At 39.6% G+C, this 576716-nt stretch overlaps 4 protein-coding genes and 5 long non-coding RNA genes across 17 annotated transcripts in view; 4 read left to right on the top strand and 5 right to left on the bottom strand.

Annotated features, from left to right (window-relative positions):
• The window catches only part of TJP2 (tight junction protein 2), a 66250-nt gene extending 2193 nt beyond the window's left edge, over positions 1–64057 (bottom strand). Inside the window, exons 1-23 of one of the 8 annotated variants that reach the window (XM_056325780.1) lie at positions 63924–64056; positions 50352–50472; positions 21672–21725; positions 19506–19630; positions 17194–17296; positions 15897–16476; positions 14219–14322; positions 13911–14064; positions 12778–12886; positions 12528–12667; positions 11930–11996; positions 9753–9903; positions 8888–8996; positions 7983–8193; positions 6500–6687; positions 5307–5402; positions 5120–5199; positions 3836–4046; positions 3311–3411; positions 2716–2928; positions 2247–2357; positions 937–1272; positions 445–530 (exon numbers count right to left, since the gene is read on the bottom strand). In XM_056325780.1, coding sequence (XP_056181755.1) covers positions 445–530; positions 937–1272; positions 2247–2357; positions 2716–2928; positions 3311–3411; positions 3836–4046; positions 5120–5199; positions 5307–5402; positions 6500–6687; positions 7983–8193; positions 8888–8996; positions 9753–9903; positions 11930–11996; positions 12528–12667; positions 12778–12886; positions 13911–14064; positions 14219–14322; positions 15897–16476; positions 17194–17296; positions 19506–19630; positions 21672–21716 — 3320 coding nt within the window. In that variant the 5' untranslated portion in view covers positions 21717–21725; positions 50352–50472; positions 63924–64056. Of the gene's footprint in view, positions 1–444; positions 531–936; positions 1273–2246; positions 2358–2715; positions 2929–3310; positions 3412–3835; positions 4047–5119; positions 5200–5306; positions 5403–6499; positions 6688–7982; positions 8194–8887; positions 8997–9752; positions 9904–11929; positions 11997–12527; positions 12668–12777; positions 12887–13910; positions 14065–14218; positions 14323–15896; positions 16477–17193; positions 17297–19505; positions 19631–21671; positions 21726–22409; positions 22434–25652; positions 25771–42404; positions 42637–50351; positions 50473–54425; positions 54675–62622; positions 62867–63659; positions 63904–63923 lie in introns of those variants that run through there. The other 7 variants (XM_056325781.1, XM_056325779.1, XM_056325775.1 and 4 more) reach the window with 7 other exon arrangements.
• A 2563-nt stretch (positions 64058–66620) lies between these two features.
• Positions 66621–81272, bottom strand: FXN (frataxin). The gene is made up of 5 exons (XM_056325784.1): positions 81046–81272; positions 79155–79246; positions 74861–74981; positions 72087–72184; positions 66621–68718 (listed from the first exon to the last, which is right to left on the bottom strand). Exons 1-5 carry the CDS (start codon positions 81166–81168, stop codon positions 68565–68567), a joined length of 588 nt encoding a protein of 195 aa, XP_056181759.1. The 5' UTR covers positions 81169–81272; the 3' UTR covers positions 66621–68564.
• A 7540-nt stretch (positions 81273–88812) lies between these two features.
• On the bottom strand, positions 88813–177585 carry PIP5K1B (phosphatidylinositol-4-phosphate 5-kinase type 1 beta). Its single transcript, XM_056325783.1, has 16 exons — positions 175221–177585; positions 173649–173730; positions 172949–173017; positions 157061–157191; positions 146977–147094; positions 138476–138628; positions 136449–136748; positions 124504–124715; positions 122034–122117; positions 121884–121932; positions 121255–121339; positions 115516–115671; positions 114633–114777; positions 103110–103204; positions 101120–101237; positions 88813–89551 (listed from the first exon to the last, which is right to left on the bottom strand). The coding sequence occupies exons 3-14, from the start codon at positions 173015–173017 to the stop codon at positions 103195–103197; spliced, it is 1512 nt and encodes a 503-aa protein (XP_056181758.1). The 5' UTR covers positions 173649–173730; positions 175221–177585; the 3' UTR covers positions 88813–89551; positions 101120–101237; positions 103110–103194.
• A 57752-nt stretch (positions 177586–235337) lies between these two features.
• On the top strand, positions 235338–246707 carry LOC130142928 (uncharacterized). Its single transcript, XR_008819575.1, has 2 exons — positions 235338–235372; positions 241499–246707. It is a non-coding gene; the product is annotated as an uncharacterized LOC130142928 (long non-coding RNA).
• Positions 246708–255184: 8477 nt separating this feature from the next.
• Positions 255185–258681, top strand: LOC130142573 (uncharacterized). Its single transcript, XR_008819451.1, has 2 exons — positions 255185–255739; positions 258063–258681. It is a non-coding gene; the product is annotated as an uncharacterized LOC130142573 (long non-coding RNA).
• Positions 258682–269412: 10731 nt separating this feature from the next.
• LOC130142575 (uncharacterized) lies at positions 269413–270108 on the bottom strand. The gene is made up of 2 exons (XR_008819453.1): positions 269751–270108; positions 269413–269672 (listed from the first exon to the last, which is right to left on the bottom strand). It is a non-coding gene; the product is annotated as an uncharacterized LOC130142575 (long non-coding RNA).
• A 2074-nt stretch (positions 270109–272182) lies between these two features.
• On the top strand, positions 272183–276109 carry LOC130142574 (uncharacterized). The gene is made up of 2 exons (XR_008819452.1): positions 272183–272972; positions 275973–276109. It is a non-coding gene; the product is annotated as an uncharacterized LOC130142574 (long non-coding RNA).
• An 11095-nt stretch (positions 276110–287204) lies between these two features.
• PCSK5 (proprotein convertase subtilisin/kexin type 5) lies at positions 287205–534994 on the bottom strand. 2 transcript variants are annotated; one of them, XM_056325218.1, is made up of 37 exons: positions 534285–534994; positions 508195–508299; positions 485762–485875; positions 461102–461245; positions 458737–458813; positions 437515–437603; positions 432287–432459; positions 415828–416040; positions 405587–405687; positions 394965–395068; positions 376176–376293; positions 374930–375118; positions 366598–366734; positions 360487–360630; positions 358958–359060; positions 358179–358372; positions 356640–356724; positions 353871–353968; positions 353170–353299; positions 352010–352125; positions 337527–337629; positions 334092–334228; positions 331937–332134; positions 331554–331622; positions 316671–316713; positions 315665–315807; positions 314221–314421; positions 302347–302430; positions 301675–301870; positions 299185–299402; positions 297040–297276; positions 296318–296548; positions 294492–294669; positions 293070–293284; positions 290978–291093; positions 289213–289399; positions 287205–288620 (listed from the first exon to the last, which is right to left on the bottom strand). In XM_056325218.1, the coding sequence occupies exons 1-37, from the start codon at positions 534480–534482 to the stop codon at positions 288217–288219; spliced, it is 5592 nt and encodes a 1863-aa protein (XP_056181193.1). In that variant the 5' UTR covers positions 534483–534994; the 3' UTR covers positions 287205–288216. The 2 variants fall into 2 exon arrangements, with proteins under 2 accessions (XP_056181193.1, XP_056181191.1); XM_056325216.1 differs by lacking the exons at positions 287205–288620; positions 289213–289399; positions 290978–291093; ... (12 more) ...; positions 334092–334228; positions 337527–337629 and adding an exon at positions 350073–350276.
• A 79-nt stretch (positions 534995–535073) lies between these two features.
• LOC130142817 (uncharacterized) lies at positions 535074–538630 on the top strand. The gene is made up of 3 exons (XR_008819532.1): positions 535074–535587; positions 536025–536084; positions 538076–538630. It is a non-coding gene; the product is annotated as an uncharacterized LOC130142817 (long non-coding RNA).
• Positions 538631–576716: the final 38086 nt, after the last annotated feature.

Raw genomic sequence — 576716 nt, 5'->3', positions numbered from 1 at the left:
CTCAGGCAAGTTTCATCCTCAGTTTCCCTACTCACACAGTACATCTGTAACTGAATGAGCATTTAAGTAATTAAAACAGCAATTATATATTAGGACAGACTAACAGTAACCAAGGGTCTAACACAAGAAGAATGGACATCAGAGAACATGAATGCAGAAAAGCTGCTGAGTAATACTGATAGGGGTAAAAAACTGGCTCTGCAAATATTTCAGCAACAGAATACAGTTTCTTTCTAGACAAGTCAAATACTATAAATGAACTAAAAGAAAAAAACATCCTGAAAAAAAAGAAGAGTCCACTGAAATTTTGCCCCACCTTTACAGTAATCTTTGAGGTGCAACCACCAAGGCAGGATTATTTGTATGAATAAAAACTGGCAAGATTTCCTCCTGCTGGTGAAGTAAACAATCAAGACAGAATGCTTTAAACTGGATACACCTTACCTCATAGGCTGGGGCCAGTTCTGTTCTGATTTCTGTGTTTTGACAGGGACAGCATAAATATCCGGGTGCTTCTGGGCAATTTCAAGCTTTAAGAGAAAGTAGGAGAAAATAACTGTTCAAGTGTAGCTGTTAAGGATCCTAGACTGTAGATCTAGCAGGTCACAGCTACAACTGAAAGAACAAATTAATCTTATTCATATTCCTACAATTATATAATCTTTTGCTAGAGTAATAATTCAATGCACATGTGACAACAATGGCATTGCCAAAAGCAACAGGATTATTATAAGTCAACTTTCTATAGTTATAGTAGGAAGCCTTAAAATATGTCCTCTTTCTACATCCAAATCAACACAATGATATATCTCGTGTGGTTTCCCAGACTTCTCCCTCCAGAAGCAATACAATGCAAGGGCATGATTTTCATTTTCAGAATGCAGGCTGTTCTATATGCTGGAAAGCACAGCAGGGGGAGAACATATCTCTTCATACCCTGGCATTCTGGGCCTCTTGTAGTTCCTGCATTCTTTGCATCCTTGCCTTATGATCCATCTCTTCAAATATTTTTACTTTCCTCAATACAGATTTTGGAGTATTTTCTTGTTCGTTTTCTTCCTCTTCTAACTTTGACTCCTCCTCCTCCGCAGGTGGGATTGCTGGCTGAGAGTTTCTCAGGATGGGACGCCCAAAGGCAGGTTTCACCGAAACAGGTGGTGGTGCTGCTTTAGCTGATACAATTGAAGTCTCACTGCCAACAGCAGTGTTACTTGATTTGGAGTCATAATTCTTGGGAAAGTCATACAGATCCTCCTTGTTTTGTAACTTTCCCTGCAAGTATAAAATACGCAAACAAATATTACATCAGAAACCTCATAATTTTCATTTCAAATGAGGCTTTAAAATGAAATTAATCATTCCAGCTATGTATTTAACACAGGTCAATCTTCATCTGGGGCAAGTTTGAAAGGTATTTGAACTGCTGCAACATGTTGGCCATATGCTCATGCACTACACATCAACCTATAAAAGACTAACACATTTAGACTTGTTTGTCCCATTTTTTAAGGATCACCAGCTTGTGATAGGGGACAGTGCAGAGAAAACTGACCTCTCAAATGATCTGTTAACACTACCTAATGTAGAATTATCACTACCAGTTTAGAAGTCCACAGGACCTAAGTCTGTTTTCTATTCCATCTTTATTTTCCTTACACATGTCCTACTCTGCCCAGTCTCCACTGTCAAGGCATACTTGAATATACTTTGAATTCATGCACTATGTGAGGGCACCCATCCTCATAAAGAAAGGACATTGGGGTCATGGGAAATCAAGAACTGCTAAAATAGAACTTGGTGCCCAAATATCGTTATTTTTTTCCCTGCATCATTTCTGGGCAAGGTTTGAATAAACAGTTAATACAAATTTCTAGTGATAGAGACTGATTTCAGAGGTGGTACAGTCTGGTTTTGTACTTCATAATAATAGCCATCAGATATGCTTTTCCTGATGATTAGCCTACCTTTGTTCTTGCTAAGCTAAAAAAGCGCCTTTCAATTTGTTAGCAGACACAAAAAAGGAGTCTACTTTCTTATTCCATATAGATAGCACACATATGTGAAGAGAACTGTTATCCTTGAAGTTTTCTCTCTGCTTGATCCTGCAACATCTTCAGTCCTTCCTTCTCTCCACACTTGCAATGTTTTCTAGTCTCTGATCATTCCTATCACTCTTCCTAATGTGCCACCTTGGAGAGTTCTCCAGAAAGAGAAACTTTTATTCAGATTTGTTTCTACAAGTTTACCTTAGGTGGTTCAGGCTTGAATGCTGGAGGTGGACTTGGTTCTCTAAGGATCTCCTTGCTACCAGCTTTTCTCAACTGAGCCCGTGGTTCTGGGCTAAATTTTTTTAAACTCTGTGAAAGAAAATGAGAGTAAATGACTGCAGCATCCAGTAATTCAGTCACTTTTTCTCTATGTCAAGTTTACTGTTCTGGGAACAGTAACCAGGAGTCAAATGACTGTCAGCAACCTGACCACAATCACTGCAGATGTAATTGCAAAGTTCAAAGTGACAAGATATCATCAGGAAACCTATAAAGATAGGCAGAAAAGCAGAGCTATTACTATTTTTGCTTTATGCAATGTAGCTCTGAAACACTATCAGAGGTAAGATAAACCTGCAGTTTAAAAAAAGATATCATTTTAAAGCCATACATACAGGGCTTTCAGAAAGTCCAAAGCACAGTCTTGATGAAAATCCAATACCCTCACCTCCTCATGATGCACAGGTTCAGAGGACCGGCTAACAGATGAAATCCTTGATTCATCCAAGGGCTCATCAAGTTCATTGTCAGTGTATGTACCTCCTTCTCCATCTGTGTCCTCTAGGTCACTGATCAGCCGACTGTCACAACTCAAATAATCAGCACCCATTGCAGTAAGGTAAGACATACGATCATCTGCATCATCTTCCATGCCATCCATCTAGAAAAAAGTCAGTAAGAATTAAGGAACAAAGATGAAATATGTAAGAGTTACAGTCTAGTTAGGTCTCTCTCAACATCATGACAAAGAGCTCCTAAGAATGACTTTGCAGAACTGAAAGAAACTCTAATGCAGATTCATAGGAAAGTCCTTTAAAAGTTTATCCCTTCTTACCACTCTCCCCTAGCCACAGCATTTGTGATGAAAGCTCCAAAGTATAACAAAAAGAACAATAATAAGTAATTTTTTGTTACCAAGAAAGACATAAACTACTACTTGTCTAATCTATCCAGTATTGGCAATCAACATTTTGAACAATTTTTACTGGCAAGAGATATCTTGAAGCATCTGTATAACTTAATACTATGGCCTGACTACTTACCTTCCCTTCTGATACCCATACTGCTTCTCCTTGCTGTTGCTGAATTGTATCTTTCAGACTACCATACCAGCTATCATTGGCTGAATTCAAATTGATGGTGGCTGTAAAAATTGAAGGAAAAAGTATATATATATAGTAAATGCAATGTGATCCTTTATCCAGCCTTTGCTGTTTAACACTTTTTGGTTTAGTTACGTGAGCATGTTAAACACCCATTTATTTCATTTGGATCATTGACAGAAGCATGGTATTTTTATCTTATTGTTTGTCCAGCCCTCAAGCTTATTAAAACACTTGTCTTTCAATGAAAGCATGACAATTTAAAATTTCTTCTGTATTAGATTTGGCAGCACAAGGAACTTTGAAAAAAGTCAAGGAAGGGATTGCTCATGACCATACTTTCACACCCTTTTAGTTCCTACCTGCATAAGTTAATAAGCAGAGCAGTAAGTAGATGTCTCAAGACTCACACAGTCACACCCACTACTGTCTTGATAAGAAGGTTAGACACACATTCTTCCTTACCTGTAAAGAGGTGGGAACAAGTTTTCTTCAGTTTGTTTGCTTGCTCATAAAGTTTTCTTGAGCTCTTGTTAGATGTGGAGCATAGTCTTTGCCTCATGGTTTTCACACCCTGCTTACTGTCTGGGTTAAAGAAGACCACAATTGGAAACCACTGGGTATAGTTTAGCAGGTCCACTGCTTTAGGAGTCACATCCAATAGAGCATGTTTATCCTGTTAATAAGAAAGCTCAATCAGCGTGCTGATTGTGGGGAATAAAAGGAGGTGGTTGGAACATGACATCCTAGGAAAACCAGGATGCTTTTGTCTAAATAAGACCACAACATTTTGGATTTTTTCCCAACTATACCACATTCAGAAGCCAGAGCAGGCAGCCTCTTCTTTTCAACTCTATTTTTCTGAAGAGCTCTTGCCTCAATAACCACATTCTTATGTTAACTGTCATATTAAGTAAAGTGCGCTTATTCTACCTTTTTTTTTTTTTTAACAGGTAGTGAAAAGTTAACTAGCTTTTCTCTCTACCTGCTCTTACCACAGCTTCCGCTACCACAACTATTCTAGGCACTATCTGTAAGCTTTTATCTACACTTACTAGCTGAGGCAAATCTCACTTCTTTCATTTAATACGTTCCTTCTTAGCAAAGGTGAACGGGATTTTCAAATGTGTGCTTCAGTGGAGCCCATGCTCTGAACAGACTTCTGTGTGACATTCTAACCCCTCTGGACCCAATTTTATGGGGCTCAGGGCAGTAAGCTGTAGAATACATTCTTCTTGCCTAAGTTTTTTAGGCTTCTTGATTACTACCTATTTACTTGATCTCGAAACAGTATTATAAAAAAGGTCAATGCAGTCTCAGTAGATGAGACTGAATCCACTTAAGCTATCATAGTCACTTCCTGTTCATTTCAGTAGTAGTAATTCCGAAGCAACCTAAAATGTTATGTTTCTGACAATAGTAAAAGCAAGTAGAGGAATGCATGATAGCAGAGCCTCCATGGCAAATTCAGAAAGCATACAGTAAAACACAGCTACCCTTCTGTTCAAATTTAGAATGAACTAAGGAAGGAGAATTTAATTGCTAATATCAGGTTCATCTTCCCACTCAGAGGACAGCTATCAAAATCATAAAAATTGAACAATTTCAAAACAGCCCTATCATTAAGCCAAGCCTGCTTATTGCAGAAATAGTTGCAGTGAAGATTTGAAGACTCACAAAGTTTTAGGAACAAACCAACCAAACAACATGCCTTTGAGAATAAGCAATTTTCACAGAGAAATACTCTACCTGCTCAATGATTTGCCTCACAGTGTTCAAGCGCACTACCCCAGTTGACTTCTCTGAACCTGCATCTCTGGGTTCTGTCTCTGCAAAGACAACATTTTAGCTTATCTTGAGTGGCTGGGCAGCTGTGATTATTAAGCTATCCATTCTCTCAGTTAAAGATGACAAGGAAGCTAGGAGAACAACTTACTTGCTGTCTGGTACAGGTGAGGCAAATCATTTGACAGCTTCTCCATAGCAACATCTGCAATAGGGCCAAATATCACCACAGGTCTCTTAAAACCAGCTGAAAGAAAAATATTTGGTGAAAAGGTAAGCCTGGTAAGAGTGGTTTTAAATATAAGTGTTAAATGGCACAGACAAGATCCTCAATTACTATGCATTATTACTATGCAATTACTATGTATTTTAAAAATATTTCTTAAAAGTTATTTCTCAAAAGTTTGTGCAACAGCGTAACTCACACAGAAGGCTATTTTTATCAGCTGAAAAAGCCAAAGAGATTGTTTTAACTTAACAGCTTCCCTATTCCTTCTAATGAAGATGTACTGAAAGGTTTCTACATTCTGAAAACATACAGCAGATCTTCAGTAATCTTTCCATCCAGCAAAATAGCATGAACATTAACCCAATGGGTTCTGTGTGAATAGAGACACAAATGCTAAACCAACCACCAGGCAGTTTGCAGAAGCAAAGAAATGCAAAATTCTGTTATGCTTATGTCAAAACAAGTGCAAACACAGTCCTCATAAGTTAATGGGAGAATGTCATTCTATTGCTCAGCCTTCATCCAGACACGTGGGAGCTCCTTAATACGTTTTACTATTTGTTTAGTTCCACAATACTGTCATGTGTGAACACCCAGAAAATTATCTTGACTTACTCAAAATCACTAGTAATATAGTTAGTTTAGAGTCATGGAGATGGACCATATTAAGCTTGACTACATTTGGACAATCTGTTGAAAATACCTGGGTTGTATTTGCTCTCAAGGTAATGTTAAAAGTGGTATTCATAAGTAAGCTAATGATTATGATTGATCTTAGGCATATAGATTTTACTTTCAAAACTAGTCCAGGGGAAGTTAAGGAAACAGGAAAACCCTGCTTGCTTCTTCCTTTTTTCATTTTAAGCCTTGAAACTAGCACGTGCAATTTGGAGGCAAAGGAGAAGAGTAGCAGTTTAAAAACATGAAAAGCTTTTTTCTTAGAGTAGTTAATAGCATCCAGAAATTTGCATTCTGAGAAAAAGTCATCCTTTCCTGTTGCTCAAATATAACATTGAACCCAAGTTGTTTGAAATCACTTACTTAGCTGACAAAATATTTGGATGCTTACCCAGCCAGCAATAAATGGGCAACTGGCTCACAGCAGTCTTACTTACCTTCACGCAACTGAACACGCTCATAAGCTGGGAATTTTGTGCTCACAGATGCAAGAGCTGTCAGATCTTCACGACTCTTCCTCAGATTTTTCTTCGCTCCAGATCGCTGGCCACGTGTTCTCCAGAAATCTGCCCTATCACTTGAGCCATCCTTTTGGCCATTTTGAACACTGGCCATCTGCTCAGCTCTGACAGAGAAAGCACAGAGTTCATTTGTACAGAACTATCCTCTGTATAGAACAGAGGATAAAGACGCTTTCGCTGAAGAACAACAATGGATTTTGAATTTGCAGCAGGTAATGTGCTAGACAGACAGCCATGAGTAGAGGAAAGAATAAAGAAGTCCAAGATCTTTTGTCTTGAAGTAAACACGGTGTCAGAATGATGTTCTGACTTGCCACAGCTACAAGATGGCTGGCCAGAATGAGTCCTCAGTTCTTAAACTGGTAACTCACATAGGCATAAATAAAAGAATGCAACTGCCAAAAAAAGAAATGCAACTGCAAAGAGGTGGTGAGACACTGCAACTCAGAACTGAAGGCCTAAGAAATTACTATCACTATTCTTCATTACGTCTTACAAGTTAAGTCACTATGGCATAGAAAAAAAGGCTGTTTTGGTTAGATCAATTAACAGAGGGGACAGAATGTGCTAACCAGAGAAGAGGCACAGGAATCACATAAGCAGCACATTTCAGGAACTTCTGTACAATGCAGTTGTGACCTTCTTTCCTCTATCTTAAAATCACAACCACTCTAATGAATGTAAAAGCTACAGTTTAAAAATCATACCTTTACTCACTGTGCATATTTGAACACTTATTATCACCTCACAGGAATTTTGACTAGGAAAGCATATTTAAGCAAAAAATATTGCTGTGGTTCACTCAGTATTTCATGCAAAAATAAGGACTACAACTACCAAGAAATATTACCCATGGAATAAGTTCTTGAAACATTGTCCATAAGGATATACCAAAGAAATTCAAGCACCAAAATTCGTTTAAAAGATAATCATCAGAGTACTCTTGCACTCAGTCATGAGGTTCCTACGGTGTAGGGGTTTTTTTTGTTGTTTTTTTGATTTGATTTGGTTGGGGGCAGCAGGGAGAAGAAGTGGGAGAAAGGCAAAAAAAGCAAAAATAGGACCCTCCATCCATTTTCTAGAAAAGGAACAGAAGCAGCTAGTGGTCAAACTTGATTGATTGCCGAGACAGAAGCTCTAGGTCTGTGTTGCAAATACCGGACCAAATATGTAGGTAACACCATCCTCTCTGATACTCTCCTCACATAACACCACAGTTCTAAAATCTACAGTTTTACAAGCACCAATTGCTGTGAAAGTAAAACCAAAACAATTTATTTATTCTTGTAAGGGCGGAGGAGGGAGGAAAAAGAAGAAAGGTATGACATAGGAAGCAACAATCATTTGGGGAAAAAAAAATATTTTCAACAACGGGTAGGAAGACAAGATGCCACCTTACCTGCTCTTATTTGGAATTAGGCCCTTTTCCAGTTCATTTCCAATTCTCACAGCCAGCCAGTTTCCCAGTTTGCCATCATACAGTGTATCAACTACTCTGAAGATCTCCCCCCTGGTGAATGCTAAGCTCTGTGGTGACTCTTTTTCACACTCAAAGTGGCTCCTGATGAAGAATGAATCTCCTCTGCCACAGGCCATGATGTCTCTGTAGACTAAAAGAGAAACTCCCCTTTAGTTTATATTTTTTTACACTTGAAAGAAAGATTAAGCTGTCATTCTGCAGAACAGTTTTGAAATTCTTCCCCTTCGCTCACAAACATACAAAAAGCTAGCCTTCACATCCACTGTCCTACACACACAGCATCAAGAGTGTTTTATACCTGTACATGTACAGACCTTACAGCTCTGAGGGAAGGAGGTACTTGTGCCTTCCCAAAGCGAAAGGCAGCTGTGGTACTTCAATATTATAGCAGGCAGTCTCCAACAGGAAAGCAAGAGGCTTTGCTTTCTGCTTAATTGTACATCAATAAAACTGTCCATTTGCTGCTATCTGACTGAATCCCTTATGACTGCCCAGACGCAGCAGAAGAGAAATACTAACAGCAGATCTTGGGCCAGCTGCTACAGACAGAAAAGCAGAAGGAACAAGCAGTACATTGCAACTCTTTAGCATTAAGAAGATATGTTATTTGCTAATAAAGAAAGAGATGAAGTGCTCTGAAAAACACATCACACGTGCACATCTGTACGATCCTTGAGGTATGGAATACATCTATCTTCTAAACGACTAAATAGAAGGGTAACTAAATGCTATCAAGAACAAGCATAAGAGAGATTATTTGTGGTTTCACTGACAAAACAGCTTAAAACCTTCATGGACATATACACATTTTGTTCAAAGCCTACCTTCATATTTGTTTTGAGCCAAAATTGTCACTGTTTCACCTTTGGGAATTTCTAAGAGATACAAAACAGCATCTTCCCGAACAATGCCTCTGAAGTCTTGACTGTTTACCTGTGTACCAGTAAAAAACAAAACCAAAAACAATCAACACCTGCAAAATCAACAATAAAAGCAATAACCAAAGATTTTTGCTTCATTTAAAAAAAACTTTAAATATTCTCTTCCCTTATTGTACTGAGGTTTTTTTAAAGTCAATATGGATGATTGTGGCCCTAAGAAATATTTTCTTCCAGCCATTAACTGTAATCTTTCTGAAATCCAAGGTCCTCTATGTGTACTGGTATATTGCTCTTCTACTTTAACAGACTCCAAAAGGCCTTGAAAAATCAAGCCTATCACAAGAGAAAAGAGGCAAAAGAAAAAATTGCATAAGCCTCCTGTTTGAATTTTCAGAAAAAAAGAAGAATGTAAGAGGACAAAATGGCGTAGATATAATTCTGAAACTGGAAAAATAAATCAGTATTAACCAAGGAAATTGGAGAAAGATGAAAGAAGAAAAATATGTCAGCCTTAATGTTTTCCTCCTCCAAGACTAGAAAGAAGCATTGTACAGAAAATTAATTCTCCCATCTTCCGGTATTTTTCTTGATTAATATTTCCCCTACCTACCCCTTCCACAGAATCTTAAACAAACTAAAGCTTGATATATAATCCTCCTTCAAAAACCCATTTCAGTAAAATCCCTCCGCCACACGTCAACACTTTGAAAGCAATAACTTGATTTCCTAAGATCATAATTTCTTCCATATTTCCACTAAGAAGCAAACCAAAAGATATAAAAGTGATTTGCATTTCAGGAACACATACCTTAAGAATCTGATCTCCTTCCTGCAGTCCCTCCTGATCAGCTGAGGTGCCTTCTTGAATTCCGGCAATAAATATCCCTACATCATTTCCGCCAGCCAGTCGTAGACCCACACTGTCCCCCTTCTTGAATCTCACCATTTTCGTATTAGGACTACAAGGTTTACAGGCAGAAAAAGGCAGACCAGATGTTAGGCATTATGACAACAGGTTGTGAAGAGAAAAAAATCGCAACCCCTTCAACAAAATCACGTTTATAATATTCTTAGCCCCTTTCTTTCCTATATAGGATATATTTACCCAAATAACTCTTCAGTGAGGGAAGGAAGTAGAGAATTTGCATTTTTCAGAGTGGAAACTGAACTAGGAAGAGTGGTTAAGTGGTATACAGAGTCTTGGCAGAGCAGGAAAACAACACCCTGTTCTTGAAGTCCCCAGATAGTTCCCTACCTATCGGAACCCCTCTCAGATGAGCAGCTGAGGGTTTTTTTGACAACAGCCTGAGTTATAAATAATCATATTCATTGTTTTTCCTCCATATGCTTGAGAACTGTCACATGGATTAAATTTATACCTATTTTCTTTGCAGCTTAACATGTTTGTTAGACAGAACCCTTCAAATGTTCTTGTAATGAGAAATACTTCCAAGTACACTCCACTGGTATGTTAACAATCAGTCCTTTCACATTGCAGTGGGAGAGGCCACTGGACTAGGTTCAGCTTTTTTGCTGTCACAAACACTGTATGCCTGAGTGACCTTCCAACACAGAGGACAGTACTTATCTGTCAGCCTTTCTCAGTAATACCCTAAGCCTGTATTATAAATTCCCCTTCGCTAGAATAATCACTTGATTAATTTGCACATCAATGACAACATATGCAGGATCCAACCCAGAAAAGATCTGAGAAGGGAATCCATTTAAGAAAATACACCAAGCTACAGAATATCTTCAAAACCTTGTCAATAGGCTTCTCCTTACAATCTCAGTGGTCTTTTTCCCTTCGATTTCTGTATTTGAGTACTCTCACATGAAAACATGTTAGTTCATTTCCTATTAATACAGTTTGCAACTTCTAGTATCTTAATTGTTCAAGAATCAACAGTACCAGGTTCCATTTGACCACTGATAAGAATCATTAAAAAACTCCACACAAAAGTCAACTTTGTAAGCAATATCTTGTTCATTTCTAAGCAGAGACTAGAACTGCAATATGGACTGCACAGGCTTGAATTTGAAGAAAATACACAAATTTCTGTACAGAAATTTCCAGCTTGTACATAAACACTTTTTTGGCCCTGTCTTCTAACAAGCTTGTTTACAAATTAAAGGACATTCTCTTTGTAACTTAATACTGCAGGGAAGGGGAGGGTTGTCTTTTCTATATATATAAAATAAAGGAAGAGGTGTAAAATAAATTTCCATAGAATTGCACAGGTTAAAATGGCCTTCTGCTCAAAGCAGGTTGTTCGGGGCCTTGAAGCTGTTTTTGAGTATCTCTGGTAGTGGAAATACCACAACCTACAAGGGACAGCTATTCCAGTGGTTACCCACACTCATCATAAAAAGTTTTCTTCTTTATATCAAGTCAGAATTCCCTGTGTTCCAGCTTGTGTCCCTCGCTCTTCATCCTACTACTGAGAAGAGCATGGATGTTTCCTCTACACCCACTACCTATTAGGTCTTTGCAGACAGCAAGATGTCCCTTCAAGTACTCTCTTCTCCAAGCTTAACAAACCCGGTTTTCTCATTTTTTTCTCATATGTCATATGCTGCAGCCACCAACTCCCCAGACTCACTCCAGTGTGTCAATGTCTTCCTTGTCCTGGGGAGCCCCAAAACAGACATAGTGCTCTAAATACTATCTCAAAGTGCCAAACAGAGCACAATAAAACCATAAAAATATACCAATGTGTATGCTGCCATGCAAGCCCAGAAGCACAGGGTGTTTTACACCTTCCAGGTAGAAGGCAGGTCTATACCTTCCAGGCAGATACATCTAAAACTATGTTTAACTCAAACACAGTCAGTCAGAAGCCATGTCATCTTTTCTTGGCATTAAGCTATAAAAGGAGTATCACTCCAAATGGGCAAAATCCCCAAAACCCACGCTATGAAGAATAAGGTACAGGTCACTGGGAGAACACTGAGTGCAAAAGAACATGGCAAGTGCTGCCTTACCCATATATTGCTTCATCTTCAGGGCTAGGTTTAAGAATTGTTCTTGTAACTGCTTTTGGTTGAGACACTGTATGTAAAAAAGCCAACAGAAGTTACTGAGCTAATAAAAAAGTTATAAACGGCAGCAATTTTTAGTTATCAGATAGCAAGCAAACCCCTCCATGCCAAAGATTAATACAGATTTAAATGTCAAGCATCTCTCTGACTAGAATGGATTTTTCCCCTTTTTTTTAATTCTTGAAAAAGAACAAAAAGGTCAAGGGAAGGATACACAACCCTTTCAGGCAAGCCAGATCAGACTTCAGGAACAGCTTCATTTGGCTGCTTAGAGCAACAGATTACAGTAGATGCTCTAGGAGAGTACTTGCTTTTTGAGGTGGCAATTCTAGTAAGCAACAAGCAACTGCCTTCAAATAATCTCAGGTGTTTCTTCTCTCTCTGCACCACAGAGCAAAGACAGGCCTCTGTGTGTCAGGATGGGATTGGCATGAAGAGTATACTAGATATGTAAACCTAATTAGGGGAGTGCCCATTCTGTGGCCAGGGAAAAAAAGCACAAACCAACCAAACAAAAAACAACCAAAACCTTCAAACTAACCTTCTGTGTCATCTTGGTACTTCAGTTCTTTGCTTGTGTCTGCAACTGTAACAGCAGAAGTAGCAATGTCACCAGTTGATTTGAATGGTGTAGGCATTGCTCCCATCCTGGACAACCTACAGGATGGGTCATCTTTTGCACTAAAAGAAAGAAGAAAAGAAGTGTAGTGAAATCAGATAAGAATGACACTTATTTTAAGAATTTCTTTGACAAGCATTAGGAAAATGGACTAGAAAAGACCATTTCTTACTTTGTTTTTTCCTTCAGCTTTTCATTGGATGAATGTGACTCTAGATCAGAATGATGTAATCTGTCATCTTGAGGGGAGAATGATCTGTTTGACTCTATTTCAGAAATGTCTGTAAAGAGAGCAGCAAATCAAGAAATGCAGGATTTGTTTAAACTATCTGCATGTCTGATCACCATATTTATTTATAAAGCATTCACATATAAGACGTGCTGAACATTTAAGCCTACTGCTGTTTCAAGCTGGATTTGACTTCAGAAAGCGCTGTATGCCTTTCAGTGCTTCCAGCTTCACATCCCCCTGAAATATTTCAGGAAGGTTTCACACAACCTTTAGGAAAAACACTCATTTCACAACTACATTGAGCATACCATACACTCATTAACTAGTTAGCAGCCTTTTATTTAAGGTCTCATGGAAGTTCCCAAACAGATGACCTTCACATTAGCAGTTCTCACATCATTGCTTTTCAGTGACAAAAGAATCAGAATAGCCCTCAGACTTGAACTGTATCTCATTCTTCACAATACATTCTTCTACAAGAAGTTGCACCCAGTATTCTGACATCAGAGAAACAAATATCTTGCACTAAACAACCCTGCGCCCCCTAAACATCCTGAGCCCTTCCCAAAGCAAGATTAAGTTGAGAGATATAGCTCATATACTGTGAGAGATCATTTGTACGGGATATATACTGGAAATAGAAAACAGTTGTGCAGGGGGACTGAATTTCCTCACCCTGACATTTTTTCCTCTCATGTTAAACACAGTCATGAATGTTAATGCCCTCAGAAGAAGAAACCAGTCCAATCCACTTGTTTTTAAAACTGAAGTACTTTGTTAAAGCAAATGACTTGCTTGTTCCAAGAAGTAAGATTGATTTTGCCAGATCAACATTGCTTCTTCTATCTCTGCCCCTGTCCAAAATGTAATTATATAATTACTACAACATTATTTTTTCACCTAAAAGAAGTAGCCTTGATGCTGAATTGGCTATTACTTTGGTTTGTTTGTGTTAGGTTATTTTTTGTTTGTTTGAAAGAATCCTAGTACCACTCCACCACAGCAAAAACACTCTTAAGTTCCATTCTGTCCCTGCACAGAGTCCAGAACTTTTTATCCACATTAAACCTCACCATCCACTTCTGAGTCACTGTCGTTCAATGAAGGAATGTTGAGCAGTGTCTGCTTTCTGTCCCTGAGGACAACCAGCTGGAGCTTTCCCCGTGACTTCTCAATCAATTTTCGGGCATCAGCTAAAGACATGTTCTCTGTCACTGTACCATTGATCTGGACATAAAAAGGCAACAATAACACTGTAAGTAAACAAACAAGATATATTGTGTTCAACTTCAATAGTAAGTTTCATTATAACATGACTTATGCCAGAGCAACCACAATAACAAGTGCCTGCTAAACTGTAAGCAGTATAACCAGAACAGACCTTGAGAATGATATCCCCTTCATGAAGGTTGCCATCTTTGGTTGCTAGGCCAGTACGGGTCATTTCTTTTATGAAGATCTGACTTCCAAGCCGGAGACCATATTCTGGAATCAGGGATATAATCCACTGTAGCTTAGAAGATGAGTGAAGATGTATTTTTTTAAAACTACAAAGTGTACAAACAGCAGACCCCATTACACCACAAGAAAAGAAAAAAAAAAAAATGTGGACCTAGTAAACCCACTTAACCCTAAGCTAACTCTCCAATTTCTGTCCAGTCACCACAGTAAAAACAAACAGCAGACCAAAACTACAGATGGACACAACAGCAGAACAATGCCTTTGTTCTGGAGGTGCTTATTAAGGTGCTGGATTAGATTCTGTCTCTATCATATTTTGCATGACATAGAAAGGGAAAAGGGTCAAAAAGCCCTAATAGAAGTGATGGGGTTTTTTTACCCGTTTGTCCTATCTGTACACCAGAAACTTTCACAGTTGCTTCAGGCAAAGGATTAACCCCATCACCATCACCTTTTTCCCCTTTGATTCTAGCTACTTGGATCAGTGTATCTGTTACTCAAAAAGAAAGGTAACACTCTTAAAACACACACATCCTAGAACAGAAAAGTAAAGAAAAAGTCACCTGCTCCTAATAAATCACATTTGAGCAAGTTTGCAGAATATCCATATGAATGGTAGAAATTATTATGGAATTACTAACTAAACATAAAATTGAACAAAGACACCTTAAATTTCTCCTATCTGAAATCTCCTATCCTATCTTAAAATTCACCTATCTGCATTATTTTTACAAGTGGAAACATTATATGCAGTGGAAGAACAGGAAGAAGGGAAAGGGATACTTGCCAGAGTCAATGAAAAAATAGGTTAGCTCCTCCTTTCACAGTTCACATGACCAGAAAATTCTTCCAAATCACAACAGGGCAATTATAAACAAATCATCACCCAGAAAACCCCCACAAACTACCACACCCTCCCCCAAAAAAAGCCCAAACAGAAAAGAACCCACAACCTAATCTCAGATATGCTTTATAGCACAAGAGTCTTTATTTCACAGCACACAAAGACTGGGCTTTTGGCTTTCATTTACACACTCCAATACACAGCAAGGAAAGTCTGTTTCAGCTGTTACTATTTCAATATTCTATAACTGTTCTGAAGTATTCAGAACCAAACAATCCTTGGAACCAATTTAATTATTAATATTAATTAAGTTAATAAAAATATAATATTATTATATTAAATTTTATGTAATAAGGAAGAAGTAAGAGCACTACTAAAGGCAGAGTCTGCTCTTCACCCTTTGTAGTTGACCCTTTTGTTGATGTGCCAAATGTAATCTGAATCACTATGAGATCCATGTTTCCAACCAAAACCAGAACAACAGGGCGCAGAAAATGGAAAACCAACTGATGCAGTGTCTCGAAAAGACTTAAATTATGTGGGTGAACAGTTCTTTGTTCAAGGGTAAAGTTGAAGGTGCTGGGGGAAAAAGCACTCCAACCAGCCAGGAAGAATGAAAAAACAAATTAAGCGATCAGTTAGAAAACTCGACATTTAACCTGTAAAAGCAGAGAATATTCAGCTCCTCTCCCTCCCCCACCAAAATAACATGCTGTATTAAAAGACAATTTGTCTCTTCCCCTACTATACCTACCTTCATTATGTCTGCCTTTTGTTAAGAGAACACTGATAGGTCCATTCTGATCCTGCAGTCCTAGGTACTCACGCTGATGGCGTATTTCAGGCGAAGGACTTCGGGAACAAAGCCTATCCTGACTTCGACTCCTCACTTCCCTCCCATATCTAGGATCAGGTTGAGATCCACGACTATAACTGGGTGGGCTATAGTCTCCCCTGTAGTCCTGTTCATAGCCACCATCCCTGTCAATGCTCCTTCCCCTGCTCCGATCTCTTCTATAGTCTCGATCCAAGCTCCTATCAATACTCCTACCACGACTTTGATCACGGCTGTAGCTGCATTCCCTGTCACGGTCTCTGCTTCGGTTACGCCCTCTGTCTTGTTCATCTCTATAGCTCTGATCCAGGCTGTTTCCCCAGCTTTGGCTGCGCCCTTCATTGCCACTATACCAGCTTCTCTCACTATAGCCACTTCGAGCACTTTTGCCATCAAATTCTGCATGGTCATCCATTACGTCTAAAGCTCTGTCTTCATAGTCAAGGGAGGGGCTTCTCTTCAGTGCGGCAGCCTGCACTTTCCTTGGTCTTTTCACTACCTGTTCAGTGCAACACAAAACAAAAAACTCTCCAATGGTCAGAATGTGAAATTTAACAGATGAATACTCTTCACACTTTGAACAGAGGTTGGGGGGTTGGGGAACAGCAAAAAAAAAAAAGAAAACCAGTGTTCCATTTATAGAACAACCATTCAGTTAGGTTTTTTAGATGTGAGATGGGATGATTATGAATTGGGATGATAAAGAACAGTACAAGAATTTAAAAAAAATTTATTAGATCAACAACCACATTCTTCTTACCTCTACAAGAGTGAGAAAAATTATTTTTTTTTTATTTTTCTAGATGACTTCTAAAAATTGGACAAGCCACCAAAAGAGAGAGTTGTGGATGCCTTTCTCAACTAATGAAAGCCAATCTAGACAGCAAATTCTTGGACAAGAGTCTGTGTAAGCAGAACATCATTTGCCTCACAAAACTTCCATTTTTTCCAACTACGACATTCAGTAAAATTAGAGAGTGAGGACATACATTTTATTCCCAGCTTTTCAACAGGATAACTTTGTGACAATGTTGTTTAATTTCCATGTTTCACCTGTAGAAACTTTGTCTTTGCTTTATTTACTTTATACATTCCACTGGGCAAAGGCTTGCTTTGCTTTGTGCATTTATAGCACACTTCATAGAAGATAACCAAATCTTGACTGGTTGCACAGGTACATACCCCTGTAGAGTGAATACATTTGTAATTTACTTACAATGGTGGCCACTTTTCCACTTTTCCTAAGTTGTTGGACTGCAAAAGAATGTGGAACATCTTCCATTGGGGTCCCATTAACTATGACCACCCGATCATTTTCTCTGGAAGAGGAGGAGGGACAGAAAAAGAGACAAAAAAAAAAAAAAATAAAAATTAAGAGGAGTCTTCATGAAAACACCAGAACAACAAAGACTTTTTTTCAGGGGGAACCTATGGATTCCATTCACTTTAACAGGCAGTTCTGCTTAAAAACTGTTATACAAACACTAAGATACCTGAATACTAGAAGAAGCTTTCAGTATGTTTAAAAATTAGACTTTGAGTAGCAGTGTGTATCTTTCTACATGTATATGTCCGGCTTTCTACATGTACATGTCCGGCTTAAGTACCTTGCCATAATGTCAAAGAAGATTTTGTTTTTTAAAGAATATTTGTGATGACCATTAAAACTTTTTTTAGTGCTTTCAGAACTCTGAGTCTTTGACACGTAGTGCTAGATATTTTCACACAACATAGAAATTTCAAGAGAGCTTCAAACAGCAGCAGTCATACCAGTATTCAGACAAAACTTGACAAGTACTACTCTAGTACACTTTTCTTAAAGACTGGTGTTCAGGTCTTATCTACTGTGAAGAAAGATGATTGGGGAATAAAAAACCCCAGCTCCAAACTATAATACACAAAGTCCTCCCTACCCTCAAACACAGGCCAAAAGAGATTACTAACTTGTGTATTCAGACCTCCTGTTAGTCAAATAGATCAGTAAGACTTAACAATTAAGTCACCTGCAGGAGACTGCCCCATAACACATGATTAATTAAAAAAATATCTTCCAAAAAGGCATTTCAGAGCAAAAACTGCAGGAGACTAAAAAAAAAATATAAAAAATCTACCTCTTCTTGTATTAGCTTATTCTGGTGACCACTCAGTAACCTTAACCGTCAGAGCATTAGCTCAACCGATCACTGGTTAACGTGCCATTTTCTGCTAGATAAAAGAAATCTTTAGTATTCATTATTTTCTCTTCACTGTAATCAAGTCACATCACAATCTTCTTTTTAAATAAGAAGATTACATACTGTAAAGCTCTCTTTGTAAGGTACTTTAACTCCTGAATGATTTTTGTGCTTCTCTTTATAACCTTCCAATTCCTTTTACTGAATGCTGGAACAGCACACTGTATTCCAGTATCAGTTTCATCTGGGCTTTACGTGAGAGTTAAAATAGCTCTCTTCACAGTCCACACCTCCAAAGGCGGTATCAAACTTAATGCTGTAACACTACATCAAATGCTCAAATTATTTATGCTCACTCTATCTTAGAAAGGATTGCAGGATTCTAATTCCCCCACACTCTGAACGCTAGGCCTATGTTCCTTAGTTTGTTGGAGGAACAGCTTTACTTTCAGTTTTCTTCAGAATGTGTTTTGTCTGAATGTGCCTGAATTGCTTGGTACTGCCTTGTCATCAACAATTTACATAAAATCTTACATAATTTGTGGACATGTTTTTACTCCCAAAACACAGGTTGGTTATGGAACAGGGTGGACAATAATGGTGTTGGGCTTTTTATCCTGGATTTCAATAATTACTCCTGTGACAGTCTTTTCATTATGTCACCAAAAATTAATGTTTAGCAAAATAGCCAGAATCTACTCTTCTGAACTACTGTTACTGAAGAACTTTGGCATTCTTGCAAATTGTCTAGTCCTCACTGGGTATTGCAGGTCAAAGGACGAAAAAGTGATCAGCAGTGGGCTCAAAACTGTTTATCTTAGCCTGCAGATTTAAAATTACTTGATGACATCCATGACAGATGCTGCCTCACCAAGAATAAAGTTACCAGGAGGACTACAGAAACACTTCATTCCAATATTTTTTTCTTTCAAATATGAAATAAAATATTTAACAAACACTTTTGTTCATCTTCCTTCCTTAGTTATTGCTCCTGACACCTTGGGAGCCAAGACCCTTCTGTGGACTGCCTTAAGCCATTCTCTTTAAAACTAGTAATTGATCACTAAATGTGTTTCCTGGGGGAAGGGCAGCAATGATGTTGTAAGATACTAAGTATTTCTACTGTTTCTTTAAAAGACATTTACTTTCTTACAAAACAGCAAATAAAAACACCTCTGGGTGGCTGGGGTTTATTTTTTATTTATTTAAAACAGACATACAGGTTTTCAAGAGGGCATCAAATCTTGAGTGGATTAAATCACCAGGATTTCAGCCAAGCCTATCTGAAGGTTTTATGTATTCTACATCGCTGCCCCTCAAAATATGCCACACAGAAAAACATGAAATTGCTTACTGAAGTAATCCATCTGCTGGACCACCTGGGAGAACATCTGAAATGACTATCGATGTTTCACCATTTTCAAAGTGAGGGTTATCTCTGCCGCCAGAAACTGCAATCCCAAATCCTCGTTTTGAATCCTTTACAACAAAACCAGATACAACAAAATTCAATTCCATACATAGAAATTTTGACAGGAAGAAAGAAGAGTAATGTGAATGTTCCTGTGATTGCACTCTACCAAGATACTATTTAAAATATGGTAGTTGTGTGCAGACAGTTGCAGAAATACACAGCAGCTCTAGATTTAAAAAGGAATGGGTTTACAAATCCACGTACCAAGACATGTTTCTGTGTTCCAAAGCCTCAGTCTGCAGACTGTGATGGTTAGCAATTAAGCAAAGGACTCACTAACTTAGCCTGCATTCTGCTCCACCATCCCACTGGTTATTCATACCAAATTTATTGTTAGGGAAATCTATTTTATTAGTGATGCTTGGGAAACTGGAACAGCTTTTCCAGGATCTCATCTTCATTATGACTGCCTATCTAGTTTGGAATAACTACTTATGCCTCAATCAAACTAAACAAGTTCATGGCTGATTACAAAAGCAAGCAATGAACTTGTGAACTCTATAATTATCTGCTCTTATAATCAACTATTTTAAATATGTATTTTATGTCATCATAGACATATCAGATCCGTAAAAGCCCTCAGATGGCATTCATAACATCAGGAAAATACTTAATAGGGTGCAAAGGAAGCATGTCATGTACTAGACCTGAAAACTGTTAGCGCAAGTCAATTGCAGACAACGTGCACAAAACCATACATTTTGTTAAACACACAGGTTTAATTTTATCAACTATTTTACATAACACCTCCTATTACTGTAAAATACCTATTGTGCTACATCTAAACAAAATGTTTTAAGGCACTGGTGAAGTAATACACCAAATCAAAGAAGTGCTTTTCCCCAAACTCATGCTTCAGTGTGTGTAATTCATCACAAGCCAGCTCGCTCATGCTCCACTAAAATCAATCTTCAGTGATTATTTCTTTGAGGAGGAAAAGAGCAATGTTTGGTTTGGGGTTTTTTTATAACAGCACTTCACTTGTTGTACCTTAGTTTTACAGGAAGTAGTTTGATGCTTCAAGCCAAAACAATACAGAATTCAAAATAATGGTAAAATTAATTGGTTGGTAGCAGCTGATGCAGCAAGTCCAACAGCCATTTGCCACTTCAGCAGTATATGCCTGTCTCTGAGGCAAAGTAGTAATGCTCATTTACATGATATTCAAAATCTGAAAAGTTGAAAATTACAGGAACCAAGCTCTGCTTCTGCAATATTTCTCCTGCCTACCTCTGTAACCTGAAAAACAACCCTTTCTCAACAATTCAGCACGTAAAACAGGCTGTGTAGGAAAGATGGCTATTTTACCTGGGGTCATCAAGTGGAATTCACTGCAGAACATGTAAAAAAAAAATCTAAGCAGCACAGTACAGGTCGTTCACTGAACTCAGACCATCAGAACACCTGGGAATGCCACCACCACCACCAAAGTACACATCCTGTGCCATGGTGTGGCAGCCCAGACATGAGAGAACTCAGAAACAGGGAGCCTACTTTCTTTAACACAAAAGGACTCTAAATACTGAGATGCTTCCTCTTTTCTGAAAGGAGTTGTTAAAACTGACATCTATAATCCATGTATTTTAGGAATTTTGAGGACAGTAGTTTTCTACTAGATTCTGTATTGGTAGATATTAAAGTATATTTTAAAAAAATATCAGTGGGCTCATGTTCAGTGATTATTATAAAGCTTTGACATTAACCATAATTGCTTGATAGAACCATCTGCTTTGTCTTTAAGGTTATTCAATGATGAATTTAGCTATGTGGCTGGTACGTGGTATATTGTACTGTCATTAAAAAGACCAAACAGTAGCAAACATAGCACTTAAATTGTTAATTTAATTTACTCTTAACATTAAAGAGTCACACTATTGTATGAGTAACTAGCAACTAAGCTCTAAAATGAAAAACACATCTGATTTGGACAACGAATTAATCCTATTCTAAACTCAGACATGCTAATGACATCTATTGTAAAACATACTTAGACTAAACCAGTGCTTGAATATTTGAAAACTAAAAATATAACATGCACTCACTCACCTTTTGTAAGGTCACAGTGTACTGTTCCCATATCAGCTCTTCCATGCCTGGGGCCTGTTGCACACAGAAACCAATAGTAAAACACAAAGCATACAACTATCTAAATTACAATGTGAAATACCCCATTAAAACACAGGTATAAAAAACACATGTGCACTCTAATAATTTGGTTGAGTTAGTATGAATTGTATGTATGTCAATTGATGATTATTTTTCTTTAAAAAGGCAACAAATATTAATAGGTCTAGGGTGGCAGAATCCCTTCACATTTCACTGATTTAACAGCTCATTCTGATTTTCTGAAAAAGTCTTATTCAGCAAAAGCATTTAATTCAGATTACAATAGCATTCTACAGCTCCAATTCAAATAACACACAAAATACTTAAGGAAGGCCTCTCCATTCCAGTATGCAATAAGATTAGCAGTTGAAACTGAGGTTTTCAAAATGAACTAGCCTTCACATCTTTGGCTTCTTGTTCACATAGATTTAACAAAATGTTTCGTCCACTATGAATTGCATAACTGAGTACTGAGGTTCTCTTTAATAAATTAAATTTTACTGGCAAACACAGTCTATCACTATATAGCACTGGTATATCCATTTTTGTGACACTTCTCAGAAACATTTTTTCCATATTTCCAGTTAAAACTGATCCTGAACTGATCAGTTTATCTTACATGACCTAACCTGAAATCTTTCCAACATCACAGCTTAAAATATAATACAGAATAATCACCCAGCTGTGATGCATCATATAGTACACAGCCAGCCCGTTCAGTGTCTGCCCTGTAAAACAAGGAGAAAAATGAACCACAATATTTGACATATTGCAAATATTTCAAAATGCAAAGCATTCACTGCAGAAAAAAATCCAGCCATTGCACATGTACGTGCATGTACATATTCAAGCCATAGCTTTATTTGTTTTTACTGCTAGAAGTGGTCTTCTTTCTTGGGAAGCTAAGAGTATGCTCAAAAAACTGAAGTTCGGACAGAAGCTCAGTTTTGACTTCACAGTCTTTTTAAAGGCATTAAAGGGATTACTGGCAACGAAACCCCAAAACAGTAGACAGAGAAGTGACACAAGAAGGGTATGCCTGTACTTTAAAGCATCCCCCATATTTTCAGAGTAAAAGTCTTCTGGCGGTATACAACTGTTTAGCAAGCTATGGATGCTGTTTCTTGAATGCAAAGAACCTCATGATGTATTCTACCAGTGGGTTCTGAGCTCCTGGGAGGAACTAAGTTTACCTTTTCCATTACACATTTACTGTATTGAAAAACAAACTTCAAATGTTAAGTCCTGCTCAGAGTTCCTGAAGGAACATGCAAAACATTCAGCATTCTTACCAGGAATTTTACAGCACTGAACAGTGTTAAATTTCCAGTGCTCTCCAAGAAAATAAACAATGCTTCCCAGTTTTCAGAACTTTTGGGTTTAATTAAAAAATTCATTTAAAATAGCTGGAGGAGAGAATGTCTTACATCAAAAATAACAAAAGTAAGAATTTCTCAGTTTCTACTTGTCTAGATCAGACAAGAACGAATGGCATTTATAACCGTTAGAATTAAAACATATATGTCTTGGGTCAGTGAATTACTCCGCTAAAGCACAGGGTGAAATTATTCTATCTGATATTCCCATTTAACCAGCTGACACCTCCTCATGACTTCAACTAGCTGACACTGAACTGTCTCACTACATACCTTCCCTTACATAAAGAAACTTCCATAAGTAAAAACTTTCTTCTCAACTAAGCACTTTTTCAGAGCTGTTGTGATGCTGCCGTAAATAGAAGTGATCAGGCTTGCTTGTCTGGCATGTATGAAAATGTGTTAAGAATTTACCTACCACTGACCCTTGGCTATGCCATCACTGCCCTGCTTTTCCGTATGATATTTTTAACCTCTTCATCCAGGCTGTGCTAAAGAAGGTCCTCTGTGTCATTTAAATTTCAGTTGACTTCACTGAAGAAAGTTTTAGAAATGAAAAAGTATGAAATGATTGATAAAATTTGAAGGACAAGCACGTGGGTTCAAATTTTGTAGAAGCAGGAGAGATGGAAAATCTTTCCCATCCTTCTCACTGTATAAAAGCCTTAACAACCTACACGTGTAACAAGAACATTACTTAAATTTGGTTTGCACCTGTATGCAGCTCTTACTGACACTACCTTCCCAGCCAAGAAATACCAAGTCCATCTCTGAGCAGGCAAACACTAAGGCAGACAGGATGAAATTGATGTGGGCTCACAGCGGCATAGTTCCCTTACTCTTCCAGGAACTCTAACACCAGGTCTTTCAATACACTACCCATTAAAGGAAGGCCTGAGAAATGGCTGCTTATTTGTATTCAGTACAACACTGCAGAAAAAGAACTGAGGAAAGCACAGTGAAGATATCGGGGATGGATTTATGGGCATGAAATATTTAAGCATACAGGAATTTCCTTCCAGTAAACTAGGCCTCCCGTGAGCAGTGGCACAAGTAAAACTTCACGCACAACTGGAGAGACACATCGTGTAGTAAATCAAAGCACTGTAAAGTAACAGGGTTAAGTTTATTTTGCTCTGGTAAGTAAGTCTTATGACATCTGGTCACAAAAATAAGTAATATGAGTGGAAAAGAAAACACTGCCTAAGGTGCTTGCAAGATGTTGAACCCGTATAGTATTACCTCATCTGTGTCTAGAAAAAGTTCTTCCTCACAGTATCAGTCACTTTCTCAGGTACTTTTTGTGTAAATTTTGGGGATTTATTTTTAGCATGAAACCATAACATTAAACAAAACCTAATTAAATAATTCACTTTTAAATTCATAAGTATTTGTTTCATAAGTAATACGTTTTTAGAAACTGCTCCTCAGGAAACTGTTTCCCATTTGCTGTATGCTATATTAGCAGAGGGAAGTACATGGCAAAGTTGATTTTGTGAAACATAATTACCAAGGCAACAGAACTAGTTCTGCCATACTGGTGAAGGTATGCATGCTCTGTAACACAGTTTAGAGAACTGAATGATCACCTTGGAAGCCCATAAGGCACAAAACACATCTGTACTCCCTCAAATCTCTAAGCAATAATCTCTTTAACATTATAAAATGTACTGCTGCTTGCCGTTGCCACAATGCTAACCCACACTGACAGATTAATGGGGAAGAGAAGACTGAGAGGAAGGGAGAGACTACAAATGTTATAAATCATTAGTTGAGGACTTGATCAAAACTAAGATTGAAGTCTCTACCACAACTGTGAAATTCCTGTACTCCATGTCTAATAATATAACCTTCCTCTGAATGCATCAAGTGATGGGTTACAAAAAGCCTCCATCACCTTGCCAATTTCTTCATACATCATCTGTAAAGGAAACACAAAGGGATCCTGAGAAGCCTGCACATCCCTTATAGGATCACAATTTCACTGCAAGACAGCAGACCAAAACACTGGAGAAAGGCATGCAAAATGGTTAAGAACCCCACCTCCAGTCAGTTACTCATACCAACTGTTTTGCAAGTCTACCCAGGTTTCATATAAATAGCAGGCTACCTGCAGTAAATGCAAATTACTGTAATTAGCTACTCTAAATTCATTAGTGACTAAAGTCAGTCCATTTCTAATTAGAACACAGTAGTCAGGATTTGTTTAAATCTGCCTAATGCTCATATACCAAAACGACAGGTGCTTTCTACATACCCAAAATAGACTGCTTAACAGAATCTTTGGCAGGAAGAGCTAAAATTGTCTGTGTACTATGAACAGGCAGCTGTTGCAACTCTCACTGACAGTCATCAGAGATTTATACAATTACTTGCTACTAAGAGATCACCAATGACAACTTCATTCACCCTGAAAGAAGAGCAAAACCAGAAGATCTGCCACAATAGTTATCTGGCTACAAAAGTGAGTTGGAGAAGGGAGGGATATATGAAGGGAGGGGTGGGGGGAAAGACTTGGAGCAAGATGCAACAAAAAGCAACTCACGTGCCCTTTCAAAATCCCCAACTTTTTGACTGCATGTGACCACATTCTCTGCAGAGCTTGAGCTGTCTTCATTGTTGCAGGATATAATCTGTGAGGGGACGCCGTACATCCCTGTCTTTTCATCTGTTTCCACCACTCAACACGGTTATGTAATTCTAATACAATAGTGGCCTACATACTCGAACAAATCCTGCTGTCAGTTTCACACAGAAACACATTAAAACCACAGTAGGGAAATCTACCAGGAGTTTAACTAACTCTCACTTTGAGTCCCCAGTAAAAAGCAGTCCTGTAATCTTATGTTTTTTCTAAAAAAATAAGCATCAGAAACAGATTGATCTGTAGCAAGTTGTTCTTCCAAACACATATGCATTCACTTCACCAGGAACCCACTTGAAACTTTTAAAGGAGAAAATGCTTAAGAGCAACACTGCAGATTATTTGAAAGTTCATGTTCTGACTATAATATAGTCAAAATCACCACTTGACTCCACTATCTTGAGTAACACTATTGTTTATCAGCCTCTATCAAGTCTTAACAAATTAACTGCTGAATCCAGGAAGTCCTTACACAGAAATAACTGTATACATGTGACTAATCCCTTCAACAGCACGTGTAAAACTACATACAAACACTTGAGGAACTGTGGACTTGGCTCCAGCAGGCAAAAAGGGAAAGAGAAACAAAATTATAACAGCCACAAGTAACAGACACTCTGTCTGCCCTTGAACATTTAGTAAGATACTTGTCAGAATAATAAGCTAATCATACAGCCAAACAGATTACTTCATTGGAGAACAGGTCAAGCCATCAGTTCCGTCTATGCTGCATGAATGCTTTAGGGAACATTTTCTCTAGACTTAAAGTAAGTTTCACAAGCGGGGAACAGATAGAAACACATGCCAAGTTCAGTACACAATCCTAACCAAAACCTCCATCGGTAGATTGCATTTTTCATTACTGGAACAGTTTTAACTGCTGAAGAGTAAGAATTCAGACAGCAGCGGACAATGTGGAATGGCTGTTTGGGTTTTTTGGTTTTTTTTTTTTAGATTTTTCCATTTAAAATCAAGACTGAATTCAATGTCCTGTGTTTCAGCTGTGACCCCACCTCTGCACTAGCCAGCAGAACTAGGACGAACACAGACTTGCACCTTCAGTGCTGAGCCGCTGAGGGCGAACCCTGTTCAGCCTGCACTGGGGGTGACCAGAAGCACATTGATACCAGCCTCTGACTGGGGCTTCCCACTTCCAGAGCACAGGGTGGATGCAAGTAGTTTAAGACAGTCATTAAATTTTGGTCAAAATAGTGTAGAATACCCCTGAACATTTCTAAAGAATAAAACTTCACTTGTCTAAACAGACTCACATTAACATCTTCCAAAACAGCGTCTTCAATTTATTTTTTTTTTTTTTTTCAAAAACCAGCAGGAAGTAGAAACAAATGTAAGGAAGTACTTGAGACTTTTCTAGCCCTGTCTTAGCAGTCCTGCTTTCCTCTTCCTTGGCCTGACAAAGCTTCAACAGCATGCCAAATTCAGAAATATCACCAAAAGAAGATGGTGATGACATGGAGAACAAAAATGGTGAAACACTGTCCATGAGCAAGGACAGCTCCTTGGTTTTGGACTGTCTTTTCTCTAAAGGAAAGTGAGAAAGACAGATGGACTGACTCCACCAAAATTTAAAAGGAACCTGAAAGGAATCTTTAAAAAATAATCAGGAAGACTAGGAACATTACTGCAAATTTTCCTGCATAGTCAGAACAGGAGCTGTGAAAAGATGATGAGTTAACAGAAAGATGAAGGTTTTTGCATTTGGGTATTTCATTTTGGAAGAAAACAAGTGCTTCAGGATAGAAACTTCTCTATTAAATTTTTTAAAGTTAGTTTAAAGAGAAGGATTTTCTTTCCATCTATCAAACAACCCCTGTCCTTTTGACCTTACCTGTATGCCTCTTTACAAAGGGAAAAAGGGACTGTACCCCCAGCACAAGATTACAGACATTGCAAGCCTTTCTCATTTCACACCTATTTGACATCTATTATCCGCAGACATTTAAAACTGAAGCTCTTTTTGAAAGCAAGCTCAGCTCCAATGAGACACACACACCCTGCCTCTTTGTGGGAATCTATTCAGACAATAAAATGTGAATCATGTGGGGAAAAATAAATTGAACGCTAAGTATGATGATCTATTCTATAAACTGGGACTGTGTAAAGAAAAGCAGAGGTTCCAGAACATTCAATAGAGCAACTGCAGAATGTCACAACAAAGCCCTACAGCAGAACACAGCATCTCTCCACTCACCCAGTTGAAGAGCGAGCTTCCTTACCTCAGTAAATTCTGCCCAGCAGAAAAGCTAAGAAGACTAGAAGTCTTACACCTAGTACTATCTGTTTTGATCTCTTCCTCTCCAGCCAGCAAAGAAAAAGGGTGTTTCCTCACACATAACTTCGATGAGGCTCTGTTAGCAGAAGGGAAAGCTGAAATGGTCTTACTGGCTCCATTACAGACCTGAAACAAAAAAAGAGGCGCCTTTCCCCAGCCCCTCCTGCCCCCTTCACCTGCTACTATGGACTTAAGCATAAAAACCTTGAAAGCTGCATCCAGGTTTTCCCTAAAGACAGACTCCTATACTGAAGAAGATCAAAACCTTCAAGCTTCACTGAAAGACACCCACCTGTAAAGGATGGGGTCAGAAGCTTTTCTAGCCACTGACAGGAGCAGGCAAGTGGAGACACTCCAGAGCCCCACCAAGATGTCAGCAGCATAACTGGTCTCAAAGACCACATAAATTATCAGAGGATTCAGAAACTGCTCTCACATGTTACCTGCCTGCATAAAGGCAATTTATGAGAAACAGAACTGGATGGTCCTACATTTATAGGCAAAGACACTGATCCACTTGTTTCTGGGGAGTCCACAAGGGATTCCCTCAACAAGCAGTGGAGGCCGAGTGAAATGAGAAGTAATCTGTACAAAGTGTGTGATGTGAAGGTCCACATCTTCTCTTTTTCAGCTGTAGGCTGTATCCTACTAGGCTATTAAAGATGATTAGGAAAAGATGATCACATAACACAAGCCACATATCCAGAGCCAAGTATTCTTAATTAACATAGTGAAAAATGACTGAAGAGGAACAGGACCTTTACCAGGCCTTTCCCCTGCAGTGAGGAAGGATGCTCAAGCCACTCTGAAGTGAGACGGCTCCAACTGAAAGGTTTTCATTAAATATCTGTATATGATACACCAGATCTTTGATTAGGATCTAGCAGGAGGAAAAAAACTATTCACCTGTGGATCTTTTGCAATACAGCCAGCATCTCACAAAAAAGGAGGAACCTTGTTTTCTACCAATATTAATTCAGGGAAGTATTTCCTATTTTTTTGTTTAGGCTCCTGCACCAATGCAGCAACCTCCAGAAAAGCAACAAATTGTCCTGAAAAAAGATGGTTCCCAGAATGATGAGTGGCTCAGATTAAAAGCAATTGATATAAAATGGTTTGCAAAAAATATCCACTAGGAATAGCATGCATTTGCTCTTCAAAAAGGCAGAAACTCTCTTTCCCGCCCCCCCCCCCCCCCCCTTCCTGGGGTCATGAGGGAAGAACACATTTAAGAGACAACAACCTGTAAAGAAATCATCAGTTCAAGTACACATTCATTCACAATCAAGTCAAATCAAGATGGCTATTAACATCAAGACGGTTATATTATCAGGATGCAGGAAGTTTAAAAAAACCAAGAAGTCACATACTGTGCAAGTAAGTATACCTCTGCACCAGAATGACAGCTTCTGAGGGAGAACAAAACTTTCATGTAGAAATGAGCTGTGCAGACAATCCTTTCTTCCCTTTCCCTCCAATGCAGAATTATCAGTTAGATATAGCCTTTGCTTTCTCCCAAATTACTTGAGAAGACTGCTAACAGGGCAAAGGTATTCTGCTTGTAACAAACACATTCATCAGCAACCTGGTCTAGTGGAAGGTGTTTCTGTCCCTGACAGGGGGGTTAGAACTAGATGATCTTTAAGGTCCCTTCCAACCCAAACCATTTTATGATTCTGTGAGTCTATGATGTATCTATCATCAGACTTTGTGTGATAAAGTTTTTTTCCAAAATTCACTTAGAAGCAGTAACCTCAAGATACAAGTTGTCTAAAAAGACCTTTTTACAGAAAATCTAAACTGAGCATAATGTTTCCAATCATTTGTTGTTCATAGATTTGGTAAGTTGAATGTCATTACACAAGCAGAAGTTTTTGAATGCAAAAGAAGTGATGATATAAAAAAACTTTTCTTAATCATATTTAAATTAAAAGCTACACTATTCACTTGCTGCAATTTATAAATTCTATCTACAACAGGACTGGCAAATGTTATGTAAAGTACAACATGCCTATTCCAGGCATTGTAAGATCAATCTTCACTTCTTAAGTTGCATGAAAACTTTTAAAACCATCAAATGAGAACTGTTTACTAGACAGTAATTTATTTCTTTTTAATTTACTTCTTCCAGGAACAGTTTGAATCCAGTGTGACAACAATGCCCATAGTCATTACTTGACACCGTATGCAGCACTATTTCACTATTAATTTTGCTTCCACTTAGCAAAACTACTCCTTAAGAAATACAAAGTGCCAAAGCTGTCAGCTACAGAGCCAAGAACATAACTGAGTTGTCTTGACTTCAAGTCCAGCAACCTGTCCACTGAAACGTGTTGTGCAAGGAAGCACTCAGATTTCCTCCATTTCTGCCAAACAGAAGTCTCCCACCAAAACACCCCTGTAATAGGAAAACAGAGATCAACCTTCTCCCATTGTGGACATTTTAGCCTGCTAACAGATGGGGGAAAATTCCAGGACGGCAGAACTTGCATTCATTTCTCTCTCTCATTGCACTATGACACTCCAAATGCCTTCCAGGCTGCAAACCGAACGAGAATGCACTCCTATACAGAGCTGAGGAGATGAAAGACAACAACACTGTTTACCAGACTATTGAGAATATTAATCAACAACCACATCTAGGTCTTATTTGCATTGTAACCTTGTTACTAACATTCACAGCCTAATGCCCCAGATTTTCTAGTGCACAAAAATTGTTCAGAAAATAAGCCAAAGGAGGTGGGAAAAAAGTTGCATACACACAGAAGGTCTCCGCTGATCTGGAGCTTTGAAAAGCGTGCTTTTTAATTCAAAATATATCACTTGATCCAGCATACAGCATATCAGTAACAAACAATGCTTAAACGTAACAAAGGACATCACACAATCTGCTTATAATAGCAGTCCATGCATTCTTTGAATGGTTCACGTTAATGAAATAGCACCCCCAGCTGAAAGAATTTTTGCAGAAATTTAGCCAAGCACAGGAAAAAACACATCAAAATAGAGGCATGGGATTGGAATTTTGTTGATATTTACTTATTCTGCAATTCCAAAAACCTAAAGGGAATAGCAAGTAACCTGGACACTGAAAAGAAGCCAATAAAGAATATGCCATTAGGCATCCTTTTGCTGGATTACCGAGTAAAGCATATAATCTTTGAATAGTTTTATTTGTTTCAATGCTGTATTAAAGAAACAAATAAAAGTGGGAAGGCTGTACATATAAATATCTGAGTAATGTATACACTAGTGTCTTTGAGGAAAAAAATATGAAAAAAAAAAGGAACCATTTTTCAGAGAAATTTATATCTGTCCATTCCGGTAAGATAATGCCCTAGGAAAAATGTGTTTCCTGTATACTTAAAGCTAAACATTAACCAACTATATGGAAGACCATCAGAAGGTAGGACAAACGGAAACAAAGAAAGGGGAGAACTAGCATTTTCTTTAAACATTTTGAGTTCAAGTCAGAATTCAAGCAGCACCTCCAGGTCCAGTAGTTTTCCAGCCACTCTTCCCCCAGCCTGTAGCGCTGTGTGGGGCTGCTGTGACCCAAGGGCAGGACCCGGCACTGAGCCCTGTTGAACCTCACAGGAATGGCCTCGGCCCATCGCTCCAGCCTGCCCAGGTCCCTCCGCACAGCCTGCCTGCCCTCAAGCAGATCAGCACTCCCCTGCAACTTGGTGTCACCTGCAAACTCACTGAGGGTGCACTTGATCCCCTCTTCCAGTTTATTGATAAAGACATTTAACAGGACTGGCCCTAGTACTAACCCCGGGGGAACACCACTTGTGACTGGCTGCCCACTGGAGTAACTCCGTTAACAACTCTTCAGATTTAGCCATCCAGCCAGCAGCAGGGAAATAAAGGCAACACAGAAAAACCAGGAAACTGAAAGTTTCTGAGTGGCTTTAAAGATACTTAAGACTATAAGAAAATACATTCTCCCCTGCTTTTTATTCCATCTTTGATAAAACAACAGATTACTACCCTTATGCATACACTTTACCTTAGTATGTCCTGATAACTATTAACGGGTCGTGTATCTTGTCTGCCTACATTCTAGAAGAAACATTTATAAAGGCTTTTCAGGTGTTAATATAATACTAGGATAAAGTCTGATAAAATAACTATTTTAAGATATATTAATAAAATTGTATTTTTATATACATATATACACATACTAAATATATCTGCCCTGGTAGCATAGAAGAATAGAAAGAAAGCCGGCTTCTTTCCCCGCCCCCCGCCCCCATTCATGTTGCATATTGAAAAGGCATACAAGCACCAGGAGCTGCATTTCCACCTCCTACTGAATTTGCAGGACACTTAGAAGTCTAGAGGAGATCAGCAAAACAAGCAGGAAATCTTGTATTTCAGAAGAAACCCAACAAGTTTTTGACAAATTATTTTTGTGCAATGCAGACAATTCGTGCAAGCCAGTAAAACTTGGGAGCCAAGATTCTAGGTGTACAACTCACCACTAATCCAGAGAGACACTAGATGGTGCAGTGATGCTGCAACTGAGGCACACACCACTTCCCCCTCCGTCAAAAGAAGTTAAACACTCAGGCTGTTGCTTTGGCACACAACATAGTATTACTGCTCTGAAGAACAAGACTCAATAGTACACAGTATGTTCATTTATTTATTTATTTATTTCTCAAACAGGTTGGCATGAGTGATTTTTATAAATACAATTTCTGTAAGTTAAAAAAAAAATAATCTTAGAAAGGCTTAACATCTTGTTAGGCCAAAATCCTATTTCTACACTTTCAGACTGAAAAAAAAAAATAATTACAGGAAATATGCTGTTAAAGCAAGGTGTTAGATGGCTTTTTTGTCTCTTTAATCTCAGGCACATATCCCATCATCAGTCAAACAGACTGTTCTTTTTCTTTCTCTCTTTAATTTTTTTTAAATTCCAGCTTTATTAGGTTTAAGTGCCTTTCCACTACAATTATTTCAGGAATCAATTGTGCTGCTTATACAAAGCAAACAAACATATTCCCCAAGCAGTTTTATGTTCTGAAAAGAGAGAAACATCTGGTAGTCTAAAGATAAACCATGTATATTACCCATCAGTCACACCAAGACACCACGGAAATGGGCAGTGGAAAAATTCTAAACACGACTTTGAAACGAGTTCTACATGACAGTTACACCTAAAGCTAGAAGTGCTACATTTCAGCACTAACAATAAAAAGGAGAATTATGGTTACGTTTCTGGAGTTAAGCTTTTTTTCCAGACTACCTTTAGCCTGAACACAGGAAGGTTACACTTTCAAGAAGTGTCCTTTAAAGTCCTGGTTTTGCTGACATAAAGGCATGTTTTCTCATTACACCAGAAAAGTCAAGCACCACACACACTCCCCAGAATTCTCTAAAATACATTCACTTATATTTCACAGTACTTGTGAACTCTGCGAGTAAGAGTAACAGTTAAACATTTCAATTTGGTGCGCAGAAATTCCTTAGGATGGTGTGGTGCCTTCTAAAAACTGTGCTACTTACTGAAAATCTATTTTTTTAACATCTGTCTGTTCCCTCTATAATTACTGAAAATGGATAAATGCAAAAGCAGCCACCGGAACTGCTTTGCTGGTATGCTACCAGGAGCAAACGCTTATTTACTTACCAGGGGTGGGAAGAGGGGAATGGTGCAAAGGGCAAAAAGCGGTATTTACCCAGCAGAGTGTAACAAATTCAGAACACGAAACTCAATTTACAACTTCACATGCTATACAAATTTAAAATATACATGCAAAACTTCTAAACCTTTCTGGGATGAGGTGGAAGACACAAATGGAGTAGTTTACACTTGTTACAGCTGAATTCCTCTGAGCTTAGACGCATACATATGCAAAACAGTACAACATCTCATTACAAACAAAACCAAAGTTTATTCAGAGGGGGGAGGAGGGAGCAGGGAGTGGGAAAAAAAGAAAAAAGAAACTGAATCCAAAACACAGCTGCAAGTTACACAGGTCCTACCTACCGAAAACTCAGATCTCATAAAAATATAGCTTAGATCTATATAAGGAGGAAGTTCCCTCCACTTTTGCCGAACTATAGTTCTGTCATTACCTTGGTGAAACTACGCTGCAATTGTTCCGGTGCTTCCCCCAACAGGAAGCAACCAATTGTTCAAAATTTGTGAGGGAACAGTTTCAAGTGAAATACAACATTGCCATTTTGGGGAAGAAAACAAATCATATTTTGCCCCCGCAAAATTAAACTCTTTTATTTTTTAAAAGACAGTTTCTGTCTCTTGAGAAATAACACCCCCCATGGGACTGAACATTTTTTTAATCAAAGTTCTCTTTCTTTTCACACTTTGCCTCACAGATGGAAGCCAGAAGCTGTTTTTCCCAAGTGTTCTGGGATGTGCAGCACCAGTCCAGCAGAGGTGCATTTATTCTCCCATAGGTGTTGAAGGGGTTCTAAAGAAAAGAATAAACTCCTGGGCATGGCATGTGCACAATCTTGCAATGATTTCCCCACCACTTCTTTTTCAAAAACACAGCAAGGCTTCAGGAGATAAAAACTTAGAAGCTAAGCAATTTCAGTTAAAGATCAAAATTATCTAGATAAAAAGCTGACAGATCAATTATACTTGTCTATGTAGCTTATGAATATACACACTGGAAAGTGAAGGGTTTATTTTTCGGGTTTTTTTCTAAATGGTTTTCCTAGATTTTCAGCTTACACAGGCTAAGGGTCTGGTAATTTTTTTTGTATACAATACAAGAAGCTAACACCACTGAAGGGACTGCAGGTGAACTGAACCAATGCCAGCTTTAAAGGCTATCTCTGACTTAACCATCCCACATTCACTTTAACTGTAAAACCTAAGATTTCTTTCCAGTCACACTGCTTCTGCACCTTCTGCTCCTTAAGAAGCCCATGCAAATGCGGTCTGATAATCAAAGTGCTTGAGCAGTTTGTGAATAAGCTAAGTTCAACAGGACCACTTTGTGCCTGACATCATTAAAAAAAGAATAAAAATGTTTGTTCTGATGTACTTGCAGTATCAGGATTTGACAGGGAGGTAATTTAAACTCACCAGGTGTGCATAATCCATTTCATTATGCTAGATAATCTAACAAAATAAAAAAATAAAACTGAAAAATATAAATGCAGCTACCTTTCCTTAAGTGTCTCATTTCAGAATCGGCTATTGTCTGCAACCAAACATAGCTTTTACTCTTATAGCATCTTAAGATAAAAAAATTGAAAGAAAAAAACTCAGAGCACTTACATGGTCCAAAGCACTGATTACAATTTTATTCAACTTCAGTGATATACCTTCTACTGCTACTGTTTTTGAATGTTTTAGCTTCCTGCAGAAGTGACCAACTCTATCATCCAGGGACTGACTACTGATAAGAAACGGTATTTTGGCCTATTCCACAGTCCTTACAGACTCTCTGATTGCATAAACTTTGTTATTCAACAACGACAGCTCCCAAATCTGTGAAAAACAAGGTGGGTACCTGTCTACTGCTTCCTGTAACTGTTTTTTAAAAGGCCAATTAATTGCTGGGATACAATCCAATCAGGTCAGAATTCATATTTAATCACCCAATTATAACGCAAGACATTTCAAACAATGGTACAATTGTTAGTTTCTGAGCTTATTCCCAACCAAACTGGATTTTTTTTCCCCTGTTAAGGTTTCTAGTATCCTTTGTTCTAACTCTATTAATAGAAGAGTGATATGCTGTATTCTAGGAAGCATTTTACTTTTGTTCAAGCATTCCTGTGGCAGTTGTCACATTAACTTTCTTTTCTTGGCTGGTGGAAATAAACCTGAACAGTGTATAATGCATAAATTTTAATGGTACATTTGACCACATCTACGACTAAAACCCCATAGAATTCACACAATACAATGTCTTTCATATAGATGTCAATGCCATATCACAAATTCATACAACTGTCAATGACATACCACAAACCTCACAAAACATAAATTTCAAATAGAAGGTCACCAATACAAAGGGTAGAAAAATAAAAGCTTCAAATGCATTTACATGTCCATAACAGTAAGAATCTAATTCAATTTTCTGTTAAAAAAAAAAAGTTTTAAATTGTCAATCCAAAAGATATCAAATCTCTGTAAAATTAAGCTGTTCTGAGCTTGAAGGCATATGTTCAGCATCATTCAGATACATGCCACAACAAACAGCTTGATTTATTAGCCAACTCTTAAGTGCTTCTAGTCACATTCATCGTACCTCTCTGCATTCCTTTTCTTCTACCACCGTACTCCTGCCTTCAAGGTCTTAAGCAACTCACCTCTCCCTCTCAAGATGTCTCAACAGCCTACTCAGTCATGCCAGAAAGCATTGCTGAAGTTTGCTTCTAAAATTTAAAGTCTTGCACATACATCAAATGATAGCAAAACCTGTTGCAAAAAGGAATTCAGTAATTCTTCCGTCATCCATACAGTGGATGCATGGATGAAAATGCAAACCTAGGGATTGCATTTGAAGGGTTTAGGTCCACAAGCATTACACTGATATTCCTCCCAGTACATTTGGAAGAAGAGGAAACAAAAATAAAAGTCACCAAGCTCCTCCCAACATCTCAATTACCCTGAGAGAGTGGGTTAAACCAGCTGCAACCTGCTTCAGTAAAACACATTCAGAATCCCTTTGCTCACAGCAAACTTTCCTCCTCAGGGCCTCTGAAGGAGTGTAATTGCTTTTTCAAACAATAAAACTAATTGTAAATGCTCCCCACAGCTCTGTTTTTTTCTGGGCCAGCATCACCAGCAACCTATCATTCCATATAAAGTTGGGTTACACCAAAACTGACAATGTTGACACTGATAAAACACTGAGGTAAGATGACAACAGAAGGGCAAACGAAAGCAATAAAATTCAAGTATTTTCCATTCTCAATCCTTCTGCAAGGTCAGATGTGAGGCTGAATTACCTCATGCAGTTATGTACTAATGCATGACTTCGCTAACATCTAGACATGTTGTTATAAAGAATATTTCAAACACACTCCTCCCAACCTATGTAGAAATAATTATTACCAATAGCATTAATGACAGCAGTCAACTAATAACCAATACATCAGCAGAAGGGATGGGGGATTGAAGTCAGCTGCCCCTTTTCTTTAGTATCCAGATAATAACTTTCACTTGGTAGATTCATTCCCAAAGCACTAATCCCAGTTTATCTGCAGCCATTCTTTCCTCACTTGAAAGGATGCCAGCAGAACAATTTGAAACTAGAACCCTTGATGCAATCTTTCTACCAATCAACACTTCACATACATGCACTGTCAATGTAATGAACTTCAGGATTCACTCGAACCCTTAAATGAAACCAAAAAGACACATTGCTATGAAATAGTTCCATTTCCACTGAACTGTGAACTGAAGTACACAAAGAATAAAGCTGACCAGAACACAATCAGTGAGTGGTGGAATAAATTTTATTCCTCTTTTTGTGACTATTAAGTCATTTTCATAAATCACATGAGGCTTTGAAAAGAACTGGGAAAGAAAAACAAGAGAGTTCTTCTGTATATATGGCTCAAAGGAAATTAAATATCTCAGAATCATTAAGGTTTAGAAATGCTTCCATTAAGTTAGCACCCAGAGCAAAGCTCACCTTGGTAGCAACTGAAAGTTCATTCTCAACTGAGATTTGGAACAGAAAGTTTTCTTCCTTTTATGTGGTCTGAGCCACATAAAAGAGCATTACATGCTTCAAGGACCTTCTGACAAACAAAGCAGAAGCAAACCATGACTAAGTGTTCTGCTTCTTTCCCATTCAAAAGAAAAAGAAGTTAGGTACCTGCCTTACAAGACAAACCAGCCTTATGAAAAGGCCAGAAATTTTTTAGCCCTTTTCAAATTGTTATGATCCAAGAGTTTTAGTCCGTCATTATTGCTGCAGACAACATTAGGAACATATCTACTGGCTTCTACAGGGTAAGGCAGGAAAAAAAAAAAACCACACAAACTTGGAAAAGAATGGAAAACTAAGTCAAATTATTACAACAAGACAGAGAAGTTAATACATAAACTTCTGAATGAATTAAATTCTACAGTATAACACCACAGCAACACTAAAATTAAGAAGGCACTATAATAAGCTGTTAAACAAAAGAAAAGCCACATAGAAAATGACAAAACATACTCAAGGCATACCGATATGTCAGGCTAGATTACAAGTATTTCACATACACCAAAGGGTCATCAAAGACTGATGCACCAACAATACTGTAGTACCGGGCTTGTCACGTTTTACTAATAGCTTGACAAGTGTGTCTGAGGCACATGACTGAAGATCTCCACAACTTCTTCCCCCATCTTAACCTATTTTTAAAACTTTTATGTGTACTGGGCACTGTGCACGAATAGCTAGGGAAGCATACTTCCCAAAGGGGAACAGAGTGCGTAGCAGCTATTGTAAATACTCTGCAATCAGCAGCATGTCTTTAAAAGTCTGACATGAGGGTTTTTTGCAGCCTGACCTACTGTAATACATTGTACCCAAGTAAAGTAAATGCAAGTAAGTATTGTCAACTATCAGCAACTGAAAGGGAGTTCCTGCTAAAGTACTGGGTCAGGAACAACATCTGGGCTTGCAAGACTTTCAGGAAACTTTAAATGCTAGAAAATAAAAGTTTACAGGCAAACTGTAATCATTATGTAGCTGCAGATCAAACAATGCAAGTACAATTCTACACAGAAGCAGGAGTTCTGATGGCATCAGCTAAGAAGCACATACACACATGCTACCAAACACCTATGCTACTGTCATTTCAACTGCTTTAAAATGTATCGACTTAATTCTATAAACAGAATAACGAAAACCTCTGAGCACTTTTTATTTCTGTAATAAATATCACTTAGGAAAATAAAGTAATAAAAAATGTGAATTGTTCCTCATGCTGTTCTGCAACTCTTTAAAAAGCTTCTGAAACACTGATTGAAGAATCCTTAGCCCTGACCACTAGAAGAAACCCATGCTATCCAGCAGATTTTTGCAGTGCTGGAAGAGCGATCAGTGCCAAGTGTTGACCCTGGCAGCAAGCTGTTCAGTTCAGTCCAAGGCAACAATTTGCCTCTCACAGCTTTGTTTGCAGAGCCTGGAATGACAGTCTAGCTGGACATCCTGCACTCTCTCCGAAAAGCTCATACTTACTAAGTGACTCCTAAGGGGTGGGTGTCTGAAATGCTTTCCTATCACAGAATAGGCATGCACATGGCAAGCTGAGTATGTGCATTATTAAGTAAAAAATAAATAAATAAATAATGGGTAGATATATAATTTCTTTCAGCTGTGTAAGGAAGCTGTTTTATCACTGCTGGTTTGTTTGGGTTTTTTTTTCAAGACTTTCTCCTTCTTGGTATTGTTTTTTTTTAACACAAATAATTTATCCAGAATTCGGTTGTGAAACACTAATCTGATATTGTTAATCAAATCTAAGGACTCCATCAGCAGAATATGTAAAAATATATTGCTCTCTGATTATTTAACAGGGCAAACACAAGGCACAAACACCTGGAAAGCTGACAATCATCTACCTGCTTAGTTAACTGCTACTACCATTGTAGGCCTTCAAGGAACATTTTCACCTTTATTGTATTATTAAGTTACTGGATAGAGATGCCTGAAGGGTTCATGAAAGCTACTCTCCAGCTGTTTAGTAAGTTAGATGATGTTTTATTCTTACGTAGTATTAAGAATAATTGCATGTATATATTAGTTTCCACTGCACATTCTAGCTAAGATGCATTCAGGTACATAATTCTGCCTTAAGGCTGGTCTTTGCACTACATGTCTGTCTTATCAGCATGGATCACAAAATTCTTGGCGAGTTCTTCATTCTGATGGTAAGAAATATATTCCAAATACCACATTAAAATACAAAGTGATTTTAAGTTCATCTGCAATTTTAACACAGTCATGAATTATACTACACTATTTGGCTCATAAACCATATACAGTTCAGGTCACTCAAAAAAAGATTCCTGCAGCATTAATGATGTCAGCTTCCCAAGAAAATACTGCAACTTACCACTTTCTGTTACACACAGGACTCCAGAAATGTTTCCAATGTCAGCTGAATCCTCATTTGTCTAATAGTTCCAATAATCACAGGTTGTGAAAAACAGAATCCTTAGTATAGTCTAAATTTTATATTGTTTGCATAGCCTCATTAAGAAGAGGAAACTAGAAATCATAGCTGCAGTATCTCTCCAATCATTTTTCTGTGTTTTTCTACAAAATAATGAATGAACTGTTGTCTTTTATAGAAGAAACAGAATTGTGGCCTTATTAGTAACTATAATGCAAGGAATAATAACCATCGCAGGAGCCACAGTGACAATTCTCCCTACTTAAGTTCAGTACACAGAAGACCCATCAACTTTCTCAGTCTCAAACAATAGGCAGGAGGAAAGATCGGACAAAGCTCCCTTTTTGCTGACAGAGAAGCTGTCACTGAATTCATAAGCCAACACAGCCTACTTCTGCTGGACTGCATGGACTCACAGCTGTGAAACAAAAAGAAGCTCCATCCAAATGGTTTAATTCCTATTTCTTTACACGAAAGGCAGAGCCTAAAACAACTTGAAGAAACCTCATACACTCAGTGGAGACCTGACAACCCACACTTTTTATCAAGCCAACAAGAACGTTGTCAAAAACTTCAAAAGGGCAAGAATTCCACCAACATGGATAGCAAGTCCAAGAAAGTTGCTAGATACTGCAAAGTCTCTTACCTCAAGAACCACTCCATACTCACGATGATTTTGTTTAAATGAAGTATTAAGTAATAGCCATCTAAAGTGTACATCTGTAACTACAAGATCTGTAACTACTACAACTCATATATGCAGAATCAGGCTTTCCATCCAGCTCAGGTCAGCACATTTAAACCCCACCCCCAAGAGACCCCTGCAAGGCAAGTCACCAAGGCACTGTCATGGATATTTACAATTCTCTCACCAGAACCATCAGCAAATGATTACATATACTTACTAAATGTACTGCAGCAAAACAAGTGTCAAATACAATGGGATCTTGTCAAAGAGCTTACAAGATTGATTCAGAAGAGGGGAAACAGGTAAGTACAGGAGAGGATGAAGATAACAGAACAAGAAGGGTGAAGTAAGAGTGGGATAGTTACCCAGATCAACTACACAACCTCGGTGACCTATTAAAAAAAACACAAACCCAGCATCAAAAGAAACCTCAAACCAACCAAACAAAAAAAACCCCTAAGCAAACAAACCCCAAACCAGCTAAACAAAAAACCAACCCAAAACCACACACTCTGGAAATAATCACATAAAAGAAAGTATCAACTAGTAGCTCACTGATGGCCAATAAATACCTGCAACATGTGCAACATGGGACACTGGCTAACACACACACAGACCCCATACAAAAAAAAGTAAACTTACAGCACTAATTGTTCTACGTGCCACAAAACAAACTATGAGGCACAAATAAATTCTGTTTATGGCTTCCACTCACATTTTAGTGGGGGTGGGGGAGGTGACTACAGATAAATTCAGTCTCCTGCACGCTGGCAAGCACACCAAATGTCTCTCCAGTCCTGGCAGATGCTGCTTGCTACTCCTAGGTGCTTCGTAGCTATATTGATTACTGCAGTTCAGCAACAGGTGAAGGAAAACAAGTTTTCTCATAAAAAATGAACGGGGTAGGGGGGAAGCAAGGGCCAGGAGGAGATTTTCTTTTTCAAATTTAGGATTTTGGTTCTCGACAGGTACAGGGAAATTTTCGGTTAAGAAACGGACTTGCACCCTGAGCTCAACCTGCATTTAAAACATAACATTATGTTTTGTCTCCAGTGTTGGAGGCCTTACCCAGGCACCCGAGCGGAACTCGCCAGCCCCTGCCCACCGGCTCAAACCTCCCCGCTCCCATTTTACCGAAAAAACCACGGGATACCCACCGCCCTTCGGCCCCAGCAGCCCACCGGCCGGCCCGCGGCGGTGGGAAGGCGGGATCACACCCGCAGCCCGCCCCTACCTGCCCCCCGCCCCACCGGGGCCGCTTCTGCCCCTGCGGGACGGGTGGTCCCGGACGGCTCGGAGGCGCCGCGGGCTGAAACACACGCTGACACCGGTAAGCGCCACACGCACGCACCGCTCCCCACGCGGTGCCACAGCCGCCCCCTCCTCCGCCCACCGCCCGGCCCCCGCGGCAGGACCCGGTCCAGCCGCCGAGCCCCTCCCTCGCCCCCTGCCGCGACGGGGTCCCGGCCGGGGGACACTACCACGACCGGGGCGGGGGGTGCCGGCGAGCGAGCCCGGCGGGAGGAGGAGCGCGGTGGGCGAGGGGGAGGCTACCGACCTGCTCCGCCCCCCCTGCGGGCTCCCGTGGTTCGCTCCCCGCGGAGCCCTGCGTCGCTCCCATAGTAACATCGCCGGCCGCTCCCGCCCGCGGCCCCGGGCACGCTTCTCCCCCGCCTCGACCCCGCTGCCCGGGAAGGGCCGAGGGAGACCGGACAGGCCGCTGGCCGGGGAGCGGCGTGGGTGAGGGGCTGCGCCGGAGGCCGGCGCGGCGGGGGCAGCCCGAGCCCGCCGGGGACAAAGCCGGCACTGAGGAGCCCGCCACAGAGCGACTTTGTACTGCCGGGCCCGGCCGCCCCCCGCGGCCAGCCAATCGTGCCTGCAAACGCCCCGGGGCGGCGAAGAAACATTTTCATTCTCCCTGGGATGAAAAGAATTGTTATTCTCCATTTACAAAAATATTTCTTGTGCTCTTGCCCTTGGCAGCAGCCAGTAGCTGACGCCTGTCACATGGTAAACGGGAGACGGGCCCCATGGTCCAAACCTGGGCAGCATTTCTGACGCGAGGACAGTATCCACAGCCCTGCTTTGTCAAACAGAAACACACCAGTCACTGCTACCTTTTCTGTTTGGGTGGCTTTTTTTAGAAGGACACTGATTTGAAAATTCCCACCCCGCACCCCGATGGCCTTCCCTGAGTCCACAGCCTCGGCTGCGTTTCCTTCCCAGAAAGAGCCCTTCCACATCGGACTCAAAGCCAACACTGCTGCTATTAATTCAGAGGCTAAATTGCTTTGTTTTGAGGCTGTAATTACATATTCTTAAAAAGCATGTTCTTAAGGTAACAGCATTCTTGAGAGCTTGCAGAGATGACTGGCTGTTAAAAGCACTAGGGAGGACAAGAGTGGCAGAAGTTCAACCACACACTTGTATTCAGAAATAAAGATTTCTTTCCCAGTGCTACTGTCTTCCTGGGGTTGTATTATGTTGGGTGGATGAGTCAGTACTTTAATCAGCTCCTGGAAGAAAGAAACTAAGAAAGAGGACAAACTGTAAGGGAAGAACTTTCTTAAGCCAATGCTGTAAAAAAAAGAACGCAAAACAGCATGTTACTTTGTATGGCCTGCCCTCAAATCTGAATACAAAAAGGCAGAAAATTGCCGAAGTACAAACATTGCTCTTCTTTCATCTTGTCCTTCCTCTCAGTTTTACAAGTGAATGATACCATCCAACATTCGTTGCAACACTAGTAGTCCAGTATACAACCAAAGTCAAGACCACTTGGAAAAATGAAGTGCAGAGGGGCAGGCTCTTCACACACACGGCATTCTGTGATAGCATATGGCATCAAGAATTTCTCTAGGAGACACAGCAGGGAAAGTGCTCCACTGAGCACTTCTGCCCATCTCCGCAATCTGGAGGCACTTTCCTAAAGAGCTGGTGCTGTCTGGAAACATCAGCATAAGACACTGTGCCACAGCATCAGCAGAGAAAGCCACTGTCTAATACTTACCTCCACGAATTGAGAAGACACGATGAAAACAACATGATCTAGTTTTCACTTTGCTACAATATGGTAAGATTTTGCTGCAGATGACTATGTAGTTTTAGATGCAAGATCAATTTTTGCCTTTAGCCAGCTGGCAATACACTTTTCCAAAGAAAACCTGTCAGAATTAGGGTGGGACAGGGAAAATAGAAGCCACTGCATCCCTGTGACTGCAGTCTCGTAACACATATACCAATAACATGGCAGCACAAAGTAGGGCACCAGCCTCTTACAGCTGCCCCCCTCCACACAGGCTCTGGCAGAAGATGAAGCACTATCACCCGATTCCCCCACCAGACACAGCCCGCTGGGGAGCGCAGGTGGTACCAGTCAAACCAGTGTAAGGGTCTGCCTACCCTGACCAAGGCTAAGGAGGACTACGTCTTGTTCCAGATGAAAGCTGTGGCTTGGGCTGAAGCCTCTTTTTGGCATGTTCTGTGACTTTATCAAAGCCATGTGTTGTTATCACTAATAGTGGGGTTATCAGGCTATACTTCCCTAAGCTGTAGGGCAACAACCAAGGCTAACACACTTAGTTAGGTTGAGGTAAGTGTAACACAAATGCAGGAACTGACCACAGTTATGCGAGCAAAATAGGCTGGTTTTCAATCTCTTACCACAAATCATCACCTGGGAAGGGCCTATCAATTTGTCTCCATTCAGTTTCCTGCAATAACAGATGGAAAACAATCCATGTGGGCTTATCAAAATTTTTCCCACGTTTGTCCATAAAATGTAGCACTTGTAAGAGTACAGAGGACACATATTTCCCTCCTTTGTCTCTTCTCAAACCAAACAGCTACTCCACCAGGATGGGCAGATAAATCATTCCATACCAGCCTGCAAATGCAAGCAGCAAGTGACCTCTAGTGCTCATGCTCACAGTAGAGCTTGGCCAAGTGCCCAGATGCCATACGCGATGCCATGGACCATGTAACTATTAACATAATAACAATTTACAAGTTAGTTATCCTGGAATTCAACCCCAGAGAACAGACTTTCAGGCCTTCCCTGGTACTTTCTGCCCCTTGACTGAGCTATCCTCCCAAGGTGGATATGCAGGTAGGCCTTACAGGGAGAGGCTGATGCCACCTAAACTGAAAATGGCAGGATACAAAACAGGAGCGAAAAGAGCTGCAGGAACTTCTCTGGCACCACAGGTTCCTGCCTCCTGTGCCAGGAAAAGAGAGACTAGGTACTTGAAGCACCCCATTCACCTAACAGCTATTCCACAGGAAGACAGCATCCCCATTCTCTTCCCTTGTAAGCCAAAGGAAAACAAAGCCAAACCCCTAAATTGCAGCTCAAAGCAGCGCATCTTTAAGCGTGTAATTAGATAATACTTCTCCCGACTCAGCTTCTCTTGAACCCATAAGACCATCCATTGTGGATCACAGGTGACTATACAGAATACTACAAACTAGCCAAAACTGACCTGGGACAGCAGCACAAGCAGAAGAGAGGCAGGAGACCCAGCAAAATGGTCTGCTCTATCTATGCTGGTCTCTGTGCACTTTAGCATTTGAAAGCACGGCTGCATGCACTTATCTCTCATTGTCTCCCCTTGAAATGGGAGGTGCAGGTACAGTTGTAGTTGGCCCTGGAAGGGATACTGCATCATGAAGAGTAAAGGCCGGGTACCAACACCCTTTTTTTTTTTTTTTAACCAAAATTACACAAATTGGGCTATAAATGTGCAGCTCTGTCATCTGCAGTGTTTAGGACCGGCTATTCTGCATATGCAATCACTGTACAAAGCAGTATTATGTGCAGGGGATTTCATGAAATGTTATGTAGGTGTGCAGAGATTTCAAAATTAACTTCCATGGAAAGATTAATTGGTGTTAACTCTGTGAGAAACATGCAAATAACTTCTAGTGAGCACATTTCCCATTGAGGTTTTCAGTTTAAGTAATCAAGGCAGACATAATTTGCCTACAATCAGATTGAATCTACGGTCTGTGTAGCACTAATTTAGAGATCATTTGCTGTAGCTTGAGTCATGCAAAACCTAGGACGTATTCCATAAATTATCTAACGCTACTGTGAATGAAGCAGTGCTGCTTCCAGCACCAGCAGAGGAAACACCCACTTAACAGTACACTACAGGATGCAAATTTAAAACAAGCAGCTGCCTCTCACAGTTATTCCTGCCAACCAAATATGGCTATTCAGCAACTTCCCTGCAGCAACCAAGATTGGTTACCGATTGGTGATTCAGGTTCTCTCCACCTCCTCCCCACCATCAAGTGTTTTAAGTGGCCCTTTGGACAATCAGTTCCTTCTCTTCTTTTTTTAAATGTTGAAGTTCAACACTTAGTAGTGCTGCTAGACAGCATGGCAAACAGGCAGCCTCCTTAAAGAACTGGGAATTGATTTCAGCAAGAGATATTGGGAATGCGGGCTGCTAGTCCAGTTGTTGGAAGTCTGAACAGAGATGTCAGCTTTGCTTTTGTTTTTAAGCAGGTGTTCATGATCCTCTGATGAAAGGCACTGTATAAGTTTCTAAAAATACCATGCTGCCAAACAGCTTTTCCCCTTTCCCTTCCAGGCAATCTCTTTAGACTGCTGTTTGTCATCAGCCTGCAAAAATCACACAAATCAGTCAGCCCAGTCCTACTTAAATGATTCAAAAATCCAGTTATGTCTGCTTCTTTACCCAGTAAGCTGGGCCCTAACAGAGTCAGCCTTCAGGGTTAGAGGATGTGTAGGTAGTTGACCTCTGACTCTCAAACTGCTCAGGAGCTACATATGGTCAAATATGTCGCTGAGGTTGTCACATGTATGGCACAGTAATCTTAACCTCTGCCTTGGGGGGACTGAAGAAGAGAAGCCATGAATACTATCATGGGCACTTGTCACCATGTGTAGAACTGAATCCAATGGAGGGCCACCAAGATGGTGAGGGCTGAAGCACTGGCCCTGCAAGAGGAGGCTGTTGCAGCTGGGCTTATTCAGCATGAAGGATGGCTTTGGGACATCTAACAGCAGCTCACTGGTGCTGACGGGAGGAGACTGAGGAGATGCAGCCAGGTTCTTAACAGTGGTGCATCATGAGAGGATCAGAGAAAATGGGCAAAAGTTCAACCAAGACAGATTCAGATGGCCATAAGGAGAAAAATTTTTTGCCATGAGCGCAGCCAAGCCAAGGACCCAGGGCACAGAGAGGCTGTACTGTCTCTTGTCCTTGGGGGTTTTCAAACCCCAGCTGGGTAAAGCTCCAGGCAACCTGCTCTGATCTCACAGCTGACCCTGTTTTGGGGAAGAGGTTGGGCTAGAAACCTCCTGAGGTTTGCTTCCAGCTGAATTAGACTATCATTCCTGGGTTACTGCATGACTCAAGTGCCAGCTTAAAGCAGAGCAACATGTTCATTATCCTGCCCCTTGCCTCCACTTCTGAAGTACAGCTTGCGATTATCCAGCATAAAGATTCTGGCAGGCAGCTTGCAGGATCCGGTATGTAGGCCACCTCTGGTCTAGCGTAAGGATGCACAGCCATACGCACTTTCCAAGTTTCAAAGCAGCAATCCTAAGGCTGTTATTTTAGAAAGCACAGATGTCCTGGAAGAAACAGAGCCCCCAAAAAACACAGCATCCCACACTTAATACATATTTTTCCCAGGGTAACCAACAGTACAAAATCCTCTGTGGGTCAACTGGCCACCTATTCTGATGTTCTCATGGTAAGGTGGTGGTTTTTTTCTTTTTTTAAACCTAGACATACAGATTTACCTAGATACTTCAAATCAACAACATTTTAAATGTGTAGGTAATGATATACAGCAAGCAGCAGCACTGTCATAATTGGTTTAGAAACTCAATTTCAAGTTCACAAGAAGTAAAAAAATCTTTACTGTAACAAACTGTTTATGCTGAACAACTAGGAACAGCTCTAGAGATATTAAGAGTATGAAATACAGTAATAGAATGTATTTTTCTCAACAGTTTTGAAATTTTAATCATCACTTCTACTAGATCTCACACATCACAGGTTTATTCTGCTAAAAAATGGCAGACCACTGTTTATCATGTTTTTTGCTGCATCTTTGCAAAGAATATGCAAATTAGAAGACACAGATGTATAGCATATTTCACAGGATAGATAAAAAGCCACATGAGAATATGCAGAGGTGTTTGATACAGTCAACAAAAATGATAGGGGGGAGAATGAAGAAATACATATTTATTCTAAACACATTTTCACCTTGCAATGTTTTAAACTACACTGCAGAATCCTGAAAATTACACTGGTAAGGCAAGCAAATGAAACAGTGTAACCTATTGCTACAGAGCGCAACAGGGACTCAGCAGTGACTCTACCTGAACACACACACCCCACTTCCTCTACCAACTATGCAAACTGAAGCAACTTTCTTTGGCATAAACACTCTGACCTCTATTAATTTCAGAAGCTACAAAAGCTAGTACTATTATTCTAAAGAATTAAATAACGAAGTAGTTTAAACAGATCCAAATCACACAAGTGTGTACTGTTTTTCTCCTCAAACACCATACAGAAGCATTTATCAACATTTCAAAAGGAAAACTCTTCCCCACCCCCAACTTGTTCATTTTAAACAAAAGGCACCACATCGTGCACATTCTGTTTGCACATTCATTTTGCTTACATCTCATTTCCTTCCTCTCCTCTCCACGCTTCTTGACTACTCCTTGCAAGGCTATGAAACAATCCTCTGCTTTTAGCAATCTATCTGCCTTCCCTCACTGGAAGTCAAGCCCTACAACAAAAACTTTACTATGGCAATCAACTGTTACGGCTCAAATTAATTAAGACAACACAGTAGCGAAAACAAAGATCCCATTCTCATTGAGATCATTATAGTTATTAAGAACAAGTAAAAGAATATGCAGAATGCACAAGCCATACACAAAACTTATTTTTTTTCTGATACAGAGGTTAATTTAAAAAACAAAGATCCAGACAGCAGTTCTACAGCCAAGTTAGTCCTTTAGAGCACTAAAACTATGCTTCAAAGCTCTGCCTCTCCCCATCCTATTTATACTGGCAAACCTCTGGCTGACAAGCTCATTAAGAAACAAAGCAGTTCTGCAGCCCTATTCAGTAATTGCGAGGCCTCAGCTAGGGGACTGTGTTCACTTTTGGGTGCTGTTTTTCAGAAAGGACTCAGATGAGCTCATGAGAATCCATGGGAGAATAGTGAGAACAATCATCACGGAGAAAGCGGATGGACACAGCCTCAGCACACAACTCATGGGAGCCCACGGGCAAGGTGGCCAGATGCAGCTTCTGAGGCATATTTCTCTGGTGGATATATGGTTCTGAAGTTTCTTTTGCTAAGAGTTGGGCTTGCAAGTATCTACACTCTCTGGTGGAAGGTTTGCATACCATACCATATCCTTGGAAGTTTTTTATTTTGAGGAAAATGTTAGAGTGTGCTGGAGACCTCAACAGGGACATTCCTGCCTAGCTATACTTCACAGATAGTCTCGCATCATTATTTTCCCACATGCAGCACCCTAAGTGAACGGGGCTTACCTGTTTGTTACTTTATATAATGCTAACTTTTTTTTTTCTATCATGTCTTTTTGAGTCTTATTAACTAGCGCCTTCTCCCCTAACTCCCAGAACATTAAACTAACAGATGAGTAGCTTTGGTTAAGTATATCACAAATTAGAAAGACAGAACAACTGATGCCTTTCATTCTTGAGAGATGCATAGCTATTGCTGCTTTAGTAATTTACTTGGAAATGTGGGTAAGTCAGCTACAGTTTTGCAACCAGCATAAAACCCTTTTGCTCTTTTAAAATTGTCATCTGTTAATGACTTACAAAAACAAGCCAAGCATGTTTGATCATCACATAAAACTAAGGACGCAGTTTATGTTCTCTCTGGAAGCACTTGAGAATAGGTTTCAAAAGCAAGGTTAAGACACCAAAAGGATTATATTTACCTTAATGATGTACTATAAGAAAATATGCAGCAAAACAACTTTCCCTGTGTGTGTCTATTCTGTTTCCCAGGACTCTACTGAGTCACTAAGCAATTCCCATTAATATTACTCTCTGTGCTTAAAGTAATCTATTTATCCCCAAATCTATGCTAAATATTTGTATTTGCTGAAGACATCACCATAGATTAGATCCATTCTTTACCAATATTTAGCCAAGAGATGCACTGGCACAGGCCTGCACATTATTATTTGCATAGCTTTAGCAGAATATTGAGTTCATTGCAGCAGTCTCTCCTCTTCTGGAGGCCTGTTGTACATCATCAAACTTTCAGCAAATGTGTGTGTGCTAGGTTGCTTTGGGAATCCAAAAGCACTAGTTCAGATTTCAATGTATTACTCCATTGCACAGTTTCTTAAAACCTTTTAAAAACATAGCTACAAGAATGAACATTAGAGCTAGCACATGACAAGAATCTGTTGTTTTAAACTAATGGCCAGTTCTAATCGATGCAACTTGACTAGTACCTTTTGAGCAATGATGATTCTTGGGTGTCTCTGTCTACTTGCTGTGAGATGCTTTGGGCTTGATGTACAGCTGTGCTCCCAGTCCCACTCACAAGGAGATGGCAGTGCAGTAGTTTGCTCCCTGAAAAGCAAAATTTTAAGTAATATGTTATCACATAAGAGTGACTATGAAGCCTGGGACACTGAAGTACGAGATAAAGAGGATACAAAATGTATTTGTCTGGTTAGTTTGGCATGCTTTGGCTTCCCTGGCAATCAAGTGGAAACGGTGCCTGAATAAAGGAGATACTTGGCAATATTTACACTTGCAGAAACACTGCAAACTTGAGGTCAAGCACTGTCTATCATCAGGCATCCACACAAGCCAGCACACAAGGCAACTGCATTTTTGCAAATGAAATAGGGTACAGACAGGAAGCATGCTTACCATTGGTCCTCTCCACAAGGCATTTAGGCTTTTTGTTTTAATTTGGGCTTAGTCTGATAGCTTATCTTGCACAAGATCGTTTTTACTGACATTATGCTCAAGGTAGAATGCTCTTACTAGCTGAACTTTGTACAATCAGATACAGACAGTCCAGTGATTTCAGCTGGTAACTGAACAACTCCAGCTGCCAAATAGAAAAAAAAACCAATTTGCATCGTCATTTACTCCTCCTTCCCCTGCTTGACAGGCTGCAGCTACCCCTATTCTGTGCAAGCAGCATGTTAGCTTCCATGCAGCACCCCTGTCAGAGAGCTCCTCCTCTCCCCCACCCTTGTCCTAGCCCTTGATTATCCTCTGCAGGAAAACAGAAAATGAACAGTTTAACCAAGATGAAGAAGGAACTTTTGACAGAAATAGAAACAGACACCAGTCGTTAGGGTTTGCTGGCTGAGTTTTGTTTTTAAAAGAAAACCAACACACATCATGATCATCTTCATTCCTCTCAAAGACCATCTTTCCAAAGTGTTCCATCTTCAAAGAAGGATATAGCCAGATTTCTGCAGAAGAGTATCTTATCCATACTTGTAACAGGTTTAGTTTTGGAGTTTTTCCTCCAATGCAATTTTTTTTTAAATTCTGAGTAATATACTCCCTTAGCCATTTCTATAGAGCAGGAGAGGCATAAGAAAGAGATACTGAAAGAATTCTGCAGAACTCTTCCAATTATCTACAAGGCTACCCCACATTTTATTGATGCGTCTTGTGTGTGGCACCCACTTTTTCCTGAGCACAATCAGAGTAAGGTCATAGGTTCAAAAAAAGCAGATTTAAAACTTCTGAAGTATTTTAAACTTAATTTGGTCTCAGATTAACTTCTTAAACACTTTGAAAATGCAAGCACCTGCCAGACATCACATTGTGAAACTAGAAGGTCCTTTTCCCTCTCTGCTGATTCTTCCAGCATAAAAGCATCTTTCTACAAGTAACAAACTACTGTTTTAAATTAAAGCATGATTTTGGAAGTCACAGAAGAAAAGGATGCTTAATGTTGGTTTCTGTGATCACCAAAGAGCAGCAAGATTTATGCTCTGCATTAGGAACAAACATCAGCTTTATTGTTCCAGGCTATGAACAGAATATTATTCTGGAGGCTGCAGGAGAGTTACACAGGCAAGCTAAACACAAACTACCACTGCTGCCATCATTTTGCCTCTGCATGAAGATGCCAAAAGTTATGAAAATCAACCTGTTGCAGAAATCACATCATTATTCCAAGCAAAAACTGAGGTAGAAAAGCACATTTTGTAATTACTTTGATATGGAAATGTCAACTAATGCCTTAGAAAAGTAACATATATGCCTTTCCCGCTTCCTTCTGTACCTTAGTCTGGGGTTTTAATCAGGTTTTTCACAACTTTCAAGTGATGGCACTGAAGCTAGCATCGGACTCTAACAATATTTTTAATTTTAGGAGAAGATTAAGAGAAATAAAGGAAGTAGTTGAGTTAAGCATGCACTTGAATTTGTACAGTGAGGAGATGACAGATGATGATCTCTATATCCTACATTCAGTATTAGGTTTTGGAAACTGGCTCATTATGAGCTGGTTGGGTTTTTTCCCTATACACATACACACACACACTTCCAAACCACTTTTTTTTTATATGAATGGGACAGGGTACCTCAAGAAGCTGAGTGATAAGCTTATGTTATCAAATTATTAATTTGCTTATTCCAGTTGTATAGAATAAGCAGACTGCAGCTACAAGAAGAATAGCATTTTTTTCTTCATCTCACAGCTTACTTTGTCACAATTGCTGGTTACCAACCTTTAGTTCCCTTAAAGTTTTAATGAAAACATAAAAGGAATCCCAATTACAGTCCAATGACAACAGCTTTTTGCTTTTGTGAAACTGTTGGAATGACAAATCCAAACAGATCTTAACTGGTTTGGAATTCCAAGTGTGTACAACAATCGCACTAACCAAACCTCTCCCTGAAAGGAGGGAGATGCCCGATTAAGAATGCTGGAAATAAAAACAAATATTAACAGGGTAATGTCTTTTGCACTTTGATACTAACTCTCAGTAGCGGATGAAAGCCAAGCAGTCCCAGTTACAAAACAAAGAATAATGGATACTGCAGTAGTTTCATTTTTAGATGGCTTGTTTCAGCTGTGACTCTGGCCAAACAAACTTACTTGAAAACAAAGAGGAATTCTACAAGAATGTAGCATTAATTTCCAAATCAGCTTCTCAAAGTATCAAGAACAACCACGTACCATTGTATCAACAGGTAAAGAGTGGTTACAAAATTCAGAAAGATTGGTATGTTGATAACTTACATGAAACAATCAAAGGAAGCCACAATTTAGGACACTCCACTGTCCTGTGTCCAAACACATTATACTAAGAACCCCTTTTAATGGGCAGATTTTTAACAAAAACCCCTACAAGCACTCATTAACACGATACCAGAAACTTAGGACCAACTTGAAGAATACTTGTGTTGATAAGAGGCTGGAAATTGTTGGCATCAGCATGTTTTCTAGAGTAGTTTTTGTGGGGTTTGTGATACAACTGGAAAGAAAACAGAACTCACAAACATATGGTGCACTGCATTTTAATTGTTTCTACTGTTGCTACCACCATTAGAGGAAGTGCTCTTGTGGAAAAGTTACAGGATACATTTGAGTTCCATTACAGCCAAGAAGTCACAGTTGTACTCCAAGCTTTTCTTTGCTGTGTCATGCTTACACAGAACTATTCCAAACCAGTAGAAACTTGTTAATTGCTCTTGAACAAAAGCCTCTCAGATTTGGCACTGCTCTGCAATGTTTGAAACAAGGCAATGGCATTCTAATATACAGCAAATCCATGGAAAACTAGAAAGGCTGTGAAGGCACCCATCCACCAGTGCTACTCATATAGGGGCAGGTTTGAGGGAACGACAATCCCTTTTCACACACACCGTAAGTTTTTGAGGGAAACAGTTAGGAACAGAAAGAATTTTTTCAGGTATAATACTTGAATTCTGTGGTACAAGAAAGCACTCTGGATTTTTAACAAAACCAGAATGCTCAGTATTTCACATTTTGACACTAACAATGTTAATTTACTTCCCTTTTTAACAACTAAAACTGCCCTTTAGGGATACAGTATTCCTAAATATGAGGAACTCCTGCTTCCTAGCAGAGAACAGAAGTTGTATACACAAAGAATCTTTTTCTTTCCCACTTTTAGAAGCTGACATCTCATGGATAAAATTAAAATAAGTATATTCCTACATGGAGACACGCACACATACACACATCAGGTTAGTAATAAGCAATAAACACAAAACAACTGTTTCATTTTTGTTCTGATGAGTATTCACCTGTTTATCCTTTCTGTTCTTCAGCGAACTCCTGATTTAGAAATAACACCTTCTTCTACTCATTGTACTAGCCAAGGACAAAAGTACCCAGAAATCTCTAATGAAACCACAAAGTTTAACAACCAGAACATACACTGTTTAGAAGGTACAAAAACAATTACCCATTTTATGAATGACTCTCGTCTTTTCTGATAACAAGTTTTAAAATTGCATGATGCAAGGTGAGCACAGGTTTTCCCACAGCTACTCGCGGATTGCTTTTTAATACTTACCCTGGATGTTGCCACAGATTTGCATGTCTACCCTCAGGAAGCAGCTCCCTTTTGTTAAGGGGAGTTATACCTATTGCTGCTTCTAAAATAGTTATATATTTCTTGTACCGCATCCTGCCTCTCTCAAAAGTTCCACCACATTAAGTTACCATCCAAATGCAGATGCTGCAACTGAAGTCACACCACTTCTCTGAACCGCTGCTTTTTAAAACATGCTGCAAGTTTGAAGCGTAAAAATAATGCTTCTTCCCCTCTCCCAGGCTTGGAGAGTTAACAGGAGAGAGAAACCAAAGAAAAACTCCTACCAGATTCCCTGGAAACGTCATTGTTACATAATTCGATCTTTGAATAAGACACTAATGAAAATGATTGAAGAGACAATCACGGTTCTAAGCCTGGCCGGATAATGCACACTCTCCAATTGACTAATCCTTTGCTAAATCTCTGCTGTCTATAATCTTTCAAGTGCTAATGGAGCACTAGGTAACTTCTCTGTCAAATCTGTCTAGGGAATAAGAGAGATCTGCACAGAAAACTCGAGACTTTTAGACACTGTGACAGGCATGAATAGCTTTTGCTTCAACTTTTTTCCTCAGCACCAGAAAGCTCTGCACATTGGAAGTGTTGTAAGGGATTTATCTGATGTGTTTGGAAAAGGCACGGAGAAACATTTCCTTACCTGGCTTGTATGGAATTAAGAAAGCTAGAAGCTCTCATTATGATATGTACTAGTCATTCAACTGCGCCTCACACAATGCCAGAAGCCACCTTCCATGTCAAAATTGGTCTAGCCATGAGGTAAGTAACTGTGCATGCCAAAGACCTCAGGTACTAACTAGAGGTGGAGACAGATGTACATGCTGAATTAACAGTGACATTTTGGAAACGTTGCAGTAGTGTGAAACTGCAGTATTAAGAGAGATGTACTTGATGGCGAAAAGGCTAATGCAATGTTGTTGTAACACTACTTAGATACTACGATACTAAGATATGAATGTTTTACATATTATTATATATAGTATATAAATATTATATACTTATGCACTAATATAGACAAAAATGTGAAAAGAACAGACAGGACAGGAAGACTGAAGACATCAGACAACTCCCTTGATAAACTGCATATTTTAGTTACTAATATTAGTAGACTTGCCTATATTTCTGTTGAGTGACTTCATTTTGCATGCTACTTATTTAGAAATTGCTAAGATGAAAACCACTAGTTTTCATTACTAATACTTTAAAATGTTCAGCTCAACACCAAGATTTGTATAACCATTGACAGGTCCTATACTACTTACATGTGTTACCTGTACTCGGTGTCTAATACTGTCACATTTGTAGGTTACGTTAACACATGTACATGCTGAACTATCTCAAGTTGTTATTAAATAGTAACTGTGGGACTGATCTTTGAAAAGCAAAACAAAAAACAATCATCCCTTAGGTTCAGGGAGCACTACTACAAACAATTGTCAGAGGGAAAAATTCAGTTTTTACCTACCTAGTTGCATACTGATATGTAAGAAATATGCAGTCTGAAAATTTGTGATTTGTTAAAAAAATTAATATATAAAAAACACAGAAATGAAATGAAGCAAATAATTACTTCTCAAAAAAAGCACTTAACTACAACTTCAAACATCTGTATACAAAGTATTAAGAAGCTTAGGAAAACAAAGTACTAGTAGAAGTCTGCAAGCACAGCTAACGTCATTAAGCCTGCATGCATCCTTACTTCTGATAGCTGTGGCAGCTCCACTGCAAAGGCGGTACTGACCAGGAAAAGACAAGACATGAAGTGGGCAGGTTTTTGACTATTCCAGTTTTTAAGAGCCTTCTGACCGTAGCAGTCCATGACAATATTAAGTTTTACTTAAACACAGAAACATTTTGATAAAACTCAGTCTTCCCTCAAAGTCAGTTTTGTTAGCAACATCAGAATCACCACAGTTCATGCTACAAAGTTTTGGTACTTGTTCTGCCCTCCTGCTTAACACTTTTTATTAACCCTAAATTTTCCCCATATAGACTTAAGAAACAATTCTTAGAAAAACTTCCCCAAAGTACTTTTTAGCCCTATGCAAAGTCTAAAAAGCATGTAGTGCAGCTCTGGTCCAAAAAAAAAAAAAACCAAACAACTCTGGAGCTTTTGTCTCCTTGGGCAAAGCCTATTAATTCTAACTAGAATATGTGCCCCACAAATAGCCTTGCACACAGAGATGTCTAGCTCCCAGAATAAGCACGTCACTCCCAAGTACTGCTTTTGGCTAAATGGTTCATGAAATCTCTGGGTGTCTAAAGGGAGTAAGACTGACTCACATGTTATCAACTTCCTTCAACTTCACTTGAAAACAGAAATTCAAAGCTGCTTAGTACATCCATTGTTAGTAAAGGATGGCTTTTGCAGAGCAAACAAAAGGTCTAAAACACACCTTCTGTTGTTTCCTGTTGGGGAGCCATCATCCACTCCCCTTCTACTAGTTTTGTATTTTTTCAGGAAGAACAAACACCAAGCTTTATTGGAAAAAGCACAGCACAATTTTCCTAACTGGGAACATGCAAGTGAACAAACAATCTAAGGATTAAGCTGTTAAGAAAAATATTTGTGTCAGCTTCAGGAACTCAGGCTCCTCAGCCAAATCCAAAAAGATAACAGTAAGAAACTGCCTCACCGTTCAGCTAAAAAGACTGCTTATTTGCTATATTTGTGTTCTCTGCTAAACTTCTCACTATGGATCTCCCACATTGATTACTAATGAGTTTACAAAACAAAGGAAACCCAATAACAAGCATTTCTAACAAACTGATAAAGTGCATTGTGGCAACATGCCAAAAGGCCTGGAGCACTTGTCACAGCCTTACCAAGCCTAGTTGGCTATAGGGAAAGAGGACTCCATGAAAACTGTCAGCTTTTCTTTACCTGTTGCTAAGTTCCCTATTCTTTTCTATGTTTCCTTAGCTGAAATAGGGAAAAAAACCCACCAATATTTCAGTCTTGGGGGTGATTTCAATCTGTTTGACTCTACACATTACTTTTGCAAAAGCAGTTCTTAAGTTTGCTTATTTTCATTCACACTGTAAAAACTGTAGGCTCAATTGCAGTAGATGGTTTGGAAGGTAAGGCATATTTTGGGGAAGGGTAAAGAATGGCAGAAGCTCTTGTCTGCATTAAAGAAACATTTTTGAGATCAAAGCAAAAGCTTCCTTTTGCTCTTAACCCTTGACAGATGAAAACAGTCATACTCCCTTAAATAGATGTAGAGCATACTTCACGTAAACTGATGACAGAAGCATGATCACATCTTCAGTCACTTCAGACCCAGCTACAAAGGAGACATCCATTGCCCAATGTAGCCACAAACTAATTTCCATCTTTTAGAAAGAGATGAAATCCTTTTCCTTCTCACCTCTCAACAAAAACCTCTGTAACACCTACAGACCAAAGAATTTTCTTATGAAGAGAGAGAAAAAACAAAGAATTTTTCCTGTATGTTTTTTCCTGGGTGACAAGAGTAACTATGACACATAATTGCTAACTTCCAGAATATACATGTGCTTTGTTTGGGCCATATAGCTAAGAAATAGCTTGAAAAACAATCAATGCATCCGTAAAGCTTGATCTGTTGAAATGATCTTGAGGCAAAGGAGCATCGAGGATCAGACAGGGGGCATGGGGGCAGGAATGGTCTCGTGGAAAGAGGAGGACCTGGAAACCCCTTTCACACAGCTTCATGGACTGCAGTTGCTTTTGGCCCCTTCTTAGAGATCGTCCCTTGCCTGAACAGTCCATATGTTCCTAGAGATTCTCAAAATCAGCTTATACAAAGTTGTGCTAAGGAGGCTAGAGACACCAGCAGTCAAATCTGCTGGCTATTAAGCAGAGATAGATGATGAAGCAGATGTTAGAATAGAGAGAGCAAGCCAGCCTACAGACAGCCTTGCTGTTAACAGTGACATGTAGGAAGGTTTTATGGGTTTTCTCTAATGTCTTTTTTTAAAAAAAAAAAAAAAAAATCCAAGCAAAGCTTGAACAAATATACGAAACCTCGCTTTAGTTGAAGCCCAATATTGTTGAGTTCAGGCTCAGTTTATCAATACAATGCAGGCTAATGTTAAAGAATTACTGTGGTATGACACGGTAATGACAACAAAATGCTTTTGGGAGAGGTATTATTGAGCCAGTCTAAGGAAAAATCCTCACAAATAGTGGTCCAAAATACCTGAACTCAAGCCTAGCTTAATGAAAGCATACTCACACCTAACTAGACATCCTAAACCTGATCTTTTACAGGTATACAGACCACACCCGAGATAAACTGCATACCTTTAAGAAATAAAAATAATTTCTCAAAAGTAGTTCTGTATTGCTGGTTCAAAACAGAAACAAAGACAACAGCATAGAAAGGGAGCAGGCACTGGAAAAAATCAGAACAAAAGGCAACTTACATTTTTCCTTGCACACTTCTTTTTAGCCCTACTATTGCATCACACAGTATTTTTGCCTGTCATTATACATGTGAAAATACAGCACTAATGAGTTTCTTTTTCTTCCTAGATTAGGAACCATGGTTATGCAAGGTTCCAATACTCTGATACACAATGACAATGCTGACCTAAATTCATGAAAACTTGAGTAGCTCATGTTTCCTAAAAACAAAGCCTGCAGCTGATGAATACACACCAGGGTAGATGCTGTACAAGATACCCGACCAGAGCTGCCAGAGCTCACTCTGTTGTTACCAGGATTGGATCATAAACACCTAAATACATTTACAACTGCAAGGTTCATCTAACACTGGACAGCAAGGAGTTGCCACAGCCTGCATTCTCATTTCAAACCTAAATCCACAATATTCCCTAGCAAGATTCAAAAAACCATCATCTGATCTCAAAGAAAACAAAACAACCAAAAAAAAATCCCAAACATTAATAGATTAATTTGTGCAATGATCTGGAGTGGTCTTTGCTGCTGCATGCAGCTGTTTAATTCCCATACTGCAGTCAATACCCGTGTTAATTATGTAATATTTAAGTAAAAAAATAACCTCAGCCCTCCACTGTTAAAACACAGGCTTCGTTTGTTGCGGGGGGTGGAGGTGGAAATGCAGCAAGTCCTAAATCATAGTTTACCTATTCAGAAAAATAATATAAAAAACTTCCTGAAGTGGGACTAGGATAATCCTAGCACTAGTACAAGACCATTAAAAGGCAACAGAAGGATCTGAAGGCCCGGGGGACAAGAAGTAAGTACACTTTACAAGGGAGCAGACATAAGGATTTAGCACAGTGCTGCTCTTTCTGGGGAAGAAGATAGGTTCAGATAAGTGAGAGAAGCACTCTGAGGTTGAACAGCTCTGTTTTGACAAAAACATCTGAGAGAGAAATCTGTGTAGAAATTAAACCTCAGTACTTCTCTGGGGGTTTTCCAAACAAGTTATTCGGTCACAGGACTGAAATCAAACCTTTAACTGTGAAAGGTGACATGCACTGGTGTGCATATGTCAGCACAGCCACGCACAACCAGCCACCTACACTTTGGAGCTGCAGCCTTTGTAGGCAACTCACCATTTACAAACACTCTTCACTATGGCAAGATCCATATATTAGAAGACAGGCCTAAAATTATGCCCTATATCCTTACTGCCATAAATGTCTGCTTTAAAAATAGATTATCTCATTTTTTAGGTCTTCTGAAGTTCACAGAAATTCACTGCAATTTGGAGTTTAAGATTTAAAGGCCTTATGCAGCTGATGTCAAGGATCAATTGTCAGATTTAATAAATTCATTTTTTCCTAGGAATGAGTGTTTTCATACCTGTTTGAAAATGAATCATACTTGAAAAATCTCTAATCTCAACAAACTGTAGTTCTTACACAACCTCAGTGCTTTCTTTCCCCTGTTACTAGAACGACTGGTTCCAGGATTACAGTTGGGCAAAACTGACACAGTCAAGGCATGATAAAAGTTACACTTTCCTTGAGAATGTAAATACTGTTATTTCAGCAATTCAAAGAGAACACTCTTTTAACAAGAGATTTCCTTTAACCTACAAGAAATTTCTGGAGACAGACAATATTGGTAACTGGTAAAACACATACACAAATGCTAACATCTAGATTTGCTCCAAGTTAAATGCAGCTTTGACGTAGTCCTGGAATATTAGGCCATTCCCCAGTTGAGGATTACTATGATCTAGGAACTTTCTGATGCTTTTAAGCATCTAGGTTTTATAAACACACAACACATCCCATTTTGTGAACCATGTCAGTGCCTAAACATTATTTTAATCACTAAGAAAGATTTCCTGGTTGTCCTTAGGAGACACTGAACCAGGAAAGGGGGGATTAAGCAATCAAAAAAGTATCAGACACTTAATTACTTTGATGCTTATTCTGAAGAGCTCTGTTGAGACTGTAGTTCATGCAAAGTACTGGGATCATCCTAACTCCACTGCGTAATTCCCAGTACTCATCTTTAGTGTCACAAAAAAACAGTGTAGTGGTACTGAGCACAGAAGCAGTTATTGATATTGTGCTACAGGGCAACACAGCATGCAATTAAAGTTAGGCACACTTTCTCCTGTCCGTAGAGGCTTCCTTTCGCAAAGGGAACAGGAGTCACTACAGCTACTTGAATGCAATGATTACGGCATAAGAGGATGCTTGCATATAACAAACAGTCTGGAAGCAATTATAACAGCAAGCTCACCTAAAAGTGAATACACACACAAAGCCTTCTCAGAAGCCTGATGAAAGCCCCCCAAAGCACCAGATTATACTAAATATAAAACTTATTGACCATATCTAAATGGCACACGTTTACCACACACAAAGCATTTCAAAGCCTCTTCAAGCAGCCTAATTATCAATAAGTATCAACGTACACAAGCAAACTTCCCATGCTTTCCAGCACCTGATCCTTTCCATGCAGGCCTCATTGTTTGGAAAAGATACAGGTGGGTCCTTAGACTATGAACGCTTCAGAAACAAAAGAAGCGATTTTATCAGTCACAGCATATACTTGTTTTTCTTTTCTCTGAACCACAGCTGAATCAGAATCCTAAACCTTTAAAATAAAACTTTGCTGGGCAAAGGAAATGGTAAGTAATTTTCATTTGTTTCAAACCATCCCACGGTGGTAACTGCATCCAAAGGTTAAAACACAGCAGACCTTTGGTGGCCTCTGCTGGAGCACAGCTGTGGGCCTGAGAGCTCTCAAACATCCTCCTAGCTGTTGGATTCAGTTCATAAATCGAAGCTAGGGAGCAGATTATTCACAGATTCCAGCTGTTTTAAGTGAGTAACTATCAGAAGGCAGCATCGGAGGTATGAAAATTTTCAGATAACCAGTCTGAAAGATGAGTACATGACCTCCACATGAGCGTGTTCAGGCAGCAGGCTGGAAAAATGCGCAGAGGAAACAGGTTTCAAGTTAGGGGGAAAGTAAGGACAGAGTTGTCTAACAAAGCCAGCACACGCCACTGGTAGATCAACCCTGACGCTCCACGACACAAATCTGACGTACCCGGGCTGCAGCACCGCTAACACGGCACTTCAACAGGGCGATCGAGCATTTGGCTCCTGGAACTGCCTGTTCCTTTGTTGTACAGTGCCCTGTTAACTTGAAACTTCCCCTGACCCAGTTAGCCAAAGCTCAAGGCACGGCTGGAATCCACTCGGGATGTGCCAACATAGATTTCAGGAATTCTGCGTGTAACAAAGGCAGCCCAAGCCCGCGCCGTCGGGGCTGCGCCCGCCGCGGGCCCGCCCCTTCCGCGGGGGAAAGCCCGGGTAAACAAAACCCTGATTCATCCGTGACATCTCTCCCGCTTCCCACGTAGTATCGCACTCTCCCGGAAAGCGCTTACCACGGGAAAAGTCACCGAGAGGCGCTTAATCCCGTTAGGGAAAAGCCGATCCCCGAGCCGTGGCCGGCTGGGCGCGCCCCCCAGGTGCGCGGCGCCGGCAGCGGAGCGGGGCCGGGGGGCCGGCGGCGGGAGCGGAGCCCCCGCGGGCAGCGCGCGGCCGGGGGACGAAGCGGGGGCAGCGCGCGTGTGTGGGAGAGGGACCCCTGAGCTCACAACGGGGGGCGAAGTCCCGCAGCTCCGCGCCGCAGCGCGGCCGGCGAGCGGCGCCGCACCTGCCCCAGGAGGGGGAGCGGGGGCGGCCCGGCCCAGCCCGCCCCACGGGTTACTCGCCTGCTCGCGGAGGCAGCCCCGGCGCGGCGGCGGCGTCCGGCAGCGGGAGCGAAGGTCCCGGGAGACGGCCCGGCGCGGGGACTGGACGACGAGCCCGGCTCCGGCTCTGCTGCGGCCGCTCCCGCCGTGTCGGGCGGTTTCCTGCGGGGGGGCGGCGCGGCCGCGCCGGGGCGGGCTCCCGCCGCAGGTGCCGGCCTCGCCCCGAGGTGCGGCGGCGGCGAAGGGGCGGGCAGGGGAGGGGCGGTGGCGGCGGCGGGGCGGTGGGCAGGGGCGGGGCGGCGGCGGCACGGCGGGCAGCGCGTCCCCCGCCCCCGCCCCAGCCCGGGGGCTGCGCCCCGCCGCCCCGGCCCACGCTGCTCGCACACACTCACACGCGCGGCGCCGGGCGGGGAACAGGAAATACCGGTCGCAGCCCAGTGCGCCGCGCGCTGAGTCACCGCGGCGGGGCCGCCCCGGCCGCCTCGCCCCCGGCCCTGCCCAGCCCGGCGCGCCCCGGGAGGGGGCCCCGGCCTACCTCCGCCACCCGGCGCTACCTCCGCCACCCGGCGCTGCCGCGGCCGGGGGCCGGAGCCGGGGCGGGGCCCTTTCGCCGCCCCTGCTCTCGGGCTGCGCCGTCACCCAGCCCGGCGTTTGTGTGGCTTTTCCGTTTACATCAACGTTTTGTTAGGAACTTGGGATCATTGCCCATCTAAACTTCTCCAAGTGAAGGTCTCTGAAACTGCTTTCCCAAGCCGCGGCGCAGCGTGCCGCGCAGGCTCCCGAGCCGCCCTGCCCCTGCCGTTTATCGCCGGATAGCTGCGGGCAGCTGTGCCGCCTCAGCAGCGAGCCCGGGGGGCTGGGGGCTCACACCACCGCTCACGGCCGAACACTCCAGATCAGCAGACGGCAGAGCAGCTCTGTTTCTGGGTGTTCACACCACCGCTCACGGCTGAAGCACCCCATTTCAGAAGGCAGAGCCGCTCTGTTTCCAGGCCAGAACAGGCAGGGTCACTCCGCAAGTCGTACCGGCGCAGTTCCCGACACCATAACGTACCGAAAGGAGCTGCACTTCAGGCTGGCATTCCACAGGTATCAGTTTCCCGGCATCACCGACCTCCCACAGCCGAAATGAGAAAGGCAAAGGCAAACAGCCCTGACAGGATTCTTTGGAGTCTTATTTCTTCTGCGTTGTAGAGCACTTAACGTCACCGCGAATTCCTTATCTGCTCTTTTGGGCAGTTAAACCCCATGCCAGCCCCCTCTAAAATGAAACGGTATACACCCCCGGTATCAGCCCTGTGGAACAAAACCTACTCACAAGTTTTCTGGTTTGCTGTTCGTTGCCGGTGAGGAAGGGCAGATGATTTTTCAGCAGATGCTAAATATCCCAGGTTCCCACAGCATTCCTAATTCATATCGGTTTCTTCCTCATTAGGTGCAGATGATGTTTGTGCAGTACGCCTCATACAGAAGTTCAGATAAAGAAGACAGTGTTCTTCATGAAGGTGCTGGACTTTGGAAGGAGGCACCAAAAGAGCCTATTTTATTGACAGCAAATACAAAACTGCATGCTGGCGTTGTATTGAAACAGCCTGCCTGTAGCTACAGTTAATAATTAACACGCATGTGCATATAGTAGGCTTCAAGTGACCGTTGCAGTCTGAAAGTCCTGAACAGCAAAACTGGGGGGGGGGGGGGGGGGGGGGCGGGGAGGGGAGGACTAATTCCGTAACTTGACGTTTTCTGCCAGCTATAGACAGGCTCAGTGATCAGCACATAATACAATGTCGCATTCTGAGAATATCAAGGCATCAGAGTGGAAATTTAGTTTCATTTCCAGGTATGTCTTAGATTATTTGGTTTACACTGTTTCCTTAATGAATGTTTAAAAACTTATTTTGGTAGTTCTCTAAGTGTTTTCCTTTTTTCTGAAGCTACTTTTGTAGTAGTGGCTTTAAGATACTTGGTTAATGGTCTTAAATTGCTGTGAAGAGGAGTAATGCTATTGACATACCTTGTATATTCTTAATTTCTTTTTTAGTAGAACAGCAGAGAACACTGATGGCTAGTAGGAGAGCCTACATCTGTGAACTAACAATGCTTACAAAATTACTCATTGTAATACTGATCACTTGGTGTAATTACCATGACACAAACAATTTTTAAAACAATTCAGAAACCGGAAAGGGCAGTAACAACATTGTATAGCTTCTTTTAAACATCTAAACTTGTCTGTCTTCCCTTAACCTGAATTCCAAAGAAAGTTTGTAATTAAAAACTGTTTAAAACACTTTCTTACTCTGTTTATTCTACCATCAGCAAAACAGCCTCTGCTGGCTATCTCCTTTGATAGAGATCATGAATCTTGTCTTTGTTCTACACTGCCAGCAGTACAATTTACATAAAAGACAATTCAGGACAGAGGAGGACATAACGCTGAACAACTTTTTATCTTTAAACAGGAGTTAAGTAAAAAAACCCACCCCACCTCAATAGCAAAATGGCCTGTAACATGTTTAATTGGTTACAATTACAGATAGTGGTGTGCAGTAAATGTAAAATGCCATCCCCTAAGGGGCCACAACATGATGCAGCTTGCCCCTAGTCTTCCCGCGCCCTGCCAACGACATCAGCCCTTGGGCAAAGTTAATCTCTTCCTGATAGCCTTTGCTTTCTGCCCCTCCCATGCTTCCTTTTCTATTCTGAATGCTCTCCCAGGTACTTTGGCAAGCCTCAGCCTTCCTTCCCAGGACTTCCACACATTCCAGAGCTGGTTAGCACAATCACAGAGTTCAACCATTAACCCGAAGCAAAAAGTAACCAAATGCAAACCTCCCTGCAAATCCCCCTTCCATTGTTTGGCTACCACCTTTTCTGGACAGGTCTTTATCCCATATATTGAATGTGCTAAAAGACTTCAGAAGGAAAAGACTTTTAAGGCAACAAGACAGGACGATTTTATCACATGAAACAGTCTTGCATGGAAGAGGTAACATTTATGAAGGATTATCAAAGCGGAAAGAAAAATTGACATCAAACAAGCATTTAGGCACCTAACTCCTGTCAAACAAATGTAGTGTTTTGTGACCAACATAGACTGTGCGCAGTTGCTGTAAGCTTGACTACATGAATCAGTCGAGGCCTCCGAAGAACTCACTGCCACACTGGAAACAATGAATTTTAGCAAGGTTAGACATGACAGGCCTTTTAGACTGTAGGCCAGAAGCAGCAAAATACGATCATCAGAAAGAACGATTAGTTACTGGTGAAAACTTTGATATACCTAGAAAAACCCAATGCACCCCACTTTCTCTGCCGAGTCCAAGTATCCAGGCACAGCTACAAATGCCAATACTCATCTTTCGAAAGTACAGCTACGTTTTCCATCACTGAAGACAGAGCAACTGTCTTGTGGGAAAAACACTGCCAGTACTGCGATGGTTCTTATTGATACTAACTGTCCATAGTGCGTATCAAAGGATTTTCCTTCAGCTACTTCCTTCAGGAGAGGTAAAGCAAGAAACTATTGCTCAGGTGTGTCACAACCGCAGAACTATCTGCTTATTCAATTAAGTTATGGAAGTAAAAAACAGCATGGAAAAGTTATTTGTCTTGGGGGTAACATGCAAAGTGTGACATGAGGGCCAGAGCTCATCTTATACGTCCACTGTAAGGGCAAGGATTCTGTCAGCCATTGTGCTTGTACTTACAATTTGATGCAAGTATTAGACCAAAAAGTAAGTCATGTCCTATGATTCATTTGGTACACCAAGATAAAACTCATTCTAACTTGCTGAACGCTATTTATCTTCACCAGTTAAATTAAATCCATTTGTTACTCAGATACCTAAAACCAGGAAATCGTTTGCATAAATAGCAGTGGCATTATGGATGAAGGGCAAGACAAAACCAAATGTGAAAGCTGAGTGTTCTTACTAAATCCACCCTGACTGGCCAAATTTTGAACAGAAGCTTTCCAGTATGTTTTAAGAAACACAAAGAATTCAAAACAATATACATGCCTGTGGGTTTTAGCTTTATCATCATAGCCTGAAATCACACTTTTACAAAATGAATTAAGCATTCTACATGCAATTTTATTTTGGTATAAACATTTGCACGAAATGTGAATATGAATCAGATGCATGTTAGTGAATATATTGTCTGCAGATTACTTAAGAAAGTAATTTCTGGAAAAGTAAAATCAGAAAAATAATTACACAAGCTATCCATTATCAGGCAAAGGAAGAACCAGGAGGAAGTATCCTTGATCCAAGTATCATGTCATTAACATATATATAAATGTGTTTAAATAGCCATTTGAACTACTAGGAGACTGCACTAAATACTATCATTTTCTGTACGCTGTAAATTATTTTCAGTATTCTAAATTCAAAACAGCTAGATGTTATTTTCTTAGCTTTGTTTAAAAAATAAAAAATCTTTTACTCTTGTACTCATGAGAATTAGTATTCATTGTATTTACTTCATCCAGAGCTGAAACTTCAGATGTCTTATTTTTTATTTTGATTGAGAAACATGCAAACTGCATGCACAATTAGCCAATAGCCATTTCCAGTGAAATTTTACTCTCTATTCTGAATGGTGGGAAATATCAGGTAACAATGCTTATATTTTAAATGCAAATACTGGGCAACAATACTATATAGCTATTTTTTTCAATGACAAAATTAATCAAATCTGTAATAATCCTAGCTAGCCAGAGAACCATGCCAAACTAACTACAAGTGTCACAGGAATGGTTTGCACTGAACATCTTTTCATACATTGATAAACAATTTATAAGTGTGGCATAACTGTTTCCTCAAGAATTAGTCAACAACTTTGCATTTCCATTTTATAGGCAATTAAAAACCATAAGTGGTAATAATAACAACAGTGCAAGTGTTGAAGTGTTCTTCTTGCAGTTCATGATTTCTTTTAAAGCTTTTTTGTTTAAAATCCAGAGTATATAATTTACTCCGCTGCAATTTTTCAACAGCCCAAAAAACACAGCTTCATCAGCCTAAGTACCTTACTTGACTCTAAGAAGGAAAAAGGCAAAAGTTTCTGCATCAGCAACGGTACCAAGGGGAGCCTGGCTGTACTGTGGTGGGAAAAAATAATCTAGGCCTACTTCCTTAAGAAACGCTGCAGAACAAAATCAGTGCAAATTTTTGCTGCTGTGAGAGGATCTTAATTTTGCTCAACTAAAGAAAAAGTCAGTATGTATTTTTACTCTTTGAAGAGCAAAAGAGAACAGAAAGAGAAATCCAGAGTATTAGAATGAAGTATTTGCAGAGATATTGCTATGCAACTTAAACATCGTGTAACAGCCTGTCCAGTTCCATATGATGCTTACAGCCACACAGATCTTTTAAATTTAAAGTAATTTAAGGTTTAGCTCAAAAAAACCCCCCTCCTAATGAAAGAAAGGAGAATTTAAAATTTGGAGAAAAGAGCGAGTTCTGCAATACTGAGGGAAACTCATAAGACATGCATTACACACAATGAAAAGTTTCTGCCTGCCACAGTCATTTCATTTTACGACATTCAATTTGACTGTGATGCATTATGCACTTGCAGCCACAAATTTTAACGCAATACATTCACAGTGCCACAACTTATGTCAATGCAATTCACAGGCATTTTTTGTTTTGGGTGAATGTCTCACCAAAAGAAGTTTAGCTTTGTGCACTCGTCAGAAGTCACTAGGTGGGTCAGTCCATACATAAGAAATGCAGTTAACAGGAAGAGCAACCACAACCACCTGTACTACATGGACACAGATCCAAGCTGTGACACAGAAACCCAAAGACAGCGCTAGAGAAAAATATTATTATTTTCATTTTTGTTGCATAACATGAATAACAACAGAATTAAGCTCAGGTACTTCAGAAACGAAGGAAGGGCTTGGTTTGCAGTTAAAGTCTTTAAACTTCCATGAGGTAGAATATTATCAAGTATCTTCTTTCCCGGAATATATTAAGCAGGACAAATCCAATTTGGTTTTTAACGCCATTGAAAATTCTTTTGATAGTAGTTCATGAAGGGACACTCTGTCATGAGAATATACCCAGTTCCGTCCAGTCCAGTCGTAGCGCTTAGGCCCACTAGAAAACAAAACATACACTGTACAAGTACAGATTATTCCTAGGGAGCTGCTGGAAGCCTGTATTTATAATGTACCCCAGAGAGTGCCCATGAGAAGGAACAGACAGTGTGGAGAGGGCCTGGTGGGCAGTCTGGGAAAGTAGAGCAGAAAAGAAAGGCCAGATCACCAGGAAGTGCTGAGCCATCCAACAGATACATCTAAAAGGTGACAAGATACATCAGTCACTCCCAGCAGACCAAACTCCTTCCCTTCTTGCTTTTGGCACTGATTTCCCCAGTTTCTTCCCTTACCCTTCTCCCCTCATCCATACAATCTTCCAAGGGATATTACAAGGGATATTTCTATAATGCTGAATTAATGCTGTTGGTTAGTTCTTGCAGCAGTCACATGCAAATATTCTAAGCACAGCAGAACACAGATCACCATTCTCACTTTCTTTTTAGATGCAACAAAAGAATTTACCAGCTGAAAGCAAATACATTGGTATGTGAGCGGTTTACATTTAAAAAGCTGTTCTCCTCTGTGCTATCATACGGTTGTTGGCTTGATTTTTTCAGGACTACATTAAGTACCAAGAAAGATACTTGAACACAAGGGTTCCATTCCAGACGTTTCTATCCACCCAATTCTCCACATCTGAAACAGGAGAATGACTGAAAGGCACTCACTACTGTTAAGGTCAGCTAGAGAAACTAAGCAAAGAGAAAGGAATGAAATAGTCGCCTGGGATAAACAGACGAACCATGAGTCTTATCCTTGAACCTGCAGGACAAAATGCCTTGGAACTCACACAATCCACACACAAGGCCTGCTAGAAAACAGACTGTCCTATATATACACAAGAACAATCTGCAGGTTCTCTACAAACTTAAACACTAACCTGTACCTTGAATACCCTGAAATACTTGCAATATTCACATGCAGAACTTCCAACCACTAACCAAACCATGAGAAGTCACAAACACAAATACAAATCGAAGTCACTTCCACTGAAATCTCACTCGCCCTATGTGAACTGGTAACTATTTGGAATCAAGATTATGCACTCCAGTTACTTTACCATGCATTTCTCACTTCTCTGTCTTTGCAGCACAAGCATCTGTTTATACTTCCCTGCACTCAGAGAAAGACAGAATGCAATGCAGTCATTCATGAAAATCAGGCCAAGTCTGACCATTTAATTCATGACAAAGAAATGTGTAAATTATTTGAACTGGTTTTAAATGTTACATAGTAAATATCAGTGATACAGTTAGCATATGAAATACCTCTATACCCCTGTATCTCCAAAATGCTGTACAAATGTGATTTTTTTCATTTAAATTAAAAATTTAAGCAAGGATCTTGTGAATTCTCTAAAATGCCTACAAAGTTAAATATAGACTAATACATGTCTCATGGAAAGTTTGCATACATTTTTAAACACCGAGAAGAATTAAAATATCACATTAAGGCATTATTAAGAGATGCTGTGCAAGGCTGAAAAGTCTTTTCAGTCAAAAGAGCTACATGAAATTACTGCAACCACACTGCTGGCAGCCTGCAGCCACCTTCACCCCCTTTTTTTAAATTGTCATCTAAGGGAAGCTTTACAAATACAAGCTTAAGTTCACGCCTATGTATAGATGCATGATAGCAAACAACGTCAAAACAATTCCAAGAAAATGTCTTGTATCTTAATAATTTGTCTCCCTTGAGATATGTTACTGAAGACAAGATCCTCCATTTACTGTACAAATTTCCCAAATGTAACATCCAATACAAGTGATTGCTGGCAGTAACATTTGCTTACTTCACCTTCTAGTATATTGCACTTAAGATGTCACTCCTGATCATATAACATTTGTTGGGAGCTGCTATTCAGCAGTTAGGAAGTAAGTGAACACAACGCATCATACTTCAGGAAATACCACTGTTTACCATAATATCAGTTAAAGAAGCATAAAATTTAATGTTTGCAAGTGAATAATTTTCATCACAGATACGAAAAATACTGTCAGAGAATTTTCAAGTTTATCTCTTTCCTTGAGTATTTTTATTCACTACTGGAGCAATCAAAAAAAAAAAAAAGTTTAACATTTTTTCATATATTCCATATTCTGAGGCATGTAGTCTTGACTCAACTAGAGTTGGCTCCAACCGAATAGGAATTCTCTGAATTTTCATTTTCATAAATAGATGAAAAATTTGTTTCGGTGATACGAAAATCTTATAGCCATCTTAAGCAGAATCAAGGTTTGGAAATTGTAGCAAAATATATGGAATGAATAAATTGCGACACACAGCCTGCATCTGTCTAAATAAAAAAGTTTGTTAGCTTGCTAGGCCTGTGGCTAGCTTAGCAAGTCATGAACCTGTTAAGTAAAATATTTAAATAATAAAAGGATTCTGTGACAGGAGAAGAGTTAGTAGGAAAAAAATGGCTAACCTACTATGCTGCGCAGCTGCCACTACATAACCACACCAAAGCAAAGTTACAATTTTCTTCAGGTAAATTTTAATCTATTAAAATTATTTCTTAAAATCTTGAATTCTATTGTGCTTATTTTTATTCCCCCAACGCAAACCCTACTACATAATTCTACTACTGCAAAACCATTCCCGGTTTTGCAATCAGTACATTCTGAACAACATTCAAGAAGTACGCCTGCACGGTTACTGGGAGCGCTCATACTTTCCAGCTATCTGGTTACTTCACCAGTATCACTGACCAGCTCCCTCCGTTCTTTCCACAGGGTAGTGGCAGAGAACATAAATTTTTTGGGGAGGCAGCTACAACATTTTCCCACTACTGCAACCAACCAGAAAACCTGGAATGGATCAAACCAGTGTTAAGAGAAGGCAGAGGGAACAGCTAGCCAGGACTCCCATAAAGTGCAGATGCTTGACAAAAACAACCAGTGAGAAATCACATGAACACATAAAGCAGGAAATCCCACAAGCTTAAAAAGGAAAGGAGCCACCCTGCTTAAATACAAAGAGATTTCGATTGTAATATCATCATCACCTTTCCTTCTTTAACAAAAGCTTTGTTGTTCGGGGGTTTTTTTTATGATGGCTGTTTATTTTTCCTATGAGTAGGCTATATTCCTGTAGACAGTAGGCTTGGACCAGATTAGGGTACGAAAACACTGTATTACACATTTCCTGGATTCATTTAGGTATGTCAGTATACTGCACCGTGCCTCAAACCTCTATAACAAATTCTTATCAAACATTTAGTTTGTATCATGTTTCGAGAATATACAGAGTAAACAGGTTACTTATGAAAAGGATATCACATAGTCCACGCCGTGCTACAAAAAAGGGGGAATACACTTCCACCCAGTGTGCAGACATTACATAATTAACTTATACAGAACTTACCTAGTGGGTGAGGACAGCCAAATCTGCCGGTTTGGTGTTTGCTTATTGATTACATACGTTCCCATGTCTCCACCTAATTTAACTGTTAGAACTCCACTCTTAAAAAAAAGAAAATAAGTGAGAAATTAAAATTTTGCATCCCGTTACTTGACAAGGATTACATCATCTGCAGTAGATAAACAGAAACTTGCGTATCTGTATCACATGCCACACTATTTCTCAAACACTAAAAGCTTGGAAGAATGATTATCAGGCATCAAAAACTTGAATATCTAGGGCAACCCGCATATCTTGGAGCCTGATCTAGACTTTAAACCTTCTGGTCAGTGTTTTTTTTAGTGGGTTTGCACCATCCACAATGGCACTACTTAAACAATACTCCTGACCTTCGACTTGTCATCTTGAAAGGACTGCTAGTTCATTTTGCAACGATTAAAACATCATCCAATAACAACTTCTCTATTCAGGAACAATGCAGAACTGGTGTGGTTCAAAGTAAAGAGGTTTCATATGGCGTTGCTAGATTCCTGAGCCATGAAATTTTACCTAACTGTTCTTAAGTGACTGTAACACTTCTCAGTGAATAAACACAATTCCTTCTCCAATAATTCTGATTAAATGCCTATATCCTGAATCATCCCTCAAGAAAGTTCCACTTCTGAACTCCATGAGGTCTGGTTTGTTTTAGCTGCCAGCTTTAGACCATTGTCCTAGTGAGCATTCATTTGCCCTTCCTTACATTTATTACTGACAACATGATTCACGTTTCTTTTGACATCTTCACAAGTGCATTTGGAAAGCATACATAAATCTGACAAAAATATTTCTGTTCTAATTTTAAAAGAACACCACCACTTGGACCAGAGTTAACCTACAGATGATCCAAATTATGCTAATTAAAAAGGGTATCTCTACAGAATGCAGCCTGATGATTCAGGTAATAGGTTAGTCATATTTCACCTACAGTTTCTCAACTACTTCATGTCCTATAGCACGATAAAGCTTCTTTAAGTGAATCATACTTTTCATGTTTTAGGCAGGAGTCACTACTAGAGCTACTATCATTGCTAGGGCTATTTGCTGTGTATAACCACTTATTGTGGGGAAAAAAATGAGATTCTTTTCCCTACAAACTCACTCATACTAGATTCTGACATATATCAAGGATCATCAAGCATGAAATAATACTCTCAAGGTCTTATCTTGTTACCTTAGTTTCCAAGCTGTTTCTGTTCTTGGTAAGGGTTTATAACTGTGATCAATAAAAATAAAAGACTCTCCTGTTTAATATTGCTATCAGGTGGTCCTGCTGCTTACGTTAACTGAACATTGGTTTAGTGCAAAGAAGCTACTGCCCTGGTTGGCAGAATTCAAACCTGCCTATACCTGAGCAGTCTTAGATCTGTAGAGACACAGCAGAATAAGAGCAGGTTGGGGGATTAGGCCTGAACAGTGGTATAGATGTTCCACTATTCTTCTATGTACTGTTTAGTGCCATATTAAGTATTCAGCATGACATTAAACTGTATGCTACAGAAACACTATGAAAATAGGTTTCCAAAGAGTTAACAAAAAGATTATACTATTGCTTACATTGTGTGTCAGCTTCTGGAGAGTACTGTTGCTATGTCACTGCAAATTAAATAAATTCTAACTTCTAATACTGTGTTTAAAACATTTTCCCATACGTTTTGCAATACTAGAAAACACAATTTGAGTTTTTAAGAACTTAAACTGCAAGATATTTTTACCACATTTTAAAGAATATTACTGTATGTGCTTTGGATGCACTGAATGAGTGTTTGTTAGCTCCTGGTAATAAGAATATTCGTAGAAAGAGATTTTTTCGTTCGGACACGAAGATAAAAGTGCACAGGCGTAACAGACCTTTATCACGTTCGCCACCTTGTGGCTTACTATAGCACTAGCTTTGTTTGTTTGGAATTAAAACTTGGGACTGTTTAACCTTGCACTCTTAACAGAAATGACAACATATTCTTTCATCGTCACACAGTCTATGCAACAAAGGAGTACCGGTAAAAATTAAGATGGATTAAAAATAGTTTCTTTTGAGTCCCACAATGAGTCAGTCTTAAACACAATCCACTCTACAGTGGCTGGAGACAACATTGAGACATAATATGACTCATTACCTTCGTGTAACGAAGAGTCTGAGAATATTACGAGATAAATCATAACCTTTTTGCTAATTTTTGTCCCAAATTCTTTAAATCAGGCTAATTGGTGCTGATACACTAAAACATAGTGAACAGTAAAATGGTTAAACAGTTCTTCGCTTTTCACCAGAAAAGCAATAAGCTGTAACATTAACTACATAATTAATTAAAGCAACAAACGGTATTTTCTAAGATCAACAACAGAATCCTACTAACAATATGTTATTTCTATCCCACTTACATGAAATAAAGAATGAACATTATGAAGACAAAGTTACAAAGGAGCAAGTCCAAAAACTATGGGGTTTTGGTGTAGTCTTTTTTTTCCACAGCACCTCCTCTTGTGCTCCTTTATTATCTATATATTATGTCTTTCTCTACACACTGAACATTTTAAATCCTCAAGTCATACGATAGCATGTGTTACCTTTTACCAGAATAGTTGCTCCAGTCAGTATAAACAGGCATATTTTAACAATAAAGCTGTAAAAACTCGTATTTTAAGTGTTGGCACTAAGCTGAACAATTTAAAATTCCCCTTCAAAGACAAAAAATAAATACAATAATTATAGTAGTAACAGAATGTTTAAAACATACCCCTAAAGAGACATCATAGTCTTCCGGGGTAAAAGGCTTATCTGTTAGGTCCTCAAAGAAATCCGCCAAGGAGTCCAGTGTTTCTTCAGCCAGTTTTTCGTAAGTGGTCTCATCTAAAGAGCTACAAATGAGACATACAAGCCCATAATCTGGAGGAAAAATATGGAACACAGTATTTTTCCTATAATAAAAACATCCAGAGACCTTAGAAGAAACAGTAACCATGAAATGATCATATACAACAAGGAGTTGTTTTTATTAAGGTTAACGTACGTAGCAATCCACCTTATAAATGGAGGTGGAATTTTGAAATTTTGGTAGCAGAGATTTGTACACCAATGCATGCAGCACAGGGAATAAACAGGAAGAATTAAGAGATCTGTGTGCAGTCGCAGGGCCAGGATCTCCCTGCAGCTACAGAGACATGGTGGGATAGCTCGCATGACTGGAATGCTGTCATGGACAGCTACGTACTTTTTAGGAAAGACAGACCAGCAAGGAGAGGTGGTGGAGTTGCTCTCTATGTGAGGGAGAGACTGGAATGTATTCAGCTTTCCCTAGGGGTGGACGCAGAACGAGTCAAGAGCTTATGGGTAAAGATCAAGGACAGGTCAACATGGGGGACACTGTTGTGGGTGTTTGCTAGAGGCCACCTGATCAGGAGTTTGGTGAGGCTCCTATAAACAACTGGAGGAAGCCTCAAGATCACAGGCCCTCATTCTCATGGGGGACAACAACCACTCCAGTATCTGCTGGAAAGACAATTAGGCACACACAGCCCAGGAGGTTCCTGCAGAACACCAATGATAATTTTTTGATGCAGGTGGTGGACGAGCCAACAAGCTGAGGTGAGCTGCTGGACCTTGTACTAACAAAGAAGGATTGGCTGGCAATGACCATGAGATGGTGAAGTTCAGGATCCTGCGTGGAGGAAGAAGGGCAACAAGTAGCATTGCAGCCCTGAACTTCAGAAGAGCTAACTTTGGTGCCTTCAAGGACCTATTCGGAGGAATCTCACAGGTTAGGGAGGGAGGTCCTAACCCTCCTCTAGAAGGTAGGGAGGCCCAAGACAGCAGGCTAATATTCAAGCGTCTCTTCCTCCAAGCTCAAGATAGATGCATCCCTACGAGTAAGAAATCAAGCAAAGCTGGCAGGAGACCTGCACGGATCAGCAAGGAGATTCTGGCAAATCTCAAGGAGTCTGGCAAAAACAGAAGAAGGAAGTTTACGGGATGTGGAAAAAGGCACAGGCCACTTGGGAGGAATATAGGAACGCTGTCAGAACATGCAGGGATGTGACAAGGAAGGCTAAGGTCCATTTGGAATTAAATCTGGCAAGAGAGGTCAAGGACAACAAGAAGGGCTTCTTCAAGTACATCAGCAGGAAAAGGATGACTAGGGAAAATGTGGGCCCTCTACTGAATGAGGTGGCTGCCCTGGTGATGAAGGACACTGAGAAGGTGGAGTTACTGAATGCCTTCTTTGCTTCAGCCTTTACTGCCAAGGCCGATCCTCTGGTTTCCCAGACCTGGAGGCAAGAGAGAAAATCTGGAGAAAGGAGGACTTTCCCTTGGTTGAGGAGAATTGCGTTAGAGATCACTATAGCAAACCTGACACCCACAAATCCATGGGCCCTGATGGGATGCATTCCCGAGCGCTGAGGCAGCTGGCAGATGTTATTGCCAAGCCAGTCTCCATCACTGAAAGGTCATGGAGAACAGGAGGGGTGCCCGAGGACTGGAGGAAAGCCAGTGTCGCTCCAGTCTTCAAAAAGGGCAAGAAGGAGGACGCAGGACACTGGTGGCCAGTCAGCCTCACCTCCATCCCTGGGAAGGTGATGGAACAGCTCATGCTGGAGGTCATCTTGAAGCACAGAGAGAAAAAGAAGGCTATTCAGGAGTGGTCAGCATGGATTGACCAAGGGGAAATCACGCCTGAGCAACCTGATAGCCTTCTGTGCTGGAACGCCTGGCCGGGTGGATGAGGGGAGAGCAGTGGGTGTTGTCTGCCCTGCCCTCAGCAAGGCTCTTGCCCCTGTCTCCCACAGCCGCCCCAGGTGAGCGCAGGCCGGGTGGGCTGGGCGCGTGGGCAGGGAGGTGGGCTGAGACCTGGCTGATGGCAGAGCCCAGAGGGCTGTGACCAGCGGCGCAGCCCAGCTGGGGGCCCGCAGCCAGCGCTGTGCCCCGGGGCTCAGCACCGGGTCCCGTCCTGCTCAGCCCACCCCCCAGCGCCCTGGGTGAAGGGGCAGAGCGTGCCCGCAGCGAGTTTGCTGCTGGTACAGCGCTGGGAGGGCGGCTGATACCCCGGGGGCTGCGCTGCCGTTCGGCGGGGCCCGGGCAGGCTGGGCAGTGGGGCAGGGGGCGCGTCATGAAGCTCAGCAAAGGCAGGGGTAGGGTCCTGCGCCGGGGGGGAGCGACCCCACGCACCAGCACAGGCTGGGGCTGACCTGCTGGCAGGCAGCTCTGCGGGGAAGGGCCTGGGAGGCCTGGAGGACACCGAGTGGCCCGTGGGCCAGCAGTGTGCCCTGGTGGGCAAGAAGGCCGCTGCCAGCGTGGGCTGCATCAGGAGGAGCGTGGCCAGCGGGTGCGGGGGGTGTCCTGCCCCTCTGCTCTGCCCTGCTGAGGCCGCACCTGGAGTGCTGTGCCCAGCGCTGGGCTCCCCAGTTCAGGAGAGACAGGGAGCGACTGGAGAGGGGCCAGCGGGGGGCTGCCAAGGGGGTGAGGGGGCTGGAGCATCGCCCTCATGAGGGAAGGCCGAGAGAGATGGGCCGGTGCAGCCTGGAGAAGGCTGAGAGGGGATCTCATCGTGCATACAGGTATCTTCAGGCCGAGTGTCAGGGGGACGGGGCCAGGCTTTTTCCTGGTGCCCAGTGACAGGACAAGGGGCAACGGGCACAAACTGCAACACAGGAATTTCCATGTGAACGTGAGGAAGAACTTCACCTCGAGGGTGACAGAGCCCTGGGACAGGCTGCCCAGAGAGGCTGTGCAGTCTCCTTCTCTGGAGATGTTCAAAACCCACCTGGACACCATCCTGTGCAACCTGCTGTAGGTGAACCTGCTTTAGCTGGGGGTTGGACTAGGTGATCTTCTGAGGTCCCCTCCAACCCTGACCATTCTGCAATTCTACGATTTTAACTGAGAAGTACGTACTTCTTTCCTTAGGTACACTGATCCCTGCTTACTAAGAGGACAGAGTAAGATTTCAGAATAAGGCTTTTTCATAAAAGGACTTTGGGAAAGAATCACTTAGTTTTGAACTCTACTAAAAGACACAAGCACCTCCTGGTTAGAAGCATACGTCATTTGACTCTGAGAAACTTGCTGCAGCTATAAGTGATTTATAAACATCAATACCACATGCCATGTCTGCACACAGCATTCAACTTCTCAATTGGAATTACCAATGCAGCCCAGTAATTAGATGTTATTTAAAGTCTGCTTTTGAACAAATACATACAATTACCTTCTTCTTCAGAGTGTCTCAAAGCACCCTTGTAGCCACTACCTAACGCTTACAGCACCTGTGAGACTGCTTCTGTTATCCTCCTTAAATAAGTAGAAAAATGTAGTGGGAACAAAGTCTAGATCAGTTTAATTAACCAAATTTAATTAAATCACACAAGTCTTTCCATTCATATCAATGTCAACTTTTAACTGAGTGTTTAGGTGGGTACCTCTAGCAACAGACAATTCAGTGAAATCACTCCAGTTTTTACTAATGGGTATGGCAATACAAGTTACTATGAACTACGGTGACTCAGTATCTTTTATTGGATAATAAAGGACATAACATTTTCTACAAGTTTCTTGCTAGCCAGTTACTGAAACACACACAATTCCACTTATGTGAGCGACACCACAGAAACACCTAGGGATATGGAGAATGGAAATCCTTGGGATTAGGCAAGATTCATCTACTGGCTCAGGGTGCAGTTCGGGTACTTAACAGTAAGAGCCATTTTTGACATCTGCACAATCCTTCATTGGGCCTCCAGCTGCAGCAACAGAAGGGAAGAAATCTCTGACAGGTACTGTGTCACATCCTTTCAGCACAAGAAGAAATTTCATGCACCCTGACATATGTGAAATGGTGCTAGACACCTATGTTTAGATACATGAATTATTTCCTAAGTGACTTCCCAAAGTCACCCCAAATACTTGGCGCTAAAACTGTACTTTTCCTTTATAACGTCATATCAATGTTAATTAGTTTCAGTCTTACCATGTCTAGAAATTATTTTAAAATGCAGAGACAATATTTTTTTGTGTGAATATCTCAAAATACAATTTACCTTGTGTCATTCAGAGTTCCTGTATTTCTTAAATTTGCGAACTGAACAGTCTTGCTCTTCATCTCTGAAGCATATCGTAACTGCTGTTGAAACTAAGTGTAAATAAAATGGAATTAAAAGTTTAAACACTAAGAATTATAAATTACCTATTTGTCATATAAATTAAGTAGATCCTTGAAGACTTTCCCACCCCCTCCAAGTAAAATAGTCATATTCTATATCACAGAGCTAATATGGAAAGAATTACACAGCTTTAGTCCTTGGATGATTGAGGCAATTAGAATATTCTTGTCGTCCGATACAGTTATCTTCTGATAATGAAAAAAAATATCTATCAAATAGCGAGGTAGAGAAGAGAACTGTTTTCTTTTCCGTTGCTTTACCCCAGAACTACTGAGCAACTTCAGACAACTGGTTAGGCCAAGATTTTGACAAGTATCCACTACTCAGACACTTCATGATCCACAACTTGTGTCCCTCTGTTAGAAGCCATGAATATATTCAACTAAAATAAACAGAAGACCTGAATCCTCCCAGCTTACAAAAGAGCTAACATCACACTTGACATTCCACATCTCTTCTGTAAAACAAGCTGTTTAATTTCTAACGTCTGGTTAAAAAAAAAAACCAACAACTTTAAAAAACAAATCAAAATTACAGAAAAGCTGTGTCAACACATTGGCAATTCAAGACAAGGGAGTGGAATGGGCAACCCCTTTGAGGAGAAGCAAGACATCAGCATGGATAAAGATTAAGCTGTTCCCCTAGTCTAACACTCTAGCAGAAGCACTTACGCTATCAACCAAGAAAGATAGCTTGCCTCCCATTTTCTTCTTAACCTGGGCTATGAAGGCATATATTTTTGGATGAATGGTAAGACAGCATTCCTGACTGCTTTTTGTGTACTTGCACAACGTTTTGAAAATTGAGATGAAAAGCAAGTGCCACTTGAAAAGAAACTATGACAGCCCCTGTTCAAGCACACACAAGAGCAAAACACAAAAATACCTCTCTCCATATGGTTTAACATCTGTCCTCAGGCATTACAGATGAACTGGTCTGTCAATCCAAAGCCATGAGACAGACGTAAAGGACAGAGAACAGCAAACTCCTTGTACGATCAGTGACACAGGCTGACAAAATACATGCTGACACCTATGCGGTTTTGACTGTACACTTTAGCATTTCTTTAATACGCACATAGGATGAAAAGCTAAGTGACAGCAAATACATCTGGGTTCTGGCCAGAGTGAGATGATGTAGCTGTTGGCGTGCCCATACTCAGGCTGTGACCTGCGGCTGTCAACACGGCACTAGCACACACTTGGTGTCACCCCGCCAGGTACCAAACCCCGCGCTGAGGGCGGCCTGCACGCACCTGCTGCGGCTGGGAAAGGGCAGCAACCCAGCACAAAGCTCTGGAGCACTGCAAGGCCTGGCCCCCCCGCCGGGCAGCCCCCGCTGCCGCCGTTCCTGCAGGGCAGCACGGCTGCACTTGCGGGGCTGGGAACCCGCGAGCCCCAGCCCTTCGCGCCCCGTGCTTCCCACCGGCGCGGGCAGCTGCCGCCGGGGCGCGGCTCAGCCCTCACCCCGCGCCGGGCCCGGCCCCCTCAGCGCCGCCCGCCTCAGCGCCGCCCGCCCGGAGGCGGCAGGAGAGCCGAGCAGCCGTACCCCCGCCACAGGGGCACCCGGCCGGCTGCGCGGCCCCGGGTGGCGGGGCCGGGCTGGGGGCCCGCGGGCGGCAGAGGAGCTCCCCGCCCCCCAGGGCCCGCCCGCCGCGACCCCGGCCCGAGGCCGCCCCGCCCGCCCGCGGACGGCAGCGGCGCGACCGGCCCGCCTCCTCCCTCCCGGCGGCACAGGCCGCACCGCCCGCCCGCCTCACGCTGCTCACCGTCCGGCCGCGCCCGCCGACGGCTGCCCCGGCCAGCGGGGCGTCCCCGGGGCCTCCGCTCCGCCGCCACGCCGCCGCCCGCCGCGCCGCGCTCACTGCGCCAGCCGCCCCCGGCCTCCACATGCCGCCGCCGCTCGCTACGGAAGCGGGCGGGGAGGAGCCAGCCCGCCGCGGCGGCGGCGAACGAGAGGCGGCGCCCCGCTACCGCCCTCCGCCGGCGCCGCGGGGAGCAGCGCCGGGCCGGGGCGCCGCGGCGCCGGTCTCGGCCCGCCCCCGGTGCGAAGGAGCCTGTGGCTGCGGGGGCAGTGCCGGCGCCGCGGCGGGAGGCAGGGCCCCGAGCGGCGGGGCTCCGTGCCCTTCCCGGCCGCAGGCGGGGCTCACCAGCGGGCCGCGGCCTCCGGGCCTGGGCGCGTCAGGGAGCTGGCGAGCTGCTCCTGCGGGCTGCCGGGGAGGGGAGCGGCGTGTGTCCCGCCGCCCCGGGCCCTGCTGCTTCGGCCCGGGTACAGCCCGGCCGGATTACGTGTGGGGAAGAACAGAAAAACACATCCAGAACTTTGGCAACATCCTGATACAGGAGCTGTACATCACTCTTCTCGCCCCAAATCCCAGCCCTTGAGAATCGATTCATGCTGCACAATTTAACTTTGCAAACGGATGCCCTGGCCAAGCCGCTCCAGTCGGGATGGAAAAGCTCCGTTTCCAGTTGCGGCCGTTCCAAAGATGGCTTTACAGAATCGGCTGGCACTAGATTTACTTTTGCTACATGAACATGGACTTTGCAGTTTCCTAGATCTTAAAAATAATGGTGGTTGCATATAAATTGCTAACATTACGGACAATTAGATAAACAACTAGATCAAATTAACCAAACAGCCAAAACAAGCTGTGATTTAAGAAACACTATGGAAAGTGGCTGGTTAAACAAAGTTCTCCACAATTAGCTTTTTCTTTGTTTGGGTGGTTACAAAGTTTATTGCAAAATCTCATCATGCTTATGTTGTTAATTGTAGTATTTTGCATTATGCTTGGATGTATGAAAACCTTAATAACACAGTCTCTGTCCCAACAGTCACAACGCATAATGATGGGATTAGAAAGAAAGGATATGTAAAGACATTGAAATAAAAGAAAGAAAGAATAAGACTAATGGGATAGATCAGAAAATATATATGTAAGTCTCAAAGGGGAGAACTAATGACAAATGGCCAAAAGAGGAAGGTGAAATAACCCAAGGGACTGATAAGGCTAACAGAATATAGTCAGAACACAGACATACTGACCCTGAAGAGTCTAACAGAATGCGGGTACCGTGACACTGAGGAGTCAACATTGTGGAACTAGGATAGGAAAAACATTTGCTGACCCTCTAATTACTGAGACAAAAAAAGCAACTATCCTCATTATATTATAATGACAGAAATAACTTCCCTTGAAGCAGAAACTTTAAAAAGGTACACACACCCTCAACCTCTGGAGCATCCATATCGTATATAATACAGAGTTACAGCCAATCTTATTTTACAATGACTAAGTCCTCTGTGTGTCAAACTGTACATAAACCTCCTAGAAGCAAAGGTGTGCTAGCTTTGCGGATTTACCACCTAGCACCCATCTCTGTGCAGACATGAAATAAACAAATGTCTTGACTCTGTGTGTTTATTGGCTTTTTGCTCACCGGGTGAAGAACTCTCATTCTGGGACAGCACTACTATTCTCAGACAGGGAATAGTTGCTCATGGGGGATCTTTGTAGGCACCTGCTCAGGCAAAGTGATCTTGCTGGGTAGATTTACAAGGAGCTGGAGCCTGGAAAGGACAGAAATTTCAAGCAATGCTACCCAGTCCACCACTTAAAAAAAGAAAAAGCCCAAGCAGGGCAAAGCAAAGTTGCTATTTATTTCTACCTTGCAAGGACTGGCGGTTTTAACATACAGGCAGTTCCTATACACCACAGGTGCCTGGCAGCATTTTAATTTCAGCAGCCTGAGCTACAAAGGATACTAGTTTGAAATTTAAAGTGTGCTGTAATTGCAGTAATTGCCTAAGATGTACAGTAAGAATCCACTTCCTGTAGTTGTGCTGTTCTGTTGTTATTGTCCTCTGACAAATTTTCCAAGTAGTTATCTATAGCTTTTCTGGACCTAAGCAGTAATGGAGAGGGATTCCCCCATTCTTGACTATTTACGACAAGAACTGTAGGACCCACTGGCAGTACAGAGAGGGAGCACTGGGACAAGGACCAGGGCTAGTATCTTGGGTTTAGACTTTATAACAGTCCAGCTGGACAACGGATTCACACCCCAAAACTGGAGTAGCTGCAAGTCACTCAAAAAAAACCCTGTTGAGATTCCAGTTCCCATTAACTGCAGTTAATTAATTACGGCTAACTGCACTGATGTGAGCTGCTTATATGGACCACTTGAGATGCAAATCACTGGTTTGTCCAGGAGCTGTTTTGGCTGTGTGAATACCTGAGTCCAAGGAAAGGTCCATTATCAGAATATAGCATCTACTCAGGGACCCATTCTAGGACAGTACTTTCTGTGACAGCAAGTATTCTGATCCATTACCTCCTGTACGGAAAATGTTACCCTGAGTCAGTAAACGGAAAATATAGCACATCATATATCACAATATATCACATCATAATCACAACATTATCAGAAGTTGACAGAACTTCTGATGGTGTGTTTCAGAAAGCAGTGAGGAAGATGGGAATTTTTATGTAGGTGGCTGGCCAAGTGCATACTGAGTTATTTAAATGCTGGTGGTATTGTGTTATTAATGATACGTGAAGATGTCAAGAATCTCATCAACAAGACATTTTTTATTGTTCTCTAAACTGAAAAAATAAAATACGCTTTTAAAAAAATGCATTTTCTGTGGGAACACAGACACATTTCATTTGAGTACCTTCCATAGGACAGGACTGAAAGATGCAACAGTTGCAAGTAAAATCATAAATATGTAAAGCATACAAGTATTAAGAAGCTTACCACTGGTTACTGTGTGATGTATAATTTCTAAAACTCTCACTCAAGTAAGCAGCTGGCATCTTGCAATGCTTTAGGGAATATGTTGTCAAGTTTCTCACCACGAATTGTATTATTTTTTTCTTTAAGCTGAAATTGTTTTCTATCACACAAGAGGCAAAAGCCTGGACAATTCAAGTTGGCTGTGCAAATTTCAACTGAGACTTTGATGCCTGTTGTAGTTAAAGAGTTCTCTGTACTAAACCATATTATCTAGCTTGGTCAGCCTCTTGGCTTTTCCTAGCAGAGTCCTCTGTGCTTCTTTGCTATCTGTATCTTCCCTCAGACCTTGCATGGGTCTGTGTTCTTGCTGCATTTGGTGAGGGAAGTTTTTATACATCAAGCCAATAAAAGATACTCTCTAGTTCCTTGAAGACCAGCCCACATTCTTATCACTACTTGAAGGAACGAGTCATCTTTTTGCAGCTGTAATGGTCTACAAACTGAGATAAGGCCTGTAAGGAAAAATAGCTTTTATCAGACCACAGAATACATTAGTGAAGCAAACAATTCCTTTTTCATACCTTGGTGGGGAGAGGGGAAAGCAGCTGGAAGAATGGAGGAATGCCTGTTCTTTTATGCAGCATTTGATCTAATAAAAGATGATGCTTATTTACATTCCTATGAGAAGAGTATGAGAAGATATTTTCTGGTATTATCCACAAAGTTCCATAGTGATTTTCCTCTAATCATTCAAGGTCATATGCGACAACTCTCACTAGGAAATGTTCATCTTTTTCTAATTTAATGACAGATCAATGAAGTTGTGTAGATTAAATATTTTCTCTGGTATTAGATTTCACTTACCAAATATTTTAAAAGATTTTCAACAGTGTTCAAGTTAATGAACTTCACACTACCAGCCAGGATCATTCACATGACTTCAAAAGGGCCTGAGTTAGGGGTTAGCAATTTAAACAGATTTCTTAATGTTTTTCATCTTGATTCTCATCCCTTCAGTAAATGTTGTTCATACTACAGCACTTTGGTATCAGTATCTTTTTAGGCTGGTGTAAAATAACTGTGAAGTAGTTCCAGATGCAAAATCACTGCACGGTCAGGCCCCATGCCTTCAGTCTGGAAAAAGCTGGTATCTTTCTTGTTGCAAGCAAGTGCATGTGTCATGTTAAGAAGGGGGGGTTCCTCAAACCCTTTATATTTGATCAGCCTATCATTTTCCCAAGAAAGACAAAACCTTTGTGTCCGACCAGCCTGTCCACTACCTGCATTTTGACAGCCCAGTGTTTCGGAGGGTGATTTGACTGACCTATTCAGGGACTGCCACTGACAGTGTCGCTGAGCCAAACCCCTTACAACAACGTCTCAAGTCTCCAGAGATTTATACAAAATGAACTTCAGCTGAAGACTTTTATTATACAAAATACAAGTTTGTGACAGAATAAGGTTCAAATACTGCTGGCGATAATATACTGACTGCAAAGCAAGCTTTAAACAACACAATAACAGCTAGCGTGAAGCTAGTCATGAAGTTCTTACCCAATAGGCATGTCTATGGAGGAGAAGACAGGTTCAGCCTGTTGACTGATCCCAGAAGTTACGATGGAGTCTTCCCTAACCTTTTCCCTCCTGTGCTCACTTTTTATACTTCGTAATATATTGCATATTCATTATCATACAAAGGATTGGTTAAAAGTTTCTTGCTTTTAATGGAAATTGATAAGCATCCTCAGATAGCACTGCTAAAGTTTTTCACTATCTACACATGCTCTCCAAGCAGGGTTTTGTTCTTTTTCGTTGGGGTCTATTTGAACTGGAGGTTGTGATCTCTCACTGCCACTATTACCTCTGTCCTACTTTCACCTTATCAGTTTGGCCAGAACTTTCTCACTTGGAGGCTTCTTTCTGCGTAATTTACATAATGGTTTCTTTTCCCCCCCATCTGTTCTTTGTCTCCCATGGCTGACTCCCTTGATTAGAAGTCCTTTTATTCCTCAGCTTTGACAACCTTAGAAGGTGGGTCAGCTAGACGTAAACTTTCTGCACAGAAATGTTTAACATATAAACAATTTGGGAGTGTAGACAACAATTCCACCCCGTCCACCCACACACACACACACCCTGCCCTGGCCCCTTTTGGACTTAATTTCAGTTCAAGACCAGTTCATTTTCTTTACATTTAGGTGGAGCCTGAGTGATTCTAGTCATATGTATTTTTGTTACTGATTGGCATCACATGGCCAGTGAGGTGTAGTAGTACCTTGACAGCAGGTAACTTTGAGATGGAGGTGTGTGTTAGTGTTACAGTGAGATCATCTCATTGAAGGAAAGCAATTTTGCCATAATTGTTGGCTCAGCAGCGAACATCTTCTCATCTTATTGGCTGTGTGGTACCACCAGGTTCCCATTCCTGCAAGGAGTGCAACAGATCCTGGCCGCAGGTCTCCACTCCGCTCCACACTCCGCTACTCCTATCAGCTGCAGAGAGTACAACAGAGCCTGGCCGCAGTGTCTCCACCCCACTCCATCCTCCCTTACTATCAGCATGTGCCAAGATGGCAGGATGTGTCACTTAAGGAGCCGTGGTAAAGCAGATTTTGTGCACGTCAACCATCCTGAAAGCAGTAACTGTATTTTACTCTAAAAAAGCTTTCTGTAATACTACACATCCGTTAGGTCCCAGTTTTCTCTAATTCCCCTGCCAAAGTAATTTTCCCACAGCATGCACCACTGGAAATGGGCCAGCAAATAGCTTCTATGAAGAACAGGTGGAGTGCACTACTGATTACTCTTTTATCGCTGTCTAGTATCAAGGGTTTGTGAAGACAACATGGAGTTACATGAAACTAAACTGCCTGAAGTATAAGCAAAGTCAAGAAGAAAGCAGTTCTTGGGATAGGTGCTAGCATTTTCAAACCACTGAATTCTAGTACAAGGACATGAAGTTGTTTATTTTTTTAAGCTGAGGACAACTATTAAGTGCTACCACCAAAGGCAAAGCTCACCCCCTGAATGTCATATGACTAAGTCACAGGGTCAGATACACACATTCGGAGTTACTCCCTACCTTCCTCTAAGCAGACATTAACTTGTGCTTTTTCCTTCCGGGCAGCTTGCAAGGCCAGAGTATTCAGATACCACTGCACACAAATCGCCCACCTTTGTGACCTAATTCTTCAAATTTTGCTCCCTGTGGTGAGTTCCATCTATTTAGACCTGGAGAAATAGATCAATACGTTACTTTAACACCCCAAGGATTTAATTATGCCTTCTGTATATATTTTTTTACTTGACATGCACTGCCTTATCAGCTTTATGGATATGTTTAAATGTCTTCACATTTTCATCAAAGTGCTACCAATGCAAAACATGAATGCAAGATGAAGAGAAACTAAATCCTTAGTCATGAAACATACACATACTTACAAGCTCCTGTACTCTTTGATGTTTAAAGCTTTATACCATTTCATGTGTTAGAGAAATAAATGGGTTTCAAGTTGCTGGTCATTAACATTGCTTAGCTGCCAGGCAGTCACAGAAAAAAAATAAATAAAATTTGAAGTGCACATGCTTTAGAGAAGGTTTTCGTAGTGGACTCCATAATCTATACAGGATGTCCTTTTGCAAGTGTTAAATGACTGTTTTCATTTATAAATGACTGCATCGAAGGGTTGTACACAAAGGATGGCTCAGTCTCTGAACTGTTTAGTATAGACAGATTGTTGCAGTTAAGTTGTGTCCCCTCTGGAGTCTTAAGGACAAGTGATTCAGACACTACAGCCTGCTAGGTAATGGGGGAAAGGTGACATGTATGTGCTTTATGAAGGTTAATCTGGGTTTAAATTACAAAATGTCAGTTTTTTCCCCCAAATAACACTAGTCAGAAATATCTACTTTGCACAGAGACACATTCTAAATATGCTATATACTGTGCATGAAGGAGCAGATGCTTCACACAGCCATGCAAAATGTCTTTGCTCACAGAGCGTGCAAGTTGGTCTCTTGCATTTCTAGAAGGAATGGTGCAAAAGAAGTACTTTCTGGGGATTAAGCAATCTAATTTTAAAGCCTGCAAAAGAGGTAATCATGAGACATAGGCTCCAAGTTAAGCCACAGGCTCTACATGCTTAGAGAGAAAAAACCCCACATCTTTCAATTTCCCTATCCTGTGCATAATTAAGGAATAATACCCTCCTCCTTGTCAGGGTTATATGATTACATCAAAGTGGAAAAAAAATCCCACAACAAAACCTTGAATGAAAATTATTCAGAAGTACAAAGCATAATTCTAGGAATTAAAAGTGCCGAATTCTGGTTTTGCCAAGGCAGCAGGTTTGCTATACTTACTCCTAGAATAAATGTTACTACCAGTAACTTTCATAAACTTTCAAAATGACACCTGTGTAGTTTTTAAATACACCGCCACATCAAAGCATGAAATCTTGGATTGATGGCCACTGGTGTTTGCGATTATCTCTCTGATGCCAGGGAAATTAAGGAAGAAGAACAGTTTCTAGTTATCTTAAAATGATTGCCCATACTGAAAAACCTAAAATGCCTTTATGAAGCAATGCCTGTTGAGTATGTTCCTTTGCCTTTCCTACCCTAATTTCAAGATTCCCCTGTTCACTGTAGACGTGGTAGAAGAAAAAGGCAGATGCCATGTTACAGAGTGGTTGTCATATCTCTTGAGATGCCTCTCAAGACCATCTCATGAAGGCAGAGAAATACCAGAACAGTAAGTCCTGTACAGATCAAGAGCAGATAGACAGCTGTGATAGTCTTGAGAACAATGTATTTTATTCATCAATAAAACTATACTTTACAGTAGTATTTGCTAAATAAATTATATAATTTCTCTTTTACAAGAAATAAACTAAAATCAAAAATATTTCAAAGACAATATATATACACAACATAAGGCCTTGTTATAAATAACATTTTTTCCTCCTTTTCACCAACAGCAAAAATATCTTTATAGGCTCATTTCCACATAGTATGTGCAGAGGTTTACCCTAACCCTTGTATGACATCAATTCCAGTTTCCACTGATGTGGACCTAAGTGATTAGAACTGAAGAGTCAAAACAAATGAGATTAATTTTATTCACCACTGTGCTTAGTTTTAAGTAGGTAAAGCAGATAATAATGTTGCTTATGCATAGTTACCGAATGCATGCAATCAAACTACTAGAGAGCTGGTAAGAAAATATCAGTTTCACGTCCAAAAAAGTTGATTGGCAATATAGTAGAAAGCAGCCTGAATACACAGTTCTTCACAGTTCAGCAAGCAACGTCAGATGATAGCAGAGTGTGGAATGTTTCACATCGTTTTTGCCAAGTCCATCAATCCTTTCTATGGTTCAAAGGTCCTGACACTTCTTAGAACAAGTTCAGTTGATTATTACTCTTTGTCTATTAGGCTTAGCAAATTCCTCCTTCTTAAATGAGGAGTGCAGAAAGTGCTCTTCATTAACCACGGTCACTTCTCTCAGTTTTAGTCTTCGTGTATTTGTTACTGGGAATACAGAAATGACAACAGAAGTCAAGACTTGTGTGTGTTTGTTTTCTTACATAATTATAAACAGGTAACATCTTTCCTCCCCTAAACAGGCTGCAGCACAGTTTGCTGGCGATTATTTTCTTATCTTGCCCCCTAACCAAAAGCATTGGTCCTTTTTCTTGTACAATGGCTAGCTCCTATGGTTTTGCAGACGTTGCAGTATGCTTACATTACATGAAACAGAACCACTTGCTGCTGCAAATCTGGACATCAGAGAAGGCAGTCCAAAATGAGAGTGCTCAGCAGCTCACAACAGCTTTTATTACCCTGCACAACTGACTGGGGCCTTTGTTACTTAAAACTGTTAGAGGAAAACTGGCAGTCTTCATACAACATGTATAAAAGTCCTGTTAGCTTTTGCATGATACCCTTCCCCAGTTGAAAAAATCATACCTATCCAGCTGATGTTGTAGTCAATTGCATAGCAATCATTCTATTTCACAAAAAAAAATATATTTACTTAATCATGTTAATGATTTAGTTTTCTACAGTATTTTCTACAGAATCAGCAGTTACATAAGAGAAATAGTTGATCACTTCTTAGCATCTCTATGGAGTCAGGGATCAACTGAAGACAAACTGTTCTCTTCCGAACGCCTTATTCCTATGACACAAACTAAGGATAAACTGACAGCTAAACAAACTATTGCAGTAAATAGAGTGCATCTCAGATCATGCAGCCAACATGGAGTAGGGCACTAAGCCAAAACAAAGACATTTGTAGTTACCTTACTCTAAAACCTTATTACAAGATATAACAAAGGCATAATTCCCATTTATTAAACAGAATTTTAAGGTCACCTTTATATTGTACTTTTCAATACAAACATTTAATTAACCTTTAAATAGTTCAACAACAATCTAATCTTGACTATGAACAACAACAAAAAATCTCCACAGGCATTTTTAAAGCTTATCTTAGAAAAAAGTAACCAGTAGATTTAAATCAGTATTTTAGTTATGACTTCTAGCGCTAGACCTTGAACCTTGAAGAATATTTCAGTATTGTGCTGTGGCAACCTTTAAACCTATTACTTTATTGTGCACCAGTGTTAGGGTGTTCATAATCACTGATGCTAGTGAGCACAGTGCTAATTTCTCAGAGGCTGTTCTCTCTTCTCTAGATAGCTGTGGTCTGGCAATGGAAGTCTATCTACTGCCATATTAGCAACTGAATGTGCTAAGGGAATAAAGTAGTATGTACTTACAGGACGCAGAACAATTTAATATGTAAAGCAAAATTGTTGGAGAAGTGAGTGAAATTGAAGACTGTGATATTTTAAAAAGAATATGACATAAAGCTAACAAGGATTTAAAAAAAAAATTTAAGAAGCGGTTTGGCAGAAAAAGTTGAAAAATGCTAGTACTGATAAACAAAATTCTGTTTTATGAAGCCAAGATAAAATAGTCAAAATTTTCACTAGCACCATCTAGTTTCTGGCTGAAAGCTCAGCTCTGAATGACTTCAGGTCCATTTTTGATAGATAAAATGGTCACTTAGCACAACTAGAGACCCTCTGGCCTTACCACTACTTTTCACTCTCTAAGGAGACTAGTAGTATTACTGACGCTAGCTTTGTGCTACTCCTCTAATTTCATAATGCAATTGTGATTAGCTTATTCTTGTTCCCTTTGCTCTGATACTTCCAAAGCATTTCAGAGGGATCAGCAATGGAAAAAAACATCAGCAAAATTTGCATAACACAATTGGAGAAACAGACCTGACAGAAACACACAGCAACTGCTAACTGGGTGAGTCAGTCACAGAAATGCTGTTTGTGGTACTGATGCCATTTTAAGGAGGTTGGATTTTCAGATAGTTTATCTTTCTGTCAGGTCCAGTCCAGTTCTGTGCAGATTTTTCTGGAAAAAACTCCCATCTATTTCAAGGCACAGGGCATGATCTTCTAAGCAACTCTGTACCCACTGCACAACTTCTGGCGTTACTTTGACTACAGATAAAAGAAACATAGAGCCTGAGTTCGCCCATAGCAATTGGGTCTGAAATGATAAATAATGGACAAATGACACTACAGAATGCATTCCTGAATCACTGTCTGAATGATATATACCCACACTGTGTGTATAGTGGATTTACAATGTTTGAACCTACTTGAGGCTTTTTGTATCAGAGCATTTTTGTGCTCCAGTTCTCTTTTCATGGCTTTGTTTTTGAGCTGATTGATTTCCTCATATGGTGCATGAAAAGCCCTGGGCATGAGAATGTGTAATTTAGTGACAATACGTGCTGGCATTTTAGCACTTGGCTTAGTCAGGTAATGTATCACTTGTAATCTGAAATTGCACCTTTTTAATCTAATCAAGTGCAGAATTCCCGTGTCTGATTTTCATGCCGGGGCGACTGAAATGTTGCTGTTACTTTGCTTCCTAAATAACACTGCTTCTGCAAGAACACCTCTGCCAAACTGCATTCATGTGCTAGGTTGTTTCACCTCACACCAGGTTTCAGTTTTTTAAGAGACACAGGCCTCTTTTTCCTCTCCTTTTAAGATCATGGATGGATACAGGGATAAGATAAGATAATACAAAGGAGCAGTTTCTGATTAAAACAAGTAGGTTTGCCCCCTTCAGCCTTAATTAAACAGGATTCTGCTCTGAGGAAAGAGTGCTTGATTGGTTCCAGTATGAGCACCTAACATTGTAAAAGATTATTCTGCTCTCAGGGAAAGGAAGGGTGTCTGTAAGGGAGGAGGCCTGAATTCCCTTCTCATAGTCCCATGTTTTTCCATCAGTATCTTCAGTGGAAACAGGCAGAGATACTGAAGCCTCCAGAAAGACAGCAGCACATCAGAATTTGAGGTATGCAGCATTAAGCTTGTTTTTACTTGTACCCTGCCTGGGAACTGCTTTAATTTCAGCTGTGCTTGTTATTACTCCACAACAGCACCCTGAAGAAAACTACAACATGATTAGAATTGAATTAAATGTTACGAAAGACCAAGAAGCAAAATATTTCTGAACGAAAAACAAGCACCTCATCAAGAAGTTACAGTGGAAGTACAATCCCCTAGCCAAAGCTGAATCTGACTAGGATGCTTCATTCAGTCAAAGCCAGGTGGGAATTTTCTTCTCTGAAAGAAGAGTACATCCTAAAAGAAAAACCTTAGGGTGATAAACTAAAAATAGCTGAACAGGCGAATATATTTGTACGAGAAACTAACCATGAAGATGAGGAGCTAACCAGTAACCTGGCATTTGGCAGGGCTTGAATATGAACTGGGAAATGCTCAAAGAGACAGGCCTTAATACAGAACTATGCGAGTGAGAACAGAAGAAAAGAGGAAGAGCACTGAAGAGCAAGAAAAGCCAGACAGTTTTGACACTTTATAAACAGGCATTTTATAGAACAATATTGGTAAATCTGCTTATCTATGCATCTACTGCTGATTTGAAATATAAAATCAATCTCCAGCTATGTTTTAAGACTTCAAAATCCTATAATAAAATTGGCATTTGGGCTTAACCCACAATGTAAGTAATTATAAATGTAACAACATTATCTATGCAATTAATCTGACACAGATCACAGCTACACTAACCAGCAAGCCCAGCTACACTAAATAGGCTGGGCTTGCTCATCACCACAGTTGTTCCATTCTTTTATTTTACAGAAGCTCTTACCAATCCTTTGCAACCATAACTTCAGTGGTTGTGACTTCTAAATTATACACAAGTTCTGCAAGCCTTTCCTTCAACAACAGGAGGCAATGCTTTATTTCCATGTAATAATTCCTGTACTACCTAAGAATCTTCCATTATAGTTAAATATACAGAAGTATTCTCCAAGCAAAATAGTTCATTAATGAAATCCTGTAGGCAGGGCACATGTTTACTTATTTAAATCCTATATTTACCACCAAAAACTTAAGATGTACAGCATCACAAGAGAGCAAACTTCAGTTTGTCGCTGTGCTATTTACATGTATGTTCTTGTCCCATTTTAGGTGTGAAGGAAATCAGGCCTAGTTGCAGTGAACCAATTAAAGTAATTCTTAAACCTTACTACTCTGATTTTACTGATATTGTAGTTTGTCAATATAATATGTCAGCTACCTTTGTAAGTCATTTCAAGGCTAGGCTAAGAAAACACAGTGGCGTACTTCATAATTGCACATGTCCCTCTTCCCTCTTCAGGGACAGAATGCTCAACTAAAGAACTTGGGAATTCACTGCAGAACAGAAGGAACAAGGTCATTTTAAGTTATTCTTTACTTTCTACATGAAATTACCACTTTTAAGGTTCTTTATTTTAGGTACTAGTCCTTAGTAACACTGGACTAAGGTCTTCTGGATCAGTTGCACTTGCTGATCTCTCGTAAGAAACTTTTGCAGGATTTGGCTTATATTTCCTAGTAATCAAAATCCATAGAACACAGTAGACTTTTGTGTTCAACAGTGTTAGCTGACATTTAAAGCTTTTCTGCTTATATATCAGCTGAAGGTGCCTGAACTGACAGCAAAAATATAGGCCTAGAGGGGAACTTAAGTGAGGAAGAAGGAAACACTGTTCTACTTGGTTTGTGGATTTCTACATCAAACTGCTAAATAGAAGAGTGTGAACATTCTCTGTTACTGGCTTATGTACAGGACACCTTCTATTGATCTCAGCATCTTTTGCTTCTAAGGAACTGATCTATCATTGTATTACATATTCACAAAAGCAAGAAACCTCCAATGCTTTAATTGTCTGCAAAGAAACATTTCAAATCTCCCAACTATTTTATATACCTGTTTCTATCTTTCTGCAATCTTTAATTAAAAATTAGAATTGTTTTAGTAGAATATTCAGTATTTGTTTCCCACTGTATAGTACTAGAATATTTGGAAATAATTTAGATTGGCTTATACTTACTACTCAGTACAGATCATGGTTATTTATATTTTATTAGCTAGGAAGAAGCTAGGTTTCTTAAGTTATCATCTGGGCTAAAAGATTTAAAAGAAAATAAACCAATGGAATTTTAAAGTAAACTTGGATTTAAGGATGTTCCTAACAGTGCTGCTTAAGAGTGGCAGATGCACAAAATGCTGCTTTGCTGAACCTGGGCTTTTTTCAGAACTGAGAAACTCTGGGCCCAGACCAGCTGTTTAGTTGCAAGCTCGAGATGTCTCTGTACCTGTGTCCTGGAACAAAAATTCTTGCTCTGGATTTTGGCATCAGCTGCACAGTGTGAGTCTGCATGGTTCCCTTAATGCAGTGATCCTCAAACTTTTTAACCAGGGGGCCGGCGCGCAGATGCAGTGGCAGGCAGCCATCTGCGGCTGCTTGGTTTCCCCCCCAACCCCCGGCGGGGGGGTCTGTAAATACCGGGGGCCAGATTGAGGAGCCTGGGGGGCTGTATCTGGCCCGTGGGCCGTAGTTTGAGGACCCCTGCCTTAATGCTACACCCTTAAACCAATCCTCTTACCTGTAAAGAGGAATTTTCTTTTTATAAGCTCTGCTCCAACCCCACATTACTTGACTGTCTGCGTCTGTACACAACACTGTTCAGACAAGTGCCATTCTAAAGCTGTTTTTTATAGTAAGTTAACAGAATGTCATTTTACTACAATGTCCTTTTTTTCATTCATGGGATCAAAAATTCATAGCTCTTATGAGGACTAAAATTTGTCCAAGAAGTCTAGCATTTCAAAGCAGGAGGCAAGGACATCAAAGGATTAGTGGAGTGACTGAAATTAAGCAAGTTAAGACATTTTTCATTATAACATCTAGCAGGTAAGCCTACAGCAGCTTGTCTTGCAGTAGGAACACAGACAAGGAGTATTAACTAACAGGATTAAAGGAAAATCTGGGAATGCCATTTAAAGCTACATTTTCTCCTCATGCTTTTACAAGGTCAAAATACACCTTGTAACCTTTTCAACTGAGGCTTAAATCAGCTAATGCAAACATTATTCATTTGCTTTATTTTTGAGACGTAGATTAGCAATGACTGACGTGATCCTAGTGTTCTGAAAAACACGCGTATTTCCCTTCTAGTTTGCATTTAATCATCCTTCTATAAAAATAAACCTGCCTTCTGCTCAGCAGCAGTGAATAAAACTGCTAACACATCACTGATCCTGTAGCATTAGACTTTCCTAACCAGAGGCTAACTGTTGTTTCGTGGTCTGCTGAAGGATATTGGGGGGCAATAGGGAGTGAAAGATCAGTGGACAAAGTAATACCTTATTCTTCTTTCTTTGACAAACACCTCAGCATAAGTACAGGTGTCCATGTGTAAGTTACAGCTCATTTCCATAGCAATCTCAAAATAGTTAAGGAGACATCAATACAGTGTGTGGGACAGGACCAAGGAGGCAGAAGTAAGTAATTTCTCAGGATGAGCTTGCCACTTTAGAAATAACATGCGCTTAGCCACAGTATCCAATTTCCTTGAAGCTGCCAGCCATTGCATACCTAGACACTTGAGGTAAGTGCCGCTGCCGTGTCCTGATCATTGAATTTTGAGCTTGGATTTTCAGGGTGCAGAGGAAGGGTGCTGATAGGTCAAAAAAGCATCTACAATTCTCTCCACTTAAGATCTCTTAACTCGTCCAGACCTTTGCTCAGGAAAATAAACACTGGGTACTTGTATAACATCCAGAGTTGGGTTTTATTTGTTCTGTTGATAGTGGTCAGTGGAATACACATACACTTACTGCAGTCTCCCAGAATGAGAGCATTCCCATGATGAATGCTTTACAAGCTGAAAACTAACTGAAGAGCTCACCATCACACCTGGAACTTGTAAGGACAGCCTTACAGAAGGTATTACCTATGCCTGTCACTAGATTTTCAGAGCATTCCACCATCCACCCTACAGATTTCAAGCTTTAAAAAAAGCACTTCACAGTGCTCAGCAGTGTTAATGATAACCAAGATTATTATATTATAAACCAAATTCAAAAGTTACCAACAAAAAATGGTTTCTCTTATGTGGGGCCAAGAGAACCACAAAACACAGAACAGCCCAGGCTGGAAGGGACCTCAAGAAGTATCTGGTCCACCTTTTGTGTGAGAAGGAGCCTGAGAGTATCTGTTCCATCACATCTTGAAAACCTCCAATGATGAGGACTCCACCATGTCCCTGGGGAGGTTGTTCAGGTGATTGATCATTCTCACTGTAAAATTTCTTCCATTGAAATGACACCTCTCCTGGTCAACTTGTACCTGTTGCCCCTTGTCTTCTTTCTGTGGTTCCTTTCAAAGAGAGGGCTTCTGTCTGCTTTGAATATGGGATAACATCTCCCCTGAGCTTTCTCCAGGGTGAAAAGACCCAAGTCTTTCAGTCTTTCCTCATGGGGCATTTTATCCTGCCCTTTGATCATCTTCATGGCTTCCTTTGGACCCTCTCCAGTCTGCACCTTGAATTGCGGGGCCCAGAACGGGAGTCAGTACTCCACGTGCAGCCAGAAAAGTGTTGAGTGGGACGATCACATCTCTATCTCTGCTAGCAATGCCCTTGAGGATGCAGCTCGGGATCCTGTTTGCCTTGGTTGCCGCAATGGCACTCTGCTGACTCCTGTTCAGCTTGTGTCCTCCAGAACCCCCAGGTCCCCCTCGGCAGTGCTGCTGCCCAGCCACAGCTCATGGCCGGTGCAGGACTCTGCACTTGCCTTTGCCGAACTTCACACAGTTCCTGCGAGCCCACCCTCCCAGCCTCTCCAGGGCTCTCTGAAGGATGGTTCTGCTTTCTGACACCTCCACCTTGCCACCCCGTTCAGTGACACCAGCAAACCCAGCGAGGATGCTCTCCCTGCCATTGTCCGGATCGTTTATGTTTAACACAGGGCCCCGTACTGGTCCCTGGGGGACCCCACTTGTGACAGGCTGCCAGCCTGAGTAAAAGCCATTGACCAGCACCCTGAGTGTGGCCTGTGGGACACCTGCCTGCCCATCTCACAGATCACCCACCCAGGCTGTACCCTGACAGTGTGTCCAGGGGGAGGCTGTGGGAAACGTGTCAAACGCTTTGCTGAAGTCCAGGTGAGGCACATCCACTGCTCTCTCCATGTCAACAGAAGATGTTGTTTTGTTGTAGAAGGTCGATCAGGTTACCTTGGCATGATTTGCCTTTGGTAAATCTGTGCTGGACTTTCCCAATCACCACCGGCTTCATTTGGCTTGTAACAGTTTCTAGGAGGACTCGTTCGACCACTTTCTCAGGGACTGAAGCAAGCTGATGGGCCTGTAGTTTCCTGGGTCCTCTTCTGGGCCATTCCTGTAGATGGGTGTGACATCTACCCTCTGCCAGGCGTCAGGAATGCCCCCTGATCTCCACCACTTTTCAAAGATGACAGGCAGTGGCCTCACAGCAGTGTCAGCAACTTCTGTTAACACCCTGGGGTGGATTCCCTGCGGGCCCATCCACTGATGTGGGCTGAGCCCTTGCAGAGGGCCACTGCTGGTGGGTCACCATGTGCACCGTGGTAGCTACTTGGTCCTGTGGTCTAGGGTCCAGCTACGCTGGTAGAGACACAGGCAAGGAAGGTCTTAAGAACCTCTGCTGTGTCAGCATTATTAGTAAATTGTTTCCCTGCCCTGCTCAGTCATGGGCCTGTGTCTTCCCTGTGCTTCTGCTTAACTGCTTAGGTATCCAAAGAACCCTTTCTTCTTCTTGATGTCTCTGGCCAATTTCAGGTTGTAGCAGAGCCTTAACCTTCCCGTCTACATCTCTGCATGCCCTAGCAAGGTTCTTGTAGTCCTCAGTGGGTGTATGGCTGCCTTTCCACAGCCAGTATGCTTCCTTTTTGCTTTCAAGCACATCCAAAAGCTCATTGTTAAGCCACGGTAGTCTCGTTCTGTCTTTTTTCTTTCCCTTTGTAGGCAACAGAATGCTCTTGCGCTTCCAGGGAGGCTGTACTTTAAAAACTCCAAGCACTCACAAGCATCTTTGCCCTCCATGCATGCTTCCCATGGAATCCCTTGCATCTGGGCTCTGAACATATTGAAGCTAGCTCTTAAGAAATTCATGGCCTTTGTCCTACCACTGGTCTTAATTGTTCTCAGCAGGATCTTAAACTCTACAATGTTGTGATCGCTGTATCCAAGGCTATCTTTGGTAGTTATGTTGGCAAGTACGTCTTTCAGTTTGTGAGCAGTAAATCTAGCAATGCAGTATTCCAAGTTGGCATGTCCAGCACCTGCAGCAGGAAGCAGTCCTCACACATTCCAGGAATCTCATGAACAACTTGTGAACCACTGTGCTGTTCTCCCAACAAATGTTTGGGTAATCAGAGTTACCCATGAGGACCAGGTTCCTTTGGCCCAAGACTTCCTTGAGCAGCCAAAGTAAGGTTTTGTCAGCCTCATCATCCTGGCTGTAAGGTCAGTAACAGATACATAACATAAGATCCTCTGTGGTGACAAACCATCTTATCTTGATCCAAAGGCATTTGATAGAACTGTTGTGGTCTCCATAGCCTGCCTTCATATACTCAAATTTCTCTTTCTTTATGAAGTGCAACTCCACCTCCTTTTCCTCTCTTCCTATCTTTCCAAACACATTTGTAGCCACCCACTGTGTCACGTGACTCTTCACACAAAGTTTCTGTGGTTTCTGTCACATCACTACTCTCAGACTGGGCATGGAGCTCCAGTTCCTCCTCTCTGCTGCTCAGACTACTTGTGTTGGCAAACAGGCACTTGAGGTGGTTGGACTTGGGGTTCTTGCCTTTGTAAAGGGGTTGGGAAGCATTCCCCCCTATTCTAGTAGGCGTGCTAATCCACCATGTTGCTTGTGAGTATGTTGGTGTCACAGCTCTGGATCCTATCCCCCGAGTTCATTAGTTTAAAGCACAATTCATTAAGTCAGCCAATCTGCTAGCAAAGTTACTCTGCATGTCATTACTCATTTGTCCATTTGCCATAGTATTTCAGGATCTGTGAGTCCCTCTTAGCAGATGATTCATGTAAACATCATATCAGCAACAAGCCCAATTAACGCAAGTCCTACAGGAATAGGCTGATTTAATGGGCTACTGGAGGTCACAGTTAACTATTTCAGTTCTACATCTAATTGTCCACTGGTACTTGCTACTGTCTTGTTTCAGTGGAGGCAGGACAGACTACAAACCCCTTAAGTGTGCTGGACTATTAAATCAGTAGCTATTAAGTGGGTACTGTATATACTGAAGTGTTGCTTGCTAAAAAGAAAAAAAAAAGTGGTACAGCCTAGAGAAACTGCATGGAGATCAGACACAAACATGTTCCATCTCAACACAAGAAAAAAATTTTCAGGACAATCAATCACTGGAACCACTTCTGCAGGGATGTGGTAGATCTAGCCCTCATCACTAGAGGTTTTCAAGATGCAATGGGACAGGGTGCTAGATAATCTCATCTAGGCTCCCTTTCCCACAAAAGGTTAGACCAGATGATCTCCTGAGGTCTTTTCCAACCTGAGCTGTTCTATGATTCTATGTTCTGGATCTCTTAAAGACAAAAATCAGGAAACTCTAGAGGTAAGAAAAATAAAGAATGCAGTGAACTTTTATCAAAAAAGGAAACAACTATGCCTGTGTGAAACATCTATTAGAAACCTAATGAACAGACTTTCCTTTTTGACCCTACCCTTCTTCTCTAGTACAATTCTTGCCATGTAAGTCACAGACATTTTTTCATGAGAACACAGGGAAGATATTACCAGGATAAGACCAGAATTGTTTGATTTGTGCTTTAGGAAAACCAACCTTCAGAAAAAAAGCCATGCTTAACACACCTCTCTCTTGATATTTATACTGAGATTTTAAAAATGGCCTAAAAGGGCTTTTAGCATTTAAGCTAATTTAGCATAATTTAATTTAATTTAGCATAATTCAATTCAATTTAGCATAGAAGAGCACAAAACCTCGATTGGAACTGGAGTTGGGTACCTATTGCCTTTATGTCTGTGGAATGTGAGCTATAGATACTAAGGGAATTTTTAAAACACAGGCGACATAAAGACAACCAAACACAACAAACTTGAGCTTATCTTTCAGCAGTCAGATAAACTGCTCACTAGGAACGAAAACAGAAAAGAGGAGATAAATTTTTAATCATATTCCAGCCACCACAACTGGACAACCCTTCAAAGCAGAAAGTGGAGCCGTTAATGTACTTCATATTAAGCTCTACTTCATTGGCTTCAAAACTGCTGATGTAAACACAGAACCTTCGTCTCTGAGAAAATTTAATTTCTACATTGTGGAATATTCAACATGAAGAGGAAAGACTTTTCTTTATTCTTTTTTTTTATTCTTCTCTTACGGAAACAAATAATAGGGAAAAAAACCCTACCATCAGAGAAAAACTGGAAGGCATTTTGTCATACTTAGCATACATAACACAACAGTTAACAGGCACATAGATTCTTTAAGGACTTGCTTTGGCAAGGTACTTAGGCATACGTCTCATATAAGAAATACCTAAAAGAACCTCTGGATTTTGAAGTTAAGCATGTATCTTAGTCACTTACTGACCGTGAATCAAAGGAATTAGAGGGGGAAAAGCCCATCAGAAACAGTTCGACAACTTACTAAGTAGACATCCAAAACTGAAGCATTATCATTTTCCATTTCCAGCGTGCTTTGTTCTGAAGTCAAATATATGGCACTGTCTTCTAAAGTGAAAGTTGAACTCGAAGGTAACCCTTTACTGCAAAGAGAAGGGAGACTACAATCAACCAAACCCCAAAGTTACAGAGTCAGTTATAGCTCAAAATTTTAAAATAAATTTCTCTCTTAAACCTAAAAGCTTCAAATACTTGAAAAGAGGGAATATAAATGGCAAATATATATGTGCTGACAATGGCTAGATAATTGGTAGCTCATATTTGACTAACATACCCAAACCACAGTTTCTATTTTTGCATTAACTAACATTTTATGAGGAACTAATACTGTTCCTGAACTCTAATGTTTACTTAAAGAATGAAACTACGTCCCAGTAAGTGTGGAGTAACTTCATTAACTTCACATTACACATGGTGTAAGTTTTGGCATCATTTCTTAACTCACAATAGGGAAAAAAAGATTCAGTAATTAGGCACAGGAGCATTGAACTTTCTCATGCAGATATGGGATCACTTGCAGCCAACAGTTCAGAAGGGAAAGTGGGAGAAGAACAAGAGTACACTGTAATAGGTACAGCTCTGCAAGGAAGTGACATTTACAGAGCAAGTGCACTGTATGATTTTATTCATAGATATGATTTTTTGTTCTCTGCTACCCAGAAAGAATGTGAAACTGCAAATGCATCTGCACAAGAATCCACATAATCCATACCTGGAACCAGAAAGCTGAAAGTCTCAAAGGTGTTTTAATGCAGTTAGGTGCTCATTTTATCCCCTGTCCTCACTAGCTGCCAGAAACTAATACTCCAGGCTGCCTTGAAAATTCAACTGTCAGTTTTGCAGAGATGTATTTTAAAAGTTCTTAGGTATTTATTTACACGCAAGGTGAAAACAAACAATTCTGCATTGTAACTGTCTATGAAAGCATGATTACAGCCATCAGTCCAGAAATTACTAACCTTCCCCTCCCTTTGCAGTACTTTGTAGTTTAATTATGTTTCAGATGGAGTATAGTATCAGGAAGCACAAAGCTAGCATGCAAAGTAGAAAACAAATTCAAAAGCTCAACAAAATAATGAATCATCAGTCACCCTCATGTCATATTAGTATTAAGTGTACAGCACTACATTTGCCACATTACAATGTTCCTTTTATTATATAGCGTATTAGACGTCTTTTCAATAGGAAGACTATTTCTTCTGTCCCTAGGGTGACCAAGCTCCCACTGTCTTAGTAGCAGTTTTCTCACACCTGTTACTTGTATTCCACTGAGTAACATTTCAGTCACATCAGTTTTCTGCCAATGCTTCATTTTACTGAAGTGGGGAGGGCAGACAGGGAGGGAAAAAATGGGCTGCTGCCGAATGTTAGACTGTTTTATCATCTCCCACAAAATAAGCTCTGGCATGACAGATGCTACTCTTGTCGAAAGGGGAGGAGGCGTGAAGGAAGACAGCCACTTTTGCCTGCAGAATTTTGATTTGCGCTGCGGCGCAGTTCAGGCCTCTGAATGTGCAAAGGCCAATATAGGAAAACGACGTGACACAAGATGAATGTGCAGTGAGCAGCTACTACAGCTATAAAAATATGCAAACCCAGTGGTCAACCTTTCCTTCTGGAAAACAGCGCTCTGTGTTACTAACTGTAAAGCAAGTTGGGCAGGCTGTGGTGTATACCTGGCTTTTATTCCTGCACTAGGTTAGGTTTAAAGGCTAAAAAAAAATAAAATAAGTTATTCCTTTCATATACACATCAGGCCACATCACTGCCACCTTTGCTGCTGCTGTTTTTGACTTCTTTCACTTCCTGAAAACCTCTGGAACCTGTACTCAAGACAAGCCGAGGATTCTACAGTTCACACCAGCGGCATTTTATTTTACATCCTTCACGTATCAGAAGACTAAGACCTAGTCCTGCTATTTCAGTTTAATTCACTGGCTTACTGTGTCACTTACTTTTCTTCCTCTCTTCTCTACTTTTCCATTAGAAGGCACTGTGCTTCTTTTGCTCTTTGTTAAATTATAATTTATGTTGCTTGCTTCACAGCCTGCTGTGGATAGCAAACAATAGCAATATGAGTTCAGCACTTGGTCTTAGGATTGTTTAACTACTGGTTTTACTTATAAAATGTCATGTCTTCTTCCCTTTGTAGTGTACCTCTTTGTTCCCCTACCTGTTACAGAAACACACTATACAGTCAGTCAGAAAATGAGAATTGAAACAAACCCAGCATGTTAAGAGAAGTCAAAGAGAAATTCTTACGTCATAATTTGGTTATTTAGTAGTGTAGTTCCTAAAAGAGAGATTTAATATACAGAAACAAATAATATATAAAACATATATTAATATACAGAAAGAAAAAGGAGAAAGGGAGCAGAAAAAGTACTAAGATACAGTAATCTTACATACAGAAAACCATGAGCAACTGAAGTCCCTTGAACAAAATCAGGCATGAGAGATGAGAATGAAACAACACAGATGCCAGTCCACCTATTTTCTTACAAGCAAAGATCCACAACTTATTTGCAGATAGCAAACTCCTTGCTGCTATGACTTTCAGACTGAAAAATTAGAGGTAAACCCTGCAAGTAAGAAAGCATTTCCTGCATGAAGAATTGTTTATTGAAAGGAGAAATGTAGGAAAACTGTTGCAAAACAGAGCTGTCATTTACATTAAGTTCAATAACTGGAGGTTTTTCTCTCTTTAAAAGAACATGAACTGTCCACTTTGGGAAGCCAATCTGTAACATGTATAAAGGAGAAACTGGAAATTCGAAGTCACTGCCATGTTCATTTGCATCTGGAGCCCATGCTAATGTCAGTATGAAAGCAACTGCTTTTGCCAGGAGCTGAATGCTGTGCTGCAACTGTTGTATAATGCTTATGTGTAATAACATAATAACACCTTCTTAGTTAGGAAAAATTTTCATGGCAGAATATAACAATCACTTTGGCTTTTGTACTTGCCTTACAATGACAGCATGAAGAACATGCAGCCCAGCTGGCTAAGTGACTATGAACTACATGAAAACATGCATAAGAACAAGATTTCCAATTTTCCTATGAAAAGGGGGAAAAGCAAGAAGCTTTTTTTTTTTATGGTTTCATCCATAGCGTCAGTGTGGATATCATTTTAAGAAGCATAAAACATTTTGTCCTTATGCTGAAGTGAGGAAAGCCATATTTTGACCTTCTAAATCACACACTAAAACACATTTAAACGAAAACCAGGCCTGAGTTCTCTTCCTCTTGAGTTGAAAATAAAATAAATCCTTCATTTTCTGAAGTCCTTCTAAAATACTCTTTTGGACATGAGATGCAAAAAAATCCTCACTCAAATTAGCTCAAAAAGGTAAAGATAGTTAGAGATTGCTACTTGCAAATATGAAAAAATTGGGTGTTGGGCACAAGATCTTCAGTAGAAACAACTAAATTAGACTGATCTTCTGCAGATTTGTAGAACAGTAACTTTTACACATTTTAATCTACGGATCATATAGATAAGATCATATTAAGTTTCTAAGGAATAAAGGAAAAAAATTACAACTTGTCAAGGAGCTAGCATAATCAGGCAAGATTATCTGAAATAATAAAATAAAATAGTAATAACAAATAAAAAATTAAATAATAATTCAAACCCTCCCAAAGTCTAATTACTATTTCTGTACTTCATATTTTATTTGCACTAAACTGACATGACAGCTTTAGAAATTAAACACTTCTGTTTTCTTCACGGAAAAACAAATATGCCTCATCATAATGTGTCTACTTGCAAGGCAGCATGCAGGACAGGTAGAAGTTCTTCAGTCTCCTTTCCAAGCCGTTGCACAGCCTTTGAGGAATGGCAGAAACAGTGCCAGGGAGTAACAACTGGCCAAAGCAGAAGTCTAAGCTGTATTTTGAGTTTAGTTGTTTGGCATTTTTCTTCTCCTACAGTGTGAAGAACAGCTCTTGTAGGAATGTAATTAGCAGCTTCTTTCAAATGAGTCACTGGGTCTCCCCCGTTGTGAAGAATTGTAATAGAAACAGGCTTTGATGTCTATCTTTGGAAGTCAAATATGCTTTCCTGTAGCACATCCCACAGAATATTTGCCCCCTAAACAGCATGCATTTGCAATGTCCAATGTGTCTGACAACTCTTATATAAGCTTTTGAAAAAAATTACCAGCTCATTGCATCATGACTTTTGATCTTTAAAATCTCTGTGTATAAAGTTATTCAGAAAAACACCTTGTAGGATAAATGAGCAGTAAAATTATTGTTCAAAGGTACAACTCAATACCAACTGTTGCAGAAATTCTGTCCTCTATACATATAAATGTAAACAGGGACAACAGGTATTTATGGACCCGTTGAACTAAATGCATTAATTAGTCTGTTTACAATGTAGAAATATTAAATCAGCTCAAAAACAACCTTGGATTTAATTTTTATAAATTATATGTGTGTCTGGAAAAAAAAAAAAGAGGTAGGTGAAATATAATAAACCTCCCTTGTAATATTTCTCTGATACTGCTGACAAACTTCAGAACTACAGACCTGAAAAAACAATAGATATGACTGATCTTCTGAATATTGCTTCAGGTGAAGGAGTCTGACAGTAAGTTTGTGCTACTATACTCACACCGATGGCAAAACATGATGTGAATCAGTAAACATCACAGTAAACACATCAAATTCATGACACCTTTGCACGTGTTAATTAAAATCATGAGACCTGTAATTTTCGTACATGACATGCATATGTAGTTGAAAAGAGATGGTGTAAGCTATCTGAATTTAGGAACTTTGTCTAGATTACAAAATACTGAGTAATAAAACCCAAATCCACTGAGGTACACATCAACATGTATCAGCCCTTGGAGGGATCTACAATTGGAAGTCTGTCTGAGAAGCTGCTCTGGACCTTCCTCACCAGAAAAAACTATGGTTATGAAATGAAACTTGGAAGGATGAGTATGGAATACAAAAAGGAGCATGCAGAGGGACAAATTCAGTCAGGAAACATTTGCTTATGTATTAAATAATAACTGTTACCATTGGAGTTTCACATGCACGTCTGTGTATGGTAACTGAACAATAATTCTAAATTTCAAGTTAAAAAAAAGTATAGGTATTCTTTCTACTTATCAACAACCAATTTGTTTCCAGAAGCACTGACTAAATAATTTATAAAACTTCTTTTTTCTGTGAAGGAAATGACTTATGATCTTTTTAGGGCTCTATTAAAACAAGTTACAACAAAAAGTGCTGCAAACAGGGCATCAACAGCTGAATGGGATCAGATCCAATTAATTTAGTAAGCACAGATGAATGCATTCCTACTGCAATAGATACGCAGAGATCTCCACAAGAAAGTTTACAGCAACATAAGATGCTGCTTTTAAAATGTACCAAAAAGAAAAAAAAAAAAAAAGAAAAAAAAAAGAACCAAACAGCACACTGTTCAGACTGCAATGTCAAATTATGTCCCTCTATTCATCCTGCATAAGGAGACAAAGGATCCCATCAAATTAGGAAATGTGAAAATGATAGCTCCCTCTTTAAACTGATGTTGATGAAGTTTATGATAATTCTGCAGACTGGCAGCTTATGATATGGTAGTATGTCTCAAGGGATGATAATACAGAGTAGCAACGTAATGAAGCAACATTGTGTATTTCATGATACTGCAATTCACTACAGCTTGCAAATTATGGGAAGGCTCACTTCTTTCAGATATATAGTGCTGGTTTTACACTTAAAACAGTGAGATTAAAAAAATCCATTAAAAAGTCATATATATATTTGCTGGTGAAGGACGCATTATTCAGCTAATATTCCTTCCACAGGCTACCGATATCTGTTCCCCAACAACTGCTAATCCCAACCACCTGACAGTAAGGTCAGAAAATGTCACAAGTACCAGGACAGTCTCAGATCTACATTGGCCTGCCACAAACAGAACATTAATTTTCCAGTAGGTTTTTATTCTTCTGAATGGGTGAAGGCACCTTGTGATCATTTCACCAAAAGAAGGGTGCCTCAATCATGAAAGTGAAGTAAACCTTGGAAGAGAGCAAAGTCTTCTCACTCTGCCTCGAGGCTGCCTACCTATATAGCAAAAGAACTGAGGAAAGACTTAAAAGCAGGAGGTGACGTCTCTTTGTTGCTCACTAGAACTTTTACCAGAAACTTCTAGACAGTAACCTTGAGCAAAAATAAATTAAACGGGTATGATGTAAACAGGGTGCTATATTTATTTACTGTTCTCTCTTCTAGTATTATGTCTGCTTAATATGCTGTTGAGTTACATAGTGGTGGTGCTCTTTCTGGTGATGTTTTAAGAGGATGAACTTTTGTAACAGGAAATAAGGTCATTTATGATATCTCACAGGCTACTTTTCTGAAAAAAATTATGTACCTTTTACACATCAACATGTATCTATAGGCTTAGAGCTGGAACAGGTGAAATTAAAGGGTTACTCAAGGCTAATTACAAAACATCACACTGAATCACTTACTCAAAGCAGACTGAGAAACTTCCCTTCACAGGACTAGTCCTTTAGTCTTTGTTAGGTCCTTCTTCCATTGTCAGGGTCACTGACCTGTGCTTTTCAGGACAGCACTGGTCTGCTTCAAGGACAGAACCTCTGCTTTATGAAATACCTGCCTAATCTTACAAAAGGTTTCATTAAGGATATACTCCTGCTAGGTCTTCTAAAATAATTATCCTGCTACTGCTTTCTTGCCACCCTTCACAGCCAAATTATTGAAAATTATTCAGAATATCCAATATGGGCAAATATACTATGGCAAAATATTAAGTCTCTAGTTTTGCCACAGTTACTAATAATTTCTATTTGGAGTTTCTAGCCTTTATTTTATACACAAGCCACAGAATACCAGTGGGCAAGCAAACAGTTTACATCTGAGAATCAGTCAGCTCTCCTTGCTTTGCTGGAGTTAATATCTGTTCTGAATTCTTGCTATATGGTATTTAATATTGAATCTAAATACCCACATGAAGAAAATACTTAATACATTAAAAGTAGTTTCACATGCTTAAATAATAGATGAGTAGAGCAGAACTATAACCCACAGACTACTTTAATTTTTTCCAGACTCATACATTATTAAGCATTCTCTTTTAACTCAATGACTAAGATTATGTGTAAATGGCTCAGAAAACTTTAAATGGAGAAAGAACTGTATTTGTTTTTCAGGAAATCTAGATGCCTCACTGATCCCTTGGTACTGATGCTAGTTACTCTACACTTGATACTAAGGACTGATAATCTTTAAACATTTACACTGAATTCCAGGATTACTCAGTATTCTTCTGGCTATGAATAGTAATACTACAACCAAAACTTCAGTGAAAAGCTAGTAGGAAAAGCAAATTTCAGATTAATCTTTTTAAGACTATGAACTCTATGCAATAGAGATCATCATACTAGGTGTATGTATGAGGCTTAAACCATTAAAATTTAGACATGCCTTAGTAAATAATTGGTGCATCATCCAGATGTGCTTTACACTTCACTTTTGAAGTCTGTGACTGAAATTTTGTATTTTGAGATGTGTCCAGGACAAGTACTTACATGGCAAGAAAGATTATCTCTTCTATTCCTATGAACACTTCATAAACCAAGTACAATAAACCCAAATACTAACTTCCAACAGCAACAGAGAAGGGGGTTTTCTGTTCACTTAGATGACATTGTTTTCTTCATACCAGCCTGTATCATCAAGAAAATACCAAACTGTAAGGTTAAATGCAATATATATTAGCCTTTGGCCCAACAATGGTTTTTTTTGGTGCTTCTTCAGGACTGCAGGTAGCAGTGTTATGCTCTTTAAACCAGTATGCTTCCACCTGCTTTTCTGCTATGTTTCTTGCTCTGTTAACCTTGTCACAGTATTGTTCCAACAAAGTATAATGGAGAAGTAAATAAACATAAATTGTTCACTTGATTAAGTACCCCTGAACACTTCTACACATTAGGCACTAGTATTTAGATATGTTATTAACTACTACAGCTGTAATCCTATAATAGGAAGAAAAAAAAATAATGACAGTACACCTTAAAGTGTACAAAGCTCTTCAGATACAACAAAATATAGCTTCTACCAGCACATTAATGAGATTTACAAATTACAGCCTTTTTTTCAAATTAAATAACTGAGTTGAAACTGACATATACATGGAACTTCTTCATAAAAGAGTAAAAAAAATTCTCATAATTAATCTCTTAACAGCAACACACATGCTGTCAGCAGTTGATAGCTAGAAGTTCAAATTTCTGCAACAGCATCATTACAGTTGCATTGATTGCCAGTTTTAACGCAGACTTTTGGTAAGGCAAAGACAAACTGGGGGGGAAGCACAGGAAAGAACAAGAGAAATCCCTATATACACAGTGTATCAGAAAGAACACTTCAGCTGAACAGAGGTTTTTTACAATTTCAACAGTGTACTGAGTTCTCATCCTTAATTTTTAGACTGGAAAATAAAGAAAAGCCAAGCAAACCACCCCATTTTTGCAGTTACTTTCTCCCATTCAGTAATGGTCAGCCACAATGAGTGTGCTCAACTGTGCTGTTGCCCTCTTGCTAAAGCAGTCTGTTTTATCTTGGTTCTTAATTGAAAAAGAAAAAAAATAGCAAAATAATTCCATCGCAGGAGTATTGGGAAAGCCTTGTTTTTCTTTAAGCCCCAACTACATGTTGCTTCAATCATAGTCTAATTTTCTTTTTCCCATGGGGATTCCCCCAGTGTCTCACTGCATCTATTACTAGCATTAGCGCATTCAAGCTTTCTTCCTCCACCTAGCTGCTTGTTCTCATGAAGCTTGCACGAATTTAATTCACTTTGACTCACATTCAGACAAGTCTGTCTAAGCTTCAGAAGCTAAGGGTGGTGAGTGAACAGACAGAACATTTAAACTTAACACACAGAAGTTTGTTTACACAGAAAACCAGACTGGCAAAAGGTGTGATTAAGCACTTCTTACAACAGGAAAATGAATACCTACAAATCCCTTCCACTCCCAGATGTTTCTAAGCTGTCTTTGAAAATGAGACATGTCAAGTCACGGGGCATTTCAGTTCTAAGTTTGGTCATTTCAAGACATTTTGACAGTGTAAGAGAAAAGAAAACCACAGCCCCTCAAAGCCTTCCAAAATTTCAAGTGGACTGCGCCAAAAACAGCAGTGCAAAGGTAAAGCAAGCAAACCCTTGAAAAATACACCAAATAGCAGAAAGAAGAGGAAAGAAAAGGCAGAAATCCATACTACATACACATCTTACAAAAAGGAGGTACAGAATGCATTAAGAGAAACAAGAATTAGATTTCACATAGATTGTTTTCCTAGGCTCAAACATCATCAGAAGAACTCAGCAGTCCCTCCTTCCACAGCCTGCAGTATCTTGGCATTGCTCTAAAGACAGAGAGGTGAAGTACCCCTTTATGCATCATGGGACTTTATTTGGCTTTGTGACTGGAAGCCATGAGACATGCTGAAACATACACTGGAAAGAAACTTCTACCTTGCAACTCTGGTTTAAAACACTTCCAGAAACACCTGTAAAGGCATTAACCTCCTTCAGCTCTTTGCAATTGTAAAAGCAATGCCAACTGAGACAACAGTCATACTGCTCAGGACATTCAGATTTGTCATCTTTAATTTAATTAATCCATACTTATTAGGAAAACTTTATCTCGAGGGGGCAAAAAATCTGTTATCACTTCTTCTATAAAAATAATCCCTGATAGAATATGTAAATATTACATTTCCTAAGATAAAGCAAACAAACCCTTTCAAAGAAGGGTATTTGGACTCAAAACTGAACATATATTCTAGTGGAAAATGGACTTTTAGGTACTAAAATATCTCTGTATCAAATAGAAACCTACTTGAGGAGTGGAAAATCTTTGAAAATTTTAACAGAAGCAATAGTCAGTCCTGTTCTCTTACTAAATGAATACTTGATATTCCTTATGACAGAACCACCTGACTGAGAAACAGCTTCATAAATCAAAAACCAGCTCTCTTCTGACAAATAGGAAAGCCTACATTTGCTGAATAATATATGTCATGTTTGCCCTTTTTTAGGTAAAGTTCCTTTTGTGCTGAAAAATACAGCCATTTCCCCCTCCCCTCTGCTCCTTCATTCACTACATCTACCAGTTCTTCTTGACATTGCCTGGGTAACACCTCGAGTTTCCTCTAACTCTTCAAGGACTCTTCAAGCAATCCAGAAAAACATTCCTAGTAACTATATGTTTATGACTGCTGTTCATTCTCTCTTTTCTACCTTAATCACAAATCTCCAAATGCTGCTGTGCATCATCTACCAATTAGTTATGTTAGTTCTAATCTGTACCAAGCCGGGTCTACAGAAACCCTCCTCACATGACAGAGCCTCAGGAGCTAGCTCTGGCTCAGCAGGTCACCTCTGCCTGCTTAACCACAGGCAGCAGTTCCTTACTTAAAACCACAACACTGAGCATCCTCAAAGAGAGATGGTTCTGAGCTTCTTTTTCATATAAAATGCCATTTCCCTCCCCTTGGAAAATGATTACATTCATGGTTGATGGTAATTACCCCCCCTCCCACCCCCCCAAAATTAAAAATACAGTGTGTGCTTCAAGGTACCCAAAAGTATTACTGCTTTCTTTTTAATGAGGCAGATAAAGGCACCTGTCCTCTCACTGGTATGGGCACATACCACTCATTAGCATTAATAAGAGTTAAGGATCTGTACAGATACTGTATTATTACTATCTGTGCAGGATTATCTCCCTTTATTACCCTAAACCAGAGATTTCTGAATGGTTACAAGGAAATCTGTGTACTCTGTACTTTGTGCCAGGACACTTTGAAAGAGGAGGAAAAAGCCTGACAAAGAAGATGCGTAACTGTAATTCTATTAAATAACTTGAAGCAGAATGTTACAGTCAATTAAATATTTTAACAACTGAAAGCAGGCTCACATTAGCAAGCAAATCATTCTTCCAGGTTTTTTTCTAGGACCGCTCCAGCCTTCCTGTTTATCAGAGACAAATGGCAAAGTGATGAGTCCTGCATTACAACATTTTGTAATACTCAAAAGCAGAACTCCAGCATGAAAAATCTAAGATACCTACAACTCAATGCATCATTGTAGCATGGGGTTTTTTGGTGGTTTTATTTGCCTGATAGCTTTTCTCATGGGGGGACGAAGTTCCTTCAATGTACCATAAAAACATAATCGAAACTTAAGCTGGCTATATTATTTAGCACCATGAAGAGGCAAGGACCTCCCTGCAATGATGCAGGAAGCAGAGATGGGTACAAAACTGCCAGTACCCAGGACCATCTTGAAGAAATTAGTTTAAAACTGAGCATGCTTAGCAGCTTTTTTAAATCCTGAAAGCAAGCTACTAGCTATGACAGGGAAACTAATCCTCATGAATTCTACATGCTGAGATTGTGAAACGAAGCAGTCGTTGGTCAGGAGAAAAAAACTGCCATTGAGCCCTAGCTGAAGGCGATACATCTGGACTAGCAAGGATGCTAACTGGTCAGCCCCCATGGCAGATCTCTGGGCTATAGGGCAAGGTCATGGAGACACCACACATCTATGAATGCTGGTGCAAGGTCTGTGCTGTATTAGAGAACATGTTCTGCTGTACTGACAAATTGAAAGTATGCAAACCCAGACTGCAGATACTACAGTTATAATTTGATTTTATAAGATAAGGATGTGCAGGGTGATTGCAGAATTGACATGTACTACATTTTAGGTTACTTCATTGACTGAATCACAACTGGAGACTAACAAGTCTAAACATACAATCAAAGTGTAGATCTGCTACAAACATTATTTATTTTAGAATTATTTTGGAATATCTTCATAGGAAAATATCAAGGACTTACTCATAGCTTTTCTCTACTATTAACTCATGGAGACTAAAGATTATTTGAAATGTACTATTTGCAGTAAATTTGAACTCTAAAAGAGCTCTCCTTTGCCGACTAATGCTAGTTTGAAGTAGCTCTGTAGTTTTATTTGATGTTTAGAGCAAATAAAAAACCCCAATACTCTATAACCTGACCTCTAGCAAAGCTAAAACTTGGTAAATGATCATGGAACACTGAAATCCTACAGCTAATTTTGTCACAAACTGGACAAGACTGACAAAAGTTGAATTGAAGGAGCTCTATTTCTACTAACGTGTACTAGTAATTTTAGTTCCTAAAGCTTGTGTAATGCATTTTGGGACAACTTGTGATGGTTTTGTAATTAAAACGTCGTATTTGTAACACCCCAAACCATACCTCATTCCAAATTTTAACAGCAAGACATCAGACCTATGGAAGACACCACATCAGTGAGATTTATTTCAACCTAATGAAAATGGAAGCTGCAAATATCACTTTGATCAACAAATTGCAAGTCATATTACTTCTTATGAAAATGCAGTTGGTCAAATTTAAATAGGTGGTAAAAGCCTACTGCCTCAAGATTGATTTTAAAGTAACTCAATCTTTTTAGACAACATGCAGTTTTAAAGTAAAGAACTACATCCTGGCACACGAGTAAGCTTACCAACTTTATACAGACATCGTGTAGTCCAGGATTCCAAATTATTCCAAACAAAATTCATGAGTTCACACTGGTTACTCCTCTTGACAAAAACAAAGAAATAGCTATTTTGCAGTACAACACATGGTAAAGAGATTCACAAGCAAGCAAGACGAAAGAACACAGCATACATCAAGTGTACAAGGTAAGAGTACAGGCACACAAATAGATGATCTCCCAGCAAGTCTTCCTAGCATAGGCATGGTATTGGACAGTCACATGGATCAAGTATATTCAAACACAACTCAAATCACATCCGAGCTAGCTCACAAACATCTGCACAACTCTTCTTGAGACTCTGCTTTTTTTGTCCTTCCTGGGTTAAAATTAGACAGGCTCTAGTCACACCCACGGGTGAAGTTTCATAGAAATTCACTTCAGAAAATGGTCATTTCAAAAGAATTTAAAGCACATCATTCAGCACTGTACATTCAGAATAAAGATCAACCAGAAAGTAAGTCCCTTTTCCTAGCACATCACGGGTTTCTGCAGCTTTTGAGGCTACAGCCGCTTTACAAGACGTACTTCCCATGCTGGTCTTAATCTAGTTCAGTTTACAGCACAGACTAAGGCCTAAGCAAGTTTTTAATGCCCAGTTTAGTTTTGGAACATTCAAAAAATTCAAAGTATACTGTGTTTATGCTTTCTATTTTGTGACCTCAATCACAATACATATAGTAACCAAAAAATATATAACAAATCCTATAGGCTTATTGCACCCCTCCTTCACTGGAGAGTTCAAGACTGAGCTGCAGAGACACTTGCCCCTTCTGCTTTTTCTTTTGCAGAGGCCCCTTCCTTTGTAAACACTGTCAGACTATTAGCAAAACATTGGGGAATCCTCTACCACATATACAGCCTTTACCTGCTAGAATAAAGCATAGGTTGATCATGTTGATAATGCCCATCTACATTCAAGGAAGAAGAAGAAATTGTGGTTGCCAAGGAAGCTGCTTCAAACAGAGATGGAGTGCTTGGCACTAGATCCGGCCGGTGGTGTGAACCTAGTACTGCATACACAAAAACAAAGAACATTAGCAAACTTCATTTCAAATTGATTCCAAGAATCTTTATGCAAGTGTATGGAGTCACATAGTGCTCTCAACAGCTTCTTGACGTTTCTTAATGTTTGAATTGATGAGACTGTAATATTCATGTGCCCATACCCACACTCTTTGATGTTACACAATGAATTTCAGTTGCTAGCCAGTACATTCAGCAGAATACAGAGCAACACCAAGGTCAAACATTAAACAGCAGTATGAATATCTGATAAATTTTTCTAAGTTCTGGGACTGGTCTTCCACTACCAAGGCCCAGTTTTCAGATGGGATTAGGTAGCTGGTTCTCCTTTCAGCCTGGCTCCAGCTGAGCTCTGAGAGGGGCAAAGTCTGTACCTCTTCAAACAGACTCTGGGAACAATGAACTGAGCTTCAAAACACTTCATGGGACATGTTTGTATAAAAGTCAGTGAACAAAAGAGCACTGGCTCTGGCCTTCATCTGCTACCTGGGATGAATAAATCTTTTTAGGATCCCCTGAAATCAAAGATTAACAGCATATTGTAACCTTGATTCTAAGTTTTGCTCCTGAAAGTCAATTCTGCCAAATATGACCAACAACCCTCTCCATGAGAATAATCTTGATGCTGAAGCTTTGATTGGAAGCTTTCTCGTTACAGGGCTTCCAGAACTTCTACTAACTTCCTTTAAAAACATTGTTTAGGCTGTTGACCTGAAAGATATTACCCTCTTCATCAAGGCTGGCGTAGCTTTGTCCTTCAGCAAGAATGCCATGCTTTCCATCCTTCCACTCCTGGCTAACCGCACACACTATCTCCTGGGATGTTGCCTTTAGGGCTGTGATGGAATTGCACCGTTTCTTTGAAGGTGAAGACTTTAAAGCTGCATTGCCAAATGAACATAGGTGTTGAATCATTTCATCTGATCACCTTGCACATGTTTAACAGCATACAGAAAAGCAAGCCATCTATAAAGTTAGGGTTTCTGAACACAGACAAAGAACACAACCAGATACAAACCCACTTATCAAATATTATACTAAAACTAGAGCCAAACGCTTTGTTATCTCATCTATGAGTGAAGTACTTTTGTCTTTTCCTGAGGTTTCTTACTGCACATAGGACTAAAAAAAAAAAAAAAATTACATCAGTTAACCAACTTTGACATCACACAGTTACAAATCTCATATGGAGTATCAACCCACATAATCAAAGCCAGAATGATACAGGAAAACATACGGAGACAGGAAAACTAAACAGACATTTGGAGTATTCTGAAAGGTTATGACTATTTCCTTGAGGTCTGAACTACAGCTACTATAATGATGTACTACTGCAGAATTTCCGCTTCAGCGACATGTATCAAACATCTTCTTTGGGTACAATAAACACTTGCAAAATGTTGATGGCTTGTACATTCAGGTATGAATATCCCCTTTATAATCCTTACCAGCACCTGCCTACTTACAATGGCATTTTGGGTGCAACTCTTAGCATCTGACCATTGCCACTAGTACTGAACCATGACCCCCATTTGCAGTTCTCCACAAAGATGCCAGCCAGTCATTTAGTGTTTTTCAGTTGCCAGCTGCTGACCTCCATGCATTGGCTGAAGGGTTACTTCAGATGCACTGCAAGAGTTCATATTGTGCTCTACTACAAAATTCAAATTAAATGCATCAAAGCCACTTGGCTAGACTGAAGAAGAGAATCAGATGCATAGCTCCAGGATATCATTAAAAAATAACATAGTAGATATCTGTTGAGCTAGCCTCTGAAGGCTGAATCTGCTTATTATGCCTTTATTGTTATTTATGGAGGCTTGTTCTGTGCACTGGGGAAAAAAAGCACAGATTCAAATGGGCTTTAAGAGTTTTAAACTGACATGTCTAACTCGAAATTTAGAAACAATTTTCCTGAAGGCAAGAACACTCTCAATTCTTCATTTTATGAAAGAATGATAATGCATTTGAATGATTAATCCATATAAAAGTAGATTAATAGCCTTATATACAGAGCAGATCACTAAGAGTGAGATATTAAGACAGGTTAATAGCCTGGAAAAACGAGACAGACAAATTAAGATTAGAGAGAAAATTAGTCGTGATGTCCTTAATTGTACATTGTAGCTTTCAAACACAGAACAGGTTGTGTCTTGTGCCGACAAATCTAGCAGTCAGAATTAGAAAGAACCGAATGAAGACTCAAATGTTTAGGAAACATACATGTCTGCATGAGTTATTTACTTTGCCCAACAGACAGAATTATCAAGTTTTCTACTCCTTACCCTCGACCAGTGCAAAGGAGTTCTTTTGAGTATTGTCTTAGACAACAGAGCTCCCACCAGTTCTCTGGCAAAATTATTCTAGGGTGGAAAGCCATCTGAGTCTCAGGAGGCTCCTTCCTCCTTTCAGCTGTATTTTGCTTCATATTCTGTCATGACATTAGGTTCTTCTATTTTTATATTAATAACTATTTTCTGAAGGATTTAACATTTAACATCTTAAAGTTGTTAATTTGTACTAGTATTTGTAGTCATCCTCATTTCACTTAAATCTCATTTAGTTCTATCCTTCATTTGGATTTTGTTCTACCTCTATCTGTATCAATTGCTTCTCACTCCAGATAATTAATGTTGAGAGACCAGCATAACACTGGTCAAATAGGTATCTACAGAACACCTTCTATCAGTTTGACACAATGCCATACACTCAATACTCCTTCTGTAGTATTTGAGCCAAGTGTCTATTCCACATTTTGACATTCAAACCAAACTCCCAAACCAAATACAGTTCCACAGGTAGGATTACCAAATTGCTAACTAGAATCCATTTTATATTCCTCTATAACCAACATAGTTCTAGCTAGTCAAATTATATTTTCAAGAACTCTGCTTTATAAAAAACCTCTAAACTTCCAAACCACTGTTTCCTAATGGCTAAGAAGAAATATCTCTTATCTTACTGAAAAAAAATAAATATGTGCAATTTCAGCACCTCCACAGATTTAAAAACTAATTTGGCAGTAAAGCTGTAAGTTAGTATGGATGCATACTATTTATACCAGCTGACCTGCATGTCTTACAATAACATTTTACACCACTTGCTGTAATTCTTGAAAAAAGACCCTCATTGCTCAGACGACCAAAACAGCTTTTCCCCAAAGAGCAGCCTGGCCACAGTGAACCCCAAGCACTCGTCTTTGCCTTGCTGCTATATTTATCAGGTCTTTCCTACAGCCCTCCTTGCTGCACACGCACTGAATGCATCTCAGCAGTCATCACCATCCTTCCCTGCACTTGCAATGCTTCAGACTGAATCGCCTTTCAGTAACATGACCAACGTATAGAGGAATTATCCATCAGTACATTAATATTTATAAGATTCTCCCAAAGTCTTATTTTCCCGAATAGTGGTCACAACGTATCATGCCTATAGGGAACCACTAATCAGGGTTAAATCAAATTATCTCTTTTTATTCTAAAGACTCCTTCACTTAAAATATCTAATTTATTTTCTTTTTTTAGTTCACCTACTCTCACCTTTTTCTCTTGATCAGTCTATTCTATTCTTTTTCACCCTATTTAGTAATTTCACAAAGTACTTGTCACCTATGCTTCTGATTTCTTGTTGGTTTTACTTATTAGTTTTGTCTCTTCTTTCTTGCTCTTTTCGACCTAATCATCTATGTTGTTCTGATCTGCCATGTCTCTAACACAGGTTTTTAGTGGACAGGAATGATAATCAAATTATTCCAAATAATTTGATTCTTTCAAAAAACAGTTGTATACTGGTCTTCAGAAAAGTGGTATCTTTAGACAAAATGCAGAGTTACGAAGGCTAGTACAGTCTGAAAAATATTGACTTCCAGTGATAGAAATTCTAGTGAAAATAAAACCTGATCCGAACTTTTGATGGAAGAAACCTGTAAGAAGATAAGCCTCTAAACTTTGATTTTATTTTTTTCAGTTGTGTAATAAGAATATACATACCACACCTGGAGGAACTATAATTCAAGGCAGATATGAAAGTATGAGCTTATATTCAAGAAGTGTATTCTTGAATGATAGCTAATTTTCTCCTGTTAATTTTTAAAGTCAGGCTAAATGCAGCCAGTCTGAAAATAAATCTGTTCCTTAATGCTTGCTTCATAGCTGTACCCAGATTATGATAAAATATCTATGCTGCTCACCCCATGGGACTAAGGCAACATTAATTTATTCTTTTCAGTTCGGAATCAAGAAACAAAATGTGGTAGCTATTTCTCCGGTATTTTTGCTGAAATCTAACTTCATAGGCCTACATGGTAATTGCTGCAGTATTTGGACTCATTGGAAGGTACAGTGCACAGGTTTTGGCTGGGAGAGAATTAATTTTCTTTGTAGCAGCTCTACGGTGCTACATCTTGGATTTATAACAAAACCAGCACTGAGAGCACACTAAGGTTTTATTTATTGCTGAGCAGTGCTGATACAGTACACAAGAAGCTTGAAGGCGACACAGCTGGGACAGTTGACCACAACTGACCAGAGGGATATCCTGGAATATATGATGTCATGCTGAGCAATAAGAGATGGGATAAACATGAGCAAGGGGGAAACAATCATGGTTATGGCCTTCCCAAGTAACCCTTACACATGATGAAGTTCTGCTTTCCTGGAGGTGCCCTAACAACTGCCTGCTGCTGGTGTGGATGGGTTCCTTACTTTGCTGTGCTTGCTCACATAACTTTTGCTTTCCCTATTAAACTGTCTTTATCTCAACCCTCTCATTCTCTTACTTTTAACCTTTTGATTCTCTCCCCCATCCTACTAGGGTGGGAGTGAGTGATTGTCTGTATTGGGCTCAGCTGCCCATAAGCGTTAAAGCACAACATTCAGGAAGAATTTACTTACACAGGATTGCTTGACCCTCCATCCCCAACGACTTAAGAGGATGTACAGTTTCAGGGTCTACTTTAAGTTACAGAAATCAAGTAATTTTATTTGAGAGAAGTGACAATCAACAGTTACATTATTCCTGCAAGACTTAAGCCTTTGAACAGCTCTCAGTAGTCATGTCCCTTTGTAGTGATGGTGGGTTTTGTTGGCTTTTTTTCTTTACCCTGTGTATTGGGTTTTTGTGTGGAGGTTTTGGTAGCGTGGAGGGAGCTACAGGGATGGCTTCTGTGAGAAACTGCTAGAAGGTACCCCCATGTTTGACAGAGACAATGACAGCTGGCTCCAAGATGGATGGATCCATCACTGGCCAAGGCCAAGCCCATCAGTGACAGTAGCAGCGCCTCTGTGATAACATATTTAAGAAGGGGGGAAATATTGCTGTACAACAGCAGCCAGAAGAAAGGAGTGAGAATATGTGACAGAAACAACTCTGCAGACACCAAGGTCAGTGAATGAGGAGGAGAAGGAGGTGGTCAAGGTGGTGGAGAGCACAGATTCACCAGCAACCTGTGTTGAAGACCGTGGTGAGGCAGGCTGCTCCCTTGCCACCCAGGGACTACATGCTGGAGCAGGTGGATGTGCTCTGAAGGAAGCTGAGACCCTGTGGGAAGCCCACACTGGAGCAGGCTTCTGGCAGGGCCTGTGGCCTCATAGAGAGAGAAACCCACATGGGAGCAGGTTTTCCAGCAGGACTTGTGACCCCATGGGGGACCTACGCTGCAGCAGTCTGCTCCTGAAGGACTGCACCCCATGGAAGGGATCCACATTACAGCAGTTTGTGAAGAACTGCTTCCTGTGGGAAGGACTCACGTTGGAGAAGTTCATGGACTGTCTCCCATCAGGGGGATCCCATGCTGGAGCATCTTGACCCATGCGCCTTTTCTTGAAAAGGGAGAGTGACAGAGAGGCTTGGTGGGCACCTGGCATCCAGCCAGTGTCAGCCCATCACACCCTGTAAGAAGCTAACACTGATATGTATCTGAGCTTTGAAAATGAATTAGAAGATTAAGGAAGGAGAAGTGGAGGGGGAAACTAGAAACAGGTGATAGTGAAAAAGACAAAAGACTTTAGTAATATCCAACTTCTGATTTTTTTCCTTCATAAAGCACAGAATAAATCCATATCAAAGGGAAGAATGTCCTTTCAAACATGTTGGAGGTGGTATGTAAACAATCTTTACTTTTGCAAATTAAATAAATTGAAATCAATGGGGGTATTCCTACGAAAAACGGATGGAGGACTGGACACATCATTAGATCATGAAATTTATCTTTGTATCAATGCTCATATACGGGAACCTGTTTTAGCTTCAGATGCCTCTGATGTGTCAAAACATACATAGCAATTAATTCTCTGTAATTTTACTATTACAGTACTATAACATTAGCTCCAGTGAAAAAACTCAACTTCTGGCAGTGTAAATGCTACATGATGATAAAAGAAAGATTCTTTCGCTGCCAGGACAGGAGTGTTATGAAATAATGATTATAAAAATATCTAAAAGAGTAAAAGTCACCACTTTCTTACCTTGAATTTTCTTGAAAACTCTTGTATTCATAAACTTTAAAAATCTGTCTGCATAAAAACTTGGTCGGTGAACTGAAACAGTGTCCTACAAGATTGAAAAAGGTTTCAGTTGCATTTTTCACAAGTAAATTACAAATAAATTGTTAAGAAAGAAGTTGGACACCTCAGGTAAAGTATATCATGTGTTTCAGGCATATTCAAAACAAGTGAATCCTAACAAGTTTTTCCTTTTTAAAGGTTAATTCTTCAAGAACTTTAGGTATTTAATCTATGAAATCATGAGTTAAGAATTATATAGCTATATTCTGCAAAATCTTCCTAGCATTTGGAATTATTTTTTTCACATTATGTACTTTTTTCAGTTACAGATTCATTGATGTCCTGCTAAGTGGCCATTGCCTTGTGTAAGTTATAAGGACAAGGCAATCATTTTAGTTGCTTTTTGAAAAATCAACAAATAAAATCAAAGCATGTATTAGAAAACGGACCTAAAAGATTTCAGCAACAGCGGAAACCATGTGGTGATGGTAGACTATAAATATACTAGAGCTACCTCTGTCCCAGTCAACATAACTCGAAGTTCTATTGCTAAAATATCAGCAGTTAAAGAAAAAATAAAATCTACTTACCCCATCATAAACAAGAGCTTTCCATGAATGTTCCAACTTCTTCATTAACCTAAGCATATAAAACCAAAATCAGCCCTGCTTTATAAAATTTTCACATTTGTAATTAATTTCAGAATAGCTTATTCAGTAAAAACTTGAAATCCAATTTACCTGTAAGACTGGAGAATATCAATAATACCCATAAATAGAAGCAGCTTTTCTCCTCTATGGCTTTTAGCTGGAATACCTCCCATTCTGAGAGAAAAAACAAAAATGTAGTTATGTTACCCTTTAAGATACCTTTGATCAGCAGTTAGGAGGTGAACTGTACCCACTTGCAAACCTAAAGAAATAGGACAACGTTAAAGCTAGATGTCACAGTGTAAAGTCAGTCAGACATGGGTCACTTAGCAAGTGATTTTAAATAGCAAATCTAAAGTATCTGGGATCCAGTGGTAAATATCTATTCAAACCAAAAAGTATTTTAGGATAAATTTTAGATAGGACTGGAAATATTTAGATGATCTGAAAACTGGAAAAATTTAGATGACCTGAAAACTGGGAAAAAGTATACATCAGTTTATTACTAAGGAAAATAAATAATTTTGCCTAGCTGAAGGAGAATTTTGTCACTTTATTGATCACATGGAGCAAAATTATATAGAGCCTGCATATTACTTCAAGTCTGAAAAGGTTGTTTTGTATAGTTTTCACTAAAAATTACGTATGTGCTTTTCAAAAAGTTATTTAGAGACAGATTAGTGGTAGAAAAAGTAACAGTACCAAGCTGAGAAGCTTGACTGCCTGGATCTCCACTTGTTTGGGAGTATTTACTCAGCCATGACCTTAAAGAACAAGATGCTCATCCTAAGACCCTTGCTTCTTACTCCACCACCTAGAAAAAAGGGTCATTTTTTTTAGAACCAGAAACTGAAGTAAAATTTTCAGTTTGTCAGCTTCTGTTGACATTGATGGGCTCTCTACAAAACCAGAAGAAAAAGAGATTGAAGATGCAACACATGCAACTTTAACAGTTTTAGAAACAAATAATACACACCTGGAAAAGCTACCAAAGACATAGTTCATAGTATATTCCCCATTCTGCCGCTAAAGCACAGTGGTCACCTCCCCCAACAACACAGGGCTACCATCTACTCGTTTTTTATTATTTTTTCAGGGTCAAGTGTGTGTGTTTATTATTCTAGGCACAAAGGAACCCATGTAAGAACAAGTGGAGTTTAGATGACTGTAAAACCCTATTACCATAAACTCCAGCTCAGTTAAGTGTTCAGACATTCAGAAGTGTTAAATGGTTTAAAAAACGATATTCAGTCAGCTTTTCCTGGAAGCTACAACCATAAATTCAATCCAGTACAAAAGCAGCAGTTATTGTTGCTGGGTATCCACTCTCATCCTCATGTTTGTATGATCTCACAATGAACCACAGCAGAAGACTGAGCTCAAGGTCTTTTCTGAAAGACCACTCCAACCTTTGTGAGGTTTGTCATGCTACCAGTTACATCAATATGAGAGAGGAGATAGTGGAAGGGGCCAAGGAAGGACTCAACCGCTGCAGCAGGCTTTCAGCAGCAGTACTGCACTGCTCAGAATCTGGGCAGCACTACATTAACTCAAGTGATGTGGGAATCCAGGGTGAGCTTCCATACATACTAACCACAGGGACTTTCTTGGATAACCTATATAATCAGCTTTGGCTTTTAGTTAAAAAACAAAACCCAAAACCCAGTATGTCCCAAAACTGCCAGTATATCACCTCTGTACCATACAAGAGCATTCACCATGTTCTGTGTGAATATGAATGATGCTGTAAAAACTGAGTGAAATTCAGCTCTAATATATATTCTGGAATCTGAACATCTGGAAACTCTGTAAATGCTAAATATCATAATTCTCCCATTTGTTTGCTGTAGGTATAAGCACGTTTCTGTATTTTGCTAGACAGATCCCCTGAGAACCAGAAGAGTAAATCCTTAATTTGAAATTAAACCCTCATTACGATGAAGGACTGATTATGTAGAATGAGAATTGTGAACATAATGCTCTCACTAACACTGAATGTATCTCAAAGTATACAACAGAATAGCTATCATCTACATACTTAAATTTCTATGGCAGTTTTTGCTAGGTAGAAGAATAAGAGGAAAGCAGCAGTTCTTATCTCGGGAAATCTTGTACACAGGTATGACAATACAGTTCAGCGTACTGAGTCTACTACTATGAGGTGAAAACAACCACTTAGGAATATCCACTTCAATGTTAATAAATAGTTTTTGCTATGGCTCATCAGCCTGTTATACCCGAGACCTTGTAATAGCTGTCTCATAACATCTATTCTATAAATAAATGCCCTTCTGCACACATAAGTCAGTCTAAACTAACCAAATTTGCTATCATGTATTCGAAGATGATCAATCTACTAATCAGTTCTAATTTTCTGCTCTCCAGCAAATCTCGATGGTCCATCTTTTAGAAATAAATAAATAAAAAAGGCTTAATCTTTCAATTCTTGAAATGCAGTGTACTCTTGAATGTTTTGCCTTTTAATACCGAACGGCACAGACTGAAGAAACAGAATGTGCATGTTTTAATAGTAACCTTAAAAGCAGGCTACAGCACTTACGTATTTGTTGTCTTTGTGGTGACAGAGTCCCCTGACTTCCCAGGGCCCTGTATAGACTCCATGGCTGTGGAATAGAGAACTTTCTGCCCTCCAGGACGTTTCACATCTGATGCGCTCTGGGAACTCTCTCCTTCCTTTTCCTTCACATTACTGTTCAGTATGTGGATTCCCAGCAGCAGACTGTAATCCATGATCTTAAAACTTTCTAGAACCTATCAACAAAGAAGAAATGGCTGTACTGAAACAAAAAAAAGACTACATACAATATGAATTACACAGCAACATTTTGAAAACATAAGTTAAAATAGGCTTTCAAAGCACACATTTCTTTTACAAGGAAAATGTGTGAAATTATAATTAAACAAAAACCTTTTACTAACCCACACATGTCAAAGTGCTAGTTATCTGATTAGATCAAGGCTCTTGTTACAAGTGGGAAAGTAAGATGCATAGCTGAAATGTAACCTGATGTTATTTTGTAGTCAAGGAGGGTATGTCCAGTCAACACCTTTTTTATTTATAGCAAAAATTCCATTAATGGTGCCATCATATATTTAAGAACTACAGACATTTTTAAAGTCACCTCTAATGCATGTTCCAGACTACTGAGCATTTTGCCTCTCTACCTCCCCTCCACCTCCTGCTTATAACTGAGAAAGTATTCTTGTAGAGCTTTCAAATGTCAAAAAAAGCATTCACTATCACCCTCTCATTAACAGCTGATGAAATACGGGTAAAAAAAATCACGCATCTCTCCTTATTAGGTTAAATAGGGCAGATCTAAAACTGCAAAGGCAGTTTTATTTCTGAAGCATGACTTAACCAACCAGCCTTCTCTAGCTCTACCAACCATTTTTGCCTGTCAGCAGGCAAGTTCCCTTTCTTCCTTCAAGCACATATACTGTCATAAGTTTCCAGTCAGCTCCATCATTATGAAGTCTGGCATACTGCTATTAAAAGGAAATACATTTCAAGTCAGTAAGCAAACACAAACTAAACCAAGCTGTGATCACATCCAGTAATACAACCAAACTGTTAGCAGAGAGGAACTGTGTTAAGTCTGTTGTCTAACAGCAGTGCTAAGTGGAGGGAGAAAACCCAGTGGCAACTAGGAAGTATACGCTGTGCCGCTCATCACCTCTCCTTTGTCTCACGTAGCTCAGCAACAATTCATGATACCTTTTGGCACACAATGCCCTAACTAAGTTAATGGTCTCATTTTTGGCACAGAATTAAAAGGCAATACGTGAACAAGAACAAAACATGATTTTGCAGAGATGGCAAATGAAAAGTAGTAGCTCCAGGTATGTAAATTTGATGAAGACTATCAAGGTATAAATATTTTTAGAGAAAACATTGAGATGGCTTGGAGACTCTAAGATACATTTTGCAAATCCAAAATGAGATTTGTTGGCAATCACCAGAAGTATAGCAGTCTGCAAAACTGTATGAGGAGGAAAAGGGAGACTAGTACTTAACATGTTCCAAGACAGAATTTCAACTCCAATGTCCAAGTATATAGGCAAAGAGGTAGGAAAGCTCTGTTCCACTCCATTTGTATTTCTTATGTACTCATTATATATTAAGAAGCCAAATGTACAATACAGCTGAATTCTTTTCAATCTCTGGCATCTATCTTCCATGAGGAACAATGTGCCTTACTCTTAGCACTGCTGTAAGCATTTAAAGCGAAGAAACAAAGCACAACACACTGTAATCTAAGTGTAGAAACACATAGCCTCATTCTGATTTCCAGACACAAAGAAGGAATCTAGAAGACATGGTAGGTTTGATCTTGCTCAAAGTAATCCTGCACAGAGATGGATTAGTTCAAATGGAACAAGAAAAAGGCTGCTAATGGGTCTCAGTACTCCACATCATCCTCTGATGACAGAACTCACACAGGATTTCAGGACACAACAAAAAAGTGTAACCTACATTACCATACAAGAAGATAATGAAATTTTATTGTGCGTTGTGTGGGAATGTTGGTGGCTAATAACTTCCTGTTTCACAATCATGAATTGCAAAAATCGTGCAGCTAACAGGGACACAGGCACAGACACTTGGTGCCAAGTTCTAGAATTTTCTTTGCTGCTTGTTTATTGCTACCCTTTACTCAGACTTTCTCAAAAAGAAATTACTATATGATGCATTCATTGAACACATGTGATCAGGGGATGTTTGCCATCAAATACTGAAAGCAGGTTCTGGGTAGGTTGAAAAAAAACCCAACAATTAATCTTCCACTTACCTAGAGTAGTACAGTCAGCAATGCTGTTCACACAAAGCCAGATTACAGCAGCTAGTCAGGCTTGGAAAAAGCATTGCTACTTTTATTTTACAGTTATATACATAACTGCTGACAGCTCTGCCTTCAATCTAGTCTTTACCGCCTTTTGAATTAGATTACATTAGACACATTGTGATTTAACTGCACTAATTACATAACCTACGTCTAGGACTGGATGTAGCCTCATGGAAGGCTGTGGTAAAACATGCTGCCGCTTCTTCCACAAGGACCTCTTATATGATAACATTTATTTTTCTGACTGCATCAGTTCACCACTGTCACTTAAACCCATACGACTTGTATTGTACAATGGACTACTCTGTTCTAGGATTACTGAAAGACATCATAAAAACAAGTAGCTATCTTTGTTATTCCAGTTCATTATGAAATTGAAACATCCAACGGCTTAACTGCAGTACAGATTCTTACAAATAGCACATAGCGTATGAACTCTAGCCCTTGTCCCCTGGACCTTCTATTCATGGTCCTACTCAAGAAGCAGGACTGTCCAGTCTATAAAGTGTCTTCAGGATATCATAATATGACCTGCCCTCTGTCTGCCTGCTGGTCTCATACACAGTTCTGATTACCTCCCCTTAGAAATTTGATAACCAAACCAACCACTCCTTATGCAAATACACATTCTTTGACCAGATCTAAGCATGTTTTACTGCCCTGTTTGTTTCTAAGGAAAATTCTGATAGAAATAATTAACCAGAGCAACAATGAAGAATCATAACATCAACATTCAACAAAACCTTACTTCATGTCAAACTCTCCAGCCTGTATTAAGACAGAAATTTTACTTCAGTCAGTGGGATTTCCAGTTGAATATATCTGAAGGGTTCTCACATATTAATATTTTAAATATCATTATTATTTAAACGTGTAAGTAGTATTTTGCATACACAGTTGTACAAATTAATCTAGTTTGCCAAGCAAAAGTTGCAGTATGAAGCACATCAAGCTATTTCTGAACATGCAGCATCCTCTAAGAACACAAAAAGGCATGTCTTTTCCTGGGTTGAGGGTTGCTTGCAAGTAGCTTTGATGATTTTAAATAGAACTGCTGTTGAGAAGCAGCAGCAAGTTTTTGCTACAAAGGTACCAAAATGAGATCCTAATTGAATGAAAAAAGTACTCAAACAAATCACAGTATTGAAGAGCTATATTCATAGCAAAATGCAAAAGGTCTGTAAAACACCTGACGTTATCCATGTGAGATCACTAGAAATTGACATCAACTCCCAGAAATACACTCCTTGTGTCATTAAAGTGAGAGAAATTCAATCTTTACTCATGTAACCACTCTGAAATGCAACTTGATAGCAAAATCACACTGGGAGATTTCAGTAAATATATTCTTATTTGTTAGTACACAGCATTATTAAGAGTTGGTAATTTTTTTATATTGATGATAGTAATATTTAATAATGCCAAGTAAATGTTCAGTTCATTTACACAACATTTCATCTTGTTTGTATTTATGTATGTGTTATTTCACTAGCTACACAGATTCTGTCAACATGATGTTGACACCTGGTCACCAAGTACTGCTTGCAAGGCTGGCTTTAGCTCCTCTGACAACTTCCAGATGGCAAGCATCACTCACTCCAGCCTTAAGCTGTATTTTGCTTTCATACCACATAAAAACCCCAGTGAAATGGCATCACAATACATGATGCTTCAGAACATGGAAAAACAACTCCCTGAATCAGATTTTCTTTTCTCTGAGGTAATCAGATGTTAAAGCAATCTTAGACATGGTTACACTCAACTGTCATAGCCAGTGACTAATAGAGCTAAGCAAGTATTTTTGCCGTGGAATTTTTATTTTAGATTCAGCCAGCACAAGCTGTGCAGTGTCTGACAGAGAAATCTGCATTCACATTGCTAACCATACAAACAACTCCAGCCAGCACGTCATTTTCATAAAAGAACCAAACTCTACCAAAAGAACCACAACACCACTCAAAAAAATATAATTTCACAAGCTTATGAAATGCAAAAACTGAAAGGACAACCATACAATCAAACAATTCCTCTCCTACAAGCATTTTGGAAAAGGGACATAGGAACTAATATAACAGAAAGAAGGCTGATCTTACACTGAATCAATAATTACTCTCCAACATAAGGAGATACATAAAAATCCCACAAGGACCATCTTGCAAAATAAGCACTTCTTAGAAACAAATGCACAAATGTCAAATGTCATGTGATGGGTCTGGTTTAGAAAAAACTTATCACCCCTTACCCCCAAGTGCTTGTGGAATCACTTCCCATTTCAAGAGAATTCTTGAAACATACTGTTAACTAACGGTTTTAAAAATTACAATCTGGTTTCTGATTTTCAAAGTAGAGGCAAAGAGAAACTTGGAATGTCAATTGATACTACAGAAGTGACAATATAGAAAAATACAAGGCATCTGCAATATCATTACATGTCCATTTTCGTCAAGCTACCATTTCTGACAAAGAGGCCCTTATCTAAGTTTAGCAGCACATTCTCCACCCCTACGCCATGCCATGTCATCTATTATTTCTGTCCTATGTTGCAGTTCAATACTCCAAGTTGTGCCAACACTACTGTTTCTAAGGACATGCTGTAGAATGGGTCACTGAAATTATTTGGGTTAAAGAATAATCTGCGTAAACCCTTTGAGGGGAAAAAAAAAAGACAAGAAAAACAACAAAACCACCCCACTACTAAGGGTTTTGAAAAATCCAGTGAATAAATTTGATCATACAAGGTCTCTGTCACAGCTGCTTCAGCACAAAACAGACAGGTGTTCATGCCACCAAGCTAAGACTTTTGCAGCAACTGGCTAGAACAGCAGTGATAAAGATAATACAGATACTTGAAACTTAAAAGATACGACCCTCTTTGCCTTCAGCTTTGAATTTCCTTATCTTTACAGCTGCCTTTGTTAGTCAATGTTTGGTATGCTTCACTTCTTTTTTAAATTTTTACTTAGTTCCAAACTCTTGCGATGCTCCTAAATTGTAGTTCATGGTGTTCTTTGAACTGCTAAACAAGCCACATTTTCACTTAGCAAAAGCAGCACCTTTGTAATTAAGGTGCACATTCTGAAGGCTTTCCAAACTCATTTACCTGTCTTTCCTTACTTGAATGTCCTTATCTTTACAGCTGCCTTTGTTAGTCAGGCTATTAATGCCACTTTTAAAATGTGATTTCCTTAGAAATGTCCATAGTGTTCTTTGCTAATATGATAAAGGAAAAATGCAGACTAAAAACCTATTAAATTCTCACTAGTAAAAACACCTTGAAATTGTTGTGTTGTTCTCAAAAAACACATGACCACAACTGGATTAATTGTCATTGCTTCTGTAATAGGTATTTTGCAATACAGGTATCAATATATTAATTGTTCTAATGGTAGCTTACAAATGAAAAATGGGTAACCACATACTTTTGCTTAGAACATTCCTCAACACTTAGATGAAATTCTTATAAATGTAGAGAGCACCCCTAATGAACTATGCCTTTTGCTTTTCCTGCAACAGGATAATTTCCAAACATTGCTACCGAATGTCTGAAAAAGGAAAAAACCAAAACAGAAGCCCTAACAATATTGCATCAAACTAAATAAAAACAATTCTGGTAAAGTGAAACTTTGGAATAAAGAGGCTCAATTTCCATTTAAAATTATCAGAAGTGAAATCCCAAAATACAAAAAGCTGAACTCTGTTGTCTGGTTTCTAATTCTACTTAAAAAGCTTAGCAGCAATGCATGTTGTCCTTCATGTCTTGAAAAATTTTAAGCAATGAGAAAGAAAAAAAAACCCATGACTTGAACTCCTACTGTGACCACTACATAAAATATGGTGTTCACAAACTTTAATCCGTCAGGCAGTATGCAGATAATAGCCACAAAAATCCTGACAATACTCCTATGCGGCATCTAATCACTCTCCTAATTTTCTAATGCAGGTATAAATTACAAAAACTAAGTGTTCTACCACAGAGAGAACAACACCAAGTCCATCTTCATCCATCAGAGAAAGGTTTTGGTTTCCTCATAAGCAGTAAAATATGCCTTAAGGAAAGAGGTGAAGGAAAGAGTAGAGATTATTTGAATCTCACTTTTTAGTAATAGCTGTATTTACAGAGAGAAGATGAAAATTATTTTTCCACCTTCAAGAGTTTGGAAGAGATATCCCCAGCAAGAAATCATAAAACATGCATACTTTGCCTCCTTGTAGGTCATTAGCACTTCAACTGATAGCTCAAAAAATACTCCTCCTATTGAGACAGAAAATATAACTTCCTGCAAGACAAAATTCCCTGGTTTTATAGTGAGTTGCCTTGTCATTTTGTGTAAAACAACATTTGTTACTGTAGTTTTAAATGTGACAGGTGTCACAGGATCCCTAGGGTCACCAAGTTAACTGAGAAGAACTAGTTTTGAGTTTATAGGCCAGATCTTAAATACACTTAATTAAGAAAAGAGTAATCCTTAAGTAACAAATGAAGATCACTACTGCTCTTATAAACTCTGGTTTACTTTTTCCCCACTCTTCTGAATAGGTGTGGAATTAACCTTAACTTCAGTTTTTAGAATATCATGTCTTTGCAATTTTGCTAGGCAACTTTATCCTAAATTTCAGGATAAATAAATACTGCTTGATTTGCATAGATATTTTTTTCATCTCTGATATTTACATAAATGAAAAAGTGTTATGCAAGAGGAAGAAGAAATACTGGGAATTGAGCACTGACTGACAAAATGAAGTTATCTGAGTGCATACAGGTGAGTATCTTTCTAAGCAGACCTTAACAGCACCATAAACAGCAAGAGGAACAATACCTGGACATTTTTTTCCCATTTTCCCAGTTATTAGAGCTAACTGCATTTACATGCACTCCTCCTTTTAGCCCTTTTCAATTGTCTTTTCTCTTGGATTCAGCAGCAGACGGGAAGGGAAAAACACAACCAGGCTATTTTTAATAGAATACCCCAAATTCCTGCATATGACTAGCTGAAATTCAAGAACATACTTTCTCTGTGTGAGCATGTGAAGCAAAGACTGAGAAATACATAATCCTGTGATTATCAGTTCTCCTGAAATTCCCTTTAAAGTTGTTTGAAGTTATATTCATGTGCTTTGTTAGTTAACTAGATGAGAAACAGTTTGTAGAATAGTATCTCTGTATAACCATGACACTATCAGTTTTAAAAGGGACTTCTTTCTTTCCTTCTTTTAATAAGCAGTTACCAGTTCTTCTGTACCTTAAGGGATTACAGGGAGGATATTAAAAGTGTTTTCATAATCAAGCCACTGGACCATATTCTGATGAGGTGTGCTGCTGTACCTTTCCTACAGTAATTTTTGGCAAGCACCTCTATAAAACTCTATCTTCTTTTCTAATATGAGACTATCAAAAGACATGCCATAGCTTACCCTTTGCCCCACTTAAGTATTTCTCCACAGAGGAACAATTTCTGCAGGACTGTGTTTATAAAAAAACACAACAGCAGCTAAGTTTGATGTGGAGCTTAATTTTCTGCACCTTAAAAAAATTTTTTTTACAAATCACCAGATGCACTTTAAACTGTCTTTAATGGTTGTACTAAAAAAAAAGTTGTTTTTACTTAGTATTTGCTTATCTGCCATAAAGCTTTTAATTTTTGGACTCATTCAGGAGCAGAACAGTTTCTGTTAATATTTATAATAAAAACTTTATTTGGAAATTGGAAAATCTGCTCTATTCTTAAATAATTCATAATTCTATACAATGATCAGAGTAGCTAACAGCATGACTACTAAAAATAAATCACACCTATTAAAAATACCTTTTAATACTCTCAGTATTTATCATTATACAAAATACATTGGCACATTGGATTTACAAATTAAAGCACTCTAAAGTGAATAAGGCTTCAAAGCAAAGATTTTGAGGAAAGCTATTCAGGATAGTGAGTTGATTTATTTTTAGTACTATCTGCCTGTAGTGTGTCCCTGTCTTCTTTCCCTCTCCACCTCCCCACTCACCCCAGTAACTCCAGTAGCAAGGATAGTATAGCTGTAGCAAGCCTCAGCAATAGTCCAGAACTTGAAAGCTAGTTCAAATTTTCAATTGTGTGCATTGTATGTATGATAAACTCAGGAATATTACATCCTTTGGAACACTGTAACGTTATACTCCTTGGTTTAGCAAAGGTGCAAAAAGTGCAAAAGGGTCTGTGAGCAGAGCTGTCAGACCCTGTCATCTTGAGTGTGAACGTAACATGCAGGGGACACAGGAGCTGGATGATGCTATCAATCTGTACCCTGTCCCAAAGCAGACAATCTGGAGTGGCTACTGGAGGCACCAGCCCACAACAGATCACACTAGCCACAGAGCTTCATCCTCTAAATGAGCAGATCATGCATCTCCTCATCACATCTGCAGGAAGGTGTGACAGACAAGAACTGATACTCCAGCAGCGGACCACCACCGCTGCCGTACCCGTTACTACCTCTCCCTGGGGAGGGAGCTGCGTGTCTGCTCAGGAGATGTATCAGGAGGCCAGCTCAGCTAAGCAAGGAAGCCACAGCTTGAATGTGAAAAGGCAGCATACAGGATGGGGGAGGACAGACAAGCTATAAAGGAGGAACTGAAAAACATTGGCTGATGGCAATTATTGCCAGGGAAGCCAAAGCTCTGACAGAGTTAAGACTTGCACAAGTTAAGGGCACAAAGAAAAGCTTCTACTGCTATATTAGCGGTAAAAGACTGACCAAGGAAAATGTGGGCCCATTGCTGAATGGGGCGGGTAATGCAGTGACAGCAGACACAGATGACAGCAGGTCTCCAGTGCCGCCTTTGTTGTCACCAGCAAGTTCTGCCAGGCCTCTGCACTTTGTGATGGAGCTTAAGGAGGAGAAGAGCTACCAGCTGGGGGTATTTATATTAAAGAAGCAGGAAAAAAGCACTTCTTACCGATTCTGACTACAAACATGAACAATGAAAATATAATCCAAATAGAAGCAACAGAGAAGAGAATTTCTTAGTCCTGAAAAACTGGCAAGATCAAAAATTTCCTCTCCTTAATGGATTTTTAATTTCAGTGCCTACACTAACTTTCTCATTTCAGAGTAAGAGGAAAAAGAGATGACAAGTTTTGAAGCCCTGGAAGTCAAGGTCAGTCATCACTCATACCAAGTAGCCATTCAAATAGCATAGGGGCAGAAACAAGCAGTGAGAAAACTGATGTTCTTTTCTCAGAATGATTGGAGTATCTCTCTTCCTTCTAAAGGCAGCTAGTCAGATTCAACCTCATCTGTTGAGCAAATTCAGCTGTGTGAAAGATAATACTGTCTGCTCTCTTTGTTTTACAACAAAGAATAAAACTTATTTGAATAGAAAAAGAAAGCCAGTTAATTTTTTCATATACGTGTAACATTCAGTGTTTATATTTATCTACGGACAGACACATACACATACTATACAATATATATGTGCATTTATGTATATACACTGATTATTTAAAAATAATTTTCTTCTTTTCTTTCAATAATATTAAGATTTAGCTGGGCCTTTAAGAACTCCACACTAACTTTAGAGTTGTTTATCTAAACTTAGAAACTGAAAAACGCAAGTTCAGCATTCAAATAACATGCTGCAAGAATTTAGCTGTACTTTCAGAGAACCAGTAAGAGTCCCCTTTATACATAACAATTAAATGATTGATTCTTGTTTTAACTCTTCAGTCCAGTTCCCTCCTTTAAATTCTGTTTATTATTTTCTATACAATAGATCCCCCCAGGCTTTAACTGGGTAAGTAACCTTCAACAAGTGGGGGGGATGCACAAAAGGGCATCCACATCCCCAGATGTGACATACTGATGCATTCTGCATTATCACACATGGCAGGAGATCAGGAAACACTCACTGCAAGAGGCTACAGAAAGAACAATGTGTGGTGTTAGATAAATGTCTCACACTGAACATGCAGCTGAGCATTAGGTCACCCAGCTTTGCAAACTAAGCACAAGGCATTGCAGACTTCTGTGATAATTAAACAGAATGTACTATTCATGTGCAAAACCAATGCTTTCCATCTTGCACCACAGGTGGCAGTGAACAACACACTCTGATGTTCAGGATGCCTCTTCTATGTGATGAGTTCAGTCTGCCCATTCTGCTGTTTTATTATGAAACCCTCAGGACTGCCCTCAAAGTCAATCTCTTCTCTCCACAAGCCCTGTGAATCTTTTGAAACTCTGAGAGACCTGGATAACTCCCCTTTTTCCTACTTTATATTTTCTTACCTTTGCTACAGAAAAAAATCCATTTTACAACAACTCTCCCTGTTTACAAGAGGCAATGACTCCATTCACCAAGGTTGTCTCAAAGCGCAATGGCACTCATCCTTCTCCTGCCTTGAGAATGTTATGTGGACATTAAAGCATTACCCTTCAGTTCAGGAAAAAATTACTTTCCTCCAGAAGTAAGACTGCTGCCACTAGACACGCTTCCCCCATTCAGTTTCCTAGCTCTTGTTAACTTAAAAAGAGGCAGTCTTACCGAAGCAGGACTGAGCTTGCAGCTCTGCGTATAGTTTATCATAGGTAACAATGGTACCACAGGGCTAATTCCGCCCCAGAAAAAAATCGTTAAAATCTCCAAACTAATAGAAAGCAAGAACAAGAATATTAAAAAAAACCCCAACCTCTACTGGATAACATTCCTATATTCATCTGTATTTCCACGGATGGATCACCGTAATCCTGGATGTACAGACAACCAGGGGGACAGCCCTGCAGAAAGGGATCTGGAGGCTGTGCGGAACGCTAAGCTCAATCGTCAGGAATGTGCCCTGGTGGCCAGAATGGCCAACCCATATCCTGGGGCGCATTAAGCATGGTATAGCTAACTGGTTGAAAGAAGTGATTGTTCCACTATACTCAGCATTGCTGTGGCCTCACCCCAAACACTATGTGCAGTTTTGGGCTCCATGATATAAGAAGGATCTAAAAATACCAGAATGTGTTCAAAGAAGGACAAAAAATATGGTGAAAGGACTAGAGGGCACGACCTGTGATGAGCGGATGAAGACATTAGGTTTGTTCAGCTTAGAGAAAAGACTGAGGGGTGACCTCATTGCTGTCTACAACTTCCTCATGAAGGGGGGAAAAAAAGGTGGTGCTGATCTCTGATGCCTGGTGATAGGAAGCGAGGGAATGGCTTAAAGCTGCATCAAGGAAGTTCAGATTGGGTATTAGGAAAAAGTTCTTCACTGAGACGGTGATCAAGCACTGGAACAAGTTCCCCAGGGAAGTGGTTGTGGCCCCAAGCCTGTTAGTGTTCGAGAAGTATTTGGTCAACCTTCCTAGATAGAAGGGTTTAACTTTCAGATTGCCCTGTGTGGAGCCAGGAGTTGGCCTCTATGACTCTTGTGGATACCTTCCAACTCACGATATTCCATTCTATGATTCTATGTTCACAGATCTCAATAGCTTAACTAAAATGTGGGCTTCATCAAGTGCTTTGGCATCCACAGTTTTTTTGTAATTAAATTACACGGAAAAGGAACAGAGGTTGAACAACATACAGAGCCACGTCCTGCTCTCTGTTTTGCTGAGGTAAAACTAGAACAGATGTGAACACAGAAGTTTTAAATAGTCAGTAACTTTTACTCACTCGACAATCCCGCTGCAGTGTTTTCATTAGTGCACTGTGTGTTTCAGAGTCAAAATACAACCCTTCATGCATGTCTTGCAAGAAATCCAAGTCTTTGAATGTAGGGTTGGACTTCTCCCTTTCTTTTCTTGATGCTCTCCGTTTGTATGTGGAACCTTTCAAGTCATATGTGAAATGCATTTTCAAGGCTCGCGGCAAAACATTGTTCATTACAACAATTCTAATATTAATGCCTCCTGACTGAACGCAGTACAGCCCATAAAATTTGGGCAGAAGAGTCCTTGGATTCTGGTTCAGATTCTACAACAAAAGAGATATTGTTAAATATATTTATTTTCAATAAAATTCCATGCTTAAGAATGTTAGGTTTTTTAATACCAAAGGGCATTCACAAATATCAAGAAAACTGTGCATGTTTTCCTACTCAGGATAGTTTCTTTGACCAGTTGATTCTCTTTGTGGGTCTGTATTTCAGAAAGCTAGCATAAACACCACCTTTTTGCCAGGAGCTTATATATGCCAAGAACAAAGCAATAACTGCATTTATGTCAGGTTTCTCTTTCTCACATCCCATGAAAGAGCAGACTGGGCCAAACCTAAAAGCATCCCGAAGATTTAATTTATTTTTTCTGACCTGAACAACCTTTGCATTCAACCTGCTGGAAGGAGTTTGGCTCAAATGTAGTTCTCATTACCTTGACTTGGATTCTGAAAAACAGAACCCCTGTCTTCATGAGGCTTTTCACATTGAAGGTTAGGGCCAAATGACCAAGCTGTCTCCACAGGAATGTGAGGTCATAACAAAACCACAACTGAACATCAGAACAGAAAAGTGTGAAATAATCCAAATTCTACAACAGTCAAAAACCTAACTAAGAGAGGACAAGAAGAGGTGAGAGAGAAAATCCCCCTGAATACAACTTCTGTCAGGTTTTGGCATGAAAAAGGAAGAAGGGGAAAACTACTTCAAGTCTTACATGATTACTAAGTCACAACACAGAACTATGGGAAGAAAGTACTTTCACAGGAAATAATCACAGTGATTAAATTAGTTTTACACTTTGGAAACCCTTCCATATGGCAGCAGTGAGAATAAAGTTCCCATAAACAAAGCAAAGTGGCCTTATATTTACTTATAATAACTCAAACTTATGCTGAACTGATTATCATGATTAGAAAAAACAACAAATGATGTGGCACCATAGCTCCTTCTGATGCTGTCAGTGCACAATTTTTTTAAAAGAAACATGAATCCACATTATTTTAGTGTAAGAATGACAATATTCCTCATTTATAGTGCAAGTGAGAGGGTAACTTTTCAAGTGTTTACTTAAGAAAGCAAAAAAAAGAAAAGACAGTCAGTCATGGGTCTAATACTCAGAATCTGTTATGTATGGGTGACTTGTTTAAAAAAAGGACAATTTCTACTTACTTTGGAGCCATGGTTTCCCCTTCTGATGACTGACACACATAAAACAATACAATTGACTTAGCATTAGCCCTCAAAAAGTTCTACTTAAAAATAAAGTTTTGAACAAATGATATGATAAAAATATTTTTTACATACTTGTTTTAACACATGAGAAATGGAAATTAGAAGTAGTCCAGAAACAAAAGTGAGACTGACCAGCCTAGTTCCTTTGTCCACTCTAAGTGAAATGCAGAGGGTAGACAAACACAAAAAATTTTGAGAAAAAAAGTTCAATTAGAAATTTAGTAACAAAAACTTTTTTTTGTTACTAGCTGATTAGAAGCAAAGTTTGGTATCAAATCAAAAGATGACATTCAGCTTCATCTTGAATGTTAAAAGAACAGCCATCATCTTAAATATATTCTTGATTTATATTTATTCTTTCTGATGGGTGTGTGGGTATAAAGTTGAAAGACAGATAAAAAATGTCAAAAATATTATGAAAAACATGGATAAAGCCAATGAAAGATTAAAAGACAATAAATGAAACTGAATCCTCAGAAGTGTGACACGGAACAGGAAAAACACAGGTAAAATATAGTTTTCTATTACTTACCATATAATAACCCGGCAAGAGCTTCTGAAGAAACTCAGCCTCTTTGTGTTGAACTGTTTTGATGATGAACTCGTCATCACTAGTTACAAAAAATAAGGACCCACTGGCACCTGGGTTGGATAACTCAATTAAAGGCTCACTGCAGATTGAGTACTGGAAGAAACAAAAATTGTTTTTCACTGCCAATGTACATGTTACTCAAAAACAAGCTTAATAAAAAGAACTGCAGGTTCAAATAGGCACAGGAGAATCATGGAGCTTACTCTTTTGTCTTCAACTGCAGCAAGTCCACTACTGTACAGCAAGCTGGGTGACAGTAATTTTGCTGAGACTTAGCAGGGCAGTTGTGACACTCCACTCTGCCCAGGACATGCTGTACAACTGTGGAAGAGCAGTTGGCAGCTAAGTGTATGGTCTCTTTTCACATCCCACTGCACTAGCTGAACTTTCCCTAGAGTGAATCGAATGGTTAAGGTGAAGACAGTCCATCCCCACACCATCAGCACTGCAAATTCTGGAATCAGAACCATTAAGATGGCATTTTCACTGTAATTACTCGCTTTTCACAGCCATTTATGAAACAGGTATGGGAAGATGTTAAAACACACACATTGGGAGTACAGGTCTCTCACTGTAGACAAATAGGAATCACAGAGTCGTCAGGATTCTGTGCATTCCTGTACACAGGAGGGGACCTCAGAAGATCACCTAGTCCAACCCCCGGCTAAAGCAGGTTCGCCTAGAGCAGCTTGCACAGGATGGCGTCCAGGTGGGTTTTGAATGTCACCAGAGAAGGAGACTCCACAGCCTCTCTGGGCAGCCTGTCCCAGGGCTCTGTCATCCTCGAGGTGAAGTTCTTCCTCACGTTCACATGGAAATTCCTGTGTTGCAGTTTGTGCCCGCTGCCCCTTGTCCTGTCACTGGGCACCAGGAAAAGAGCCTGGCCCCGTCCCCCTGACACTCGGCCTGAAGATACCTGTATGCACGATGAGATCCCCTCTCAGCCTTCTCCAGGCTGCACCGGCCCAGCTCTCTCGGCCTTCCCTCATGAGGGAGATGCTCCAGCCCCCTCACCCCCTTGGCAGCCCCCCGCTGGCCCCTCTCCAGTCGCTCACTGTCTCTCCTGAACTGGGGAACCCAGCGCTGGGCACAGCACTCCAGGTGCGGCCTCACCAGGGCAGAGCAGAGGGGCAGGACACCCCCCGCACCCGCTGGCCACGCTCCTCCTGATGCACCCCATGCTGACACTGGCACCTTTTGTGAAACTGGGATTGAAACATCTTGGTACAACTGCTTGAAACAGAAAAACTATGTACCAGTGAGCAGGAAAAACTGTTTTGAAGGACCATTGTTTTGGATGCTTAGACAGGCTTTCTCTTCCACAGGGACACATAATGATTACAATCACATTAAGGAGGAAAAAACACACCAAGGAGTATTCCTTACTAGTAGAACCAGATCTCACACAGAGGCTAATGAACATTTATTAAATCTCCATTAACGTACACTTCATGCTTCATTCAAACTAAATGGAGAGGAGACATTAAGCTCAAAAACATAGAAAAATCTGTTTATATTAAACTCAAGAGCTTGTTTAAAGTATGATATCATTAAATCTTCATTCATGCACTCTTTTCCTTTGTTATATATCATCAATTTTACAAACGTGGAGATGTACTGTACAGTCCGGTATTTTAAAGCTTCAATCTTTGAAAGAAAAAAAGTTACACAGGATGTGAATTATGAGCAGTGTAAGCACCAGGGAATTATTCTTAGCAGTGCACTATGTCTTCTGGTCTTCTTAGAACAAAAGCAGTAACTGTTTCAGCAACAAATATCTGGTTTATTGGGTCACTGCCTGAGATGAGCAATTCCACAAGAAAAAACAGGTTTTTTTGTTGAAAACAGCTTTCATTAAATTCAACTGGAGTCTTGCCGCTGTGGGTGGTGATAGCAAAGAAAAGTGACACAAGGAAATCTAATAAGTATGTTCTTTTGTGAGTGCTTGCACTAAAGAAGCATGCTTCCTATGGACTCAGACCACTGCCTTAATGTATTTTCTTGTTATGGCTCCAGCTGAGGCTTTTCCCATGCCTGCAATTTTTAAGGGACTTTTGCATGCTATAAAAATGTTTCTTGTTTCTTTCCCTGCTTCTCCAGTTCACTCAGTTCCAATTAATATGACAGACTTTTCTTATTAATCTTACAGTTGCAATTGTCTACAGATAGAACAATACGGCTCTGTAACACTACAGACCTTGAGAGCAAATCAGCAATTGTATTGCAACCCCTATGTTTTTCTTGTAAAAATATATAAAGCTCATGAGTAACTTCATTGTTGAAAGCATTTGAAACCAATTATCCTAAACTTTACAGCTTAATAAAACAGCATACCATAAGTGCAAGTTATTAGCCTACACTGTGTGTTGGTCATTTTACAGTTGAGTTGATTCCTGCAAAAAAAGTCTACACACCAAATGCTAGAGCCCACCTGATTTTGACCGGACACTTATGAAAGCCAAATCAAAAATGAAAAGAAAAAAAATTCTGAAGCCTTTGATAATTAAATACTTTATGATCAAGAAGTTTCCCAGCAAAATGCCAGTGCTCAATGAGGTTTCCAGTGTGTCCTGTGTTTGGCTGGGATAGAGTTAATTTTCTTCCTAGTAGCTGCTACAGTGCTGTTTCTGAATTTAGTATAAGAATAACGTTGGTAACACACCAGTGTTTTAGTTGTTGATAAGTAGCACTGACTCTTAAATCAAGGACTTTTCAGTCTCCCATGCTCTGCCCATGAGCACAAGAAGCTGGGAGGGAGCACAGCCATGATAGCTGACCCCAACTAGCCAAAGGGATATTCCGTACCACAGAATGTCATGTTCAGTATATAAACTGGGGGAAGCTGGCCCCAGGCGTGCTGATCGCTACTGGGGGTCTGGGTGGGCATCGGTCAGTGGGTGGTGAGCAACTGTATTGTGTATTACTTGTCTGTCTTTGGTTTATTTATCTTTTTTCTTTTTCTTGTCTCCCTTTCCATTACAATTATTATTACATTTTATTTCAATTATGAAACTAGTCTTACGTCAGCCCATGGGTTTTACCATTTTCTTGACTCCTCTTCCCATCCTACCCAGGGGTTAGGGGCGCAGAGTAAGGAAACAACTGCGTGGTACTTGGTTGCTGGCTGGGGTTAAACCACGACAGTCCTTTTTGTTGCTAAAGGTGGGGCCACTGAAGAACATAAAAAAACCCAGCAGGTAGATCAGGCTGCTAAGATTTAAGTGGCTCAGGTGGATCTGGCTTGGCAGCAGAAGGGTGAATTATTCATAGCTTGGTGGGCCCATGACACCTCAGGCCAGCAAGGAAGAAATGCAACATATAAATGGGCTTGTGATAGAGGGGTGGACTTGACCATGGGTACTACTGCACAGGTCATTCATGAGCATGCACCATGCACTGCAATTACGCAAGCCCAGTGGTTATAGCTTCTCTGGCACAGAGAACAATGACTGAAATATAAATATGGGGAGACCTGGGAGATGGATTGTATCACACTCCCACAAACCTGCCAAGGTAAGAGCCATGTGCTTACAATAGCAGAAGCAACCACTGGATGGCTGGAGACTTATCCTGCCTCACAACACTGCCTGAAACACTGTCCTGGTCTTTGAAAAGTCAGTCTTACAGGGACACAGTACTCCAGAAAGAAACGAGTCAGACAACGGGGCTCATTTCCAAAACAACCTCATAACACCTGGGCCAAAGAGCATGGTATTGAGTGGGTATATCACATCCCTTATCATGCACCTGCCTCTGGAAAAATCAAAGAATACAATAGACTACACTGAGAACAATGGGTGATAGGACATTCAATTGTTGGGATGCACATCTAGCAAAAGCCACCTGGTTAGTCAACGCTAAAGGACCTGCCTGTCAGGCTAGCCCTACCCATCCAGAATGTTTATGTACTGTGGAAGGGGATAAAGTTCCTGCAGTGCACATAAGAAATATACTACAGAAAGCAGTCTGGGTTATTCCTGCCTCAGGCAAAGGAAAACCCATCCATGGGACTGCTTTTGCTCAAAGATGTGGGTGCACTTGGTGAGTAATGCACTCAGATGGGTAAGACTCATGCATACCTCAAGGGGATTTCAGTTTGGGTGAGAATGGCCAATGAGTTAAACTGTGTAATAGCAATTGCTATATAACACTTTATTTTCACTTTATGGTAGCTGATGCATATCACTACTCTGGGTGCCTTGTGGAATCCATCCCCAAACTCCAGATTTGGGAATCTGAACCCAATTCCCTTTCAGTCACCATATCAAGGGTATTACAGTAAAAATCACCCAGATTAATCAAGAGTGAGTTTTGATGAAAACCAGACAAGGGCAGCAGTGATGGAATCAGAATTGGCTTCAGCATGGAACACACCAACTTTACTGCCCTGAAAGACTGTTATACAGATGGAACCCAAAGTCATGGACTAAATGAACTGAACAGATGCCATCAGGTGGCCCACAGACTAAGGGAACACTATCTGTGTGTACATATCAAATGGCAGGAAAGCTGATGGTGTTTTGGAAAGTGTGGGACCCGGGTATGACATAAATGGTACAGCATAAGGTGTGGATACTGCCCTGGTTTTGGCTGGGATAGAGTTAATTTTCTTCCTAGTAGCTGCTACAGTGTGGTGCTTTTGAATTTAGTATGAGAACAACGTTGATAAACTAATGTTTTAGTTGTTGATAAGTAGTGCTTACTCAAGTCAAGGACTTTTCAGTCTCCCATGCTCTGCCAGTGAGCAGAGGCACAAGAAGCCGGGGGGGACACAGCCAGGACAGCTGACCCCAACTAGCCAAAGGGGTATTTCATGCCATAGAACGTCATATTCAGTATATAAAGCTCAGGAGAGTTGGCCTGGGCCTGCCTGGGGGATCCCCTGCTGGGGGTCTGGGTGGGCATCGGTCAGAGGGTGGTGAGTAATTGTACTGCGCACCACTTGTCTGTCTTGGTTTTATTTCCCTCTCTGTTTTTGCCATCTCCCTTTTCATTACAATATTATTATCATCATTATATTTAATTTAATTTCATTTAAACTACTAAACGGTTCTTACCTTCACCCACAGGTTTTACCTTTTTCCTGATTCTCCTCACCATCCCTCCAGGGGGCGGGGGGAGTGTGTGAGCGAGTTGGCTATATGGTACTTAGCTGGTGGCTGGGGTTAAACGACAGGACAGTGACAATCTAGTTCTACTGTTCAAATGTATTTACCTTCGTTATTCAGTCTGAGTCCTATAGTGCATTACCGCTCAACCTCCTTGGAAAAGGTGAAGCTATAACTTTGGGCTTTTTCATTGCAAATTAACAGTATAAACTCACATAAGCCTGGTGTAATTTCTTTTCTTTTTACTTTGCTTCCCTTCCCCTTCAGCCACAGTTGGACCATCACGTGGCATATTGTAAAGTGTTTTAGATACCAAACTGGAATTATGGTCACTATATGACGGATCCAGATTTCAAAGAAACAAGAGGACTGTTCAGGCAGAACCCTGACACATGCTACTGGGAGCAAACTCTTAATCAGATGTTTTGGTCAAAACCAACTGGGAAAAGGGTCCCAAACTAGAAACAGGTCTTTTTATGATCATAGTACCCCTCTGATCACATCTGCCTCTGGAGCACAAGAGACTGCAACCTGCTCTGATTGCAAAGTGATGCGCATTTAGAATCAGAAACAACAGGAATGGATTCTGAAATGCATACAGAGTAACCTCTCAGAGACATGCATCAGTTGCAGCACCACACACTGAAATGCTAACTATATTTCAGAAAAATACCTGAAGTTTGTTGAAAAATACCTTGTTGAAGGAAAACTCCTTTTGCATTTTCAAGAAAAGAAGGTGCACTTCATCTTGAAACTATCTTTTCTAGTTGTCCTTTTCCCTTGGAAACATATCACTAGCGTCTTTTGCTGTGCCACAAAGCAGAAGAACCTACAAGCTGGGCTTTCTTTAGTGGGAATTTCCCTCAAGGATTAGTCATTTTGTAGCTGAGTGTTACGGATCTCTTATCAACACCAAGCAGTCTTTCTATAATCTTTAATTTGTGCTACTGTAAATGCTTCCTTAGATGGAACAGAAGTTGCAGGTGGTAACAGCTTTACTCTAGCAGGTACGGTCTTTATAGTAGCTAGCAACACAGCCCACATACTTCGCCCTTTGCCAAGTCCATAAAAGGACACGGACACATTACATATTCCATAATAACACCACTGTCCTACACAACATCCTTGTCTCTAAACCAGAGACACGGATTTGACAGATGGACCACTTGGTGGATAAGGAATTGGCTGCATGGTCACACTCAAAGAGTTGTGGTCAATGGCTCGATGTCCAAGCGAAGACTAGTGATGAGTGGTGCTCCTCAGGGGTTGGCATAGGTACTGGTGCTGTTTAACATCTTTTTAACATGTTTAATATGTTGGTGACATGGGCACTGAGATTAAGATCATGGTCAGTAAGTTTGTCAACATGCTGGAGGGATCTTGACAGGGCTTGAGAAGTGGACCCACATGCACCTCATGAAGTTCAACAATGCCAAGTGCAAGGTCCTGCACGTGGGTTGGGACAACCCCCAGTATCAATACAGGCTGGGTGGAGAATGGATTGAAAGCAGCCCTCAGGAGAAAGACTTGAGGGTGTTGGTTGACGAAAAGCTCAACATGGCCTGATAATGTGTGTTCGCAGCCCAGAAAGCCAGCCATATTCCTGGGCTGCATCAAAAGAAATGTGGCCAGCAGGTCGAGGGAGGGTATTCACCCCCCCTACTGTGCTCTCATCAGACCCTACCTGGAGTGCTGCATTCAGCTCTGGGGCCCCCAGCATAAGGAGGACACGGACCTGTTGGAGTGAGTCCAGAGGAGGGCCACAAAGATGACCAGAGGGCTGGAGCACCTCTCCTGTGAAGACAGGCTGAGAGAGTTGGGGTTGTTCAGCCTGGAGAAGAGAAGGTTCCAGGGAGACTTTATAGCGGCCTTCCAGCACCTAAAGGGGGACTACAGGAAAGCTGGAGAGGGACCTCTCACAAGGGCATGTAGTGATAGGACATGGGGTAATGACTTTAAGCTGAAAGAAGGTGTATTTAGATCAGCTACAAGGAAGAAAATCTTCACTATGAGGGTGGTGAGACACTGGAACAGGCTGCCCAGAGAAGCTGTGGATGCCCCATCCCTGAAAGTGTTCAAGGCCAGGTTGGATGGGGCTTTGAGGAACCTGGTCTAGTGGAAGGTGTCCCTGTCCATGGCAGGGGGGGTGGAATTAGGTAATCTTTAAGGTCCCTTCCAACCCAGGCCATCCTATGATTCTATGACATAAAGCTCCAGCCCAAGTACATGTCCCTGCTACTAACATCTATAATTCAAATGAACGATCTTTTCTTATATATAACTATTACCATGAGGGCTAGTAATATAAAATCCATACATAGTACTAAAGAACTAAAATGAGATACCCACATTCAACCTAAATAAAAGCAAAGCCAGCTAAGTTTTGGTTTTAGGCCCATTGTCCAAAAAGGAAAAAAACCCTTACAACATACTTCAACACAACAGAAGTCAGTGAAATACTACATTAAGTAATGCTTTAGCAGCATTTAATCGAATTTTCTTTTATACTCATTCAAGCTCTTTCAAACTGTTTTGGTTTTAAAGTAATATTTATCAACATGGAAGAAAAAGATCTAAAAACTCATTCAAAAGAAGTTAACAACAGAACTGTGACGTACAAGATTACTAATTTGTACTGGGACTCTGATTTGTTGGGTGAACCAGCATGACACAAACTGGACATGAGGCAAATACCTAGAAAACCATCCAGCTCTTTGCTGTCACACTACCCTTCCAAAAGCAGAACTACAGGAAAAGTAAAATAGTGGATCCTCATCCCTGGCAGTGCACAAAGTGGTTCTACCAAGTAAAGCTTGGTTTTATGATGGGAGCAAATGCATCACTTTTTTCTCACATAAACAACCGAATATTGAGAAGGAATAGCCTTCAAGTGATAAAATACAGAGAACAAAGGAGATACTCTAAAATGCTTTTTTAGCCTGCTGTCCACTATTCTCAAGGCTAGATGGGAACAGCTGCAGGCATATATTTATTTAAATGAGGTGAATAAGTAATGCAAACGACATGAGCACTTTATTAGAACTGAATTGGTAGAAGTCACACTGATTATAACTTCTCTAGAAACAATGACCTGAATAAGCAGTAATACTCCAGTTATTCTAGTCAATTAACAAGGCAGATTTCTATAGGAATTGTTTCAAAGATGAAGAACTCAAATTTTCATAAATGCTAAAAATATTCACTAGTTATAAACCACTCAGCACAAAAAAAATACTACTTATTTGGGCACTGTTAAAGCATCCTCTTCTACTACTATGAAACTAGTATACATTACAATAAAGTTTAACCAAAAGGAAAACTGCAAGCTCTTACCAAGTAATCATCAGGCTTGATACCAAAAAGTTCTCTGAAATAGCGGAAGGCAAGAGGTGCATACGTCTTAAATCTGAAGTCAGGATAATGATGAGCAGGGGTAAGATTGCTCCCTTCACTGAAAACAAAACAAAAAAAACCAACAACAACAAAAAACCAAACCAAATTATTACTGAGCAATTTTTAGTGACTTCCTCCTTGCAGCTAACTTTATTGTAAAGCTGCCTAACTCAACCACTGACTTTCTGAGACAAGAGTATAAATGCAGATAAACCCCCCTATCACCATTCATCAGTGTAATAGAAATGTCTGTGAGAAACAGGATACTGCCAGCAAATTCCTTTCTTCCACCTTAAAAGAAATCACTGTTTTCACCACCCATATCCATTTACGTAAAGATTGGTTTTAAACTAATGCTACAATTTCTGATAACCCTCCAAGGTAAGCCAGTTTAATAGCTTACTGATGCAGGAAAGGTCACCCCCACCTCATGCAAGTTCCTGCAAAAAGTTTAGAAGTCAATGCAGCAAAACAACTTCACCCTAGTTTGGTGACCTGAACCAGTTTGCAAGGGTGTCAGACAGATACTAAGGACAGCACAACACAGAGGGCAGAGCCATGTGGCCAGACCTGTGAGAAGGAAGCAGGACTACATATGTTTTTTGATGCCAGCAAACACTCATTGGCTCAGCCTTATTTATGAAACAGCATTCTCAGCACTAGTCTCTTCTGGAGGCTAGCTGCAATTATGGTATCTCTTTCTTGCTAATATAGTCCAGAATTGGGAAGCCACTCCATCTTTGGTGACCTTAAAGTGGTTTTCAGTTTGTCTACCTATCAGGTCATTTATTTTACCCTAACTTGATCTAAACCGGCACCAGCTTACATGCTCAGTTAGCTAAATAGGAACACTGGGTACAGACCCTTTGGGGAATTCTGGAAAATGGTATGCAGTTATAAGCAAGATACAGATTCAAACTAGAACAGGCACACACAAAGACTACTAGGGTGACCAGCCTGGAAGACAGCCTTTCTCAAAGGTAGTGTGGGGGTGTGGGCAGTTAAAAAACAAAACAAAACAAAAAACAACACTGTAGCCTCATCAGCTTTTTTCCTTGTTTTGTATTTATGATCTCACTATACTTGTATGTCGCAGTAGTATCAATTTTGAGATGAATACTGCATGATTTAAGCTAAAGGAAAAGGTCAGCAGCAAAATGCCACCAGAAATAAAAACACATAAAAACTGCCTGTGGATTTATTAATGCTGGTGACTAAAAGAAGGTTTTTAAGTGGTAGACAAAGTTCTAAACTACAATTTCAACACAAACAAGAACCTATTTAAGACTACGTTTGGTCAGCCTTCAAATGGTTTGATAAATAGATGAGCACAAAATCCAAGATGACACAGTGGCCGAAATTAGCTCCTCCAGAACTCCTTTACTCATTTACCCTAACTAAATTATTCAGAAATGCAGCATGTACCTCTTTGTTTGGCAATCCAAAGCATCCAAAAAAGGGAAAAGGGGGAAGAAACAAGGAAAGAAATGGGGAAAAAGCTACAAATTCACATAGATACAACAAAGAATAAACTCACAAAACATTCCAGGAAAGACTAAATTAAATTTCATTGAAATATTTAAGAACTTTGTTCCTGTACAATTAATCCTTGTCGTAAGAACTTGATACCTTTCATTAAAAACAAGTCAATGACACAAGTCTGCTGCACCCACCCAGCTGCCCCTGCATGCATACTGCCAACAGAACGAACTGCTGCTAATTGAACAGTGTGAGCTGGTGAACAAGCTTTCTCAGGCTCCACAAACGCATATACTTTAGATTCCTGGACAGGAGATGAAAGGAGGGAAAAAACAACCTGATTTCTGTCTGGCAATCACAAATAAAAAGATCATTGTGGGTGGCCAAGTCTTTCTATGTATCCACTACAGCACTGCTGCTTCTTGGACTACTAAACTATACAGTTAACAGCTAGCTAGTGAAAGCTGCCTAGTCCTAATGAACTCATCTGATCACTTTAGAGTCTACTGTATCACAAATCCAAGGCATTAAAATCAAATCCACATGTATTTTATTGCTCAAGTATACAGTAAATAACAGAAATCAGTAGGATACTTGGCTGAAGATGGTAGGTTTTCTTTACAATTAAATTGGCTAATGCTTTTTCTTACAAGCTCTTTCAGTTGCTCAGAAAACTGCCAGTCTTGTCTGACATTAAATTTCCTATAGCTGGATATGTCTTGTTGAATTTTTGTGTAATATGGGGATGCCATAGGGCTAATGTATAGCTACACTGGGAACCTGGGGGGCATACTTGTTAATGCATGTAATTGTTCTAAGCTGCAGACAAGAACAGAACAGTGTTCTCTGCTGAAGCATCACATCATTTTCAGGGAAGATTAATGATTTAAACTTTATTTAAAAAGTCCTATGTTTCAGTACATAAATACTTTTATAAATCTGCTTCCCACAGCCATAATTCAAAAGGGTTTTTTGTGAAAGCATGGCAATAAACAGATTACATGTCCTTACTATATCAGAACAGGTACTGTCATTGGAACTCCACCCAGGCTGAAATGAAGGTAGGAGGTTTGCTATAATACCACAGGTCTAGAGCCCTTTCCTAAGTGCATATGGAGTAAAATGACCAATACTGGGTCTGCAGATGGACAGTAATATATAGTAAGTGCATATTTATTCTAGAATAATTGCAAAACAGAGCAATGATTTTGGAACAGCATCCGTACAGAGGGCAACTCCACATACTTACATCTGTAATAAAGTAAGCTCATGTGCTCTGACAGTCAATTTCACTATGCAGACAAGTTCCCTTATTCTTTGTAAAGTCACCTGAAAAAATCCCTTTTACTAAAGGTCTGCAGAGCTTTTCACCATACCCTACCATTTCTGTTACACACATTAGTTTCAGCTTAATTGCCTAATAGCACTGTTTACAGGTAAGCTCTTCTGTGATGCAAAAAGCAAGACTGACACTAAATCCGGACTTGGTTACTTCTCTGGAAGAAAGTTTAAGGTTTTCTTGTTGCTACTCAACAGAAAAAGCACCCTCACTTCCAGTAACTTCCTACAGTAGTGGAGAACCTTAAACTCCTTGTGGCTGAGCATGTCCTTGCGCTCACCTAAAAATGACAGTTTCCACTGTACAGAACACTTGATGTAAATACATCTCTACCTTATCTAGACATTAAATTATTCACCTTCCACTCTATTAGCTTTTGAGAGAAAGCATTTCATGGTTTCTCCTCATATTTTCTTGGCACATTTTACAAGTGTGTTTCACTCTGGCTAGATTAAAGTTTATGTGCAAAGTACTACATATAACAATTATATGCAATAATACAAATATACAACAATATAAATACAACAATTTTAAATCAGGCTAGGGAGTTTCATGGGGATGATTATGTCTTTGAAATCGAACAAGAAAATTACCCATGATCTGTTGACAAAAAACCTAACCTGAAAAATGGAGGTTTGGACATAATAAATGTAAAAAAAAAAAGGAAGGTAATCATATAATTTTCCTCTCAGATAGTTTAGGGCACAGGTCTACCAGAGGAGAAAAAAAGGTTTTTAATACATGCTTTGATTCTGGCAATCTTGAGGAATTCAGGTCTCTACATATGAGCTATGACAAACTATAGATTTTGTAAAGATTAGGAAGCAATTGTAACTTACATGGTATTTTAATACCCTTGGTTGTAAGACTGCACAAAAGCAAAAGAATGGTAGGTAGAATTAAAAAAAAAAAAAAAAGATTAAGCTTGCTACATGGGTTTGCTGTAATACTAAAAAAAAAAAATATCTAAAATTTAAGTCAAGCACACTTATAAATGACAGTATGTGCATCTTAACATGTCTCTTAGATGGTGTAATATCAAATTAAAAATGAAGTAAAACTCACTATATTTTTAATGGCTAACCCCATGGCTTGCAAAAATTTTGCTACGCAAGACACCCAGATATGTTTCTTGTCAGCTTTTCTTTACTGTGGCATCACATGGTGGGATGTACTCAAGAGACAGCACACCTATCTGGAGGGATGGAGAATACTAGCTGCATCTCTTGGTAGCAAGCCTTCATCACAGAGCAATGTTAATAGGCTCTATTATAGCTGTTAACAAAAGAAAGAGTCATGCTGTGGTCATGAGCCCATATACACCCTTCCTGTACGTACTGCAAGGAAGAACACCCCAGTTCTCCCATGTAGAAGCAACTCTTTTAAAGTCTTAAAATCAAAATAAAACATCTAAAATTAAATGCTCACAATATTAAAATCTAAGAGTATCCAATCTCACTTTCACTGTTCTTGAATAAAGCTGGTCTTTTACAATACACCAAGATGTGTTTAAAGTCTACAGTAGTATGTAATAAATACATACTGACAGATCAGGTATTGCTTTGGTGTACTCATTTCCTATATATCATTTCAGGAAAGCAATTCTTTCCCACAGGATGGAAGTAGATACTATGGCTACCTGTACAAATAGGTGTGTGTTTGGTTTTTTCATACTATGGGATAAAGTCCACTGGTAATATCCTTGTTTCTCACTGTGTGTTCTCCTATACTTCTGGTTACTACCTACATACTATCCTTAGCAGTCCCCGACAAGGCAGCTTTGAAATTCTTTGAATTCACAACTGTGAACAGTAAGTGTCTTCAAAAGAAGTCAAGCCAATCATCTCTATGTAACAGCTGAATACACAGACGTTTTCTTAGGATAATGATGATGATACAACTATTTCACAACCAACTGGAGATGCCATTAAAGCAAAGGATCTCAGAGTACTTTCAAAATTGTTTGTCTACATAACCACACAAATATCCAGGTTATCACAGGTTTCCCAAGAATTTTATGGTAAAGTAGTTAATTTGTAACAGACATGCTTTTGCTTTTGTTGCCACAGTATCCTCATTTCAAATACTGCTCCTTTTGTAAACAGAAACTACTTCCTCCTCTGTGCTATCACCCCACTCACAAACCATAAAAAGTGTGTCAGAACTCGGTTCATACTGTGCATCTCTGCAACCAAACCACCGAAGAAGAGACACAGTGCTTTATCAGAGGCTTCAGGCCGCTTTCTTATCCGTCTTGTGAAACTGGCCAACTGGAAGCAAATACAGTGGCATAAGTTACACAACAACTAAGCAGTAGTGTGAACGTACCAGTACCATTCACACTAAGCCTGCAAAGCATTCTATACTTCCCTAATTACAAAGACACTACTTAGCCCATCAGGTAACCTATGACAGATGTTTGGAACAAAGGTACTTCCGAGGGCAAGTGTCAGTTTTCCTCATTTTTCTAAGTCAGTCCTCAAGAATGTACCCCAAAACTGTACACTGCAGTTTCAGATGTAGGGTGAAACCCAGACTAATTAAACTATGTCCATGGTTTTCTTTTCTTAGTACTTTTGGGCTTAGTACCTATTTGGACTGTCACTCAAATACTATCATAATACAATATTAAGCTTTTGATGTTAAATAGCAGCAAGCACCAAGTAATTTCTCATCAGCATCACAAGGAAGTGACTTGTAATTGAACCAGTTCACTGTACAGATGATTGCAGCTGCAGGGTGCATACAGGTCAACAGCATCTAACAGACTTACCAGTTCAATTAGAAACCATATCAAGTGTTCTCAATATGCATGGTCTAGACCCTGAAAATAAAGCATATTAGCAAGGAAAGCACACAAGACAGATTGCTGCAAAAAGGTCACCACTCACAAAAAACCTCATAGCTGTGCTTAGCAGTAGCCTCCATCTAAGAAAGAGATGAAGCCTGAAACATACTGCCTTGCTCCAAATGCTCTGCTTCTGAAGCTGCAATTGATTGACTACCTAAAGTCAGCTGACAGAACGGAGCAGCTTCTGTTCGGCTTATCAAGCACCATTGTAGAAAATGTGCCTACATAGTACGTGTCTGCTGGAAGAACTTGTAAGCTGCCCACACTGCCAACTCACAGGCTTGGTTCCATGGCCCAGTGACCAGGTTGAGCCACCACTATCTGACACAACTAGGCTTATTAGCTAAGCAATAAGGCTTTCTAACCACGGCCACATTACTTGAAGTCAGCTCCACACTTGAATCGAACCCCTGTCAAAACACTGCTGTAGCCATACTGCACAAATGGCTGATTTGGAGACAAAATGTGCCACCAAGAACTGACCTGGTTCCAACCGAAGAAGTCAGGGGCACAGAGCATAACTGGATGGGGAGAATATGTCCCACACAGCTGAGTCACAGGGCAGAGCGCAGGGAGCACAGGCAGGATGCACAGCCTTCCCATTGAACCTGAGCTGCTGCTGCAGCAGTACCGGCACCAGGTAAGCCACCTCCATGGCTGGATTTCCAAAGCAGTGTTTAAAAACCAGAAGAGAGGTTACCTGGAGCAGTTTCACCCAATCCAGGGAACTGCGCAGAGATTTTGGACACTGTATCTTCAGAATCAAGTGGGTTACTGCAGACTGCATTTGCTTCCCAGTCCAAGGAGCACATTTGACTTTTAAACTCAATCTGGATGGTGGTTCTGTATGAACATCTTTACAGCAGCCCCTAGTAATACCTCCCTTAACTCCCAAAAGCAACATACTATAAATTCCTGGGCAACCTGAAGAGAAAGGGATGAAAGGGATGCCACAACATGGAGCAGAAGCAACAAAGGCACTTTTGCACCCCCTCCATCACAATGTATAAATGAAAGTACAAACCTTTCAAATTCCATCCACCCACTGTACAGATATCTGTACTTCATTTAATATCACTTCCTGAAAAGGCACCTAAATGGATCTGGGCTAAACTGTGCAGTTTAACCCAGTCACGAAGTTACTCTGGACCAGGCATAACCTGCAATCCATGGAGTTACTCCTGATTTACATCAGTACCTCTCACAATAAGCAGGGCAGCTATGTTCAGGCCTAAACTGACCACTTTTTTCCCCCGATATTTTTCTCCCTCCTTCCTGAGTCCTGAACACTGCTGGAAGTGTTTTGCTATGGGTACCGAACTGAGGTGCAGGTGGTGCTGAGGCTTACTTCAGGGGCTGAGAGATATGCAGACACTATTTGTCTTCTACAACTGATAAAATTTATAAAAAATTGTTTACTATTTTCCCCTAACAGTAAAAGGGCACAGATAACACTATTTTGCTTGCTGGCACACAGGCTGCTGTTTCATTGCATTTTTACTAGCTCAGGTCTATTTTATCACTGTCACTGTAACAGTGCTCCTGTTGTCGTCAAAGCAGCGGGTGTGCCTATGACTCTGCAAACAGCTGTCCTCTCACCTCACTGCCAGACCAGGATGAGGTGAGGTAGATGCAGAGAAAACATGTGAGGAAGGTGGAGCAGGACAGCTTGAGAAGAGGCTGGTTGCTGTGAATTGGCCACAATGAAGGTGAAATTCAGCTGACAGCCTGGTTGGAATTGGAGCTGAATCATGCATACCCAGAGCAAGTAGAAAAATGCTGGTCCTTGCCTGGCAAGCACCTGCTTTCAGCACCACACTTGCTACACTGTCAGGTTCTCCTTCAGCTGTGGACATCCGGCAACATGCTGACTTAACCTCGGCTTGCTCCAGGGTGCTTCCAGGTAGAGATCAGCCCACTGGACCTACTGGTGTAACAATTTCAATGAATTGCTTTTGAGTCAGACCAATCCAAAGGGTGGAGGAAAAGTAATAAAAGTAATGACTGTTAACAATACTGCCTTCACATGTAGGTACTGCCCTAGGAAAAAGTGAAGAGCACCTGAGCTGCACCTTGGGAACACAACCCTACCCAGAAAGAACACACAATCTTAGCTTTTTACCTCCAACTAGGATAATGAAGCTACCTATAGATACGACTGAGAGGCAACCCACATAGTGCCATCACGAAAGACTCAATGTCCCAACATCCTCAACCAGCAAGAAAGAAGCCTGTATAATTATGTGCAATCCCAAATTGTTAGAATTTATGCAAATTAATACCACTGGATTGAAATAATTTTAGATAAATGAATGTGCATGTTACATTGAGATATAAGAAAGACTTGAAATTTGACATTTCTGTGCATTAGCTTAAGAAATCAAATGTTACAGTTTTAAGAGATTACTATGGATACCAAATTTTTAGTTTCACAGAGAACATTATCAGCAAGTGCTCTTTATAGAGAGGCTCTTTGTTACAGTCAAGATGACTCACTATGTTATATACTCTTTTTTACTAGATAGCTGTGCAAAAAAAAAAAGCTATGCTATTCTGGCCATTACTTTCATTTGTCTAATTCTCCTCATATGATTTATTTATTTATTTATTTATAGGAAACTGCCCAGAAAGGTGTTCCTAAAGCTTTTATAATAAATTTTATGTTAGTGCAAACAGACTATTCCTTCTGCTTTTGTTTTCTTTTTAAACCAGAAGGGATCTCTCTCCCTTCAAACTAAACCACGGAAATCTCATTTCTGAGTGTACATGCATGTTAAGTTCTACAGGAGAAAAGACATATGCAATGCTACTGACTACAAACAATGTAATTCACTTGTTCCTATAAAACTACATCAAAAAAAACAGATTAGATTTTTTCCAAAACTGTGCTATGTAATAAAAAATCTTTAGTATGTGTGTTTCATTTAATTTCCATACACAACAAAGCTGGTATCATAGCCAAACAAATTACAGAAACCTGCACCACTGTCACAGTCACACATTTCACAAATATGATGGGTCACTCGCTCTGACTCTTTGTCAGCCCAATACAGACTTTGTTATGTGATATGCAAATTTCTCAGCTGTAGTTTGGATTTTTTTAAACAAACAAGATTTTGCAATTACAGTGTACGAAACACATGCAGATAGTTAACTTCTCTGTATTTACCTAATCTACAAGAGAAAGACTACAAAACTGTGCACAAACTTAAATAGTTAACACCAAATCAAGGATATTAATACCCTCAATTACTAGGAACTAAAGAATGAAAAAGCTTCCTTTCACATAAGAAATGAATTTTCTTCTCCTTAAAGGATGTCTCAGTTCAGAGGAAAACAGGAGCTGAATCAAGGAAATTTACATGAAGAGGGCAACTTTAAAATGCTTGTAATTATTTTGTATGTTGTCAGTTTTAACTTTTTTTTAGTGACATCAGTAATTTTTTAGGATTGTAAATTATTAGAAACAGTTTATGAAGTAGCATTCAAACTGCACACAAACAAAACTTTGAAAAACTCACAGAAAGCATTCCCAAATTCAGGGAATACTTCATACATAGCATGTTCTTGCAGAAATGATGGGCACTGCTGGTACTTAGCACTTCTAAGAACCCAAACAACACTGAAAAAGCGAGTCATCCTTGTTCTGACATACATTTTTCCTAATTCTTTTTCACCCATTCATAGCATATGTAACCTGGAAAAATCACATGCTACTGTACTTCAGCTTCTAAACCTTCAAAATGAGTAAGACCTTGATTTCCCTCATCCACATAACTGTATTATTACAGTTATTTCCTACCAACCTGGCAGTTAAACAAGCTGAGGTAGCCAAATGAAAAGCAGTAATGGTGCACAACCTCAACAGCTAGTAAAAGCGGAGCATCATAACAGGCTAAAGTCATGGATGGAATTTTATAGTGTATTGTAAATTCTTGTATTACTCTCAACATTGCAGGACTTGAATTTTTATAAATTTTGACACTTCAACAAAATGGCAAGTATTATTATCAGTTTTTAGAAACTAAAACCAAAACAGACACATGAATGTTGACATAATACTTAACTGCATAGAGCCACAAACCACTAAATGCTCCTTTAATTGGAAGTGTCACAATTACTTTCCTTCTCTAGAAGTAAGAAGTCTCAGATCTTCAGCTGAAGTGTGATCTTCCCAGTTTTCTCCCTATGTTCATTTTCAGTGACAATATGAAGGCGGGATAATTTTTGAATCCTCATACACTAAACTTACTCTAACCCCTTTTTACTAGAACTGGAAAACAACCCTTGCTTGAAGGATCTACAGTTTCATTATGAAATTCTATTGAAAACTAATGCAACAGGCTTGTCCTTACCTTGGTAAGAAGACACTTTCCACTACATAGAAGTCTTGCATAAGAACATCTCTGTCCGGTTTTGATGTAAGGTTTCCTACTGTGTATCCTATTCCCAGCTGGATAGCACCTTTAATAGCTGAGGATGCAGTCTGCACAGAAAGTAAGAATTCAAGCATGAGTTTGCTAAAAATTATTTCTGTTCTTTATCAGTAACATCATATGCTAAATTCCTAATCATTTTCATAGTAACAATGCCATATCATCTTTACCTCCTAGATTTGAGATGACTGCTTTTCAATTAGAAGATTTAAAAAGAAACATTATGCTGTAGCAAAAACTACAAAAATTAATTCATTGTTGTACAGACTCAGACTTTTCAAATTGCCCAAATAATTTAGACATTGTGTTCTAACTCATCACAGAATTGTAGAATACCAGGTTGCAAGGGACCTCAAGGAACATCTGCTGCAACGCTTCTCAGCAAAAGCATGGTCTAGACAAGATGGCCCAGCACCCTGTCCAGCCAAATCTTAAGTGTTCAATGCTGGAAAATCCACCACTTCCCTGGGGAGATTATTCCAATAGCTGATTGTTCTCCTTATGAAAAATTTCCCTCTTATATCCAACTGGAATGTCCCCAGGAACAACTTGTACCCATCACCCCTTGTGTTTTCTGTGTGACTCCTTGTAAAAACGGAGTCAGCATTTTCTTTGCAGCCACCTTTTAAATACTGGAACATGGCGATAAGGTCTCCCCTAAGCCTTCTTTCTCAAGGCTGGACAAACCCAGTTCTCTCAGCCTTTCCTCATATGGCAGGCTTTCCAGTCCTTCAATCATCTTTGTGGCACTTCTCTGGACCCTCTCCAGCCTGGCCACATCTTTTTTGTGTAGCAAGGACCAAAACTGAACACAGTATCCAGGTGTAGCCTGACAAGCGCTGAGCAGAGTGGGATGATGACTTCCTTATCTCTGCTGGACATGCCCTTGTTGATGTAACCCAGCATCCTGTTGGCTTTCTTGACTGCAGCAGCACGCTGTTCACTCATACCAGGCTTGCTGTCCACCAGGACCCCCGTGCCTTTCCACAGAGCTGCTCCCCAGCTGAGTAGATCCCAGACTGTGCTGCATTCCTGGATTATGTTTCCTCAGGTGCAAGACCTTACATTTGTCTTTGCTGAACTTCATAAGGTTCTTCTTAGACCACTCTTCCAGCCTATCCAGGTCCTCCTGCAGCAAAGGTCCCTTCCAAAGCTTCCACTTCCCCACTCAGTTTGGTGTCATCAGCAAACTTCATCAGGGTACACTCGATCCCACCATCCTTCATTTATGAAGTTATTAAACAGCGCTGAGCCCCATGTTGGTTCCTGGGGGGGACCCCTTGTGACAGGCTGCCAGTTTGAAAAGGAGCTATTTACCACCAGCCTCTGGGCACAGCCTGTCAGCCAGATCCCCACCCGCCACAGGTACCACCCGTCTAGGCTGTAAAGCATCAGTTTCTCTAGGAGGAGGCTATGGGAAACCATATTAAAAGCCTTGCAGAAACCCAGACAGACAATGCCACCACTCCCCCCACATCAGTCAAGCAGGTTACCTTGTCGGAGAAGGCGATCAGGTTTGTCAAGCACGATTCGCACTTGGAGAATCCATACAGGCTTTTCCCAATCACGTGCTTCAATGGACTTGTGATAGCCCCTAGGAGGATTAATTCCACAACTCTCCCAGGGGCTGAAGTGGACGGATGCCCCTATAACTTCCTGGATCCTCCTTCAAGCCCTTCTTGTCGATGGGAGTGACATTAGCCTTCCCCGTCTTCTTGCATGTCCCACAATCTCCACCACTTCTCAAAGATTATGGAGAGCCGCCCCTCAAAGATGTTGGCCAGCTCTGTTAACACCCTCTGGTGGATATGGCCACGGTCCATCGATTTGCAGGGGTCAAGCTCCTGTAACTGTTCACATACCAACTCCTCCTTCACTGATGGTGGGTCTGTGTTTGCATCAACCTGGATTTTGCTCCCAAGGCCTGGGGCCCAACAGTGCTGGTAAAGACAGAGGTGAAGGAAGTGTTGAGAACCTCTCTGCCTTTTCAGACGTGTTGGTGAGTAATTCACCTCTCCTCTTTAACAGTGGGCCAGCCTTTTCCTTCTCTTGCTGCTTGTTGTTTACGTACCTGAAGAATCCTTTCTTGTAGTTTTTTACATCTCTGGCCAATTTCAATTCAAGCTGAGTTTTTGCTTTTCTAACTGACCTGACAATGCCCTTGTAGTTCTCAACAGGTATTTGCTTTTCCATCTCTGCTACGCTTCTATTTTGGTTTTGAGCAGACTCAGAGCTCACAGTTAAGCCAGGATGATCTCTTGCTCTGCCTGCTTACCTTACCTTTAATGGGGATGAATGGGGATGAACTGTCTTTGTGCTTCCAGGAAAGCGTTTTTGAAAAACTCCCAACACCCACGAGCTCTTTCATCCTCCATGGAAGCTTCCCAAGGAATCCCTCCCAGTCGAGCTCTGAGCAAGCTGAAGTTTGCTCTTCTAAAATCTAAAACCTCTGTCTTAGTCCTAACCTTCAGTGCGCTCAGCAGGATCCCACACTCCACAATATTGTGACCACCGCGGCCAAGGCTGTCACTAACCCGGACGTTGCAAAGCAGGTTTTCTTGGTTTGTGAGCAGCAAGTCCAGCAGTGCCTCATTCCTGGTTGGCACATCCAACGTTTGTGTGAGGAAGCAGTCCTCTGCACATCCCAGGACCTTGATGGATGATATGTGAGCTGCTGTACTGTTCTTCCAACAAATGTCTGGGTAGCTGAAGTCACCCATAAGAACCAGGTTCTGTTTACCTGATGCCTGCCTAAGTGACCCAAATGTTGCTTCCTTGGCCTTATTTTTGTTTGGAGATTGATGGCAGATACGTACTATAAGATCCCCCTTGGAGACAACCCCTCTGATCTCGACCCAGACATGCTCAACAGGGCTTCCACCATTGGCCACACTTGACTTCCATACATTCAATGTTCTCCTTAACGCAGAGTGCAGCGCCTCCTCCTCCTCTTCTTCCCTACCTGTCTTTACAAAACAGGTTATAGCTATCCATTGCAACCCTCTTAAAACATTTCCCATCTAACTGGACATTCAAATGCTTCATGAGTTTGAAACAGCATGCATTCCCTTCTGGAAAAAACAGACACAAATTCCATGCAAATGGTACATGCTTGCCAAGGTATCACAATGCAGACTAATGGTTTAAATGCAGGTTCTGGATACAAATGTATTCAAGGTTCTACTTCATAGTCAAGGCAAGAGGTGCATTAACTGGGGGGAATAAAGACAGAAATGAAAGTGATGAGGAAAATCTCTATAAAAATCTATACAGAGATTAATTGAATTAAATTCAGTAAACACGGCTTGCAGAGGAGAGCAGGGTTCAAAAGGACAGCACCAAATTGTGACAGATACTGTATACACATACATTGAGACCATCCCTGAAACCTTTTTCACAATGACTAGACAACCCTGCTGGATGGATGAGAAAAAAACAGCAGAACTGAAACAAAAGAAGAAATCAGTCAAGAAAGGAATTCTTAAGAAAATATGGAAGGAGTGAATAAAGAAAACCACTGTGAAGAGGAAGAAGGCTATTGGGAAGGGATTATCTTCCTTTGGCATGGTGCATTTTCACTAGTTTGAAAACACCATTCTTGTTGCCCATTTTCAGGTTTTACCTCCCACCCACCAAACAAGCAAGAGAGTGTATCAGCGGAAGCAAAGAACACCAGAAGCTTCATGCCCAGAAATACTTCAGCACTTGAACAAAAACATTTCAGGAGCAGGAATTCATAAGAAAAGGTTCAAGTACACAAAACTATTCTTGTTATAGTTCTCAGAACAGGATATGCTAGAGTGACTGCTTATTTTAGAAAGAACAGAGATGCGTAGGTCCTAAATAATTAAGATGGCACACCAAGTAGACTTGCATAACAGTTCAGAACAGGCAATTTTGTGGGAACAAACAACACCACTGTTCTTAGACTGCTACTTTGACTATTAGAAAGATTTGGCTTTGTGTCATAAGAAGATTCACATTTTTCTTGCCTTGAAAGGCCTCTATTCATGAATGATTAATGCCCAACAAAAGCAGTAATTATGTAACTTCAATCAAACCAATACACATACAAACAGACTTTCTGCTTCATAGCTGGATGCCCATCTTGTCCCCTGCCACAGCAAGCGACTATGTTTGAAAGAGCAGCAGATAGCACTGTACAGTATTTTATTAATGAGATTATAAGCCATTAAAAAAAAAGAAAGAAACAAACCCCCCCAAAATGCAGCCGAGTAACCTGGCAATGTGATTTCAAGAGAACACTGGATCACCTTTCAAGCTCATGAACAATTTATGTAGGATTTCTGCAAGCTGAAAAGACCACCTGCAGTCTCTGGAGGGCAGAATGAAATGTCTTCTACTAGCATGATGCAGACATTACCTACAAGGTTACCTTCTTGTTAATTTCCACTTCTATTCAAGAGTGCCATTAGTAATCACCCATCATCTCTGCAGCAATCACAGCAATGGGGTTACCAGAAAAACAATGTTATGAAATCATTCAGGATACTTTAACAACTGTTTTAAAACAAACTGACAGCAGTTACTGCATGCTGAAGGCAATTTCTGGCTCAAAGTCTAATTGTTTGTGAGCCATTGTAATAAATTAACTCCAACAAAGGCTGATCACCCAATATTCCCTTAACAAATGATAAGGTTTTGTTTTCACAAGCCTTAAAATGAAACAAAATAAACTCTGGCATTTGTCTCCATACAAACACCTGTCTTGGTCTAATTTCTTTATTATTATTATTATTTTATTAAGAATGGAATCCAAGGAAAAGATTAAAAAGCTGCTCCTCAAGCTTTAGGATAAACGTCCTTGATTCATCCATTGCATTACTACAAAAATAAATTTATTGGAATACACAAACGCAAATGGAAAAAATGAACTCTCTCACACATTTTTCCTTACTCAGGCTCCTCTCTTAATGCCCCTGAAGGCTGCAAAGCCTAGCTTCAAACTTAAGTCCCTTTTTTCTTTCAGTTCTTCTTGAATAGTCTTCTGCTGTAGAGCAAGCAATAGAGTTCAGTAACCGTCTGTGCACAAGTTCTCTCTTTCAGACACTGAAATAAATCTTTCTTCCCATTAGCCTCATGCAGAGGTTCAGCAGTGGCCCTGAGTCCATGTATCAGCTGTAACTATACAACTGACAGTGTACAGTGGCTGTACAGTGCCTCTTGGATCATTTAACCCGTCATCAACACCTAAAGTTCTAAGAAATGAAAGGATGGCAATAATCAGCAGGATAACTTCAGCTGATCAATTTTAGACTATGAAACTGACTGGACTTGTAGCAAAAGGTGCACACTGTGACAGCAATGGTCTTTGCTGCGTAAAGGGGCATAACAAAGGAAGTCTTTTACCACCCTCATTTTGCTGATTAATTTATTATTGTCTACTGCACAGGTGCTTCGGTGCTTTTTATATTGACAATGAAGACAGAAACCCATAAAAACACTGCCAGGTTCAGACTAAACCACATTTTATTGGCTCTGATACTGTGGATCCTAATGTGTCATGCCAGGATCTGTCCTCCTTGGCAACATGACAGCATAAACTTGAATGGGTGTAGGCACACAACCTCACCTCCCTCAGAACAGCCACCGTCTTACTGACTGACACTAACCTTCACATCTAATGCTACTGTTGAAAAGCACAGACCTGCTCTTTCATCTTCAGCCCCCAAAACTATGCACTGGCACTCCTTCCACTGTGCCAGCAACAGTTTCGTTGTGTCCAGCCAACCAGTTACAAAAGAGCTGCTAAAAATTTTCACCAGCATCAGTTCCTGTGTTCACAGAAGCACTAATTTCAGCCATGCAGCTAAATAATTTAAGAACAACAAAAACCTAAACACACACACAAAAAACCCACACAAACACAAAACACACAAAAAAAACCCCACAAACACAAAACACACACACACAAAAAAAACCCACAAAAAAACAGACACCAAAAAAGACACTTCATAGGATAAAACAAATTCGGTAAGGTTTATGCTTGCCTTTCTACTGGCTGCAGGAGGACAAGTGAAGTGTGAAGTAGCAAATAGCCTACCTACTCAAAATTAACATGTCATCACCTCCTGAATGCATCTCAATGGACACTGAATTTATGCTAGCTCAGTGCTCTGTGCCATACAGACAGCACAGTCTTGTCTTTGTAATGGGACTCCTGCATTCCTCTCCAATCCAGAACCAGAATCAGGCACAGTTTCTCCCCACTCTTAAGTTTTCAGAAAAGTTAGCTCAGGAGAGAAAAAACAAGACTTCTGAACAAATTCAGGTTAAACTGTATTATGATAATGAGAAGGAAAGCATGAAACTATATTGATTAAGTACAATGTAAATTACAATTTCTGCAGCCGTGCAAACTGAGAAATTGCCCATTCCCTGCACTACTGCCCCAGAGTGCCAGTATTTCAAAGCAGGTAGGGACATCTCTCTCCCACCTACCACCAGCTGCCTGTTAAATGGGAACAGATCAGCAAAGGGAACAGCTGCATTTCAGGAAGAGATGTACTAGGGATAAAGTGCTCCAGAAGAAGTTCTGCATTTTCCAAACTATCGAGACAAAAAGCTTCTCCACAGTTTTATCTCTGCATATAAAAGCTTAAACTGCCTTCATTCCGACGAAAAATACCTTTGCCCCTTTTTGACAAAAGTAACTACATAATTTCTCTATATTCATCATACAGCATTGATAAAAGGCCTGTAGAGATGAAAAATTATATGCATAAAGCATAACAACAGATTAAAGAATGAAAACAATATAATACAGAACACAGCTAGGTATACGGAATATCTGCATAATTGATAAATATTCTAGCACTAGATGTGCATCTCATGAATTACTGTTCTCTACAGATGGGTCTTCCACTGGCTCTACATCACTCCAAGATGAAATCCTTTCTCAAAGTAACAAAATAAACGATAACGTAAATCCTTGCAAAGCAGGTATTGTTTGCACACAATCTCACAAATGTGCCAAGCAGGACTTTAACATTGCTTTTCCTGCACATAATCACTTTCAGGATAGTTCTAAAAAAACTTAGATTTATTTTCATAAAAGAAAGGTGTTAATCAGACACACAATGTATGTAAAGGCAGTTTACCTTCAGATAACTGAAGCTATTTAACAATTGTGCAAATCAAGGACAAGACCACTGAAAGGATGAGGAAAGTCTGTCTTTTAAAAATAAAAAATAAAAACATTCAAGGATGACAAAAATACAGGTACTATAGTTCCGGAAAGTATTTTATACATTGCTCAATAATTACCTCCATTAGAGTGTGAAGCTTGCAATGGCTGGCAAACCTAACTAACTACTGAGGTGATGGTAAAGGACTGGTTTCAAGTACATAGTGCACAAAGACTTCAGACACGGTAACTAAGTCTATTCTTTTAAATGAGTTTTTTTTTGTATTTTCTCCATATTTGTATGGGCCTATTAATGACAGAAAACAAATCACTGAACAAATGATGAGCAGAGAGGAACTGAGAAGGATGCAGGCTTCATTTAATTTAACAGAAGTTCCCCTCTACTCTCATTCACAAAGTTACCTTCCCATTCCCCACAGGTAGCTCATGAAAAATGTAAATGTAACATTCTTGTCTTCTTTAGAAGTAGACACCCTACCGATGTCCCTTAGGACTGCATGGATGTAAACTTTGTCCTTGTTTGTTATGTTCTCCCTTGTTACGACTCATTTTATCACAGCTGAAATTTGGCCTGTGAACTTCCTGGTGCAAAGACGGTGATTCTTTCAGAAGACATCTGCCTTACTGCAGGTGCTATAAAGCAATGGAACAAAAGAAAAAAAGAACTCTGCCTCAGCAACTCCACCTCAGCAACTCCACCTAATTATCACTCTGGAAGGCAAGATGATGTTTGCTTTCTTTCACCATCTGTACTACCATCATTTAAACAGGTTTTAAAATCCACCTAATAAAATGCTAGAGATAACTAGGTATCGCAGTCCTGTTTAAGAGATGGGGAGAAAAAGGCATCTGAGCAGAAGCCACTACTGATTAACACTGTTCTGCATGCTTCACACAGTGTAGCTGCCATTAGTTTGTTTCTTTCTACCACTACCTGTGGAGAAGCTTGCTCTCAGACTGGTGTCCTTCCTTCAGGCAGCATTCTCAATGAAGTTTAAATAAATAAATGAAATCCACAGAGTCTCACTTGGTCAAAATGATTCAAGCCACATGGGATAGGCCAGATATGCATTTTCTACTACAAGAAAGCACTTGTTCATCAGTTATACTGGTTACTGTAACAACCAGGAATCCACGCACACTGTCACTTCCATGCAAACACAGCTGATCTTTTCCAGACTCCTGAAAAGATACTAAGCCTCCATCAATTGTGTGAACCCTTAAGCCAAACCATCCAAGAAGAACGTCTGTTCAAAAACAGTATGTCTTCTTCAAGCAACATTTAAAAAGAGCTCTCTTTGAACGTTAGGAAGTTGCAATTAGATGAAAGATGTATGTGTGGTTATTGCCTAGTTCATTGCTTCTGCACTAGAGTGCTCTCATCTTTGAGCATCTCCTGTGCTTACAGTCCCATTGAAACAATACTTCTTGCATCTGCTTCTGCTGAAGCTTCTGGAGGTAGCTACCCCATCTCAGCACGCTCTCTGCAGCTGCCACATTTGAGCTATCAACTTCCTTTTACATTAAATCACAAACAGGGAAATAAAAATACAGCTACTAGAAAATCCCACTGACTGAACTAGCTTTACTGTTTCTCCACAACTTGTAAGCATGGGCCACTACAGTCACAGTACTCCATTCTTCCTTCAGTTCACACTGTTTTTCTCTCTCTCAAATATTTGCCCAGCTGCTGCAGGCCACACTTCATGAAGGTGGACTTCAGTCCATCACCCTCACATCTGGATCCTGCTGCTGCAGGGGGCGGGGTGGGGAGGGAGACTGAATGGCTATCATGAAGTTGTTCTTTCTTCCTATAGAATGAAGTTACCTTAGTGCCACTAGACTGCTTAGCAAGAAGCAGCTATGACCACCAGAGGAAAACTCTACCCAATGGTTTTCTTATAAGGCTATCTGTAACTCAAAATAACCAGAAGGACATACAGGTATTTATTTGTGCAATGCAGATGTAATTAGAAATGGTCCCAGAGACGCAGGTCTTCAGCATAGAGTAGAAATAGCCAGGGTGTATCTTTTCTTTCAGAAAGCTGAAATTACACTTACCTATGCCATGTTCTTTTGTTATTCTTTTCCTTTGTACCTTAGAGCAATGCCTCAGTACAAACTAGTGCAGCACTACATGATGCTCTGTGTAGCGTCGGCTGTACTTTCTAAAACACATGTATCAACAGTTGTGCTATCAAAACAAACAGCAGACTATCTTTTTCTGATGTACTATGCTGAATGCTAGCATAAATACTAGATCATTAAAGAAGTGCAACTGATAATACTGTATAATTTTTTTTCCTTTTTATATGATTACTGCTAAAGTTGGTGAAGGTAGTTTTCTTGTGGTTCTTTGAACAATTTTCACAAATTTGTCAGGATGCTCTCCCAGGAAACATTAAGACATCCACATTTTGGATTCTTCCAGCTTAACTGCTATCAGAATGATTTTTTTTGACGCAAGCTGAATCTGATCTCCATTTCCCAAAATTAAGTTCAGGTGACTCCATAGCTTTCAGTTTATATTTTCTCTGTCTCAAAACACTTATGCCAAAGTTTCAGGAGTAGCCATGAATCCAAGTCCTTTGATTCTTCTGTTTCTCAAAGAAACAGATTTTGAGACCTGTAAGTTTGGCAGTAGCCACTGCTCCAGGCAAAACCCCTGAAGACAGTTATTTTGGTATCTTTGCAGATGTGCAAAGTGCTTGCAAGTCTGCCATTGATGACATAGGTCTCAGTGGAGCAAAAATTCCACCAGCAAAGTTTCAATATCTGCAACCGTAAGTACCCTACATGTAGACACTAGACACAGGGCATAAGCCAATGCCAAAAGTGATGCAGCAATGCTGCTTGTACGTGTTTTTAAGCTCTAACAATAAGTAGGTGGTTTCCTTTACTCAGGCAAATTGCCTTTGCTCCTGGTGAAGTGACCCATATGTCTGATAGACAGTTTTGAACAGGTTGTGTAAAGCAGTTGTAAGACGCCAAGCAGAATGAGCCATAAGATATGTAATAATGAGAAACAAATCCAATTGTTTACATGTGTGGCAGCCTTCAGATTATAAGTAGAGATTCTGGTAATCTAGTAGCAGGTTTCTGCAACACTGGAATATATTACAGCACTATAAACATATATATACCTCTTTTCTGTTTTCTGGTGTGATTTTCTTCTACAAGCTTAATGTGCTTTGACAGACCTGTCTGTGCACCATTCTTGCCACCATCCTAGTATTAAGCATCAGACTGTTTCTGAAATCTGTTTTGTCAGAAAGCAGATTTAGGGACTACTGTGTGATTGATGACATCGCAGTGCAAAAGCTGCATATGTGACAGCAGCTTCTCACAACAAAGTCTGCAAAATTTCAGGAGGAAATTAAAAAAAAAAAGTGGCTAATGCATACTCCAGATTTCAGTTACCAGATTGTGATGGATATCCAAGAGAAGCTACAGTCTGATGACTGCATTTTGTCACCAGGCTCCCTTGCCACTTTGCTTAGGATCTTCAAGCATGAAATGGAGCAAATAACCACAGCCTCTCCCTCCCCCCGCCTGTCTGTTTCTCTCTTTCTGAAAAAAAAAAAACCAAAACAAAACAAAACCAACCAACCAAAAAAGCCCCACCCTCAAGAACTGGCCATGGTTTGCATAATTTAAGATTTCTTTGATCTCAAAATTATTTTAATCTTTTACTTTAAAAGCTGCATTGAACTTGTATTTGTGAAGAGCCTCCTTCATTAACTAAGTTCTTTGATTAGTGATTGAAATTTTTAGGTGATATTCACACTGTAAACTCAGGAACTTCTTGAAATTTGCTGATCCAGAGGAAACCCAGGAGTTCCAGAGATTATAATGCTTGTAGCAAATGACTGCAGCTGAACAGCCCAACAGACCCACCTTAAATAGTATTTTAAAAAGAGGATATACGGAGGAAGGTCATGGCTTTCAAACGAAAAAGAAAAAAAACAAAACCAAACAACAATCAGAAGGTTGTGTTTCATCAACCTTCAAGGATTTTGACTAAATAACAGTAGACAATTGAAAGCTGGAAGGGCATTTATGTCAGACTGCAGCAGCAGAAAAACTAAAACCTAAAATAAAATAAGATTAGTGCTGTATGAAAAAACACAATTCATAACATAAAGTGTGTCACTGCCTTGGTCTAGTTATGAATTTCAGAGCCTGAAAGGATGTTGCAGGAATACTTATGCAAAGCCTTGCACAAGGTTTTAGGAATGTAAGACATTTTCTTGGAGCTCCAAGGTGTTTACATTCATGCAGCTCGCAAGTCAGATTTTCTTCTGCTAGGGAAGTGAGCCAAAACTTGACTACTGTAGGAAATTGAAGAAATGCATATTTAATTAATTCAGAAAAGATATTACCTATCTCTATTTTAGCTAGGTTGAACAAAATCATTAAAAAAAATACTGAAACAATCTTAAGTCCCAGAAATGCAACTGATAGGCTTACAGACTATTTATTATTCTGTAAAGATTTATCTTGGATTAATTAAGAGATGGTGTCCTGGAAAAAGTTCATTTTTACCTGACTGAGCTAAACTTAAAAACAATGAAAAACAGTCACTACTACAGATAATTGTAATATATGGAGAGCTCTTACAACTAATCTATATAGATTAAGGACACATTTGGAACATATTGCTACTGCACAGCAAAGACCCTAGACATCAGAAACAAACTTTTCCATTATAAACAGGACGCCTTTTCCCCCCAGGATGAACAGGCAAGTAATCCCTTTGGGAATTCTGCCAAGGCTAAACTATGCTAAGAGTTACAGCAGGCCAAAATATACTGACACATACATATGGAGAAAGGACAAGCACATTTAGAGGACTGCCCATTTTCAGCAGGGACCGATTCAGATGCTTTTTCTTAGCACAGAGCTACAAACTAATTTATCACAACTAACTAGTCCTCAGAGAAGAGGTGCAGCAGATGAGAACATCACCCTCAGCAGTACACACCCTGACACTATGAACAGCAAGCAAAAGGCAGAATTACAGAATGAAGAGGGAACAACAGAAGAGGGAGTGGACCAAGTCTTTAGTTCCCAATCACTCTCCATCTGCTGCCGCAATTGAGTCCCACATCACTAGGTGCAACTGCAGCTGTATGTCCTTCCCACATTAGTCAGTCCAGTCCAGCTGCTACTCAAAGCAGTATCCATCTCATCTGCTCCAGTGTCCTCAGAAGTAAGGAGAAGCAAACCATAAGGAAAAGAATGTGAAGGTTTTCTACATGCCCCATTGGAAAAATGTTTTTCTTCCAACAGCCATTAGAAATAATTTGTTTTCTGATGGAAACGTGTTTTAGTAAGCCATCATTCATCTCTGTTATCAATGGGATAGATTGTATTCACTAAGGTAAGCAGTTTCCTTTAAATTAGATAAAAAAACTTCTATCGCCAAGACAAAAAATACATTTTTTTTTTATACTTGCATAAAACATTGATTAAAAAAAATAATCAAGTATTTGGAATTATTTTCTCTAATCTTCCCCCAAGTTTCTCTTATGAGACAATTCACAGTCCTCAGTAAAGGATATTTACATTTCCAGATTAAGTAACTAAAACACTGCTTAATACATATTGATTAGTAAGGCTTATTTCTCATTGGATGTGGCATAAGGAAAATGCCTCTAAAGCCAAGACATGTAGTTAATTTTCTCTTATGCATCACTGGATTTTACATCACAAAGCAGATGTTTTCATGCATCACTTTCCCTATTTGTATACAATTTTATATATATATATATACATATAAATATATATGACTAAAGCTGCAGAGCCATAATCTTTGCAGACTATTATGAAGCATGAATAGATGCAAGAAATAATTAAGCAAAACTGCAAAATTGTTTAAAAAAAATGACTATTTTTCTTTCTAGATCAGATTGAGGTTTGCTCCCCCTCACTCCATGCACGGAAAATGTAACCTTTCAGCAGGGCAGTATCAGTGCATCCCTTATCGCTAGAGTTTTCATTTTATTTTGGGCATTACAGACATTTCAGCATGCATCTGCATACCATGTTCTTTTAGCCATAAAGCAAGTGCAGATCCTGAACTGGCAAGGTCCTTTGCAATTGCTGGAAGAGGACAGAGAGGCACACTAGCATTTTGCTTTGTCAGAAGATAAAGGGCCCCAGGAAGATTTTAAAGTTAAGACCAAACCACACAGCTTATGACAAGAGTTACTGTTACCAAGTCTTCATGTGGAACCAGTGGGGTCCACATGGGGAGAGGATGGCAGGATCACATTAACTCTTCCTTCACTAATCTCTCCACTTTGAGAGGGTGATCTTTTACTTGGGGTGGGGTTGAGGCTGAAACTGTCAACACATTTAAGGATGATTATCTCCCAGAATTATCACTAGAAATCCCTTGAATTACCCATATACGAAAAAACCCCAAACCTGGAAGTGAAGCCTCTGAGCAATGAGAATGGGTTAGCAAGCAAGCACAGTCTGACTTCAGAACTACATAAGTATCTCACTAAGTGCTTCCACTGCAATCAAGGGCAGTGGCAGATGGGAACAGGAACTGCCCAAGAAGCTGAAAAGCACCAGCTAAGGAAACAAGCTCTTCCCTAGGCCAGATTTCCGGACAAGCGGCACAAGAAGTCACAGGACAGAGCTGCAGTATTTTCTAAACAAACCAACTGCAACAACGCATGACTGGAGAACTGGAAATGCAATACATACATAAAAGAGTGAAGAAAAGTGATGTGGGCAATAAAAGACAGGCGGGTCTTAACTGTAAGCAAGACTAACAGAGCAAGATCTCCTTGTGAAAGTTACCTAAAAATATGGAATCAAACGGGAAATGGCTTGAATTGCCTCTGTCAAACGCAAGCCCTTCCAGGCTCATCCTGAAACCAACTTTCTAGACATATGCAGTTGATTCCTCTGGAATTCTGTAAACAATATGAACCGATGCTACATGGAATACCTGAAGAAGGTGAGAATTAACAGGAAGTGCAAGGTTTGTGGGGCATTTGGCTTAAGATGAGAGATACGTGTAGAAGTGAAAGCATCAGACAAAGACATGCTACCAGTAAACCCTGTATGAATAAATTGTGGGGTCAAAAATGTATCAATTTTTTTATTAACATTATCACAAAAAGCAGGAGCATAATGATAGTATTCGGTGATAATACTAAACTACAGGCCATATGCAACACAGGAACTTGAACACAAAACAACTGAGGGTGTAAGGTGTAAGCAAAGGAATTAAGCTGGTATAACGTACGAGTACAGAAAACCGGTGATTCAGGGGAAAGGGCAGAATTCAGAGATGATAGTTACTGTGATCTCTGAATGTCATGTGGTTGTGAATCCTAGGTTTTGTCAGAGATGTATTTCCGGTAAATACATAGAAGAATTTATGCCATGGTAAGATTCTTTACCAGGCTTCCTCTGGAACATCATGAATTTACAGTTGAACACGAAGAGATAGAACATGTAGGATGACTGGGGGAAATGGAAACTCACTTGTGGTGAGACTACCAGGATTTGTTGTCTTCTATCTAGCAATATAAAACTGTAAAAGCCTCTACCTCAGGCACTGAACTTTTTCTTCTTTTCTTATACTAAACATCAAGAACAATTTAGATTTCAATATTTTGAAGTCTTAAGTCATAAGCTGGGAGACTGAACAAAACCTGTATCTAAAAAGAAAAAAAAGCATTTTCCTCAAACATTATTTCCTTCTATTTCTAAGAAAATTATCTGGAATGTTAAGGCCACCCAGATACTGAAAAAAAAAAACAGCTGCCAAAAAAAGGGGTGGGAAAAGAAATAGCAGCTTATTATTCTCCTTGACTTCACTAGCAGTGCTGTAGGCAACACCTGGAAATGAAAAACCCTAACCCATGCTACATACTGTTGGAAGGACCTCTGCTAGATCACAGGAATTAAGGAAAAAAAAATAATCACCCCTTCTTTGAGGTCAAGAAAGTGATCAAATCCAGCAGCTAACAATTTAATTGCATAAATATGCATATAAAAATGTGCATTTATAGCTCCCCTTAGTTATCAGCAGTGCTAGGTGGACATATATAATGCTGGTCCCAGACAATCAGTGACAGAAAAACAAAACCAAGACCAGCACCATCTACAATTACAGTATCTAAATAGCCCTATGCTGCTATAGTTGATGCATGCTCCTATATTAAATATGTCCTCTCTTAAACAACATTTCTTTTTTAAAAAAGAAAGCAAACAAAAAGCGTACTGTTTGACAAAGTACTAAGGAGATGGTAAGGTAGGTTTGTAGTCCAGACGCATCGCATAAACATTCAAAGCATTTAGGAACTTACTGTACTAATTTACTGTACTAAATGACAACAGCATTTATGCCCAGAGGTATATCTGCTGCTAAGAGCAAAGAATTTCCATCAGTCTAGCAACGTATACTTCAAAGCTGTAGTGAATGAGCTTTCAAATAGTCACCTCTGCAGTGGGCAGAAATGTCTTCTGGTTTCAGAGAAGGAATAATGTACTTCCAAAAAATCCATCAAATTGTATTTAGTCCGTTCTGAAATATATTTCACTTACAACAGGTTTGAATTACCAATATGAAGGGGAAAACATGAAACGAAAAGGTTGTGAGTCTTATTTACCTTTTTATACGTTTTCTCTTCATGTGGCTTTCCAGCAGTAACATCACCATTTTCAGCAGCAGACGACATCTAACAACAGAAGCTTAAGTTATAAACAAAGTAGTTGCTGTAGAAAAGTAAATGTTCAGAAAACTTCATAAAATTTGTTATCCATTTTTTTGCTAAATTCAAACTTTTTAGAGGACAGCAAGTCAGCAAGATCTGTGACCTATCTAGGATATTTCTAGGATTTTCCAGGCAGACTAAAAGTACAGCACTACCCCAGAAATGTCCAGCATACGACTGATTCTACACAACCCTCTCTTTCTTTTTCCCCCACGCCAGCACATGGGCCTGCAAGAAGATCCTGCAGTGAAATCTTGCTCCTCAGCAGACTGCATAAGATGATCTTGAAAGATCCAATGATGGGCAAAACTATGAAGCTTGTGAGCCAGATATTCAATGGCATGCCTCAGAGGTCCAAGGCCTTTGGATGCATTGACATGCTGTATGTCCTCAAAGGAGCAAGGAGATATTTGAGATTGTATCTTATCATGGCTGTAAAGCAATGCTAGATCAAGAATAAACCATGAAATCAGAGATCACTTGAGTCAGACACTCTGAGTGTGGCTGCCAAAGTCAGTAAACCAAAATGCTACACAGACATGTTTTGAAATCATTCTAGATTTTGCAAACACTTTCAGAATGGAAGTACACACACCCTTATGAACAACAGGACAAGTCATCTGGAGATGAGAGTGAAGATCAAGCCATTCATTGATGGTGTTGATGTTTTCCAGAACCTATTAAAAGAAAAACCTGTTATCACTATGTCACCATAAATTTACATCTCGCAGAAGAGCTTTAGATTTCCTTTTTCTGCTGTTATTCAGTCCAAGCAAGAATCCAGCTACAAGTGATGTTTTTCAAGAATCACCTCAACTTAGTTACTAATGGGTCATTTAGTATACTTAGAAAATAGGGAGTATCACACGGGATAGAATCAGTGCAGTTCAGTTGCCCTTTGCCCTAGATATTTAACTACTGTGGCACAAGCAGCCCTACAACAGAATGTTTATGTACAGCAGTAGACATACATGCCCTGGAGTGCTGCATACATGATCTCTTCCATAAGGACTTCAAAAATTAAATACTAAACCTTATAATCTCCACTCACTTAGAATACCCCATATATTAATTCCACCAAAGCCAAAAAGACAAGCAATCAGAATGTCAGTCTGGAGGACTGCACACTGAAGAACAGTAGATACTAATTTTGAAAGTTTTCCATAATGGTAGTTAGTATGAGTATAATTTCTGTTTGTCCTGTTGAGGTGAGCTATTTCATAGATAAATGTTTTGACTGAACACAAGAGAAAATATTACACAATCAGATGCTATTTGATACCTCTTTGGAATCAGCTCTCCCTCCCATTTTTCACACCCATTTTAAGATGCATCAATAAAACAATTTAATTTCTCAACCACACAAGAAGGAAAAAAAATCATCTCATTTGTCTTTAATCAGTACAAATAACATCTTATACATAACTAAAACTGATTTTAAAAAAATATTCCCAGGCCTCACTCACTCAATTTAGTTTTCCAGTAATCTGAGAAGTATACATAACACCACTAAGAAAACTTCCCATAAAAGACTTCAAACCAGTCCTTTCTGACTCTTTAGAAAAGCAGGCTATTAATTGCACCCGAGACAAAAAAAAAAAGGGGGAGAGGGGTGATGGTCAGTTGGACAACAAATAGAAACGCAGATTTTTCTGAGAACAGAACAATGCCTCCTTAGAAAAAACTCTCCTTATGTTACAAACCCGTATTTTCCTACCACAGCTAGCTCCACTGTTCTTCACTGTAGCCTTCATGCAATTAATGTATCTTAATCAGTAACTCCTTTAGCAGAATCCTACACATCAAGCTCCTACTTGAAAGGCAGTAACTCAGTTTTGATTGCATAGTTTATCTAGCTTACCTAAATTCACACATTTAATACTAATTAATACTGATCCATGCTTGTAACTCTATCAGTACATGAACACAGACATCAAGAACGGTTAAAACAGCTTTTGTAGGAAAATAAATGTAATTTTAATCACTAGCAGGAGGAAGACTATTTAATCAACTGATCCCTGGGTAAAACCACCAAAACTCCCTTGATGTTCTCCACACACCCCAAGACTATTAGTATAATAAGATGTTCTACTACTCCCCAAACTTCCTAAAATATGATCATACTTACTCAGCAAAAGCCAAATACGAATGCAACATTGGAACTTACTTTCCACAAGAAGTTAGCTGAAGAAAACACTCATGCCAGACATGGAAGAAAACCCTCTTTGTTCCCAGCACAGTCAGACAAATTATTCAAGAACACTTCATTCATGTGAAAATACACCCCTGTAATACTGCCAAGGATAGGAAAACAGACAATGAGACCCCAAGTTCAATAACCACCAAGTACAAAAACTCATACAACATGAAGCAAGTAAATTTTTCCTATCTATTCCAGTTTTTTTCATTCCTAGCAGCATCTAGAATAGAAGTATTGCAGTTACAAAGCTCTAACTTAACTCGGGTCATGTTAAACACCTTTCAGTATCTTTGCTGTGACAACCGTCTCCTATTGCATGCTAATAATTTTTTGCAATGTAAATATTACTTCATGTATTTTCTCCTTGCTCTGCATCTACCAAAATGGTACGGAGTGACTTCTCACATGCTTTATGTCATGCACAGCAAGAGGTACTGTCTCAGTTCTGCTGAGGTTTAACAGTGCAAATACAGGTCACAACTTAAAGAGTCTTGGACCCACTTCCAGGTTAAGCTACAACTATTTATTTATTACCATAACAGGAAACCGCCATAACTAAAGCATTAGTTCTCTGCACATCCCTGAAAAAGGGCAGACTCACAATAAACTAAGACTGGGGGAGGGTGGGGAGGGTGGTAGAGGAGGAAAAGATTTAGTCTCAGAAATACTGTAGGTATTCAGTGAAAGACTGGGCCATAAAGATCTCCTGTTTAGCTTCTTAGATGCCACATATCCTACCTGATGACAAAAAAGAAACACTAAAGTCCAACAGAAATTTAAAAATTATTTTTCCCAAATGCTCTTGAAAAGTCAACATTTTGGCCATAAGTCTTATTCATAGCAAAAGCTAGCATGACATGTTCAGTTACTGAGACAGAAGTCTACAGGCTTTAAATCCAGCTTTCTGCTCAGACCACCTCCTTGTCCTAAATGCAGACTTGGAAGAATCACACCTAGTCAATACATGCTTCAACGTTTGAACAGAAAAATCTATGGTTTATAGTGTATTTTCTCACACTGGAATTGTTGAATCATATACTTATCTAACACCAACTGCAATTTCCGTGATTTTGGGGAAAAAGTGCCATATGCATCTTCCCCTAAAGCCACAGGGGCACATTTTTTATTTCTCTGCATAGCCAGAAGCCCGCCACGACAGCACTGCCCTGCCCACCATGCAGCCAGGGTTCTGAGAACTCAGGTGACAGGACAGCAAGTGCAAGCCTCCTACCCAGGTTCTCTTTTTTGTTCTAAAATTATTAATTGCATTTTCCTTATATAGCAAAAAATCACTTTTTTACTGACAGCATAAGGCACTCATTTTGCAGATTATACGTAACTATCTGTTTTTACACAATCTTAATTGCTTAGGCCCAGCTCCCAGAAACAGGTACTGATACTAACATTTGAAAGGCCTTTCAGCCCAATTTCAAGTGAAGTTCAATGAAAGGTGACATCCATGACAAATGCGGTCATCAGCTTCCTACAGGCCTCACACGTTAATTTATCCAACCAAAAATTAGTTCTGCCTTCTTTCCATTGTCAAGAAAACATTATTTGTTTGAAGAATGCACTTCTTAGCATCTTTACATCATTTTCTTCCATAAACAATTTTTTTTAAAGCACTAATAAAAACATGCTAGTTAGGAATCACATTCCAAATACAACCCATGTAGCTTCCTATTACAACTGCTGCCTTGTCCTGGCTGATGGTTAAAATTTACATTTTTTTTCCCCCAAGCTTTTGTGACAGACATCTCGCCAGGTATACTGCTGGCAGGTTTCTACAGTACATTCAGAAAGAGAAACCTAATTTGAAAGAAAATGTATTGCTATCTTTTCACCTGGCATAATCTAACACATTTTAAATATGAGTGGAAAAAAAAAAGGGCCAAACCAAGAAAAGGAAAACAAAATTCCACAAAATTTTCCAGTGGGCACAGGGATAATTCTAGAAATTAAAGAACAGAAGAAGACTTATGCCTGTTTAAGACCAATAATAAATAAATAGAACAGATTCTTTGGTGCACATTTTTCATCTTTAACAATCTGAAACACACAACTGGGTTTTCAGGAAACAATCTGTGAATATTATTTTTTTTTTTAGTTCATTGGTTTTTTGGGGGTTTTTTGTTTGGTTGGGTTTTTGTGAATGCACTGGGATGGAAAACACAATTTTGGAATTAATCTGGAAATTTCATTCTCATACTTCTATGCATTTCAGATAATCTATTTATTAGAGAGCCACTTTCTACTAATCCTTAAACAGTTCTCTTTCTCCAGGAAGACACAAAGCCCCCAGAATGGGGCAGCTAACCCCTCAGAAAAGCACACACAATCTCATACTAAGTTCATACCAAGGATATTAACTCAGCACCAGACAAAAAAATGGAGATGATCAAATTAATAATTTTACCTGCTTTAAGTAACTGGAAGTTTTCAACACAAGACTGCATTCTTGATGATGGCAGTTTCTCAGCACAACATGTGAAGAAGTTGCCAGGCATTTCTTATTCTATAAACAGCATTTATAATTCATTCCAATAAAAACAGTCCTCAAGTTAAATTCCTTGGTAGCCTTGTCACTCTTCTGTTACAACTTTAAAGCAGCATCTTTTAACACAACTATAAAATCACACCCATTTCATTTACTGCAAAACTCACTTCTACTGGTAAGATTTGGCCAGCCATACTTTTCCTTGTGGTAGCTGTGAAAGTAGCTTGACAAATCAGTTCCTCAGTTTACTAAAAGGACTTGCAGATCTATACAGCGACATGCTTCCACCAAACCATGTGAGGGGCAGTCACACACTGCCAGATTTCAGCTCCAGTGTGATACTGGAAATCTTTGTTACACAGTGATGCTGGAAAGGGATAAACTTTTAAACCAAAAATGCTTCACAGCAGAAGAAATCCATCAACACATATTCATTAATGAAAAACTACTCTCTATGGCAGGGGTCCTCAAACTTTTTAACCAGGGGGCCGGCGTGCGGATGCAGTGGCAGGCAGCCATCTGCGGCTGCTTGGTTTCCCCCCCCCCCCCCAACCCCCGGCGGGGGGGGTGGGGTGGGGCAAGGGTTCTGTAAATACCAGAGGCCGGATTGAGGACCCTGGGGGGCCAGATTGAGGGCCCTGGGGGGCCAGATTGAGGACCCTGGGGGGCCAGATTGAGGACCCTGGGGGGCCAGATTGAGGACCCTGGGGGGCCAGATTGAGGACCCTGGGGGGCCGTATCTGGCCTGCTGGACATAGTTTGAGGACCCTTGCTCTAAGTACTTGTCTTGTAATCCACCTCATCGCCCTGAGTGCCCCAAAAGCACTCATGGTATTCTTGGCGCTATGGGACAGCAGCTCCAAGATCAAAAGACACTAATAAAGGTAACTCCTCTACTTCCCTGGGATGATCAAGACTTGAGCTCACGTATTCTTAGGCACTGAACAAATTTCTCTCCTAGATGATGCATTCATAAAGTCTCCCCACTGTCTGGATCCTCTGCCACCTCACATAATACATACATCAGGACTGTTTTTTCCAATTAAATATCTGTCTTTTCTCCATGAAACCTACTGGTACTCTGGACCACTGACAAATTTAGTTGACAAATTTAGTTGACAAATTTAGGTCAAGCAAAACTAACAAACACTTTCCCTTTCCCTCTCAAGTAGAACTTGAACATTAGGATTATTTATAAGATTATTTGCAAAGGAAAGGGCTCAGGACAAACAAAACATCCTCCAACACACATACAGATTGCTTACATACATCTTGTTTCCATAGGAAGTCAAGTTAAAAATACCAGCATACTCCTGGGTGTCCCTGAGAACAGAAACTAAAGAAGGGACCTCAGACGCTTTTTTTGGGTTGCACTATTTTCAGAAGGCTCAGGAGGCAGCTAAAATGTTAACATCAGGTGAAAAGTGTGACCTAAATTGTTTTTATTACATTTTAGCTACTTTACAGAGTTTTTCTTTATCCTTTAAAACAATGCTGACTATAATTTTCATGATTTAATTGCCTTCATTCTGAGGTGACTAGACAATGCAGAGTGGTGTTTAAGAACCTGAAAGCATTGCCAGGCAGTGTGCCAATAAGCAGATGTAAACAACTCAAAAGCAGCATAATTTGGTGTATCACAGAGTAAGAAAAGAGCCAAAACATGAAACATCTTACAGCTTTCTCAACAGTCATCACAAGCTACCCCCTTCTCCAAAAATTTTATAATCTTAATGTCAGTGAACGTTCTTTGTATATGATTGTCTGGACAGTTATGTAGCCCTCAAACAAAAACTGAGGTAATGTATGTGGCCGTTTAGTTATAAGAAAATACATGAAGAGTTCAGCTATCTATTTTTCTTTTTTCTCCTCCCTTATTTTTAGTATTTTTAAAAAAATAATATCCCAGACACTAGTCTGTGGAATGGATTCACTGTAGCAAAAGTAGTGTAGTCATCTAAAATGAAACATACCTCTATCTCATATCTGAAACATCCAAGGAGTAAAAGCTAGTACATCATTTTAAACCAATATATCCTGAGAATGAAGTCAATGTTTACATATTGCATTGCACTGGAAATTCATTAGAAATTCTGAAAAAGCTTCAAATCTGAAAAGCTGTTTTTTCCTCGAGTTTTCAAATTCAGAACTTCAATGTGAGTCTTCAATCTGCCTGATTCCTGTAATGCCCATTAGTGTATTTAACCTCTGCTGACAACTGCCATGGCTCCTGCTCTTCCCAGAAGCACTGAAGGATCTCCTATGTCTTTCCAGACACCAGCTGTGAAAGCAGAGCAAACTTCCTACTGCTTTGTAGATACCACTGATATATCATGCTAAACAAATACAACCCCAAAATGAAAAAGAAACCACAAAACACTAGCTTTTCTGCCTGACAGTAAAAATGAAAAAGAAAAAAAAAGTATGATTTTTAAAGGAGAGTGGGAAAGGAGTGAAGAAAAGAAGAATGGTTAGATCTTTTTGGCACATTCCCCTCTACCCCAAACTGATTATGGGGGGTTTTAAGAGTGATTGAAAGTCAAACCTTCTGGGTGAAAATTGTGATAGAACTGTTGTTGAATTAATGAAAATTGGAAGAGGCTGGTCTTGCTAATTAATGCTAAGAAGCACAGTTTCAGAGTGAACTGCTGCACCAAGCTAAAAAAAAGCAGATCAGAAACTGTATAGCCTGTGATGCCCAGCAAAAAAGCCAAGCTATTCCCCAGACAACCCTGGTCATGTTGTCCAGTTTCAAGCCCCAATTAGCCTACAAATCTGATTATTATTTTTATTTTGCCTCAGAAATAACAAGGAGATAGAGATCACAAGTAGTATGCAAAGTGATGAAATTCACATCTAAAGCAAAACAAGAAAAATTTCCTCCTTCTCATGGTCTTCATGGTAACATCAGGACAGCACAAAGGCTACAGAGAAAGCAGTGATCAAAAAGCATCACAAAACTGCCATTCAAACTGTTCACCTAGTCTAACTCATCTCAGCTGTTCACACCACCTTAATTTACCTAACTTAACACACATTAGTTTCAGCACCCTGCCAGGTCTTTTAGCCTCTCAGTAACTAACCCAAGTACAACGCTAAGATTCTGATACTGTTTGATTCCTACAGCAATCCCCATTTCCAGGAATATGGCACAACATTTGAATTTTTTAAAAAAAAAAAGTGGTTAATAGGAGTACCATTTTTTTTGTTTTAGTTTGCAAGCTGAATTTAAAAAGTAATTTATCAGTGTTATTTGTATTTTAAAATTATGTAAGTTTATACTGAGATGCTTTCTTTTTCTACAAGAAGCATCAAATCATCTCTCCTCCTCCCTCAGCTTTCAGGAAAAAAAAACCCAATAAAAAAAAAGGGAGAACTTCAGCAAATACCACCCCCATCAAAGTTTACAAATACTCAGAATACAGTTTGTTTACCTGGGAGATTTAACAGCTTACAAGGGCCCTGCCCTCTTCCATTTAAAGCAATACTCCTAGTGCATTAACCTCTTCTCTGAGACAAAACATAATATCCAGAGTCACAAAAACAGCCACAATAGCACAAGCTATAGCTACATATCCTCTGTAACAAATTATATTTTGTTTTCAAAATAATCTGCTGTGATTTTTCAGATGAAAACTTGCTTACAACAATGGAAATAAAACTGCAAATTTATTAAAGGAATCAGTTTAAAAGTCATAGGAAACACAGCATGCTGTGCTCCTCCAATAAGACATATCCCTTTCCATTTGTAACCTGTATTTTTTAAATGCTGACTCTCACAGGTAAGTTGAAAGCCCTCTAGGAAAAAGCAGGTGGGTTTTTTTCCCCTCCATGAATTTCCAAATTCAGAGCTTCATTCTGAGATTCTTCAAACTATCTTACTCTACTGCCTATTAGCCTATTTAACCTCGACTGCCAACTGCTGTGTCTTCTGCTCTTCCCAGAAGCACTGAAGAATCTCTAACATCTTTCCAAACACCAAATGTAAAAGCAGAGCAAGTCTTCAACTGCACATAAGATTATGTCCATGTACTAAGAACCATGGGACTTTTCCAAATCACTGATCCCAGACCAGCAATCAGAAAGAACATTTGATCCCTGACATAATTGACGGCATATGGTGTATTTTGCAGAAACTGCTAACAAGCCCTCCTTTTACAAAGTGAAAAGGCCTCATTAATTTCTCATTATTTTGTAACAGCCCGGAAGCATAGGAAGTAGAAAGGTGTATTTGTACATAGTCAAAGACAACTTCCGAATTGCTACTTATGCTTTCATAACTGAGATTTCACGTGCCAATATCAGTAGCTTTTTTAGAAGACTAATAATCCTTCTATAAAGCAAACTAAGTAAAAAAATTAGTAAGATTTGTCAAGACAGAATTTTATTTGAACGAAGTGAAAGAAGGAAACATCTGCACACAACTGTATGCAACAGAAGAAAATAGAGGTTACGGTAGTATCACAGCAAAGGGCACAGGCAGAATATATTACAGAGTCCAGAAACAGAGCTCTGCTCCCTTACTTAGGACCATTTCCATATCACTGCACTTTGAGATAACACCATCACAAAATGCATGCTGTCCAACAAAATACTGCAGGCTGTTGGGACAAATGGTTGATTGAGAAAGCAAAAAGCACAGAGGGAAAATTCTTCTACGTTTGCCTTTGACAGTATATGCAAAATGAACGACAGGGATCACATAACATGGTGGTGATGATCTTTGGAAAGAAAGTGAGGCAAGCTGCAGTGCTCATAAAATTGGTAGGTTAAGATCCAAGGGGAATGAAATCTCATACAAGGGGAAAAAGAAGTCAGTGGAAGCATTACTTACTTTCTAAAGGAATAACACAGAGGTACAAAATACCCCACCTTGCTGGGAGGGTAATACATACAAAAGAGGAATTTGGTCAAGCCAACAACTTTGGTTATCTGAAATTCCAGAATCATTCAAAAACATGGGAAATGGGTCAAATAGATAAGGTATAAAAAGCACAGAGTGAACACACAAGATTAAAAGTAGAAAAACACAGAACAAAATACCATGGTGAGAAACGCGTATGAAACAACAAGAGCTTCACAACAGTTGTAATGCTCTGTTTTGAGACCTTTGCCTTTTCTCTATGCATCCACCTTTTTCCACCTCAACAAAAGGTCAGCCATACTATATTATTCTTCATGAACTCAGAACGGATATGCAAACATAGCTTTACAACAGAAGCACATAATGAAGAAAGATGATAGAAATTATTTGCTTAAAGGAACATTCTAAATGAAGACTTGGTTGGTCCAATTTTAAATAAATTGGACAACACACAAAACCTGTGGTTAAAATAATTCACATGCCATGAAAACAGCATAATTTGCTCACCAGTTCTCCACAGGCAACTTGCAAGTGAAACACCACGGTGAATTATTCAGCCCATTAGCATATTAGCAAGTAATCAATCACAACAATGTCTGCAGAAGGATATGCTGTGGTAACACTGACCTCAGTGCTGGAGTGGACTACTATGATCTTCAAGTCTTCTATGCTTTCTGACCCTGGGCTCTGCAAATATAAATTTTGTACATACAGCTTTTACTGAATGCAAACTAAGTTAAGCTTTTCAGCAGCCAGGTTATTGAAGAAATTCAGGTCTTTAAAATACCATTTTTGTCTCCATTTGAGGGCCCTTCCATACAGCTACAGAAAGGTAGCTGAAGAATGGAAGAGACTACCTTGGACGATGTGATAGGTCATATTAGAGATTTTTTTGACCGATCAGACAACTGTTTTAAACGTAGCTTGTACCATCTTGAAAGAAGGAAAAGGTCTGGGTACCCTGTCATGATTCCTCCTGGTTTCCATAGTATCACTATATACCACTCAGGTGTATATCTGCATCAGTTTCCATTGATCCAAGCTGGCGCTGCTATGGTCCTGTCTTCCAAGCACGTATTTGGTAGCATCCTTATTATGGCACCAGTGCTCCTCAGGCCCCAGGAGAACTCACCTAGACAAACTAACAAAAAAGTAACCTACCAAAGAATATTAATCATAACGCGACTCTTTACAATGGCAAACACAGCTTTTACATGGACTCCCCTGAAATCAAGAAGAAACTTGGAAGGGGATGATGAAGGTGATGCAATATGTCAGACTGTTGGCCCATGTTGAATGACAGATCGACTGTCTCAGCTGTTTCACTCGCTCACATACTTTTGCATAACCTCAGAGTTGCAAGCCCACTTGTGACAGACAAAACCAGGACACAAGACAGAGAGATGGAAAGAAGTGTGAGCAGCAGTGCGCCATGGGCAGGGCAACAGCACCAGGACTAATTAGCTTGGGGCATGTATCTACAGGAACACGTGGCTAAGGTTAGGTTCCCAGATGTATATTTAAACAGCAGCTTGTTTTTCAGGTGCTAGCTTGTGTGAAAAATACGGTCACTCAAGAATGGATATAGAAGACTGATGTAAGCACCAAATCTGAAAACTATCTAAATTCAGATGAGAGACACTAAGTTACTGCACTGAATAATATAATCTATTATGACTAATAAAAAGACCCACTACTATTTTCCTTCAGAAAGATGTAACTGCAATCAGGACAATTTGTCCTTGGATGTTTCCAACTTAATTTTAGTTAGATATTTATAGAAAGCTCATTTTATTCTTGAAAACTATTGTAAACACCTCCCTTACACCATTCTCAGCACAGAACAACTCCTGTATCACAAAAATTCCTTTGATTAGGTTAAGAACTCTCAGTTTCGTACACAGCAAAAGTTCCTCGGAGACCTTTCCTCAATCACTTGCAAAGCTATAGAAAGGGAGACCATTATCCCATTTTATGAAACACCCTAAAAAGCACAAAAATTGGAGTTGTCTTGGTTTAAATGAGCTTTCCAATGTGTTTCTTTTTAAACGAGAGAAGAAGCTTCAAGGGAGGAAAAAAAATATTTCAGAGGCTGCATCAGACAAGAGTAGTTCAAAAAAATAGGAATAATACAATAAAATTAAATTCTGAAACCAATGAAGGAAAGAACTGCTCAACATGTAAAGAAATAGCTGCTATTTGTCATATCTGCTACCTTGTTGTCATCAAACTGAGACAGACATTTAATGGCACTAGAGTAGAACTGCACCACTAAGCACACCAAAAGAAATTACATTATTTTTTAAAAGGTATTCCATTCACTGAGCATGTGGCTGCTTAGTGTAAAAGTTACTACTGCTCTTATACGAAAACATATATTTTTGTTCTCCGAGTCAGTCTTCAATGGGCAGACCAGAATGAGCAACTGACTACATTTTTGCCTGACAGTGTGCTGAATTTGGAACTCATCTGAAATTATGACTATACTTGTAGTGTACTTTAAGAAACAAAACCACATCAGCATACACACCTATCCTACCTGACATTAAGGAACATGAGGTATATCTTGGGAAGAAATATGTATGCCTGTTCTAAGGTATGGAAACCTAGCCACAGAATTTTTGAATGGAGATACAAACTTTTTCAAATAAACATTTTAAGGTAGTTATTTACAGCCAAATGATATAAGCAAATTATTTTCCAACAGTCTTTCACTTGCCAAACCAAATTGAAAAACTTGTCCCTGAACATTTTTGGCAGCAAGAAATTAAAATGAAGTCATCACTAAATATTTTTCCCAGTTTGGAAACACTCCATTATTTTTTAGATATGGTTTATACTCCACATTAGTTGCATCAATACGAACATTCTTGTATAAAAAATGCAAGTTCAAAACCAATGTAAGCACCATCACAGTCTTCCTCCCCAGGCAGTTCTCTGCAAATGGATGGCTGGGTTTTTTTTAAATAACCTAGCTGGAAATATGGGAAAAATCAACATCTTAAGCAGCTATCATGATAAGCAAATCTACACCTAAATTAGCTTTTTTTTAAAAAAAAAAAAAAAAAAAAAAATAGTGAACACAATCAGAATGGGACTTAAAAAGCAACAGAAGCACACAGTGGGTAGCACAACCATACACAGCCTGACACCACTGAATTTTAAAGACAACAGACCAGAACCTGTCAGCTCTTCCAAGGAAAATGAATCCAAGTTTTCCCACAAATGAAAGAGGTTTCTGAATTCTTGAGATGCCTGAGTACGAATCTCCTTTCTTCACACAGAAGCCTTCTGAAACATTATCTGCACCTCTCAATGCATCATTATAACTGGGTTAGAAGCATCATTATGACTAGGGTAGAAAAGGCATACAGTATTATCTGTAAGTCAGTTAATGGCCCACACCATGGATTACAAAAGGTAAAAATACAGCTTTCAGCATTTAGAAAGTAAAAAAAACCCATTACTCTCACTCTTTGCCTAACACATACTGTTTTATGAATCATTAACTAGAAAGAGAACAAAATTCCAACAAGATAATATATAGTCACTGCCTGTATGGCTATGAACATTATAAAGTTTCCATAAGCTAAAGCAGAAAAAAACTCCACAACTGAATCAATACATTCTCACAGAAACAGCGTTCTTATGATTTAGAATACACTGGGCGATATTCCACTTTATGATATGCCTCACCTGGCGTTAATCAGCTGGAAAGTCTGACTAAACAAATTAAATACCTTTTTATAATTTCAGCGTATGATTTTACCAGTTACTGGGTTGCTGGTTTTTTTAGTCCAAGGTGACATAAATCAATATGCTAAACAGCACATATGTTTAAATGTATTTATGGAAAATTTCCTTTCAATAGTTGCTGTTAGCAGTGTGCACTCACTGGTCCCTGAGCCTCTCAGTTCTGTGTCTTGCTCCGAGGAATAAGGAGTCTGATGATTAGGTAGGTAAGAGAAAAGGGATACTCATTACTATTTTGGACTAGCTAGCCATGCTTTTACTTTATAGTAAATAAAGAGACTGGTCTTCAGTTTTGCTTGCAATACAATACCATTATAAGAAGACTGAACAGCAGCCCTGCACTAGTTACTGATAACATACTACCACAAACAAAGGGCAAGAAAAGAGCGAGACAAATAAAAGCCAGCCAGACTACACTGCATGCCTCATCATTCTAGCAGCAACAATGGCCACAGGACAGACAGATGGCCCCTTCGTTGCTGAAGCAGGTGCAGCAGAAGGTCACAAAAATGGTGATGCAAACGGTTTTCTTGCAGAGCACTGTATTATCACAATGCTTGTAAGAGGCCATTAGTTTAAGAAGCGGATTAGGAGATCAGCTAATTTACTGAGGTGCTCTGTCTGATGTGTTTGTGGTGTGCAAGTTAGTGTATGCACACGTGAGAATAACAGAGAGGAAGGCCAGACACTGCAAGATGCTTCACAAGCCCAGACTGAAGGTACTGTACCACATTAACAAAAGCTGCTGTTAACTAGCAGTGGCTAACACTAATCTGGCATAAAAGCCAGAAAAACTGGACACTATCCATATCACACTTCGAAGGAAATGGCTTTCAGCAAAAAGCTCTGGTTTGGAGGTGTAGGTCCAAGCTTGCATTTTTGCTCAACAGAATGAAGGAGATGCCAGGGTGATGCTAAGTAAAGCCATAACGGACAAAGACACACAGTCTTAACTCAGCAGCTGATGGCAAACTATTCTCCCCTCACAGGGGTAAAGCAGAAGTCCTGCGATGCTTTTTGGTAGATACTTCACTTGGGAGTTTCTCTGAATCATGGAAGTAATAATGAGGTTTTCTAATTAACTAACCGTGAATTACTTGCTCTACCAAACAATTTGCCTGTGTTGGTACACCTGTCTCTGAACAACCTCCTGCATCAATAGGACCCACAGGTCCCAAACTCTGCCAGAGCAGTCTCTGCACAGGTTCAGAAGGATCTCCCTTCCATACCACCAAGTTTAAGGTAGTGTGGATACTCTGCATAACAAAGACAGCTTCCAAGAGCTGACACATACCAAGGTGGGCTCTATAGCAGTATTTCATACCTGCATGGCATGTATCTCCATGAGGGCTGTGCACCTTTTTTGCTCAGAAAGCAGCAAGGCTATTGAAACTGTGTGTCGCTGGGATAGCCTTCACTTTGCTCATTTCCTTTACTGTGTTTTAGTCCTCACAGCAGGAAGAAAACTAAAACTAGCCAAAAAGCATACTTTCATTTTGAAGACTTCCACACATAGAACAGACAGGAAGGGTGGAAGTGAAAAAAGTGAGCAATTTGGGATGGGGAACAAAGAAAGAAAAAAAAAAAAAGAGAGAGAAAAATAGGTAAGAAGGGGAGGGAGAAACTCAGCAAGAGATTGCACAATTGAACTGGAAGGAAAAGAGGAATGGGAAGCAACAGCACATCAAGATCAAGGAAGACAAAGCAGAAGGGAAATACATGTTAGGAAATAAACAGACGGGAAAGGCTTTCTGCTTTGATCTATTAAAGACAGGCATTCCGTGCCATTAACTTAGAACAGTCAAAAGGATACTCAGAGAAGGGGAAAAAAATAATAAAAAAATAATCAGCTGATAAAGTTATGTTGTAGGGAAGAAAGTAAAGAAAACAAACTTGATTTTTACCTCCAAGACAACACAAGTATTTTTGTCCCAGCATACAGAAAGGTCAGTTCACGGTGAAGCACCAATACATACATTTATCTTGCAGAAAGGGTTTGAGAAATTGAGTCCTGCACCATTTGCCTGCTGTCAGGCAACTCCTACCTATACAAGATGCCATCAATCCATGGTCAAGATCAAGGAGACAGATCAAAACAAATCAACCATAGCCAAACCCAAAGGCAGCACAGCTTAGCTGCAGAGGCAAGCACTGCAGTTTGCTCCCATGCTGCAGAAAAGCTTAAAGAGATCTGCAAAGGACCACTGGAGGAGGGCTGTGCAAACAAACCAGAACAGGTTTGTGCGGAAGCCTGTCATGGGGTCAGCAGACCTGAGCAGCTTGCTACAATATATCACTTTTGCTCACACCAAACTACTGTGAAAAGAAAGGATTGTCCTGCTTTGGCTTCATCACTTTCAGATATTTTCCACAAACTATTACTAGGTGGACCAGAAACTACAGAGAGAAATTTAGCCTTCACATTCAGTGAAAAATTATATATACATATACACACACACACTCTTTTTTTGATGTTTCTTCTACTACTTGGTACCAACCTGCAGGTGGTGAACCTGTGCGAGACGTGATTTTTGTTAGCCTTAGCTGTGCACATCAGTGTGTAACAATGCAATCCCAAACTCTTAAACAGGATTTTTAGTTGGCACCTCTCGTGACAGGCACATTGCTGTTAGGAAAAACAGTTGCAGTTTCAGACAGCCAAAACAGAAAAGAAACAGAGTTCTACACACATCTCTCAAAAACTCTTCACATGCCTATTATCAAGCCTCCTAACCTCTCAGTAGGCAATTGAGTAGCACTGGCTTCAAGACACACTTTAGATATACTTTACATCCTTTTCTGCTGTGATTCTTTTGATTAAGGAAAAAAACAAACCCAACCAACCACCATATATATGTCTCCTTTAGCCACTGCACAGTCTGAGGTATCTCTGTGAGGAATACACCAAGTACAGCAGTATTTGCAGATGGATTAGCCTAAACTGTTACCCATATGCATAATTTTGGCTAAAAGAAAAGCAACCATACAAAGAATTCCAGTACCAGGAAATCAGAGCAACAGGAGGTAATGCTTCAGTTCTACAGCTTAATAACCAGACAAAACCTTTACAAAAGCAAACAAATATACTAAAGAATTCAGCAAGATATTAAACACTACTACCATTGTTCACAGTACATACTGTCAACAGTGGGAAACACCCTGCTGCACAGTTATTCCAAATACATTCATTCATCTTTAGTAGGAGATGCTGGTAAAGCCAATTTTAAAACCTTGTCAAGCAACCAAGGTTGCATTACTATTTGTGATGACCCTCCAAATGGTGCTTTACCACAAAAAAAAAAGTCAGAATTGGAATTCTAGGTGCACAACCGTCTGTAGCAGAAAGTAACATTTGCATGCAGAAAAGACTTTTTGCTTGTATATCCACTGTGCGGGATCACCTGATGGTTACAAAAGGAACCCTTGAGCTAAGGGAAGCAGTCAAAGGAGCAAGATGTGAGCTTGCACTTACTTTACAAAAGTTCCGTGTTACACTGTTCTTGCAAACTGAACAAAGACAATGTGTTACAGCTCCTTTCCCACCTCTGTTATCAGAGGCCAAAATTAGGCTAATGGAGATGAGAAGAGAAAGCACAATAAACCAGAAAAGGCTCAAATTACTGAAGCTACTTCTGCAACCTGTTTTTTGATAACAGAGAGCCTTTACCACAGATGTCTAGGCCTCATGCACCCTTTCTTTTCCTCTGTCATTATACCATGCAAAATAGGTCACAGATTAAAGAGAACAGAGAATGTAAATGTTGTATGTATAGTATTGCTTTTCTTCTAAGTCACGTACAAGTTTAACTATGGGCCCCAAGAGAGAAATACAGGACAACACTTTTGTGATTTACCTGCACTTACATCTCATGGCCATGATTTCAACAAATAGCATTCATGTGTGAATTTTATTATAGTGATTTATAACAATAGGAGCCCACATCTTGTATTTTTTGCACAGACCTCAGCCACACTCTGTTGCAAGGCCTGAACATGAGGCACTGTGCTCAACATGCAGTGTCTGAAGCCTCTGTTCCTTATCCCACAGAAGAGCAGACACCATGCAGAAGCCTGAATCTCTTTCACGGCGCCTCATCCTGGACACAATGATAAAATTCCTAGCTACAGACAGGTCATTCATCAGGCTTGTTCTTACATGTGCTCACTGAAATCACTAAATGGTGATTTTTCAGAGCGCTGTTTCCTATTCAGCATCTGGACTACCTTTTCATCAACTGATCCACACTCCTGCTAGATAATTAGCTAGCTTAATCTCCAAATACTAATGCTGTCATGATAACTTGAAACACATTTGGTTTTCCCATTATTCAGCTCATTGTTAGAAAACTCGTACCAGGAAAACATGTTTGACAGCACGATTTTTTCCCCACCCCCAAAACCCTGTGTCAAATGCAATTTATTAATATTTTTAAACATGAAGACAGTCCATAAATACATTCTGAGCAGACTTTTTGCAGAACGCATCATTTTATCAGTGTTAGATTCGAGATGAGTCCAAGAACTGCCTTTGAAGTTCATTAAATCAACATCATTTCATCTGTATGCTGCAGTATGTGCTATCCTGTATGAGCAAGCTTCCCCACTACATTCTTACACCCTTTGTTATTGCACACTCTTCCCAATAGTCTCCTCCTATCACTTGGCACCATGCATCATTATTTCTGTAGGCCTGTAGTATTTGCAAAAATGCAATGATATGCCAAGACTAAGTGAATGACAAAAAGTCCACATCCACTACCCTGAGGTGTTTTTCTGGAAAACATTTATAAAATAATTAGGAAGAAGTTTAAGTATCACAAAAGGTGGCTCAAAAGTAAGAGAAGCAGTATTTTTTCTGAAGAAATGTGTCTTCCTTGGTTGCTGCACCATTATAGTCTTAGTAAGATTACTCTGATGCTTAGCTGCTTGCAGAACTAGGCCCTGTTTAAAAAAAAATAAAATGAAGGTATCTCTATGTCACAAACTGAAAAAAAACCCTCACCTTTACTGCAATAGCTGCAGAAGTATCTACACAGAACAGGAACAGCAAAATGAATCCCAAGGAAACAATGAACAGGAAACCACAAAACATCCCCTCTTGAAATTCTACAGTTCAGAGTAGACTAAAAGGGAATGCTGGAATGCTTCTGTTAGTTCTAAGTATAAAGACAGGCTTGCACGTGAAACTTCCCTTTAATGTGAAATTCTCACATATTATGTCATCAACAACTGCATCTTCAGATAAGAAACAGGCCCATCTCAGGAAAAGAGCCTGTATTTCAGTTAGATAGCCAAGAACTGGAGCCCACAGCACAAAAAGGTAAGTCTTTTTGGAAGTCTGACTGTATTTATGCAAGTAGTGTCTCACATCCTTATTTCCTTTGCATATGCACTTTGTAACACTCCTGCCACTCTCCTTACTCCTCAACTCCAAAAAACAGAAATACAAGCCACATTACTGCAAAGATCAGCTGTATTTGAAAAGTGCCATTACTGTTACTATTGCCTGTTTTGACTCTGCTTTGAAAGAAGCTGGATTGCCAAAATTAAAGTGTGTTCTGAACAATCCAGAATCACTGAATTTGCAGAGGGCACCTGACTTGACCACCTGCACTGCGACTTTAGCAGAATGGTGGTTTCACTCCTTCAGACCCTTAAACTTTTGTATAATAGGGAATGGCTTCAAAAATAGTATCTGAAACTTTCCCCCCCCCCTCCCTCCCCCTACTATACATGTATTTGTTAATTCTGTTGGTACGTTTGAGAAAAAACTGCCTTATCAGTTTCCCTCTCTTAGTTTGATTTTTCAGATATCCATTTCTGCTTCATTAATTTTTAAGATATGAGTTTCAGCTGGGTTACCACTTACAAGACCAGCAACAAAGAGCACAGCACACTACCTTTCAAGTTAAAGACTTTAAGATAAATGCTGCATAAGAGGTTTTACTTGTCTATTTACATTAAGTGCTAATGGTCCACAGAAGATCTAATGCATGTTAATGGGTTTTTTCCTAAGTGGAAAAAATCTTGCAGTATATACAGGGTGCAATTTACCTAATTTCCCGTTTCAAGGAATTCTGTAATATTCATGAACTTAAAATCAATCAATCAAAAAAAAGACAGACACAGGTAGCTGAAGATTGCTTCACTGTTCAACTGACATCTGTATTTCTAACAGCTATTTGATGGGACATAAGCATTAATAACTAAAATTTTAGGAGATGCTTCTATGTCCCTGTACTCTCCAGAGAGATAACCCACTTAGATTGTATTTCAGAACACATTTTGCTAAACATGTATATTCAATTAAAAATATATTTATTTGATATCTAATTTTATTTGAATATACTTATATCAAAGTAACTGCAGATACTGGGAACAGGGTGATTTTAAGATTCATTTAGATTCCTTTAAACTTCATTTAGAACTTGGAATGACCTGTAATAAAAATACTAACCTGAAAATTTTGTTCCAGTCAGGAAGGTGGGATAGTTATAGCAAGTTTATGGCACCAAAAAAATATTTACATTAAAAAAAAAAAGGGTAAGAGGACAGGGGCACTGACAGGATTATAAGTGTTCTGGGAGAATCAGGCCTAAACATACAGAAAAAAAGTTACCTAGTTTCCTTCTAAAAAGCACTGTTACAATACCAAGTAGTAGCCAATTATAGGCTGCCTTGAACAGTAGCATATTCACATTTCATCAAGATGCCCATTAAAAGAGAAGAAAGATCTGAAGTTTGAAGTTGTGAACTTTCCATGGGCCTCTGTTATTTTCCACTCCATAATATATCACCATTGTTGGTAAATACACATCTCAATTTTGTTTCATTAGTTATTAAGAACACAATAAAGTATTATCAATTCAGTGTCATCGAGTCTTACAGAATTCAGACGTCATCATTCTTCGTAAAAGTTACTTTTATTATATATCTTTATGTATACCTAAGCAAAACTAGCATTTATTCTTACATATATAGTGCCCCTCTTCACCCTCAATTTAGGGCATGTATAGTGAAAGCCCAATATATTTCACATCTAACACAAGAGCCAGGCTACAGAGATCTCTTTAAATGACATCTCAAGAAAGTATGTTATACAAACTCAAGAGGCTAAGGAAAACATGACGAAAGAAAAAGAAAAAAAAGACAGGAGAGGTAGGTCCATCACTCCAGAAGATTACCTTGCTACAGTGAAGGCAGGTGACTTATGAATGCATCCTACTACAGTGAAGTCAAGAGAAAAAAAAAGTGCGGTCTTGCAACAGCTTAGAAAATGGAACCTCTTTTCATCCACCACCTGCAACCTGGTACCTTCTCACTCCTCTAAGATATTCCACTACTAAAACTCTTTCTTGTCAAACGATCTGCATGAGTTACCAACAGCACACAACCCTACAACACGCTCTTCATCTCTGATAAATCAGGAAACACCTTGAGAAAGAAAACTGGAGCTACCTCACATGAAAACACTTTTAAAAATTATTTTTTGTTGAAAAAGTTTTTGAAGCTGCTTGTAGCACGGACTCAAAACAAGGTTCTGGGTTTAAGATACATGGTTTTGAACAGCTGAAAAAAATATGAGGTCCTGGAGGCTGCATCTGAAATATGTTGTAGGTCCAGACAGGGCTAACCTGTATCACTTTTTACCAGACAGCAGCAGTAAGCACACAGGAGGAATATTTAAACTGACAAAAGCAGCTCATTTCTTACAGCCCTGTATGAAAACAGTATATTTTGAAGCTTTAAGTACACTTGTTCTAATGATTTCAGGAGCTGAACATGCTTCTTGAAACACCATGAAGGAACAAAAACCTTCATTTTTCTTTATTTTGTTGGTTACTACTCGCTGCCAAAATCATACACATTACCAGACAAATACCTGCTTGCAGTCTGCACTGTGGTCTGCACCAACTGGGGAGGGTTGAAGATAAGTGAGATGACAGCACAGGCTTTACTGAAAATAAACCAGCTTGTTATTCTAGGGCATTGTTCTCCCCCATCCTTAGTTTGCTTCAGTTTTTCATTAAACTGACATGTTGTCTAACTTCACAGGTAGATGGCAAGAATAATCTGTAAGTCTTCTCCAATTTACTGGCACTACAATTTACAGACCAGTCAGCAGAGCAACAGGTAAGCATACAACCTGTTCAACCCCTTTGCTGGAAGAACAGAGAGGGGCAAGAAGACCCTATAAACACCCACACACCCAATTCCCTCAAGTATCCATACTTCAGTTCACGAACTGGAAGTGTACCACTTCAGAAAAGTTCTGGATTGTAAAAAAAGCTGGACATAAGTGCCTTGTGAACTTTCAGCATCCAAAAAGGAGACCAGACTGAATTCCCTGTCAGACTTTAGCCTTCTCCTCTCTCTGTCAGGAAAAACAAATTCTCACCAACCATCAGCAGGAAACCAGCTGCTACAGGTCCTGGATTTTACACATTATCCTGGCCACTGACTAAAGGTGGCAGGAAGCATATTTCTGCACATTTTCAAATGTTATAATGGGCTACACTACACTTCTTGAAACTTAGGTGGCAAGAGACCTGGGAAACATTTTCTACCTTAATTCTTTTTTCCCTTAGCATAAACTCTTCTGGCCAAGCAGCTCAAGGCTTAAACACCAGTGTTTGCAAGCACCTGGATACAGCTTTGCCCACTTTGCTTGACAGCTAAGAACACCTCAAAAGATAATGCTTACTGCTTTCATGCCTGCACAGCAACTCTCTGTTAACACTTTCACAGTGTGACCTGAAAGAGTATTTTTCAATTCCAGTGTCTGAGTTGCAAAACAAATACGTCAGAATTCCAACCAGCTTACAAGAAACTCTTGAGTTACAACTTTAAGAAGGCCCTATGCATCTTATAAAATATCTTCTAGATTTCCTTAGAGCAGTGGGACAAGTAGGATGAGACACACCCATGTGGACGATAGTACAGATGTCTATAGTCTAAACAAACTGTGAAGTTTCTATGTTCAAAACTATGAAATCATCCAAGATGTGCTCAAGTTCTTACAAGGCCAACACAAAACTGGTGGGAAAAAAGCCTCCTTAATCACTCCTACATTTTCAAAGGAATTGTAGCTTGAAATTACCCCCTCAGCAGTCCTTTTTCCCTTCCATAATGTAATTCAAGACAGTAAAAACTATACCGTAAGTATTCACAAACTTACTGTCATCGCTTCCTTTTTACTAGAGACAAACTTGAATCTATGAATATTGCTATTTAAAGCAGACTTTGCAAAACATACAAAACTATCGTATGCTTTTCATCTCTGTAAAAGCATGTATTTATGCCATAGGCAGGCATATTAGGGTGAAAAGAAATACAGCATAAACCCTTCCTGAGTCCAGAAAGGACCTTCAGAAGTAAGCTGAAGAATGTTTTTATATATGTATATACAATTTATATACATATATATATAATGTCTACATATTACACAATTCCGTTGTATTATGAAGATGTTATACATATGTATACTGTACATGCAATAAACACACACAAAGGGTTATAAAATACAATTTCTTGCTAACATGCAGTGACAAACTGCAAAATACCCTCAACCAAATGTAACATCAGAACTGTGAAACAGAATAATTTGTTCCCATATAAATATTTTATACTAAAAAAGATAGATTTTTTTTTACTGAAAAAGAGTATCTAAAATGTTAGGAAACTGATTTTTTTACTACATAATGAAGGTACACTCATATATGAGAAGGTATGTTCTTATGATATCTGAAATACAAAGAATAGCAAAGCAAATATATGACTATTTATTAAAATCATTTCATAATATCAATTATGGATCAGTGATTAACAGGTCTTCTCTCCAGTACTACAGTGGATGTTGGAAGTCTGTGACTTTTCATAAAAAGGAATTGTTTTTAACTTAGTTTTACACTGTATTCAAAATAATTTATAAATTTACTGTGTGGCACTGCAACATAGTATTAGATCTGAGTGACTCCTGGCTTCCAAATCTCTGTATCTTTTATCATAGCAATTGAACAAATTACTTTGTGACGCATTTGTTTAAGTCCTTGTTTAGCTGAACTTGCTGTCAATTACTGCCAATCTGAGGCTGTACAATCTTTCTACACAAAAAAAGAAAGTTCCTTGTCAATAGGAGGTACAGGAGCTGCAGTACCAACCATGTTTCATGAACCACATACAAACCAATCCTCTGGCTGAACAAGAATGGGAATTCCTCTTCCCGGTGAAACCCAGATACCTGGGGATACAGTTTGCCCCTATACACAGATTTTTAAATACCTTATTAATCATCTTTGGTGGTAACTCACCAGAAAGTAACATATTTGAGATAAAGTAATCTCACAAATACCATTCCCAGGCTACACAGAGTTCTATTCCTTGCTAGCTGGCTTTTGCTATGTTGTCACCTGCCTTTGTTTTCTGCGATCAGCACAACAGTTAAAACTGGAATAAATGGTATTATTTTTTCCCTCTCTACATTTAATAGCATTTTCACCCATCTAAAATAATAGTTCACTGTGTGAAGGTTTAATTCACTGAAATGTTTGCCTTTGCTGCAGAGCTCTATTCCCTTGAAGATAACATATGTGAACAGATGGAAGGATCAAGAACGATCTTCTAACTTCCCAACATTACTGCTGGCTTTGCTGTTCAGTAAATGCCAAGTCTGACTCTCAGTTACATGCATACAACGTCATGGGTCCACACAACATGTATGGCAGAATAGAATATATTCCAATACTTTACAGGCACAAATAAAAAGTCACCTAATAGCATATACAGCATGAAACACAATATCAAGGTCCATTAAATAACATGGATGCTTCAGAGTCAAATTTGACTCTGCATGCTGCTGGATTTTCTTAGAAACCCTACAGCACAAGCAGTTTCACAGCCTGCATTTGCTTACCATGCACACAGACAGATATCACACTCTACTGCGATACAGTGACAAAGCACAGGAAACACACAACATGGACGGGACACTCACCATGAGATGTTACCCTTTCTTATACTCAGTACGCTGCATTTTTTCTTTTTTTCAGTTAGCCCTTAAAGATACATCCCTTAAACATTTTTTGCTTCATCCTTAAGAGTCTCTCACATAAAGAGCTGAACCTTTGCATCCTTCACTTCCTCCAGACAAACTCCAGAGACTCAACAGCTCTCATGCGGTGAGCCCTCATTTTCTCTTCATATCCCAGCTTTTTAAATGACAGCTTCTTGCAGTGTATTGAGTTGAACTTCACAATCTAAGTGCAAGCTTTTAATAATAAGTAAAAACTTACTTAGCCTAGGACTTCTATACTGAACTTCATGAAGTGTTTTTACCTTCAGTGCCTTATACAACAAATCTACACAACCAGAACTGAGGTTACAAAAAACAGCTGCAGCTTGCTGAATTACTGATTTCCACATACCAGCTAGCTTCAATTCTTCAATAAAATGCAAAGCCGCATCAGGTGTGCTTTACAAATTCGTGTTTGTAACTTTACATTTAATTTTAATGGCAAAGACACAGTATCCAGCAAACCTCATAGAAGGTGTAAGAAAGCCACTGAAGAATTTTATTTAGCCCCCTTCCAAGTCTGGAGGTGCTCCTGCAAATCCCATCGCCCAGTACCTCACTGACATACTACCATTCTCACAAAAATATGGTATTTTTCAGAGTTTGCAAAGCATTTTCCAGTATCATTTACCATTCATAGGTGGAAGCAACAAATTAACAGAATCCCTGCTCACACTGAGTATTTCTGAGGTCCCACAAAAAGACTCTGACCCTTCATCACCCTGTGTCAACAGCTGCTTCTTGTTTCAATCAGCAGAAGTATCACAAAAACACCCAACTCGAGAACTGTTTGATCCCAACCTTTTCAGCCTCAGCTTTGCTGCCTTTAATTTAAGTCCCCACTGTTTCAAGTGTATTCTGCATAAAAACATAGATAAACAATACTAAAAGAGCACTCCAAGCAAACATCAAAATATTTAATGTGGTTGCTATTGCAACAAAGTTTTAACCCAAGCAGTTACTAAATTCCAGTCAGTTTCATCACTAATATCCCTAGAGAGTATTGAGAATTAAAAAATTAAGTCTCATTTTTCACTATGCCTACTTACTTATCCCCTCAAACTACTTCATAATAACATATATTTCTATCAGTTTTCATATATTTTGTGATGCTTTAGCACAACATTACAGTGTTGCAAACACCGAGAAAAGTGTTTACATTTCAACAAACAAGTTAAAATCCTGAAAGAAACATACCATCCCTGTAATTAGACCTGAAGTTTCAGGTTAAACTCTCTCTGCTTTGAAGGTCTACATAAAAATCACGACATTGCTCATCAGCAGTCAACAACAACATCCTAACACACATTTTGTTTTTGACTCAACTTTTACAAGCCACACCTCTCATCATGCACTTTATCATCATTTGCAAGTGTAGCAAAGCAAAACTAAATTATTTCACTAATGTTATGAGGTAACCAAAAAAAACCCAAACCAAGCAAACAACTTGTAAATTACTTCCTACCACAGTCTGTTATTACACACCTAGCTTCAACTGAAGGCAGCTGAAATTAGAACTGGCATTTTAGCCTTCAGTTTAACCATTCAAAACAGACAAATGTACTTGTGTGCTTTCATATCTGCTATAGCTAATCATGCTATCCTGACATTGCACATTAAATCAGACATACGCTAGACATTAAAAAGGCAGATCATGCTTGCATGTGCAAATAAACTGGAAGATTGAGAGAACTTCAGATAATATTTTTTAGCTGCACAAATTCAACTCAAAGTTCTATAATACCTGTATGAACAACATACAAATAAACCAGACAATTTCAGACCAAAATAAACTGAACATGACTATTTTAGATTTAAGCTCTTCCTTGAGCCCCTCCCAACCCTAGAGTTTGGAGAAAGGCCCTAGAGTTTTGCAAAGAGCTATGAACTACCTTGACACTACTGTCTCCCACTGACTTCCAGGGCCTCTCTGATCACAAAAGCAGCCTGGAACAGGTATGCAGTCATAAATAGCCAAGGTTCAGCTTAAGAGCTGCGATAATGCTGCACACAGAAAAAGTTTTAAAGAAGTCTTATCTTAACTGCTGTGGTGTGTATTTCTGAAATAAACCACTGCAGTGTTTTGGTAGCCTGCCTCAGCATGAGGGAAAAAAAATAAATACATCAGTCTACAGTATATCCCCTTTGAAAGACAAATGCACAAGGTTAGATTATGACCTAGCAATATACATTATTATTTAAAATAATGAAGTTAAGCAACTTAGCTTCCTATACACAGGCTTTTTTTTATTACATGCAGATGCATTTTTTTTAATACTACAGTTCTCACTAAATGGCTTACTTTAATAAAAGATATTTGTTCTTTAGCCATTTTTTTTACCTGATGAGAGAAGAATGAAATTTGAAAGGCCACACTCCGTTGTCTAATACCAGATCATGACCAAAGGCATCAAGCAGTCCTTGAAACACGGTTGACTTTCACAATCCATTTGTAAGTTGAACATAGACCCAAACCAGCCAGAGATTATATATGTGCGTCAGTTCTTTACAGTTAATATGTTACATGTACCCCAGATGCAAGTCTCCTCGCTATCAGTCACCTGCATCAACACTGCACTGATGTCTCCCCTCTGCCAGCTGTGTCCTGTGGCACACCTGCCCAGACCATTGTGCCACAAGTCTGATTTAGGGCACCAGCAAGGCTGCCACTGGGAAGACCACTAGTACAGGTCTCGTACAAAGACCTACTAGATAGGTCTTTGCCAGCCTAAAAGAAACATGGGCAGCCTGTGGCCAGACAGAAGCCCGGTTTCAATCTTGCATCAGGGCACACACATACACACACCTACCCCTAGCATGGACTTGCTTTGCTCGTCCAAAGAATACCCAGACTCAGATGTCACCACTTCAGCTTCTACATGTGTCAGAGGGAGAGGCTGTGGAGAAGCCTGTGTGGCAAACTAACAAAGGAAACACAAACAGTGGGACTGCACAAAAGGGTCTTGGTTAGGTTTCAACATTCTATGGCCACAAATCATCACTTCAGACCAAACTTGGAACCCAAATACAAGTGGTGAGATGCAAAGGGAAATTCTGAATGACAGGTAAACTCCGCAATGTGTATGCACAAACTGGGAGGAGTCAAAGCAAGTGCTAAAGGTAACTGCACTCAGTAATTGTACAGATGTTCATGGCTGTCTACTAGTTAATTGGCCTCCACATAAGATCAAACAACTGCTAAAAAATAATCATTCTTATATCACAGGTAAATAAATTCAAGCACCAAAATATGAGATGGGATACTCCTACAATGCACAACTGCTTTGGGGCTGCACCAAAGTCACAAATGCAATTAAACCACAGTGATCTTTCTTGAGCAGGTTCAAAAAATGAGTTCTGCAGCATAAAACTACTGTAGGGATCCTTAACTCTTCCTCTGGAGAAACTAAGGGAAAGAGGGTACTGCTCTTTGACTGTCAGCTTGACATGTCAATCTTCAAATGCATTTTCCACCCTGTACACCTCCTGTCACCTCTATGACATAAAGCACATGAAGCAGAAAGAAGCTGGGTAGGTTCAAACACTGAAAGGCTTGTCAGAGTCAACTTAGAGGTCAGTAACATGCAAGACATCCTGTTTGGACTTCAGTACAATGGAGTCCAGACTCCAAGGAACTCCAGCTAAATGCAGAAACTGGATCCCCCAAAGATAAGAGTAGACCATGGCTCGCTCTTCCTTTCTAAATAACATTTCTAACTATTCATATAGTAAGAAAATACTGTTAATGCACATTGCTGAGTCACTGAAATTACAATTTCCTTTCTTGTTGCAAGGTATATTCATCTTACAACACAATCAGCCTTCCCATAGCAAGCACAGTATCTTTCAAAATTAAAAGTGAGATGAGTGCACATTATAGACCTCCCTTTACAACCAAGCCTATACAGAAAAGGAAAAAAAAAAAAAAAGAGTACTAATTCACAATGGAATAATTAGTTTAATGACTTACTGGAAAGAGGAGAAAGAGGAAATTAATTGATCAGTTCAGCTGCAAACAGAAGGCAATAATCTCAGTTTGAGAAACAGTAACTCTGAGGAGTGGCATCAAATGTGTTTCTTCTTTTATCCTGAAGCTTTGTATGCTTGCTCTTGGCTAATTAGAGCACAACAGGAAGGCCTGTGCTGACATAATAATAATAACCTAGTCTTCTGAGGTAAGGAGACATAGGTGAGGGAAACACTGCCTTCATTGCAGGCTCTACAGGCTGTAGGTGACTCCAAGTATTCATTCACTGCTCAAAAACTCCAGTTTTGCCACCCAGCTATGAAAAGCTGGTCAAACGGCGTGGACAGTCCCAGGTGGGGTCTGCCTGTCCGCATTAACACTTCAGACTGCTATGCAAATGACAGAAGTCACACCTAGTTACACACCAACATGCAACAAAAACTGGTATGTTCTCTAGCACAATAGTAACCTGAAGAGACACAACCTTGTAAACCCTAAAAAAAGGCATTGGGACAAGCTTAAAAAACATCCCATCTAGCTAGGCACTGTACTGGTATGTTTCTTAACTATTTTGCATGAGAACACCCCAGTACACTGAATCTGCTGTTTTAATATGTGCAGACAAAGCATTTCCACACAGATAGGTCAAAATTAGTTGCCCATGTTCTACATAATTGCAGACAGAGGGCTTGGAACTGAGCAAAGATGACAGTTTAAATACTCCAAGACTTAAGCAATATTTTGAGACCTAACAAGTAGGACACTCCTCCTGCTGTTGGAGTTTCTTTTTCCAAACACTAAAGCATAAGACTTTGAATAAAACACTCTTAAGAATACATTTCAGATGTGAAGCAATTAATGGACCGTCTTACCCTAATTATTTATAGTTGGTTATAAGCTACTCATTCTTTATTCCTGGCTCTGAAAAACTGTTTGTTTTTTTTTAACATACAACTGAAGTGTTAATTTAACAGTGAACATTTTAGCATGTATTCCTACACAAACCAAACAAAACCAATATGCCATTCCCATTGCCATTTAAGTGGTCCTTCTGAATTACTATGGATTATTTTATTGAAGAGGTCTGAAACTCTTCCTTTTCAGAATCTGTGTCCCTCAAGCTTTTCCTAAATTCATTCTTTTTTCTAGTTACAAGAGATTTTTAAAAGGTATCTTAAAATTACGGAGGTAGTTGTGTTTTAATTTTAGGTACTTTTAATATCTCACTCGGGCTCTATTTCTTGCACACCAAGCAATAACATTCTATGTCTGTTTTTCTGCCTAGAAATCACACATCAAATTGCTTCTTTGACAATGCCATCTCTGCTTTCTGCGTATGCTAAGAATCACCATATTGACATGACTGAAAATTAAAGTAGTCCCAGCAGTACCACATCTCTGTATCACCACCACACATTTCAGCAGAACTCTAACCACCAGGGAAAAAACAATCATGAAAGACTATGATCCTTACTCATCCACATACCCAGTAGTTTCTAGTACTTCTAGCGTAAAGACCGGCAAAGCCTTGAAGCAAAGTAAGGTTCCAATTCAGACTTCTATTGCCAGTTAGAAACAGAATCATAGAATCATTTAGGTTGGAAAAGCACCTTTGAGATCAACTCCAGCTGTTAACCCAGGACTGCCAAGTCCACCACCACTAAACCATGGCACTAAGCATCTATGCATTTTTTTAACACCTCCAGGGATGGCGATTCCACCACCTCCCTGGGCAGCCTGTTCCAATGCCCGACCATCCTTTCAGTGAAGAAATTTTTCCTAATATCGCATCCGTCTCCTCTAGCATAACCCGAGGCCATTTCCTGTTGTCCTGTCCTCCATACAAAATGTTCCCTCCATCTGCAATACTTTAGAGTCCTACTGTAGCATTCTGTGAATAGTTGGCAAAAGTGTAAACAAAACCTGATAACATGACATGTACAAGTATCATTATTTAACAAGATTACTTGTTACATCATCATGTTTGTATTAAAAACAAAATTAGAAGCTGTGGAGTCCCATGAAAAGCTTTTCTGTTTCCTAGCCAAAAACCTCTTCATAGTACTTTCTTTGTTTCTGTGTTGAAGAGAGTGACTGAAATTGGTGGGACATCTCTCCTCCCTCCCAGGAGCTTCCACTACCACTCTGAATGTGAAAGTATCTTTTCTCAAAGTGCATGCAAGGTTGAGTGAGGAATAAAGGACTAAGGTACCAGTCCCTCAAAGGCTTCTGTGTGCACCTGCCCTCATGCACTGTTATGTGATCATCCATACTGACTTCCATGCCACTCAGAATCAAGCAAAGACAACAGTTTTGGCAGAACCTGAGTACTCAAGTTTGACTTAATGGTGTGCTCTTCCATGCCAGAAAAGCCACATGTGCCTTTTTCTTTCCAGACTACTCATCCAGCGCTCTGAGTGATCTTATACAAGATCACTCAGAAAAAGTAGTATTTTTTTTTAGAATTACGCATACAAAATTATTTGTGTATTCAAACAGATCAGTATACAAGCTGTCTCAAATGTCTAAGACATTAGAACAAGAGAAGCACTGCTAAAGACAAAGGTCCATGACACGTCCCTTACTGGAGCTCTGAATGTCAAACAACACAAGTAATTTTAGAACAAGTTCTAAAAAACTTAACTCAGCACTACTGAAAATCAGGTTCAGTGTTCCGACCTGATATGTTTTCGGTTCTTTTCGTGAGGTTAAAAAACAGTCACTGTCCTACTGTTATCAATGACTGGCAGAAAAGCTAATGACATACCATGGCAGACACACACCTTCCTACTGAGAAGGAAGCACCAACAAGCCATGTAGTGCTAATGGCCACACTGTAAACCTGGGCACGGTCTCATGCAAACATTGCATTACTCTCAGGCAAAAAGCTTTGACTCATGACACATTAAAACCAGGACTTCAATTAGGTACAAAGGGAAAGAACATCTGTAGAACCTTTCAAGGCAGAAAGTTATCTTAGCAGTATCCAAGGAATCCCAGAATTTTCAATTTAGTTCAATCACTGTCTGAAGATTTCCATCTATAGCTGTAACAGGAAGCCCATGAATTTATAAACTCCTTTTTAATAATCCTACAACTTCACAGTTCGGGTTAGGGAAGGTATATGACCATGAAGACTGCTATCTTGACCCAAAAGAAGTATTTTCTTTGATCTTCTAATTAGAGAGAGACAGCAGCAGTGGATGCAATGGATTTTTACATTACCGAAATAACTTGGCTACTCCCCATCTCTCTGGGTCTTGAGCACTTAGAATGGTTTACCAACAACTGAGTTTGCTGGGGAAAAATAAAACCAAACAAAGAAAACACATTTCCTAAATTGTAAAAGCCAACAGATTAGAAACTGTCCTCCAAATCACTCAAGAAACCAGCAGAAACCTCTAGTAAGCAAAAAAAAATTAAGGCCATGTGACATGCAGCCTGTGACCCTATTTTTGCCTCACAAATCATCAGTAATGAGCAAATGCAGTTTGAGACATACCATCTCATGCAGTTAATCCTCTCCATGAACAGCAACAACAAAAAAAATCAACCATTGATTTGGGGAAGAAACAACAGTTTGTAACAAATTAAGAGGAAATGCTTGCTGGCTCTCATGGTCTTGCGGCTAACGGCAGAAGACTTCACAAGAGTTTCTGTAACTAGATGGGAGTGCCATTCCAGCACTGGGAAACCTTTGTACGCAAGCCAGCCAACAAGAGCTGCAAACTAACACAGGGCAGAGGCCAGCACAAGCTACCAGTGCCGGTACAGACCTGGGGCTCCCATCAGCTTGCCAGTCTTGGTATCTCCTTGCTTGCCCAGCTGCTGCTGCTGGGACTAGCTACACCACTGAGACCAGAGAGTGACAGGCACACCCTTGCTACAATTAAGCTATCATTTAGCTGCATGGATGTACCCCCTGGCATCTAGCTGACTCACACCAGTATGCAGGCCAAGAACTTCTCATGAAAACAAACTCAGCAGGAGAAAAAAGCAAATTACTTTTCCGTACAGAGATGGACAGGAAGTTTGGGGTACAAAAGAGCCTGAGGAGAATCCAGCCCATTCACTCCCTTTGCAGACACAGGTCCAAGCATGGGCTTTGCTACGCAATAGCTCATGGCAACGAAAGAAAAAGCCCTGATGGACACAGAAAGCCAAATTTGGACTGATACGGACGGGACATGATGGGGACACCTGCTGTTACAACCAAGCAAACAAGTTTCTCTCTCTTTACAGAAATGCCAACAGCAATCTCATGTACTATTTTCCCAAGAGCAAAAGAAGCTAACAGATCTCACTGTGCTAATTCCAATCCTCTTCCACTTCCCCACTGCTATTGACACACCCCCACAGCACAACCTCACAAACGGCTGTACCAGCAAATTGCACCAGCTAAAAGTCAGATGAAAAATAGCTGCCCTCCACACCAATTTCTTTTGTTCTTGCAAAGTTATTTTTAACTTGGATCAGCTCAGTGATCTGATATTATCACAAAGCCTCACCAATAGTTGTGCAACCACAGTCAAAAAAGTGGCAAACTGCCACAACAGTTGCAGTATTTTTTAGTCACCTTTGGTGCTGAAAGCAACATCCCATTAAACTGCACTGCTCATCAAATCATAAAGTTAAGCACTAGCAGCTTCCTTCAGTTCAAACAGCACAGCTATGTTTCTGGAGTTGTGCACAAGATTTCATAACTGCATTTGTAAATTACACAGTATTTCTACTGTTGAATGGTATTCAATTTTTTAAGTATTTGTGTAATTGAACCATCTTTGTATTGCTGTCCATTATACTTAATATAATCCGATCATAAACTAGCAGCTCTAGTCAAAGGACACCAAGATAGGCTTTCCAATTTGTACCTTCATGTGCCAGAAAACCGCCACCACAGTAAGTTATAAGGACACTAAATTGTGAGTAAGACAAAACAAGCCAAGCACAACCTGATTCCAGATCCCTGGTACTTCTTTCATAGGATGAGCTTCATGATTCACAGTGAACTGGTCCCCGCTAAGAGACGATAAAAATCATCTTATAAACACGGGGCTGTGACCTCCAGATGGGCACTTCTTACACAGCACTAGATGAATCTTTCAGCCTCTGTGTCTCAGCTCCTGATTGTGTAATATGGGTGTTACTGGCCTCAAAGAGATGTTTTAAAAGGTATATGACTATTTATAGAATTTGAAATACTGCAGCAACAAGGATCACATATAAACCAAAAGGTACCAAACACAGGGGGCTGGCTGGGTGGCATGCAGTCACATAAGACACAAATCCCAAGCTAAAAGTGCTAGCAACAAAAATGAGCATGGTTAATAAAATGGCCATAATTCAGCACCTGCTTTACCAGACAGAAGCACCCTATGACTGTGCATGTACACAGCACCACATAAAATCTTACAAGTAAATTACTTCTTGATTATGATACAGATCATAGCTGTGACATCCTGAAGAAAGTAACGCAAGCCTACTACAATTTGTAGTTTTTAAAAATCTCCTATTTCAAAATACAAAACATCTGGACAATGGTGAAAGTATACAAGGCACTTGCAACACCTGCAACTTCCCCCTACTTCACTGATCACAAATTAAACAGCCAGTTTTACAGCAAGGAGGAAATAACAATAAAATGGTAGATATTGTACCTCACAACAGGCTGATATAGTTTGCTAGTTCACAACTGCAGAATGAAAAGCAAAGGTAAAGTTGGGATTTCCAGCTCATTGAGGGAGGAATTGGAAGTTTATTCCTCACAAAGAAGGAAAAAAGCTCTTTCTGGACTGTACAAACTTGAAGAATAAGACAAGACACATGACCTCATAATCAGGAATCCACCTGGATCCAGGATCCATTCCTGGACAGCAGGAATCCACCATGACAAATCAGACACTTGATCTATTTAGGGAAAATAAAATTCAGAATATCAGGGGTGTGGGCCCACAACAAGCAGATATAGTATAAGATAGGTTTAAACACAAATTACACCTAGATGATGAATAATGTTCCAAGCTCTACCTAACACTGGTTGGCAGGAAAGGCATGAGGACCGCCTTCCCAATCCCTGCTTAGCACTGTCAGTAAGACTTCATTTAGATAAGCACTTCATTGCATCTAAATTTTTGCAGAGTTTACTATTCAGTTCCAAGCAATATGGGGTTTTGAACATTACAACATATACCAATACCAAACTGTTCATCTATATGCTTCCAAGTGCACATTTCATTTTGCCCAATTAGTGAAATTTGCTTTTTAACTTCCACAGTACACAAATTTCAACTATAGCACCATATAATTAGCAGCAGTAGAATCACAGAATTTCTTAGGTTGGAAAAAAAAAATCATTGAGTCCAAATGTTAACCTAGCATTGCCAAATCCACAATTAAACCATGTCCCCAAGTGCCACACCTACATGTCTTTATCTCCAGGGACGGTCACTCAACCACTTCCCTGGGCAGCCTGTTCCAATGCTTGACCACCCTTTCAGTGAAGAAATTTTTTCCTAATATCCAATCTAAACCTACCCTCATACAACTTGAGGCTGTTTCCACTCATCCTGTCACTTTTACTTGGCAAAAGAGACCAGCACCCACCTGCCTACAACCTCCTTGCAGGTTGTTGTACAGAGCGGTAAGGTCTCCTGTGAGCCCCCTTTTCTTCAGGCTAAACAACCCCAGTTCCTTCAGCTGCTCCTCCTAAGACTTGCTCTCCAGACCCTGCACCAGCTTCATTGCCCTTTTCTGGACACACTCCAGCACCTCAATGTCTTTCTTGTAGTGAGGGGCTCAAAAATGAACACAGGTGGCCTCACTAGCACCAAGTACAGGGGGACAATCAGTTCCCTAGTCCTACTGGCCACACTATTTCTCATCAAGCCAGGATGCTGTTGACCTAGACCACCTGGGAACACTGCTGGCTTATGCTGAGCAGGCTGTCAATCAATACCCCCAGGTCCTTTTCCTCCAGCTACTCTTCCCCAAGCCTACAGCATTACATGGCCTTGTTGTGACCCAAGGGCAGGACCCGGCACTGAGCCTTGTTGAACCTCACAGGAATGGCCTCGGCCCATCGCTCCAGCCTGCCCAGGTCCCTCTGCACAGCCTGCCTGCCCTAAGGACAGCAACACTCCCCCCAGCCTGGTGTCATCTGCAAACTTACTGAGGGTGCACTCGATCCCCTCATCCAGATCATTGATAAAGACATTAAACAGGACTGGCCCCAGTACTGAGCCCTGGGAAACTGCACTTGTGACTGGCCACCAACTGGATTTAACTCTGTTCATCACCACCACTCTGGGCGCGGCCATCCAGCCAGCTTTTTACCCAGTGCAGGGTACACCCATCCAAGCCATGAGCAGCCAGTTTCTCCAGGAGAATGCTGTGGGAGACAGTGTCAAAGGCTTTACTAAAGTCTAGGCAGACAACATCTACAGCCTTTCCCTCATCCACTAAGTGGGTCACCTTGTCATAGGAGATCAAGTAACCAAAGTAACCACACTGCAACACCAACAAGTATACGTTCTGCAACTGTTGTGTAACACAAATGCTTAGACAGCCTCTCGGCAATTGTTAGCACAGCACTGTATCCTGCAGGGTGCTGAAAACAGCATAGAAGGTGTGCCAGCTCTTACCTCCTCTTAAAAGCAAATAGGAGCTGGGAGAAGAAGGGGAGGCAGCACCTTATGAACAGGTCCTAAGTAAAGGCTGTTGTCAGCTTCTATCCTAAGAAGCTTCTAGCCAAGAACACCAACACAATTAACATGCCTTGGTTACACAGACCATAAACACACAGCCAGTAAACACTGTACACACAGAGCTGCAAGAATCATTAGGCATGTTTTGAACACTGTATCGACTACATTACATGAGCCACAAAAATATTTTTTTTATAGTTACTAGCTCAGCCTGCTGGTGTCAAAAGTAAAAAAGGAAATCCCTTAGCTACCTACAGCCTAGATAAGAAACAAAACAAAGAAAATCAACACCATTCCACAAACACATACTATTACAACAAACCACGTAAGCACATGCTTATTTTTAGGCACGTTTCAATTCTCCCAGTATCAAGACCTAAATACATAACTAAAGACTATAAACAGCCCTAAACTAGCACCAGCTGAACTCAGTGAAAGAAACCTCCTGCTGTTTTTAATGGTTTAAGGAGCAATTCCTAAACTTAGAACATGATTTTCCATTCCCTGTTTCATCTAACTGGGGGAGGGGAACAATCCAGGAAAGAGATAAAACACAGTAAAATGAGTGAAGAGGAACATTTTTAAAATCACATTTTATTTTTCCCTCAATATATTAAGTACCAGAAACTGACTATTAAAAACAAAATGTGTAAATACTTGTGTTCAATTTTGGTTTCCATGAATCAATTCTGAGATGGCTACAAGACAAAAAAGTACATTAAAGATGGAATTATCTGGGTGGATGAAGAGATGTGACATAATAATTAATTAAGAATTATTTATGGGTTTTAGGTTCTGAAAGAGTTAAGAGTTAAAAGTACATTAGGCACTCACCAGTACTCAAAGAATTCTGAGAGAACATTTAATGAACTTTATTAAAAAGCACCTCTACCATAAGAAAGAATGGGATAAACATCCTATAAATTTGAGACATAAAAACCCATAGGTGCTACAATATACATTCACTAATTCCCAAACTGCCAGTTAGGTTCATTTTAAGAAGAGTTTCTGTACTTTTAATTTTGATCTGAGCCCTCCTCCACCTTATACAACCAAAACCTCAGCTCAAACATTCACACAAACACGTAACTAACAAAACAGAAAGAACTAAGCCACTGTTTCTTCACCTTAAGTGATACACTTTTAGAAGCAAAATGATGTAAGTGTATTTACATTTCCTTTGGGAAAGCTAACATAATATCCTCACCAAGTTTTTCCCAGAGCAACAGCATGTACCATAGCTCTATTTTAAAGACGCAGCATTAAATATAAGAAGGAAGACAAAACCCAACCAACAAACCCCCCAAAACCTCTGATGACATACGGTGTGTTGGAAACGATGCAACTTTAGAAAGGCCACTTTATGGTACTCAGAGGTAATTTTTGAGTTTCCCGCTGCCGGACGCTATTCAGCGAAATCCACCCGCACAGAACCGCCCCGGTGCAGACCCGCTCCCCCCGCGGCACCGGGGCCGCCGCCACGAGACCCCGGCAGGGCGGGCTGCGCGCGCGCAAGGGGCTCCTCCAGCCGCCGCACCTCAGCCCTGGGACAGCCTCAGGCACAGGGGCGACCCTCACAACTCCCTCAACGCTGCGGAGTTGGTTTGTTTTCTTCTCCCTTAAAAAAGCTACAATCCCACAGTTAAGAGACCTAAAAGTCCGTTGAAGTTCACAGAAAAATCCGCCCCACACACCCCCCAAACAAACGCAAAAAGCCCAGAAATGAGGCGTTTTGTCAGCCCCCGGCGCGGCCTCGGGTGCAGGCGGGGCTGCCCAGCGCGGACAGGGACCGGCGCGCCCGGCCCGGCACCTGCCCCTGCCCCAGCCCCAGCGCTCCCTCCTCAGCCCCACGCCGCCCGGCTTCCCCCACAGACCCGCTCCTTGCGGAGAACACACACACACACAGAGCCCTAAAAATTCAATCGGGCGAAAAACGGACTGCACCCGCCGAAGCAAGACCCCTTCCCGCTCACACCCCCCACCCCCCCCACGCGGCGAAACCGCCCATCCCACCGGGGAGCGGGGGCGGGGGGTAACACGGCAGGAAAACACGGAGGCACCGCACGTATGGATGTACCCGCCTCACCCGGCGGGTGCCCGCGGCCAGCCTGCGACGGCCGCCAGCCAGGCGTCCCCCGCCCGCCGGGAGGCCTCCCCCCGCCCTCCGGTCCCCACCGCGCCCCCCGCCGAGCCCCCCGAGGCCGGCGCGGGGGGCCGGAACGCCGCCCCCGACACGCGCGCACGGCCGCGCCGCAGCTCCCTTACCTCCAGCACCGGTGTGTGGCGGCGTGAGGGGGGGCGGCGCCGCGCGGCGGGCCGAGGCCCAGGCCCCGCCCGTGGGCCGGCTGCTCCCGCCCGCCCCGGGGCCGAGGCGGCGGGGCCGTGCGCGGCGCTCCCGGCCTGTGCGCCCCTCCCGCCCGCAGCCCTGGCGGTGCCCCGCCTCGCCGCCTGCCTCTGGCTCTGCGTTTGCGGGCGCGGGGGGCTAGTGGAAGCGCCGCGGGGCCCCAGGGCTGGCGGCTGGTGGCCCTCGATCCCCAGGAGACAAGGCTGCGAGGGCTGGCGGAGGGCTGCGTGCGGGGGTGGTGTGCTGAGGCGTGACAGCACCTGTTGGCCCCTGTTTGAAGGAGGGACTCTGCTTCGGCCAGCCGCGGAGCCCAGCCTGGCGGCCTGCACCAAAGGGTCCCTGTCTGACGCACGCATGCTCGCTTCCTTGCCTCTCCTGTGGTTTCTCCAGGGCTGTGAGCTCCAAGTACTGCTTCTCACATAAAACTACTTTTGAGCAGGCCACCAGGAGACACATGCACCCTGAGTGGGACCACACAAGAAATGTCACTGTAGCATCTGCTTGGGCAACCGGGGAAGGCCAAAAATCCAAGTTGTTAATTCCCCTGATGGCACGTACTTCCCGCGTTTTGGTTTTGTAGGCTTCGGGGAGGTATTGAGGAGGAGGACAGTGAGGAAGGCTGTACATCAGTGTGGGTGATTGAATGTGGAAGGGAAGCTGGGACAATGAACACACGAAGATTTCTTGCTGAAGAAAATGTGGGGTTGGGAAGACCCTCACCCACGTTACACACCTCACTGCTGTGTTCAAGGGAATGTGTTTTCCACAGGGGCCTGAGCTCTTTCCAGGGAACAGAGTGCTGGGGCTGTATCTCTGTCGCACAACCGAAGGCTGCACAGGTGGCGGTGGCTGCTTGGTGCTTGAGAATGGTTACAAACCCTTTGCATCTGCTCAGGACCTTTTTATTCCTGGTAGGCTACTCCCAAGCTACACAAAATGAGTGCCTAATAGCTGTGCATTTATAGCTGTAATTACTGATATCAGATACGCTGATTCATGCATGTTGAATTCCAAGTGCAGAAGGAACTATTGTATGTGCTTGCGTGTTAAGGAAATCACAGAGCATTTCTATCTGCTACTTCCATTTTGTTCCATTTTGTTCAATGTCCTTTACTTCACTCTGGTTTTTATCTCCCATGATGTTTATAACAAATGATAGCAGAGCAACTACATTGTATGTTTACTCAGATCTATATGCAATAGTCACACCATTTAAATGATGATAGTTTCCCTAGGTCAGAACTGCAAGAGAGATCTCTGGTAAACTAGCTTCTGGTCTCACCCCCTGATGCTTCACTTTCTGCTTTTCACACCAGGAGTAGTACAGTGTCTCGCATACACCGCAGTCAGATGTGCCATCTGGCTCAGCTCTGAGTCTTTAGAGTAGATGGCACTTAATGTATTCAAAATCTGCAGCATTAACTCGCTCATGGTAATATGAGTATTTGGAAGATGACGGAGAATGGAAAGCACCATCAGGGCTTCTCAAATCTTCCTTTCTGATCTCGAAGGTAGACTGCTTCACATCATGTTTCACCTCAGCCAGCAAAACTGAACTGTCTTACAGAACTCTTGCAAAGGAAATTTTAAGAACTGCAGATAGCAGTGACACTGATTACATGCAGTGAACAGGCAACACCCAGGCCCAGGCCCAAGAGGTAAAGCACACAGACCCCCTGCCTCCTCTTCTTGCAAAAAAGCATCCTAAAGAGAAGAGTTTCTTCCTTCTTTCTCCTTTGTGCTGAACCAAACAGGTACCTGAATGTTATTTTCCGCTCATGCATGCATTCAGTAACAGTGCTATATGATGTAAGAAAACTGTCAGTAAATGACAAGTTATGAATCTTAATGACTGTTTTCTTCTCCTCAAGCTGCCAGGGTGGTAGCTAAGTGCCCTGAGGTCTGCCAGCTGCTTCCCACACAGATGTATGAAAACCAGCCTGATAAGTGTTGCCACTAACTGTGGTAGTATATTGCTCCTTACAATCTAATTTTCTGCAATTATAAATTTGGTAGATGGCCCTGCACCGAATTCCATGCTAATGCATGAGCTAGCAAAGTAACTGCAGAAAATCTGGAGCCATACATGGTGGTCCAACATATTTTTCATATTCATATAATCACTCTCTCATGGGGTTGATGGTGATGTTTATGTAGAGGCCATTTATGTTCATGGCTTCAAAATATTAAAACATGTCACGGCCTAGGTAGGTATTTCTTCCACAAAGTATCTGAGATGAGAGCAATACTATTATTTAGTTTTATAAATAGGTGATGGAAGATATGTATTGACAGTACACTAAAGTCAGTTTTGAGACTCATAGTTCCAGATCAAAAGCGCTGTGGCAAGAGTGATGATCTGGTATAAACTCACTTCGCTGGTTCAGGCTCCTTCAGGCATTTTATATGAATTAGCTTTATGCTGGTGAGCTTTTTACCTTTCCTTCCTCAACAGCTTACATTCTTGACTGTGTGGGGAGAATTTGTGTGCCATGCCTGACGCCAGAACAAGTTCATGCTACTGGGAGAGCCAGTGGTGCAGAGGTCCAGGATGAATTTTGCTAGAACTGTCAGTAGTTGCAGCTGGATTATTTTGCCAATACAGAACATTTAATGTTTTTATTGCATCTTCAGATTGTCAAACCATTTGCATAAGGATGGCAATATACAGTGCTAAGTTACTGCAGGATACTTACATGACTTCCAGTTGTCTCTAAGAGAGGAGTGAGATCAGATGATCAAAGTACTTTTCATTTATATGAAGTAATTTAATTTATATGTTCCTTTGGGTTTACATATTCAGTAACCATGGACAGTTTTTGAAGGAAAGTTGCACATAGGAAGGTATACTTTCCTCAGCATTCAAAACCAACACCAAAATCAAACCAAACCAAAACAAACAAAAAAAAGAGCAACTAAGAAAGGCTTTTTAGAAATCTGAAAGTGCAGTAAGGGGCAACTCAGAGCCTTCTGAGTAGCAATGGGTAACAAAGCCTTTTGCACCCAAAGCCTTCCTCTAGATCATGACTTATGCAGTTAAAATGCCAAGACTGACAATCTCAAGACTGTTTCAAGACTGACAATTCTGTGATTTGTTGATTTGGAGATATATTTAATTTGTTCCAGAATTGTATCAAACTATGAAGAGTTCTATTTATTCTCTTTATTAAAATCAGCAATTTTATTCCCTCTTCTATATTCTCCTCCCACCATGTCTTTGAAGCCTATACAAGGTTGTATTAAAAAAAAACCCAAAACTGTTTTCTACTTCTACTGATTTGATCAGCTTATGAAACAGTAAGAAAGGATATATATTAAAATAATAGTAAGCATGCTCATTAAGGATGCACTTTACAGGAAATTAAAATTTATTGATCTTTTATATTTGTCTGAATAGTCAAGGGCAGTTTCTCCTTTCTGTCTAGTAATTGCAGACATCATAAACTTCTTATATGCTTACATACTTTCAAGATGTGAGCTATGACATATCAGCATGTCAACGCTAAGCCTGAATTCTGTTTGCTGAAAACAAGGGCAGGAGAGGCGGCCTTAAAAAAGATAATGAAGCTTTTAAGAAAGCAGACCTTTTCCAATAGGTTTTGACTGGATTTCTGATTACTGTTTTCAAAAGAGGGTAAGTCTTTGGTATCTAAGACCTGATTGCTCACACCCACCCACACACATACACAGCTTCACACCCCCCACAACCCCTTTTTTTCCTGCTTCGCAAGTGGTGGAGGTAACTGAGCAGAACTAGTCACTCAGCAATGCTCTAGAAATCAGAGAGCTCTTCATACAGATATTCACATGAGCCATGGTAATTCAGACATTTCTCTACAAGTTGGGAAATTAGTCATCTGGATCCCATCCCTTCCTTAGAACAAAACTGCGATCTTTGTACCGTTGATATTATTATTCTGAAAAGAATAGGTGCACTTTTTGGGAACCAGTGAAATATGGGAAACCGTCTTCTCCTTGAATCAGTTTCTGCAGTCCAGCCAAGTCTACGAATAAATTCAGTCTTTCTGGATTCCACATCCACGACTGTGTCCTCTTAGCCACCCACATATCCCTGCATTTGTCCTAGTTAGTGAACAGTTCTGGGATAAGCAGGGTTTCTTCAGTTGTTCTTGTGACTGTGAGGCTGCAGAGTATGCCTATATGGTGATGACAACATGTAGACAGGACTTCTAGTCTGAGTGTTGCTATTATCAGGAGATATGTCTTCTTTTTTCGAAGACAGTTACATAATCTAAGCCAGGTCCACAGGGAAAGTTGCATGTAAGAGAAAAAAGGCAGTAAAAACTTTTCTAGAAGTGAAAGAGGGAGAAGCGCCTAGGTGACTTAAAATGCCATCTCTGCCAATCAGAAAGCATGCAATGTTCTGGCAGTTGATTAATTAAATCCAGTTTTGCCACACATTCATTTGAAAACTGAGCAGTGTTGAGCTCTTCTAGCTGTCAAAAACTAGATAACATTGATTCTTTTTCCCAATTTAGGACATATATCTGAAGTGATCTATCCCCAGGAGGAACAGCCATGAAGAAATTTTAAACAGTATTTTCTTTTCTGTTGATTTTACTACTGTAGAGGATATAGATGCAAACTCTGAGAAAAATTTTCAGAGAAGGAGGAGAAATTAGTGAAATGTTAGAGTAAATGTCTGAACGTTTTTATTGACTAGTTTTTTAGTTTCATGCTTTTAAAAATAACATTGCAGTGACTGTAGAAATGTCATTTTAGATAAAAAGATTATTTGAACTCATCCTTTTAAAGAAGCATCAGATTTAAAGTGAGATTGCATTCATAAAGATTTCACATGTTCACTAGTAGTATATTTATTAATTACAATAAGCTGTGTTACTGGAGTATAAGAATTCTGCTTCATACCTGAAGCAACCTAGAAAATGAAAATTGCATTTGAACACACACTAGTATAAATGTTTGCATCTTTAAATTCTACAAAAGTAATAATTGCACAAACCAAATGAAAATGCAGGTACTAGCCCACAGCACGCACCCTGCAAACTTCTGCTGGCTTTTGTGGCTTTGTCCTTCTCAAAGCTATGCCTTCTCTTTGAGGCAGTAAATAAAAGTACACTCTGGTGTGAGTGCATGCCTCAGGTTTCTCTGATAATAGAGCATAAAACTCCCATATCACTGGCAGAGCGTGATTGTCTTTCAGGAAAATCCAATGCAAGTGCAACATTCTCCATGAAGAGAGATGCCTTCTCCCATGTTATCTCCCCCTCTGATAATGCACCATTTTTTCTTAAGTCTTTCAGAGCTGTTTTATGGTTTTCCTTGTAAAGAGTATCTCATCTTTAGAGAAATATGTACTCAGGATTCATGTCAGGGAATTTAACCATAATATGCAATGATTTTCAATGGGTTCTGGTGCCATTTTACTGATAAAATCCTGCTCTTGAGGCGCTGTGCGCATGGACATATAGCTGTGCTCACATACATTACTAGGGAGGAGAAAGTTCAGTTTCTAAGAGTATTCAGAAGTGCATTACTCATGTATCTTATCTATATACTCATGTATATTACTCATGTGATATCTTAGTATTTCAAAACAAGAAATTGCATCTGATTTTTGCATGTGTAGACAGTTACATGCAAGTTTGATTGCACTCATTTCAGAAATCTTTTCAAAGAGTGGGTCATGAGTAGCTAGTAACAGGTCAAGAAAACATGGTTTTCTTCCCTAACTTAATTAGGAGCTCTAAACCCTGAGAAATCTCCTCTACTGGATGGAGGTAGAGACCAAGCCCATGTGTTTTCTCCAGACACATTCCTTCATAACTGCATAGGAACAGAGTTCCAGTGTATTTATAATACCGTATCACATCATTATATGGAAAAGCAAATGGTGGTAAGTACAATTCTTGTGCTGAGGCTAGCTACTCTGACCTGTCTATGCAGCACAGTGCCGTGCTATGCAAATACACTGAAGGGAACTCTGGTACCAGGTACAACAGAGCTGCATTAGCAACTTAATTAGTCCAGGCAAAGGGCAATACTAATATACGTTTCACAGCTAGGGTTCCAAAAGCAGTCTTTCACTACTATCTCTAAATGGTGATAATTAGGCAGACTGTGACTTTCAAATGCTGCGTGAGATGTTGCATTAGGCTGTGTGAGCAATCAAGCAAATATTTTCTAGTTAATAAGCTGATGCTTCTGAGTCTGACATGAATAAACATACACTACGATGAATTTTCTGTTAGTGGAAAATGCTAAAAACAATTTTAGTAATTGTTTCCAGTCACAAAAGGAAGAACAAAATAATAAACATAACAAAGAACAAACAAAAGCAGGAGCACACACAACAGAAGCTTGTAGGATATTCAGAATTCCTTCTCCTTCACCTTCAAAATCCAACACATTCAGGAGAATTTCTTTCAGTGTATGAATCTTCCTGTGACTCCATCCAGTGAAAATGTGTGCCTGTAAAACCTTCAATAACAAGAGAAGCAACACATCTGTAATGATGTTCCAAAGGTTTGCAAGCATTCAGTCCCAACAGTGATCTCTCTGCATTCAGATCTTGATGTCTGAACAGAAGACTGTCAAAGATAATGGGACATTGTGCTGGAGAAGAGGTGTTACTATGCAGAGGTTATCAAAGATCTATAGATAAAGTTTCAACTGTATGTTGCTGAGTTGCACATATGATGCTAGCATTTATCATACTTCCGATGGGGATATCTCCTGAAAACACAGCTATATAGGATTATGTTAAAAGAAATATTTTTCTTTAACCCACTGGTTTTGCTGTAGATAATGTTGTAATTTCTGACTCAGCACTTCAGCTGGGCTTCTCTATGTTGTCACTGTATGTTGGTATTCAAATGTCGTTGGGGAACAACTTTAAGAGCAAAACCAAATAGCTGTTTTTTGATTGCATTGAAATGTGGAGAAAGGTTCCAACCTTGTTTCCCTTAATGGGTGTTTATTACACTCTTTCCCTGTTTGTAGCCTAAAATTAAGATGAATTTGAAGAAAAGGACAGGAAAATTTGATAGGAAATAGGTCTGCATGTCTGTAGAAGCTGGATGCCCTTCACCTGAAAACATCTGGCTATTAAGGAACCATTATCTGCTCCATTTATTGCAGAGATGGTAGAGAAAAAATATGATAGGATCACATCCTTGTTAGTGCTCTTGCTGTCCAAATTTCATTCAGTTTTTTCCTCGTGCATTAAAACAAAAGGTGTTTTCATGTAATAAGAAATATACCATCAGGAGAAAAAGAGTTGTCAGGGCAGTAGGATATAAATAATTTTAAAGAAAATCTATAAGGAACAAATCCTCTTTCTTTCACTCACATGTAAGTTCAGGCTGTCTGACTTTCTTACACTACACGGAAGTAAAATAACAGGGTTCTCTCACTTGCTACTGACTTGGTTATCGTAGTTAATGTCTTTTTGTTAAGGTTTTCACCCTTCTGCTCAATATTTTCTGTAACTACATGTATAGGTTCAGCCAAATGAGAATTGAGGTATCAGTATATACTTCCAGGGAAGGTTATTTTGCTCCAGAAATGCTTTCCTAACAAACTGATTCACTGTCACTAAGTTCTGTTAGTAATGAAAGGGCCATTTTCTGCTTCATACTAACATGAAGGCCTTAAATGCTCACCCTATGGTTGATTTCTCATCTGTTTATACACCCCCACTAGCTTGCTGTGGGCTTCTCACAGAGAGGAAGGCTCTAACCCCATGCATGGGACCGCAAGAATATTTCAGACTATAGTTATAATTGTCCAGAGGAATACAATTATCATGATCAAATAGCCAATATTATTAATTACAGTAATTTTGTACAATCAAGATCAATCCAGACTTTGCTACCAAGCTGTTACTACATTGCTAAAGCCTGAATGTGCAAGAGCTCTTGTACATGAGTAGTTCCAATTATTCTTTTTCCAGTGGGGTGAAGTTGGGTTCCTGCAACAGACAAGCAGGGGGAGAAGCGCACTTGAATTCCAGCTGATATGTCAGTGTGAGTCTCATAGCTGTATCACTTGCTTGGATAAACCACAGTGAGTATATTACCTGTGTTCAGTGAGTCTGAAATAAAGTTGAGCTTCTCATCATATGTGCCTATAGACTCTTGAAGTTTCACTCTTGAATTGTAATTGCTTTTATAAAACATAAAATGCAGTTTCTTTCTTGAATTGTAACTGCTTTTATGAAACAGAAAATGAAACAGAAAATTAATCTTTGTAGTTTTGCAAATGGAAGACAAGTCTGAAACAAAACCACACTCCCACTCCACATACAGAGCACTGAAGAATTAATTCTCGGTAGAAATACTTCAAAAGATGTACATAAAACCTTGAAAAACTTAAATCACTAGGGTTTTTTTATATTTATCATTGATATTTCAGTTTTTGCAATTATTTCTATTTTCATTCTTTTTTCTACCCTTAACATTCATTAGTTTTTCAGTTGATTCCTGTATTCTCCTCAGGTTTTCCTTGCATGCTATTCTAAACCGTGAATAATTACCAGATATTTTTGATTTGTGAAAATACAGTCTCTCAAAGCTAGATGTTGTGGATTCCTGCAACCTTTTTGCCTGTTCTTCTATGAAACACACATACTTTATTCTCTAGTAGGTTAAAAGTGTACAAGTTTATTTCTTTTACTTAAGCTTCAAAAAACAAGTTGGCTATCTGGGTGGAGCAGTGATCAACAGCAAAATGGGAACTAGCCGGGACTTCATGTTGACTCCCTTTGAATGTTGCACTTAGAAACACTTCCTGTAGTGTTTCACTTTCTCACTTCAAGTGATGCTAATAATCAGAGGCCAAAATGCATATTACTTTTACTATTAAAAAGGGTTTACCAGCTTCCACTTAAGGGAAGACTTACAAAATTTATCTTAAAATTCCTGCTGCTAAATGCTAGGCACTTTATAAAGGCTGGAATTCATGCAGAGAACTTCCTTGCACAGACAGCTGCCAAGTCCAGTTGCAATGATGCAGCATGCTTACTCTTCCCAAAGGAAAAGAGAACCTGCAGTGCTTTATTACTTAAAACATCACGACCTCTAAGTCGTTAACAGTGTACAGCTTTCCATGCATAGCGTTGCTAACTCTGTAGTAGCGTGTATATATATATATATTATATATATATAATTTTTTATTTGTTTGAGTTATAGATCATCATCTTGCTCTGATTTGGTGTTCATTCAAATGGGACAATGGATCCAAACTGATAATTTAACTGTTTGGGTTGTATTTAACATTACGTTAGGTTCTTCAGTAGCGTTGATTGTGTTCCCAGAGCTGTAGACAAATTTTGAATTGCTTAATGTTAAAATAATTAAAAACATCAGACAGAACAGTTAACATGTTTAAAAAGAGATGTTTTCCTATTGTGGGGATCTAATCAGTAAGTTGTATACCCATGTACCCCTTGTGAAATCCATAGGAAAACAATTATTCTAAATCCTGTCTTTAAGTCTGTAAATGAACATCAGTGTGAGCTGAAAGATGCTTGCCAGGCAATGAAAAACAAGGTGTGGAGCTGGTGCTTTTTTCCTGAAATTATACTTTAGTTTACTTCTTTTAGGTCAGTGTTCCCATAAATTGAAATTGCACATTTACTTACGTCTAACTTACTAGCCATTTAATACTGTCTGATCTTTTCAGGGAAGGCATGAGATGTTTTCTCTCAGTTTTGTACTGACAAAGGCAACAGGAATTTAGTTCTGTTGGCCATCTACAAATTTACTACACTATATTTTAGAGCACCAATTTCTTTTAATACATTTTCAGACTATTCCAAATTATCATTTCAATTTATGTTTCTTAAGATAACACTGCCCCTGTTGCTATGATGGTTTCACATCTGGTAGTTGATAAGATGTTATACATTCCTGTGACAAATGGAAAAGTCAAAAAGAAGTTATTTAAAATGTATTTGTTATCGTTAAGTACCGGTGATTCTTCCCACTGTACATCTAGCTAGTAAATATTTAATCTGATAGTATCCTCCCAAAAAACATGCTTAGGAAACTTATTTGATTAAATATAGTACTTCTTTAAATATGTTTATGATAGTCCTTTAGCACAGGAAGTCAATAAAACCTTACTGTAAACACTCAACTGAAGGTAAAAAAAATATATCCAGAGTCAAAGTATTGTCATAAATTTTTACTTATAAGCATTTTGTGTTTCAGAAACAGTTGCTGAAGTAAGCAATGGCTTAAGTGATTTGGATTGTTTCTTTGACCTTGTTATTAGTTATTTCACTTTCTGAAATTACTATTATCATTTGTTCTTAGCTGTGTTTTAATTACATTACCATGTTAAATAAAAACATTACTTTATCATACCCACAGTGCAATCTGACATGTTTGGAGCCAGGAATTTGGTGGGTAGAATGTTTTTGGTGACAGTTCACATTTGGCACACTGACAAATTCTTGGAGAATCTGGCTGCACAAAACCAGTGTCTTCCAAGTTTTTCAGCAAGCGTCTAAGGGAGCAAGACTGGAACAATGTTATGTACTGCAGCATTTATTGCAAAACAGGAAGAAATTTTTTTTTTCTTAAGAAAGAAAAATTTGGGAGGATTGAAAAGTTTATTATTCTCCTGATGGACTTTTCCAGTCCACTAAGGATTTGGTCCTACTGCTGTTGAAATAGAGAGCAAAATCCTCAATTATTTTTGTGCAATCAAACCCAAAAGCAAATGAAGTTCTCTGAAGCTGCCAAAACCACAATATGAATGTAGCAAATATAAGCTATGATCAATTTGATGTGGATTTTTTTTTGGGGGGGTAGTAGCCTTGCACAAGTTTTTTTTATATCTTTAAGACAAACCAGACTCAAAAGCAAAATCCAACGTATAGCAGTATTACAAAATTTGTTACAGCTGAAAGTCTTGAATACCGAAGTAAGGGCTCTGATTTATAGATGCATTTTCTTCCATTCTGCAGTCCTCTTCTGTGAGAGATATTAGTCATCAAACAAGTCTCTGAAGGCTAAATTTACAAGATTGTAACTTAAGCACTCAGTAAATTTCCATTTGATACAGTTTCAGAACAATGTTGGACTGAAATTGTTATTATTTGATGTTTAGAACTGAAGGTATTACCTGCTGGCTTTACACAGTCAGAAGTAGAACTTTGTATTTATTCAGGCAAAAAAGACATGTTAAAGAGAGAGTCAAAGCACTGTGTACCAGTATGCCTCTGCCTTAATGATGTCACGCTGGAGAATGTAAGTATTGTAATGAATTGATTATTTAAGCTGAAAAAAGGGCTAGGAGTTTGTCATAAAGCATATTTACAGGAAGAATCAGAATAAGTGCAACATGCATCCGTTCATATAGTAATCAAAAGCTATTATTCATTTAGGAATGAGTTTGAACTACTGAGCTAGAAAGAAATTACATCCCATTACTAAATTGATGACCCCATTAATTCCCAAGATTTCTGATGACTGGAATTAAAAAGGAAAGAGGTCACAAGAATTCCACATGATAAGGGATCTGTGTATGTTGAGGACAGACTCTTATTACAGTTAGGTTAAGGAAAGACCGTATATACAAACAGGAAGTACTATGTACATATGGATTTAGCAGTGAGCAAGCATGCAAACAGTGAATAGTCTTTAGTTTGGGGCAAAATTCTCTTTAATTAAATCTTAGCTATTAAGTCAGGCTGCACAACAGAAGCAGCAGAGTAATGCTTGCAACTGTTCTTTCCAAACAATCTTACATCAATACTCAAGTTTTCAAGAAGCAGCCTTCATGTGAGCACTCACAGTATACAAATGTCATGTGAGTGTAGTTAGGAAGGTCAGAAACAACATCATCCCCATATTGTCTCCATCAGAATGCAGAAGTGACAGAGCACACATGGCAAGCGGGAAACATGTCAAGAACTTACTAGGTGCAGCAGCTGTTCTTGCAGAGCTTCAGTTTCTCTTCAGACTAAATGCACTGTCACTTTTTAAAGAAAATTCTAAAGAAAAAATCAGCACCTCTGCAGTGTAGATGCATGCAGTTTCACAACCACCAAAAAAGACTCTTAGTTAAACCTCCTCAACAATCTTATCCCTAACAAGCTTACTTTTGCCAAGTCTCATCTGCACAATGTATCTGAATAATCTTTTGGGAAGAAAGATGGGCCATATGCTCCCTTCTTTAAGTGTCTAACTTAAGGCAGCCATTCAAGTCTTCTGACCCTTCAAAGTGCCTCAAGAAGTGAGTTCAGGCCACCCTTCTATTCCATAAGAAGACCAGTTCTCTGTCTCATGCTCCCATCATCTGTCTGCTAGTTATACGTGAAAGATTCAAGGAAACCTGGCCTTAGGACTGTAAGACAAATCTTTTGACAAGGAACTCCCTTAGGCATTTTTCAAAATGTGTACGTGTTTTATCTTGCTGCTTTATCTTATAGAAAGAAAGTGAAGAGTTTTTCATGAGTTGCTTTTTAAAACAGAATGAAAATAGCCATTTGTCTGTGTGTCAGTTTTATCCTATTGCATTATTAACTCACATTTTATAGTACTGGCCATAAATATTAGAGAGAACTATGCTATAAACAAAAGGGAAGTTGACAGGAGAGGTTAGGCAAATAAATAAGAGAAAAAATAGTCTTAGGGAAAATGAAAATGGAAGTAGAAGAAGAGACTGGGAGACAGAAAGAAAAAGAAGTTTAGGTACCTTGATAGAGAAAAATGAAAGCAGAAGAAGTGTATCTTTGTCCTTACTATCCATGGCACAGTGTATCCATCCCACAACTCCTCAACTGCTGAGAGGCCGGGGTGATAACAGCCTACTGTTTCATACCTCCACCACTTGACAGGTAATATTAATAAGTTCAAATTAATATGACAAAGGAAAAAAAGATATTTCTGAATGCCTAGGCCTCACACTGACAAATATAGTAGCTAGATAGATGCAAATAAATTAAGAAAATTGAAAAGGAACTAGAAAAGCTGGAATGATTGCTGCCAGTAATCTGATTAAAGGCTTGAACCCACTCATCTTGTACATGTAAAATTGTACCTTCATTCAGTATGAGACTTCTCTGCATTTAAGAGCCATATATTATATAATTAGCCAGAATCTTAATGGTACTAATGCCATGTCCTCTCTAGCACGGAGTTTCATTCTAGCTGCATTTTGACAGCAAGGGAGCTGTTCCAGGATTCCCCACTCAGACCTTGCAGGGAAAGTGCTGCTCTCTTCAAAAACTGGACAAAGTTCAAATCAAGTTTTAAACCCAATTTCTCTGTTAAACTTTTGAAGGATGTGGGGGGAAATGTTTCTCCATACTTTCATGTCTTTTCCTTTAACATACAATTGGTTTTTATTAGGTGGCAGGTACTCATAATAGCATGCATGTGAAGCCCTACGTCCTGTTATCAGATGCGTAAAACACTATCATTTTACAATATTGCATAGACTCTCCAGGGGATGACATGTATCCCAAGGCAAAACAAAGAATTTTGAGACTGATTGTTTAGAACAGCAAAGGTCAGATTTTCCTGTTTGATATACTCATGACACTCCTAGTGAAGTAAAGGGAAGTTGCATTTTACATCAGAGGACAGAACCTCAAAAAATGTCGTTTTCCCTCTGCTTACCAGTGTAAACAGAATGAACGAATCTCAAACTGATGCCCTCTTAATCAGAGTGATACTTCATTGCTACGCATTGAGATAAACACATAATCTCAGGTTCCTATTTTGGAGAAACATGTGAAATGTGTGGAAACAGGCTAAAATCATAATTATTTTAGTGATACAGCTTATAAAGCACAATATTTTGGTATCCAAGGAAACAACTCTGGGCTGTAACTTGTGTTTAATTTTCTTCTTCATTCCTTCTTGTGGGGTCATAAGCTGCATGCAAGATGCCTATGAAAAAGTACACATTTGAATGAGGTGGCCTTTGCACCCCTCTTTGCACAGGTGCATGGGAGTATGTAGAAGGTGATCTAGCCTATCAGAAGAAACTTACCTGCCCTCCGCAACCAGAAAATATTTATGAAAACAAAAGCAGCTTTGAGATACTCAGAGCTTATATTTTTTCCCTCCCCAGTCCTGGATAAAAAATTGCAAAAGTATCCAATGCCATATTACATTTCCCGCATGCTCAGCAAGTGTCATTGACATAGAGGAAGTTTACTACTTGATACAGAATATAGTGTTCCTCAAGTATTTTGTGTAACACATTTTCCATTACATCTCATGATTGTCAAATATTAATAAGCAGGGTACTGAATATTATAAAGGAGAGCAGAAGCTTTGCTGGCAGAGTGAATCTTTGTAGACATGAGAGCATCATTTTCCTAACACAGAAAGTAAATGTAGCTGGAAAAAGAGCAGAGGAAAGAACCCACTTTTACTCTCAGTTATAATATGCACAATCCAGTGTCCTCTAGAAAAGCAACAGATGATTATCCCAGTCATCAGGTGCAACTTATCAGCAGAGGCTGTGCTACTGGTAGAGTGACATAATTTTAGATAATTTGAAAGTATTAATCTGTTTGGAGACAACAGTTCTGGAACAGGGCTTGTGTAGTGTGGTTACCTGAACACAGAGGGGCTGCTCATAAGGTCATCAAGCTAAACTCTAAGTGGTAAGATGTGAACTTCTGTGTTTATAAACATGCTCTTTAAAAGTCTAGTTCAAAGTCAAAATGACCCTGAAACAACAGCTGGGTTATGAAGGTGGTGATTCCGTGGTTTTATCTAATGCAGAGTCCCCTGGACAGTGAGACCATTAGATGGGTGACGGCAAGTGCCATGGCCCTGCACAAATGTCCCCAGGTGCCTCTGGCTGCCTCCTTCTCTATCCTACCTCCTGTCTTTATAGGAGATAGCAAACTTCGAGCTGCCTCAGCACTGCTCTTGTGGGTACCCCTCCCTTTAGCTCACTGAAACCACCTTTGTGTTATTGGGAGTGAATCTTTTAGTCATGTTGATGGTGCAGCTGTTTATGAGAGAGAAGGATGAATATTTTCATTTTGTAGTGCTTGAGTGCCTTAGTTGAGATTTTTTTCTTCCCCCACTCCTTATTTCTAAGTATGTAAGAATAAGATTTGTACAATAAATTATAGGAATAAAATGCACAGGAAATTCTGCATGGTGTGCACTGAATCTCCACAAGCACTTGAACAGCAGGTGTTCCCCTGGGATGCATAGCCTATGCAAAATCCCCACAGCACTTTTGTCCTATGTGGCATTGTACAAAAAGGTAGGAGAGAACTGTGCAAGGAGAAATGAGGTGTGGAAGAAATTAGAATGCCACACATTGTGCATACTCAGAAGATTGCTCTTGCTGGGATCAAGAAAGCTGACAGGGAAGCTTGTGAAGCTGTGACTGCATGTACCCAGTATTTCTAAGACAGCCCCTACCTGGCGTGAAGCACAGGCAGTAGCCTGGGCTAGACGCAGCAAGAAGGGCTGGTCAACAGCCCAAAACCCAGTTCTAGTGGGCAGCACTCTGGCAAGGCTTAAAAAGGGCAGATCAGCATGGTGCTGAGCCCAGGCTGTTACTGCTTCTGAAGGCATGAGGCTTTCATAGTTAAAGATAAGCAGAAAAAGGTTATGTCTGCAGGTAGCACAAGGGGCATAAGCTTGTACCTTTGCCAGGCAAACTGTGATTAATACAGTAGGGGATGTATACAGTTGTAGCAAAGTGTGGTTCTCAAGTAGTACCACTATACTATCACGTACACTGACTGTATGGTCACCAAGAGTCTCAGTGGTGTGATGGAAATTGATAGGAACATGTCAGGATTTATCAAAAGATAACCCAGTTGGCTTGCGATCTGTAAGACAGTTATAACCATTCCAGTTTACAACCCATTCCAAGAACATGATGCACAGCTACCCCTTTCCTTTGCAGAGAAAACATCCTGTTGTCTGAAGTAGTTGTCATCCAAAGGTTAAGGACCTTGCTGGGAATCATCAAGTGCTATTCTTAGGTTTATACAACAGTAAGTGACTGTTACAGCTTCCTTAGTTCCTGTCAACAGAGGGGTGTCTTGCTGCCGGAAGGTGTTTTGCAATTACATTGAATTATCTACAGTGTCACTCCGCAATCGAGGATTTAATGTAGTTGCAACACAGTGAAATTTTTCACCTTATCTAATGGGAAATCTGATTAGATGACAGGAGTAATACCTCTGATCTGTCCTGTAAACAGCTATGTTCTTTACCCACTTCCACGCATGGAATATATGCTTTAGGTATGTTCTCCAAGAATCTGCTTTACACTTTGGTACAGTATTGATCTATTGTTTAAAATGTTCTATTTAATCAATTATTTGATTTAAATGTTGGATATTCCCTCTGTTAAGACTCTTTTGCCATTTCAGGTTGGCTGTTACTTTTCCTGTGTGCCATAGGAAACACAGTCAAAGAAGGCATAATGTTTTGTTAGATGATGCCATGATTAAAGCCACAACCAAACCCCTGGAAAATTATACAGGTTTTGGTAACAAATGCTGCTGATGTCCAAAAAATTCCAACAATACAATTAAAATAAAAGGCTTGACATTTTCCCCTGTCATTCCTGAAAATAATCCTGATGTGCAAAAAGCATGCAGGTCTGAGAAGAAACAGCTGAATGCCTATTACTAATGAATTTGTTTCAGAGTTGTATGTTGCATTCCACAGGCTTTACCCTTCTCCGTTAAAACCAGTAGGGTTTTTTTCTTTCATTTCAACAAGCACAGGACTTAGTCCCTTGTGATTTTTTCCCCTGTTTTCTAATTACTAAGCTACCTCTTGTGCAGTTGCACCATTACCCTGCCTAAGTAAGCTGTGGGGATACCTTAAACAGAAACTGCTCAGTAAGAAACTGCCAAATTAATTGCTACTGCTTTCTGTTACAGAAAAGAAAATTAATAATCTCAGATGCTGTCATTACCATCACTGGTGTCATGACTACTGTTCACCACTGTCATTACAGGAGCATGGTTGCTGTGATTTGATGGCTGGAAAGTCGCATTACAAAAAGCACGGTGGAGCAGGCTACTTGGCAGTTTCACAGCATGTTGCCATCTTCTTGCTGACACAGAACAAGACAGTACTAGTAGTGCGATTAGTGTTAACACAGCCATCTCCAATAAAGGAAGCATATTAAGTGGTTAGCAGACCTGCTGCCCAAAGAACTTCCAATTTAAGGCACACAAACAAATAAAGCACAAGCCAGGGAGTCATCTGCTCACAGGTGGGGTACTTCCCAGAACAGATGGGTTTTCAAGACTGTCTCAAGGAGGGAAAGGAAATTGGCATAAGCTTTTTTTCACAGTTTCTTTTTAATTGGCATATACGGTATTCTTATGAACACAGTTAGGGTACAAAATAGGAACTGGATAACTTTTCTTAATCTCTGACAGACCTGTGAATACGGGAAAAAATGAATAAAATAAACAAGCAGATGTATGGTGGCAAGTCGCCAGGTTCCAGTGAATTCTTCTGTGAATATGATTAAACTTCAGCAGTAGCTCTAGCTCCCATGCTTGCCAGTTTATTTCACAGTCTCCGAGCTCACTCTCAAATTCTGGAATCGATAGGAAAACCAAACTATTTCACTGGCTTTAGGACAAACCAAACCAAACCTGTTTGGGTTTCCTGTAGATCTGCTTCCCTAACAGTCACTGACTGAGGTTCAGGGGTTCTTCTAACCACCAGTGGGCCAGAAATGGTTGTTACTTCCCCCTTTCATCCTCCTAGTCAGACAAATAGTGAATCTTTTACAGAATTGTGAGAACAACATAATCTCCTCAGTCATAACGAGAAAATAATTTCTCAGAGAACAGGGGGAGTTTCAGGTCATTCAGAGCCAATGAAGCATTTAGCTGGGCTGGATGGCCAGAGGTATCTGAAGAACACTGAAGATGAGCTGGAGCCTGCCCCCTCCCTGGGGTCTGCAGTGCGGCTGTGCCTGTGACATGGGTAGTTTAGGAGGAATGCCCTTCTTTCTTCAGGCATTGTGACAATTTCAGGAAATAGTCCATCTGCTGCCTGCATGCCCTTCTGCAAAGTCACAGCTTGAGATCTTCGAGCAAAGAGCACAATACATGGTTTAGGAAGTGTGATAATTATTTCTATTACTCTTTTTCTTAGATGTTGCACCAAAAATATCACTAGTGCAAAAGAAGCACAACATATCACTAGTATCTATTAAAATGCCACAAAAAAACCCTCTGTACTTTGTAATTTAAAATACAGCACTTTCCTAATATGTTACTTTTGTAGGTACACTTACTACCTATGGAAAGAAGTGGTTCCCTGGGAAAGTTCCCTGCTCAATATAACATTGGTTTTGTATTTAACCTGTGGCTTATAGTTGGGGAGGGGAGGACCCAAAGAAGGCATAGGAGAAAGGAAACTAATTTTTCTGTTTGGTTCGTGGAGGATTTTGCATTGCCTTTTTCAAAAGGACAGTTGTTCCTCACAAAAATGAACTATTAAAAAAACTGTGAGTGAAGGTCTCAGACATTTTCTCAAAACCTGACACATTTAAGTAATATTCATGTTGCTACTGAGTTTTACAGAAGCGGCAACCAGTGCTGACCAGTTAACCAAAGCATAAAACTCTGTACATGGAGGTGAATATAATTTTTTTTACATTTCCTACTGAGACCTTATCTCATAGCTTATCACACAGACCAAATAAAAATGGAATTTAGTTGACGTCACTTCATGCTAGAGTATTAATGGGGCCAGAAAATATCTGCCTAAGGAAGTTGCTGATCTTAATGACTTCTGTGATATCTTATCTATGGAAGAGTTTTATACTTGCTGACATCACAATCTGAATAAGCAAAACAAGGAAATATATTAGGCTGTAAGTTGCAATTAAAATTTTTCCTCATGAAAGCTGTATGCATAGAGTGATGAAAATGCTTTTTCCTAAACAATCTGTCCATGAAAAGGTGGCCATCCTATTTACGGTTTATCAATTAAATCCCCACCCTGGCTTGGCCCTGTTTTTAACCTATTTATGTGTAAAGTCATCAGCCTTTCTGCTGTAAAATGTTCAAACCATCTTAAGGTTGCCATGAAATTAACGTAAGTGATTTTATTCTGCCATTAACCCTCATTAGCTCAACAGTATTTCTTATTCAGTTTTGTATTCCTGTGTGCAGCTTGCAGTTACAAATCCTGCTTTGTGGAGTGCAACCAAGAGAAGACCTCATATCACCTTTAAAAACCTACACATGATGCCATCTGCTTCATTGCTTCTCTAAGGGAAAGCACTGTGTCTTCATGGCTTAGGCAGTTCAGAACTGGGAAGAAAGGGATACCTTGGTTAAGACACAAATCCATATACATTTGCAGCCTAGTATTATTTACATCTGCATTGATGTGCTAATATTTATCTTTATTTTTAATTTGACTTATTATCATCAGCCATGTCACTGTACTTTATTGTTTCAGTTGAGAAGTACGAACACAGCCTGAGAAAATTCCTTTCTGCCTTCCCAGGCTGGGTGGGAAGCACAATCTCATAAAAGAGCTGAGTCCTATTTCGGTCCTGTAAACACAAATATTTAAGTAGGTCAGGAGCAGTTTCAGATGTATGTATTCTGTTTCACAGAATCAGAGAATCACAGACTGATTGACACTAGAAGAGATCTCTGGAGATCATCTGGTCTAACCCCCATGCCCAAGCAGAGCTATCTCAGCACTATCCAAACTAGCCAGCTAGTTTGGAGAGTGCTGCAACAATTGGTGCCCTGTGTGAGGCTCAAACTCACAACCTTCAGATTATGAGACTGAGTGTAATGAGCGGCAACACAGGGCCACCTAATGACAGTTGCCCAGGGCCATGTCCAGATGGCTTTTGAATACCTCCAAGGATGGAGTCCTCCCTGGGAAACCCATAACAGTGCTCAGTCACCCTGGCAGTGAAAAACTGTTTCTGATGTTCAGAGGGACCTTCCTGTGTTTCAGTTCGTCATTGTCTCTTGGCCTGTCACTGAGCATCACTGGAAAGAGTCAGTGAAATATGCTGAAGCATATGCACCCTCCCTTCAGGTATTTATATGCATTGATAAGAGTCCCCTTCAGCTTCCTCTTCTCCAGGCTGAACAGTTTCAGCTCTTTCAGCCTTCAGTCCTTAGATGTTTCTCCCAGTTGCCATGATCAGTCAAAGATTACTGGGAGTTGGCCTCACAATGACATCTGCCAGCTCCCTCAGCACTCATGGGTACATCCCGTCAGGGCACGTGGGCCTATGTAAGTCCAGTTTGCTTAAGTATTCTCTGACCTCAACCTCTTCCACCTAGGGCACACCTTCCTTATTCTAAACTTTCCCCATGATCTCTGGGGCCTGGGATTCCTGAAGGTCAACCTTGCTCGTAAAGAATAAGGCAAAGAAGACATTCAGTACTACAGCCTTTTCCATGTCCCGCATAACCAGGTCTCCTGTCTCATTGAGTAATGGGCCCACATTTTCCCTAGTCTTGTTTTTGTCACCTGTGTACTTACAGAAGCTCTTCTTGTCTTTGACATCCTGGCCAGATTAAATTCCATTTGGGCTTTAGCTTTCGTAAATTCCTCCCTGGATGTCTGGACAATGTTTCTCTATTTCTCCAAGGTTACCTGTCCTTGCTTCCACCTTCTGTATGCTTCCTTGTTGTGTTTGAGTTTGGCCAGGAGCTCCTTGTTCATCCATGCAGGCCTCCTGCATTTTTGCCTAACTTCCTATTTGTTGGGGATGGACTACTCTTGAGCTTGGAGGAGGTAATCCTTGAATATTAATGAGGTTTTTTGGTCCCTTCTTCCCTCCAGGGCCTCATCCCATGGGACTCTTTGAAGCAGATCTTTGAAGAGGCCAGTCTTCTCTCCTGAAGTCCAGGGTTTTGAACTTGCGTTTTACTCCCCTCACTGCCCTCAGGAGCCTGAACTCTGCCATCTCATGGTCACTGCAGCCAAGACTGTCCTTGACCTTCATATTCCCAACAAGCCCCTTGTTGTTGATGAGTATGAGGTCCAGCAGAGCACCTCTTTTGTTGACTAAACTGATTTCAATTGAGTTGCATTCAAACTGAGCTTTCAGATATTGAAGTTGCAGACATGTTCTGATGATCTTGAATCAAGTTTAATTTCAAAATGTCATGTTAGTAGATGATTGTCATTGTTGAGGTAAATCAGGTCATTGGAAGATGATGAGGAAAACAATGCCTAACATGGGAGAACTCACAGTGGTACTGCTTGTCACAGGCAAAGGCAGTCATTCCCCAGCTAACTATACACATCTTTTTCCGGCAGAAGCCTAGTTCCTAGGACCTACTTGGCTTACAGGCATCTTTCCAAAAAACCCACTAGTCTGATGACTCTGACAAAAGTTAGTAGTAAAATGGCAAATAAAGGTAGTAAAAAGAGGAAAAAAGTGTAATTTGTCTAACACAGGAGTGTGTTGTGACGGCAGAATGCAAGAACTATGTATATGAATTCAAGTTGGATGTGCTTTTAAAATTTGCTACCAAAATTATTAGCTCAGCACGTCTGAGTCTCTTTCAGTGGGTTTAGCTCTGCTTCCTCAAGAGAGTTCACCAGTGACCAGGAAGCCTTCATTACATACACCACTATTGACCTGGTGACAAAAGTGTCATATTTTACACTTAAGCTTGCCAGGCATTAACTACCCCTAGCCGTGTAGATGTGAAGCGAGTAAGTAGGTGAACAGCTCTTTACTTCAGTGAAAGCAAACTCTGCCTGATGCCCAAATCATATCTATCAAGATACACAGTTGAGGGCTTTTTCCCATGAGGCCTCTAAAAGGCTGTTTCTACAGGGGAAAAAGTTAAAAGTTTAAGTGTGAAGTTTGCATAATCAGCATAAGGAGTTTGTACTACTTGCTTTTGCAGTGTTTATTGATTTTAAAATAAATTCCCTGCTGAGGCAAGAAACACATTTACACAGATATTTCCAGAAAAGACCACCTCCCCCCCATCCCCAATGTTACATTCCTTCATAATTGCATATCTGTCAGAACTGGCCTGTTACAAACAACCCAAAGGATTCTGTTCCTTGAACTCAGAAGAAAATGTATTTTGTACTGGCAACAAAAGTATTTTATAAATTTTTTGGTCTAAATAAAAAACCCAGCTGACTGTTAACTGAATACAGGGATTGAGAAATGCTAATATTGCATTTGTAAATCAGAATAGATTAAAAGAAACTCTGAATGTTCTATAAGTCCTAGGTATGGCTCAGCAAAGGAAAACTCCAGATCAGCTAATTTAAATGACAACTTGCCTATTCTTATTAAGATAAATGTGAGGTATAAATAAATTTAAAAAAAAATTCCAATATCACTTTATTTGCCAAATGCTGCATTATCTGAGGTAAAAGATGTTTTCAAGGTGATATGTGAAGGATAGAATTTTATGGACTAGACATATTACGATTGATTTTTTTGTACAAATATAAAAAATGCCGTTGTTTGGCAGTGCTAATAAAAACCGAGGGCCACAGAAAGTAGTGTATTGGATTAGATCAGTGTTTCAACTCCGATGAAGAAATGCTTCAGATATCTCAAAGGGGCATAACGGAACGGATATTTTTGGAACAGCCTATTATAAATCATCCTTATTCAGCAATCTGATTGTGCCTCCAAATCATGAGGGTTCTTATGTTATATTTTTTATGTTAACTAATTTGCAACTGTGAATGATCACGTTACTCCTATAAATGCATAAAGCCCACCAAATCTATGGCATTTGCTAGACAATCATTCCGTTCAAATCACCAAGTGTACAAGACAAAGTAAATACATTACCTGGCAGAAGTACCTAAGCCACTTGTTTTATTTCAGTTATATGTCTGATTTGTCTTTTGCCAGAATAAATACCCTCTGTATGATGATTTGTAAGGAACAACTTAGGATGTCTCCTATTCCTGGACATAATGACAGTAGTTCCACGTAAGAGCGCATTACTGCTGTCAGTGAGAAGTAGTGGTATGGTGGTATTCCTGCTGTGCTCTGTATGCAGCTGGCTGTGCCTGTTACACCATGACTGACTTTAACATGTAAGCACGGAGTAATGTCCAGCACACCACAGGTCAATGGCATATTAAAATCCATACTTTGAGAGAGAACGTGGTAATATTTTCAGGTAACTTAACTTAGCCGATTTGTTGTTTTCAAAGTAAAATAGGAGTTTTTGCATGAAGAGGAGAAAAACCTGGGTTCCTCCTGTTTCCTCTGTGTTGAACTGGTGTGTGGGTGGCTTTGCTGCTCCCCGCCTCCCGAGCCTGCTGTGGCAGAGGCAGGGGGTCTGGGGGCCCATTCCTCTGTTTCTGGCACCTGAGCTCTGCGGAGATACCTGCAGGCAGCAGAAAGTTAAATGTACTGACTTCAAAATTAGCCTTCAGAGGAGTACCCTTGTTAAGACTGGAAATCCGTAAGAACATGTGTTTTGGGTAAAGACTTTCTTCCTCCTCAGGGAGGAATGATCTCAAAGGGCCCTGTGATCCCTTTTACCTTGAAGAGCGGGCATCGGGCTGGCAGAGGAAATGAACCCTGGAAACGCAAGGGTTACAGATTTATGAGCAAGCAACAAGGAGGAACTCGCACCCTCACAACTGGCACGGCCAGCACAGGCCAGCTTACCGATTCCAGCTCCGAACTGGGCAGCCGCGGGCGGCACGAGGCGAGGATGCAGGGCAAGGCCCGAGCTGCGGCCCTTGCTGTAGCGGTGGGCACTGCCCCTGCTGCGGGACCCTGCTGCGGGACCCGTGCTGCGGGACCCCCTGCTCAGGCACCCCCTGCTCCAGCACCCCCTGCTCCAGCACCCCCTGCTTCCGCACCCCCCCGCCACCCTGCCACCCCCACCCCCCGTCCCCTGCTCCGGTGTCCCGCTCTGGGCACACAGCCCCGCCGCTTAGGCACCTCCTCAGCGTCCTCAGCCTCCTGCTCGGTATGTACCATGGCCCTCGGTGAAGGCACTTGCTGATTTTTTGCTTCGAGTCCCTCTCCTGTGACCAGCTGTCTACCATGATCAGCAGTTGCCTGGTGCTTGGTGTATTTTTACCGCTGCAATGCTGACTGCTCTCCCACCCCCCGCGTTGCTGGTGAGTAGGGGAGCGAGAGTCTGGAGACAGGAAACTCCAGAGAAAAGAAGTACCTCCGTGCGGTGTGGTGCTGTGCATGGATGGCCCTTCTCTGCGTTCTTGGCTGTGTCCTCGCTGTCCTAGCTGTTTTGCATGGGAAGAGAGCAGGGAGTGAGAAGGAGGAGGGTAGCCTTGTATCTTTCATTTCAATACATTCTGCTTCAGAAATATCGGTGATGTTTTCGGCAGAAAAATAACTTCTTCTGTCATCACAATTTACCAGTTTATCCACTCTTTGCCCTCACACATTTTTAGCACAAATTCTCGTGAGTTTTGAGGTGAGGAGACTGTGCTTGCAATACTTCCTCATACTGCTCTTACATTGCAAAAGCAGGAAATGTCACATGTGTACAAAGGGTGTAAGAATACAAACGCAGTTCTCTAATCACTCTTGGACTTGTGAGAACAATGGCATTTCTCAGGATTCTGTTGCATATACACAATGCTTTTCTCTCTCTGCTAAATACTTATGACAAGAAAGAGAATGAACTGTTTGTCAGCTGAGTATATTTTCCTCCAGCTACGATCTGCAAAAGATAAGTGTTTGTATAGTCAATTATTCCATGTCAGAGCAGACCTCTAGCTGATGCCACTAGAAACATGTTCCTGCCCACACTTGTTAAGAGAAACAGCAACTCCCTGGTGCAGAATGAAGCCCCAGGTTACAGTTTTCCAGTGTGGGGTGTCTCTGTAGTCCAGACGATGTCAGTTGTTTAAGCACCATGTTAGCTAGAGGATGTCTAATTCTCCATCATGACCATTATATCTAAGCATGGAAACACCACTAATTCTTTGTCCTTTTCTGTGTAGTTTTCAAGTCTGACAAATTGCCTGCGTGCGCTGATCACCCTTGTTTTGTCATACAAGATTCTTCCTTTCTTAATCCAAGTGCTTTTCCAATATTTTCTTTCTTTCTTTCTTTCTTTCTTTCTTTTCCTTTCTTTCTTTCTTTTCTTTCTTTCTTTCTTTCTCTCTTTCTTTCTTTCTTTCTTTCTTTCTTTCTTTCTTTCTTTCTTTTTCTTTCTTTCTTTCTTTTCTTTCTCTTTCTTTCTTTCTTTCTTTTTCTGTCATGTCCCATGTCCATGTTCCTTCCACCCCCCACCCCCCCACCCTCCCACAAGACATTTAAGGCAGTAAAGGCTCATCTCTGATTTAAACTGCTGATTTAAATAGAATGTGGTGGGCTTTTGTCTTGATTGTTTTTTCTAACAACACAGACCTGACATACAGGAGCATGCAATGTGCTTATAAACATTTTCCAATGTGTCATATTTGTCTCCCTTGAAGGAAAGTATTGAGCATTGAACTCCTGGGAATGTCTTCCTTTGCTCTGGGATGCAGTGCCTTCAAGATTTTTCTCTTTTCCTTTCCATTGTCAAACAACCCACAGCTCTCAAATTATTTGTAGGCGCCTTTCTACTGGGACTATACAATTGGGTTGCAAATGACTAAGTTCTTACTTTTTTTTAATGTGGTATAGCTCTTCATCGCTCCTGACAGCTTGGATTTTCAGGTAGGACCAGGTCATGCCTCTGCCCTTTGGTTACCCTTCACTGCTGTTGGGTGCAGGTAGCACCCCATGGGACAGCTTGGCCAGAACAGTTCTGGCCCCCTGCAAATTTGGGCATGTGCCACAGTAATTCCCCTGTCCTTTTACACAGGTTAACTAAGAAAGGATTCAGACCTTTCCCTGCTTCAGCTTCTACATTTTTCTCAAGGCTTTTGTCATAAAAATCTCCAGTCTTTCTAAAGGGGAGTAGATAAATGTCTCCCATGATTTTGAGCAATAATGTAACCCCTACACAGGACAAAGATACTCTGCCTTCTCCACAGCTTCCCAATCTCTGACTCACCATTTTATCACTTCACCCTGTATACAAGTGGCTCCTCTTTTTCCTTATGAACTAATTTCTAAACTCTCCTATTTCCCATCTGCTGTATTCTTGGTTACAGAAAACCACAAGAGAAGCACCACAACACTGCGCTCCTTGCTCTTTGGGGCTGCACAGGCAATGTCTCGGCAGTGTGGGTGCACAGTGGCCCCAGTGAACTGGCCAGCCTCCAGGCCGAGAGGGATTCAGGAAAGCTTCTGCTACACAAACCCATTTAGCTGAGGGGATCAGGTTTTCAGCTTGGTTTTAAGCAAGTCCCTTTGAGGCCTTGTTGTGACCATCCTGGACTGCCTTTTATAGGTGGTTTTTCATTACTCTTCTGACCTCCTAAAAGGGTCTGGGATTTTTTTTTCTTCAGAGATGTACCTTTGCACAGGATAGTCTATATTTCAGTATTTTCTCATGAAGAGTTACACTGCTTATGCAGAGGACATGCTTCAGAAGACCATTTTAAGTACTTCTACCAATAATTACTTCTATACTTCAGATTATAAAAGATCAACTCTTGTATGGGAAGGTCTGGTCATCAGACCTTGTTCCAGACCCTTTCTTAGTTGCAGAACCTGTAATATATAATGAAAGAGGAAACAACTGTGCAGAATAACAGTAAGATGATCCACTTAGTTATGTCCTTTCCAGACTAACAGGCATGTAATGTTCCTGGTTTTCATTTTATCATTAAATGTATCACAGGGTCTTTCATCTGGCAGTGTTATATTGAATTCATCTGGTTTTGCTAAAGGCTGGCAGTTATTTCCATGGCATAGGTGGTTTATATCCTTCAAGCCAAGTTTCATGGGTCTCTACTCCATCACATGTATGACAAGACCCCTCACCAAGTGTGGCTCTACTGAGTTCATCACTGGGATCCCTGGAAGTGCACTGGGAGCTGTGACGGCTGAGCCATGCTGGGAGGCCATGGAGGCATGAAGTGGTTAAAAAATACAAAAAGAGGCTTTTCTTCTTTTCTCTCATGCACAAATCAAAGCCTGCTATGAACACCAGTTTTCAATCAGGTTGATGACTTTGGGAAATATATGCGCAATTTCATGAACTAACATGTTTTTGAGCTCTTGGTCATGAGCTGCGCTGTGCTGAGTAGCACTAACAGGACTGTAGCACAAACGTCCTGATGAGATTTTCAGCATGAGTAAAGTCCTGAGGACACAGAACACCTGAGAAGCTTCCCAGCAATTTGCTGATGGGTTTGTTGCCCCAAAAGATTTTTTTCAGTTTTTTTAATGCACTGAACTCCATTACTTGAAAAAAAACCTTGATTTTACCTTTTTAGATTAGGTTACGTAACTCTAGCCCTAGGAAAGTAATCAGACTTCTAGGAAGTGCTAAAGAAGCACACCTCTCTTTCTCTGAAAAGGCACATTCGTTTTCATTTCTGCTCTACTACACATCAACCAAAGTAATGGAAGATTTTTGTCATTATCAGTAGACCTCAGACCAGGGCTATTGCCTTTGATGATAGAACTGTTTTTCTGATCTTAAGCCTGAAACAACAAAGAGTTTCTGTGTATTTATGGTTTTATCTTGTTATCTAATAGTAACAAACTCTTAATCTTTTTCTTTCCAGACCCTTCCTTGCTGACAGTAACGACTTAGGTCTTTTACAAGTTGGAAAACATAGGCTTTTAAAATAGATTGGTAAACCAAGATATCACTCTGACTTTCAAATATTTGAGTGCATTGGGAAGAACATGCATTCAAAATAATACTCAGGGTAGCATTTAAAGGAATTAGAACTTTATTTGGAGTATAAATGTGAGTCTATTTTTAAACAGTGTAAAAGCATTGGTGTGGGCAGGATGCCTAAGGACAGAAACAAAGAGAAATCATGGAGATACCACCTTTTATAAGACTAGAGCAAAATACAAACTGAGAAAATTACTCAGGGTTTAAGCAGGTAGCTACAAACTGGTCATCTCTTAAAGAAAATGCACCTGATATGTATGAAGTGGAGGGACTCTTAATTTGAAGTAAAGCAGAAATGAAAAGGAATTTTCCTTTTCAGAGAAAGGGAAGGAATGTTTCCTAGCTTGTTTAATTACTAGTGTAGATGAAGACAGATCTTGAAGTTACTTTTTCCGGTTGGTTTGTGGTTAGAAGAAAGTTCCACGTCTGCCCTAAGTATCTAACTCTTCGCTTGAGTTGTGCTTCTCTTGAACCAGTACCTCATTAAAAAAGCACTGGACCAAGTCAGGGGGCAGCAGCTTGTGTCATAGAGCTGGCTAATGACAATAAATTCACAAGTGTGCAGCTGGAGCTTTCACAGGCTTTAAGGACAGGACTGAACACCTCTCAGACAACTGGGCTACAAGATATTGTGCAACTCTGGGAAGGAGGAACAGAAAGGGCCAGGGGGTAGGACAAAACCTTTAACTTTGAGCTCAGTAATGAAGGAATTGCTTTGCAAAACTGCTTGTTTGCCTGTGTAGTCATTGTGGGACACAGCACTTAATGGGGACAGAGGTTCAGCTATTACAGCCATCCCAGTTGTCCTGGAGCTGGTGACTGCACTGTGGAGAGCTCCTGGGAAACAGAAACACTAAACACCGGTGTCCAGAGTGACAGGCTTTCTTTTCCCAATGTACATTTAGATTGGATCACTTCCTTTGTATAATAAGGTGCAGAGTGATTTTTACTGTCTGTTTCTCTCTGAGCACAAGGAGAGATTGAAACTTATATTTTACATGGCAGTGAGGATGTGTGATACATGCCCCAGCCTGTGTGCCACATGGGACTGTGCCAATGGTAAATCTTACTTTCTCTGTCCTCTGTGACACTATACTGCAAGCAGGGAAGGTTTTCCCATTTTCTGAGCGAATTAATTTTCTTACCACAACATGTGCTTTCCATATTTCACAGGTTCAACAAACTTTGCAAAAGTCTGCAAAGAGTAAGGACACAAGAAAAGGCGGATACAAGAGGTCAAATTCTTCTTTGCACTGCAGCCGCTCCATGCTCATTGGCAGGAGCTTCAAAAGATAGCTTACACTAATCTTAAGGCAGTTTTAAGCTACCAGATTGATGTAAATGCTAATCAGTGACTTAATTGTGTAGGCACTGTACAAACAGAAAAGCCCTGCATTGAGCTTCTGCCCATTGAAAGACAATGTGCCAGAACATAATCTCCTGCAGAGGCTAGCCTGTCTTCTTACCTAGAGAGAGGCATAACTTGCAGCACAACATTAACATACAGATGTGCGCATGCTGCTATAGCAGAAGGATTTCCATTTGGGTGTGTATCACTGCAGTCTGCACTAGATGGCCTGTTCTACAGCAAAGGAAGGTGCAGCACTGGGAAACAACGTAAAAGTGTGACGATCCATGAAGAAAAACATGCCAGATATATGCTAAGCACTTTTATGGGAGACACATGCAAAACAAGGTCCCTTCAAATCATTGGATGAAGCTACCATATGCCAAGCAGAAATATTGCTGGCAGTGCTTTCTGAAGGAAAGAGCAGCATGATGAGAAGGCCTGTGCATTCCCCTGATGACAACAGGGAGATATGTCCTCAGCACATGAACTGAAGGCAAAAGTTTTATCACTGACAATCCAGTGTGGAGACAAGAGGCCAGAGGTAGTGAATAGTGAATGCTGTACCACTTATCTAAATGATGACACACGTATGTTTAGTTAAAAGTCGGGAAACGTCCAAGGACCCTTATTGCTAACATGACAGATGTACTAATTGCTAAGTCCTTGAATTTGTCATCTTTAAAAAGGCTATCTGGTCCTAAGTTCCTGTTGTTTATACAATGCGGCAAAGACAAGGACTTAAATCGTGGTCACTAGTTTAGCGAAACATGTAAATAAGTTCCCGGAATTGTAATGAATATGTAAACAATTTCCCGGAAAGTTAATGAATAGGTATGAGTTGCTTGTATAGCGGGGACTGAAAAGTCCCCTCGGTGTGCATGACTTTGGTGGAGCGATCCCCCATGCACCATGCGCTGCCGAATAAAGATAACGTCTGCTCACTCGAATATTGGTGACTGTTTCTTTAAACCACTTTGGCACCCCAGATGGGACCTCCTCTGCTCGGCTGCAGGACCCATTGAGGGCAGGGACTCCCTAGGGTGCCCGCGGGGATTTTTCCTGGAGGGGCTCCTTCTCTCATCTGGATCACTGCAGGAGCAGAAAAGGACTCCATCTTACGGAGTGAAGGTATTACCTTTATTCAAATATTATATTCTGGTATGTTTTGAACAGTACTGTTTTGGATTCTGTTCTGGGACCGGTCCATCTGTAAAGCTGTCTGTAAGGCGTAAGATCATTGTATGCTTATGCAGGATGGCATATGCTGGGTAGCTAGCATCCCAGGTATACATCTGATTCTGTTATGGTACTCGTTCTGATATTAAGGTAATATTAGAATTCTGATTCTGTTTTGGTCGGGAGACTAAAAAAAAAAAAGTTTGATAATTTGAAGTCAATCTGTGTATACAGGATTAATAATTTTAGGGTTACTAATAATAATGGTTATACTCATTTTAGGCTGGAAATGTGAGAACCTTTCTGTATTAGGTATACTATGAATGTTGATATGTGGTTATTGTCTTGAACATCCGAGGGGTGAGTGTAAACCTCTATATGTTTTAAAGTGCATATACTGTAAAGAATTATTGAGTATATGGTGGGGGTTGCTGCTTAGGGACAAAATTCTTCTCTGAGCAGTTGCTCTGTGCTGTTTTGGCATCAATATGGCAAGCCAGCCAGAAAAACTCTCCACCAGCGCTGGAATCCAGGGGCCTGGGGACCCTCAGGGCCCCCGACTGCATCTTCTGTCGGCAAGACTCCCCTACCCCTCGGCTTCTCACACAGGTGGACAAGGACTTCTGCACAAAATAAAAGGTATTTATATTTATTCTTTGTTTTGAATATTTGATTGTCTTAAGATCTGGGAAGCTAAAAACTTCCTTTAGGTTGTCTTAAGTTTTGGGGAATTCCTAGAATGTAACAACTGAAATAGCACTCTGCGTCTTGTTTGTTCTATGTGTTGTCTTGTTACATGTTCAAAATTGGAGTTGAAAAAAAATAATATTCTGGTAATTCTAGGCAAATAGCTGAAAACTTAACACTCTGCTTAAGGCCAGAAAAAGAAAAAATCTGGTTTTTGGCAATTGTTCATTGAAATACATACTTTGTGTGGTAACGTGAACTGTCAGTGTTCCTAGAGTTGTATGTAAATACACGGTACCTTATCAATTTATGAAGTGTTGGAATGCATAATTAGAAATTAGAGCGGGAGATTGTGGACAAAACATTAGAACTAACATCATTTGGAAAAAGCATGAATTAACCTCTAGTCCTTAGTGTTGTAAGTGCTGTCTGTATACTCGAAAAAAGGGTGGCAAGTGTCTAAATATATTATGTCCTCGCAAAAAATAATAATAATAGGAAAAAACTGAGACCTAAACTAGAAAGATGTTCTTGTTGAAATTTTTGTGTAAAAAAGAAAAAAGAGAGCTCAGGTTGTGGTTCCCTCTTTGGAGCAACCAGAATGAAACACGTTGTAAGATAAAAACTTGTACTAATGTATGTAAACTCTGAAGCGGGGAGGGGGGTGGGGGGTGGGGGGGGTGGAGAATCAAAGACCCTGTGAAAGTGTTAAAGTCTTGGGGTGAGTTTGTACAAACCCCCGTACCCCCTCGAAGGTGCGGCTGAGTCCTGCTGGACGCATGGCAGGGTGTTTGCTGTTTGCCTGCAAAGGCTGATATGTAAGAACACAGACTTAAAGCAACAAGGAGCAGATTTGCATTCAGGGTAAGAAACAGTTAAAACAGAAGTGCTGTTGCAGAGGCAGGCTTGTGTAACCTGCAGAGCAGGAAGAGCATCTCCTGCCCTGAATCCTGCTGGTGAGGAGGAGGGGGTTGCTGTTGCTGACGATTGAGCAGAAGGACCTGACAATGTCACCATCTAATAGGACTAGATAAAGGTTCGAGTTGATTGTTACTAGATAATCGTGATGTAGAAAAGTTGATAGAAGGAATAGGGAAGGTGTACAGAAGGTAAAAGAAGAGCTGGGTCGTGCTAAACTGGTAGAGGAGAAGAGGCAGAGACAGAGGAGGAATGTCAGGCAGAAGTGAAAGAGTGAATCCCTTTCCTATGGGATCAGATCACTGTGCATATTGTAGGGAAAGTGGGCACTGGAAGCGAGATTGCCCTAAGCTAAAGAACCAGCAAGGGGTTCTGGTGAACTAGGGACTAGGAAAAATGAGGTGGAATTTTTAGTGAATACAAAAACAACTTATTGGTGTTAAACTTCAGTGAAAAGAATTTGTTGTGGGAGCTGCTGGCCACCAGGAAAACATCCTGAAACCTTTAAAGTACAAACTAAGAAAACAATAAGAATGCCAAATTCACCAAAATAATCAATTAACTGAAATCTTGAGCTTATCTTTAATTCAACAGAAAAGTGGAAAAGAGGATCTCCCTGAAGTAAAAGAAATCTTTAGCCAGGTATATCTGCGAATAAATTCCAGGTAAGGTGAAAAATGCTTTACCTGTTACAGTAAAAATGATAAGCAGGAGGCCTGCCTAACTCAGGTAAAACAATATCCCTTGGTCAACAGGGCTGTGGGGGATATTGGCATAAAAACTAAAATAAAATACACTCTGTAGTAGTTCTACTAATGTGAATCTGTGTGTTTTGCCATGACAGTGACTTGTTATGGGATGTGCAGATGAAACTCTACATTGACAACGAAGTACAAGGAATAAGGTTGGTCAAGTAGCTCCTACCATAGTCAAGGGCAAGACTGGGTTGGCCTGTGTTTGCCACCAAGAAGAATCTTGAGCTCCGCTGTTGGCTGCAACCCCGTAGGTGCTGAGCAGTGGGAACATATGCCATGCAAGACCTTGATGTGAGGAATGACCCCCTCTGTTATAAGAGGGTCTTCCAGGAAGGAAGAACATAAGATGGCCCATTGAGGCACTGATTTGGAAATTGGAAACCACCTGGCCGACCATGAGGCCAGAAGAATAGCAGAGGAGGTAGGAAAGGAGGAATTATTCTTAATACCAGACGGTAAAATCCAAACTGTAAGTACAGATCAGGAGCCAAACTATTCTAAAGATCTAAAGCTAATTCAGGACATGAATGGTAAAATAGAATTAAATAAGTGGACCTATTTGGCAGATGGTCGTATAGTGGTACCATCCAATTTAATATGGACCACAGCCTTAACAGAACATAATAAGACTCATTGGGGAGCTGATACATTATATAAAAGTTTGAATCAGAAATTGATGGGGCAAAACTTATATACTGTAATAAAACAGGTAACTGAGCAATGCGAAGTGTGTTTACGTAATAATCCCAATGTAGCAAATAGAATAAAACTAGGGAACATTAGTAGAGGAAATTATCCAGGGCAACAGTGGCCAGTTGATTTTCCCGAACTCCAAAGAAAAGGGGGGGGGGTACCGATATTTATTAGTTATGACTGATACGTTTTCAGGTTGGCCAGAAACTTTCCCTTGTCGAACAAATAAAGCAAGAGAGGTACGAAGGGACTATTAAATTAAATTATCCCCGGCTTTGGGGTTCTGGCAACAATCTCTTCTGATAGAGGCTCACACTTCTGTGCCAAAGTAATACAAGTAAACACAGTATTAGGAATAGATTGGCAATTACACACTCCTTATAGGCCTCAAACAAGTGGGCAAGTGGAAAAATGAACCATTTACAGCTAGCGAAAATAGGACAAGGGACAAATCTAACTTGGCCACAATTTCTTCCCTTGGTATTATTAAGAATACGAACTAAACCGAGAACAAAGGAGAATTTAAGCCCTTTTGAAATATTATATGGGAGACCGTACCAGTTACAATTTGCTGGAGAAGATTTAAAGCAGTTAGGGGAGGGATATTTATGTGAATATGTGAAGACCCTCCAGGGACAATGAAAAGTTTTAAATAAACAAGTATTGGGAACAAGGGCCAGAGGGTTGGATCAACCAGTCCTTTCCTTTAAATCTGGTGACTATGTGTATATAAAGACTTTTTTCAGGGAAACCTTTGGAAGAAAAGTGGGAAGGACCCTATCAGGTGCTGCTGACGACCTTCACCGCCGTCAAGATAAGAGAACAACCAACCTGGATTCACTACTCTTAGATAAAGAAGGCTCCTGAGAAATCATGGGCCATCACCCCGGCAGGACCCATGAAACTACAGTTCTTTAGATCGTAAAGAAATCTCCGGAGACACAATGGACTGTCAAAAAGGATCAGCGACATTTGTGTAAAGTTATTCTGATTTTAATTGTAACTGTTGTAAGGATATTAGAAACTGAAACATGAGTACACAATACCTATCTTCAAACATCGCAAATAATTGTTAATGCTACGAAAGCTAAGGAATGCTGGATATGTACCTCTCTTAAAGGAGGCTTGATAACACCCCTGTATGGGGTGGCCTCTCAAAACTGGAATTATCTCGATGACAAATGGCCTACCTGGCCAGACTTTTGGAAAAAGCCAAACGATGGTGGAGGATATTGCCTATTTGATAATAAAACATATGAGTTGGGTCCCAGATTTGATTTACAAATATTAAACCTAACCACCACAGTAGTTACGAAAAGTGATAATAATTGACATTGGAAAGCTCAAACAAGACAGGAGGAGCAAGTCCTGGAAACCCAGGGCAAAATACTTGTTCCCAATCTGATGGATGGAATGATTAAACAGACATCCGTAAGATATGGAACACGGTGCAGATCCTGCATGAAATTACTAAAGACGATTTGTCATGGAGTTCCATGAAGCTATATGGAACAAACTGACTTCGTGGTTACCTAATTTAGAATGGTTAAAACATGCTTTTATTTTAAATTATGTTTATCTAAAAGTTGGGAAACGACCAAGGACCCATATTGTCAACATGATGGATGTACAGATTGTTACGTCCTTGGGTTGGTTATCTTTAGAAGGGACATTTGGTCTTAGATTCCTGTTGTACATGCAACGTGGTGAAGATGAAGACTAAACGTGGCGGCTAAGGAATAGAGTCTGCGCAGAGACAGCTCCTCAAGGACATTGCGCAGGCACGTGATATGTAAATGAATTCTCAGAATTGTAATGAGTATGTAAACGATTTCCTGGAAAACTAATGAATAGGTATGAGTAGCTTGTATAAAGGGGGGACTGAAAAGTCCCATCGGTGTACATGACTTTGGTGGAGTGATCCCCCATGCACCCAGCGCTGCCTGATAAAGATAACCTCCGCTCGCCTGCATATTGCTGACTGATTCTTCAAATCAGTAGCTTACCTCAGGGACTGCTCAATTGGTAGAAACAGAGGGAATTCCCTTAGAGCATCGATGTACTTGCAACATCTGTACTGGGAGCTACTGCTGGCACCATGTATTTTAACTATGTTGTAGCAAGACGGAGGCATACTATTTTGGCAGAAGACACCAAGTGCTGGAGCACAGGCACTGCCTGTAGGCTTTGCTAAAGGAGAAGCTGTTACAAAACATACTAACTACCCTGTACAAATTTTTGGTCATGCTAAAACATATTTTTTCTGCATTGCTGAAACAAACTAAAGGCCTTTGACATTTTTCAAATGTGGATTAACTTGAAAACACTTCAAACACAGTTTTAAGGTTTTCTACAATAGAATTAGAAAAATGGAAGAAAATGGAAATGACACTTCAGGGAATGAAGTACTCAAAATTAATTAGAACTTTTTAGGTGACTGTGTTTTAAACTGAAGATGCTGACAATGCACAACACAGTACTGATGTATCTGTACAGCTTCCAGCTGACAAATCAGCTTGTTTCACTTGGGGTCCCCTACAGAATGCTATACTGCATGTCCAAGACCTGCACTTGCACAGAAGCTGGTGTGACTGAAAACATCACTAACTACTATTATTTCATGCTTTTGAGAAAAATTACTGCAACCAACTGTGTATAATCAGAGCTTTTCATGGCAAAATCAATTTTCAAGGAATGATGAATTGAAATGTCTTTAAAGAGTTGTAAGATGAAATAATAAAAAAAAAAAAAAAAGAAGCTCTTCTTGTCACCCTGATTTATCTGCTCCCATGGACTTCGTGTGATCAGACGCATTGCTCTAGTGCAACACCCGCCTGAGAAGGAAACAGGAGAGGTGACCCCATGATCATCTTGCAGGCCAGGGGGGCTGCAGTTCTGGAACCCCAGAACTTGCCATTGCTGTAAGGTGCCTTCTGAGAGGCTTGTAGGTTTCTGTGTGACCTGAAAAGCCTGAAAGCAGATGAAGGGAGGGAGACTTTGCTGAAGCATCTCTTGTAAGCTGCCAAGTGGAAGAAGCTAGTTTTGAGTCTGCTGCCTACAAGAAGACTGCTAGTTTTCAGGGTTGCATGCACTGTTGATGCAGGATTAGAAAGTGTTTAATGGATGCAAACTGTATTTAAAATCCTAATAGCATTATCAATTTTAAGTCTCTGAAATCAACTAAATATTTGCGTGTAGGGCAAATCACAGCCCGAGCTTGCTGGCTGCTTTGCTGCCCTCCAGTTTTATCCATGTGTTAAAGAGATCAGTATATGTTCGTTGAATTTAGCCAGAATTCACTGTTTCCCAATAGAAAACTGTGCTGCTCGGATCATTTACCAGCACTTGCATTTGCTTCTCACAAAAATGACTATAGATATCTGGGTCAGATTTTCTCACAGATCTCTTACCTCTACTGAAAATCAGCAGGACTATGATGTATATTTAGCAATACTTCAGTTTCAGAAATGTACTTAGTCAAGTGTTTATTGGCATGGGATTCCTGTTTTAGCTCAGCATTTACAATACTGTAACTCATGTTGCTTTCTTTTTGGAAACCAAAACATACCACTTTGCTCTTTTCACTTGCTTCCCTTTACCTGTTCTCTGTGTGTTGCATTGTGGTATTTCATGTGTATTGCATCAGCTCCTTCTGAACCTGCAGAAGCCCACTTCAGTGACTGGGTTTGACCTGGCTGGGACTTTGGCTAAAGCTGCAGTGGAGCCAAAGTTCCACGATTCAGGCTTAGAAGAATTTGTCATTTTAATTTTCTATCTCCTCTTCTGTTCCTCTTCAGCCCCTGATTTCTGGCAAGCCCTTGGGAAACAGACTTCATGCTCTTCAGCAGTCTGCTTAGGGAGGCATGATGAGACTTAGGCGTGAAGAGAAGGTAGAGAAGAGTGGTATCCTGTTAACAGACTGCAAGATCGCTTGGCATGCAGCCTGGAAGCTGCCTGTTCTGGCAGTGTCAATGGGTATCTGCAAGAGCAGGTGGCTGCAACCAAGCTGCCTCCTCCTAAGGCAGAGTCACAGGGATATTCCCTGAGGTCCCAGCAGAACTGTCCAAAGCCTCATCTGAAGATCCTGGCATTGCAGGACTTGCTCTGAAACACCCCCTCCAAACTCCTGTCAGCTGATCTCTATGAGGACTGGATGTGTGCTTTGGAGTGGCATGAGAGATTGAGAGAACTGGAAGAGTACGTTTCTCAACCAGTCCCACTGCTGTGGACCTGCTTGGGACCCCTGTGTTAAAGGATGACAGCCCAGCCAGCCTGGCACTGGGCCTTGTCACTGTGGGTTTTTGATGGGTGACAAATGGGGGCAGAGAGGAAGGTGCAGAGGTGGGAACTCTGTGGTGGACAGGGCAGCAAACTTCAGGGCTGTCTCCCCCCTCCCAGCCCCACAGTAGTCAGCAGATGCATGTTTGGCTGCACAGCCCCAGGGGCAGAGGATCTGTTGGGGTTGGTTCGGTCAGGGAAGTGTGCGTTGCCCTGGGGGACACTCAGGCAGCACTGGAAGCTGTGGGATAGAAGGGCTTGTGCACAGTTTGGATCCAAGTTGAAGACCTGCTCAGGGGTAGGGACTGGCTTATTGCCCTGGACATGTGCACTGCTGCACACATGTGGGAGTTCGTGCAGAACCAGGCTGCACACGTGCCACTTGCCCACAGCCCCTGCTCATGTGGATGAGCTCTAGGAAGGAGCAAATACCTGCTCTGACCCCTTCATCAAGGAACAAATCACCCCAATGCCCACTCTGCTTCTCCTGTGCTTCCTCCAGCTCCTCATGTTCCTCTTCCTCACACTTGGTGTGCTCTCAGCACAGTTGCTTTTCACCTGCAGGACCCAGTGCCCCCCACGCTCTGCCAGCCCTGCTGCCAGGGCCTGGGCAGGAGAGTGGAGCAGTGAGCCCTGAGGCAGGGCCTGCTGCAGGAAGCCTGACGGGAGTTGCAGCCCCTTGGGAATCCTGCAGAACAGCCAGGGAGACTCAACATGGAATCAAACTGATGCTGGAGGTGTTGACGCAGCAAGCTTTGCTCTAAGGTCTGACACGGTGGCAGGGTTTGCTGAGGTGCTGTGCCAGGAAGAGCAGAAGAGGCAACCCAGAGAGGAGGAGGTATACATCACTAAGAGCAAATCAGACTGTCCCATTAGTGCTTTTTGTAGGAGATATGACCATCTGCAGAAATGAAACACCAGACCTGAAACAGTCTGATTTGCCTCAAAGGGTCCTGCTGGGTTACACGGCCATCAGAGCAGCCTGGTCCCTTCCTGCCACACTTTGCAGGCTTTGATTCTGCAACACAGGGCAGGAGTCTTTTCTTTGGAGCAGCCATGCTCCAGGGACCCTGTGTGGTCAGGGACCTGATCAGGGGTCTGAGGTAAACTAGGGAAAACATAGGCCTGCTGCTGAATGGTGCAGAGGACCTAGTAACAGAAGACATGGAAAAGGCCAAGGTACTCAGTGCCTTCCCTCCTCATTGTTTACTGGTAAGATCAGCTTTTAAGCATCCCAGGTCCCTGAGATGCTAGGGAAAGTGTGGAGCAAGGAAGACTTACCTTCAGTGGATGAGTACCAGGTAAGGGGCCACTTAAACAAACTGGGCATACTATATAAATCCATGGGGACGAGTGCTGAGGGACTTGCGTGATGTCATTGCAAGACCATTCATTGAATGGCTGTGATGACAGAGAGAGTTTCCTTTAAGACTGGAAGAGAAGAAATGATATTGCTATCTCCAAAAAGCCAAGACAAAAGATCTGAGGAATTACAGGCTGGTCAGCCTCATCTCAGTCCCTAAAAAAGTGATGAAGCAACTAATCTTGCAAATGAGTTTCAAACACATGAAGGACAAGAAGGTGATCAGGAGAAGTGACCATGATTTATGAAGGGGATAATCATGCTTAACCAACGTGACAGCCTTCTAGAATGAGGTGACTTGCTTGGCATCTGAGGGAGACTGGATTCAACAGTGGATGTTCTTTACCTCAACTTTAGTAAGGTTTTCAACACTGCCTCCCAAAACATCATTGTAGACAAACTGATAAAAGTACGGGCTGGAAAATTGGACAGTGAGGTGGTCTGAACTCTGGCTGAATGGATGGGCCCAGAAAGTTGTGATCAGTGGCACAAAGTCCAGGTAGGAACAAGACACTAGCAGTGTACCCCAGGGTCAGTACTGGGGCCAGTACTGTTCAACTTCTTCATGAGTGACCTGGTTGATGGGACAGAGTGCACCCTTGTCATATTTGCAGATGATCCAGAACTGGGAGGAGTGGCTAGACTAGATGGTTGCACTGCCATGCAGAGGGGCCTGGACAGGCTGGAGAAATGGTCAGAGATTAACCTCATGAAGCAAAATATAAAGTCCTACATCTGAGGACCCAGGCACCAGTACACCTGGTTTGCAGCTGTTTTCCTCCAGACCGATCAGATGCTACAGTTACAGGGCCACAGTGGGTTAAGGCAGAAGGCATCATTCTAACCAGAACATCAAGTGTCCAAAGCCTTCTGGGCCTTTTAAAATATTTTACTTACATAAAACCACTTTAATATTGGAAAATTGCTATTCTGTCTATGTAGGGAGTTGCTGCTGAGCTGAAATAATACAACTGTCAGGCATGATATCTTTACCCTTTCCACTGGCTTCGTATTGCTTCAGAAACGGGATGCTCTCAGGGGCTTGGATGCACTTAGCAGCAGTAAAATGATTAAAGAGTGCTAATTATTTTCCCTGTGTTAATCATCTGTATACCTCATGTATTGTTCAGTCAACACTGCTCTGCCCTTTTCTGATAGTGCCTGTGCCCTTGTAGGAAACAAAAAACACACTGTGCCTGTAGTCACATGTATCTAATGAAATATTTTAAACGTTCTTCTTCTAAGCTTCCTCAGATGCAGATTAGGACATTCATCCTAAATGAAAGAATGAGAGAAGTATAATTACCAAGATGCACAGAGTAGCTACAGTGTTTGACAAATCCTGATGACCTCCCCCCCCCCCCCCCCCCGTTTACTGCTCCCCCATCCTCCTTGGCTCACACCTCCTCAACCACATAGGCAAAATAGCTTGGAGGATATTTTCAATATATGTGAATATAGAACCTAATTAATGGATGGATTTTTTCTGTGCCTCTGAGTGAAAGCACTGCAGCTGAAAGAGGCTGTGTTCTTCCTCCCTCCTCCTGTGTGCAAAACAGAACCCAGAAATTGCCAGTGGAGCTTCTTTGTGCCCCTGCTGTGCCTGTTGCCTCTAGTCAGCCCCTCCACCCTCACTGTTGGTCTTAAAGCAGCCTCACAAAGAATGCACCTAGCAGGTGCTCTTCAACTGCTTTCAGTTGTTAATCAGAAAATACTTTGAAGGCTTGATGGTGCCAGTGTTTCCTGTTGCCAAGAGAATCACTCTGTGTGCCTTTGGTCCTGTGGCTAGCCCTTGCTCCTGGCTGAGGAACCTGCTCCAGTAGTGACAGAAGAGCAAGGAGAAGAGACAAACACTGTAATCCAGCTGGCCCACTTTGACTCACTGCTCTCCATTTGAATAACTCCTTTGACTAAGGCCAAGCTAGTGACAGGGGTTAGTTTTCTGCTTTGGGCCCTGGCCCCTTGACTTCTAGCATTGCCTTTTATTCTGTGCTCCATTGGGAGGGGTTAGGAGATCGACAAGTAACATCATCTTGAATTAACACATTTTTGTGGTGCTTTTTCATGGTGTTTCTTTGAGTTTCAGCCTGGGTGCAAACAGTGGTTGAGAAAGGGTCCGATGCATTTAGCTGGATGCAGGCAGAGAGCAGCCAGAAGCCCCAGAATCTGCTGAGGAGCCTGGGCTGCAGCACTAACCTCCAGGCACTGGGGCAGGCAGAAGCTGCTGGTCAACTCATTTGCTCAGAAAGCAAGGACTGACCCCACAGTCTGCCAGGAGCAGTTTTCCCCTCCCATCTCTTTCCAGTTAGAAGAGTCTGATCAATTAAACTGAGGATCAGGAAACAGATTTTGAGGCAAACAAGCAGACCTGCCATGTTCAAGTGCTGCTCAGTTGCAGAGATGGGCATGTGTCATGGTGAGACTTAATAAGGGGAGGTCAGTCTTGCTTTTTCTGTACGAATGAATATCTGTAATATGCATTAGAAACAGTTTTTAATTTTATCTGTTTTCATTTTACAAATTGTCATACTTTTGATAGACAGGTTTTCTTCAGGTGAATTTAAAATTAGTTTAATATGAGCAAATGATGTCAGATCATCCTGGGACAAGCTTCTTCCAAGAGACTGGTTAGCAGTGAGCTCCAATTACAATCAAAAATAGAAATGGATTTAGAAATTAGAAATAAAAATGGATTGCAGCCTTGAGTTGTTGAGATTAACTACATAACATGTACCGGGTAAATTAGGGGCCTCTCATTGTGCTGCTTCTGATCCAGTTAAAAAAGCATGATTTTCTGATTGCACTGTAGAAGTGAGAAGCAGGTCTGGCATAGTACGACTGCGTGGGAAATGAATTACTCCTTCTCTTGCTGGCTTCTCTGGCAGGAGTGATCAAAGATGGTTCTGGCAAAGCCAGAAAAAGCTTGTATTTTAACCACAGGAAACCTAAACCATGAAGACAATGTTAAGCTCCTCCTGAGACACTAACCTGAGAAACTAACAAGTTCTACTAACTTCAACCTTTCCAAATTTTCCAAATTTTCTCTACTAACAGTCCCAAGTATCCTAGAAAGTCCCCTTTCCCAAAGTAAAAATAAACAAATGACAGTAATTAAAAAAGAAACCCTAAAATATGTATGTATGCATGCATTCGTCAGGAGTTCTGAGTTAAATGTCTGAGCTGGTTTACTTTTGTGATTTCATAAATTTCAGAACTCTTGTCTCACAGTTGCTTTAAGGTGATCTAATTGCAGGTTTCTTCTGAAAGACTGCAACTTTCCCTCTGCAATGATCTGCTGAAGCCTTTCCTTTGTTTTTCTATGATCTATTACTATTTCACAGCTGATTTTTTCTCACTTAAATTCCAGCCTCTTTTGCCCTTCCTCCTTTTGTTGAAGATGTTTTATTTAGTTTTTATAGCAGAGAGAAACAATTTCACAATAAACTGTTTTATATCCTCTTGTGTTCATGTTTTTGCTAGATAAACATGTATTTCCTTTCCATTAGAAACTGTTAAACCTGTGTGGTCCTTCATAACATGAACAGCATCTCTGATTTAGTTGTAACACATACATTTTTACAATGTCTGTGTTTTCGTGTCAGTTGTTGCACAAATGGCTGTTCTGGTTCTTAGCTTCCTACCTGCATCTTGCTGATGTGGCAGACTTCGGGGTCGTTGGCATAAAGTATCTAGCTAAAATGATTTCATGCTATGTTCTCTGATATTGCTACTTTCAGAAAGCAGGGAAAAAAAGAATCCGGTACTTTGGAAGCAAAATAGTTAATGTCTTGCAGACCTCTGCAGGCCTCCCTAGTTAAGACACATTTGCAGCTAATGGTCTTGCCAGTCAACAAGATTTAATTATGAAGGAGTGGATTATTTGTAAAAGGATGTACTGAATAGAGCTTTCTTAACTGAAGGATTTAAATCTATGTTGTTACCTACCGTATCCTGCTTAGCTGAGTTTTGATGAAGAAGGAGTTGTATAACCTGCAGATACATCAGCTCTGTAACTGCCCCATTTGGGCAGAGTTCCTGCGGACAGGATGGTCATTGTGCTGCTCAGAGTTCTCTCCTGTATCAATAGTAATGAACTGCTCCTGCTCTGAACTCATCTAAATTGTATTCTGTTTTTTTTCTGCAACAGTATCAAGACTTTGCTTCCACCACATCCAAACAAATTAATGCCAGTGCAGGACCATGGAGCTAAAGCTCCTTTCAATATTACTAACATGCACAATATTAGGTGGTCTTTATTTTGCTCCTTCTTTGTCATCAAGCAAGCTTCCACTATCTACTCAGATATCACCCTGTGTCTTTTTTGTGTGTGTGATATGGTGAGATTTTGTCAACTTCCTGTGAAATTGGCGGTACTTCTGTTATTTCTGAGTTTTCATTCAGCAATGTCTTTGCTGTACATTATTTATCTTTGTGGATTTCTTTTTTTATAGCAGGGTTACTAGGATCAGCAGAACATTTTTCAGCAAGTCATCTATTTTTTACAAAATTAATCTCTGGGCAGTCTTTCTGTACACAACCATCGTAAAATTACCCTATATGTTATTCCCAAGAAACTACAGAAATATTGGGATGTGAACACATGACCTTTCAGGCACTCCTGTGGGAGATCTTGTGATAAACATAGTCGTGATTCATGTCAAAATAGACTATAGCGTGATAAGTGTAATTGTTGTACCCTGTGTAAATCTAAAACAGTTTGTGACCACTATAACCTGTATCACAATTGTAATGAACAGGCGGATGCGCTTCTCCTTTAAGACAATGAAACCACTTAGAAAACTCCCCCTTCCCCTGAGGCAATCGCTACTTAGAAAAGCGCGCCAAGAAGACAAAGACCCTGAGACGCTCAAAAGCGCGCCAAAGGCGAGCCAATAGGAGGAGAAGGTGTGCCCTAGTAACACAGACGACCCAGTGGGGAAAGAGCAGGATGCTTATCCGGCGAGAAGAGATTGGTCACGATGCTGGTATAAGAGACGCTGTTCAGAACTCTGGGTGCGTGTGCTGGGGCTAATTGAGTTCTCTGCGCACCCGGGGATGTTTTTGCTTATTGTTTCTCAACCTAAATCGATTGAACCCAAAATAAAAATGTTTTAATTGTTATCGTTTATAACAATTTGGTGACCCCGACGTGATCTCGCTGTGCTTTCCTGGACTGTGGCTCTCCGAGGGGCGCCCCACAGGTTGTGGCTCGGGAGTAGCAGTCTGGGTCAGTCTCCGGAGATCAACGAACAAAAGAGAAACAATAACCAAAAGGGATTGGAGCTCCCAGGAGAAAACTGCAGTAAAAAAGGCCCGTAATTCTGGTGCACGAAGATCCGAACGAAGACGACGGAGTCGTGAGTATAAGGGAAGCCGGTCGGTTGGGTGGGTATCGGTTGCTTGTGTGCAAGAGTGTGATTGAGACGGAACCCAATTCTGGAAACGGACTCTAGGTTCAGAGCCAGGATTTGAATTCCGAAGCGAGTGTGGAGGTCTTCTAACCGCGGTTCCAAACTCCCGGGAGGGGCTTGGCCGGTGAAGGACCGAAGCGGTTCCTATAGGATTCGTGGGTGGGATCTCGACTCCTATAGGGTATGTGGGTGGGTGAAGGGTTCAGCCCCCTGCAGGACACTCTTACCGGTAACTAAGGGCGATAGGAAACCACTGTAAAAGGCTTAGGATTCGCAGGTGGGTGACAGGTCCAAGCCCCCCTGTAGACATTGGTATCGGCAACCAAGGGTGTAATATTCCCGGATATCGTAGGGGGGTGCGGACCCCCTGCCAGACGGTTATTGGTCGCTAAAGGCGATAGGAATTGCCGCAAAATTTCTAAAATGGGCCAATATGAGTCAAGTTTTGAAGAGGAAACAAAGGCGGAAAAGGAATACCCAAAAATTACTCCCCTAGATAGTCCCTTGGGAACAATGCTCAGGCACTGGGGTCACTGGCCATCTCAAGAGGGGAAAAAAAAAAAAAGTCCATTACTGTATGGAAGTGTGGGCGAGAGAGGAAATTCGATCCGGTTATGTATATTGGCCAATATTTGGATGTTTTGATGATTGGATTTGTAAGACGTTGAATTTATAGGTGAATAATAAAGAGCCCTTTAGGAAGAAAGTGAATATGCTGCGCTGTGGAGAGTGTTGGAGACGGGAAGATTGGCTTCATTATTTACTTAAAGAGAAAAGAAGGAAAGGGAGGCAGGGAGAGGGAAACTAAACCAACCACGTTATTATGGGAGCCATTAGACAATTTACCCCCGCCTTATTTAAGGCAGGATGCGGAAGGCCGTCAGGAGAGAATACATCCCCAACTGCCTCCTGACCTCGTTCTGTCGACTTCCCTACTTTCTCCTCCTTCTAGTCACACCAGGAGTAAAACAGCACAGAAAGAGAGAGATGAAATTTATGAAAAAGAAGCGGTGGCTCTGGTTTCCCTCCGAGAGGTACTGATGGGAGAAGATAGAGGAGGAATTGCATTTTTATCGGTACCTTTGAATACAAGAGATGTGAGATTCTTTAAAAGAAATGGGTCGTCTGTTAGATGATCCTTTGGGAGTCTCTGAACGATTAGACCAGTTCTTAGGTCCTAATACCTATACCTGGGAAGAAATACTATCTATTTTGGGAATATTATGTACAGCCGAAGAAAGATCTATGATTAGACAGGCAGGAATACGGATGTGGGAAGGAAGGTATCAACAAGGCCCTCCTGCGGAACAGAAATGGCCTAACCAAAACCCGAATTGGAGTAACCAAAATGCCCGTGATAGACACAATGTGTCAGATTTGAGAGAATTGATTATCCAAGGAATCAAGGGGGCAGAATATTAATAAGGCCTTTAGTGAACATCAGGGAAAGGATGAGTCCCCTACGGACTGGTTAGAGAGACCGAGGAAAAATTTACAAATATATTTGGGGGTGGACCCAGCCTCTCCAGTCGGAGAAGCAATACCAAAAAACCCAATTTTTGGCCAGATCATGGGGGGATATAAAAAGGAAGCTGGAAAAGTTGGACGATTGGCCGGTTCGAGGATTACAGGAATTGTTGAGGGAAGCTCAAAAAGTGTATGTGCGGAGAGATGAGGAGAAACGAAAAGAGAAAGCAAAAATACTTGTAGCGGCATTCCGGGAAACTCAGCAAAGGGAACAGCCGAAAATGATCTCAAAAGCTCCCAGATCAGAAGGTGAAAGAAGACAGCCTATGATTCCAGGGAAGAGGAGTAAGGATTCCCCTGGGAAAATGCCCGAATGTTATTATTGTGGGCAGAAGGGACATTTAAAAAAGGATTGTCAGAAGCGAATGAGGGACAAAAAGGTAGTATATGTCCCCCATGACATTAGAGGAAACCTCCAACAGAAAGCACATAAATGGCTTACCGACAATAGATTATTAAAATATGAAGCTATTCTAATTCATTCTTCTGATTTGGATTTAAGGATGACTACAGCACAAAACCCAGCACAGTTTTGGTTTGGGGAATGGGAGAAGACCTCAATACTTGAACATAACTATAGATTTAGTAGAGCTACAAACAAAAATTGGACCAGATCTAGAGAAAGAATAGTTGGAGAAAGGGGAAAAACTGTTTATTGATGGATCCTCTTGGGTGATTAACTGGAGAGAAGATAGCCTTAACCTTCAATAGGAAGGACCATTTCTTGTTCTTTTAGCTACAGAAAGGCGATAAGGACGGCTGAAAAGGGGTGGACACATGCTTCAAGGGTAAAGGGACCAATAAAGGAATGGAGAGTCGTAACTGAACCTGGGGATACCAAACTTACCTTTAAAAGAACTTGATGTAACGGCTGGGGAAATTCATATTGACTTCCCTAAAAGGGGACTGTAAATTCAACTCTAATTGAATTTACAAAAATTTAAAGTACTAGAGGACCAATTTATCTTTAGTAGCTGATGGAACCCACTTTTTCCCCAATTTTCCCAGACCTCTGCGAAAGGCACTCTGTAGTAAAGACTGGAGGGAATCGGTGCTGCAGGTGACAAGGTCTGCCAAGGGCTGCAACCCCTGGGGGGGTGACCCCTGGGCATTATGATGCTGAATGGACCTCTCTTGATATGGGTCCTGATTGGAACCCTGTGGAAAGTTGTGGGCACTCTTTTTACTTCCAACTTTGATTTGAAAACAGGGATGGATAAAGAAAGGAGAAGATAAAGAACATAGGTTGTTATTTAGCTTGTTTTATCATGAGATGGAAACGTGAGTCAAATGTGAAGTTCCCACAGTTGCTAAAAATCTGTTTGTAAAACTTGTCAAAAATATAACAGAGTAACTAGTTACTATGTGTATGGAGAGACACACTTTGATTTGTGGAAAATTAGCATTTACCTCTTTGCCAAATAATTGGGTTGGGTTATGTATAGTAGGTGCAATAAAACTAGCTTCTTCTGTTACCAGTAAGTAGGAGAGAACGACTGGGGTTCCAGTATAGCATTGGACTACCTGTTGGCACAGGAAGGGGGAGTTTGTTGGAAATTTAATCTTACCAATTGTTGTATGTAATTGGGTTACCGAAGTGAATATTGTACTCCTGGGAATATTGGGGGTGGTGGTGGTGTTGTTACTTACCCCTTGTTTAATTCAATGTGTTATTTGATTAATACTATCAGCGGTACAGATTATGCAACTAGAAATAAGGAATGACTACAACATGAAAAGCTGTTATCGAATTGGAAACTAAGACATGAATCAATGAGATAAACGTAGTGATAATTCATGTCAAAATAGAATATAGCATGATAAGTGTAATTGTACCCTGTGTAAATCTAAAATAGTTTGTGACCACTATAACCTGTATCACAATTGTAATGAACAGGCGGATGCGCTTCACCTTTAAGACAATGAAACCACTAGAAAACTCCCCCTTCTCCTGAGGCAATCCCTATGCCAAGCGCTCAAAAGCGCGCCAAAGGCGAGCCAATAGGAGGAGAAGGTGTGCCCTAGTAACACAGACGACCCAGTGGGGAAAGAGCAGGATGCTTATCCGGCGAGAAGAGATTGGTCACGATGCTGGTATAAGAGACGCTGTTCAGAACTCTGGGTGCGTGTGCTGGGGCTAATTGAGTTCTCTGCGCACCGGGGGTTGTTCTTGCTTATTGTTTCTCAACCTAAATAGATTGAACCCAAAATAAAATTGTTATAAACGATAACAATTAAAACAATCTGATGTATTATGTCAACTGTGAGTAACATGTGGACTGGTATTTTCCAGTAGTGCCCTAAGTGTAAGATATATTGCTCTTCTGCACCTGGGGAGGTCAGGAGGTAAGATGGTGAGGGAAATGGTGCAGGGCTGTTTCTGGATTTCTGCAAGAAAGGCTCAACAGAAATGGCTTAATAAAGACAGTTGTTCTAATAAAGCAGAACAAAAATGGGAATATAGAGTAAATCCTGTGTCCTTCTGCATGCAGGGTGCCCTGCTTTTGTGCAGCATCAGACGGACCCCAGATGGATTTTCCCCACAGCATGCTGTGTAGATTCTGTCCTCCCTCCCACAATGTCATGGCTTTTCTTTTGTGTAACAGGAATGTGTGTCTTCTCACAGGTTACAACATCATCTCTGTCAAAACATCATCAGTGTGCAACACAGGCCAGCACAAGTCACTCGCAGGTTCCCTTACAGCATCTACTCATGCGGACACACAGGCCTTAAGTATAACATCCAATAACCATGGCTCGCTTAGTATCACAAACCCCTCAATATCTTCAACAAGGTTCCCAGTGCTGTTGTATACAGATGGTAGTGCTGTAACAAAGGCAGACGTGTCCTGCATGTGCTTGGTGATCACACATTGGTGATGGCAGGAATATTACCAACATCTGGTTCCTTTTAACACTGAGAACATTTTCATCGGAATCGTTCCCGTTTGCTCAGTCATTGCTTAGTGTGGGAACAAGGCTGTAATGGCAACCTCTGTTGCTCATGTCTTCCTTGTCATCTTGAGGTACAACCCAGGGAAGGCAGGAAGAAAATGACCTAAATGAATAAGCAAGCAAGAAAAAAAATTGTAAAAAAAGAACTGCACCCATTTCCTTTGCTACCTCCTCCCTGCAATGTGAGTCACTAGGGCCACCATTTTCATCTTCTCTTTCTGATGCTATTGCTTAAGTAGAAAAACTTTTCTCCCTTGCAGCTTGAAAATACAGAGGTGAGGGCCAATGCAGGCTGTTCCCTGGACATAAGAAAGCTACCCTCCTTCCTTTAGTTTTGTATGACTTTCTGTACTGTATAAAAAAATACTTTTCCACTAACAACAATAACTGTAAAAAATGTAGCATTGGCACAGAGCAGAAATTCTCTGTGGTATCACTGCGATACATCAGTGTGTGATAACAATGCCTGAGTTTTCTAACAGCAGGTATAAGCTACCAAACTGCTCTTCTTGGCATACATATTTGTGACTAAAATTCAACTACATTTTTTGAAGAAACGTGTCTACTAAATTTGTAACTAAATTCCAGTTATGTACAATACACCCTCCAAGCTGAACTAAGTACAATTGATTACAAAAGAAAAGCATGCCCAGTATTGAGGATGAATATTTTTTCTACCATGGATCAGAGCAACCTAGCATGACTGAGAAAAAAGGCTTAACAAATATTTGACAGAATGAAATATAAGTGTTCAGTGAGACTTACACTAACCACGTAGCTCTTAAACAAATATTTATCTGACTTACTGTTCCCTCTGTTCTGTTACTGAGATAGGATTGTAAACCCTGTGCTCAAAACCTGTGCCCAAACCTGCAGATATTGAAAAAGAAATCGAGTGCCATCTTGTGGATGCCACAAGAACACAAACATTTACTTGAAAGCATTAATTTAAAAAAATATGCTAGTAGACACCTGCTTGTATAAACATAAACAAAGGCATAATTCATTATTAAGAGCAAGAAATACACTACGAACAATATAAATGCACCTGCCTCACGATTTTTTTTTTCTCTACAGCTGAAATAAGTCACAAATTCTAGGAGTAAGTGGTCACATTGTCTACTGTTATGGACTGACATTAGGAACTAAGTCACAATTTCGGTATTCAGGCTTAATATCCATGATACTTCCATTACTAAACTTCATTACACAGAACTTACTGTAACATGTCTCTCCCCATGCTGTCAGACAGAAGAACAGAATGTATACAGTAGTAGCATATTTAGGACTTCTTCCACTTCTTGTTTTTGTTCAGCCAAAGTTACACGTACAATGAACCTCTAAGTCAGTGAAAGTTACTCTGACTGAAGCAATGAATTAAAATGTTAGCATTAAACAGATGATGGGGAAGTAGGATGCGAGAAAAAAAAGAATTGGAAAAAGGCTAAATTTGAGGTGGAATAATTTTAAAAATAATTTTGGCTTTATTCTATAAACTTGTGCCCACAGATCCATGAATTGGTAGCGTTCAGCATTTTGTGGCGTGACACAAATCGGTTTCTCAAGGCAGTTCTCAATCATTAGAATGAAAAAGCTACCACCACCTTAACTGCAGTTAGATATGAGCACGGCACAGGTACTTAGGCTGCTTTTCCTTGTTAAAAAGTACCCAATGGAATTACAGATAATGCCAGCAGCACTTTTGTAACTCATATAAAACGGGAAAAACTAGCAACCGTGCCTCATAGGAATAACTGGAAATGATTGAGAACTCTCTTCAAGGACTTTGCCGATTTTTCAAGATACTGATACATGCTTTCATATAAACATGCAAAGTACACCACAGCAGTCCCGAATAAGACCCCCAAGACTTGCTTGGCATACATACCACTTACATAAATGGATAGCTTGGGCTGTATGCTATGTAGCAGACACTGGATAGACACGTGCATCTTGATATCTTGCATGGCACATAAGCAAATTCAATTTATTTGTGCTGGATGAGGCCCATAGAAAACAGTTTTAATCGGCTGGGCATATTAAAGCAGTGTAGCAACACACAAGATGAAAAGCAACTGGAAACAGGAAATTAAAGAACAGGAGCACAGAGGAGGCCTTTACTGCCCAATACTGAGCAAATAACAGGATGAGTGTTTCTGTCCAGATGTATAGTCCTGAAGGAACTCCCTGTGGTGCTAGGCTGACACATCATGGGAGAGTACAAATTATTTCCTTTAGCAAGCGACTACTATTTGTCCTAATTATATAACAAACCTATATATATATATATAACAATATACATATATACCACAATATACATATATACCAATTTCCACGGATTTCCCCAGATGTCTGCGGTATTAGGAAGCATTTGAGCTTTTCCGAAAGCAAAAGCAAACCTTGAATCACCAGGGAAGAAACGTACCCTATGTGCGGGCGCGGGCGAAGCGCGCCACAGTCCCCTTCGGTAGCGCCGCTGCCACCGTCCCGCACGCTGCCGCGCGAAGGCCGCTGCGCCGGCCGGCTCCCGGCGCTGCCCGGCGGCGGGCCCTGGGGAAGCCTGTCGGCAGGGGTCAAGGGCAGCCGCCGCCCCCGGGAGCTCCGCAGCCGAGCGCAGCTGCCCCCGGAGAGACCCCTCGGCTGAGCGCCCAGAACGAACGACCCGCTCGACACGGCGCGGGACCTCTCCTGCCCAGCAGGAACCGGCGGCCCGGCCCGCGGCCTGCCCCCGCGGCGGGGCTCTCAGCCTGCGGCAGGGCCCGGCGCCACGGCCCGCCCCGCGGCAGAGCGCGGTTCCCCCGGCGATGAGCGGGAACGCAGCGGGGCGGGCCGGCCGGCGCAGAACTTCGGCGATGGGTGGGGTGGGAGGAGGGTGCGACCCACTCCGTTCCCGAGGGAGCTGCCGGCGACTGCTGCGAGCGGAAGGCCGGGGCGGGCGCCCGTCACCGCTCCTCCTGCCGGCAGTGCCCAGGGCGGGGCGGCGGTGAGCCCTGCGCGCCGCGGGGGCGGCTCGGCGGGGCGCCGGGCGGGAAGCTGGCGGCGGCGGGGCAGGTCCTGCCGCGGAGGGGTGGTGACGGGCTGCAGCAGAGGCTCCGAGGGGCTGCGCGTCCCCGCCGGTGAGCGGTGCGCGGGCGCCCGGGCAGAGCCGGCGCCGCAGCCCCCGGCGGGGCGAGGGTGACGCTTCCCGTGAGGGCCGCCGGCGAGGCGGGCCCTGGCGGCCCTCGGCGTATCCTGCGCGGAGCCGGAGCTCCGCATCGGGTCCCTGTCCCGGGACCGCGGGGGGCAGGAGCGCGCCTGCCAGCGCGGGCGGCGCCGGGCCCGGGCGTTCCGGCAGGCTGCGCCCCTGCGGCCGGCCGGCGGGGCCGCGCCGTGCTCCGCGCCGCAGGGCGGGGGCGGCTGGCGCTGCGGCCGAGCGGAGTGGCGGGGCGCCGGGGGCCCGGTAGCTGGCGGCTGAGCGCGTTTGACGGCGGGTGACGCCCGGCCGTGCGGTAGAGTTGTGACTTTGGCTTGGCTTGTGCTGTCGGTGAAAAGGCTGGGTTTGTTCCCGGTTAGGTGTCTTGGTGCTCCGCGCCCCCCCACCCCCCTTTGGTACAGGTTTGTTCACTCAAGCGCCTTATTTTCCGACCGTCTGTTAAACGATTTCTTTCTGTCTGCTTTTTTGTTAGTTATCTCATCTGATGACGGCAGTGATTTGTAAGTTGCTGCGAAGTGATTGTATGCACTGTGCATGGTGTTGCGATAGGGCAGGTTGAAAAACATCCCTTCTTATAAACTTGTTGGACCTCAGACCAGGACGAGAAAGGGAGTGGGTGCTCGGAGTAACTTTAAGGAAAGAGATGTAAAGCAAATAATACAGAGGTTAAAAAGCACAGCAAGTGCAGTTCTAGAGAGAAGTATATTTTCCTGTTGCAGTTCCCTGTTTGACTTCTCTGAGTACAGAGAGAGGTGTAATTCAGACTGATTTCATCTTTTTCTAAGGGTAAGCTGAAGTCAGTGGACATTTTGCACAAATCCTAATAGGCAAGAAAACCTTCTCTAACAAATCTTGAGGTGCTGGATATGTGATGATGTGAATAAGCTGTAAATAATATGGTCAAGTTTGTATTCATAAACCAATATTCATTTTAATGCATAAATAAGCTTGTAATTGTATAGCGACAAAGGGGTTAAAATGTCTGAAAGATCATAGAGACTGTTCTGGCAAGAAAGCTGCAAATCTCTGAAAGGGGAGCTGTCCTCCTTATGTACAAAGCAAGCTGCCCTACCAAGGAGATAATGGGACAGCAGGATGGCCTTGAGTAAAATTACAAGGGTTATTGTAAAAACCCTGGGAAAGATTTCTACAAGTCTGCCAACTCATCACTTTTGAGACCTAAGGTGAAAAGTACACCATGAGGAAGACCTACGGCCTTCCTCCCATAGACCACTGCCCACATTCTAAAGACCCCGGCCCACAATTTTTGGAAGAATCTGCGCAAGCGTGAAGGACTGATAAGCTAATTAGCATACGAAGTGAGGGTAGGCGGGTTCAGGTGATGAATATGTATAGGCGTTAATGGAATATTCATTGTTTCATTATATAAATATAAGATAATCTGCCCCTCTGGGTGTGTACGATTGGTGGAAGGATCCCCCGTACACCCGGCGCCGACAATAAAGAATACTTAATCACTAAGAAATTCTGAAGACGTTCTTTGAAACAATCTGGCGACCCAGATGGGACAGCTCTCTGCCTGACCGTAGGACCCGCTGGGAAGCAGACTCCCTTGGGTACCCCCGGGATTTTCCTGGAGGGACTCCCCAACTCATCGGATCACTGCGGAGGCAGACAAGAATCCCATCTCCTGTAAGTGATAGTATTCTTTATTGCTGTATTCTGGTATTACCGGTAATCTGGGGTTACCCGTAAGATGAGAAAATTGATTTCCGCAGGGTAACATCTGGGTATGCTTGGGAACTAGTTTCTCAGGTATACGTCTGGGTGTGCTTGGGAACTAGTTTCTCAGGTATACATCTGGGTATGCTTGGGAACTAGTTTCTCAGGTATACATCTGGGTGTGCTTGGGAACTAGTTTCTCAGGTATACGTCTGGGTATGCTTGGGAACTAGTTTCTCAGGTATACGTCTGGGTATGCTTGGGAACTAGTTTCTCAGGTATACGTCTGGGTATGCTTGGGAACTAGTTTCTCAGGTATACGTCTGGGTGTGCTTGGGAACTAGTTTCTCAGGTATACATCTGGGTGTGCTTGGGAACTAGTTTCTCAAGTATACATCTGGGTGTGCTTGGGAACTAGTTTCTCAGGTATACGTCTGGGTGTGCTTGGGAACTAGTTTCTCAGGTATACGTCTGGGTGTGCTTGGGAACTAGTTTCTCAGGTATACGTCTGGGTGTGCTTGGGAACTAGTTTCTCAGGTATACGTCTGGGTGTGCTTGGGAACTAGTTTCTCAGGTATACGTCTGGGTGTGCTTGGGAACTAGTTTCTCAGGTATACGTCTGGGTGTGCTTGGGAAACTAGTTTCTCAGGTATACGTCTGGGTGTGCTTGGGGACTAGTTTCTCAGGTATACGTCTGGGTGTGCTTGGGAACTAGTTTCTCAGGTATACGTCTGGGTGTGCTTGGGAACTAGTTTCTCAGGTATACGTCTGGGTGTGCTTGGGAACTAGTTTCTCAGGTATACGTCTGGGTGTGCTTGGGAACTAGTTTCTCAGGTATACGTCTGGGTGTGCTTGGGAACTAGTTTCTCAGGTATACGTCTGGGTGTGCTTGGGAACTAGTTTCTCAGGTATACGTCTGGGTGTGCTTGGGGACTAGTTTCTCAGGTATACGTCTGGGTGTGCTTGGGAACTAGTTTCTCAGGTATACGTCTGGGTGTGCTTGGGGACTAGTTTCTCAGGTATACGTCTGGGTGTGCTTGGGGACTAGTTTCTCAGGTATACGTCTGGGTGTGCTTGGGGACTAGTTTCTCAGGTATACGTCTGGGTGTGCTTGGGAACTAGTTTCTCAGGTATACGTCTGGGTGTGCTTGGGAACTAGTTTCTCAGGTATACGTCTGGGTGTGCTTGGGAACTAGTTTCTCAAGTATACGTCTGGTCTGGAAAACTCAGGTATGCTTCTGTGGCTAGCACCCTAAGTATACTTCTGGTTCTGTTTGGGTTTTATCGGCATTTAATTGCCATCTGGAATCTGGCAAGTTTGCTTATAAAGCTTATTTGCTGCAGTGTTGCTTATTTTGGTTACCGGATTTGTGGAATGTGGAATTTGACTTTGATAATTGTTACTGTGGTTTCGGCTATATTTTTGATAATAATAGTGAGCTCTTGGTGTTGCTGTAGAAAGATACCTGCGTGTTGCATTTTGTAAGTCTTAATTCTGTAAGTGATAAGTGTGTTCTGTGAGTGTAAGCTGGGAAAAAATGGGAGGAAAGCAGAGTGGTGGGATTTTAAAGAAAAGCCCGTTAGGATGTGTTTTGAGTCACTGGAGGGATATTGGAGGGTCTGCTGGTGGAAATGTGAATAAGAAAACATTGATAAAGTACTGCAATCAATGGTGGCCACTTTATAAGCTGGAAGGTGGGGAAAAGTGGCCTTGTAATACTTTGCTGCAGTACGGAGAGAAGGAAAATGGGATGAAGTAATGTGTGCTGATATGTTTGTGTGACAGAAGGAGTGTGGGATTAACACCACCTGATCTTTGATTATGGCTCTAGAAAAGGATAGGAAAACAAACAAACAAACAAACAAACAAAAAACCAAAAACCTGAGACCTAAACTAAAAAAAAATTAAAATAAAAACAGAGAGAGCTCAGGTTGTGGTTCTTTCTGTGCAGCAACCAGAATGAAACACGTTGTAAGATAAAAACTTGTGCTAGTGTATGTAAGATCTGAAGCCGGGGGGTGGAGAGTCAAAGACCCTGTGAAAGTGTTAAAGTCTTGGGGTGAGTTTGTACAAACCCCCGTACCCCCTCGAAGGTGCGGCTGAGTCCTGCTGGACGCATGGCAGGGTGTTTGCTGTTTGCCTGCAAAGGCTGATATGTAAGAACACAGACTTAAAGCAACAAGGAGCAGATTTGCATTCAGGGTAAGAAACAGTTAAAACAGAAGTGCTGTTGCAGAGGCAGGCTTGTGTAACCTGCAGAGCAGGAAGAGCATCTCCTGCTCCAATCCTTCTGCTGGTGAGGAGGAGGGGGTTGCTGTTGCTGACGATTAAGCAGAAGGACCTGATAATGTTACCCCAATTGCTGCGGCATTTGCAGCACAACAGGACCGGTAACGGCCCCTTTAGGGCAGGCAGTGGGTATGAGGAGAGTAAAGGTGAATCTTTGATGGGGAAATTTAGATGTTTGAAAGTTGGTTGTGAATAGGACTGGATAAAGGTTCGAGTTGTTTGTTACTAGGTAATTGTGATGTAGAAAAGTTGGTGAATATAAAACCAACTTATTTGGTGTTAAACTTCAGTGAAAAGAATTTGTTACATTTGTGGGAGCTGCTGGCCACCAGGAAAATATCCTGAAACCTTTAAAGTACAAACTAAGAAAACAAATAAGAATGCCAAATTCACCAAAATCTTTGTTGGGAAGAGATTTATTAGAACATCTAGACGTTTAAAGAAGGGGAAATGAAACCAAAAGTTAAAAATGATCAATTAATTAAAATGTTGAGCTTATCTTTAATTCAACAGAAAAGTGGAAGAGAGGACCTCCCTGAAGTAAAAGAAATCTTTAACCAGGTATATCTGGAAGTAAATTCCAGGTAAGGGGAAAAATGCTTTCCCTGTTACAGTAAAAATGATAAACGGGAGGCCTGCCTAACTCAGGTAAAACAATATCCCTTGGTCAACAGGGCTGTGGGGGATATTGGCGTAAAAACTAAAATAAAATACACTCTGTAGTAGTTCTACTAATGTGAATCTGTGTGTTTTGCCATGACAGTGACTTGTTATGGGATGTGCAGATGAAACTCTGCATTGACAACAAAGTACAAGGAATAAGGTTGGTCAAGTGCCTCCTACCACAATCAAGGGCAAGACTGGGTTGGCCTGTGTTTGCCACCAAGAAGGATCTTGAGCTCCGCTGTTGGCTGCAACCCAGTAGGCGTTGAGCGGTGGGAACATATGCCATGCAAGACCTTGATGTGAGGAATGACCCCCTCTGTTATAAGAGGGTCTTCCAGGAAGGAAGAACATAAGATGGCCCATTGAGGCACTGATTTAGAAATTGGAAACCACCTGGCCGACCACGAAGCCATCCAAGTAGCAGAGGAGGTAGGAAAGGAGGAATTATCCTTAATACCAGACGGTAAAATCCAAACTGTAAGTACAGATCAGGAGCCAAATTATTCTAAAGAAAACTTAAAGGTAATTCAGGACATGAATGATAAAATAAATAAGTGGACTTATTTGAGGGATGGTCGTATAGTGGTACCATCCAATTTAATATGGACCACAGCCGTAATAGAACATAATAAGATGCATTGGAGAGCTGATAATTTATATAAAAGTCTAAATCAGAAATTGATAGGGCAGAACTTGTATACTGTAATAAAACAGGTGACTCAGCAATGTGAAATGTGAAAATTAGCCAGGGCAACAGTGGCAAGTTGATTTTTCCAGACTCCCAAGAATTGGGGGGGTACCGATATTTATTAAATGGATGGACACCCCAACGTATCATACAGTATTATGGACCTGCAACTTGGAATCCTCATGAACTCATTAACGGTGCTCGAGAACCTATCTACAATCTGAATCGTATCATTCGTCTACAGGCTGTCTTGGAAATTATTACTAATCAAACAGCTAAAGCTTTTGATGTGAAATGCAATTTATCAACACAGGATGGTTCTCGATTACCTGCTAGCTGAAGAAGGAGGTGTTTGTGGTAAAGTAAATGTTTCCAATTGTTGTTTGAAAATTAATTGAAAATAATGGTGAGGTAGTTAAACAAATCACATCAGAGATAGGGAAGTTAGCCCATGTTCCTGTCCGAACTTGGAAAGACGAATATTGACTTGTTTTCCTGGCTTCTCGGGAGCCCCTGGGTAAAATGAATCCTATTTTATTTGTTATGTGGATTAGCCACCTTATTGCTTTTGCCATGTGCTGTTCCATGTTTTATAAGATTAATTCAATGACAAAATGTACACACAAAATAACATTTTAATAGCCAACAAGAATTTGGAAACAATTGATTCTTAAAACAAATGTGAGCCAACAAGAATTTGGAAACAATTGATCCTTAACAATTCAGATAACAATGTAGGCTGAGTAAGCATAAAAATAGAATAGCAGCAAAAACAACCGCCAGGAACGCATAGATGAGGATATGGTAACGCCTTTTATACTTTTCCACCTCCGCCATAAGTTCTTGACGTGAGACAACAGAAAAACGCACCCTCTGCCTAAACAGCAACAGGAAGAAAAAGTTTTGATCTTCTTTCTAATGAACCATATAGGTTAAATGTTTTGAGAACACTCACCTTGCAGAATGTTCAGAGGGGGAAATGTACACTCTGGACCCTTCTTCCCTGGCAGGTGACGTGGTGGTCTGGTGGTGAGAAAACATTACATTGAAAACAGGGACCTGTCATTTGGCCATAGTGCCATAAATGTTACCATTGGCAGAGTTACCGGAGTAGTAAGCTTGGGAAATGGGTTTGGGACTTCATCTGGGCACGCAGTAGCCACTGTTTATCACACGAATGATCCACGTATACCTTTGAACATGCGCATGCGTGATTTTAAAGCCCCACAGAATGTGTTGGAAAAATCTGGAAAGACCGCGCATGCGAAATCCCTATAGTCTAGCCATGATAATGACGCATGTAAAAAAAAAAAAAAAAAAAAAAAAAGGGGGAATGTGTTAAGAAAATACAGTGTTTTTAGTTCATTTAAGGTTTTGTTTTTGTAGGTTAATGCAAAGTAAACCATTTGACAATCAGTAAAAGTCTCATGTAACGTGAAACCAGACTTCTTCACTCGTGAATCCAGTATTTCTCTTACGAGCCGCTTGTATCCACTATTCAAGAGTAAAGAAAACTCCTGAGAAATTATGGGCCGTCACTCCGGCAGGATCCACAGGACTACGATTCTTCAGGTCATAATTATAGTCGGATGTTTGCCAAATTTGTACTTAACTCTGTGGAATAAGAATGTACATTTATCCCTGGTACAAGGCATATCTCAGGCTCTGAATAAAACTGATTGTTGGATATGTACACATATGCCTGAATATGGAGGAAAGGGTATATCATTGATTGGATTTCCATTACCTAGGAATAAATCTTAGGAAAGACTGTGGGGAAAATACCTCTTGGAGTATTGAAAATGATGAAATTTTGAAATTAGAGATAAATAGTCCTAAGGTGCAAGAGTCTAGTCCTAAGGTGCAAGAGTCATACTATATGTGTGTTCAGAGACGTAATCCACCTAAAGGAATGGGAATTGTGGATTGTAATCCCGTAATGTATGTAGGAACTCAGTCCTTTTGTAATAACACTTTAGACATCGGCACTTCACTGTCTGTTAGCTCTACTGCTTGGCCAGTGCCCGAAGGGAAAGGATGGTACTGGCTGTGCAATGATACAGTTCGAAAGGTTTTACCTAAAAATTGGAAGGGAACCTGCACCTTGGGAGCAGTAGTGCCTAATATGACAGTACATGATTCGTTCTCACAGGGATACTTAAGAAATCATATTAAAAGGATTAGACGGGAAAACACAAATCCTATAATAGGGAGGCCTACTGCATTCCATAGTTTTGCTCGATGGTTTGTCCCTTGGTTAGGAGTGAGTGAATTAGAAAAAAACCATAATCAATATATCTGCGATAATAGAGAAATTAGAAAACAGAACAATTGATGCATTGAAAGCCCAACAAGAGGAAATATCTAGCCTCTCATAAGTGGTATTACAAAATAGAATGACTTTGGATTTGCTGTTAGCTGATCGAGGGGGAGTGTGTACAGTTATAAATACTAGTTGTTGCGTATACGTGGACCAAAGTGGAAGAGTTTCCACTGACTTAGAGGAGATACCAAGGTATTACGTGAAGTAAGTGAGGATGATGTGTCTTGGGATTTTGGAAATCTTGGGACAACTCTAACTTCCTGGTTACCTAATGTACAATGGTTAAAACAGGTGTTAGCTGCCATAGTTTTGTTGATTGTTTTAATAATACTTGTGTGTATTCTGTTCAAATGCTTATTCTATTGTACTTTTGAAAGATAAAATAGCAAAGGAATTTGCTTGTATCGAGAAAAGGGGGGAATGATGTGAATAAGCTGTAAATAATATGGTCAAGTTTGTATTCATAAACCAATATTCATTTTAATGCATAAATAAGCTTGTAATTGTATAGCGACAAAGGGGTTAAAATGTCTGAAAGATCATAGAGACTGTTCTGGCAAGAAAGCTGCAAATCTCTGAAAGGGGAGCTGTCCTCCTTATGTACAAAGCAAGCTGCCCTACCAAGGAGATAATGGGACAGCAGGATGGCCTTGAGTAAAATTACAAGGGTTATTGTAAAAACCCTGGGAAAGATTTCTACAAGTCTGCCAACTCATCACTTTTGAGACCTAAGGTGAAAAGTACACCATGAGGAAGACCTACGGCCTTCCTCCCATAGACCACTGCCCACATTCTAAAGACCCCGGCCCACAATTTTTGGAAGAATCTGCGCAAGTGTGAAGGACTGATAAGCTAATTAGCATACGAAGTGAGGGTAGGCGGGTTCAGGTGATGAATATGTATAGGCGTTAATGGAATATTCATTGTTTCATTATATAAATACAAGATAATCTGCCCCTCTGGGTGTGTACGATTGGTGGAAGGATCCCCTGTACACCCGGCGCCGACAATAAAGAATACTTAATCACTAAGAAATTCTGAAGACGTTCTTTGAAACAGTGATGACATCTGTTGAATATAAACTTTTTTTTTTTCTCTTGATTGTTTATATGTGGCTTATTAGTATCAGGGAGTGCGGGAGGGAAGTTTTTTCTGCTTATGAACTAGAGAGATGTCCACTAACTGTAAATTCTTCAAAATCAGCTTGAAACTTTGCATGAAGAGCTCTCCCTTTTGTGTGAAGTTAAAGTAGGACAGTTGTTAGGCTAAAGGCTTAGATTTAGTCTCTTCAGTCAGAAACGAACATATTTTGTTCTAGATTTGTGTTTTTCCAAGAAAATCATAGAAGTACACAAATACAGGTAACCTAAAAGGCAACATGAAAAACTGGCAGATGAATAAAATCATAACTTCATTTATTTTTACGTCTTATACTTACTAAAGAAAAAACAATTTGCTAATACTTACACAGTTCTAGGGTGCTACTTTAAAGTGCCAAAGAAACTTGATGTTTCTGTTCTTTGACCATACCAAAGTAGTGATAGTCCTAACAGTGAAATGCACTCAGACTGCATATTTTAGTTTAGTAATTTTAGGTAGAGAATTAACTATTTAACTATAGAACAGAATAGAATGTACATAACTATGCAACAGTGTGTGTAGGAGGTGTGATAACTCTCATACCTCTGTATTACCGCTGAGACTATTTTTTAGGAGGCTGTTCTCTGGTTTATGTTTTGCAAGTGGCACCTTGTTATCTCGCTGTCATCATCACTAGACGCTGGCTTTTAGGTGTTTGAAGATTCTGTGATGCACTTCAGTTACACAAATACACACTTTAGAGAATTTTTGCAGGTAACTTTTCTGAGCAAGTAGTTGAAAACTTTCCATCTTATATCTGTACTGGTATATACTATGGATGGTCCTGTGCTGGAAATGGAGATGTGCATAAAATGATTTTGAACACAGGATGGAATCCTTTCTAAGGATATGTAAGAATATTAAGAAATCAGTGATAAACTTTTTGCTTTGTGTGGTACTTTGTTTATTATAAATGAGGCAGACATTGAGTTTGAATAAGATCAGAATTTAATCCATAAATGAGATTAGGAATTTCCTTTGCTGTTAAAAATGTATTTGGTATCCTCTCAGTAGCCATAGAGCATGCAGCTGTGATAAATAAAAAATATTTTCATTTTCCTCTTTCACCATTACTTAAATACTTCTGAAATCAAAATTCACATTTCCAAAGTAGTTGTTGCTTATTGTGCCAATAGGCAGATAAACATGTGCTTAATGGATGTTTTCAGTGTAGTTGGTTATGGAACCCCAAGAATGAGCTGGAAAATACTAGTCTGTCATCCTCTTTAATCCATACACATTTAAAGTATGAGATTCTGGGGCATCTTAATTTGTAATGATTTTGCAGTAATTCTTCTCTTAAATGGTGGAATCCATATATGTGGTACTGTGGCTTGATATACAGAATCAAGATCCAAAACCAAGTAGTAACAAAAGAGTTAAAATCCTGAACTGTGGCATTATGTTTTTCTTGCTATGCAGTGCTGGTGCTTTTCCTGAGTCTTGCAGAACTTTGTTTTAATTGCTAATACCTGGAAGCAGTTTTATTTTGACATCGATCCCTGCTTCAAAGATAGCAGCCTTCACTCTTAGAATTTTATCATTCAGTTCCTGTGAGTTACTTGTAAAAGCTCTCTTTTTAAAACAACTGTTTCATTCAAATTCATCACAGTTATTTGGACTCAGCAACTTAATGATCAAACAAATCTATGCATTATTTGTGATTTGCTGCCTTGAAAATCTTACCTCTGAAATAAATGCCACAGTGTTCTTAAATGCCATGCAAATTACAGTTCTCCCTACTAATGTAATCGAAATCTCTAGCCTCTTGATCTTGATATATGTTAGACTAAGTGTGTCAGTTTTTCCTGGCATGTGTGGGAGAGAATTTGAATTAAAGGTATCAGCTTGACATCCTTGCAACAAGGGAAATAAACTCAAAATGCATCGTGATGATTGCCAATGTATTTCTGTTCTTTTAGGAAACACACATAATCCACACTTTCAAAGATGATTTTTACGGAGAGATTCTTAGTATAGTCATTCTTGGATATAGTTGATCAGAAAAAAACTTTGGTTCTTTTGATCAGTGTTGTAGGTCTCTTAAACTGATGGTTTATTTGTTGTGTTCTTGCATATTGAAAGTACTGTTTCACTGTTCTCTCTTCATAATCAGCTATGTTATGTAGGGTAGCTGTTTCTTGTGATAGCTCTTTCATGTAGCTGTTTCTCAAGGGTAGAGAGGACTTACTGAGAGATCTGGATAGACTATAGAGAGCTGGGCAATCACCAACCATATGAAGTTTAACAAGAGCAAGTGCTGGATTCTGTGTGTGGGATGGGGCAATCCTGGTTATGTGCATGAACTGGGGACTGAGAGGCTGGAGAGCAGCTCTGTGGAAAGAGATCTGGGGGTTTGGGATAACGGCAAAGTTGAATATGCATCAACAGTGTGCCCTGGCAGCCAAAAGGGCCAACCATGTCCTGGGGTGCATCAAGCACGGCATCACTAGCTGGTTGAGGGAAGTGATAGTGTCACTCTGCACTGCATTGGTGTGGCACCACCTCGAGGACTGTGTACAGTTTTGGGTGCCTCCTTATAAGAAGGACATCAGACTATTAGAGCATGGCTAGAGGAGAGTGACCAAGGTGGTGAAAAGCCTTGCGGGCAAGATTTTTGAGGAGCAGCTGAAGTCACTTGTTTTGTTCAGCTTGGGGAAAGCTGAGGGGTGACCTCACGGCAGTCTACAACTTCCTCAAGGGGGGCAGCAGACGGGGAGGTGCTGATCTCCTCTCTCTGGTGACCAGCGATAGCATACAAGGAAATGGAATGAAGCTGCATCGGGGCTTAGCCTGTCTGTTAGGAAAAGGCTCTTCACTGAGAGGGCGATAGGTCACTGGAACAGGCTCCCCAGGGAAGTGGTTGTGGTACCAAGGCTATAAGAGTTCAGGGAGTGCCTGCACGATGCTCTTAGTCATATGGTTTAATTCAGGGGTCCTCAAACTACGGCCCATGGGCCAGATACAGCCCCCCAGGGTCCTCAATCCGGCCCCCGGTATTTACAGACCCCCCCGCCGCCCCCCCCCCCCCCCCCCCCCCCCGCCGGGGGTTGGGGGGGAAACCAAGCAGCCGCAGATGGCTGCCTGCCACTGCATCCGCGCGCCGGCCCCCTGGTTAAAAAGTTCGAGGATCCCTGGTTTAGTTTTAGGTGGTCCTGCAAGAAGCAGGGAGTTGGACTCAATGATCCTTATGGGTCCTTTCTAGCTCAAGCTGTCCTATGATTCCTGTCTTACCTTTGACTTTTCAATAAAATATTTTTTTAAACTGCATCTACTAATACATAAATTGATCATATTAAAAAAAGCAGTCTAAATTTCAGTCTAAAAATTATATTGCCTTGTCAGTCGCCTGCGGAGTAGCTTGCACATCATGAGCTTGTTGTATAAGTGTTGGTCTAGTTTGTCCATTTCTTTGAAAAATGCATCTTTGCTAAAACTCAAATAGGTAATTAAATTCTGTTGACTTTTTGATATGTCTTGGAGCAAGGAAAAGATAGTGTTTACAGCAGTGAAAAGTGCAGTGCATGTCAAAAACATAAAACCATGTCATTTCAGAAACAGCAAATGTTGCTTTTTCAACTTTATAGTAACAAATATATTCTGCTCCTGTGTCTGTTTTGTGGTGTATTGTAGTACACCCTTTTTCACTTGTTATTGTGTGTTCAGAATTCAGTTCAGCTTTTAAATACTGCTTTTCTTCCTTCTCTTTTGCAGACGGGCTCGTTTTATCAATTCAAGAAGACATTGAAGAGGCAAAAAGACAGCTAGATTTACCATAACATCTTGAACTCAAAGAATACAATTTCTTTCATCTGCCAGAAGCCAAACCAATAAACCACTAAGCAAAACCATGTGTGGTTTTTTTATCTCTTAAGAGCTCTTTTCTTTGCCCTACCATGTATCATTTGATGTATAACATATGCATGTGTACTGGATCTGTCTGGGATGGAGTTAATTTTCTTCATAGCAGCTCATGTGATGCTGTGTTTTAGATTTGTGACCAAAGCAGCAAACATAACACGCTAATGTTTTAGCTATTCATTGCACAGTATCAAGGGCTTCTCTGTTGCTTGCTGTGCTCCCCCAGTGAATAGACTAGGCTGTGCAAGAGTCTGGGAGGGGACACAACCAGACAAATGACCTGAAATAATCAGAGATACTCCATGCCATATAATCATCATGCTGACCAATAAAATGGAGAGGAGGGGGTTTAGGGAGGTTGGCCATCTTTGCTTTGGCTGTGGCTGGGCATGAATCTATGCGTGGGTGGTAGTCAGTGATCGCCTTTGCATTGCTTGTTCTCTTTTTTCTTTTTTTCCACTTCTCCTTTGCTTGTTAAGCTATTTTTATCTTGACCCACAAATTTTCTTGGTTTTATTCTTCCATTTTTCTTTCCCTGTCCCACTGTGCAGGGGTGTGGGGGAAGTGAGCTAGTGACTGTATGGTGCTTAGCTGCTTATCATGCAATCATGCTTATCATGCATATCATGGGTTTATCATGCAACAACATAATTGTGATTGGAACTGAACACTAAAGCCACACAAGGTGATTTAAGTTTGTTTGTCATTTAATCAGTCATGCAAAAGGAGTAGAAGGCTGTTTTAGGTCTTACGGAAGAATCGTGAATGCAAATGTTATCAATCATTTAGACATCTTAGCACATGTGGAACAAGACCAAAGGTAGCTGTGACCTCTTCTGCCCCTAAAGTGTGCAGAGTGAGAGTGTTTCAGACAGAGAATGTTAGTCCAAATTCTTTTCCTAATTTTGTGTCATTTTTATACTTGGATTGCAGCTTAGAAAATTTTTATATTGATTTGAGTAAAAAATCTACCTGTGGTGCAGGAAAGCTATTAGATACAAGAATAATTCACTATATATTTTCACTATATATTTTTGATATGCTGTACAGCTGTTGTGGTTGTAGCTGTCATTTTAATTGAAATTATTTATTGTGATTTTAATTGAAATAGAGGAAATGACTTACTCATTGAGTTACTGGAATGTAAGATAGATACTTCTGCCAAGGCTGACTATGTATATGACAACACGTGTTTTGCTCAGAAGTGTGTCACTGCAGTTCAGGAGGTGAACGTCAGGGAGAAGGTTTGTACACTGCAGAAGGTAAGGGCTTAAAGATTGCAGAACCAGTCTAACAATTTTTTTGCTCTTTGGGCCCTAAGGCAGAGGAGGTAATGAAAGGCTACTGCATTTTGGTTGCTGCTGGCAGCTGCCTTAGATGAGGAAATCTTCTGTATTGTTTGCTATACTGATAGAGAAATGAATGACTTCAAGGTTGAAGTTGGAATGTAAGGCACGGGAGAATCCTTTCAGCCTTTGAACTACGTGCAGGTAAGATCAAAACTTTTGGCTGTGGATCAGTGAAAGTCTTTGGGGATTAGGTCATGGGACAGTGAAGTCCCTGGTGAGCAGAAAAAGGGACATATTGCACACATTTTTTAAAAGGGTAGAAATGAGGACCCTGGGAACTACCGAGATGTCAGCCTCACCTCTGTGCCTGGGAACATCATGGAACGGATCTTCCTAGAAACTGTGTTAAGGCACATGGAGGACAGGGAGGTGATTCAAGACAGCCAGCATGGCTTCACCAAGGGCAAGTCTTGCCTGACCAGCCTAGTGGCCTTCTATGATGGAATGGCTACATCAGTGGATAAGGGAAGAGTTACAGATGTCATCTATTTGTAAGGCCTTTGACATGGCCCTGCACAACATCCTTCTCTCTAAATTGGAGATATGGATTTGATGAATTGGTTGGATGGTTGCATCCAGAGGATAGCAGTCAACAGCTCAATGTCCAGATGGAAATTGGTGACAAACTGTGTCCCTCAGGGGTCTGTATTGGGACTGGTACTGTTTCATACCTTCATCAATGACCTACCAGGATGTTGTGTACCCTTAGCAACTTTGCAGATAACACCAAGCTGAGTAGTGCAGTTGACACGCCTGAGGGACAGGACACCATGCAGAGAGATCTGGACAAGCTCGAGAAGTGGGCCCATGGGAACCTTGTGAGGTTCAACAAGGCCAAGGGCAAGGTCCTGCACCTGGGTCAGGGGAGCCCCTGGTGTCAATACAGGCTGGGGGATGAAGGGATTGAAAGAAGCCCTGCAGAGGAGGACTTGGGGTTACTGATGGATGAAAATCTGATCCAGTGATGTGTGCTTGCAGCCCAGAAAGCTGACTATATGCTGGGCTGCATCAAAAGAAGTGTGGCAGCAGGCCAAGAGAGGTGGTTGTGCCACTGTGCTGTGGTGAGACCCACCTGGAGTGCTGCGTCCAGCTTTGGAGTCCTCAGCACAGGAATGACATGGACCTGTTGGAGTGGGTCCAGAGGAGGGCCACAAAAATGATCAGAGGGCTGGAACAATGAAACACTTTTAGCAGGAAATGCTGAGAGGGTTGGGGTTGTTCAGCCTGGAGAAGAGAAGTTCTGGGAAGACCTTATTGTGGCCTTTCAGTACTTAAAGGGGACTTATAAGAAAGATGGGGCCAAACTTATTAGCAGGGCCTGTTGTGATGGGACAAAGGGTAATGGTTTTAAACTAAGAGGGTAGATTCAGACTAGATACAAGGAAGAGATCTTTTATGATGAGGGTGGCGGAACACTGGAACAGGTTACCTAGAGAGGTGGTAGGTTCCCCATCCCTGGTAACATTCAAGGTGAGGTTGGATGGGGCTCTGAGCAACCTTCCAGTCCGAGGTGTTCTATGATTCTGTGTTTCTTGGAATAATAATATATTAACATTTTAGTAAATATTGAGTATTTATTACAAATTATTGAGGCCTTTCCCGCTCTGAAATGTTTGCACAGATAAATGGGGTTTGTGTTTTTAAAATGGATAGTGATTTGGAAAATACTTGTTAAATTTAGGTGCAGTATTTCTGTGTGTTCCTCCAAATCTACTCCCCCCACACCAGTACAGTTTTAGGAATTTCCTCCTTTTCCCATCCCATTCTGACCTTGCATTTCACTGTAGTGTTTCAGAGAGCCCTGTCATGGTAGCCTTACAGGAATTGTCTGTGGTGGGCCTTGTCAGCCTGCCAGGATTCTAGTTCGTAATGTTTTAACTTGCAGCCAGTCTCACAAGGTGTTTGGGAAAAGGCCTTGAGCAAGTCAAGGAGTCCTTGTAGCTGTGCAGGACTGCAGCTGAAGCTTGATGATTCAGGTGAATTGCTCATCAGTCTGTTGATGGCAAAGACAGAAGGGATATACACCTCCTGAGGGAGGAAAGAATGATCTCTGTAAAAGCACGCACAGGAATAAGCAGTGTTTTGACCTATGTTTTTTCCTAAGCTGTTTAGAAATTTAAGACTCCAAAGACACTGACAGTTTTGTCCTGACTGTTGGCTGGACATTTTCAGCAGACTTTGGCCTTTCTGGTAGGAAAACACTAAAAGAAAAAGAACTTACCTGCTTTCAGAAATACATGTTTTGTTTTGTTTTGTTTTTTAAAAAAAAACAACAAACCCCAAAACCCAAAAGCAGTTCAATGGACTTTTCTGTGCGCAAGTTGGAAATCTGTTCAAGAATTTTCTTGAAAGTGAACTGTTTTTTTTCTTCACTTTAAAACTGAGGGATGATGGGAGAATTTTTTTCAATCCCCTCCCCCTGCCCCTTGCCCAAAATGTGGGGAGGCATACTTTGAATATATAACAATGTCAAGGTCTTGGTTCTTTTCTGGAAGAACAAATAGTAGCCATGTTAGTCAATGTAGTACATTGTCAGGAACACATTAAAGAATAAATTCCATTGATTATAGCTAAACTCATATCTGCCTTTGAAAATTATTTTTTGCCAGTGATTTCACCTGTCTGTTGTTGTGGACATTCATAGTGCCTTAGGTTGATTTCTTAGTTACACGGTTCTATAACTGCTAATGAATGCTGCTATTTATTTCATCATGTTGTTTTTAAAACCACTGTGCTTGAGGACATAGAAAGCAGAAAAAGGAAAGCTAGAAACACTTGGTTTACTCACAGCTCTCACCTGAAGTATGGAGTATGCATATAGTAAAGTAATAAACTGCTTTTTGCATGTTTGCCTTCAAGTTAAGAGAAAATGTAATTGCATTCATTTGGGTGAGTGTGCTTACCGCTACGTGTTATTTAGTATCAAATATTGCATATTGACTTTCAAGTTCAATACATGATTCCTAGCACATTATAAACGTTATGAAGGGTTACATTTTTGTATTATTTGCAAATAACTATTTCAGTTTACATTGTGACACTGTGCAATTAATAAAAGAATGTAACCAAGAAAGTAGCGATGCTGCTTATCACAGTTTTTCTGATTGATTGTACTATGTGATACAAATCATCTGTGCATATTCCTTAGTATATACTGAAAGAGGTGCTGCAGAGCTCTTTCATTATGCTGCTTAAACTTTCAGTTTTGGGAAGCGGGAGAGAATTGTTCTTACTTACAAACTTGGTGCTACATTATTTATGTTCTAGATGTTTGCGGTTCTTTATTTGTAAGGCAATATGTGAACACCAAGTGAGGCATAAAGGTCACTGGAATTGTTGGAGTTCAAGCAATGTAGGTATTTCCACAGTTTTGAATACTTTTAAAATAAAGTCTGTGGTGCATTTTAATTGACTCTTTTTCTGAAGTCTATTCTGTCATGAAATGGAGTTTGTTGTCAATGTGAGAATAGCAGTGCAAGAATTTTTTTCAAATGCATATTGGTGATATTGGTTTTAATTTGATAGCTGTGGCATTAAACTGTCTGGCATTTTAATACCCTAAAGAACCTGTGCTTACCAGATGTTAAAATGCAACATGTCTTCATGTTTAGACAACATAAAGGCCCAATGTGCACAGACAAACAGTCTGCAATAGCTATTTGTACAGGTTTCTTGCATGGCTAGGTACGTTTTGAATTTGGAGCCTTCCTAGAAACAGATATGGAACCTGTATTCTGCCTGTATCCTTTTTATTTTAGAAAAGATTCCCTATGTATACATCATAATGTTCTTGAAATCTACCTGAAAATTAAACCTAGCTCACTAAAACTTGAAAATAAACTAAAAAAAAAATCCTGCTTTTCAAAAAGATGTAACTGTAAATTAGGATAATTAATCATGTTAAAATTGTTACTGATGTGGATATATTTTCATTTATTTTCAGTGACTGTTACATATTGTAGACATGGAGACTGTCAAAATAGTTTCCCAAATGGATACAGTGAATTAAAATGCTGGAAAGGAAAGTGTCAGTAGTTGCATTTCTACTAAAGGGTGGCACTAGTGTGAAGTTTAGTTTACTGGAAACTCCATGGATGGATGAGAATAGTAAAAAAAGAGGTGCAAGGGGAAGGAAAGAAAAAACAGAAAGACCTCGAGATGGAAAAAACCTTGAGAAGCAAGAAGGTGAGAGAATTTTGCCAAAGATAACAAGTGTGAAGTCTAGTTTACTGAGATTTTTACAACCTCATTTGCTACATCTGTGTTGAGAGATTGTACTGAGCCAAAGGAGATGAAAGTTACTCCTTTGACTAGTTTCAGATGTGTATCTGATAACTGTGGCTAAATACAGTAATCACATGGCTGCAGTAAGTGAACTTTGACAGTTTGCTTCAAAAGACTTTGTACTATTTTGATATCTTTGCTACCTTGATATTTTGAGAACTTAAGTATCCTTAGAAACCCATTTCTAAATTGCTATGTAGAGATAAAAATTGGTGTCCTTTTTCATTCTTGTTCTGCCTTAGATTTCCAGCAATTCTTGGAAACAGTTTATTCAGTTTCAAATTTGTGAGAATCACTGCTTTGTTTTGTAATAGTAAGGCTTATTGCCGGTATTGCTATTCAATAAGTTTTCTAAGGAGGCTTCTTATGATGACTTAGCTTGTAGGGTGCCCTCCTTTGCTATGTCTAGCACTGTTAGGTGTCTCAGTCCTATGCAAAGCTTTGTAAGGGTGACTGGCTGAAAACTTTGATAGAAAAAAGCATTCAGGTGTTGTTTAAACTAGCTAAAATTAAAGTGTGTTGGAAAACCAGTCCCACTCTGGGGTTTTGTGCTTTATTTAGGACATAGGGGAGCTGCGTCCTTAGAGTTCTATAGCTTGAAAACAGATTTGTCTATACCCTTTCTTTCAAAATTTAAAACTTCTTGGTTCTTGGAGAAGTCAGGTGGAGAGAGTTGCATCCTGTTCTGTTTTGGATCAGATGTTTAAACATTCATCTGGGTCAGGGCAAAGGTCCCATCTGCTACAGCTGAAAATGAACCAAACCTGTATCTTGGAACACATTAATCTGGCTCAGGCCTCTTGCGGAAAGGTTTCTCTCATACTTTAGCACTGTTTATATGCTTTGTATAACCTCTGTGTGGCATCTCTAAAGTTGCATCAGGAAAGACTGTAATGTTATGTGGTGTTCTGGTTATGTCATAATTGTGTTAATGTGGTGGACACTTCACTGTACTTTGGTATTTGTCAGAGATCATGGTGCTGTTCTAACAGCACTGTGTCCACACTGGAGGCATGGATTTAAAAGTTAAATCCTCAAGCATCTGCGTTCTTCAGGTTTCTGTTTAACCCTCAAGCACTATAATTTCCAAGGATTCAGATGTTCTACTAGTTTTCATTCCAAAACTGAAATGAGGCTAAAAAAGTATCAAACTGCTTTCAAATTTATTTTGTAATGAATATGGTTTATATAGGCCTGTACTTTTTTTCCCTAATGTTCTTGTATTTTTCTGAAAGGAGAAGAAAGATGTAACAAATTACAAACAGCAGGCCCTACCTGCAAGGTTGGGGAACTTGCATTGTCTGTTGCTCCAGCAGGGTATTTGGATAGAGCTGTGGCCTATTTAGGTTTTTAAGGGGGCTAGAATTTTATAAACATTGCTGACAATTACAGTTAATATATAATTAATTACACAACTTAATGTGCTGACTTTATGTAACGGTAGTGTTCTGTAAATAACTGAGAATTTAATTTCACTTTCTCTTTTGTGGCTCAGAGTAGCAAAATGCTTAGTATCTTTCAGTTTGTTCTGAGGTTATGAATAGCTTGCTTTTCCATTGTGCTACGATTTGTCAGTGAGAGAAGGTAGAATGCAATGGAATGGATGCAGTAAGATTTATATTAGGCTTTTTTTTTTTTTTTTTTAATGAATTATGAGCTACTTAATTAACCGAGTTAGGTTTTTGCATTAGAAAAAAAACAACCATCTGAGAAACAAAGATGATGCTAGGTGACCAGAAGGAGGAGAAAGGATAAAGAAAAATAATAGGGTGAGGATTTTAGACATGACATGCAGTGAGCAAGTGTGGAGGAACCAAAAAAAAAAAATGGAGCTAGAAGAGCAAGAACTATTTAGAGTAATGGTTGTTAGGTAAGTGTAGCACCTGGTATCTTCCTGAAAAAGAAAATGTGCTTATTTAGATGCTAAATAGACAATATGAATGAGGAAGAATAAAGTAATATTTATTTCCCTTTTTAGTATTCAATTATATGTGTAATATAAACCTGTAAAGTCATGCAAAGAGATAATAGCGCATCTTTTTTGTTGGTTAAGGTCTGGGAGATCTTCTTCCGGTGTAAACATAAATCTAAAAAAGGATGATGGGGGAGAAAAGTCATAATTACTACATAATTTGTAACATAAATTTCCCAAGGGAAAATTTGTCTTTTGTGGTGTTAACAATAAAATCGCAAGAGATAAGTAATAACAGCCAATGTGTTAAGCAATTTACTAGATATTTCTGATCAGTAGGAGGCAACCAATAAAGCAGGAACATATGGAACCTACTTTGAAAGGAGAACAGAAGTTACATGTGTGTATGTCTCCTATTAATTTTGCGTCTCAACACCTATACATTTATCTAGTTCGTTGCAAGTATGTCTGTGTGCAGTTAGAATCTTCAGTTGTCTGTTGTTTGATATGATAGGTTATTATTTTAATTTCTATGTACTAATTAGGAGAGAAAAAGAGAGTAGAAAAACTGAACAGAAGAGTTTTTCTGTTCAGGAGTGCTTTTGAGGCCTTAGAGTATGTCTATTCCTTATCAGGATGCATGTCTGGTTACTCCTTAAAGTTCAGGCTTGAAACCACATGTACACATAAGAGGTTGAGGGGAGGTGAAAAATTGATAATTCTGGTCTACTCTGAGAAATACTCTTCTGGCCCCCTCCTGCCCCTACCCCAACATGTGCATAGGTGACCTAGGTGAAATAGTGACTTATGTGTAATCAGAATTTTTCTATAGGTAACTTTTAAGTGGGAAATTTGATGGCTAAGAAAACACTGTTTAATACAAACCCATATATTTCTCTTGAAACACATGCTATTTTTCATGAGAAAACCAAATGCTTCAAAATATCCATTTGAAAGGCTTCTGTGGTAACTTACACAATTAAGCTTGTTATATTTTCATTTCTGTCCTTGGTTTGAAATTTCAATATTTGAGTCCTCAGCCAGAAGTCCTGCAATTATTATTGAAGAGCCAGAGGCAAATGCGTGTTATACTGTGAGAATGTGGTCTGATCAGTGTAGAGCTGGTCATGGAAGGAGTCTTGGGCCTCAGAACACTTGAAATGTAACTCCTACAGTCTACTTTCCTCCACCTCCTTTCTAGCAAAACTTCAGGCTAGAGTCACAGAAGAGAAAACTTCTCCCTATTTATACAAACTGCGGAAGGAGGGGATAAAGAACCCTGGTAATCTACACTTCCCTTTGAAATCAAATTACTGGATTGCGTGAGAGGTACATGTGTGGTAAAACTCTGTAGGAGATGTGATTTTTATGAGATCTTTTTGAAGGGTGGAGTAAAAAAAAATAAACAATGAGAGGGCATTCCCCAGGAGGATAGAGAAAATACAAGTAATTGGTGAAGACTGAAGGGCTTTGGAAACTCCATGCATGAAAAAGAGTAGCAAAGTAAGAGGTGCAGGGGGAACGAGGGGCCTTAAGATGGACAAAAGCTTGAGAAGCAAGTTGGTGAGAGAAATTTGCCAAAGATAACAGGATTTGAGGCTGATAAAGAAAATTAGGGAAGAGTTGAATGGAAGAGATCCCACAGAAGCTTTGTTTTTGAAAGATGCTTGTTTCCTTTGGGACATTTTCTCACTATGGTGGGTGGAGGAGAAGTCAGGAGAAAGGAGAAGAATTGGCTTTGTGTCAACTAAGGAATTGTGCAACTGAACAAATGTGGATTTGAATTTCTGTACACTTTTTTCAGGACAGAGTGTCAAGGGCTTAGACCCTAGAAGTCTATAAAATGTTACTGACTCCCTTGGTTGTCCTTTGTTTTCCATGAAATTTCTTTAGAAGTGTGAGTGACTCATGAAGGATTCCTCTTGTGCCAATTAACTGCTAAACTTAATTTTTCTTGGTCTCTGTGTGGACTCTTAGTAGTGAGTTTTAATTGTGAATGCTGTAAAAGTGGTATGGCTCTGTGGGTCACCAAGTTTGGGTCTCCTTGACCATAATTTTGAAACTTCCCCTTTAAAAAAAACAGTAAGCTTGAATGCAGTCCTCTTCCTCATATCATATCCTTTTAGCTTGATTCATCAGTTATTTACTGCTTTCCTAAGAAGACTGGTTACCTTCAAGGCAGTTATCTGCCATTTTGTAAGGCATGCAACTTGTCACCCTACCCATGCAGCACAGTATCATGCATGCTGCTGCATGCACGCTCCTGCCTCTTCATAACAGGCTTATCATTTGAGCAGCCATTTGAATCCCTCCCAAAAAGCACTGCTTATTTGAGTGAAGGGAATATACCAGTACTGCTTCTCTTGTAACAAATGGTGTCTTAGCACTGCCTGTGCAGCTTTAGTGCTGCAAGGAAGTTCACCTCTGCTTTTGACATCGAAGATCCCTGACTGCATGTGACAAGCTTGGAAAACCAGAAGGAAAGTGCCAGACTGCAGAGTATGAAGAATCAGAAGCAAAAGAATATGCAGTTGAATGTGGTTGAAATGGTGTGCCCAAATCACAACAAAGAATTTCTAAAAAAAATTGGCATTTGAGAAGAGTTTGCAGTTGGGTTTTTTGGTGTTTTTTGTTGTTGTTGGTTGGTTTTGGGGTTTCTTTGGATGTGTACTTAAAAATGCAAATTTGTCTCAGTCTGACTTGCACAAATTTAGACAAAATTTAAGGAACAGGCTTTCCAAAATGAGTACTTATTTGCATTTTTTGTTTACCTTTCAGGTTAACTTTAAGTGTAGGAGACTGTTCATAAAATGATGATGAAGTCAGTCTGAGAGCCCATAAACAAAATTCTCATTACATCTGTCACAGTGGTTTCAGACTACTTAGACACAGCTAGAATTAAGCCTCTGAAATGTGAGGAGAGATTTCAGGTCAAAGCAAATTCTTACAGTTGTGTTATAAGCCATTAATAAAAATAATGAACTATATTGGTAATCCAAACAAGTTTAGGAGAGCAAGATAACACAGCCTCTTTGTTTCAGTATGTCCATTCAAACTGATTTTTCACTCTTCTATTTTTTCAGAACTTCCAGAGCAGAATTTGAGTTAAAGTGACAGATGACTTGCACCTTTCTGAAGTACCTTGCTGTCATATAACTTTTGATAAATGTAGGTCCTTGTTTTGGCTTTTGTGAAGTCACATGACTTTTAATGCCTTGCTGTTACTGAAGGTGCAATGGTTAAAAGTCTAAAATTTAAAGTGGAAGCAATAAACTTCTCTATAAAACTTCTTTAAACATACAGACAGAACTGTCCTGAGGTCCTTAGGAATACTTAATACAAAAAATTGCACTGAGGCATTGAGCTATAAAAATCAGGTATTTTCACACAATTCCTTTGTAGACACCAAATTAATTGATTTATAGTTCTAGAGCAACTTCTTACTGGAAATCTAAAGGAACTAAAAGAGTGAATGAAACCTGAGAAATAACAGCATTTTTGAGACATTTTGCTGCAAAGAATTTATTCTTTCACAACAAATGGCCATAAAAAGCATCCTTTACTTTAGCATGATGTTATATTCCTGTAATAATAATAGAAAGATCACATTGCTGTATTCCTTTAAGTTACGTTACCAACTAAGTGCTAATTATTCCATTTGTCATTGTCTGAATATACTGAGCCATTTACAACAGAAATGGAAAAGCTGCTTGAATAAATGTTCAGTGTTTTAAATCATTGAGAAGGTAGTTAAAAAGACAAAAGAAGTCCTTTTGTGGGCTTACAGACTATATTTCCCTTTGCAGTAAATCCAGACATTTGTGTGCATACAGATTGACAAACACCACAGTAAAGATTAATCAGAGGTTGATATGTAAAATATCTTAGTTATGTTTCATACAAACTATAAATACAATATTGTTACCTGGAGTAGAGTTACAATCAGAATTCTTATAACATCATGTCATAGATGCACAATTTCACAGGGAAATATGCTATAAGATTATAAGGAGGAATTGTGTTGGCTTTGAGGAACATAGATGCACCAGGTGATACCAACAAAGAATATCTGGGTAAAGTCAGCAAGCTTGCCTGTTCTGTTATGAATTGCTGAGTAGCTGTGATCACAGGCAGTAAACTACTGGCACCCTATCCCAGTGTCATTCATCAGGTAGATAAATACAACTAACTTTCATATCTGCACATTTCTTGTAGTGATTGGCAAGGTTCTCAATAAGTGTGTGTGCATGGTTTGAAGCAGAGTTTGTATTAGTTATAATGCACAAAAATACATTATTGGGAAAGGATTTACTCTCCACACAAATGCACAGAAATGTAATCTCTTAACAAGTCTGGACTGCTACTTAAAAGCATAGTAAGGATTTTTGTATAACTTCAGGAAAAATTGTGTTTAGAAACCATTCTGCTCTCACAATGACTGTTAGCTAAAATGTTGAGCTCAGCATGCTAAAAAGTAACTAAATGTACTTAACTAAATTGCTGCATTTAATAGGAAAAGCAACAAAGCAGAAATTCATAAATTAGTGAAGAGTTATCTAAATGAATAACTTTCGTCATCATATTCAAGCTCATCTTCCTCATCATCCTCCAAAAGTCCATATTTAAATTTGCGATAGACTGTGCCATCCTGGCCCATATATACAATGTCATCTTCTTCGTCATCATCTTCAGTATCTCGATCTCTATACTCAATTACTTGATCTTCCTGGTAGCTTGGACTCTTGTGGTAGTTGCTCACATAGGAAGGAAAGGTTTTCGAGTGATTTGTCAACTTTTCATACCCACCTTTATTGACAGCCTTGGTTTTGGCTTGTGATTTTCTCCAGATAAATACAATGGCTCCAATGACAAGGAAAAGCAAAATGCAAGTAATAACAAATAAAGGAGTTTTGCTTTTGCTCTCGGGTGGTACAGTGGTCCGTAACACACAGTCATCTACAATAGCAGTTAAAAAAAAATAAAATTAAATGAGCTTGTGTGTCTGTGTATGGCAGGGGGCAGGGGGTATTTGTCTTAAAAAAAATGTAGTACAGCAGCTTACATTTTTAAATGCATTCAACTAAATACCTTACTCTTCTAGTACCACAACTGTGTTCTTGTAGCTGTGACGGTATAAGGGTGAAAGCAAGGTTGCTGGGATAGCTGTGCTTCTTTAGATTGTAAATAATCAGAAAGAGGCAGAAAAGCTAACAGGCACACAAATACATTTTGATGTGCTAAGCTTAAAATGCAATCATTCAGATGGCTATCCATTGAACTAAGCACTTCCCAGGCACCTGGTTTATGAAATGCCTGCCATTTAACACAATAGCTGTGGGTGAAAGAAGGTGCTGCCTCCCGCATCAGTCGTGATTGCTGTTATTTTTTGTAAAGCTCTTCCTATTCTGGTGATCCAGCAGCAGAAACGACTGTGTGCCTTCAGCTCAGGAGCACATTTTTGCTCTGTTCCCCTTTTGATTTTTTAAATGTCAACCTAGTCAGTCATAAAGCCCTTCAGCACCATTACTGCTCTGCAGCATTGTCCTACCTTGTGTTTCACTGCAGTCACAGCACTCTGGGGTGCTTGCCGGGTCAGAGTCACTGCAGCAGGGCAGGCAGCGGCTTTCCTCCAGGTACAGCTGCATGCTGGCTGGGCAGACTGTGCAGTTGAGGGGCCCAGGTCCCTTGCACTCTGTGCACGAGCTGTCACATCTTTCACACTTGGGCTCAATCTCCTTCAGACACAGAACACAAGCAACACACCTTTCATTTTGGATTCCTTGGACCTGACCTGGCAGTTCTGTCCTGTCATTTAATCTCTGGGTAGTCATCTCTGGGCATCACGGGTGTCACGGCAAAGTACAGGACAGAGTAGGAAAACTAAAATTTGGTTCATATTTCCTGGCTTCTCAGTGATCTGCTTGTGTGTGTGTGTGGGTGGGGTGGGGGGCAGGAAGCGTTGTAGGAGCTTAGAGATCTCACCTAGGTAGGTAGTGAGATAAAAATCATTCAGACTGTAAGCTCTTTCTGGCCAGGAAGTGTGTTTTTGTTTTGCTAGTCCCATGCTACCAGACCTTTGGTAGTAATGATGGTAAAGTGGCCTTTATGAAATGTATTCAAGAGTATCACTAAAAGTAACTGACATGGGAGAAGCAACATGAAATACTGTGGGAAAAAGGCAGCGGAGAGAAACAATTTCCTTTCTAAATTGGGAAGGAGCAGAAATAAAGAATAAAGCTGGCTGGAAATTTTCTAGCAAACAGGATTTTTATTAGATTGTGTTGCTTCGATTTTACAGAAACAACTTAGATTCAGACATGCTTCTCAAATTCCAGATAGGCTCCTGGGAGCCTCTGTGTACGAAGACTACCAGTGATCATCATTGTCACATTCTGCATACCTGCAGAATGCTTTGAGCTCAGGTATTTCAAGGCTTCCAGTGTTCACAGTTTCTGGCCTATTGGGCAAAATTTGCTATTTTTCTGCCATGGGACCAGGACACCATATCCACTGTGAGGATCTGGAAACTAATTTCATCATCACTGTCTGACCTGTGAGGTTCCTTGTCCTGAATCAGAGAACCTGGGCAAGATGGGAGGCTCGTAGTGGGAAGTCCAGTTTCTCGGGGTCAAAGCTCTTGCGAAGAACTGCAGATCTCTGTGGTTCCCAGCTCTTGGGCTGTTTTCTTGGGCTCGCAGTTATAAGTCGGCACTGAAAAGGGGGTATTCCAGGCCAGAGACTCAAGGGTATGCAGCATCTCAGGCCAGCTGGCTTGCCTTGCTGCTGTATTCTTGAATAAACAGCTTTGGAAGGCAGTTGGTGTGGAAATCTGGAAGCTGGATGCCCAGACATGTGGCACAGACCCAAACCTAATTGTGGTCCTGCTCTACTAAATAAACAGTTCTGTTATCTTAAGTCTGTTGCTCCTCTAGAGATTTCTGCCAGCAGAGCTGTCAATCAGGAATGTCATGTGATTTCTCACAAACAATGCAGCAGAAATCTGTGTGGAAATCTTAGTTATACTGGAAGAAAAAAAATGCTGTATTACTAATACAGCTGATTTTATTCACGTGGCTTTGGTATCATTGTTGGTAAAGTTGGGCCTTTATATTTACTGGTAGCGAGTTACCCTATAGTAGACACCCTCAGAAAAAGAAACTGTGCTTCCTCTGCCAGATGAAGAAAAAACTAAGCACATTTAAAGATAAGCAGCCTTGAAAACTCAGAGAAGAGCTTTCTGTGTTGTTTGTATTGTGTTCAGAAGTTAAAGTTGAGCATACAAATCACAGGAAAAAATGCCTACAAATAGGTACCTCTTGTCCTTGTGTCTCCTGGACTTTGTATTCACCTACAAAACAGTCTGAGTTGCACATTCCGCCTAATAAACTGTAGCTCCATACACAAGATGTGCAGCTGAATGCTCCTTTTCCTAGAAAGAAAAATAATATTAAAACAGGAAAAATTGTCATTCAGCTTCCTTTAAAAATTATGCTTACCACTGCCGCCAAAGAAAAGGGCATTTGTCAATGGCAAGCATCAGCATGAGTTCAGCTTGAGGAGGCTGGAGGTTGAGAAAGAGCTTGGGCCTGATCCTGAGGTTTTATGTGCCCACAAAATTTATTTCTTATGTGTTTTGGTATTCATGAAAAGCTGATTTGGGAATCAGTTGTATAGGGAAGCCCTGACACATAATTGTGGGGAACCTTGACCAAATACTCTCCTTCACAAAACCAATACTTACTAGGCCTGCTAGCTAACTGTTTTCAAACCACAATGCATTAAGGTATGTTTATGTTTGAATAGCAAAATAAATTCTTTAGTTGCATAGGAAAACAATTCTTCACTAGGTGCCAACAGAGCATCATATCCACTTTGTGTGTTGGAGACTTTTTTTTGAAGACAGATGCTACATGCAGTATTTCTGTGAAACACTGAAGTGAAGGGTTTGTCCTACATCTTAAGGTGAACTGCCTATTTCCCTGCAACTAAGCATTTTCTGCCACTTTCTAAAATGAAGCAAAAGGAAATGCAAGTAACTCAGGTTAGCAGCAGTTGAACATTTGAAGTCAGCAGCTTTCTATAAGCCAGCAAATTTACTATGTGAGTTTTCTGAGCAGTGCAGCGTTTGCCTTCCTGCTCTTGAGAAACAAGAGATACCACAACACTTCTTTTCTCATACATCAGCAATGCATATGCATTTCAGAACACCTACAGTTTTGCTGTTTAGAAGGACTGGCTTGTGTTTCATCTTAGTGTCTTTGTAATTATGATAGAAATTCTGTCCTGGAGTATTTATCTCAAATAAAAGTAAAAATCAATGGAGTAATCTGTAAATTAAGATGGCTATCTTTTTGTCCCAAATCCAAGCCAAAATATTTGTCATTTGTTATAATGTTGTTATACAATTTTATTTTAATAATTTTTGAACGTGGCTTCACTGTAAGAGTTATTTTCAAGATTTTAAAACTTGTAACGTTGCAATTATTCATCTGTGCTATCCAGTATATCCGCTATCCAAAACAAATTCTCTGTGTTACAATACGGTGTGGTCTAAGCTGCAGAGTGGCAGCTGTTAGCTATCTGCTATGCCGTTCAGATGGGTCCAAGAGGGTTAGCACTGCTTGCTTCAGAACTGAATGAATTAGGAAAAGGAAGAAACTGAATACATAAGTGTCTCACAGAACAAAAGAAGTGGTGTCTCAAAGTTAAATTTGAAAAATACTTTTTTTTTTTTTTTTGTTTCTCACCCTAAAGTTATGCTTTGTGACTGTTGTACTCTTTCCTTTGCAGACTATAAAGACGTGGTTGGATTTAGGTTCCTTGGCTTTCACAGAGTAATGTATAGTAGGACAGCTCAAAGAACGAGGTAGTATTCAGTCATTATTCAGTGTTTGTGTGAGAAATGAGGTCCAGCTCTATAAGCAAGATCCCTTTTTTTGAAGTTGATGAGAACCTTTGTGAGAGGCCTGGCTGACGGGAAATTAACTACCATTGTCCATTTATTTCCCTTCACTGACTTGGCACTGGGACTTGCTCGCAGCCCTCCCCATGAGCAGCTGCCTTTACACTTGTGCTCTGTAACTGGAGGCAGCCCTGCGGGGAGCTGTCAGGAATTCATATCCTTGCTTTGATCTTGATCAATCAGTCCTCTAAAAGTAAGTTGGCAGCATGAAGCAGCCAGTGCAGCAACTCACCCAGGGCCAGGGAGAACCTGGCAGCCCCTGGGGAGGTCTGCACCACCCACTGCAACTACTTAGGTTATGGACAGGTTGGTAGTGATGTACATGGTATGTCTCTTTGTGAAGTGTTTCCAAATCTTGGAGCGAAGAGTGAAAAAAAGAAAAAAATAGAGATTGCAGGTGTTTCCTTAATCCTTTTTGGTTGAAGTGGAGCATATGCTTTTACCTTCACAAGTCTGGCAGGAAGGGTGGCATCTTTCACAGATGTTGTCTTTGCTTTCGTAGTAATACTCTGGACAAGAGATAACGCATTCATTCTTGGAGCGCAACAGGTAGAAATATGTATCACAGAAAAGGCAATCTGTGGGTTGAGGCCCCATACACTCCTTACAGCCCTTGTGGCATCTCTCACATGATCCAGTGGAGTTTTGTGCAAAATACCTGAAACAGTTCAGATAGTCATGGCTTTGCATAAAGCCTGGTGGTGACAGGAAAACCAAAGCATCCTTCATCCTTAGCTTTTACTGTGATCACATCGATGTATAAAATTGATATTGATGTGATCACAGTAAACATTTGTAATCTCCGTGAAAACAGAATGAATTTCCTTTAATTCCCCCTGGCCATTGGAATGCAGCTATAAAGCAAGACTTTGTAAAATGAGGGTATATAAAAGCCAGGCTTTCCAAAATCCAGGATGAATTCAGACACAAAGTAAGTATATAAATAAGCAAGGCTCAGAAAACCTCAACTCTGTTTTGGCTCTGCAAGAGATATCCTGGAGATGCTGGGTAAGCACTAAATTCCTCCACTGCTCCTTGATGACCTGCTGTCAGATGGAAATGCAGAAAATTCATGTTTCTTTTCAGTGCACAAACAGGCTTAGCCAAAGGATATCAGCAGAAGAACAGTGCTCACCTAAGTTGTGCTGTCAGGGAAAAAGGAGAATTGCTGCACTGTAGTTTTGTTTAGATGTGGTCATTACAGATTTCTAATTTAATGGGATGATAACTCAATTTAACAGACAGTGTGATCATATTGTACTGCAAAATTAAATGGATCTGAATCAGAAATCATAGGTCCACTTCCCAAATTTGAATTTCTGAGGCATATATACAAGAGCACACTGAATTCACATTTTGAAAGTCAGTGGACTCATGTTAATGAAGCTGCTGTCTAGATTTTTATGAGTCTTCAGTTGAAACGTGTTTTAATGGTTGATTCTATTATGATCTGTTATGAATATTCACTCAATGCAAAACAAAAGTAACCTCATCTGAACCTCAGGTTAAGTGGAGGCTGCAAGGGTGCTTGAGGGAAGTTACATTGCTTCCTATGCTCAAGCTGATGAACAGATAACTTACTTGTTCTGCTTCATACTGTTCTGTATAAACATAACCTAAGAGCATCCTTGGAGTGTAAGAATGACCACACCACATCAGGCTGGTCCCAGTGCAGGCACCAACTTTACAGTTTGCTGCTGTGAGGGGAGGTTTTCCACCACCTCTGTACTGGGACAACATAAGATTTTTTCACCTGAAAATAAAATTCAGTTCTGTTTCACTCTGAAGTAGAATAGGAAAGAGTGATCTAATTTCTCAAAGCTCTCTCTGTGATGTAGCTCTTCGCTAAAGACTTTGGACCTTACCCTGGTGGACACTGGTTTACGCATGCTTTTCCTTGTCTGTACCAGCCTGGTTTGCAGGAAAGGCACTGTGAGCTGTGTTTTCCAGTGCAAGTGACACAAGCGCTGTGGCATGGGGAACATTGTCCCTTATCATGGTCAACATAATACCCATCTGGGCATGTTTCAACACAGGTTGTATCTGCAGAGACAACAATGCAGAATAACACATCATATTCAATATTTGCTGCTAAAAAACATCTCATAACAGCTGTGCTAGAGCAAATTCTCTAACAGGAGATGCTGCTGTAAAAATGTGTACCAGAACAAAAAAAGAGAATATTGGGATATAGTAACTATTTTCTGTTTCTTCTATGTCTTGTCAATACATTAGTCCTCACTTCTGTGGTTTATGTGTGTTAGCAGGCTCTTTAGAACAGATAATTTTTTATTTTTGGGAAATATAAATGATAATACATAATACTGAACAGCAGCTGTGATTTCTTTTATAACATACAAAAGAAGAAATAGTAAACAGGAAACTTTCTATCTGCACTGCCATTTTCCTCGAGTTTCACTCTAAGCAACAGCCTCATTGCGTTCTGTGTATAAGACAAATCTGATGTTAAATCTGAGATTTAATGATACTTGTTCATTGGTTTTTACCCCTCTGTGGCTGCTGCTTTATCTTATGGGAATAAATGCCTGTAATGTTGCCAAATATACCAGGTATATCCCACTTTTCACTGACATTTCAGAAGGTCATTAGAATAGGAATCCTAAATGAGAAGTTAGGATTGATGCAACTAACTGCAAGTATACCAAGCTTAGAGAGCAGTGATTACTCATTAGTAGCTTGTACTAATTATCTAGCTTGTCTTTACAGTTTTGCTGCGTGAGTTGCAACTGGGCAAAGGAAGATACTTGCTTTTATTTCTCTTGCAATTTTTTTTCTACTCCAGGATTTTTATTTACATACTTGCATCCACTTTAGCAATTGTAAATGGTGCAAAGCAGTTGAATATGATGATAAAAAAGACAGGTCTGATGCAAGACATCAGAAATTTAAGAATTAAAAATCTGCATCAGAATTAGACTCAAAAAGCTCAGACTGAGTTTTAATTCAAACTCACTTTAGGTATTTCTGCATATGAGATCATTTTAGTAATTTTTCCTCCCAATGAATTTATAATTTTTTTTCTTTTTTTTTTTTTTTCTTTTTTTTCCCTTCTTTTTCAAGAATATGCAAGCATGCAAAGTGTAAGTTCTGGGATTTTATACTTTTTACTGATTTTTTTCTGAGACAATACAGTGTTTTGCTCCAAAGTCAGAAAAGTAGTTTTGCACCTCAGCCATCCACTGGATACTGACGTAGTGATCCATGAACAACTTTCTCACAGCTCTGCTTAGGTATTTCTTTGCTCATCAGATCCCTTCAGGGATTAAACAAGCCAATATGAAAATGTTAGCTCTTCATGTATGGATTTTAAAAAAAAGAAAAAAAAGAAAGCTAAGGATATTCCTCTTGTCTTTTTAAGTCACTTATAGGAAACAACAGGAGCGAGACATACCAAGTAAATGAAACACATGAGTTTTGCTTAGCCATGGAGTTTGTTGCTACTTAGAAGTCCTGCTTAGGCCCCAGTAAGTGGCAAGCCCAGTCTCACAAAGATTTCCAGGTAGTCCTGCAGAAGTAATTATCTCTGCACAAGTTATCTATTCATCAGGTCTACTTTGCAACATGTAGATTGGCTGAAGCAGCTCTATGTGTTCCATAAATGTGACATAAACTTGCCTATTTCATGATTCCAGTGGAGAATAAAATCTAGAAGCAGGAGCAAGATACTTACTGAGAAGATAGTGGTTATTCTCACAGCTAAGACACTCATGTTCACTGGGTCCTGAGCAGTGGAAGCATTTCTTATGACAAGGCTTGCAGGTCTGAGTTTTCTCAACGTAGTACTCAGTGTGAGAACAGTATCCAGATGCCACACAGTGCCCATCATGGTTCAGCATCAGGCCATTTCTGCAAGTAAGGCAGGCAGTGGAAGAAGAGCAAGTCTGACATGTCCTGTTGCATGCTGAAATGGACAAACAGTAGGAACGTCACCATTTCTTGTTGCATTTCAGATTATTATTTCCGCTTTAATTTTGCAAGGAGCAGCCATCATTTCAGGAAGGGAGGCTGAGGGAAACAGAGCGATAGCTCTGCTTCTGCATGGTCAAACATTTTACTATTTTCAACCTTATGCAGGCAATTCCTTAGGTATCCTTTGCCCTGGCACTGCTTTTACTGAGCAGCGTTTTTCAACATACTGTCTCCAGCAATACCTAGCACTTTACCAGAGTGGCTGCCCATAACATTAAGCACACCTAGCTTTTCTACCTCTCTCTCATCTTTTGCCAATTTTTGCTGTTCTAAGGTATGCCTTGTTGTTTTTGTGCACCAGCTATCTCCTCCATTTCCAGGACACCGATAGTGACACTAGACGGCACATGTAGGCCCTTTTGGGATAGTCTTTAATCAGACCCACTTGTAAATACCATTCTGGGAAAAAAAACAGCTGTCAACCTTGGCAGTCTTCAGTGGTTTCTTCATAATAAGTCCCTTCAGGGCACTCTTCGAAACACATGCCACTGTAGAGGACAAAGAAGTCGGTGGTGCACGCAGTGCAGTCATCTGAGTCTGGCCCGGCACAGTCCTTGCAGTCTGTGTGGCAGGGAAAGCAGTGCTTGTCTTCAGCATAGAAGTGTGAAGGGCAGTCCTCCACACACCTCCCCTCATGCAGGAAGAACTCGTCCATGCACTCTACAGGGGACACCAAACAACAGGTAGGCAAATGAGCAGCAAATTCTGACCTCTGTAAATCAGGGAGTGAAGGCATCCTAGCGAATTCTAAATCCTGTAGTGACAGTCAGAACAGCAGGTAAGAGGACAGTCTGGGAAGGCAACACTTTCTTTTTCAACTCTTTCCCCTCCAAACTGCCCATAATGGCCCAACCCTGACACAGCATCTTCTGTGTTACATCAAGTGAATGGGAAGCAAAGTCACCTGTTCAGCTTTGTGGATACTAACCAAACCATGCTGCCACTGTGTATAGGTGGGCTTCTGCTGAGATACTCTATCTGCATGATGAACTTCCTGCAAAATCAGGGGTATCCATATCTGAAGTTTTGTTTGGTTTAGTATTAAAATAAAATCCAGTCTGACTGGAATATATGAACACCAAACTGGTCAGTGCTGCTGTCCTTAGGGCAGGCAGGCTGTGCAGAGGGACCTGGGCAGGCTGGAGCGACGGGCCGAGGCCATTCCTGGGAGGTTCAACAGGGCTCAGTGCCGGGTCCTGCCCTTGTGTCACAGCAGCCCCACACAGCGCTACAGGCTGGGGCAGAGCGGCTGGAAAGGGCCTGGTGGGAAAGGGCCTGGGGGTGCTGGTCCACAGCCGGCTGGGCATGAGCCAGCAGTGTGCCCAGGTGGCCAAGGCGGCCAGCAGCACCCTGGCTGGTACCAGACACAGTGTGGCCAGCAGGACCAGGGCAGCGATGGTCCCCCTGTCCTGGGCACTGGCGAGGCCGCACCTCGAACGCTGTGTTCAGGTTTGGGCCCCTCACTGCAAGAGGGACGCTGAGGTGCTGCAGCGTGGCCAGAGCGGGCAGCGAGGCTGGTGCAGGGTCTGGAGAGCAGGTCTTATGAGGAGCGGCTGAAGGAGCTGGGATTGTTTAGCCTGGAGAAAAGGAGGCTGAGGGGAAACCTTATCGCACCCTGCAGCTACCTGAAAGGAGGTTGTAGGCAGGTGTGTGTTAGTCTCATCTCCCAAGCAACAAGTGACAGGATGAGAGGAAACGGCCTCAGGTTGTGCCGTGGGAGGTTTAGATTGGATATTAGGAAAAATTTCTTCACTGAAAGAGTGGTCAAGCACTGGAACAGGCTGCCCAGGGAAGTGGTTGAGTGACTGACCCTGGAAGTATTTAAAAAACGCATAGATGTGGCACTTAGGGACATGGTTTAGTGGTGGCCTTGGCAGTCCTGGTTTAATGGCTGGACTGGATGATCTTAAAGGTCTTTTCCAACCTAAATGCTTCTATCATCTTATGAATGTCTTTTCACAGAGCTGGGATTCAGCTGCTAATTTTATTATGAATACCTGGTTTAATGGCTTTGTTGTGGGTTTGGTGGTTTTTTTTCTGTTTCACCCATATTTGTTTCTGGAATGGCTTTCTCAATTTTAACTATCCTGGGAATTTTTGTGGGGGCATTTAGACTCACCAGGATGTTCAAGGCTTTCCTAGTATGTTTCATTACAGTTATAATTCTCTACCATGAGTAGTCATTTGCAAGAATGGTAAAGAGAAGTAAACTCGTCAACCAAACTAGAAAGTAACATTATGTATTTCATATTGGTGTAAATATGTATGCAAGTGTTTAGGCATGGATACGCTAGGTCAGAAATAGAATCAAACCAGTAGGAATCTCCAAAGGACAAGAAGTGAAGTGATGGGAAATATTTACAGATTAACAGTTTAGACTGAGTCTCATCATGAAGCACTGAATGCTTATCCTCTCTCTTAGAGATTAGCAAAGATATCTATCTACCTGTTTTTAAAATTTATTTTTGCTCTTTACAGAATTTATTTTCAGACCTTTGTTTCTGTCAATCTATCTATAGACAGGTCTGGATGGATTTTAGCCAAGTCAAGACCGGTTCTTGATAATACCTTTGCATGTTTGATTGTGAATGCACTCCTGACACATTTCAGGGCAGTGTCTGCAGATTCCTTCAGAGGCAAAATGGTTCTCTGAACAGGTAGGTTTACATTTCCATTGCTCCAGAAGCAAAGGACTTTTACAGGATAGGCATTTGGTTGCACTTCCCATGCATGTCTTACAGGATCCGCTGCATTCCTTGCAAGTCTCAGAATCATTAAAATATCCCCTATCAAATGAAAACAAACACAAAGTGCTGGTCAATATATAGCCGTCAAACAGTCCAAGCTATAAGAATTATGAGTATATATATGAGACTTTCCCAGCACACACATTTCACTGGTTCAAACAGGTTTCTCACTCAATTTGTTGCCCATCCACCACTTACACCCCCTGTGCCTTCAAGCAGAAAATGTGCATGGTTAGTGCTGTGAAGAGAGTCTGGCCTTCCTTTGTTCTTGTGCCTACTGTCTAAAGGGTGCTGGACTTTTTTGCTCATTTCTTGATTTGCCCCTTACATTAGATAGAAAGATGTGTAATGTTTGGGAAAAGAAAGATGTGATCTCTAGTCTTGCACAGCTGACCCTCAACAGTGCTAACAAGGAAAGACAGAGAAGTACAGCCTCAGTGGCCCTAGAGGGGAGAAAGAGAGTAGAAAACCCTGGAAGCGTGAAGGCTGGGAAGAATAAGGAGGCCTGGGATTAAAAAAACCCAACCAACCCAGGATGCTTAAGTAGTACCTCCGTTTAGTGACAACAAGCTAGAGACGGTGAAGTAGGAGCATGTTTTACTGGTATCTGGTGCGAGAACAACCATAGACAACCACAGCTGGGACAATCATTCATAAAGAAAATATAGTAAAAAATTGCACCTATATTTCAGGAGAAAAGAAATAAAAGGAGAGGCTAGATGCAATCCAATCTGCCTAAATTCAAAATCAAAATGTTAGAAGGTTAATAGACAAGCAAGTCCACATTTTGAGATGATTGTTAACTCATATGCATACGGCCATTGATGAAAACTAAGGAAGAAGTTGGCATAGAAAGTAGTCCCAGAACACGTACTTCACATTAACAAGCTTATTCTTCCCTGTAGAGGAGTACTTCTCTTTTCCTTCTTGGAGATGATCTTTTGAAAGAAAGGCTGAGGAGATGCATTAGGAGCAAGGTTAGAAAAAAGATAAGAGCTGTGACTACCATCTATCCTCCTCTTCTTTTTTTCTCCCAACCTTTGTCATAATCCTACATCTGTTTCTTACAGTCCTGTCTTCTCTTGTTTCTGTCCTGAGTACTCAGCTGGCCCAGTTTTTCAAAATCCTGTGCCAGAAATTACCAGTGCAGCAAGTCAACCTTTTCCATACCCTACAGCATGTCCCAAAGCTCAAAAACCCTAAAAAACTCTCATATTATCCTCTGTTCCAGTGGAGAGTAGTTATGCCTTAAGAACTTTGCCTCAGAGGCTGAAGCCAGAGTTTAACTCTGGTGGATTTTGCTGAATGATGTCTGGGAAACCATTATTTGTAGTTTGGAATTTGGAAAAAAAGAGGGATAATAACAGCTGAAAAGACTAGTGATACATGAAAAGGTTTAGATTTGTTATGTTGATCTTGTGAGGGATAACTGTGGGGAATGAGTACTGAGAACCAACATTTTAATGCCAAAACTTTATCTTTGCTTGTATACCACAATTTCTGGTATTAAGTTGTTTCTGGGCTGGAGTAGGCTTTAGTGAGTTACTTTGCATTTACTCTGATATTTGATGATCAGAATCTGTTCCACTGGCCCTTATGGACTTATTTCACAAAGTTAGCAGGAAAGTACTGCCAGACAATTTCTACTTAATCGTAAGAAAAGCAGGATCTGCACATTTTTCTAAAGAAAAAGGTTAATCAAGCAAGGTCTTCATACCGCATAGCACAGATTTTATGTGTATGTACAGGTATGATGAATGCTGATAAAAAAAGCAGAGAAACAGGAGGACCTGATCTGCTCAAGTGTCTGATCTAATATCCATTGCAGTCAAATGGGAATCTTTCTTCCTGAGTTCTGTTTATTATAGGAAAAAGTAAAGAAGGTAAGCCAAGGAAAGAAACATATCACTAGGCACTGCATTTCCATATCAGGAGTCTGATTCCCATTTCTGAGTTCATGCCCCTGCTCTGTACTACTTTGAGGAAGGAACAAGTTAAGAGGATGACTAAAGGCTTATTTTCGGTCAACATAAAGAACCATCCTGAAGTACAATGGTCCTATTGAAGTCAATGGGAGCTGTACCATCTGTCATAGGATTTCATGTCTATTTTCACTTTTGATTTTTCACTTTTTCTCTAAGCAAGAGAAAATGCTGTTTATTCAGGCCAGCTGAAAATTGCTTTTACCTTGTGATAGTTTCTGGTAGCTTACATTAAGGTCTCCCTTGAAAGGTTTGTAATGGATCTGAAGTTTAAAGAGAAGGAGCACAGTGAAAAAATAAAAAACAGCCATCCAACAGGAGTTACTTACTCAGGACATTCCTGTAAACATCTGCCTTTGTGGATGAAAAGCAGCCGGGCCTGGTCAGCCTGACACTTCTGACAGTGCCAGTGGTCGAAGCACACCTCACAGCCGTCCATGCACATTTCACACTTTCCACTTGCAACATTGCCGAAAGTTTTTTGAGGGCACAGAGAAACACAGCTATTGTTGATAAGAAATTTTCCTGGCAAAAGAGCAACCCAGGTGGGGAAAGGCATCAGTTAGAAATATATTTGAAAGATTCTTGACTTGAATGTCTATAAAAAAACTTTCGACTTCCTCACAATTTAACTTTTTGATACTTAAAAAACCCCATGAATAAAATATTCTTTAAGCCATTTCCCAAAGTAGTTTGCTCAACCTTCTCTGAAATCTAAGGTATCTTCCTGCATAAATTCCAATTCAGTAATTCCTGCATTGAAAAGAAAGAAAAGGAACAACATCCAGCTAATGATTTTTTTACCTGTATTGCCAAGAGAATGTGCTTAATTCCTAGCTGATGCCTGACTTCATCTGGCAATTATCTGATTACCTGACTATGCTTTAAGCTGTCAAAGAAATTTCTAGTGACTACTGACAAAAATATTCCCTGGAAGTGTGTAGGATAGAGAATATTTTAGCCTTCTGCAAAAATTACCCAAAGAAGTTGAAGTCTCTTACCTTCTGGACATGAAGTACATATTTCAGCAGATTTCTCACAGGTCCTACATGAAGGGTCACAGGACTGCAATTTTTGCTTTGCATCTGGGATGAAAGGAAAAAAAATACCCTTTTTTTGCTGTTTTACAGCTTGTTTTTGTTTATTTCTCCTCCCTTTAGGAGGGCCATTTCGTATTGCTTTTTCTAAGTTTAGAAAGTGTACCTCTGTGAATTTTTGGAATTCACAAAGTTCAAGAACTTGATGATTGTGTTCAGTTCCACTCTCTGAAATGGGAAGTTAAGAGTTGTAATAAAGGAAAATATAAACGTTATCCTGAGATTCAGTAAGATATCCTGAGATTTGCTCCAGAGCCAAATCCAGATCTGTAATCCTAATAGATTACATACAGGAAGAGCTAGAAAGTATGTACATTTGGAGGACTAGGTGTAGTGAGGTAATATAGGGATCTTGTGCTAGCTGGTTGCAGAACATCATTACCCTGTAACTAAGGGGGAAAACTGCATAGAAAGGAGAGAGAAATGAGTGTTTGGAGAGAAGATCTGTTAAGTAGTTCTCCTCAAAGCTATTGCCTGCTATATTGCCTGCTATTTCCCTCCAAAAGGAAGAGTCTGATGTTTGTCAAATGAGGTTTTATGGCTGTGGAAAACTGACTTTGGTTATGCTTTGAATGGACTTTATTCAGTGTGTTACTCAGCTCCAAAATGATGAGGAGATTTGGGGATCATACTTAATATAGAGAAAGTGTCATGCAGTGTGACACATCCCAGCATGCAGCTCTGTATTTTGATCCAAGCATTACAAAAGTGGGTAAACACGTTTGATGAAAAAGTAGTTGTGGACCAGCAGAGAGAAGACAGTAACCTTAAAGAATGAATCAGAAGTTGGTTGCAGATTGAGCTTTGCACCTCAGTTAGCACATCTGTCTCATCCTGCCAATTAAATATGTATGATTTCTATAAGTTGATGGACTGACTGACAGTATCCATTAGCCACATGCAGCATATCACTACACCTTTTTTGTTCTGCTTGTTATGGCAAGGTAGTTAAAAATGTTGACATTTTGAATAAAAGTCATGAAAGCAAATGCTTCAAGCAAAAAGAGAGGAGAAAAGGAAAATTATGTAGATCCCTTTCCCACAGGCGCACATTTTACTAAGCAGAGAGGCACTCGGCAGAAAAGTAAGAGCGTACATAACATGGCACAGGGCAGAAGGCAGCATAATAATAATAAAAATATTAATAATAATTATTATTTATAACTGTACTGCTGAATCAGCTGAGCCATAGCTATCTTAGTGAAGTAAGTTAGGTCCACATTCAATATGCCTAGGAAACGGTCTGTAAGGGTGTGTCACTCCCACATCTGACTCACAGCTGACCTGCAGCTGACCAGCAGCTTAGAACGTCTTTAAAACTCTCTGCATTAAAAAAAACACCTCTCAATATACTGTCCCTGAATGACTCAGAGGGGTCCAGGGACAGCACAGCAGATCACAGCTGGCTGTTTAGCAGTAGGACACTCAGCAAGGACATGTTTAGTCATTCTTTACCAGGACTACATGTGAATACTACTTGCACAGGGTAGTGAAAGCCTGTAGTGTTGCAGCTCTTGCTGGTAACTGGCACAGTATAAAGCAGGTCCAGATACAGCAGGAGATGAGGAGAGTTTTCCTTGTCACCACCCTTCTGGCTGCAGCACCCTTCCCTGAACAAGGGCCCAAGAGCGTTTACAGAGTACAGGCACAGGCCATAGGATCCACAGGATAATGTATGTTACAGAAGAAAGCTGCACACTGTCAGGGTGAGCATGGGTTGTGACAGTCCAGACTGGAGACTGCGTCTCCCCAGTCAGAGGCTAATGTATGAATTGTATACCCTTGTGTATACCCCGCAAGACATCAGATAGGTTTAGTGTTGGCTATAGTAGCCAAAAGTGTTGGTGGCCATGGTGAGTCAGAGACCTACGAAGGACCAAGAGAGGTGGGACCAGGACAGTACTTCAGTAAGTACCATCTGAAGACAATTTTCAACTCCAAAGGCACAGAGGTCTTCTGGCAGTAGAAAAAGTTTGAAACTGAATGTTGCGATGTGCTGCCTTAAGCACTGTTAAACTGCTGACATAAATCCCTGGGTCTGAGCACACAGGAAGGCTGTGCTACCTTTGTGACTTCATATTGACCATAGCTGAAGGTAAGGTGTATAGTATCAGGTAATAATCAGTATGCAAAAGTGAAAACTTCTGGAAAAGCTCTTTGGAAAGACATGAAAGAGTGAGGAAGGTACAGAGTCCCTGGCATGTGGAAGAAGAAAAAGTGGAAGTGATGTATAAGCATCAGGAGCCCAAAGGGTGGAGGGGAAGGGAATTACTGTGAAATAATATCTGAAGTTGCAGGGGTAGGGGCACAGCACAAGGGCAGGTATTAACAAAAGACTGGAGAGGCAAAAGGACACCTCAGTGTGTGAAGTGAGTTCAGTGCTACCTAAAGCATCAATGAAATGCCTCATCTTCTGGTACCAACAATATAACTGGGGCCTCAGTGCTGTGGCTGTTGGGGAGGCATTTGTCAGATTCAATGAATATTTTGGGTGAAAGGAGATTTCTTGAAAAATCCTGATTAGGCTCTGTACTTTCTATTACATATGCTTAAGTTATATATTTACATATAGATCAATAATCGTATAGTGTAGGGAGTGAAGAGCTAGAGTTACAACCTAATTTTAAAACACTGTTTTTATTTTCCTGTAAGTTTCATCCTTCTTGAGGACAATCAGCATTTTGTTCTGCTTTTCTTAGCCCTTTAAAGTGTGTGAAGGTGGATATCTTGTAAGGCTTTCTGCAACAGCAGATTCTGTGCGTTTATATCCTTCTGTCTCATGCTGACGTATTTTCCATGGCTTTTTTTCCCCTGCTGAAGACCTGTTTTCCATATTTCAGGCTACAACATGCTGTTCCAAGAGGATTCTAGTCCATTTAAGTGCCTCTGAGTGTACAGGGCAGTTTGCATCCCTCTTAAGGCTCTAGATGCACCTAACAATATAGCACACAAGCATTTTCAGTTTGGTTATCCAAATAATGCTCAAAGTAATTTGCTGGTGACCATTGCTGACTCTTGTGAGATGCAGAAATTCACTGTCACAGGATTTTTTTTTGAGAGATTATTCCTTAGCTTCATGTTTTTTCCTGACTCTTCACAATTGGTCAAATCCTTAAAGAGTGTCCTTCTTGATGTCATCTGTAAGAGTTTAAGGAATACTCTGGGAAAGCTGAATGTTTGATATTAATAGATTTTCTATTCTGTTATCCTTAAATATGCAGACCTTCTCTCTTTTTTTGCTCTGGAGAGAAGATCCCCGCTGGCCTGCAGATCCTAAGATTTTTCCGTTTTAGATGCTAGTCATTTGACACTCTCTGAAAAAGAACATTGACTAATTGATGATATCTTGCACAGCCATATAGTTTTTAATTAATATTTTTCACCTCACCTCTAGAACCTTGGGTGAAAGAAAGACCATCTGTGCCTGATGTCTGCTTGCAGTTGCACATTCTCTGTTCCTCCATCAGCTGCTTTGATAAACCTTCAGAATTTGTCAAGGCAGAGTTCTGATTTTCCCACTAAAAATGTCATTGACCTTTTTCTAAATTTGTAGCAAATAATACAAATTTTCATTTCCCTTTTCAGCAGCTTTGCATCCAGCTACCTTACTCTGGTCTGTGTTTTAATTTTTTAAAATCCCTACTGGGTAGTCTTAAGTGTTGTAATTTAATACCGCTGATGTGTGTGAAGAAGAAAGCCAGAAATATTACTGAAGTATGTGTTGCCAGGGGAAACAGACCTTGATTCTGGCAAGGGAGTTGGTGTAATATAAAAAATAAATAGCAGAAAGGTAAGGTTAAGCAAAGAAGTTGTTGACTACTGCTGAAGAATGTTCAGACAAGCTCATTGTTTCAAAACTATTCAAGCCTTACAATTAAAAATAAAGATCTTTTTCGATGAAGTACTAGTTATTTCCATTTAATCCTTGCCCCTTTGGCAGCTTTTGTTGTTTTCTGTAATATTTGTTAGTCTCCACCAGAGGGGAATGTACACAAGCAATTGGGCTTCTGATAATTGGCACGGGAGACAATCTTTAACTTTTCAGTCAAATATAGGCGTTTAAATGTCTCAACTTTAGCACTGACAGAAGAAATTTTATAATTATTTTTAATTTTTTTTTGTTAATTCTGGACAGTTAAAATGAGTTTTTCCTGTGATAAAGCTCTTACTGACTGGAAATAGGTTTTAATTTAATAAATAGCTCGCATGCATGCACACTCCCCACCCCCCAACCCCCCCATGTTTAAAATAATATCAAGGTTTTAAATGTGATTTTCTTGCATAGTAAGAAGTTTCCCAAATGGGCAAATGTGATTCAAAAGATTTGTTTACAGAAACCTGTGCACACTACTTGCAGTAATGTAACCAGAGCTTTCCAAAGAATAGCCTTACAGAGCTGAAAAATGGTCATGCAACATGTATTTCCTTGGTCCTTCCAGTAATGATAAATGGAAAGCTTGGAAATTACAGGTTTTAGCTGTTGGGCTGTATTTTACTTACCTCTAAAGGATGCCATTCTGTACTTGAGAATCCAACAAGCTTTCCTTTAAAATTTCAGTCTGTAGCTCTTACGGTTAAAGTTGTGAAATTAAAGTTGTGAATGTAGAAGCCATAAATCTACAATGTAGAGTTGTAAACTACCCGTATCCTAAAAGTGGGACACTGATTCTGAAAAACCACTGTATGTTATTATATTGTTCTACTCTTCTTTTTTAAAGGTCAAAGCATATGACCTTTTCAGACCTACTTGAGCTATTTTTATCCTTATGCTTATATTCTTTCTTGGTTGTTTTGTTTTTCAGATTTGGTTGTTTGTTTTTTTTTTTTTTTCTTCCCTCCCCCCCTCCCCCCACCGATGAAAATGCCTTCTATTTAAACTCTCTTCAGGTCAGAATCTGACTCAATGTCATGTTGATTCTTGTGTCGTTGTCAGAATGAGTAACAACTTTGACAAACACCCAGCTAAGTCTCTCCTATTCCTTTCTAGAAACTGAATTGTGCTGTGCTGCTTCTTGAGCTAAGGTTTACTGTAGCTCTGAAGCTACCATAGTGCTTTTACCCATTCGGTTTATTCAAGGGATTATCTAACTGGAAGAGTGGGGGAAGACTGGGAAAGATATTTTTTTCTATGTTCTTTTCTCATTTGAGGTTATGCAACATAAATGAGACAACGGCAGATTTTCTTGAAACCTAGTAATGTAAGACTTTAATTGTGACCCTGAACTGAGTTAAGGAAAAAAATGAGTGAAAATTTAGCTCCATTTAACACAATGTCCCCATATTTCTGTTCTTTTTGCTTAAGTGATCTTACTTTGAGCTCCCAGAATTTTTCAGTCTTAGTTTAGAGAGTAATTAAACATGTCTTCAAAAATATTCAGTGTAAAAACCATAGGTCCATGTGGAAAGAAGTCTGGTCCTCTTCACATGCTGACCACTTGTTCTGGAAAATGTAGAGTTTATTAAAAAAAAAAAAAAGGACAGGAAACCCTGTACAAAACCTGAGGACGTATGAGCAGAGATACAGCCGTATCTAAAGAGACATGCCTTTAAACATAATAGCATTCCTTATAGTCCCTCCTTAATTTCATTTAAACACACAACTGCCTTATAAGAGTATTTGCTAGTATATACTCATCCCCTTTGTGCTGTCGATCTTTCTCTCTCTAACTGCTCCTTATGCGCGATGGCTCTTTGTGCCAGGTAGTGCAAGCAGTAAGTGTTCAGACTGATAAAAGATGGTTTGTTTTCTTCATTTTAAATCTTATTTATTCATGCTGTTCTATGAGTAAAAGCGGGACTTAAAAACTTGCATTTTTAAGTTGCTATCAAAGTATTTCCCTGGGTACATTTGTAATACCCTAATCTTCTAGACATTGACTTCTACAAGAAGAGTAATTTTACAGTATTTTATTGTTGGACCATGGCACAATTGCTGCAGTGAGGAATGCAGAAGGAAATGAAGTGCCATGGCTGTTTGTAACTGCAAGAGTATTCCTTTTAGAATGTGACCTGTCTAGCATTTACTGTGGGTAGTGAGATTTGATTTGAACGTGATCCAGTTGAGTTGTAACTTAGTTTGTTAGAATTTATTCTGCACATGGTGCTGACCTTGCAAAACTGGTACAGTAATGAATAAAAACATCAGAACAGGTTACCTATCTCCATGAAGTAATTACAATTACATAGACATGGTAAAGCATAATGAAAACAATATACTTAGGTAATAAAATACTAGACCTATCCCATTTTGAAGACTTATGTGAACTGTAAATTTAAGGAAACTATAAGAGTGCTGAGAAGTAAATCACAATCCCCAATAACCATTAATTCCCAACCTAGTTACCTTGTTACAACCATAGGATTACTTCACAAACAAATAGCTAGAATATGAAATTGGCATGGCTAAGAACATATGGGATAATGAATCGTTTTTGCTTGCCTCTAGCAACCTGAAATTTCACATATGGGTGATGCTTAAAAAGGTCTCCTTACTCTTCCCATGATGCTCTAATCCTGCACTCTAAATGTCATACATAACATTTTCACATTTGGAAGACTATGACCTGCTCTCCCTTGCTGCTGATTTCTCTACTGTCTTCTACCCACCCCATTCCTTTTTTTCCTCTCTTCCATATTCTCAAACCTTTATCTGCATAGCTGTGTAAAGGTCCTTTTAAATAATCCTTTTAAAGCCCGAGTTATTGTTTTCTCTCAACCAGTACTCTTATTACTGTTTTTGTTTTACTCTGTGTTTAGGAAAATAAGCAGGATGGATGCAGTTGATCAATGGCTGCTTGTGGGAGGTTGCTCTTATTATTGGGGGTGGTATGCAATAGTAAACAGAACCAGCTGCTATTTAGCTGTGCAATTTACTACAGCATGTATTATCTGCATGTAAAGAAGCATATATTCTGTTTTGAGTTTGCATCAGAAACAGGCCTCATTCCATACCCATTTTTTTCCTTTTGTACTTTTCAGAAGAACGTGGTAGACTAAGTCATATAACTGAGGTACGAACAACTTTTTTGGGAGTCGTATGTGCAGTGATCAGACAAGATGAAGACCTCACCATAACTTGCAAAATGTCTAATCCAGTTGAAAGGGTATATGTATTCACTTGGTGAATCAAGCTTACACTAGTGTGTCTCCTGGCTTCCAAAGTAATTTCATCATCTGGTACATGAGATAAAATACAGATGTTTCATGCTAGAAACACAGAGCTCAATCGCTCTCTCTCTTTTCTTTCTTTTTTTGTTCCTCGCCCTGCCTCCCCCCCCCCCCCCCCCCTCCTTCTTGGCTTGCCCTGTCTTTTTAAAAGCCTGGATAACAGACATGGTCTGTTGCATTATTTCAGACTTAGATATGACTATTTAATGATTCCTGGTATGAGCTGAACTGTTTGCCCAGCAGAGTATACCCCTAAAGTAAATATAATTTTAGAAAGTTGTTTGTTTTGTTGGAGTGTGTGCTCATTAAAATTCATAAGACCAGTCTATTATTTATTCTCGCATAAGAAATGGAAGTGAAAGCTTAAACATGGGGAAAAAATTGTGTTCCACATTCACAAAGGTTTTGAACCTCACCTAGATGGACTAGTCTCTCATACTGTGAAGAAAGTCAGACTATGTTGGTTTCTCCACGGCAGGCTTTGATGTGCAGCCCTTTAATTTATATTAACTTTGGAACCAAACAAAACAACAGTCTTTGTTTCCCAAAACTCAGTTTGTCCCATATGGTATATCAACACAGTCAACTAAAACCACCATGGAACCCATTGAATTGGTGTGGCTGGAAAAGCCAAAGAGAAATGGCTTCATTATTTGTAAATACAGTTCAAGGTCTAATACCTCAACTCTCTGTTAGTAACATTTCTAAAGAAAAAGAGTAAACAGAAGACGAACATGGTAAAAGCTGATGTAAACTACTGAATTTGGAAATTTTGGCTATCTTCCTAGTTGTGTTGTCTTCCTACACTGTCTGGAGCAGGGCATGTGCTGAGGATGAGGTTGGTGCGATCTCATCTTCATTCCCGTGACAGGGGCGAGGCTGTTTATTTCATACTTGGCCCCCACGCCTAGCTCATTCCCCCAAAGTGGGAGGATTAATAATTGTCTGGCCTGTATTCTTTAATTAGATTCTTTAATTCAGGCCACTGAAGCTCAGAGCCAGCTCTGTCATGGTGCTGCACAAATGAAGCACCCAGTGGAAGAAGGGTGTTTTGGTAAACGGGCATAGGGAATGAGAGCCAAAAGGTGAATCTCAGCCACAGTCTTGCCTATGCTGGGCTGGAGAACAAATGTGAAAGTATTCTAATAGCCCCTGCAGAATGGACAAGCTTCTTGGACCATGCCCATGCTGCATGACAGGCTACCCTTAGAAACTGAGTTTGACAACAGATGAAGTGGAAGATCCTTATATTTTGCTAAGAAGAGATAACCCTGGAGAAAGCAAAGTAGCTATTAACAAGCTAAAGAACAAAACAAAAACTACCCAAAAAACCCCACCCAAACCAAAAACTGGGCTGAAATATTTGGAGATCTATCCAGAGAAAGCAGTGAAAAACTTGGAAAGATGCTATGACTTCACACCCAGCTATGAAAGAAAAGGTATTTTTTCTGTTCTCATAATGTTCTTTAAAATAAAAAATGGAAAAGCGGAAGCCCTACAGAAATACTTAAGAAGATCTGAGAAGATTCATTGTTCCAGGCCCAGCGAGTTTTTCTGTACAGGTATGCCAGCCAGAATCCTCACTGACAGTAATCTTTAAGGAGCACAGGTAGGTTTTCATTTTGTCCATTCTTGTACTGATCCTACAGCACTGTTGAACAAAGCAATAAAGGACAGCAGCTGCCTCTCCTAAATTTTATTTGGTTTCAGAAAGCTTTTGACAATGAAGAAAATAATTATAACAGATAATGAAAACGTTTCCTTTTCTTTTTTTCCTTTAAAATTATCCATGTATTTTTAAACATTATCAGGGTGTGAAATGTACTGCAGTCTCTAACTAGGAACTACCCTATTGGAGCAATGTACTGCTAGAGTTAAATGTCGTTTGGTCCTGCCTGAATCCTTTCTTTTTTGTCAAGGATCTTCAGCATGGAACAAGATTTTCAAATATAGATGGCACAGTTGAAAATCTGGGCTCAGCTGATATCTATCTGCCTCTTGAATGCATCTTCAAAAGAAATGAATGAAAGAGTGATATTCTAGCCAAAAAATCAACCATTTAGATTTTGCTGTTAATCAGCAAGTGAAAACGATTGTTACCAGAACCAGATGATCCCTGCAGTATTTGAGCAAGAAACCTCACAATGTATTGATAAAGGTAGTTATTCTGGGTGTAACTTCAGTAAAGACAGTGACAACTTCATTAACACCTTGACTTGAAGTTTACTACTATTTGGAAGCCTAGCCTGGTGAAAATAAGCTCAAATTATCACCACATTCAACATCATGTTCTCAGCACTTACGTGGCACAGGTGCTGCCATACTGTGGGAATCCCAGCAAGCCTATCAAAGAAAAGGTGAAGAGCAGCCAGCCAGGTTTCCTGGCTTCCATCACCAGCTGCAGCAGGAATCCTGTGACTTTGGAGCAGTAATTAATGTTCAAGCCAGTTACAGGTCTGAGAGAGATGCATTTTAAGTTTGAAATGCCCCTAGGTAAGATGGAAGGAAAGAGGAACTGCACGAGATGGGACAGAAAGAGGCTTCACAGCACAGCAATGCTCATGTATACAAAAGTGCATCAGTTGCCTGCTCAAAGGAAAAAATCTGGCAATGATTCACCTCATTTGACAGTGAGAAACAGATAACCAATAGATAGGCGAAACTACAGATGTGTTCTTTCCATGGCACTGATGCAGATAGTCGCAAATTGAAAAAATACTTACTCATGTGGATTAAACACAAGGAAATGCATGGAGGAGACCAACTTTCTATTAATATTTCTCCTTTTTAGGTCTCTTTGCTCTTTTTGTGAAGTGGAGAAATGTTACTCTTTTTGGTACAACATTTCTCCATAGATAAGCAATGAATAGAAATGGTCAATATTTTTTCTGAAAATACTTGTTAGCGTATTTTAGTTTTTAATGCAAGGTCATATAGATCTAAGGATAGTAATTATTTGATGCATTTGAGTCAAATGAAGACATAGAAAAAACCTGTATTTGATAGAAAATAAAGCTGGAAGAGACCTTAAGTAATTTAGTCTCTTGTAAGCATCCCTGTCAGATGCTTCTTAAAGACCCCTGGTGTTGGAAATCCCCAAATGTCCTCAAAAATTCTACTATTACTCCATTTGAAAGTCCCATTTTCCCAATGCCAAATCTAAAACTCCTTTTCTGCATTTTAAGTCCTGTTTACTGCAAGACTTTAGAGAGACCTGATCTACTCCATTGTTTTTCTGACTGTGTTCCTCTTAGCTTTCTCATTCAGTTCCAAGTTCCTCATTTATCTCAGTCTTTCATTGTAATGATTTTTCCCCTAGATTTCTCATAGTTCTCTCCTTTCTAATTGGCCCACTTATTCCTTGAAACACCGGGCCCAAAACTGAGCATGTTATGCCAGCTGATGCTTTACCCATATAAAGAGAGTGAAAGGATTATATGACACTGAATTTTCTTTTTTTTCAGCGATCAACAAAGCAGCTATTGAAACTCTGGAGGAAATTTTACCCTTTTTTGGAGGGTATGGGATACATGCAATTAAAAAGTGCCACTTGCAATCCTAACTATTGAGATTCCACATTCTGCACAGGTTTCACTTAAAAAGATTGAATGTTCATAGCAAATTAGTTTTAATTTGTGTGCTGGGGGAGAAATTCACCATTAGCCCTTCCTCATTTGTTAACATAACCTCTTCAATTGTACTTTATGTAACTCTCTTAATTGGAATGACAAATACTCTACAATGCACTTTCCATTTAACACTTTTTTAACAAGAAATTTGTGACAGTACTGGGATGCATTGGAAGATGCTCATGGAGGAAAATAATTAAAAAATGTAATACAAATCATTCCTTTCAACAGCTTTAAATTCTAAACCCACTTTCCTTCCAAATCCTTTATTTCTTTTGAGAACATAGAATTACTTTTCACGTGCTATAGATGAGGGCACCAAGAAAGAACTGATTAATTTGTGAAGGTTGTGGAAGTGACCAAGGTAAGACAAGAACTCCAGAATGTAGTTCTACATCCTGTGTTTGGTCCCTTAGACAGTGGTGCATTCCTACATTGGGGCGAGAAGGGGAAAAAGAGCTTGCTTTTACACACACTCTACACACACATACAGACACATATTTGATTATTTTCCATTTCTTCCAACGTACATTCAGTTCTGTGCAAGGAATTGATAGCCACAAAACTTGTCTAAAACATAACCTGTAAGGCTTCCAGTACTTTAGGTAAGGAACTCCCGGTACCTTAATCTGTTAGCCATCTTTTACCTTTTCCTTTTTTATCTTTTCATGTTTTTATTTATCGAGATAAGATAACACCTAAGTTGTATTAAAATGTTAATACATTTTACATAATAAATGCATTTATATATACATTTATATATATTTATACATATAAACATAAAAATACATAATAAAAACCTTTGCAGAAAGATGAATTTCACACTCTGAACCAAATGTTTTGGTCAGTATACTTTTAAAGTGACAGTAAGTTTGGCAAAAGTGCAGTTTCACTCAAGCTGCAAGGTCTTGATAAACTCCTTGTAAAATTTTTAGTAGGCTTCAGAGAAACAGGAACGATTAAGGGATTTGTTACAACTTACCACTCCAGAACTTCCCACTGGGTGGAGAGTTTCTTGGATTCAGACACTGCCCATGAGATAGCTGGAAACCATTTTTGCACCCAGTACAGTTCTCATAGCTGTACCCAACACACGTTGCACAGCTCCTGTGGCAAGGTTCGCATTCCCTAGAGATGTCATCAGTGAAGAAGCCATCTCCGCACTCACTCAGACATGTGCCACCTGCCACAGAAACAAAGTCTGGCATTATGGTGTCTATGGATCCCTGTTAATCCTGACAGGGAGGTACCTCACCTATGGCATCTCTCTTCTCCAGCAAGAAATGGTTTAAGAAAAAAAAGAGTATATAAGAAGCCATGAAACTTTCTGTAGCTATATAACCTCAATTTTTTTAGTGTGAAACCTAACTTAAGATCAGTTGCTTATACAAATTCCACAAACTTCAAACCAATCTGTGCTTAAATTTATATCTAGATAGGTTTTTATGCATATCCTAAATCTTGGCACATACAAATCTTACAAAAGTCTGAATCTGAATGAAAAGTTTATGTTTGAGTCCCAATTATTATACTGGCCCAATGCAAAATCTAAGTCCAGTATTCCCTAAGATTGTTAGATATATGCAAACTTTGAGGACCAGATGAATCTCTAGTTTCTGGTGAATATAAAGCTAAATTTGGGTAAATGTGGTTCAGTTTAAGGGTTGGCATACTGCAGCAAAACCCCTAGAAGTTGTTACACTGATAGCTTTTTGAGCTTCCTCCAATTTCAGTTAAAAATAATGTAGACCACCAGATCACCTGAGGTTGTGACCACAGAGTGTTCCGTGAGTGGGATCCTTTTGTACTCCACTACTGAGCACCTTCAGCAGCCAATGCACAAGAATACCATAATCTCAGGATTTGCTGTAATTTTTTTGATACCATGTCTGAATCAGACGTGCCTGATTTATGGCTTCATAATAAAGCTAAGAGATTTCTAGCTTTTGTGACACTGATGTGGAATGTAGTGGTTTTAACTGACCTTGTTTCAGAGTGTTTAAGGCTTGTTACCTTATGTGGACCTGAAAGTCAAAGTAAAACTAGACTTGCGCATAGTAAGGAAACATTTCCATGTTTTTCTGTGAGTTAAACACCCCTCCTTTCACAAAGTCTAAATCAAGTACAGTATTTTTTGTATTTGCCCAAAATAGTGGAAATGCCTTAAAAACAAAACTAGGGAAAAAAAAAAAAGGGAATATGTAGTCAAATATATGCAGCCTTTGAACAAAACAACACCATTGGCTAACATAACCACCTTACGTTAATGCAAAGGACCCAATTCTGCAAAGGGCTAATTCCCATCAGCCTCCACTGTCTGTTATAGAAGAGATTTAAGAATTTGAGAATTTGGGTCCAGATTCCTTCTCTAAAGAAGAAGTCTAAAATACTTTTGTATATGTGTATATACTTAGTACTTTGCTTACCTGAGAGATAAAAGCCTTCTTTACATGAGTTGCACTTATCATTGTCACAGCTATCACAGTTGCTAGGACACTCTCTACACTGCAGAGAACTTTCATCTGTGTAGGTATTTTCTGGGCAGTATTTATAGCAATGCTGCTTATACCTGTAAGATAAAGTAGAACATCATCAGAAAGTTCATTTAGAGGTCATTCAGTTTGTTTGCTGTATGTTTCTAGATATGGTAGTGGTAAAGCTCTATTATCATCCTAATGAACAGGTATAATTCCTCAAAGAATGGATTCAAAGTGTATCTGTGGTTATGTTATTTCTTCAGCTGGTAGATATTAACTAGTCATGTTTTATAATCTCAGCGTTCTTAAGTATAACTAATTTGATTTTCTTTTCTAAGTGTAGGCACAAAAATGAATGCATGCTTAATTAGAAATCACTATATTGTAGTTGTAATGAGCTGATCACTTGTAAAAACATATAATCCAATCCCATTATTTATAGTTAAATTGAATAGCTTTTTAGTCAATATTTTCTTCTGTCATGGTAATTTTTATAGAGATTTCTTAACTGTCTCTTTGAAAAGCAATATATTTCTTCTTTTCCCTCCATTCAAGCTAAACTTTCAATTAATCTACAAGTTTTTCGTTTGCTTAACCTCCTTACATTTTAAAGTGTGCCTACTGAACTGCAAATGCAAGAACTAGACACAATGTACTAGGAACATACTAGTTCCAAATCCAGGCACATTGTTTAACTTTTGGAACCTCTCTGTTCCATATTCCTCTCTTCATATACACAGAGTTCACTTCAGTCCATAAGTTTTAAAAGGCCCTGATAGTGAGTGATTGGCTAGTTTTTCAACGTCTCCCAAGCCTTTTTTCCAAAGTTACTCTTCTCAGATAGGCAGTACTTTTAAGGAATGGGATAGCATACACAGCACAGATCTGTGTAGTGAAGCACACATTTTTGCTTTAGAAAATGTGTAAGTGTGAAGAGCTATACAGCTATACTTACATATAATAGTTCTGAATGCATGTTATACAGATTCTTGGGTCATCTGAAATTAAAAATGTGAAATTCTGTAAATAATACTCAGAGTTAAAACCAGAATGCTAAAAAGAGTTGTTGCTACACCATTTTTATGTCAATATTTCTTACATTAAAATCACTATGGCCATAACTAGAAAATTTTTGTCTCTGAATATCTGTTTACATTTTTTGAAGATAAACTCTTCCACAATCAGGTCCTGGCCTGTATTTCCACAGTGACTTGTGACTTTGGAGTTCTCAGCACAATGTACCTAGAAGGTGCTGAGTGCTTAGGAAGTGCTGTTCTGAAAAGCAGAAGCTTCCCAGAAGCTCAGGGTGGGCAAAATGAACTCTTGAAAGAAGTTATCCAAATCTGAGTTTCATCCTATTTCTTTAGTTGTTGCAGAGATAAGTTAAAAGTATTTGGCACCTCTAAAAGTAAACTTTTCAAAAACATATAAGTTTAATCTTAAAAATGCTGAGCCAGACAAAGCACCTTTCTATACTTGGCAGAGGGAGGTTAGACAAGTCTTTTGGGTAAACTTTCTCTTCAGAAAATTAATTTTTGCATTCAAAATTTTTGTTGAATGAACAGAAGAAGCTCACATGAAGTGAAGAATATTTTCTGCAACCTTTCATTATCTTCCATTAGCTTTTGATTTCTTTTACCTTACTTAAATATCCCAAAGGCAGCAGGACGGAAGGAAACAGAACAACCTGGATGAATGTATTTATAAACTGTTCTACTATGAAATGCCTATACATTATTTTTGATATTAATAGTACTTATAAGGCAATTTTTTCACTGAGTCTGTTTGAACTGTGTCTACAATAAATCACACTTTACACTTGCAAACTTATTAGGCAACATGCACTTGGTTTTGCAAGTAGTTCTAGCAATTTATTTATGAGGTGTAAAGTTTTTCCCAGAAATGTTGCAGATCTGTGAAAATGTTCTCTTTACTGCTTAGAGCACAAACAGAAACAGCAACCACTTGATCTAGTGCTCTTTGCATTAGATTTTAAGTTAAGACAGGAAATATTCTTAAAAAATGAAAATATTGTCTACGAAGACTTTGTTTACTTCTAGATAAAAGACATTTGGTTTGTCCAGGGCTTCTTTTTGAATGATTTCTGAAATTTTAGTATTGTTTCTGAATAATGACACTTTTCTCCCCGATCCATTTGTATGGGGTTTTTTTCCTTACAATGTGTGTAGACTGTTGTTAGGAGCCAGGCTGATAATGATAATAAATAAGTGCATTTATACCTTTTGAAAATTATTAGGGTATTGGTACATACAGTCCTTATGATGGAAAGAATAAAGTATACATCAAAGAGATGTTAACATTGCTGGGATTGCTTGTGGGTTTAGTAACTAGATCTCCAGGAACTTTCTGCCTTTTATGAAGAAAGGACTGTTTCCTCTCTTGCCTGTGGAAGGTTCTGAGGACATTTTTATTTCCTAACTGCTGTCTCAGTTTTGCCTGTATGGATGACTACCTATATAGTTCAATTTGAGACAGATCTCAGCAGTGATTGCAAAAAAAAGACACAATGCCTGGTTGTCTTCTGGAAAGAGATTAGAAAAACTCAGGTTAAGTAAGTGAGCATTAAGTAAAGACCATGTATTTTACATTGGTTTAGGATCTAAGAGAGAATATCTAGGAAAGAATGGGTAAAAATAGTATCTTTAAATTGGGGATTGGAATACATATTGTGAAGAGGGCAAAAGAAATTTTACCACAAATAGCACCTGCATTCTACTGCTTATACAGAGGTTTAGACAGAAGAGGTAATAGTAAATGCCTTATTAGAAGGCCACAAATTTCATAGGAATAGCTGGCTTGCTGTATTTCACTTGGGAATGCACTGATTCTTTCTTCAGTATTTTGGAGGTGGGCAGAGAATTTCTCGACAATTTTGCAAATTGAAAACGTGCTGTCATTGGGCTACTGTGACCTAAGTTCATTTGCTGTTTTGTATACCATATTATGTTTATCAGCATTTTGTATATGTATATGTATATGTATATGTATATGTATATGTATATGTATCTCACTCTCAACACAATGAACCATTGTTCTTTCTCTTAATGACATACCAACTCAATAGAAGTTCTACCACTTTCTATACTTAGTCATAGTTTCTGAATTTAAACTGTTGAGGAATAATGAACATAGTTTAGAAAGGAATGCAAAGATGGCAATCATCTGATAGCAGGGAGAGAGAACACTGAATATGCAACTATTACTGCAATAGTGAATTTGATATTTAATACATGCTATGTTTCATAAATATTGGAAATTAATTTTAAGAATAAAAGTCTAGGGAATTTTATGGCTATATGTGTAGTTCTTCAGCAGTGGCTCCTTTAAAATCTGCCACAATCAGTTCTTGGACTAGCAGTAACAAACATCCTATATTCACTGAGACCTTTGTTTGCCCATAAATAACGAGATCTCTGTGGTGCAAAGTGGGTTGGTTGGTATGTCATGCTCCAAAAGACTACTTGTCATGAGAACAGCTAAAATTTTATCTGTATTTTACAGTTGCCATTTGTGTTGATTTCCACTGTGTTGCGTCTGTGCCACTCTTTTGAAGACAGAAACAAAAGCGATCTTGATAGCATTGGAAACAAGATTCAACCAATTTAAAAATATAAGGTCTCCGACACAAAAAGTCCTCTGTGACTTTCTGGTTTTATTGCAGTTTTCTTAGGTAAGTAAAGATCATCTAGAGTTCATAGAAAAAGTAATTTGGTTTCTTTCCTTGTCTGTAATAAACTGATACTCCTGTTCCCTTCTTCACCCCCTACCCTTCTCATGTACAATACATCTGGAGTGCAGCTATGTTATAATACAGAAAAGGTACGTGCAAAGATTAAATATTGGTCAAAGGCCAAACATTCATGCATACTGTTGGAGCTCTCCGATTTGAAATGAATTAATCTTTTTTTCTGCTCGGGGAAGGAAGTATGGGCATTAGTGTTACAAGCATAGCATTGTTGAGCTGGAAGGGTATTTTTGTTCAAATATGTAGAGGAACACTGTGAGTGATTTTTTTGTAGTATTACTGTAGAGCCTTAATGAAATATTTAGTACATAAGTTCATCCATATTAAAAATGAACTCCAGAGTGTTTTGGAAATCCTTGTCACTGTTTCACTATGCTTGAGTGTTCATGGTATTTAGGCAGATCCTAATTCTGGAAACTTTACATGGCTAGCCCACTGTACTTTTGAGTAGCACTTACTCAAAGTATCCCACCTAATTAGACCCAGATCTTGCAATGACTCGTGTACATGCTTGACTTTATCTACTGTATACAATAAAGCTGGGAGTTGAAGTTAAGTGCAGGGGTACATTTTGCAGGATCTGTATTTAGATTGTAACTTTTATTTTAGCTTCCTGTTTTGTTTATGGACTTTTTTTGAAAATTAAATTTCTTGAACTATTTATTGGCTCAGCTGTGAGCCTAGAATGTGCTGAATACACTCAACTTTTTTTACATTTAGGAGAAGTTCAGGATATTCACTGCCTAGGACTTAATGCCTGGTTTACCTTTCTTTTCCCGTTTAACTAAATGTAATGACGGAAAATGATTTTATATTACATTGCAGTGTTCCTTTAAGGGGCAGCCTGCAGTAATTGTTTCATTTCAACAGTTACTGCTAGATTTTATTTGCTTTTTACATTCCCCTGAATAATAATTTACAATAATCTACAAAAAAGTACTATAAATTGTAATATATCACCAACAACAGTAATTATATATTTAACTACCTTAGACCATTTTTTCTTTAGTTTTTATGGCATCTCAATTAAAATAACTGAAATATACAATACAAACATAATAAGATTTTTGACTAGACGTGGGTCCAACTGAAACCCCAGGTTTCAGTAAACTTTAAAAATGAAGATTTCTGTTGTGGAACCAACAACTCTGGTTTGGATCTTCCAGTTTGTGTGAGAAGGTATTTGTCTGTATGTATCATTTTTGTTGGTTTTTCAGCAATTTTTCTTTTCTTTTTGTGTTTTGTCAGTAAATCAGCTTTATTTTTGTTCTTCTCATTTCTGGCATTGTAATTTATTTTGACAAGTCATACTATCGTGAAGCAAGAGAAAGAAGGCTGTGAATTTTAACCAAGGAAAAAGCTAGATTCTGTTGTCAGTTAGATTTATACGGGGAAAAAATGGCGTCAGTATTTGCTTTGGCCAAAAACTATAACTTTGGTTCAGCCAAAGTATTTAATGAATTAAAAATATATGTATTTTTAAGGCATAAAAGAAAAAAAAAAACTTGAACAGATTTAATATCTTCCAAAAATAAATATACTCTACTAAAATTACCTCTACCTAGGTTTTTGTAATTTTTTTTTTGTTTTAAGTTAAAGTTACTTTTAGGATGAAAATGAAAGAAATAAAACCCAAAAATGTTTTGAGTGTTATTCTTGCTGTAAAGCTTGTTAACTGAAAAATATCACAGCAGTAATCTCAATTACCTTACTCTAAAAGAGGGATGATGTCACTTGGTGTTATTGTAGTTCATTGACAAAATAAAGGGAATGAGGCATATTTTCCTGTTAAAATAAGGATTTTAATATGCTGTAGCTAGAAGTAGAACTGAAGTGGAGATAAGAAGAATGGAAGCCAAAGATTAGCATTATAATGTACATTTTCTGAAATAGTGCCATGGTTTGTATGACTGCGGTGAAATGTATCTAAATATATAAATACTTGTGTGTATGTTGATAAATGCACCAGATTTTGGGAGAGGTTTCACTGCAGGAAAGTGGTGAGATCAGGAAACTTTAAGGAAAAGAAAATTTTAAAAAATTGACTTTAAAAATATATATTGGCTCAGAACACTCTAGTTTCTCACCAGAGAGTTGACCGGTGCTGGAGAGAGACTTACACTGCTTACACATGTAGCTCTACAATGTGCTGTCAGCCAGAGAAGTTACTTCTTACAGGGCTACCAAAAGAGTTAGTGGTTCATTCTTACTCCTGCTGAAATAAAAGGTAGGAGTACTTCCACAGAAATAAAAACAGGACACCAGCAGTACTATCTAATAATTAAGAAAGGGCATTCGGTTTATTTGTCTTAGATTTTATTCTATCACTCAGATGCTCTTCTTACTCCACTGGTCAATGTTTCCACCTATCAACATCTCAATGTGAGGCAAGACGCATACTAAACAAACTTTCTGTGTGTTGAGGTGCATTTTCTGAACACACTATGCTGAGGTGGTCCCTTATGTTTGAAGTGTTTCTTGCTACACAGGCAGCTCCTCTGAGTGAATAGCATTAGCCAAAGAGTGCTCTCATACAAGCAAGAGTACAGACTGTGGGCCAGTGTGGTTGTTTGACCCTGGCTGGATGCCAGGTGCCCACCAAAGCTACTCTTATCACTCCCCTCCTCAACCACACAGGGGAGAGAAAACGTAACGAAAGGCTCGTGCGTCAAGATAAAGACAAGGGTCATCACTCAGCAATTACTGTCCCAGGCAAAACAGACTAAATTTGGGGAAAATTAGTTTAATTTATTACCATTCAAATCAGAAAAAAACACCTTGCCCCCACCCCTCCCTTCTTCCTGTGCTTAACTTAATTTCCCCTTTCTCTACCTCCTCCCCTCAAGTGGCACGGGGGAACAGGGAATGGGGGTTACAGTCAGTTCATCACACACTGTTTCTGCTGCTTCTTCCTCCTCACACTCTTCCCCTGCTCCAGTGTGGGATCCCTGCCACAGGAGACAGTGCTCCATGAACTTCTCCAAAGTGAGTTCTTCCCACAGGATGCAGTTCTTCACACACTGCGCTAGTGTGCGTCACTTTCACAGGGTGCAGTTTTTCAGGAACAGACTGCTCCAGCGTGGGTCCTCTATGGGGTCACAAGTCCCGCCTGCAAACTGGCTGGCAATGGCTCTGTTGAACATGGGGGAAGATTCTGGCATCTTCTCACAGAAGCTACCCCTGCATCACAGAAGCTACCCCTGCAGCCCCTCTGCTACCAAACCCTTGCCATGCAAACCTACTACCTACTGTCCTAAATTTACACCACAGACATCAATGCTGATTTTACCAGTAATTTGAATAGCTGGCTTCCATTGGTCCTCCACTGACAAAACATACTTTTGCAGGCAGAACTCATAAGGGAAACATCTTTTCTATATGGAGACAATCCAAGATTTGCACTGCTACAGTCAGTAAGCGGTTCTGTTATACAATTCCTAATTTGAAAGATCAGAACCTTGAGCTTTAGGCTGGTATAAACCCAAAGAAATGAAACAAGTACATATTGAGTTTGGGTTGCTTGGGTAGGATAGGATAGGACAGGACAGGACAGGACAGGACAGGATAGGATAGGATAGGATAGGATAGGATAGGGTAGGATAGGATAGGATAGGATAGGATAGGATAGGGTAGGATAGGGTAGGATAGGATAGGATAGGGTAGGATAGGATAGGATAGGGTAGGATAGGATAGGATAGGGTAGGATAGGGTAGGATAGGATAGGATAGGATAGGATAGGATAGGATAGGGTAGGATAGGATAGGATAGGGTAGGATAGGGTAGGATAGGATAGGATAGGATAGGATAGGATAGGATAGGATAGGATAGGATAGGATAGGATAGGATAGGATAGGATAGGATAGGATAGGGTAGGATAGGATAGGATAGGATAGGATAGGGTAGGATAGGATAGGGTAGGATAGGGTAGGATAGGGTAGGATAGGGTAGGATAGGGTAGGATAGGAAAGAATAGAATAATTCCAGCTGGAAGGGACCTAGAATGATCACCTAGTCCAACTTCCTGACCACTAAAGTTAAAGCATGTTATTAAGGGCACTGTCCAAATGCCCCTTAAACACTGACAGGCTTGAGGCATTAACCACCTCTCTGGCAAGCCTGTTCCAGTGTTTGACCACCCTCTTGGTAAAGAAATGGTTCCTAATGTCCAGTCTAAATTTCCCCTGGTGCAGCTTTGAGCCGTTTCCACACATCCTATCAGTGGGTCCCAGGGAGAAGAGATCAGCACCTCCCTCTGCACTTCCCCTCCCCAGAAAGCTGTAGAGACCAGTCAGGTCACCTCTCAGCCTCCTTCTCCCCAAACCAGACCAGCCCAAAGTCCTCAGACGCTCCTCATAGGACACTCCTTGCAGCCCTTCCCTCCAGCTCTGTTGCCCTCCTCGGGTGCATTCAAGGACCTTCACACCCTTCCTAAATTGCGGGGCCCAGAATTGCACACAGTACCCAAGGTCAGGCTGCACCAGCGCTGAATGCAGCGGGATAATCCCCCCTTCTGACCGGCTGGTTACGGCGTGTTTGGTGCCCCCCAGGACGCGGTTTGCCCTCCTGGCTGCCAGGGCACGCTGCTGACCCAAGTGAGCTTAATGCCCACCAGCACCGCCGGTCCCCTTGCTGCAGGGCTGCTCTCCAGCCACTCCTCTCCCAGCCTGTGCTTGTGCCTGGCATTACTCCATCCCACATGCAGAATCCGGCATTTGTTGGTGATTACAAAAAACCAAACGTCTGGTGGAGGCACCAATCTTTCAGTGAGGTGTTGATGTCCTGGGCTCACCTGCTTCTTCCAGTGTCTCTCCCCATTACTGGGAGGATTGAGGAAAACAGTACCTGTGCCTCTGAATCCTTCAGCATTTTCCCCAGGGTCCTGAAATCTCTTTTGATTGACCGTGGTCTTCTTGTTGAAACATCACTGATATGCATGTGAAAGAACAGAAGCAGGTAGTAATTGGAAGGCTTGCACTAACCTCATTAGTTTTCTAGTGACATCCCTGATCTGGGCCCTAGGGGAGCAGCAAACTTCCCTGAAAAGAGGGTCTGGTGTGCAGATAGTTTTGATTGTATTTATTTAAATATATTTGTTCTTCAGTAATTCCAGCAGAATGATTCGACAGGTAACATTTCTTTACTATTTCGATTCGTGAGTCTCCTGAACTACAAATTGTTGAAGGAGTATGCTTTGTTTGTCTTCGTAATTCTAGGACTATATTCATTGGTCCGTGGCTATTGAGCTAGATGAACTTCTGGCCTGGTCCCGTATTTTTCTTCTGTGCTCTTATTTCTACTCTAAATAAAATCTGGAGTATTCTGTGTTTGCAGAACTCATGGTTCAGTCTTATATCTTAAGTTTTTCCAGTGACTTGCCCCAAGCCTGGATTTTACTCAGGAAGTAATCTGCTTTTTCAGAGAAAGAAAAACTTCAAAGAATGTTTTCTTTAGTACTCACATCTTGTACCTTGTGCATGCAAGGGAGTTCTTTTTTACCTATACTATAGGAAAGACAACATCCTCTAATGTAATGTTCTGCCTACACTGAAATGTCAGTACTGAAAATCAAAGAACTGGCTGCGCATTCTTTTTGCACAGATTGCATATTCTCACTCCAGAAGCCTGTGGAAACGAGTCCTATTATCTGCAAATCTAAACCCCATTTTGCAAGGTTAACCTCTTGAGGAAGATTTACTCAAAGATAAAAAAGGATCCTTATCATAATTTTCTATGGTATTTTGAAAGCCAAGGTCTATTCATCATCAGAGAAGGTGTGAAGATATTAAGTTTTCCTTTGTGTTTCTTAGGTTGCTATGGGAACCAGATCACTTTTCACTCATTAATCATGAGCTCAACTGCCACAATTGCAATCTGTACCTGTGAGCTTGAGTCTGTTCAGTGTTGCCCTTTTAGCTATCTCACAGGTTCCTTAAATCTGCTCCAAATACTTTCTCTCCTACTCCCACTGCCTTATAGACTGTACCCCCCTGATCCCCCCATCTCACCCCCCTGATCCCCCCATCTGACTCTTTATAATGGATCTTGTGGGGCATTTGCATATTATTTAGTTTCACTTTCTGCCTTTGTAGCGGTATGTTTGCACATAGACCTTGTAAGCCAGACCAAATGAAATCGTTAGGTTCTGGGTCACCTTTGATTGTTGCTCAGGCTTTACCTTGCTAAAACAAAGAGCCATTTTGTAGCCTGTTTTGTAGGTTTTTATTCTCAGAGACACTGCTCCTTGGCGTTTCTCTGTGTTAGTCTCTTTTGTGAGGTATTTTTGAAAGAGAAAAGTACAATGGCTGTTCTGAACATTCTTTACTCTGCGTACTCATTGAAGAGCACTTTATTCTCAGTGTTAGCCCTTGTAAAGAGTCCTTGTGCAAAGGCTGGAAAAGTCACATTGTGCTGCTCTATGCAGAAACCTGGGTGGGTTGAAAGGCGATACACATGGTGTTTTGCTACATGGAAATGAGGTAATCTCTGGGAAGTCGTGAGAAATATTCGTATCATAACATGTTGTACTTTTGCAAGCTGGGTGAGGTGAGTAGAAGTGAATCAGCAAGTAAATGAGTAAGAATTGAATCAGGAATGTGTGGCTCCATGGGAGGACACTGGCAGGAAGGCAAATTGGGAGAATGCCTGACTTTCACAAATCCTTCTGAGGTGAAGACCTATCCTTCTGTTGATTCCTATACATTTATCAATGATCCACTTGAGCTCTGATTGTTGCAAATATTTAGCTCCTCAATGAACTAGGTGCTCATATTTAGTATTATTAGTTAATAGTGTGGCAGTTTCTGCTTGTGAAGTGTACATATGCAAGTCAGTAGTATTGTATATTTGAGAAGTTTGTCACTTACCACCTTTGTAAGTACTCATATCTTGTGTCTATTCGTTGTGCAGGTGCAAAAGGGCAAATGCATATTGTAACATAAAGAGAGCGAGTGCTGAACCTGTCTAAGAAATCATTTTGGTCCATGTGTTGTATTTTAGACATATCAAGTAAGAGCCAGGATTGTTATCCTCTTGCATTGTATTGACTCTGAAATTCTCTTAGAATAATTACTTTAAGAGGCTCAAATTCTGCAGTTTTACTTTTTTTTTTCTCCTTATCACTGGCTGCTTTCTAAAAAGGCAAGTTCTACTCTGCAGAAAGCTTCTGAAACTCAATACAGCTTTAAGAGTCTGGAGAAAATATGAGTAGTATTCTGAAGTGATCTAAATCTGTAAGGGAACTTTCACTGAGACATGGAAGGCAGATGCCACAATGGCACAAAGAAAATCCTCCTCCTTAATGTCATTGCTTCAGTAGAACTTTCTCTTTCAAAAGCTGCCTTTGTTGAGGAAACTGGATTTAGTTTTGTAGACTTCATGGTGTTTTCTGGTGCCCACCAGGAGTCATTAAAATTTAATCATGGCCTGATGGTCAGAGGTGATGCGGACCTGTGGTTCCCATGGATTTATCTGCACCAGAGAGAGCAATAGCTCATTGCTGCTCTACAAAGTAGGCCCACAGCGTCCAAAACCAGGTTACTAGACCTGAGTCTAATAAAAGTCATAAAGATAATCTTGGAAATGTGGACTTGAAATTTATTCAGTACATGTTCTTAGACAGGTTGTCTGTCTAATTTTGTGTTTGCATTTGCTAGCACAGCAGTAGGAATATATTTGAAGCTTGTAAGAATTTAGTATTATACATATTGAAGTCACCCTTTTAAGACTTGACTTTGGTTCTTACTTCAGCTTTCATTGCCTGTGCAAGAGTCTGCCTTTCAGACCTTGTGGGATGCTGTGCACTTGCGCATGCCAATTGGGCTAATACGACAGCAAGCAGTCAGATGCATTCGGGAGCAAGTGGGCAGAAGAAGGTGGGGAGGTAAACCCTGCTGTGCATAGCCGTTGTTTTGACACTGTGTACACAAAGCCGTAGATCGTTTTGGGATTAGTGCTGTCTAAGGCAATTTTCCTATTACACATCTCAGGACCTGACAGTGTCTGCAGACAGAATGGTGTCTGAGCATTAAAGATTCTCTGTCTCCTTACAATAAGAGCAGCCTCTGAATTAAAGAAGTGAATCAGAAAGAAAAGTATCACTTGAATCTAAAAGAAAGCACCATCTGTATTTAAACTACAAAGACTTATCTGTCCTTCATTAAGTCTCTTTGACAGTTCCTATCTTTGCTCTTAGACCTTTAATGTAGTTGCAGTAGGGGCATATTGCAACACTGGAGCCCTAGAAAAAAACTGGGTCCAGAGCTGGACAAAAACAGATTTTACTTCATTCCCTGAGGATCCCAGAAAATATTACAAACACTGTCAATCTTCCACTTCAGTATCCTTTTGCTGTGTGAACAATAACCTGCATTGTTACTTAGTGGGTGGATTTTACGTTCTCTGAAATGTCTGATGTGGGATGTAAAGTATCAAACTGAAAAAAGAATGATACCTGTATCTTAATCTGTCTGTAGGGCCACTACTCATCAAGAAGAGAGATTATCCACACAGACTGCCCCCACTACTTGCTCTAGTCTGCTGACATCTGGCATCATGCTGAAAAAGAGTAAATCTTACTCATTTTCTTGCCTGCACCAAGCAGGACAAGATTGCCCAAGACTAAAGGTGGCAGTTTAATCTATTCTTTGGTGACCTGTGAAAAAAAAAATCTGGCCAAAAATTGCTTGTCCTTCAGGCTAATAGGAAAACAGGTGGTTGCGTTACCTTGATTAGCATATATATCCCTTCTTAAAACTAATCTGTGTCTACAAAAAAGAAAAAAAAAATTAACCTTTGTAATTTGTAGAGAGTAAGAGAACCACTTACACTTTGGTTTACAATGTAATGTCACTGTGGTCTGATATTCCTTTTTAAATTCATACAGCTTCTATAAGTGACCCTGCACTCAGTATAAATCGAAGAATTTTATTTTTATCTCTTAGAGCTTATATCAAAGGATCTCAAACCACTTCAGAAAGGGCAGGTGCCTGATGATTTTTTTGTGAGATAACGGTACTGAGTCTTTTGCAGATCCATAAGTATGCACAAAATGTATTTGCATTTGTATACGAATAACTACTTTTCAGTATGTGTACTACATAATTTTGATTCCAATTGCTATGATTACTACACTTTGCTTCTGCCTTTTTTTTTTTTTTTTTTTTTTAATAGAGTATTCCCTGGAGCTTTCTGTTGCACTTCTAGTAGAAATGTTCATAACATTGGAATGCTTTTCCTACTCCTGATCTACAGTTCTTATTTAGATTGAATTCCTCAGTAGTGTTGAAAGGAAGATAAGACAAAGAAAGACTGCAAAATCATGCAGCATTTGCTTAATTTTAAAAAGAGTCTGTAGAAAGTCCTTAAAGAAGTGAAACTAAATGTATCAGATCCCATATTTTCTCACCTTGAAATGTTACTATTTCTATTTGAAGTTATTGTTAGGGAAGTGTTACTTCTTTACAGCTTTCAAAATAATCCATTTCTTCTAAAAGACAGGCAGTTCAGGTGGTTGGGTTTGTTTTTTTTTTTTTTTCCAGAACTCTTTAAATATGTCAGTTTTCTGCTAAGACACGAGAAACCTCTTACCGTGCTCATCTTATCTATGAATTAAGTTTTTAATATGCCCCAAACCTCATTAAATATTAGAGCTGAAATACAAGCTAAAGCGTCTCTACCTGATTCATTTTAACAGTTTGAAGTTTACAGGTCATGCTTTATTTCAGGAACACATGGAAATTTGCAAAAGCTGCTTGGGATTTTACTTTTAGCCCACTGCTGTACTTCTGTTCCAAATAGAGATACCATTAAACCAATCTCTCTGACTCTCAAATATGCACTGTAATCACCACAGAGTTTCCTTAATAATATGCCCCTTACCAAACTCTGGCATCTTAATACTTCCAACTTTACTCAGCAGTGAAAGTTAATTCAGTCTTTGTTTTACTTGAATCCATTCTGTTGATCTTTGAAGCTTTTGAAAAACCTATTTTAAGTCAGAACTTTGAGTGCAAGAACCTGAGAGTAAATATGTAGTGGGTATTACAGATGATTAACGTTTAGGTGATGAGTGATCTTCTGAGGGCAAAAGTAAATGAGTACCCTCTTTCTGTACTCCAGCTGCCCATGAACAGTCTTGCAGTCTCCTTATGCAGGCTTACTAAGCTCATATACAAAGAAAATCAGCCTCTGAGTTACTTGCAATAACTATTTTTAAGAGAAGTTGCTATTCATAGTGCTTTTCACCCTAATTCAAAGCAAGGATTGGCACTAAACCGTTGCAGAAGAGAGATAAAGATTTTAAAGTCACAAGTTTTGTGAAGAGCACTGAAAATATCGCAGGAAAGTAACATTAGTAAAGATTGGTATTGAAACTGATTCTCTCCCTTAATTTCTTTTCTTCTTTTTTCTCCTCACAACAAAGCAAACAGCTGTCATGAATCTGGATACCACACTATACCAAATAAGACCACAGTGTAGTTGTAATCATGTTAAAACTTGGTCCCTCCCGCTCTTCATTCAGCAAAATTCAGTGTAGTCACAGAGGAAGAAGCGTTAAGCTTTACTGCATTCCTGCAGATTGTCTGTTCACCAGAGTCACAAGGAGTTTTATGGTATGACATGTTAGATTTGATGACTGGTAGAAAGAAGAAAGTAGCATGTGATGAAAATCCTTACATAAGTTTGGTATGCGTGAAGGTTCATGATAGTCTTGTTTCCCAGAGGAAAATGTTGATGCAAAAGCAAAACGAACATCGAAACGGTAGTGACTAGTGATGGGAATTGATTTCTGGTTTTGGTGGGTTTTTTGATTTGTTTTTTCTTATGGGGTGCTTTCACTGTTTTCTTTCCTGCTATTCACTCTCCTCTGTAATAGCAACATTCAGTCTCCTGGTATTGACAGTGGTGCTTGTTACACCAGGCCCCAAAACACATTAGGGAGCAAGTGGGAGAAACCAGAAACCCCAGTATGGGCTCCTCTGCCTGTGGAAATCTGCCTGAATTCAAGGAGGGGACCGATAGTCCTGGTAGTCTCTAAGTTTATCACTTTCAAAAATGGTGGAAATATAACAAACCAAATTTGTTCCTTTCTTTCAACAAGTAGTAACTCCGGATAACTATATGCAGATCAGTGACTTGCTCTAGATTTGCACCAAAATAAGTAAAGCTTAGGTCTATTTTTTTCTTCTGTATAAACCTTCAAGGAAATTTTAGCGAAGTCTTATTTTCTGCAATGTAGATGGTCTTACTGAAGTGTCTTGGCATATCAGTACTCATTGGGCACTACTTTACCTAAACTCTGTGCTTGCTTAAGAAAAGTAGTCTAAGGTGTCATAAGTGAAGACTGCCTTTTTGATGGGTAACCCTGTTGCCTTTCAGTCTTGAGTTACTGATCAGTTGTACTCCTGTCCGTATAGCCACAGGAAATAAAAATTTCTAAATGTAAACACAGTGGAAAAAATGAATTGTGATGTCTTTTGAATATTTTTAATCATCTGTGAAGGTGAACTATTGAGATACAGATTCAGTTAAGTTCAGTAAGTTAAATGGCATTTATCTGAAGACAGCAAACTCTCTGCCAAGACCTTATTATGTTGAGATGGAACTTCTTTTTTTAATCCAGCATGGAAAATGAATCAATATTTTAATTTTTTTTAGGGCAGTAGCATTTCTTATTGCAATGAGTTGCTCTTGATTGAAAATTAAGGTCTGTCCTTAGGTCTATTTCCAAAAGAAAAAGCACAGAAAAATGATCTGTTTTGGGATCTAGAAAATTTTAACATCTATGATAAAGTTCTGTGTCTGATAATGACTTCAGTAAGTCAGTAAGTCTCTCAGCCTAAGTGTGGCATTCAGGCAGCAAAATAAAAGTGCTGCAAAGAATAATGTCTAAGTTAATATAGAAATTATTGTTATTTATGCTGGAAATAGAATTTAGAAATGGTGTGCAAAAATAAATACACTGGGAAAAATACAGTTTACTTGAAGAGAGAATGCAGCACTGACTAACTGCTCAGCAAATGATTTTCTCCTACCTTAAGAATAAGGATACAGGTTCATAAAGGAAATACTTACCTAATTTGCAGTTCTGGCATCCATCTGAACATGGGATACAATCTTCAGAGTCAGGATCTTCCACTTCACCTGTGTTTTGCAAATCACCAGTTTTGGGTTAATTCTAGATAATGGAAGGCCAACATTTGGAAGCACTCAGAAAGGTTTCTGGAAACAAACTTTATCCAAATCCAAAAAGGAGAAAGATTCGCAGCAATTTCTTTTCTCATTTGTTCTTGTGTAACCCCATTCAGTTGAGGAAAATACTTCTATTTTACATTAGCAGGATATTGGAAGAGAATCAGAGTTGATTGTATATTTCAAAATTGGAACCAAGATGCTTAACCAGATTTCTGTAACAAATTAAGTAGAATATTTGTTAACTTCTACTGAAGGATGCTTACCTTCTCTACAGCTATGCTTCTGGCACACATTTTGAGTAAGGTAGTAGCCTCTGAAACATCTTTTGCAGTGGCTGGAGTTCAGGCACACCTCACAGTGGCCAAAGCAAGCCACGCAGGTGTGCTCTGAGTGGTAGTGACCTGGAGGACAGCTTGCTCTGCACTCCCCATGATAAAGGAATCGTTCGATCCCTCTTCTGTCTGTGTGTCAAACAAACAGGAAAAAAGATGTGAGCAACAGAGGACATTTGGGCATAAGAAGCAGCTTTATGAAGCACTGGTGCTGCAGCTGACGAGAATTAATATTGTTCACTAACTGATAGATTTGTATGGTTTTACACCAGATAAGCTAAAATGTATAAAAGTTTCAGGACCTCAAACCTTCTGCATTCCTGGAGATTTATGCCATATAAAGGTTGTATGCTAATGAATAATTAATGTTTACATCCATCAACCTAAGAAAATAAGGATCAAGAGATTTCCATTACTGAGTTTCCTTGCAGTGAACATACAAGTATTTGTACTGTATGGTACATGCGGATGTAGAATTGCCATTAGGAAAGCAAAGCTGCTCATTTCACCTTTGGAAAGGATCAGTCTTGTCAATAATAGATTAAACTTTAATCCTCATCCTGGTCACAGCAAGACTCTGGAATCATATAGATTTGAATCTGAATAGCAAGCATGTATCTATTTGCTATCAGAGCAATAGCGTTCTCTAGTGCATGGTGAACAGGGAAGTCCCCTCTTTCAAGTCCTTCTGAATGAAACCTGTGAAAATGCTTACAACTCCATGTGCTGCAACATGGGGAGTTTTGTAATGGGTTACCCTACAGTACAAATTACATACATTATTGTGCTAAGTGTGTTTGATTAACTATAGAGCAAGAATTTGCTTACCATAATTTATTTTTGAAACTGCAGAGAAAGCAGCTATAATAGGGAAAAATTGCTGCACCATAGCAGAAGTATTCAGACTTCGTTTCTTTCACTTTTCATGTACAAATCTTTAGAATGATCATTTCCAGCCTCCTCAGGGTGTGACTTTCATCAGTGTCTTCATTTCTTGACACACAGTAATACAGAAATTTGTATTGCTGTTCATCATAGGGAGAGACTTAGGGAACAATTATACAAACTTCTCCCTCACACGGGACCTGAAGTACCATTTGAAAATCGTCTGCTCAGTCACATTTCCAAAAGTGAGAAAGTCAATCTCATCACCATTATGACAAATTAATGCCAGCTAAAGTAGTGTTTTCTTGTAAACTCAACACTTATTACTAAAGCCATGGTCATTAATGGCTAGGAATGAAGTGGAAGAAGCAGCTGAAAGGAAAAAGACTGTGAATCCATTATGAGACTTCAGAGAAAGCTCACCAAAAATTCCTCTTTAATGAGTGAATTGAAAGTGGAACCTTAAATACTAATTTCTAAGGGCAGTTCAGGCTAGCTACACTTGTGTATAATAGCTTTAAGTTCTTTGCCCATCAGGTGTTATGGAGGGGAAAGAGAATAATTTTTAAAATGGAGCTTCAAAAGGGTAAGAGCTGCTTTTTGGAACAACCACAGATTTAACTATATTACTCTCTCTCAACCTAAGGTCTATAAAAATGTGTCAAAAATACACATTTCTTATGTGTGTTGGTGGTAAGCTTGTCTTTGCAAGCCCTGTTTGTCCAGCTGTAGGGACACAGCAGTCTGTTGTGGAACCCACCATGCTTGTTTCCTAGCTTTCCCCAGGCAGCACCCTGGCTCCCTGCCTGCTTGTGCAAGCTTGCTCCATTTCAGTGTAGCCCATACTGTGTAGAGGCTGGGGGAGGCATGTATAGGGTTTTTTCCAGAGGCAGACTATGTATGCTTTCTGTCCTTTTTTTCTTGTGCTACTCTCTGTTTCTGTTAACATAGCTCCTTTTCAAAATATACCAAGGGAAATGCATAAAAACACAAGGGTAATGCAGAGTTGTGTTTTCGTGAACTTTCTTAAAAATAAATTGAGTTCCACCCCGCTTCAGGGTTAAAACAAGATTATGATGCAGATCAGTAGCAAAAGCACTACTTATTTTATTGGTTCTAACAACTGGCCCTGAGAGCAGAGGGGAAAGTGAACTTGGAGGCCAAGGAAGGGGAAAAATCTGCAAGAGGAAATCTTTCTTACCTGTTCCACAAACGGTGCATTTGTTAGGTTCACTTCCGCTGCAATCCAGGCAGGTATGATGGCACAAATGACATTGTCCTTTGAATTCAAACTTTCCTCTGGGGCATTGCATAACACAGCGACCATCATCAAAGACTCTTTTGAGGTAGAGACAGGCATAATTACAAATTTAGCCACTACTTGTTCTTCAAACAAGAAACCCAAGATACTCTTCCTTCACCCTATTTACAAGATTACTTGCATGTTACTCCTTCGTTTTCCTGATCTTATTCATAGTATTTACTAAGTGAAAAGTCAACCATGTTTGAACTTGGATCTTAGACTTCAGAGATCAGTTTTTTTCTGAGATTTTTCTGAGAAAAATAACCTTTTGGTCCTGTACCTAGGTCTCCTTCTACCACAATCCCTGCAGAGGTCACTTATGCTTGTTAGAAGGAAAGAAAGACTTGGTCTTTCTCTATGAAGGAATGATATGCCTGTTCAAATTTCCTGTTAGTTTCACTTTAAAGGCTTCCTGTGAACAGTGCTATAGCTTCAGCAAAACGACTTTGTACATGAAGACAAACACCTATTCGAAACTTTGTTTTTAGGAGCTGTATTTTTAGACTTGCATATCTGCAAACATTTAGGAATTTTGCTGTTAAATGTTCTCCTTTTACCAGGTAATGAAATATTTGGTACAGAATCCTTTTATATGATGAAAATTTCTGGTCCATTTTTCACCATAATGTCTACTGGTTTTAATTTGTTTGGGAGAAAAGTAGAAAAGCATCAATACAGATATGACTATTAAAAGAATATAAACCAAGCTGGCTAGAATTTGACGGTGTTCTCACTATTAAGAAAGTAAGAGAGACTGTAATCTTCCGCACTTAACTGCTTTGACCAGTTTGGTATCTGAGGACTTGGAATGCAATTTATAGAGAAGGTGATCATCGTTCAATACAGATTTTGAGACTGTCAGCTTGTCTGTACACCTAGGGAACTGTAGGCTTGCCATAACATTATGGTAGTGCATGCTTCCTTGGAGCCAGCCAATAGCACTAGGCAATGTCTGCAATATGTCTTCATAAATTTGAGTTGCTATGGTCATTGTCAGATTTATTCTGAAAGGAGAGGAGAAAGATATCTGCAAAGTTTAAGACCAATTTTGTCAGATAGTCTATAAAACCATTTAAAGTTTACCATGATTGGGAAAGTCTAGGCTTATGAAGTGTGAAGAAGGAAGAATAGGCTATCATGCAAACAGCCTTTCTTAAGTGCATGTAACAAAGAAAACTTAGGAATTTATTAACAATACTTGTGAAGCTGAAGGCAGTCTGCTGGAGGGAATCAGGGAGAAGATTGGGTGGGTGTACAAAGTATTCAGCAAAGATGTATCTCTGCCGTGGGAGTCCAACAGTAAGATAGTCCTATGCAGACTGTAACTTATACAGCTCTACCTGCACGTTGAAGACCATTATTCAGCTCTTCATGGGGACTGCAGCCACCTCTAGTTGGTTTCTGTGCAAATGGCACAATGCAAGAGATGTACTGGAGGTAGCAGGGCTATGTTTATACGGCATGCAAATATTACTGTGTTCTGCTACATGTACTGGCTGTAATGATAGCAATCCTTACAAACAGCTCACACAGTGGTAAAGCACATTCTTCTTGCTTTTTATTATGTTGTCCCTAATGGAAGACACGAGCAGGCCAGATCTTCTCATTAACCTTTGTAGATCAAACAGTAAACAGATGGATAAACAATTTTGTGAAAATCAGTTTGGCTGGCCAAGAAACTACAATTCTATAATTTTTTAAGAAAAGAAGACAGCATTTTGAATTGTTGAACAAGAAGATGATCTGACTGATTGTTGTGGTTTAGCCCCAACCAGTAATGAAGTACCACACAACCACAACGAGGACACTGATTTTATTATGAAAGAAGGTGACATCTAGCGCTGAATTTTCACAAAGAACAGTGATTTGCTTAGTGTTTTTGTTTTCCCATTATTTTCAGTAATCAGCACACAGCCCCCACCCAAGTCTTTTCATCCTTTTCAAAGAGGAAAGGTGTTTTCCTGTAAGAAAGCAGCACTGCTGAATTTTAGTCTGTACTGTCTAATGGGCACTCATTACTGTCTTCGAGAAACGTGATCTGAAAGTCTCAAGAGTGACAAGGTTTAGGATTCTGTTTCAATTAAACAGGTCTATTTCAAGTACATAATGAACTATGTCCATTGGAAGGATTTACGCTTTAGCCTCTGCATGAAATTTTTCTTGATTGTTATTTCTTTTACTACTGACTGTCATAATATGACTGTTCGTACAGTTTCACAATGTGCAGAAGGAGCACAGAAAGCTTTTGGAAGCCTTAGATACCAAACTTGAAAACTGTTAGAGGATTTGTTATGAGATAGACAGCAGCACCCTTCCCAAAAAAACCAAAATCACAGAGACCTAATTACTGCAAGCACCTAGGTGGTTTTGCCTCATGGTATTGTTCTGTACCTTCTCTGTTTTACAAATATCTCTGTAAAGTTCATAAAACATGTTGCAAGGAAACACAGACAATCTAATCTAAATGCAACTGTGAACTGGAGAAATCCAGTCCACGGTCCAAAATTCTGCCCAGACTTCCTGTGCTAATGCCATTTCTGACATAACACACCTTAATTTAATGCTGTTTCCTCAGTTATGAATTTGTTTGGACCCTGTTGGTCCTGGTACATCTTTTACTGGCATAGTCTTATCATAGATATTTGCAGGGTAGATTGTAGGATTGCTTGGGGATATTTTTTTCCTATGTCTTCTAGGATCTGATTCTGATTTCATCCCAGCTGTCTACAATGCAATCCAGTGTGACAGAACCAGAGATACTGGCGCGAGAATAAAGCGGTTGGTAGGACATGAGGTTAAAACCAGTAGACTCCTGGATTAGGTGCGAGATGACCTAAACATAAGCCTCTGATCAGCGATATCCTGTGGAAAAGCTTCTTTCTCATTCTGCTCACTCTTCATGGCAGGTAAAACTTAAACTACCTCAGTGAGGGGATGATCTTTAGGTGCTATGAATATCTCCTGAATTAGCTGATTGTGCCAAACTCCATAGCTGTGTACAACTACAGATTCCCCAGACTCCTGTTAGATTTGTCACTGCTGTGATTCTAGGAATTATGATTTTGAAAGAACAACAATGGAAGAAAAAATATTTCACATATTAAAAGGAATTTTTCTGTATCTGTGGGAACCATCTGGCTAAACATCAACTGTCTGCATAGCCAGCTGTCTTATTCACAAAGCACTTGTTTTCTCACTTACCCTGGTTTTATTTGCCTTAATCATTGCTTGTGTCTTTAGTCAACTTTGCAGGCTAATGCTAAAGACCACATAGCTACTTCTCTAGATGATTATACGAGGTCTTCATGCTGCACTGTGCTAGGAGACAATTACCTTGTGAGTGGGCAGCTGATGCAGTTGTCTGGCTCAGGTCCAATGCACTTCTGACAGGATGCTTCACACAACTGACATTCTTGGGAATCATCAAGATATTCCCCTGGTAGAAAAAAAATTGTTCATTTCAGATCAACATCTCATGTTAAATAAAACCCCAAACCAAAACCAACACCATGCACCAAGCCAGCTTGGAAAATATAATAAATAAAAGGAATCAGATATGTTTTGAATTATTGAAATGATCATATTTCCCTGTGGTATCAGGAAAACAAGTACTGGCTGCCTTGGGGAACCACAATATTCAAAATTAGTATTTCCTAATCCTTATTTATTTATTTATTTATTTATTTATTTATTTATTTACATATTTTTATTTTCCATGTGAATCTGACAGAATGATTCTTGTTTTTCAGGTTAATGCTATTTCTTTTGCATCATTTAAGTAATTGGACTCTTTAAGATTCACCATGGAGAGTTACAACTAAACAGTGATACCTAGGAGTATTTGTTACTTAATGTTCTTAGATGCAGCTGCTGATTGCAAGCTGCAGCATAAAAAGTGTGCTGTCATGGGTGCGGGTTACGTTATGTGAGAAGAACTTGAGCAAGCTTCCATTGGTTCCATATGTTGGTGCTTCCCAACTGCTATGACATTTTTTGTCCCACACCCAAGCCACTGCTGGAAGACACCAGATCTGAAAGACCTAGACTCTCACTTGGTGCCCAAGTGCCCATTTGGACTTGAAAAAAAGATTTTTGAATTATATAAATTGTTGCCTTAAAACTGAGATAAATACATAAACACTTCCAGGTCATGAACACACTAGTACTACTGTGGTGCTGAAGTGCAAAGTTTGCCTCTTTATTTACTGAATATTAATTAAAAATTTGGTATGAATTGGTAAGCTGTATGCTTCATAAGTCTCAGAGCAGAGATATTCATTTGGTAAGTAGCATGAATACTGTATCTGTGTGCAGCATCATGTGGGGACACTATATCAGTTTATTGTGTGGTTTTATAAAGCTCAAGATTGGGTCTTTTATGTCAGTTTGTTATAGGGAAAATTTATTCTAACTGAGTCTATATATTTGAGAGAATTGGCTGTTCCTTCATTCTTAAGTAATGGAAGAGGTTGGGCAGAGAGTCCTATATAATACATAAAACTTGCAGTTTCTATGGATACTTCAATATGGAGAAACTCTTTCCATTTGCATTGCTGCTTGGAAATCCCGATCTGGCAAATGCAGTGAGTTTTAGGAGTCAAAATGCAAATGTGGAATGACTTGGTTTTGGCTTTCAGTTGCACTGCATCGCTTACATTGAAGAGCAAAGGCACTACATAAGCAACTATCGCTACAAGTGTAAAATGATGTAGGAGAGAAACATTTTCTAAAGTACAAATTTCATTCTCTGTCTTTTGTGTTTTTTACTTCATATTAATGTGTATTAACAAATTTTGTAACAGTTGAAATCTGTGTTACGAGATATAAGCTAGGGTAGTACTTCTCATGCTTAAGGGGGTGGGAACAGCATAGTTAAAAAGGCATACCAACAGGAACATCCAGCTAACTGTGGACAAAAGCTGAGGTACCCAAATTGTAGGTAAAGATACAATTTTCATTTTGTAAAGGTTTGTGTGTCTCCTGAAGAAAGGAAAAAGGTAAACGACAAGCCAAAAGACAGTGACAGAGCCACATAAAACATGAAGACAGTGCTCCTCAGAGGCTCCTATGGGATCAGCGCTAACTTGGCAAGTTCAGAACTGGGAGCAAATGAACATCTCCTGATGAGATCAGAGAAACAGAAATCTGTGTATGCATACACATTCACACAGTTTTTATAGTTCTCATTATCCAAAGAGCATTTTCTATATATTTTTATGTGCATTTCTGTAGTCCCACACATGCCTATGTAGGCCAAACCTTGAATCATGTAAATCGACTGATTTTTGTTGAAGTGATGTAGGTTTTCTGAGCTGCAACACTGTATCTTGTATGATAGGTTACTTTATAAAGGACTAATGACCACAGTATTATAAATTATGTCTGCTTGACACAGAATTCAGCAGGATTCTGAATTTATCCAAGTACTATTGAGATTAAATATGGATGGACAAATAACTATCACAATAGAGAATATTTGTAATTCTCACTTTCTAGGAAAAATACCTCTGGCCTGCTGTCCAGTAGATCATCAGGCCATTGTCAGATTTGCTTAATGTAGGGCTCTTGAGTCCTTCTGATACATATTTGGAGAGTATAACAGAATCCCTTGTTCTCAAATGCTTTATGGGATTTGAAAATATAATTTGATACACACACACACACACACACACACACATATATATATATATACATACATATATGTTTGAACAATACACAGCCATGAAAAAATGCAGTATCTGGACAGTCTTCCTGTGGCAGGTCTGGTGTCTCAGTGGTTTATGCTACTGGCTCTAAACCACTGGGAAATCTCAGGGCAACATTAATAAATAATTGCTTCTGTGATGTTTTGTGATATGTATGTTACAAAAACTTTTTGTTTCTCCAGTCCTTCACTTTATTTGCCCACACTGCCTGTATGCTTATCTATCAGACCTGAGGTACTAATTCGTACACCTCAGCTATGCCCAATCAAATCCATCCCACATGGTAGAAGTGCTTAGTTTTAAAAGGTTTTTCTTATTTCTTTGTTATGCCTTTCATTGGAAGTGCTGTAATTAATTTCAGCTGTGCTGGAATAGTGCCAGGAAGACCAGTTCTCTGCTTACTTTATTCTTGTAGCTGAAGCGTTTTAAAGCATATTAGTATAAGAATGTGCACCAGAAAATACTTACACATTAGGCCCTCTGAATGGTAAGTCACATCTAGAACTGTAGATCTGCCACTGAATGCACAAAATATTTTTTAGTGGCTATTCGAAGAGTTAACACTGAAATGCAACTTTAAAGAAGACTTTTAAACTATTCCACAGGGCAGTTTAAATGTTTGCCAGAATTCCTTGTGGGTGATATATTTCTTGACAAATCTCACTAGATAAATACTAGTTAGCAAAGCCTCAACTCTCTCTCCCCCCCCCCCCGCCCTTCTGTATTCTCTTCCCCACCCCCCCCACCCCCCATCCTTCTGCATTAAATTTTTTTTCTGTCCAACACACATAACGGGGAAATACTTTCAGCAATGTGTCTCAGCTATGCCTTATGCCTTAATTCAGGCAATGCTCATCAGTCACTTTGGATTATCCCACATTTAGCCTTCATTCTCAATTCTGTTACTTTTTCATCTTGTTTAAAAACATTTGTCATCTTGTTTAAAAAAAAGGGACTGAAGGTATTATAGGAATAAGGCTATATTAACAGATATAATGCCTCTTAATGGGAAGATTTTAACGTGTAATTTTTTTGTGTTCCCAGTTAGAAGTATTTAATTTCACTTCTGGGCCACACCAGGTTGCAGGCTGTGCCTTTAACTTCATACAAGAGCTCTGCACTTATGCTGAGTTCCTATCAGTTGATAGGATGCATTTTACAATGAGGTAAGGACTACTGTCTCCCATTGAGGAGGCAGAAAAGCTGTGTTGCAGTGAGATCCTCAAGTCAGGGTGTAATAGCAAACTAGAACCTGTCCCTCCTGCATCCCGGACTAGAGCACTATCATAGCTGCCAGGTCCTTGCTATGTTTTTACATAAGCAGTATTAAGTTTACAGACATTATCTTGTTACTATTTTTCTCCTGCTTTCCAAAAGTTGTGCCATTCATTGACAGCACATAGTGTTTCAGGAGACCAGGTGGATGTTTCCAATGAAAGAGGACCAGGTGAATAACCTTGTAAGTTATGCCTGGAAATATACAGTTCTCTGTGCTGGCTGTCATAAATAAATGTTTCTCTTGTAGCCCCACCATGAGACTTAGTCACTGCAAGTCATGTGTTACTTCCCCACTTTTCTTAATCAGAACATCACTTTATCTAATTAAAAAATGTTCATTCGTTATCTTCTATAGCATTGCCTCAGTGGCTTTTCCTTATAATCAATGGAAAAATGACCTTTTTTCCTCCCTTTTTCTTATTTACTTTCATGGGAACCTGGATATGGATTTTGTGCTTGGGCTTTTATATGTAATCTTGTGGGTTACAATGGTTTCACAGAGCAGATAAAGAAACATTGATCAGAATTGTTTTTCATCAGTCCGCAGTGAGACCCAAAGGGATTTGGTCTTAGGGAGCTCTCTGCTGTTTCCATGTTTGGCCTTGATACATTTTATTTTGGCTGGCCCACGGGATCAGCTACGTGAGTTTTGCTGAAGAAATATTTATCCATAAAGCTTAAGTCCATAAGGAACTTAGACTAACCTGCATACAACAATCCATTAAAATTCACCCTGAGGATCCCTCTTGAAGTTACCCCTCTGTTTAGCCGAAAGCCTTAATGTTTGATAGATTACAGCTCCCTGAAATAAATCTTGTCTTCATCTTGAAAACGTTAGGACACGGAAATTACAGCTTTTCATTTCCCCCCCAGATTTTGGAGAGTCATACAAAATTTGAGCCTAATTTCCTATTATTTGTCTAGCTTCAGCTTCCAGTCTCCTGCTAATTATTATTCTCATTCAGTCATTTTACACAATGACCAAATTTCTGTCTCCCTGTTTGAATGTACGGAAGGGACAAAGAAGACACCCTTCATGGGCAAAACTTCAGGGTGTTATGATTTGAGGTGAGGAGAGGGATTCAAGATTGCAAAATTTTTTTCTTCTTCTTTTCAAAAGTGCTGTAGAAAGTGATGAACCAGAGGGCTGAAATTAGGATGTTGGCTCCTAAGTCACCGAATCTTCCCCATGTGCCAAGGGACAAAGCAGAAGCTTGAAAAGGGCTGAACATCGCTTCCCTGAACAGTGGTGTGTGGAGCTGGGTGTGATACAATGATTTTAGAACGAAAGGCCCTTTTGTTGCAGGATTAGTGAGATTACACAGAGCCTCAGGTTAGCTTTAATCATGACAGGCAGGAGGGAGGCAACTGCCTTTATCAAGTACACTATTTTACACAGCCCTCTGTTCTTTCCCCTGCAGAATAAAAATATTTACATTAGCCAAAGCTGCCTTTTTTGCTGACACAAAGGGATTTTTTCCTCTCTTTATTCTGTGTGTTTCTTCCCTCATTTCTGTGTAGTATTTATACAATGTTTGTTAGAAACCCAATGAAGAGCCAGAACCCTGAGGTGTACTGAGCGGGCATAAACAGACTCCAGACAGACATTTTGTAGCATTTTAAAAATCAGCTTTAAACCTCCATTTGCACTGATAATGTGGATGCCTGGAAGTAAAAGCTGGCTGGGATCAAGGTTTCTCCCTTGTCTGTGTAAGCACAAAGGTCAGAGCCTGGCAAGGTCTTCTCCTGCTCACCTGGAGCCCAAAATGTGACAGCCCCATGAGAAAGTGGGAAGGGTAATGGAGCAAACCTAATCTGTATTGCTAACGCTTTGTTTTGTGCCCTTCTCACTTCTTGATGGAGGTGGAAATACCATGGCACTGTCAAAAGTTTAGGCTGACAATGCAAAAATATCTGTTTAGTATCTCTATTTCTGGAGCTTCCCAACTGGAAATTTCCCTGTCTGATCTTGTCAACCTTCCTAATTTTTGGGAAGCTCAGTAGCTGGCAATTTCCTACAGGGCAGTGGAATGGAGACACCTGAATCTCACTGAAAATTATCTCATTGTGTTTATAGTACTGTTTTGGAAATCCAGGTAGTTTCCTGTGAATATGCAAAATACAGGTGGAAAGTGACGGTATATTGAGTAAAGCTGGTGTTATTTGCACCTGCAGTACGTTACAGATAGGATCTTTCAATGCCGGAGGAAAACACGTCATACTCCAGAGGCAAACAAAGTAGCATGGCATCTTTCTCCTAAGTTGTGCAGTGAGGAGTATGTAATTTGTATACACAGAGCTTTCCCTGTCCACAGGATTTCTGCAGTCTGCCTTGGATAGACATAAATGGGAAGAGCTGTATGTCTCAGGGCAGTGTTGCAGTGTGTCATCTGTCTTAAAATGAGAGGTCACTGCACAGAGTGTTTGTACGGGAGGTCTCCAGCTTAAGCAGGATGTGAACACAGTTCTGCTGATGTGCTGATAACTGGGCAGATTTCAGCAGGCAAAGAGTTGCCCCAACAAGATATAACAACATAGATTCATACTGCTAATCAAATGCAATTTCTGTTTAATTTGTGGAGGTGAATATATATCACAGCCTGAAAGAAATCTGCCAGAAAGATACAAGTTTATCTCCTTGGAAGTAAAAAGCAGACCAAATTAAGTCTTTAAATGAGAGGTATAAAGGAGTACCTTTTATTCCCATCTGTAACTCTTCAGACAACTCAATATGCTTACACTGGTGATCTCTCCGTGCTTAAAATCTTCCCTGGTTGCTCATCTTCAATATAAGCACTTTAGGAATAGCCAAGGTAATTGCTGTTGATGATTACCCTGGAAAGCACAGTCCAGGATGTTCCCTTTAATGATCACACGCTCCATGCTGAGGGTGCAGAAATGGATAAATGATACAGCCCTTCTAACTGAGAGCTGGAGAGAGGCTTTGTGACACTGGCTGTGGGAACTCTTTGAACCCTTTCAGACTTGGGATTGAAAACATTCAGGGAGGCAGCACTAAAGGCAGATCCAGCAAGAGCAGCATTAACATAACTTCAGTTCAGTATGGCCCTTCGAGTAAAAAAGGGTCTGTTTTGTTTGGGAATTGATATTTGAGTTATTTCTGTCTTTTGATCCAGTGGTCTTGCAGAGAATGGCACATTAGCATGGTGACAAGCACCATGGCTAACAGCAATGTTATCCTACGGGGACTGGCAACCAGGTGCTAGACTTTCCTTACAACCCCCATCTCAAAGAACATCTGCAGGCATCAGGAGGTCGGCAGTGGGCAGGCCAAGGACAATTGTAAATGGAAAAGGTATGTAGTATTATCCAAATTGTAACTAAATCACACTAGTCATACTCTAGTGAACATTCAGTGCTATTACTGAGTTTGAATGATACAGCCATTAATTCTCCTTGGGTAAATAAATATTCACTGCCTGTCAACGTTCCAGCTTCTCCACCCGAGGCTGGTTGGAAAAATAGGTACTTAATCAGCTCATTCCATAACTCCATAAAGCACAGATGTCTGCAGTGTTTTGTGACGGGACAGTACTTTTTACTTTGAAAAGTGATGCTGTTTTCCCAGAAGGTCTTCAACAAATCCACCCCCAAAACACTGAGAAACACTGATAAATAAATGGTTGTACAACGGGCATTCTTCCAAGCTGTGCCTTGCCCATCTTTGGCAGCAAATGCATAAGCTGCTCATAAAAAAAAAGAGATGTAACAAAAAACAGCCTTTGGTGTGGCACTGAGAGATTGCATTTGTTGCTTACTGGAATTATTTTTGTAAATGCTTAGAGACTTCTCATTGTAATATGCTTTCCCTTGACTACCTTTCCAATGCTAGAAGAGAAAATTGGCTCAGTTTTTATGCAATAAACTTTGCTTTCTAATGCAGAAAGTCCTTCCAGGATAATTTCAATCACAGTGTGGCAATTAAAATATAATTCTGTGGTGGTGTCTGCTACCCTTGCACAGCAGGTGAACATTACTGCAGTCTCTTTGGCTTTATCCTGAGGACCTCAGAACCGTTTCCCTAGTGAGACCAAATGTTACTGTGCCCTGAGACTTCACAGAAATGTCTCAGGACTTCAACAGATCTGAATCCCCTTTGCTCATTAGTGTGGAACCAGTGGTGGAAAGGCAGATGTGGGTTGCACCTTCACTGGATGGATGCAATCCTAAGGCTCAGAGCCTTAGTTTGTTCTCAAGGACACTGTGTGGCTACCCACAGTTCTTCAGTCCTTGCTAATGAGAGGATTGAGGCCCCAACACACACTCATGACAGGTGGCAGTAAATAATCAGATAATCAATTCCGTCAAAAATTGAAAACTCCCAAGATAGTTTAAGTAAGGCATGTAAATAAAAATTATGCCAAACAGAATTAATTTCCCCCCTGCTAAACAAAGTGTTCATCAAAAATACATTTTTCTTCATTTTTCTTTATATTGAAACTGCATATTCTGAACAAGCACATGCAAGTTGGTGGCGGTGTCTGTTTCTTTTTGATGAAAACTTGACTAAAATTTTTCTTTGTATGCTGTAAAACTTTTTTTAATGCTTGCTTAAAATATTGTGCACAAACATCTAATGGCAGAACTTTTCTTGATTCATTATGTACCAATGACATGACAATGGCATATCCAATATAAATATAAGGCATGGTAATGGATCACAGACAAGTTATTGTTCCGCGAGTTGCACTGCAAATTGAAAGCTTTGACTCATACAGGCAGTCACTTAAATGTCTTTACAGGAACCTTGAATTTATAACAAGCCTTTCTTACAGTCATTCAGTTTATTAAATAATTTCATTGAAAAGTAGCAGATAGTTACCTAAAGTGGCCACTCATATAAATAATGCTCACTCTGGTTGTGATGTGGCTATTAAGAGGATTAACTTGGTTATCACCAAGTTGCAAGTTGTGTTTAGTGATGGGTGAAATTGCTGTAGTCAGCTCTAGTATCTCGGTATATAGGTTTACTCATCTTCAGGGCTCATGGTGTCATACCTCTTTTCATTACCTGACAATGTGGAACAAACAGCACCCCTGCTAATACACAATATATTCAGTAGTAGGGGTTGCTCAGAATTTCACAGGATATTGGAAGGCTGCAGTTCCAGTAGAGATTGGGGTAGTCTGTAAGGTCTCATATGGAAATAATTATTAGAAAACAGTGTCCTGCACAGAGGGGGAGTTTGCAAAGCCTCCCCAGAAAGAGGTGGAATGTGCCGGTAGAGAACAGTGTGAGGGTAGGCAGGGTCTGAGCTGCAGTCTGAGCCAAAAGCCACAGAGCTACTGGTCAGAAGCATAAGGTTTCTACTGACATATCCCAGCAGGTGTCTGATTTGCTGATCCAATACTGGTGGCTGAGGTTGTTGCTTTTTGACTTGTGATATAAATAAGGCAGATGTCAATGAACAGATCTGGACTGATGCCATACACAGTCCTTTCAGACATCGAGAAAAATAGAATTTTGTTCATGCTTAGCAGCTTCTGAGCCTCCTAAAATGTTCTATCCCTGTTCTTCATGCCAACAACACAGTGTCAAATACTGAACACTCCCCAATACTCACCACTGAATCAGAGAGATCAATCACCTAAGAAATCTCTGCATCTGGGAACAAACTAGCTTCCTTCAATTGCAATCCTGTTGCTGCAGCGATCCTCTCGTACAATGACTAACTATAGTGCTGCTTACAAATTCTGCTTGCATCTGGCCACTGCCATTAAGGCATCAAAAATAAAAATGATCGAAGAGTTTGAGATGACAACAGAAAGTACTGTTTTCAGCCTAAAACTCAGTTCTATGCTTTCTTGTCTGTGAGGGTTCACAGCTCAACATTTACAGATATGCCCTCTACAGCAGATTTCTTTGGCCAGAGCTATAGCAAGTTTATTATTTATCTTTTTATGTTTCGTACCCAAAGATGAAATCTTGACAATAAAAGACACCACGATTGATTGAATTTCTCATGCTAGTTGGAAGGTGAAGGTGGGGTGGGAGCTGAAAGAAGCAGCTCTTCATAAAGTACTGGTGTAAGGTTTAGGCCAACCTTTTTTCCAGGTGTGCTCTGACCAAACTACTGCTAAGAATGTGCCATCCCACATAGGCTTGCTCCCAGGACTGACAGGGAAACTGTGATAATGACAACCTAAACCAAGTTGGTGACAATGAAATGTTTAAGGCTGAAATTTTTTTTTTCCAGGGAATTCTTTACATGGCCTCAGTGAACATGCTTAAAATGTCATCTGAATATATGACTTCTTGGATAAGCTGCCACTTTGGTTTCCACTCAGGTTGTACAACTAAGTGGGAAATGACAGAGCATCAGCTAATGCTGATGGAGGGTCTCACCCTGCAGGAGTCACAGATGAGTCCACATGAAGCCCTTTCGAAGTACTGGCACGGACAGCTAGCCTGCCATTCTCGAGCGGCAGTCTGGTGCTGTGTTCTGAGGTGTACTCGTTGTGATCATTGGTATGTGAACAGACACCAATATCTCCATGTGCACATGGCCACGTATGATTGCAAAGATGAAACCTTCCTCCTAAACTGTCTGAGCCAATAGGTAGTTATGCATGTCACTTTTTAGTCCTAAGGATGCAAGCGATTAGGCTCATCACAAACTCTTACAGATCAGAGTAAGCCAGCATTGTTACCTACTAGGGTTCAGTCGTGGCTGTACTGCTGCTACACAAAAGATGTCCTCCACAGACACCAGATATTTCTGCAATCATAAATTCCATCACTTCAAACAAAAAAATTCTGCAATAAAATTAAACACCCTTACCCTCCCAATTTGTTACAATGACTTGCGTGCGGTATCTAAGTGCTCCGGTATATACCATAAAGCTACCTGTGCCCTTCAACAAAGATATTTTACATACAGATTATCAACATGTTTTTCCAGACCAAAAGAACAGGAATTTAGGTTAATTTAATAGAAAAAATAAAATATGGAATAACATTGATTTTGGCCAATATCAATTACAACAGAACTACCCTATTTTACAAATAACAACTGAACCTTTTACACATGTACAGTATTTTTTTCAGTAAAAATGAATTTGGATATAACAATGTGTCAGTTTTTTAAAGAAAACAAAGTTATTAATTTCTTCTCTATAATAGTGTTAGAGACATTTGTAAGTATCCAAACAAATTCTTTACAATCCATTACATAATTAAATCTCACTTATGAATATATATATTTATATATAATATATATAATATTAACTTAAACTTTGAAAGCATTATGTTCTAGTTAAACATGTTATACTGAGAAATGAGGCAGTAACAGACTAGTAGTTAAACTAGCACAAATTTAATTCTTTTAAATTTGAATGTTTATCAGGAAATTTGTGGTGGGCACAAAAGGAGCTTGACTGGCCCCCTGGTCATACTGAACCAGGTTGTAATGGTTTATCCACTCTCTGCTAAAGGTGGCACATTACCTTTATAGGTTTGTACCCATTCGTTCGTAAAACTCCCACAATCATTTCTGATCAACTTCATTTTCTAACATTCACATGCTTGAACACCTGCATTCATTTTCTGTTTATCCTGGAAAGATAACTGAGAAAGACACTTTGCACATTTTAAGTATTATCCCCTTAAGACAGTATCTTTAAAGTTCAATTTTCTGTTTTCTGCTTAATGACTCTCTTTTGAACAGTATGCTAAGTGCAGCTGATAAAGATATATTAAACAGAAATTTGCGCTGGCAGCCGTAAGCCTGGGTAAAGAGAGAATGGCAGAGGCCACTTCGCTCACCACCCAGTGTGGTTTTACAGTGAGGTAACTCCATTGGCCTCAGCAGGACTACTCCTGCTGAAATTTCTGTTGTGAGCAGTTAAAATAAAATTCAGGCCCATCATGACATGTTTGTTACACCAAGAGAACCATTGATTTATTGCCCTAAGTGTGATTATTCCTAGACATATATTTGGCACAATTATAAATCCAGTCCTGTAAACACATTCTGTCGCATATATTCACACTGGCATTTACAGATGGGCACTATGAAATAGCTCCACATATCTGTATGATAATATCCCCTTTTTGTGAACATTACAAGACAACAATAATTTATGAATACTTCTTACATGTTAGCAATGTTTTCTGACTTCTGAGCATATACATTACTCTCACTTATGCAAACCAAGAGAAGTAGTATCTTTTGAATTTGTTCACTATAGGAACAATGTTTTTTTTTTAATTTTATTTGAAATAGCTTTGACAATTTAAAAAAATAAAATAAAAATCCTAGCATATCTGTTAATAAGCTAGCTGTCTAAAAATGAAATCTATATGACCAAAACCACATTTTGGGCAAACATATATACATACTGCATGTGATACAAAAAACAGCACACAGCAGAGGAAGTAAGAAAGAAATGTGTGCAGAAATGTTCACTGTTCTTTTTTTAAATATTGTTACAAAAGGGGCAGAACTTAGTCCTGCAGCTAACGATGTTTCTGATCCCCTCAGGAACTCAAGTTTCCCCTGTCAATACACACAGCACAAAAAAGACTAATGCAAACATTTTTGTATTGTTTAGTTTTAATCCATGTAAACTTGTGTTGTATTCTTGAAACACCCTTTAAACATCTTGAAGGGGAAAGAAGCAGGAAAAACAGGGAAGAAAAAGGACCTTCAAAAAACAGGAATAATCCTAAAGTTGACAGGAAATCAAATCATGAGTTAAACGTTAATTTTGGCATCAACTGCTTTGGTCACACAATACTGACTCTGTGATCCTGGATGCTCAGCTCTAGACACCCAGTTATGAAAGGTAGGCGTGTTGTAGTTTTTCCTTTTAAGTTCCAACAAACAGTTCACCATCTCCCCAGACAAAGAGGGGGGAGAGAAAGACAGGTGGCTTTCTTTTTTTTTTCCTTTTTTCCTTTTTCAATAATACGGATTAATCTATAAGTCTACAGGAGCAGGAGGACACTGGGAGGTGTCAGTTCACCCCTTGTGCGTACATGTTCTGCAACACAATTGCTGAAGCACTTTCCGCTGGCAGAGATTGTTCTTTTTCACCAGCATACAGAATCCTCCCTCGGCCCAGGACTCTTCCGTGGCTTCCGGAGGGCAGCAGCAAGAGAAGGAGGGGAGGTTGAAGGTTTGGAGAGCATGGCGTGTGCAGTGGAGGAAGGTTTAATTGGTCAGACAGGCAGATTTGGTTGAAGAGACCATTCAGGAGCAGGTAGCAAGTAGGAAATTTGGTCCATCAAAAGGAATTTCAGTCAACAGCATTTTTATTTTTTTTTTTCAGGAAGAGATATTGTGTGGTCCGACAGGGAATGATTGGTATCCATTTGTGAAAAGGAAAAAATATTTGAGAGAGAATAATTAGAAAACAGTGATATTTACAGCAAAGGAATTTGTTCTCAGTTTTTATGAATCAAAAGAATAAAACAGTCAAACCACAGGAAAAGAATAAAACATTCTCAACAGAAATGCAAATCCTATAGAGGGAGTTAGATTAGTAACCAGTGCTTGACTGTCAGGTAGTGAAATGAGACCCTCTGTGTTTTGTAAATTAACAGAACTGTTCTGCCCCACTCCCCGCCTCCCCCCAACTTCTGGACTTCCCTTGGCTACCCTAGACTGCTGAGAACACGTGCTGTGTGGTGGGATCCAGTACAGTGTGTTGCAATTGCCGCAAGGCCCACACACTGATGTGTTGCCCTTTCATGGCAGCAGCACTTGGAAGAATGGGGGAGACAGTACTGAGGTGATGTGTCCCCAGTCCTGGGCAACTACATCTGTACCTGGCTGTTGCATGACGCAACAACACGCAAGTTGCATGTGTGCAAATGAAGACAGATTTAGCCAGACAATATTAAAGACCAAACTGCATCTCAAATGTCTGCATTGCAGAATTCAACTGCAATACCATACTGAAACTGTGGTTACTCAAAATTCTTAGCTTTACACTTCCTCTTCATCTGCCCATCTGTATCTGACCTTCTCTGGACTTGCTCTGGATTACAATGATCCTTCCAATGGCCTGATATGAAAAGGTCTCATGACTGGTTTACCAGTACCTGTAATATAACTTTACGATGGACAGGATACTTTTCAACGTTTGAAGGCTTAAATTGCAACAGGAGCTGTAAAAGTCCACAGAAACAAGACTCAACATGGCTTAACAGTGGCCTTTGTTCTGGTATGATTTTCCCCTTGGACTGCGCTTTTAGGCTGTATCTACCTGTAATTCACATACCAACATTTTCAGGGAAGCACGATGTTACCTAAGTGTCTCTGTAATTGTGACATTTGAAAGGAATGAATATTAGTGAATAATTAGGCCAATCACATGCTATCTCAGTTGCCACAGAGAACTCAGAGGAAGTTCAAATCACCACAGACTGGGTGCTCTATTTCAGAATTCTTCTGTTCTCATTACCATTTCATATAACTCAAGCAATACTATAGGCACTTAAACCCCTTTTTACTTACCAGCATTTTCACAGTTTAAAGTGCTGAAATAGATAAATGTGATTCTATTGATAGTACACTAGGATCTTCATACAAAAATCTTTTGAAAGCAATGGTTTTGAAAAACAGATAAGGAAGGAAAAGTAGGTTGTGGGCAGGGGGAAGCTACTTTAGGAAAATTCAGGTGAAGTGGATGTGACTAATCTTATTAATACACGCAAATGTAGTTTTCTTTTTTTCACAAACCTGAAGAAATTAAGATGTAGACCTCAAACCAAGACTGTGGCAAAAGAAAAGAAACAGACCAACCCAATGCATGTAAAAGAAGCTGGCAGTGGTAAAATGGATCTTTTCAGAGAATTGCACTCACCATCCTTGCAGACTGTTCCCACTACACAGACACCAGTGTCCAGGTTATAGCCACTTGGGCAGCTCGTACAGTTTCTGTCTCCTTGACCACTGCAATCCAAACAGCTGGCATCACATCTGAAAGACAATGGCAGGAGTCAGCCTGGTGGCCTCACCAAATACAAGAGTTCCTAGGAGACCTCTGCTGTAGTGCAAAGGGCTTGTTTGCTGTTTCTAGATGTATCAGCTGCTCTAATAATAATAATAATACTAATACCAAAAATTAATTAGCTAGCCCTGCAACCTAGTTCTGCTTCTTTCATCTAACCACTTTCTATTCACACTTTTTTACTAAATAGCTCCATTATTTTAGTATTTTGGAACTATGAAGAAATAATTAACAAAAGTATTAAGCTGATTGTGCATACATGTGCCAGCAAAGCATGAGCTAAAGGCACAGGATGGAAAAGATGGACCTGCTGCCCAGTCCTTTCATCACTCTTCTGGTTCCATCATATTTTCATTGTGTATTGACTACTTTTTTGTGTGGAAAGCTGTTACACATAGTGATTCCCTCCCTGCCCTGAACTCAAAATGAGTCAATAGTGGATTCCAAAGGGCAACAAATGGTATTTGTTTAACTAAGAATGGAATAGAAAAAATTGTCCTTTCCTTGCACAGAACAGCACAGCTTTGTTCAAGATCTGTCCATCCATTTGTACATTGAGCCAGGTGATCTGTTCTGGACAGCAGGCTGGTACTGTACTTGTGCCATGTTTGTGACTGCAGCTGAAGAACTGAAAAGGTCCTTATGAATATTAATTAACCCACAATAAAAAAAATAGTTTTATTCTTTTCGTTTGTTACTAAGAAATGCAGATCCTCTGTCAGATTTTTAAGTTTTACATCTCTATGCATATCAGTTCAGATTCTCGCTACAGGCTTTTTTGAAGTGAAGGACACACATATAGGTACAAGGAAAAAACACTTTTAGAAGACTTGCATGAATATAACTAGGATTAAAATACCCCCCCACTTTTCCTTTGTTTGCTTAGCATGCAATACGTTTTTGCTGTTTTTTGAAGTCACCAGTCTTTCATGTTCTAAGCACGATCTTTTTCAACACAGTAATAGCTAATATACTGCCAAATATCAGACACACATATTAGCTGCTAATCATACCTTTTGCAGCTTTTGTATCCACTTTCAGCAGAGTGATCAAGGTAATAGCCACTACTGCAGGACTGCACACATCTTCCATCTTCCATGAAATAACCCTGTGTGCAGTTTATACAGGCATCTACTCCAGCACCTTAAACCAGAAGAGAAAATATACTGTATTAATGGCTAGTTCCTCTTGTTGCCTAACTGACACCATCTCTAACTGCAGCAAAATCTTATCATTTTAGAGACTATGTTTTACCTGCCTTACTTTCTTTCAAACGGTAATATCAAGCAATAAAGGTACATGTTTGGAGTGAACAACATTACATAATTTCAGTATATATTCTTCTGAAAGAAATGACTGTTGGTAGTTCAAAGCTTACACAAAATCTATCAGTCATTATTCCATCCCAGAAAGAAAATGGAGGGCATTACTGGAAATCAGAACGAGCTCTACTAAAAGAAAGTACCACCCCACCCCCCCCCCAAAAAAAAAAAGAAAAAAAAAAAAAGAAAAAATGACTGTATGCCCCCTCTCAGTTAGAAAACTTAGATTTTCATGTCAGCTGAGAAAAGTCTGCTGTATTTAAAATATATTAAAGAACTATCAAAAGAGTTAAGTTTTTACATGCTATACTGTATCTGTGATATAGCAGACTAAAATCATCAGAAAAAACACAGAGGAAAGGAAATGGTGCAGTTAAATGTCAGTTCAGTACCTGCACATGTCGCACAGGAGCGGTGACATGGTTCACATTCTCTACCATTATGATACTTTCCTTCTTCACAGCGGATAGCACATTTAGTGCCATGCAAGCTATGTAAAAAGAAAAAAAGCACAGTGTCTGGGCAGGTAACAGCAACAGAGGACAACAAGCTCATGCACAAAACAGTTTTGTCTCTTTTAATGAAAGAACAACCCATATATTAGGATTCACCAGCTTCCTTCATTGGTCATATTTTATAAATTTAGAGACAGCAATCACTTCAAGTGGGAATGAAATGCAGTTTTGTCCACAGTGAAATACAGAAATTGTTTACAAACTCATTGTAAACACTACCAAGGAGTAGGGACAGAAAAAAAATGAACAATGCCAAAGAGTACTAAAAATTCTGGCATGTGAAATGCAATTACCCATGAGGAGTTTGGCACAGTGTCAGCATTACTGTAGTAAAAAAAATGCTAATGGACTTGTTAACAAGATCTCGTGCTTCTCATTAAAGATCAGCAACATCTCCCGATACTATGCTACAGCACAGGTTAAGAATAGATTCACAGTGAAGGAAATCACCACCTCTTTCTGAAATAGAAGTTTTCCTTGAAACCTCCTAACTGAGCACCAGTTCTGAGTGGCTTGGGAGATTTGTCAAGATTACAGCCAGAGCGATTCTGCCTGCAGGCCCTTTTGAGCGAAAGCACAAAAGAGTAACAGAGGAAAAAGAAATAGCATAAAGCCTAACATTTCTATGCTTCCCTCTAAGTATCTGTTTATGCTTTCATATTATCAAGTGCCTACATAATTTTTTTTTGTTTGGTTTAGTTGCTTGGTTTTTGTTTTGTTTTGTTTGGGTGTTTTTTATTGTGTGGTTTTTTTTCTGGTTTTGGTTTTTTTTTAAAGCTAGGACTTCTCTGTCATGTGGAATTTAGCTTTCATCCAGTTTAACACTTTCTCTACAAACGCTCTTCAGCTCTGGGGATTACCACACTGAGTGAGTGCTAATCCTGTTTTACAGACTGGATCCAGCGAAAGTGTGTGTGCTCAGCACCACTGGAAATCTTCAAGAGCGTATGTGGTCCCAGTTTAGAAAAAAATTAAATTAACAATGCAACAAACCTAACAATCCCTACTTTCTTATTATTTTTCATCAGTCACATACCTCAAACTGCTTTACAAGGCAGGTAGCATTATCATGTTTTTACAGATGGAAAAACTAATAATTTGCACAGGTTTATTTAATGGGCCAGTAACAGGATCAGAACAGGAATCCAGGTCTCCCAAGTCCCACCCAGGGCCCAGGAATATGAAATGCATGTCCTGCAGTGCTCCATTTGTCTGGCACACCCACACAGACTGTGTTTTTTTCAAACTATTACCAAAAATTAATCTCAGTATTACCCAAGAAAAAATGAAGTTTGGGTTCTTTTTATTTTTTTAGATTCAAATTTCTCCTTCTCTTCTCACACTGAATGGACTTATCTGTTTCTTCAGTAGTGCTACAAGCTGCTGTTTGTGTTAATGGACAGGGCAATTCAGTTCCTGAGAAATAAAGAAAATCTCAGCATAACTTCTCTATAGCAACTGTGACCTATAAGGTCCCAAATCCATGTAATCTTTGGTCTCTTGACATATTTGCCTTCTAAATATACTTCTAAAATGCCAATTTACTAAATCCATTTTGCAGATACACAGAAGGTCATGTTAAGTCTGTTAAAATTATCCAAAAATCTCAACATGGACTGCAATTTAATAATTTTTTTAAAAGGGAAGCAGATACTTGTATTTCACAGAGAGTGTGAATAGACCAATGCTCTTATCCAATCCCATGCTTTCCTTCCAATGAGATCACACTTCCTTTTTAAAAGGTTGCGTTTAAAAAAATAGCAATATTCGCAGCAAAAATTGTGCAAACACTTGGGAAATCTAGTTGCAACATAAATACGCAGAAAGAATTCCTTTGTAAAATGTAAAGGATTCCAGCTATTGATGTCCTAGAAGCAAACAACATTCAGCCGTTACTAAGAGATGAAAATCCACTTTGATAGAAGGCAAAACCTGAGTGTTAAAACATTCACAGAACACTTGTATTCTGCAAGAAGAAACCCTACAGACACTGAATACTGAGTTGATATTTTTTGTGGCATAAAGCCAGCATACATTCTGTCATGAATTTTATAAGATTTTTGACCTCTGCTGCTTGGATCAAAAGGTCATTCATTCATAAAGGATCTTGAAATGTGTACTGCTGCTTTGTACATCTTAGCTATCAGTTTAAGAATGATTAAGTCCCACTATGAAGAAAAAATATCCACTGCTGTTTAAAATATGTGCACACTATATTGTAATAGAATTGAGCTTTAGGTGCTTGAGATATGTGAGTGAACAGATACGTGAAGAAATACAATAAAGATAAGAAAATTTTTTCTAACTATCACAGGAATGAATCAGAAAGATTAATATGATTCATCAACTCTACCTCTAAATAATCCTTGACTGCCACAATATAGGTCAAAAAATGTCAAGAAGCCAGCTTTCCGTACGACTGTGGCTTTTATTTTACCTGAAATGAAAGGCCACCTGAAAATCCAGTTAGCCAAACTGGCATATAGCAGCACAAGAAAATACTATACTACACACTAAGCAGGAAATGGAACATGTGAAATGGGGGCCGCTCAAGGTTAAATAGCTGTCTGATGTTCTTCGTTGTGTATCCACAGCCATGTAAGCCTCTTCAGGTATGGTATTTAGCAACATCCATAATTTCCTTACCTTAGGCCATGTTTGCATTCTGTGCAGATTTGGAATTCAACACATGTCTTACAGTTTTCACTACATTTTCGGCAAATAATCTTATCTACAAAGGAAAAGAAGAAAACAGCCCAGAAAATCTTGGTCAGTTAACTTTAACAAAACTGTATGGATATATTATTGCAGGACTTTGCTTTCTAGCTTGACATCAGGAAAGGAAGCAGCAAGCTAGACTGAAACAGCTAAATTCTGCTGATTATTAGCTTTTTCCATCAAACATCAAGTAGTTTGATCTGTTTCTAAACATCTGAATTTATAGTTGTACCCTGAGAAAAGTATTCTTTGAGGTTATTAAAAATCTTCATAAAAATTTTAAATCTGTATTAACTGTTCATAATATGGATTTAAATAATCTTTTCATATAGCAGTGATATGCAGTAATGGTTGCCATGTGTTCCAGAGACTGTCCTGCAATTTACCTCTAACACTTTCTAGGCAAGCAGCCTGTCACGTCTTCCTGATGTAGTGCTTAAAGACACACCCACATGGACAGGTCTAATCTTAACAAAGTCAAGACATAAATTACTTAACACCTGTCTTTTCATCTCAAGAGCTCCCTACTTTAAGAGATGTCTCTCTCTCTCTCTCTCCTCAGACCTGCTGTCTTTTGAGATGCATTGTCATGTACCTTTCTGGAAAGAAAAACCCGATGCTCCCATTTAATCCTAGATTTTAATCTATCCATATTAACTGGGTAGAAAGAAATTCCCTTTACTGTAGTTCTCACAAAGCGAAAAATAGAATTAAAGTAGCACCTGTTTTTACTAATTCTCAAAAATGAACACAGAGCTTCATGATGCAGAAAGCAAAAGGTCAGGTACCTCAATGAACAAAGCTCCTGAGCACATATTTATTTTCTAAGTCTAAAGATGACTGAAGTCACTGCAGTTTGAATACTTATCCCAGCCAAAGCTGGAAATTAAACATGGCCAGTCTACTTGGGAATCACAGAAGGAAACTGAAGGCAGATGTCTCACATGGCAGAGAATTTCTGCTCTTGGGTCATCACATCTCTGCAGGTACTTAGGCCTGTCAGAAACATTTATTGCAACCATGTTTTACACCTGAGCCTATTTTTATTAGAGCTCCAGTTCAGTGGCCATGGTTGATTCCTCAGTTCTCTCTTCTATCTGGTGCCATATCATTTGAATTTGGGGGAATGGGGAATGCCTTGTTTTCAGAATATGGGTGCTCTCTGTCCCTTGCTGGAGTAGGGGTAACCTGCTCTGTCCTGCAGCTGACTTGCTCTTGAACTGCCCTCATTCTGCTACTCTTACTCCCAGCCACAGACAGAAAAGACACCCTGCCACCAAACATGGTTTTTAAAATAAAGGAAGATTTTTGAGGAGATTCTAGATCACACTTGGCAACAACTTAATAAGAGGAATAGGATAAGAGACAGGTGCATCAGCATTAACTTTTCCTGCTTGCAAGCATTTCAGCAACCTCCCCAGATCAAACTCTGTAGCCCACAATAAAGAAACAACAAGAAATACTAACTCTTATCCAGGTAAAACCCATCAGGGCAGTTGGTAATACAGCTATTGGTTACTTCATTCAGGTAGTAGCCAGATTTACAGGTCATGCACTGGTCACTATGGCCTCCAACACAGGTTTCACAATTGGGTGAGCATTTTTTACAGCGTTTCTTGTCTGCATTGTAGTGACCAGGTGGGCAGGTCGAAACACAGATCCTGCAGACAGCAGGGAAAAGAAGGCAGAGTCGTTAATGAAATAACCTGCCACCACATTCCTGGATCATGACTGCAAAGCAGAAGTATTTTTCAGCGTTGCTGCTTTTCTAATGATCATGTGTTTACCAAGATGTAACCCTCCAAAGCATTGCATCAAGCTGCCTCTTTTCTTCCATTTATTTCCCTACAGCAAATGCTATGTCACTGGTAAATGCCTTGTCAGGCAGTCATACAGTATCATTTTTGACCATCTACATTTCTTCCTATCATGTTCAAACTCAATCACAGAAGCTGTAGTAGCTATCACAGTTACATACATATATCTATTTATATCTGTATCTGTCTATATCTATATATCTCCTTTAGAAAAAAATAATAAAGAGATGGGGAAATAATCAGAGAAGGGTATTTGAAGGCTGTACTTTAAATTGATTAGCTAGGTGGTATTTTTTTTTAACTCCCAAGAAAATTTGTCAGATTCAGTGGAAAATGAATTATCCATGACTGCAGCAAAGAGAAGAGGAAAGGAAGTTAAGATATACACTAAGAAATCTATGAAGTAAAGATTTTTTCTCTTGGTCTTACCGTGTGTTGTTCTTAGATTTGTAGTAGTAGTGCAGACAGTCAGTACAATGATCTGGTCCTGGCCCATCACACCCTACTTTACTGCATTCTGCATTGCAGGGACCTGTAATAAAATGAGAATATGGGGGGTGGGAAGGGATAAAACTTCTTGTTTAGTACTTAGCACCCCTTAAAACACAGTATTTAAATGCAGAAGGCAATTATTCTGTTTCCTTGTTTGATTTGAATTCCAAATAGTAATTTGGCTCCATCAAAAATATTTTTTAGTACCTGAAGACCTTGCAAATACTGGTCTCGGTATTTTTTCACTGTGGTTTATGATCTTCAGCAAATGTGGCATCCTCTATGGAATCTATTGAAGAGAAACTATTTCTGGATGCAAACAGATGGTTTCCTGATGAGTAACAGATCATTATGAATCTTATTCAGAAATATGTATAAGCTTCTGTAATTCATAAAAAGGAATTATTGGCAAAATCGCTTACAACAAGCAGGTCACTATAAACGATGAACAACATGATCACTGGCTACTCTGGTTACCAGCTGAGTAACAACTGGTCCAAGTGGCTACCACAACCCAACTGAACCAGCCAGCAGGGCCCAGATGCATTTTATTCTGCGCTGCTACATGCTGCAAAGGCCTCGGCTCCCCTCCAACATGAGATATTATATGATTCTATGTTTACAGTTTTCAAATAGTTACAGTTTTCAAAATAGTCCTTCCCACTATGGGAGGAGGGAACCATCCATTTCTGCCTTTATGTGGGTGAACAAAGCCAGGCAGTGAAGTTATAACGTTTATGATTGCTGTTTTCTCATGAATGAAATGTGTGGATTTTGCTAGTCACCTTGAAATTTCTCCTAACAAAAGTGAGTTTGTTTCATAGAAAACTCAAGAAGTTAGTGACATTTCCAGTAGAGATGTTAGTGTTTCATCACCTACCAAAACAAGGAGTTCAGCAGCTCTCAATCTATAATAGGGACTGGGGGTCTGACATGCTGTGGCAGGAGACTGCAATAACAGAAATTTCTGCATTGAGCTTTGTCCTGCTGTTTGCTTGCCAGAGCTACGCTTGAGATTCATCAGCTCTAATCATCTACACAATGCTCCTTATGCAGGGTTACATGTAGGAAACTGCCAACCTGACTTGTTTCGTAGTGCCAAAAATCTGTATCTGTTAAGGTCTAATGTTAAGTTTGGAAAACTTCTATAGGGATCAGTGAGAAACAACACAGATGTAGAAGATAATGTTCTTCATATACAAATATGTGTACTCATGTGTGTATACATATTTTTATATACTTATGTGAAAAGCAGTGCATTCTTCATAGTATATTAAGTGTAGCTTTAAAATATATAACACTATGCTTACAAACTTATAAGATGAAATGAAAATATCTAACTTTGAATTATGAAACAAGAAGTTAAGAATCCACTTCACTGAACATTTTACATATGTAGAGTCTCAGGTCACTGCTTCAGACTATTACATGTTTGGTGAATGTGCAGAGTAAATGAATGTACGCACCTGAATAGTCATCTGTTCCATAGTCTTCTGTAGGGTCTTCAATGGGACTAGAGCGTACTCTTTCCACTTTTGGAAAATCATTTCTTGGTGAGTAAGGCTGGATCGATGTTCCATACAGTACTAAGGACCACTCTTTCAATTTGCCTAGAAGTTAAGTATTTAAAATCTAGTTTTAGAACCCATTTCTATTTTATGTGTCCTATAAACACTTACACCTATAAAGATGAATTTGTCAGTTGGTATGAAAAAATTTCTTTTCAAGTGTCTTCAGTTTAATATAGATAGTACAATTGTTGCTTTACTATGAACTGAGAAAGCATACTTTCTTCAATCAGATCTTTACACAGTATTTTCATAGCACTTCAGCCTCTTGTTGGTCTAGTTTGTGTCATGGGCTGAACTCAATATAAAAAATAAACAACAAAACCTTTGGTCATACAGTTATTTGGAAAATCCAAACTCCACAAGGAGTTTTTGCTCTACATTTCACTTTCCCTCAGAACATTAATTATCTACTAATTATTATTTGAGATCTTTTAGCTAACTAGCTGTATTTAGAATTCTGACTTAAGAAAGTGCTTACATTTTGTTTAGTACTTAGAGCAGGGGTCCTTGAACTTTTTAACCGGGGGGCCGGCACACAGATGCAGCGGCAGGCAGCCATCTGCGGCTGCTTGGTTTCCCCCCCCAACCCCCGGTGTGGGAGGGGGGCGGGGGGGTCTGTAAATACCGGGGGCCGGATTGAGGAGCCTGGGGGCCATATCTGGCCCGCGGGCCATAGTTTGAGCACCCCTGACTTAGAGAATACTTCTCATTGGCTTACAGGACACATCACGATGAACATGAAAAAACTTATTTTCAAATCCCCATGGTAGAATATCAGGGTCCCCTCCCAAACCAGCATGATTTATTTATTTGCCCTAGTTAGTTGGCAGATGTATCACTGCATTGTTTGTGTTCATCACTAATATTTTATCTTCTTAGTACTTGAGTGAAGAAAGAAAAAATTGTTTGCCTGCCTGAAGCATTATCAGACTTTTTGGCAATTTATTTTGTGGAAGAATAAAGAGATAAATATGTATCAAGTCACCAGTTCAGGCTGTCACAACACGAAATGTGAACTTTCAGTCCTCACCTTTCTGTCTATACTACCAAGTGAATAAATTTTTGTGAAAGGGCAAAAGGTCTCAGGCCTGAAATAACAAAGTAATGATGCATAAAAAACCACATCCTTGCTTGAAAAGATGTAAAGTAAGTTTGGTCTTACCCTGTCTCTTGATTATATTTATCTGTGTTGGGCTAGCTAGTTCTAAATGTCAAATTCTCATCAGAAGAGAAAGGAAACAGAGGAGAGGAGCTGAGAGTATTTATTTTTTGAATTTGAAAGATCCTGTTTTGGAGGCAGTTCTGTGGTTAAAATAGTCTTCCTTTAGAACTATTATTTAAAGGGAAATGTAATCCAGGTATGTCTCTTCTTAAGAAAATCACTTAGTATACTTCATGTAAAATTAAATTCAGCCAATCTTCCTCTTCTTTCATTTTAACAATACTCAATAATTTGAGCTTTCATGTTGTTCACTTGGGCTTTTTCAACACATGCAAGCAAATTACTTTGACCTTGAAAGCAATTTTCTGTATCTTTCCCAGTGTCATCTGGTTTTCTTCATTGACATGACCAAGACAATACATTATCTCTCTGCTTTTACCTTCATCCTTCTAAGCAGTAAGCAACAATAAGAAAACCTGACAGATGATCACCCAGTTCTTTTAAATGGTTTATAATGGGGTTAAAGATGGGAAACTCTGTTATCTCTCTGTCTCTTGCCAAGCCAATTTAATCTTTCTGGGACAGAAATTTCTACACTTCATATGAAACTTTCTCTGCTCTATACTCGGTTTTTGAGAAGCAGCTTTGGGCAAGAGACTGCATCACATGACTTTTCACAGTTAAAGCAAGGCATTAATTCTAAAGAGACATTCAATCCTGATTAAAAAAATTAACTGATGAAAAGTCTACCACACCTGCTGCCAAACTACTGGCTAATTACCTTGGGTGTAAAACTGCATGCACCTTATTTTCAATTTGTCTTTTCCTACCTCTAGCACACAGCTATGTAGCTCTTTAGTCTTGATGAGATTAAAAGGACCCAAATTACATATTTTCTTCCTGTATAGACACGTGAGGATCAAGTTATATCTCAGTGTTCTTTAGAGTGATTCACGTGGGTCCTAAAAGGCACTTTTTAGGAAAGAAGTCACATAGGGAGCTCATTTTTAACCAGATATGCAGTCATCTCTACATCTTTTTCAAAGCTACAGCTTCTCCACTTGTAGTTTCTGTCCTTGTTTTTTAACCCATTTCAATACCATAGGAACCATAATGTACTGGATGCAATCAAAAAATGTGTGTTTTGCTAAGCTATTCAGATTTTTTCATCCTAGTCATTATTGCTTCAAAGATCATTAAACTTCCCAAGGGCTGATTTCATACTTCCAGAACACTGATAAAAACACTGAATACTCAAAAAACCTATTTGCAAAGACCCACTAAAATTAACCACAGGTAAAGATGATCCTCAGACACAGTGTATTCTGTCTGGGCTGTATGCACATGGAAGGGCTTGTACTAACATTACTGCGCGAGGGATTGGTCCTTTGAATGTATACCCAATGCCAAGGGGCAGTGAGAGGGATAACACAGGGTCTCTCGCGTGTTTAGTTTCCTTTTAAGAATGGTTCACTAAATAAAGAGGGGGGAAATTCATGTGACTTGCCAGCAAATAAATGAAGTCTGCCTCAAGGCAGGTTTAATTTGCACAATGAAAATATTTCAATAACTAAGTATATATACATACACACATACACTTTTATAATGGATAAACAAAGTGTGCATGTTTAAGCCAAAATCTTTCTTTCCCCATTTTTGGCCAATTCCATCATTTAGTTTGGCTAGACTAATCCTTTACCCTGCTTGTATTTAGTATGCAACAAAGGTCCCACATTGTATGTATAGGAGAAAGGGCATATCACATTGTTTCACAGCAAGCACATGTCCACCTCCATAAACTCTACAGAATTAAATGCAGAAATCACATGCACTGCTTTTATGAACTGGACCCTGCATTACTTTACAGGCAACAGATGTGGCATTACCTTGCCAATGCAGCAATATGATGACATGCTGGCTCTTTGTTCTCAATTTGATTACAGGAAAACTGCAGCTTTTAATTATAAGACCTTTCAATAGCTAAATAAATGCACACAACATGGAACAGGCATAATGGTGATATCAGTGTGATAAACTGCAGGCTATGGTGATAAACTTGAGGCACCATGAACTGTGTGTAAGCACCTTTTGTTTACTTCACATTCTGTTCAGTGCGGAGGCTAACCCCAAAATGCCCAGCTGAGTTTGTGCACCTAACACCTGGCAGGCACTTCCAAATCTTTCCAACCAGAAGTACTACTGGACAGCTTCCACCACAGGGCAAGCGCTGCTCTAGAAAGTTGAGGGACATATATTATAAAACAGTATACAATGAACCAGGATCCAAATTCACAATCAGACTGCATCTTTTCAAAGCCAAATATCTGTAAAAACCTAACCAGTCTCAACTACTGTTTCACATTGTGGTTAAAAGAAGGTAAAGAGTAAGCTTTCCAGCGGGACATCTTCAGTGTGTCACCTTCTTCCAGAACCCCTGACTGTGCAGGTCTACTTTCCCCACATCCCCTGGCCTTACTGCCCTTTTCTTCCAGAGCTGGATCTTCAGGCTTTAGTCCTCTAGGAGCAAGAGAAATCAGTCATATGATACTAACTACTGTAGCACTGAGAAGTGTGTATATATAAAGTATTGAAATCAATAAATCAGTAAGATCTATACAACTATGTATGTAAAAGAGGAGCGTGCAGGAACAAGCTTTACAGTGTAAAGCTGGAAATGTAGCTGGTCACTTTTAGACTGTCCTGGTGACATAGAAGGGTTGTTAAGGATGTCTGGAGAATAGCCTGTGTGAACAGTTTGCAAAATGGCTCCATGCTACCTCTTCTCTAGGCTTTAGTACAGGGATTGTGCCAGGGGAGAGAGAAGAGGGTAATAGCTGAAACATATTGCACTATGGCTCTGCTTCTTGGCTGTTGGAAGAACCACAGAGTTCCAGTACAATCGCAGGTGAGGAGCTACCTGAAATTGTCCTTCAAGCCAGAGATACTCTTTGCTGTGTCAGGAATAACAAGTACAAGAAGGAGTTGAAAAATATTGACTGTTTTTTTGGTAATCTCATTAAATTACTTAGTTGTTGTGTAATACCTCCCCTCTATCAAATTCTTAAGCACTTCAGTTTGCATTTTAGTCAATGTTTCTTTGTGCTTTTTCATGTAGTAGAAACAATAAAAGTACTTAGTGAGGCTCATTTGAATAGTTTTAATGACTTCCAATAACCTATTAATTCAGGAACAAACATACTTAAAAATCCCCTGCTGTTAAGTTTACAAAGATATATTTTTATAGCTTCAAGTACTTTAAGTTAACATCTATGTCTCCAAATTCAGAACTGATTTTTAGCAAATCAGTTAGAAAACTTTTACTGCAAGTTTACTTAGCTGCCTGAGATGGAATCTATCTTTTATTTCACTGAATTATAAAATAATTCTATGGCAAATGTCATTTTAATCCTAAATATATTTCATACCAGAATTCTTATAATTATTTGTTATCTACCAGAAAGCAGCAGTCAACTAGATTTGTCACTTTCAATGTAATATTATTGAATTCTGACATGCTGTCCAAATAGAGTGTTAATTTAAATTTAGTGATAAATGATTTCCAATACATCAGTAGTATTCGCCTCTCTAACATGTTTTAATCTAGATTATTTGTTTATCTGATATTTCACCTTTGATTATTTTTATTAAATGGTTTCTACCTATTTTGATGTGAGACTCCAAAGGAAAGACTACACGCAGTGTCCATGCATAAACAGTGGTATTTTTGTCTGTGTATAATATATCTATTTCAAAATGGTTTTTAAGGTTTTAATTTTCAGTAAGACCAAAGGCAAGTATATACTCATTTCTCACAACCAGCAAATAGAAATAAGCATGTACTCCTGTAAATGTCTTTGAAAGCCCTTCTCTCAATCTCCATTTCTTTCAAAGTGCTCATACTGAAATATGTGAATGAAACTGTGCAGTGGGAATTAAAAGCAGAATGTCTGTAGCCTCAAAAATTCTTACTAGGAGCACAGTTTGTAAGTGGGCAAATGCCAGGTCTGCCCATACACACGGGAGCATGATGCAACTTACCATTGTGAATTCACAAATGTGAATTTCTTTGTCTTGTATGGTGGGACTTTCTAGTTGTGTAAGCACTGACAAATGCCACTTTTTCATATGGTTAGGATAAAAAATACAAAGCAAAGAAAACCAACATGTAAATAAATTTCTGGGCCCTATTTAGCTGATACAGGCCAAGAAAATACGAGCCCTGTATCAGCCATGAAAATCACAGGCAATATCAGCAAAGCAGAGTAACTCTGGGCTCCTCTAACATGTTGAAGACCTGTATGATAAATCTATATCCAACATCCAAGAAAACAGATGCCTGCATATGGAGATAATAAACTTCTTTCAAAGGTGGTACATGCAGTTTCATGCAGTTTTGTAGCTTTGTCCTTGAAAACTGCATCTAGGAAAGATTTGGCTTTCTTTAAAGTGGCTTTCTTTAAAGCACCGACTGTTGGCAGTCTGTCAGATGGTACAGGGGTCTGTCTCTGCTTGAAGAATTCATGTCTGGTATGGTGTAGCTCTGAATTGCCAAAGCCTTTTTTCCTACTGTGAAGCAACACATGTGACTGCAAGAAAGAGGGCGGTTTACCCCTGAGATGAAATTCCCTATGGAAACCAGAAGTAAATCCAGAGTAAAAGAGAACCACATATCTTAAAGCAATGGAAAAATGAAGAGTGTATTGAAAACTGAAATTAAGAATAATGCTCTTCACAGCTCTGCCTTCACACTAAAAGCAGTGAGATGTTCCAACTGTAAATAAAAGATAGAAATCAATCAAGGCAGTATTAGCAACTGCAAGCCCAAATAAAGGTTACAGTCATACCTGGAGTCTTGAAATTTCTCAGCTGAGATGGAGTGTCACAGATTTCCAAGATCCAGTCACCTGCTGCTTTTTCACTCCAGCAATGAGTAGTCATAAACTCCCAGTTTTTGAATCCTTCCATGGAATGATCAAATAGCCTAAATAAAATCATGACATTATTTTAATAATGTTTAATATTAATGTCTTATTTATTAGTTTTTACTTATTAATTTATTTAAAAATTAATACATTTTAAATAATGATTAAAAAAATAATGACATTTTATTTGAGGAGCTAAGCCTCCCAGTCTGCAATGTCTTGAATGACATACTAATTAGCCAGTTCATTCATCTGTGTCTTTACATAATGCCACTCATGATGGTTTTCACACACATATTTCAAGTACACTCAACAGTTCCTTATCGTTTTGATGGAAAAGATTCCTTACTTGTCATCATTTGTCATAACGTTAAAGAGTAAGGAAATAGAATGCATTTTAAGAAAAAATAGCAATTGCTAAACCTGTTTAATAGGATTCATGTGTCTTGGGAAAAGTGCATACAATACAGCATATCCCTTGCTTTAACAGAGTGATGTAAATAGAAACAACTCTTAAGTTGGAAAATTGCTGTAATATTTATTTTTGGCTTTGGATCAGAATACTCAAAAGGGGTTTAAGAACAATAAAAAGTATTAAGTGACTGAGACAATATTAGCAATTCAATATGTGTGACTTCTTGTGAGGACATAAATGCAACTGAAACATTGGTCTTAAACCCCAAACGACCAAGGTATCACTCTCTTCAAACACTTGGAAGAATTTGGTTTAGGTGAAACTGAGACACTAATGGCATCTAATGGTTTAATCTAGCCAACAACATTACGATAATTTAATTACCTAGGTTGCAGGTGAAGAGGTTGGAGCTTAGGCCTGGATTATGGTAATTTCTAATATGGTGGCCCAGTTCAGAGGCTGTAATGTGATGCTGATCCCATGAGGGAAGGGGAAGTAGGACTGACCAGAGATTTTATTATCTAAAACTGTAATTTATTAATGAGATTTTGGGAAGACACAAGAAAATTTTCACTTTTATTCAGTGCTCACAGCGTGTTGCCAGGTACCCCAAAGCCATTGATGGGAGGTGCACTCTGATCAAGACTGTTGCCTCCAATAAAATGGCACAGCTCAGCTTTAAAAAATACATATATATATACACATCCACATGCAAGCATGTATCTATATTTCTATACAGATACATCCATGTAAGTACATATAAATTTTTATATATGTATATATACACATAGATATATATGTATGTATGTTTATCACTATTTTAATTTGGACTTTATTGTGAAAATTCCACTGGTAATAGCTATGCTTGAATTTTTTTCATAAAACAAGATTTCTACAGTAGAAAATCCAATAAATTTAAAACCCTTTTCCATAAAATAGAGAAAAATCTAGTATTAGACTACAAAAATACTATATTTTGCACTCACATGATTCTTTACTATCAATTTCTAAGCTAATTCAAGCTTTAGTCTAAAAAGGTTGTGAAGTTCAGTAAACACTGGGAAAGCAGGATACTTTCATAGCAATGTATGCGTCAACTTCTCGCAAAAATTGCCATACAGGATGTCAATAAAATGCCATGCTTATTGCTGAAAACTCTGGTCAGTCAAAGGCACAGGGTCAGGTACTGCATATCCACACTTACTGCAACAGGACCTGCATGGACCTGCATGCCTGGTGCACTTTATAGTGCTCAGCCTAAAGCTGGTTTTCACGCTCTCATTTATGCAAACTTTTTCCATTTTAAATGAATGTCTGTAATAATACTCTGTTTTATTAGTTTTATATTATTTAAATAAAATTAAAATATAGAAATATATTTTGAATTAGGGTTTATTGTGACTGATTATTGGGTGAGATTTTCTTCTCATGACGTTTTGTGCCTCTATGTGTGTGCGTATATATTCTGCCAGCAGAATTGTCCTGTTTCATGTCACTGCTAAATCAGTTATTTGAATACAGCACATCCCACAAACACATGGCACACATCATTTACTGAAAGAGTAGAAATTATTATGCAGTTATTACCCCATGTCTGTATGTAAGTATGTTCAATTGAAATCATTAGGTAGGTTATTTCTGACAGTTAGTCAATTTATCATGCCATGTTTTGCTGATAACAAATGTATTACTTTCTGAACACTGTCAATCTGTCAAGGCAGCAATAGTTCTCTTTGCCATTGTGGCAACTAAATAATATAGTATTATGTAAGCACTGTACAATTGTAAATTCTGTATTCACTGGGCTTCCATTCACATACATAGAAATGGAAGTTGCTGTTTATTTTTCTGTAGTTAGTTCAATATTTCTCACAGTGTTGTTTGTTTAAGGTTGTTTATTTGGCATGTTTTGGAATTATAAAATGGTTTCATATTTCCCATTTAATATTGCATCAACCTTTTAAGTAATTTTGGTAGGAAGAGACAAAAATCTCTTATGACTTTATCATAGGTATATAAAACCACCTTTACCCAAAATATTCTATGGCTGAAACTGTAAGCTTTCATATCTCCATCCATGGAAATGGGGAAAATTAGCAGCTTTCTCATCTGCATGTGTCAGGGAAGATCACTTAAAACTTCTGTGTGTGGATCTAAAGACAATGTATTTAAAAGGTATGCATACACATATTTTTTATTTTAAATTTCCATTTTACATCTGGTTATCACAGTTAATTATATGAAGCAATGGGGATCTCTAAGCTGTCGTGATAAAGCTGTTTGGAGAAGAGTAGCATGAACAATAGGGTACAGTGCTCGCCAGCTTGAAATAATGGATAGTACAGCAACCACCATCTTTAAATATGGAGAGCTTGTTCCCTGGGACCACACATATCCACATGAAATGCTCCATCATGACCTATAGACATGTCAGACTGCTGAGCTTCATACACCACACTGGTCAACTAGTTGCATGACTGATACTTATAGCTGTCTTAAAAGCTGCACATGTTTTCCTATTGAATTTGCAGTAAACCTGCAGAAACTTCACTCCAGGCAGAAATCTTAATGCAAGAGCATGAATGAACCTGTTGCCATACATATACAGACTTCTCCTACCTTATCCTGCATTTGAAAATGGACACCTGATTAGGCCAAGGGCAATAGGGGACCCTGACTGTCCATCACACAATCCAGTTTATTCCAAGTGAAACTCAATGTAGTAAGTGTTATAGGAAGATTGAGGCTGGGTTAATTTTCATAAAGCTGGGAAAAAATTCATTCATTCTTACTACAGTAGCTGGGGCAAGTGTATCTGCAGGAAGTAGAAATTCTAGGCATTCTTCTTCCACCTCTCTTAAACAGCTCCTCTCTTTTCTGTTCAGTTCAGTACAGACCTTGGAAGCAGAGATATTTAGCTGGATCCTACATATGTCCTTAGCCACTTGTCTTTACTCCTGCTTCAACTGGAAAATTAGGTCAAACTTTCAATGATGGGTTCAAATTTTCCACTAAAACTGAACTTGAGATATTAAATTCTAAAGCTAATACATGCCTACTCTGCAGATCCCTGATGAATTCTTTACTAGTCTCAGTCAGCAAAGGCATGTGTCACACTAAATCTCAGATACGCTGCACTTCATTTTCCCCCACATTATTCTTTGAGCAAGTTCCAGGATCAATTTGAGAGTTACATGGAAGATAGTGTCACTTACATGCATTCATTTACTCGTTTGTATATAAATCCCATTAGCCCTTTCTGCAGAGGTGTGCAAATCAACAATATTTTTTCTCCTCTTTGATAATGAAAATAAAAAGTTTGTTTTTTTTTTTTAAAAATTGATGTTGTGTCTGTAGTATCCCCAGAGCTCTTCAGCCTATCTACAACTAGTACTGCCAGGGTCCAACAACAAAAAATAATTTTAAAATGTATTGACCTTGCAATTACAGTTCAAAGAATGGTTAGTAGAAAGGTAGTGGGATGTCTATTCACATTCCCCGGCAAAAAAAAAAAAAAAAAAAAAAAAAAAAAAAAAAAAAAAAAAAGAAAGAAAAGAGAAAGAGAAAGAAAATAGATATAGACAACCTGAATGAAATAAAACATTGCAAGTATGAGTTGGGAGAGATAATTTTCTGAGAACTGCTTCATCCTGTAGACATAGCACAAGCACAGGATTGCTGTTTGGTCATCCTGGACTTAATAATACCACCACAAAGTCCTTTTCAGTTAGTGTGTAAGGTTCAGCATGACAGCTGGCCCTATCCTTTTCATCATATTTGGATACATGAAATGTTGTTTTTGTTTATTAGAGTGTAATGTGTAAACTGCAATAAAAATGTAAGATATCCTGGCCCGGAAATCAAAATGTGCTTCTATGAGAAAAACGTTTCCTCTACTGATTCACCAAGACTTTTTATGAAGCAAACTAGGAAGTAAGATTAGGTGAGAATAACTTGGGTTTGATCTAAGAGGAGGGTATTGTTAAAACATTGATTATCTGAAGTTTCATGATAGGAAAAAGATGGTCATGAAAATACTTCCCTTTGTTACTAAACAGAGGTATTATTAATATCAGTGGCATATAAGCATAGGAAGCTAGTGGCCTGGAAACTTGCCACCACGTGGCTAAAGAATTTCAGTTACGCAGTTCGAATGGCAGCAGCTGCTTTAAATTTAAAGGGCAAGGATTAAACAAGCCATGACTTCAGTGGGAGATAAACGAGCCCCAAGTTTGCTTCTTTTATCCTCTTTGTATTTAGCTTCTTGTCCATAACTCCTATACTGAATGTTTGTTAGAACCGACCTTGGTATGTCTCAAAAGCACTCAGAAACCCATGCTGCCAGATCCAATGGCCTATTGTTTTTAGAAAGGGGATACTGTTCCCCTCTGGACTTTATTGTGGCCTCACCCTCACACCAGCCAGCACTTTCCAAGCCTGTATTTTCCTCTGCTGCAGTACATCCAATGTAATCATGTTTAGTACTTTCCAAACAACAAAGCAGATGTTCCCTGTAATGCAGTTTTTGAAGAATGCACGAGGCTCAAGCCAGTGACAGTGTAATCCACCAAATGCCTGCAAAGGAATCCACACTGACTCTGACTAACAAGTTTTCTTACTGAAGTCATTTTAAGTGATGCCAACATTAAGGATAAAATATGCAGAAAAAAGGCCAGATACTGCCTTGAGGGACCTACATGTCAATGCACCAGAAACTACACAGTGACTCTTCTTCCAGAATTGGTGGAGAAGCGCACATATGTAAAATATACCTTTTGCACTTTAAGACATTTTACCAGCAAACTGTTTCAAATTAAACCCAGATGAGTAACAGTAAAGCAATGAGGTTTTCCCTGGGTTCAGTAAAAACAGCTGGTATTGCTGCTATTAATCATGTGCGTGTGCATTAAAAGGTCTTGTACATCTGAGAAAAGCATCTCAGTCAGGTAGTAGCAACATACAACAGCGTCTGGGACCTTTACCTATAAACCCCACCCCCCAGACCGCTTACTGCCAATGCATCCTTCATGCTACTTGTACTTGAATGCATTTATTCTGATGCCCTCCTCAATAATACTTTAAAAATCAAATGCCTCATAACTAAATTCTCATGTTAGTGAATAGAAACACTCCTACTCTGAGTTTTATTTCATAACATGATACTAAAACATAAACTCAACAACACTCACTATACTACTAACTGTAAGACCACTAAACTGGAAGACTTCTTCCAGCAAGACCAAATAAAACAAGCCTTGAAATACCATTTTGAAAAGTACTGTGCCCATACTTATCATTTTACCCTAAGGGCGGGCTTGGGAAGACTTCAGATATTTCAGACCTAGAGTCTGCAAAATACCTTTATTCCTTAATATTAGTAGCCCAGAGTTGCTTGTTTCAGCCAAATGTGATGAACAAGTCAGTGTATCTCTGAAGCTTGCACGGGAAGGGAATTTTGGTGTGACTGTGAGTATTCAATCTGTCATGAATAATTTGGGTTTTGGAAAGTGGCAAAACATTAAAAGGCCTTTCAGGTTTCTTTGTTTCCTGGTTAGCCTTCTGATAGCATAGGATAAGAAACAGCTGAACATCACCTTATTTTAATACATATATTTGCATTCTCTCTCTCTACCACAGGTACAGAAAATAATTATTTTCTAAGGTGCAGGGGTTATGAAGAGACTGACTGAATTAAACTTTGTACATATTCCACATACCAGTCATCACCAGAGCTGAACTGTGAATACTGGAATGTCTTTATCTCCCACTTGCTGTGAGTCAGCTGCAAGACATGAAAGCCTAGAGCCAAAAGTTAGCTGTGTTAAGACCACTGGGTTTACACAAGATTGTTTTCTTTGGATACCTAGTTGGAGGACTTTTAATTTTTTTCATTCTGAAGCATGGAAGCACTGCTGTATGAAAATGGAATAGAAAACTAAAGAAGAATTTCTTTAAACAGAAAAACAAAAGCCTGTTTCATAACCACTTAGAGGGAAGAAGTCTGCCTCTGCAATGGTCAGCAGAGGACAAAGTCTTTCTTCAGCATAGCAGGGAGATCCACAGATGTGTGTGCCCATGGGCTTTATCAGCAAGACACTGAGAACACTCATAATGAAACACAGGAGATATTCTAGAGGGCCCCAGAATTCCAGGACAACTTTCTCTCCATTGGGTGAATTAATGTCTACAGCTTGAAGAGTATTTTCAGTAGACCTTTTCTTTTAAATGAACCTAATCTCTAATGGAAATGTGAATTCACACTTCAATCAGAACCAAGCCCATTTGAGCTCCGCTTGTCTCCAAACCAGGTCCTTCCTTTCAAGAGGAAAGAGAAGTCCTGCCACTGAGGGACAGGAAGACACACAAGTCTCCAGGCGAGATAGTCACTATATCAGCAAATCTGACTAGGGGAATGTGGATGATGAAGCAGTCTGGAAATCAGGCCACTCCCAATTCATTAAAAGTCCTGGAGAGCAGGACTGGGGATATAAACTTTTTTGAAGACGTGAATGTGATGGCAGAAGAGCCCTCACAATATAGGTTTCAACACATGGCAGCTTTTGCTGTTTCTGAGATATATAACATCAATTAGTACGGTGTGGGAGCCATGTTTTGCATACAGCCAAATGACAGTCATCTAAATCTGCTAGTCACCAAGGAAAAATAATTTCCTATCATACTATGTCCCATAGTAATTTCTAGCCAGCTGGAGAAGTATAGAAGCATTTCTTATAGTAACTTATTTGCACATTTGGAAATGGGGTAGAGTTTGGGAAGATTTCTGGGATTTCTTAGTGCTTTAACCATCCTTGGTAGGAGTCAGTGCTCTTGATCAATGATCTAGCAAGATTTATTTGGGAAGGACTGCCAGTGTTTTCTTCCATGAAAATTTCTGCTAGGAGACCAGAGAAATAGAAATGTCACTGGGAAGTCTTTCCGTTTGCTGAGGATAAATACTAATGATGCATCTCATATCCAGGGACTGAAATTGTACTAATATTGGAAACGCTGCGTTGGATAAAGAGATACTTGTGTGAGCCCAGTTTGGGAAAAGGCAATTCGATGCTGTGTCACAGTTTCTCCAAGAACCTAACACAGAGGTGATGGGATGAGAAAAAGGACTGCTATTTCTTAGTGGTTGTTGTTAGAGGGGCTGGACAAGCAAGTATCCATCACAGATCTGTGGGATGAAGGAAACTGCTGACTTCTAAAAAACTGAGGAGACTGTTTAAAAACGGACCCTTTAATTTAAAAGTACTAGTGCAACTTCTCAGCATTGTTCTGCTAGGAGCATTTGATAGGTTGAGCATACTACTTCAATATGCAAGGGGAAAAAAAGGATATGGAAATTGGTAATATTAGGAGTCATAACCATATTCACAAAGCTTAAAGAAAATAGAAGTAGAGAGCTACTCTTCTGTCAGATTTTTATTACTAGTGAACAAAGGATAAGAAAGGAGAAAAATGAAAAATAAGTGCCAATAGTATGTAGAAACACACTTCCGTTCAACTTCTTTCTGTAACACTAAGCCTATTATTATTTCTTCACATTTTCCAGCATCTAATACTTGATGAGACACACAAGACTTTGAAATTGGCTAATATTTGTTTTGGAGATGATGTCCTTCACCAGCTTTACAGCCTAGTCTTCTACTGATAAAGGCAAAGATACTGAAGTTCATTTGTGCTTCACTATCCCCATCTCTCTCAGAAAAAATAATTAGTCTGTGTCTGCCAGCAAACCTACTGTAACAGCTTGACTGTTCTTTGCTGATGCTGCAATTTCAGTGCAGGCTGTGCATGCTGAGTGGACTGTGAAGTTGCGTTGTCATACTATACCTGTTGGCCAAGAGCTGTGACCTAGTTCCAGAAGGAGAGGTTAGGTAAATTGCCAAGTCTCCACGTCGAGGGTGAGTAATAGTGATGCGTACAACAACATGCTCCAAGTAGATCACATGGTGGTTAGGATTATCTGAACAGCCAGTAGCTTTGTAAATTGAACGGACAATGCTGTCAGGTCGTATTGTCCTATAACAAGCATATAAAACAACATCAGCATTTCTTGCTTGTTCTGTAAAATAAGACAACTGCATCTTTTTTGCTTAGTAGTGAATGACAGTGTTGGACGATTGTTTCTGAGAAGTCAGTAGCTATAACTGTTTTAGCACTTCTGAGCTGAAACTATCACCATGGTAATTATCTTACTGCAGCTAATGGGAACTACCTGGCTTTCTGTTAAGCGTGTACACACGCTAAAAGAGGACACTGAAAAACCTGTAATAGGAATAAGCCTTTGGGACAGAGCATTTTTGCGGATTAGTGGCCAGCTGAGAATTGTTGGGATTGTCATGGGATCACAGCTGGTTGTTAAGCCCCAGGAAATGCCTGGCATAGCCATGGTCCTTGCTTACGTAATAGCAAGTATTGCATGTTAACTGTACCAAATGGCATCTAACTCAGCCGGTTTTAACTGGCACGACATCCTTGCAGACTATGCCAGTTACGGATCGAGGCTGTCAGGCATATTTATCAAAATATAATCCTAATGCTTTGCAAGTGTGCCTTATAACTGATGCTGTCTCTGTGTCCAGAGTGCACACACAGAACTTTGGTCTTAAACCTGGTTCTAAAGAGACCCTATCCTAGCAAGCAGAAACCAGTTTAGTCTTTGCATCTGAGCTAGAGACTCTCCTGAAACTGTTTGAAGGAGGTGATATCATGAAGTATTTTAATGAGAGTATTTGCTTCTTAGATACTGGACTGGTACTCATCTTACAAAAGTGACTGCAGTGCACTCAACCAAACATTCTTCTTTGGGTGCATGATCTACACCAGAATCAATCATTATCCAGCCTGGTTGTTTTACACTTTCAACTTCTGGGGTGCCTTTTACACTAGGGCCTTTTTCCAAGCACTACAGGGAAGCAATGTTTACAGGCAAATGATGTGGCATCTGTGAAGGTGGCAGAGATCCCCAGTATAGTTTTCAACATGACACATTACACACAGTGCAAGGGAGGGGTAAATTATACCCAATTTCTCTCCATAAGTTTATGTCAGCAAGAGTTTTGGCAGCGGGTATTACTTGATTTGCCGATCTGTGTTCTCCACACACACATGCTGTGGAGGGACCGTTGTCCACTTTTCTGCTTCTATCACCATTGCTTCAGCATCCATCAGTCCAAATCCATAGAGGTGGCTCACTGCAAGGTACAAAAAGAATGGCTGCAATTACAGCATAAAACCTTGTTTTTCATCACAGACTGATTCCAGAGGCTCATACCCTAACAGGAGCTGCTTCTTTTCTACTTTTTCCTTGCTTTCGCAGAAAGCTCAAAAATGTCCTTGACAGAAATAATAATGACTATATCTAATTCATTCACTGAATCTGTTCACTGCTTTATTACAGAAGCAGCAAATACCGTCACGAATAACACTGCCATGAATAACATGACAAGCATGGACCAGAACCGCAGAACACCAGGAAGTACAGTTGCCTCTGATTACCCTTTGTCCACGTGCCCAGTCCTCTTGTATGACATACTGTCAAAAAGTGTAAGGAACCAGAGGAGGTTTATTTCTGTTACTCAAATACCAAACACATGCAGGTACATAAACACTGAAGGTAATAGAGACAATAAGTTTAAGAAGGAACAGACTGTCTATTGTAACTGCTGTGTGCTCTTAAATTCCACGAGTATAAGCAGCACGTGGATGCTCTCCTATTTCTGTATGCAATATGGTTGCCACTGGACAGCCAGCCAGCTAGATCCAACAACACCCTAAAGCTGTCTGTGTGATGAAGGTGAAAAGCAATGGTATTTGAAGGCCAGGGCCCAAAAGACAATCTGGTTCCCATGCCACATCTATGTCAGAAAAGCTCCTTCCTCTACCTCCTTTGTAGATCTGCAGATGAAGTTAGTGCTGGAAAGACCTGTTAACAGTGCTGTTGACCTCTTGATATTACCTACTGCACACACTGTGGTACTAAGCATCCATGCCTGGAGATTAGCACTTTGTCAATGCTCATTCCTGGATGTTTCATCCTCACCTCCATCTGCTTTTCATGCCATGCTGAGCCAATAATGGTCCCCTTGCAAGAAACTCAATGCCTAGTAATGTAATTTTAATGCCTGAATGCCTTCTACTCAAGCAGAAGGCTTTAAAACATCATCTTTTTAAGGATACAAAAAAATTGAATTTTCAAATGCCCAACACCTAGAAGGTAAGTATTTACAACAGACTTGTGCCAATTCTGTATCTTTCACTTTTTTCTAATTTCAAGAGTACTTAACTTGATGTATCTATTTCAAGAGTTCCAGCAGTTCACAAAGGCTAAAGTTTTCACTTACTGAATCAGTTGTATGCTTTTGGTTGCTGTTCCAATCAAAACAGAAGCTTGCAAATGGATTTTGATGAATTAGAAGAGCTACTAGCCATGGTGTTTTACTTAGATGAATTGGTGCTCTTGGTAAATTTCTGACAGGAGAAGGTGAAAGAAAAAAGCTTCCAGAGGGAGGAGTTTCGATCACAAATATTAAAAACCCAGTTTTGCTAGCTACCACAGACCGTGCTACCAGAAAGCCCTCAGAAAAACATAGTGTTATTTTAATCAGTAATGCGACAAGGCATGGTGTAAGTCTTTCCAACTGCACTTTGTAGAGGGTTTGAAAAAGCAGCCTCTATCCATTGCCAAACCAGAATTCAAAGGACTCTATCCAAAAAAACCCCAACCTTGTCAAACAAATAACAGTTCAAAGCATAAAAATAATCAGTGCTTAAGGATCATCTTCCAAATATGGCAGTATCTAATGCTGTCTGAAACTGCCAGCTGAAGAGGGTTCCTCAATGGAAAATACTGCAAGGCGTAACGACTCTGTCATGAACTGGTTCTCTTCCCATCTCCTTCTCCTTCAGCCCCAAACTGAAGGGCACATAGCATGGAAATGTTCATTTGGAGAGAACTTAACACAACTCTTTTGCCAAATGAGGCAGGTACTGTCTTCAGAAATGAAACACTGAGTATATATATACAAATAATTTAATTCAGCTCTCCTTCAGCCTTCTGAATTCTCTTTCATGTGTTACACAAACAAACGGACAGGGAAAGAGATGTCCTATTTTTACACGTGGGTGGAGGCAACCAGAAAAAAGGGCAAGGAAAGCTTAGATGGAGAAACTTCACTGTGAAGAAAGATGGTTCCTGTGATGGAAATCTCCTTGGTCTTAGAAGTCATCTTGCAAAAACTGCATATGCTGATGAAAGAATATTTGTCTGGGAAGTCATTTGTCTGCTCTTACACAGCATGCATTGCTCTGATATTTAAGATTTTAATAAATAATAATTCTGCCTGCTCTGAAGAACAGTGGGAGGAGCAAGAGAGTTAACTCACATGGTCTCTTACAGTACACAGTTACTCTGTATAATGCTACATTTAAACAGTGAGGGATTAAATTTTCATGAATGGAAAAATCTTTTGAGCTAACCATGGAAAATGCATTTTTAGTTCCTCACAGATAGCAGCTTGGATTGGTTAGCACTCAGGATGCCCAGCTGCAAGATGCTGTGTGTTCAACCCACAAAGAGCCAAATTTCTCCTCAGCTCACCTTTTCTCACACAGTAATACAGGCAGAAGAGCATCTAACATAGCCACCACCACGTGGTGACCTTCTGGTGGAAACTTAAGTGGCTTTTAGGTCACCTCACCCTATATATTTTTTTCCCTAATATGCACACCAAAATATGCATCTAGAGAGTGAACTCTCTATCTTTCCTACCTTAAAAATTACTTGGAAGACAGGATCATGTTCAAATTTCATCCAAGAGGAAAAATTACCACTCAGGGTTATGTGGTTGTGTCAATTGTCCATGATTCAATGCTTAAACTATCTTGCATGAGAAGAGAGATGGGAGTGAGAAATCCTGCACCTGCCGATTTGTTTGTTTTTTTTTTTTTTTTTCTCCCCCACAGCTGAAACAGAAACACATTTTTTCCTTGAAAGGCCTTCTCACCGAAATAAAAATTTCCTGACAGTCAGGGGTGCTCCTAAATCCTTCCACATGGGAAGCTTCCAGGCAGCTGACATTTCGCTGTCTGCAATGTTTGCACTTCAAAGCCCTTGATCTAGTGGGTTTGTTAGCTGATGCAGGTACCAGCAGAGGCCCGTAATTTTCAAAGACTAAATAATAGCAATTTGGGAAACAATGACAGAGTTAACAGAAGTAGTTGATTGTATGTATCTCAGAGAAGAAAGTAGATTTTTTTTCCTACTGCCTTCGAATTGTGCCCCTTCATCCGTGTATATGCTAGTATTGCTGTGAACTGTATGCCAGGGTGCCTCTCCCAGAGGTTAAAAATGACCTCAGTGTCCACATGGGGCCATAAATGTCTTCTGGGAAACATCTGGAACTACCACAGATTTGTATGGTAATGGTACTGAGCTCTCTTCTGCTAACCCAGATGGAAAAGCAATATTTGAAAGGTAGTGATGGTTGCAGAGTGAGATAAGCTGATGGCAAGTGTGAAATGCCCCAGGACCTTGCACTTACCCACTTACATTCTCTACATTATCACTGCTGTGAATTGCTACAGGGCTTGGTTGTTGCTAGGAATCACTGGGCATGTTCGAAGGTGTATAGGGCTGTTTTGTAAGAAGGTATTTTCCTTTCAGAGACAGAACAGGAATGTGAGGTTGGTGCAATGTAAGCTGGTGACTATGGAGCAGACTGTTGCTCTTGTTGAGCTGAAGGGTTGAAAACAATGGTCTTCTTGTGATCAAGGTGTCCATGGGCAGAACTGGACTTGAATCCTCTCTCTACTCATGAAGCAATGAAAACTGTTCTATTCCTATTTCTGCAAAATCACAGGCACACGCAGAGCTTTACAGAAACAGGACAATGTTCAGAGAAAAACTTGTCTCCTGCAACACAAAGTAAATAGTGAGTTTTAGCTGATCTCTCTACTCTTCTTATCATTAAAGGAAATAACATTACTTAGGGCTAAAGTACATTTGTTTTTCCCTGGAGTAATTCCTCTATTAGTGTACTAAGAAATCAAGGCCTGCTCAGCTGCTGGATAGACTTCCCCAACTTTTCCATAATCCCTTTGTTTTTGTCTGAAATTGCTATTGAAAATTCAATAACTTTCTCATTTATATACAAAAAAGTATGTAAAGCTACCCCAAAATCTAAAGGCAGCATGTATATCCCACTTGACTTGACTAGGAGAATTATGAACGACTGGTGTTGATAAATGATAAGACAGAATCATGCAGAGTCCAGGAAAACTGGGCCCATACACTGAAAGCACAGCACTTCCCTCGCCTCAGTGCAGCTAAACTTCATTTGTTAGGCACAGTTTCATTGCCTGCCATCAAGATGTCTCACCAGTAGCTTAGATGCTAAGCCTCCCTTGCGATTTTACTCATCTGACAAAAAAACATTGCAGAATATTTTCTACCTACTATATTTTTGGCCTTTAATTTTCTATACTGTGAAAGCAGTGTTGGAAATATAAATATTTTATATAGACATATCAAATACTAGATCAGAAGGAGAGAAATGGTAATAGCTTCTGTTTGCCAAATGAGGAATTTGCAGCTTTCCTAAACTAGATTCAGCTGTTTGATATGTAAATGATGATGACTTGTTCATTTATGCTAGTTTAGGATCTTGATCCAGTCTCACCCAAAATGAGACTGACAAAACAGGTGTCTAAAACACCCCTTATATTGTGTTTTTTTAAAATGTTTCTTAGCAAGACTAGAAGAGGTGAGACTCCTGAGTTACTCTCATATTATAAATACCTCAAACTGACCTACACCAATATTTCTTTCAAATTTGACATTTTATTTACAAAAATAAAGCTCTAATTCTATATTACTTCAAATTTCTGTCGTTTGCCTAGTGTATCAAAATGCTTCAACCAGGAAAGACAATTGCTAAAGGAAATTAAGGGACGAAAAAGGAGAAATGTTTACGATGACACGACTTAAATTTTGTTTTGTCATGTCATAACTAAGAGAGCGTTGATCTTGAATGAGAATTCATCTTGTTTGAGCCATATTCCCTTTTTGTGTCAACCTATGACCAGCAATTTGTGATAACTGGATGTTATTTCTGAAACACATAACTGTTTTACAAGTGAATAGCAAAAGCATGCAAGAACATTCTTTTTCACTCTTGCTTGTAAAACCAACTCCCTCATGCTTTTTAGATTAAGCACATTACTTGTATTTTTGTATTTTATCCCAGGAACCAATCCCTAAATACTTCTACTTAAAGACAAAGGAAACAGCAAACTTGGTCCTCCCTCGCCACAGAATTGCCTTAAATGCAGCTATTTATCAGGGACGGTAAAAGATTGAGTTCTTACTCTTACTATAACACCAGGGGATTTCAAGGTCAGAAAGCTGCCCAACAGACTTGTCTTAAAAGTGGCAGCTACAAAGATGCACAATGAGAAACTGAAGGTCCTCTGTAACATACAGTCATAGAAGCATAGAATGGTCTGGATTGGAAGAGACCTTTAAAGCTCATCTAATCCAACCTTCCTGACATGGGCAGGGAGATCTTACTAGATTAGGTTGCTTAAAGTTCTATCCAACCTGACCTTGAACACTTCCAGGGATGGGGCATCCACAACTGTTCTGGGCAACCTGTTCCAGTGTCTCACTACCCTCACCATAAAAATTTTCTTTGTTATGTCCAATTTAAATCTACCCTCTTTGCATTTAAACTATTGTCACTTGCCTTGTCACTATAGGCCTTGGTAAAAAGTCTCTCTCCATCTTTCTTATAAGCATCTTTTATATATTAAAAGGTCACAATAACGTCACCCTGGATCTTTCTTGTCTCCAGGCTGAACAACCCCAACTCAGCCTTTCTTCATTGGAGAGTTGTTCCAGGTGCTAAAAAAATACTTTAAAAATTACTTTCATTGAGATTCCAGTTGTGTTTATGTCAATTTATGATTTTTGTATTAGTACAAATAATTTCTTCAGTAATACTAACCATGTTTTTGCCTGATAATAGATCAATTCACATCTATTTTGTCAAATCAATTCAAATCTATTTTGTCAAATCTATTATCAGGTAAATAGATCAGGTAAATCAGATTTTTTTACCTGATAATAGATTTGACAAAAAAGATCAGCCCTCTGGATTTTACCTTTTTTTCTGTCTGCAAGAAAGCTCCTATTCATTGATAAAATAAAATATATATTGCCCAGGAACACTAGCAGGACAGCTAGTAGAAGTTAAACCTTGAGTAGCCAGTGTAGATTTGTGAGTAGTTTCTGTATGTAACTCTGATACTGCATCACCTACTATGAGACTTTGGAGACACTTAAAAATACTAAACCACACCATCTTAAAACATTAAATCCGAGATGACATTTGCATTCACAGTATTGGTCTACTTCAGGAATTTAAAACACATACGGTTATTAAGCAGACATTGGTTGACAAAAAGGACTATGAGTGAAATACGCTTTTGGGTCATCAGAGTCAGACCCTACTAGCAGCAACAGCAAGTACCACCCAAACACTTCACCCCTCTCATGAGGGTCAGTAGCCTCTGGGCAGAGGTCATTAGTCTTGGGATTCAGCCACCCCACAGTCCACGGTCAGCACTGAGCACCGCTGTGTACCCAGCACAGCCATGCCAAGTTCTCCCTTGCCTGCAGCAAGACCTGAATCAGTTCCCAATTTACTTCTCAGAGCTTGTTTAGGTATGAGTAATGCAGTCCTTGAGCACATGGTGTCTACTACGCCCTGCATATGGGGACATTTTCCCCGGAGTCAGAGAGAACACCAGTGAGCCTTGCTGAAAAACCTCATCAGAGTGACCAGGAAGACTGGTTTACTTCTCTGCCTCTGAAGGAGCAGAGTTGTGATAGAAACAGAAAACTTGACTGCTGCTGGCTGGTGATTGCTAAGACAGACAAGCTGCTGCTTCTCTGCAGCAGCCTTTGGCTGTAAATCATAAAGCCTCAACTGAAGACATTCATTTATATCACTTGAAATGAGCCAGTTTATGCAAATGGAATAAATCTAAGGATTATGTGCATTTAGAAGGGAGAAAAAAGTTTTGACGAAATAAAGTTGGCTAAAGAGCATCTACAGTAATAGAAACTATAATTCTTGAACTAGTGATAGTCTTTTCATGCTGGATTCTTTTTTTCCAAACAGCACAGAGATACATGTAAAAATATGGAGCTTGCAAGTTTTCTGTAAACAAAGAAAGCCATTTTGTGACTGCACCATGGAGCACCTTTTAAGAAAATTGTATTCATTTCCTCTATTAGGAGCAAATTTATCCTCAGGAGTACATTTAGGATTCCTTGATAACTCAGAAGTAGCCAAATGTCATTTTACCCTATCAAACAATACACACATCTTTTGGTGAGAGCCTCTATGTTAGGCTTCATCGCAGAACAGATGATGACAGATGAGTCAAAGGCACTGTGAGTGGAAATGCTGACAGATCGTTAGCAGTAGAAACAAAGACAGCACTTCTGTGCTGTTAGGTATATCAGACACATGCCACAGAACATTCTTCTTGTTCTGTCTCACACAGTAGCTATGTCTGTTCAGAAGTGTCCATGTTCCAGAGGGATATTTACATGCAGACTAATACCTGAGTGAGCACAGGGCTGCAGCAGATACTGGCAGAAGAAGTGTAAACAAAAATATGCAGAAAGTCATAACGAAGTGTTTTGCAAATTACTTAATAATAATGATGGTGCTTTTTAGAACTAAAACTACCAACCTCACCCCAAAGCAGAGATATTATTAATTAACTAAGTGGACTTCACACTGTTCCCATACAGTTATGTAGTAGATTCTGATCAGTAACCTGAAGCAAAAGGAAGTTAAATGTTGGAAGAAGGGTTCGCCGGAGTCAAGAAGACGCTCGATATGAGTTATGCATCTTGCTCAACTTTATTAGTTTCTAACACTACTTATATAGAACCGATACACATGTATATTCGTAAAGCAGAAATATAATTGGTTATTAGTCTCTAAACACGTGCGGTTCTCACACCCCTAATTATCATGACTAAAATAAGCATTCTATCCATGTCGCTAATTGTGTTGCTGTGCTTCAGCCTTGTAGTTTGTTACTCCCTATATTCCCATACCGGTCCCTACCTTTCTTGGCCCTGCACCTGCTTTCCCAGCAGCTGTAGCTTGTTACAGCCACGGCCTGTTGGCACGACATAATTACTTGGTCTCAGGATTCACGAATAGCTCAAGGCTACCTTTCTTGTTAACTTCAGCACAGCAACTTCAGTACAGTTCTGATTACAGGCCTATTCTAATACCAGGCCTGGATTGTGCAGATCTTCAGAGATTCTAAGGCCACGCTTCTGCAGCCATTCTTCTACAGTTAAACAATAAGCTGAGTCTACACAGACAGCTGGACCAATAAAGCTGGTAATAGACAAGCATTTGAATGAATTTCTGCATCTCCTGACTTAACAGCAACCCCCAGTAGCTGATTTTTCTGGAAGGAGAAAGTAATATGGTTACAAACAGCTTCAGGCATCTAACTGATCTGAGTGGTTCTATGTAGGCCCCTATCTTTCCCTATCATTACTAGATGTTCTGCATCCTGACAGGATGCTCTAAATGCTTAAAATACCCTATAGTAGGTGGTGTGATCTGTTTCCCAACTGGCCTGAATCCTAGTTCCACTACATTGGACACACTGATAACAAAACAACTGCCAGTTTTGTAATTACTGAAATGTACTATAGCAATGCAACAGTAATGAAGAGCTCCAGTGTTCCCAAAGGCAGATGCTTGTTTTTTTAAAAAAAAAAAACACAGAACAATGCCATGCATAAGATGTTCATCATTGCTATGGATGTATACAAGTATGGCAAGATATTTGCCTAGAACATTCTCACAAGTGTACTGCTTTGGTATTTAGTATATAAAGAGGTCATGCAAATGTATATAACTTTTATATGTTATACGTTATATTTTAAAATGCACTCATTGTCTAGAATTAAAACATTCTGCTTTGGATAATTGTATGATTCAATTTTTAAATTTGTTCTTGTTCCTTAATACTGGAAATTTGTTCTTCTTCCTTAATACTGGAAAATAGAAATTTACATTTAAAATTAAGTGGCGGATTCTTAGGTTATGAGTCCATAGGGGAGGACTTCTATCCCTCCTTTTCCTCCCTGCCCCGCAATCCTTCACAGAGTTTTGTTAAAGGTCTGAGTTGGGCTTGTTAAAAAAAAATAATGCTAAAGGTTATAATTCCCATGGCATGCATCCTGTTAGTGCTGTCAGTCTACTTGGCAATCTTTGGAATACTAGGAGCTGTAGAGCATAGTAATTGTGCATAGCTTTACATCTAGGACAGACGGACATCAAGTCTGTCAGCTGCTGAGGAGGGGCACTATCTTTTAAAATTCTTTGTCTGCTATGCTGATCATGATTTGGTGACAATTCTGAGTGCTGCTGTCATAGAAATTTAAAGCCTAATTTTTAAAGGCCTAATTTTGCCTTTTCTGTGCTGGTACTCCTGCTCTAGAGCCATGTAATTTACATTTTAAAAACATGTCTAAGTTCGACTCACAAAATATGAACCCAGAAAAGCAACCAACTGTAACACAAAATGTCAATCTACTTTTCTTTATGTATCCCAACACAGACCTGAAATTTCTGCTTAGACTCAGCTTTACATTCACAGCTCCATTCCTCACTTTTCAGAGCCAGTAGAAAACAGGGTGCTTCAAGAGCCGATGAGTAATGAGAAGCTTTGATAATGAGGAGTTTGAGGCTGGGAGAAGTAATGACCCCTCCCTGGCTCCTCCGAGAGATTCCCTCTCCTCCTTTGTATGTCTCCCTCTCTGGAACTATATGAATACATTCCTGATCTTTTACATGTCTTTCAACTGGAAGCAACATTGTGTGGATCTCAGTTTGTGCTAGGGGGAAAAAAAACCCAATAACCATGATCTAGGCTGGAGAAGTCAATGTGCTTCCCAGCTACATATTTCCCAGCTACCTTCTCCAAATCCCAAAGAGATTTTTTAGGTCTTGCTTAAGGCTAGCAGAGTTCAGAAACCTGGCAGTTTCTTTGGAGTTAACATATGAAACACTAAAAAATTCCTAATTCAATTTTAATATTACACTTAAGAAAACTTTATTTATGGTTGTGAGCCGAATTGTTGCATGTGGGAAGGAAACAAGTAATCTAGAAAGGTTGCTGGAAAAGGAAAGGAAAGGAAAGATTGCTGCTAAAACCCCTGTGTTTTTACTCCACTTTTACTCAACTCTTTTAATTTCCAAATTCCACCTCTGATATTTTCTCTTACTACAGCAATGTTTTCTGTATGAAGCAAGGATAAAGGTTTTGGTATTGACACTGTGATTCCTATGATAATTAAATATAGTTTGAGATTCCTGAGAGCAAAGATATTTTCCTATCATACATGTTCTGTCAGGAAGACACCTCCACTCACTGTTAGACTAGCTATTAATTGTAGGTGGTTTATTTCTCCCCTTTCCCCATGCTAAACTAAACACTGCTCTGACTTCAAACAACTTCCAGGTAGGGGGTACAAGGCAAAAAGTGTTCATATTAACCTAACCAGTTCAACTAATGTAAGACTAATGCCTACCTATGTGAGTGCCAACATGTCTCTTGGACTTTACATCCACCAATCTCTTGAAGACTTCATCATGTATATATAGCTAGATTGCCTGTTCCAAAAATACATTTACTTTTCCAGAACTGTTGTTGTCACCTACCTACTTAAGAATCATTTAGGTAGGTAAAGACCCTTAGAGATGATCGAGTCTAATCCTAAACCTAACACTACCAAGTTCACCACTAAACCATGTCCCCAGGTGCTACATCTACACATCTTTTAGATACGTCCAGGGATGGTCACTCAACTCCCTGGGCAGCCTGCTCCAGTGCTTGATAACCCTTCCAGTGAAGACATTTTTCCTAATATTCAATCTAAACCTCCCTTGGTGTAATTTGAGGCTGTTTTCTCTTGTCCTATCACTTGTTACTTGGGAGATGAGACTGATGCCCATCTCCCTACAGCCTCCTTTCAGGTAGTTGTAGAGAGCAGTAAGCCTCCTTTTCTCCCAGTCCCAGTGCCTTCAGCTGCTCCTCCTAAGACTTGCTCTCTAGACCCTTCAGCAGCTTCATTGCCCTTCTCTGGACATGGTCCAATACCTCAGTATCTTTTTTGTACTGAGTGGCCTAAAACTGAACCCAGTATTTGAGGTGCGGCCTCATGACTTCCAAGTAAAGGGGGACGGTCACTTCCCTTGTCCTGCTGGCTGCACTGTCTCAGATACAAGCCAGGATGTTGTGGGCCTTCTTGGCCACCTGGACACACTTCCAGCTCATATTCAGCCATCTGTCAACCAACACCTACAGGTCCTTTTCTGCTGGGCAGCTTGCCAGCCACTCTTCCCTAAGCCAGTGGTGTTGCATGGGGTTGTTGTGGCCCAGATGCAGGACCCAGCACTTCTCCTTCTTGAATCTCATACAGCTGGCCCTGGTCCATCAATCCAGCCTGTCCAGATCCCTCTGTAGAGCCTTCCTGCCCTCAAACAGATCAACACCCGTGCCACACCCCCAAATTGGTGTCATCTGCAAACTTACTGAGGGTACACTTGATCTCCTTGTTCAGATCACTGATAAAGACATTATACAGGACTTGTCCCAGTACTGAGTCTGGGGAACACCACTTGTGACTGGCTGCCAACTGGATTTAACTCCATTCACCACCACTGTGTAGGCCCAGCCATCCAGCCAGTTTATACCCAGTGAAAAGTATGCCCATCCAAACCACATGTAGCCAGTTTCTCCAGAAGAATGCAGTGGGAAACAGTGTCAAAGGCTTTACTGAAGTCTAGGTAGACAACATCCACAGCCTTTCCCTCATCCACTAAGTGGGTCACTTTGTCATGGAAGGAGATCAAGCTAGTCAAGCAGGACCTGTCTTTCATAAACCCATGCTGACTGGGCCTGATCACCTGGTTGTCCTTAGCATCATATTTGCTAAACTCTAGTTAACCGGGACCACCACAGTTAGCCAGGACTGCTGATACATGATTGAAAGCAGCTTGGAAAGCACTTCTGCCAGCTGCTTCAGTACCCTTGGGTAGAGCCCATCTGGCCTCATAGACTGTGTGTGTCTAAGTGCTGTAGCTGGTTGCTAACCATTTCCCCTTGGGCTTCATTCTGTTCCCCGTCCCTGTCTTCCAGGTCAGGGGCCTGGGTACCTTAAGAACAACTGGTCTTACTATTAAAGACTGAAGCAAAGAAGACATTAAGTATGTCAGCCTCCTCCTCATCCTTTGTCACTATGTTTACTCCTGCATCCAATAAAGGATGGAGATTCTCCTTACCCCTCCTTTTATGGTTAAAACATTTACAGAAACACTTTGTATTGTCTTTTACTGCAGTAGCAAGATTAAGTTCTAGCTGGGCTTTTGCCTCTAATCTTCTCCCTGCATAACTTCACAATATCCTTGTAGTCTTCCTGACTTGCCCGCCCCTTCTTCCAATGGTCATAAACTATTTTTTTTCCCCTGAGTTCCAGCCAAAGCTGTCTGTTCAGCCAGGTCCATTTTCTTCCCTGTTTGTTCATATTCTGGTACATGGGGATGGCCTGTTCCTGTGCTTTTAAGATTTCCTTCTTGAAGAATATCCAGTCTTTCTGGACTCCTTTGCCCTTCAAGACTGCTTGACAAGGGACTCTGTCAACCAGTCTCCTAAACAGGCCAAGCTGTCCCTCCAGAAATCCAAAGCAGCGGTTCTAAAGACACCCCTCCTTACTTCTCTGAGAACTGAAAACTCCATCATTTCATGATCTCTGTGCCCAAGATGGCCTCCAACCATCACATCACACACAAGTTCTTCTCTGATCACAAACAACAAATACAGCAGGGCACCTTGCCTAGCTGGCTCACTGACAAACTGTGTCAGGAAGGTATCTTCTACACACCTCAGGAACCTCCTAGACTGTTTCCTCTTTGCTGCGTTGTACTTCCAGGTAACATCTGGTAAATTGAAGTCCCCCATGAGAACAAGGGTTAATGATTGTGAGACTTGGCCCAGCTGATTATTGAATATTTTATCTGTCTCTTCATCCTGGTTGGGTTGTCTATAACATACCACCACCATGACATCTGACTTGTTGATCTTTTCCCTGAGTCTTACCCAGAAACACTTGACCCTTTCATCACTATTGTCAAGCTCTAGACAGTCAAAACACTCCCTAACATACAGGGCTATCCCACCATGTCTCCTTCTTTGCCTGTCCCTTCCGAAGAGTTTATAGACATCGATCACACTACTCCAGTTATGTGGCTTCCAGTTCTTCCTGTTTGTTGCCGATGCTGTGTGCACTGGTGTAGATGCACTTCAGTTGGCCTATTGGCCCTGCCACTTTTATTTTGGAAGATGCCCTGATTCTTATGTAACTGTTCTTAGGCCCGTCTGTGGTTTCTGACACACCAAAACCCCTTGCATCTTTGCTGCTGCATGGATCTCCATCCCCTAACACCACTGAGATGGCTAGTGTGTTGCATGCATTATACAGGAATACATCAAATGTGCTCCAGTTTACTCAGCACATTGTGGAGAAAGAGGAGTTCACTAGCACACTGCCCCTCAGACACTGGAATGCCACTCCCATGCTTATCTTTAGTGAGCTGGTTTTACCCCTCTCCCTCTTCAAATCTAACATAAAGCTCTTCCAACGACCCCTGCTAATTTCTGTGCAAAGATCTTTTTCCTCCTTTGAGACAGGCATACTCGCATCTGGTGCCAGCCAGACTGCTGTCATGTAGACTGACTCATGATCAAAAGCCCCAGCATTTTGCCAGTGACATCAATCCTGGAGGCAGTTAATAATCTGCTGGGTCTTCCTGTTTCTTGGCTCATCATACCCTGCAACTGGAAGGATAGAGGAGAACACTATTGCTCCTGATCCCTTAACCTGTCATCCCAAGGCCCTGAAGTCTCTATGGATTGCCCTTGGACTTCTTATTGCACTGCCTACATGAAAAACCTTAGTAAGGTTCTGGTCTGTGTGGCTCACATTTGGAAATGGTATGTTATATGCTTGTTTCTTGAATAGAATTCCCACAATATTCAAATCGTGTAGCTTAATGTCTGGTAAACAGGACTCCAGATGTCAGATTCTTCTGATGATGTTATCATTACACTGGTGGTTTAGAGAGTGTCACTACTGAGCTGGAGCTTTTTTCAAGGACTAATGCATTTGGACAAAAAATCTGGCTTAAGGGGATTCCCTGGGTGGTGTATTGCTGCAGAAAAAGCTCTGTGTCATGGCTTGGCAGTGGAGCCATGGGCCTGCTGAGAAGGGCAGGTGGCCAGAGGACATGGTGCTAGGGGTATTCCTGGTGAGGAAACACTGCCTCAAGTCAACACAGCCCTGGGAAAGTGAGAGAAACAAGTGACGTGGGACATAGCTTGCATTTGCCCATGCTCATCAACAAGCTGAACAAGAAATTTACCAGTGGCATTCTAAGTTGTCTACCTGAAAATGTCAGCTTAATCTTTCAAGCACAAAATATCATTAGTCTAGCTTGCATAGGATATGGTCTTCCTCACTCCTGCAAAGACCAATGCAGCTTCATGTGCTTGGTGCCAGATTGCCAACTACCCAAAACTGGGGTATTACAACAGCCAGACTCAAAGCTTGTGTTTCACTTCCTCCATGCACCATGTGTATGGGCATTGGCGGTGGGTGGGAGTAGGTACTGGCTGCCAATGGCATATGAAAATATCAGCTAGCACCTTTAAGACTGGAAGGTCATGAACAGGTTTGATGTTGACATAACTGTTCACAAGTGCTTGGCATATTTCAAAAGTCTTATGCCAGCTTCTAAAAATGATTTAAAACATAATTTTAAATTTATTTAAATTTTAAAGATATTGAAAATATGCAGCAGGATGTTTATGAATAGTATATTTGTCTTTGAAATGTACACATTGTTGGGAAGATTTTCTTGCTGGTCTCTGAATTTGTGCCTGGTTACTGGTCATCCTACAGCCACTTCAATCTGGCCAATCTAGGTCTCCGAACTAGGAGCGTAGATAGGTTGCGTCTTTCTCACTCTCAGGCTGGTAATGCTCTGCTCACAACAAGAATAATCACCAGTTTTATTAAATACTGTAATTAAGAAATTATATTAAAAGGTTGTAAAACATTAGGTGACCAGTTCTTTCCAGTGGTCACTCTCCAGTGGAAGCAGCAGATACTTTGGCTAACCTGAAGGGATGTGACACAATGCTGGTAGTCTTTTACTCCCTAGCAAATGAGGTAACTCTCAGTTTCTGTAGGAAGAATACCTCCACTGCACCTAGGAATATCCTGAAAATGAAAAAAAGTGGCTAGAGTCTTGATTTCCTGTCATGCCTCAGTAGCATTTTATTTCACTGAAATGTTATTGTCTACACTTTAGAGCCAGAAAGGGTGAAGGATGTTCTCTAAAAATCTCCCAACAAATTAATATTATTTCTTCACTGTGAATGGTCTGTTTTCCCAGAGACAGTATTTGGGGCTTCACTTACAGATAAAGAATTGTTCCTATGGTTTGATCACTGTTCTTAAAACTGCAGTGTTTTGTTCTGTCTCTTTCAACCTAGAGACAAGTTAGCATTAACACAGCACTATCTTCTTATGAATGCAGTTGTGTACTCTGTTGTTGACCAAACAACTGACAGCACGGCCATAGCAAAAACAGATATTTTGATATCTTCGTAAAAACAGATGTTCTCTAGCACGTTTCCATATAGTCAGTTAATTAACTGCTTTGATTATAAAAAATGACTCTGATTTTAAAGCGAAATTGAGCATAACATATCTCTTTAGTGACAAATTACATGTACAACTAACTAACCAGAGGATATCCCAAAGTATTAAAGTCTTTTCAGACTACCGGGTAATAAGTTCCTGAAAAGATACATGCTGGCTGAGAACAAAACAATAATAAAAAAAAAAATACCAAGAAAAAATTCTTCCCCATTCCTGAGTTAATTCTATTGACATGCATTTAATGAATACTGTTTACTTGCCAGAAAATTAAAATAAAGGGCACTGCTTTAGCAAATCATTGGCTGGCTCAAGCGTTTTTCATTAATTAAACTTTCTTTTTATGAATGTTAGACAGGAAAAAAGGGAGATCTTGCAGCCAGTAATGACACCTGTGAGCTGAGCTCCTTCTGTGTGTTCTGCAATGGCAAAACACTGCCAGGGACTATAGCGAGGGACAGGGTTGCCATGCGGCCCAGCAAAACACCCCCCTGAAAAGGCATGCTGACCCACTTTCAACTACCAGCTCTTGCTGCCCCTTGGTCGAGTGAGAGGTTCTTCCAAGTTTTTGTTACTTTCACCCTTTCAGTTCTCATTTCTAAAGGAGCAGGCCTGTCTTTCTCTTTCTCCTAGTTTTCCTTTTTATTCCCCAGTATGCATGGAAGAAAGGCAGATTGTTTCCTATGACTGTCTTTGCTCTAGTTAATACCCCCCCCCCCCCCCTTTCCACCCCTTCCCTTGTTAAGAACATGCTGTGGAAGAGATATGGATCTTGTCATCAACAAAATTATGATACAATTCCTTACGGAACTCAGTCTGATCAGAGCAATTCATCTATGAAAAAACATATGTTAATTGTTACTCTTGGCAACAGTGAAGGATAATAGTGTCATATTATACTAAATATTGCCACGTGCAATAGTAAAAAAAATTGTTTCAGTTTTGCCAGCAGCAGTGTGCAAACCCCTTTTTGAAATCAGGTTTGGATGTTGTGATTAAATCTAAATCTTTTGCTTCTCCTTCATCCAAAACCAACAGAGGTTTAAAGAGAGCTGCATTTTTATTGGAACCATTTGCTCAGCCTATGTTGCCAAAATAATTTAGTTAAAACTAGTGCTTTTATTTGGGTTAAGGTTGATTCCTGAGCTCCACAGAGGTCAAGGCACTTAGCTGGTCTTCCTCTTTTTCAGTTCCACCATGGAGTCTACAGCAGAGCTCTGCCAGTTCAAGTTGTATTTCCTGAATCTCAGTCCCCCAGTTGAGCTTATCTATGTGACTTTGCACAAGTGGAGAAAGATAAATCTTTTTTCAGACCTTTTCCTCACTATTTATCCACTACAATGCATAGAAAAATGTCTGGCTCCAAGAATAAGCATGGTCCAGTGGTGCAACAGTGCAAGTCCTGCTGCCAGTGCTGCTACTGCTGGTGTGTTAGTGTGACCTCTCATTTGATGATGAGTGACAGGTGCTGTGAAATGCCTCACAGGGTGTTTGCCTCTCTTGGTCAACAAATGAAAAAACATAAAAATACAGAATTTTGGAAGTGAGTTGCGGAAGAAAAATGCTCTACTTTATGCTACTTGAAAAGCATTGTTTGAACTTCAGATAGCTCCAACAAAATGACAATACAGTCACAATCTCCTGCCAAAACTTTTTAAATCTCAGGAAATGTTTCACAATAACAAATACTGTAATGCTATTGCAGTTAAGGAAGTGCCTATTTCTTGCTATGTATGTGTTTTGTGTGTGGTTATGTACTTGTAAATGGGACAAAACCAGGCTCTTGTATGTCAGAACATTCAAGTGATGAGGGGATTCGAGTCAAATACCCATTTCTAAATCTATCCTCTGTAGTTAGAGCCTGGTTTGGATCCAAAAATGAAAGGATTTTGGTTTGGTTTCTATTCCATTGCAGCAGAAATGTCATAGGTCAGAATGATATATTAAAGATGCTTTATGGTAGCAGTGCCTTGATCTGAAATACATTAAAGCTAGGCTTCAGATTTAAAGTGAAACCAGGGTGAAGATTTGATGTTTCTTGTATATTACATTCTTCTCTTAGGAGATCCTAGCACAAAACAGTTCAAATCTCATGTTAAAAGAAGTATTGCAGTCTTGGGTGGAATTCTCATGAAAAGAGAACCAGAAATAAGCCATTCTGGTGTTGTTTTTTTTTTGTTGTTGTTTTTTTTTTTTTAATGCAATCCAAACTGAAAGAAGCAAGAATTTAGCAAAGGGGAATCAGAAACCAATCTGTGTTGAAATACAATATAGTATGGATTCAAGGTTCTGTTTTAACCCATCCTGAAAATGTTTCTTATTTAATGGCACAAATGTTTACTTCTGCTTGTGTTAGAAGAGAGGAAAAAAGGTTAAAAAGATGCAGCTTTAATACAAAGTTACAACACTGTACAAAATTTTAGAAATCTATATAACAGTTGACTGAATAGTATAAATTCTGTCCCATTAAAGTCCTGATAGCTCAAAATTTGTTTTTATCCCAAATCAGAAAGAAACCTTAAATATTTTTATACTTATATAATATATATAAACCTTTTATATTAAATATAGATAACGTAGGGTGAATAATACAAAACAAAGATTTGAAAATACTGTTTTGTCGTTTCAAATTAAGATTGTCAACAAATCAAGATTGTCAACAATTCTGAATGAGAACATGGTCTGAATCCAGGAATTGCTACATCTTCAACTCTAGACTATTTTATCTGAATACTAGCTACACAGAGAAAAATTTAAAAGCACCAATTTACTTAATTTTCTGCCAGCAGCGCATGAAATAGAACTGAAAGGGACTAAGAAGATGGAGCCAGTGGATTCTGTAGCTGCCATTTTTGGGTTTAGTCATTCTAAGAGGTTTTCCTTATAAAAGAGAAGATAGGCCCCTTCAGTCTAAGCCTGAAAGGTCTCAAAACTATACACAGCATAGGGTTAAAGAAACTACTTGAGATTATTTCTTCTTCAAAAGTATCAAATAAGAAGTTGCCTCTGATGGCAAAGAAGAAAGGAAGCTCTCACCCTTATAACCAGCTGCATTGGTTTTCCAGTCGTTAGCATTCAGATGTCCTGCACGTGAAGTCCTGACAATAATATGCTGTATGTCTCTCCAGGTCAGAAATGGACTACGAAAAAGGGGAAAGACAAAGTCACAGATCAGAAATGTTTTACCAGAATGTAAGGGTACAAGGACATGTAAGATAAAAAGTATCCGAACCAAAACAATCCATGTTTCTCTTCTCTGTTTTCCTTTGATCCATTCTAAAGAACGTGTGCTAATTTTACAGAATTACTACATGAAATCATTTATATGCCTGGGAGGTTTGCAAGAAGCAGACTATAATGACATATGATAACCTATTATGAAACTTAAGGGGAGATGAAGGAGTACATTTCACACAGACTCAATTTGTATGACCACCAACTAGTGTTATGTTACCTACCTTGACCAGTGCCAAGGAAAAAAAAAGCAAAATGTTGGATTGCTGAAAAGCTCTGTTAAATCTTACTGCATGCTCAAACTGGCAATTCCTTTAGACTTTCAGCTCCCACTGAAGCTATTTCAGGTGCCTCTTTCATTTGTCTGTTACCCCCGTCTTGGATTTCACTGAGGGTCTATGTGTATTCTTCAAGAATACCAAGCAGCCAGCACTGAATCTGAATAGTTCAGAGCTGTATCTGATTGCATCTGATTGCACAGATGTGTATTCTTTTAAGGGATTCCTAATTATCTGTCCACTGGGAATGTGAAAGATGTTTGCATCCTCACTATGCCTTTAATACCCATTTATCTTGTAGGACTAGAGTTTTAGTTTTTAGAGTTTTCTTGTTTCTCTTAGATCCACCCCAAGCAGAATTTCTTAGACGACAATATATAGGTGCATGGCCATCATTGTGGTATTTTTCTTTCTCCTTTCAACTTCTCAGTTTTTCTATCATCTGTAAGAAGACTAATAGTATTCCATTTAAAAATGCAGTTTAGTAAAGGGAATGATAAACTGAGCCACTAAATAAAGAAGTTGAAAAAAGTATTGCAGTGCAGAACACTAGTGACTCAGCACCATTCTCAGAGTCATCATCTGCCCCTATTGCACATACTGGCACAACTCTACTCAGTTGTAATGACGAAGACAGGCCAGGATTAAGTTTATCAGTCTGAGCACTGGCTGCCCTATGCTGTCTAGGACTAGGCAGTGATTGAAAACCTGAGAAACCTTGATTAAATTTCCTTAACCCATGCCTTTGTGTCTATCATACCAAGAAGTCACTTGGTCTGGCAGGTTAAGTGACTTATTCTTGGTGCTTCAAGGCATGATACTTGCACTCGGTTTCTGCTTGCAGGTAGAAACTACACCAAGGCAACAGCCCCAGGTGTGGGGAAGGTCAGCCCATGGGTGACTGAGCAGGCCACCTTCTGGGGTGAGTGGGACATGGAGGGACTCTATACTCCTAAGATGACACATAGTCAAGTTACTAGAAATTTCAATGAGAAATTTCTTTGGGAAGCAGACACAGGGTAACCACAAACATGCAGAGTATCTTGAGCTTCTCTAAGTCTCCCTGACAGTGGAAGACACATACAAATATCACTCATCTCACTGTTTGATGTACACAAATGATTGTTGTGTAGATAGGCATCCTGCACACATTGCTTCATATCTTCCAGAACTTGTTTTGTCAAAAGACCATCTTTCTGGAAATACTTGAATAATCAGTACTTTATGGTGCTTAAATATGGAAGCAGAATCCTGCTTAGCCTGTGAGCTGAAACCAAGTTATTGGGAAGCAGTCAGTGAATACATGTAATCTTTTAAAAAATGAGCACTTTCTTTTCATTCAAGATGTATGAGTTTAGGTTACCAGGTGACGAATTTCAGCCTCCACAAGATACAGCTTTAACAGAAGGCAGCAGGGATGCGGAACTGCAAACAGGCAGTTTCGTTGTTATAGAAAAACTTGCTCTTAGCCTATCCTCTCTGCACTTGTAGACATATATTCATGGGTATTTAACAAATGGAAATTCACCTGTGTTGCCAGAGTTACAGAAAATGAAAACAAAATTCAGAACCATGGTCCATAATTCCACACAGCAGAGAGTAAGTTAGGACATACAGGATGTTTGCTCCCATATAACTTATTTTTACATATTTTATGTTCTATTAGCCTTATAAGCCATATGCTTGAAAAAAAGTAGTAGTTGCCTAGAAGTGTAAGACTTCTTTTATGTGACAAGATTGTGAGGATTAATGCAGACAGTAAGCGAATTATTTAGCTATACATATTTTTTTTGTTTCCTTTGCAGTAGTATAATTTTAATTCTGAGTGTATCTTTTCCATTGTAGAACATTTCCCAGTGGGTGTGTGTGGACTGTGGGTATGCTGATGTAGCCTAGCACCTTTCTACCTACAGGTGGGACACCACAGGAAGCAGCATGTATCCTTTTACAGTCAACACAGTCCTGTCTACGCTTGCTGTTCAAACAGGAAGAGATGGAATAACCTGAAGAAGGAAGATAATTTTGTAAGTAAATCTCTTACTAACTGCAGCCAGACTTTTTTGTACTTTCTTCCAAGCTCTATCAATTCATGGTCATTCAATTTCTCTCTGGTTTTGGCTATAAGATGTAATGGTATTCCCATGTTAAAATCATTCCGTTATTTTTAAGGAGAGCTGATGCCTTCTGTCCCTGAGTATTTATTAAAGCATTGATATGTCCACAGATACAATTTTTTTATAAAGCGCAATTTCTCACACTAGACAGTTGAACAAGCATGACAGTAATTGTTTATCCAGCTGACCTGCAAAAATGATTGAAAAAAAAAGTCATGGAATGTAAGGAGCATTAAGTGTTTGTAAGATGGGGTATGCTTCAACAAAAAAAACAAAACAGTATGATTTTATATCAGCTCAGGAATTTCACTGAAAGCCTGTGCAAAGTCTTAGAAAAACATGCTTTAAGCCTTCAGGAAGACCTCCAGGAAACTCGAGAGCTGCATTCTTTATAATCTGGAATCTAAACAATCTGTTATTCTATAAAGCAAGCTGTCCATACTAGTGGTGAAAAATTAGGCGCTAAAATACTCCCCCGAACTTCTAAATGAGAGATTCAAGATAGGGCACACTCAACTGATGTTTTAAAGAGGAGTGATGGATCTAATGGTAGATCTAACTATGCCTCCATAAAAGATCTAAAGATACTGCAGTTTTCACTTGACAATACTAACTTCTCATAAATTTCACTTAGTCGCTCAGTCAGAAAATGAGATTATTTCTCAGAATCACTGTTTACTTCTAAAAACAAAAACCATGGCAGATTTTGAAAACTTAGCCATTCACTGCTGTATCTACTATCCTTACCTAATCATAAAAAATAACGTAAGAATTTCTGGGGCAGAACACCTTGATGAAAGGTCTGATTTCCAGGACACAACATGGTGTATAGTTAAATTACTGTCTCTTATACAACCTCCAAATCTGCTTGCTTGCTCTGTAATTCATAAGGTTTTTTTATGTTTTCTTCTCAAGGAATGGCAGTTTGGGCATATTTGTATCTAAGAGATTTAGCAGCTTAAGAACAATATTCAAACCAATTTATGTAGCCTTCTCTAGAACCTTCACTATACTAAGAATTGAACGATTGCCCCACTGAAATTTTCTGTCTATGTTAGACACCTCATTTGAAACAAAATAGGTCTGCAATTCTTTGCCCATAATTTTTTTCAGAAACTTTAACAACACCACCAACAACAATCAACCAAACAAAACCCTAAAACACCCCCCCAAAAAAACCCCAAAGAAAGAAACTGGAATGATGTCAAATTAGCAGTTCATATGGAGAAGAAAGAGGAATATTTATTTATTTATGAGCAAGATAGTCTAGCAGCCAATTTTAAAGGATCTGGAAAAATCACAGAATTGGTCAAATATTTGTGAAAGAGGTAAAAATTGGATCCTAAATGAGTAAACAGTTGTTTGCCAGCCATGTGGGCCCCAGATCCAGACAAGATGTCACTGATGTTAATTGATTTACCACTTGATTAATCTCAGAAGAATTAATGGCTAAACATCTCAAAATGAGCAAATGCACTAACAAGAACAGTACTAACCCTGTTTGATAATGGATTGATTTAAAAAAACGGGCAATTTTCTTCCAGAAAATTTTTTTTCAATGTCTCATGCAAAATTGCCTTGGGATAATACATACCAGACAATACTCAAATCAAACCAGAATAAGCAGAAGTGAGAACAATTGCATACAAAAGTGTTTATACAGCAGCCAAAAAATAATTAATATTGTGTCCTTAACCAATAGTCATACTCTAATGTCCAGGCCTTTTTTTTCAGGCTTCTCAAAATGTTTATGAAACAAGGTAAATGAGAAAAAATGAAATAGAACAAATATGTTAAATTATATTACACATTAATATTCATTTGAGATTTAACTCTATGTTTAAGCAGGCTGCTTAAAAATAGCAGATGATCATTTTTGGCCAAATTTGATTTCTTCATTCCACAAGTAGTCTCCCTAGTGACAACTGGGCTAATCCTGGAAATAGTAAAGTATTCAGGCTTTATCCTTTTTCATAATGACACTGTGCCAAAAACAACTGTTCAGAACAAATAATTGGTGCAAGAGACACAATTAGCAAAAATATCACTCGATGCAATAAACAAACAGGGTGAAACTTTGAGTTTGGGGTTTTTTCAGCAAAATTATATAGTTAGCAACATGAATAATGATTGCTACATTCTCTTCATATCAAGCAATTTGAATGTGACAAAGGCGGCCTATCTGAAAATATATTTCTTGCCAAGATAGAAGTCTGATGAAAATTGGCGGAAGAATACAATAAACTTTTCTCCAAAGAATGAAGGAAAAGCACAATATCACAGAGTGGATTAAGAAGGGGATCACCATTCAATTTGGAAGTATCAAATAATCTTCTTTGGAAATCTTGGCTATAAGAGAACAGACATGGATAATTATTGCTGTATAAAGGAGTCTCCATGCCCTAGACATCTTGCAGAGCAGTAGGAGATAATTTCACTAATTTCTGCATAATGCCACCCTTAAGGGCTTTATGATGAATCTATAAAAAAACCATAAAACATAGTTACGTGGTTTATTCACACATTCCCATCACTTACAAATCAGCCAAATTGTGCCATGAGCTACCTGTCCTAATGACTCCAGTATATAGCCCCATGGACAGGAATAGTAGCTATGTTAATGGGAGACATTCTTCTTTCCCAGATCACATAGAGTCAGTGTGAAGATGTCTGTTGCACCACAGAATATTGAGAGGGATGAGATACTATGACAGTCTCTAACTGTTGTGCTTATCTTGTGCTTATGTGTCTGGTCTACACCATAACCATTGCATTCCTGAAAGTAAGAATATACAAAAATGGACCTGAGTGTTTAACAGTCCAGTCATGCATACATATGGATATACAAAACGGGGTTTTGTCATGTCTGACACCCCTATAGGTTCTAATTGTCATACACTTTGCAATAATCCTGTTAACTACCTGCTAGAATAGTAAAGAATATTATATGCTTGGCTGATCAGCATGTAGATATTTCCCTGTAAACATGTTTCTGCTCCAGTAGCCTTTATTTTCTGACCTGGTAAAGCACTGTTTATTCAACTAGTTATCAAACAAAAGCATTTGGTTACTTCACAGTTAGCTCTCAGTTCCTTCTTTGTTCACACTTCTTTCCTGGCTTCCATGTTGATTGTCAGAAATTTGCCATTTTTCCTGCTAATTTCTGATTTGCATTCAGATATACCCAATCAGATCTCTTTGAAAGAAACCCAAGTCTGACTAAAAATGAAAACCTCTTAAAAAAAAATAATGGCAGCTCAAAATAAGTCAAAGGTTAGTTATTAGTAATGTTAATGGCATATACAATAGACCTCTGTCTAAAGAGATGTGCAGTTAATGAAATTTTTGGGAAATATCTCTCCGAGATCAAAATTGCTGTCAGTAGCCTTTTACACAAATTGCCATCCCCCCCCCCCCACACCCCCCCCCTTTCCCATTAATAGTTTAATTTATGTACCAGACAAAGACAAGTAGTGGTACACATCTGAAAACAAATTGCTGCCTAATTCTCATTAAGAACACATAATTTAAACCAATTACATTCTGAAGTGTCCTGATATTTGCTGTTTCCCTGTGGAAAGACACACTGGATCTGTCCATTTCAACAGTCAATAAGTAACTCCAGTACTTCATTCTTATTTTAAACATACTATTCTTAAACCTCTTAAGTTCACAATTTCTAAAATATCAGAATTGTCCATTCAAAGCTATAGATTTCTGAACGTCTTTTCAAGGTAAAAGCCTTTGCCTGTACAACATCATCTTTTATCAGTTTACATCTGGCTCTACTTTATGTCATTCAGTTTATAGTCATGCAGCATCTCCATAGTATCTGCAATGTAACCTATTCCTTTCGTGAGTCAGTGTTTGAAGGCTTTTGCACTGGCTACAACCATCTGTTGGATTATCTTCATACCATTTTTTAGGACAGAGTACAGACAAGTTGTGATATGACATGACAGATATATTCCTTCAGATGCACAGCAGGATTAGCAGCCATATACAACCAACAGTGTTCTGGTGCACCTGTGTCAAGCCTGCAGTGCACACAGTGGTGGCAGATTCCAGAGTCTACAGAGTATTGTGTTATTCCCAGAGACAGAAAATCCTAAGTGCCAAACCCACTCCAGTCAATGGCCCAACTTCAGGCTGGTAAGGATGATTTTCTGAGGAGAAATCCCTTGAGAGAGGGGTAGCCAAATCACATCTTTTATTGTGCCTGTTCCAGAGGAAGTATGAAATGGGACCACCCAAAACACAGTCTGCACAGCCGGCTGAGGGACAGCATGAAAGCAACAGCAACAAAAGCCTTATTTCAGTTGCCAGTTTTAGAACCAGCTGTGACTTTGTATGTGGGGAAGCCTTACATTATCTTAGGTTAATGCAGGCAGTTACCATTAGCAGGGTACCCACGATAACCCAGATTTGACCCATCTGCTGAGTCCAATGATACTAATCACTTCTAATATAGTTGAGCTATGACACTGTGGTGCAAGCAGTCTCAAAAGAAAGAAAAGAAAGACTGTAGGGAGACTGCAAACCAGTGAACCTGCTCTTCTTCCATGTTCCTTGTTTCCCCCTTGCTGTAAGAACACAGGCAATGAAAAGCAGATGGGCTCCCTGCTGTCCAGGTGAACAGCCAGCAGCACTCCTAAGAGCAACTTCAGAGACAACCCTAAGCAGCCTCTAAAAGCTGAGGCTGGGGAACACTTGGAGAACCAAGAAACTACAGGGGATAGTGCTGCCAAACTCTTAAAACACTCAACTGAGCACATGCCAACTGAGATTTTTGAAAAGCTTATAAAAGTAAAAGGCATTGCCCTGGCAGCAGAAAAACAGCTATCCACTTGTTCTATTTCTAGCTGCTGCTCCAAAGAACAGACACAGTAAAACTCAATGAAAAGTTTGAAATTATCACAGTCAAAGTTTTTTTTTTGGTTTTTTTTTTTTTTTTTTTTAACTTAGACTCAGTTTAAGAAATGTCTGGACGGAATTTTCTTAAAACCTTTTTAAAGCAAGTTACATGGAAAATTTCAGATTGAACGATTATTCTTTGGCAAAGTTACATGTAACTGCAAACAGGAAACACTGGGCAACCTGGATTCAACAGAGTACTTCCAAGTCAATCTCAATATAATAACTGAAATTGCATTAGATGGTGCATGTGGTTAAAGCTCAAGAGAAACATCATTCTAAATTAAGCATTTACTTATGTTTATGTTTTTCAAATACTTCACCGTTTAGAGCATGATTTTAAAACTACTCAAAAAAAACCCCAACCCAACAAAGATTAATGGAAAGATTTCTAACTCACACACTAGCATTCCCTAATACAACAGAGAGTCAAACAATGGAGCAAAGACCTTTTGGCTGTTCTAACTTACATCCAGGCCAGACTAGCACTCTGTTCACCTCCTGATGTCTCCTGGGAGTAGAACTTGGCTATTGGGGAAAACCCATCTCATAGGCTTAAAACCCTTCCATGGTATAATTTGCTGAAACTATACATTATTACAGACATTCAAAAAGTGTTCAGGACTAAGTACTCTAATTTTTAAGCATCTTGCTTACAAACAGCATAATTAACCTTGCAAAACACTTTTCCAACTAGTCTTAAAAAATCTCATATAAGCACTAGTGCTATTAGCACAGGCACTAATATAGAATCTAAGGAAGAATCTATGTAAATGCATACTCTGAATGCAGAGTAGTTGCAGTAAGCCTTTACACTAAGCCGCAATATCATGTCCTTTACATGCCATATATTTTAAAAGTATTGGAGAAAATACTTAAGAAGACTTCAGAACTTCATTTTGCATAGTTCAATTCCTAGCATCATTATTTTGGATTAGCTAAATTTGAAGGTATCACAGGTGAAAATTGCAACCTGAATTTTCAAGTCAGATCAATAAATAAGGATTTCTATTCAGAAACTGCTTAAAATAATCTGTATCGATTTTGTACAAACAAATCCCAGACATTAAAATGGAATATATTATCATATGATCTCCCTGTAATATTAAAGGCTTTACTTCATAATCTTTAATTTCACAAGACCAAAGGTTTCTCCAGTGCTAGAACTGGATTAATTTATGGAAAAAAACAGCATGGCAAACCTGGAAATATTCCTCTCCTTAGTTTCCTTTTTTTCTCCTTTTTTCCCCTTTTTTTCCCCCTTCTTTCTTTCATGGCTGTGTTCAGAAAATTGGTTTTAAGTACACACAGAAAAGTTAGTGAATGGAATACAAATAATTAAACCCACATTTATGATATTATGAATATAACTCCTTTGGATCTACTTAAATATGCGGCTAATATTTGGAAATAAGTAAGAACCCTCCATATACTGAAACTGAATAGAATCTGAAAGGAGGCAAAACCAATACATTTTTCCCCTGAATCTCTTGTTAGCACCATGCAACAGAGTACTACATATACAAAAAAGTGACCAGGATCTTTAGACACTGGCACATTTTGTCTTCATCACTGCATATGAAGCTTTAATACAGTCTTGTTTTTGTTCTATGCTAGCAACTATTAAATTGAGAAAAAAATCCCACCCAGACTAGTCCATAGGCACTAACATGGATTTCCCATTGGTACAGTCACCAAAGTTCACAGAGAAAAAAGGTTATAAAGTGTAAGCTTCTTAGTGTGTTTTAAGATGTCACAACAATATTTCGGTTGTAGATATTGTGTGCTATAACTCTTTGAAACTTTCAATTACAATAGTTTTCTAGAAAATGCACACAAAATATCATAAAATACAAACAATAAATCACAAGCAATCTGCTCATTAAGAAATAATTACAAAATATTTCAGCAGAATGAAATTTATGCACATGCACACGTATGTGCATGTGCAAATTGTTTAGAATGAAAAGTGTTTTTTTTAAACAATAGCATTATCTTAAGTTTTCAAAATATCTTTGTTTCTATTGACTGTGGTAAGAAAATCTAATTATAATGATACAAGTGCCGCACTACTTCAGACTATGTCAGTTTTTCAATTCCTAACTTAATTCTCATGACTATAACTCAACAGCAAAAACGTATTCTGTGTTGAATATTGGCCCATGGTTTCTTCAAAAAAGCGATATGAAACAGAAAGTATTCTACACCTGTGAGCTACATACAATTTGAAATTACTACTGTGTGTAAATTTTTTACTTCCTTCAAAGGAAGTGTCTGCCCCCAAAGGAAACTGTTTTTCTTTAGAATTTAATGGAATCAATCTCCCAGCACTTAGAAACATTTGATTTCAAGCAGGATTTGCGGTGGATCATTCTACCTTAGACCTGCAAATATTATCCAACACAGCACAAAGTAATGCAAAAGGTTTTGAAACAGAAGTACCTGATAAATCTTCAGTATTTCTGCTGTTCCATGAAGCACATTAAAGATATATATTAGACACAAAGAACAAAATCCTGCAGTTGAGAAGATGCTTGTAAGATGGAAACTTTTCTGAGCTAAAGGTAAAAGGACTATGGACCTATACTATCCTTGGTTTTTACAGCTGAGGAACTTAACCCATTAGATAAAACAGGTTTGTGTCAGCATGCAGAAGTTGAAAACATTCACTTTTCATACTACATTAATTTCTGTTCATGGTAACCTAACACCATTCTAAAACTTTCTTCAGCATTCAAGAATGGGTACCGCTAAGAAAAGCCTGATGAATGCAAGAGGTGACCTACAGTAGCCTGCAGAGTATAGCAGATCTGGGCAGCACTGTGAGGGTACTGTAAGACATTGTGAGGATGCCACACATCATTTAGTGGAAGCTACCTATGTTCAATACCATTTCAAGTTATTTCAACACTAAGTACTCTGTTGTCATTTCCACAGTGTCAGCTTTCTTGCATGTGAAATAAGCACACAGATCTTTCCTGCCTGGGAAGACTGTGAACTACTACAAGTTTCCAAAGCACTTTGAGATCCCTGGATAAAGGTGCTGGATGACTGAGAAAGATCTTTCATTATGTTTATTTTAATTTTTTTTTCCCCCAGAGTATAACTCAGATCTTACTTTGCTTCCAGTGCCAGTGCAATGATGCCTGCAGCCATAGGTGCAGAGGCTGAGGTTCCAGTATGGCTGTCTGTGCAACGCTGCCTCAGGTCTGTGGTGATCTGGAAGAAATTCAATGTGTGAAATTTAGAACACAGCTTCAGAAATCAGAACAGGTTTCATTTGCTTGAATGAGTTGCATGTATGTGGAGGATATTTCCTTCTTTCATTGCAAGGAGAGGAAAAAAAGAGGTGTCTGAATACATGATGATAGATGTTCTGAGCTTGAAGTCACTTGTGAACTTGGAGAAGTGTTCTCTGTACTGCACTGAAAACATGCTAGCCTCTGTTTATTGCATGGCATGACCAACAAAAAGCCTCGTAAATTAGAAAAACATGCAGAGGGTTTTAAAACTGCACAGTTAGAACTCTGCCCTTCTATTTGCATTTATAGAGCACTTTCCACCCAAGAATCTCAAAGTGCTTTACAAACAGTGCTTTACTAAATCTTACAGTGCTCCCTCTATACAGACTGGTTATGCCCATTTTAAAGACTATAAAAGAGGTATAAAGGGGTTAATTAGGTTGCCTGAAGTCACACTGGAAGTATGTGACAGAACAGAAAACAGTTGGGGTCATGCTAAGTACCATGTTTAATCCTTCCTTCATGCCTTATGCAATAATTCACATGAAATTAAGCAACAATTCATTGGAAAATCCTGATGTAATCACAAGTATGGCCCAGACATCACCAGCCGATTAGTTATTTGCAGCTTTAAATTGTTATGTATTGCTTAATTATATGCTGCCACATATTTTTACATGTAATCTAAATGGACATATAAACTGTAGTGTGCAATACCAACTAGAGACACTGTCTTCTACTTGGTGTTAGGATGATCCTATCTCATAATGAATTTTAGGCCAATTCTTTCTGTAAGACAGTAAATCACATACAAAAATGTGTTTATTCTAAATTCTGCTTCTTTCAGGCAATGTTAATCTAAAGCGCTTCTAACCTACACTCTTCTTCCTGAAGAAGTGGTTGCCAGCAAGAGCAAGGCAGTAGAGGAAGAAAGTCACTACTACATCATGGAAGGTCAAGCAAAACCCACATGGACTTGAGAAAAATTGCTAGCAGACAGCAGTCTACAGCACAGAAACCTCCTTGAAGGTGGCAGAGTGAATGACCTGTGACACCAAATCTTATTCTCAGCATTTCAGCTGATCCCTGAGATTCTGTCTCTATGAGACAGAAAATATCTGCCTGAGGGGCAGAGAAGTTGATTACACAGCTTCTTACTGAAGTATACAAAATTATTGTGCCTCCATTTTCTCTAAATCACTGGTATTATACTTCATTTGCAACACAGATATGTACAAAGATGGGAGAAAGACAGGATCAGAGGATCAAAAAATCATGAAAAAGCACAGGGCATGTAAAAATGCCTGTCTAGCTTTGAAACTGGAAGATAAGCAAAATATGATCTGAAAAAACAGCCGCATCCCATCTGGCCAGAATACAAGTAATTGCATGTAGGAGGTTTAGGTTTCACACATTTGCATTAGCCAGTATACAAATTACATAATTTGTACATGGCTGCTGACAGTTGTCATGACATGTAAGTGTACGCAAGCTAACACAAGACACTTCTAATAGAGAAGGAGCTAACAGCATGCAGGAAATGGTTGTTGAAAGCAAGCAGTGAGCAAGTAAAACAAAGTAGAAGCTTCTAGAAGTTGAAAGAGATGGATTTAATAAATTATAATGTCATACCCTTAAATTAATGAATTTCCCAAAGGCCAGATCTCTTGCATAATGAAGTCTAGAAAGAACCTTTTTCCCCCCTATTATTTAATATCCTCCATAAATGCACACCTTCTTAAATATTTTCTTTTATCTGTCATCAGCTAAAAATTGAACCCCATAACTAAAATGTTCATATAATTTCTGTATGCGTTCTCTCCTTATGTCTGTGTATTAATTTAGACAATGAAATATTAATGTTGGAAAAATCTTTATGCATGCAATCTCCATAAATGCCCTTGCCAATATTGAGATGGAACTGCAGCAGGAACAGCTAATACTATATTACTCATATGTGCAAATGCAACTAGTGATTTTGCAGGTGGGATTAATATGTCCAAAGACTACATGATGACATGTACCCAAATAGAGACATACAAGCTTCAGGTATGCCATTTGGAAAAAAAACACTGGTCAGTGCTGTGGTGAGGAGTGGAAGGAGGCCAGGAAAAAGAGAGGGCAGAATAAGGGACTAACACATACTTGTCTCTTTTGTAGTCTGGTAGCTTGTCCCTTGCAAAAAAATGCTGCAGCAGGCACTTTCCTCAGAGGACCAAAGGGCAGCAAAGCCTACAGGAGCTCAGGTAGTGAGAAGTGCCCTTGTAGCAGCTTTTCTTTAAGAGACAGCCTCCCTCAATACAGTGAAAAGCACACTGCATGGTGCTGTGTTTCTCCTCCTCGGGAAGAACATGCTTCCAGAGTGTTTTTACTGTACTGCAGCTACAGATACCAACCACAATAAACCGTGATGCCTCTTTATCTGGCAATGTTGTCTCAAGTTCTAAGCGGATGTTGTAGCAGCTGTTTGAACTAAGGACCCTTATCTTTCTCTTTTACTCAGCAAATATTACAGCAGAAAATGTGTAGGGAAAGCCTTTTAAGTGGAAATCCCATTTGAGCGATTTCAAAGTAAAGTCACTGACAGGACCTGAGAGGTTTAGGTGTAAATTACCTCCAAGATCTGAGGCTTGTTTTTCTGCACTGTGGATTCACTGTCAGAGAAGTGTTGTGTCCACCCTGAGAAAAAAAGCGTATAGGACCACCAACAGGTGAGCTAGTTTCAAGAAGAAAAATGGTGCCCCAAATTCCTGAACCACATGAGGGCAACATCATTAATTGCAATAAAGGGGTGTGGTATATGACAGCACCATGAAGCTGACATTAGCGTATATTAGCTGTCATTCTGATCAATAGGGTGGGGAGGAGAAATTTTTGAATCTTATGTTGAGTACAAACCAGTTATATGCTTCAAACGCCTTTGCAAAAACTACTGATCTCTGAAAATGCTGATCAGACTGCCCAAGCGAAGTCCATGCAATATTTCTAGGGCCACGAGTTCTATTAGCATCTAAATCCTTTGAATCAACTAGATTTCACTGAAGACAATGTTTCTAGTACTGGCCTGAACATGAAATTAGCAACCTAGGACAGACACCCTGATGAAAGGCAGACAAAAATGATACAGATCACCACAATGCACTGTAATACCTGCTATATGCAGAAGTCCAACAGCTTTCAGGGCATCCACACATTCATCAAGAAAAAATTCTAGACATGCTGTAATAGTTTTATGGAAGCAACTTGCTCTAAAGAATTAAGGAGATGCCATTTCTGCACACTCATTATTAGGCTGCATTATCACTCTTTCCATAGTTTTACCTATTGGGAGGTTAATGACCAAGGTAAAAATGTCCTTTCCAGGATTTCCCTTAGCAGAGAATATGCTCACTCTTCTCCCAAGCATCTGCATTTATTGCTATTTCACATTTAATGACATGAGCTTTCTGAACTGATGGAAGCATTTTTTTATCTTCTGTTACAGTTCTTCAGGATATGTTGATTTCTATGAACCTGTGTCCCTAAAAGCGTCAAACGTTTAACAAAAACCTGCTGTTCCTTCTCACATCCTTTGTGTATCTCTATCTATCCCAAATTGAAGGTACTATGTTGTGTGTATCTTGATACTCTGAAAGAGTTTCTCAAGAGCAAGTTTGAAGAACTGGCAGGAGATGGGTGGTGGTTTTTTTGTTTTGTTTTGGTTTTGGGTTTTTTTGGTTGTTCTTGTTTTTAAGTTCTGCTTAGAGTAGAAGCTAGTCAGCAAGGCAGAACTATACCTTAGATAAGAAAGAAACTCAGTAGATGAATTGGCATTTTTTAGGAAACAAAGAAACAGGTGGAACAGTACCTAGAGTATTTTCAGAAGCTAAGTAATATAATAGGTTTATAAATTATATGTGAGGGACTTTCATATGTAAATTCCTTAGTGCTTTAAGAAATGATTTGAAAAAGGAATTAAAAGGAAATGGGATGCATTTCCACAACATGTTTGATAAATGAAAGGCCTATATAGATAATTATACTAGGTGTTGCTTAACCTACCCTAGCTGCATGGTCTGGAGTGGGGAAGCTATCTTCCAGCATTATTCTATAGTATTCAAAATAGAGAAAAGAATAGCAGGAAAAAATACCTTGGCAACTGTGTATTACTAGCCAACACTTCTACACTCACTGTGTTATGAGAGATAACGTCTATAAAGTACATACTTTATTAATACTTTTTACCTACTGCTGATTTGCCTTTGTTCCACAGTGTGAGTTTCTATGCTTATACATATGCCAGCACTGTGCAGCTGCTCTTTAATTACTACAAGTAATTCTAGTTCTTTTCCCTAAGAGTCTATGTAAAAGGTGTACATCCAGCTGTATCTGTGAAATGTTTGTACGCTTTGGGCATGTTAATATATCCAAGGTCGGAAACTTGGTCCATAATGGGCCAACAGTTACTGCAATAAAATTTGGTATAGCATAAATTCAAGCACACTTGAAGAACCTTCCCTGAGCAACAAGGAAGTCATGCAAGAAAGTAACATCAGTGTGTGGTTAACTATAATTGTTAGCTCAAATTATTTCAGGCCAGAATTTGCTTCCATTTACTTTAGTTCAAAGTCAGTAAAAAAAGCTCTGTATGGAAAACAGAGTTTTTAGATGAAATTATATTCTTAAACTATCATTGTACAATACTGAAAAAAACCTGCAGACTCAAAAGCCTTCTAAAATTATGTTACATCCTATATTTGTAGCAAGCAATCACAAAACCACACAGTAATGAAAAGAGAAAAAAGTATCTATTGTGTAGTTATAAAACTGTGGGTGCTTCTATTAGTCCATATTGAAACCAAAACATTTTTATAAGAATTTTTATTCCACACAATGAGTGCCTAACATGTGGTTACTGTTTCTTCATCTACCTTGTAATACATTCTGCACATATTGGATAGAAAAACAGAAAAGAAGCAGCAAGAAGAAACTGAAGAAAGCAAGGAAAAGTATGAAGTAACTGCAAAGTTGTAACCGTTCACTGTCCCTTAACCATGGATTAGTATTTATGTACAACAACACAATATTGGAGTTTGTTACATGAAAGTTACATGAAAAATAAGAAAAAAATATAAGAATGAGTTCATTTGATTTTGAATGTAAATCCCATGCCAGGTCACTTTTTCCTGATTTACTGCAGTAGCATTTTTGTTTCCTATTTTGAATACAGGAGTTTGACTCCAACAAACCAAATCACTATATGCCTCGATTAAGTTTTGTTACTCTTTTCATGTTATTGCATGAAGTTGAGCCCTTCATATCTGATTTGTATACTGCATATAAATTTATATGCATAATAGGATTTGGAGAGTCTAAATTTAATAATAATCTTCCTATTCTTTTATTATTTTTCTCTTTAAACTTACTGCAAGCTCTAAGCTTTTTGGGGAAAGATATGAAGACAATCTCTCACTTAAACATAGCAGCAGTCTAAACAAAAAGTATGTGTGGGACAACAACGAAAACAAATACCCATCTTCTGTATTCTAGTTTTAGTGATTTATAACAGTTGAAAGACTTTGTCCTCAGAATTTTCAGTTCTGTCTTCAGTTCTTTTTTCAAACAAGAATTCTTTCCAAGGTAAATGAAGTTTGACAGGTCTTTAGGAGGACTGGTTCTAGCAGACAAGTTGGAGAAGAGAATACTATCATTTTTGCTCTCAAAATCAGGCTATGAGCAAGACAGTCACACAGGTGAGAGCAATTTCCCTGTCTCCATGTGTTTGCATGTTGAAAGGACTGCTTAATACTGTCTGAAAAGCTGGCTTCACAATTTCATGTCATTTCTCACTGGGCTGTAGCATAACAGAAGCATGTAGTTGTTATCTCTTATGGGGATAACTGGTTTACACATGACACAAACAGAAAACTATTGACTGCATCTAGTGTACACTGTTCTGCTTTGTCTCTGAAGGTGCGTGGAGGGGGAAAAGGCTTGCCTGGCTTTAAATGCCAAGTACAAGTAGTAAAACACCCCCAGATAGGTTGTGTATTTCAGAAGTTAATTGATAATATATCAAAAAAAAGGGAAAAGCTCTCAGGGGGAATATTTATGGTCTGATATCCAAGTATGTGAGATCAGTGAATCTTACGGTATACACACAACATCCAAGTTGCTTTGCACACAAGTAGTCAAGGGTAAACTAAGTTCTGGTAAACAAAAACTTGGGTTAATTCTTATGGCTCCTCAGTATACTTATGCTTTTACCATTCACTGTGCAAAATGACGCACTCTGTAGAAATAATCTAAAATTGGCACATGTAACTGGATTGCTCCCAAAAGAATGGAGGATCTGGTTAGTAAAAGCAATCAGTGCTTACAGAATTGATTGACTTCAATTACAAGTTATTTTTACTTACCTCTGATTGCCTGTGTGAGATCTCTAATGGAGACTTCACATTAAAAATACATATCTTTAAAACTTTTCAATAATGTTTAAGTAAACTCTCTTCATTCTTTCCCTAATTATGGGATAATGCACGTTCATTCATAAACTATGCCTTTCAAAAATCTTACAATAAAATATAAAACTGCAAGTATTAGCACAGTGCATTAACTCTACAAGTGATAAGTATTACACTTTAGTAAACTAAAAGAGTTATCTATTCTTGTTTTTCATAAAGTCTTTACCAATAAAGGTGAGATCACCTCCAGGTGTTTTTGATATTAGAGTAAGTCATAGGCAATTGATGTCAGAAATAAGCCTGGTCTTTTATTGAAATAGTAATTCTGTAAAAGCAGAAAGACCGTGCTAGTTGAAAAGCATGGAAGACAATCATTTAGAAAACTACAACTATTAGAAAACTACAGCTATTATAAAATCAGATTAAATCCACTAAGTAGAAAACTACAAATAAGGACTGAGAAAAATACAGGTATTTTACTAGATTTTTAAAAATAAGCAAGGGTATACTGGTCAACAAAACAAGTATTGACAGGTGCCAAAAGTAATAAATAAACAAATATAAGTGAATAAAAGACAAAGTGGACAGCAATGAATAAAAATTAAAACACAGAATGTGCGTAGAGGGGTAAGGAAAGACATAGGTCAAATGGTGAAGTCTACAAGACCAGAATTACAAAGATGTTTTATTTTCAAATATATCAGAAGCAAAATAACTCCCAAAACAATATTGTTTTAATTGTCTAGAAATAATAGAATAGTTAATAGCAGTGTATAGTAAATGTCTATTTCACTGAATGTTCCTTTTTGGAAAAAAAAGATAAAATTAAGTTTTCAGAGCATACAAAGATGATAAATCATCTTCCTATTTATAGCTATTTTAAACAGCAAGTTTAAATCAGAAAATTTGGAAGCACCAAAGACTTTTACAAGAGCTGTAGAGGGAACATGTTAGACCGTACTGTTGATTTTAGCAAGTCTTTGAACATTGGAGAATTTCCAGAAGATCGAAAGAAAACCCACACAGTGTCAATATTTTGAGAGTAAGCAGTATTGTCCTAATAATTTCATCTATATGCCAAGTTTTTACGTAGTGTAAAACAGCTGATACAGGATTTAAACTAATTATTAAAAAATTAATTAACTACTAGTATATTTAATGATGGATAATATAAGCTCCTAAAAAAGAGAGCTTGCCAAAGTGCTGCAGTATTTTTTTCTGGCCACCAGGCTGGCTGAAAGTAGTACAGTCAAGATTCTACAAGACAGATAATGTGATACTGCACATTAAAAAAACCCACAAATCTAAGAGATTAAAAATGTAGATTGAAACTGCGCTAATTACAGGGTCTCAAAATGTAACCATGTGTAAGAAATCAGATATATATTAGAGGCAAAGAAATTATATATATTTTCTTATAGCATGTATAAGAAATGAGCCTTGTTTCTAATGAGACCTTCTACAATTTTGTTCTTGGCCTTATAATGATCTAAAGCTTTTATCAAAGACCTGGAAGAAAACATCAGCACCTTCTGATGAATGTTACATTTGGAGAAACTTTGGAGAAATCGATGGTGAGGGCTGGTCTGGACCGAGTACTAAACGGGTACAGCCAGTGGTAAGCAGTGCAATAATGAGACCACAACTACCGTCCTATCTGTCCTTGGACCACCAACTCTGCCAAAGAGAAGCAGCAGCTCTGAAAGCAGCTTGGGCATCACACAATGTTGAACACATTACATGACAGTGAAGCTAACAAATGTCAATAAGGCTTAATGTATAAAGAAAGGGGAACTGAGCTGGCACTCACAGTCACATTTTCCTGTGCATTTGGCACTGATACTACTACTACCTTACTGGTGCATCCAGTTGGGATGCCCAAAGCTCATTAAATGGGAGAGGGTTTATAAGAAAACATGTATTATACAGAATGATGCTAGAAGCTTACCTTCATTTATCAAATGGGATTAATTGATCAGGCTACATGGTAGACAGAAAGACATTAGACAACTAGAGTGCTCTTCATACTAGCAATAAACCCTGTGACACAACCAAATGCCTAAAAATTGAAGCTAGAGGAGCTCAGATAGCAAATGAGAATTTTTCAATGGCAATGAGTAATCAAAACCACTTGCCCTAAATTTAAGTGGATTCTCTATCACTGGAAACTTTGGAAGCAAGGTCGACTGTATTTATAAAAATTATTGTTGAATTGACCTCACTGCTGGATTTGAAGGACTCAGGGAAGTCCTGCAGACTTGGCTAAGCAAGAGGTCAGGCTAGGGAACTGCAATCACCTCTGCCCACCTTATATTGTACCAGTCTCACCTAAACATGAAGTTACTGAAGGTCTTTTAAAGGACAGTAGAGGGAATTTAATCACATAAGTTAGGACTGCTAGGAGATGGAGTAATTTCTTTTCTTTATTATTATTTATCAGGGAGAACAAGAAACATGTCAGGAAGAGAGATAAGGTTTCAGTGAAGAGAAGCGAGTTAAGAACAGAAAAATTACTGGAACGAAGAAGTACCTCAGAACAAGTTTAAAACAAAATTAGATCATCTGAAAATAAGGAAGAATCCAAGAAGGGATGGCCAGCATCCCAGAATCCTGAAAGACAAGGCAGACAGTATTAAAAAAACATTGCTCAAAGGATATTTAACTCCTCACTGACACTAAAAGAGGTATGTGTTAAGGACCAGAAAGAAGGTAGATGTTAGACAGATGCTTAAGAAAATATCTGGTGGAAAAAAAACCAACAAGGTCCCTGAGTTTTCTTATCAGGAATAAATTAAGATTTGTATAAGTTATACACTAGAATAAATAAACAGGGAAGAGAAAAATATTAATAAACCTGATTAATCCTAGTACAAGGGTTTAAAAAGTTAGAAGGAGTAGTATAGTGATCAAGTGTTGGGAAAGTATATTGAATGCACTCAATTTGAAAAAGCACGTACAATGTACAAATACTAATGGTATCAATAGATTATTAAACAGAATTAAAAAAAAATAATTGTTGGTTTCCAGCAAAGATGAGAACATAATGGAAAATTGACACTAGCTGTTCAGGAATGAGATGGGGAACAATACAGAGAAGATGAACAATGAGCAATGAGCTTGATCTTGCTTACAATATATCAGCTAACCAGAATAGGCAGCAATATGAGTGAAAACTGATCATCACTGAATATAAAAGAGCATGATGCTGGACCAAAATAAATCTGAGAAAATAGAGAGGTACATAAGAAAACTGCTAATATAATGTGTGTAATACATGAAAACTGTTGAGGAAGCTATGTTCCCAGGCCTTGTGATGGGCTACAAGATATTGGTAATGAACGAAATCTGTTCTGGTGGCTGTGGTAATAGGATCTTTGAAAGCATCACTCAGAGCTGGCAGCAACTAGGTGAGTGGAAAAGCCTGCTATGAATTGGGTGTACCTGCATATACCTGCACTGCATTAGGCTGCAACATTCAGAGACACCCATGCTGGTTTCAAAGAGCAGTATGGTGACTCCAACTGAGTAACACACTGGGGCTAAATGAACTTGTCTACATATGCTATTTTTCTAAAGCAGTCCATTAATTAGTATAAATGAGCCAACTTTCTCCTCCCCCTTTAAAGTCACTATTAAAAACACATATACATAAAAAAGAAATTTAAAAACCGTACTATTTTCCTGTCATAGGATTCCCCACTGCTGTACGTTGTAGCTAGTGTGGATGCACATTCTTCCAGATACCACGGCTTCTTCCCACTTTCAGCTGTGCTGCTTATGGAGATAGTGTAGATGCTATTGGTGTAGCCATCACAGGAGCAGTGATCGCGACTTCTTCCACCATTTCCAGAAGCCCAAACGAAGACTGAACCTAAGCCTCTTCGTCCCTGTTTGGAAACAGCACAAAAGATTTGACTAATAATTCTTTCCCCCCCCTCACCTGCTTAACAAAAAGTTATTTCCCCAAGAAAAGACATCTGATGAGAGAAAGACACTGAAAGAAACTATCTCACTGAGAAGAATCTGAAATGAGAACAGGATTTAGCAGAGTTCAGAATCAGACATCAGAAAAATTCAGAAAATGAGTGGTATGAATACAGCCTTAGAAACAATATTTTTTACAGTTTCTGTTTGTTGCTCTGCACCTAATGCTATCCAGCCGTACCAAGAAAGAAGTGTTGAGGACTCAGAGGAAACACTAAAACACCATACTGGGTTGGAAAAGGAAAAGAAATACCTTACTTGAAAATAAAATCCTTTGTAATATATGACACCTTTCATCTGTTAGGGTGCTCTAAGCTGTTTCTTCTTGGGTTGCCTGCTGGCACTAGGTGTTGTATGGGTAGCTTTATATACAGTGAACCAGTGCACCCTTGTTTCACAGACACTAAAAATCACAGAATCACAGAATACCTGATGTGGGAAGGGACCTCAGGTCATCTAGACCAACCCATCTAGTCCATTATGAATGCTAAATGCACAACACAATATGCAAACAAAAATAGCCAAAAATAAAAGATTCTTCTAAGTCAATTCTAATGAAGCACTAAAGCATTAGTTCAGAATGATATTTTAAGTATATCGCTAGTGGAGCAAGTTACCTAGGCATATTCATAATTTTAAATGAGGTCTTAAAATAGGTAACCTCACCTTGACTTTTTCTTACTACACCAGTTATATAATGTCCAAATGAATCAAAACATATTTGGTGGTGCTAGTACTCTTAAATAGGCATCGATATGAAAAGTGAAGATGATCAGTAACCTGTATTGCTGATATATGGGAATTAAGAATTACCAATATATGGGTAATAGGGCTTTTCCCTATTTATATTTACATATTTTGTGCCAGTGAATAAAAACATTCACACAACTGTATGATCTGCATTAATTATCAGCACTCACTGTCTGGAAACACTTTACTGTTCAGACAGAAAGTTTCACCAAAAGAATAAACTTGTCTTTGATTCAGCTAAATTGTGTCACCTTTTCTTACATGACATTCTCTCAAAGCATGGAGCATCCCTCTCAATTACAACTGTGCTAGCAGTCTCATTTATACCTCATTTGCTTGCCAATCATTACACAGTACCTATCTCAGTTTTGGGTAGGCTCACCGTGTGCATGACAAATAAATGTTATAAGGCATAAACACCGCTTTCTGTGCATGCATTAATTGCTTGGCCATGGGGGAGTTTGTTTGTGGTTTTTTTTTTTCTATACAGAGTGCAAAAGTGTACCACAAAAAACATAGAGACAGCTGTCGGATATCTACCGGGTCAACCTTAAACAATTAGCAATTCCAAGATTCATTTAATCCAGATGCTCAGAGGGGTTTCAACAGGACTTTTTGCACTGAGCATAGCTGAACTTACATTAATGTAAGACAAAAAAACCTTACAGTTCACAATCCAGGCTTGAGTTCTCAAACACTGATTAATTTAATTCTGTGAGTTTAATAAAAGTGTACTATCTGGAGAGACTCTTCTCTCCAGCAAAATGAGTTAAATATCAAATTCCCCTGGCTAGTGTTCACGTAAGGTTATGTCTCTAAAATACAACTTTTCATTAAAAAAACATTTCAAGCAGAGAAAAAAAAATCTCAGGGTGCCAAGTTAAATGTGTTATGAAATCCACATTCTCCAGACAAGATCAGTCTAACAGCTGGGAAGTGTAACTATTTCAACTTCTTTCACTTCCTTTAGTTGATCTTAGCTACTGCACTAATAAAAAGATGCAAAATGGCAACGTTTTCTGTTGTTTTAAAGACAACTTCTACGAGGTGTTACAGGTGTTACATTATGAACTCTTGCCAAATGAGGACCCCCTTTCCATTTGGGGGTCCATTCTTGTTCTGCCTGCTTATCTCAGATAGCAGGGTCTGACCAGAGCCTCCCAAAGTCAGTGGGATGTATTTTGCAGCTTCATGGGCTGGAACTAGTTTACAAAACATTTCTTCTACATTCTATGATCTAGTCATCTCCTTTTGTGTATCTTTACTTCTTACCCCTCCATTCTGAAAACACCTGACAAGACAGACAAAAGAAAGGGTAAATGGAAAGATTATTTCATGTGTATTCACCATTTTATTATTCCAGCAGGTCAGGGAGTCAGAAATTAGGGCCCTCTGCATGGTTGTGGGGAATGGGATGGAGGATTACTAAAGATATGCTGGTTCTGAACTTTTTTATGTGCTCCTGCTTGATTTTTACTGGTTTTGTTTTGGTTTCATGTACAGATTGCTGGCCCTTAAAACCCAATTTCTCACACATACATGCCTCCCCACACTCCTCCCCCACTCCCACCCCAATTACATTAATATATGCATAGGCAGGTAGAATACACAGAAAAAAGCACATCATACAGACACACTTCTACCTTCAGAACATGACAATATATTCCATCAAAACCTTTTTTTGATGAATTTTCAGAAGTATCTGCTATCTGGAGAATTTTACTGTTTTGTTCTTGACATGCGTTTCTCAAAAGCACAGCATTATGTAACTAAATATGGCCAAATCAATAATCCATGAGAAATTCACAGTAACCCACCAATACAACCAAGAGAGAAGAAGTGAGAACTCAGGGTAATCAAACCACATGAAGGAGAAAAACGGAATCTAACTATCTTAATACTTTGTCTAGAAGTCTATCTTCCACTTTAAAAAAAAAAAGTTTTGTACAAAAATTTCTCAAAACCATACACATATAGGAAAATATCCTATCAATAACAGTCCATCTGTCATTCTTCTGCTGTTATCATCAGCCGGCTTTGTCTGCAAACAGCAGTATAACATGATTTGTCCCACTCATGCAATGAAAACCTCTTCACAGCGGGGTAGGACTGTACTTCGTGTACATTTTGCAGGAGTAACCCTTGAATTATTAACTTCTCTGCACAGAGAATGTGTCTATATTTCTTAAGATGCATACTTAAGCTGCTGTGCTAATAATGAAAAATAAGCTGCAGAAACAGATATGTGAATACATTTTGGGGCACAAAATGTAGTCCTGATGAATACATGCCAGTGTGCAATGCAGTATTTAAAATAATAAACAAAAATTCAGATTTTTATAGTAATGACAGGGCTTAAAAAATAACAGCCATTGGCATCCAAATTTACCTTTCCATGTTAAGTTTTTTGTAAACAAATAATAACAAATATTTCTTCAAAACAAATGGCTCCTGCAAATATGCAAAGTATTAGCATCTCTGTTACTGCAATAAAAAATAAGTGCCATGTGCACTAATGGTGAAGAGTGTTTTCTAATACACACAAAGAAAGAAAACCCATTCTTCTAACACATCGCAATACTGCACATTTAACAACTCAGCATTTCACAGAAAACAACAGCATTACCTTCAGTCTAGAAAGCACGGTAAAGATCTTGTTCCTAGAAGCTATTTGGCAAAGCAAATGGCAGCGTTAAAAAAAAATAAAATAAGCAAATCCCCAAACTAAATTCAACCTGACTAAAATAATCTGTCAAGTAAGTAAGTTCTGGTTTACATTTACTGCTTATTGTTAAACTACCATTTGATTTCCTCTTTCTCCCTGTTTCCAAACACCCTGCTTTAATTCAATAGACCCAGTCATGTTCAGGAAATTATAAACTTGCTAGTAACTACACCAAACAAGTAATTAGAGCAACAGTATCAGCCGTCCTACTGTATGTGAATGCCATTCCCAACTGGTCTCCTTTAAATACATAAATAACATTTGGACTGTGCTACATAGTTAAGAAAAACACACATGCAAGGCTCTCTGTAGCTTTTACTGTTTGTCTAAATCTATCATCTGTCATCTGCCAGATGCCCAAGGGTGTCAAGATGAAAAGACAAGCCTTGAGCTGCCAAAGAAGCCATGTGTCATTTATTATTCAAAAGCAAAGGTACATTTATAAACCACATGGATACAACTTAAGCAAAACTAAGAGTTAGTGAACTATCACAGAGGTATAGACCAGGGTGGAATGGGGGCACAGCAAAGTATGCTCAGTGCTTATCCCATGACGTTAAAAGGACATTACTTCTCCCTCTGGACACACTATTTTTTCTGCTCTTCCATTTGCACTGATAGCTACAGACTCCCTCTCACAAACTCTGCAAGTTGTCCATAACTGCACTTGCGCTTGTCAGTGCACATGTCAGACCATTATGAAATGTTCTTTTGTTTTGTCTACTTTTTTGAATTGCATAAGATTTCAGATAATTAAAAAAAATATATCAAGTGTTCCATTATGGAAAAGTCTGTCACTGACAACTAAGACTTGCTATTGACCTAGTCACAGTCCAATTTTATTGCATATTTTCTGGACAAAGCCAGTGTGCTCAACAGACATCTGACCTTGAATAAAACAGACTCAAGTCATTGATAAAAGGACCACCAGGCAGAAATTGCACCCGTAAAAGCATGGCACAGGAATCTTGGGGCATTCCCACTTTTTTCCTGCCAGCACCTCTTTTTCCTTAGTCAGGAAGTTGCAAGCAGGGTAAGTGATATGAAAGCCCTACCCCCACCCCCCCACGCTTTTTTTTTTTTTTTTTTTTCTATTCAACAGCACGGAAGGGTTAGTCTGCCAAGGACCAGAGCCAGTATGAACATGTTCGTAATGACATCTGCAGAATTTCCTAACACTATTAAAAGAACAACCCCCACTCCAAGTGTGTGTGTTTGTGTATGTGTGTGTATATGTATAAACGACATCTTTACAAACAACTGCCTTAGTGGTGCTGGCAGGAACCATTGCAAGGTAGAGGTCTTCACACACTCATTTAAGGACAACCAGCAGCCCCACATACTCTCAAGTTGCTTCCAGCACACTTCCATTTAATAAAAACGGTTTCCATCTGCAAGGTGTAGTTTAAGCCAGTGGAGCAATATTTATTCATAGTATTTTACAAAGTTTAGACCAGACATTCATTCTGCTTTACAAGACAAGCTGCCTTAATACCACCTGTGAATCCTGATGTTTTCCTGCCCAGGAACTGAATGCCTCAATAACCCTCCCTGCCTCTGGGGTGAGTAGTTGTCTCTACAGAATGGATCAAATTTAACCAGGGACTGGGAAGAAAATGTTAAGGAGCAGGAAATGCAGAGGACTGAACCAGTGACCTGGAGTAATTAGAGGTACAGGGGCTGCAGCCAGGGAGAGGTAATCTGGCACCGGTATGCTGGAAATTGCACACCCATGAGCAGAAAACAAAATGAAAATATAAAATGGAGAGATAAGGAGGGACACCAATCCACACCTAGAGCCTAAAGATGTAACTTCCTCTGTTCTCCTCAATAACGTTCTTAAATTATGTAAAGTTTCCCAGAACAAAACTACAGCTGGGAAGTGAAATTGACCCTTATGTGGAAGCCTGAAAATGTAGCCCATGGTATGCCCTCTTCCTTAAAAACTAATTCATACAGGAAATGTTCATGACTGAATGTGCAGAACAGACGTCAGTACTCTGGCAACCTAAAAAAAATACTATGCAGCCATGATTTTCCATGTAGCACAATTCAACTGTAGGGCCAGGCACCAAGGATCACAGCATCCTGAGAGATGCACCTGTGAAAGGAAGCACCTTGCTTCCAGCTTTCATTGATTTCTGTGCTCCCTGGGATCTGGATGCCACCGCTGCCAATCTGCTGACTGGCAGCATTTTGCTTTTGAGAAGCAGCACCTCCCAGTTCCTGCTGAGTTTCTACCAGTCCACTTAACCTCTAATCTGGGAATGAGAAATAGTCTGGCACACCACTCTTTAAAGAGTCTTCTGCAGACTGCACAACACTCTCACTTGAAAGTAGGCATCTCTCCAAAACAGATAATTGTAAGCTGGGAGTCCAAGCCAGCAATTCTGAAGTGTTATCAGAAGACGGCCAAACAGATTATTTTTTTATTAAGACAGTCTTCTTGGGTATTAAAAGCAAAAATTTATGAACAAATGGAGAAGTTTCTGAGGCCATTAATTCTGTTGATGTATCCATGCTCTCAGAAAAAATCACATTTTTGCATCATTCATTAAAAATGGGCACCTATGGCACCTATGAAGGAATGAGTGATAAGCCCAACAGGTGTCCATAGATAAAGGTGCATGTTTGAGGGAATGTCTGAAAATTGAGTCCCGTGTTTTCATATCAGCAGTCATGTTTTTACTCTTAGGAAAACTAGGAAGTAAAGAAAATATGTCCTAGTGCTGGAACTGGCATACACACAATATATATACAACATAAAAGTCTGTCACTACTTACAAAAAGCAACAATTACCTTATACTGTTGAAAAGGCAAGCTGTTCCTAATAAAGTAAAACTTTTCAGTTACTTCTGAACAAGCTTCTTAATTAAGGAAAAGCAAGACAAAATAATTAATCACAACAAAAGGAAAAATGTATTTATTAGCTCATAGGGTATGATACCTTTAAAATACTGAAACATGAAAATATTTTAATATGCGCACAAAAAAATAACGTATTGAATAACACAAGCAACCATGCATTAACACAATAATGATTGGGATATATCAATGGAACATTTCAACATACATCCTTGCATGTGGTGTATTTTTTATTTTACTCTTCACTAGAACAACAGCTTAAACAGCTCTAAGATATTCCCCACAGAGCTATAATTAGTGCTTAAAGTGCAACCAAAAGAAGTGTTGGCCGAAACCCGAAATCTGAACCTGTGGAATACTGGAATGAATTTCTCGTTTAGCTAAACAGAATTGAGCCAGCTACAGGGCTGCATGAATCACGGTTCTGATTCAGGCTATCTCTGCATATTATCATTACTATTGTTATTGTTGCTGACATTTTACCAGGATAAACCAAGCTGCATACTGTAAACACCCGTGATAGAACAAGGGCTGGGTTTTCCAGAATTTCTGTTGCACAAGAAGTCTTTATTTAATGATAGGTGAAATTGCTTCTGTATGCAAAGCCAAAGTAAATGGGTAGTATGCAAGAAAGGTATCTCTGTTAGGACTGGATATGGGTTGGACAACGCCCAATCCACTCCCACCCCCCACCCCCGCAGCAGGTTCAGGAAGTTCTCATTGCCTTTATACTGCCATCTGATTAAACACTGGAGAGGAGTCCATGGCCACCAGATTCACACAGTTTTTGGTTCACTACTTACATCTGACTCTTCCTTACAGAAAACTTCAGGTTTTGAGATATTTGTTGAACTTCTGGGGTTCAACAAAGAATCTCAAATTTTCTGCAAATGTAGCTCGTCAGTAGATGAGTAGGAAAATAAGTCTGTTTTGCTTCTACTTCTGCAGACTGACTGCAATAATTGCTTTGTGCAGTTTGTCTCCCATAGCATTTGTTTAGGAAGAAACGAAACACTTAGACTGCGTGCAAAATCACTGCCCTCACTGTTTTGTGCCTTAAACTTATGTTAAATTCCATGCACAGAAAACTCTTGATGCTGAACTTCCAGCAATTTGCCTTTCAGAAATACATTTTTTCCCACATGACACACAGAAATACATAGATTCTGCTGTTGTTCAAGTGTATGAGTAAAGTAGATACGTGATTTTCCCATTCAAAGTAACCAGATTCATGTTTCAAAAATGCACTCTGTGAAATGTACATACTTTAGTGTATGGAAAGAGACCGATTTGTCAAAGCTGCTTTACTGTACTAGCTTTCCAAATTAAGATTTACACCACAACAAGAATGGTGCGGTTTTTTATGTTCAAATATATCACCTGTTTCAGGCTGAGCACCCAACACTAGAGGCCACTTTTGACAAGTCCAAAAGCAGTAATGCTGTTCTGGCTTGTTACAACAGTTTCCATATATGTGTGAGATGTGATGAGGTAACCAAACAGTTTTGGTTTCCAGTACACTTTGTGACATTGTAAGGAAACTGGACATTTTGAGGTATATTTTCCTGTAACTCTCATTCCAAATTTTCCTGCCTTTTAGGATTTGTATATTCCATTTAATGTAATGTAAGAACATTTCTGGTATATTATTCCTTCTTCTGCATTTTTTTTTTTGTACTACACTTTGACTGTCTGTGAAAAAGCTCACTTTTTACAGAAAGCAAAGGAGAGAAATATGAAGGTTAGCTTTGTTTATGTATTTCCAAAAGAAAATAAAGTGCGTAGCATCAAAGTTCATGAGATCATAAAATAATAGAAACATTTAGGTTGGAAAGCACCTTTAAGATCATGAAGTTCAACCATTAACCCAGGACTGCCAAGTCCATCACTAAATCCAAGTATCACTGAGCCTAAACTGCATTTAATTTATTGGAAGGCAAGATCCCTAATTTTACTTTGTCTGAATACTGAAAGTTGCTAACCATGTGCAAACGGTAGAGCAAAGAATTATTATTAGCGTAATGATGTGTAAGGTTGTCACCTAACCTGCTTTCTGCTGGGCAATCTGTTTGGAGACAACTAAACCGTATCAAGTATAAACCACATCTGGGAAGCCATTAATGCATCCTAAGATATGTATATCAGCCAAATGCAAGGCAATAATACTTAGAAATGAAGGCTGTTGGTAAGACATACAGAAGGGTGGGCAAACTCTTGGAAAGTGGTGAATTTGAAAGGGGGTTTAGGGTCATGGAAGACAACCAACCGGCAATAAGCTGCCCTAAAATTTAGTCCGCTCCTTGGATTGGTAAGCAGGGTGAATATGAACATGTTCAGGGAATAGGGAAACACTATTACGTGTGCATAGAGAAGGCTACAACTTCCATGCCCCATTCTGGTATCCACACTTGAAAAATAATGCTGGGCAACAGAAACTGTTTCAGAAAGAACTACAGGCGTGAACTGTGGTTTGGAAATTCTGACTAGCAGAAGGAAACTGAATATACAAAACATTACTGTTAAGGCTGTAGAACAGATTTTGAAAGACGGAGTAAGAGGTATGAGCATTAATGGAACAGGTTAAAATGCAACATCCACTTTTGAATTGCAGGTAAATCTGTTGTTTTCTCTGATAACTTCTTTTATGCAGAGAACTGTATTAGAACTAGTCTGTCTGGTTTCTGTAAAACATGTGATGAGCCCTCCAAGAAATCAGTAAAAAAAGAAAATTAAGGTTAATGTAACAATGAGGTGGGGATGGAAATGTTTGCACTGGAGATGATGTGGGCTGTGCTGGAGAAACATAAGGGTTAAGGAAGTTATGAGTAGAGTGCTTTAAGGATGAGCCAGAGAAACAAAGTGGTCAAGTGATTTTGACACAGAAAGAAAGAAAATGTTAGTCAAACTAGTAATTATGATCACCTACATTCAGGAAAAGAATTCAGGCCAGAAGATGCGGAGAGAAGCACCACTCTGACAAGCAAGGAGATGGACAGCCTGGTTTTTAAGCAACTAATGAGTGTGTCTTGTTTACCACATCAAAATGAAGTCTGAGAGGGGACTGTTCTATAAATATGTCAGAAACAAAAATGGAAGGACAAAAGTTACTTAAGCTGTAGTAGATTTCAGCCCAGGAACAAATGGACTGAAAACTGCACATGAGTTTTCATGTAACCTGGCTGTAACTTTGAAGAAAGTATCTAACCAGTAGAATAGTGATGGCTATGAAATGGTCTCCCAGCAGAAATAGAGGGGAAACATTTCTAATTCATTCTATAATAGAAATTGCTGAATGTATTTATAGGACATGGTGCCTGTGATAGTAGAGAACTATACTGGATGACCTACACAGTCATTTCCTGTCTTGTGTCCCTATATTCCAATTTAATTTATCCAAGAGATAACTTCGCCAAAACCTGTAATTACTTACATGTGGAGATTTCTAACACCATAAGATGTACTATAAATATAGCAGAAGAGGCATTTTGCAGTGGAAAGGAAACTAAGAAATTTAGATGAGTAACAAGCTACATATTTTTCATCATGAAGGTTGTTAGTGACTTGAATGGCCATGGACATAACAGGTTTCAGTCAAGACTGAGTCTTCCCAAAAGATGTACAGAAAACAGAAAATAACAGATTAAGAAAACAGGGATATTGATGCAGGAATAACTGGATGAAGTTTTGCTGAATCATAATCACCTTTTGTGATGTTAAAACTACAAATATTATTTCAAGCCAATGGTGCTATGTCTCATGACCTCAGAAGGAAGAACTACTATGTAAAAATGCTATGTTATAAATATATAGATGTATAATTAACATTACTATGTTAAAATGACTTTTCCAGTTCGGGTACATAGTCAGCATCCACCCATAGCACAGAGCCACCCAAACTTTAACTCTCTATGTTGAAGTAACTATAACATCACACATTCAGTTATTGCATCATAAGATGCAATAGGGATGCATGGTATATATGCAAATCATATAACAGACAATGCCAGGACCTAACATTGGGTTACATCAGCACACTGGAAGTCGTGTTTTCTGAGACCCTCCCCAAGCACAGTGCTAATTCTTCTGATTGATCGTCAACAAGTTGTTTTAGGCCAACTAATTAGAAATGCACAGGAGGTCTTGTGGATGCAAAATGTATCTTTGTATGAACTGAGATATGTGTACACACAGATATGTGTTATTCAGTCTCAAATGGCAGCTGTAAAAGGGGAACTAATGCAATACAGAGTTTAAAAAAATCTGGCCTTAACTTCTGTGCACCACAATAGCTCAATGTAGAAAACAACAGCCATTTTGGAAGTTTTTTTGACAGATTTGACTGGACATCTTCTTGCAGTAACTTCTGTCTTTGACTTTTATAGTGCAATTCTCTGGCAAAGCAGAACAGAGTAACTCCTCTTTGTGTAGGCAACACAGCCTACTCAGAACGATGCAGGGAAGTGATGACAGGACAAATAACTTTAATAGAAACATCTGCGGTACAACACAGGCAGCAAACTTTTGCCTGGACACATGCAAATTATATACAATCTCTTCCACTTTCGGAGAAGCATATAGTGATAATAATATTAAAAAAAGAGATCCTTTTCTTTCTTTTCTCCTTTCCCTTTTCTTCTCTTCCTTTTTATTCCCTTACTTTTCTCTCTCTTGCATGTGGGTAGGAGGCTTGTTTAGTGATTTTGAGAGAGCCTTCTGCTCCTAGCAAACACTTGGAACACATACGCTTCAGCCAAAGTTGGTGAAGCGAGAGAGATGAGAAGGGGCAGTGATGATGGGAGGGAAGGCATCAAGCCGAGTTCTTACAAGAGGTTCAGCCACAAAGCATCTGATCATTAATGTCCATCAAACATTCTGGCTTGTGTCCAGCCTGCTAAACAGAACAGTGTCATGGCAGTAAGATGAAAGCCCCTGCGCCGACACAGGCAGAAATCCAGAAGTTTCCATGTAGATTTCCCTGCCTCTCCACCCTCTTAGGTTATATTAAGGATGACCTGCCCTGTCGCTGATTTGGACTACCTGATGGGTACTGCAGAACAAACAACATAAAGCATGCAGTTGGCAAGATGTTTGGAGAGGTGAGACAATGCCCTCTTTGAAATCCTGCAATGTATCAACCAGGGTCATACACCCAGAAACTTAACTGTTAGGTCTTCACTAAACTGCAGTGAAAGAACAAGTCAGACTATCTGAAATGCATTACTTTCCAAATGATGCTGAGAGTGATCCCAGAAAAAACAGGCTTATTTGTATGAATACAAATGAACTAGCCTGAGTTGCTGTAACACAGAGCCATGAATCAGGGAGTCTAAGCCTCTAAAGTGCTTATAGCATTGTGCTTATAGACTGTGAAATACAGTAATCTTAAAATCTAATGGTACTTTGGTTTTATCTTTCTGAATCAAGAAAAGGCTTTTGTGTTCTCCCTTTTGTCCCAGACTCAGCACAGCCTTAGGACATGATTTGGCCACAGTTGTGTTTTGCAATGCTAAGTCTGTTTACTCTTGAACACAGGGTGAAATGTGACATTGCATACCTAATCTTTTCTTGAACATGTCACTTTTGGATATACTGCCCTTCATCTGATTTCTTTCAGGCAAGTTCTCCATGATTTTAATGGAGTTATTTTTGAGATTATTAGGTCTAGAACTTCTAATACATTGGTATTTTAAACACAAGCCTCTAGTATTTTCCACCATTATGACTACAGTATTTCCAAGAAAAGGACCTTGTCAACTGGAAGCATGGTATAAAAGGGAGCTTTTATATTTGCATAGAAATTGTTTGATAGCCAAGTCTCCAAGGTTTCTCTTTGAGCTCAAGTATGCAAATTCAATAGAATTAAACAAAACACCCTGAAGATGACAGGAAATCACGGTACTTGAGACAGGTTTAAAAATTGGTTTCCTCTTCCTTTACCTTGATCCTGGGCAGAATTTTTTAAAGCATATTTAACTTGTGGGTTAGGCTGCCATTTTTTAAACTCAGTTATTACTTAGTATGCTTTTTTCAAATAGATTTGTCTATTTCAATTCATGGCATGTGCTGTCTCTGTGGGACTCTATGGAAAAACTGTACAGTCATTTATCTTTGTTATTTTCTGCAGAATTTGGAAGGAGTAATCATATTAGCTCAGCACATTTTAAAATAATAATAGTTCTAAAACACCCTGCATGAGCTGTTAACTGGAATAATATGCGCTAAAGATAAACCAGGCATTTTCTTCATGGTTCCCAGTCTCTCAGCAAACTGAGTAAGAAACTGTGGCTCTTGCATCCATTTCATAAGTATAGTTAAAAAGAAGAGTGATAATTCAGTTTAATTATACTCTAATCAAAGTTATTATTCAGTACCACCTTTGATTTTCCTAATTTAACAAGCCAAGCATAATTACTTTTTCAGATGCTTTTAAAAAATCTTGACCTTTCCCTTTGCTGTTCTGTTTTAAAAAGTTAATATTCAGTTGTGTGTGCATATGCACAATAGATGAAACATACCAATCTTGAATCTTTGTGTAGATCTGAAAGGTCTTGCCAAATTTTCCTGTACCAATGTTACTTTAATTTACCTCACAGATGCTATACTACATATAATACTGTTGTTGTTCAGTTTAATACTTCTAAAAAAAGGAAGGACAAGATCTGTATACAATGTAATAAGCATTTTTGCCTGCCTATCATTATTTGCACAATCATTGTGATTACCTGGGGAAATCTGTGTTTGGTAGGTATCTAGCTGGACAATGATCTGATTTTAGGAATATTTTGGCACAGAGATAATTTGTCTTTTCTTCCCCCATTTGTCTCATTAAAAAAAATACCTTTGGCTGAACATGAAAATGCATGATTTATTAAAAAGAACAAGAACAGGTTCATCTTAAAGTAATTTTTGGTCTGGAAACTAAGTCTGTCAAGGAAGGTCGTAACTGAGATACACATTTACAATCTTTCAATCTATATTACATTTTAAATAATGAAAATTGGAGATTAACCTTAAAAATGGTATATTTCTTATCAGTATGATTTTATGTAAGTTTTGGAAAGCACTTTTATTTCCTTAGTAGAAATGAAAAAGCTTTTGAAGTCAGAGCTAGATAAAATTTCCAAATACATGGAAATATTTAGATCCATTCAACTCTACATGGGCAACTTTGGGTAGAACAAAACATCAATAAAACGAAATAGAAGCTAAATTGCAAAAATAATCATTTGACTTGCATCTTCCACTATTTCTCAAAAAAAATATACCAAACTCTTTGTCTGCATTGTTATCAGAAAAAAGGCCACCTCAGAATTTTAAATTTAAATGCCACATTTCCACTATATACTGGTACTTACTAAAAATATAGAACAATGTGCTGGTAAAATGAAATTCATCTGGGTTCTGTAGGGTATCTTCTCATATTACAGCTATAATAATAATGGAACAATAACACTTATAGGCAAGAACTGTGCTTTTGGCAAATTATTCCGCATTCTTGATTTATACCGGATTTATCCCCAGTTTTGAGATTTCAATGAGGAAATGGCTGACTTCTTCTGGTACAGAAATTTGGCCTGAACATTTCATGATTGTCTTACATATGTGAAGTATGACATTTAAACTAGCACATACATATGTTTAAACGTAAAACTTATTTTGTTCAAGTTCCCTGTTCCCCTGCATCCTGTAGTTCCATTAGGGTCCCTTTCTTCACTTTGGTTTTTTTCTTCTCTGTGGTCACTGTCAAAGAGTAGTAAACTCTAGCTGGGTGATGGGAAGCACTGATATTCCGTCCTACATGGGGAGCGATGATGCATGTGAAGCAATAATGGAGGTTCATTTGGCCTTCTACTTACTTGTTATACTGTTCTAGAAACACTTCAACAACTATTTTAATGACTACTAAATACAGCCAAGCTCTCTGGGCAGAATCTGTTGGTGTCCCTGAATGTGTTTTAACTGTGAATCCCCTGAATTTTTTTGCAGGGTAAAGTTAAGTACATGCTTGAGTATTTTATTATGATAGGCTTCATGTACTACATAAGCTACAACAAACAAAAGTGTAAATCTGCAGCCCTACACCGAATGGTCATCACATGAACAAGTGAAAGGAAGGCAGTGGTCTGCGGCTTGCATGGTTAGTAAAGCACTGACAGAACTGAGTTTGAGAGACAGGTCTTCTAACATCACATGGCATAGGAAGCACACAGTTCCTGTCATCAGTTTAGTATTTCAGTAATTCCTCTTTATAACTTACCTGCTAGGTAGTTGAGCATGTATTATTATCCACATTGGGGCAAGGAAAACAGGGGTGAGAGTAAGAAATTTATGCAGCTTTATCAAGGAAACCAAAATAAGCCAGGGATGCAGCTGTGATTAGATGTGAATTCACATTTCCTAGGCTTGTGCTGCTAGGCAATGCTTATGGTGATACTGGGTATCAATTTTATGATGTACTTATTTATAACTTACAGTCAAGTATGCTGTAAATCACCCAAAACTGCACTGTGCATACAGCCTGTCAGCTTGACCAGGTGCTCTTGTAGCTTTGCCTATTACTCCTCTGAACCCATTGTCCCCATTTCTTGTTATGAATGCTTTTTATGGTATACCTTAAATTAATATAGTCTCTTAGTGGCAGACACTGTCTTTTAACATAGCACAAATCTTCTATGCTGAATGTTAGCTATGGTTTACTAAAATCAGTCTTGGCATACCTGGATAAAACACTCATTGACTTCAGTAATAGCTGCACTTTCCAATCTTGCTGCAGTGTTACCACATTCCAGTAACTATGTTCCAGTTCTGCTTTGGTCCAACAGTTTCAGTCTCTTATAAAAAATGTTTTGTATTAATCCCCTCTTTTCTGATCCTAGAGCCACCCACCACTGAACTAGCAAGTCTTCTGCTGCATTCAAAATAATGCTCAAACCTTTGAATGCAAAGCTTTCAAGTCCTTTCCACCAGCCCTATATAGTGGAAAGAGGTGTGAGTGCTGGAAGACGAGGAATTCCCTGATCTATTTAACAGGCAGGAGAGTAAAAGGAAGAACTTAAAACCATCCTCTGACATCAAAAATTCCTCTAACTACTCATTTCCTTCTGTGGCCTTATTTGTTTGACAGTAACTTATTAAAGAAAATTGTAAAGGTCTTAGATTTTTCATATAGGGGCATTTGGGATTTTGTGTGTCGTATTATTGAAGATCTCTGGGCTATATCATAGAGAAAACATAATAGCACAGACTAGTAGAGAAATGTATATGAAGTTATAAACAGGGTGTAAGTTTTCTGAGACCAGACAGCAACACTAAAAGAAACACAGGTGTAGACTTTTTTTAGCCCCCAACTCCCTATCAAAATCATCAAACTTCCATTAAGAAATCAAGCAAAATAAAGCAAGGGAAGAAACGAAGAAAGAAGACAAAACAATCAAGCCTTTTGTTTTAAATTCCATTGCAATTTTGCAATTCAGATTTGATGACTTGGCATTGCTGTGCAAAGTAGCATTTTTCAGTCTCTTTTTTTTTTCTTGCAAAATTACGTCATTACCTCAGAACAGTTTTAAAGGACACTGAGGATGATGTATTCCAATTGAAAATGAACAGAACTGATATTTCAGGAAGGACTGATTGTAAGGTCACTGTAGAAGGAAAATGTGGTTTTAGTTTTATGCAAAAGAAACTCTCCTTCTTTCCTTCAAGATCTTTTCCTGTTCCCCATGCTGTGCACTTGCACACACTGGGCATGTGTGGCCTTACACATTCACACAAGAGGAGATCAAGGAGATGCAGTTTGATGCCAACCTACCATTCTGATGCCGTTCTCAAAGGCCTGACGTGCTAGAGAAGCAGGTCCATCCACAGTCTTACCATCGTCATCAGGCCCCCAGCTGGCACTGTAGATGTGGATGTGCTGGGGATTAAGGCTTAGAGACTTTGCTTCTACCATGTCAGTCACGTCTCCGTCCAGCATCCGTACACCTTCAAAATGAAAGATAAATGAACAGGACCAACCAATTCAAAATACTTCTCCCTCGTACCTGGGAAAATTTTTGTGTAGGACGTTGGACTGAATGATCATAAGGATTTCTACTGTTGTAAAAAAAAATGCAACAGAAACCTGTTTGGGTATGTGTTTTCCCAATGGAAAAAAGTCTTTAGATGAAAAAAATACAAAAAGGAAGGAATATTTGGCCTTCAAGTTTTAGAAATTATCTACAAGTCCTTTATCCACTATACAGCCTTTGAACATAAACTTTACACTAAAGAAAACTTTTAAAAAAGACTTGATATGTTTGTATGACTCCCTTGAAGATAACATGTTTTTCTTTCTTTTTTAATACTGCAGTGAAACTGCAGCACCTACTATGAGTCATTCCCAATCCTAAGTACGTCAACAGATGTAATGAAAGGTTCTCTGCTGACAGGTAAACATGGGATCATTCTTTCACTGCATGAGGCTGCAAAGAGGTAACTGGGGATAAGGCTTGTGTGTACAGACCAACTACTATACACAGCAGCAAGACGATTACAGGAAGTTAGAAACAAATATCCTATACGTAACATTATTCAACCTGAAACTACAATATTGTGAACATCCTCCTCTGTGCAGAAGCAGCTTTTGTATGGTATAATCTGAAATTCTTGTGTTTAAAGAATCCATTCATGCGGGCTTGGACAAGTCAATGTGCTAGCCCTTTTAAAGTGAACAGCATCATGATGTTTTAAGATCACTAGACTGAGTAATTTAAATGTGGAAAACAAGAAAATGTTAAAGTCGTTCTTTTGACTACTATAAGACTTTAGCTGAAGTTAATTCTCACTCAGAAAACCACTAATGCCAGTTTTAACCTGAGCAAGAAAAAGGAACTATAAACAGCTAGTGTGACATTTGATCAGGGACGTTAAATACTAAATAATAATTAGCATTGTATAGTATGATAGTACAGATTAATGATTATTTCAACAATTAACAAGGTTGACACTCTTTCTCCTTTAAAAGGCCACTGTTATTTATAAACCAAATTTACATATTTTAAATTACAGACACATTTAATTTTGCTCATGAGCTCTGACTGAAGTTACTTGGGTATTTACCAAGACTGTAACTTCCAATTAACAGAAGGTATGGGGGGTGCTTTGTTGATAGAGGGTCTTATTGTTTTCCTTACTCTAATTGACTCAGAAATGAAAAGTGATCATATTTCTAAGTTCACACAAAAGCTGCCCGTGTTTTGTGAGATAATAAACTTTTACAAACAGTGATCTCACTATGAACTTTACTTTATTAAAAAAGTCATTAAAGAAACTGGGATTCTCAGGTTTTATTTTTCTTCCTCAGTATAATCTCAGAAAATTAATGATGGGTGGAAATTGTGTTCTCAGTTTCTTTCAAACACATTAAAATATATTTAGTTCTAAATAAAGACAATAAAAAGTACACTGCTTTTGAAAGAAGGAAAATAAAGCTTTCCTTTATGTCTCTGTTACTGTGTAGCATGCCTAAATAATACTACATGCACTCTGTGAACAATAACTCCAAATTCTGCCACAGGCACCTGAAGTAATTCACATCAGGTTGGTTGGGTTTTTTTTGCTCATGGTGAAATGGTCAAATCTAAAGGAATACAGACAAGGCTGTGACTTGGGTGTTGCTCTCTCTGGTCAACAATTGACAGACATGCCTCAAGGGTGACTTGGAACAACAGAGGTCTCATTGGCTATTTAAAATAAAAATAATTCCTTTCTCTCTCTTCTTTTTCTCTTTCCCTCCATTCGCCCTCCCCCTCCACCCCACCCCAAATGTCTGGATTAGTTAATTCTACCGATCACAAAATCTCCAAACTGCATTTGGAATGTGGTGATAGCAAAACAAAAGCTGTCCAGAAGGCAATTAACAGATTGCATTTGCAGTGTTCTACCTAAGACTTCAGAGCTTTTTAGACTTTTTCAAATATTTGCAGTAATTGCCAAAACCTAAGTGGCATTTTAGTCAGAACAAACTTTTGATGAACCACAGGAAACACGCAAACTGAGCTCAACAAGTTTTCTTTTAAAATGTTTGTTTTTAATCAGCATCTGATTTAAACTTAAAGAAACAGCTGAACTAATTCCTTGTCAGCTGAAGACAATGTACATCTGTTGTGCCATAATTCAGTGTAACTGTTTTCCCGTCAGGACTTGAGCCCAGCCAAGTAACTAAGCACCCAAATCCCCACAGATGCTTTGCAACTTCCACAATCAGTCTGCAACAATAACAACACACTAACCATCCCTTCCTATAAAAAGTCTCACAAGCTCTGTAGGTGGTAATTTGCCATGTGTGATTACTGCAGAATCACATTAAAAAAAAAATACTTGGTGCACTGGTTTGTCTTTTAGTGAAAGGGCCTGTAGCTAGCTTAGCTAAGCACAAATCGCAGGCATAGTGCATATTTTTTTTATAAGAAACGTGTCACAACCTGTAAAAGAACTAAAGGTACACACTGCAATTTTACTCGAATTGTCTTATCTGCAGATTACATCCCCATTTACACCATTGTAGGAGAAGGCTCAGACTTACTAAGGATCTTCTGACCTATTTGTGGTCAGAGGTTTTTCAATATGTGGAAATGAGACAAGGAGTACAAACACATTTAGGAAAAAAGTGACCATTACTGGTGGATATCTTGTTAACAGCTTTCCATCACAAAGATCATTAATCGGATTTGTTCAGCTGCCAGTATTTGATGGATTATCAATGGAAAGGATTTCGTTTCCCTTTTGCTTTATCTCTTCACTATCCCTTACGTGTCCAGAGATGCTTTTCGGTTTGAAGTAAAGAATACTTATCTTGGTGAAGCAAATTCAACATCACTGTCAGCAGGTGCTCCTCAATGTAAGGAGAATGTAATTGTTTTACCTTGACTCTAGTTTCTTCTCCAAGAAGGCCCCTGAAGGGTCTTTAAATCCCCGGGAAAAAAGTGAGCTAAACACTAGTTCAGCATAATATGATTCAACATTTTTACACTCTATCTGGCCTGCAGAGAGAAAACAAAATCACTGCCTATTTACATGTGTAGCTTATGGCTTCTCTGAGGGAAGGGAGGGAGGCACACCAAACAGAGGTAGCAGCAGCAAAACTCTTGAATATATGCATATAGTGGGAAAGGAAGTTTAAACTCCCTTCCCAATACCCTGGAATTCGCTCTTGCCTCTGATTTTCTGCAGATTACCTGCTGAGACTCCTGAAGTCTTATTTTCAACTGCTGATGCTTTTAAAAGGTGGTACATTACCTCAAGTGAGGCTTACACACTTGTTACCCAGTTTCCAGCTTTCTTTGAATAACAGTGTTAACGATGGCTCTACAAAATCATGGTGATAAATGGAGTGGACAGAATTTTTATTTCACTTAGACCACTGAAAATTCTTGAAGGCTGTCATATTCTTGATACTATATAAATAAATAAATACACAAACAAATGGATAAAGAAATAAATAAAATAAATAAATAAAAAATTAAATAAATAGGCACATATATCCAGTCTTTACTGTTCACACTAACTGCATCATACCATCTGATTAGTTTTTGCACCATATTTAGAAAAGGCTGTGACTCAGTTAATATGCCTGGAGGATTTATAAACTATCATTATTGCACATTCCTAGTGCTTAATAAATAATAACCTATTCAGAAGCAATTGTTACTAATGGAGAAATTTTCAATGACATGCCCAAGCTGTTGCAGGTTGTGTGACTATCCAACCCACAAACGAGACTTCTCCAGAAGCCATCTTTTATCTCTGTCGGTGCACTAACTCTCCTCTGACTCTGGTTTGACAATGCAATAAATCTGATTTCATAGCTGCTGGTACACGACCAAATGCCACGTCAATATGAGACAACTTGCTCATCTGCCACAAACTCACTCTCTTCGTCAGTTCAGATTTTCTAAACCACTTTGACAGGGTAACTTTGTGCAGGCAGACTCTGCACCTGAAGGGAAATTGTATTTCTGCATCACTCTAACTTTATGCTGGATCAGGTATTGTCTATCCTCTTGAAGCCAGCAGGAAAACAGAAAGCTGACATTAAGATGATGTTGTGTGCTTTGGCTAATCTGAAATGCAGCTGTGCTCACATTTGATTTGGATCAAACTTGTACTGATCCAGTAGAGAACAGATACAGTACTATTAATTGTGGAAACATGGCCTCAACTCTGCCTGCTCACATTTTTAAACTGTCCTCTGGTGGATATATAGGTAAACATGTTTCTGTTTTCACAGATGGACTCTATTTTGTGAAAGAAAATCAACAATTAATGAGTTTGAGCTATAGGTCTTTCTACTGAAAGCCAATATACCAATCCCATTATTTCATCAAAAGTTCAGTGTAAAACTTCACTTAAAGAATTGAAATCTGACACAGGCAGGCTACAGCCTAGAAGACACACAGATGACATTTTGGTAATTACCTCCAGAAATTAAGCCAATGGTCCTAATTAAGCAGATGTTGACTAAGAATTCACAGAAACCATTCTCTTGGCTGAATGAAAAAAATATGATTAAATCTCATAATTCAGGCAATAATCTGATCAGCGGGACCAAAAGAAAATTCTCTTCAACCACAGCCAAACAACAGAAAAATACATTGTTTTGACAGTTTTGTGTGGGATCAATATGCAAGGCAATATTCCTGATGTGTACATTTACTTTTGGTTTGTCAAAGTTCTTCACTCAGGGCTCTGAATCGGTGAGAAAACCCAAATGTCCTAATTCTGGGGTTTGTGTTTTCATCAAAGGTCTCCCTTTCGCTTTTTCTGTGTGTACTGAAGAGGCAGCGTTCCAGGGGGCACTGGAGAAGTGTCACTAGAGACAAACTCCTTCAGTACTGGTATTTAACGACCACTCTACAACTGAGATTTACTTGCTAACACAGCTAGGTTTGTTATACATACAAATCTCCTTCTCTCGTTGAGAAAGGTCTGAATGTACCATTTAGTACAAATGGCTCTTTGGTTACTGTTTTTTTGGTGGTGGGAGATTGTTTCACATACCTCCAATCTTGGCATTAAAGGCGATTCCTACTGTGCAGTGTGAGTTGTTTGCCGTGGCTGCCACTTCTCCAGCACAACGGGTTCCATGCCTGTAGTCAGACAAACATTTTTTCCGAGTAAACACAGACTGTTGGGATTAAAGGCTTTGATTTTGCTCATCCTCAGGTGCTAAAAGCACAACTATCCACAATGTCTTGCACTGATCAATACCTCATAGTGATTCATACTCATGTTGCAATATTCCTCTCAGCCCATTTTAACACCATTACCACAGTCATATTAATCTCGTCATGGTAGGCTTTCTAGCCACTGGAAATATGCGCAGTTTGTAACAAAGGCATACAACGGTGATACATAATCCCCAGTAACAGAAAGAAGTTTTGAATACCAGTTCTTGATTTTGAACCAAATCTCAGAGTATAGAAAGAACTTTTGTCCTGCATTCTCCCACAACCACCCATGTGGCTGGCATGTAGACCTCCACACAACCTTCAGCAGGCACTGCGTGTACCACACTTTTCCACAAGGAAGATGAGATTGTGCCAATGCCCACCGTGCTGTTTAGAGGCAAGTCTGAGACTGGCTATGTGCCAGGTATGCTCAAAACTTCCATGTAGGCATATCTGGTTATGTCTTGGGCCCAACCTGCAAGCCTGCAGCCTTCCTGGGAACAGAAAAAACAGCTGAAGTTCCCTCCACATCAGAGGTATACACTGTGCCTGTAAATAGAGTTGGGCTGCAAGGGTATTATCTTAAGAAGTTGCTGAAGGAAAGCACAAAACCTTCACCGGTTGCCCATCCCCTTCCCCACTGTGCAAAGCCATGGTGGGATGCCTTGCCTAGCCCTGACCCATGCTCTCTACAAGGTGACAATGGTCATCCATACAGCCACCACGGTAGGAAAGCTGTCCCTGCTTTTTGCAGTCTTTGCCTGCAATATGGGTTTTTCAGGGTGTTTTCTACCAGTGACTTTTGCCTTTAGCCTTGTGCAGTTAAGCAGCTGCTTGCAGAAATTTAACACAAACAGGAGCAGACATGGAACTTTAGAGATCTGCTACAGACAGGAGACACAGAGTTTCAGAGCAGACAGGAAAAGAGATTGGGACTTGATGAGACCAAGACAGAAAGATAAGGCTTGGGTAGCCACAAAGAAAGAAGTTTAAAAAGTCAAAGCAAAAAATAGATAACAACATAGCAAGCACTTCAGAGGAGGCTAAGTGGGGTTAGTTGTGTACACAGGCAATCCTGCTGGTGGCAACTTACAGGCTGCTTACGCAGACATCTGGAAAACATGGGTGTTTTTGAATTAATGTTGACACCCATATTACAGACAAGAATCACCATTGCTTTCTCTTGGTACAGCTCATTTTGGCTAGAGTGACTCCTTATTTCCTTATAATTAATGCAACTTTTTTCCCTTAACCTTTTAAGACACACAGATAAGAAACACTAAGATAACTTGTTTGGAATGAATTAATGTAAAACAAGAACACCAACAAATAGGACTAGGGAAAAAAAGAGAGGAAAAAAGCCCCCCCCAAAGTAGCATAAGGGATCAATGCTAACCTGTTAGAATTTCAAAGGAGATAATAAAGTTTATCAGATAAGTAATATATATATATATATATATAAAAGCTATGAAAAAGTGTACTCTTTATTCACAAAGTGACAAGTTGCATGCTGATAAATCCTAAAGTTGGAACAAGGTTTCACAACTATATGTATATAAATTTATTTCCTAATAATCTGTTCACAATTCATCATTTGGTTGCCAAACTTCTCCAGATAATTTTTCAAGACTGAATTTTAAGTTTATTTTTCATATGAAGCTTGATTTTCTTCATTTGAAGAAAGCCTATTTAACTCTAATTGATAAACCAATGCCTTATCCTGTTACATAATTATTTCGAAAAACCTGAAGTAAATAATTCAGGAATGGCAGATGAAAACAAGTTTTAAAAAGATCCTTCTTCATCTTTATTTTCAAATAGGGTTCTAGCTCTGTGTTTGTTTAAAGTAATGTTTTTTTTAAAGTGTATTAAAATTTATAGGAAAACACCGGTCTTAAGAATTACTTACAAGGCACATGATACCCAAACTTCCCATTTTCTCATTATGATTCTGTTAGGTGCTACATAGAAGTTTAGAGGCATTATCACTCAAACATCAAAGCATGGATGACTATACTCTAGAAATGTAGAAGTACCCCCATACATCACCTCAGTGTATGTAGAATCACAGACATACAGAATGGTTTGGACTGGAAAGGACCTTAAACATCATGTAGTTCCAACCCCACTGCCACGGGCAGGGACACCTTCCACTAGACCAGGTTGCTCAAAGCCCCATCCAACCTGGCATTGAACACTGCAGGGATGGGGCATCCACAGCTTCTCTGGGCAGCCTGTTCCAGTGTCTCACCACCCTCACAGTGAAGTATTTCTTCCTAATATGTAAACTATCCTCTTTTAGTTTAAAGCCATTACCCCTTATCCTATCACCACATGTCCTTTTAAAATGTTCCTCTCCAGCTTTCCTCTAGGCTCCCTTTAGGTACTGGAAGGTTGCTATGAGGTCTCCCTGGAGCCTTCTCTTCTCCAGGCTGAACAACCCCAACTCTCTCAGCCTGATAAAATAAATCACTTCCTGCCTGGTGAAGGGCATGTGGCCAAGCCACAGCTTCCTAGAGGGAGACTGCATTGGCAAGAACCCCCCCCCCCCCAGGTACCAAGTTTGGGAAGGAGTGATGGAAGGAATATAAACCACATCTAGAGGAGGAAGGCTGCCTGAAGAAGCGTGGAAGAAACGGTTCAGGTTTCTCCATGGCTCCCAGCAGAGTTTGCGGATATTTGCTACTTTGTTAACTACATCCACCAAGTGCTGTTAAAAGGGTTAGATTTCCACTGGATCACCAAAGACACTCCAGTCACCACAGGGCCATGTAATGTTTGTAGAGGGGAAACAGAAAGGATGTGTGGTGGTTAGGGGGATCACAGTGTGACACAGTAACAGGATTAAAAGTAGCCTAAATTCCCACTGAAGTGGAAGTAGGTGCTGTGGTAGAAGTATCTTCTGCAAGAAGCAGTCGAGGTTTTTTAAAGGACTGGTGTGGAAGTACCATAACACACATTTATTGAATTAAAGCACAGTAAGAATTTTCAGGTAGATTTCTCATAGAAAAAAGCATAACCCAGAAATAATTAGGTCTATGGACAGTTTTACAACATGCAAGTTAAATCAACTTTGCAGAGTATTTCACTAGTTTTCACATATTGGAAAATCCTTTTCCTTTATCATATTTTAAGTCCAGTAATGGTATAACTTTATTTTGTAAGCAGATTTTTATCTTAGACCCTTGCTTCTCTGCCAAGATTATTGTTAATTGCATCCTATATTTATAATGGAAATGACAAAATCAAAAGATGTTTCATTCATTTCAAGGTCATACGTATAAAATTGCACTTTTTACAGTCAGTTTTCCACTGTGTGAATTAATCATATACGCAACTCAATTTGGTTTAATATGTTATCTTTTATGGGTCCTCTAAGTAATATTTCAGTTATGCTGTGAAAGAGAAGACTTTCTAAAAAATCTGCATATAAAAAGTTATGTTCTTGCCACACTGCTTTTAATTTTCCCTGTCCTAGATTTTTGCTTGAGGTTTACAGTTTGGAACAGACTCTGAATTGTGCAGTTAAAATTAGAAAAGCCTTGTCATTAATCATTACACTAATTTCTTAACTAACCTGATAAACAAATATGATGAAACTGATGCCTGAAATTGATTAAGTCTGCTTTAAAGCTATGAAAAATTTTACTGATCACGAGATCCTGGAAATTTCAAACTACAAACAGCTTATGGAGAAGTTTTAACCAGTAACAAAAGGTGAAACAAGAGGCACTTTCCAGTTCGCATTTTTTGTGAATGTATGTATATCAAAACACAACGATCTCCTGCCTTTGTGGGATGCCTGCATCACGTACAACTTGTTTAAAAAGTTAATGCAGTCCTAGAAGAAAGCCATGACTGCCCTTCTACAAAGGTCTTTATCTTGATAAACTTTAAGGGCTGATGCATCATTTCACTGGATCCTTTGCCAGCTTATGTTGAAGGGAAGTAAGTTCCCAGGCTATTAAATGGCACTTTGAATAGACACTCAGCTAAAAGGTTTTGCACTTCTCCTTTGTGTTAATGTCAGGGTGATAGAGCGCCACAGAATAGAAAAATGAAAAAAAGCTTGGTTATGAGATATTCTGCTCATCTCCAAATGTGTCTCCTACCCGGAGTCTAAAAGGAAAAAAAAGAGGAACACAAAGAAAACTTTCTTGTTGTTTGTCTCATAAGGAGAGACATGAAAAATTGATATTCAAAGACAGATTTAGGCTCAAGAGGCCATCAGGTAAAAGAAGTAAGATGTCACAGGCATTATCTTAGAAAAAAAAAAAGTTGACTTAGATGTTTATAAAGCTGACCAGTACTTTCCACCGTAAAACCGTCTCTTATGATTCTGCCTAGCTTTAACCGCTTTAGCTAATTTTTCCATTCCCAGCAAGTACGTACAGCTCTTTCAGAAACGTATTTATTTTCATTTTTGTATATGAGTGAGACAGAACACAAAGAACAAAGAAATATGCAGGCAATTAAGATTGATTTTCTTCTCTTTTTATAAGAAGGAAATTTGTCAGTCTGTCATTATCAGTATGTCAGTAAGTCAGTAAGGTGTCAAAGACCTACTCAGGAAAACCTTAATAAAGATAAATTTTTTGCCTTATGATGTCCTTACTATTATATGGAGAACTTGAAATAAATTCTATAGAAAGGTGTATATTAATTTTTTCTTCTGCTGCATGCATGTATACCTGTATCACCTGGATGCTAAATGTACAGTCTTTCTGTGGTTCTCTAAGCATAAGATAGGAGAAATTTAAGAGTTACGCTCTAATCTGTTACACAAAGTAACTTTTTTCAGTAACAGATTTTTTCTGAGACAGAAATGGCTCAGCATTTCAGCCAACAATGGAAAGAGAAAAGGCGCATGTTCTGTGATTAATAGTCACTCCCTATCCCACCAACATAACTGAAACATAAGACATTTACCTTTCAATAATCACTTCTAATTTGCCTTTCAGAAAAGGAAGAAGGTATAAGGCACCAGGAACATCTTTAACATAAAAGTTAATTAAACTCGCTTCTGAATGTTTAGAGTAAGGAAATACTCAAGAGTTAGTGAAGACAGCTGCTGGTAACTTGAAAAGCCCCTGCCATGTCAATTGGCTCTGCATTGCAGAGCCTCTGTCTCTCACAGCTATTTTTTGAATTCCACAAACACGCTGACCATGCATTTCTTTGCTGTATTTTACTCTTCTGGAGTTCATCAAGTATTTCAGAACACAAAAAGCTCAGGGGACCGGAGGATCTAAGGCCCTCCAGTTTTTCATGACACTAACATTATAGTCCAGCCCACTTCAACCTGTCACCAATGAATCTTTTCAGCACGGGAACTTGAGGAGAAAAGAGTTTTGGGGTATTTCAATGCAGGCCCATCACAAACATCTGCGGGCACACCACTAATTTACTGAGGTTTTCTAAGAGATACTCAGCACAGGAATTAGTCTGTAAAGTAATGAAGAAAACAGTGGGGGGTTGGGTGGGGTTCTTTTGGTTTCTTTGTTTGTTTTGGTGTTTTTTTTTAATGCAGGGAACTGTCTACAAAAAAGAAGAAAACTTGATATCCTTCGCAAATTCTATGCTGCACATATTGTAAGAGTGAATATTAAACAATTGCAAAAAGGTTAGAATAGACAGTCTAACAGTTTACATAAGGTTATGTACATTTTAATAGGCTGTGCTTGAACAGCCTGTTTTTGATAACCAGCAACTTCCTTTCTCAACATAATTATGCAACAAACTTACTCCCTATGCATAAAGACAATGCATTAATATTAAGAAAAATATTAAGAAAAAAAATTATGTAGTCTTTATTATAAACTAGAGTAGAATCCCAGGGACAGAATGTGAACTAAACTATGTAGTTGGTGGACATTGAAAATTATAGGACTAAATGAACTTTAAATGTCAAAATAATTTTCAAACCTCTGTGGGAGGAGGAAGAACAGAACTTTAGGTAGCCACTGTTATTTATAGGAAAATATCTGATCTAGCATTTATTTCTTGCAAAACTCTTTACCTGATTTTTCAAATGTTTTCCAAGATCTCTTTTACATTAAGATATTTGTAAACAGGAAAATGTGATAAACTGAGACACCACAATGTCATAACTGCTGGAGAAAATATGTATTTTAACAGCAATCATCAGAAATGCATTTTATTGCATCCCAGAGTAATGTCTTATGTAGTGCAGAAGAAATAATGTTTTAGACCTGTTCATATATAAATGGACTCTAATAATCTGGAGGATGACAAATACTTTCCAAACCGGCACTATGCTGGGATGTTGTTCTAGGAACATCTGAAAAAAGAGATATAAAGGAACTGTCAGAAGTTAAAACATGGTCAAGGAAAACCTCAGTCTTTAGGCCTTTAAAACACAAACTGCTACAGCTGAAAAATAATAAGAATAAAGCTATTTCACAAAAGACAGATATTTGGATACTAACAGTGGAGAAAGACATGACAGAATTAATGGGGAAACCAAGTTACACAAATCTTTAATGTGAGATATCAGGAAAAATGCCAAAGACTTGGGTGTTACATCACAGACAGGATCCTGTTTCTGAGCAACATGGTGTTGTAATGTGGTTACAGCACAGGACTGGAAGCTGTCTTGAGTCAAGGTCCCCAAGGCTAATGACTGTTTGCATGATTATGGGAAGTTACTTAAGGAGTAACTTGAAAATATCTCATCAATTTCTCACAAATAAAATCAAAGGTGTCAGCACTGAAAGAAACACAGAGAACACTTCACATCTCAGACATGTACATCTTAAAACTTGACAGCATGGCTAACAGCAATGTTGCCCTGGCCATCTCTCTATATTTGTTAGCTGTTAGCAGTAAGCAGCTAATTTGTCACAAGTGTGAAGTTCTGATATGAGCTCAGCAAAGGACTGTGCTTCAACAGTATTAGTTACCATTTTACAGTTTTGTTTTTGTGAGTGGGCAAATGAATCTGAATGTAGAAAACAAATACACTTTTTTTCTGTATTTTCTACCAGAGGCAAAAAAAAGAATGAATAGGACTGATGGAGCTAATGAAATATGGCATAGAATAAGTAGCAAACAAAAACAACAAATAATATATTTAGCCAAATATATCATTTTATGTATTAAAAATAAAAATAATTATTTACCAATACCTTAATATGTTTTAATCCAAGGTAAAATTTTAATTCAGCCTTTCTTCTGAAGGGAAAAAGGCATTGGTGAGAAGAAATAAAATAGTTCAAAAGCCAGCAAGCAAGGCAGGAAGTCCAATTCTTGTCATTCATTAAAGCAAAGCACAAGTGAAAACAGTACAGTTTAGTTCCTGTGCACTGGAATTAAACCTGTTCAGCAGCAACATCAAGGCCAGTATTGCCTCAGAAAGCATATTGCTACTTGGATAAACTTACTCAAAAGGACTATTTCATTTGCTTTTGAAACTGAAGAATATGAGGATGCTTAGACTGCAATGCTCCTCTGCCACATAAGCAAAAAGATTATTTTTTAACCTAATTTGAGCTGGTTGAGAGGGTGTAGAAGGAATGAAAAGTCATAGAACAAGGAGGATGTGCTGCAAGCTGTTCTGGCAATCTTTTCATGTGTATGAGAGTGGTTGATGCCTGTTTGAGTGCAGCCAATAATAGAGTAGCACAAACGTTTTGGGAAGAAATGAATATCTGCCTATACTTTTCTCATTCTTAATCTGTGAGACTAGATGGGTCTATTGGTTCATTCGTGACATAAAGAAAAAAGGACAAATTAAAGCTCAATTTCAAATATTTTTGGAACATGGCTAACAAAATGGTAAGGGGAACTACTGCATTATAAAAGTTAATGTGGGCAGGAGATGGATAAAATCAGACATGTATTTTTATACAAGAAAAATTCTTGTAATCACCTTGTAAAAATGGTTAAATCAGTTAATATTTTTACACTTGGAATTACTGCTTCCAATACACAAATTAAACTCTCTCCCCAGTCTGCAACAGTCTCAGCGAACAGAACACAATTCTAGAATTTAGATCCTGCAGCGTGCCAATAACCTTACTTACTTGACTTTTAACAACAGTAAAGTAACACTGCACTCTTACAAAAATAAACTAATCTTAGAAACCTCACAAGGCAGTCACTAGAAATACCAAACAGAATAAGCTGCATTCCCAGTACCACCTCCTTCTCAACTGGGACACCATCCCTCTCATATATATTAACATTGCCGGAAGGTGACAACAGTAAAGGAACCTGCTTGGGGTCATTCAGTGTTTCAGGTATCTCAGGCTGAAATCCACTTTGTCTCCACAAAGTAGAAACACCTTCTTTTTTTGAGGAGAAGAAAGAATAAACGTGGGTCTGTGGTTGCCTCTCTGTGGCTTTCTGTGCGAGGCTGACCACAGCTGCCATGTGCCTTTGGTCACCCGTTGAGAAGCAGTTGATGTCCCCAGCAGTTCCTCCAGACACGTCTCATTTTTCAGTTCAATATCAGCATATAGATAACGCAAGCAATATATCCAACCACATAGTGGAAAAAAATGTCTTTATGGCAAAAATGCTGACATCCAGCCCCTGTTTCAGTGCTCACTGTTTACCACCAAATTACCTGCTTTAGCATCACTTTTCTGCTGAGCAAATGGATTTTTTGAACCTTCTGCATGTGAACACAAGCACACTTATTACTTATGATATAGTCCACAACTATGGAGGACTGTTTCTCCCTTGCTTCAGTTGTTGTGGTTATAAACAGCTGTCATATCATATGGGAATTAATGAAAAATGTTTGAAGCACTAAACATTGGGCATGTTATGCTTTCATATCATTGTGACTCTAATCCCAAAGACAGAGCAATCAGATGCTGGACACAGTGAAAAGCACAAGGGAAAACATGGGACATAGAGCTTTGACAATTCCTTTGTCTATACCAACCTGTGTCTCAGAGGAGCAACTACGAGTTGCTGGGCACCCATAGTTGGGGACAGTAATAGCTGGAGAGCCAAAAAACTGTCTATGGAAATAAAGCAAATCCTGAATGTGGAAACTGCAGATGAAATGGTGTCCCTGACAGCTCATATTCCCAGGCCACAATGCACTGTCCTCTAAAGTATGAATAATGTTATATTCATGTTAAAATCTGCAAAATGATGCTGCCCTATGACAACGAAATGCTGTCTGGATACTTGCAGGTCCCAGCTTACTAGAAGGCAACCCCAGCAGGTGCCTCAGAGGCACCCTCTCTTTTTCTTTTCATCTCCATGCAAGAAACTTTTAGATCCTTGAAAAAAAAAATATATCTATAAAACTCAGTTGTGACACAAAGGCCATCTTGTAATTTTCATAGTCAATGCACTACATGGATTTCTAACTGAAAATACAAAATCTCCAAAGCAATCAAACAAACACCCAAACCTGAAAATGCCCATACATCTTTATAAAAGGAAATGGGGAAAAAAATGTAAAGTCAACAGGAAACCTCACAAAATCACTAGATGTTTCTAGGTGTTGTCAGCAGGTGTGTTGCTTCATCAGCAACTGCTTTACTTACAAATTGCACTGATTCAACTGGAAAGACATAAAAGTAAATGTATTTAAAAGTGGGGTTTTTTGCAGACAGATTTTTATACCATTCTAAAAATGTTTTATATCACCTTAATTTACCCTTGTTAATTACAAAAGTAAAATATTTCCACCTGATGTAAGTATATTTAAGGTGAGACTTGGAAAAAAAGTCCTTACACTAATCCTTCTTATGCAACTATATGGATAATGAGCATAGCTTAATGGTTTTGGAGTCTAAAATGAATCCTAATTTGGGAACCTCGGATTGCAACAAAAATTACTGTCACACCCAATATTACTTTACACCAATCAGAAACTCTTGGTATGCTTTAAGAATGCTTCCTCTTAACTTAAGCTGTAGGTTTATTTATGAATTTTCACTAATGAACTGTTATGAATGTTTCTGAATATATGGCTATTTAAAGTTGTTGATATATTATAATTTAAATATTTTAAAAGCTTTAGAGTAAGTACTGGAATACTGACATGCATCTACTTTTCCGACAAAAATCCACCCGTATTTATCTAAGATATTAGCCTTAGAAAACACAGGCTGGGACACAATGCGTAAAGCTTGCTAGATATTTGCTGCTGAAAATTCTAAATGTACAACCACAGTGGTATGCTTGTACTTAAGAAAGCTCACTGTGGACTGGCTATACCATGTTATCTACACAATAAGCATAAATAAGAGCTTTGGATAAGATAGACACAGGTGAAGTAGTCTGTCATCTGCTTTTTGAGCAAAGGAGAAAAGTGATTAACTAAACCCTGCAAAATTGTTTTCCCACCTGCTTGCATTTCAACCCCTTTTCCTATAATGTCTAAGTCTTCAAAGTCATACTGTCGGGTGTCAGAATATACACTATTTTCATTCTACAGAAAAGGTACCAAGAGGTTAAATTGCAAATCTGAAACTAGAAGGAACACCTCTACTAGAATAGCTACAGCTTAATAATGGTAACTTTCAGAATAAATATGTAAATTCTACATATTTTCTTTGCTCTGTAAGCAAATCATCATATTGCAGCTGTAAACAATGCCAGGAATAAAGCTTCTGTCTGCAATTTCTCAGCACCTCTGCATAAGCTAGCAAGCTGCGTTTAAGGTAGTGAGAGGGAAGAGTATTTTGTTCCATGTTACTGCTGGCTCATGGTAGAGGTCTGCCCTGTGAGTCAGAAGACTTTACACTGCAACCTAATTGCCCATGAAGAAACCAACTGATGGAATATATTTGGTTAATTTTTTCATCTATTTGATCTTATAGCTGGCAAACTGACTTCTAAGATTTTCAGGGGAACTTCACCTCCTCTGGTGGTAAGTTTCCTATGTATTTGAAGCGTCCTATATATCTGACATGCAGATACTACAAATGCCTCTGAGAAGCATATCTGCTGTTGCTACATGCAATACCTGAAATGACATGAGTTAACGGAAGGGAAGAAGATATTTTTCTACTTTCCTTCAATTGTTTTCTACCTGCATTGCCCCACACTTCATCCACTCACTTCAGTGGCTACAGATGTCAAGTTACGTGTTGCTTTACAGGGACTAAGGGATCAGCACAGCAACTGTGGGAGCAGCAGTTCTGAAAGAGGTCCACATTTGGATACTTCTCTGGAGCATAAGTCCCTTATACTAGAACATGCCTACATATGCAGAAAGAAACTTATCACAGACCTTGTGGTCAACTTCATCATGAAATTCGGCTTGCAGAGATAATGCTTCAGATATCTGGTAGCATGAGAAACCCTTCCAAAGCTACTAGAATTACTCCTGGGAACTAGTGCATAATTAAAAGGTTGGGGTATTGATCCTGGCAGGCAGCTAACCTCCCAACCAGTCACTCCCTCCCTCCTTCCCATTGGGATGGATGAGAGAACTGGAAGAGCAAATGTGAGAAAAACTTGATGGTTGAGATCAAAGCTTTTCAATAAATAAGGGAAATGAAAAAAAGACAACCAAGTGACACACAGACAATTACTCATCACTTCCAAATCTGCAGAGAAACGCCCAGCCACTCTCCAAGCATTTCTGTTTCTAACAGTGGATGACTGCTGTGACAACATTGCAAAGAAATGAATATTTTTTAACTCTCCATTTAATTCTCCACCATATTCCAGATCAGACATACTTCCTGACTATTTTGAATTCCAAGTGCAATTTCAATTGCACTGTGCAAGATATGTACTGTGCTTAATCCTAAATTTCATTTGATGCTGTTCTGCATTAAACAGACATCCCATTTCTCTTCAGAGCTCCATTTCAAAGACGAATGAGGAAATTGTTGAAATAAGTTCAAGTTCTACTCTTATCTGTAAGTTCAACTTTTACTTTTATCTGTGTTGATAATTGTTTTTAAATGAAACTAGCGTCGTTGATTCAGCAGCAGCAAGGTTTGCTCCTAATTGGAAAAGGGGTTTCAGCATAAGTCTAAATCTCACACACTCACTACGCGGCAGAATAAGTTAGTAGCTGTTCATGTGATGTTTATGGAGCGTTAAGAAGAGTAGTGCAGGGACGTAAGTCTGGGCTGAAAGGAGAAGTAGCACATACCTTCCACTGTGCTCTCTTTGGCACTCTTTGAGGCCAACAGCCTCACCAATCAACTTGTTGGAGAAGTAAACAGGCCACAGGCTTTACCTCAGTTTGCTAAAATCACAGATTTGATAATTGCTTTGGGACTCTATAGCAATACAAATAATTTTCAAAGCAGGTTAATCTTTTGTAGCATAGACCCTATCAGTGCAATTGACAGCTATGATAGATACCCACTGCTTTACTTCTGCATCTTAATTTATCTACTTTGGTTGCTATCCTTCAGGAAAAAAAGGTAACACGTCTCCAAGAGAGCAATCTGACTTCACTTAGTGTCAAACATAGTGTATCTTTAAGGAAAGTTACAAAATCACAGTAAAGCAAGGCTAGAAAAAATAAGTCTGCCTACAGCAACAAACCTGTACAGATGCATATTTTTTCATTCGTATGAAAATGCAACTTCTGAGAGTTTTATCCTGAAATGTCTTCTAAAAACACCTACTATATGCCATTAGTTGCTTATAGCATAACTTTGCAGAGTTCAATCATTAACAGCATGTTATTAAACAGCATGTTATTTAGAAAAAGGCTTCAGTTAAAAAGCTTTTACGCTAGATTCATGATTGCTTTATCAAACTTTTAATTAGAGGTCTGCTTTTGATGGCACAAGCATTAAAGGGGGAACAACAGTATACTTTGTGCATGTACATGGTGGCTGAGAAGTCTTAATGATCCACATTTTGCACTGCATCTGACTGAGTACTATGAAATCAGCTGGCAAGACCAAGTACCACACACACAGCATGGATCCACTCTTTACCTTTCTCTAATACCTTCAGAAGTCTGAAAAGGGGACAACACATAGAAATGTATTTGAGCTCCCAAATTCGTCTTGGCTGTAGATATGTAAGTATAAATGTATGCAACTTGAAACTGGTCTACCATTTTACTGAATCAAAACTTGCCTACTGTAGTTGTAGACTCCCCTCCTAAGTTCAAAACCTCAAAATATAGATGCATACTTAGAGGAAATAACAACTCTGGGAAAAAGACCATATGAAAAAATCTTTCATTCCTAAACTCTCCATAAAAGAAGGATTCAGAAAAGTGAATGCCACAACTACCACAACTATCAAAGCTTATATCCCTCCTACTGTTGACTTTGAATTGGAAGAGAAGATCTGATTCATTGTTATCAATTATTTACATAGAAGAACTAGAAGTGTTTGCAGAATGGTTCAGAATTACATTTTATTTGTGAGCTCACTGTCTGGTATTTCAGTAATCAGAAACAAGAAAAAGCATTGTGGTTAAATGTTTTGAGACCATCAGAATCTTACATGTCATAAAATGAAAGAGCATTGCTCCTCAAACACCAGTTAGATGATGAGACTGCTCAGTGATCTATACCAGGGTAGTGAAAACAGACTGTTTTGTTCATCTTTGAGCAACTAGAATTCTGGCTGAACTTTGTTTTGTTTTATGTCTCTGTTTGACTTCTCTCACTTTCAATGAGTCAAGGAAATGTCTTTCCTTTGGCTCCCAAAAAACTAAGTCATACCACTTGTGGACTTCAGAGAGAATTATGTAATGCCATGTGATAACATAATGAGCAGCCTCGATGAGTTTACCAAAAAGATAATTTTTGGCAGTTTGACAAAACTTTCCTTAGGATATTTTCCACTATTGAAGCTGGAACCTGAATCAAAAAGTTACTGAATCCAATGTAGTCCAATGAATTTGTCATTGTCTTGTCAATATGAAATGCTCTCACAAGGGACTTCACCATAGAGACCAGTGATAAGGGTGCTTGTCGTGGGTGAGTGAATTGGCTTGAGACAGACTGCCTTTCCTCTAGCTCAGCTCGCTGTCCTCAGCTACTAGAAGTTCTGGGCCCCCACTTGCTGTCAAAAAACTTCAAATGAACACACACTTCATTCTGAAGCAGGAAAACATGAGAATTTCAAAATATCAACACTTAACATTTTCTGTTCTAATGCAGGCATTATCTCTTCCCTTAGGTTAAAAACCTGTTTTAGATTAAAAGAAAAACATTACCAAAGGCACTATGTGGTGAGGATTCATGCTCCATATTTCTACAAGGAGAGAAAGCTTTCCTCTAAAAATATTTACACACATACTTCGTCCTTCAGTCCTTCCCTGAGAGAAAAAATGGATGTGTGATGATTACCACTGAGGTGCGGCCACCTGAAGCACAGGCATGTTCTTTGGGAAACAGCACACAGAGACTCTTAAGTAACAGTTAAAAAAGAAACTGAAGAACAATATGCTCCAAATGAATCTGTAAAATTACCCTACTTCAGCATGGTGCAATTCTGCAAGCTGCAATGTTTATCTCCCTTATTTTTACAATTTTACACTAGGGCCTTTAACTACAGCAACTGGAAAGCAACACAGATCCAATACCTCATGATCTCCATGCTACATCATGCCCCTAGGCACTTGGTTGGGTCACTAGATCGTAATTAATTTGGAGGCTAGCTGATGAATCACTAACAGCACTCCTTGTAAAACGTGGCAGTCTCCCTGTAAGCTGACAAAATGAGTAGAGAACCAAAACACAATAAACCAGGACTGCAATCTCTGATTGCACCTTCTATACCAACAACTTCTGACTCATTGGTTCAGACCCCGGTTTTCATAAATGAACACTTCACCAGTTTAGAAAAAACAATCCAAAATCTACAGTTTCCTAACAATCCTAACCAAACTCCATTATACTTGTGGTGACACTGAGACACGCTAAGCACCTGACATTCAGTCATTGGTACCTAGAATTAACAATACCACGTTCAGTGTAAGCATTTGATCTATTGAGCTAAAAAACATATACATAGTAAGTTAATTCTCTACTCTAAATTACCTTCCTGTTACAAAGATTTATTTGCTATCAGACATGCTTTGCCAGCATTGAATAGGCTATTTTATATAATAGCATTGAATAGGCTATTATATATAATAGGTAGATTACACCATTGCTGAATCCTTTGGATTTAAGCCTCTGGAGGCTGGAGAAAGTCAAGATGAAAGGTCAGAGTACAGGAAAAGAGCAGACACAATGGAGATTCCCTCTGACAAAAAGCCTTTTCCTGAGAGCTGATACCTTGCTCCAACTTACCTCCAGCCTCATTACACAGCTTAATCACTGGCTTTGCCAGGTCCTCCCTGCAGGTGTGAGCCTTGGGATCTTCAGTTCTGTCCTGTTTGAAAGCCTTGAGCACACGCAAGCTAAAAAAGCAGTGACTAGACTGAAAAATTGCCAAGGTGTTTTTTCGTTGCTGTGAGTACCCATCTGCCAGCGGAATATTTTTTTTTTTTCACAGAAAACAAAGCACAAGGGAGCACAGCAGCGCTTCTCGGTACAACTTGTCTTCCCTTCAGTTTTGTCTGCAGCACACAATACAGCCAGTTTCAAAGCAATAACAAGAGTTGCAAACCAGCAATCAAAATGCATAAACTGCATAGACAGACACCCCCAATTGTCAGTACTCCTTTCCATCACACTGCTGCAGTGGAAACCTTTTTGAGATGATCTTTCAAGCCAGCCATGAGAGACCTCAGGCTCCCTGCGTCTGACTGTGCTCAGTTCTTCAGATAACTGCTCTGAATGGTGTCACAGCAGTCGATGAAGCTTTTTAATTGCACTTTATTGACCATCCAGGAGGCCACAGAAGCTGATCTGCCTGTCAGATATCTAGTATCCATTCTGATTAAATGACTGAAGACATATTATAGGTCTTTGACATAGGCAGACAGTACAAACTAACAGCTTGTCACTCTTCAAAGAAAACTAAGCCTGTGACATTTTATTGAGCATCGACATTAATGAGACTGACAAAGGAAAGTAATAACAAATTGGAATGGATATCACAGAAAAACAATATCAATATGATGGACCCAGAAAGACTGAAACTCATTAACTCATTAACTTTTTTCTGTTGTAAGAAAAGATGTAAAGCTATCCAGATACTGCAAAATGAGATAAGTAGCTTGTATTTCTTATGATTTTTGAAAAGCAAAAATGGTTTTCTCCCAAAATCTTACACTCATTATAAAATAATGTAGAAGATTATTAAAACAAGTTGTTTATGTAGTGGGATGCATTACTAAAAAATGTTGAAGAGGCATCCAAAGAGTGACTCAGTTTCTCCGAAACAGAATCAACAGCTTACTTTTACTTTTTCTTACATATGTTTACTAAGAACTGCATTAACAACAACTGGCATTATTTAAAGGAGTTTTTTTAAAAAGTCTCTGCTTTATAAAAGTACCTGTCAGCAGAATAAGAACTAAACTCTAAAATATCATCCCTGAGAGATTTCTTATGAAATAGAAAAACTCATTTTTGTTTGGTCAAAACAGAAAAACATTTTAATACTATGATCATTTCTGTTTTATTTCTGAGGCTATACCATGGGTAGAGTACCATTTCAGTGATCCTATCTGCATTCTTTCTAAGGACCTGTAACTAATAATGCCTAGTTGTTTCAACATAGATGTTTACAGGTAAAGGTGGAATAACAGAAAAAAGAATAAAGCAGCAGGACTCAGCAGTAAACCAAACCAAGACGCTTTGCACAGCAGGCATGGCTTCATCCACAGGTGACTGTTGTCTTTAGCCTCTGAGCAAAAGAAAGCTCTAGTATAGGCCTGTACCATTTACAAGCTTCATAATTTGCTGCTGATTTGTAAAAACAAAAGTAAACTTCTGGCAGGCCTCCTACATACCACAGTAGTTAAAGAAACTATTGTCCCATCCTGATTTTGGCTACAAGCCTTGGAAGATTGTCTGATATTTCTTTCTACCCTCCCATTCTCCTTAGCTAATAGAAGATTTCATGTAAAACTTCAAAAATACAGTTTTGGACAGTGCCACTCTGGTCCTTCAGTTGCTTCACAAACCCCCAGATAATTTTTTCTCATTCCTTTTTCCTCACCAATAAGCCTCAGCAATGGAAAACCTCCACTACTAATTAAAAGTGAAAACCTAGTAAACAAGACTTAGTACACTGATGTTTCACAGCTGCCCACAAAGCTGCCCAGAAACACCTGCTTATTTTTACAGCAATTATTTTTACTCATCATTACATCCCTCAAGGTTGGGTTATAAAATTAGGCAGAATAAACTAGAATATTTAATGAAACAATGGCACATTTGTACATCCCACCTGTACTGGAAGACACAAATCACCACTATGCAATATTGTCAAGTTATAGCAGGAAGTGGGAATCAACCAAATTGATCTTGCACATTGCAAAGTTTTTGCAAAGCAGGGCTTTCAGAGTGTTCCCTGGTTCTGGTTACCTCAACTTACAGGCTCAACTTGTGTATCTAGTGCCAAATGACTGTATATGCTGGGTAATCAGAGTTCCTACCCCAATCTCTGAAGATATTTTAGACCCCCAAAAATATAGACAAGCTACTAGTAGTGCTTTTTAGTAGCTATGTAGATGTTTAATTCTTGTTGAGTCCAGTGGGAAGGAAGGGTGACAGCCCCAAAAGTCAAAGGTGCTTAGGTGCTGCTTACCAGGCTCAGTGTATCTGCTAATTGGAAATACTGAGCCTCTAGGTGGAGGTTACACTGCCAAGTAATCTCACACTGAAAGTATGCTTCATGTATCCTCTGTGTCCAAAGGCTGACTCTACACTGACACTGTGCCTCCTGATAACAGTGACGAAGCTCAGCACAGCACAATAGGTGCCTCTCTCTCCACCACATCTCACTGCAGGACCTTATGGTTTGGGCAGTGAGTATTCACCAGGGAGGCAGAGTATGAAAACTCTAATCCTCCATACCTAGGAGAGAAATGAATCGGTCCATTTTTATATCCCGTATAAAACTCTAGCAAGAAAACAGAAAGCAGCCTCCCATCTCTGCACATGCTTTGTAAGAAAGCGATGACTTCAGTATTCAGCCAAAAAGAAAGATTCAGCTGTGATTCACAGATGGAGGTATATGGCTTGTTGCAGCACCAAAGAGGATGAATCCCTGAAAGTGCACCTAAACTGGGATGCCTCCCAGTGTACCCTCGCCACTCCCCAACTTCAAGGACAGAAGTATCTTCACACAGATGAGCCAGGATGTGACGAAGCATGTGTGGGGATAGGCACTGGTGGGCAGCAGAAGAGAGGGTTGCACTGTCATGCCAACCGGCAGCTCAGCTGCGGAGTGTTTACAGAGAGCCAGGCTGACTGCCACATCTTTTCTCACAACTCCTTGGAGGCCACTGCTGGCAACTGCCTGTCCATCACACACAGTTTTGTGGACAACAGTTGTAGGCACCTGGGGCATTGTCATAAGCCATCGTAGTTCAATGATGCTGGCATTGCCAGTGAGAGGTTCAGGCCACGCTTCATCCTCCTCCTTGTGCCCGTCTCGCTCTCATCTGACCTCAGGCTGAGCTGAATGAGGTACCTGCCTGACCTGGCTGAAAACGCAATTTGTTGTTGCTGTTGTTGGCAGTGCAGTTTTCAGTGTGGTTCACTCTGGAGAGCTGCACAACAGCTGGGGAAAGGAGGAAAGAGCCAGCATGAGGTAAGCAGTGGGGGTGACCACCACTTCGTGGTCATCATGCAGCCACAGTTTTGCTCTTCCGATGCTTTGTACAGGGCTGTAAAACATACACCTAGTTCAAAGCTAGGGCTGATGCTGAAGTGGTCAGTCACACAAATTAGTTGAGGTGAGTGGCAATGCCTACATACTCTGGACTGTGAACGGTTTATATTCCTATGTTTCTACTCTATTTTCAGGTAATTAACATGTTTATAAACCTTGCTGGTAGTCCTGAGACTTCTCATAAGCCAAACAAAAGATAAAGATTTCTTTTATTAGCTAACAAAAATTTACAATGCATTGGCTGATTCTGACCTTTCTACACTAGTGACAGGACACCTCTAAACCCAAGCTAACAACAGCACAAGAAATTCCTTCAACGAGCTAACAACAGCACAAGAAATTCCTTCAGTGTAAGGATAAAAGAAGAATTTGGAAAGAATAAGAATTGATAAAGTTTTATTCATTCTTTTGTTTTGATGAACATGTGTCTTAAGGATATTCTTAACAACTTCAGTGTAATATTAGCATTTTCCATATGAGCATCTAGCGCTGAAATCCTCAGCTTGTCACTAAATTAACCGAGGCAATGCAGCAAGCAGATCTATATACCAATTGTTCCACATCAGTGTTTTCTCTTTGCTTAAACATAAACTAGACTCCACATGCAGAATGTTTACATGTTTCAAAACAATGTTAATTTCTCTTTTTATCCTCTCATGGTACTCTTTCTTTAGGAGATTTCTAGTAAAGAAGAGGCAGATAAGATTCAGTAAACTGATCTTCTGTATGAAAATTGGTTTGGAAGGATATGCCTAACAGGCATAAGGGTGAAAAAAATGCAGCTCTTGTATGTACTTGTTTCTAGATAAAAATATTTGGCAGTATGTAAACAGCATTGAATAAGAACAACTCAATGAGAACATATGCCAAGATTGAGTCCCAAATAAATAAACTATTATCCTTCTTCAAATTAATACCGACATAATAGGCTTCTATGTTAAAGATATGTGTGTCTGTGTATGTACATTTATTTATACAGCTTCTAAGAGCTAAATCTTTACATATTTCTCATCTTGGCCTACAAGGCAGGATCAAGCTGACTGACCGAAGAAGTATTTGGCAGAATTCACCTCAGCTTTCAGTCATTTCACCCTATGGCTGAAAGTAGCTACGACAGCTCCTTAAGATTCACTGTAAGACGAGAGGATCTATACGTACCAGGCAGCTATGCATAACAAAGCCCTGTTCTTCCGCCTGTTCATACATGGTTTCCTGCTGTTATGAATAAGGTGTTGACCAGGAGAGGATTCTTCCACTGAAGTGTGATCTAAGGTTACTCCAGTTGGTTTCTCTAGGGAAACCAACGTTGAGTTTTGCTGCCGACTCCTAAATCACACCTGCTGCATTCTTCCAAAGAAAGATTGCAGGAAGGAGACAACACAAACCCAAAAGCATTTCAGTTGCATAAAGGATGAAGTTTCACCTCCTGTAGTCTCTCTTCAGCAGGCACGTAATACTAACACGTAACACTTTCCACAATAAAAAACGCCACCAACTCAAACTTCGAGAAAACAAAATGCCCAGTCAGCATGTTGACAAGTAGTAGTGTTCTCCTTTCTTCAATTCATTCAATTCCACAGAAAGTTATTTCTTTCTGCGAAGTACCTAGTTAAAAAAGAAATTACCAATGAATGAATAACTGCCCTCAAATACCCTTGGGGGTAGAAAGGTGTCCTGCTTCCTGAGGTGAGATGTCCCTGCCAGTGTCTCCCCCAGCCTTCACCACAGCACATCCAAAAAGAGAGTTGGAATGACAAGTATCAGGAAGCAGAGCTCTGAAGGAGAAAAATGTCATTCATGGAGATAAATCAGTGATGTAACACGGATATTATAATCCAGTGGAGCTACAACTTCCGGGTTTATAAGGTTTCTTTCAAAACTCCACATGTAAAACCTTCATCACCTTAAAAGACATCATTAGAGCAAAAATCCCAACTCCATTAGCTTGTCTATTTCTTCAATACACAAAGTCAAGAGAATCAGAAGCCAAGACAGTTGTCACACATAATAACCACCCAATAACTCAATGAGATGATATCTGAGAAAAATAATTCACCCCTTATATTCTGCATCCTAAAGGGATTGAAAATGGTTCATTTCACATACCCAGAACTCTCAGATTAATTTCTATGTGTTTTTGAATGGCCCCAAATGCTTTCAAAAAGTGTCATGCAATGTGCATAGAACAGACATAAATACATATTTCATGAAGATTTAAATGCAAATCACACTGCTTTCTGAGGAACCAAGTTTCCTAGACTTTCATAGAAGAACTGGTACTTTCTACTTGATTAATTATATTGACAAGGTCATGAATGTCTTAGTGCCTTACTTGTTCTCGTTGCTGGCATCATATCGAGGCATAGGATCGAAATCATTTCCATTGACATCAAAACTGGCCTGCGAATCCTGTAGCAAACAGGAGAAAGAAAACCACTTTCTCATTAATTAGTCATTGATTCATGTGGCTTATACATTCTTCAGCAGGTTCCTACAAGAGAATAATTAGGTTAAGTAACATTCCTGTGGGTTTATGATGATTGCATGTTTTAGGAAAGGATTCTATATTTAATAATTACATTATTTAGGTATTTTATTTTATTTTTTAAAAATGGAGGACAACAAATGCTCTGAAAAGGCATAGATCCAGTGTCAGAAAGGAAACAGAAAGTGCTGTTTCATTTAACCAGAAGACTATATTTCTTGTAAGAAACTTTTGGAAGTTAAGAGAGTTCATTCTCGAAACTGGGATTTTGCTAGATGTTTCAAGATTCAAGAAATTATCTACACAATGATGACTGAAATTTCAGTCATCATTTCAAGGAATAAGAATAATATAATTTTCTTAAGAATATTGTTATTAAAATATAGCTTGAAATGCAACAAAAACTACATTCCCATTTCCCTGGGAGTGTAACTGTTTCAAATATTTGCAAGATATCTCCATATTTTTGTTCCATATTTTACATCTACCAGGATTCTTACAGCTGGAAATAGTTTATAGAGTAAATAGCTGCTGGTTTGTATGGCTCCTATTAATTGATGCGGTAGCATGTGGTGTGTTGACATGTCAAGCAGCTCTTTTTAATCTCTTCTTTGTTCAAAACCAGTTACCACAGCCACCTCAAATATTCCTGTTTGCAGCCACACCAGCAATAATCTGACATATAGAAGGCATTTGTCATCAAATAAGCAATGTGCATTGCTTTGGGGGAATTCCTTGTTGGCGTGAGGAAAGGGAAGAGAGGAGGTGGTAAGGGAATAAATAGCTGCTTTAAATTCAGTGGAAGGACAGTACTGGGATGAGGTGACATATGATACAATCCGGGTCATTCATTGAGGAGGTAAAATTATATTTGGTTTGTTTAAATAACTTAAGAGATTAAAATGAAAGATGTGGCATGCATCAGGCTCAAGCATACAGTGACAAATAGGGCAATTGCCTGTCATTTGTATTTGTGCAGTCCTCCTCATGTATTTCAAAGTTGAGTTCCACATGCAGCATGGGGAAGGATAAGGATGTAAGTAGGGCTAATTTAAAATAAACGGCTTTAAACTGTGGACACAATTGTAGCTTTTGATGAGTTCTTAAAGATGTTTTTGTCACTTTTATCTCTTCAATGCTCTGTCAAGATGATGTGCTGGCTGGCAAAAAGCCCGTGTTCAGGGCTCTTTTACAAGACCTACATCTGTAATGGGAGTGAAGGTATGTGCCTGCCTTGTGCTAGTCATCTTCACCAGTCTGGCTCAACCCAAACATATTTGTTTGTTTTCTCACCTCATTTGAATGCATACCTTGCACACTTAATTTCAGAGAAATGATAAGGTCCTCAAGGTCATGTGCTTTCAGATAACATCCACCCCCAAAGCACAGGACTCTGTGTTGACTTCCTGTCATTTGCCACCCAACCGAAGGGTGGCCCTGACGCTCTGAACAGCTTCAAACTCTGACATAACACAAGTCACCCACTAGAGAAGGAGCTTCTCCTCATTTTAGACAACCCTCCACAAGGTATATTAAACCAATCATTTAAATGTGATGAGTCACAAGCAAACAGAAACCTCCTGAGGTGACATGAGACACAGGACACAGAAAACAAAGGACAGAGCTCTATTACAGATTGAGAGGGGACTCACTGGAGTTAAAAGAGATTTACCAGAGACACATCAAAATATTCTACAATTGTTTTTAACTGAGTGAATCATAACGAGTCATGTCCTTTTCCCTTTATATTATTTCTAGTGGTAACATAAATAGCTTTAAAAATAAATACATGTAAGTATATGCCTAAAGTTAGTCTTTGAGAAAAACTGCTGTCTTGCTGGCCAAAAATGGCCTTCAGCTGCATGCACTAACTGAAAAGCAGTGTATACCATTTCTATGTTCTGAGAGTGTAAGGATATTAAGTGAAACAATTACAGAAAAAAGCATCTGATTATTGGTTCCAGTCCTTCAGAAATTCAGGACTCAGCTACAAGAGGCATCCAGATATTAAATACATTCAGACAGAACAGTCTTAACTAAAACAAACATACTACCGAAAGTTGACTTCCTTCCTCCCGTCGGTGTTAACATTTGAGGAAACCCTCGTATGCTTTTTCCTCCTTCCCTCCTCCCTCCCTCCATCTTTCCAGGTGCAGCAGATTTATTTGGGGTAATAATAAAGCAGCAAATCTGATGTCCTGTAGACACTCACATAATTCTGCATCAAGTCTGGATGGTTTCTTTCAATGCCATCATCCAGGATGGTGACCACAACGTTCTTCCCAGTGTAACCTCTCTTCCAGGCACCTACTATGTTCATATCTGATTGGCAATGGTGAGTGTTATCGCTGCAGTGCTGGGGAGAGAAAAGGAGATTAAGATGTTGGATGTTGATGGATGCGAGCAGCATGGAGTTGAGATACTATCCTATTTACATTAACACGACCATTTAAATCATCATATAAGCATATTGATTTGAAGAGCAACTGCACAAGAGCAACACCTTCATTTAAACAGAAAATAATTTTAAAAGAAATGCCAAATTAAATGAAAACTGGTTATTTCTCTGTCTGATTACTCCTTATGTTAAGCAACAGAAAAGGGAAGAGTCCCACCATACTGAACCACTAGAAGCCATGTGTAAAACAAAGCAACTATTCCTGGCTGTTAACCACACTCATTCGAAATGTGCATTTGAATTATTTGAATTTTTTCAGAAAAACAAACCATATGTGGATAAAAGTAGACAAATGCCTGTACAGAAATGGCCATGGAAAAAAACCCTTGCTTATTGGAGGTTATGTGCTGTACAGTTTCTTGAGAGAATGTCTGGAAACTAATCCAGATTAATTTCTATCTACAAAAGAAGGCTTTTGGCAGGTTTTGTGCAATATCAGCAGGAGATGAGCAGCAGTGAAGAACCTGTAACCAAAACAACACCCTGAAAAACTGCAGCTTAGGGTGCCTGATGAATTGTAGACAGTTAGATTGAGAAAGCTGGGGTACAGCTTTCAGAGCAACCAAGTTCAGTGCGGTGGAGAAAGAAAATGTAGGGTACATTAAAACTGAAAACCTCTTCCTTGACACGAATGCACCTAGCTCATGTGAAGAAATCTGGCTTGCCATGGCAATGAGATATGACTCTCAGGTATTCGTATGCCCTGTCAGTAACCATAACCCACACACAGAGCTCTCCCCTCTAAAGTGAGTTCAACGACCCCCTCATTGGCACTGCTTTCACCAGCTCCTCCAGGCTCAGACAGAGTAAGAGGCAAAAAAATAAAATAAAAAAGAGTGGGTGCAGAGAAGGGGAAAGGCAAAGGGTGGGAGGAAAAAAACCAGAAATTAAAAAATATATGCGCATCGTAACAACAGTGACCACACAAACATGCTCCACTTCACTCCCTGCCCCATTGCCTTGCGTCTCCACTTCAGCCTCATGTTCTGGCACTCTACAATTTGTAAGCATAATAACATTCAGAGGGATGCACTCTACCTTGACTTAGTCCATCCCTCTCCTGCTGAAAGCAAGCACACTGAAGAACTGTTAGGCATACTGGGTGCAAACCGACATTGGATTACTATTAAAACATAATTTTCCTCCTCCTTTTTCTCCAGTTTACTGCCTCGTACTGTCATACACAAACCAGAGGATTTAAGGATGATCATTTGCTATTACTAAAGCAAGATTATATTATTAAGCAGTATATGTATGTATGTAGTATAAAGTCTCTCTCATGGCCTTCCCCTTGTGTCTGCCAATCTCTCTCTCTCTCTCTTTCTCTCTGTGTCTATTCATCCACACACAAAGAAGCTTGAAGGACTTCAGGGACCAGTTCCAAGGAATGTATACGGCAGGCTTAATGTTTTTGTTCTGTGTATTACTTGGAAATACTCGTGCTGCTGGCTTTATGAAATTAATTACAGTCTAAACTTGCCATCTGTACACTGAATGTAATGGTTGTACACATGAGGCTTTCTAATGTACACACAAGGGGGTTAAAAGTGTGTAATGTTTCCAGGTGCCTTTGCATTTTTCAAGAGTGTTACTGAATTAAGCATCAGAAAATACCTGCAAAAGCTATTAATATCATCATTCACATTTTGCTGATGTGAAGACAAGGAGAAAAAAAGGTGGAAGCACCAGCCTCCAGCCATAGAGTAAACCCAAGAGAGAGCTGCAATGGGCAATCAGGATTCCTGGCGCTGACCTCCAGTCAGATTTACTGGGTCATTACACCGCCCCCTCTATCCCCTTCTCTGAAATGCCAAATGACCCTTTGGCCGCTTTGTTGAGTGTCCTGTCCTCTCCTCACAGGGGATGAGCTCGTTTTATTTCCATGCCAGTCAAACCACTCAAGCTGACCAAGCGTATGAGTTTTTAATCCCCATTCCCTTGCAAGCCCTTCGGCACTCTGCCAGAAGATCACTGCTTTTTCCCTTAATGATGCTGGCACTATCAGTTGTCCTCACTTACCTTACCTGAACTTCTGCTTTTGTGGTGGCGGCTGAAGGGGGCTAATTCATCAGCAGTTTTGCTACATGTATATAGACAAATGTAAACAAAGAGATACCTCTTGCTTTACTGCATGCTCTGATGATTGTCTCAAGAGATGGGCCAGGTTAAACTGACACTCAAATTAACTTGCTCTGCTCCAGGACTGGGCAGAAAGCTAGTCTAAACAAAATCTTTCTGCATAAAAGAAATTCCAGGGGTAAAGCAGGCATAACTGCATGCCTACTTAGAACTTTGGATACCAGCATGTGTAACATGGATACAAAATGCAAAGGCAGCAAAGAGGCATCCAAGAGACAGTAGTTCAACAGCAGATGAAGGGTTCAGTGTTTATAGTTATAATATATAACTTTCTCAGAAGTCCTATTAAAAAAAGGAGATATATAGATATAGATATAGATATAAATTGTTTTCTGTTTAACTCTATTCCTTATTCTCTCTCTTCTCAATTCTTTATCTGTGCTCTGCTCTCACTGCTCCTAGCCTTGTTCTTCTCTTCCAATACTGTCTTTTACCACTTAAACTGCATTTTGTTTGATTCAATATCTGATCTCAGATTTCCATATTTTAACAGTGAACTATACCTTCCCCCAGATTAGTGTCTGATTTTCTCTAGATTAATCAGATTGTGCACTTTCTCTCAAAGCAGTCTCGTTTGGCTTTCATCAGGAACACTTTAAATCTTGGTGTGTGATTACTCTTCAAATACTATATAATATGGTATAGAAATGTTGTTACACATGGAATAGCATCTAAGACACCATCTATTACTTTGTTTCACCTGCAATCCTTCCTGTCCCTCTGTGCTGCTTTTGGCTAGGAGAGAGTTAACTTTCTCCATAGTAGCTAGTGTAGGGCTATGTTTTGGATTTGTGCTGGAGACAGTGTGGTAACACCGGGATGTTTTAGCTGTTGCTGAGCAGGGCTTTCCCAGTGCCCAGTGAGCAGGCTGGGGGTGCGCAAGACATTGGGAGAGGACAAAGCCGGGACAGCTGGCCCCAACTGACCGGAGGGATATTCCAGACCATATGAAGTTATACTGAATATATAAAGCTGGGGGAAGAAGAAGGAAGGGGGGGACATTTGGAGTGATGGTGTTTTACCAAGTAACCATTACGTGTGATGGAGCCCTGCTTCCCTGGGGATGGCTGAACACTTGCCTGCCCATGGGATGCAGTGAATGAATTCCTTGCTCTGCTTTGATTGAGTGCACAGCTTTTGCTTTCCCTATTAAACTGTATTTATCTCAACCCATGAGTTTTGTTGCTTTACTTATTCCGATTCTCTTCACCATCCCACCGGGAGTGAGTGAGCGTGTGGCTGTGTGGGGCTTAGTTGCCAGCCGGGGTTAAACCATGACACCCTTTAAATTCCTCTTACCTTTCAAAAACATTTATTGTAAGGAATTTTCCTCTACTGGGTTCCATTCTATAATTTTTCTTTAACCATGTGCTGCTTCTTTACCACCTATCCAGAACTGAGTTGTCAGCTTCTTAGCAGAGGCTGTTTTTTGATCAATTTCAAAGCATTGTTTCAATTTACAGTGTTAGTCAAATTAAAAAATATAAACCATCTATCATTATGTGATCCAGAATGACTGAATTTTATATCAGTGGGCAAGTACTGAATTTTATAGCTCATTTTCAATCTATTTTTCCTAATCTCTCTATCTAGACTAAAACCAAACTTTGCCATGATAATAGCAATAAATATAAGCGTATATCTAATATGTTGTTATTATTATATTATTAATAATAATATTGTTATTGTTATTATTTTTATTGTTATTGTTATATTAATAAAGCACAAAAAATCTGTGTGCATGCAAGTTTTTATTAAACCTGTGAATCTTTGAACTCTTGGTTTTTGAATTTTAAAGCGACTAGTATAAAAAAGGTTAGTCTACAGAATTTCCCCCCTCTCCAAGCAGACAAAGTAGTTAAGAAATTTCCTGCATTGGTATCATGTCTAGACAACTACAGTAAACCAGCACTGTTTCAACATATGTTGTTTTCACCTATTGCCTGGAGGACACCATCAAAAGGTATAAACAACCTCTCACTCAGTTACATAGAATAATTTTACTGAGATTTTTAAAAAACATTCAAATGATACTTTTCTTTGGACTGTTTAATTGAAAGATGCTCATGATAGACACCAGCTGCAAGACTGAGAGATTCTTGCAGTACACATATGAAGGAATAGGGCTACAGTAAGAAAATCTTCAGATATACAACATGTTTCATGCTTCAAATTCAATACTTAGGAGCATAAAAAGACAAAAGAATGCCTTAGACGTCTTTAGATGGACAATTTGGAAGACTGCCTTTGTGCAATTAACAAGCAGATGTAACATTAGAAAGGTTTTCTGTTTTGATGTTTGCCTGATGCTCTCAGTATCAGACATGGGCCTGGATTCTCTTAGCTATTTTGTGAAATTGCCTCTAAAAACTAGCTTACGATCAGTATCACTATCTTAATGTTCCTTGTCTGCTGCACTAGTGCTTGTGGTCGGAGGCTTGCTGTATGCAGCTGGGGATCAATAACAAAATTCAACAGTTAAAGGGAGAAATCAAGAATCATCAATGGTCAAAATCTTTCAGAATCTTTTGGAATTCCAGAGATTAAAATAAAATTAAAAGAACAAAGACTATAAAATTATGTTCTGTCTTTTGCAACACCCGTTCATCTATAAAAAACAGAGTAGAAACAGAAGTTTCTAATCCTGTGACATGCAGTCTTGGAAATGACATAATGTGCCCTCTGTAAGCCTTCACGAGGTACCTTGCACTGGTTTCCCCTAGGTTTTGAGTTAAGGAGTCCTTTGACTAGGTCTTAGATATTGGTCTAAGGGGATATAGAGAAACAAAACATGATAATCAGAATGACACAAGTTTCAATACCAATTGTGAGTTGCAGGTCTTGGATCTCATTTAATGGAACACTACATACACTTCTGATTCCAGGAAAGCTTTGAAATACTAGTTCCCAGTCAGATTAGAAAAGATAGACTCTTAGCATTGAGAAGAAAAGGAAGAGGAGGAGGAGAAGAAGAAGAAGGAAGAGAGGAGGAGGAAGATGAAGAAGAAGATAAAGAAGAAGAAAGAAGAAGAAGTAAAGGACAGTCTTCCTGGTTTCATTATAGTAGTAGTTAAGCACCCTTTGGCTCAAACAAGCAGACTACAGTCATGTTGTCTACATCAGCTACTAACCTGCGAGCATGGAGAGAACAGAAGAAGTTGCACAAGAGTGCACACAGAGCAAGAAGGACAGTCAAAGGCCTCTGCATTGACCTTGACCAACACAAGCAGGGAGCAGGGGGACACACAGGGCCAAGGAATGGATCCTGGCATTTTGTGAAGCTCTCAGAAAAAAGAGACCATCTACTTGTCCTGTGAAAGGAATGTAAAGTGGAGCATTTGGCATGCTTAGATGCTCCAGGCAAATGCACAGGCAGCAAAGTTTATCAGATTTTAACTTTAGTAAGGAAGCATCTTGATTCGGATTTCTGAGGTAGTTTCATGCAGTGTTCTAAGTCAAAACTTGCCAATTGATCTCTCTTTTCCTGCAAAGAAGAGAAACAATCTCTTTCCTCTGTGCTCTTGATGTGATCCAATTTTAAAGTGGAATGAAAGAAGTAATCAGGGGGGTAACTGGGAGAGTTGCAAAGGTAGGCTCCTAATTAAAATAGCCCGTGTAATGTAACAGAGATCATGACAACAGGCTTTGAAGAGCATCATAACCTGTAAAGCGAATGTGATCTACTGGAATTATTTTTGGGCTTCTCCACAGTAAGCACTTGAAAGCTACATTTTCTAAGAAGACTATTAAAATAATGTTTCTTTTTAATAGTATTTATCACATTTTTTTATTCTTTCAGCACAACAGCAGGTAAAAGAAGGATTTTTAGGAGGAGGAGAATTACTCACAGATTTTCTTTTCGTTTTTATCAGACATAACCTGATATTCAGTGCATGATACACAGCAACTCCTAACTGCTGCACACAGTATTTTAAAGCTCTAGCAGGAGCAGGCAAACAATATAAAGTCTTATTAATCTCAAACAAAAGATATTTGTGCATTAAATACTATCCAACTACTGGAGTCATGCTTTACTGAACTGCTACTTTTTTTAAATTTTTGTCTGCATCAAGAGAAATATTTCAAGAGTGTACCATGTTAAATATTTAACACCAATTTATTGCTTGTGCAACTTCTGAGGGTTTAGTTAACTTACTTCATAGATGAATTTGGTTTTTAAGTTTTATTGATTCTTTACATTAACAAACAAAAATACGCTTAGAGGTCAATAAGAACAGAGACATATATTATTTTATGCCTGTTTAAGCAATGAAGGAGAACAGGAAATCAATATAAAAGGGCTTCTTGTATTCATAGGTTTATTTGATGGCTATAGAGAGACAAGAATATATCAATATATCGATATTGATATATTACAGCAAGGAAACTCTGTATGTTCATGTATTCATAGGAGTATCTGATGCTTATAGTGAGACCAGAATAATTTACAAGACTATATCTAGAGGGTTTTGCAGTGAAAAATAAGGAGCTCATAAATCTTATTCTTTCGCTGTGATTAGGTTGCTATTCTTTAAAAAACAGAATAATTCATAAAATGTTAAATTTGTATTCAAGAAAATTCCATCACTTTTCCATCACTGGCACTTTTTCAAAGTCAACAGTGGTTGTTCTTCTGTAATTTGTATTCTGAGTTAAAGATGTATTGTTTCAGGGAAGCCCTCTATGTCCACGTTCCACAGGCTGATGACAGCACAGCCTTTTTAGGAGTGGGAAACTCCTTGCCTTCTAGGCCTGCAGACAGCAAAGTTTCTCTCCCAGCTGCAAGTTCTAGAACAGAAATAATCTGCCTCTACTATCACCTCTTCTTTCTACATGGGGCATAACCTATGGCTCCATTAGGAAGTTTGCCTCTAGTCCTGTTTCTTTCCCACGGCAACATGAGACACTCCTTCAAAGCAAAGAGAGAAATGTAGCTAAAAATGCCTTCTGGCCAATTACAGACTTTGTGCATCTTGTGTATCCTTGATTCAGTGCTCACATGTTGAGAAGCGTGTGCCAACATATGAACAGATTTCTCCCTGGGAAGTGTTGGGACAAATATATGAACCTGGTATAGAAAATCTTGGGGAGTCAGTAAAGGGCAGAGAGGGAAGAAAAGAAATAACAGCCACAGCTTGTGGCTACCACTAAGAAATGCAGGAAGGAAAGAAGCATGCATGGCAATATATCTCTATATGTGGCTGTACTTTCTTAAGATGACTGTGTGATGACTGTTACTATTGCTGTTGCTGCTACTGATACTACCACTACTATGTAAATAGCCCACTTAGCAAGAAAAGGCCAACAAGTAGATCAAAAGTTAGTGCATTTTGACCTGCCTTAAATTCTGTCCAGAAAAAAAAAGGCATGGCAATTCTTTTATTAATTAGAGAGAATACGTGAAAAGAACAGCTGCTCCCTAACCTCAGCTGTGCACTGTCAAGTCTGGGGATTCAGTATTCATGAAGGATGAATAACGCCTCAGAGAGACAGTTCTTTCCATTCTACCATTTTTTGTGGCCTTTGACTCATATTTTTATTTGACCTCCCCTAAGTCCCAAAAAAGAAAGAAAAATAGGGCAGTTTTACAGAATGTTCCAAGATGCTGGGGTTTTTGTAATGCATCAGTTCATGGAGTTACACTTACCTAGTAAGACCAAATTTCTCCCTCTGTTTCTCAAGCTAGACTTGATGTTTTCATTGTTTTTAAGAAAACAGTTAAACAGAGAGACTGTATTCTTCTTTAAAATAGTTTTATACATTTCTAAGGATTCTTTGTATTCTACTGAAGACAGGCTGTTCACAATTTACTTTTTAAGCTGTTTTCAAGTCAAAGACCATTACTTGTACCTCAAGTTGTTAAGAAGCATGGGAGAGGAAGGTGGTTTTATTTAGACTTTGTGTGAACATATGTGACAGAATCAAACTAACCACATGGAGATAAGACCCTGAGCATATGGCTTCATTTAATCGTTAACCTTCCCAGAGACTGATGAGACGAGCCCAGGGCTTATAGAAACCCATTTCCCTCCCTCTTCCTTCTCTTTTCATTTTACAGGGAAAATAGAAAAGTGATATTTACGAAGGATATGCTGTTATGGGAATTCTGGGAGGGGCAGCGAACAGGGCTGTTGATTTAGGATCGACCAGGAAACTTGTTTTTTCTAAGAATGTTATGAACTTGTAGGAATGAGATGACTTGTGACATTGATGATGAAGAGGTGTTGTTGGCTCTGAGTGCTCAAATTTTAAGGGCTGTTGCACTACTGCTGTTCTTTTTTCTCCATTTTATGTTGTGATCTGGTCCCTCTGATCCATGAGGCAATAGCCTGGTGACATCTGGTGTTGATGGTGGGATGTCCTTGGAGAAGGAGGGAGAGAAGGACAATGAGAGGGAGGGATGTGAGACAACAGGCTTGTTCAGGAGGCTGAAGGAAAGATACGTATCCCTATTCTTCCTCAAGAGACAAAAGCCAGTAGGAAAAGCAGGGCACGTGTAGGTCAGAATATGATGACAGCATATACTCCATTATTAGCAATGGACAAGGGGTTTTTCCCTGTTTTCTTGTAGGTATGTGGAGTTCCTGAAGCTGGAACTGTTTCACAGTGCCTTCATTTCAGCAATAAATATCTATGCTACTCGATACCTAGAAGCCTTTTCCCTATGAACCATAAAAAGCCATCAGGTTATTACACCCTTGGTCCCATTATTTGCTCGGTTAGTATGTCAGAGGAGATTATAACTTGCCAGAGGACAAACTTTAAGCTCATGAAACTATTCTCTTGAGACAGAAGTATAAAAATCACTCCATACTCTCCTTAGACAGCCTTACAGAAATGTTTAATCTAATACTGAAATGCATTATGTGAAAATTCATTAACAGTACAGGATCAGGCTAGGATGAATGGCTGCAATTTTAGTTTGCCTGTAGGGAAGTAAGTGCCCTAACCACCAATGGGCTTTTCACCATGTGAACGTGCTATGGTTGATGAATGCAAGGTCCACTGTGTATTGTAAGAGAAACCTGGGAAGATAAGGTCAAACCACTAGAGGGAGTGGCTACTTATATTTTGTAGATGAGATCATCTGGCAGAAATGAGAGAACTAACCCAGAGAAATCTGGGGAGGCCTGGGAAGGAAAAGGAAAGGCTATTCAAGAACAAAACAAAAGTTTTTCATAAGGCAAAAAAGTGCCACACAGTTACTGTTGTTACTGTCTCGGGAAATTTGATGGCTGATTAAATGTTAAAGTCCTGCAATGCTGAAGAAGATTGGTCCGGAGATACATGACACAGCTGTACATGAAAGACTGTGTAAAATAGGAGACAAATGTAAATATGTTGGGGAAATTGCAGAGTCTTAAAGGAAATCTCAGCACAGCGTTAGGACTCAAGCTATCTCAGAAAATACAGGTACTGCAGAAAGGTTCTGAAGAAGTCCAATATGTCTGCAAACACTGTTGTTACGGAGAACCAGGCACAGACCAATGTCTATGGAGCTTTCTAGTAACAGGACTTAAGGGATTTGGGGAGCTGTTGCAAAACTAACCCCCAACTTTATCACTAAAACCACCTAGATTGTGTTGACTGCAGGCTGCAGCAGCACTATGAAGGAAATTTCCCCACTTGCAAATATAGTAATTGAATATTTGGAACTGATCTGAGAACACAGTTTTGAACTGATACTGAAGGAACGTAGTCCTGTAGAGAGACAGAATATACAAACTCAGTATAAGCACCTTCTATGCACATTAAAGACTTGAAAATGTAATTTATGTAACTGGAACTAGGAAGAATATCACATCCATGGCTGTCGGGCTTATATAGTGTCTGCGTATAGGGCAGTCTCAACTTTGAAATGATAGCCATTAATGATCACGCCTCAGCATTTGCAGGTATCTTAAAAAAACACAGGAAATCCAGCACCCAGAGAAAGTACTAAAGAAAGCTATGAATAGGGCATTGTCAGGAGGGAAAACTATACACAAACAGAAATAAAGGTACGAATTCTTAATTTTATGATTATTGATGATTCCTCTGTGTCCACTACTTTTCAGCTGTACTACAGCTGCAAAATACTCTTCTTGGCTCCTCTTCTCTGTGGTCTGCAAGGGAAGTTCAGAGCAAGACAGACATGCAACCACAAGGTGTAAGATTATTAGTAGTTAATCATTAAGACAATGCTCTTACAAATATGACTCTATTACAAATCCAAACTTTTATCTGTTTATATGTATGTCTTACTGAAAACCTACTGCAGCTTAATCAGAAATTCTGGGCTTGTGATTGCAGTTGACCAGTTGTAATGATGATACAAACAAAATGACCATACAATCCTCTGCCATATCTGTGAAATGAATCAACCAAGGGAGTTCAGATACTGATGCTGGCTTCTGTGAGACTAACGCAGCTGTGTCAGGAACTCCATGGAAGACTCAGTAGGAAGTACAATCTGGGAGAAGTAAATGTTTTTCTGCCATTTAACTGCCTTCAAATACTTTGAAAGGAAGTTTTGGTGTCTGCAGTTAGGTGCTGCTTTAAATATAAATGTATCCTGAATAACTCCACTCTAAATATGCACAGAAACATTAATGACTATGAACAAAACTCAAATATGCAAAGCAATAATGTCAAAAGGGAACTGACATGAAACATTCAAATGAGGTGACACAAGAGTTTTTAATCCTTTGATCTTTATATTTAAGAGTGCTAACAAACATTTTTGAAAAAATAATTTTTTTACTACTTTGGAGCAAAATCTAGAAATTTTAATTGATAAGCATATCTGTGCATAGGTATGGATTGTTTTAAAACAGAAAAGTACAAGTTTATGTGATTGCTCTTCTATTTGTATGAAAGATAAAGAGCTTTCAAGGAAAAAGGGTTTTAAGAAAAGCAAGAAAAAAGTTTGTTTTATTTTTATAACCTTGGCACTGTATAAAACAAATAAGGCTTTTGTATTGATTGAACTAAAGATCCATTTCAGAGTCTTGTACAGACATTCATGCAAATACTGTACACATCTAGGGCTTGACATGAAACAATCCACAAAACCACCTAAAAAGTAATCACAATGTAATAATAGGCTTATTTAAACACAAAGTTTGGGCCAGGTAGCAGCCAATTAATGTTGATTTGGAGGACACAAAAAAACCCAACAAAACTTTAACATATAATCTTAAGTTTAAGAATGTGCTTAAATCTGTCCTTGATCTGCAAAGCATTCAGGTGGATGCCTAATTCCAGTGAGGTGTGTAAGACCTGATCATGAACTTGGTACTTTGTTGCACAGCGTCTTATTAACAGTACTGTTGCAAACAGCCACTTTATTATGAAAGATTTATCTTTTTTTCTTATGAAGAGCCAAAATAGCTGTTTGTGTTTTTTTTTTTACTTGTTTAGTCACTTTCTCTGGTAATCTATCATCCTTTGACTTGTGGATGCCAGAATTTAACAAGGATACAAAGGGCAAAACAAGAATCGAGGTGAAAATTTTTCAATTCACAATAAATATTTTATTTTATTGCTCTGTATTTTTCTCCTTGCCTCTCCTTCAAAACCAACACATCAATCAAATGAACTTGATGCAGCGTGACTACAATCACAGGGTTGCTACAGAAAGGAGAAATAGGGGAAACCCGCTCAATACTGTCATTACTTTTAGTTTGAACTTCCCTATTTGAATCAATATCCTAGTAGCACCCTTATTCACAACTGCCTACAAGAAAAATCACCAGTGATGACTTAGTATTTCTTTTTTTCCAACTAAATAGATATACAGGCACGTAAATTGTTCCTGTCCTTCCCCATACAACATAGGTGCATCAGGATATCTCTGCTGCTTAGTGCTTGCTTGGAGGCAACATGGGTCACATGCTCTGTTTTTCTCACAGCCACACTCACACATGTGACTTCTACCTGTTAAACAGCACAAAGAGATGCATAGCTCAGCCATAGCTTTATTTTTCCTGTTAGATTGTGGGATAAATCTTGTGTGTGAGTCTTTCAAATGTTGAGACAATCTTAAGACTTTTTAAGGGCTTGGCAAAGTAACAAACCAAGCTTACAAAGTGGTTTTGGCCACCCTTGTAGATTAATTCATAGAGAACATCTACTGAATTAGTCCTCAGAATGTTTCAGTAGCAGTAGTTTACACAGTGTATAAGATGGTCTCAGGCTATCAGAATGTTTGAAGTCACAAACAAGATCAAAGCTGCTTCACAAATTGTGGTCAATGCTTGAGACTTTTGAATACTGGAGAAAAGTAGCAGCCAGAAATAATGAAAGCAGAACGCACGCCCAACGTGAATGGGCTTAAAGGCACAAACCTTTCAGATTTTTGTTCTCTCTCACTGGTCAGTAGCATGCAACTTCCCTGTTACACCAAAAATGGGTCAATGTTGTGGTGTGTTTGGGCAAACATTTTCAGAGGACAGACATAAAACAGAAGAATGCTTTCCCTTTCACAATACTTTTATCCTCTTATGTAGTAATTCGTCAACATTCTGGAATGGGAGCAGAAGGAAACTGCAGGAAACGATGTTTTAAAAAGGAAAACCATATGACAGTAACAAATCACCTGATAATGAAACCAAAACTAAGAGAGCAGATACCCTAAATTGAGTGTCAAGATCCTCAAGAAAGCTGAACCAATCTAACTTCTCAGTGTTGTCAGAAAAGTTAATCCTCTTCCCTCTTCCTTTTTTTTTTTTTTTTTTTTTTAATTTATCTCTGCTGTTTAGGTAGTCATAAGAGATGATGCAAGGGATGGGGACAGGACTGAGAAGTTGGGGGCAAACACGCTGTAGGTCATAGGGTATGACACACAAAACCTCGTCTTGGGAAACTATCATCAGATGAGGGCTCTGAGGAAGTCCTGAGACACAAATTCAGTGGCCTACAAGAATTCAGGGATTTTTTCCAGAATCGTGTTTTCTGTAAGCAGACAGACTTCTTAACAAGATGTAAGCACTATAACACTTTCTAGGTGAGCTGTATTAATTCCTCTATCCATGTTTCAATTCATGTAGTTGGTGACCTAGTTAATCAGGGATATATATATATATGGGTTTCAGTGTTTCAGCAGCTGGGCTCATCTAAAGATCATTCAAACACTGTTGGAAAGCTTGCAATTAATAAGCTTTCCTCAACAGCCTACTTGCAGCCAGACCAGGAGACTTACATGGAAAAAAATTTTCCTCCTGATTCAACATTAAACCTGGATGTGGAAGAGTACATAGAAGTTGAACAAAGGAGAAGTTATTCAACTTGTTTGTAACTTCAGAAACATTTTTTCTTCACAAACTTGTCTTTATTTTTTTCCAAATGGGATTTCTGGCTCAAAAATGCAATCTTGTAACCAAGACTTGATATTCATAAAAACAAAAATACTATCTCCAAAGCAGTAGTTTATTGTTTATTAATAAACTGTCTTAACTGAAAGACACAGAAGACGAAAATCTCACTATATACCTAATTTTTAGTCTCTCACGTACATTTATATCTGACTATCCTTAGCCTTCTGTGCTTATCTTACTTGGGATTAATATAGTTTTGCATTGTTTACAAAACAATATAGCTTGCTTTGTTCTGTTAGGAATTCACATATAAATAAAGACAGGGCAATTATATGCTTAAATGGCATGCTACTTGTGCAATACTAATGCAATACAAAGGGTAAGAAAAAAGTGGTATCAATACTATGACAGATTCACACTTGCACCTCTTGGGGCTGTCTGAGGCTCTTCCTTCCCACACAGTTCCTCTCTCTGACCATCATGCATTTCTGCTGTTTGCTGGAAATGCGTTCATTTTGAAACAGCCAGTGTTTAAGTTTTCGCAGAATTTATAACCTCCACAGCAAAAGAACAAGCACAGATGTAGCCTACATTGCTCCGTGCCTTAGAATTGGCATATTTTCAAAAAAATCCTATTGCCTCTCTCTGAGGAGACTTGGGGTCTTGTGCTGACAGGGTCTCCTGTACTCAGTGACTAAGTTAAAAATGATCACTTAACTTATTTGGTTAATTTCCATCAAAACGGTATTTAAAAGTCATGCAGGTGTACAAACACTTGTTGGACTTCTCTCCAAAATGGCACTGATAGAGTTTGTTACATGTTTATCCTCCTCTGCCATCTGTTCCTTGTTTGGCTAGAAGAAAATATTCTTCACAGGGCTTGAGCAGCAGATGTAACTCACGGAAGAGATTTCATGACATCAGAAGTAGCTACAAGCAATGCTAAGTATGACCTGCATTTAATGATGTGGTGCAGAACACACTTTATTCAAGTCTCCATCCTATTACTGTGTTCTCCTCTTCTGTTGGTTTCTTGTTTGTTTTTCGTTTGTTTTTTTGGGGGGGAGTGGGGTAGGGGGTGGTGGGGGGTGGGGGTGTTTAAACTTGAAAACAGAGCAAGAATTAAGGTCAAAAAATGGCCAGTGAGATGTAAGGTCTTCTGCATACTTGTAATTTTAGTAAAGTTTGCTCATGTGATATACAGGAAGACATGTTAGACTGTGGATGCAGGAAACAAGAAAGCTGGAGTTCTGATGTCCGCATTTTCATGGTATCCTCTATCACATGGCATCTGTCCTAAGTAAAGAAGGGCATAATGATATTTAAGGACTGGTATGAGACCTAACATCCTGGAGCTAAAGAGCAGTTCTCCAATTTCTCCTTTGCAAAGACACTACACAGATCAGGCTCTCCTCTGTAGAGAAAAATTAGGAAACTGCCCTGTGGAAGCACAACTCCACATTTTTACTCCCTGACTGGGAAGTAATCTAGCTACTGTTTGTGTCAGAAATGTATACGTCTCATAGATTATGAGTTTGCTTCTAATAAGGGCAGATTGAACACATCACACCTGTTCTTTCTTTAGCAGCCAGATCATATGACAGGCAAGCTTCAGAATCAATTCTTCTGTACTGTGGCTGTGCATTTCTGGTCATTTTGGGATTCCTGTTGTTTGTATAGTGTTTTTTATGTGAAAAAAGCTATGAAATATTAGTTAAATATATATAATATTTAGCAATACCTTTCCTGAAGTACCTGCAATTTTAGTATGCAAACAATAACAAAAAATACATAAAGTGAGTTTTTGAAACAAAGCGGTATTTTTTACAATTAATTTTATTTTATTAATTAATTTTATTTTAATTACCTCTTTTTTTCAGTAACATTAATAGAGTACTCGGGATTGTACAACAAAATAAATTATTTTGCTATTTGATACTAATTGATTTTGATTTTAAAAATGCCTCAAAAGTGGGCAGCAAACTAAGCAGTTGCTCTTGGAAAACTACTTTTATAAAGTAATGATGGGCAAATTCCTCCTTCTTCGAAAACAGAAAACATACTTTCAGACAAGTATGTACCTTTGTGTGTATATGAATGTTCTTCCTGCTGAAGTGCTATGACAGACAAAAACCAAAACACACCAAATTGTTCCCCAGTATGTGTCACATTTTACAGTTGTTAATGTTAGCAATTTTATATCCATTTATATTCCATATAATTTATTGTTAGCTGTTTACTTTGAACTAAAGCTAAAGGCAGATATTTATCGTACCTCATTAGAAATTCAGCAAAGATTTTGTGGCACTATCATTTCCTTACTAATTGCAGAAACCAGTCAGAAAAAAGCAGTTCAGTAAAATAAAATACTATATGCAAATGATATTTCAAATATGACATTATACAGAAAAGTATTTGCAGTTTCTTAATGTGATTCAGCTGTTACCAAGCAAAAAAAATCCATTTTAAATAAATTCTTGAAAGTTAAAATAAAAGTAGATAGTCTCCCTCCGAAGAGAAAATCACTGTAGTAAATAGGCAGAGGAACATACACTATAGGGTTGTATGATTTATTACCAAATCTTTGACACTCAGGAAAATCTCTCCCAAAGCAAGTATGGAAATTATTTCAGTATTGCTTCTTCTTGGTTCATTGAAAATGCTGGCACAACCTCTGAAGAGTGCTGGCTTCCATTTTGTGTTTCCTGGGCACTTCTAGGCCTGCTTATCTGGAAGTCAGAACCGAATGCCCCAGAGGAACAGATCAAGTAGCCTGTCTGGTAATTCTGTCTTTAAACTATTCACTAATCTTGCTAAACTAGTTGCATTAACAATCTCTTTTCAGGAGATAAGGATAAATCCAATTCTACAGGTTTTTGACTATTTAAAGTATGTTTTTGTCTTCCAACAGGAAATTAATTTAGGTGAAATTGTTTATTACCTGACCTTATGTTACTAGTTCTACCTTGCTCACAAACACTCCTCTTGCTGTTTGTGAGCAAGGTAGAACTAGTAACATAAGGTCAGGTAATAAACAATTTGACCTAAATTAATAATAAATAAAAAACAATTTGACCTAAATTAATAAAAAAATACAGATTTGCAAGGTAATGCCTCATAGGCAATTTGCTTCTTTCTAGAAGCACTTCTACCGAAGTTAAGTCACAGACCGTCTTCTCAGCTTTCCAGAACACCAAAAGCTTGAACTTTGCATGCAATCAAAAAAAAACAAATACAAAAACTTGCATGCAACAACCAAGCCAAGTTACAAAATATGCAAAACACTTAGAAGCATGCCATGTCACCTCGGAAAGAACAATGATTTGGCTTCCACTGCACTGATGGAGAAAGGACAATTCTTGGGAGGGCAATAAAAAGAGTGAGGTTTTTCCTTAGCTGCCAATGCCTGGCATAGGTGGGCTGGAAATAAATTTTTAGGAAGTTGTAAAGGAGGGTGACACGTATTCATTTACTGTGGTGTTAGCATATGGCAGGTGAAATTCAGTCCTCAACTGTCTCCTCTGTACCATGGCTCGCACTCGGACCCAGTGTGACCTCTCCTCCTCCCTCTGCCTTTCTCCAGACCATCCTATCAGGTATTTGTCACTCCTTCCTTTATCCTCACTGTCTCCTTCCACCACCCCACTTGCCTTAGCTGACCTTACTGAGGGCCAGGCTAGGAACACAAAATCCTTTTCTTTGCACTGCTGCTCTCACTTGGAGTTGGAAGAGGCACAAGATAAGCCAGCTCCCCACAGGGCCAATTTCATCAGTGGCATAAGGGAGGCAAGTGGCCTGTCTAACTCTTCACCTCTATGTCATTTCATGGCTACAGGACCTTAGGAGACTCACATTACTCATTGCTGATAAAGGCTTATTAGCCCCATTCTGGCTGCCATCCAGAGTCAACGATACCCTGTCAGAACACAAATGTCTGTCCGTTCCTGTGAATGCTAGTATAGCTCACCTGGGAGCTCACAAATATAACTGGAGAGCACTATGTAGTGTACTGGAGGAGTTTTCTGAAGAAACAAAATAAGCTGGGTTCACCAGACCCTTCACCAAAGCTCAAAGCAATGCTGACTTCATAGTCCTCACTGGAAGTGAAAAGTAAGCAATTTCTCCTGGGTTATGGTTTCAGCACTAGAGCTCAAGGCAACCAGCCCTAGATGCAGCTAATTCAGATCTCACCAGTCTGCAAAGACTGCTCTCAACTGCAGTACAAATTATATTTCATCTCTTTGTACCACAAATGTTCTGGTGCAAATACACAAGGATGACTGATAAATATTGGCTGTTGAGTTAAACTTTCCAGCAAGTCTTTTTATCTTCAACAACTTTCTAAAAGCCTTAGCAACCTCACACTACATCTATAATTGTGCAACAGTATTATATAGCTGTCTCATCCAAGTAATTTACCAAGTATTATTCACCAAACAATTTGGAAACACTGTTTCTACCATGGCTCAATCGCCTAGTTTTATTGTGCCCTGCTGGCACTGCTACAATCCTCTTCCACCTTGAATCCCCTAAAACACTTTGCATTTGTACATCTGCTTGTACTTTCAGTCCAGTTTTGGAAATCAGAAATGCTCTTCCCAAAGACCCCAGAGCTAAGTCATAACATAAGCAGTTGGAGAAACAGGACAGCCAGGCATTGTATCTTTTCTTAGGTTTACAGATTTCTAGTGGAGTATCTTTTCAGAAGTTTTGTGAGAAAATCTGACTTCTTCAGCAACTGAAATACATTATGCTTACCTAGCATGGTTTTCCTATTTTTAGAAAGACTACATAAACTATAGTGTCTTGTAGTCCTTTTCCATTATATTGCTACCTCTCGGAGAAAACTAGCAGACTATGGAGAGGTACAATGCAGGTTTACAAAAGCCCTTCTTTTGGGTCCCAAACAGAAGACTGTGAAATCATCTGCTGTTAGCACTCTCCAAATGTATTTTGTCTTCCACCTACTCTCCCAAAGTACGGTTTACTTCTAGAAAGAAGGAATAACAGGGAATAAATGTGAAGAGAAAATAACAAAGACTAAGAAAAGGAAAGAGATTCAGAAAAAGGAAAATAATTTTCAGAAGAGGAAGTAATTAATTTTTAGAGATCAACAGCAAAAACAAGCCTTCAAATGATTTAAGGCAGAAGGTAAGCTGACATCATTGTAGACCTAAAATACACATAAAACAAAATGAAAGCTTTACTTCAGTGAGGCTTTGAGTTATCCTTTATGCTGGTGTGGGATGTGTTTAGCAATGACAATTTAAAGACAGCGTTTTCTTTAGTTTAGATATTTAATAGCTGGTGTCCTCCTTCCTCCATTCCAAGCAGCTTATGAATGTGACCATCTCACCCATTTTCTATCTGAGAACCTGACAGGCAAGTTCCTGTGTTCCACTTCTTGCTGTTGTTTACAACCGAAGTTATATTGTCAGCTGTTTTCCTATGTTCTCAGGTAAGTTTCACTGCTATAAAAATTTTCAGGATGGTTCCCAAGTATGCATTTGAGAGACCCTGCCTAGCTTCTTCTCTGAGTAGAACAGCATTTTTAAAGTTATATTATTTATTTTCATGGGTAGCTCAGTTATTTTATGCTGTAGTTTCTCTGAGGAATGCCATCTTGCCCTGGAGATTTACTGCAATGGTAGTTCCAGCTTTCCCTCATGTATCTCCGACAGTGCCATACCTTCTCTAGCTATAAGGAGTAACCTCTGGATACTCATTTCTTCTTCTCTGATGAAGTGGCATCCAGTGGTAAGAAAACATTTGGCTTATAGACTTTAGCTACCACAATTATTCTCAGGTGCTCCAACTGAACCGTGCCTTGTCCTCTAGCCTCACATCTTAAAATACCATACTCCTCCTCCAGCAAATTCTTAGTCCCACAGAAATATCCTGTTACATGTTCAATTCCTGCCCAGCAGTAACTAGGCCATGCAGTGTGGAAAGAACCTGGTAGGAAGTGGAAACTTCTTCAAATCAGAGGACCCTGTCAGCAATAGCAATTATTATTAACAATAGAAGGGATGATAACAGTACTGGAGTGGATTATCCTTGATCAGTGTTGAAAAATACTTGTGCCTGTCTGAACTGGCTGTAGAGACATAATCAGTGTCTTTGTAGTCTAACAATAGTTTGTTAAAAAAAAGGCGAAATTAATTTATTGCGGTTACATTCTATTTTAAAACAACATGCAATGGAGCCCAGCATCACAGCAGAGCTAGATTACAGCTGCAGAAAGCTGTGCTCGTGTGCCCTTGCGATTCCAGTTTCATCTGACCACTACGAAGCTCTTCTGAAGCGGGGAGCAAAAAGGAACGGTCAGCAAAGAGAGTCTTGTGACTGGAGTCTATTAAGTCAATGCTAGCTATATTAACCACATCTTTGCACATATTTTTAGTTTTTTTATATGTACTTCCACTGGTTTTTATGACCATCCTTCCATGCAGGCAAGATGAGGATACTCATTAAACCAACCCACAAGTACAGTGAAACTGGTTAGGCACAAAGTCCCCGTAGTCATTCCAAAGACACTGTTTGTTACTGTTACAAGTTAAGTAAAATGGTTTCAGATAGCAGTAGGGCTTCAGGGCTGACTTGAACCTCTTTCAGTTATGCAAACTGGGTTTATACAGTTCATCCAGTTATTGGCAAACAAGGTATTCTGTCAACCTCAATGAAAGAGAAGAAATTAATTAGATGTAACATGATGATACAAAGATAGATGAGCTCAGGGGATGGCATATGGGACTTCACTCTCTCCTGACTCAAAATTTGGAAAGGAATGTTAACTAGGGACCTTCTTTCCCTTTGATTTTATTTATTTGATATCAGTTAATTGTGAGCAAGCTGGACCCAACAACTATAGCTCAGTTTTGAGTATTTGTTAACAGTTGAACAGGTGAATTTTCATGTGTTACTTAATTTATAAAAATATTCTATGTTACTCTTAAGCACAGATGCCTCAGGATTCAGAGGTCATGATAAAGCACTTGGGGTTTTTTCAACTTTCTTTGCTTTGAGGGAGGGAAGTCAGAAGAAAATTGCCTTTTCCTTGTTATTAGAAAGCATGAGAAGCTGTAATTTCTCAATAGATAATGCCTTGGTGAAAAGTACAAGTATACTTGTTCAGGTAATGAGTGGCTCTGGAAGCTCTGTCTGCTTCAGCTTCCACAGAACCATTACGATTTTAAATAACTATATTCCTAATCTCTCTGCTCTTTCTATGAATGTGTTTAGAGCAAATGGAAAAAAACAGAGTGATTAAAAAAAGACCTTCTAATTTTTTCACAGAATAACTCTTAAGAGATACTTTTAAACCATTTGATGGCCCAGATGGGAAAGAAGGCCTGAACCCACCCTGTAACTTCTTAGCATGGATATCACACAAACTAAAATATATTTCTAGCCCAGGCAATTAGAACTACAAGGGCTGGTACTTGAGAAAAAAAAAAGACGGAGGGAAAACGTCAATCAGATATTGCTTGACAAAGTCTTTGAATAAAAGGACTTGTGTCAACAAATCTGAAATACATTTACAGTCCTGTTAGAGATTATGCCAGTTCAACGGCCAAAGGTATCAATCTTAACCCACCGTGAAGTTACTTATTAATCCAAATGCAAACCTGTACATGATAATACTTTATTACTTTCTCAATACCATGTCTGCAGCCAGCAACCTAAAAAACTCTTTCTGACATAGCAATGACTGAAACCATTAACTAACCTTGAATTCCTTCCCCCCCCCCCCCCCCCCCCTTCAGTTTATACAGGTAAATAAGATTAACAAAAGTCGCTATGGTTACAATCACAAATACAGTCATATGAGGATATCTGGTAATGACCCGTCAGTCCTGAAGTCAACCCATTCACATAGTTTTAGCTATTCTCTCTGCTGAAATAGTGTACTCAATAATACTTTGCCGATCTCTCTCAACACAACATCATCACATTTCTACCACTAAAGATATTGCAAATATACAGATATTCAGTAGAGGTAAATGCTATAAGTCAGGAAAAGCCCCTTCCCAGAGGGTCTGCAAGTGAGGACTTTGCCACAGGTATAGAAATGACAATATCCTGAAAGTTGTACAAGACAAACAGTAAAGTCCATTTGCTGCCCTGAAGTGCTTTCTCTGTTAGACTGGCAGTTGTGGGGCAGATGTGAAGCAGTGTGGCTAGGCAACACAACTGATTTATAAATACTTTCCCCAATACAATTACAGGCAACTGCTATAAGCATTTATTATCAGATAAAAAAACACGCCACTAATCTAGTTCCACCAAAAAGCTATGATAGCACTAAAAACCTTGTATATAAATCTAGGAGCACAAAAGAAAAACTACATAAGGTAACCTAGATGATATATCACAGAATCCTAGAGTATCTCAAGTTGGAAGGGATCCATAAGGACCACTGGATCCTCGCAGGGTGTATAGTGCGTTTTTGCTTGACTGCTGTTATTGTCTTGAAGTTTGGCCTCCCTTTTCTTAGTCTAACAGAGATGAAAGTCTGTAGCAATTACAGCACACTACCTAAAGATAAATCACTGTTATTTTCTAGTTTTGATTAAAAATGCTGAAATACAATTTTTTAAAAATGAGAACTGACAGGACACAGTATCATGATCTACTGTCATTTATTGGAATCTGCCTGTCACTTTATGCACATGGTTATAGGATAGTCAGACTGAATAAACATACATATTAGAGTAGACAGACAAGTATACACCTTTCAGTAAACTGGGAAAAAGACCTACCATAATCTCATGACCCAAAATAATACAGCTTTCACAAACAATTGTAAAGAATGGCATGTGGATAAAAGCTGTTTTCAAAGTGGACAATGAACTGCTAAAAAAGCCTCTTAGCTACATCAACCCAATACTGCAATTCAAGAAAAATGAAATAGATTTCTGCTGTATCAGGAGAGTTACTGCCTGAAAGATATAGACCTCTAATTGCTCGGAAAGAGTACTATGGAACAATTTTTCCATCAGAAAAGAAGAGTTAGTAGTACAACTCTTTAATAAAAATAAGAGGAATTTAGAAGTAGAGTTATAATTAACCTCTAATTAGAACACAAGAACATAGGAAACAGAATAGGAGATCTACTAGACTTTCTGACTGACAACATGCTCATGTGATGTATCCACGAAGATACGGACTTCTGACTGAGTTTACTAACAGCAACTGTTTACTGTTAAGTTACAAATTAGCTATGACTTCTTTTGTTTTTCAGTGTCTACAGCCATGAACTACAGGCCAAAATGAAATTAATAAAAACTTAAAAATATTTTTAAAGTTGTGTTAGGACAACTTTGTTCATTTATCTGAAATAATAAAACAATTCTTTGAAAGTAAAAAAAAAAATCTGAAAAGACAGTATCTACTTACAGGAAAATTACGTTACATATTATTGCCAGAAAAGCATATTCTCCTCCCTGTCTGATGCAATGCAATCTATCAAGTCATAAAATCTTCTCAGTGTCTTACTGTCAGCAACATAGGTGATGGAGGTAGTGAGAAAATAACATGTAGGGATTTAGAACTACATCAACAGGACAGTAGAAAAAGAGAGCAAGTCTTTTATCAGCAAAAATGGAGACGTCAGCTGGAGTCAACTGCCTACTAAATACAACTTTTCATTGTACTGGTGGATGTAAAGCTGGACATGAGCCAGCAACGTGCGCCTCAGCCCAGAAAGCCAACTGTATCCTGGGCTGCATCAAAAGAAAAGTGGCAGTATGCTGAAGGAGGTGATTCTGCCCCTCTGCTGTACTCTCATGACACCCCACCTGGAGTGCTGTATCCAGCTCTGGAGCCCTCAGTGCAGGAAAGACATTGACCTATTGGAACACATCCAGAGGAGGGCCCCAGAAATGATTGGAGGGATAGAGATGGAACACTTCTCCTATGAGGAAAGGCTGAGAGAATTGGGGTCATTCAGCCTGAAGAGAAGGCTCCTGGGAGACCTTATTTGTGGCCTTTCAATACTTCAAGCGGGCTTCTAAGAAAGATGGGGACAGACTTCTATTAGGGCCTGTTGTGACAGGGCAAGGGATAACAGTTTAAACTAAAAGAAGGTAGATTCAGACTAGGTATAAGGAAGACATTTCTTACTATGAGGGTGGTGAGACACTGGAAAAGATTGCCCAGAGGGCCAGAGGGGTGGTAGATGCCACATCCCTGGAATTGTTTAAGGCCAGTTTGGATGGTGCTCTGAGCAACATGATGTAGCTTAAGAAGTCACTTGCAGAAGGACTGGATTTGACCTTTAAAGGTCCCTTCCAACCCAAACCATTCTATGATTCTATGATTCTATGACTTGCACCTTCCTAGGCAAAATGAGGATATTTTAAAAAAACTGTGAATACAGAAGTTCCACTTCAAGATTTAACTGTGACTATCAGGGAAAAAAAAAACAAAAAACAAACAAAAAAACCCACATTCTGCTTGGAAAACATGCAGCTCATGTCAGACACAGCACAAGCAACCCATTTATTTCAACAATGCAATTGTTAATTAATAAAAACAGTGTAATTATAACACTGAGAAGTCAGTGTTTTGTGGTTCTTCTGTTTCAGAACATGAGACATTTATATCACACGCATACTATATCATGTTGGAGACAGAGAACTAGGCACACTGAAAACAAGTGGTTTCAATGCTCTCACAGAGTATGGCTAAGTTTCTTCCATTCTCCTTGGTGAAAGTTTATCCTCTAATAAGTAATTCCCAAGACATCCTGCAATAGGAAGCATTCATGAATGAATGCATTAATAAATGTTTTCTATTGCAGGGCCCACTGGGAATTCTTTATAACTCTTGTAACGAGTTTCCAGACCTTCTTTAGTTACATAAAAACCCCAAAATTTGCTTTTTCTGAACATACTATTTTGCCTTTTTTCAAAATATCACAGCACACAACTAAATGCTAGCATGAAACAGGGCCAATGACCCTGTATGTACTTACCATGTACCACATGCTTGGCCACTTGGGATCATTGAAATAAGTGGACTGGGTACCACCAGGTTTATAATCCCTCTTTATCCTTCTTTTAACCACCTGCTGTTGTATCCACTCCACCTGCCAACCAGGAAAACATATGGAAAGTGTTAAGGTTCCGTGGAGATTATCAAGAAATGTGTGAAATCTTGGGAAGTTTCCCATTACTGTAGTCCAAGACATATTTCATGTTAAAGAGTTCATTTTGGCAGTTGGAACACACAGCTCACCTTGGCATACTGTTCACTAAGGAATACATCCAATTTAGTTAGTGTTACAAATCTCCCTGAACAACTACTTAAATCCCCTGCTAGAAGGACTTCACTGACTATCATCTTTTGATCATTATTTTATTATTTTTTGTTATTAGACTAGCTCCTTTCAAATTTATAATCCAGTTACTTTTACAAGATATAACAATATATTACAATGATAAATTAATTAAATTTCTCACAGGGTGAGGGCTTTTTTTTAGTTTTGTTCTTTAATTATTATTGAAGTCTGTTCCTGAAAACAAAAACAGTCAGAAAATTATTCAAACTTTTTGCTAAACCAATATCTAAATCACCTTCACCGCCTGGAATGAGAAAACCAAAATTAAACTGTATTCTTATCAAAGTGACTCTTCATTAAGACTGTCTCAGACAGGAACTCTGAAACTTTATAGTATATTCTCCCTCAGGAGAAACAGCTGGGTTCCGAGCAACAGGTCAAATTACAACAACAACAAGAAGAGCTTGAAACAGGAGAAGAAATATAATGGTTAAAAATGTAATTCAGAAAGTTATATCCCTGTCTGCCTGATACCTCTTCAAAGATTCATGACAGATCTCGAAAGGGCGACACCAGAAGTGACAACAATGTTAGAGCAGACAGAATTCTCCCATTATTTCTGCATTAGCTATTCTAAATGGGAGTTAGTTTCTATAAATGTAAATAATATAAACTATCCACACAGAAACTCAAGTTATATTTACACACATCTAGCTTCCTGACTGCCTATATTTCTGCTGAATTGTTTCACAGGATCTAACTATAAAAATCCAATTCACCTCTCTCCGAGACAGCCATTTGCTAGTAGCAGCCAACTCTGTACCTTTTATTTGTGCTGTTTATGAATATCCATGTACACACAGGAACATACAAATGTATAAAAAATGTTTACTTTCAGCTCATATATGTATTTGTCACTTGTCAGAGATGGTGTTAATGTTTCCCCTGAGCAGGATAATCTCTCTACTATGCATCCACAACTCAGCTTCAAATCCTTATACAGAGGTCCATTTACCTTAACAGAAATTCTGCTTCAGATCCACACCACGCCTACCTCCACCACCTCTATTATACCACTCTGGCCTCTACTTGGTCAGGTGAAAATACAGGAAGACATCCCTGAATTTGCCATGAAAGGATTCCCAGGACATTCTTTACCAAGATTGGCAAGGCTTCATTGTTTTCTCTAAAAAGAAGAAATGAATTTTTCCTCTTCCCAAGCTCTTCCCAAGAACTTCAGGGTCAAGAGTATTCTTCGAGAGGAGGAAATATACAGTCCATTTCTCTGTTAAATGTTCTAGGAACAATCATAGATCTCTTTCTGCTACTGAGAGAATTGAGAAATTTAATAGTGTGCCTTTCTGTGCTTCCCTTTCAGCTCAGGCTGAAATCCATCTTGGTGGATGCCCTCTCAAAGAGCCGAGAGCTCTCTGTCCCCTTCAGACATTACAGGATCCAGAGGTCCCTTCAGCAGTAGCAGACAGCTGGTCAGTCTTAGGTGCCATTTGATGTAACAAAGTCAGGCCTGTAAGATGCACAGAGCATGTCTGGGCAAAGGCCAGAGGAGGGAGAGCCAAAAGACTCTGGTAAGCACTAAGCCTTACAGCTGCTTTAGAGTGGGATCAACAACCCTCTTGACTAGACCTCTGCTCCATGAAAACAGGCTGATTTAGAACCAACTTATAAGGAACTAGGGTTCATTGTCACTTGCTACTAATACGTGCCTTCTTTTGCAGACCCTCACAACAGAAGCTCGTTTATCTTCATTTTCTTTCCTTGCAGGTAGCCCAGACCTCCCAACATATCTGAAGCCAACTGAGAGGCATCCCATGTATCATTTGATCCCTGACTCCACAGCTGCCTGGATTGTCGCAGATCATGGACCGAGATCTTCTATTACTAGTATTTAGCAATCAATAACAAAAAACCTTCAACAGGTCTCAATAAGCAACCATGGTTTTCAGTTTATATAGATCATCTTCCAAGCCTTATGAGATGTCGCTCTCAGTGCTTGAAATATTTACAACTAAGTGAGAGGTCTCAAACTTCTATGCTGAAAGAGTATTTACTGTCGTCTTGACTCATCCTCAGCCATAGGAGTGTTAACCATGTTAAGAAAGTTGTTTAAGTCAATAAATTTCAACACTGCCCAGGCCAAGAGCACACAGAGCACACCTTGCCATGCATGGTAACTCATTACAAAAACTCATCCCTTTCCTGAGTCTGCAGGGAGGAGTTACAAATGCCTACCACCAACACAATCTGAGGATCTGATGGTGTTGTCAAAGGGCCAACAAAGGAAAAACAATGAGATAGACTCAGCAGAAGAGGATTAAACTTTCTACCACTACAATTCCTGATTTGGATACATAAGCATTAATGAAGGAAGGTACAATACTACTATTGCCTTGAGGAGCTGCAAATCAGAGACTCAGGGCATCTTGTAATTAGGAACTCCTGTACATCAAGGCTGCTATAAAAGCTACCATTAGCAACTGTGAGAAGTTTTTGAAAAATGCCTTTCTTTTGTAAATGGAGCCAGGCAAGTGTAAAGTATTCCAGAAGCCTGTGCAACACACAAGTTTGAACTTCAACCACCTAATATCATTTAAATGAAAGGGTTTTTCCTGACAAGAAAAATTGCTAAATCCTTACTATTCACTGTGAAAATATGTTGCCTCCATTTATTTACTGCCTATTCAGCTGCAGTTACCTGCTGACCATTAAAAAGGTTGGAACATAAAGGCAGCATAGTACTTGTGGAGACTGATACATGCATATATTGATGCCTTAAAAAAAATGCCCAATTAATTCATTTTCTATTTCCTTTATTCCAGACATTATCAAGAACACTTATCAGGCAGTTATTTAGCCCAGGCAATCATAAACGCTGTGTCATTGCACAATTCCAGTTTATTGGAAAAATAATTGAACACATAATAGTAGATGGTTAGCTTTTAGTAAGATATAGATAAATATTTTTCTGTATCTTATCTAGTCTCTTTTTTTAAAAAAAAAAGTGACTGTAGTTCAGATTAAGAGTCTGTTGCAGGGCCTGCCCTTTTTATATGCTGGATGTTGCCCATAATTCCCATTTCCTCACCTCCTAGCAAAGTGTGGGAAAACATACGAAAAAGTAATTTTACATGAGGGCTGTGCAGCTTGCGTGATCAGATCCAAAGCCAGAAAAAAGAAATCTAACCTCTTGTCTTCCCATGAGACCTAATGACAATTCTATGTATGCACAAAATTACTGTAAGTGAAAGGGCCATTTGATTTCATACAAATACAGAGGGGAATAAATGGCATGTTAGCCTAAGTATTCATATGGGAAGATAGTGCAGACAGCTCTCTAATAATGGAACGGAATAGAATGGAATAGAATGGAATAGAATCGAATATTCCAGTTGGAAGGGACCTAGAACGATCATCTAGTCCAACTATCTGAACAATTCTGGGCTGACCAAAAGTTAAAGTATATTAAAGGCATTGTCCAAATGCCTATTAAACACTTGCAGACTTGGGGCCACCTGTCTAGGAAACTTGTTCCAGTGTTTGACAACCCTCTGGGTAAAGAAATGATTCCTAATGTCCAGCCTAAACTTTACCTGGTGCACTGTTGAGTCATTCCCATGTGTCCTATCGCTGGATCCCATGGAGAAGAGACCAGCACCACCCTCTCCACCTCCCCTCCTTTTCTCCAAACTAGACAAACCTGGTGTAAAACATTAGGACCCACTTTGAGCACTACAGATACCCACACCAGTGAAAGGGGGAAGTCAAAATGGCCATTCCCAGTCAGTGACTGTGCACGCTATGACGGAGACAGTGCAAGATACTAAACAGAGTAATCTAAAACACCACAACATGCCTGATCGCAGTCCTGATTATAGCCTTGTCTCGAAGACTATTAGCAGACACCTTATGTTGAGATCTGCTTACTAATTGTTTTTGTTCTGAGGACATACTGTTACAGCCATCTAAAATACAATTAAAAACATAGGTAGACAACGTTCTCATCTGAGAAGTCAGTGTATAAAATTTGGTTTACAGAAAATATAATTGATATAAAAGTAGAATAGCTCACTCCACTGAACCACAGGGGTTAGTTTTTTTCTGTATTAAGTGAACAGATAAACTCGCCAGTTTAAATGAAATTGTGCAATCACTGCGTTATATTAATGAACACATGGTCAAGACTCAGCAGTTATTTTAGTATTCTGACATGTATTTGAGTATTTTATGGGTATTCATCCACATGCCACTGTCAAATGCCTGTTATATCTTGGGCTTGTTTGATTTTGTATGAAAAGAGCTCATTCGTATAAAAATATTTTCTTTCAAAAAGTGTCCACACTTTCTAACCTGAAGGCCTTGAAGGAAAATCTCTGGAGTAATTGATTATACAGATTCCCATTTCTTGCCAAAAGGAGACTCTATGCAAACAATGAGGTGCATTTTAACATTTCCATAAAGTCACACTTACTGAGGGGGAACAGTGCCCTTTTTCCCATTGACTTCAGCTTCAAAAGTTCCATTTCCTGAAAGTCTAGAAATCAAAGCCAAGCCAGATTGGAGACCAAACTAAAAAAAAAAATTAAAAAAATCACCATTTCCAGCCTTGTCACTTCAGCACTCATGGGGTTGTTCTGTGCACGATGCAGCTTTTCTTTACAGACATGCGTAGAACAGTGCTGTCGCATAAAAGGTGCTCTGAGCTAATTCAAACGCTCTCTTTAAGTACTAAAAATTATAATGTAATGCTAGGTCTGTGTGAAACAAAACTAATTTCTACCATTTTCACTCTCATTCATTCAATAGAATTATTGGCAAAGGAGCCCCATGTAAGTATGCTGGAGCAAGACTTCCTCCAGTGTAATAAAACTGTGAAAAAAACATTTGAAAAATGGAAAAAAAAAATAACATGCTGAAAAAAATAATCTACCAATTTTTAAAAGTGGTGTGGTTTTTAACATACAAACATTACACTCTTGTGAAAGAGTACTTTTTCAAATATATCATGAGAGTGTTTGCTTGAATAAATATTTTCAAATTGACTAAAAATGTGTCAAGTTCAGTATGTGAAAATGCCATTACAATAAAGCAAAAGTTACAGGCAAGCTGGCATGTAATCCTTTCCATTTTGAGGAAAATATGCATGGGGAAAAAAACCACCCTAACTTTGAAGTAGGTTATACATTTCATACCAGAATCTATGATTGTTATATTGCACAATTAAACATGAAGATGTAGGTCTTCAGCCTGTGAAGAAGAGTTGCTGAAGGTGCCACTCCCAAATGTAATCATGGCTTTATCCCTTGTCCTGCTGTCATTCACCTCAATCTGTCCTACACTTGTAAGAAGAAATTAGAAATTCCTGCTCAGATAACAAGAAAGCAGGTGCCACGGGAACACTATAGATTTAAGAGAAACAGGGAGAGAGAAAACTCAAGACAGGGGACGTGGAAAGTATCACCAAGCAAGGAGCAAATCTCTACAGAGCCAGGACAGACCAGCAGAAGAGGGAACGTCAGTGGGAAGTTGGCACTGGACAGCATTGCAGCATCCTGGGCGAGCATCCTCCTTCCCCATGGGGTCAATCTCATGCTGCATCTGGCACACATAATTCTTCATTTGCCTGAAGACCCTCACCACTCACATACATATGAATTATAAAAGGACGGGAAAAGGACGGGAGTAGGGCTGCCACTCTCAGAGACAGAACATGAGACTGTGATTGGCCCAGATTGGCCATAGGAGAAAGACTGTTCTAGTTTCTACTCTAGAGGGAAGGGATGCCATCCAGAGGGACCTTGACAGGCTAGAGGGGTGAGCCCATGTGAACAGCATGAAGATCAACAAGGCCAAGTGTAAGGTCCTGCACCTGGGTCTGGGCAATCCCAAATACAAATACAGGCTAGGCAATGAGTGGGTTAAAAGCAGCCCTGTGGGGAAGGACTCGGGAGTATTGGTGGGTGCAAAATTGAATATGAGCACGCAATGTGCACTCACAGCCCAGAAAGACAACTGCATCCTGGGCTGCCTCAAAAGAAGTGTGGCTACAAAGTTGAGGGAGGGGATTCTGCCCCTCTGTTCTGCTCCTGTGAGACCCCACCTGGAGTACTGCATCCAGCTCTGTGGTCCCCAGCATGACAAAGACATAGACCTGCTTGACCAGGTCTAGAGGAGGGCCACAAAGATGATCAGGGGGCTGCAGCACCTCTCCTGTGAAGACAGGCTGTGGGGTTTGTTCAGCCTGGAGAAAGCTCCACACAGACCTTATAGTGGCCTTCCAGTACCTAAAGGGAGCCTACAAGAAAGATGGGGAAGGACTCTTTATCAGGGAGTGTAGTGACAGGACCAGGGGTAATGGTTTTAAACTGAAAGAGAGCAGACTTAGATTAGATGTTGGAAACAAATTCTTCACTGTGAGGGTGGTGAGACACTGGAACAGGCTGCCCAGAGAAGCTGTGGCTGCCCCATCCCTGGCAGTGTTGACGGCCAGGTTGGATGGGGCATTGAGCAACCTGGTCTGGTGGAAGGTGCCCCTGCCCATGGCAGCGGGGTTGGAACTACATGATGTTTAAGGTCCTTTCCAGTCCAAACCATTCTATGAATCTATGCTTCTAACAAAAACCATACGTACCCTAGCTGTCCCATCATGAAATCTTCTGTGACCCAAGATCTACTTAAGCATATCATTTGACAACACTCTTTTTACATTTCATGTTGTAACAAAAACAAAAAGTCAATAAATTTATGATTGAAGTGTGCAGGAGGATATAGTAATATCCGAGGGCTATATCCTGGTTACTGAACAACTGAGACCGAAGCCATTACTCAGGCATGCAGGAGGGGTGACTAAGACTATTGGCACATCTCCTGCTATCCATGTGCAGAATCACGGAAGTGAGACCCCCAAAGCTGGACTGTTCAGCTTAAGAAGAATTTTGTGGGTTTTAAAAATTATAATTAAACACCAAGCTATTTTCTTGACCTAACAGTATTCTCTGAGTCATAGTAGCAGCAGCCAGTTTGCACCACAAAAATAAATGAAGACAGTTGGGTAAAGCAGCTGTTGACACAGGTCAAGAGCATGGAAAATTATTGCAGATAGCATTTTACGAACTGTAGGGTCTAAAGTTGGATAAAAAGTCAATGAATTCAGCAGTGCTACGTGATGCATTCGTGCTGAATGACGAAGTGCTTCTTCAGCAAGGGTCAATGACAATCCACAATCAAAGCAGTTGTCATAATTATGCCACACATTCTGAAAAAAGCAAGATAAAAAAAGACACAGATGTTAGGACAGGCTGGGGAGAGAAAAGCAGAGGAGGAAAGAAGACAGCAGAGAATGCTTGAAATTACCACTTAAGCCCAAAGAAACACATCTTGCACAACAGCAGGGCAAGCTACCACAGTCTCACCAGTGGAACAAAGCTGAAATTCAGCGCACATTTTTCCATCTCATAGCCACAGAAAAGCCAGTCAATGGTCTCCACCCACTTTGCTACATACAGATAATGTATGTAGCACTATAGCCATACTTACACATCCATAAGGTACAATGATCCACAGCTGCGCATTTTAATGTATTTGAAACATCCTTTGCCTTTCCACTATACCTTTCCCATGCCCAGAGCTCTTCACAAATATCAACACGTATCAGCCTACAACTATACATGGCCTCAAAGTCTTCTTCCTGCTTTAGAAGCAAGACAGTTGCAATAAGTTGGGAAGAGAAAAGGGCACAGCCCGGGTAGAAGTGAAGATGCACAGTCTCTGTCCCAAGGCAGTTTATTAGCAGCGAGAGCTACTCAAAGAACAAGAATCACACTGAAATTCTGGAGAAGCTCAGCATGTCTGCTGCTGGCCAGGACTCATGTCCCACTGGAAAAGTAGGGAACAACAAAAGGCAAAAAGACGCACATTTTCTCTCCCTGGGGAAGTGTCAGCAGGTTTGCTATTCATAGGTGCGACTGTAACAACTGCTGAGTGAACGTGGCCATGGCCTCTGCCCAGCCACCCCTCTTGTGCACTGTACCACAGCAGACCACAGAGCAGTTCAAAATTACAGGATGAAAATCACACAGCAGCTTTGTGGCAGAGCTGAGAACAAGTTCCAGGAGGCCTGGGCTCCTGCCTGGTCACTTCCAGCAGCATCAGCTCCAGCTGTCATAAGCAAAGTGTGTCTCAAGCAACTGGGGAATTTCCCCTTAGATCTGAAGTGCCCCAACCAGCTCAGATGCTCTGGGTCAGTCTCTGAAATAATTCAGACTTGGAAAAGTGAGGAAAAATCTTTATTACACCAGCTTAAAAGCAATACTTCTGTTTATATAAGATAATTAATCATTTATAGCCACATGCCATACAACTTGCCTCCCAACAACTCAAGAGTTATAAGGCAACACACTTTAAAAAAAGACCATCTCTAACTGATAGCTCTGCTTACACCATTACGTATGACATTAGGATATCTAGCCTTCAGACTGCATAATCATCTAGAATTTCAATACTCCATGAGGATCTGTATTAATATCACTCTGAACATAAACTGATATGTCATAACTCCATCTAACTTAGGCCTAGAATTGAATCTTCTTAAAAACTGAAAGGCTGGTGCTAAATCCAGTATCTACTAGGGGATAAAACTTTAAGCTCTCTAAACTTAATTAGCTTTGGAGTCTAACATCTGGCAGTTGAAATATCTTGGGTTCTATGTTTGTATTACTGTAGCAATGATGATATATAACAAATAAACCTGTAGAAATTTCTTACATATTCTTTTTCTTTCCTTAGGCTAGTCATACAACTCTTGTCATAAATCATTTAAGTCCTTCAGACATCTGCACGTGCTAATTTAAGGTGGCCTTAAATCATTTACTAAATGACTTCTCAGGAAGGCAGGTCTCTGCCATGGGGTCAAATTCAAATGTCAAAAATACCAGTGTAATTGTAAAGGTGTTGATTCAGTCAAGGGTTTGCCACGGATTCTATTGGTGTAGATATCCACAGCAGTTCAGCAAATCCACTGAGAACTAGTGAGACAGTAAAAGTATTCCATAATTAAGTGTTACATTATATTATATTCAACAGTGGTATATTGGTCTTGCCAAAACAAATACTTCTCCTGAGTAGCCTATTCACTGATCAAAACCCCCTTGAAACTGTCATCATATGTTATTGTTGCTCTCTACAGAAGAAGAAACTACCATCTACTACTCAGTATATTTCCAGGACTTTTGTTTAATGATGCTTTGCCAACAAGGAAACTTTACATAAATCCGCCATGGAAAAATTCAGTCACAAAGCATATACTAAATATGAAATCAAGCAGTTTTCTGATCAGAGTACTTTAAGCCACAGGGAAAGTTGATCCCGTCGGAGGTTTGTTTTTTTTTTTGGTACTGCCTGTATCACTACTGTTTAGTATAACCCTAATCATAAGAAAAATCTAGATTATTTTTTTCCAAACTTACTCTGTGCATACCATATACTTAGAAGTAGGTAACTAAAATCCAGAATTGAGCCAAAAGCACTTATATCAAGTTTCAGTTTTAGAGTTTTGAAATATTAAAAATAATTTTGCTCTTTATGGAAGTATCAGTGGCATATTTTACACCACCTCATTTCACCAGTTCTTCGGCATTTCAGATGGCCTTGTAGCACAACTTGATAGACACGCCTATTTCTTTCATGGCCAGCATCTTTGTCTCTGATCTATCACTTCAAATAAGAGATGGGAATTTGCATCGTCTCCTCTGGCACAAGCTGTAGTGAAAAAAACCCCAAACATAAATAGAAAAGGGGAACATCCTGTGTCCTTTAAAGTCATTGCTGGCTTAATCTCTCTTTTCCTGAGACTGTGACACAAGCTCCAGCATACCTCTTTCTGCCCTGAACTGCAGTCCTGCAGCTGTCAGTGAAGTTTTCTGCTATTAAAATACTGATTTCTGCAGGCAGCTCTTAAACATCATCATCATCATCACCATCTGAAATAAACTGCGAAGAGCTACACATACAGCCAGCCTGAGGAAATGTTGGAGTCCAACCCCCAGGCAAATGAAAAAGGACTGAACTTTCTTTTCTTGCAGTCGTTAGGCTGAAGAAAAGCAAATGTTTTTTCAACTGAAGTACTATTCCCACACCTCACAAATTGCTGACAGTACTTCCAGTGAGGTGGTATCTCTCAGTTTCTGGAAGTCAGACCACGTAAAGGCTGGAGTGATGCTTGATTAACGAACCTGCTGGTTACTGATTTTATTTCTTTTAAAGTCCTGGCTGAAACAAGGGCAACATCTCAGCTTTGCAACTCCTAGATAGTCCCTGTGCATGTTGTGACATTAGAAATGTGCCAAGAACAGTCACTTAGTTATGGATTCATTTCTCTGTGCTCATAATTCACAACAGTCATATTATAAACTGAGAAAAAGAAAATAAAAAACATTATTTTCATGGCTATCATTTATGGGATAGACTTTTCAACTATGTATACTAAAGCTTTTCAGTCTCAATTCAGACCATTTGTATTAGGTTGCAGTGTGGTCTCTACAGTCTTGCCAAAATTTCTGCTATCTATGTTTATGTCATTGGATAACAATCTTTATGAGCTATTTCTACTTTGCCTTCTGTTGGGATAAAAGGACTTTACAATGGCCTAATATAAATGTGATTCTGTATATGATTACTGGCTATGAATAACCTCTGTACCAATAAAACCTTTCTCCTTCTGACCAAGACAATCTTCAAATTTGCAAACATACATCTTCTGAAGTATACAAACATAAGCTTTGTTTGACATAATCTGGGATGGGCTACAGAGATGTCTGCTCTTGCCAGGGAAGACATTTCGGGAGCTTCAAAAACCATAACAGCTTTCATAAACTTTCCTGTTAGTACTATTATTATATCTCAAGTCTTCCGTCTAGTTCCTTTACCTGCTAATAGGAGAGACTGAAGGACAAAACTGGACTCTGGTGGATTAACAACACATATATTACCACCAGACAATAACTTAAAACCACTTGATTGTATTTTCTCTACTTGCCGGGACAATGTGAAAGTCAAAGCAGATAGTAAAAAAATAATCTCAGTCTCTCACAAAGGTGACAGTATTACTAAAATGCCTTCTTCAGACTACCTCATCGAAGTGTACTTGGGCACATAAAAGGTTAAGCAAGCTTACCGTCCATCTGCACTGCGCAGGACTGCAAGCCTCACTGCTAGCTTCCTGCATCCCAGGCAAGAGAAGTGTGTTGACAGAGCAAGGACCCAGGAAAAAATCCCAATAATGATGAAAAGAGACAGACAGATCCACAAGAAAATGGTTCTAGGAGGTGTTCCTAGCTGAGGAAGGGAATTTTATGGGCATTTTAAGTCACGGTGTCCAAACACATATGCTCATCATCAAACTGCTATAGAGGAGTATTATTCACACTCACAGACAGTTAATGTGAAATAGCTAGAGGTTAAAGCTCAATAACCTCAGATAAAGCAAAAAATAGAACATCTTAAAAACTTCTGGAAACTTTCCATTATTGGCACTGTTCTAATTAACATTGGACTACTTCTAAAAGCTACACTCCACTTCAAATAGAAATTAATTCTGGTGAGTCATATGACAACTGGTCAAAGGTGGTTTGTCTAGATGACCACAACACTTCCTTTTGGTCTTACAGACTAGAAGTATTTTGGAGAAACAGTTTCCTAGGAACACCCTGGAAAAGAGAAAACTGTTTAGAATTCAGAAATTCTGATTTTATTTTACGATCACGCAAAGTTGTTATAGCAGCTAATGATGAACCAGTGGACTGAGTCTCAGCTTGGTAGACATATTTAAAAAGAAAATTTTAATTTGGATCCTTTACAAAAGCAAAGACAAACTGATATTGTGGCCTTTGTATTTATTTGGAACTTCAGCATCAATGGGAGCAACAGCATTTACTCCCCCTCAGAAAAAGAGAAAAAATCATGTCAAACAAAAATCTAGGTTAAACACAGCTTATGTAAGCAACGGTCAACACACCAGTGGATATGACTGCTTTAAGTGGATTATATGGAAAGGATTTCACATGAGCATTTTATTTTACTGAAATGTTTGTATTCATAAAAAGCTCCGTGTGACACCAAGAGAAACGTAACTCCACAGAACAAAATACATAGTACTTGCTATGCATTTGCCGTTTGGAGAACTTTTTATTCAGCTGTTAGCACTGCTGCCATTTAGCAGGTACGGAGTCAGCAGCGTGAAGGGTGAAGCTGTATGATGAAGGTCACACACATTCAAGCAGCACAGCTATGAACAGGACATAGATGCTTGGCACCTCCTCTGAGCCATTAAAACTTGCAGCTCACAGGATGGTGAGGATCTGCTAGAGTGAAACAGATCAGCCATAGAAAATAGGCAGCATTCCATCAACATTGACTTTTTAAATGATTGTAAAAGAAAGAAGGGTGCTACACACAAAAAGTTGGGTAGAGGGGGATTCTTTTGCTTTGTTTTGGGGAGGGATGTCTTTCCAGCTTTTAATTACCCATTAGTAATGCTAGATATGACAAATTATCTATGTGTATCACAATTTCTTGCTGTTCACCATTCAGAAGAGCCGAGTGAGATAACCACCCCTAGAATTAAACATAATTTGCTTGCCTTTCAGAAGCAGGCAGACAGATGCACAAAAATGTTGATGCTTTACATCAGGAACATACATTGCTGGCAGAAAGTTTTCCAAATGCAAGAGGGAGAAAACAAAACAAAACAGAACAAAACAAACCTTTAATCCATTTCTCTATGAATATCCTGCACTATAACCACTATCATCATTATCAGATGAAGCTGGATCCCCTCAGGAAAAGGTATGTAGAAGACATTCCTAGACAGTCTGCTCCGAGATGCTCTTCTTCAAAATGTGTTTACTTTCAATCTCTCTCTCTCTCCCTCCGATATTCTGGCATTTGGCTCTGCAGGATCAGCTTCTTCCAGATGGTGCAGCTTTCCCTGGTTCAAAACTAGGATCTATCCACTTATTCCTCTTCTGACACTTTCTAAAATCCAGCAATTTTATAGCCTGGTAGCAAAACCAGCAATTTGCTATCTCTCTGCCACTTGCAATGCAAACTGACTCTAACAACAGCAAAAGCACACTTAGTATAACACAAGACCATTGCAGCTATCAGAGCTGCTGTCTTCCCTGGCAAGCTCTTAAAACACAGATTAGGAATGAAAGGACTAATTCTCCTTACCTTTTTTCAAACATTTAGTTGCCCTATCATTTTTTACCTATAAACCCACTTTGCTGGTAAAAAACACAGGACCATCCATGCACTGCTTTACTGGAACTGTAAAGAAACTCAAACATTAACACCTACTAGTATCCATGGACTAAGCACTGCCAAGCAGCTTCCTTTGTAATGCTCTGCTTTTATGTGTTTATAACTGCTATGATGAAATAGTTATCTTACAAGCTTAAATTTCCCACACATAGATTTACCTAAGTGCTTTTGCAATCATTAAGGCTGAGCAAAATGCTTTATCAGTTCCTGAATTGTGAGAGGAATTTTTTCTCTTCTTACGCTGCAAATGTATTTTCCCTGGGTTTTTTAATGTAGCATTTGCACTTTATAATTTAAAAAATCCGCACAAACCTATGTGATCTGGCTGCATATGCATTATATGTCCCTCATTAATGGTCCCACTTTGAATGAGGATGAGCACTCCCAGCTTGCATGTAGAAAGCCAACCAGGCAGATGTGCCATTAAGCAAGAAAGCAACAGCCACACGTTTAGAAATTCTGACCAAGAGGTGCTGAGAAAATGTTAACCCAGAGTGGAGAGGTTTTAAAAAGCATTTAAATAACTCAAGGTACACAAGTTTAACCCAGTACTGCCTAATTAAGTTTGCTACACAGCATGCTGCATATACCTGCATAGACTGTCAGTAAAAGTGGCTGCAATCTCCCCTAGTCCCTGCTCAAATCAATTGCCAGCTGAAAATTCCCATAGCATGCTGCCCAAATCGTTTCTCCGAACTTTACCTCCATGGCTGTGACGCTGAAGTGTCCTCTGGTGAAGCAATGGATGGACAGAGGTTTTTTCTTCCTTGTTTTTGTTATTTCACTAATGCGCAGTCAACTTGGCAATTATGATCTCCTGAAATGTTCTCATACCCACAGAATGTAAGGTAGGAACCAAAACAAGTATTCACAATGAATTATCTATACCTTAAGTACTTTTATTTTCTAAAGTAAGATGACAAATGCTAAATCCAGTGTTAAATTTGCAGTTAGGTCTAGTAAGACATTTTTCTGAATTTATCCATTGCTGGGATTAGTACTGCAGCTCCAGTAAAGGTCTTTCTGGACAAGAAAATTGTGGCCACTATCACATATCAGCAGGTTAGATTTAGGATTTAAGATACCTAAATATAGTATTTTGTTGAGGTTCCACTAGTGACCATGAAGGTAAAACATGTATAAAACTCTTTTTCCTAATCTGTCCTCAAATTCAATAAATTTAACAGGTATGTTATATTATTTATTCTTAAATTGTGAATGTAGCACTGTATAACATGCACTTTCAGAACTATTTTCTCTACAGAGGAGAAGCATCTCGTGAAGGGAGTTTTCCTCTACATCACTCCTAAAGAACATTTCTATGTATTTTTGAAGGTTCCTGAACAAATTTCTGTAACAAGATGTGGACTACAGTCACAAATATTGCCACTGATCCTAACCTCTGCTTGACACATTTATTGGAAAGAGAATGTATTTTAAGAGCAGAACACACACTATCAAGCAAAAGCCAAGGAGTCCCATTGGCACAAGCCCCAACATTACCAAGTGCAGAGGTCAAAGAACATGATTTCTCAAAAAGAAAAATCCTATGTTTTTAAAAACCTCTAAGCTAAAATCCAAGACTTATTATGTTCAAGACATACATTACTCTGCAAAATTCAGAATGGGTTCAGTTTTTTCCCCCTCTTGATAGAGTAAGTCCCTTGCAAAGCTCCAGGCCATTGCATATATGTAGGGTATTTTGCTTTTGCCTCTCCAAAACCAGAAGGCTCAAAATACATCAAATTCAAGAGACCAGTGAAATCTGCCTCATTTTGAATATTGTCTCAGAAGATTTTAACTACTTCTCTGAGAGATGTCTGAGTCCTTGCCTGCCTCTTTAGAGTCAGCTAACAACTTTCTTATTGACCATGAAGTCCACAGACCGTAATAGCAGTTCTACCACAATCCCTATAAACTGTTGAGGGCTAGAATGGGATATTGACAGTGGAATGGTCTGACACTTGGCTGCTTGCGGTAACTTGATAAAAAATGTGGGGCACTGAAGCTTCTCACAGCATACTACTGGTCAAAATCTTGACCCAACTCCTTGCTATCCTGTGATCTCTCAATTTCCCAGCCCATCTCATTACCAGCTTAAGAAAATAATGATATGAAAACAGCAAGAGAATGCAGTCCTGCTGAATAATGTTTTTTTCATTCCTCAAATAATTTGCTGCACTAATTAGGAGCCAGTTAAAACCTCTTGACTGGTCTTCAATTCTTGCCCAAAAGTTAACTGCAAGATTATCATTGCCAAGGAGTTCTGTAAAGTGACCAGAAAATTGGAATGTTCTGAAATCTACTATTTCTTTTTAATGCACATGCAATAAGTGGTATTGAGGGGACAAAACCCCTTTGAGGCATGTGCTAACAATTGGGATAATTGTGATGAAAGGGAAACGTAGGTTTAGGTAATCAAACACAGTAATTTATTTCAAGAAACACTTCCATATCCCCTGACAGTGGGCATTTTTGTTTTCTAAAATTATATCAAACTGAATTCCTACTGACCATTTTTCTGCTTTTAGTATAAAACATCAAGAGGTAATTCCACTAGGAAGCTTCAGTGATTATTTTTTGAGGCCTTCTTTAAGTACTAATAGAAAAGTCAACCATCTCACTAATATAGTAATAGAATTAGACATTAACAAAGTTTTTATTCTTCACAAATAAAACTCAGTCCCATTAGTGTTACAATTAACTTCATTAAATATTTCTATCTATTGAAGGTAAATGAAGAGAAAATACCATTGTATGACAAAATTTGCTGACTGAAAAACTGTTACCTCCTGTTACAGCAGCACTGGATTTGACCGGTACAGTACAAGGGGAAGGCCACGTACATTCACATGATACTGTCTGAACATGCTCTGTATTACACTGCTCATCTTTAGGTTACACTCACCCAAGGTTCAGCTTTGAGCTGTTTTTTGTATCATCCACAGACCAAACACTGGTGCTGAAGAGGAACACCAAATTTTAGATTGCTATACCTCGGAATAATTGGACTTTTCACCCTACCTTCTCAAGTGTTTCAGGTGTTGGGTTGGTGCAGACAAGGCACAAACCTGCTACAAAATGCAGCTGCAGTTCCACTCCATTATCGCTCTACTGACAGGGCTTTATCACTGTGGTTTTCCTCTAGGTCCAGGCATATTGTGAACTGCAGTCTAGTCCACACTGGGTCACAAGTGAAATTAAGTCTGATGCAGCCTCAACACAATAAAGTTATTCTTGTTTCCTGCTGAAGCAATGCAGATTTCTCTGGGATTTTTGCCGATAAAGAATGTCGTTTCAGCAAAAACTAATATACCAGGCACCCCTACAAGTTCAGATTTCAGTCTAAGCAAACAAAATACCAGATAACGTTGCAAAGTTTGCAACATGATGAGCAGTTAGAACAACACTAATTACAGCAGGATCTAATGCAACTCTTTGTCAGTGAACGGTAATTTCGGATCTCAAAAAGCCCTGAAAAAAGCTCCAAGTTGTAGGGCTGTATGCTCATGTTTACATGAAACTTTTTAATACTCCAGAGGCAGATGCTAAAGGTAGATGTTGCTATGCCCTCTCACACATTATGACTCAGCTCATGTTCTAACTCTTTCAGCAATAAGCTCCTTCAAAATAGGAAGTCTGACTGTTGATTTTGACTAAGCTAAAGATATAATGATTGCTTTTTGAGGCCATTTAATAGGGGCTCCACAGCAGTAAATACTGAATTACTTAATAACTGACTTAAACCTCCAGTAAAACTCTGAACATGGAAAACAGCATGACAGTTCCTATTATCTTGCAAACAAGTAGAGTAATATTGATTCTTTGTCCTCAGAGTGCTTGTACGGATTATGGCTACCCAGCCAGACATCAGTAACTCACCTGGTCCCAGTGTTTAACTGTTGTATTATTCTATTTGGCTAACAAAATCTTTTTGTTCACTAACGAGGTTTAACAACTGAACACTTAGTATTACCAATATGAAACAAAACATTACCCATAAGAACATTCTCATCTGAATTTCTCTAAGCTCTAAAGTCCACGATGCTGGCTTTTAAAAGCCTGGGTTTTTAATACCGTAATAACAGTCTTCATTCCTGCTGAATTTGTGCCCCCTACATTAAATCCAAATTGTTTGAAGCTTTTGCTCCTTACTGCAAGACTGAAACATTTAAATTCATAAATAATTGGAAAATACAAGTTGACAACAATCTTACTGCTGAGAATTTTAACCCTCCTCTCTATTTGCAATTAACAGTCTGATCCAGAGTGATCAAATGTATGTTTCCCAAAGGCACACTCCACAGGTAGCAACATACACCTTGCCAAAGCAAGACCATCACCTTGTGGTGAAATCCATCTTTCCCCCTACTCTTTAGACAGCTATCTCCCGTATCAACCCAGGGTATTATTTAGCAATATGAACTGGTATAACTTCATGTTCAAGCAACATGATGAAACATGTACTCGTGGCTGCTACAGCTCTGCTCCCCTCTGCCTTCTTATGATCATCTCCAATGTCCTACCAGTAATAAGGACAGGATTCTGGCATTACTCTCCTATCCTCTGAAGACAGTCTAGATGATTTGGTGTTGTCTCATCAAAGATATGCTTGCCAGCACTTTATGTGCTGCTACCACCAGTTCCATTCAGCAAAGGTAAGAATCACCCATGAACACAGTACTAAGATTTTTTTTTATCACCACATCATACAGATCTGCTCTCTGTGTGTGGTTAGATCAGGCTGGATAAAATGTAAATGACTGGAGTAACGTCTCCCCAGGTATTCTCCTCCTGAAGCAGAGGGGACAAAAGCATAACACTTCTGCAAAATCCTGCTCAAGCAGAGTATCTTGCTGGAATTAGGTAGCTTTACTCCTTATTTCAGGAAGTGAGACTGGAAATCTTTCAGTTTCTAAAAGATAAGTGAACCTGACCCATCAACCAGGAGTTGAACACCAAATAAAAACTACCTGAAATTAATGAAAATTTTAAAAAGATGAGATAACATCTTAGTTGAGATTGAGAAACAAACACTAATGTTGTTACATGTTTTCCCCGTTAGTAAACGTGACACTTTACAGGAACATGAATTATTAATTCTACATTTTTGAGCATTGTTGTGGGCCACATGTCTCTTTTGGATCTCTGTGATAGAAAGCACTGAATTCACAAGTGAAAGGTAACAAACTTCAGTTCAGATGTTCAACAATTTTAATATATTATCAATCTTAAAGCTGCCTTTTATTACCTTAAGAATTGTGTTCTTCTATGATTATTGCTTTGTCATTCATGATGCTTGATTCTGTGGCATATTTTTTGCCATATGAGCCACAAATTTCGTTATCATAGTCCTACACTACAAACTTTGTCTCACATAACAGTTCAGTATAAAAAGACAGCTTTCTCATCTGTATTGTCCATTTAACTTCTATGTATTATTGTCATGCATAGGTGCTTCAACTCTGACATTTCAATGGAACTGCAATCTCTTCAGTGACAAAAAAGATCCATTTCATTTTCCTAATGCTTTGTATTGATATAAAGTCTACTTACAGACTGAGGTTGCAATCATTCCTTGCAATTTTTCCTACTCTGTGACTTCATTTCACCACTCCGGCACACCCGGAGGTGCACCACAGCTCTTTATTCCCAACCCTGGAAGTGTTGTAATAGTCTGATTTCAATAGAGGGCCTACCAGCAATAAACTCAACTGTTTAATAGTTGAATTAGAGCCTCACGATACCTTTCAGCTATGGACTGATTCTGTCCATATTCCCACATCCTTTTCACTCCTGTGCCAATTGTTTCATGCATTGTAGCATCACGAAAATAACTTTGCTGAGCAAACTCTATGGAGCTAAAAGAGGCTTTCAATTCACAGTATGGTGCTTTCATTGACCCCTGCCAAAGGCCAACCACATACAGCACATCAGCTGGAGAGACCGGAAACCTCTGTAATAGATTTCATTCAATGCTTAGCTTTGATGCATATTACTAATCTCTGTTTTGAATCTACAAACCTCTCTCACTTCTTTGTTTTTCTACCAACACTTAGGAAACACCACGTAACTATACACAGGCCTGGAAAAGATGCTGTGGATAAAGTTATATCTCAAATTTTCTTAATGAGAATCTATGTCAAGGACATTAAAGCCTCATTTGGGCATCTCTTCCTAAAACTACTTAAACCATTTCATCTCTAAATGACAACATGTAGCATTGCTAGGCAAGGATGTGGAAGATAATGGACAAAATTGTATTACACTGCGTATCTTTTCTTTTCATCTAAATACAGAGCAATGTTTGGTTAATGCTGAAAAAATTGTCAAAATGTGTAATCCACATGTTTATGTTCCCTGTTGGATCTATTCATATTGTTCATAACAGTGTCAAGAGGCTTTTCCAGAAGAAAAAAAATCAAGTCGAAGACTTCAAAACAATTCATTAATTGAAATCCACAATAGTGAGATTTTACATTTCCTGTATAACTTTCCCTGTGCATTCACACAGTGAAATCAAATACTATCCACACAAGTAGTTTAGATATATCAGATTTCATAATGGCTGTTCCATTATATGCAGGTCATTTACATAATGAATCACCACTCAATAAAAATTCCATCATTTAAAATTTCATAGAGGAGCAAATTACTGATCCACATCAAAAGCAAGCACAGATCAAGTTAATTGTGTATGCATGTTACATGGAGAGGATTTTAAGCATTAAGTGAACTACCATTAAGTGATTTGGAAAGTAAAGAAACCTCAGTGTTCCTTTGTTCACAAATACACATACAATCTAATCTGCAGCAAATATTGGCATTAGATACAATCACACTCATAAATATCACAGCATATAGTACTGGTCCTTTAAAAATCTCACAGCTGTGCAATGTACCTTATTTAAGATTAAACCTTTTGTTCTAAAAGGTCCAGCTTACATAATAAAATTAAACTTCCAGTCTGCTTTAATAATTATTAAATGTTATACAGACTGAGGAAAAACTGGCCTTTATTCTATAAATACATACCTGTATATTGGCATATCTGCAGCCACACAAGAATTCCCAAGCCCATATTCAGTGGAGTAGTCACAAAGTCAACCACAAACGCTTTTGCCAGATCTAGATATTAGACCATTGGCTTATCTTTGTATACAGAATCCTTAACAGGGTTGAGTACCTTGCGGAACCCTCACTAGCGCTTCTTAGTACTAAAGTCATATTCAACAATGATTCAGAAATTCTGTACCAGCAGCAGCACAGATTGCAGACAAGACCTAAATGGCCTAACATGGGAAGTGCTGGAAAATAAATGATGGCTCTGATTTTCTGCTGTGCTCTGCCTTAGAGTCTCCCATGATTCTGGCCAGAGTAGTCTGGGCTGGCTGCCAGAGGTGAAGAAAGGGTATCTGGAAGCTGGGTGTAACACAAAAGTTTACAGTGGTATGTGCACATGAACTTGTGCATTTGTGTGTAAATTGCGCTACCTCTGCACACAAGACTGTGAACTAATGCAAATGTGAACATTTTCCCTTCCCATTGCAGTATCACCTATTGCAAGTGCAGTGAGGGTTGTTTGAATGATGGGTCTCAGCACTTGTGGGAACAGAGGTTTGGGCTCTGATCATTTTCATGCTAATCCGCAAAATGCGCTGCTCAGCAGAGCTGCTCATGCCCTTGAAGGGTTATGCAGTTCAGCTCTATCAACACAGGGGTGAACTATTTTGTGTATACTTCCCTACCTAGTCTTGTCCCTTCCTCAACAGCGACTTCATCCCTAAATGACTATCCAGACTGCAGAGCTATTCATGTGTGATGCTCAACTTTTACACTGTACATCTACAGTATCAAACTGTCTTTTGTTGATAACTTTTACTTCTCAAAAATTACTTGTCAAGTAAAACCTGACAAATCCTTCACAGACAATGGTCATCATCCAAGGACTTAAAAAAAGCTTGACTCTGTTATCACCACCGAAAAACACCAGGGACTTGGGGGGTTGTTGGCGAGAGTGGGTTACATGAAGACCATAAAAGAGCTAATGGGATCTTCTCCAAACATCCTTTCTAAAAGAAAAGCACAGGAAATTAAATTCTAAAGCCAGTGATGAAGCTACTAACCACTGAAATTAAAGGATTAAAACAGAAGTGTGACTTGGGTACATACATCAGGCAATACTAAACTATAAATCAATAATTAAATTATTTTGATAATTTAATATCAATAATGATAATTTGATATATATATAAATATATACTAGTATAGTATATACTCCAAAGATATGACACCATTTTTCAAACAGATCTTAAAATTAAGATCGGTAACAGCTACCAAAAGGACCACAGAAAAGAACATTCTTATTTTAATCCCTCACACACCAAGTCCAGAAAAAGATCAGAAAAAAACAAGAGAAACTTTCCATTGAACATCATACCATCCCACAATGCTCGTCTTCATTCTGAAAGCTGGTTGATTTACAGAAGGAGATCTACAGATACGAATGTTACACATGTGGTTTTGCAGAGAAGCACAGCACAGTGATTAGTTCATTAACAAAATTCCTGTACTCCTCCATGAATAATGTTGGACCTTATGTTCCAAGAATAGCACATACTTAATAGCATGGTATCGTCTTTGTTTTGTTTTAATGAGAAGCAGAACCTTAGCGAACAGATCGTGTGTCACTTCTTGTAACACTATATGTCATTCAGGTGAATGTCCTCTGGTATGATATTGCATATAAAAAATGCAAAGGCTTTTGCCTCAGACACGTTTGTGGATTTTCTTACCTTTGGTTCCATTGAAATGAAGCTGTGGGTACCTCTACTTGAGAGAACTGACCTTTTAATTGTTTTACTATGGTAGAAGTGGTAGTAATCCTTCAGCGTTCCAATCTGTATGGGGAGAGAAGAAAAAAAGGAGAGGAAGATTCAATTTATGGAAACCAGTTTTCTGGTTTTAATTTCTGAAAGTCTATAAATTATGCAATTTCCTGCGTGCTGAAATGTTACTTGAACCCACTGATCATCTTTCAAAAGAAGGACATATGATATGAAATGGATGGAGTGTCCTTGAGGCAGTAACTGCATAACCAAAGATTGTAATTGAGCTGCTTAGTCTGGCTGTATCTACTTTTTTAATGTTTAATTTATATGCAGTACTTTAAGTAATTCTATATCAAACTATACCCAAACTGTCTTCAAATGGCAAGTATAAAAATCATCAAATGGCTATACGGTTATTAAAAAGCATTCCATCTAGTTTGCTTAAGGAAATGTACTGTAAAATGCACTAGATTTGGTTATTTATATAATTAAATTATAAAAAGGATGTTCGCAGCATCAGACTATGAAACAGGAATAGGCTTCTCTTTCTGCAAGAAAGTAGTAGAAGAAAGATGGAAATGGTAACTTCACAGGGTAATGACTAGCTCAAAGTACAAAATCAGGACGTGCAATTTCCAAACTTCACAATGGTACAATAAAAATGCTTCTTATTCATCCCATCAGTACAGAGCAGCAATGTAAGTATTAAACTAAGACAGCATTCACAATTTGACAACTAAATTTTCCTTTCCAGTCATTAATATCTAAACATTTTAATTTGAAACTTTAGTTTCATGCACCTATAAACAAACATTCAGTCTTTAAGGAGAACGTCTCTCCAACTTGTTTGGAATTTGACCTTCTATTGCACTGCAAATCTTGTAAGACACTTAAGAATTCAGTTAAAAGTTCTTTATCAATGAGCAAAAAAGGGACAATTGAGCTTACTGTAATTTCAAGCTGAAACTCAAAGTGACCACAGAAAACAGGCTTGGTTTTGCAAATAAATGTGAATGGAATCACAAGAGAGGATGGAGCAACAATTGAAAACTCCAATCTTTAAAAAAAAACAGTATTCTGAATTTGCATCTATAAGCACACACATGTAGGAAACTTGAGAGTCCAACAGCAAAGGTTCAAAGAGGACTGGAAATAAGTCACTGAAAACCTCCAAGAATATGCTTTTAGAATATTAGAAAACAAAAAACTTCAGAAAATATCAAAGTAGACTAAGAAGAAATATTGATAGAAAATTAGTACCCTCAAGGAGAGCTTTAATATTTTACCTTAAAATATAAATATGTAAACAGCACAGGGAATGAAGTAGAACCTTTTTTTTTTTAGGGGGGGGGGGGGGGGGCGGGACGGTGGGGTGGTGGGGTGTGGGACAAACCAATTGAAATGAATTCACCTAATGGGGAAAACCGCAACAGGGTCCAAGGTATTAACCCCAGTCTGTACAGTTGGTCCATCAATATCTTCATTTCAGAAAGAAAGACATGTTTAGTTTAAGTCAAGTACTGAAACATTCCATAAAACTGAGTTAGTTTATCAAAAATTGAATAGGAATTGGTTTGACTAAGCCTAATTAAAGTATCTTAGCACTGCGATAATAATTTTCATGCTGCCTTCTCTCTGAAAGGCAACACGAGCTGAAGTGGTGCAACTCTGTAGCATGGATGAGCCCAGACTCACATCTCCATGTGCATGCCCGTGAATAAACCCTCCTTAAACATATATGGGAAAGTCTTCTTGTGGACACTTCAAAAAGCTGCAGGACCCTAGGCCTTCTGGGGAGGTCCCTGCTGACTGGGAGCTAGCCAGTGTTATTCTAATCTACAAAAAGAGCATGAGGGATGACCCAGGGAACTACAGACCTGTTAGTCTAACCTCAGTTCCTGGAAAAATTACGGAGAAGATTGTACTGGGTGCCTCTGAAAGCCATTTAAGGGACAGTGCAGTCATTGGGCACAGTCAACATGGGTTCACGAAGTAAAAGTCCTGTTTAACTAATTTCATATCCTTCGATGATAAGGTCACCCACCCAGTGGGTAAAGGGAAAGTGGTGGATGTAGTTTTTCTGGATTTTAGTGAGGCTTTTAATGCTGTCCCTCACAGCACCCTCTGGACAAGCTGTCCCACTGCGAGATGAGCAGGTTCACGGTGCACTGGGTGAGGAACTGGCTGAATGCCAGGGCTCAGAGGGCTGCAGTGGATGGGGCTCCGTCTGGCTGGTGACCGGTCAACAGTGCTGTTCCTCAGGGTTCCGTTCTAGGGATTGAACCGTTCTGTTCAATACATTTATCAACTGTCTGGATCCAGGAGTTGAACGCACCATTAGTAAATTTGTCAATGATAGTCAGCTGGGAAGTGCTGCTGACTGTCTTGAGGGACAAGAGACCTTGCAGAGGGATCTGAATAGACTGGAACATTGAGCAAGGATTAAAGGCATGAAATTTCACAAATGCAAGTGCTGGATTCGGCATGTGGGATGGAGTAATGCCAGGCACAAGCACAGGCTGGGAGAGGAGTGGCTGGAGAGCAGCCCTGCAGCAAGGGGACCGGCGGTGCTGGTGGGCATTAAGCTCACTTGGGTCAGCAGCGTGCCCTGGCAGCCAGGAGGACAAACCGCGTCCTGGGGGGCACCAAACACGCCGTAACCAGCCGGTCAGAAGGGGGGATTATCCCGCTGCATTCAGCGCTGGTGCAGCCTGACCTTGGGTACTGTGTGCAGTTCTGGGCCCCGCAATTTAGGAAGGGTGTGAAGGTCCTTGAATGCACCCAGAGGAGGGCAACAGAGCTGGAGGGAAGGGCTGCAAGGAGTGTCCTATGAGGAGCGTCTGAGGACGTTGGGCTTGTCTGGTTTGGGGAGAAGGAGCTTGAGGGGCAATCTCATTGCTCTCTACAGCTTCCTGAGGCAGGGAACTGGAGAGAGAGCTGTTGATCTCTTCTCCCTGGGATCCAATGACAGGACACATGGAAATGATTCAAAGCTGCACCAGGGAAGGTTTAGACTGGGCATTAGGAACTATTTCTTTACCAAGAGGGTTCAAAACCTGTCAGTGTTTAAGAGGTATTTGGACAATGCCTTTAATAACATACTTGGTCAGCCCTGAATGGTTGGGCAGTTGGAATAGATGATCACTGTAGGTCCCTTCCAACTGAGTCTACTCTATTCTGTTGCATCACTTTTGACTACATTAACTAGAGTTTATTCTGAGTTTAACAGCCTGTAGAACATTGAATGTCCCTTAGCATCAGGTTAGTGTTGCACCCTTTTAAAATTATTATTTATACCAACCATTGAAATTTAGTGCCAGGTTTACCATCAGTTCAGGCGATGGCATGCTTCCCCCTGAGACAAATGGATGTAATCATTTCCCAGACATTTCCTGGATTCATCAGTAGCCTCAAACAGCGTAAAAGTGCTAACTACTGAAAAGTGATACTAGTCTTGCTCCTTAAGTCCTCAGAGACCAGTAAAGTGCATATTCACCATACCAGAGTACTCTACAAAGGTTACAGACCTTTTATGGACCTTGCTGTCTTCAGGGTGAATTAGAAACCTACTGCTCTGTGTGTGTGTGTACATTTGTGTGTGTGCATCCACAAAAGCACACATATTATTGAAAAGTCACAGTTCAAGCAGGTTAACTGTATTTTACCACTGCACAGAACTCCATAAAGAGAAAGGTCATATTTTAGAGGAAATAAACATCTGTCTTGTTTTGTGTTACACATATCTTAATATCACCCAGTTCTGTGCCTTTTCTTGCACTAGTTTGAGGATTTTATTTACTAATGATAAACTCTAGCTGACCCCTCTGAGGGCATCCAAAACAGCAAATCTGGGAGATGACCTAATTGCACTCCTGGAGGTCCTACAGTTTAACAGCACTAGCCACCCACAGAAGAGACTAGAAGGGGACTGGCATGCTCTAGCTTCCAGCCAAAGGGGGACAGCCTGAAGCTTTGTAACACTTGGCAGCTGTACTCCCTCTGAGACCCTGAGGGGCTGAGGAGACAGAATTAAGGCCTTAGAATGAAGTGTGCTAATTGTTACACCATGTCTTCTAGGCAGCATCAGTTTTCAGATAATTATTAATAATAACAATTAATTAAAATTGTGAGATCTACAGCTTTAGTTCTTAACTTTAAATGGAATAAAAGGAACTCAAATCTTTTAAATGGAATTTAATGCATATTGACTAACTGCCAGTACCTCTCACAGCAAGGTAACACCAGCGTTATTAAAAATTTTATTGCCCTCTTTTCCCTTAATGGGAATTTACTTAGACCTTCCAAATCCTTGGACCACTTGGAGAACAGTAAAACCATGGAAATATAGCATGATAAAACTTATCATTATGGATGTTCTTGTTAAATTGGTTTTTATACTTTTAACTACCGGGTCTCAGAGGCACTCTCAGAGGAAAAGCAATGCGAAGACAGAAACAACAGACTGCAGAGCAAACTACCTTAGAGACTGATGGTAATTTAACTGTTTTATCCTTGGCAAATCTTTGTAATCTCCTTTCTGACCTGGAGGATGTGATTTCTTTAAAAACAAATAGAGAAACATTCCTGAGGAATTGCTTGGCCAAAAGCAGAGAGAATGGATGGTGGGGGCAGGGGAGACTCCCTCTTTTTGGTAGTAATCCTCATCACTGAAGGTTTTTAATAGATATATACATACATTTTAATAGTACCATACTATATTTATTCAAGGATGAAATAATTCCTGGAGGCAACAATCCTACTATATCACAGTGAAATCCCAGAAAATGAAAGCATCTGCATATTTACATTATTTTTACATTTATTAGGTCTTACTTTCTATTTAAGGTTGAGAAAATGTGTGAATTTTAAAGATAACATGAAACAAGACCAAAATTTTTAGGCTTGTCCTTGGAAAATATTTCTTCTATATGTAATTTTATAGTCTAAGGCAATATTAAGATATCTTAGGACATAATTACCAAATGAATTAATCTACATCTGCATTGTGTCCCCATAAACCCTGTATGGAAATACAAATGCTAAAGCTGCCTGTTAAATATATGTGTATGATCATCAAACTGACATATTTGACTATGGTCTGAAACTACAGCTGAAACTTCCATGTAGCCAAACATGAGCAGGGAATTTGTTCAAGCTAATGGGAAGGAACCCAAGAGATGCTTTCCCAACAGTTTCTTAACTAGTACAGAAACCTTTAAGAAAAGGATAGTACACTTCTCCCAGTGGGCTAAACGGAAACCAATATGCTGTTGATTTGGTGAATTGGTGGATATATTGTAAGGATCCCTGTTTCTCCAGTCTTTAATAACTTTGGTCCTAAATGGATTGGGAAAGGAAGGCAGATCAGGTCCAAACCTGCTTCTGAACTCCACAAGATGCTAGAAGAGCCAAAGAAGCACAGATCTGCTACCCCTGTGCAGACCTGGAACATAAACCATCATAAATAGGTGTAACAATGTATTTCACATGGGGCTGAAGATCTGACCCTTCACTTCTTTCTGAAATGCAACAGATTTCAAAAGCACTGAAGTCCTTGACAGAAGGAAATACCAAGAACAGAGAGATGAAGAAAGTTTATCAGGTCTACTGTCATTTCTCTTTGACAAAATCACTTCAATTATATTTCAAATTTTAAAATGTTGTCACATTATACAAAGTACACGGGAATGATGTTTCAGAGCAAAAATGAAAATGTTTCAGTCTGAAAAGTTCTAAACAGAATGTGTTGGTACTACCAGAGCTTCCCCGCATTAAATGCCAGTGAAGCCAACCTAGTATCACAAAGCATTTTGACAGAACCAAATACTGACACAGGTTACAATACTACTTAAGCTCCTTCAACACACACCACTCTGTAATGAACATAAGGGAGGTGAGCCCATAGCCCTTAATTCCGATCTCTGTGGGCCCCTCATTATCCATGGGCGAAGACAAGTTCATTGATACTACAGAAAACACTCACTCCCTTCTAACGTCCCTCCGGACTTGGCAACTGTTAAATATCTTAAAACCAGTGTTCTGATCTCAGCATGCAGGGGCAAGAAAGCCCGGTAGAGGCTGTTGTTCATTGACCTTCTCAAATTAAAGCACCTATATCTGGAAAGGGAATGTTCATCCAAGACCTGGAACCTGGACTTGACTTGTATTACAAGCAGCAAAACTGTACTGGAGATTTTGGGGGATGGTTTTTTTTCCCTGTAAGATACTGCAATAACGACCATACTTCCCTAACCTCCAGCTAGCTATCTTGCTCAAAAACCTCCTTGTTGGGTCAGCACTGACAGATCCTCATCACGCGGAAGCTAGAGGAACATCTGCCATGAGGACAGATGCAGAGCTGCTCCGCCATCTTACCTGCAGACTGAGGTGGGGGCTCTTTCTCTCTCAAATATGCCCTGTAATCAAAAGCTTTTTTAATTGGTTTTTTGGGGGGGTTTTTGGGTTTTGGGGTTTTTTTTGTCATCAGAATGGGGAATTTCACCTACTACGTGTAATTCACAAGAAATAATAGCAAGTTTAGCCCATATATGGCACAATGCAGTGAAATGCAAGATTATACCACTTTCAGTTTTGGACAATTTAGGGCTGCCACAAAGATCAGTTTCTGAAATAATTAGGAAAGAGCAGCACAGGCGGTCTGGACCTTACTCAGCTTGAAACCTAAAATTCCAAATGTTAGGAAGAGGACTCTATCCAAATACCTAAGCTCTCTGCTAGTCCCCTGTTGGTGTGATATCCTACACTACCCTGCATGAGAAAATAGCTTCTTGGATTGCTACAGGCAGATAACATTAAAAAAAAAGCTGAAACCACAAGCACTACTGAACACGATGGTCTTGAGCTGCAGCAGCAAGATAATCCTACTCTGTCTAAAGGATGGAAATAATTTCTAAAGGATGGAAATAAGAAATGTTTAGTCTCTTTATTACAGAGGCTCTGAATCTGTATGTTACAGGAATATCCACCAAATGAGAGAAAAAAGTGCACTTTTAATGTGCCCAAACTTAACTAAAAGAACTCAAAGCAACAGCAGAACCAAGGTGATGTGGGTATGAACACTGATTGTCACCTCAGGTGCAACCCAGACTACTCTGAAAGCTTGAATTCCAGCTACACTCAATGCCTGAGTAACCCTTTTCTTGGCTCTATTTTAAGACCAATTAGCTAACAGAAACTCAACAGGCCAAGTTGTGAAAACACCTATGTGCTCGAGGTAGCAACAGCCTAACTTGCCAGTTCATATCTTGGCTTCTCTCACATTCCTTTCTCTTCAGGTTTGTTTTAAAGAGAACTGATATGTCTGCAGAGTGAACCTGGTCTTGGCCTTTAATGCACCCTTCCTTCTCGAAATATTTTTTGAGTCTCCTAGATGGAAAAAACCTATACCATAATCAAGAGTTCATGCTCAGTTTGTTAGATCTTTGGTCTAGAGGACAGGACAGTTCAGTTGGGGAAAGGAGATTCCCCTCTGAACCACCTGCATATGGAAGATAAAAAAAACTCCCAAACAGGAAGATCAATCAAACTACATGGCTATTACAGCTGGCTAACACAGCAGAAACATTACAGTTTCCATAGAAAGAAATGAGGTTGTATCTTTTCACATGGTAGAAACATGCTAACACTTCACCACCACATTACCACTTCAACCTTGACATTCGCTCTCCTGTTTAAATGGGAGGAAAACATATCCCCTTACCGAATTAACATACGACACTCCAGACTTTCTTTTGAATTTTCCCTTTGTGTTTCAGCTATTTGAATGGAGAAATTTTCTTTGGGCATTCACCTTGAGCTAGGAAAGTACAGTATGGCTTTTTAAACAGTTGATGTCAAAAATTACTAACAGAGCCATTAAAATAATACAGATCTGCATTATGTTCTTTCAAATAATGTCACTGCTGTTGCTTACACACTGCTGTATTTTGCTTTAAAAATATAGTGTGTTAAGTCACTGGAAAATAAAAATAAGCTCTCTAGTCTTTTAATTTTTCATGTGCTTTTGTCAGTAGGATAAAAAAGTAACAATATCCCGAAGTCAATTATAATTCCTGATATCATTCTGATTTGGTATCAAGGCTGATAACTTGATTTTCAAAGTAACTTTGTAAATATTTTAAATATATTATAAAATATACTCAGCAATTTAAAAGAAATTAAGTTTCCCCTGAGACTGGTAATTGGCCTATGACTTTTACAAAGTTCAAGTAAATTGGCAAAAGCTTCCTAGATCCTACCTTCCACATACAAGTTACTTTGTACAGTGGCATTTTGAAACAAATATGAAATTCTGCTTTTTGAGATTTCAGTACTCTAGAGGTCTCTTGGTAACCTTATTTAACATGTGCAATTACTTGGAAAAAAAGATAAAAACCCTAATAACCTGAAATAACTACAAAAATTGTTTTGCTTCATCAAAAAAATGAATGTTTTGTCATGTAACACAAATAAGTTTTATTACAACTGTCTTTGCAAGAATGGGAAAGCATTAAGTCAAAAAAGAGGTCACAGGTCTCAGGAGATAATACAAACTTAGATATTAGAAAGATATAAATTAGAACTGTATCATAGCTTTATTCTAATACATGCTAAATCACACTAAGATTTATTAATTTAATCTACCCTACTATACAGGATGAACAATCCTTCCAAAGAGGATTGTGACATCTTTTTTTGATTATATATTCATATAAATCCTGTGGATATTGGAATGAAGACCTTTCTGCCTTATTGAGTTCTGAGAGGGGGAGAGGTTAGCTGATTTTCTCCAAAATAAAAATAAAGCTTAATTATATTTGATTACAAACAATGCTGCTTCTAAAAGTACAGGAAAAGATTATTTAAGACAAATCATAAAAAGAGAAATTCCCAAAACACCTGTCAGGTAAATAAAGACAATGAAAAGCTGCCTGAGTAAAGACCAGGTAAAAATGAAGTTCAAGTCTTACATGGGTGAGCAGTGAATAGAATTGTGTGACATATGCCACAGGTCACACAAGACCACAGTGAATATATATCCCTTTCAAAAATTAGGGCAGAAGCAAACCCTCAGCCTGGCCCCTAACTTTCTCTGTTGCAGCTCTGAGAACAAGAACATGCATCGATCTGTACAGGAGCACAAGAGCTGGCAGCCCTCCTTGAATCTGAACTGTACTGTGCATTGGTACCCTCCGAACGCTTGCTATGTAGTACCACTTTGTGGATAACTGGCTAGCTGAAAAAGTTCACATAGACATAGTCCAGCTGGCTGGACAAAAATGCACATCGCTCTCAGCTTACCTGAAGTAAAGCAAAAATACACTACCCTTGGCTGTTCTTGTTACACAGTAACAGGAAGGTTGCGGTGGGAAAAGAATGTTGCAGGTGGGAACAGATAACTACAGAAGAGAAACTAGGGGCGGGCTTGGTATTTAGGCAACTAACCAATAATGAGCTTAACTTTTGTAATATGTATGAGCTAATTATAACAAGGCATAAAAGGTGACTGTAAGGCACAATAAACGAAGTCTGCTGATCACTCATATTGAGTGACTGTGTCTTCCCTCCGTCGCGACACCACTTCCCCAGAGACAAGGGCATACAAATATGCCCCTCTGTGAAGTTAAGAATGAATAAAATATGAGAAATGGACACTGTGTTGATTGTTCAAACATTAAATTGAAGGAAATCTCACTATAGTACTTGAAATCTTTCTTTTAAAGTCAGTAAGGAAGAGTAGTCTCTAAGACTGATAAAAGGTTGTGACTATTTGCACAATGTTCAAATAAGCAGCCAAAAAGTAATGAACAGAGTCCTTTATTATTGGGGGGATGGGGGGGGTGGGGGGGGTGGGGGGTGGGGAGTGTGTGTGTGTGGGGGATGTCTGTGTGTCTGTGTCTGTGTGTGTGTGTAAGGTTTTTGTTTGGTCTTCCAACAAATACATTAACCTAAAAAACTTGGTGGGAGATGGAAAAGGAAGCCATTTCCACAGCTGTCACATGAAATGTTACAATTAAAGTACAACGATGGGCATTAATAACTGCAACCCCAGTTCCACTGCAGGCTTCACCTAAGGGGACATCACGACAATTGCCAAGTTCATGTCCCTATCAAATAAAGGAATGCAAGGTTGCTCAGCAACCTGTGACCATGGGTTTTTAGTTCCAGGGCAACATCACACATTTCATGAAAATTGTCAAAAGGAAATCAGTAAGTGCCTTCATTCCCGTTAATCTTTTGTATTGCTTCTTTTCAATACAGAAAGCAGTGCAATGTAAAGTGGTAGTTCATGCATCTTTTTGTGAATCCCAGCCTTACTTCTGCAAGTAAAAATGAACTAACAAAGTGTATTTTTTTTCTGCTCTATGAACAAACTTAACCTCTGCAATATTTCAAGTGACTTCAGCACAGTTATACATTGCAAGTTCAAGCCATAACAAACACTGTTTGTATCTGCAAAGAAGTTGTTAGGCAGTACGGTAATGTTCCTTTCAGTAAACAGCCTCCGCAATGAAGCCATCAAGTAAGAAACAAATACCTTTAACATTTTGAGGGGTCAACTAAATTGCCACTGCTTTCCAGTATCTTTTTTCCCTTTCCTAACTTACTACTCTGTAATTTAAAATATCTAAATGATATACTGCATCACCCAAAATTACCTTTGTCACTATTCTATTGACTTCCAATCCTATTTCATGTTGTATCACTGAACAAATGTAAAATGACTGGAGAATGAAGATGGATACCCATGCAGTATCATGAATGTTTACTTGAGTATATTATTAAGCAAACCAAACTACCATATTCCATGGTATTAGCTACTCCAGACTCCAAGGATTACTGTTTCTTCATAATCTATACTCTCTGATATGTAATTAGAATAAAGCATAAGAATGAGGCTTGACAAAGTTCTAACACTATTTCAATCCTGCAAACAGCATAAAAAGTATTTAAGAAATAGGGTTTATTTTTTAATAAACTACAGAAAGAGAAGTTTCACAGCGAAGGATGTTCATATTCATTTCCTTTTAAAATCTCAATCAAGAAACATTTAATAACCATCGTCCCTGTCCTGAAACTTCTAAACACCCACCCAGTTCCAGTGGGATCAAGTCCCTTCTCATTTACAAAACCATAAATCAGAAATAACTCTGTTGAGGCTAATGGAATTTAAAAGTCTTAAATCAAGGGCAATCAAATCTAATGGGGTTACCTGCACGAGTAAAAGATTTAAGAACTGGGCACCAAGTTAGATACACTGTTCTATCTCTATCCAGTTATTTAAACATCAGCATAAAACTCTTAAGCACATTAATAGCAAGAGAGTTTATAACATTCAAAATGACTAATGCAGTTACGTACAGTAGTCATACTGTTTCCAGCGAACATTTATATTGCCAGCAATAAACCTTTTCATGCTGTACTTTGTCTTACAAATCTGAATTCAGCTCTTATTGGTCATAGTAAATACAATGTTTTCGTTTAACTGACTTTCTCATGAGACTTCATTTAAGCAATTTCCTCCTCTATCACCAATATAATTTACTGAAGAGTAATAAAGAAGTGACTCATGGGAATACCTAGGACTGAGTTAAGTTCATCTATGTGGTGCATGTAGGCACTAAATCCAATGCTGTGTTACAGTGAACTAGATCATACTTCCTCAACTTTGTGCTGTATCACAGTCTGGTGATCTTCTATCTGTACAACATGCTTAACCAACAGAGAGAAGTAAGCAACATGTCCAGAACCAGGCACAATGCTGATATATTCACCTATCTTACTTTGTTAACGCTACAGCTGTACTAAAGTTCATACATTTTTTGTGTATAAGTTAGGTTTGCCAGTATCTATTATTTATATAAGCAAGTCCCCACACCCACATGTAATCTCTTTGTTATTTATAAGACAACTTGAGCAACAACTATTCAATATGAGTAACAGTTTCTGGTGAAGATCTTATTGTTTCCTAAGCTTAATAGCATGAAAACAAAAAAATTCTCATTTTGACAGGACCTAAAGATACACATAAAAAAAAAAGCAAGTAAGCAAGCAAACGAGACCAAAAAATAATCCCCAAAATGATCGCGTTACGTAGCATTCAAACCTAGTAAGAAAGAAAACAGCGATATCATCATAACTAACGTTTACTGAGGATATCAAAGCAGTATTACAGCACACCAAGGGACTGTTAATTCTAGTGTAGTCATGTAATATTCCACTGAAAGTAGCTATTTGCAATGACAACAAAAAAAGGTAACATATTAATTCAGATATAGGTAGGTCTCTCCTGCTGTACCAGCTTCCACAGTGCTAGAAGAGCAATCACAGTTCAATTCAGCTTTCACTGGAATCTGTGGGATTATCCACTGTATTTAATGGGAGCTGCAATAAGCATTTAATGAAGAAAGAATTTTTTTTTTATTAAATCCAGACCTCAGTGATGCCTACATTTTAGACTGTTAGCACCCTCATGTCTAGGTTCATATACCAGCTTCTAAATTACTTCAGACTACAGAGAAAAGTCAAAAACTGATATCCAATTCAAGATGAAATACCTAAATTTACTAAAACCAATGAAAAACAGGTCACAGCTTCCACACACTGTCCAGTTCACACTTTTAAAGAATATTCCTTGGTGGCCTTCTTGTTTGGAGAGAAGAATCTTACAACCTGAGGGATGAACGAATGCTTAGCTCTGTACCTGAAACTAGATTTTCTTGGGGAAAGCAGAAATTTTCTGCTCCATATTTGTTTATTATGTTGGTGTTAAATATATGAAACCAAAATAGTGAAATAGGGAAAAGCCATTCAGTTAGAATGGTAGCAATTAATTGGGTAAACCCATGTATTCTTCTTTAAAAACAGATTTGCATTTCCATTTTGAAATATTTGTTTTCATGTCAAGTAAGTCATACAAGATCTGAAACATCAGGAGATTAATACAGATTCCAGCCACCACTAGAACTGCTCACGGTGCAGTTAAGTGTGTCAGATTAATACTTGTAATTGCCAGGCAAGAAATGGAAATGACTTAAAATTCACAAAATGGGAATGGTATTTATCTGCAAGAAAGCTTTGAAAAGAGCGATCTGTTGAGACGGTAGAACCATTTATTGACAAGACCTGTGATGCCAACACAGTCCAGAGCCCCTTTAGGTCACAGGATGGTTAACTCTTTCAGAAAGCAAGGCTCATTGACCCTGTTTAATTCCAGTTAACAGTTTTCCCAGGCATTGACTTTGTGATTTGTCAGTTGGCCACAAGGTCATCTACTAACCTGATAATTATCAGGATGAGCCTGTTCACTGACAATGGACATTTAAACTTCTCTGAGCTGAAACAAATTTATTGCTTGAAGTGACAGGCAGAAAGGAGTAATGACAGTAATCCAGAGATGAGCATCTGTCAAGAGTGTCAAGGAAATCCCAGATATTGTCATACATGTTCTCTCTAGGAATGATCATGTACTTCAAATAGGTGTGAATAAAACCCTACTAATGCACTTTCAACCCAAGGAAGGAGAATGATTTGCCTTACAATGGAACAAAAAGGAATCCTTCAAGAGGAAAACCAAAAACAGAATTGTAGTTAATACTGTTATGCTAGGTAGGGCTAGAGCTGCTGTTGTGTAGTAGTGATGGAACACATCTGGTCTGTCAGACTTTCTGATACAATTGAGGCAGATACAAATGCATTTCTAATATTCATACTAAAAGGCTATTGAGACCTTTACAATCTCCAGCTGAAGATTTTGCTGAGCTAAATTTCAGAGACTCTCTTTGAAGTCCAGAGGAAGAAGTGTTTTTCTTCAAAAGCAGAAAAAGCTAATCTAAGCTGTAAAACCACTGTTCAGGTGTCTGCATTGACTCCACTCCACTCCCAACTGGTAAAATTACTCCCCCTTGCACAGGACAGTTCTTGGTTGCTCAAGAGAAAACAGAACTTATTCTGAAGTCCATTCCTGCAGGAAGCAGCACTACTCATTTCCAAGAGGAGTAGGGGAACTTTCTCAGCTTAAAGCCCTGCTATGTTTGGCTCACCGGAGCCCAGCACACTCCTGAAGTATCAATATTTTTTTTCAGAGTTCAGTATTTCATTAATTTGTTTGCTTCAATTCAGCTCAGATGGGTTAGTTGAGATACAATACTTGAAGTAAAAATATTCTGCGGTCCTGAGTGTGGAAGGAACATGGAGAAACAGCTGAATAAAACCATGCAGTAAATTGAAGTAATTGAAAGCAATAGGAGCAGTGGCTTGAAACCTTTCCCTTAAGAAACAGATTTCACATTTCAAGACAGCTGGGTGACAAATGTGATGTCAAATTTTAAAAGGAGATCTGAAGCACTATAGACTTGCAACTCACTACTAAGCAACTGAGTAGGAACTAAGAAAGAAGATAATTAACAGACACTTGGATAAAAAATTACCACCTTGGAAATTGTTAAACAGAGGAAACTTCTGTCTTACAAATTTATTAGTGTACTTTGAAGAACTCAAGCATATTGATAAAGATGGGAAGATAGACATACTGTTGTTTGACTTCCAAAAGGCTTTCAACAATGTCCTTCACCAACAGCTTTTAAGAATTCAACATATAGTGCCATAAGGTCTTTGCAGAAGTAAGCAATCAGTTAAAAGACTGAAAACAAAGCTTAGGAGTAATTTGTTATTTATTAAAAAGCAATTAACTTCTTACAATGGACAGAGGTTCCTGCAGGAGTTCTGCTGGGGTCCATGGCAGAACCTCTACTGGGACCCACACTACTTCATAAAAATAACTACATGTATAAGGGAGTGAGCAATGAGGTGTACATGCCAGCTGTTGTTAACAATCACAGATGTAAAGACTGGCTGACTGTGCATCAGCCACAGAAGGACCCTGCAAAACCGAATAACGACAATAAAATGGCAAATGAATTCCAATGTAGACAAATACCAATGAAGTGATGTACAAACCCAACCTCACACTAAAATGAGCTGTTTTGACCTGCCCAGTACCGCTGAGGAGTGATGATCTCGGGGTTATGGCAGACTTCCATGGAAACTCAGCTCAGTAGAAGTCCCAACAGCAAATGACATAATAGACATGATCAATAAAACTATGGAGAATAAAGCAGAAAACACAACACTGTAAGAATAATCCACTGTTTTGCCACACTTTAAATACCATGTGCAGTTCTAGTCCCCCTATTCAAAGACAGCATAAAAGAGCTGGGAAAGTTTCAAAGTGGGAGAAGGATGCACGAAGATAAAGCACACCCTCTGTATGGGGAATACCTGGGTAATATAAGACTTTTCAGTCTAGATATGACATAATTTAGGGGAAAATATCAGAAATCTAAAAAAACGTGTAAGAGCAGACAGAGAACAGCTTTCACCATCTCTTTCAGTAGCCATCAAAGAAAGCTGGTAAGTAACAAGCAAAAGAGAGGTGGTTTTTCATGCAGTGAAGTAGCAAACATTTTAAATCCTTGCCAAAGAATATTGTGGATGCTGAAAGTTTACTTTTATTTGAAAGACTGGACAAGCATCTGAACCAAAAAGAAACCCCCAGAAAACCTCGAGAATTTCTTAGTACACAGAAACCATATCCATCTCAGGCATTCTCCCGAGCTGAAGGGAGTGTTAGGGAGAAGCATGTTCATTCTGTCCCACAGACAGTAACTTAACACCACTGCCATAGGCAGGAGCTAGGTGATCTTCTAACTGACCCAGAACGGCCTTGCATGCTTGTGGCAGTATTTGACTAAAGGCTGTTCACGTGAACAGAAGTGTTCTAGGAGCTACTTCTCTATGCCCTAGTTGTCATACTACTGGCTTCAGAGGTGAGACACAGTGCACATTCTCCTTCCTGTTCTAAGATATCAGGTTATGCTCTACAAACAAAAGCTCAATAAAAGCAAACAAAATGTTTTCTAGGTTTATCCAGAGGAGAGGCTACATGCTACTATTGATTAAGCTAAATATTTTAAAAAGGATAACATTTTCTAATTCTAGGCTTGAATTTCAGCCATGCAGCACTACTCAGCAACACTTTCACTGCCCACTAAGCACTCTTGCACAAAACCTAGTGGTTTTATTCCAGTTTGAAGCAGAATAACTAAGAGAATGTAGCAAAGGTTTTAATTGTGACTTGTAACGTCTCTGTAAGTTCTGTTTGGTCATGGAAAACAAACATAAATGAGACCTATTCCCTGGCGGCACAAAAATGTCTCTAAAAAGAATTTAAAAAAAAAAAAGAGAAAAAATTGTAATGACCAAAAATGGCCTCTTGTTGATGGCCATCCCTCATTTAGAACCATGCTGTCTCCCTGCTTCTATATGGAAGTGTCTGTGCTGAGATTTTTTTCTTTCCTAATTTGTTTAGAACTATATAATCCATATCATGCCCAGCTAACGTGCCTTTTCCAGTCTCATCTCCATCATACACCACCATGTAATCCACAAGAATTTCCACAACAAGCTATTCTGGCAGGATTTCATGGTGTAACTCTGATACTCTTCTGGACTTGCCAATATTTCATTCCAAAGAGTTTTTCATTCTGCAAGTATCAATCAAGTTAGGTCCAGCATGTTGCCAAATAATCAGTTACTGTCTTAAGCCATATCTCTGGCAAGCCGGATTCTGCTTCACCATATTTTGTTCTGTGTTTGGTAGGCGACAAAGAACATCACAGTTCTTCACTAGGAACCATATGATATATTCACATCCACGGTTGATATATGTATCCCCCCACTTTGTGATTTTTCAATTCATCATTTGGAGAAGAGAAAGATATACTGGTCAATCACAGAACACAGATGCAAAACATGCAAATACAATACCGGAAATATCTTGCCTGACAAAGCCTAGAGAATTATTTATGACATTGCAGAAAGTAGTGGGGAGGTTGCATACAAGCTGGTCATCATTTTCTGGTCAAGGCAAAGAGATGTCAATCAAAATACAGCAACCAGGATGACCACAGAGTGGGAAGCCTATCTTTTAATAGGAAAACAGAAGCTACAGAACAAGTGAAGGCTGGTTCCCCCTGAAAACATGCTGCGGAAACAGATGAGCCACATAAGCACAAGCACAGATATAGATTGGCCATGACTAAATTCAGTCTATAAGTTGGAAAACAGCACAGGAAAGGAAAACCAACACAACTTTCCAGACTGAGGACAAGTAACAAACCCACTTCTAAAACTGGTTAGTTTTAGATTTGTTTAAAACTGAGGTAAAAAGATCCATTTATGAGCACCTTAAGGTATATAATAGCAGTCACTGATGATCCAGTCCAATCCAATATCCTTGTGATTTTCATACTTATTTCGAGCTGATACTTTGCGAATTAAAAACTGCATCTATCTTCAAGTATTACTTAACAGTCCACTTTGAATTCCTGAAGTAGGGCACAAAATTAAACTATGCAATAGTAGGTCAAAACTATGTAAGTAACATTGATATAGCTGTTTATTACGGCAGGGCAGCAAATGACTACCTGACAGAGTTCCTCTAGAAACTGTTTTGGTCAATGTTTCAACTAGTGACCTGATTATTGGCATAAGAAAGACACCTATTATACACAACATGAAGAAGCAGACAGCTTCTGCAAGCGCATTGGAGGGCAGGAACAGAATTCAAAACAAACTGAAACTGTAAAACAAGGCCGGGGAAAATGGCAAGATTCAGCAAAGGCATACACAAAGTACTACACCTAATTAATAATTACCTACTGGATTAATTCAGGCTGGAGATCAATGGGCTAGGAATTTGTCAGAATCCACCTCTGAACTGTAGCAGACCACAAGCTGAACAAAGTCAACAATGGCATGCAGCTACAGGGCAGACAGGCACCGTAATGGGCTGCGTAAGTTGGAGTGCTGTCCTGAGGACAGCTGAAGGGATCCTTATGCTGTACTCAGCTGTAACACTTCAGCAGCTCCTTGCTCAAGCATATGAGGATCACTTAGAAAGACCATAGTCAAACAGTAAGACTGATACAGTGAAACAGTGAAAGCCTGACCTATGTGAAACAAGGGAAAGGACTGGGCTTGGATGAAGAAAGATAAAAGTGCATGGCAGGAAGAGTGGAACGCTACAACTTTTCTTGGTACTTTTTATCTTCATAAAGAAACAAGAAACGTGGGCTTTGAACTGCAGGATGACAGATACAGCTTAGACTTCAAGGTGGCAAAGAGGATAATGAGCCACTAGACTCCACCATGTCCTGGCACTGTGGAACTTCCTTACTGAAGACCTTTGAAAACTGGTTAAATAGATGCCAGAAAAGACGTGGGCATAAGCGATCCTCCTCAAGGGCACTGTGATGGACAAATGGATCTGTAGAGGTGTGCCCCTTGCCCTTCATTTCTACACTTGTCAGCCATTGTCAGCCAGAGGTATGTCATACCAGACATGATCACTGCCATACCAGAGGTATGATGCACTACTGATTTACCTCAGTATGTTTTACAGATTTCTTCTAGTTCTTCCATTTTATTATAGTCTGGTCCACTTCTTTATGCATTGTCTGAGACAGCAGTTCTCACAAACATTGCCATTTGTAAGTTGGGCTTGCAACTAATTGTTATTCTTAAAAGTCTAATTGAGTGTGTGTTTGCCTAAGGGCTTTAAATAAAAAATCATCACATAATTTGTAGCTTGACTGCTATGCTGTTAAACAAGATTCTCATCTCTTCTTATTTTGTAACAACATACAAAGAATATGAGATTACCTCTATCACGGGAACCCATTTGGCACATCCTTTTCTTCATCTGACTCCTAATGAAAGCTCACATCTAGCAATAGTAAGCTCTGCTCTCTCTCCCTCATCTCTCTCATTGCACAGACAAGGGAACTACGGCTAAGTATGAAGTAATTAGCCATGGCATACCCTCTGTACTCTCCAATATGTGCTGGTTTTCTGGTTTTGTGGCATGTGAGCATTTGCAAGAATGTTATTTCAGTGCTTATGTTTTCCAAAGATCTTTCTACCTGGTGGTTACTCTCTACCAGTCCCTAAATGTACTCCCTTCTGCCATGAATAGGAGAAAATTCAGTTTTCCTTGGTGTATTTGTGTAACCCCACTACATCTCCATGTGCATAAAGGTTAGAGTATATCTAGCTTTGATTCTTTTAATACTGTAGTTCTGGTACTTGCATCATTAATACTCAGTACTTCATTAAATTTATCCCAGGTATTAAATTTTAGTAAGACTATACTCTGTTTCAATGCTATGACCACACAGAATCTTAAGGGGCATGTCTCTTCTATTAACTGAGTATATTATTAATATGATGGGGTAGCTGAACTTTGCACAGAGAGCCCTACCATCCTGCTTTTCTGAGTCATCCATGTTAAGGTGGTGGAGATCAGGGTAGCAAACATCTGCCTTTGCTGAAAACAAGCTTGCTTTAGGCTTTTTATCTTAAAATAACCTCCCTTTTCTCTTAACCGAATGCTTTTTTCCTAGTCTTCCAATTTCAGCTACTTAGTTTGCAAAATTTCCTTTTGCCTCCCATCAGGAATAGATTTGGAAAATGGAAAAGAGACATTCCTCTCATTCTTTCTAATCAATTGATCTTGTTACACATCTTCTCTGTGCCATCACTGGGACCTCAGGTTTGAAATGAACTAATATTTATTAAATTTTTGTGTGATTTGCTGGCTTTAAATCTATAAACTCCCAATAAATAAGTAAAAAAACCTCAACCCAACAATAACAAAAAAACCCACCCAAAAAACAACCAAAGAAAAACCTTCTGGCAAATCATATCAGCATTTATTTTGTCTAAAAAACACATCTGTATATCTAACAGTGATTCCTGGGTCACACCTTAAGCTTCTCACTTAGGTGTCTTTTGGCAAACAGTATGTATTCCTTGCAGGAAGAAAATTGCAGGGAAAGGGTAGTCCCTCATTTGCCAAGGGTGGGGAGTAGGCCACTAGACCTTGGAAGAGATGAGGAAAAAAAAAAATTACTGGAAAAATACAACTAGGAGAGTGAAGATGTGATCTGGAAAAGTGCTGACCCATCCTCGGCCCCTCCCTAGAATTAAGAATGAAAAAGGAACAGAAGGATCAAAAGTTTACTCCTATACTAACTAATACAACTTTTCTGTCCCTTGTTGGAGCCACAGGTAAGACATCTTTATCTTTTCCATTCTTTCATCATCTTTGGGTATCAGGTGTTTGTTTCTCCCACTCTACTGCACATTCAATGAAAGTCCGCTGCCTGAAAGAGAAACTCCTGGCACATGATGACAGCAACCTGAAACTGATGATGCACCACTTTCTAGAAAGGCACAAACCTAGAAAAACTTCCTTACTTTGAAGCCCACACATTTCAAATTAAAATAAGCTTATGTGCCCAGAGTTAGTTATTGAAGCTCCTCCTCTTTTATCCATATAAATGAAGAAACGTGGGGAAAGTCAATAGCTCAAGAGCACAAAAGCTTTCAGCACTGGAGCCCAGAGTAGCATTCCCAACTTCTCAGATGCTTTACAAGTCATCCCTCTGTAAGCTGCTGTTCCTTTCTCCAGTCTGTTGAGAATATTTTACCACCAAACTAATGAGAAGTTGTGTTTACAAGAAATGAGGAAATTCATGGGAATCAAGGTGACATATAAGTATACCTTAACTTTCATGGCTGTATCAAGAGAAAGCTTCCTTCTTTCACTGTATAGTAAGGAATTTCCATGCTATCAATACAGTCATAATATTTATACCAATTGTACAATGCTACACAGACTATATGTTTAACCCTGAACAGCTGCCAACAGTGAAACTTTCTCAAAAGTCAGTGACAGATGCTTTGCTCTAAGAGAAAGGTCTGCTTAGTGCAGCCACTGCAAAACAGAAGGGTAAAATATGTCAGCAAGGAGCTGCTGGGGGAGGCATTATATTGCTCCACCCACCGTGTAACTTATAACAGCTCCTCGACTGCTTTGCATTATACTTACTTATCATACTCCTAGAGGGTTCACTAGTGCAGACTACTTTCTTAAAAGAACCATGCAAAAATAACAGAGGCAACCTTTTCATGAGGCAAGGATTTGCTCCTTAAAGAAACACTAATTGCATTTCAAGGGCAGGCCAGAAATACCTACAATACATAGTAAAAGGACAAAAAAAAAAGTCTACTCTATGCATTTAAGTTCTGATATTACATGCCTGTGCTAGTTTAACGCCCAATGAAAGAGGATTTGGGGCTGATTCCTTTGTAGATTAGCTTTACTGTGTTTGCTCCATTGTCTTCGAAGCAGCTATGGTTATGTCACAGAAATCACATTACTAGTAACCATGTACTTAAGCCTAAAGTTATGGGACAGGCCTTTAAGAGGCCTTAAGTGAATGTCTGTTAATTTAAGTGTCAGCTCAAGTGGGCCCTACTGTCCAAATCAGAAGCTCCAACCTGGTGGCACTAAGTACCACAATCAAAATCACTGACTTTCTGAAGGGTATCCTGCCCACTTGTTTCAGCCAGTAACGGGATCTACTGCCTCTTTTCTTCTGATGTGTAACCTTCATTCAGTCCTGTGGGGAAAGAGTTTCCAACAGAAACTGAATAACAATTGATACAATGATAGGTCTAATTTGCCGGTCTACGCTTTTCCAAGCCATATATGAAGAAAATTAATGACAGTCTCACTAGACTTACTGCAAAAATTCAAGTATCTTTAAAAAAAACCCCACCAACTTCTATGTCTACTGTACACTTCACATTGGTAATGGTAAGCAAATACAGGATAAATGAGCTGTATGTTGGAGTAATTTGTAGGAAACAAGAACCAGAACACGTAGCTTGCAAAAACACGCAAGTAAAAGAAGATTCGTTCTCTGTAGCACCACGTCCCCTAAAAATTAATGGAAAACTCCTCTTTTCAATAAGAAGAGAACCTAAAGCTTCAAATTTCTGTAACAAGAGATGGAGATCACACAAGAAGTTTGAAAGCAACAGTTTACCAGAAGCTGTGAGTTGCAGGACTACTCAATTGCTTACCAGTAGGTGATCTCAAGGCCTGTTTTAACATCCCTTTCTGCCATCTATTTCTAACTTGTCCAGTCGTCCAAGTAGGCTTTGTAGCTTTCCTGTCATCACCATGGCAATGAGAATAGACATAAGAATTATTTCAAGACTTAAATGGATATTTGCCAAATCACAGGAGCACCACAAAAAGGGAAAGCTAAATTCTACCTGTTACTGTGAATGCACCAAAAAGAAAAGTGGGAGAAGGGATGTAGTCTGATTTTAATGGTTCACAGCCTTCCCGGGTCTACCATCTTGTCTCCACTGATCAACTTAGTATACCTTTCAATGACATTTTTTTCCACAAATACAACCCAAATGCTGCCTACACTCAATTGTTTTAATCCAAATCTACACTAAACTCTTCCACAGCACCTTGCGCCTCCACTCATTCAAAATTAACAGGGTGGCTGGTAAGAAGAGTAAGACCTTCAGAATCCCTCAGTTCTCCACTATTCCTTTCAGCTTTAAACATGTAAGTAACCGTTGTCAGAATACTCCTGGTTTGCATTGCTGCAACTGCACCTACTTGACTTTCATTTTTATACACAGTTTCACTATGTCTTATCTTGACTGTTTTAATTCCATTCTTTTTCTGGGTCATTTGTACCGATTTTGTTCTTTGGGACAGCCATAGTGGGATCTGGGCTTAGTTTTTGCACTTTCTTCTTAAAGATGAGCTCACAAATTTAATTTAACCAAAAATGTTATGCTTAATGCATTACACTAGGTTTTTAAAAATCTATTTCAGATGACTTTTGGATGTGTATTTTTATAAGATTTGTAATCTCCTCCTTTAAGCAGAAGTAAACAACTTAGCTTTGACTAACACTTGCAGCTTTAATTATAATCTCTCAGCTTACCTAGGAGAGATATTATCAGCAAAACCAAAGTTTAATTGTCTGGCCATAGCTGCCACAATACACAGACAATAAGCATGTGAAGTCCTGCCTCTAACAGAGAATTCTGCCTACTGGTTATCTCTTTCAGCGTTCTCACAGTGTATTCAGCTAAGAGGATGTCTTTCAACAACTCACACTAAGTACAGATTTTTAAATTGCTTGCAATTGTCTCTCAATAACAAACAGTAGATTCTTGCCCCATTCTTTGTTCCTTTGTACTTCCTGTTCTGTGTCAACTATCTTTCTGCTTTTCCAAATTACACAAAAAGCCCATTACAGGCAAATTTAACTCATTAGTCCAGATATTTCCTGACTTCTTTTCTCTAAAAGTTAATACCTTACTCCCTTTAACCATCTTCATCAAATGATACAATCTACAAAGAGTGATCGATAGCTTCACAGAAAACATTACATATTTTTTCATATATTTAAGAAACACAGTTACAGAACAATTTTACACAGGCTTTGAACCATATATTTACATATTAAACTATGTATGGTCAGACCACAGCCATTTGGACTCTGAATTCTCAAATTATAAATTCTATCTAGTGACCAGGTCAGTCTGATGAAAGTTTTATAAGCATGAGCTGGGAATAAAAGAACAGACATTAGACTGACCGCCAACATACTAACAAATGTGCTGTCAGAAAAATAGCATTTGGAGATGATTTTGCAATAAATTACCAGAAACTTAACACTGGCTATTGTAAAAAGATACCCATAAAAGGAAACTCTGCATAAGACTTTGTGCAAATGCACAACACTTCTTAGGGTGTCTAACTGCAATGGCAGAGGGCTGCACTCTATGCTGGCACGGCACAATGACATCTAGCACCCAGTTACTCCAATCCAAAATACATATAGGAAGCTCTGTGGAATGTCTTCACATATGCCCACCACCTGTTTCTTGTGGCTTCTTAAAGGCTGGTTACAGCCAGAAGATGAGGAATCTCCCATGAGTCTAGTTCATACTGTTACTGAAGTTTTCTTTCTCATGAATCTATCATTTAACTTTCTTATACTCATCTCCTACCTGCACTCTCTTTATCTGCATAACTAAGCAACAGTATTGGCTCCCTTCACACACGCTCTCTTTTCACTGGCATACCTGGTACTGTATTTTCCAGTTTTTCATTATTTATAGTCTCTATTTGCTCTCATTCCCATCGGTATACCTGATCAGTAATGTATCTATTATTAATATCCCATAGGTGTATACATGGCACTTTCACTGACACATAAGAAGCAATAGCGGCTTACTACACTCTTTACTTAATACATGAGGTTTGGATAACAGGGTATAAGAAAGCAGGCTCTGAGTTAGCCAGCTGGCTTGAAAAAAGACCAAAGGGGAAGAAGCACATCCTCCAACCGACTATATTGCTTATTTCGGCACTGCAAAGGCCCAAACAGGAATACAGAGAAACACCTTGAGCAAAAGATGCATGTAAGATATAAAGAAAGACATCAAAGCAAAAAAGTTTGCACTTGGATTCCTAAATGGCAATTTCAAGGCAGGCGTTCAATTTTGACATGAAACCTTCCTCCCGAACTTTTGTGCCTCCACCTGGGAATAACATTCCTTACCTGCCCAAGTGCTCCAAAAGAGAAGTCAGTATTCATGGTTTTTTTTAAGTAAGTGCATCTTTACACATTGTGTTTTGTGCTCCCTCAGTGTCATTTTCTGGCTTTACTTATGTAAATTATTTATCTAAACAGACTGCACAGTTCTTATTCAGACTTGCAATGATGGTGAACAGTTGAGATGCATGCTTCAAACTTTTGAGTAAACGGGAACTCATCTTACAACACAAATAATAATTGCATCTCATTTTGATCTGGTTGATGTAAAAGGCCCACTGTGTGAATGCACTGCATTTTTGTGAATCTCACGTATAAGATAAAGCCTTCTGTACCGGTAAATGCTCATTTCTAAACTTTCAGTTCTAAACCACTGTCTAGAAAGACTGTTCTTGGATGTTTGCACCCAAGTGTGAGGCAGAATTGTTTATTTTTTAGGCACTCACCTTGCTAAACCCTACATCTGCAACTCCTGTTTTCAGGATAACTCTCAGGAAAGCCTAGGATACTGGCCACAAACTCTGTCAGAAAAAGTGATCTTAGGACATTTCAAGCAGCAACTGTGCCTAGCTGTAGCAGGCGGGAGGACTTCCCAGCCTGATAGGATCCAGCGACAACCAGGTGTTTCCTCACTTGCAGTTCCCAGACCTGGATGGATGGATCCAAGCATTTTTCTCACAGCGTGATCCCGGCAACCCAGGCGCTTTCCAGCGAAACACTCACGGGGCTCCGCAGAGCCCAGGTGCTGCCCAACCGGCCGGGCGCGGGCCGGCGAACCCTGCCCACAGCGCCGGCACCCGAGACCCGACTGCTCCTCCCGCTTGCGCTCACACCGCACCCTGCGGAAAGCGAGCGGGCTGCGGGACAGCAGCGCGGGCCCGGCTCGCACCCTGCGGCAGCCCCGCGGCGGCCCCGGTCCGCACAGGCGCGCCGCCCTCCCCGGCGGCCGCCGAGCGCCCGGCAGCCGCCCCGGGGCACCGGGGCCAGCCCTGTCACCTTCTCCTTCCTCACGCACGCCCCGCCAGAAGGGGGGTCGGGACGCCCCCCGCGGCGGGCGGGCGGCCGCAGCTGCCACGTCCTGGCTGCCGGGGATACGGGCGCTCGCCGCGGGACGGGCTCCTCTTGCACTGGCGGTTTTTTCTTTGCAAGCGGGGCGGGAGGGTGCCCGGCGCGGAGCGCAAAGTTCAGCCGCCGCGGAGGCAGCGCTCTGCCGGGGCCCCCCGAGCCCCCCGCGGCCCGCGCCCCGCTCCGCACCTGGCCGCGGAGGGGGCGCTGCGGCCCCGGCCCCGGCCCCAGCCCGGCCCCTCCGGCGCGGTTCCCGCGTACCTGCCCCCGCGCATCACCTCCGCCGGCCCGCGGCGCTGGGGGGCTTCGCCGGCCGCCCCGCGGCGGGGCTGGGGGGTCGCGGGGCGGCCGCGGAGCTGCCCGTCCCTTGCCCTTGCCCGTGCCCCTGCCCCGGCAGCGCAGGGCGGCGGCAGCGGACCCTGCCCGCCCGCCTGCTGGCCGCGCCGCCGGCGCCCGCTCGGAAGTAGTTTTAAGGAGGGTTACCTGTCCTATATTGACGTATCCGTATTTGCTAGCTATCCTGTTGGCCTCCGGCAGCCCCCCAGCTATCCGCACAGCCCAGTGGTTGGTGTAAAGGCGCGTCCTGCAGGCGGGCAGCAGGAACCCCAGCACCAGGGTGAGCCGGCAGAGAAGGTCCCCGCCGCCTCCGCCTCCCCAGCAGCAGCGGCGTTTCCAGCCCATCTTCTCCTCCTCCGCACACAACCCCCACAAAACTTCTCCTTCCTTCTTCCGAGGCTCTTCTTCTCACCTCCGGGCAGCACCGGCGGCGTGTCCTCCGAAGTTACCCCGAGGAGGAAACTAGGAAGAGCTTGGAGTAGTGCATTGAACCGCCCGGGGGTTAAATGATGAGGGGTTGGGAATAATGGTTATGATCGTTGATTACTGCTGTTCCCTCCTCCCGCCGCTCTTCGGGGATTAAGTAACTTGCTTGGAAAGCTTCTCTCAGTTTCTGAGCGCCAGCTTCTCCCTCTGTCCCCAGCTACATGGGAAGTCGTCTTCTCCGCGGGAAGGAGGGCTCCTTCTCCCTCTCTCCGCGCTTCCCTCCCCTCTGACTTCCTTCCCCCTGCCAGCGATCTTCTGCCTCCTCTCCCGCGCCTGGATTTTCCTCGCTTTCCCGCTGTCCCTCTTGCCCGGGTCCGGGAGCAGCGCTGCTGCGGCGGCAGGCGATGTGTGAGTGTTGGCAGCTAGCGCCTCAGTTCACTCCGGCTCGGCCACCTCCCTCCCTCCTCCTCCTCCTCCTCCTTCTCCTCCTCCTCCTCCTCCTCCGCCCGCCCTCGCTCCCGCCCGCCCGGCAGCGCTGAGGGCCAGGGGAAATGGCAGCCGCGCTGGCCCCGTCCTCCGCCGCCCCCCGCGCCCCTGGGCCCGCGGCTGCCGCCGCCCCCACCGCCGCCCCCGGGCGCTGCCCCCTCGCCGCCGCCGCCCGGAGGCTGCTGCCCCGCCAGCGAGGCCGCGGGAGCCGCGGCGAGGTGCGAGGCCTGCGGCAAGGCCTCGTGCCCGGTCGGGGCCGCGTCCCCCCGGCCCTGCCGCTGAGGGGTGCGGGGGCGAGGGGGCCCCGCGGGTGAGCCCCGGATGCCCCGCTGGGCCGCGCCCGGCCAGCCGGCCCCTCGGGAGCGGGCACGCACAGCCCCAGAGCCGCCCTGCCAGCTGCCACGGGCGGCCCTTGCAGGGGTCTGCCGGCCGTTGTTTTGCAAACGCTGCGCAGCGTCATTAACGTTGAGCTGTCATCCAAAGGCCTCTCGTGGCCACCATGTTCAGAAAGAAAAGCGGGCAGCTGGAGCGTCAGCAGGTGAGTAGTGGTCCTGACAAGGAGCATGGCCATCGTGGTGCTACCTCATTCCCTGTCCCCCCTGTGTAGCGTGGCCACAGCTCCGGCCACCTTGCTGGGAAGCGCTTCCAGCAGCAGAGCACATGCGGACCTGGGAAGGATGCAGCTGGCCATGTGGCGGCCCAAACGCCACCTGCAACTGGAAGCTCCTGGCTGGTGCCAAAGAAACTCATGTTCACCCACACCCGAAGGGTCACTCAGCGGACTAAACCTTAGCCACCACATTGGCTTTGGGCAACCTGTAGAGCTACTCCCTTTTATTTGGAAATTAGAATATGGGTCTATAAAATCAAGGCCAACAGACCTACTGTGAGGATCCGTGACAGGTTGTGAGGGAGTTTGAACACGAGAAGTACTATTGTAATGTACTAATGTAAATGTGGGGCTTTTTTTTTCAGGGACCTAAGGCGTCCTACCAACACAGGCAGCCATCATTCTGTTTTTCATGGGGACATGAGGTATGAGAAGTTAGATGCTTTCCAGAAAGCCATACAGTAACATGGTGTGCCTTTTCGCCTCTCCCAATACCTAGGAGCACCCCCTGTGTTCCTAAATTTAAAACCACTCTTTTCCTAATGAAGTAGAAAACTTTAAAATGCAGACAGCCAAAACCACATTCCACTTCAAACCATTCTCTAAGTTCATTCATTTTCCCCTTAAACATCAGTATTATGTTAATGACTAATACCTCACATCCTCTGTTAGTTTTTGAAGGGGAGAAAGGGGGTAAATCCAGTCTCTACTTTCTTCTTTGTTCTGTTTCTCCAAAGATTTATTTGCCAGTGATAAGCTTTTCCCTGTCACTATTTTTTCCTGTAGTTTGCATTATCATGTGCTTAGTGTATGACAACATACTGGTTACTCCTGTCTGTAGATTCAAGATCTCAATGTGGCTCACCTTCCCTGGGATTTCATAGGTGATGGCTCACTGTTTAGCCGATCGTTCTTCTACTGAAACCACAATCAACACTCATCAAATTCAGCAGGAGCAGTGTTAGGCCAAGACATTAACATCTTACAGCTAATATTCTTAAATATACATTCATTGAATATGACATTAAAACTCCTCTAGCACTTAGCCCTCCTTATTGATTGGTTCAGTGATAATTACACAAGTCAGCTCTCTTCCTGTATCTGGAGTGCTTAAAGTATGTTTAATCATGAACGACCACCTTACTGAAGTACATAGCAATCAATGGGTCACAAAACCTGAATCTTGTGCAGTCTCAGTCTGTTTCTGTAAAGAGGATAAATCAAAAATCTATTTTCTGATCTTTTCTCAGTTAATTTTACTGTTGTTTTGACTGCCTTATTTCCTGGTATAGATGGTGGGTTTTTTTCTGGCACAAACTACAAGGAAAAAATAAAGCCATGCTGTCACATATCTACTTCCAGCTTGGCTTATATGACAGTATTTTATACACAGACACCAAAGCTACTAGGAATCAATCGGTAGACTTGGCAAATACATCATTGCCACCAAGTATCTTCTCCTAATGCTGCATTGCATCACATAGCCTGACAAAAATGTTGTGAAAGTTATGCAATACCTAAAAGCAGCCTCTGAAAAAGGAGGGACATAGTACCCAGAGGCAATTTTTCTATGATTAGTCCTCTTTGCTGAGGCCACAGATAGCAATCACAGCTACTGTGGGAGCACTTGGACATTGGTTGTAATGTGGAACATCTGATCCCTGCCACTGTGAACCCCAAACCGCAAGGTTTTGCCAAGTACCTCATCAAAGGCATATCCTTAGCCGGGACAGCTCCTTCCCACCCCCCACCCCCTCCCCACTCCCCTGCCAAAGGAAAAAAGGCTACAGCTCCTGCATTCCTAACTGGTGCCATGGTCTTAATTTAAGTTGTTCCTTCCTGACACAGCTAGGAAGTATGTATTCTGGTCACCAGGTGAGTGGAGAGAGCACTGAGGGGACTTCAGCATACCTGCTGTATGTGGACCACTTGTAGCTAGTAGCTGAGCCTACTTCTGTACTCTGTTGAAGGCCAGGTAGTTTTTTGTACACACCATGCTCCAGGGAAAGTTTTTTTCTCCTCTGAGTAAAGGCACCAAATTGGTCTGTTTCATCACTATTGTGACAACTTCTGCCTTTTACCTCTTACCCCCACACCAGCCTCTCTGCTATGATAAAAATAAATATCTGGCTGACTGCTAAAAATGCAAATTTCTATGTGTCTTATCTTGTCCTGGAGTCATTGATACTAATCCCTGACTCCCTTCTCTGTAGTTAGTTCCAAATGATTGTGATCAATGATTTGACCTCAGTCTCTGTTCTCACTTTCCTCCTATTTGATCTAATTGCCTCTCTTCTTGCTATTTTGCCTACCTAGTCCTGAAATTATTCTTTCCTTTCTAGTCCTTTCCCAGCCTGAAAATCTCTCTGGCTCACTAGCTTCAGCAGCCACTCTGCTATGCTGTGCTTCATTTCAGCTTTCCAGCACTTTTCTATGTGAGTTTTGGAGATCAGTGCACCAGAGATGTGTTCGGCACCCCAGGATCATAATTAAGGAAGAAACCACAGAGGACATATATATTCAAAGGAAGTGATAGCCCAAAGTCCTTCAGGAAGAAGTCCTGCAAGCAGATGTGCTGGCCACTGAAGACCTAATGGAGCAGAGAACATTTTCAGAAGGAACTAAGGGTACATGTTCTTCAGCTTTTGGAGTGAGAGAGTCTGGAGCATAGCAGATGAAAGAATACTCTTCAGGGAAGAGAAATCTTCAAAGAATGGAGGTTGTGTCAGGGAGTCATTTAGAGATTGCCTTAGAAAGACAGATAGTTTTGGTATCCAAAAGGAGTATTCAGATTTCCTTAGTTTCAACCGTAACTGTTTTTTATAAACAGTGCAGCTAGGTCACGACACCAGCCACCATACGATCCTATTTGTTGGTACACAGTTCTTTGATCTACAGTTTTCCATGCTTCAGGCTTGCCTCTGATTTTTTAACTTCAATTGCTTTTGAAAAGAATAAAGTTATTTTGGGGTTTTTATATATATAAATAAAAATGGTTTTGCACACAATCAATTATATTAGCAGTTTTTTCGTTAGCAAATACCTGCCTCCTTCTGCTTTGAAACAGGATGTGATCCTGTTTTGAGTACATCACTGCTCTTACGAAAGGCCACCTAGGTATGTCCAAATTTTAAGTGACAGTTTTCACCTGTACATTGGACACTTCTTTGCATTCAGCAGCCAGTACCTCAAGATTGCTTATACTTACTGGGCTAGCCTTTTAATGTTCCTAGTGTGTAGACTACAGGACCTGTACCCCTGTGTGCAGTCCACAGCAAAGCATGATTTCTGTGCAGCGATTGCTGTTTCCGCTTGTCAGTCACTGTGAGAGTGAGCACAATAATTGACAGCAGTCTTTAATGAGCCTTCTGGCAATGCAGAGGAGGAAAGCCTTCTGCCCTGAATGGAGAGAAGACAAGGAACAGGAACAGGATGGGTGAAAGTACTCAATTGGGATAAAGAGTCTGGGTCAGGAGAAAAGAACAGAAAGAAATTGGGACGGGGGTTTGGCAGAGCAGTCCTCTGCCCAGGGTGTGCTCCAGCCCAAGCACTGGATTTCCCCTGAGCAATTTAATGGCAGAAGTTCAGTGATTCACGTAAGGAAAAAAGGGCAGGATCCTTTTTTTCCTGTCTATTAGTAGTGAAGAAATAGAATTTGGATCTGGTCCTTGGAACAGGCATGATTCTGAGCTTTTCCTGATCACTGATAATTGGGCTGATACTGTCTCATACAGTTACCATGTGGATTTCATTTTATGAATAAGGCTGCACTGCATATTTTCCCATTCTGTTCACCTTGTGAGTTCTCTTACCTTTCCTTTTTTGATTGTGTTTATTGTCTCTTTTTGAAGGAATGGCTCCCACCTCATTATAGTTCTGACCATAGTGACAGGCATAATTTGAAAAAATGCTACTGTTTGCTTCAAAACTATCTGAAGAGACTCCCGCTGCTTGTACCAATGCCTGTGCCAGCATACTTGTTTGCCATCTACCCATTTGTGCAGATGCATCTCTGCTTGGGCTGAGATCTACTCTGTCTCGTTAAAATAATTGTAAGTTACTTCTTTTTCCACCACCCTCTGCAACAGACACACACACTCGCACACACATACACCCACCCCCGACACTCCACACACACACCCCCCCCCCATCCCCACACCCACCCCACCCCCACACCACACACGCAGACCCCACCCCCAATCTAGTTGACAGTGCAAATAGCTGTAGTAAAGTTACTGGCAATCCACAGCACATAGCTAGGATGAGTGGCTAAGGCATGAAGAGAAAAGGAGGATGGTGGAAGCAGGAATCTTTTTCAGCTGGCTTCAGTGTCTGACCCAGCGTCCTGTGACACTAAATTCTGAGTCCTTTTCGGAAGATCAACTGCACATTTTGACTCTCCAACTTCTTATTGAATTCTAAAGTTTCAATTCCAGAATCTCAAATACATGCAGAAGTAAGCATCAAAATGACATTTCTAGTATTTGGCTATGAATTTTAGCAATAGAAATTATCTTGGGTGCCTGTGGTATGATGGTGGGAAGATCATTTACCTGAAATGACTCATCTGAGTGAATTCATCCACATTGAGTTTTTTCACCCTAATTTACTTGAGTTAACATTCCAGCTGTTTCTCAGTTGTTCTGAGTCAGAATTATTATAGCTACCCTTTTCTGTCAAACAGACTGAGCTATACTGTAAGTAGCCATAGGATTTTCCTTTCCAATTTAGTATTATAGGAACCATCAAATGCAAAAGGACTTGTTTATTTCACTACTCTTTTCTTAGGCTAAGACGTGTTGTTAGCATATGGCTAATACTCTTGCTAGAAAGAATGGTCCAGTGACAAGTGAGACTGCAACCCAATTTTCAAACTATAAACATAATAAAAAAATAGTAGCTAAATGCCCTTATCTGAAGAGATAAAATGTAATCCCACATCTTCCAGCATGGCCCAACCTCATTTCACAAGCTCTAGTTGGGCTAGTTCCATATTTGTGCCTAAACCCCTCTCAGTGACTACTGCAGACCCTTCACTAAAAGAGCTGGTATTTAGCTGCTTCACAGCCACATTCAGTACCTTCTTTAGACATGGTATTGTCTTCTCAGTTCTTGTTCCCTTATCTTTGTTCAGGTGCTTCCATGGGACTTACCTTGTCATGATATCCATGTACATGCCTAAGAAATGATAGAGTGATTATGCTTAATCTCCTTCGCTTTCTTGTTGTGTGAAGAAGTCTTTTCTTTAATCTGTAAAAGAACTTGAACACTTTTTTCCACCAAATACTGTATAGAAATAACCATTTTAGATCATCCATTTTAACTTGGGGCTCTCCACTCCTCCCAGTACAACTCTTGTGAATTATGTGCCTGCCATTTTTTGGCATGGAGCTTTTTCAGTGCAGTTTGTTGGGCCTGGAGATGAAAAAGAGCCTCTTTACTACAGCCTATGTCTAACAGAAGATACGACCTGGAAGTAGTGAGTTTGTTAATGGGGAGGGAGGTTGAAAGAACACCAGCCTATCATTTAGGAAACATGGCAGGGTTTTAAACACTGTGTTCCAGACAAGGAAGAAGTTGGGAAGGCATTATTTTAGGACATATAACCTCTATTTTTCTGTGATTGAATAAGAAATAATTCTGTTACAATTCTGTAATAATTCTTCCTTTAGGGAGTTCAAATTCACAACTGTGGAACATCTTGTTCTCCTTAAGATACCATTCAGAAATGTTCTTGCTCCTGAAGAGTGAAGAAGCCAAAGGGTTACCAAACAAAAAGGTAGCGTGACCACTGGTGGAACTGTATATACTCTTCCCTGTTGTAGTAGTAATTAAACCAATGCCAAGATTTCAAAAATGGAAGTTAACGTTTGTTGTTTATTGGTTTTAAACAAAAAATTAGAAAGATTCAGCTATGTCTGGTACACCTGAGAAGTGTACCAGACCAGTATGTTTGAAAGGAAATGGAGGGCAGAAGCACAGACACCTAGTAAAAACGCAGCTACAAAGAAAGATGCAGTGAGTGTGAAGTGTTTTTTTCCAAGGGGATGGCACTCATCTCTTTACCTCAGAAACTCGATTTTGTTGTGTCAGTTCATTGAGGAGACATTTCTGGTGTTTCTGTTACAATGGATAGAGAAAATGCACATCTCTGCAGATGCTTCTGCACTCTGCTGAAGAACAGAGATGCACTGACAGTTTCTGTCAGAGCCTCTTTGGTGTTCTTTGATTTGGCCCAAAGGACAAAGTAAACCATTGATGGGAGCTCTTTCTTTTCCCAAATTTGATCCTTTGTATCCTTTCCTTAAAATAATAATAATAATTAAAAAATAATAATTTCTGCAGTCTATCTGCTTTTCCTTCTCTCCTTATCTTTCTGCTGCTGGGAAGATTTTTCTCTTCACTCTTGGTCTATCCCATTGTTTCGCCCCTTCATTCTCACCAGGACATATATTCTGTATGTCGTACTCATGGGATGTTATCCTCTGTGCTCAGCTCTGTTTACCGTGAAAAACAAAGGACATCAGAGCTGAAAGCTTTCATGAATTATAATGACCATGATGATGTGTATCTAGTACAGCATTGCTGAGAGATCCTTGCTAAAGTATCATATCTTCCTTACAGACCGTAGCCTAGTGCTCCGTAACTGGTAGTCCGTGTTCAAAGTACTGAGCCCTACAGTGGTGATTAATAGTAACTCTGAATCTGGAGTTGTAGCACTGGTGAGTCTTCAGCACAGTGATGTGTAAACCAGCACTGGAGGAAGTAACCTGTGAGGGAAGAAGGATCTGCATGTGTTTGTGGGTTCGCTAATTCAGACAACTGATTTCCGCCAGAAAGTTTTGGGAATGTTGTATTTTACGTAAGCATCCTATGTGTCCAGTTGTGGTCATCTGTGCATTGATTGGCTAAAATGCAGTGTCTGGAGAATGATGATAACTAACAAATGAAATTAATACATCTGTAGCCACAAAGCATCATCTGAGTCTTAAGTTTAGCTAAGTTCTTGGTTGTTTATCTGCAGATCATTTTTAGAAGGACTTTTGATTCTGTTATATTGCATTATATAACAAGACAGAAGGGCCCAGGAGACAGAATGAAAGAAGGTATTTATAGACAAAAATAATTGATAACCAAAATGAGGCTAGAAAAGTTAAGTCCCTGGTCAAAGTTAAGGCTGAAACAGACATTCTTTATAACTGATGAGAATACTGTGTGAGTTTACTATGTGGATAATATATGATTTACAATACCGTTAAATATTCATTTCCTTGCTGTTAAATGCCCCAGCTTTGTAAATTATGTGATGCTGAAAATAAAGTACATTTTCTAGGAGGCTTAACAGTTTTAAAATGAAAGTGATTTTGGTCTGGATTTATACTGTGAGTGATGCAGAAGACAGTTGTTGCCACCTTTCTCTGCTGTTAGGAAATTAAACTCCCACAGTTCATGAGGAAATTAGATTGCTCCTGGAAAAAAGTTTCATTCATGCTGGAAGACACAGAAAACGCTGGTTCTAAATTACTTGAAATTCTTCTGCACTCCACTCTTCGCTTCTGTGTCAGCCTCACTTCCCCTTTGTGTCTTCTCTGTTGAATCCTCAGTTGGATAATTTGGAGCCAAATATTTTTATTTTAAATTTTTTAATTCAGCAACTGAACAATTACAGAGCAAACAAAGCAAATGAGAATGTTTGCCAAGATACCTGTTAAAAGTCTGACACATCTCTGTCGCCCTTTGCATTTACACTTCTTCTTCATGCTGTAAGATGCAGATTATTCCCTCTAATAAATATGAAGCAGGGACCTGTTTAATGTACAGAACACACATTTGTGGTAGTTAGCCATTCCAAAACACCACTGCCAAAATCATCATTAAAAATAAAAAAAAATCTATGGATACCCACCCTGAAAGGGATGTTATTTGCACATTGAAAGCTTCAAGCTTCTCGTATTCTGAAGAATTGTTTCCTCAGTGAAGAGGTATGCACTTTATCATGTAACTATTTGCTGAAAAGCAAGAAAACATTTGGGTTTTGTCAGTTCTGCAGGTCATAGCCCGAAACTTGAATATTCACAGTGTAAGAAGTATGTGCATAGTATATAGATTATCACCACTATTGATAAACCAGCTCAGTAAGCTCCATGAACCTTTCATGGGAGTCTTGTGAATGCAACAAAGTCATGCTCACAGCTACATACACAATGTAAACGTGACATTTAAAAGTTACCTTTTGAAGCTATACACAGCAAAAAAAGCCTTATAATTTATTTTTTTTTTTCTGGGAATGGTGCCTTGGGCAAGGCCTGTGTGACCCCAAAAGACAGCAGGTTAAAATGTTCATCCCATGCTAGCTCTCCCTGAGACATAGAAAAGCCTGGGCTTTCTGAAGACCTCTTTCTGACCAGAAGAGTCACACTTGTACCATCAGAGAGAGAAGCAACACCCTCTGATTTACATGATCAGTTAGAGCTTGCTGAAACAGATAGATTTTGGTATATCCTGTGTCACTTAGTTCATTTTTTACATCATCTATCCATCCATGAAGTTAAAGCCAGAGAGAATACAATCACTTCCAGCAGTAAAATACTAAATAAGAAATGACAGTTTGTGGTAGACATTCAATAAAAAGTAAAAGCAACTAAATCCTCAGTCTTACTACTTCTAGTGTTGAAGAGGGAGCCAGCAACATGCAACAGGCTCCCAAGGACAGTGTCCTCTGCTCACTTAGTCAGTTGTGTTCTGAGTTGCCTGGTCAGCTCTAGTTCTGTCCAGTTTTCTGATCAACTCCACAGCTGTATTTTTGTCTTAATCTTTGTTGTACTCTGAAGAAATACTCCAGCTTTAGATTACTGTAACAGTGAACAGGATCTGGCTTCCTGAATCAGGGTAATGTGTTTCCAGCATAATTGGGGGACGGCACCAATTCCGGTCATGTAACTATAATGTCAGCTGACTGTGTCTGGAGTGAGCCCAAATGTGTGTTTTTTCCCAGTTCGGATTCTCCAGAAGCACAGACAAATTTTGTTATCTTGGCTGTGAGATGGTCTCAAGATGACAAAGATGATGCAACAGTTTCTGAATAATTGTTACTGTTGCCTCAGCTACAGGAAATGATGCTTGAACACTGCTGCATGCATTAGAACAAGAATTCCTCCTCCAACAGAACATGCTTTGTTTAACACCAGTAATACCACAGGTGAGGACCAAACGGGAAACCTTTCAACATAAACAGAGAAAACAATATAACACAATTGGCAAGCTTTTCCTCTAGTTTCACAGAGAGACACTGTCAGGATGGGGATTTAGCACATGGTGGCCAGCTGTAGCAATTAAATGGCTCAAGGAAACTTGTTCTTAGATAATGAAATCCATTCACAAGGAGTATCACAGAAAGTTTGAGTGACCTGATAAAACTCAGAAGAGATTACCAGATTTATTCTTGGAAAGGCAAGAAAGTGAAGCTCAATGCCTGACACACTCTAAAAATGATGAAAATGTAACTGTTAATTAAAAAGTTTTATCTCCAGATGTTCAAAGAAGTTTTTTTAAAGAGAGCATGTTGCATAATATGTTGGAAAATCACCTGTAAGTATACATAAAACAAAGACAAAATCAGAAAACCAGTTGCATTCAGAAATACAGAACTTCTGTGAAAACCTGCTAAAATTACCTGAGCAGAATCTGGCTTTACCATTAACTCATTATTAGGAAAACCGGGCTGCTATGCTGCCCCTGGAGCAGCCAGGGAAACTAATGTGAGGAAATGGTGACTTACAGAAAGAGGTCACTACACTGGGTTTATACCAAGCACAGCGTATAGTACCTCAATGCACCAGTGCAGTTAAATACAAGACATATTTGATGTGTGGTATGACATTGTCCCTTGCCCTTTCCCTCCTGTGTGCATTAGGAGACCATTGAAATAACAAGAGGAAATCTGAGGTCATCTCATAACCCTGTATTTATTAGAGGAGCAGCCTCTCATACCTATCACGCTTGCTTGTGTGAAACTGTATTGCAAACATAACTAAGATTTTCCCTCTGCTTCAGACTTTCTAGTTGTAACACATTTGAAGCTCCAGGTAACATTACTCATTTTGTTTGAATAGGTAAAAGCTACAAGTAGATGAAGAGCTTCCTGTGCTTTAGACATGGCACGTTAAAAGCTTACACTACCCTTTTCAAATGTTTACAGTAAACTGATGTCCTTAATTGGCTGTCAAAGTAGCATGAATGTTTAAACCATTTTGAATCCCTTAATAGAACCTAATTAAAGGTAAAATCATTGTTCTGTGCATTTCACATGGTCTTTTGCTATAGATCAAGTAAAATCAAAATTTGAACTCAAACTTTTTGGAAGTCCTTAATAAAATGAGTCTCATTAGTGTCAAACTGCTTGATTAGGGATCTGATTAAAAGACATTTGACATTGATGAGAACTATTTTGTTACAGGCTTTTAAAATAAGTCCCATATACAGATGCAGGCCAAGTTAAGAATGTCTATATATGTGTGTATAATGTATTTGTCTATGAATCCAATCCTGTTCATGCAGTTGTTCTGCATAGCTCACAGAATAAGAAGATGGGGATACATACAACGGTAGCTTACAACTCATCTTTAAACTCTATTGATTTTAGTGCAAACCTCCTTAAATTTTTCCCCTGCTTTATATTATAATATTTACAAATTCTCTCAAAAGACAGATGCAAGTCCCTAAGATGTTAAGATGTAAAACTGTATATATCACATGCTTCTTACTAGTCTCAAAAGGAGAATGAGCCGTGAAATTTGAACCGTCTTGGATCTGTTTCTTCCAGCAGGACAACACAAAAGGGCTGTACTGTGCTGGAGGTTTTGACAATGTGAATGCAGCAGCTCATTGTCAAACCTTCATAATTATAATATTCTTTTCACATTTGGATGTGGATGTTTCCCCTGTCTGTGAGCTATACAGGGAGGGGGGTGGAGAGCATAAAAGACTGCATAACATGCACACACATGTAAGAAATACATTTTTTCACTCTTAGAACTAGCAAATAATAAAACCAATTCTGTTTAACCTCATAGATATCTTCACCTTCTTGTGATGTCTACAGGCAAAAATCCTTATATCCATAAAGCAAATTTTTCAAAGTTTTGCTCTTATAATATTGAATTGTTGTCTAAAAAGTTTTGCAAACTCAGGTGTAACGTTTGCTGTTAATTCAGCTCTCACATGAAGCCAAGTGGTCCACATGGAAGACGAAATGTTTTATGCTAACAGGTTTGCGTTAAGGATATGTTTGGTTTGTTTTGAAAGTTTGGCTGGAATTAAAAAATACAATTGGTATACCAACAGTTATTTATCATGTTACTGCATGGTCTTTTTCAGGGGTGGTCAGTTGTCTGACTCCATATTTTTTGTGTGTTTAGAAGATGCCGTAGAGTAACTTGTTTGTTTGTAAAGTTATCTGTATAATTTTGAAGCCTGGACATGATACTTCTGTTTGCTTCACAGACAATTTGAGATATATTTTCTTGATAGCAAGTTTGAAAAAGGAGGACTAGAAGGCATTGTTGACAAGGCAATAAATCATGTTACAGATGACTGTCAGTATCTTTAATTTTCCTTTCAGTTAAGTATTTAAGGGCAATACTCAGATTTTTAGGCTTTTAAGTGTTTCTGGGTCTGGAAGACCAGAATTATGCTTATAACCAGGCTTCGCGCAACAGCAGTTGCTTACTTTGTTCACACTGTTCTTTGAAGTTCAGGATCTCATGTCAAGGCATCTATAGTGCAGCTGAGGATAGATTTTTGAAAGATGCTCTGTAAGCCCACAGTTCTTCCTGAAGTCAATATGCTCTTTCAGTAAGGAAAATAGATCATATTGTGCTGTATGTCTTAATTAGTGACCTGTTTTTTTCCTTTGTGAGGCAGGGACTAGGTAAACAGGTACCTGAGGCTAAGATCTTTTTTCTTCTAAAACTTCTACAATACAGGCTACTGTATATTTGCTATTTGTGTTGGTTCCCCTCTGATTTATAATTTGGTTCAGTTATCCACTGTAAACCACTTTGTAGAGAACAGAGGTATATCAATCAGTGTTTGCAGAGTGTGCCATACCCTTCCTGGCTGGGAAGCAGGAACAGAGCATGGGGTGCTGTTGTGATGACCTTTGGCAAGCTGAGATGCAAAGCACCCTGCAGGAATTTCCTCCAGCACAAAGGTATTTAACAAATTCTCCAATTCCATGGTGGGACCTAATCAGTAGGTGGTCCACTTGTCTGTCTGTCTGTCTTTCCTTATCCTCCTCTTTGGCTTAGAGAAGCTGCAGTAAGAGAAAAAAAGAAAGGGGGGGGGGGGGGGAGGAAAAAAGAAAAAAAAAGGGAAAAACAAAACAAAAAACAGCTATTAAACTGGGAAGACATGTGATCTGCATAATTGCTCTAATTGCACCTAGTTCTGCAATGAATAGTCCTGCTGTCAAATTCAACAATGACTTAGGGGTAAAAATATCTCCAAGTCCTTTACTATAACATGAAAGACATAAAGAAACTCTTACGATCATTGCCATTCAGTTTAAAGAGCGAGTGACTAATTAAGGGGGAGGGGAAACAGTGCCATTGTTGAATTATTGAAGAAAGGATTAAATTGGCAAGCATAAATAAACAAAATTAAACTATGCACCTCTCTGGCCTTTTTGAGCTGCACAAATTGGTCAATCAGTCATGCACGACAGAGGTAGTGGTTCATCATCAGTAGGGATTTTTAACGTAATTGCAGCAAATGCTGTATCAAACATATACATCTCCAAATGTTCTGCTGTCTCAGGATTCCCAAAGAAACAAAGAAGTAAACCCACACAAACTATTGCCAGAAGCTGAATACCATCCACAGACCTGAAGGCAGGCAGGGTTTAGGGAAAGGAAAGCCAGCCAGCCCAGACTCCAACACTAACTTGCTGTGGCCTTGCACAGATCACTCCATGTCTCTTTCTTGATTTCCTTATCTTTAAAATGGGATAATAAAACATACCTGTCTCATTCTTGTGTTGTGAAACTTTGTTAGTGTCTGGATAGTGCATTTGCTATAGAGGAGCAAAAGATTTATAGGCCTTTTAAAATTTGTTATTCAGACATGAACAGTGATAAAAATTTTATTCATATTTAGGAAGCCCAGTTTTACAGAGTGGAAACCTAATCAAAAAGGCTATCCAAATCTAGTGCCTACTAATAAAGTGGCACCTGAGACAAATGTTTGTTGTGTACTTAAGGATGGCCATGGAGTATGGCCCTGAACATACGCTGGCTTTAAAAATGGAGTGTTTTTCCTGTTTCATTTCTACTTCAATTTGATAGAATTAATACAAAAATAATTTTATTTTCCTTTCTTCTCTGAAAATTACATGCTTTTCTCTTTGTGGTGGGCTGACCCTGGCCAGCAATTAAGCACCCACCAGCTGCTCATTCACTCCCTCTGCACTGGAACAGGGGAGAGGAAGAACAAATGTGAGAAAACCTTCATGGGTCAAGATGAAGACAGTTTAATAAGTGAAGAGGGAAAAAAGAAGAAAAGAACCCAAATCACAAGCAAAGGCAATCACTCACCACCTCCCACAAGCAGGCTGATGCCCAGCCAGTCTCTGAGCAATGTCTACTTTGGAAAGACTCCCCTCCAAGTCTTTACTGATGAGCGTGATGTTATATGGAATGGGACATCCCTTTGATCAGTTGGGATCACCTTTCCCAGCTGTATCCCCTCCCAGCCTCTTGCCCATCCCTGGCCTCCTTGCTTGCAGCAGGTGGAGTGAGAAACAGAGAAGGCCTGGACACTGTGCAGGCACTGCTCAGCAGTAGCTGAAACACGGGTGAGTTGTCAGCAGTGTTTTCGTCACAAATCCAAAGCTCAGCACCATACTGGCTGCTGTGAAGAAATTTAACTCCATCCCAGCCATACCCAGTATACTGGTGCATTGTTTTTTCCTGAGGTTTGAGCTCATTCTAAAATTCTAGAGTCTTCTCCTCGTTCTGTATGTGTATGTTGGACTGAGATGCCTTAAAACCTAGTTCCAGGCCCCTCAGACTTTAAAATACAAGTAAGATTCAGACCAGGTTATTTCTACCCAACCTGAACAAAATCCTTACTTCCAGATATAACCACAGTTAGGAAAGTTAAGGTTTGCATGTGAGCTTTGTGCCTTGGGAATGTATCTTATAGTGAAAATGGTAAAGTAAAGGAAAACAAGATGAAATTAACTCAGAGTTGTACCCAAGATGCAGTGGGAACAGCCCCCTTTAAAAGGTTGAAAATGCTCTGCAAATTATTTTTTATTCTCTATTTTTGTACATTTTTGTACTTCCTTGTTCTTTACACAGCAGAAAGCTGAAGAGCCTGTTCTGGTGAAATATCTGGCCTGCTTGGAAGCGGGAAGTACTGTAAATGGCATAAGAAAGCCTGTGCTCATGACATTTCCTGTCCAGTTTTGCTGACTATATATTAGAATGTAATCATGTTCAAAATGTCAACTAGATTTGCCTTGTTCTACACCTGATATCATGTCCCTTTTCACATCCTTTACCTCCTGCTCCCTGTCTGTCTATAGGGTACGTCTTAGTGCCTGTGTAGTACCTTCTTGAAGCGACAGTGTTCTTTGGAATGGGTATCTTCTCTTTTTCATAATAATCAGGGGAGCATGGGTGCTCAGAATTATTGAGCGGGATGGCTTTCAACAGTGGATACTGATATAGAGTCATGTTATTACAAGACCAAATGTGGAACAGACTGGCTATTATTATGTATTGTTTCTCTCTGTTAATATTTTATACTGTGTGATATGTATTAGCCCTCCTTCCCCACTGCTGGTACTAACCAGCGCCCTAATGCAGTCTCACCGGCGCGGCTGAGAGCTTTATATTGGTGTTGGCCACTCTCTCCTTACTTATGTCATCTTTCCACAGTTCTCCAGAATAAATGAGCAGCTGTGGAAGACAGGCAGAGAGACCAGCTTCAGGAATGAGATTGCAGCTGTTTCATGCACTTGCAGCCTCCGTATGGAAGCTCCATAAACTCCAGGCTTTAGAGGCTTAGGCAGGGTAAAGCTCAATCCTACCCCACATTTCAGGTCCTGCTGTTGACATTTGCCATCCTTCTTTTTTGCTGGATGTGGCTGCTTCTGTCTGGCCCCTGCTGATGGGGTGTTCCTCCGTCTTCATTTCGCACTTTAAGTTGAATCTGGGCACCAAATAAAACAGATGTTCTGCAAAAACTGCTGCCTCTGGGGAAAACTGAAACCTGAATGTACCACAACAAAAACTATCTGGGAAAAGAGCTGAGTGGAAGGAAGGAACTTTCGAAGCCACTCGCACCTTAAATTGTCTGTAAGTAAAGGGGATAATCAAAGATTTAAGCTCTACTACACTCTATTTAATTTTGATCATGTTGAAAATAAAGGAAGCAGCAAAGAAGACAAAAGTTCCCATTCTATCTGACAGAAGATGGGTGCAATGATTCTGAGTTTAATCATTTCTTCAGGCAGAACAGAACATCAAGAAAACTTAATTCTATCTGAAGAATGATACACTCCATGGGAAGTTGAAAAAATATATGAATGGCATGATTTTAAACAAGAGCACTAGACAGCAGATAAAAAAACAGGAGAGTTCACAAGGTCTCCACATGAGGCAGACTCAAAAATTGAAATTTTGGGTTCTGACTCCTCTCAGGATGCCAGATTTCAAACACTCCAGACTACTGGGAAGACTTCAGGAAGATACCTGGAATATGTAAAAGAGAGATTTCCCCATATCCTGATGAAAATTTATGGAATGTAGTCAATATTCCAGTAAAGTGAAAAACATAAAAATTGTTAAATTGTTACACAAAAAAACCATTAAAAGAAACAGAGGACTGAATGTGCTGCAGATTTAGGGTCCAGTGAAGCAGCATGGGGCTGTATGAGTTGTGACTAGGTAAGATTTTGAGTTAGTGCTCTAGTCTTGTGCATATGGAGCACACCAAAGACACAGAGTAACAACAGCACCATTAATTTAGCGGATTTTCTCTGGGAGTGTTGAGCAATGTGGGAAATGATTGGACTATTAATTTGAAAGCAATTAGAGCATGTATTAAATTACTTTGGACATTGTTTCTGGCAACAAATTACACAAAAAGCAGTTTTGTTTACACTGAAGAAAAGCCAGTACCTCTGGAAGTAAACAATTAAACTGTAGGTTTCCACTGCTAAGCTTCTCCTCACTGCAGGCACAGGAGAATAGAATGTTTGGATAGGCAGGAATTTGGTACTCTGTGCTGAGCCCTGGAGCTTGTCAGTAGATTCAAGAGCCCAGAACAACCGAGGAAGGAGTTGAGGACTTCTTACAGAACACTCTGCTCAGAACTGAGGAAAGAGAAAACAATCCATGTTGCATGATTTGTGCTGCTAGAAATCCTCTGCAATGTTAGTGGAGGATTAGAAGAAGATTCAGTCAGTTTTAATGTGCTGGTTCTGTGTTCAGGAATACCAGACCTGTATACCAGCAGATCACCTCCTATTACAGAGTTGGACTGGATCAGGGCTGACTGTATGACTGCATTTCTGTCAAATTAACCAGAACACATGGTACACTATTTATTCTGGCTTCATGCTCACTGCAGGAGGGCAGGTGATATGTGATCTCACAGATAAATCTGCCAGGTCAAAGTTACCCTTTAAATACTCTTTTTTGAACAAATCTGGATCCACAGAATGAGTTTGTACTAGCTGAACTATTTCTTCTTATGGGTCTACAACATTTTGGATCCAGCATATGTGCCCTAATCCATCCATTTCCTTTATGAAGGCATGGCTGAAGAATTACAGGGGCTTAGAGGAGAGGGTGGGAAAAAAGATAGATCTCCTTCAGTTGTGTATAGATCTCATTCACCAAGGAATAAATAGGTAGGAAACAGAATGTAATACATTACCACTAGGTAGATGGATGTCTCTTTCTTCCCTTTTAGAAGAGGAGACACACTGAGAGTTTGCCCAGATGTGCAATACCTGTCACGGGCTGAGGACCCCAAGGTTTTACACAATCAGATACATGCACCCAGAAGTATTGATAGCATTTTAGGGAAGCTCCATGGTTCCTGTCTACACTTCAAAGAACTGAAGTCAATTAAAGTGTGTATTTTTAAGTTTTGAAGGTAGGATGAATAGCTGTGTACATGTTTTCTTCATGTTCTCCGACAGTTATAATCCAGAAAACAAAACAAAGTAAACCAGAACAAATAACAACTGTGGTTTTGTCTTTTAAAGATTTAACCAGAAGTGAACCTTTCCTGGAGAAGCTCGGCGTAATAGGAATCCCAAACTTTGATACCCAGTGTGTTTGTGACAAAACCTTCCCTTAAAGCTTCTCAGATAGTATGAGTAAGTGGGAGAAGAGCTTTTGAGTAAGACACTCTTCTGTTGCCTCTGTGGCCTTTGAGTACAATTTCACTGTATCCTTAATCACATTTAACTGCAGGCTGACTCTGAGTGCCCTTCTTCCTACTCCACACCACCTTCACCTTCCCATCATCCCCGCACCAGTTTTGACACTGCATGTCTACAGGATGTGGTGTGGAGTGAATGGGACCACTGAAGATGGCCTGATAAATGCCATGACCACACACTCGTGATAGCCAGCAAGAGACAAGGGAGAAACATATGTGAAGAATACAGGGCTACGCTATTGGTGGGATCCCACAGTTAGATTTGATTTAATAAGATATGAAACAACATATTTTGATATCTTAATTCCACCAATAATGTAAGACAACATGAATTGGCACTGTTGTAAAAAAAAAGTGTGTGCTTCTTTCCCACAAGGACTACTTGGTTCTTCCCTTCTTTCTCCTCCTAAAGGCGTTTGAGCTGTACTAGCTGTACTTACTTTCTCTCTCTCTTTTTTTTTTCCCATTCCTGAGTTAATTTTAGCTTGGATCAGCTTTCCAATCCATTTCACTTCATGGCCACATAAGAGCTTATGCTGTCAAGACCAGTTTGGAGGCTTTAGGATTGTCTTATGCTGATTGAAACCACATAACTGAGTTACAGCACCTATCTGAGCTAGGGACAGACAAAGAGGAAAAGAAGCCCAAACCGACTTAATTGTCACCTTTCAGTCACCAGTAATTAACACGGTCATCTTAAAATGGTCTCTGTTTCTTACATATAGGTTGTTCTCAGATAAGCCAATACACAGATAGTGTTAAGTAAATGCCTGTGTCACACTGTAAATGTAACTGACTACAATATGCAACTATAAACTACTTGCGTGTCTACATGTAGAGAAGAGTTTGTATGTTTATGAGGTTGATGTAAATCTGTTTGTTTCTTCTGTACATTTTTAAATGTTACTCTCTTGGCTTCAAGAGAATGCTGTGGCAGTGTGGACTGTGCCTTTAAGGGCTGAGGCTCCCAGGCAGAGATTGTGGGCAGGGGGCTGTGAAGACCTTTTTGCTATTATGCACCGCTAATTAAAACCAAACAGAAAATAAAGTAGGTCCTTTGCAAGAACTTTAAGCCCTTGAGTGATCACCACAGGTGTCATCTATCATTTTCTAAAGAATTTGTAGTCTTTAGACTACAAGAGAAAGGAGGCACTGGAAGGGGACAGAGAGTAAGCAGGTTAGTTTATCAAAATAAAACCAAGCTGTGACACAACGCACACCAGAAAGAGCAGAAACATTTTCTGGATTGCTTGAGCTCTACTCTTTCCTATGTAGACTGAATTTGCTGAAGGAACTTCCCTTTCCTCAGCATGCCTGTCTGGGGTTAGTTTTGTAGCATGGCAGCAGCAAGCAGCTGCAGTGAGAGGGATCATGTATAGCTACTTGGTCCATTGCTTTTCTTGAAGGCCACTTCTGTTTTGTTTCTTCTTTTGTTTTCATTAAGGAGGCAGATGCTGCATATGTGCAATCATGCAGGGTGTTGCTCAGATTTTTCACTGGACATGAATAGCTATGTATGGCCTCCTTAATATTACATTATGTGGAGTTTTTTCATTCTGTGTGATAGGAAAGTTTATTTATGCAGGTTCTGGTGATGAGAAATGGGAGAATCACGAGCAAACCCATTAGCTTAGCTGAAATGATGGAGGATAAATGAATATTGCCTCACTGCCTCCTTAAAAGCAGATGAGAAATCAGTGAACTGAAATTATGCTTTTAGTCTGATTTCAGGTATTTTCTCACTAGGCATCCATGTATGGCCACCAGTGAAGACAGGATGGGTAGGCTAGAGGAAACTTTTGCCCAACTTGCAAAAATAACTGCCCTCAGAGCTTATAAGATAAACTGTAGATCAACAATGTCTCAAATAAAAGGTGTTACTTGACCGTACATGACCCCACTATCTCCTGTTCCAAATCATCTTTAAGAATTTGAGTGCATAAGAAATAGAGGGTACATTCTTCTGTTTTATAGTTTGTTCTCTAATTCTGCTCTAGAAACTGTAAATTCCATATTGTCAGATGGATTTCTTTGTCGCTTTTTGGTTTCATTAAGAAAACTGAAAAACTGATCATACCAAAGACTACTAATTTTTTCTTCTGTTGTACACAAAAATCTAGTGGCAATATACCTGTGGATTGAAGAGGGTGAGTGTGTAACTCACAAGGAGAAAGATTACTGCAACTTCACTTGTTGAGTCTGCAAACCAGGATGTTGCAAGGAGGTAGGAGCTGGGATTATGGAATAATGAACCTATTCTCTATTTCTGTCTGTGTGTATCTTCTGCTGGCAAGATGTTCCATGCATAAATAGATGTAGAGATAAAAAGAAAATCTTTTAAGAGTGAAGCAGTAATAATCAGTTTTAGTTTAACAGCAGTAAGTTGTGGTTTAACCGTTGTCTCAGTTCTTTCAGTGAGTTAACCTATGTGAGAAAGTTGCTCACTGAAGTAGTGATCTTTAACTTTCTTCCAGTCACTTACCTTAAGTCATCTGGGGCTGCCAGCAGACCTGAAAAGGGAAGCCGAAGTCCATTCACCCTCATTTTACACACACACACCCTTTGTGCATCAATTAAAATTTTGTGCTTGCCTAGCTGTATCAGATTAGACATGCTAATGTCTCAGCTGTTGTGCCTTCATCAAGGCTGTGTCTTGAACCACCCCTTCACAGCAGTCTGGAACAGTTTTTAATGTGTCAAATTAGAAATGCTTTGGCAGTCATGTCATGTTTCCTGTCATGACAGCTTTTTGTTGGGCTTTTTTTGGGTAGCTCACTGCTGTCTAAATAAAATCAGTTATCTTAGGAACAGGAATTTTATTGGTTGTTTCCTTGTTGTCTTTCTACCTTAAATACTTCTACAGGCATTTGTCTGTTAATTACTTCATTATTCAAATGCCCCCCCAAAAAACCCCCACAAAACCCCAAACAAAAAAAACCCCAACAACAAACCAAAAACCAGCAAACGATTGAAAAAATGTTGGTAATAAAGGAAAAAAGGGTGAGGGTGTGCGCGAGTGCTACCAGACTGTCTAGATGATCAGACAGTAGTACTGAGTAAATAAGGGGGCTTTCCAATACATTACACTCTTACAGAGACTGACAGAATGTAATCACAGAGAATTTCTGGGACTTTGGATCTATCTGAGATTGAGGGAGAGACTGAGACAATAGGCCAAAACTAAAGATTCCCAAAATTATGATACTCTGAGATAGGGATTTAATTTTTTAAAATATTTGTCCCAGGAAGCGTAAATCACAGAACACAGATCAACTTAGTTTTGACAGTAATAATAGCAGAGCTGTCTGCCAAAGGCCATCACATTTTGAAGAATTATTCAAAGTGCTTGAAACGTAGCTCTTGTCCATGGACTGGAATTTGTTATAATGTAGCTATTGCCTTTAAAGATCTGAGTCTTTCTTCATTTTTTATCATGGGAAAACTCTTACTGAGTTATTTCAGTTTATCTTTTCCAAAAGTCCAATACGTCTGAGGAAGGAGATAAAGCACCAGTTCCCTTCCCCAGAATGCCACTTTTAGCCTTTATGAACGACACAAGGAGATCTTCAAGTTACAGGTATGGCTGTATGGTGCTCAGTGCTGACAGCTCTCTCAGACTTCTCTGCAGAGTGCAGGCATTCAGTAGTTTGCAGGATCAGACTCAAATCTAAGAAGGAAAAGCTCAAATAATAATAAAAAAATATTTGATTAAATTTTCTTCAGAAATAACCATCACATCTGTTTTAGATAGCATTTTTCTTTCTCTTCAGAAGCCCCTGAGAAATTTTTTTGTTGTTTTTTTCTTTAATAACTGTTGTTTATAAATTAACACCAAAAAGAGTGGGGTTTTGATGCTCACACCCAATCACTGATCATCCAGGCGCCTTCTACAGAATGAGAATTGAAACTGCTAGCGGGGAGCAATCCTCCACCCGGGACTGCAGTGCCTCCCTTTACTTTTGCAAGGCAATTTGCAACATTAAGCAGAAGTAGGGTGAGTCAAGGATATGTCAGAGCCTCTCCTGCTGATCTTGCTGGTTTCTCCCAGAGGGGAACTGTCCAGCAAAACCACCACACAGTTACAAAACAAAATGGTATCCTTTCCTTTAGAAAAAAGTAAATTAAAAAAATACTGACTGCATTGAAAAGCAGCTATGCTCAGAACCAGGCAGTTTTCCTTCTCATTTTGTTACGGAAATTCTGACAGGAACAAGTGGCTAATGGTTAGTAAACGCAGACCCTCCATGCAGGAATAAATATCCCCTACTTTGATGTGCCTCTCTGCAGGCAGAAGGCATGTGGTGCTGGAGTTGTGATACAAAAAGTTCTACCACTGCCTGCTTGTGACAGAGCATCAAATTGCTGCTTGCGTCCTTTACTTGTGCTACAGAACAAAGGAGAGGAAAAAAATGGGCTTTTCATAGGACACTTAGTGCATCTCTTTATGCAGAACGTGTGACAAGCCACAGCCAAATTCTAAATATGTCCCAAAAATTCTGTGTTTACTGAAAAAGTTGTATACTGATTATATGCTAGTTGCTTTCTAGGTGAGAAAAAGAATTAAATTTAATGATTAAATACACATGCATTTGTGATATCCAGTCTTAAAAATCTGAATAGAAGATTTCAATTATCTGTCATTATAATGAACACATATAGTTTGCTTATGAGCTGCAAGACCTTTCTTTTAGCCTTGCTTTGAAAACTCTGTTTCAGAGATTTCTCCTGTACTAAGATGTGATGTGTGGTGTCAAATCTCTTGCAACAACCATCACTTTCAGTTACCATACAATTCCTTTCTAAGATGTGCTTGATATATACATATACCCATTGTCCGACAGACAAGGTGATAAATGCCTTACAGGTTTCATCAGATATTTTCCTATCTTTCCAGAAGCAGTATTTCAAATAGAACAAATCATCTTTATAATGTATGTATGTGACTGTGTACTATTTTTTAAGAAGTTACTTTATTTAATCCATAAATATTTAAAGCTATAAACAGAACATATTTCCAGGTAACTTTGTGTTTCTATTCAAATCTGAAATGTGAATTTGATTTACAGCCAAGTTACACTGTGATTACTGGAAACTTTTCCAGTGTTTGGGGACCTTTTAGGAGGAATGGGTAAACCCAAATTTAGCCTCTTTTTTTCATCATTTCACAATACTACTGCAAGCTGCCCAAGCAGTAACATGGCATATTAATGCAGATGGGATCTGTCACATCTGATTCTTCCTTCCTCTGCCCTCATCTGCCTCTTGCTCTTCTCTGACATTTTTGTGACTCTTCTTCCTATTCCTTCAGTAATCCTGAATCCCTCGCTGCTCAGTTCTCCAGTCAGGCTGAGTGAACTGTGGCTTCCACAGTGAAGGTCCTGGTCACTCCAGGGTGTCCCACCTACCCGCCCATGCAGTCTCTTGGGGTCATCGTCTGTACAGACCCATGCTCTTAGCCAGGCACTGTGATTTCTGCCTGCTGTAGCCTTTCACTGAATTACTTTCTTCTGACCCTCTTTAACTTGTTCACATTCATTTTGTTAGCTGTTCTTAGCTCTTCTGCCTGATCTTCTCTCCACTGTTCCTTTTCTTTTGCTTCCTTGGGGTCCTTTAAAAAGGTATCCTTTGCATTTCTTTTACTGTTCTTTCATTGATTTTGCCCTACTTTAGTGTCACCATGCTTTACTGAAGAAAGATACTGTGAGCATCATGGAGTTTTCAATTCCACAAAAGATTTTCTCTTTTCCTATACATTTCTCTGTCCCTTGACCAATATATATTTTTTTTTTCTCTTAAACTAGCATGACCTTTGTCCTTTCAGTTCTTTGCTATCTCTGAATTTCCTCTAAAACCTCCTGCTCTGTTCCTATCTCCTCTGCCAAGCATTTTCTGCCAAATAAATCGTCAAGCTTTTTAAAGGATGGGGGGAAAAAATCATTGCTTTTACTCAAGAACCTTTCCCTTTCCTCCACCTGGCAGTATCTCCTATTTTTCTTATTTTGCCTTTCTCCTTCCTCTCACCTTAAAACATTCCCTCTCAGTTCTTCCTTTCACCTGTGTTCCTCCTTATTCTCTGCATTTGATTTTTGATGCTCATTTCTTTGTCCTGAAAAACTCTTACTTTTCTTCCCTATTCTTTGTTTTTCCTCATTATTTTAAACATCTCTTTCTTTTGCCTCAGTGGAGCCTGAATGTTGCTTTTTATGCATCACTGAGCCTCTACATTCTACTCTTTCCAAACTCATCAATGTTTCCCAAACTTCTTGCCTTTTTATATAACTGAACTCATATTTTGCCTGCATAGTAATCTTTTCCATGGGGTGATTGGTCAGTTATCAGCAGAGGAGAGGTTCTTTCCATTTTCCCCTCTGTCCTCATTTGTGGAAGCCGAAGAAGTTATTTTGGATACTGTTTAGATTACACAATTTTGATTGGTACAATCAATTGGTACAAGCTTTTCTATAAATCATAAGGCTGCTGGTTTAGGGTCCAGCATTTTGAAATCTTTCTGACATGGGAAAGAAAGTTCTTTGGAAATGGCTCAGTAGCCTTGTATGTCCTTCTGGAATTGGCTGAATAGCTGGAAGAATGGTAGAGCTAAGGAAGACAAACATACTGTTCGTCCTGTACTTCCAGAGCTCTCAACTCCATCCCTTTATTTGATTTTAATGAACAGTTATCTGACATTGATAGTGTTAATTGATCATAGATAACCTTTTTCCTTCATTTGATTATATTGCATCACATATTACAAGCGCCCTTTTAATTCAAATACAAAAATACTATCACTATTTCAGAACTGCATGGTGTCTTCACTGTTGCTGATTTTTGAAATGAATGTACTTCACCCTTTTCTGTGGAAATGAGCATTTATATTCCATTTGTTTGGTTAGGTGAATGAAATTGGTTCAACCTTTCCCCTACAGTGGCTGCAGATGATGTAAATTCAGAATAATACACCAGCAGGGTCATATTGAGTTATGCCCTAGTCTTATGCAAATAAAAATCTTAGCAAAATTTCAACTCAGAGAAGTCAGAATGCATCTCTGTGTGGCACTGTGTCATGGTTTAACCCCGGCTGGTAATTAAGTATCATGCAGACGCTTGCTCACTCCCTCCTCACCCAGGGGGCTGGGGAGGAGAATCAGAAAAACTCAAGGGTTGAGATAACAACAATTTAATGATTGAAATAAAATAAAACAAAAAGAACAATAATAACAACAATAACAGTTATAATGAAAAGGAGGGAGAAGTGGAGAGGAATGAAATCCAAAGGGAAGGGAGGAAAGAAAACAAGTGATGCACAACACAGCCACTCACCACCTGCTGACTGATGCCCAGCCAGTCCCCCAGCAGTGATTAGCAGCCCCATCCAACCCCTCCAGTTTACATACTCAGCATGCCATCCCATGGTATGGAATATCCCTTTGGCCTGTTTGGGCCAGCTGTCCTGGCTGTGCCCCCTCCCAATTCCCCGTGCCCCTCCAGCCCTCCGGCTCGCAGGGCCTGAGAAACTAAAAAGTCCTTGACTTATTACAAACATCACCCAGCAACAACTAAAAACATCCGTGTGCCATCAACATGGTTCTCACACCAAATCCAAAACACAGCACTGCATCAGCTACTACTAAGAAGAAAATTAACTCTATCCCAGCCAAACCCAGGACACACTAGCAAATACCTTTTCATGGGGGAAAAGGCACACTTTTTTCAATAAATCTAGCCCTTGCATACGAAGAAATAGGGTTGGAAATGTCAGTGAGGCAGGGGCAGGACAGAAATGCAAATCCACCTGCTCCAGTGGAAAAGCATTACATTCAAACTGGAAGCCTGATCTTGCAAACTTTGCACATAAGGAAGACCTCTGAGTAGGAGCTATGCATGTGAAAAGTTTGCATGATTCAGCTGTGTGATGTGAACTTAATGTGAAGAATCCTGTCTCAGTCAGTGGCATTTACATATTGAGAAGGGACTGTAAGTTGCTGGCACAAAAAACATGCACTGACGTGGTAAAGGTCACAGTGGGAATCATTCTAAGAATTTTAAGGAAGTTAGGGCAAGAGACAGGTTATTTAGAAAGAAAGGCTCATAGATATAGAGACAACCAAATAATGGAGAAGTGGAAGGAATGCATATACTGAGCATGGAACATAAATCAACAGACAGTGAAACTAGAAGCTCACTTTTGAAAGCGAGAACATGAATCCTCATAAAAAAGATCATTTGAGAGTATTAGTATGTCTGTATCAGGGCCAGACTAAAACTGACTACTCCATCTCTCTTTTCCTCTTCTTTCTGTTGGTAACTGCTTCCTGTTTTCTTGTGTAGTTGGCTTCTACTTGCATACCTTTTTGGAATTCCTCTGATGAGCATCTCTGAAACGTCAATACACAGAACAATAGCAATGTATAACAGTATCATGGCCCTTTTTATAATATCTAAGGAATAGATGAAAAGATCATCCAGAAGGATTGGATTATGAGACTGATTTGCAAATGTGAACTTCAGTTTGCTCCTCTGCTTTTGGCATGCTGTGGTAACACATCATATCCTAGTATGGGAATGCAAACATGGACACACTTTTGAAAAGATTTTATTCCATTCCTTCCAACCTTGTAAGCATAAAGAGATCTGAAACTACTTATAATCTAGCATCTGAGGTTATTTTTTTATTTCAATTTGCATTTATTATAAGAAAGATTTGTGCCAAGATTGTGAAGCAGTTGTTGCAATTGGTCTGTTCAAAAGTAAGTGTGAACTGTTTGGTTTGGTTTGTCTGTAGACCTTGTCACATTGTTTGATGAGGAGCAGAAGGGTTAAGATCCACAGGTCTGTGGAGCAGCAAAAGTGTTTGTGTAGTTTCTGTTAAAAGAAGCAAGATCTCACAGAACATTTTCAATGGAACGATTCTGATACATCAGTTTGTAGTCTATAAATAATAAATATATACATAGCAAACAGAAATTACTTCAGTAGCTGAAAGCCAAAAAGCAGGCTAAGACTTTCCAAACTTCCTATCTTCTAACTTTATTCCAGATTATATCTCAAGAGGGCTAGTGCAGTTTGCATTAGGTAACAAACTCAATCTCTAATTGGCATAACATTCTCTGTGGTAGAGGCTGAGACTATGAAGCCATGCTGTCTGTTTTGAATGCTCCTTTTAAAACATTACACATGTTCAGTCAAAGAATATCCAAAACATTACACATGTTCAGTCAAAGAATATCCAGACAGAGGTATGTTTTACAGGAAGGATAGATGACAGTGAGGAAAGGAATAAAATAATATATTTACCTTCTGTTCAACTTTGCATCTGTTCTAGAGAGAGAATTTAAGGATAATAAATCCTGTGAGCCTGTGAACAAGATTTCTACCCTCCAAACCATGCCATTCTTGGTGTTTTATTGGAACTTACTGGAGTGTTAGATGGTAGTTACAACCCTTATCTTCCAAAGAGGTTAAATCCGACACAGTAACTGCATCTATTCAGTATGCACATCCTTACTAATATTCACTCTTCCACTCATAGTATTTTAGCTCAGTTTGAATTGAAAGGAAAGTTAGGAAGGATCGTTAGAATAGCCCTTCTAACGGTGCATGATATGGTCTTTCCGCTTACTCCTGCCCTTCTTACCCCATCTGTGTTTGCCTCTTTTACCCAGCCTGGGGTAAGAGAAGCCTTTTTTATTGCAGTGTTCTTATTTTAAAAGTGGGGAGGGTTTCTATAGGGTTTTTTTCCTGTTTAAAAACCAGTTATACACAGGATCTCTAACTGAGCTCTGCTATATCGGTATTTTGTATTGGAAGGTAAAGTGTCTTGCTTTTGTAAAGAATCAGTGGGCCTGATGCTTTTTAAGCACAATCCAGGAATTATGGGAGCTCTTCAGGCACTAGAACTGAGCAGAACATATTAAAAATCTGAGTAAAGGAAAACATTAAGTCTCAGTGCCAAAAGCAGGGGAAGATCTCTGTTCTTATCTCTAGCAGCAGCAGTCTTTCTTTGCTTTTCAAATTATTCTAGTTGCTAACCATTTCTATCTCCATTTCCCTCTTCCAAATGCAGCTTTCAAACTTGCAGAAGCTAGACCTATCTATTCTTTGCCCTCAGTTGCTCAGGTAGTGTAGATTTGAGGATGATATAAATAATTTCCAAGACAGACAGGAGATTTTGTGATTAAGAGAAAAGATTCATTTCCCCTTGAAGAACCTCTCTGAATCCTGATCTAAGTATCTCACTAAACCACACAGGCAATGCAGTGAGCTCCTGAACAAGTACTGACTACTGCAAGATGTAAAGGACACTCTAAGCTGTATCTGACCTAGAAAAGTAGCGACTTGCTTTGACTTCTTGAAACATTACGTCATTGTGAAGTGTGGGGCTTGGCTTGCTAACACATACAAAGCACTTTGAGATCAGCAGATGGAAGGATAGTAAGAATACTTTGAACTCCCATTGTTTTGTATTAAAACTGTGGTCAGAACCTGTTTTCAATACTGTTGATTAATGTAATAATATAAACTTGCTGCTTTGTAAGTTCATAGCCATAGCGTCCATGGTGAAGTGATAGTGAATTGGCTGCCTCCCCAGTGAAAGTATTGGCACAAGCCTTGCACTTTCTCCTGTGTGTCTTAACTGGTTTCAACAATAGAGTGTAAAATAGGAAAAGGCTATTTTTCACTGTTTATTCTGCAATGATATTTATTATGCCAGCTTAGTTATGAAATAAAAAGCAAGAAGGTGGCTCCAGCTTTCTGTTTGACTTATTTTCCACCCTGATTTAGCATTCTAGCATGTAACTCTGTTTATACTCTGCTTTTCTCTTCTGCTTTGGAGCAATAAAAGGTGTAATCTGTAATCATTTGCCTCAAAGTCAGTTATAAAGTCTTACCGATCAAGGGAAAACACCACTTTTATAATTGAAAGAAAGTGTGTGTGTGTGATATTATTTCTACCCAGAAGGGATGTTTTGAAAGTAAAAGTATACAGCATGGGGAGAGTTTACTGCCTGTGTTAGAGAGCAGATGCATAGATGGACTTTAGCCAAGGTCTTATTTATTATATAGGTGTATGGTTTCTAGAAGTGGGGAAATGTAAATTTCTCCAATGGCCCTCTATATAAAGAGTTGACCCAGAAATTTGGATACAAATGCTCTTTTTCAGTGTTTGAAATCTGTTCTGTATCCTTTATCTTGAGGCCAGCTTTAACGCTGGTGTCAGGAATGGAATGAAATTAAATAAATGTTGTGTAACAAAACAGAATGTGGATCTTGTGGTGTGGATGGATGGAAGCACCCTATCATCACCATACAAGTTGTGAACAATCAATGATTCTAACACTGGTTTTGAAGTATTTTGCATCAGTCCATTTTCTTGTTTCACACAGTCAGCAACTATTTCTGAACACTCTTAAAGTCAGGGGGAGCAATTTAATAAGGATTTTTAATGTGATTCTCTAACAAAATAAGGCCTGTGATATGCTGTCCATCCCCTGAAAATAAAACTTTTTCATCCATTGGCCAGTTCTCATCAAAGACAGTGATGCTGCTGAATATTTCAAGGGAATTGCTGTTTTGACAAAGAATAGAGATCCAAACTCGTGTCCTTAGGCAGTCAGTATGTTTGTAAGGTTTTTAGCTATTCCTGAGCTCTCTTTTGCCCAATAGCTGTTTTGAGGGCACAAAGAACAGTGGATAGACGAAAGGTCTAGGAACTTGTAGCAAGTACAGCCAAATAGAAGAACTGAGAGTAAAGTTGTATTTTGAATTACTGCTCTGTGAAAAGAGCAGACAGAAACAGTTTGTTTCAGCAGAAGAAGCAAGCATGGGCAGGGTGCTATTCTACACTACTTCAGCATAAAAAATACAAGTTTCATTAGGTGAAAATACCATTTCATTCACTATAGTGGTGCACAATTACAAACTATAGCACAAGCTGTAGGCAGAAAAATGAACAAAAGAACAACCTGTACTCATTTAGATGGCTCAAAACGTAAAATTCAGGTCATGTCTTCTGGGCTATACAGAAATAGGGATGCAAAAACCCATTGCTAATTGGAACATGAGATGGAGGGATGGCAACTCCCTTCTGCCCAGCAGCCCACAGGGTAGGCTAGCATGCAGGACTGCGTCAAGCTAAGCCTTTGGGAAGTTGCAGGGGATGACAAAGCCATCAGACACCATTTCTGGTCAGTCAGAGACACTTTTTCTTCTTTGCTTTCTGCTTCCTCCACATTTGTCTCAATCTTTCACTGTTTCTCACAAAATCTTTCTTTTTTGATCCCTCAGATTTCTCTATGTTCTTTGATAATTTCCTGGTTATTCTTTTCTGTCACTCCTTTGCCTTCCTTTTTTCCTCATTTGCAACTCCTTTTAATGTAATTCACACTGGTTTTTATTCCATGTAGTTTCATCTATAAAAAGACATAAAATAAATATTTTAAGATGTAGGCTGGTCTTTCTGACTGGGCCCTTGATTAAGTCACCCAGGAGATCTTTGTCAGGCTGCTATATGGTATAGTTTTCCCCTCACATTGGTCTTGAGTGCTGTCTAGGCCATAAGCTGCAGCAGTCTCTTTTGCCTTAGACTTTATGACATGCTTTCTAGAAGTACTGCGCTTCTGCAAAAAAATAGGTATTTGCATTCAGATTACACTTCACTCTAAAGACCCATATGTATTCTACATTTATCCAGTGGTTTCTGCTTTCTTAGATCTGAAGAAGCCTTCTTTCTTTACACACAGAAGAAATAGCTAGTAAAAAAACCCCCAGAAATCAACAAAATAAGAAGTACCTGCTTGCTCATTCATACCTCATTTTATCCACAGCTATGGACCACTCCTTAAGCGCATGTCAGAATGAAACAGCTCTGTCTAGGATTCATGCAGCTTTTCCAGTAAGTCAGAACATGACTTTTATTCCAGGAATTTTTTTTAACTTTTCCTTCTGCTCCTGGTCTCTTCTCTTTCACCCTCCAGCATACACCTATACAAGGAGGAAAAGATACCTTGCTTTCTTCCTACTCAAATTGGTGTTTAAAGGCCATTTCTTTTTTAATAGCCATACTCATTCATTGAGTGATCCTGATCCATCTCATGTGTTTTCATCTTGATCCAAACTACCAGCTAATTTGTTGTTTGGTTTTGCTGTTTGGTTACCACCCCCTCTCCAGAGCTGAAAACCTCATTTGTTCTAGGTGGTAGCCATTTCTTTGTCAAAGTTCATTTCCTTAAACTTAACATGGAGCCATGTCATTTCAAGCAGGTACATAAAGAGTTCCCAATATATTTGGAGTTAAAGACTCTCTTTAAAGAAAAGGAAGAGTTGTAGACCTCTGGGTTGCAGCATGTTTTCCAGTCTCCCTGCATCTGTTCAGGTTGAGATTTGTTAGTCACTGAGTTCCACCTGTCTCCACTCATTATGCAGTTCTGTCCCCATATGTCATGCCACGATTTTTACCCATTAAAACCTCCTTAGCCCTCTGGGCTGATTTTATTCACTGTTCCAGTTTGGTTTTTTATGAACAGGTGTTTTGCAGCATTTATAAATCAGCTTGTGGGACAAGGCAAGTGCCAGTGAAGCACAGCAGGGAATAAGTGGATAAGTGGAAGAGGCAAGAAAAGGTTCAGTGAGTTCAGGCTTCATGCATAACTTCAGTCTCTCCAATGATAGGCCACTACAACCTGGATTGCAATAAGGCTGAGATCCTTAACTGCAATAAATATGAATGATAATGATCTTAATTTATAAGGCAGCTCATTCAGATGTAGCCACATGCTTGTGACAAACTGCCATCTCAACTGTGGAAGGCAGCTGTATTAGGGGATGCTGATCCACCAGCAGAGACAATTTGTCATTGCTCTATACAAACTGTTCACAGGTTCCACCTTACCATTTGCACAATTTTAATTTCATGTTCTGCTTTCTTGAGGAGTTCTGTGTAATACCCAACTTCTCTGGTCCTCCTGGGTATAACTTTAGGGGACTCTTTTTAAGTCCTGTAGAATTACTTACTACTAAGGTGGAAAGAAAATTAGTATCTCTCCCTGAATGTGCTGAATAATTCCTTCACTTAGAGCTAGAGTATATTAATCAGGGCTGGTCTGTAATTGTCCTACATCTATTTGAAGGAAAAGCAAGTCTCTGTCACCTATCCAAGTTGAAAATTCCCCACCACATGTGAGCACAGATTGAACACATAGATAAGAATAGATAAGACTAATAAGCAGTGCTTCCAAGCAGGTAGGCTGAGCTTGTCTTGTGCAAAGCAAAGCAAAGATACCTCCTAATCAACTGTTTGATATGTGAGGCCATATCAAAAGCACAATTAGTGCCTTATGTGCTGTTGGTTGCAGACATCACCTCCTGCCTCAGAATTAAAAAAAGTGAAGTCATGAGCCTATAAATGCAAAGTTATGTCCAGGTCTAACAAAGAAGGCAAGCAAAATGCAAAACAGCACAAGACTGTAATTCTGAGTTCTCAAATGCCTTGCAAGAAACTTATCAAAGGTGTTAATTGCACCATTTGTGTTAAAGGGAGTCAAATTGTGCCGATTCCTGTGCTAACAGTAACTGCTTCTTCTCTAACTAGTTTAACGGGTAGGTAATTATAAAAATAACAGAGAAGCTGCTAGTAATCCCCAACACCTCCTATGACAAAAGATCCCTGGGACCTTTTAAAAGTTATGTTGACTCGGTTATTTGCAGCAGGTGTTTGAAAGGTGGCAAGGGAAGCATCCTAGGGTAAAGAAATGTATTTTCTTTCTCTCATGGGGTCCAATTCAACAACAACTTGAAAACTGAAACACTAGGGGCAGGTTTATGTGACATTAGTATGCTATTATATTAAAGAGCAGAGAGTGAGCTGCAAGAGTTATGTTACTGTTCTCATGTCCAATATAGAAAATTAAACCGACTTCTTTAATCTCTCTGTATTTTCCCCAGATCTTTACTTTGCTGCTGTGGAGTGTCCCAGAGTAGAGAGGTATTGCTGTAGACTGAGATGGCATGTACTGGGGACCTAGTGTGTCCAAAACTAAATGAAGTTTCCATTGTACAGCATTTCTTATTGTCTTCATTTCTGTATTATTTGTCTACAAACCCTCTCCAATGCTAGGGACTTCCTTTTACCTTCAGCATGAACTAGTGAGATAGGAGCAAGCTAAAAAGGTGCAATAAATAACTGTGAGTACTCCATGGGAATTATGTGCGGTTTGTGACAGCCATGTGAATAGTATAAATTGCTTATTTCTTTTGTACAAGCATGCTGTCACAACAACTGAAATCAGCTCTAAAGGTGACGGTGGTCAGGGAAGCGCTTCTTATTTCCTTTTCCCTTTGCTCTAGCTAAACATGGGGTTGTTCTGTTTCATAGCAACATGCAAAATTTGTTGGACTCCTCAACCTTCCCAAAGAAGGCATAGGGCACTTAAAAGAGAATAAAGGGTCCTGATCTGCCAGCTGAGGGAAAAAGGGAATGCCACCTGTGTTAGCCTCAGCTGTAAGATTTAGGCTTTTTCAGTTTGATGAAGTATGCATCTTTATTAAGCTCTAATTAATAAACAAAAGAACAGACTATATTTAAAAAGAAAAGAAAAAAGTGGTGAGAGGAAACTGAAGATGCCTTCAGAAGCCAAACATAGGCACAAGTGTCACATTAGTCATCATCACAGTCATCTATGGCCTCATCATCAGTTGCACCTGAGACACACTTTGGCAGCCCTCCAGGAGCACAGCATGAGCAAAGACACTGCAGTTAACTTTGATCGATGTCAGTCTTTCAGCATTTCTGCCAGCAAACTCCTTCATTGTTCAGTGGCAGCGTTATCGTCAGCACTGAATAATTTCTTGGGATTATCATGAGATGTCTTTGCAGAATGTCAGCATGAGGCTTCTGCTCTCAGGACTCTACTTGAAAGGTATAAATCTTGCCCTTCATTTATCTCATGATTTTAATTTATTATCTTTTCCATCCCCTTTACATTTTTAAATGTGCTGAATTTCTCATTAAAGCAAAAAGCTAATAGCACTTGCTGTAGGAAGGTGTGTTAAAGCAGGCAGGCACTATGTGTTACTTCTGTACATCATTTTACTGATAAATGTCAGAAAAAATCTGTGCCTCGTCTACTAGCAGTCCTAGACTGGACATCTGTACGGAGAGTTTACCTGACATGGAAAAGAAAGAACTGAAGTTCTTAGGGACACAGACTGCCAAATGTACTGCAGTCAGGGATGTTTCCTGAATCCAAAGCTTTAGTGCATTTATAATTGTTCTGTATTACTCCTCCTGTGTATGATATTTCAAGTGTCAAGGTTTTTCAGTCACAGTGCAGAAGTGCATGCCAGTTGGACAGCAAAAATACTTTGATCTCATGTGAACTGCTTTTAAGTGAAGAACAAAATACATAAAACTAGTTAGATATCTAAATCCTTTTCACGTCAGTGAGAATTTGACACCTGGATTAGATTGTATGCACCAGCAGTTGTGTGCATTTGTGCTCTATCAGTTGCACAAGTACTTAAAAAAAACTATTCTCTGGACAAAGCAATTTTAAATTATACTTATTATCTACAAGAAGTTTTTATATGTGTATGTTTTTTAAATTGATGACAACTTGAGCATGTCAAAACTCATGTACATTGAAGATGTTCTTGGGTAAAAAGAAACCAAAGTAACATTGGACTTCAGCTGAGGAAAATTAACTTTTCTGACTGAAACTTGTTTTAATGACAAGATTAAGGTTTTATTTTCACCCAAAATGATAATACCTGGAAATAAAAATAATTGGATTTTTTTTATCCAGTTTTAAAAACCACGCAAACCAGTTTAGCTAGTGTCTGTAAGTCAGCAACAAGATAAGTGGACTCACACAACATCTGTATAACTTAATTCGTAACTTGGAGGCTGTGCATCACACAGAATTACAGGCACAAGTTGTACAATGTGTTCTTTCAGGCTGGAGAGAGGAAGAACATGGCTCCTGTGCTACTTTCCCCTGTTGGCAAGTTACCATTATAACTATGATCTGTTTTAAATACTGGTACCCTCTAGCGTTCACTCACAGTAAAAGTTATGAAGCACATTCATGGAAGCTGATTCTCTGCTTTTAAATGATTTTGTGCGTGTGTGTGTGTTTTGTCTCTGTCAGAGACTTTCCACCTAATGTCTCCATCCATATATCAGGCTATTGCAATGGAAGTGTAAGGGATTACAGCACCGAGGCAGCTGGACTCTTTCTGCTACACTGTGAGTTACTGGGATGGAAAAGGAAACCGTTGCTGAGGATTTTTCCTTGTTCTTCTGGACTATGTTTTCTAGTGGGAACACGCATTTTCCTGGAGTGTGTGCCTGCATTCAAAGGAGTGGAGTGAAGGTCATTTTACAGACCCGGTGGTTTAAATCATCACTCCATGGCCATGGTAAATGAGCCCCAAGAAAACACAAATTTGCTCAATAATGACAGGTCAATGAAAGTATTTAATTTATGTTACTTTGCTTGTGATCACAGAAAATAATTGGGTGGAGTACTTTGCCCTCTTCCTGCCTTAAATAGCCCCTGATTAACTCTAGAGGTTTTACAAGTGTAATCAACGATATGTGCATTTGTAGAGGCTAAATTCTTAGTATATTCTTAAGTGACGGATCAATGGCATCTGAAATTAATTGCCCAGTAAAATCACAGTAGAAAACATTGAAGTTGGTGGTTCTGCACTGCATGGGTGCTTTTAAAGTGTTAGTTGCTTGGGGTTGGGTTGTGGGTTTTTTTGACAGAAAGCTTTGGAAAGGCATAAAGCTCTCACCTATTCACAGATGACATCCAGTTGCTGTGAGCAGAAAGATTAATTTGCAACAGTGTTGGTGGTGTGAATTATGACACCTTTGTAAGATGAAGTAGAAGTGTAAACAGCAGTAATGTAAATATCCATGTGGAAAAAGTAGGGAAGTGATGTGAGGAAGTGAATTTTAAGTCATAATAAAGTTAAAACAAACCATTAAAATGTATGTCTGTGATAATTTGAAATATATTAAGTGTTTCTCAGTAAGAAACTGTCATTTATAATAGGAGCTGTTGGCCAGCTCTAAATTTCTCCTTGCTGGTCAGCACGAGTTCTCTTGGTAGTGAACATATAAAGAGGCTGTCCAGTAAAGCCTGGAAGTGCTGACTGCAGAAAAAATGCCAATCTGCTCCTCAAATGTTGGTTTGATATTGTAACCAGAATTTCAGACTTTCTCTGCTGCAGTTGGTGACTTCCTTTCTGCAGAAAGGAAACTAGTTGTGCAGGGCTGTTGTAGCATTGCACTGACCTCTGGTTGGGGCAGGGCAGGTGCCAAGGGCTACAGCTCCCTGAGCTGTCTTTTGAGGCTTTAGGTTTCTTCAAGTATTTGTATTTTGTAAGGGCATTCATATAATCTGATTTTATGCTGGTAGCTTTCAGGTGCCTTGATTAGGGCAATGGGAGAGTTGTTTGATCAACTAAGCATCCACAATAGACTATGCAAATACCTAAGTAAGGTGCCTGCCTTGTCCACTTAACATGTTAGGAGACAAAAGCTAGACAGGAAGAAAGAGCTTAGCACGGGAGGCCTGCAAGTGCTTCACAGTGAGCTAGGCTGAATTCCTCATGATTTGAACTTAATATTTTGATAGTTCCAATCTCCTTTCAAGAAATATTGAGGCAGGTTTTGATTCTGTCTTTCAGATGGTTTCTGAAAGATTTAGTAAGTACTTATTAAAAAAATAAATAAAGCAAAGCAAAAACCTTTAGTGACCTGGCTTTGCTTTTCTGGCCAAATCAGGTTTAAATCAGCAAGCATTCTCTTTATTATTTGCTAGTATTATTGTTGAGTGCTTTTCAGTTTGAGTGAGTAAAGACTGGCAGAGATACTCCTCCTAGATGGGGAACTGAGGCACAGAGAGCTGAAGTGGTTTATCAAGGGCATGCAATAAGATGGGAAAGGAATTTACATCTCCCATGCCCAAAGGTACCACACAGAGGTAATCTGTCCCTTTTTAGTGATTCCCAACCAAAGCTTATGTGAATCTTTAGAATTTATATCTGCATGTAAAAGTTATACTCTACAAATTGTGGATATTAATGAATTCTCTTCCATCCTTTGTTAGTGGCTGGAGTGATAATGTTTCAGAACAAAGTATTAAAATGTGAAGAGAATCAGTGAACTGATAATTGAATAAATATTACTTGTCCATCTCCATTTGTATCACAGTTTATGTGACAAATATATCTTCATTTCTAGCACTTATGAAGTCCTTTGGTGTGCCAGCACATTACAATTCTGCCCTGAGATTCTACTTGTTATTCAAAAATATTTTAATATTTGAAAATCGTGGGGATTTTAATACTTCATGCTTTTGTTGTCAGAAGTTTCTCTGCAAAACTACCAGTTTTGTGGCTGGGAGGGGTAAAATTCAACCTTAGGATAAAGACCAGTTATTAGATATCTGCTTGGCATACAATAAATCCTACAGCTTCTTTGCATCAAGAGTACTATGTGTTAGAAATTCTCTGTTTAATAACACTAATCCTGCAAGGCAGTAATTGCCTTCTGTTCCCGTCGACCCTGGGGATGTGTCCCTTCAAACTGCCTCACGTAAAGCTGTATTTGGCAGACTGGGGTTTGGATCAGCAGTGCGGATAGTGCAATAGACAATAGCTCATTGGTTTACATCCTACAGCAAGAAATCCCCCTCATGCATTGCTATATGTTATGTGTGCAGTCTCAACAGATTTACACACATTCCTCTCACTTGGTTTTGGGAGGAAAGATAGTATGGACACTGAAGTCAGTGAGGAGGTGACATTACTTCTATTATATAGCAACCCAGACACTGGAGAACAGGAACTGGCTAGAGAGGTGAGTCTACCTTTCTTTAGCTTTTATAAGAGAATTAAGACAATATGGTGTTTTCCAGAGCTCTTGCCAAAGAGGGTTCCCTGCTTATGAAAAGTTCATATAGTAATGGAAGTGGACAAGACAAAGGATTTTAGTGATCATGTGAAGAATAATGACTGGTTTGAGGTTTTGTTCTAGTTTAAGCACAAGTTACATCTCTGTAAAATACCACAGCGTGCTGAAGGAAAATTTGTCCATCCTTTGGACAGAAGTGGTGTTAATTTACTGATGTGCTTGTAGGTCTGCATTTGCAACCCATTCTGGAGGAGTTCATAGAGAAAAGGGTACTTTACCATCATAAAGCAATTCTTCGCTCTCTGTGGAAGACCACCTTTTGTTAACATCAATGACAAAACATTTGTTATCCCATAGCAGGGTAGCCTTATAATTAATTTCTTGTGGGTCTGAAATCCACTGGTTCACTGATATCTGGGTATTCTGGAGATGGGGGCCTTACTGCAACTGGAGTTCGTTCACACTTAGATATTTCAGATGAGAACATCAAAAGAGTCGATAGGGATATCAGGAAGGTGATTGTGCCAACATTTATTTTAGGAGGTCTGGATTTTTGCTGACTTTGGACAGCAAGTCACAGTCTTCACGTCAGAAAGTCATGCAAGGTTTTTTTCCTTGGTGTATGCTGGATGAATGCATTGGCCCAGAGCAGAAACACTGACTGTAATGTTTTGCTGAGTGGCTATACACAGGTTGAGACTGTGCACCAGCAAGGAGATGTGCATCCAGGGAAGAGCTTCTGGGCAGTAAATCTGTTTTTTCTGGTACTATTCCAGCATCTGAACTGGCAGACCAAAGTGTCAGCCAAACCTGAAAATGTCATTGCACATATCCTACCCTGCAAACCATTTTTCACCACTGTTTTTGTTCCTCTGGAATCTCACCTACCAGTGCTACCTTTCTGACAGGCACTCAGCTCTACAGCGCCCAGGAAAGACAGCAAATACAGATTTGAATTTTCTGACTGTGTGATAAAGAGAGGAATGTAATGTTGTTCCCTTTTCATTTTCTGAATCACAGAAGAAAAAGTAGAGGTTTTGTTTCCTTGATCTTCATTCTTCTCAGTCTCTCCTTCGCTCAAGATGTGCCATTACAAAGGACATGCTTTACATCTCAAAGTATACATAAAAATCCTTTTTAAAGCAGTTTAATGCACCAGATTTCTAATGGATGTAGCTGTGATAGCACAGCAGTGATGGCTTTCATGCTGGAACACTAGAAACTGCATGAAAATCTAGACTGAGAGGACAGAGGGAGAGTTAGCTGAGTCTAATTCTGGCTGAGACTGCTCACCTGGGGCATGGAGCTGTTTCACCAGCTCAAAGTTGGGCAGCTTACTGGTCAAATCAGGTAAGTGAATCAAAAAAAGAAGCAAGGGAAATTCTGCCAGAAGAAGTGACAGATCATTTGAACTTGTTATTACATATGAAATTTTCCAATATCCATGGTGGACTAAAATTGAAGCTTTTAAAATGGTATGCTTCAATACAATGCAGCAGCATAAAGTCCTACTGTTCTGATTTGTACAAACCACAGTGTCCTTCCAGCAGAGGTAGCTCAATAATAAATATTCATTTCTATTGGCTTAGGAAGTGTCAAGATGTAATTTTCCTGTGATCAGGGCAATAGATTTATTCTCACTGGTGTAAAAGCCATGAAAAATTGCAATAATTTGGGTACCTCTAATCTGTTATTGTCTAGTCCCAGGTTTGGATAATTTACACTGATGCGCGGGTGCTCTGAAGTCTAATAAGTGGCATGAGGAAAGCAGGTAGGACTCCGCCAGTATGAGACTGAGTAGAAATCAAATGGAGTTAGCACCTCTGTTTCCATGCATGTGGGAGACTGGAGCTGCTGCCTGAGGCCATTACAAGTACAAGAAATTCACCTTCATTCCAGGAGAGACTAGATGGCTGCTCTGGGAGAGAGATCGGCAGGGGCTTGCTGAAAAGGCAGGCCATTTCAGATTTGCTATATCCCCTGAGCAGGAAATAAGAGGTAACAAGATATCAGGGGGTAAATTACATGGATGCTGGCACTCTTACTCTGCTTCTTGCTGTTGTAGGAGACAAGGAAGTGTGCCTGGTCTGTGTTGGCCTTTTGCATAATACTGAGCTGTTCTTCCATTCTAATAAGCTTTATCAGTCTTGTCAAGCCCATATAAGGTAGTTCATTGGAAGAGGAAAGGGAACAAGAGGTTTACAATTCTTCTAATTCTGAATGCCAGTGATGGTGGAACTGGTTATAAAACCTGAAGTCCAGAAAGCAGTCTGTACTACAGTTGAAAAAATTAGTGTTAACCTGACAGTGATACAATCTGTGCTGGTTTTCCTGTTTTGTTCTTTGGTTTCTGCCCAATCTGTTTATCAATGCTTTTAATGGGAAAAAGTTGGTTATGGAAGCTCTGATCTGTCTCCCTCCCCATGCATTTCCCTTGTGACTTTTGTCTGTGTGTGTGCAAACTACAAGGATAGTTTTGAAACACCTGGATTTGTTTGCCATTGTCCAGACTAAAGTGAATAAAGACTCTTGTGCTTTCAGGCTTAGCTGATCATAATCCCCGGCTGCAATGTCCAATATTCCTAGGACAAATTCGTTTGAGTCGGTAACGCCACTTGTGGAAAAACTTCTACTCTACAAAACTAGTTTTTGCAAAATCTTGAAGGGTAACATAGAACTTTTCCTTTCCCTGCATCTTTCTCAGTGTGCCCATCATTACTGAGCCTTTGGGTGCCACAGCAAATGTAATATCAGTATTGCAGTTCTCAGGGACTTCTGCCTTGGGTTTCCTGTGCAGTATGCTTTGTGTTCTTTATCTAATACAATTTGAGACTAGACAGGGCAACTGCTTTTGACCTAGAAGTTAATTTTTTCCAGGTCTTTCAGCAGTCTTGCTTTGAGGAATTTGTCCAAGACATGGGTCACCATGACCACCACATAATGTCTAATCACGGACTTGTTTAACATCCTAAGATGTCAAGACCAGTTTCCAATCGTTAGTGCAATCATAAACTTTTTCATAGTCTCTCTTTAGGTGCTTTTAAAGACATATCTGTTCTTTTTTTTGGTGAAATTCAAGTGTACCTCACATTTCTTATCTCTTCTAAATGCCTCTGTACTTCTTTGATTACCAAAATTGTTGAAAATACTAAATGATCCAGAGTTAGCTCTTGTCAGAAATAAGATTCTCTTCTGTTTTACTTTCTGTTGTGCTAGTGAAGACTGCAGATACAAAATTTAAGAAATATTGTAAGCTTTCTCTAACTGTCTTTAATGTTTTCAGAATTTCAGCTCAGATAAAGCTTAGAAAAGTTCTGGGTTTTTCTTAATGAAGAATATTTTCCTGATTTGTATTTTTCCTGGTGCTATGCCCTATAGCTCAACAGAAGTCCGTTGTATGATATGTTTCATAATGGAAAAGTTTTTGTCATAGGAGGCTCCTCATAGTGTAATGGCCAGATCCAGCAGGTTGGGCACATGCAGCCTTGAGTGATAAGGTTCCAGAAGAAACACAGTTTCTCTGAAATCAGCAGTGTTGGACTGGTTTTATCAAGAAGAAAATCGGAACACAAAATCAAGAAGAAAATACTTCAGTCTAAATAGAAGCTTGAGATTTGGGCTGGAGGGAAAGGGGAAAGGAGTGTAGAGACACAAAAATCGGTATCAGACACAC

This window comes from Falco biarmicus, chromosome Z (assembly GCF_023638135.1).
Source record: "Falco biarmicus isolate bFalBia1 chromosome Z, bFalBia1.pri, whole genome shotgun sequence".
NCBI classification, from domain to species: Eukaryota; Metazoa; Chordata; class Aves; order Falconiformes; family Falconidae; genus Falco; species Falco biarmicus.
This window is presented reverse-complemented; position numbering and strand designations above follow the sequence as displayed.

What these genes read in the sequence shown, in the direction of transcription:
- FXN (XM_056325784.1), bottom strand. Translation starts at nt 81,168, where the DNA reads ATGTGGAGGCCGGGGGCGGCTGGCGCAGTGAGCGCGGCGCGGCGGGCG. An exon ending in ACTATGATGTCTCTTTAGGG is followed by an intron (nt 72,185 to 74,860) that starts GTATGTTTTAAA and finishes CTTTTTTTTAAG; the next exon opens with AGTGGAGTTCTAACAGTTAA. An exon ending in TGGCTGTCCTCACCCACTAG is followed by an intron (nt 68,719 to 72,086) that starts GTAAGTTCTGTA and finishes TTTGTTTTCTAG; the next exon opens with TGGGCCTAAGCGCTACGACT.
- PIP5K1B (XM_056325783.1), bottom strand. Translation starts at nt 173,017, where the DNA reads ATGTCGTCTGCTGCTGAAAATGGTGATGTTACTGCTGGAAAGCCACAT. An exon ending in AAGAGAAAACGTATAAAAAG is followed by an intron (nt 157,192 to 172,948) that starts GTAAATAAGACT and finishes CTTTCTGTGCAG; the next exon opens with ACTGCATCCTCAGCTATTAA. An exon ending in GATATTCTCCAGTCTTACAG is followed by an intron (nt 121,933 to 122,033) that starts GTAAATTGGATT and finishes TTATATGCTTAG; the next exon opens with GTTAATGAAGAAGTTGGAAC.
- PCSK5 (XM_056325218.1), bottom strand. Translation starts at nt 534,482, where the DNA reads ATGGGCTGGAAACGCCGCTGCTGCTGGGGAGGCGGAGGCGGCGGGGAC. An exon ending in GCACTGGCACTGGAAGCAAA is followed by an intron (nt 395,069 to 405,586) that starts GTAAGATCTGAG and finishes CCTTTTTCGTAG; the next exon opens with TCCATTTCTGACCTGGAGAG. An exon ending in GAATAACCACTATCTTCTCA is followed by an intron (nt 294,670 to 296,317) that starts GTAAGTATCTTG and finishes TTGTCTCTGCAG; the next exon opens with ATACAACCTGTGTTGAAACA.